Raw genomic sequence first — 576716 nt, 5'->3', positions numbered from 1 at the left:
TCTAATCTGGGGTTGATGGGCTGCCTAATTCTGCCTACATCCAACTATCTGTAACAAACATGCAGATCAGGTGCTCTGACTGAAGTCAGACTGGATTAGCTGCATGCTTGTTTCAGGTGTGAGATCCAGATACTACTGCAGCAAATAGATCAGCAGGGCTTCCAGGCAACTGGTATTGTTTAAAAGGAAACATCCATATCCCTCTCAGTTTAGGTTCATTTAAGCACTTTATTTGGCCTGAGGAAGTGGGCAGAGACCCACAATATGCGTTGCCTGTGCTTATTAAAAAATAATTATATTTATATACATGAATCTGTCATTATTGAGGTAAGCTACCTACCCCTTTTTCTCTTTAATTTGTTTTAAACTCCGTTTTATATACACCTGGGTGCCTCTTAATGCCTTTATGATGGCTTCCCAGGTCTTCCAGATATTAGTCACCCACCAGACCAGTCACCAGTCAGACCACCCCTTGAGCTCCATTGCTATGTTATCAATGGCTGGAGTGAAATGTGGAGAGATGTCTGAATTCTATACCGCGGAAAAGGGTGAATGTTTAACGATATGAAGGGTGTGAGCAGGAATCCAGGCGCAAGAGCTTGCAGGGAGTAGTAGTTTTATTGTTAGGGTAGTCTGCCTTTATTCCTGAGAATGATGCAAAGTATCTATGGGGGGGTTAGTTTACATTAAAACATAGAGAATAATATAATTTGTGAATAGTGCAGAGCTGTGATTGGCTGATCTTGTATGCCATGGAATACTGAGCCCATAAGATCCTCGTGGAGCAGCTCCCACCTCCAGCTGGTGCCTCACACGTATGCACACTCTCTGTGTTACCTTATCTCTGAATTTCCCTCACTTCTTGTGCTGTCAGAGGTGTTTCATGTTTATCCCAGGCGTTATGGAAGGCAGGCTGGTATCTCTTCCCTGTAAAGGGGGACACTTTCCCTGATAGCTTTTCCCGACAGCTGTTCATAACAACAGTCATAAATACAATGTTGTACAATAGAGTTGTTGTGGATCAGTGGAGGTCTCAGGGAGGGAGTTCCTGAAGGAGGAGGATCTGTGCATTGTGTCCATTTTCAGCAGATGAGACAAGTGTGCCATATGACCGTATCCATTGCATCTCTAATGGGAGACACCAATGTGCATTCAGGAGCCACTGGTGTTGGGTAATCCCACAGTGGGTGAGTTTGGAGTCTGCACAAAGATGATGGCTGATGGGTGGAGCCAGGTAAAAAGGGGCATGACTGGTAGGACAGGTACAGAAGATGGAGGCTGCAGCTGGAGGATGGTTGGGTGGCCTCTGCTGCTTCTGTACTGGCACTGTCCCAGCTGGGAGAGATGCTATGGCTCTTGGAAGGTTTGGGGTTAGTAGGTGATGGACAGGTAGGGTCAGGATATGGAGCTGCAGTCCCATCTGCCCAGTTCATCAGCTGCCAGAGCCATAAGTAATGATAATTCATAGCTAATTAGCTGCAGGCTTCAGCTCTTATCTTCCTATATCTCCAACTGTTCTCTCTTCACATCCTCATCCATCTACCGCTGCTGGCACTGCTGTAACCTCCCAGGAATGTGTGCATGGAGAGGAGGAGAGAAGCACCAGATGATGAGCAAGGCACACTGGGAGAGAGGACTGTGGTACTGAATGTGCAGATGCCACAGCTTATGGGATATTATCACCCCCTAGCAATGTATGTTCTTTTCTGTGCATTGATTATTATTACTAATATCTTACAGCTATAATTTATCTATTTCAGAACTGAGATCTGACCTTAAAGAACAAATTACATATGTGAGGAGTGATCAGCAGTCTATGGAGGAGGGTGACATCATGAGTACAATTAAAGAGGAAGAAGAAGAGACCTATGTGAGGAGTGATCAGCAGTCTATGGAGGAGAGTGACATTATGAGAACAATTAAAGAGGAAGAAGAAAAGACCTATGTGAAGAGTGATCAGCAGTCTATGGAGGAGGGTGGCATGATGGAGACAATTAAAGAGGAAGAAGAAGAGACCTATGTGAGGAGTGATCAGCAGTCTATGGAGGAGAGTGACATGATGAGAACAAATGAAAAGGAAGAAGAGGACATTATTACTGGGATGACCATTGGTGAGTGATAAATGTATCTCCTTTTAGGCCTGGTGGACACCAGAGGAGTTTTTCTGAGCGTTTTGAGTTTTTAAATCTGCTGCTAATGTTATCCTATGTGTCTGTGCACACTGGAGCAATGAGGTTTTGTAAAAAACCCCATAGCATTACATTGGGAAGAGCTTTTAGAGATTTCAAAAGCTCTTCCCAATGTAATGCTATGGGTTTTTTTTTTACAAAACCTCATTGCTCCAGTGTGCACAGACACATAGGATAACATTAGCAGCAGATTTAAAAACTCAAAACGCTCAGAAAAACTCCTTTGGTGTGCACCAGGCCTTCATGTCCAGTGCATATAAGCTGTGTGCTCTACATGTTGTCAGTATACAGGAGTCGAGTCTGAGGAAGGCTTCATAGCTGAAAGCTTACTCCTTGTCTTCTAAATTAGCCAATAAATGGCATCATCCTGATTCAAAACATCTTGCTTTCACTAGCGCCATAAGCTAACTCTCTAACTGAATGACAAAGCTAACAATGAGTAAGCTAACTGTCTAACTGAACCACTAAACTATCAATCACAGGTTCAGTGAGTCTCAAATGAGCACAAATCTATCAGAAAAACAAATACACAGCACTGCTCTCTCCAGCACAACCTCTCACACAGCACTGAGTAACAGCAAGGAGTTAATCCAAGATGGCATCCGCCTTATACAGGAAAGGGTGTGTCCAGAGCTCTGCTCATTCCTATTGGTTGGTAGAGGCATCTTGATAAAAAAAAATGCACTTCCGTAATGGACTCGAAGTTGTATTTACAGCTTGCATTTGTAGTCAGAATTTGTAATCGCAGTGGATTACGGATTATAACTACGGTGCTGTAGGCCGCAATTACGACTTGTCATTACAGATATCCATAAATTACAGGTAATTACGCCCAACACTACCTGGGACAGAGGAGGGGGCAGAAGGGAGTTAGACTGGCCTCCCCTTGACCCCCTGGGGGCAGCATCGCCAAAAACAGGCCTTCGGGGATTACCACGTTAGTACACGATAATCCCTGTCTGGCAGATGGCCAAGCAGGAAGTGACACTCACTTCCTGTTGGTGAAGCAATCCTGTGCGCAGAAGCGCATTGCTTAAATACGCTTCCACACATGTGCAATGTGTCAAAATGCGGCGGTCAGTTTAAAAACACGTGCGTCTCCATAGACTTACATGACTTCCGGTCCGCCGCAAGAGCCGCATGGTAACGTAGGTATGCACTTGCATCAGGTATGCGGCAAAAACATCACTTCCATCGCATTGTGCCGCACCACATCGATATGGAAGACCCCATAGACTAACATTGCCCTAACGGTAGGCTGCGGTGGAAATGTGGTACCGCGCTGTGCCAGTGTGAAAGGGCCCTCAGGTATCTGTAGTGAGGTGCACCCTGCTGCCGACTGCATGGGCCAACAACCAGGATACACATTCCTCTACATGCTGGTGGGGGCTGGGATGGCAGTCCTGATAACATAATGGAGGCTGGAGATCCACCATTGTAATGCCAAACAGCACGTCAGCTGGCGGAAGGGTTCACTTTCCACCAGCTGATAGGGCAGGAGGTGTTGGGCCAACTATCTGGCCAGTTGGGGCGAGAGGCCTCTTCCGTGCAATCATTTCAGAGAGAGGCCTGGTGCTAGGCGACAAACTGGGGGGAGGAGACAGCTGATGAGGTCTGGATGCTGCTTCCAGCCTGGTGTGCAGAGGTGGGGGTTGGCGTGCAGTGGGACTGGGCAGGCTGCACATGATGTACAGAGTGATGGCTAGAGGAAGACTAGAGGGGCCTCTTGCTGCTGCTTCTCCTCCTGACACACTCTGTCCACTGCTGCCCTGTGCATTCTTTTTTATGAAGATAAAACATTTTTGACTAAAGTACAGAAAAAAATCAAATTACAAATTAAAATAAATAAAAAGTGAAATAAAAAGCAGGGTTGTGGAGTCAGAGTCGTGGAGTCAGTTCGGAGCAATTTTGGGTACCTGGAGTCGGAGTCGGGAAAAAATGCACCGACTCTGACTCCTAATGAATTTAAACTGTAATTAAAATAGAAAATATGATAAAATGTTCTATTTCTCAGATAAGTCATCATAAATAATTTATATATACAGTAATAGGTGTCATAAAACAATACACAAAGCTGCGCTGATATATAACACTGGGATGACAGTCCTTTGGTGGTGCGCTGCTCCTTTAAACAAAAATTCGCATACAATCTCATCAGCTGCACACAGGCAATAACTGAAACCAAGTCTCTTAGCCTGACTTTAGTAAATCCTATTAACCAGACAGTCCGGCAATATTCCTATGTTCAGGTTCCTTGAACTCTGATGGCCTCCGGCAAGGTATCACCACCACCACACCCCTCACAGTGGGCACTCACCGTTATTGTATGACCCTCAGCTAGATGGGTCTTCAGCGCTTATGGGGTCATCAGGCCGCCCCCTGCCACACAGGATTGTTGTCCGCTTATTAAAACTTGTTGCAGGATCACAAACACCTCTAAAACATAATCAGAGCTCTCATAGCGTAATACTGTAAAACCAATTTATTATTAAAAAAGATGTACACTTACAAACATGAGGCTTGGTAGTGGGCACAGAGTTTTTATGGGCTCTACCCCAATCGTAGGCCACCGGTTCGGCTTGCTGCGCTGACTCAATCTGCCTCCCGTGGTCTCCACCTTGCCCTTTTGATGTGTGTACATAGCTAAAATCTGGTCGCGTATGCTTGACCGGTTTCGTCGCCTCGGCGACTCCTCAGAAGCGTGGCCAGTGTTCTCCCCACTCCCGCTGGTCGCCTCCCCTCTGCTAACCTCTCAATATTCCGCTCTCCATGCCGCTTGTCACCTCTACTCTGATGTGTTCCCGCACACGTGGCCAGTGTTCTCCCCGCTCCCACTGGTCGCCTCCCCTCTGCTAACCTCTCAACATTCCGCTCTCCATGCCACTTGTCACCGATACTCCGATGTGTTCCCGCACACGTGGCCAGTGTTCTCCCCACTCCCGATGGTTGCTGGCGCTCTACTTAGCTTGCATACATGCCGCTCTCCATCCCGATCATCACTGCTGCTCTGCCCCGCCTCTCATACCATCCGCACGTGTGAGAGCATGATTTCCACACACGCGGTGTTGCTGGACCCAAGCTGCGGGAAGAGATGTCGGTGCAGTACCAAGGCAGCGCGATCGGACGAGCCAAGCAACAGCTGCCCCAGCTGTGTCCATCACGGCAGTGGTGGCAGCAATGAGTGCGAGGTGAGTGGTCACGTTATACATGCCTGGGCATCACGTGCAGCAGATCTGCTTCATCCCAGCCAGATCGTGTCCATCATGGCAGTGGCAGCAGCAATGAGGGAGAGTGAGTAGATCAGTAAAGCAAGACATGTCCGGGGACCTCAGCTTAAACTACCATACTGTAATTCCTATGAATGCAGACCATCATCCAGGACAGGGGAGGGTCGTGCATGGTACTGCCAGTTGGCTACTGCCACCTCTTAAGCATAGAGTACTCTAGGCAGTAGCACAAATGTTACTGCCGATCACAGCTTCCATAGAAGATTACCAAATATCTGTAAGTTTATGGACAGACTCTCAGTACAGTACAAAACCAAACAAAAGCTGTTTGTGTGCGCATCTGCCCAGACCCCTTTTTGCAGAGACTATGTTGTGGGTAGGAAAATGCACATGGGGAACAATATTATTTGAGCTTCCTGTAAAGGAAACCTGCATAATGATAGACAGCTTGGGAAAAAAAGGCTCCATAAGATGCTCCTGCACCATGGACGCACCAGGTTTAGTATATATTTTTTTTATCCCCCTTTTTGTCCTCTAAACCTGGGTGCGTCTTATGGTCCGGAGCGTCTTATAGTCTGAAAAATACGGTATATGATGTGTACACAGGAATCTCTTATATACTAAATAACATCTATGCTGTAAGTATAAAGCCTGATGTGTAGCTGTGTCACTAATAGAGATGGTCAATGAGATGGAAATCATTCTGCATTGATGCTGATTTCTGGAAATGCTCATGAAATCAAGTAATTTGATATATTGTTAAAATTTGGTTTGGTGACTACGAATTAAAGGGTACCTGAGACGGATGAAAAGAAAAGTTTTATCCATACCTGGGGCTTCCTCCAGCCCCCTTCAGGCCAATCAGTCCATCGCTGTCCTCCTCCACCACCTGGATCTTCTGCTATGAGTCCCGGTAATTCAGCCAGTCAGCCCAGTCCGGCCGCATGCCGCTTCCACAGCCAGGAGCGTTCTGCACCTGCGCAATAGTGCTGCGCAGGTGTAGTACATTCCCAGCGGCGGAGTGTGTGCATGCGTACTATGCCAGACTGGCTCAAGTACCTGGACTCATAGCAGAAGATCCAGGTGGCGGAGAAGGACAGCAAGGGAATGATTAGCCTGAAGGGGGCTTGAGGAAGCCCCAGGTATGTATAAAACTTTAATTTCATCTCTCAGGTTTACTTTGTTACACAGTAGTACTATACTCTACATATGCACTCCCCACAGAGCTGCAGGGTCTCCACTGAGAATGCTGTGCACATTGAACACAGAGGTGTTGTCTATCGCCCATAAACCTGGTTCAGATTGTGCATGAAGAATGTGTAATAGAGGAAGAATCCCCTCATTCCCCTGCAGAGTACCTGCACATCACTCTTACATATACCCACAGTAACATTGTCTAGGGCCTGATAGATGTTCTTTGTTTCGGTCTGTACTGTTTACAAGTATTCTTACCAAGGACTAGTTTTAGTCTAAAGGGAATAAATATAGTAGTCTAAATATCCTTCTTACTTCAGTTGTCTTCTAAAATTCCTAAGCGTTGGCAGTTAAGAGACGAATTTCATGTTATATACTTTCAATCAACAAGATTGTAATATGCAAATTAGAGGCGTCGGAGTCGGTGGATTTTTGTACCGACTCCACAGCCCTGATAAAAAATAAATAAATAAATAAATGAAATGGAGAATAAAAATTAGAAAAAAGAACACTGAAACTTTCTAATCAAATAAAATTCAAATCAAAATATATTTATAAAAAATAAAGTATATCAAATTTGAAATAAAAGATATAAAAAATAAATAATACAAAAAAAAAGATAAACACACTACACTGAAGCCCCCATACACACACACACACAACAGCGGTCTAATATGCAGCACAATTATCAAACAACTTTTGTTGTGAAACAAGTTGAACAACCAAAAAAAGTTGCATGCTACTGGTCAAAGAACTAATAAGACGTCAATCCAATGCTGGATCCACACCATACAATTTTTTGGCAGATTTACCTGCCCGATCGGATATTTCCAGCATATCCGATCTGAAGATCGATTGATTTTTTTGAGCGATTTTTTTTTTTTTTCCTGAGCGATTTCCATCCGTTTCTACAGAAATCAGACAGAATATCGCTCAAAAAATCAATCAATCTTCAGATCGGACATGCTGGAAATAATCGATCGGGCAGGTAAATCTGCCCAAAAATTGTATGGTGTGGATCCAGCACAATAATTGGATTGACGTCTTATCAGTCTTATCAGTTCTTTGAACAATAGCATGCAACTTTTTTTGGTTGTTCAACTTGTTTCACAACAACAGTTGTTTGATAATTGTGCTGCATAAAAGACTGCAGTTGTGTGTGTGTGTGTATGGGGCTTAACACTCACTCACTATCACTGACTACACTCTAAAACAAACTATCTCTCTGCCTCACTACAGCTAACCACCTCCCTCACTCACTAGTCACTCTCTACACCAGGGCCGGATTAAAGCCCAGGTCACATAGGCCATGGCCTAGGGTGCCATAGGAGGAAAGGCAGTTGGGCTCTGGGATGTTGATGATCAGTTAGCAATTGAATTTTCATTTGCAAGCTTGCAGTGCAGAGAGAGTGTGTGACTGCAGAACTCTCCTGCTGTTGCCTGTGGCTGGCTGTGTAGTGTGTTTGGCTGCTTGCCAGACCCTGTCTGTGGCTGCCCGCCCTGCTTCATTGTTTCAGTACTTCACAATAGCTGCAGGCAACCGGAACTGGCTGGTCTTGTGGGCATAGCGTCACTCGCCAGATGTTTCCCACCTCCCTCCTCCATATAGCAGCACCGCCAGTCACTCACCCCTCCGCTCGCCTCCAGTGCCAACGCTTCCTCTTCCCTTCCTCCGTCATCAGCTACTGCTTTGCATCTCTTTCTGCAGCTGGTGTTTCCTATCGTAATTCACCAGTAATGTGCCGACAAGCCACATGTGAGAAATGCTGGCTGCAGAATGAGATGCACAGTGGTGGCTAATGATGGGAATGAGGGGAAGAGGAAGTTTTGGCGCTGGAGGCAGGCAGAGAAGTGAGTGACTGGTGGTGCTCCTGTGGGGGGAGCGGTTGTGTAATGGGGATACGACTACCAGGCTACCTAAGCTTTTAGGGGCGAGGGAGGGAAACATCTGACCATTTATACTACTTGGGGGAGGGAAGAAGCTTTTGGCCATCTATATTACAAGGAGGGGGATCATCTGGCCACCTATACTACAACGGGGGGGGGGGGACATCTAGCCATCTATACTACAAGGGGGTGGGGTTGCATCTGGCTACCTGTGCTGCAAGTGGGTGAGCGTCTGGCTTCTTCCTGTCATGCTGTGGGACAGGGGGAGTAGTTGGCTAACTATACTGAAGAGGGGGGTTATCTGCCTACCAATAGTGAAGAGGAGGGGGATGTTGGAGAAAAGATGCTGTTGGTCAGGGGGCGGCCGGTGACAGTACAGATCCATCCCTGCACTACACTACAATCTGCCTCTGCTCTCTCTATCACACTACAGCACACCCTCTCTCACTGTCACTAGGCCTCTCTACACTCACACCTGACTTTCTGCTCTATCACACTAACTTCAGCAAACTCCTCCTTCTCACTCACTAGTGCACTACAATCTGTCTGTCTACTCACTCCTCACTCACTCACTATCTCACAACTCACCAGATTCTGTCACACAACTCAATCCACACACAACTGATTCTCTGCAGCACAATGCAGCGCACTGTCTCCCTCAATATCCTCCTCCTCACTGAACCCACAAAATGGCTGACAGTCTCACCTCTCTTATATACAAGAGGGGAGGGATAGCCTGTGATAGGTAGCTAGGATCTGGTTGCTAGGGCCTATAATTGCTCCGGATTTCTTAGAGAATCCGATTGGCCGGTTAATGCTGCTATATTTAATGTAAGCTATAATTGTGGATGTACGCATAACTTGCACATTTCTGCATGCAATCCGCAGTACACTGATTGGCCTGAGATGACCGTGGTGTTCCGTTTTCCACAGTAATTTTTGGAAATTTTAGGCCAATCACAGGACTGGGAAATACTCGCTAGTATTGCACCAATCAGAGAGTGCGGAGGCATCCCGCGGGATTCCCATTTCCACAGAAATATTCTGCATTCTCTGATTGGTCCGATGCTTCTGAGCTCAGTGATTGGCTGACATTTCTGAGTTGCTGTAATGCGGCATTCTGACATTGGGCTCTATTCACAAAACTTCTCATACATGACTTATCACCTCATTTATAAAAATAACCTTTCAGCACATTTACAAGCAAAATAATCACTCAAAGTAAGTTGTTTTTGATGAACTTCATTTCAATATTACTTTTCTTACCTTAACCTTCCTGGCGGTAACCCCGATCGCCGCCGCCCCGTGCCCGATCGCCGCTATCTGTTGCGGCGCGCGCCCCCCACCCCCCCCCCCCCAGACCCCGTATGCTGCCTGGCCAATCAGTGCCAGGCAGCGCCGAGGGGAAGGATCGGGACTCCCAATGACGTCACGACATCGCTGACGTTATCCCGCCCCGTCGCCATGGCGACGGGGGAAGCCCTCCAGGAAATCCCGTTCTTTGAACGGGATTTCCTGATCGGAGATCGCCGAAGGCGATCGAAGCGGCCCTGGGCTCGCTACATGATTTAAAAAAAAAAAAAAAAACTGCCGCGCTGCCTCCTGGCGGAATTTTTCATAGCGCCAGGAGGGTTAATTATATTATATTTTTGCTCTTTGGAAGCCTAAAAATGTAACATAGACGAGGTGGAAACAGGAAAACAGGTGAAAATCCTTTGTGAATTATGCCTATTGTTGCATTTACGTTTTGGAAATCGGCGTCCTGATGGAAATGTCAGACCATCCCTAGTCACAGTTTCCTTATTTGCTTAATTGGGAATAAGAGAGAGAAACATGTACATTACACGGGGCATATGAGTGACACGAGGACACAGCGGTAATAAGAATGTGGAAGTGACACCACATTGCTCTACAAACATAACACAGATCTCTTGCTATAAGTACATATAGGTCTGTTGTCACAGGAGTTACACATTGCTTCCACTGTCTCATCAAGCTCTACATTCACTGCTGCTCAATGTATGGCCAATGCTTTAGGTGTGGGAGGGGTCAGTGATATGCAAATACCTCTGATGTGTATGCAAATGTAATGCAGATTGTATGCAGATAATCAGATTGGTCAGGAAATGCATTTGATTGGCTGAACTCCCAGCTACATAACATTTTCATGCAAGCCAAAGTTGTAGTTGTGATTGGCCGCCTGTAATGAGCTCCACCTTCTGCAGTTCTCAGTCAGGCTGATAACTTGTGATGGTCAGTGGCATGCCAATAACTCTGAGATGGTGCAAACTGTATGCTAATTTTATGTAACGTTATGCAGCTGCTGCATCTGCTCCATTTCCAGTCTGCACAAACTTTGCCTCAACTTGGAATTATCAGCAGCTCACTGACCATCCCTAATGATAATTGTTCCTCCCCTCAGAATGCTCTAACAGGAAGTGATGATGTCTCTATTTGCAGCGCAGAGTCCCGGCATCAGGAACCTCTCAGAGACTTGTCTCTTTGTATCCACAGACTATACAACGGATGATGATGTCACCGGACAAGAGTCTCCTGCAGATATCCTGGTTACCCCAAATATTCCCCAAGACCCCCCTCTCCTGAATAATCCTGAGGGGCCTCATACCCAGCACAGCTCTCACTCTGCTGGAGGGTCTCATTCCTGTTCCACGTGTGGGAAATGTTTTGTGAGCAAATCAAATCTAGGCCAACACAAGAGAATTCACACAGGAGAGAAGCCGTATTCATGTGCTGAGTGTGGGAAATGTTTTGTACAGAAAGCAGAGCTTGTCATCCATGAGAGATATCACACTGGAGAGAAGCCGTATTCATGTGCTGAGTGTGGGAAATGTTTTGTACAGAAAGCAGAGCTTGTCATCCATGAGAGATATCACACTGGTGTGAAGCCCTATTCATGTGCTGAGTGTGGGAAAAGTTTTGCACAGAAATCAAACCTTGTCAGTCATGAGAGAACTCACACTGGTGAGAAGCCTTATTCATGTGGTGAGTGTGGGAAATGTTTTGTACAGAAATGTTATCTACTAAGGCATGAGAGATATCACAGTGGAGAGAAGCTTTATTCATGTGCTGAGTGTGGGAAATGTTTTTTACAGAAAGCAGAGATTGTCATTCATGAGAGAACTCACACTGGTGAGAAGCCTTATTCATGTGCTGAGTGTGGGAAATGTTTTGTACAGAAATCAAACCTTGTCAGTCATGAGAGATCTCACACTGGTGAGAAGCCGTATTCATGTGCTGAGTGTGGGAAATGTTTTGTACAGAAAGCAGAGCTTGTCATCCATGAGAGATATCACACTGGAGAGAAGCCGTATTCATGTGCTGAGTGTGGGAAATGTTTTGTACAGAAAGCAGAGCTTGTCATCCATGAGAGATATCACACTGGTGTGAAGCCCTATTCATGTGCTGAGTGTGGGAAAAGTTTTGCACAGAAATCAAACCTTGTCAGTCATGAGAGAACTCACACTGGTGAGAAGCCGTATTCATGTGCTGAGTGTGGGAAATGTTTTGTACAGAAATCACATCTTGTCAGGCATCAGAAATCTCACACAGCTGGTAAGTAAGAGTCAGTGAAACATAACTTCACCTTTAGTGAACCTGAACTGGCTGCAGCATACTGCTCTCCATCTCCCCAACACAGCTGGAAGTAGGGAGTATGGAGAGTGGAGTGCAGCGACCAATAACAGGCTTGTTCAGTTCCGCTTATCCCTCTCACATCACTGGTGAGAAGTAGTGATGGTCAAGTCGATGCAAATAACTTTGCGTTGATGCAAATTTATGCACATTTTTATGCAGCTTGAAAATGAACCAATCAAATCCTGCTGAGGTAAAATTTGAATGGTTCATTTTCAAGCTGCATAAATTTGCATCAACTCGAAGTTATTTGCATCTACTTGACCATCACTAGTGAGAAGCTCTATTACTGCACTGAGTGTGGGAAATGTTTTGGTTGTGGTTTATTTCTTGCTAGACGCACCTGGCAGCATATTATACAGAGTCCCGGGGCTCTTTCATGCTACTCAGCGCATTGGTTTGTAAAGCAAGTCCCTGAGCTGAGGTGGGATGATGGGATAAACATGGCTACATATAGTACTAAGCCTAATTAGTAATTGGTTGTGTTCATCTTCTATTTATTCCATTGCAAGTGTTAAAGATGTGATTGAAAATAAAGCACAAGTCAGATCCGTACCCCTCTGGGTCCTCCCCAGGATCCCACATCGTTTTCCCGACCAGCTATCCAGCGCTGCACCCTCTGGGACAGCTATTCTCAACCGGGGTTCCATGTCAATTTGACACTTCCGTGAGACACAGCAGTCCGACTTTCCCCATTTCTCTGGAACAATATAGTCCCGCTTTTGTATATGGCTGCAGCAGCGGAAAGATTCCTTGCAGGCGGGCACACTGTGTTGGATGCCTTGTGCTTGCACCCTCTGTAAGGTCAAAGCTGGGCTCCCATTCATGCAGGCAGGCACATTGCGCAGGATGCCTTGTGCTTGCATCCTCTGGAAGGTCACAGCCAGGCTCCCATCCATGCAGGCAGACACACTACACGGGATGCCTTGTGCTTGCACCCTCTGTAAGGTCACAGCTGGGCTCCCATCCATGCAGGCGGGCACACTGTGTTGGATGCCTTGTGCTTGCACCCTCTGTAAGGTCACAGCTGGGCTCCCATCTATGCAGGCAGACACACTACACGGGATGCCTTGTGCTTGCACCCTCTGGAAGGTCACAGCCAGGCTCCCATCCATGCAGTCATGCACACTCTGCAGGATGCCTTGTGCTTGCACCGTCTGGAAAGTCACAGCTGGGCTCCCATTCATGCAGGCAGGCACATTGCGCAGGATGCCTTGTGCTTGCATCCTCTGGAAGGTCACAGCCAGGCTCCCATCCATGCAGGCAGACACACTACACGGGATGCCTTGTGCTTGCACCCTCTGTAAGGTCACAGCTGGGCTCCCATCCATGCAGGCAGGCACACTGCGTGGGATGCCTTGTGCTTGCACCCTCTGGAAGGTCACAGCTGGGCTCCCATCCATGCAGGCAGGCACACTGCGTGGGATGCCTTGTGCTTGCATCCTCTGGAATGTCACAGCCAGGCTCCCATCCATGCAGTCATGCACACTCTGCAGGATGCCTTGTGCTTGCACCCTCTGGAAGGTCACAGCTGGGCTCCCATCCATGCAGGCAGGCACATTGCGCAGGATGCCTTGTGCTTGCACCCTCTGGAAGGTCACAGCCAGGCTCCCGTGTATGCAGGCAGGCACACTGTGCGGGATGCCTTGTGCTTGCACCCTCTGGAAGGTCACAGCCAGGCTCCCGTCCATGCAGTCGGGCACACTGTGCGGAACTGTAGCACGGAGTCGCTTGGGCTCTGCAGATAAAAGCTGAGTTGGTACTGCGCAGGCAAAAGGCATCCTGTGTCTTCTGCTTCTTGCCTGCTCAGGGACAGGAGCACACATAGACACACTGTTACGCAAGCGCTTGTTGAGGAGGTTTGCAGAGGACGGCGTAGGGAGAAAACAAAGGAGAGAGCACTGAAAATAGGAAGAAAACCAGCCAGTCGTAGACAGATCTCACCTGCAGATGTAGCTGATGAGCCCATACTGCCGTTATCAGCAAGCAGGCTTATACTGTATCTCTTTCTGACCAGGGACCAGGTTGGTTGCAGCTTCTTTTTCCACCAGGAAGGAAGCTTGTAGTTGGAGGGAGAGACACTGGAACCACTGGCTGGAAAGGTAGCTGTTTGTGTCACAGTGCTGACTGTACCGTGTGGGCTATGAGAGACTCTATCCCGAAGGGAGAGACTCATTCATACAATGAATGAATGAATAAAGAGATCACCGTCCAGCTCTAAACACAATGGTGGTATGGTGACAGTTCTTGGATTTCTGAAAAGTAATCCATGTAGAAAGATGGACATGTGTAAAGGTATTTTTTTTAACAATAAAACTTTATTGATCACACATCAGAATACAATACAGGGAAGGATCAAGATAGAGTAATCACAATACAGTGCGGGAAAGAATGCAGTATCAAGCGAACAATCCTATAGGAGGGGTTTTATAAAAGTGCCCGCATAAAGTCCATAAAAGCATGAGGAATACTTTTTGTCTTTAATTGAAAGTATCTCTGTGCAACGCGTTTCAGGGGGCCAATACCCCTTTCATTAGGCAAATAGTAATTGCTTTGTTACATACACATTTAAATACAATAAGTCAAAAAACAATTGGTATGACATTGAGGCCATCTGGGCCAATCCGTGTCTATATGCAAATTTAATCAGGGACCATGAGTCTCTGTGGCATGTAAAAGAATTCCCTGCCCTATGTGAGTTTGGTAAATATATGAATGGATATAAAAGTGAGTAAGAGAGTCATAAAATAAAACTGCCACTAGGTGGCAGCCACAGTGCACTTATCTAAACCAATTAACCAGGGGTAGGGAACCTATGGCTCAGGAGCCAGATGTGACTCTTTTGATGGCTACATCTACCTCACATACAAATCAGTAGGGGTTGATTCGCTAAGCTTACACTGCTCAAGCAGCGCAGCTTAGTGTGGCAGCGCAAGTAACATTTTCAGAGTAGGCACGCTACTGCTGTAGCATACACTACCAAATTACTCGTGCTCCCCTAACTAAAACTAACAACTGCTCACATTGTCCCACCCTACATTCTGTCAGGTCCAGTGACTTTGTAGGATGAGATCCCCACACTTTGATTACTCAATAGGCTGCCTGTCACTTGACAGGCAGCCTATTGGGCCAAAGTGCGGGGATCTCATCCTACAAAGTGAATCAAGCCCCAAGTCAGCTAGCTGATTGTACAAGCTGTTAGTCGGTTTGTTAGACGTTTTTATACGATACGGTCATATAAACTATAACCGGATGTATAAAATCAAAAACGAAGGCCTCCTACAAAAATAATGGGAGGAGTCTTACTTTAATAAGAGTCTTACTTTAACTCAAGGAACACTACCATGATAAGGAAGCCTGTGATACAATGGATAATGGACCAAAACGCACCAGATCTAAAAAGAAAAAAAAGAAAAAAAGATGGACCCCCAAAGAAGGAAAAAACCCGGCCCTGGATAAATACATAAACAAATTCAGACGCAGAATCTCTGACAGGATCCTGAGTAAAAGAAAGACACTGGCCCAGAACGTAACACCACAGGAGCGACAGGCCATCAGATCCCTTAAGGAGAATAAGGACATTATTATTAAACCAGCGGATAAAGGTGGTGCCATAGTCATAATGAACACCAGTGACTACATCCAGGAGGCACAAAGACAATTATCCAACACCGCTCACTATGCCAAATTACAGGGGGACCCCACAAAAGGCTACAGGATGGCACTTAATAGGATGTTTAACAGATTGCCTGCAAACATCAGACTACATGTAAGGACCCTTATCCCTGAAGAGCCTAGAACAGCCTGCTTTTACATGCTTCCCAAGATCCACAAAGAGGGAAACCCTGGCAGGCCCATAATCTCAGGGAGCGGAACTCTTACAGAGAACATCTCAGGGTGGCTGGAAAACATCTTGAAACCTCTTGTCTGTAAAAGACCCAGCTACTTACAGGATACCACCCACCTCCTGAACAAACTGTCAGCCATCGGCCCAGTACCTGAGGGAACCATACTGGCCACGATGGACGTGGAGTCCCTGTACACGAACATTCCCCATGATGATGGTATTGCGGCCTGCCGTAAATATCTTCAGGGTCAGGGCATACCTGTAAAGCCTATTACTGGACTGATCAAATTCATTCTCACTCATAATTATTTCACTTTTGGACAGGACCTCTATTTACAGCAGATGGGCGTGGCAATGGGTTCGCGATTCGCTCCACAGTATGCAAATCTATTCATGGCCAAAATCGAAGAGGAATACCTCAATGCATGTGGCATAAAACCCTTGGCCTACTTCCGCTTCATTGATGATATTTTAATCATCTGGTCCGCAAGTGAGGATGATCTTCTCCAGTTCCACAGGAACTTCAATGCCTTCCATCCTACAATCAAATTGAAACTTACCTACTCTCACACAGAGATTAACTTTCTGGACACCACCATATACATCAGGGGTAACAACATACAAACCTCTGTGTATCGCAAACCTACAGACCGTCCCACATACCTAAGATATGACAGTTTTCATCCCAAGCACATTAAGAACTCTATAATTTACAGCCAAGCTATAAGGTACAACCGGATTTGTTCTGACAGGATGGACAGAGACAAGCACCTGGATCACCTTAAGAACACTTTCATTAAACAAGGTTACAGTCCTCCCATGGCTGAGGCCCAAATCAGGAAAGCCAGCAACATCCCCAGGACTGAACTCCTGAAATATAAGCAAAACCAGAAAGAGGAACGTGTCCCTTTGGTTGTCACCTACAACCCACACCTGGAAATCTTAAGGAGGATTGCTAAGGAACTTCATCCCATTTTACACAAGGATCACAGACTGAGAACGATATTCCCTAAACCTCCACTCTTGTCATATCGGCAACCACACAATCTAAAACAGATGATTGTCAGGAGCTCTTTGAATAGGCCTCAACAAAACGGAACATCACCCTGCCGACAAAAAATATGTGGGACCTGCAGACACATTTACTCCACTGACAGGGTAACGATACCAGGTTCACAACAGGAGTACAGAATACAAGGTAAATTTTCTTGTGGGTCCACCAATCTGGTATATCTGATCATGTGTGCTAAATGCCCCAATGTTATGTACGTGGGAGAAACTGGACAAACTCTGCGCAAACGTATGAATGGACACAGGCACACTATTAATGATACCAAATCTGGACTCCCAGTTGCTACACACTTTCGGTCCAACGGACACAGCATGGATGATCTTCGTGTCACTGCCCTGAAGGGCGGCTTCAAAACGTCAAATGACCGATTAATAGCAGAAACAAAATTTATAAATTGTTTCAAAGCTGTGCAGAAGGGTCTGAATAAGGACAACAACTTTCTATATTGGTATGAGATGGATGATATATGAACTGTCTCAGCCACCCTAGCTGAACTTGTGAACTAAGAATTTACGATACCTCTGGGTCAATCCTAATACCAGGTCTGGGAGCAATAAAGTAAACAAGGATCCTTATCTTACCCCATTTAGATGGTCTGTTTGTATTAAGGCATCTTAATGATGTATTTATGCTTGAAAAAAATATCTGTTTTTCCTTTTGATGTTGCATGTATATAAGCTGTCTGTACCACCAGCTTGCAAACTAACAGGATATAAACCTGACGAAGGCTGCAAGGCCGAAAGCTTGTTTATTCTTATTCATTTGTAGTTAGCCAATAAATGGTATCATCCTGATTTAAAACTTCTTGCTTTTACTTTAATAAATGCCCAACCTTAAGTTCTTATAGCGAGTTTCTCAAGCTATTGGTACAAAGAGTGAAAAGTCAGGACAACTATTTACTTTTAACATAATTTATTAAATACACAAGTTGTTAGAATAATTACAAATCAAATCATAGGAATCCTACAATAACCACCAGATATTAATCACCACAAGGTACTTTTTGGTACAAGCTGACTATACATTTAAGAGCAAAGTTGACCACAGATATTAACCGATAAAATCAAACAATCACAATAGGCTGTGTTACCACAAGATGGCAGACATTTTGATTAATCTTTTATTTCAAATAATAAGGAGAACATTTTACAAAGTGTACACTCATTAAGGATTACAGTTTCTTAATCATAATAGACAATATTTCAAAAAGGTTCTTCTGTAAACATTACAGCGAGTTGTCTGATCAATAGCAAACTCCAGATTGGGGTTCTATAGGTGTCTAAATGTCAATATATCAAACAAAGTCCAAAGATGATGAACTCTTCCTCTTTGTCAATATGAAAAAAAAAATAAAAAAAAATAGTAGGATATGCGTTTATGCCTTAAACCGAAGTACATTCAAATATGCATACGATTCTCTTATGTCTTCCCTTCCCCCCCCCCACCCCCCTCCCCCCTTTCCTTGTATCATGCACTCACAGCGACCTCTCAGTGGATAAGAAAAAATGTTGATTACAGGAGTCTGATGGTTAGTATGTAGTCCGACCATCAATAGCCAACCATAGGCTAGGAATGGGTACAAGGAGTTTATCCCAATCCCCCATTAAGCGCTATTTCAAATTCCTCTGAATGTCTAAAATAATTCCAATATGACCATATTTTCTTGTATATATCTGTTTTGTTAAGAGCTGCAAACGACAGATCTTCCATTAATTCAATGGTGTCTAGTTCTTTAACCAGCTCCTCATTCCCAGGTATCGTTGTTCCACCCCAGTGTCTAAGCAGTAAGCATTTGGCTCCATTGAGGATGTGTTTAACAATGGAGTTTTTGTAACCTCTCATAGACCAATCATTGCAGTGTAGGATATAGAAACCGGGGTCGAAGGGAACCTCTCTATTAGTATTAGCTTTTAATAGTCTCTCGATTTTTCCCCAGTAATCCGTGAGTAGAGGACAGGCCCAAAGAATATGAAGTAAAGTCCCTCTATGTATTTTACATCTCCAACACTTATCCTCCCTATCTGGGAAAATAGTTTGCAATCTGACCGGGGTAAAGTACCACCTGGTGAGTATTTTATAGTTAGCCTCTTGTATTCTGACAGCTCTTGAGGATTTATGAGTGTAGATGCATATTTTTGATCTTTGTGCTTGTGTAAAGGACCTACCCAGGTCTCTCTCCCACGCATCCAGGAAGAGCATTTGAGGGGCCGCCAACATAGACAGCATCGAGTAAATTTTTGAAAGGGTTTTTACACTAAGTCCCTCCCCCGAGCACAGTGCCTCAAATTCAGTTAGTTGTCTCAGCAGTGTAGGGTGTAACTCTAGCGAGGACATGAGGTACCTGTATTGGAAGTATTCCCACCATTTTAAATCTGCACATGTATGTTTCTCCCTGAGTACCGAGAGAGAGACCCAGGCGCCCCGCTCACACATGTCTCTAAAGCGTAGATTCCTTTCCTTATATATTCTATTGCTTGGGAGCCCATCTCCCATCACACCACATTTGGGATTAATAGACACTGGCAATAGAGGAGAGGGGAAGGGGGCTATTTGCAAATGTCTGTTTACTCTATAGGAGACATAGACTGTGTTATAAGCTAAGTATGGGAGATTCCAAGAGAGTTTGGGTCGTAAGTTAGTCCACAGCAGGTCCTCAATTGGATAATTCGCGAGTGATCTTTCTATTTCCACCCACTGTTTACAAGTGCTATGTCTATGCCAGTCAACTGCTCGAGTCAGGATAGCTGCCTCATAGTAACGTCGTACGCATGGCATTGCCAGTCCACCTAATTGTTTAGAACAATATAAAATATCTTTCTTCAGGCGAGGGGGTTTATGTCTCCAGATGTATCTGTTGAATATAGATTGCATTTGCTGGAAGAACGAGAGGGGCATCTCAATTGGTAACGTCTGAAAAAGGTACAGTATCCTAGGCATTACGTTCATTTTTAACACTGATATTCTTCCCATCCAAGATAGATGAGGAAAGTCCCATTTTTGTAGGTCTGTCGTTATTTTACGTAGCATTGGTGGAAAATTTTGGGAATAGAGGTTCGAAGGGGAATCTGTGATATTAGTGCCTAGGTATCTGATGGCCTGACTGTTCCACTTGAACGGGAAATTACGCTTAAGAGAGTGTTCCATCTCTGGTGGTATTTCCACGTTAAAGGCTTCACACTTGTCTGGGTTTATTTTAAAGAAGGAGAGTCTTCCAAATCTTGTGAACTCGTCAAGAAGATTGGGCAGGGAGAGCAAGGGGCGAGTCAAAAAAAATAAAAGGTCGTCAGCATAGGCTGCAATTTTGTGATTTGTCTCCCCTACGCTGAGTCCTGTGATGTCAATATTATTCCTGATCTGACAGAGGAGCGGTTCCAGTGCCAGTGCGAAAATCAATGGGGAGAGCGGGCATCCCTGCCGAGTACCGTTTGTGATATCCAGGGAGTCTGAGAAAGTGCCATTTACCTTTATTTTAGCATTTGGAGTTGTATAAAGGGCTCCTACACAGGACAGCATCCGATCCCCTAAATTTATATGTCCCAGCACCCCCCTCATCCAGCTCCAGCTTACCCGATCAAAGGCCTTCTCGGCATCCGTAGAAAGTAGCATACAAGGTATACTCTTTGACCGGGCAAGCTGGAGCAGATCTATTGTCCTAATAGTGTTGTCCCTGGCTTCTCTCTGAGGTATAAACCCCACCTGGTCCCAATGTATCAGGAACGGAATGTGTTCTGCCATTCTGTTTGCCAGGATCTTAGCAAAGATTTTTAGGTCTGTGTTCAGGAGAGATATGGGGCGGTAGCTCCCACAGGATGAGGGATCTTTTTGGGGTTTAATTATAACCGTGATATGCGACTCCAAGGCCTGTTTTGGAAGAGATGACCCCTCCCCTCCCCCAGCCACTGCGTTGAAAAGTTTGCAGAGATATGGTATTAGGTGATTTTTAAATTTTTTATAATACTCGGCAGGGAAGCCATCAGGCCCAGGGGCCTTCCCAGGTTTTAAACCCATGATCACTTTTTGTATCTCAGTTTCAGTGAACGGCTCCTCTAATGAGGTCCTCGCTTCCTCTGTCAATTTAGGCATATTTGCCTGGGTCAGGTATTCTTGTATCAGAGAATGCCGGGGTTCTTTAAGTGGGTTTGTGCCGTCCTGCGTTAGGTTGTACAATTTGTGATAAAAGGCTTTAAATGTACTTGCAATAGATTTATTTCTGATATGTTTCACCCCTCTGGAATCGATCAATTGGGAAACATAGGTTTTTTGTTGTTGTTGCCTCAGGGCCCTTGCCAATAACCTGCCAGATTTATTTCCATGCAGATAGAACATGTGGTTACATCTGCGTGCTGCCAGTTTAGCAGAGTCCTGAAGCATCTTGTTCAGTCTATGTCTGATTTCTGTCAAATGTAGGAGATCAGATTCTTTGGGATGGCATTTATGTTTACGTTCCAATGTGCGAATTTCCCCCAATAGTTGTTCAATTATGGCTCCCCTTTCTCTCTTAAATTTAGAACCTAATTTAATCAGGAATCCCCGTAGGACACATTTATGGGTCTCCCACAAGGTAGGTAGTGAAACATCATCCTTATCATTAAGTTCAAAGTAATCTTCTATTTGTTTGGTTATCTTAGTATTGTTAGATTCCTCATGAATCATAGAGATGTTCAGCCTCCAGGTGAATGGAGTGTCTTTTTTAGATTTGCAGTTAAGAGTTGTAAAGACTGGAGCGTGATCTGAGTATGTGATCACTCCGATTTCGGAAGATATATGTTCGGTCAAGAGATTGTGGGAGATCCATATGTAGTCCAATCTAGTGTACACCTTATGCATTGTGGAATAAAAAGTGTAGTCCTTGACTTGAGGGTGCGTTACTCGCCAGGTATCTACTAGCTGTCTCTCATGCAGCGCTCCCTTCATTCTGTTTAGCCTAGCATGAGCTACATTTGATTTCCCCTGGGAGGTGTCTATGGAAGGGTTAAGAGCTACGTTGAGGTCGCCTCCTATAATGATGCTGCCTTCAGCAAAGGAGTCCAAGATTGTGAGGAACCTCAGAAGAAACCTATCTTGGTCACTATTTGGGGCGTAAACAGAGCACAGGGTGTATTTTTGATCTAGGATTGAGCACTTCAAAAGGATGAAACGTCCCAATGGGTCAGTTTTAAGATCTATTTCCACGAGCGGGAGCGTACTGCTTAAGAGTATAGCTGTCCCTTTCGTTTTCCCAGTCTGTGAGCTGCTATAGTATGAGACGGGGAAGCGTCTGTCACGAATTTTAGGGTGGTCAGGTCCTTTGAAATGTGTCTCCTGTATAAATACAACCTGTGCTCTCTGTCTCCAAGCATCTCTAAGCAAGACCCGCCTCTTTTGGGGGATGTTAAGGCCTTTGGCATTGATGGTCATAATTTTCATATGTGCCATATCGACTTCCTGTTTTGAGATGGCCGCCGTGAGCGCACTACTACAAAGAAAAAGCAAAGAAACCCCCTATGTGTTTTCACATCAAATTGCATGTAAATTACATTTTGTACCCTATATTGCGGTACCATAAACATATCTAAATTGTAGGTTAACAACCATAGTATCACCTGCAAAAGCAGGAAAATCCTATTGGGGAGAGAGAGTACCATGTCCTGTGTCAAGGAGTGGTGAACCCGCCTCCCTCCACCCTTAATGTCGGCTTAAGTAAGTTTAGAACAAACAGATATAAGAACTGATAAGCGTAATGCAGAAAGCCTTGCCTGAATTTAAATAACAATAACATCTTTGGTTAAACTTAGTATTAGTAGAGAGATCAACACCATCATGGTCCTGTCTGGACAGCTTAGGGGCAGCGTTAGTTACATATGGGGTGCATTATGTTAGTATGTCTTCTACACTCTCAACTTGGATATATAGTGCTCCATGCGGTTGACTCCGGTCACCTACGCTCGCCACACAGGGGGGGGGGGCTCAGTATGGTGGTTGAGATATAGAGGCCGTTCTCCGTCCCTCTACAAGGGTGGAGAGGCAAGAATACGTTAGTTTACATAACTAGGGGATCTGGCCTCAGCTCAGGATGGAGCATATTTAACTAAGACCTTCCTCTGTCTTTCCCCCGGGGTTGTCATTTAAGCCACTAGGTCGTGTGCCCATCCTATGTTAAGGCAGGAGCAGGGCCCAGTAGTCTAATGATGCCTATTTGAGTCTCGACCAATATTTGCAAGAGGGAGATAAGGCGGCGGCTCGTCCCCCGTGTGCGGGCACCCGTGTTATCTGGCCTTATGTGTGTTATTCACGGGGATCTTGGGAGCTAGTAGAACTTCGTGTCGCCATGTATTTGCGTAGGAGAAAACATAACTATAATAAACCTAATAATAAGTACATCCACATAGAGGATTTGGCCCGGCGCGGCGTCATGCCCGCCACACCGTCCGCATAACACTAACATGAGGCCACGGCCCTTAAGTGTATAGCAGGCATGCCGCCGCGCCAGACAAGCAAAACGAACATTTCAATATGAAATAACCATTTCTATTAGTAAACCTTAAAGAACATGGAAGTACCAGACTCCCTTTCCATTAAAGTGATCCAGGGAGCATATGTGGTAATCATATCTGTCCGGCACGGGTGAGCAGCCACGCCAACAATAGGGCCCAACCAGATCTATACCCCACACGCTGCAGTGGCATTCCCCAGTGTCTATCCCCGCTATATGCAAACATTAGGGCAACTGCTGCAGACGGCAACGAAAAGTTTTCTTCCTGCACCCGTCTGAGTCCCAGCGGAGGAGGAAAAAACAAGGGTGGAGAGTTCTTGCCCGTGGGAATGTACAGATTCTCCAAATATCGGTCAAAGTTAATCCAAGTGTGTGACATACTTTCCCCTTATATGCGTCCCTCCCAAGTAGCGTGCCCAGGCCCCCCGAGCAGGGCTATACGGATAAGGTAGATTGCCCAAGTTTCTAGAGTGTGAAGGACCCCCATACATATATTACTTAGCTGTGCGCTGGTGTAAAAGGTTCTTCTTTCTTCAGGCAGGCGACCATGAAAGGCCCAGATCAGTAAGTTGTCATTCCATCTGTTGCTGCCGTTTTCCTTGACCTAACCTCCGCTGACGCTGTGGGAGACCGATACCGAACTTGTCCGGCTGCCATTCTGGTAGGTCTATCTTCGGTAGATCCAATGCAGTGAAAAGATCAGGCAGCTCCGAGGGTTGTTTAAGCGTGAAGCTCTTATCTTCTTTCAGGATATGAAGTTGAAAGGGAAACCCCCATTTGTAAGATGCGCCCTCCTCTTGTAAGACTTTCAGCAGAGGTTGTAAGGCTCTTCTTTGTAGCAGGGTAGTTGGGGCCAAATCTTGGAACAATAGCAGTTTATGTCCTTCGTGCTCGATCGTCATGGCGTTCCTGGCGGCCTTCATTATAGCCTCTTTTACGTTAAAATAATGTATTCGGCATATAACATCCCTTGGAGGGTTCCCATTCAGTGGCTGTGACCGCAGAGCCCTATGTATGCGATCCATTTTCAATTCGGCATCATCAGGTTGCTTAAGAAGCTGGTTGAAAATGGCGGTCATAGTGGGGCCTAGCTGTGACGCAGTAACAGTTTCGGGAAGGCCCCGTATTCTTATGTTACATCTCCTACTTCTATTTTGCAGATCTTCCGTATTTACCCTGAGTATAGAATTAATGGCTTTTTGCTGCTCATTTTGCGCGGTCAATGTTCGGATTTCAGCTTTCATAGCCGTCACGTCTGCTTCTAAGGCCGCAAGCCGGCCGCCATGATCCCTCACCTCCTCTTGCACCTCCTGTAGCTCTGCGTGGGTGGCAGTGGTGATACGAACAGCTAGTTCATCCAGATCAGCTTTAGTCGGCAAGCTATGGAGGAAGTCTCTGATTTCGCTTAGCGATTTAGCTGTGGAGGACTCTTCCTCAGGAGGCTTCTGCTTTCCGCTGGGAGAAGGCGCTTCAGCGGCCATTTTGACAGGGGTCTGTGTGGCCTCGTTCCTTTGGAGGTATCGGGTCACTTTTGACTGCACGGGAGTAGATTTCTGCTGTTGTGGGTCAATGCTGGAGGTTCTTTTAGGTCTCCCTGACATATTCAGGTAGCAGGTCAGTGGGGGATATCAGCCTTTATCTCCTAAAAGGGTAGAAGGAAGCGGGAGCTCTTTCACCAAACGTCCTCACGCGGCCATCGCTAGCTCCGCCCCCGATGGCAGACATTTTATCTTACTTGCAAGGCTTGATTGTAATGCACAATCTAACAAGGGAAAAATATGGAAGCAGATCTAGCTAGTCTAAAAACCTCAATATATAAAAACAAGTTTAAAGTTTACTGGGCTGTAAACCCTTATTTTATAAAAATAATCTGATTTTAAAACAAAGGAAAATATATGAAATTATGACCTGATCTGTAAATGAAAGTTTTATATCAACCAGTATTTATCTCCCTATCAAGTTATAAGCTTGCAAAAAAATAAACATACATTAATAAAAATGTAGAGAAAAATGAACCCAAATCAAACACGGATATTCCTAGTTGCAATTCCAGGAAGATAACATGTTCAGGGTATTCTATACTAGGCATAGAATCACTAAAAGTCCAAACCCCTAACTTAGTTGGCTTTGATATAATTAAAATGTATAAATTACCAATAATATGGAATAAGGAATCTTGCCAGGCCTGCACTGCTAACCCGATCTGGGAGTGGCCTCAAGGCTTGTAGGGCAGGAGAGTCTGGGATCCCTTCTTTCCGTTCAGAGGATGAGAGCGTATTTTCCTTAGAGTGAGTGTCTAAAAGTATGTCCCTTCTTTCAGAGGATGAGAGTGTGTGTAGAGTGTCTCATGCACTCTTAATTTATACCCCTCTAACTAACTTATAACTCAGCCCCCAGGCTAACTGGACCCAATCAAGAACTTAAAGGTGTGACTAAAGGTGAAAATTAACTAGCTCATTTGAATATCAATTAACCTAGATAATTTTGATATCAACATTTTTTAAATTTCTGGATGTGTAATTTTCCAGCAGGGGGCACTCTCGTACTGCATTCTGAGAGTATATAAAAACATTTAAACGTTTAACTCCTAATCTAACAAGCACATTATTTATTTGACAATTCATTAGATCGGATCAATGGTCCATTTCTTTAGTAAATAAAAATGGGCCTTATCAAATACAACCAGATGAAACTAGCTATCTCATAAGCCTTTAAAAACTTAGCTGGAATTTACCCAAAGTTTGGTCAACTCATAAATTATGGTTATTCTGGTCTGGCCTAGGAGTTAAACATTGCAGCTCTGTAGAAAATCTCAGAATTATATTCTACATTTGGTATTGAGTATATTTTCTTAATGCTATGTTACAAATCATGTATTTCCTTCTCCTGCCTGCTGGTGGCAGTATTTACTTGATCTATCCTGAACTTTCACTGTGCCACCAGCAGAGGTTTTTATTGGACATGTAGCAGCCCTGCAGTTCTGCCTTCCTCCAGCGGGTGGCCGTGTGCTACTTATGCAAAAGATGGGCAGTTCTATGTCTGGCCTGCAGATGTCTCTAATGAGACTTATGTCAATCACCTCCAGCTGCTTCCTGTTTCATGGACTATATAAGTCTGCCCCTTCCTCCAAGCCATTGCCAGAACTTTGTTCATCATAGGTCTGAGTCTCTGGTCACCTCTGATTATCTGATACCTGATTCCTTATACCCTGTACTTTGTTCTGTGATCTGATTACCTATTGCTGAACCTTTGCTTGTCCTGACTCTGCTTCTGTTCATTCCTCTGTGCCTTACTTGTATTTGATTTACTGTTGCTGACTCTGATATTCCGTTTTGACCTGCCTTTGCCTGCCCCCCTGTGATACCACGCCATTGTATAACATATTTGTATATATCTCCTGCACGCTGTTTGTAAATAGATAGATAGCTAGTCAGGGTTTTGGTTGTATGTGTGCACACTGTGGTTTGGTTTGTGGGAGATTCATTGTATATATTGTTTGCATATGGTAGCATTTTATTTGCATGATTTGGTTCATAATAAACACCTTTTTTGCACATTCCTGTTTTAGTGTCAGTGTTTCTGCAAACTGTGGTCATGCCTTCCAATACTTGTTTGTTCAGTAACACTATACATTTAACTATATAAAATACAAACACAATGTTTATTCTTACGTATGTGAGACATTCTATGAATAACAACTATATATATATATATATATATATATATATATATATATATATATATATATATATATATATATATATATATATATATATATATATATATATATATATATATATATATATATATATATATATATATATATATATATATATATTTCTAAATAAGATGAGATGCATATAAAATATACCTTATGCCTCATTCCTGCTATATTCTAACCTCAAGCTGTTCTACCCTTTGGCCTGTAGTAAATACAGACATGGCTTTAAGACCTGTCCAAGGCTACAAGGTGTACAAACACTTGAATCAACAGCCAGGGAGACTCTTAGTGTTTTCTTAAAGATTAAGAATATTTACGTATACCTGGATCAGCATTTTGTCAGATAAACTGAACTCAGAGGAAAAGAACTCTTTGACTCTCTTCTTGAGTCAGAATTACATTTGATATAAAACAGTATAAAGAAATCTATTTCTTGTAATCCATATGATATATCAAACATACATGCATATATAATATAAAATCAAGATACACTTGCTAATGTCTATAATAAACCATTAAATCCTATAAGCTTATATTTTTAAAGGACATTCTGTTTTATTCAATCAATAAATCTTTATTCATTCTTGATATCTGAAAACTTGACAGGTATTTCTCCTGTCTGGCTCTCAGGGAAATTGCTGATGTTGCTGAAACCCAAGAGAAGCTGAAGACGTGTCTGACACTGCCGCTGCCTGGCGGATCAACTGTATACACATCACCATGGTGACAGGGACGTGAGCCCTCTGCTGCGCATGCGCACTGTGCCAGTTGGAAATTGATTGTATGGCTTTCAGGAAAATACATTTTAAAATATGTGGCATTTATGGCTCTCTCAGCCCAAAAGGTTCCTAACCCCTGCAATAAACCCTGCAGTTCTATCCTCATCCAGCAGAGGGCGCATTCCCCCATTTTGGGGGGCATGTAGTTATTAATGGTTTCCAGAACTTGTTACTAAATTGTTACATTAATTTTTACATAAGTGGTAACTAATGATCGAGTAATAATATTAAAGGAACACTATCAAAGTTTGTTTTCTTCCCGAAGCCCTCTAGGCGTTAGAAGGGATTTGTAATGGCAGATAGTAGTAAACGAAAAAAAAAAAATCCAACAGCTTATCAAATCTTGTATATTGCTGTGACAGTGCAGGGATGACGGACAAGTTCTTCTATTCTTCATTATAGCACCAACAGGAATGAAAAGGCCAGAACAATAAAAGTGAGGCCTGCATGGGAATGCTGACCCTGAAGTAATATTAATTACCTGTCAGGTGTGCTTGATTTTGCAGGTGCGCAGCTTTCCCCCAGCTCCTGGGGAAGGTTCATCAGCCGGATTTTGATTGGCCCAGGGCCTGGCTGGTGTTTTCAAACCAGCCAATCAGGCCGGTGGGGCTGAAGCCATATATAGGGAGCAGGCAGGCGGTGGCGTCATCCAAATTCAGAGCCCTGTGGAAGCTGCCCGCCCACCCTCCCTGCCGCAGGTCGATTTTAAGTTTGGGGTTGTAAGTGTTAGCGGGATGATGGCCCCAGTTAGGGGTTAGCATTTAGTGTACCAATATGGTGATTTGATTTCTAACAAGAATGTTGTTGTGTTGAAGTTTTAATACTTGTTGAACTAATAAAGAAAAATGATTGAGTTATTATTAAAACCCCATTAATAAAATTGGCCGCGGCCTTTTCTCCACTGAAGTTTGTGTGTGCATTCTTTAATAGTAGTGTTAAGTTAAAGGTAAATGGGGAATGCATTTCCATGTCTCTCTTCCTCTGCACAAGCCTTGCCAGACGCAAATAAACACTCCATGCTGGGCCAACAGCAGAGAGACTTCTTATGTGAGAGCAGATTATTTCACATGCTGTAGTGAGAGATTCGCTGACTGAATCAGTGATGAATCTGTGAATCTCTTACTACAGCGTGTGAAATAATCTACCTTTAAATAAGAAGTCTCTCTGTTGTCGGCACAGCATTGATTGTTTATTTACGTCTGGCAAGGCTTGTGCAGAGAAAGAGGATGTTTTTTCATCTACTACCATTATCTGCCATAACAAGGAACACTATCAAAGTTCAAGGTTTTTTTTCCAGAAGCCCTTTAGGAGCTAGAAGGGATTCTTCTAGCTCCTAAAGGGCTTCTTGAAAAAAAAACTTTGAACTTTGATAGTGTTCCTTTAATTGCGGCTAGGAGTCATTAAAGAGGAACTATCAAAGAAACTGTCATTCTGTGAACCCCACATACCTATAGAGCTATTAGCCAGCAACAATAAAAAGCTTTTCAGAAGTGTCTGATCACAGCCTGTGGGAAAGGAATGCCTTGTTTATCAGCTGTTTGTGTTGGCGTCAGGCTAGAGCTGTACCATGTAGATAGGTCCCACTTTTCTGTCACTATTCACAGAGGAATGATTCGCTGTTTTTTTCCCTGACTGCTTTCTTGCAGATCATATAAGAACAGTTGAGAATTTTTTTGCTACAGAGAAGGATCTGAAGAGAAGCACCTGTACTTTTTCCTGTATTTGCATGCCTCCTCCCCCCATTCAGAATGAGTTCTTCCTGGCTGTAAACTCTTTACTTCAGACTGCACGAGGCAAGAGAGACACAGGATCAGGCACACAGAACTGCAGCTGATGAGTTATTTACACATTATTTGAAGCTATATTTCTGCTTTCTATAATTCTGAAGAGATTTTACTCACAGTATTACAGCCAGTGAAGATTGTCTCTATGTTGGATGTGCTGGACACAGTCCTCTATAGTAATGCCCACAGTGAAAACTGTTCTATGTAAATGTCATATTTTTTTCACATAAAAATAAACAAAGGTGAAAAAAGGCCTTTATATTGCTATTTGCTAGTAATTACTGGAAATATATGTGGCATTTAGAGTTTTAGTTAACTTTGATAGTTGTCCTTTAATGTTTATAGTGGGTTGAATGGTAGTTAAATAATTAACTTGTTTCGGACTGGGATGATGTAAATCTATGGGAGCTGCTATTCCTGCCACAGCATAGATTTCACTCACCACTGCCACGCTCGCCGCTCCCACCGATCACATTGCGTCGCAGCTCACTCGCCCTGCTGTTGGTATGACAACTGAGCTCCATGAGCTGGTCAGGAGCCGATTTTATTGGTTCCTGACCCTGCCATCACTGTAAGCCAATTCCAATGGCTCATATTGATCACAGGGTCAGGAGCGTTTTTTTTTTGTAGCAAGCAATCTGTTCTTTGAATCTCAATGCTGTTATCCAGGTGTCGGTAACTGTTTTATTTGGGAACCTTTCTTGGAGGAATCTCTTCTTCAGGATCTCTGACTGTTCCTCAAAATCTGTGGTTTTTGTATCTGTGGTTCCTCCTGATTCTTTTAAAAAATGGCCTAACGGTACATTTTCTTTTAGCCATTGGCATGGCTTGTAGTGTTCACTAGTATAATTAAGATAACCGCAGTGATGAGCGAAAATGCAAATATTCTTTTTGCCGAATTTTCGCTGAAAAAAGCAATAATTTCTTTTCGACAGGAGATTTTTGATCGAATATTTTCACGTTAATTTTTGCCTAATGCCCGTTATTTTCGTGTTAAATACACAGTTTATCGCGTACGTATTTCCACGTAGTGTAGTACCGCTATGCGAAGCTTTGCCCGCTACGCGTAGTTGACGTATGTATTGTGAAGTCAACTACGCGTGCGGTAACTGCATCTATACGGATCGTTGCGTATGCACAGAAATGTTATTGCCCTTCTATATGTATACAATTCCGCATTGGAAGGTGGAATGTACGAATGTATTAGTTCACCCATGCGCATATTTAGCGGATTATTGCGGAAATTTTTCCACATAAGGGCATAAGCGAAGTTTCTTTAATTTTTGCTGCTGGACGAAAACGTGAATATTTCTGAAGATTTTCGTGGAAATTCTCAAAATTCGAAAACGGGATTTTCAATGCAAAAATCACTTGAGCGAAAATTTGCAAGCAACACTAGATAACCGTTGCAGTCACTTTTTTTGAATATAGTCTTTATAGTAATCTTGTTCATTGACTGCAATATAAATGGTCAAATCTAAAGAGTCTATAGTCTTAGGGTGGATGTTTGCTGTAAAAATAAGCCCAAACTGATTTTCATTTAAGTAATTACAGTATTCTTGTAATTGTTCTTCTGGGCCTTGCCACATGCAAATAATGTTGTCTGTGAAGCTTCTGTGGAGGACCAGGTTCACACCATATGGGTTGTTGGGATAACCAAACCATTGTGTCCTCCAACCAACCCATATATAGATTTACAAAACTCTGTGCGAACCTGGTCCCCATCGCAGTCCCCCTCGTTTCCAAAAATATCCCCTGTCAGGCTTGTCTGGTAAATGACGATTTGTCAGGCTGTATTCCCATATGACTGACCTATAGCCCAGCCCGTAACACCTGCGCAAACTCCTACCTAACACAATACTACAATACACCCTGCAGGTAGATGTAGCATACAGACTGACAGATAGTAATCCACCAAACAGAACCTATTAACTCTAGTAATGCAATGGGCAACAGTGTTCACAAGTATATATATATGATAGTCATCTGAGGCCTGGTGGAGAGGGCAATCCAGACGAATGAACCAGATGACTGTAGAGGCAGATGTTCCAGAGTTCAAACAGTCCAGAACTTTTTCCAAAGATAGCGAGGTTTTAGACTTAGCTGGTCCAGGCAGCGTTCATACAAGTCTGTGTCCAAAGCAGAGGTCAGTCCAGGCAGCTAACAGGCATAGTCCAGGTACGAGAGCAAGTTTGGCAACACTATAATCCATTAGAGATAAGCGTAGTTAGGATACAAGGCAGTGGTCAGCAACCGGAATAAATCAGAGATTAAACGTGGTCAGGATACAATGCAGATATCAACAGGAATCAATCAGACAGTGAGCGCACACCCAGCCAGCCAAAGCTAATGCTATCACGGGAGAAGAATGGGAGGGAATCCATAGAACCTTGTTATATTTGGAATATTTGCTCAACAGATTGTGGTGACAACACATGTAGATGGCCAGGCATATAACACATCAGTCCATATCAAATGAGTCCATAGACCCTAAATTAGCACAACATCTGGCTACAAACAAAGCAAGGATAAAATATTGCAGCAGTGTTTATATTGCAGATCCTGAGATCAGGCAGTACGTGTCACCTGGGGGGACAGACACCGGCCAGGAGCTGTATCGGACAAAGACATGGTATGTGTGACTAGCAGTGTGCCGGGGGCGTGGCTTAAGTGTCCCTCCTTATGTGATTTTAAATTCAACAAGCGTTTTTCAATAATGTCAGAGCCATTTTCACTCATCTCTGCCATGTACATCTACTCGCTGCTCAATTTCACACACATAATGTTACAGTAAGGCTGGGAGCGCACTGGGGGTACCATGAGTTGTCTGCCAGGTGCATCTCTGTGTTTTTCTCTGCATTTTGCATGTTTCTATGTGTCTGTGGTTAAGTTTGCATTTTTCATGCATCTTATTTTACTTTTATTTTTTTTTATAATCTGTCTTGTTTAAATAAAAAAATACAGTATCATATTTTTTTAAGAAAAAAAAAAAAAAAGAAGAAGAAAAGGAATGCAAAGCACATGCATTTTTCGCCATAGGAAGGAAAGCACATTATGGGGCTGATTCATGAAGCTGTGTTGCTATAGCAGCGCGAGCTCCATGATCAGCACCGCACTCTGAATTGAAGGCTGCATGCTACGCTCACTCTTGCAGTGTGGCGTGCCTTCCTTAGTTATGTGCTTTGCTTCCATAGCAACGCACGCTCCGTAAAATGCCGGCCACTGCTTTGAAGTTTCCGCGATGACGATACTTCACTAGAGCGGCCGCTACTATGTTCATTTTCTCTGCATTTTTCATTTTTGTATGCATCTGTGGCTGGGTTTGCAATTTTCATGCATCCACCCTCACATCTAAAACCTCACGAAGTCCTGCAACTTCCATCTCTGCAACATCTGGAAGATCCGCCCTTTCCTGACCAGTGTTGCCCCCAATGTCCTCATCCACGCCCGCATAATTTCCCGCATCGACTACTGCAATGCCCCTCTGTCTGGTCTTCCTATGATCCATATTGCCCCGCTGCAGTCAGTTATAAATGCAGCAGCCAGAATCATCCACTCCTCCCATCACTCCACCACTCTGTGAATCCCTCCACTTGTTTCCTATCCAGTCCAGAATCAGATTCAAAATACTGTGTCTGGCCTTCAAATATTTCCACAAAACCTGCCCAACCTACATTTCTGATCTTACTCAGAGGTACACACCTAGCCACTCACTCCCCTCCTCCAATGAACTTCGCCTGACCGTCCCCCGCATTACCCAGTCCCATGCACGCCTCCAGGACTTCTCAAGAGCTGCTCCAACACTATGGAACTCCCTACCTCCCTCCATTAGAGTCGCACCATCCTTCAACATCTTTAAGAAGGCCATTAAAACACACCTTGGCCTATCCCCCCTCACTGGTGCTCTAAACCCACAGCTGAACGCTGAACTCTGGTCTCCTACCTTTCATGTCCCTACCTCTCCCTCTAGATTGTAAGCCTGGGGCATGGTCCTCCTCCTTGTGTCTCCTACCTGATCACGCAATGCCATCAATGTACAACCATCCTATGGATCTGAGTGAACTTAACTTACCTAATCTTCATGCACCCATCTAGTGACTATACACTACCTTGTACTCATCTCATACTGTGCTGCATGATCCGGTTTGTATGTATTCCTGTATGACACCCCTAAATATTGTCTGTAACCAGCACTGCGTAATATAAAATCAGTGGCTGAATAGAGATCAGTGGCTGAATAGAGATCAGTGGCTGAATAGAGTACTGGTTAAGGGCACTGCCTTTGACATGGGAGACCAGGGTTCGAATCCTGGCTAGGGTCAGTACCTATCCAGTAAGGAGTTCAAGGCAAGACTCCCTAACACTGCAGGGTGGCCTCTTGAGCGCGTCCCAGTGGCTGCAGCTCTTGAGCGCTTTGAGTCCGACAGGAGAAAGGCGCTATATAAATGTTTGGATTATTATTATTATTATAATATGTTGGTGCTTTGTAAATACTATATTCGCCAGAGGAAAGCAATGTATTAAAACTGCACTATGACTTTAATTCACTAAGCTTTATCAAACACTTTACCGAACGTTTGATAATTTACCTCATGGGTAAAATCTAATTTTGAATTCACTAAGGTGTTATATATTTATCAAATGTTTTATCGATAAAACGTTTAATAAATATATAACACCATAGTGAATTAAAAATTAGATTTTACTCATGAGGTAAATTATCAAACGTTCGGTAAAGTCTTTGATGAAGCTTAGTGAATTGAGGCCTATGTGGGAAGATTCAACATGTACGATTTTAAAATGGTACAAAAAAGAGGCAAAAAACTGTGATTTGGAATGCAGCCCATAGGCTTTTGCTGAGTTTGATTTTGCGTGTGTTTTCTGCTATGCAGGGGCGTAACTAGAAATCCCTGGGCCCCCCTGCAAAAAAAATCCCCCCCCAGGCCTCGCTCTGGGACTTTTTGGAGGGCAGGAGGGGTTGCAACATAAGAGGGGAGCGTGGCGGCAGATCGGTGGGAAGGGGAGGACATTCCCCCCTCTCCCTCACCTCGGGCTCTCCTCCCAGTGGTCCTCCTCCTGCAATCATTAGCGTCAGCGGGCACGGCAGGCTGAACACATACCTCCATCGCGCCGGAGGTCTCCGATCTCTAAGAGCTTCATGCTACTTCCTGTTTACACAGAAAGTAACATGAAGCACTTACTGATGGGAACCTCCGGCGCTAAGGAGGTATGTATTCAGCCTGCCCGCTGCCACTAATGATTGCAGGAGGGGGACCACTGGGAAGAGAGCCTGATGTGAGGGGGGGGGGGGGGTGTCCCCTCTCCCCACCGATCTGTGGCCACGCTCTCCTCTTATGTTGCAACCCCTCCTGTCCTCCAAAAGTCCCTGAGCGGGCGCTAGGGGGGCCCCGGGCTCCCCCGCGGGGGCAGGGGTCGTATCCCCTATTGTTACGCTGGTGCTGCTGTGTGGATGTAGCATAATACATTGAAATCAGGAATGTTCAACCTGTGAAATGTCCAACAAGCATACATGTGCTAGTAATGATAATAGAAGGTGATGAAGATGAAGATAAGGGAATTGTGCTGTAATTGATAATAATAATAATAAAAATATAATAATAGCATTCAAAGTCTGACTGCAGGTAATTACACAAAAAAGAGCTTGCAGTTAGCTTATTCACCACAAGGTGCCGCTCCCACCTCTCCCACGTGGAACGCACAGAAAGGAGGCAATTAATCCAAAGACAGGAAGTGATGTAATAGCAGGAAAAAAAGTTGCAGGAGGAGAGAGAACACGCGGCTGGAAGAGGTAATTGTGTGAATCTTGTTATATATGGAGCAGAGCAGAGGTTTGGGGTGGGCATGCTTTGTTACAGAGGAGAACATAGTACACCTGTCACTATCCTGATCATCCCCCTTGATGAGACTTATATATAACTGCTGTGACTTGTTTGCCAGTTTTCTATTGCTCCCCCTACATGTACCATAGATTATGGGTCGGATCTCACCTTCCTAGTAATAATTCAGTCACATCACAGAGACAAGAGAAGATATATATTGAATATAGCCATGTCCCCCCAGTGCTAGCATTTGCCCTTGTATAGCCTATTCTGCCCCCAGCATTGCCATATTGCCATGCAGTGTGTAGCCCTATCTCCTCATCATCATCACCCAATCCCGAATGTGTAGTCGTCAGGGCAGAGGCTCAGGGGGCACCAGTCTCGGGGAGTACAGCCCTGAGGGTGTGCCTGTGCCCCCCACCCCTCCCCAAAACACTTTAGAGTTATGACTGCATGTTTGGGAGACTGCCTATACTGGGGAGAAGGCTGCCTGTCTGACTTGGGGAAAGGGTCTGGGGGCACACTTGCCTGTCCTGAGTAGAGAGACTGCTTGGGGTATATTTGGCTATCGATACTGTCTTGCTATCTAGCCTGGGAGAGGGGTATCCTAATACTACGGGAACATCTGCCTATATTCAAGGGGAGGATACCTAATACTGGTGTACATATGGCTATCTAACCTGGTTAGGGGTACTGCTTATTACACGGGGTACATTGTGATATCTAATCTGGGGTTGGTGGGTTGCCTAATCCTGTGGATACATCTGGCTATCTCTAATGGGGATGGTGGGCTGCCTAATGGTGGCTATCTATACTGGGAAGGGGGACTGCCTAATACTGGGGGCACATCAGCCTTGTTAACTTGGGGAGGGAGACTACTTGATGCACCTGGCTTTTGAAACTCTTCAGCACTTTATTTGGCCTGAGGAAGTGGGCAGAGACCCACAATACACGTCGCCTGTGCTTATTAACAATTCATAATATTTATATATAGGAATTTGTCATTTTTTGAGGTAAGCCACTTCCCCTTTTTCTCTTTTTTTTTTGTTTTAAACTCAGTTTTATATACACCTGGGTGCCTCTTAATGCCGTTATGATGGCTTCCCAAGTCTTCCAGATATTAGTCATCCACCAAACCAGCCACCAGTCAGACTACCACTTGCTATGTTATCAATGGCAAAAGGGTGAATGTTTAGTGATATGAAGGGTGTGAGCAGGAATCCAGGCGCATGCATCTCTATGGAGAGAGCTTGCAGGGAGTAGTAGTTTTATTGTTAGGGTAGTCTGCCTTTATTCCTGAGAATGATACAAAGTATCTACGTGGGGGGTTACTTTACATAATTGCCCCTTAGGGAGGGACACATAGAGAATAATATAATCTGTGATTAGTGTGGAGCTCTGATTGGCTGATCTTGTATGTCATGGAATACTGAGCCCATAAGATCCTCATGGAGCAGCTCCCACCTCCAGCTGGTGCCTCACACGTATGCACACTCTCTGTGTTACCTTATCTCTGGATTTCCCACACTTCTTGTGCTGTCAGAGGTGTTTTCATGTTTATCCCAGGCGTTATGGAAGGCAGGCTGGTATCTCTTCCCTGTGAAGGAGGAAACTTTCCCTGATGGCTTTTCCCAGCAGCTGTTCATAGCAACAGTCATGAATACAATGATGTACAATGGAGTTGTTGTGGATCAGTGGAGGTCTCAGGAAGGGAGTTTCTAAAGGAGCAGGATCTGTGCATTACGTCCATTTTCAGCAGATGAGACAGGTGCGCCATATGACCGTATCCATTGTATCTCTGATGAGAAGAAGCCAATGTGCAGTCAGGAGCCACTGGTGTTGGATTGGAGGTTGGAGTTTGCACAAAGATGATGGTTGTTGGGTCACAGCTAGGGGGTGGAGCCAGGCAACAAGGGGCGTGGCTGGTAGGACAGGCAGAGAGGATGGAGGCTGCAGCTGGAGAGTGGTTGTGTGGCCTCCCCTGCTTCTGTCCTGGTACTGACACTGTCCCAGCTTGGAGATTTGTTGCTATGGCTCTTGGAGGGTTTGAGGTTAGTAGGTGATGGACAGGTACGGTCAGTATATGGAGCTGCAGTCCCATCTGCCCAGTTCGTCAGCTGCCAGAGCCATAAGTAATTCATAGCTAATTAGCTGCAGGCCTCAGCTCGTATCTTCCTATATCTCCAGCTGTTCTCTCTTCACTTCCTCGTCCATCTACCGCTGCCGGCACTGCTGTAACCTCCCAGGAATGTGTGCATGGAGAGGAGGAGAGAAGCACCAGATGATGAGCAAGGCACACTGGGAGAGAGGACTGTGGTGCTGAATGTGCAGATACCACAGCTTATGGGATATTATCAATCACTAGCAATGTATGTTCTTTTCTGTGCTCTGATTATTAGATCTAATATTTTACTGCTGCAATTTATCCTTTTTATAAATCAGATCTGAGCTGAAAGAACAAGGGACGTATGTAAGGAGTGATCAGCAGTCTATGGAGGAGGGTGGCATGATGGGGACAATTAAAGAAGAAGAAGGAGAGGCCTTTGTGAGGAGTGATCAGCAGTCTGTGGAGGAGGGTGGCATGATGGAGACAATTAAAGAAGAAGAAGGAGAGACCTATGTGAGGAGTGATCAGCAGTCTATGGAGGAGGGTGGCATGATGGGGACAATTAAAGAAGAAGGAGAGACCTATGTGAGGAGTGATCAGCAGTCTATGGAGGAGGGTGGCATGATGGAGACAATTAAAGATGAAGAAGGAGAGACCTTTGTGAGGAGTGATCAGCAGTCTGTAGAGGGTCGCATGATGGGGACAATTAAAAAAGAAGAAGAAGAGACCAATGTGAAGAGCGATGAACAGTCTGTGCAGGAGGGTGAAATGATGGGGACAAATGAAGAGGATGAAGAAGAAGAGACATGTGTGAGGAGTGATCAGCAGTCTACTGAGGAGGGTAGCATGATGAGAACAGTTAAAGAGGAAGAAGAAGAAATGTACGCGAGGAGTGATCAGCATTTTATGGAGGAGGGTGGCATGATGGGGAAAATTAAAGAGGAAGGAGAGACATATTTGAGGAGTGATCAGCAGTCTATGGAGGAGGGTGGCAGGATGAAGCCAATTAAAAAGGAAGATGAAACATATGTGAGGAGTGATCAGCAGGCTACGGAGGAGAATGACATGATAAGGACTAGTAAAGAGGAAGAAGAAGAGGACATCATTACTGGGATGAGCATTGGTAAGTGATAAATGTATCTCCTTTTAATGTCTAGTGCATATAAGCCAGTGATGGCTAACCTTGGCACTCCAGCTCTGGTGGAACTACAAGTCCCACGAGGCATTGCAATACTCTGACAGCTCTAAGCATAACTCAGGGAGGCAGAGGCATGATGGGATTTGTAGTTTTGTCACAGCTGGAGTGCCAAGTTTAGCCATTACTGCTATAAACTGTGTGTTCTACATGTGCATATTAGCTTAAAGCTTACTTCTTTTCTTCTAAGTTAGCCAATAAATGGTATTCTCCAGATTCAAAACCTCTTACTAGTGCAATAAGCTAACTCTCTAACTGAATGACAAAGCTAACAATTAGTAAGCTCTCTCTCTCTAACTGAATCACTAAACTATCAATAACAGGTTCAGCGAGTCTCAAATGAGCACAAATCGATCACAAAATGCAAATACACAGTCAGGGCTGTGGAATTGGTACAAAACATTTGATTCCTTAGTTTATGAAACCACTGACTCCTTCTCCAGGTACCCAAAATTCCTCCGATTCCTAGACACTGTCTAATTCTTACCATTGCTGTCGATTTCGTGCAAAAATCATCCAACTCCTCAGTTTTTTGGAACCTCCGACTCTAGGTACCCAAATTTCTCTGACTCTTTGACTCCACAGCCCTGTACACAGCACTGCTCTCTAACACAACCTCTCACAGAGTACTGAGTAACAGCATGGAGGTAATCCAAGATGGCATCCGCCATAGGAAAGGGTAGGTGAGCTCAACTCATTCCTATTGGTTGCTAGGGACATGCTGGGGACATTCTGATTGGTCCCAAACTGAAAAAAAATGCACTTCCATAATGGACTCAAATTCATAATTAAAGCTTGCATCCATAATTTACTGGTGCACTCGTAGTCAGAATTTGTAACCGCGGTGGATTACGGATTATAACTATGGTGCCGTAGTCCACAATTACGACTTGTCATTACAGATATCCATAAATTACAGGTCATTACACCCAACACTACCTGGGGCAGAGGAGGGAGCAGAAGGGAGTTAGACTGGCCTCCCCTTAACCTGCAGGCAGCTCCAGTAAACCAAATGCCGCCCCATGACTCCTTCCCTTCCCAGCACCATGTAGGATGACCCAATGGTCAGTGAAAGTGAGGTACCATCCCTGCCTATGTCTGCTGCTCCAGGCATCTGTATTGAGGTGCCCTCTGCCTCTGACTGTGTGGTCTAACCATCGGGATACAGATTCTACTGCATGCTTGTGTTGGGCTGGGATGACATCCCTGGTAAAAAATGGATGAAAGAACTAATTGGGTTAGCGCTCAAAGATAGTCTCTGCTGTAAAAGATGTTCAAATCTGGTAGATGATAATCAGCAAATGTAACAGCATAACATCAGTGTTAGGCTTGGTGGTATATTCTCCACAGTCAGCATATAGTGTAAATGCTGATATGAAGGAGGTACACACGCTAGCACAAGGAACCAGGATATCCCCAGTTTAGTGGAGGAGAGGACTGACTCCAACAGGAGATGTGGCGCACAGAGCAGGCATAGATCCGAACAGCCACAAACAATCCTTTCACTATATTGGCTCAGCGCAAGAGAGCGCTGAGCGCATAAACCACAACTCAGGTCAGGACAGGTGACAGAATGAACGCTTGCTAAACTAGTCACTGCTTAAGTGACAGCAAGCGTCCATAACAAGACAGACTGGAATGAGGCAGCCAATGCAATTGCAGCGGTGGCGTGCCTCACAAGACAGGACAGAATAGTCGGGAAATAGAGTCAAAGAAGGCAGACGTAATACACACAAATATACAAAAGGTATGATTTCCTAGCGTATTACGATTACAGCTATCAATAAAACTACAAACGACTGACTGACATATGTATATATCGGTGATAAACCGATAAATGACATAAGCAAGGAACACAAACTAAGAACTGGAGCAGGACTAGGAACAGGACTGAACTAGCTAAGCACGGGTGATCACGATACGCGCAACCTACCAAATCGTGCTGGAAACTAACTGACTGAACACAGGATATAAACAGTTCGTGTACGTATATATCAGCGACACTGATGTATTAACGTAACACGAATACAAGGAAAATAACAAACGTGCTAGTATGCGTATATATTGCGATGAACCAATATATGACGCAAGACAAGCAAAGTAACAACTTCTGATAACAAGAGCAGGACTAGGAGGACTTGCTGACCCCTTCGCAGGAGTCAGCGCAGTCCACACGGACTAGGAACGAGGTGGGGGGCTTGACAGAGTGACAGACTGAATCTGAGACTATGATAGCCCATGGAGCACTGCAGGAAGCAGTCCTTTATACTGAGATCATCCAATGGGAGCAGACATGCAGATTCCCACACAGGTGAATGGTAATCAATCACAGGCTGACAGCAGGAAAGGGCAGACAAAGCTATGCAGCCTGCAAGAAAGGGATAGCAGCTCCATTGCAACAGACAATGTTTGTTTTCACAAAAGCATATTAAACTGTCATTAACTTCAGAGCGACTGCAAATGGAATCAATGCTCAGTATGAGCGCAAGCAAAACTATGCGAGCAAATGCACGCAAAGAAATCAAAATCTGCTTGTCTTCAGTAAAACTGCAGCCAGCAGTACATGCTGCAGAAGTGATCATAACAATCAGTGGGGCTATAGCTCCCCCAACGTAGAGAGACTCACCAGACTATATGGCCTAAGTGGGCCCGACTTCGCCTTAGGGGGGATATAGGCCACCCCTCAGCCTCTCCGGCAACCTCTGCACCTCAGCGCCAACCACTTCCGGCTCGCTGCTCAGACAGGGTGTTACTGTTGCCTCCAGGTAAAGAGAAAAGCTGCACATAGCATAAAAGTGCTTAAGGGATTAATCCCAAGTTTATTAAAAAAGTTAAGAACAGGCAAAGCCTAAAAAACAGGTAATAGCAATTGGCTGCGCAGGACTACGCAGAACTGTGGGATGCCAAGCAGCCACACACTTTTGCATAAGATGGCGCCGTGAGACGGTCGCCTGGCACACCGGCCTCCGTCTCTTCGTCTCTTTTCTGCCCCTTTCCCCACCACGGCATCGTCACCTCTCCGTGGAATTGACTCCCCCTGCTTCCAGGGATCCAAGGATGTGGTGCTTAGCGGCCTGGTCCCGGGGCACGCTGAGAACCGGATCAGCTGACCCCGGCCGTCTCTGGCCACCCACGTGAAGGGACGCACCCGGCTAGACGAGAGGACGGCCCCCAACAGCACCTCCACTGCACTCACCGCTCGCCGGGCCACACACATGGGATGAGCCGACAACTCAGGGCTCCTCCGCTCCAGAGCCAACAGCTGGCCTCCTCCACTATTGTCCCGGCCGCATCACGTGGCTGCCGGGAGTCGCTTTCCCACATGTGGCTGCGACATCGGAGGCGAACCAGATGCTCCAACTCCCAGGCTGCCATCCACTGTCGAATGGACTTCCACCACTGCCGCAGGACGCCAGCTGATCGCGCTACCAGCTGACAGGGCCACGTGCTCCGTCAGCTGGCCCTTGCAGGATCCTGGATGCCCATTCCACTGCCTCTGGTCTGCCTTTCACTGCTGCCGACTGGGCCTGCAGGCACCCTCGGAGCCCACCACCGCTGGTCAGGTCAGTGCACTCTCCTGGCCCTCCTCTCAGCTGCCTTATTCAGGCCACTGCTGTGTCCCCAGAGGAGTCAGTCCACCATCTCTCTGGCCCCTGTGAAAGCCATCCTATCGTCTGCTGAACTGGCGGGGTCCACAAGCTCGCTCCAGCTTCCATCATCGCAGGGCTGCACATAAAGTTACCACCCCTCCTTAGCAGCTGTACACAGGGACAAAGACCATGCCAGACCAGCAGACACGGTCCCATCACAGTTGAAAACCAGACAGGTTGAGACACTACCGGACAGGTCATGCCACAACTGCAGGGGACTTCACTTCACTGTTCTACGCCTCCTCTCTTTCTTTATCTTTCTCTCTCTTCCCAAGGATAGACCAGGGGCATCTGATTCAAAGTATCGCTGCAGAAGCATTTTGAGTGCCATAGACGGCAGCGGATGTCCCCCCTGGTCCTTTCTCCTGGGTCCATTTTCTTGGGTCCTCTACCTATACTTCACTCTGTCTTTACTGATGCATTGTGCCTACTGTATGTATCCACTGTATATATGTATCTACTGTGTACCTACTGTATGCTGACTGTTCAATTTCTGTACTGTACCACCACCGACCCTGTTGTGCCAAAACCAATTCCTGGTACAACTCACGATGTACTTGGCGAAATAAATTATTCTGACTCTGATATATGCGCTAAATGTATCAGCTACCGAAGCGTTAACCCAGCTTGCAAATCCACAAAAACCGCCGCTAGATCAAACAGTGTAAGCGCGTCGATCAATCACCGCGTCCAGTGATGTCAGATGCTGCGCCGCTCTGGAGCTAACAGCAACACCCTATCTGAGAAGCAAGCCGGAAGTGGTCGGCGCTGAGGTGCAGAGGTTGCCGAGAGGCTGAGGGGTGGCCTATACCCCTAAGGCAAAGTCGGGCCCACTTAGGCCATATAGTCTGGTGAGTCTCTCTACGTTGGGGGAGCTATAGCCCCACTGATGTTATGCTGTTACATTTGCTGATTATCATCTACCGGGTTTGAACATCTTTTACAGCAGAGACTATCTTTGAGCGCTAACCCAATTAGTTCTTTCATCTTTTTGAAGCTAGTCACAAATAGCCAGGGAGCGCTCCACCGTTTGTGGATTGGTGTTCTATTAGTCTCCTGAGACTGTGTATTTCATCACTTGTGAGCGCTAATGTACAAGTTTGTTTACTTATTCATTGGTATAAAATGGAGGCTGTGGATCTGCCATTGTGGCACCAAACAGCTCATCAGTTGGTGGAAGGGGGCACTTTTCCCAGCTGATAGGGCAGAGAGCTGTTGGACCAGCAATCTTGCCAGGAGCCCATTGTTGCGGATCACTGTTGGGTCAGTTGAGCGAATGATTTCTGGGAAAAAGGCCTGGGGTTGGGCGGCAAACTGGGGGGAGGAGACAGCTGATGAGGTCTGGATGCTGCTTCCAGCCTGGTGTACAGAGGGGGGTGGCGTGCAGTGGGACTGTTCAGGCTGCACATGATGTACAGAGTGATGGTTAGAGGAAGAAGAGAGCCTCTTGCTGCTGCTAATTCCTCAAATTGGGTGGAGGGTTTCGCGTCAAATCCAATCCACCATAGAGGCCGCCTGCTGCTGGCCAGTGGTGTACCGAATAGATAGGGAAAAATTCCCTGATCAGTGGGCTTGTTGCTGCCAACCACCAGCTCCTTATCTCCTTGTACAGGTTGTAAATGTGATGGGGTTGGCCTTGCCTGCTGATGTCTAGACAAGGACCCGCCTCATCCACCATCATTTTACCTGCGGCTTGGAGTGTCATCACCCTTGCTGTGCTTCATTGTGAACAAACATATAGGGGGTGAAACGCTACAAATTTATTGGGGCAGCTCAGGGATTGGGGGGCTTGGTGAGCACAAACCCCCCCATAAATTGGGAAAGAACGAGTTGTGTGAACGCTCTCTAACTCGCTCTCTAACTAAAACACTAATCTATCTATATTTTATGAACAGAAAAATGTGTCAACTAAAATGCAGGAAAAAATAAAATTACAAACTAAAAAAATAAATAAAAGTAAAGTAAAAAGAAAATGAAAACAATGAAAATAAATGAAACACAAAAAAATGAAATGAAAAGAATGCAGAAACTGTCTAATCAAATAAAATTCAAATCACAATATTTATAAAAAAAATAAATCAAAGTAAATCAAATTTGAAATAAAAGAAAAAAAAAATCAAGTAACTAAAAAAGGGAAACACACGACACTAACGCTCACTCACTATTACTCACTACACTAACGCTCACTCTCTATTACTCACTACACTAACGCTCACTCACTATTACTCACTACGCTAACGCTCACTCACTATTACTCACTACGCTAACGCTCACTCACTATTACTCACTACACTAACGCTCACTCACTATTACTCACTACACTAACACTCACTCGCTATTACTCACTACACTAACGCTCACTCACTATTACTCACTACACTAACGCTCACTCACTATTACTCACTACACTAACGCTCACTCACTATTACTCACTACACTAACGCTCACTCACTATTACTCACTACACTAACGCTCACTCACTATTACTCACTACACTAACGCTCACTCACTATTACTCACTACACTAACGCTCACTCACTATTACTCACTACACTAACGCTCACTCACTATTACTCACTACACTAACGCTCACTCACTATTACTCACTACACTAACGCTCACTCACTATTACTCACTACACTAACGCTCACTCACTATTACTCGCTACACTAACGCTCACTCACTATTACTCGCTACACTAACGCTCACTCACTATTACTCACTACACTAACGCTCACTCACTATTACTCACTACACTAACGCTCACTCACTATTACTCACTACACTAACGCTCACTCACTATTACTCACTACACTAACGCTCACTCACTATTACTCACTACACTAACGCTCACTCACTATTACTCACTACACTCTAGCACAGACTATCTCTCTCGCTGACACACTACAGCTAACCTTCTCACTTACTCACTAGTGACTCACTACACCAGGGCCGGATTTAAGCCAAGGCCACATACAGTGGTTTGCAAAAGTATTCTGTCCTCTTGAAGTTTTCCACATTTTGTCATATTACTGCCACAAACATGAATCAATTTTATTGGAATTCTACGTGAAAGACCAATACAAAGTGGTGTACACGTGAGAAGTGGAACAAAAATCATACATCATTCCAAACATTTTTTACAAATCAACAACTGCAAAGTGGGGTGTGCATAATTATTCAGCCCCCTGAGTCAATACTTTGTAGAACCACCTTTTGCTGCAATTACAGCTGCCAGTCTTTTAGGGTATGTCTCTACCAGCTTTGCACATCTAGTGACTGAAATCCTTGCCCATTCTTCTTTGCAAAACAGCTCCAGCTCAGTCAGATTACATGGACAGCATTTGTGAACAGCAGTTTTCAGATCTTGCCACAAGTTCTCCTCCTCTACACAGCAGCACCACCAGTCACTCACCTCTCCGCTCGCCTCCAGTGCCAAAGCTTCCTCTTCCCCTCCTCCATCATCAGCTGCCGCTGTGCATCTCTTTCTGCAGTCAGCATTTCCCATCTTGTGATTTGCCGGTAATGTGGCGACGAGCCACATGTGAGATACGCTGGTGGCAGAAAGCGATGCACAGTGGCAGCTGATGGAGGAGAAGAGGAGGAGAAGGAGGTGGAGAAGAGGAAGCTCGGCGCTGGAGGCAGGCAGAGAGGTGAGTGACTTGTGGAGCTCCTGTGAGGGGAGCTGTACTGAGGTGGGGATGGGACTGCCAGGCTACCTAAGCTTCAAGGGGGAAAGGGGTGCATCTGGCTATCTATACTACAAGGAGGGGGTTACATCTGTCCATCTATAGTACAAGGGGGATGAAGAAACATCTGGGCATCTACTGTATTCTGCATGGGGAGGGGAAAAACATCTGGCCATTTGACATCTGGCCACCTGTCCAGCAGGGGTGGGGGTGTGACTGGCTATCTGTATTGCAGTGGAGCCAGGGAAGCATTTGGCTACCTATGTTGGAAGATGTCGGTCAGGAGATGCTGTTGGTCAGGGGCGGCTGGTGACAGTTTGGCTTTGGGCAGTAAAAAGTACAAGTCAGGCCCTGCACTACACTACAGTCTGCCTCTGCTCTCTCTATCACACTACAGCACACCCTCTCTCACTGTCACTAGGCCTCTCTACACTCACATCTGACTTTCTGCTCTATCACACCAACTTCAGCAAACTCCTCCTTCTCACTCACTAGTGCACTACAATCTGTCTATCTACTCACTCCTCACTCACTCACTATCTCACAACTCACCAGATTCTGTCACACAACTCAATCCACACACAACTGATTCTCTGCAGCACAATGCAGCACACTGTCTCCCTCAATATCCTCCTCCTCACTGAGCCCACAAAATGGCTGACAGTCTCACCTCTCTTATATACAAGAGGGGAGGGATAGCCTGTGATAGGTAGCTAGGATCTGGTTGCTAGGGCCTATAATTGCTCCGGATTGGTAGAGAATCCGATTGGCCGGTTAATGCTGATATATTTAATGTAAGCTATAATTGTGGATGTACGCATAACTTGCACATTTCCGCATGTAATCCGCAGTACACTGATTGGCCTGAGATGACCGTGGTGTTTCGCCTTCCACAGTAATTTTCTGAAATTGTTACTCCAATCACAGGACTGGGAAATACTCGGTAGTATTGGACCAATCAGAGAGTGCGGAGGCATCCCGCGGGATTCCCATTTCCACAGAAATATTCTGCATTCTCTGATTGGTCCGATGCTTCTGAGCTCAGTGATTGGCTGACATTTCCGAGTTGCTGTAATGCGGCATTCTGACATTGGGCTCTATTCACAAAACTTCTCACACATGACTTATCACCTCATTTATAAAAATAACCTTTCAGCACATTTACAAGCAAAACAATCACTCAAAGTAAGTTGTTTCTGATTAACTTCATTTCAATATTACTTTTCTTACCTTAATCATATTATATTTTTGCTCTTTGGAAGCCTAAAAATGTAACATAGACGAGGTGGAAACAGTAAAACAGGTGAAAATCCTTTGTGAATTATGCCTATTGTTGCATTTACGTTTTGGAAATCGGCATTCTGATGGAAATGTCAGCCCATCCCCAGTCACAGTTTCCTTATTTGCTTAATTGGGAATAAGAGAGAGAAACATGTACATTACACGGGGCATATGAGTGACACGAGGACACAGCGGTAATAAGAATGTGGAAGTGACACCACATTGCTCTACAAACATAACACAGATCTCTTGCTATAAGTACATATAGGTCTGTTGTCACAGGAGTAACACATTGCTTCCACTGTCTCATCAAGCTCTACATTCACTGCTGCTCAATGTATGGCCAATGCTTTAGGTGTGGGAGGGGTCAGTGACATGCAAATACCTCTGACGTGTATGCAAATGTAATGCAGATTGTATGCAGATAATCAGATTGGTCAGGAAATGCATTTGATTGGCTGAACTCCCAGCTACATAAAATATTTATGCAAGCCAAAGTTGTAGTCATGTGATTGGCCGCCTGTAATAAGCTCCACCTTCTGCAGTTCTCAGTCAGGCTAATAACTTGTGATGGTCAGTGACATGCCAATAACTCTGAGATGGTGCAAACTGTATGCTAATTTTATGCAAAGTAATGCAGCTGCTGCATCTGGTCCATTTCCAGTCTGCACAAACTTTGCCTCAACTTGGAACCATCAACAGCTCACTGACCATCCCTAATGATAATTGTTCCTCCCCTCAGAATTCTCTAACAGGAAGTGACGATGTTTCTCTATTTGCAGCGCAGAGTCCCGGCATCAGGAACCTCTCAGAGACTCGTCTCTTTGTATCCACAGACTGCACAACGGATGATGATGTCATCAAACAAGAGTCTCCTGCAGATATCCTGGTTACCCCAAATATTCCCCCAGACGCCCCTCACCTGTATAATCCTGAGGTGCCTCATACCCAGCACAGCTCTCCCCCTGCTGGAGGGTCTCATTCCTGTTCCACACGTGGGAAATGTTTTGTGAAAAAATCAAGTCTTCTCATACACAAGAGAATTCACACTGGAGAGAAGCCCTATTCATGTGCTGAGTGTGGGAAATGTTTTGTACGGAAATCATATCTTGTCCTCCATGAGAGAACTCACACTGGTGAGAAGCCGTATTCATGTGTTAAGTGTGGGAAATGTTTTGTACAGAAATCAGACCTTGTCAGGCATGAGAGATCTCACACTGGTGAGAAGCTGTATTCATGTGCTGAGTGTGGGAAATTTTTTGTAAAGAAATCAACTCTTGTCAGTCATGAGAGAACTCACACTGGTGAGAAGCCGTATTCATGTGCTGAGTGTGGGAAATGTTTTGTACAGAAATCAGACCTTGTCAGGCATGAGAGATCTCACACTGGTGAGAAGCTTTATTCATGTGCTGAGTGTGGGAAATGTTTTATGCAGAAATCATATCTTGTCCTCCATGAGAGATTTCACACTGGTGAGAAGCCGTATTCATGTGCTGAGTGTGGGAAATGCTTTGTACAGAAATCAGACCTTGTCAGGCATGAGAGATCTCACACTGGTGAGAAGTTTTATTCATGTGCTGAGTGTGGGAAATGTTTAATACAGAAATCAACACTTGTCATTCATGAGAGAACTCACGCTGGTGAGAAGCCGTATTCATGTGCTGAGTGTGGGAAAGGTTTTGTACGGAAATCATATCTTGTCCTCCATGAGAGAACTCACACTAATGAGAAGCTGTATTCATGTGCTGAGTGTGGGAAATGTTTTGTACAGAAATCAAATCTTCTCAGGCATGAGAGATCTCACACTGGAGTGAAGCCGTATCGATGTGCTGAGTGTGGGAAATGTTTTGCATATAAATCACAGCTTCTCAGACATGAGAAATCTCACACAGGTGGTAAGTAAGAGTCAGTGCAACATAACGTCACCTTTAGTGAGCCTGAACTGGCCGCAGCATACTGCTCTCCATCTCCCCATCACAGCTGGGAGTAGGGAGTATGGAGAGTGGAGTGCAGCGGCCAATAACAGGCTTGTTCAGTTCCGCTTATCCCTCTCTCATCGCTGGGGAGAAGTAGTGATGGTCAAGTTGATGCAAATTTTTATGCAAATGTATGCAGCTTGAAAATTAACCAATTAATTCCTGCTGAGGTAAAGTCTGGTTCATTTTTAAGCTGAATAAATTTGCATAACAATTTGCATAAATGTGCATCAACTCGAAGTTATTTGCATCTACTTCACCATCACTAGTGAGAAGCTCTGTTACTGTACTGAGTGTGGGAAATGTTTTGGTTGTGGTTTATTTCTTGCTAGACGCACCTGGCAGCATATTATACAGAGTCCCGGGGCTCTTTCATGCTACTCAGTGCATTGGTTTGTAAAGCAAGTCCCTGAACTGAGGTGGGATGATGGGATAAACATGGCTACATATAGTACTAAGCCTGATTAGTAATTGGTTGTGTTCATCTTCTATTTATTCCATTGCAAGTGGTAAAGATGTGATTGAAAATAAAGCACAAGTCAGATCCGTACCCCTCTGGGTCCTCCCCAGGCTCCCCACATCCTTTTCCCGACCAGCGATCCAGCGCTGCACCCTCTGGAACAGCTATACTCAACCGGGGTTCCATGTCAATTTGACACTTCCGTGGGATACAACAGTCCCACTTTCCCCATTTCTGTGGAACAATATAGTCCCGCTTCGGCATATGGCTGCAGCAGCGGAAAGATTCCTTCATGCTGCTGCGAGGGATGCGGCGGATGGATCTGTAAAGCAGCCGCATCACCTGAAGCCCGGTCTATAGTTCCGGCACGCGCGGGAGTTCAAACAGAATCCCTGCTTCAAGGAGGAGGGAAGGACGTCAAATGGTAAGTATAGGTTTTTTTTCCCTGCGCTGACACCAATGACCAAAGCAGCTACAGAAAGGAGGGGACAATGCAGCCACAGAAAGGGGGACAATGCAGCCACAGATAGGAGGGGCAATGCAGCCACAGATAGGGGGGGACAATGCAGCCACAGATAGGGGGGACAGTGCAGCCACAGATGGGGGGGGGCAATGCAGCTACAGATGGGGGGACAAAGCAGCCACAGAAAGGGGGGGACAATGCAGCCACAGAAAGGGGGGGACAATGCAGCCACAGAAAGGGGGGACAAAGCAGCCACAGATAGGGGGGGGACAATGCAGCCACAGATAGGGGGGTCAAAGCAGCCACAGAAAGGGGGGACAATGCAGCCACAGATAGGGGGGACAATGCAGCCACAGATAGGGGGGACAATGCAGCCACAGATAGGGGGGACAATGCAGCCACAGATAGGGGGGACAATGCAGCCACAGATAGGGGGGACAAAGCGGCCACAGAAAGGGGGGACAATGCAGCCACAGATAGGGGGGGACAATGCGGCCACAGATAGGGGGGTCAAAGCAGCCACAGAAAGGGGGGACAATGCAGCCACAGATAGGGGGGACAATGCAGCCACAGATAGGGGGGGATAAAGCGGCCACAGAAAGGGAGGACAATGCAGCCACAGATAGGGGGGACAATGCAGAGACAGATAGGGGGGAAAATGCAGCCACAGATGGGGGGGACAATACAGCCACAGATGGGGGGGGGGGACAATGCAGCCACAGAAAGGGGGGTCAAAGCAGCCACAGAAAGGGGGGACAATGCAGCCACAGATAGGGGGGACAATGCAGCCACAGAAAGGGGGGACAATGCAGCCACAGAAAGGGGGGTCAAAGCAGCCACAGATAGGGGGGACAATGCAGCCACAGAAAGGGGGGACAATGCAGCCACAGATAGGGGGGACAATGCAGCCACAGATGGGGGGGACAAAGCAGCCACAGATGGGGGGGACAAAGCAGCCACAGAAAGGGGGGACAATGCAGCCACAGATAGGGGGGACAATGCAGCCATAGAAAGGGGGGACAATGCAGCCACAGATAGGGGGGACAAAGCAGCCACAGAAAGGGGGGTCAAAGCAGCCACAGATGGGGACAATGCAGCCACAGATAGGGGGGACAATGCAGCCACAGAAACGGGAGACAAAGCAGCCACAAACAGGACAAAAAAGCCACACAAACTGGGGGGGGGGAAGGAGACAGTCCCACAAACAAGGGGGACAATGCAGCCACACAAATGGGGGTCACACTTGTTATTAAGGGAAGGCACATGGGAGCCATAATTGCTAACAGGGAGGACAAAGGGGGCCATTCCTATTAAGGGGGACATAGCTGCCTACACTAAATAAAGAGGACATGGGTCCAATATATATAATATTTTTTTAACAATAAAACATTATTGTCACACATCAGAATACAATACAGAGAAGGATGAAGAGTAATCAGAATACAGTGTGGGAAAGAATGCGGTATCAAGTGAGCAATCATATTGGAGGGGTCCTATAAAAGGGCCCGCATAACATCCATAAAAGCATGAGGAATACTTTTTGTCTTTAATTGAAAGTATCTCTTTGCATTTCAGGGGGGCAACCCCCCTTTTCATCAGGCAAATAGTAGTTGCTTTGCTACATATTTATTTATTTTATTTATTTATTGTATTTATAAAGCGCCAACATATTACGCAGCGCTGGACATTAATTTAGATTACAGACAATATTTAGGGGTGACATACAGCAATATGACAATACAGGAATACAAGAAAACCAGATCACACAGCACAGTATGAGTACAAGGCAATGCTTAGTCACTGGATGGGAGCATGGAGATCACACAGCACATTATGAATACAAGGTAATGCTTAGTCACTGGATGGAGCATGGAGATCACACAGCACAGTATGAGTACAAGGTAATGCTTAGTCACTGGAGGGGAGCATGGAGATCACACAGCACAGTATGAGTACAAGGTAATGCTTAGTCACTGGAGGGGAGCATGGAGATCACACAGCACAGTATGAGTACAAGGTAATGCTTAGTCACTGGAGGGGAGCATGGAGATCACACCACAGCACAGTATGAGTACAAGGTAATGCTTAGTCACTGGATGAAGCATGGAGATCACACAGCACAGTATGAGTACAAGGTAATGCTTAGTCACTGGATGGAGCATGGAGATCACACAGCACAGTATGAGTACAAGGTAATGCTTAGTCACTGGATGGAGCATGGAGATCACACAGCACAGTATGAGTACACGGTAATGCTTAGTCACTGGATGGAGCATGGAGATCACACAGCACAGTATGAGTACAAGGTAATGCTTAGTCACTGGATGGAGCATGGAGATCACACAGCACAGTATGAGTACAAGGTAATGCTTAGTCACTGGAGGGGAGCATGGAGATCACACAGCACAGTATGAGTACAAGGTAATGCTTAGTCACTGGATGGGAGCATGGAGATCACACAGCACAGTATGAGTACAAGGTAATGCTTAGTCACTGGAGGGGAGCATGGAGATCACACAGCACAGTATGAGTACAAGGTAATGCTTAGTCAGTCACTGGATGGAGCATGGAGATCACACAGCACAGTATGAGTACAAGGTAATGCTTAGTCAGTCACTGGAGGGGAGCATGGAGATTAGGCAAGTTAGGTTCACTCAAATGCATAGCATGGGTTTACAGTAATGGAGGTTCATGATCAGGTAGGAAACAAAAGGAGGAGGACCCTGCCCAAAGGCTTACAATCTAGAGGGAGAGGTAGAGACACGAAAGGTAGGAGACCAGAGTTCAGCTGTGGGTTTAAAGCAATTGTGAGGTGTGATAGACCAGAATGAAAAGGTGAGTTTTGAGGGCCTTCTTGAAGATGTTGAAGGAGGGGGCTGCCCTAATAGGTGGAGGTAGGGAGTTCCATAGTGTTGGAGCGGCTCTTGAGAAGTCCTGGAGGCGTGCATGGGACTGGGTGATGCGGGGGGAGGTCAGGCGGAGTGAGCGGCTAGGTGTGTATCTCTGAGTAAGATCAGAAATGTAGGTTGGACAGGTTTTGTGGACAGATTTCTAGGTCAGACACAATATCTTGAATCTGATTCTGGACTGAATAGGAAGCCAGTGGAGGGATTCACGGAGGGGAGCTGCCCTGGTGGAGCGATGGATTACTTGAGCAGGGGCAGTACTGTGGCCTGCTTGAAGTCTGAAGGGAAGGTGCCTGTGGATAGGGAGAGGTTAAAAAGGGTAGTGAGGACTGGGGCCAGATCCGTGAAGTGAGGCTGAAGAAGATCAGAAGGGATGGGGTCAAGAGGGGAGGTAGTGGTATGGGAAGTCTGCAGTAGGTGGTTGACTTCCTCAATGGTAGTAGGAGTGAAGTAAGTGAGGAGGTCGGTTGCGGCGAAATATTGGTGAAGCAGCTTTCTCTAGGGCTGATGAGAGAGTTTGGCGATACTGAGCTGCAGCAAGATTAGGACAGGTTAGGGTGGGGAGAGTGGAGGAGAGGGCATGGAGGGGGTCAGCAAGGCCACTAGGGTTGAGCTTGCGTAGGTCTCGCTGACATTGACCAGGTGGGTGGGAGGGTAGTTTGGAGGTGCCTTCCGTGAGGAGGTTGAAGGGTGATGGTCTGAGAAATGGTGCGATGTCGAGGTCTGCAGTGGTGGTGGATTTAGTGAATATAAGGTCGAAAGTGCGACCTGCAGTGTGTTGGTGTGTTGTACTAGGCCATGTGAGTTGGCTATGGTGAGTAGCCGGGTCACAACAGAGTTCTGGGGTTTATCGATGGGAATATTGAAATCCCTGAAGATGATGGTGGGAAGGTCAGAGTCGAGGATGTGTTGGAACCAGGAGCAAGGTTGTCGAGAAATTGTCGTGTGGAGCCCGGAGGGCAGTATAAGACTGCAACAATGGCTGGGAGGGGATTGTCGAGGCGAATAGTGTGGGCCTCAAATGATGCGAATTGTAGGGAGGAAGGTGGAGTGAGGACATGGAATGTGCAGGATGGGGAGAGGAGCAGACCCACCCCTCCCACAGTCCTGTTGACTGGTCTGGGGGTGTGACTGAGGTGAAGCCCCCTGTAGGAGAGGGCAGCCTCTGCTGCAGAGTCAGAGGGGGTAAGCCATGTCTCACATTTAAATACAATAAGTCAAAGAACAATTGGTAGGACATTGAGGCAGTCTGGGCCAATCCGTGTCTATATGCAAATTTAATCAGGGACCATGAGTCTCTGTGGCATGTAAAAAAAATTCTTGCACTAAGTGGGTTTGGTAAGTATATGAAGGGGTATAAAAGTGAGTAAGAGAGTCATAAAATAAAACTGCCACTAGGTGGCAGCCACAGTGCACTTATCTAAACCAATAAACCCTGCCGTTCCATCCTCATCCAACAGAGGGTGCATTCCCCCATTTTGGGGGGCATGTAGTTATTAATTGTTTCTAGAACTTGTTACTAAATTGTTACATACATTTTTACATAAGTGGTCACTAATGATTGAGTAATAACATTAAAGGTAGACTATCAAAGTTTTTTTTTTCCCCAAAGCCCATTAGGCGTTAGAAGGGATGTGTAATGGCAGATAATAGTAGTAAATGAAAAAAAAATTCAACAGCTTATCAGATTTTGTATATTGCTGGGACAGTGCAGGGGTGACGGAGGAGTTTCTGTATTCAGCGTTATAGGCAACAACAGGAATGTCTCTCTTCCTCTGCACAAGCCTTGCCAGAGGCAAATAAACAATCCATGCTGGGCCAACAGCAGAGAGACCTCTTATGTGAGAGCAGATTATTTCACATGCTGTAGTGAGAGAATTACTGACTGAATCAGTGTTGAATCTGTGAATTTATTAGTACAGCGTGTGAAATAATCTGCCCTCGAACAAGAAGTCTCTGTGTTGTTGGCCCGGCATTGATTGTTTATTTACATCTGGCAAGGCTTGTGCAGAGGAAGAGAGGATGTTTTTTTCCTAGTCTACTAGTATTATCTGCCATAACAAATCTCTTCTTACTCCTATAGGGCTTCTGGAAAAAAAAACAACTTAAACTTTGATAGTGTTCCTTTAATTGCGGCTAGGAGTCATTGAAGAGGAACTATCAAAGAAACTGTCCTTCTGTGAACCCCACATAGGTTCCACTTCTCTGTCACTATTCAGAGGAATGATTTGCTGTTTGCCTGCTTTCTCACACATCATATAAGAACAACTGAAAATTGTTTTTAGCTACAGAGAAGGTTTTAAAGAGAAGCACCTGTACTTTTTCCTGTATTTGCATGACCCCCCCCCCCCCCCCTTCATTCAAAATGAGTTCAAGGCTGTAAACTCTGTTTACTTCAGACCGCGTGAGGCAGAGGGACACAGAATCAGGTACACAGAACTGCAGCTGATGAGTTATTTACACATTATTGGAAGGTATATTTCGGATTTCTATAATTTTGAAGAGATTTTACTCACAGTATTACAGCCAGTGAAGATTGTCTCTGTATGTTGGATGTGCTGGACACAGTCCTCCATAGTAATGTCCACAGTGAAAACTATTCTCTGTAAATGTCATATTTTCTTCACATAATAAAAAAAGGTGAAAAAAAATCCTTTGTATTGCTATTTGCTAGTAATTACTGGAAATATATGTGGCATTTAGAGTTTTAGTTCACTTTGATGTTTATAGTGGGTTGTATGGTAGTTAAATAATTAACTTGTTTCGGACTAGGATGATGTAAATCTATGGGAGCTGCTATTCCTGCCACGGCATAGATATCACTCACCACCGCCATGCGCTGTCACCTCGCTCACGGCTCCCACCGATCGCATTGCGCCGCAGCTCACTCGCCCTTCTGTCGGTATGACAGCAGAGCTCCATGAGCTGGTCAGGAGCTGATTTCATTAGCTCCTGACCCTGCCATCACTGTAAGCCAATCCCATTGGCTCACATTGATCACAGGAGCTTTTTTTTTGGTAGCGAGCAATCTGTTCTTTGAGGCAAAAAATGGAGGGTGCCGGCTGCACATGCACTCACCCAACAAATGGGAGCAGGGAAACCAAGCACCAAAGTCCACAGCAACCAGAAAAAGGGGATCCCGCTGCACCAGATGATGTGAAAGTAGAAATGTCTTTATTGTCCAATCCAGCATTACAGCAACAGATAAAAGCTCACGCGTATCGGAGCAGACGGCTCCTTAGTCATAGCTCCTAATAATCATAGCTATGAGTAGCCGTCTGCTCCGATACGCGGGAGCTTTTATCTGTTGCTGTAATGCTGGGTGGAACAATAAAGACATTTCTACTTTCAAATCATCTGGTGCAGCGGGATCCCCTTTTTCTGGGATCTGTTCTTTGAATCTCAATGCTTTTATCCAGGTGTCGGTAACTGTTTTATTTGGGGACCTTTCTTGGAGGAATCTCTTCTTCAGGATCTTTGACTGTTCCTCAAAATCTGTGGTTTTTGTATCTGTGGTTCCTCCTGATCCTTTTAAAATGGCCTAACGGTACATTTTTGTTAGCCATTGGCATGGCTTGTAGTGTTCGCTAGTATAATTAACCACATAAGGACCACAGTCTTTTCACCCCTTAAGGACTAGAGCCTTTTTTTCCATTCAGACCACTGCAGCTTTCACGGTTTATTGCTCGGTCATACAACCTACCACCTAAATTAATTTTTCCTCCTTTTCTTGTCACTAATACAGCTTTATTTTGGTGCTCTTTGATAGCTGCTGTGATTTTTAGTTTTTATTATATTCATCAAAAAAGACATGAATTTGTGTCAAAAAAATGATTTTTTTTTTACTTTCTGTGTTGACATTTTTCACATAAAGTAAAATTTCTATATGCATTTTTGTCCAAATTTATTGTGCTACATGTCTTTGATAAAAAAAATATCCAATAAGTGTATATTTATTGGTTTGGGTAAAAGTTATAGCGTTTACAAACTATGGTGCCAAAAGTGAATTTTCCCATTTTGAAGCATCTCTGACTTTTCTGAACACCTGTCATGTTTCATGAGGTTCTAAAATTCCAGGATAGTGTAAATACCCCTCAAATGACCCCATTTTGGAAAGAAGACATCCCAAAGTATTCACTAACAGGCATGGTGAGTTCATAGAAGATTTTATTTTTTGTCACAATTTAGCGGAAAATGACACTTTGAAGGAAAAAAAAAAGGTTCCATTTCTACTAACTTGTGACAAAAAAAAAAAATCTGCCACGGACTCACCATGCCCCTCTCTGAATACTTTGGGGTGTCTACTTTCCAAAATGGGGTCATTTGTGGGGTGTTTACTGCCCTGGCATTTTGTGGGTGCTAAATTGTAAGCACCCCTGTAAAGCCTAAAGGTGCTCATAGGACTTTGGACCCCTTAGCTCACCTAGGCTGCAAAAAGGGGTCACATGTGGTATCGCCGTACTCTAGAGAAATAGTATAATGTGTTTTGGGGTGTATTTTTACACATACCCATGCTGGGTGGGAGAAATATCTCTGTAAATTAGATTTTTTTTTTATTTTTTTCACACACAATTGTCCATTTACAGAGATATTTCTCCCACCCAGCATCTGTATGTGTAAAAATACACCCCGAAACACATTATACTACTTCTCCTGAGTACGGTGATACCACATGTGTGACACTGTTTTGCAGCCTAGGTGTGCTAAGGGGCCCAATGTCCTATGAGTACCTTTAGGATTTCACAGGTCATTTTGAGGCATTTAGTTTCTACACTACTCCTCACGCTTTAGGGCCCCTAAACTGCCAGGGCAGTATATGAACCCCACAAGTGACCCCATTTTAGAAAGAAGACACCCCAAGGTATTCCATTAGGAGTATGGTGAGTTCATAGAAGATTTTATTCCTTGTCACAAGTTAGCGGAAATTGATTTTTATTGTTTTTTTTTTCACAAAGTGTCATTTTCCACTTACTTGTGACAAAAATTATTATCTTCTATGAACTCAACATATGCCTAACGGACTACCTTGGGGTGTCTTCTTTCTAAAATGGGGTCACTTGTGGGGTTCCTATACTGCCCTGGCATTTTAGGGGCCTCCTACACATGTCTGAGTTAAGTCATAAGTTAAGTAATTATTGAATCAAAGGCTGACTGCACGTGATTCCACAAAAAGAGCTTGCAGTTAGCTTATTCACCACAAGATGTCGATCTCGCCTCTACCACGTGGAAGGCACAGAAAGGATTATATTTACCCAAAGAAGGGAAATGATGTAACAGCAGGAAGAGAAGTTGCAGGAGGTGAGAGAACACGCGGCTGGAAGAGGTAATTGTGTGAATCTTGTTATATATGGAGCAGAGCAGAGGTTTGGGGTGGGCATGCTTTGTTACAGAGGAGGACATAGTACACCTGTCACTATCCTGATCATCCCCCTTGATGAGACTTATATATAACTGCTGTGACAGCTTTCTATTGCTCCCCTACATAGATTATGGGTTTGCATCTCACCTTGCTAGTAATTACTTAGTTCAGTCACATAACAGAGACAAGAGAAGATATCTATACTCAGGGTCGTAACTAGAAAACACCGGGCCCCCTGTAAAACTTTGGATGGGGGCCAGCTCAAGGCCGTTTTGGGGGGCAGGAGAGGTCGCAGCCAGGCATGCTCAAATAACTAATTTGAATGAAATCCTAATAGGTGTTCTTTCATCCCGCTAATTACATCACCTGTGCGGGTGGGCGAGGGGGAGTTAATCTTACGCCTGAGGCGTCTTTTTCGCTCTGTCCCTCGGCGCCTCCCACGAAGCTCCTGTCCGGCTGCAACACACCCTGGGCTCTCTCTTCTGTGTACGAGATCTTGTGCTTTCCGGCAGGCTGGTACAGTCATTGGCTCGGCATAGCAATAGGCGGGACCATTCTGTACTACTGACTGCAGAGTGCGCCTCCAGGAACGAGCAAGCCATTTGTCCGCTCGAGTACAGAGAAGGGACGCTGGAGCCTGTGTGGCTAAGGCAGGCCTGGACAATCTAATGCTGGGAATACTACACGGTATGGCTCGATTGATAATTTCCGACATGTCCGATCACCCGCCTGATCGATTCTGCGTTCGATACCGCAGGGGGTACAATGGAAAAAGATAAGGAAAACGAGCAGAAGATAAGAGAATCACCCACGGGGTCGAGCGGGGAATCGATCGGGCGGCAGAATCGAGGCACGGAAACTCACCGTGTATTCCCAGCATAAGGCTCTTTGACTTTGTAATTAGTAATTCAGTGCCACCTTTCCTTCTCACAGTTGCGTCATGAAGTCAATTATCTCTCCCTCCCCACTGAATGTGTATCTGTAATTGCAAACCGTCTCAGTGAAATACGGCACTTCTGTTTAGAACACGGTAGAGAGGAGTGGGAAGTGCTGGCAATCATTCCACTAGCAGAGAACGGGCCTACCTGGAGAACAGAGCACACATTGTCTTCTGGTGATCTCCTGCTGAGTAGAACAATGCCTAATTGCTCGGCAGATAGATGGTTAGATAGATCATTTCCAACATGTTGGATATTGTCTATCTGGCAGGTAAATCTAATGCTGGGTTTACACCATACAATTTTCTGTTATGCTGGGAATACACGGTACGTTTCTGCACCGTGTATCGAGCAGCTGATCCGGCTAGCTGATAATATTCAGCTGGTCCGATCACGCTGCTCGACCCCCGCCCGCTCGATCCCTGCCGGTGGACAGGCGGTAATCGATCCATGCGGACGCGGAGGGAGTCGATCGGCGGCTAATCGGCCGCTGGATCGACCCGTGTATTCCCAGCATTAGATTCTTCTGTTAGATTTTTCTGTTAGATATTCTGTAAAGCCCCATCTACAAGATACGATTCTTTGTGCGATTCGATTACGATTCTATTTACGATCTGATTAAATCCGACATGTCCGATCGGGATTTGATGTAATTCGTTTTGCCATTGTTTTGCAATGGCAAATCAAACTGAATCGAATCGAATCCCGATCGGACATGTCGGATTTAATCAAATTGTATATAGAATCGTAATCGAATCGTACTAAGAATGGTATCGTGTAGATTGGGCTTTAGAATGCATAATTAGATTATTTTCTGTAGAGAATGATAATTATCTCTGGTGCATTGTCTTCTGTTTATCTCCTAAACAACAATGCCTAATTGCTCGGGAAATAGATCGTAAGATAGATACATTTCCATCATGTTGAACTTTATCTATCTGGCAGCTAAATCTTAAGCTGGCCATACACTGGCCCGATTTTCCGCCGTTTCGACAGCAGATTCGATCACTGGGATCGAATCTGCTGCCAATCGTTCACTCTACACGCCGAATTTCGATCCATTTCGTCCGATCCCGTCGATCGCTCCGTGCGGAAAATTACCGTCGATCGCCCGTGGGTAGGGAGCGCGTCACTAGCGGCGTTCGAGTGCCCGACGACTGACGCAATAGAGCGGCAATACATTACCAGCTCCGCCGGTGCGACTCCCCCCGGTCACCGCTGCTCCGTGTCCGCGCTCTACTGCTTAAACTTCCTGCCGGGCAGGAAGAAGTAAAGCATGCTGGACCTGGAGACCAGCGCAGACACAGAGCAGCAGAGACCTGGGGACTGGAGTCGTGCCGGCGGAGCAGGTCATGTATGCAGGCATGGGGAGCGGCGGCGGCAGCACCACCACCACCACAACAGATTGTGAACGGTTTCAGGCTGAAATCGGTTCACAATCTGTTTGCAGTAAAGGTAGCCATACGATCCCTCTCTGATCAGATTCGATCAGAGAGGGATCTATCTGTTGGTCGAATCTGATGGCAAATCGACCAGTGTATGGCTACCTTAATGCTGGGCATACACGGCGCGATAATGCACCGGTATAGAGCCAGCGGTGCGTGGATCGATTCCCGCTCATCCCCGCGGGCACTTCCTTATCTGCGCTTTGTTTTTGCCCATTGTCCGCCGGTGGGGATCGAGCCGGGAATCGATCCAAGCGGTGATCGGACACGTCGGAAATTATCAATTGAGCCATCAGCGGCTCTCTTGATAAGAAAATACACCGCCGTGTATGCCCAGCATAACAGAAAATTGTATGGTATAAACCCAGCATAACAGAAAATCTTACAGAAAATTGTATGGTGTGTACTAGGAATACCTCCTTACCCCTCATAAGACTCAGAAACTTTGTATAAGCAGCAAATAATCCTGAAAAAGACTTTTAGAATAGGCAGTTGTACATGGATGACAGTGGGTAGAGCCAGTTTTTGCTCCACATTGTGAACTGTGCATGTGCAGCCCCAACGCCTACACAAAGTGTTGTAACTAATAGGTGCAGTGGTGAGTCTGGGCACTGCACAAGCATTTCAAAACTGGTGATTTTAGGTACCGTTGATAATTAAGCTATGCACCCCAGTTTTTTAACAGTTCTATGCCAGAGCTTCTAGCATTTGTTGTACAGAGCAGTGGATTGAGTAGAGGTTTTCTACCTGAAAGTGATGTACTTTTTCCAGATTTTGGCTTGTCACGTTCACTTTAAGACAGATGGATCATTTCTTTAAGCACACCGGAACTGACAGTCACATGGAGGCTCAGTGTTCTCTCCAGGCTCTTTTAGCCAGCTCCACAAGCTGACATCAGCTTGTTTCCTCCTCATTCTTCTCCTATGCTGTAAGCAGAGCTGCATTGGCCCTGCATTCCCACGGTTGGCTACTTTTTCATGCCACCCAGCTGGAAAAAAATTCTGGGGAGAACACTGTATGTGTTGCTGCCGACCGCAGCTGCTACTGATTGATGCTAATGCTGCGACCCCTCCTGTCCCCTAAAACAAGGCTGTATGGCTTGCAGCCCCTATTGTTACGCCCCTATATATACAGAATATAGCCATGTTCCTCTGGTGCTGGCATTTCCCCGTATACCCTCCTCTGCCTCCAGCATTGCCATATAACCATGCACTGTAGCCATATCCCCTATCATTCCACCCCCCCCCCCCAGTATTTAACTCCCTCCTGGGGTAATACTAAACTTGGGTAGTCGTCAGGGCAGAGGCCCGGGGCGCCAGTCTCTGGGAGTGCAGCCCTGAGGGTGTGCCTGTGCCCCCCACCCCTCCCCGAACAGTTTAGAGTTACGACTCTGCATGTTTGGGAGACTACCTAATACTGGGGTTACATCTGCCCATCCTGGGAAGGGAGGCTGCTTAATACTGGGCATACATCTGGCAGTCTATATTGGGGAGCAAGCTGCCTCATACTGGGGGTGCATCTGCCTATCTAACTTGGGGAGAGGGGCTGCTGAATATTGGGGCACACTTGCCTGTCCTAGGAAGAGAGACTGCTTTATACTGGGGGTATATTTAGAAATCTATACTTGCGGTACGTCTGGCTATCTAGCCTGGGAGGAGGGTATCCTAATACTGGGGGTACATCTGCCTATCCTCGAAGGGAGGATGCCTAATACTGGGGGTACATGTAACCTGGGGAGGGGAGATGCCTTATATATGGGGTACATCCAGGTATCTCTAATGGGGAGGGTGGGCTGCCTACTACTGGGGGTACTGGATAGTGGGGCTGGCTGGATAGTGTAATGGTTAAGGGCTGTGCCTCTGACACGGGAGATCAGGGTTCAAATCTCGGCTCTGCCTGTTCAGTAAGCCAGCACCTATTCAGCAGGAGACCTTAGGCAAGTCTCCCTAACACTGCTACGGCCTATAGAGCGCGTCCTAGTGGCTGCAGCTCTGGCGCTTTGAGTCCGCCAGGAGAAAAGCGCTGTATAAGTGTTTGTCTTCTTTATCTTTTACTTCTGCCTAGTCAGCTTGGGGAGAGAGACTGCTTAAAACTGGAGGCAAATCTGGATATCTAACTTGGGGAGGAAGACTACTTGATGCACCTGGCATTTGAAACCCTTCAGCACTTTATTTGGCCTGAGGAAGTGGGCAGAGACACAAAATACATGTTGCCTGTGCTTATTAAAAATTAATATTTATATAAAGGAATTTGGCATTATTGAGGTAAGCCACCTCCCCCTTTTCTCTTTTATTTGTTTTCAACTCAGTTTTAGACACTCCCGGGTGCCTCTTACCCCCTTTATGATGGCTTCCCGGGTCTTCCAGATGCTGACAAGTCAGACCACCCCTTGAGCTCCATCACTCTGTTATCAATGGCTGGAGTGAAAAGGACTATCTACAGATGAGAGATGTCTGAATTCTATACTGAGGAAAAGGGTGAATGTTTAGTGATAGGAAGGGTGTGAACAGGAATCCAGGCGCATGCATCTTTATAGAGAGAGCTTGCAGGGAGTAGTAGTTTTATTGTTAGGGTAGTCTGCCTTTATTCCTGAGAATGATACAAAGTATCTATGTGGGGGGTTAGTTTACATAATTGCCCCTTAGGGAGGGAGACATAGAGAATAATATAATCTGTGAATAGTGCGGAGCTCTGATTGGCTGATCTTGTATGCCATGGAATACTGAGCCCATAAGATCCTCGTGGAGCAGCTCCCACCTCCAGCTGGTGCCTCACACGTATGCACACTCTCTGTGTTACCTTATCTCTATCTCTTATCCTATATCTCCAGCTGTTCTCTCTTCACATCCTCATCCATCTACTGCTGCCGGCACTGCTGTAACCTCCCAGGAATGTGTGCATGGAGAGGAGGAGAGAAGCACCAGATGATGAGCAAGGCACACCGGGAGAGAGGACTGTGGTACTGAATGTGCAGATACCACAGCTTATGGGATATTATCACCCCCTAGCAAATGATGTTTATTTCTGTGCTCTGATTTTAATATTTTACTGCTTTCTAATATTTTCTAATATTTCACTGCTTTAATTTATTTTTTTTAGAGCTAAGATCTGAGCTCAAAGAACAAAAGACCTGTGTGACGGGTGATAATCATTCTGTGGAGGAGGGTGTCATGATGAGCACAATTAAAGAGGAAAAAGAAGAGACCTATGTGAGGAGTGATCAGCAGTGTATGGAGGAGGGTGGCATGATGGGGACCATTAAAGAAGAAGGAGAGACCTATGTGAGGAGTGATCAGCAGTGTATGGAGCAGGGTGGCATAATGAGGACAATTAAAGAGGAAGGAGGAGAGACCTATATGAGGAGTGATCAGCAGTCTATGGAGGAGAGTGGCATGATAAGGACTAGTGAAGAGGACATTATTACTGGGATGAGCATTGGTAAGTGATAAATGTATCTCCTTTCAATGCCCAGTGCATATACAGTGCTGTCCATAATTATTCATACCCCTGGGAAATTTTCACTTACAGTTACTTTGATTCAACCAGCAAGTAATTTTTTGACGGGAAATGACATAGGTGTCTCCCAAAAGATAATAAGACGATGTACAAGAAGCATTGTGGGAAAAAAATTCAGCTTTTTTTTTTTTACATTTAAACAAAAAGTGTCCAGTCTAAAATTATTCATACCCTTCACAAACTGTCACAGTCTGTGGGAAAATCCAAAGTTCTATACCATTCCAAATAGTCCAAGCTTTTCTAAAGCATCCTAATTACCCTGATTAATATGGAACAGCTGTTTTCATCAATCCAGCAAGTAAAAAACAGCAGCTCTCTGCAGTTGGTTTGTAGACAGTCATGGCTAAGACAAAGGAGCTCAGTGAGGACCTGCGGCTGTGCTTTGTGGCTGCTCAGGAAAGGGCTACAAGACCATTTCTAAATGTTTTGAAAGTTTCAGTGGCCACAGTGCAAAGTATTATTAAAAATACAAGATGTTCCGTGAAAAGAATCCAAGGATCACCAACAAGGCCATCATGAGGAATTTGGGCTCTGCTGGTGTCAATGTCTCGAGGCAGACAATCCAACGGACACTGTACACTGCTGGATTCCACAGCTGCAGACCAAGGAGGACGTCACTTCTCCATATAAGGCACACAAAAGCTTGCTTGGTCTTAGCAAATGCTCATATGGACAAAGAAGAAGACTTCTGGACTTTCTGTGTTATGGTCAGATGAAACAAAAATGTTATTGTTTGGTCACAATGATGTTTCCTTCATTTGTAAAAAGAAACAAAAAACAAAAAAAACCTTCAACCCAAAGAACATTATCCCCACTGTCAAACATGGTGGTGAGAACCTAATGCTTTATGGGTGTTTTTCAGCCAATGGGCCAGGGAACCTAATCACAGTAAACGACACCATGAAAAGAGAGCAATACATGAGAATTCTCAACGACAACATCAGGCAGTCTGCAGAGAAACTTGGCCTTGGCCACCAGTGGACATTTAAGTATGACACACAGCAAAAGTGGTGAAGACATGGTTAGCAGACAACAACATTAACGTTTTGGAGTGGCCCAGACAGAGTCTTAACTTGAATCCAATTGAAAATCTGTGGAGGGAGCTAATGATCAGGGTGATGGCGAGAAGACCCCCCACTGGAACAATTGGCTTTTTTTCCCCACAATCCTTCAGGGCAAGGTGAGTTTGGCCTTCCAGGGCAAATGGTCAAAAACAGAGTCCCAAATGTCTTCGAATTGGAGAGAATTGAGAGCTGTGAAATTGGCCTTGATTCAAGCGAAGACCATTCTGGGTCAATCACACGTCCTGGTTCAGTCAGACAATATAACAACGGTGGCGTTCTTAAACAAACAGGGAGGCACGAGATCCCTGTTATTGCAGGAAGAAGTGGAAGAGATTTCATTTTGGGCAGAAAGGAATGTGTTGTCCTTGAGAGCAGTCCATCTCAAGGGCACATTGAACATAGACGCAGACAAATTAAGCAGAAATGCAATTCGGACTTCAGAATGGTCCTTAAACAAGAAAATATTTTTACAGATTGCGGAGAAATGGGGAACACCATCAGCGGATCTGTTGGCAACACAAGAGAATGCTCAGGTACAAAGGTATTATTCTTTGAACCCGAGAGACGATGCGATTGGAGTAAATGCGTTCAATCACCAATGGGATTTTCATTTGATGTATGTGTTTCCACCTCTAAATCTGATCCCGGCTGTCCTCATGAAATGGAGGGATCTGAGAGGACGCATGATTCTGATTGCGCCTCGCTGGCCCAGGAGGAGCTGGTTTGCAATGATGAAGTCATTTACAATCGAGGAGCCTTGGATGCTTCCTCTCATACCGGATCTGCTAGTTCAGGGGAACCTGTGGCATCCGCATCCAGAGCGCCTGAATCTGGCAGCTTGGATCCTGAATTAGACTGGTTAAGGGGATTAGGAGTGTCCAATAAAGCAGCTCTGACATTGATCGAAAGTCGTAAAGATGTTACAAGAAAGATCTATTTAAAATACTGGAAGACTTTTCACCTTTGGTTGCGAAAGTCAAAGTTTAATAATCTATCTATCCCAGCAGTCTTGGATTTTCTCCAGGATGGATGGGATAAGAAGTTATCGGTCAGTACATTAAAAGTTCAGATGGCAGCTCTGTCGTCTCTTCGGGTCTTCCGATTTCTTCATCTCCTCTAATTTTAAGATTCATGAAGGCTGTATCAAGGAAATCTCCGGTTTTTAGACCATATGTACTCCATGGGATTTATCCATAGTGTTGCAGGGATTGTCTAGAGGGCCGTTTGAGCCATTGACAGAATGTTCCCTTAAGAATCTCATGCTTAAAGTAGTGTTCTTAATTGCAATAACTTCAGCAAGAAGGGTAAGCAAATTGCAGGCCTTATCAGTTAAAAATCCATATTTTCAGGACTTTCAGGATAGGTTGGTGCTACAGACTGACCCGAAATTCTGTCCAAAGGTGATGTCTAAATTTCATAGATCACAAGATATAGTCTTACCTACATTTTGTGTAGATCCAAGTTGTGAGAAGGAAAGAGTATTTCACACATTGGATGTTAGAAGGTCAGTGTTGGAATATTTAGCCAGGACGGCTAGGTTTAGGAAATCAGATTCATTATTTTTATTATTTGCAGGCAAGAATGCAGGGCAGGCTGCATCTAAATCTACAATTGCAAATTGGATCAGGTCAGCTATTATTGAGTCTTTTAGAGTAATGAAAGTAGATCCTCCAGCTTCTTTTAAGGCTCATTCTACAAGGGCCATGGCAGCTTCATGGGCAAATAGGGCAGGAGCTTCTCCTGAGCAAATCTGTAAGGCGGCGACGTGGTCGACCTTTTCTACATTCATTCGCCATTATCGAGTGGATGCATTATCGGCTCACGACCAAGCGTTTGGAAGGAAGATTCTCCAAGCAGTGGTCCCACCCTGAGGTTGTATTACTTGTTAATCGTCTCACCTTGCCCTGAAGGATTGTGGGAAAAAAGCAGAGTTAGTACCTGCTAACGCTGTTTTGAACAATCCTTCAGGGCAACGATCCCACCCGGGTGTTTTGTCTTTGTCGGATAATGGCACTTTGTGTGGGTTAGTTGGTTGTTCACCTGTCGGTACTTGTCTAAACGTACTGAGGGTGGACTAACTGTTACAATGTTTTATAGGGGAAGTGCTGCCTGTTTCTGCGTCTGGGAGGGGCGACTCACCTTACCCTGAAGGATTGTTCAAAACATCGTTAGCAGGTACTAACTCTGCTTTTTGAATGAGATGAAGTCCTCACTTGTGTTTCTTTTCCTCCAATGCTGTTCAGCTACTTTAGAGGATTTTTTCAACTGTTTAGTAGCTATGGTCAGCCAGGGTTGGCGAATGACCCGATGAGGGCGGACATTGGTAGGAGGGGTGAAGTCATCCATAACTTCTGTGATGGAGCTGTTGTAGTGTGTAGCAGCAGAGTCTGGGTCAGTGGAGGATTGTGTGAGGAGAGGTGCCAGGACATCAGAGACAGGTTGCATGTCTAGATGTGTAGCTGCTGAGTCTGGGTCAGTTGAGGATTGTGTGAGGAGAGGTGCCATCAGAGACAGGTTGCATGTCTAGATGTGTAGCTGCTGAGTCTGGGTCAGTGGAGGATTGTGTGAGGAGAGGTGCCAGGGCATCAGAGACAGGTTGCATGTCTAGATGTGTAGCTGCTGAGTCTGGATCAGTGAAGGATTGTGTGAGGAGAGGTGCCAGGGCATCAGAGACAGGTTGCATGTCTAGATGTGTAGCTGCTGAGTCTGGGTCAGTGAAGGATTGTGTGAGGAGAGGTGCCAGGGCATCAGAGACAGGTTGCATGTCTAGATGTGTAGCTGCTGAGTCTGGGTCAGTGGAGGATTGTGTGAGGAGAGGTGCCAGGGCATCAGAGACAGGTTGCATGTCTAGATGTGTAGCTGCTGAGTCTGGGTCAGTGGAGGATTGTGTGAGGAGAGGTGCCAGGGCATCAGAGACAGGTTGCATGTCTAGATGTGTAGCTGCTGAGTCTGGGTCAGTGGAGTATTGTGTGAGGAGAGGTGCCAGGGCATCAGAGACAGGTTGCATGTCTAGATGTGTAGCTGCTGAGTCTGGGTCAGTGGAGTATTGTGTGAGGAGAGGTGCCAGGGCATCAGAGACAGGTTGCATGTCTAGATGTGTAGCTGCTGAGTCTGGGTCAGTGGAGGATTGTGTGAGGAGAGGTGCCAGGGCATCAGAGACAGGTTGCATGTCTAGATGTGTAGCTGCTGAGTCTGGGTCAGTGGAGGATTGTGTGAGGAGAGGTGCCAGGGCATCAGAGACAGGTTGCATGTCTAGATGTGTAGCTGCTGAGTCTGTGTCAGTGGAGGATTGTGTGAGGGGAGGTGCCAGGGCATCAGAGACAGATTGCATGTCTAGATGTGTAGCTGCAGAGTCTGGGTCAGTGGAGTATTGTGTGAGGAGAGGTGCCAGGGCATCAGAGACAGGTTGCATGTCTAGATGTGTAGCTGCTGAGTCTGGGTCAGTGGAGGATTGTGTGAGGAGAGGTGCCAGGGCATCAGAGACAGGTTACATGTCTAGATTGTGATAATTTCTGCAAGTATGTGAGTGTGCTTGTGCCAGGGTGGTAGGGAAAGAGGAGGAGAGAGAGAAGTTTAGCAAGTTATGGTTAGAGAGAGGGAGCTGATCATTAGTAAAATCAGTAACAGAACAGAGACAAATGCACTCACTAGTGTCTGTCTATATACTCACTCCTCACTATCTCACTATCTCACAACTCACCAGATTCTGTCACACAACTCAATGCACACACAACTGATTCTCTGCAGCACAATGCAGCACACTGTCTCCCTCAATATCCTCCTCCTCACTGAACCCACAAAATGGCCGACAGTCTCACCTCTCTTATATACAAGAGGGGAGGGATAGCCTGTGATAGGTAGCTAGGATCTGGTTGCTAGGGCCTATAATTGCTCCGGATTGGTAGAGAATTTGATTGGCCGGTTAATTCTGCTATATTTAATGTAAGCTATTATTGTGGATGTGCGCATAACTTGCACATTTCTGCATGCAAACCGCAGTACACTGATTGGACTGAAATGACCCTGTGTTTTTTTTTTTCAATGGTAATTTTCAGAAATTTTAGTCCAATCACAGGACTGGGAAATACTCGGAAGTATTGGACCAATCTCTGATTGGTCCGATGCTTCTGAGCTCAGTGATTGGGTGACATTTCCGAGTTGCGGTAATGCGCCATTCTGACATTGCTGCATTTATGTTTTGGAAACCAGCGTTCCGATAGACATTTCAAACCATCCCTAGTCACAGTTTCTTAACCACCCTGCGACCGCCTAACCTTTATTGGCGGCTGCAGAGTGGCTCTGTTGTTTTTAGCGCCGCCATATGCCATCATCTCACGAGGAGCGAGATGTGACAGTAGCTCACACGAGCACAAACTCCTTATGTCTATATATGTACAGTGTAGTGTATGTATCTTAGTGTAGGGCCAATTTGGGGAGGGGGGAAGGAAAGAAAAAAAATGCAAACATTTTGCTCCTTTTTTTTATGAATATAAAAAAATAAATTGCAACAGCAATCAGATAACACCAAAAGAAAACTCTATTTGTGGGAAGAAAAGGAGGTAAAATTAATTTGGGTGCTAAGGTGTATGACCGAACAATAAACCGTTAGAGTTGTGAAGTGCCGAATTGTAAACAATGGCCTGGTCACTAGGGGGTATAAACCTCTGGTCCTCAAGTGGTTATTTTGCACAATTGGGAATGAGAAAGAGAAACATGTACATTACACGGGGCATATGAGTGACACGAGGACACAGCGGTAATAAGAATGTGGAAGTGACACCACATTGCTCTACAAACATAACACAGATCTCTTGCTATAAGTACATATAGGTCTGTTGTCACAGGAGTAACACATTGCTTCCACTGTCTCATCAAGCTCTACATTCAATGCTGCTCAATGTATGCCCAATGCTTTAGGTGTGGGAGGGGTCAGTGAGATGCAAATAACTCTGATGTGTATGCAAATATAATGCAGATTGTATGCAGATAATCAGATTGGTCAGGAAATGCATTTGATTGGCTGAACTCCCAGCTACATAAAATTTTCATGCAAGCCAAAGTTGTAGTCATGTGATTGGCCGCCTGTAATGAGCTCCACTTTCTGCAGTTCTCAGTCAGGCTGATAACTTGTGATGGTCAGTGACATGCCAATAACTCTGAGATGGTGCAAACTGTATGCTAATTTTATGCAAAGCTATGCAGCTGCTGCATCTGGTCCATTTCCAGCCTGCACAAACTTTGCCTCAACTTGGAATTATCAGCAGCTCACTGACCATCCCTAATGATAATTGTTCCTCCCCTCAGAATTATCTAACAGGAAGTGATGATGTTTCTCTATTTGCAGCACAGAGTCCCGGCATCAGGAACCTCTCAGAGACTCGACTCTCTGTATCCACAGACTGTACAACGGATGATGATGTCACTGGACAAGAGTCTCCTGCAGATATCCTGGTTACCCCAAATATTCCCCCAGACCCCCCTCACCTGTATGATCCTGAGGGGCCTCATACCCAGCACCGCTCTCCCTCTGCTGGAGGGTCTCATTCCTGTTCCATATGTGGGAAATGTTTTGTGAATAAATCAAGTCTTGGCATACACAAGAGAATTCACACTGGTGATAAGCCCTATTCATGTGCTGAGTGTGGGAAATGTTTTGTACAGAAATCAGTGCTTGTCATCCATGAGAGATCTCACACTGGAGAGAAGCCCTATTCATGTGCTGCATGTGGGAAATGTTTTGCATGGAAATCAAGTCTTGTCATACATGAGAAATCTCACACTGGAGAGAAACCTTATTCATGTGCTGAGTGTGGAAAATGTTTTGTACGGAAATCAAAACGTGTTAGTCATGAGAGATCTCACACTGGAGAGAAGCCCTATTCATGTGGTGAGTGTGGGAAATGTTTTGTAAACAAATCAAGTCTTGTTATACATGAAAGATTTCACACTGGAGAGAAGCCATATTCATGTGCTGAGTGTGGGAAATGTTTTGTACAGACATCAGAGCTTGTCATACATGAGAGATCTCACACAGGAGAGAAGCCCTATTCATGTGCTGAGTATGGGAAATGTTATGTACAGAAATCACATCTTGACATCCATGAGAGATCTCACACTGGAGAGAAGCCCTATTCATGTGCTGAGTGTGGGAAATGTTTTGTACGGAAATCAAACCTTGTCATCCATGAGAGATCTCACACTGGAGAGAAGCCTTATTCATGTGCTGAGTGTGGGAAATGTTTTGTACAGAAATCTCATCTTCTCAGACATGAGATCTCACACAGATGATAAGTAAGAATCAGTGAAACATAACTTCCCCCTTTAGTGAGCCTGAACTGGCCGCAGCATACTGCTCTCCATCTCCTCAAGAAAACTGAAGTAGGGAGTATGGAGAGTGGAGTGCAGCGGCCAATAACAGGCTTGTTCAGTTCCGCTTTAATACTTTATAAACCATTGCACTGAGTAGCATGAAAGAGCCCCGGGATCTGTATAATATGCTGCCAGGTGCGTCTAGCAAGAAATAAAAGAAATATTGGAAAATAACACTTACCACCATAACATTTCCCACACTCAGTGCAGTAATAGAGCTTCTCACCAGTGCAGCCACACTTGTTCATGGACGGGAGCGTGAACAGACACATTCTTCCACAAGCGCTTGTGAGGAGGTTTGCAGAGGACGGGGTAGGGAGAAAACAAAGAGTGCACTCAGACAACTTGAAATGGGAAGAAAGCTAGACGGTCATAGACAGATCTCACCTGAAGATGTAGCTGACAAGCCCATACTGGAGTTATCAGCAAGCAGGCTTATGTCCCCTTCTGACCAGGGACCAGGTTGGTTGCAGCTTCTTTTCCCCCCAGGAAGGAAGCTTGTAGTTGGAGGCAGAGACACTGGAACCGCTGGCTGGAAATGTAGCTGTTCGTGTCACAGTGCTGACTGTACCGTCACAGCTGTGTACACGTGTGAGCTATGACTGACTCACATATTGGGTGCAAGTCATCTATTTCCATAATGACTATATGGGCTGCCCCAGAGGTGTGCCTTCTCTATATATTTCCTGAATCCTTTACTGGAAAATTCCTGATACAGTTTGCTATAGAGACGCGTCACATAGCTCGCTAACTCCTCAGCAAGTGTTGGAGACTTACCACAGCGCCATCGTGCACTGAGTGGGTCAGGTCTGTGAATCGGATGCTTCCCCCTCCACAAGGCAGTATATCACAGCAGAGGTACCCAATCTAATGTGACCAAATCTGCTCTACCTGGATAAATTCCCCACACACTAAGTTATAATATATCCCCTATACTGAGTACCCATCACTGTTATTAATCTCCAGCTGACGTCCGAGCTCCTTCATATTACTGCTGGTTATTTTGTATCCTCTAAGGCAACTGTTACTGTTTATGGCTTTTTTATATATCTAAAAGTAGGCCAAGTGCTTGACGTTTATATGTATCCTGATGTGCCTATTCCAGGCCTCTAATGTATCATCTGACACTTTGTTGTTCTCTCTCACTAATGTGTATTTGCCTTACTTCTTCAATAAACTTGGCTACTTTAAAAAAAAAAAAGTTTTATGGTTGTAATTAATCCTATTTCCTCATGGAAGATGCTCTTATCCTGTTCTTACTACATCATCATGTCTGTTACTCTATGTGAGGTTGTGTTCCCCTTTAGACTGTCATTTGCATTGCCTGGCGGGGGGACATCACACTACTATTTAAAGTGGACCTGAACTCAGAACTTCCTCTCTGCTCTAAAGATAAGCAACGGTATAATAACCTTTAAAAGTGACACTGAAGCGAAAAAACAACTTATGATATAACGAATTGTATGTGTAGTACAGATAATGAATAGAACATTAGTAGCAAAGAAAAGAGCTGTAATGTTCAGTTATATAGCATTTATTCCTATTCACAAAATAGAGTATGGTTTGCAGAGCTAATGTTCCTTGGGCATTCCTTGCAGTAGAAACCTTGTCTAAGGCTGTTTGTCACTGTTTCTTTGATGTATAAGCACTTCAGAAAATAGGACTGTCTCTGACACAAGTTGGGTCAGAGAGCTCAGATAAGCTCTTTTTCATAGATAACCACTGAAGTTGTTTAACTCTTCCTGTACTGGAAACCATGTATGACTTGTTCCTTTGTTTCTAATTTTCTATTTCTTACCTGTAGTACACATATAATTCATTATCTCATAAGTTTATTTTGGCTTCAGATTCACTTTAAAGAAACACATTTCTTTGTTACAGCTGATACAATTCCTGCAATAAATCTGCAGTGCGTCTACTTCATGCTTTCATGAAAGCAGACATAACGGTAACATCTTATCACGCTGGTGCGTGACGAGATAACAGACACTGGTAATATACAACAACAGTAATATGTTCTAGACCGGTCACTACTTGTGCACAAGTAATCTTTCGAGGTACAGAATCGTCAGGCTTAATCGTAGTCAAAAACAGCAGGGTCAATAACGGGTATCAGATGTCAGTCGTGTTTCCGGGATCAGACAGTAGCAAGGTCAGGGGTCAGGCCGGGTCGGTAACGTTAATCAGATGACTGCGATACAGAAGGGTAAAACAGAGGCAAGGTCAGAAAACAGGCTAGAAGACGGTACACAGATAAATCATACAATAGATGTTTAATTCAATAATATCAGGAGGATATTACGAATGAATTACAATTACAGCTATCAATACTCAAACCAACAACAACTGACTAACTAGAGTACATATATATGGTGAGTACCACCATATATAATGTAGCTCAAAGGTAGCTAGCTAGGCCAAGAACCAGCGAACTGATTAGTATCAAGGCCAGTGAGCAACTGAAGCTCCTGGCCTTGTATTCCTGGATGAAATTTCCTGCCTTCACTCCCTCAGATGACGTCAGCTGCCGACGTCACCTAGATCCGCCTCCTTGGCCTGTAAAGGCCACTCTGGCTCGTGTGCGTGCTTCTGTCTGATCAGCGCACGTGCGCGGCCTGACTATCTGCCGGAGGGACACTGGGGATGCCGACAGCTGCGGATGGCGTAGCAGCCCGCACGGATGAGCGAGTCCTGCTGGAGACGCCATGACAGACATTGCAGGACCCGCTGTCATTGGGTACGTTTTTTACACATCTTTTGTTTACAAATTAGCTGTTCTGCAGAGACAGCCAGCTGACACAGCTGAGAGATCAAATTACACTAAGTGATTAGTCACAGATGAGAGTGACTTTAAGCACCTATCTGTTGATTGTAATTAAGGCTATGAGTAAGAGCTTATTTCTGTCTGGCACATGTTATCTATTCCTTGATGTTCTGCTTTTATCACAAAAGACGTTTTAAGTGCATCCTTGGTGGTCTTCTGTGAAGAAATGTTGGATATGAGTGTTGGCTGCTGGGACCTGGCTCCCCTCGGAAGGTATGGTGGCTGAGCGGTGTATGTACAGATACATGTACTACCTTTTATACTTACCTGAGACTTCCTCCAGCCCCATGCAGGCCTTGGGATCCATCACCGTCCTCCCCGGCCGCTCCGTTCCTCCTCTGTCTCACCCGGTACATTTCCCAGCTGCCCTCCACTGCGTCATACACAACTAATGCCAGTGAGGCCATGACAGGAGGTGGGTGTGGAGCTGCAGGCTCCGGGCATAGTACATAGGCATCCTGCCAGCTAATGTAGGATTGCCCAGGTACGGTCTCACGCTGATCAGCCGATGGTTAGTTACTGCAGTATATAGTAAATAGAGATGGCCAAACATCAGATTTTGCGAACTTCCGTAAAAGTTTGAGTTTGCGCGAACCGCCACAGACTTCAATGGGCAGGCAAATTTTAAAACATGCAGGGACCAGAAAAGTGATGGAAAATTTGTTTTAAGGGATCTAACACATGCCAGAGTTGGATACATGCCAAAATTCCTAAACTGGAGGCATAAAGTGCTTTAAAACATCTTGTGTGTGTATACATGGATCAGTGTACTGCTTCACACTGACAGACCAAACTCACTGTTTAACGCACTGCTGCAAACAGCCGCAAAGGGTTGTCATTAGTTGACACTCTCAGGACATAAAATGTCAGTCCTCTCGGCAGCAATGTTGTTTAGGGGTGTACAGATACTTATCGACTGCTTTCTCCTGTTGTAGCAGGCGGTCAAACATGAGGAGCGTTTAATTCCAGCGAGTCGTGCTATTGCAAATCAAGTGTCTCACTGGCAAGTTCTTTTTCTGCTGAATATCAGACAAGCGTGCCATGGCCATGCAGGAACACCTGAAATGCCCACACACCTTCCTGGACTGCTTCAGGACCTCCTGTAAGCCTGGAAACTGAAACACAAATCGTTGGATTATAACATTCAGCACATGTGCCATGCAGGGCATATGTGTCAACCTGCCCAAACTCAAAGCCGACAAGCGATTGTTTTCATTGTTACACACCACTTTGCCGATCTCCAGTTGGTGCGGGGTCAGCCACTGATCCACCTGTTAGTTCAAAGCGGCCAGGTGTGACTCTCATGTTTGAGGCAAGACCTATCCAAGATGGCGTGACATCATCGTACTTGGCATGTGGAGTAGGCCCTGGGGAGCTGGGGGTGTGCAGTTTGAGAGGAGAGCGCAGCAATAGAGTAGGATTCAGCTGAGGAGGAGGGCGACAGCGAAGAGGATGTAGGAGGAGGAGAAGAAGAGAAGGTGGCAGCAGGCCTGCCTGCAAGCCGTGTGCGGTGTCACCAAGTCTGCTGCACAGCCACGTACTCCATGCTTGCCAGTGGTCAGCAGGTTTACCCAATGTGCCGTGTAAGTAATATATGTGCCCTGACCGTGCTTTGCATTACAGGCATCTGTGGTCAGATGGACCCTTGACCCAACGCTGTGTGCCAGAGATGACACCACTTGACTTTCAACATCACTGTACAGTACGGGTATCACCTTTTTGTAAAAATAATTGTGGCCTGGTATCTTCCACTGCGGTATCCCAGTCGCCACAAATTTTCAGAAGGCCTCAGAGTCCACCAGCTGATATGGTAACAGCTGGCAGGCTAACAGTTTTGCCAAGCCATTTGTCAGACACCAGGCAAGGGGGTGACTGGCAGACATTGGCTTCTTCCGCTTAAATATTTCTTTAACAGACACCTGGCTGTGGGCAGAGGAGCAGAAACTGCTCATGGTGAGAGGAGGAGTGGAGGAGGGTGGCTATGAAGGTGCAAGGGCAGCAGAGGATAAAGCAGCTGAAGATGCAGCACCAGGAGGAGGAAGAGGAGGAGGAGGGTGGCTTTGCGTGTGTGTGTGTGCTGCTTTTCCCCATGTGCTTATCCCATTGGTGTTTGTGATGGGAGATCATGTGCCTTCGTAAGGCAGTTGTCCTTAGGTGGGTGTTGCAGTTTCCATGACTTAGTTTTCATTGGCAGAGATTACAGATGGCATTGCTGTAATCTGAGGCAGAGACACAAAAAAAATGCCACACTGGTTAGCTCTGGAATAACAGCATTCTGGTGGTCGTAGCAGCAGGCATTGAAGGGCGTGTTGGCTGGCTGACCCCAGGTGGTGATATATGCCGTCGGACACTGCCACGAGCTGTTTGCACCTCTGAACTGTACCCCCTGTTCATCTCATCTTCTGGGCTCCCACCTTGCATCCATGCCCACATCATCATCATCCTTAGCTTCGCTTGTGTCAGGCACTTCCAAAACTGCACCAACAACAGGTAGTTCATCATCATCCTCACACCTTACGTCCCTGTGTGTAGTGACGCCTAACTGAGACATATCAGGTGGTGTAACATCCTTAGCGCCTTCATTTTGTAACAATAAAGGTTGTGGATCAGTAAATTCATCACAGGAATGTGTGAATAACTCCTCCGACAGCACAAGTGGAGCGGCTTTGGTGCTAGTAGTAGCAGTGGTGGCTGCCGGGTGAGTGGTAAGTAGTTGTGGGGTGCCCAAATCAGAGCAGGAGGAAGATATGTCATGGTTCCCTGCAGAAGCTGAGGAAGATGAGGTGTTGCGCTGTGTTAACCAGTCAACTACGTCCTCAGAATTTTGAGGTTGAGGGTACCTGCCCTCTGAACACTGTGCATTGGTAGAGGGCCACACGAAATCACACCAGCACAACCTCGAAAAGACCTACGGGGTGGCCTGCCTCTGCCTGTCATTTTTTCCATATTGAGGGTATGCAGTACTACTAACAATATTTAATACTGGTAGGCAGTGTGTGTGTTCACAAAGTGGCACACAATCAGTGTCAAATCCACAGCAGCTGTGTGTGTGGATCACTGGGCTGTGTACTTTACCAAACACAGAGAGATATCCTATAATACGTTCAATCACAAATACTACAGTTGAAAGCTATGCACTGCTTATGACAGACAGTGTGCTGGGCTTGTAATAGATAGAACAGAATACTTTAGAACCACAAGGTCCAGCAAATGACTGTGGCCTGTATGCAGTGTGTCACCTATACAGAGAGATATCCTATAGTAACTTCAATCACAAATACAGTTGCAAGCTATGCACTGATAGACAATGTGCTGGCTTGTAATAAAGACAGAAAAGGATACTGTAGATCAGAACTACAAGGCACAGCAACTGCCTGTGGCCTGTATGCAGTGTCTCACACACACAAAAACCCACAACAGAACAATATTAGCCCTCAAAAGGGCTTTTGTTTTGGGGTGCTTTCAGCAAGAACTAATGGCCTAGCTAACTTCCTGTGTCTGGGCGCTACTGTGTGCTGCTGGGTGGGAGGGTGACACTGGGCGCTACTGTGTGCTGCTGGGTGGGAGGATGACACTGGGCGGTACTGTGCGCTGCTGGGTGGGAGGATGACACTGGGCGCTACTGGGTGGGTGGATGACACTGGGCGGTACCGTGTGCTGCTGGGTGGGAGGGTGACACTGGGTGCTACTGTGTGCTGCCGGGTGGGAGGGTGACACTGTGCGCTACTGGGTGGGAGGGTGACACTGGGCGCTACTGTGCGCTGCTGGGTGGGTGGATGACACTGGGCGCTACTGTGTGCTGCTGGGTGGGAGGGTGACACTGGGTGCTACTGTGTGCTGCTGGGTGGGAGGGTGACACTGGGTGCTACTGTGTGCTGCTGGGTGGGAGGGTGACACTGGGTGCTACTGTGTGCTGCTCGGTGGGAGGGTGACACTGGGCGCTACTGTGCACTGCTGGGTGGGAGGGTGACTCTAGGCGATACTGTGTGCTGCTGGGTGGGAGGGTGACTCTAGGCGCTACTGTGTGTTTCTGACAGGGAGGGTGACACTGGGCAGTGGGCACTGCTGTGTGCTGCTGGCAGTGAGGGTGACACTGGGTGCTACTATGTGCTGCTGGCAGTGAGGGTGACACTGGATGCTACTGTGTGCTGCTGGCAGGGAGGGTGACACTAGGCACTACTGTACGCTGCTGGGTGGGAGGATGACACTGGGTGCTACTGTATGCTGCTGGGTGGAAGGGTGACACTGGGCGGTACTGTGCGCTGCTGGGTGGAAGGGTGACACTGGGCGGTACTGTGCGCTGCTGGGTGGAAGGGTGACACTGGGCGCTTCTGTGCGCTGCTGGGTGGGAGGGTGACACTGGGTGCTAAAGTATGCTGCTGGGTGGGAGGGTGACACTGGGTGCTACTGTGTGCTGCTGGGTGGAAGGGTGACACTGGGTGGTACTGTGCGCTGCTGGGTGGAAGGGTGACACTGGGCGGTACTGTGCGCTGCTGGGTGGAAGGGTGACACTGGGTGCTACTGTATGCTGCTGGCAGTGAGGGTGATACTGGGCACTGCTGTGTGCTGCTGGCAGTGAGGGTGACACTAGGCGCTACTGTGCGCTGCTGGGTGGGAGGATGACACTGGCGCTTCTGTGCGCTGCTGGGTGGAAGGGTGACACTGGGTGCTACTGTGTGCTGCTGGGTGGGAGGGTGACACTGGGCGGTACTGTGCGCTGCTGGGTGGGAGGGTGACACTGGGCGCTACTGTATGCTGCTGGCAGTGAGGGTGACACTGGGCGGTACTGTGCACTGCTGGGTGGAAGGATGACACTGGGTGCTACTGTATGCTGCTGGCAGTGAGGGTGACACTGGCTCTTAGCCACCTCCCCCAATCTGTAATCTTCTGCTAATTGGGCTACTGGGTGCTGCGCTCTCCCCTATCCCTCGTGACTTGGCTGCTGTCTTCAGAGATGTCTCGCAGATAGACAACAGCAACATGCTGGAGCTGAATAGGGGATAGTGTGTAGATGGATCAAATAAAATCAATGTCGGCTATTTATCTCAGTGGGGTGGATTACGACATTTTTCTTATGTTCAAAGCTTACAATGGTGGTGCTGTCTGGTGTTGTACGCAAAACCTTCATTTTATTGCAAGGTGTCTTTCATATTTATTACTGAGAAACGAGCTTAAAGCAGAATATAACCCTGCATTTCAACTTTGCTCTAAAACATTATTTACAGCATATTATGTGCAAAAAGCATTTTTTTTTACTAGACCAGCATTGGAAGGGTTAAACACAGAGGTTTAAAGTTCCGTGGAGAGATATGCAGAAGTTCAGATTGTTACATTCTATTTAGTTAAATGTATCTATTGAGAAATGTTACACACTCTTTGGCTGTCCTCCAGCTCCTTCTCAGTCAGAGAGATGAGTCATATTACACACTTAGATACATTTATGTAAACAAAATGTATCTATGTCAGCCTCGGATGCGTCTGCAGAAATCTCCAGGAACTTTAAAGCTCTGTATAACCCTTCCAATGCTGGTCTAGTAAAAAAATATACTGTAAATAATGTTTTAGAGCAAAGTTGCAATGCAGGGTTATATTCCGCTTTAACTGATCTAATTTCTGGACCGCCTGTATAGAAGTCTCAAGTCTGCATTGTGCACTAATGAGTTCCATAAAGGAGATCAGTCATGCTTGTTTCTCAGTACATGCACCTCACAATAAAACAAAAGTTTTGTGTTCACCAGACTGCATTGCACTAATTTAACACAGCATCAGCATTAATGTTGGTCAAATCTCCATCCATTTCTCGAGCCAGCAGTTTGTGTGTGACATGCAGCCCTGCCTTGCCTGTCAGGGCTCTGCACTGTCACACACACGATAAGCAGAGGAATTCTGTGTCATCTGCTCCTGGCTGCAGAGGAGGTATATGATCCCCAGAGCAGATGACACAGTCTCACTAAAAAGCACATTGATTGATACCTGGCTGGGGGGGGGGGGGGGGGGGGGAGGGGAGAAGACGGGTGTCCTGAACAAATGTATGGTGCTCTGCCTCCTGTTGCTGGCTGCTAATGCCTGCCTGGTCTGCACGGGAGACTGGGGGCGGGCTCAGTCGGCCAGCTGCCTCTCTCTCGTTGGCTGGGGAGACACCAGCATAAAAAAAGAATGTTACTGATTGGAAGGCGGGAGGGAAGTGGGGGGAAAAGAAGCCTAATGCTTCTCTCTGCTTTGCCCTTATCGCAGCCAAATATTGATTATTTATTTTGATGAATGCCTCTCCCACAAGGACAGGCACTACAGACAGAACACCTGTAATGTAATTTGTACGGACTGGCAATCCACAGATGGACAGTGGCAACCCTGATGAGAAGGGGCCTCAGGGGCTATAGTTCTCCCCAGGGGGGTGCTTGAGTATCCAAAGCACCCCTCTCTGCACGTGCCTGGCTGACTGTGATGTAGGGGGTCAAAGTTTAGCCCAATGACGAAGTATAGGGGGCGGGTTGAATGTGCTACGTGTTTACGTCCCGCCGCAGATGCAAAAAGCTGAATTTCAAACTGTCTGCTGGTGAACTGTTCGGGCCATCTCTAATAGTAAGCCCTGTTTTATAACAGAAGAGTACAGAAAGTCCCTGTATTTATGCAGAGACAGCTGACAGCCTAATAAGGATTGCTTGTTATATAATATGCCCCTCCCCCCAGCACCTCCTGTCAGATATGTAGTTGTGGATTGATGTCAGAGCAGCCTGTGGGCAGCCAGGAGACCTCCGCTGGGTGGAGCAGGGGGTGAAAGGGACGTGAAGACACAGCCTTGTTCCCCATCCCAACAGGGTGACCTCCCTTCCCTGCACCTTCATCCACTCCACAAGATTCTGCCACAAATCATCAGATGCCATTGCCGACCTTCACACTACTCGGACTGCAAAGCTGAATCACAGGAACCGGAAGCAGCAGGGATGCCCTTCAGTATGGCCACACTGTGATGGACGACACGGGAGGGGGGATGGGGCACTGCCCTTGTGTAGGTATACAGCACGCACACACTGCTCAGCATCCTCTGTATGATCTGATATGACCCAGGCTTTCCTCTAGCTGCAGATGTGGAAGCCACAATCACTTCCCTGAGGAATATGGAGCCCCCCAGTGTGTGGTCACTCCACCCCAAAGAATATAAACTCACAGGATCCATAAGACTCGGGGGTATGACGTGTCCTCCTAAAGAGAATGTACGTCACCACTCTCACTGTGGTCTGCCTATGACCTGAATTGCCCCGCTGCAGTACGTTATGAATGCGGCAGCCAGAACCATCCACTCCTCCCATCGCTCCACCACGGTGGCTCCCCTCTGTGAATCCCTCCACTGGCTTCCTATCCAGTCCAGAATCAGATTCAAGATACTGTGTCTGGCCTACAAATATTTCCACAAAACCTGCCCAACCTACATTTCTGATCTTACTCAGAGGCACACACCTAGCTGCTCACTCCCCTCCTCCAATGAACGTCACCTGACCACCCCCTGCATCACCCAGTCCCATGCACGCCTCCAGTACTTCTCAAGAGCTGCTCCAACACTATGGAACTCCCTACCTCCCTCCATTAGAGTCGCACCATCCTTCAACATCTTAAGAAGGCCCTCAAAATGCACGTTTTCACCCTGGCTTTTCCCCGTCACTGGTGCTTTAAACCCGCAGCTAAATGCTGAACTCTGGTCCCCTACCTTTCATGTCCCTACCTCTCCCTCTAGATTGTAAGCCTGTGGCAGGGTCCTCCTCCTTGTGTCTCCTACCTGATCATGCAATGCCATCAATGTACACTCATCCTATGGATCTGAGTGAACTTAACTTACCTAATCTTCATGCACCCATCTAGTGACTATACACTACCTTGTACTCATCTCATACTGTGCTGCATCATCTGGTTTGTATTATATATATATTATATGTATTATATATATATATATATATATATATATATATATATATATATATATATATCACAAAACACATGCATGTTTCGCCATAGGAAGGCACTATATTAAAACTGCACTGTGGGAAGATCCAACATGTACAATTTTAAAATGGTACAAAAAAGAGGCAACAAACTGTGATTTGGAATGCAGCTCATAGGCTTTTACTGAGTTTGATTTTGCGTATGTTTTCTGCTATGTGGATTTAGCATAATACATTGAAATCGGGAATGTTCAACCTGTGAAATGTCCAACAGGCATACATGTGCTCAGGGGTGTAACAATAGCCCCCTTAGAGGGAGAAGCCTGTGGGGGGCCCCTGGCTCTGGGGTCCACCGGGGCCATTTTAAGGGGCAGGAGGGAGCACAGTGCAGGAAGGGGGAGCAGCAGTCACAAAAATCAGTGGGGATGGGGGCCCAACTTCCCCTTTCCTTCACATTGGGCTACCATCAACACTACCCCTCCAGAAATGACACGACAGCGTGGGGGTGGGTGGGGGGGGGGGAGTGGGGCGCATCCAAAGTTTTGCAGGATGGCCCAGTGATTTCTAGTTACGCCCCTGCATGTGCTGGTAATAATTACAGAAGGTGATGAAGATAAGGGAGTTGTGCTGTAATTGATAATAAAAAATATATTAATAATTATAATAGCATTCAAAGGCTGAATTACACAAAAAGAGCTTGCAGTTAGCTTATTCACCACAAGGTGTCGATCTCGCCTCTGCCACGTGAAACTCAAAGAGGGGAGGAAATTAATCCAAAAACAGGAAGTGTGATGTAATAGCAGGAAAAGCAGTTGAAGGACGGCGAAAGGACACACGGCTGGAGAAGGTAATTGTGTGTATCCTGTTATATATGGAGCAGAGCAGAGGTTTGGGGTGGGCATGCTTTGTTACAGAGGAGGACATAGTACACCTGTCACTATCCTGATCATCCCCCTTGATGAGACTTCTATATAACTGCTGTGACTTGTTTGCCAGTTTTCTATTGCTCCCCCTACATGTACCATAGATTATGGGTCGGATCTCACCTTCCTAGTAATAATTCAGTCACATCACAGAGACAAGAGAAGATATATATATTGAATACAGCCATGTCCCTTCAGTGCTGGCATTTACCCTTGTATAGCGTATTTTGCCCCCAGCATTGCCATATTACTGTGACGTGTAACCCTATCTCCCCATCATCTTCCACCCCCCTGAATGGGTAGTCGTCAGGGCAGAGGCTCAGGGGGCACCAGTCTCGGGGAGTACAGCCCTGAGGGTGTGCCTGTTCCCCCCCACCCCTCCCTGAGCACTACAGAGTTACGGCTCTGCATGTTTGGGGGATTACCTAATACTGGGGATACATCTGCCTATACTGGGGAGGAGGCTGCCTGTCTGACTTGGGGAAAGGGTCTGGGGGCACACTTGCCTGTCCTGAGAAGAGAGACTGCTTGGGGTATATCTGGCTATCGATACTTGGGTTACTTCTTGCTATCTAGCCTGGGAGGGGGGTATTCTAATACTAGGGGAACATCTGGCTATATTTGAGGGGAAGATGCCTAATACTGGTGTACATATGGCTATCTAACCTGGTTAGGGGTACTGCTAAATACACAAAGAACATTGTGATATCTAATCTGGGGTTGGTGGGCTGCTTAGTTCTGCGGATGCATCCGGCTATCTCTAATGGGGATGGTGGGCTGCCTAATAGTGGCTTTCTATAATGGGGAGGGGAGCTACCTAATACTGGGGGCACATCTGCCTTGTTACCTTGGGGAGGGAGACTACTTGATGCACCTGGCTTTTGAAACCCTACAGCACTTTATTTGGCCTGAGGAAGTGGGCAGAGACCCACAATACGCGTTGCCTGTGCTTATTAACAATTCATTATATTTATATAGAGGAATTTGTCATTTTTTGAGGTAAGCCACTTCCCCTTTTTCTCTTTTTTTGTTTTAAACTCAGTTTTATATACACCTTGGTGCCTCTTAATGCTGTTATGATAGCTCCCCAAGTCTTCCAGATATTAGTCATCCACCAGACCAGCCACCAGTCAGACCACCACTTGAGCTGCTTTGCTATGTTATCAATGGCAAAAGGGTGAATGTTTAGCGATATGAAGGGTGTGATCAGGAATCCAGGCGCATGCATCTCTATGGGGAGAGCTTGCAGGAAGTAGTAGTTTTATTGTTAGGGTAGTCTGCCTTTATTCCTGAGAATGATACAAAGTGTCTATGTGGGGGGTTAGTTTACATAATTGCCCCTTAGGGAGGGAGACATAGAGAATAATATAATCTGTGATTAGTGCGGAGCTCTGATTGGCTGATCTTGTATGCCATGGAATACTGAGCCCATAAGATCCTCGTGGAGCAGCTCCCACCTCCAGCTGGTGCCTCACACATATGCACACTCTCTGTGTTACCTTATCTCTGGATTTCCCTCACTTCTTGTGCTGTCAGAGGTGTTTCATGTTTATCCCAGGCGTTATGGAAGGCAGGCCGGTATCTCTTCCATGATAGCTTTTCCCAGCAGCTGTTCATAGCAACAGTCATGAATACAATGTTGTACAATGGAGTTGTTGTGGATCAGTGGAGGTCTCAGGAAGAGAGGTCCTGAAGGAGCAGGATCTGTGCATTGTGTCCATTTTCAGCAGATGAGACAGGTGCACCATATGACCGTATCCATTGCATCTCTAATGCGAAGAAGCTAGTGTACAGTCAGGAGCCACTGGTGTTGGATTGGAGGTTAGAGTCTGCACAAAGATGATGGCTGGTGGGTGGAGCCAGGTAGCAAGGGGCATGACTGGTAGGACAGGTAGAGAAGATGGAGGCTGCAGCTGGAGAGTGATTGGGAGGTCTCCCCTGCTTCTGTCCTGGTATTGGCACCGTCCCAGCTGGGAGATTTGTTGCTATAGCTCTTGGAGGGTTAAGGGTTAGCAGGTGATGGACAGGTAGGGTCAGTATATGGAGCTGCAGTCCCATCTGCCCAGTTCATCTGCTGCCAGAGCCATAAGTAATGATAATTCATAGCTAATTAGCTTCAGCTCTTATCTTCCTATATCTCCGGCTGCTCTCTCTTCACATCCTCATCCATCTACCGCTGCCGGCACTGCTGTAACCTCCCAGGAATGTGAGCATGGAGAGGAGGAGAGAAGCACCAGATGATGAGCAAGGCGCACTGGGAGAGAGGACTGTGGTGCTGAATGTGCAGATACCACAGCTTATGGGATATTATCAACCCCTAGCAAATTATGTTCTTTTCTGTGCTCTGATTATTATTATTAATATCTTACAGCTATAATTTGTTATCCATTTCAGAACTGAGATCTGACCTTAAAGAACAAATTACATATGTGAGGAGTGATCAGCAGTCTATGGAGGAGGGTGGCATGATGGAGACAATTAAAGAAGAAGAAGGAGAGACCTTTGTGAGGAGTGATCAGCAGTCTATGGAGGAGGGTGGCATGATGGAGACAATTAAAGAAGAAGAAGGAGAGACCTATGTGAGGAGTGATCAGCAGTCTATGGAGGAGGGTGGCATGTTGGGGACAATTAAAGAAGAAGAAGGAGATACGTATGTGAGGAGTGATCAGCAGTCTATGGAGGAGGGTGGCATGATGGAGACAATTAAAGAAGAAGAAGGAGAGACCTATGTGAGGAGTGATCAGCAGTCAATGGAGGAGGGTGGCATGATGGAGACAATTAAAGAAGAAGAAGGAGAGACCTATGTGAGGAGTGATCAGCAGTCTATGGAGGAGAGTGACATGATAAGAACTAGTGAAGAGGAAGAAGAGGACATTATTACTGGGATGAGTATTGGTGAGCGATAAATGTATCTCCTTTTAATGTCCAGTACATATAAGCTGTGTGCTCTACATGTTGTCAGTATATAGGAGTCGAGTCTGAGGAAGGCTTCATAGCTGAAAGCTTACTTCTTATAAGTTAGTCAATAAATGGCATCATCCTGATTCAAAACATCTTGCTTTCACTAGTGCAATAAGCTAACTTTCTAACTGAATGACAAAGCTAACAATGAGTAATCTAACTCTCTGAGTCACTAAACTATCAATCACAGGTTCAGTGAGTCTCATATGAGCACAAATCAATCACAAAATGCAAATACACAGCACTTCTCTCTCCAGCACAACCTCTCACACAGTGCTGAGTAACAGCAAGGAGATAATCCAAGATGGCATCCTTAGGGAAGGGTGTGGCCAGAGATCCGCTCATTCCTATTGGTTGCTAGGGACACTCTGGTAAAAAAAAAATGCACCTCTGTAATGGACTCAAAGTTATAATTACAGTGGGCTGGAAATTTGCAGTTTGAAATTGAATTTTCAATTGCAAGCTTGCAGTGTAATGAGAGATCAGGGGAGCGCTTGAATTCTCCTGCTGTTGCCTGGTCAGTGTGTTTGGCTGCTTGCCAGACCCGGTCTATAGCTTCCCACCCAGCTTCACTATTTTACTCCTTCACATTAGCTGTGGGCAGCTGGAACTGGCTGGTCTTGTGGGCAGAGAGTCACTCACCAGATGTTTCCCACCTCCCTTTTCAGCACAGCAGCACCGCCAGCCACTCACCTCTTCACTCTCCTCCAGCGCCGAAGCTTCCCCCCCACCCCCCCCCCCCACCCCCCGTCATAAGCTGACGGTGTGTATCTCTTTTTGCTGCCAGCGTTTCTTATCACGTGATTTGCCAGTAATGTGCCGATGAGCCACGTGTGAGAGACGCTGGCTGCAGAAAGAGGTTAACAGATATCACTGATGACGGAGGAGAAGGGGAAGAGGAAGCTTTGGTGCTGGAGATGTGGGGGGGTGGCATCTGACCATTTATACTACAAGGTGGAAGGAGGAACATCCAGCCATCTATACTACAAGGAGGTGGGGGTGCATCTGGCTACCTGTGCTGTAAATGGGGGGATCGTCTGGCTTCCTGTATTGCTGTGGGACTGGGGGAGCTGTTGGCTAAGTATACTGAAGAGGGGTGTTATCTGCCTTCCAATACTGAAGAGGAGGGGGGTGGGGATGTTGGAGGAGATGCTGTTGGTCAGGGGGCGGCTGGTGACAGTACAGATCCATCCCTGCACTACACTACAATCTGCCTCTGCTATCTCTATCACACTACAGCACACCCTCTCTCACTGTCACTAGGCCTCTCTACACTCACATCTGACTTTCTGCTCTATCACACTAACTTCAGCAAACTCCTCCTTCTCACTCACTATTGCACTACAATCTGTCTGTCTACTCACTCCTCACTCACTCACTATCTCACAACTCACCAGATTCTGTCACACAACTCAATCCACACACAACTGATTCTCTGCAGCACAATGCAGCGCACTGTCTCCCTCAATATCCTCCTCCTCACTGAGCCCACAGAATGGCTGACAGTCTCACCTCTCTTATATACAAGAGGGGAGGGATAGCCTGTGATAGGTAGCTAGGATCTGGTTGCTAGGGCCTATAATTGCTCCGGATTGGTAGAGAATCCGATTGGCCGGTTAATGCTGCTATATTTAATGTAAGCTATAATTGTGGATGTATGCATAATTTGCACATTTCCGCATGTAATCCGCAGTACACTGATTGGCCTGAGATGACAAGTGGTGTTCCGCTTTCCACAGTAATTTTTGGAAATTGTTACTCCAATCACAGGACTGGGAAATACTCGGTAGTATTGGAGCAATCAGAGAGTGCGGAGGCATCCCGCGGGGTTCCCATTTCCACAGAAATATTTTGCATTCTCTGATTGGTCCGATGCTTCTGAGCTCAGTGATTGGCTGACATTTCCGAGTTGCTGTAATGCGGCATTCTGACATTGGGCTCTATTCACAAAACTTCTCATACATGACTTATCACCTCATTTATAAAAATAACCTTCTGTGACAGAAGAAGAAAAGCGTCAGCACTACAGTATTTCCGCTGAATTTGGAAGGATGTAGCATAAAACACACACCTCTTCATCCACATTTCTGGTATTGATAGCGTGCTCTGATTGATTAGAAGTTGCAATACAGTAAAGGAGAGGCGAGGAAGACAATCGGCACTGCTTCTATTGCTGTGTAATCCAGAGTGCGGTGGAACACATGTAAAAAATCCAAGACAGTGTATCTTCAAATTGTGGCATCAAAAATATTCATTCAACGTAAACATTCATGAACGTACCATTATCTGAGGGGGTGTGGTGGCGGCCTCCGTAGAAGCGCAGGTTGTGCGTGAAACGGCTGTAAGGCTATCTGTGCCCAGCACCCACCGCCACCACACCACCTCAGATAATGGTACGTTCATGCATGTTTACGTTGAATGAATATTTTTGATGCCACAATTTGAAGATACTGTCTTGGATTTTTTACATGTGTTCCGCCGCACTCTGGATTACACAGCAATAGAAGCAGTGCCGATTGTCTTCCTCTCCTTTACTGTATAAAAATAACCTTTCAGCACATTTACAAGCAAAATAATCACCCAAAGTAAGTTGTTTCTGTTTAACTTCATTTCAACATTACTTTTCTTACCTTAATTATATTATATTTTTGCTCTTTGGAAGCCTAAAAATGTAACATAGACGAGGTGGAAACAGGAAAACAGGTGAAAATCCTTTGTGAATTATGCCTATTGTTGCATTTACGTTTTGGAAATCGGCGTCCTGATGGAAATGTCAGACCATCCCCAGTCACAGTTTCCTTATTTGCTTAATTGGGAATAAGAGAGAGAAACATGTACATTACACGGGGCATATGAGTGACACGAGGACACAGCGGTAATAAGAATGTGGAAGTGACACCACATTGCTCTACAAACATAACACAGATCTCTTGCTATAAGTACATATAGGTCTGTTGTCACAGGAGTAACACATTGCTTCCACTGTCTCATCAAGCTCTACATTCACTGCTGCTCAATGTATGGCCAATGCTTTAGGTGTGGGAGGGGTCAGTGACATGCAAATAACTCTGACGTGTATGCAAATGTCATGCAGATTGTATGCAGATAATCAGATTGGTCAGGAAATGCATTTGATTGGATGAACTCCCAGCTACATAACATTTTCATGCAAGCCAAAGTTGTAGTCATGTGATTGGCCGCCTGTAATGAGCTCCACCTTCTGCAGTTCTCAGTCAGGCTGATAACTTGTGATGGTCAGTGACATGCCAATAACTCTGAGATGGTGCAAACTGTATGCTAATTTTATGCAAAGCTATGCAGCTGCTGCATCTGGTCCATTTCCAGTCTGCACAAACTTTGCCTCAACTTGGAATTATCAGCAGCTCACTGACCATCCCTAATGATAATTGCTCCTCCCCTAAGAATGCTGTAACAGGAAGTGATGATGTTTCTGTATTTGCAGCACAGAGTCCCGGCATCAGGAACCTCTCAGAGACTCGTCTCTCTGTATCCACAGACTGTACAACGGATGATGATGTCACTGGACAAAAGTCTCCTGCAGATATCCTGGTTACCCCAAATATTCCCCCAGACTCCCCTCACCTGTATAATCCTGAGGGGCCTCTTCACCAGCACAGCTCTACCTCTGCTGGAGGGTCTCATTCCTGTTCCCTATGTGGGAAATGTTTTGTGAGAAAATCAAATCTAGGCGTACACAAGAGAACTCACACTGGTGAGATGCCATATTCATGCGCTGATTGTGGGAAATGTTTTGTACGGAAATCATGCCTTGTCCGTCATGAGAGATCTCACACTGGTGAGAAGCCGTATTCATGTGCTGAGTGTGGGAAATGTTTTGTACGGAAAGCATATCTTGTCCGCCATGAGAGAACTCACACTGGTGAGAAGCCGTTTTCATGGGCTGAGTGTGGGAAATGTTTTGTACAGAAAGTAGAGCTTGTCATCCATGAGAGATCTCACACTGGTGAGAAGCCCTATTCATGTGCTGAGTGTGGGAAATGTTTTGTACAGAAATCACATCTTGTCATCCATGAGAGAACGCACACTGGTGAAAAGCCGTATTCATGTGCTGAGTGTGGGAAATGTTTTGTACGGAAAGGAGAGCTTGCCAGCCATGAGAGATCTCACACTGGTGAGAAACGGTATTCATGTGCTGAGTGTGGGAAAAGTTTTGTACAGAAGTCAGTCCTTGTCAGTCATGAGAGAACTCACACTGGTGAGAAACGGTATTCATGTGCTGAGTGTGGGAAATGTTTTGTACAGAAATCAGACCTTGTCAGTCATGAGAGAATTCACACTGGTGAGAAACCGTATTCATGTGCTGAGTGTGGGAAATGTTTTGTACGGAAAGCAGAGCTTGTCCTCCATGAAAGATCTCACACTGGTGAGAAGCCCTATTCATGTGCTGAGTGTGGGAAAAGTTTTGTACGGAAAGCAGAGCTTGTCAGTCATGAGAGATCTCACACTGGTGAGAAGCCCTATTCATGTGCTGAGTGTGGGAAATGTTTTGTACACAAATCAGACCTTGTCAGTCATGAGAGAACTCACACTGGTGAGAAGCCCTATTCATGTGCTGAATGTGGGAAATGTTTTGTACGGAAAGCAGAGCTTGTCATCCATGAGAGATCTCACACTGGTGTGAAGCCGTATTCATGTGCTGAGTGTGGGAAATGTTTTGTACGGAAAGCAGAGCTTGTCATCCATGAGAGATCTCACACTGGTGTGAAGCCGTATTCATGTGCTGAGTGTGGGAAATGTTTTGTACGGAAAGCAGAGCTTGTCATCCATGAGAGATATCACACTGGTGTGAAGCCCTATCCATGTGCTGAGTGTGGGAAAGGTTTTGTACAGAAATCTCATCTTCTCAGGCATCAGAAATCTCACACAGCTGGTAAGTAAGAGTCAGTGAAACATAACTTCACCTTTAGTGAACCTGAACTGGCCGCAGCATACTGCTCTCTATCTCCCCAACACAGCTGGGAATAGGGAGTATGGAGAGTGGAGTGCAGCGACCAATAACAGCGACCAATAACTGAACAAGTTTCGCTTATCCCACTCGCATCACTGGGGAAAAGTAGTGATGGTCAAGTCGATGCAAACAACTTCGAGTTGATGCAAATGTATGCAAATTATTATGCACATTTTTATGCAGCTTGACCATGAACCAATCGAATCCCGCTAAGATAAAATATCGATTGGTTCATTTTCAAGCTGCCTAAATGTGCATCAACTCGAAGTTATTTGCATCTACTTGACCATCACTAGTGAGAAGCTCTGTTACTGCACTGAGTGTGGGAAATGTTTTGGTTGTGGTTTATTTCTTGCTAGACGCACATGGCAGCATATTATACAGAGTCCCGGGGCTCTTTCATGCTACTCAGCGCATTGGTTTGTAAAGCAAGTCCCTGAGCTGAGGTGGGATGATGGGATAAACATGGCTACATATAGTACTAAGCCTGATTAGAAATTGGTTGTGTTCATCTTCTATTTCTTCCATTACAAGTGGTAAAGATGTAATTGAAAATAAAGCACAAGTCAGATCCGTACCCCTCTGGGTCCTCCCCAGGCTCCCCACATCCTTTTCCCGACCAGCGATGCAGCGCTGCACCCTCTAGAACATGTCAAACTCCGGCCCGTGGGCCAAATCTGGCCCTTGGAGCCATCAGATTTGGCCCTCAGGTGGTTTCCCGACTTTGCATTATGTTTGGCCCACTCTAGACCACCAAGGAAGCAATATTGGAGGTGAAGTCCTAGAACACTAGGGAAGCCATAAGGAAGAGGTTTGGGGAAAGCACTAAACACTAGGTAACTGTATAGGGGAGGGTGGGGGCCTCTAGACACCAGGGAAAAGTATAGAGGAAGGAGGACCACTAGACACCTGGGAACTTTATAAATGAGAAATGTGGCCAGTACACGCCCATGACTAGGTTACCGTGTACAATTTTGGCCCAGTTTGTATTTGAGTTTGACACGCCTGCTCTAGAACAACTATTCTCAGCCGGGGTTCCGCGTCAATTTGACACTTCTGTGGGATACAGCAGGCCCACTTTCCCCACTTCTGTGGAACAATATAGTCCCTCTTCTGTAAATGGCTGCAGCAGTGGAAAGATTTGTAAAGCAGCCTCATCACTCGAAGCTAGGTCTATAGTTCCGGCATGTGCGGGAGTTCAAACCGAATCCCTGCTTCAAGGAGGAGGAAAGGACATCAGATGGTAAGTATGGGGGGGGGGGGGGTTCCCTGCACTGACACCAGTGACCAAAGCAGCCACAGAAAGGGGGGACATAGCAGCCACAGAAAGGGGGGACAATGCAGCCACAGAAAGGGAGGACAATGCGGCCACAGAAAGGGGGGACAAAGCGGCCACAGAAAGGGGGGACAAAGCGGCCACAGAAAGGGGGGACAAAGCAGCCACAGATAGGGGGGACAAAGCAGCCACAGAAAGGGGGGACATAGCAGCCACAGAAAGGGGGGACAAATCAGCCACAGAAAGGGGGGACATAGCAGCCACAGAAAGGGGGGACAATGCAGCCACAGAAAGGGAGGACAATGCAGCCACAGAAAGGGGGGACAAAGCGGCCACAGAAAGGGGGGACAAAGCGGCCACAGAAAGGGGGGACAAAGCAGCCACAGATAGGGGGGACAAAGCAGCCACAGAAAGGGGGGACATAGCAGCCACAGAAAGGGGGGACAAAGCAGCCACAGAAAGGGGGGACATAGCAGCCACAGAAAGGGGGGACAATGCAGCCACAGAAAGGGGGGACAATGCAGCCACAGAAAGGGGGGACAATGCAGCCACAGAAAGGGAGGACAATGCAGCCACAGAAAGGGGGGACAAAGCAGCCACAGAAAGGGGGGACAAAGCGGCCACAGAAAGGGGGGACAATGCAGCCACAGAAAGGGGGGACAATGCAGCCACAGAAAGGGGGGACAATGCAGCCACAGAAAGGGGGGACAATGCAGCCACAGAAAGGGAGGACAATGCAGCCACAGAAAGGGGGGACATAGCAGCCACAGAAAGGGGGGACAAAGCAGCCACAGAAAGGGGGGACAAAGCGGCCACAGAAAGGGGGGACAAAGCGGCCACAGAAAGGGGGGACAAAGCAGCCACAGAAAGGGGGGACATAGCAGCCACAGAAAGGGGGGACATAGCAGCCACAGAAAGGGGGGACAATGCAGCCACAGAAAGGGGGGACAAAGCAGCCACAGAAAGGGTGGACAAAGCAGCCACAGAAAGGGTGGACAAAGCAGCCACAGAAAGGGGGGACAAAGCAGCCACAGAAAGGGGGGACAAAGCAGCCACAGAAAGGGGGGACAAAGCAGCCACAGAAAGGGGGGACAAAGCAGCCACAGAAAGGGGTGACAAAGCAGCCACAGAAAGGGGTGACAAAGCAGCCACAGAAAGAGTGGACAAAGCAGCCACAGAAAGGGGGGACAAAGCAGCCACAGAAAGGGGGGACAATGCAGCCACAGAAAGGGGGACAAAGCAGCACACAAACAGACAAAGAAGCAACACAAACAGGACAAAGAAGCCACACAAGCGGGGGGGGGGGGGGGGGGGAGACATAGTAGCCACACAAATGCAGGACATACAGTAGTAGCCACAGAAACAGGGATAAGGCACATGGGAGCCATAATTGCTAATAAGGACAAAGGGGGACATACTTGCTAGGGGGGACATAGCTGGCCACACTAAATATAGAGGGCACAGGTGCCATACTATGCAGAGATATGGATCCAATTTTTATATGGGAATAAAAATTATACATACGCTCATGCAAACACACACACACACTGTACACACACACTACACACACACACACTGTACACACACACCACACACACACTATACACACTACACACACACATACACACTACACACACACATACACACACACACACACACACACACACACATACACACACACATACATACACACACACATACATACACACACACATACACACACACACACACACACACATACACATACATACACACACACACACATACACATACACACACACACACACACGATTTGACAATTTTCTGAAAGGTTCCACGGGTCAAAAAGGTTGAGAAATGCTGCTCTAAAGGTCACAGCCGGGCTCCCATCCATGCAGGCAGGCACACTGCGCAGGATGCCTTGTGCTTGCACCCTCTGGAAGGTCACAGCTGGGCTCCCATCCATGCAGGCAGGCACACTGCACGGGATGCCTTGTGCTTGCACCCTCTGGAAGGTCACAGCTTGGCTCCCATGCACACAGGCAGGCACACTGCGCGGGATGCTTTTTGCTTGCATCCTCTGGAAGGTCACAGCCGGGCTCCCATCCATGCAGGCAGGCACACTGCGTGGGATGTCTTTTGCTTGCATCCTCTGGAAGGTCACAGCCAGGCTCCCATCCATGCAGGTGGGCACACGGTGCGGGATGCCTTGTGCTTGCACCCTCTGGAAGGTCACAGCCGGGCTCCCATCCATGCAGGTAGGCACACTGCGTGGGATGTCTTTTGCTTGCATCCTCTGGAAGGTCACAGCCGGGCTCCCATCCATGCAGGTGGGCACACGGTGCGGGATGCTTTGTGCTTGCACCCTCTGGAAGGTCACAGCCGGGCTCCCATCCATGCAGGCGGGTACACTGCGCGAGATGCCTTGTGCTTGCACCCACTGGAAGGTCACAGCTGGTCTCCCATCCATGCAGGCGGGCACACTGCGTGGGATGCCTTGTGCTTGCACTGTAACGACTGTGGAATTCTCTCCGTGGTCAGCGCACAGGACGCGCACTGACACTGCGGAAGTCCTCCACAAGCGTATAATTTGAGAGAACCCAGCAAAAGGTGCAACGCACCTGTAGAGGGAAATTCCTGTCGGCAGATGGAGCTGTGGAGTGCAGAGGAACAGATCCTCTGCCCGGCCACAGACGCCAGACAGGAATTGTACGAAGGGAAGAAACGCAGGGCAAGATAGTCCTTAAAGAGAGAGAGTAAAGCGACAGGGTGTATGTGTGTCCACCAATCTAGTCGCCATCCAGCGACGATGAACACACAAGGACAGGATCACAGATCAGAAGGATCCACAGCCGCTACCGCTAGGGGCTAGTGCGATCCAAGCAAGACAGGCAGATGAGATAGCCGGTAGCAACCGCTGCTCCAGCTATACTCCAAGAAAGCAGATCAGAAGGATCCACAGCCGCTACCACTAGAGACTAGTGCGATCCAAGTAAAACAGATGAAACAGAAGGGGCTACCAGTAGCAACCGCTGCTCTGGTTAGCAACCACAGACAGACAGGACGATTTCCTATCGACCACCGTTGGCGACAGGACAATCACAGCAGAGAGGCAAAATGGACAAAACAGATAAGCAGGCTAACTGCACTAGAGGAGCTGCCCAGTGCAGTCCCCAGAATTACTCTAAGATAACTATAACAATCCAACAGGGAAGGCTGACTCTCCAGGAGTGTATTTAACAAACCGTTATGACCAGCCAAGCCTTCTGGAAGCAGAAGGCTTTTATACTGCCAGCCCTCAAAGGAGACAGCTGGGCAATTTGCATGTATGCAAATCCCTCAGCAAATCAACTCTGAAAGTTGCAAGATAAAGCCAGGTCTCTTTTCCAGAGACCTGCATCTCTCAGACATAAGGAATGGTCAAACAGCTGTCTGCCTGTGCAGCCAGCTGAGCGGATCATTACATGCACCCTCTGGAAGGTTACAGCCAGGTTCCCGTCCATGCAGGTAGGCAGGCACACTGCGCGGGATGCCTTGTGCTTGCATCCTCTGGAAGGTCACAGCCAGGTTCCCATCCATCCATGCAGGCAGGCACACTGTGCGGGATGCCTTGTGCTTGCACCCTCTGGAAGGTCACAGCCGGGCTCCCATCCATCCATCCATGCAAGCAGGCACACTGCGTGGGATGCCTTGTGCTTGCATCCTCTGAAAGGTCACAGCCAGGCTCCCATCCATCCAAGCAGGCAGGCACACTGCGCTGGATGCCTTGTGCTTGCACCCTCTGGAAGGTCACAGCCGGGCTCCAATCCATGCGAGCTAGCACGCTGCGCGGGATGCCTTGTGCTTGCACCCTCTGCAAGGTTACAGCCATGTTCCCGTCCATGCAGGCAGGCACACTGTGCGAGATGCCTTGTGCTTGCATCCTATGGAAGGTCACAGCCAGGCTCCCATCCATGCAGAAAGGCACACTGCGCAGGATGCCTTGTGCTTGTATCCTCTGGAAGGTCACAGTTGGGCTCTCATCCATGCAGGCAGGCACACTGCGTGGTATGCCTTGTGCTTGCACCCTCTGGAAGGTCACAGCTGGGCTCCCATCCATTCAGACGGGCACACTGCGCGGGATGCCTTGTGCTTGCACCCTCTGGAAGGTCACAGCCAGGCTCCCATCTATGCAGACAGGCACACTGCGCGGGATGCCTTGTGCTTGCATCTTCTGGAAGGTCACAGCCAGGCTCCCGTCCATGCAGGCAGGCACACTGCACGGGATGCCTTGTGCTTGCACCCTCTGGAAGGCCACAACCAGGTTCCCATCTATGTAGGCAGGCACACTGCGCGGGATGCCTTGTGCTTGCTCCCTCTGGAAGGTCACAGCTAGTGCTAACTGCACTAGAGGAGCTGCCCAGTGCAGTCCCCAGAATTACTCTAAGATAACTATAACAATCCAACAGGGAAGGCTGACTCTCCAGGAGTGTATTTAACAAACCGTTATGACCAGCCAAGCCTTCTGGGAGCAGAAGGCTTTTATACTGCCAGCCCTCAAAGAAGACAGCTGGGCAATTTGCATGTATGCAAATCCCTCAGCAAATCAACTCTGAAAGTTGCAAGATAAAGCCAGGTCTCTTTTCCAGAGACCTGCATCTCTCAGACATAAGGAATGGTCAAACAGCTGTCTGCCTGTGCAGCCAGCTGAGCGGATCATTACATGCACCCTCTGGAAGGTTACAGCCAGGTTCCCGTCCATGCAGGTAGGCAGGCACACTGCGCGGGATGCCTTGTGCTTGCATCCTCTGGAAGGTCACAGCCAGGTTCCCATCCATCCATGCAGGCAGGCACACTGTGCGGGATGCCTTGTGCTTGCACCCTCTGGAAGGTCACAGCCGGGCTCCCATCCATCCATCCATGCAAGCAGGCACACTGCGCAGGATGCCTTGTGCTTGCATCCTCTGAAAGGTCACAGCCAGGCTCCGATCCATCCAAGCAGGCAGGCACACTGCGCTGGATGCCTTGTGCTTGCACCCTCTGGAAGGTCACAGCCGGGCTCCAATCCATGCGAGCTAGCACGCTGCGCGGGATGCCTTGTGCTTGCACCCTCTGCAAGGTTACAGCCATGTTCCCGTCCATGCAGGCAGGCACACTGTGCGAGATGCCTTGTGCTTGCATCCTATGGAAGGTCACAGCCAGGCTCCCATCCATGCAGACAGGCACACTGCGCAGGATGCCTTGTGCTTGTATCCTCTGGAAGGTCACAGTTGGGCTCTCATCCATGCAGGCAGGCACACTGCGTGGTATGCCTTGTGCTTGCACCCTCTGGAAGGTCACAGCTGGGCTCCCATCCATTCAGACGGGCACACTGCGCGGGATGCCTTGTGCTTGCACCCTCTGGAAGGTCACAGCCAGGCTCCCATCTATGCAGACGGGCACACTGCGCGGGATGCCTTGTGCTTGCATCTTCTGGAAGGTCACAGCCAGGCTCCCGTCCATGCAGGCAGGCACACTGCACGGGATGCCTTGTGCTTGCACCCTCTGGAAGGCCACAACCAGGTTCCCATCTATGTAGGCAGGCACACTGCGCGGGATGCCTTGTGCTTGCTCCCTCTGGAAGGTCACAGCCAGGATGCCATCCATGCAGGCATGCACACTCCGCAGGATGCCTTGTGCTTGCACCCTCTGGAAGGTCACAGCTGGGCTCCCATCCATGCAGGCGGGCACACTGCGCGGGATGCCTTGTGCTTGCACCATCTGGGAGGTCACAGCTTGGCTCCCATGCACACAGGCAGGCACACTGCGCGAGATGCTTTTTGCTTGCACCCTCTGGATGGTCACAGCCAGGCACACTGCGCGGGATGCCTTGTGCTTTCATCCTCTGGGAGGTCACAGCCAGGGTCCCATCCATGCAGACAGGCACACTGCACTGGATGCCTTGTGCTTGCACCCTCTGGATAGTCAAAGCTGGGTTCCTGTATATGCAGGCAGGCACACTGCGCGGGATGCCTTGTGCTTGCACCCTCTGGAAGGTCACAGCTGAGTCCTCATGCAGGCAGGCACACTGCACCGGATGCTTTGTGCTTACACAGTATCATGGAGTTGCTTGCGCTCCACAGATAAAAAGCCGAACTTTTAAGGTTCTTTGCAACTGCATAGGTAAAAGCAGTCCTGCCTCTGCTCAGTGCATCCACGCTTGTTCATGGACGGGAGTGTGAACAGACACATTCTTCCACACGTGCTTGTGAGGAGGTTTGCAGAGGACAGGGCGTAGGGAGAAAACAAAGGAGAGTGCACTCAGAATACTGGAAATAGGAAGAAAACCAGCCAGTCGTAGACACAGCTCACCTGAAGATGTAGCTGACAAGCCCATACTGGAGTTATCAGCAAGCAGGCTTATGTCCCCTTCTGACCAGGGACCAGGTTGGTTGCAGCTTCTTTTCCCCCCCCCCTGGAAGGAAGCTTGTAGTTGGAGGGAGAGTCACTGGAACCGCTGGCTGGAAATGTAGCTGTTCGTGTCACAGTGCTGAATGTACCGTCACAGCTGTGTACACGTGTGGGCTACTAGAGATTCTATCCTGGAGGGAGAGACTCCTTCATAAAATTAATGAATAAAAGATCACGTCCAGCTCTAACCAAGACGCTGGCTGGGCGGGATGGTGGCAGCGTTGGATTTCTGAAAAGTAATGCATGTAGAAAGATGGAAGGGAGACCCGAGTGTAAAGTTACTGTTTGTCTTTAATTGAAAGTATCTTTCTACAATGCATTTCAGGGGGCCAATCCACCTTTTATCAGGCAAACAATGGTGTCTTTGTTACATACACATTTTAATACAATAATTAAAAAAACAATTTGTAGGTTGTTTAGGCCGTCTAGGCCAATCCGTGTCTATTTGTAAATTTAATCAGCGACCTTGAGTCTCTGCGGCATGTAAAAAAATTCCTCGCCCCAAGTGGGTTTGGCAAGTAACAGAAGGAGTAGAGAAGGGAGTAAGAGAGTCAAAACATAAAACTGCCACTAGGTGGCAGCCACAGGGTACTTATCTAAACCAAAAAAGACTGCAGTTATGGGTGATTATTATAGTGGATATTACTGGGTGAGTGCAATGTGGGTGCTGGATATTGGTGGAATTGCTGGGGGTGGGAGGTGACTTTGGGTGCTGCTATGGATGGTAGAGTTGCTGCTAGGGAGGTAGAGGTCACTGTTGGTTCTGGGGGAGGTAGAGGTCAGTGTGGGTGCTGGGGGAAGGGTAGGTCACTGTGGGTGCTGGGGGAGGGAGAAGTCACTTTGCGTGATTGGGGTGTGAGGTCACTGTGGGTGCTGGAGGAAGGGGAGATCACTTTGGTTTCTGGGGGAGGGAGAGGTCAGTGTGAGTGCTGGGGGAAGTAGATGTCAGTGTGAGTGCTGGAGGAAGGGGAGATCACTGTGGTTTCTGGGGGAGGGAGAGGTCAGTGTGAGTGCTGGGGGAGGAGGAGGTCACTGTAAATGTTGGGGGAAGCAGAGGTCAGGGTGGTTGCTGGGGGTAGAAGACACTGTGGATGCTGGGTGTTGGGAGAGGTCACTGTGGGTGCTGGGGATGGGGGGAGGTCGCTGTAGGTGCTGCTTTTGGGATGGGAATTCTCTTTAGGAGCTGGTGGGGACAGGAGGGGGTACTGCAGGGGGAGGGAAAGGTCACTGCGGGTGCTGGGGAAAAATATGAGTGTGGCTACTGGAGGAAGACACTGTGGGTGCTAGGTGGAGGAAGAGGTCACTGTGGATGCTGGGTGAGGGAGAAGTCACCGAGGGTGCAGCTGTTAGGGAGACACCATCTTACTTGCTCCACAGAATGACCACACTAAGATTCCTGTCTGGAGCCTCTTCACTACAGAGTGTCTCAAGCAGGTGGGTGGAGCTGATCACAGTAGGGGCGGAGTTTCCTTGGTGTTTATTTTTCCAGAGTGGTTATGGTATGTGTAGTCTCTTTTACCCAATTTCCCTCCCCGGGACAAGTATCTACGTTCTTGCAAATTCCCTCTTCACCTCCGGGGATGTAGGTACTACGTCCCTTGCCAGCACGCTCTCCCGCTCGCTCCCGCACTCGTTATCGCTGCCGAACGTTAGACAGGAAATGAATAGGTGGGAACGTAGTTCCCATTCATTAATCTGTGGCCCCATTTGAATGATCGATGATCATTGAGATGCTGCGATCATTTGTAACTTCCCAGGTAACACGTCCATGCATTACTTCCTATTTGCGTAGTGATAGTAATGCGTGAGGCCATCTTGTGGCCAAATAGTAAAATTACATCTACACACATTTATTTTAATAAAAAGACCCACAAATACATTTAAAATTAACACTTTACCTCCCACACTATCACATATTTACCCAAATATTTTTTTTGTGTTTAAAAAAAAATTGACAATAAAAATTACATAAATAGTTACCTTAGGGACTGAACTTTTTTAATATGTATGTCAAAAGGGTATATTACTGTTAATTTTGAAACTATGAGCTTGTAAATAGTGACGAACGAAAAACTGAAAAAATGCGCCTTGATTTCCAAATAAAATATCGGCACCATACATTGTACTAGGGAAATATTTTATTTGCAATAAACGAGACAAATGGGCAAATAAAATGTGTCGGTTTTAATTACGGTAGCATTTATTATTTTAAATCTATAATGACCTAAAACTGAGAAATAATTATTATTTTTTTTTTTTAATTTCTTATTTTTCCTGTTAAAATGCAGTTTGCATAAAATAATTCTTAGTAAAAAGTACCACCCAAAGAAAGCCTAATTGGTGGCAAAAAAACAAGATATCGATTGTTTTGTTGTGATAAGCAGTAACAAAGTTATAGGCGAATGAAGTGAAGTGGTTAAATATGCTGTTAATGTTTTGTGCAAATTATTGCAGGTGGAGATCTACGAGATGTGATAAATTGTTATGTTACGTCCTGGTATGTTTAGTGGATCCTTATGGATTTTTGGCAGCTGATAAAAGAAAGCGGTTTGTGGGATTTAAACTGTTAATAAAATTAAATTAATCCTTGTTTAAAATATTATTTTTAAGAGCTTCTGATAAAAGTGAATTATATTTGGTCAGAAAAATATCCGTAGGTTCTTTCGTTAATTTTTTATAACTGTAATCATTTAAAATCCGTCTGGCTCCTTTGGTGTGAGCTGTTCTGTTTCGCAGCATCACTCCTCCTCCCTCGCCTGCTTCTCTAATAACTGTAGCTTTGTTTGCTGTGAGATTTTTAGTGCCAGTTTCTCCTGTCTGCTCAGATTGGTTCTCATCAAGGGTTTCTGTTGAGGAAGTTTGGTGTTCCCAGCACTGGATTGGTGGGGGTGGGGGGGGGGGGGGGAGGTACGGGGATACTGAGGAAAGTATTTATTGGGGCACTTTTCCCTTCAGGTTTACTTTAATAAACTTGCTGCTTTATTCTCTGCTAATGAGGCAGGATCATGAGTCATATCTTGTATATCCTGCGGCATGCAGTATGTGGGGTGCACTCAGCGCCCCCTATGGCTCCCGCCGTGCTGCCTCCTGCCGGCCTGGGAGAGGGATGGAGGGGATATCAGAGGATGAGTGGCATTTTACACTGGAGCGAGTGACTAAGGCTGCTCCCCACACACCTGATAGACTGCTGTACTTATACGTTATACACCGAGCCTACCTTACTCCGGTACCCCTATCCAAATGTAACAATAACTTTTTTTATAGCTCCTTTTCTCCCATAGGACTCAAAGCACTTAGGCTCTCTCAGATTCAGTGTGTGGTAGTGGGATGAAGTATAAACACAGAGCATAAAATTATATTTCTGCAATTGCCAAACTGAACAGGGGGTTTTTCAGTCTAGATTTAAACACATCCAGATGGAGCTGTCCTGAACTGCCGAGGTAAGGAGTTCCATAATGTAGGAGCAGCATGACAGAAGTCTCTGGCATGCTGCCTAACTACCCCAAATGCTTTTTACACATGATGTGTACCTGTCCTCAGGTTATCACATATTGGGCACAAGTCATTAAATTCCTCAACGACTATATGGGCTGCCCCAAAGGTGTGCCTCCACTATATATTTCCCCAATCCTTTACTGCAAAATTCCTGATACAGTTTGCTATAGAGACGCTTCACATAGCTCGCTAACTCCTCACCGAGTGTTGGAGACTTACCACTGCGCCATCGTGCACTGAGTGGGTCAGGTCTGTGACTCGGATGCTTCCCCTCCACAAGGCAGTATATCACCGCAGAGGTACACTAAGTTATAATATATCCCCTATACTGAGTACCCATCACTGTTATTAATCTCCAGCTGACGTCCGAGCTCCTTCATATTACTGGTGGTTATTTTGTTTCCTGTAAGGCAACTGTTCTGTTCTATAGTATATATATATATATATATATAGCAGGCTAAGTGCTTGACGTTTATATGTATCCTGATGTGCTTATTCCAGGCCTCTAATGTATCATCTGACACTTTGTTGTACTCTCTCACTAATGTGTATTTGTCTTACTTCTCCAATAAACTTGGCTACATCATAACTGTTACTCTATGTGAGGTTGTGTTCCCCTTTAGACTGTCATTTGAATTGCCTGGCTGGGGGACATCACACTGCTATTTAAAATAGACCTGAACTCAGATCTTCCTCTCTGCTCTAAAAGATAAGCAACAGCATAATAACATTTACAGAAAAACATTTATTTATTACAGAGGATACAAATCCAGCAATTACTCAGCAGTGTATCTACTTCCTGCTTTCTTTGAAGTAGCCCAGGGTTAACATCCTTTATTTACAAATTTTACAAATTAGCTTTTCAGCAGAGGCAGTCGGCTGACACAGCTGAGAGATCAAATTACACTTGTCACAGATAAGGATGAATTAGACAGGCTAAACTCTCTAAATACATACAGGGGGCTGTTCTCTCTGTTTACCTTCTGTCCTGTGAATGTAATTCAGGTCCACTTTAAGCACACATCTGTTGATTGTAATTAAGGCTGTGACTGAGAGCTCATTACTGTCTGGCACATGTTATCTATTCCTTGATGTTCTACTTTTATCAATAAAGACAATGTAAGTGCATCCTTGGTGAGCAGAGCGGTCTCCTGTGAAGGAATGTTGGATATGAGTGTTGGCTGCTGGGACCTGGCTCCCCTCGGAAGGTATGGTGGCTGAGCGGTGTATGTACAGATACATGTACTACCTTTTATACTTACCTGAGACTTCCTCCAGCCCCATGCAGGCCTTGGGCTCCATCACCGTCCTCCCCGGCCGCTCCTTTCCTCCTCTGTCTCACCCGGTACATTTCCCAGCTGCCCTCCACTGCATCATACACAACTAATGCCAGTGAGGGCATGACAGGAGGTTGGTGTGGAGCTGCAAGCTCTGGGCATAGTACATAGGCATGCTGCCAGGTAGTGTAGGATTGCCCAGGTACGGTATCACGCTGATGAGCTGTTGGTTAGTTACTGCAGTCACTAGGAAGCCCTGTTTTATAACAGAAGAGTACAGACAGTCCCTGTATTTATGCAGAGGCAGCTCACAGCCTTATTTGTATTGCTTGTTATGTAATATGCCCCTCCCCCAGCAACTCCTGTCAGATATGTAGTTGTGGTGTGATGTGAGAGCAGCCTGTGGGCAGCCAGGAGACCTCCGCTGGGTGGAGCAGGGGGTGAAAGGGACATGAAGACACAGGCATGTTCCCCATACCAACAGGGTGACCTCCCTTCCCTGCATCTCCATCCACTCCACAAGATTCTGCCACAAATCATCAGATGCCATTGCCGACCTTCACATTACCCGGACTGCAAAGCTGAATTACAGGCACCGGAAGGGGGGATGGGATGTTGTCTTGTGTAGGTACACAGCACACACACACTGCTCCGCATCCTCTGTGTGATCTGTTATGACCCAGGCTTTCCTCTTGCTGCAGATGTGAAAGCCACAATAACTTCCCTGAGGAATCTGGAGCCCTCCAGTGTGTGTGGTCTCTCCACCCCAAAGAATATAAACTCACAGGATCCATAAGACTTGGGGGTATGATGTAAAGAGGTGGTGAGAAAGCCCTTCCTAAGAGGAGGTGGGAAAGCACCATTTTACAAGCTCATGAACAAGGGGCAAATCCCTTCCCCCAAATATGTTGCACCAGCAGGGTTGCAGCTTGGCGAATGTCCAATCGGCTGCTTGGGGCCTCACCCACAGCAGGGGCTGCCCTGTCTGTGACTTGTATGGCCACCGCTCAAACACAGACCACAGATCAGTGCAACATGAACAAAGGGGAGAGCAGCGTAGCTACCAGGGAGTACACGTTGGATGTGGAAGTGAGGTCATTGCTCACTTCCTGCATTAGATGTGCACTGCATGGTTACTGCGCTCCTCTCTTTGGATCACCACTGATCTGCAGGCCTGTGAGTGTTGGGAGTGGGGAGGCAGCAGGAAGCTACATACCCCCTCTGATACCAATGCCCTTTTGGGGTGGTGGGGACACCTGCTACCTGTTACTATGGGACAAGGGGCCTCTGACTGGGGAAGGGCCACAAACTGTGTGCTGCTTGGGGACAAAAAAGCCTCAGCAGCACCCCTGTGCACCAATTTGCAAAATTATCAAATATCTTTGTTAAACATATTGGCGAGACAATAAAATAAAAACCAGGAGGGGAGGAGGGGGCACAGGGCTGATAAAAATGATGGGGGTCGGAGTAGGCAATATTGGGCTATACTGCTCTGTAGAACGATAGAGCATACACCAGGATATGAAACACTGCAATGTAGCAACTTGTATGTACTAGTATACCTAAAAAGCACTTTTTTGTTAAAGACAAGATGGCATATATGAGTAAAAATTGCAGTGATTTAGTCCCAAAAATATGTAAATAAATGTTGGGGGTGGAAAATACAGGGACACCCCGCCCACCCCCCAGCACACCCGTGATAAACAGTTTGCACGGCTTTGTGAATCAAGCCCCATATGTATACATAATGCTAATCAATACACAATTCATATGCCATACATTGTGAAAAAATAAACAGGATGCCACATCAATATTCCAATCAATAATCATTCCATATGCCATATGTGGGGAATAAATAAACAGGACGCCCACTAATAAACATACTGTACCTTGTAGATTTAGTTGATCTAACTTGTATAAGGGCTTTGCTATTTTTATTCAAAGTCGGCCCATGTGAGAAACATACCAAGGACTGGTCCCAAAACTGACCCCAGTAGCAGGTGCAGCGGTGCATCCGCCGGAGCACAAGCTGACTCTTCAAGCATTGTGTTGCAAAGACCAGCACGCTATAAACTGCAAATCCAAAGAAACTTGTGTTATTTGGAATATTTTCTCAGTAGATTGCGGTGATAACACATGTAGATAGCCAGGCATATAACACATCAGTCCATAGATATCAAATGAGTCCATAGACCCTAAATTAGCACAACATCCGGCTACAAACAAAGCAAGGATAACAGAGCAGCAGCGTTCATATTGCAGATCCTGAGATCAGGCAGTACATGTGTCACCTGGGGGGACAGACACCGGCCAGGAGCTGCATCAGACAAAGACAGTTTCCCAAAAAGTTTCTTATCCCAAAAAGTTGGGAGATATCTATGTGATGGTAAATTCAACAAGCGTTTTGCAATAATGTCAGAGTCGTTTTCGCTCATCTCTACCATGGACATTTGTACTTGCTGCTCAATTTTACACACATAATGTTACAGTAAGGCTGGGAGCACACTGGGGTACCATGAGTCTTCTGCCAGGTGCATCTCTGTGTTTTTCTCTGCATTTTGCATGTTTGTATGTGTCTGAGTTTGTATTTTTCATGCATGTTATGTTTTTATTTTTCATTTTTTTTTAGAATCTGCCTTTTTTAAATTAAAGAATACAGTATCATATGTTATTAAAAAAAACAAATAACAAAAAAAAAAAACGGAAATGCAAAACACATGCATTTTTCTCCATAGGAAAGCACAATATGGGGCTGATTCATGAAGCTGTGTTGCTATAGCAGCGTGAGCTCCATGATCAGCACCGCACTCTAAATTGAAGGCCGCATGCTACGCTCGCTCTTGAAGTGTAAGGAAGTTATGCGTCCCTTAAAATGCTACTATGTTCATTTTCTCTGCATTATGCGATTTTGTATGTGTCTGTGGCTGAGTTTGCTATTTTCATGCATCCACCTCCCACATCCAAAACCTCATAAAGTCCTGCAACTTCCACCTCCGCAACTTCTGCAAGATCCGCCCTTTCCTGACCTCTCTCTGTCACCACCAGACTCCTCATCCATGCCCTCATAATTTCCCGCATTAACTACTGCAATGCCCCTCTGTCTGGTTTCCCTATGACCCAAATTGCCTCGTTACAGTCCATCATGAATACGGCAGCCAGAATCATCCACTTCTCCCTTCGCTCCACCATGTCAGCTCCCCTCTGTGACTCCCTCCACTGGCTTCCTATCCAGCACCGAATCCGATTCAAGATACAGTGTCTGACCTACAAATCTGTCCACAAATCTGTCCAACCTACATTTTCGATCTTACTCACCGCTCACTCCCCTCCTCCAATGAACTTTGCCTGACCGCCCCCCTCATCACCCAGTCCCATGCACGCCTCCAGGACTTCTCAAGCCAGCCAGTAGGGATCAACAAAAGATGTTCAGATTTTCTGAAGGATTCAGAGGCTTTTAAATATTTTTGAAGCAAAAATAGTAAGTTTAGAGGATGTTCTTTAGTAGAGTCTTTGCTATCTGTGAAAGCTGAAAGTGACCACTCATTGTCCAGATGAAACACAGTAACTACCTTTGGAAGAAAGCCTTGCATTGGTCTAAGCGTGACCCTATCTTGAAAGAACACAAGGTATGGCTCTTTATAACCCAGAGCATGAAGCTCCGAAACCCTTCTTGCTGATGTTATAGCCAGTAGGAAGGCAACTTTATATGTTAAGTTTGAGATAGAGCAATTTTCCACTGGAAAGAAGGTCGAAGAGCTTAGATAATCTAAAACCACCGGCAAATCCCATTTTGGATAGATGTCTTTCCTTGGTGGTTTCATCTTCAAGGCAGCCTTCAAGAATTGCTGTATTAAAGGATGAAGTGACCACTTATTCCCTGATAATGAGGATAAAGCTGTGACATGAACTTTGAGGGTATTGTAGGCAAGACCTAACTCCAACCCCTTCTGTAAAAAGTCCAAGACATTATTCACTGAAGGTAATAATGGATCAAACGATGAGGCTTTAGCAAAGTCTATGAATTTTTTCCATATCTTGTTATAGATTGAATTTGTTGATGGCTTCCTTGCCTTCAGCAAAGTTTGCACAACAGCCGCTGAACAGCCCAGATTTAGAAGCCTCTCCCCTTCAAAATCCATGCCGCCAGATGGAGCTTGTGAGGAGCTGGATGGTAAAATGTTCCCTGGGACAAGAGTGTTGGAGAATTGTGGAGAAAGATTGGTTCCGACTGGGCCAGTTGTAACAGAAGCGGAAACCAAACTCTGTTCGGCCAATAAGGTATGACTGCAAGCACCTTCGAGCGTTCCACATTCACTTTGCGTAAGAAGCGAAAGATCAATGGCACCGGAGGAAATGCATATAGGAGTTGAGGTGGCCATTTCTGGGCTAGGGCGTCCACTGCTAGAGCTGTGCGGCAAGGAATCCGTGAGAAGAAATGAGGAAGCTTGTGGTTCTGGTGTGAGGCAAAGAGATCCAAGATTGGGATCCCCAGGGCTTGAGTCAATTGAATAAATACCTTTCTGTCCAACGACCACTCGTTGTTGTCCAGAGTGTTTCTTGAGAGAAAGTCCGCTCTCATATTGAGACGTCCTGGAATATACATCGCTTTGAGGCTCTCCAGATTTTCTTCTGCCCATGAAAAGAGACCGGCCGCCTCCTGTGCCAGAATTGTACTGTGGGTCCCTCCTTGATTTTCTATGTATGTCACTGTTGTGGTATTGTCTGACCTGAGACAAACCGATTTCCCCTTCAGCATCGGTGCAAAGGCTTTCAAGGCTAGGCGAGCTGCTCGTAATTCTAAGAGATTCGAATTTTTGTAGACATTCTGGTAATGCCAACGTGATTGCACTATGTGGTTGTGACACCACGCTCCCCAACCGAACAGACTGGCATCGGTCGTCAGGTAAATCCATTGAGACGGTTGAAGAGAGAAGCCATTCAACAGATTGTCTTCCACCAACCACCATAGGAGAGAGTCTTTCATTTGGGAAGATATCCAAATTCTTTGTTGCAATTGCCGTCTGTTCCACTGTAGTAGGAAAGGTAACTGGAAACCTCTCATATGCCAGTGTGCCCACTTTATCATTGGGATAGTCGCTGCCAATGTCCCTAGGAGTTGAAGGCACTCTTTCGCGGACATCTGATTGGCAACCCGAGCTTTCGAGATCCAATAAGTGATGGACGGGATCTTTGAAGGAGGAAGAGAAACCGTGTTCAGGAGAGTATTGAAGCTGGCGCCCAAGTACACCATCTGTCTGCAAGGAATCAGTTGACTCTTCTGAAAGTTGATAATCCAACCTAGGTCTCTTAGCAACTTCAAGGATATTTGAGTGTGTTGGAGAAGAAGATGACGGGAACTGGACAATATCAGGATATCGTCCAAATAATGGAAAATCCGTATTTCTCTCTCTCTCAGTAGCGCTATGACAGCCTGTAACACTTTGGAGAAGGTTCTGGGCGAGGTGGAGAGACAGAAAGGGAGAGCTCTGAATTGCAGATGTATGTCTTGAATTACAAACCGAAGGAACTGTTGGTATTGAGGGTGTATTGGAATATGGAAGTATGCGTCTTTCAAATCTATTGACACCATAAAGTCGTTTGGCTGAACTGAGAGGATAATAGACTGTAGGGACTCCATCTTGAACCTTGGTAAAACAATATGTTTGTTCAATCTTTTTAGATCGATCACAGGACGCCAGTCTCCAGTTTTCTTGGCTACTAAGAACAGAGGTGAGTAAACACCTTTGCCTCTCTGTAAGACAGGAACTTGTTGAACCGCATCCTGGCATATCAACAGCTTGACGTAATCTAGCAGGCATTTTCTCTTTAGTTTTGAAGAGGGAAGTCTGGTTGGTAGATATATGTTTCCTGGACAAGACTCGAATTTCCACCGGTGGCCTTTGCTCACAGTCGCCAGAACCCAAGGATTTGAAACCCTGTCCACCCACACTCGAGCGTAGGCTAACAGCCTCGCCCCAACCTGAGTGTGGGCGGACAGGGGCTCAAAAGGGCTTACCCTGAGCCTGGCGAGTGACCGACTTATTTGTTTTAGTTACAGATGATTGACCGGTCTGCCATTTCCTTTGGAATTCTTTCCCAGGTTTGTAGGAGCGAAGACTCTTGAACCTTTGAAACTGAGGCTGAGACTTTTGTACATACTTCTGTTTTCTAAACTGCCTGTCTTGAGGAATTTGACCTGATCTTCCACCCGTTTTCTTTGAAATAGCACTATCTTTACCCAATTCTGTTTGGAAGAAGAGTCGGCCTTCCAGGGCTTTAGCCAAAGGGCTCTCCTGACTGTAATGGAAGACATCATGGCTCTTGACGATGCTCTGACTCCATCTATAGCTGCTTCACTAACAAAGTCGGACGCTATTTTGAGGTCTTCCAGTGCCGAGACTATCTGATCAACCTCTGCTCCTGATTTCACTGCTTCTTCGATATTATTTGTCCAAATTTTCATAGCTTTCGAAAGGGAAGTCAAAGCAATCGAAGTTTTGCAGGCAGCACCAGCAGACAAGTACGTCTTTTTTAATTCACTTTCCATTTTACGGTCAAGAACATCTTGAAAGGCGACCGAATTTTCCATCGGCAGTGTTACATGTTTTGCGAGACTAGCAATGGAGGCGTCGACCAATGGAGCAGTCTGTAAGGCTTCTGCGTCTGTTTCTTTGAACGGATAAAACTTCGACCATCTGTTCGTGAAGGGAGTCTTGTTCTCCGCCTTATTCCACTCGTCTGTCATGACACCTTTAATTTCTTTCATGAACGGAAAAGATGGGCCTGACTTTGTTAAATGAGGGTAATATTTTCCTATATCTTCAGACGCATCTTCTGGATCATTCCACTGTAAAGCTTCTTTAATCGCACTCACTAATGGTTCCACCAAAGAAAATTGGAAGTTCATGTGATCTTCCAAGTCAGAGGTAGACTCTAAGACAGTTTCCGGGTGACCAGACCTATCCTCCAAGGCTGAAGGACCAGGAAGAACCGTATCCTCTTGAGCAGAAGTCGAAGCAAAGGCTGGGATCTTTGACGCCAGTTCTTCTTTAACTGCTTGTTTAATGCTATATATATATATCCAATACTCTGGATGAATCTTCCGACTTGTCTGTGGACTTCTCTTCAAAGCATTTTTCACACACAATTTTATCTGGCAGAGATTTTCTTCCACACATCCAGCAATCACCCTGCGGTGGCCTGATTGGCGATGGATTACGATATCGATATGATGCATTATTTCTTGATCTTGAACCAGATCTATAGTAGGAGTCGTATGAAGGCGATCTTTCGTTGCGTCTTCTCGATCTACTTCTACTTCTTGATCTCACTCTTTGTGTAGAGGAATAATAGTAGTTTCCTGCTTTATCCGAAGCATGATGATCTTCTTTATTTTTAGGTCTAGAAGGGCTAAAGAGGAATACTAATTAGTACCCATAAAGCCACAGACCCTCTTTTTTTTTTTTTTTTTTTTTCTTTCAGGTATTACCTGTGAGGCTCCTTTCGGTGCTTGTTACCACCCATTCAGGAGTATAATGCTGAAGATATAGTCAAGCTGCCATGAGGGAGGAAAAAGAAAAGTTTAGAATAAATATTATATCTAAAAACAATATATACATAGAAAGAAGACGCATCTAACCATATCCAAGCATATGTACGCACATATACATAAATAAAAAGAAATGCCAAGCAGCTATCCTCCCCATATATGAACATATACCTGTCCATAGATATGTCTATTTAAACACATATATAACTCCATATATGTAGCAAAGTAATTTTATCTACATTTTGATTCCCCTTTCTCTTTTTTTTTTTTTTTTTTTACTTACTTCTTAAAAGAAGTATTAGGTAGGGCTTCTCCGGTGCTGATAGCGGTAGGGGCTGAAGAGCTACAGAAAAGCAGCCTCCAGCCCCAAAAACGCCGCTTAAATAGGCAGCCCCGGCTCTGAGCATGCTCACAACGAGCTGCCCATAACCAAGATGGCCGCTGCTGTAGTAAGAAAGCGGAAGAGAGGCGGATCCCCGCCTGGAGGACAAAAGCAGAGCAAGTCTCGCGCGCCCGCGCGAGAACTCGGCTGCCCGACACTTCCCTCCACGCTACAGCCTCGGCGTTCTCGAGCGAGACGCCCAGGTTGCCGGAAGGACTCCTCCGCCGTCTACCCTCCGCAGCACGCCGGAAAACCGCTCGTCCATCCTGAAAACATGAGACAAACAAGGTATGGAGACCCTAATACTGCAAAACAGCGTTCTAGCTGTTCAATGCCCACCCTGCAGCCCATACGTAGATAGGATGAATTGACAGATAGGGAATGAAAAAAGTTACAGAAGGCAGCATAAAACAACCTGTATTTAACAAGTTAATACAACACCGGGACTATAACCGGGATCTCATGAGAAGCATTTAGCCCCTATAAAAGACTTCCCCAGGGAAAGGGATAAACCCTGGGGGAATTACAGAAAGAAAGAAACAGGGATAGCAATAAATAGTGTCCAAGAGGAGGGGAGGACAAAGGAAAAAGAATGGTGGGGCTCAGTGCACTCAAAAAACTTATAGTTATGGTGTCCAATGGGGTTAGGGGGCGGGACCCGGAACCCATAGTATGCTGCCATGGAAGCACCAGGGAAATTGTCTATAACCAGCACTGCGTAATATGTTGGTGCTATATATATATATATATATATATATATATATATATATATATATATATATATATATATATATGTATATGTATATATATATATATATATATATATATGTATATGTATATATATATATATATATATATATATATATATATATATATATATATATATGTGTGTATATGTATATATATATGTATATATATATAAACACATGCATGTTTCGTCATAGGAAAGCACTATATTAAAACTGCACTATGTGGGAAGATCCAACAGGTGCTAAAAAGAGGCAAAGAGCTGTGATTTGGAATGCAGCCCATAGGCTTTTACTGAGTTTGATTTTGCGTATGTTTTCTGCTATGTGGATGTAGCAAAATACATTGAAATTGGGAATATTCAACCTGTGAAATGTCCAACAGGCATACATGTACTAGTAATGATAATAGATGGTAATGAAGATGAAGATAAGGAAGTTGTGTTGTGATTGATAATCAAAAAAAATTAAGAATAATAAATAATAATAGCATTCAAAGGCTGACTGCAGGTGACTCTACAAAAAGAGCTTGCAGTTAGCTTATTCACCACAAGGTGTCGCTCTCACCTCTCCCACGTGGAACGCACAGAAAGGAGGAGATTAGTCCAAAGACAGGAAGTGATGTAACAGCAGGAAGAGAAGTTGCAGGAGGTGAGAGAACACGCGGCTGGAAGAGGTAATTGTGTGAATCTTGTTATATATGGAGCAGAGCAGAGGTTTGGGGTGGGCATGCTTTGTTACAGAGGAGGACATAGTACACCTGTCACTATCCTGATCATCCCCCTTGATGAGACTTGTATATAACTGCTGTGACTTGTTTGCCAGTTTTCTATTGCTCCCCCTACATGTACCATAGATTATGGGTCGGATCTCACCTTCCTAGTAATAATTCAGTCACCTCACAGAGACAAGAGAAGATATACTGTATATTGACTATAGCCATGTCCCTCCAGTGCTGGCATTTACCCCTGTATAGCGTATTCTGCCCCCAGCATTGCCATATTGCCGTGCAGTGTAGCCGTATCTCCCTAATCACCCCCCCCCCCCCGTTTCCAGCTTCTTCCTGGGGTAATAGTAATCTTGGGTAGTCGTCAGGGCAGAGCCTCAGGGGGCACCAGTCTCTGGGAGTGCAGCCCTGAGGGTGTGCCTGTTCCCCCCTCCCCTCCCTGCACACTTCAGAGTTATGACTCTGCATGTTTGGGAGACTACCTAATACTGGGGATACATCTGCCTATACTGGGGAGGAGGCTGCCTGTTTGACTTGGGGAAAGGGTCTGGGGGCACACTTGCCTGTCCTGATAACAGAGACTGCTTGGGGTATATTTGGCTATCGATACTTGGGGTACACCTGGCTATCTTGCCTAGGAGGGGGATATCCTAATACGGGGGTACATCGGCCTATATTCAAGCGGAGGATGCCTAATCCTGGTGTACATATAGCTATCTAACCTGATAAAGGGTACTGCTTAATACACAGGGTACATCGTGATATCTAATCTGGGGTTGGAGGGCTGCCTAATTCTTGGGATACATCCGGCTATCTGTAATGGGGATGGTGGGCTGCCTAATACTAGGGGGGCATCTGCCTTGTTAATGTGGGGAGGGAGACTACTTGATGCACCTGGCTTTTGAAACCTTTCAGCAGTTTATTTGGCCCGAGGAAGTGGGCAGAGACCCACGCAATGCGTTTCCTGTGCTTATTAAAAATTAATTATATTTATATATATAGGAATTTATCATTTTTTTTAGGTAAGTCACTTCCCCTTTTTCTCTCTTTTTTTGTTTTAAACTCAGTTTTATACACTCCTGGGTGCCTCTTAATACCGTTATGATGGCTTCCCAAGTCTTCCAGATATTAGTCATCCACCAAACCAGTCACCAGTCAGACCACCCCTTGAGCTCCATTGCTATGTTATCAATGGCAAAAGGGTGAATGTTTAGTGATATGAAGGGTGTGAGCAGGAATCCAGGCGCATGCATCTCTATGGAGAGAGCTTGCAGGGAGTAGTAGTTTTATTGTTAGGGTAAGAATAAACATACATATATCCAGGCACATCGCCTCTAGTTAGGACATTAAATAAATTATTATGGAAAGGGAGGTGCTGAAGGGGGTGTGGCTAGAAACAGCAAAAATCAATTAACCCTTCGCACTCTCACATGCAAATGTTCAAACAAATGCATTCACAGAAGAATGCATTCTTATGCTTAGTCACCTATACTGCGCAGAAGTACCCAGGTAAACATAGGTGTCCTAACTTCCTCTCCTGGGAAAGACAGTGCATCTTACCAATCGCACAAGGGAGCACCTCCTTTTCCCTAATAATTTATTTATGCTGGTGTATGCGCATGGTGCACATGGGCACATAACGTAAGCTCCCAGGAGAGGAAGTTAGGATGTGTGCTCCTAATCCATTGATAGGTTTGATGCAATGAATGTGTTTGCATGTCTGCACTATGCATGTTACAGGGCCAGAGTTAGGACACCTATGTTTACCTGGGTACTTCTACGCAGTATAGGTGACTAAGCATAAGAATGCATTCTTCTGTGAACTAAAACCCTGGCTTTTAATTTAGCTGTAGGGATAACAGTTGTGCCTGGATGAGTAAATCTGTGAATGCATTTGTTTGAACATTTGCATGTGAGAGTGCGAAGGGTTAATTGATTTTTATTGTTAGGGTAGTCTGCCTTTATTCCTGAGAATGATACAAAGTATATATGTGGGGGGTTAGTTTACATAATTGCCCCTTAGGGAGGGAGACATAGAGAATAATATAATCAGTGATTAGTGCGGAGCTCTGATTGGCAGATCTTGTATGCCATGGAATACTGAGCCCATAAGATCCTCGTGGAGCATCTCCCACCTCCAGCTGGTGCCTCACACGTATGCACACTCTCTGTGTTACCTTATCTCTGGATTTCCCTCACTTCCTGTGCTGTCAGAGGTGTTTTTTATGTTTATCCCAGCCGTTATGGAAGGCTGGCCGGTATCTCTTCCCTGTGAAGGAGGACACTTTCCCTGATCGCTTTTACCAGCAGCTGTTCATAGCAACAGTCATGAATACAATGTTGTACAATGGAGTTGTTGTGGATAAGTGGAGGTCTCAGGGAGGGAGGTCCTGAGGGAGCAGGATCTGTGCATTGTGTCAATTTTCAGCAGATAAGACAGGTGCACCATCTGACCGTATCCATTGCATCTCTGATGAGGAGAAGCCAATGTGCAGTCAGGAGCCACTGATGTTGGATTGGAGGTTGGAGTCTGCACAAGGATGATAGCTGTTGGGTCACAGCTAGAAGGTGGAGCCAGGTAACAAGGGGCGTGGCTGGTAGGACAGGTAGAGAAGATGGAGGCTGCAGCTGGACAGTGGTTGGGTGGCCTCTGCTGCTTCTGTCCTGGTACTGGCACTGTCCCAGCTGGGAGATTTGTTGCTATGGCTCTTGGAAGGTTTGGGGTTAGAAGGTGATGGACAGGTAGGGTCAGTATATGGAGCTGCAGTCCCATCTGCCCAGTTCATCAGCTGCCAGAGCCATAAGTAATGATAATTCATAGCTAATTAGCTGCAGGCCTCAGCTCCTATCTTCCTGTATCTCCAGCTGCTCTCTCTTCACATCCTCGTCCATCTACCGCTGCCGGTGTTGTGTCTGATTACGCTGCCTGTTGATTTGCGCTGCCCCGCATGCACAGTAGGAGACTGTGCGGCCACATTTCCTATTGAATGATGCTGATGGTGGTAAAATACTAAATATCTCAGCTCCCACACATCCTACACTCCCCTTCAACTTTCAGGGTAGGGAGGGGACCCCCAGAACGACCTCTATGCCAAATTGCAGCCTCCAAGACCTTCTGGTTCCCAAGATAGGTTTCTGTACTCTATCTCCTGAACCAGCGGGGCTCGGGAGCTACAATTTGGCATAGAGGTCGTTCGGGGGGTTCCCTCCCTTCCCTGAAAATTTGGTGAGTGTATGATGTGTGGAAGCGGAGATATTTAGTATTTTACCTCCAGCAGCTTCATTAACTTCACACTGAGCATGCGTGCTACGCAGTGTGGAAGGGAGCTTCCGGGCAGCGCAATCAGACATTACACCGGCATTGCTGTAACCTCCCAGGAATGTGTGCATGGAGAGGAGGAGAGAAGCACCAGATGATGAGCAAGGCACACTGGGAGAGAGGACTGTGGTGCTGAATGTGCAGATACCACAGCTTATGGGATATTATCACCCCCCTAGCAATGTATGTTCTTTCTGTGCTCTGATTATTAGTACTAATATTTTACTGTTGCAATTTATCATTTTTATAAATCAGATCTGAGCTAAAAGAACAAGAGACGTATGTGAGGAGTGATCAGCAGTCTATGGAGGAGGGTGGCATGATGGGGACAATTAAAGAAGAAGAGGGAGAGACCTTTGTGAGGAGTGATCAGCAGTCTGTGGAGGAGGGTGGCATGATGAGGACAATTAAAAAAGAAGAAGAGACCAATGTGAAGAGTGATGAACAATCTGTGGCGGAGGGTGAAATGATGGGGACAAATAAAGAGGATGAAGATGAAGAGACATGTGTGAGGAGTGATCAGCAGTCTGCTGAGGAGGGTAGCATGATGAGAACAGTTAAAGAGGAAGAAGAAGAAACCTATATGAGGAGTGATCAGCATTTTATGGAGGAGGGTGGCATGATGGGGACAATTAAAGAGGAAGGAGACACCTATGTGATGAGTGATCAGCGGTCTATGGAGGAGAGTGGCATGATGGGGACTAGTGAAGAGGACATTATTACTGGGATGAGCATTGGTAAGTGATAAATGTATCTCCTTTTAATGTCTAGTGCATATAAGCCAGTGATGGCTAACCTTGGCACTCCAGCTGTGGTGGAACTACAAGTCCCATGAGGCATTGCAATACTCTGACAGCTCTAAGCATAACTCAGGGAGGCATGATGGGATTTGTAGTTTTGTCACAGCTGGAGTGCCAAGTTTAGCCATCACTGCTATAAACTGTGTGTTCTACATGTCCATATTAGCTGAAAGCTTACTCCTTTTCTTCTAAGTTAGCCAATAAATGGTGTTATCCAGATTCAAAACCTCTTACTAGTGCAATAAGCTAACTCTCTAACTGAATGACAAAGCTAACAATTAGTAAGCTAACTCTCTCTAACTGAATCACTAAACTATCAATAACAGGTTCAGCGAGTCTCAAATGAGCACAAATTGATCACAAAATGCAAATACACAGTCAGGGCTGTGGAATTGGTACAAAACATTTGATTCCTTAGTTTATGAAACCACTGACTCCTTCTTCAGGTACCCAAAATTCCCCTGACTCTGATTCCTAGACTCTTCGACTCCACAGCCCTGTACACAGCACTGCTCTCTAACACAACCTCTCACAGAGTACTGAGTAACAGCATGGAGGTAATCCAAGATGGCATCCGCCATAGGGAATGGTGGGTGAGCTCAACTCATTCCTATTGGTTGCTAGGGACATGCTGGGGACATTCTGATTGGTCCCAAACTGAAAAAAATGCACTTCCATAATGGATTCAAAGTCATAATTACAGCTTGCATCCATAATTACTGGTGCACTCGTAGTCAGAATATGTAATCGCAGCTGATTATGACTATGGTGCCGTAGTCCACAATTACGACTTGTCATTAAAGATATCCATAAATTACAGGTCATTACACCCAACACTACCTGGGACAGAGGAGGTGGCAGAAGGGAGTTAGACTGGCCTCCCCTTAACCTGCAGGCGGCTCCACCAGACCAAATGCCGCCCCACGACTCCTTCCCTTCCCAGCACCATGTAGGGTGATCTAATGGTCAGTGAAAGTGAGGTACCATCCCTGCCTGTGTCTGCTGCTCCAGGCATCTGCATTGAGGTGCCCTCTACCTCTGACTGTATGGTCTAACCATCGGGATACAGATTCTACTGCATGCCTGTGTGGGGCTGGGATGACATCCCTGGTAAAAAATGGATGAAAGAACTAATTGGGTTAGCGCTCAAAGATAGTCTCTGCTGTAAAATATGTTCAAACCCGGTAGATGATAATCAGCAAATGTAACAGCATAACCTCAGTGGGGCTATAGCTCCCCCAACGCAGAGAGACTCAGCAGACTGTATGGCCTAAGTGGGCCTGACTCACCTTAGGGGGTATAGGCCACCCCTCAGCCTCTCCGGCAACCTCTGCACCTCAGCGCCGACCACTTCCAGCTCGCTGCTCAGATAGGTTGTTGCTGTTGCCTCCAGGTAAAGAGAAAAGCTGCACATAGCGTAAAAGCGCTTAAGGGATTAATCCCACGTTTATTAAAAAAGTTAAGAACAGGCAAAGCCTAAAAAACAGGTAATAGCAATTGGCTGCGCAGGACTGTGGGATACCAAGCAGCCACACACATGGGAAGAGCCGACAACTTTTGCATAAGATGGCGCCGTGAGACGGTCGCCTGGCACACAGGCCTCCGGCTCTTCGTCTCTTTTCTGCCCCTTTCCCCACCACGGCATCGTCACCTCTCCGTGGAATGGACTCCCCCTGCTTCCAGGGATCCAAGGATGTGGTGCTGAGCGGCCTGGTCCCGGGGCACGCTGAGAACCGGACCAGCTGATCCCCGGCTTTCTTTGGCCACCCACGTGAAGGGACGCAGGACGCACGCGGCTAGACGAGAGGACGGCCCCCAGCAGCACCTCCGCTGCACTCACCGCTCGCCGGGCCACACACATGGGAAGAGCCGACAACTCAGGGCTCCAGAGCCAACAGCTGGCCTCCTCCACTATTGTCCCGGCCGCACCACGTGGCTGCCGGGAGTCGTTTTCCCACATGTGGTTGCGACATCGGAGGCGAACCAGAGGCTCCAACTCCCAGGCTGCCATCCACTGCCGAATGGACTTCCACCACTGCCAGCACCACCGCCAGCTGATCGCGCTATTAGCTGACAGGGCCACGTGCTCCGTCAGCTGGCCCTTGCAGGATCCAGGATGCCCATTCCACTGCCTCTGGTCTGCCTTTCACTGCTGCCGACTGGGTCTGCAGGCACCCTCGGAGCCCACCACCGCTGGTCAAGTCAGTGCACTCTCCTGGCCCTTTTCTCAGCTGCCTTATTCAGGCCACTGCTGTGTCCCCAGAGGAGTCAGTTCACCATCTCTCTGGCCCCTGGGAAAGCCATCCTATCGTCTGTTGACGGGGTCCTCCAGCTCGCTCCAGCTTCCATCATCGGAGGGCTGCACATAAAGTTACCATCCCTCCTAAGCAGCTGTACACCGGCACAAAGCAGCTTTACACAGGGACAAAGACTATGCCAGACCAGCAGACGCGGTCCCATCGCAGTTGAAAACCAGACAAGTTGAGACACTACCGGACAGGTCACGCCACAACTGCAGGGGACTTCACTGTTCTACGCCTCCTCTCTTTCTTTATCTTTCTCTCTCTTCCCAAAGATAGACCAGGGGCATCTGATTCAAAGTATCGCTGCAGAAGCATTTTGAGTGCCATAGACGGCAGCGGATGTCCCCCCCCCTGGTCCTTTCTCCTGGGTCCATTCTCTTACGGGTTCTCTACCTATACTTCACTCTGTCTCTATTGATGCATTGTACCTACTGTATGTATCCACTGTATATATGTATGCGCTATATGTACCTACTGTATGCTGACTGTTCAATTTCTGTATTGTACCACCACCGACCCTGTTGTGCTAAAATAAATTCCGGGTACAACTCACGTTGTACTTGGCGAAATAAATGATTCTGACTCTGATATATGCGCTAAATGTATCAGCTACCGAAGCGTTAACCCAGCTTGCAAATCCACAAAAACCGCCGCTAGAGTATAACAGTGTAAGCGCGTCGATCAATCACCGCGTCCAGTGACGTCAGACGCTGCGCCGCTCCGGAGCTAACAGCAACACCCTATCTGAGAAGCGAGCCGGAAGTGGTTGGCGCTGAGGTGCAGAGGTTGCTGGATAGGCTGAGGGGTGGCCTATACCCCTAAGGTGAAGTCGGGCCCACTTAGGCCATATAGTCTGGTGAGTCTCTCTACGTTGGGCGAGCTATAGCCCCACTGATGTTATGCTGTTGCATTTGCTGATTATCATCTACCGGGTTTGAACATCTTTTACATCAGAGACTATCTTTGAGCGCTAACCCAATTAGTTCTTTCATCTTTTGAAGCTAGTCACAAATAGCCAGGGAGCGCTCCACCGTTTGTGGACTGGTGTTCTATTAGTCTCCTGAGACTGTGTATTTCCTCACTTGTGAGCGCTGTTTACTTATTCATTGGTAAAAAATGGAGGCTGTGGATCTGCCATTGTGGCACCAAACAGCTCATCAGTTGGTGGAAGGGGGCACTTTTCCCAGCTGATAGGGCAGAGAGCTGTTGGACCAGCAATCTTGCCAGGAGCCCATTGTTGCGGATCACTGTTGGGTCAGTTGAGCGAATGATTTCTGGGAAAAAGGCCTGGCGCTGGGTGGCAAACTGGGGGGAGGAGACAGCTGATGAGGTCTGGATGCTGCGTCCAGCCTGGTGTACAGAGGGGGGTGGCGTGCAGTGGGACTGTTCAGGCTGCACATGATGTACAGAGTGATGGTTAGAGGAAGAAGAGAGCCTCTTGCTGCTGCTAATTGATTTCGCGTCAAATCCAATCCACCATAGAGGCCTCCTGCTGCTGGCCAATTGTGTACCGAATAGATAGGAAAAAATTCCCTGATCAGGGGGTTTGTTGCTGCCAACCACCACCTCCTCATCTCCTTGTACAGGTTATAAATGTGATGGGGTTGGCCTTGCCTGCTGATGTCTAGACAAGGACCCGCCTCATCCACCATCATTTTACCTGCGGCTTGGAGTGCCATCACCCTTGCTGTGCTTCATTGTGAACAAACATATAGGGGGGGAAACACTACAAATGTATTGGGGCAGCTCAGGGATTGGGGGGCTTGGTGAGCACAAACCCCCCCATAAATTGGGAAAGAACGAGTTGTGTGAACGCTCTCTAACTCGCTCTCTAACTAAAACACTAATCTATCTATATTTTATGAACAGAAAAATTTGTCACTAAAATGCAGGAAAAAATAAAATTACAAACTAAAAAAATAAATAAAAGTAAAGTAAAAAGAAAATGAAAACAATGAAAATAAAGGAAACCGAGATAAAAATGAAATGAAAAGAATGCAGAAACTTTCTAATCAAATAAAATTCAAATCACAATATTTATAAAAAAAATTAAAATAAATCAAAGTAAATCAAATTTGAAATAAAAGAAAAAAAATCAAGTAACTAAAAAAGGGAAACCCACTACACTAACGCTCACTCACTATTACTCACTACACTAACGCTCATTCACTATTACTCACTACACTAACGCTCACTCACTATTACTCACTACACTAACGCTCACTCACTATTACTCACTACGCTAACGCTCACTCACTATTACTCACTACGCTAACGCTCACTCACTATTACTCACTACACTAACGCTCACTCACTATTACACAATACACTAACGCTCACTCACTATTACTCACTACACTAATGCTCACTCACTATTACTCACTACACTAATGCTCACTCACTATTACTCACTACACTAACGCTCACTCACTATTACTCACTACACTAACGCTCACTCACTATTACTCACTACACTAACGCTCACTCACTATTATTCACTACACTAACGCTCACTCACTATTATTCACTACACTGACGCTCACTCACTATTACACAATACACTAAGGCTCACTCACTATTACTCACTACACTAACGCTCACTCACTATTACTCACTACACTAACACTCACTCACTACACTAACGCTCACTCACTATTACTCACTACGCTAACGCTTACTCACTATTACTCACTACGCTAACACTCACTCACTATTACTCACTACACTAACGCTCACTCACTATTACACAATACACTAACGCTCACTCACTATTACTCACTACACTAATGCTCACTCACTATTACTCACTACACTAACGCTCACTCACTATTACTCACTACACTAACGCTCACTCACTATTACTCACTACACTAACGCTCACTCACTATTATTCACTACACTGACGCTCACTCACTATTACACAATACACTAAGGCTCACTCACTATTACTCACTACACTAACGCTCACTCACTATTACTCACTACACTAACGCTCACTCACTATTACTCACTACACTAACGCTCACTCACTATTACACAATACACTAAGGCTCACTCACTATTACTCACTACACTAACGCTCACTCACTATTACTCACTACACTAACACTCACTCACTATTACACAATACACTAACGCTCACTCACTATTACTCACTACACTAACGCTCACTCGCTATTACTCACTACACTAACGCTCACTCACTATTACACACTACACTAACGTTTGCTCACTATTACTCACTACACTAACGCTCACTCACTATTACTCACTACACTAACGCTCACTCACTATTACTCACTACACTAACGCTCACTCACTATTACTCACTACACTAACGCTCACTCACTATTACTCACTACACTAACGCTCACTCACTATTACTCACTAAACTAACGCTCACTCACTATTACTCACTACACTAACCCTCACTCACTATTACTCACTACACTAACGCTCACTCACTATTACTCACTACAGCACAGACTATCTCTAGCACAGACTATCTCTCTCTCTGACACACTACAGCTAACCTTCTCACTTACTCACTAGTGACTCACTACACCAGGGCCGGATTTAAGCCAAGGCCACATACAGTGGTTTGCAAAAGTATTCGGTCCTCTTGAAGTTTTCCACATTTTGTCATATTACTGCCACAAACATGAATCAATTTTATTGGAATTCCACATGAAAGACCAATACAAAGTGGTGTACACGTGAGAAGTGGAACGAAAATCATACATGATTCCAAACATTTTTTACAAATCAACAACTGCAAAGTGGGTTGTGCGTAATTATTCAGCCCCCTGAGTGAATACTTTGCAGAACCACCTTTTGCTGCAATTACAGCTGCCAGTCTTTTAGGGTATGTCTCTACCAGCTTTGCACATCTAGAGACTGAAATCCTTGCCCTTTCTTCTTTGCAAATCAGCTCCAGCTCAGTCAGATTAGATGGACAGCATTTGTGAACAGCAGTTTTCAGATCTTGCCACAAATTCTCGATTGGATTTAGATCTGGACTTTGACTGGGCCATTCTAACACATGCATATGTTTTGTTTTAAACCGTTCCATTGTTGCCCCGGTTTTATGTTTAGGGTCGTTGTCCTGCTGGAAGGTGAACCTCCGCCCCAGTCTCAAGTCTTTTGCAGTCTCCAAGAGGTTTTCTTCCAAGATTGCCCTGTATTTGGCTCCATCCATCTTTCCATCAACTCTGACCAGCTTCCCTGTCCTTGCTGAAGAGATGCACCCCCCCCCCCCCCTTGAGCATGATGCTGCCACCACTATATTTGACAGTGGAGATGGTGTGTTCTGAGTGATGTGCAGTGTTAGTTTTCCGCCACACATAACGTTTTGCATTTTGGCCAAAAAGTTCAATTTTGGTCTCATCTGACCAGAGCACCTTCTTCCACATGTTTGCTGTGTCCCCCACATGGCTTGTGGCAAACTGCATACGGGACTTCTTATGCTTTTCTGTTAACAATGGCTTTCTTCTTGCCACTCTTCCATAAAGGCCAACTTTGTGCAGTGCATGACTAATAGTTGTCCTTTGGACAGATTCCCCCACCTGAGCTGTAGATCTCTGCAGCTTGTCCAGAGTCAGCATGGGCCTCTTGACTGCTTTTCTGATCAGCACTGTCCTTGTTCAGCCTCTGAGTTTAGGTGGACGGCCTTGTCTTGGTAGGTTTACAGTTGTGTTATACTTCTTCCATTTGTGAATAATCGCTTGAACAGTGCTCCGTGGGATGTTCAAGGCTTTGGAAATCTTTTTGTCGCCTAAGCCTGCTTTAAATTTCTCAATAACTTTATCCCTGACCTGTCTGGTGTGTTCTTTGGACTTCATAGGTGTTGTTGCTCCCAATATTCTCTTAGACAACCTCTGAGGCTGTCACAGAGCAGCTGTATTTGTACTGACATTAGATTACACACAGGCGCACTCTATTTAGTCATTAGCACTCATCAGGCAATGTCTATGGGCAACTGACTGCACTCAGATTAAAGGGGGCTGAATAATTACGCACACCCCACTTTGCAGTTATTGATTTGTAAAAAATGTTTGGAATCATGTATGATTTTCGTTCCACTTCTCACATGTACACCACTTTGTATTGGTCTTTCACGTGGAATTCCAATAAAATTGATTCATGTTTGTGGCAGTAATGTGACAAAATGTGGAAAACTTCAAGGGGGCTGAATACTTTTGCAAACCACTGTAGGTCATGGCCTAGGGCGCCACGGGAGCAAGGGAAGTTGGGCATTGGGCTGAAAATGTGTAGTTTGCAATCGAATTTTCAATTGCAAGCCTGCAGTGCAGGGAGAGATCGGGCGAGCGCCTAACCGCAGAACTCTCCTGCTGTTGCCCGTGGCTGACTGTGTAGTGTGTTTGGCTGCTTGCCAGACCCAGTCCGTGGCTGCCCGCCTTGCTGGAAATTTCCTGCCTTGCGGGCAGAGAGTCACTTGCCAGATGTTTCCCCCTCCCTCCTCTACACAGCACCACCACCAGTCACTCACCTCTCCGCTCGCCTCCAGTGCCAAAGCTTCCTCTTCCCCTCCTCCATCATCAGCTGCCGCTGTGCATCTCTTTCTGCAGTCAGCATTTCCCATCATGTGATTTGCCGGTAATGTTGCGATGAGCCACATGTGAGAGATACTGGCGACAGAAAGCAATGCACAGCGGCAGCTGATGGAGGAGGAGGTGGAGAAGAGGAAGCTCGGCGCTGGAGGAAGGCAGAGAGGTGAGTGACTTGTGGAGCTCCTGTGAGGGGAGCTGTACTGAGGTGGGGATGGGACTGCCAGGCTACCTAAGCTTCAAGGGGGGAAGGGGTGCATCTGGCTATCTATACTACAAGGAGGGGGTTACATCTGTCCATCTATAGTACAAGGGGGATGAAGAAACATCTGGGCATCTACTGTATTCTGCATGGGGGAGGGGAAAAACATCTGGCCATTTGACATCTGGCCACCTGTCCAGCAGGGGTGGGGGTGTGACTGGCTATCTGTATTGCAGTGGAGCCAGGGAAGCATTTGGCTACCTATGTTGGAGGATGTCGGTCAGGAGATGCTGTTGGTCGGGGCGGCTGGTGACAGTTTGGCTTTGGGCAGTGAAAAGTACAAGTCAGGCCCTGCACTACACTACAGTCTGCCTCTGCTCTCTCTATCACACTACAGCACACCCTCTCTCACTGTCACTAGGCCTCTCTACACTCACATCTGACTTTCTGCTCTATCACACTAACTTCAGCAAACTCCTCCTTCTCACTCACTAGTGCACTACAATCTGTCTGTCTACTCACTCCTCACTCACTCACTATCTCACAACTCACCAGATTCTGTCACACAACTCAATCCACACACAACTGATTCTCTGCAGCGCACTGTCTCCCTCAATATCCTCCTCCTCACTGAACCCACAAAATGGCTGACAGTCTCACCTCTCTTGTATACAAGAGGGGAGGGATAGCCTGTGATAGGCAGCTAGGATCTGGTTGCTAGGGCCTATAATTGCTCCGGATTGGTAGAGAATCCGATTGGCCGGTTAATGCTGCTATATTTAATGTAAGCTATAATTGTGGATGTGCGCATAATTTGCACATTTCCGCATGCAATCCGCAGTACACTGATTGGCCTGAGATGACCGTGGTGTTCCCTTTTTTATGGTAATTTTCTGAAATGTAAGTCCAATCACAGGACTGGGAAATACTCTGTAGTATTTGTCCAATCAGAGAGTGCGGAGACATCCCGCGGGATTCCCATTTCCACAGAAATATTCTGCATTCTCTGATTGGTCCGATGCTTCCGAGCTCAGTGATTGGCTGACATTTCCAAGTTGCTGTAATGCGGCATTCTGACATTGTGGCGTTTTTGTTTTGAAAATCGGCGTTCCGATGGAAATGTCAGACCATCCCCAGTCTCAGTTTCCTTATTTCCTTGATTGGGAATAAGAGAGAGAAACATGTACATTACACGGGGCATATGAGTGACACGAGGACACAGCGGTAATAAGAATGTGGAAGTGACACCACATTGCTCTACAAACATAACACAGATCTCTTGCTATAAGTACATATAGGTCTGTTGTCACCAGGGCTGTGGAGTCGGTCCAAAAATCCTCCGAATCCGACTCCTCGACTCCGACTCCTCTAATTTGCATATTACAATTTTGTTGATTAACAGTATGTAACGTGAAATTCGTCTCTTAACTGCCAACGCTTAGGAATTTTACAAGACAACTGAAGAGAGAAGGATATGTAGACTACTATATTTATTCCCTTTAGACTAAAACTAGTCCTTGGTAAGAGTACTTGTAAAAGGTACAGACCGGAACAAAGAACATCTATCAGGCCCTAGGCAATGTAACTGTGGGTACATGTAAGAGTGATGTGCAGGTACTCTGCAGGGGAATGAGGACATTCTTCATGCACAATCTGAACCAGGTTTATGGGTGATAGACAACACCTCTATGTTCAATGTGCACAACATTCTCAGTGGATTCCCTGCAGCTCTGTGGGGAGTGCATATGTAGAGTATAGTACTAATGTGTAACAAAGTAAACCTGAGACAGATGAAATTAAGTTTTATACATACCTGGGGCTTCCTCCAGCCCCCTTCAGGCTAATCAGTCCCTCGCTGTCCTCCTCCGCCACCTGTATCTTCTGCTATAAGTCCAGGTACTTGAGCCAGTCTGGTGTAGTGCGCATGCACACACTCCGCCGCCGGGAGCGTACTACACCTGCGCAGCACTATTGTGCAGGTGCAGAACGCTCCTGGCTGTGGAAGCAGCACATAGCCAGACTGCTCTGACTGGCTGAATTACCTGGACCCATAGCAGAAGATCCAGGTGGCGGAGGACAGCGAGGGACCGAATGGCCTGAAGGGGGCTGGAGGAAGCCCCAGGTATGTATAAAGCTTTTTTTTTTTAATTCGCCTCAGGTACCCTTTAACCCCCTTGGCGGTACAATAAATCCGCCAGGTGGCAGCGCAGCACTTTTTTTTAACTTTTTTTTAAAGCATGTAGCTAGCCTAGAGCTAGCTACATGCTTCCCCCCTCCCTTCGCTATCCCTCCCACCCCTCCGATTGCCGCCGGCGCTTTTACTTTGCAGGGAATCCCGTTCTGAACGGGATTCCCTGTATGGGCTTCCCCGTCGCCATGGCGACGATCGCGATGACGTCCTGACGTCAGCGGGTGTTCCGATCCACCCCTCAGCGCTGCCTGGCACTGATTGGCAAGGCAGCGCAGGGGTCTCGTGGGGGGGGGGGGGGGGGCGGCGGCGCGGCGGATAGCGGCAAATCGGCGGGCGGCGGCGGTGGCGATCGTTATGCACACGCAGCTAGCAAAGTGCTAGCTGCGTGTAGCAAAAGAAAAATTTATGTAAATCGGCCCAGCAGGGCCTGAGCGGCACCCTCCGGCGGCTTTACCCCGTGTCACACACGGGGGTTACCGCCAAGGAGGTTAATTCATAGTCACCAAACCAAATTTTAACAACATATCAAATTATTTGATTTCCTTAGCAAAGAGAGTGCATACATTTGCATAAATCAGCAACAATGCAGAATTATTTCCATTTCATTGACCATCTCTATTAGTGACACAGCTACACATCAGGCTTTATTCTTACAGCATAGATGTTATGTAGTATATATAAGAGATTCCTGTGTACACATCATATATACTGTACAATCTCAATCAGATATGTATATCTGACTTTAAAAATACGGGGACTGCTTTATTAAAGCAGCACAAGTAACTAATTTTGATTGGTTTATTTCAATTTTGTGGACTGAACACAGCTATATATATACATTAATTTTAATGACTATTATCTGAGAAATAGAACATTTTATCATATTTTCTATTTTAATTACAGTTACAAATTCATTAGGAGTCGGAGTCGGTGCATTTTTTCCAGACTCTGACTCCAGGCACCCAAAATTGCTCCAACTCCGACTCCACAGCCCTGGTTGTCACAGGAGTAACACATTCCTTCCACTGTCTCATCAAGCTCTACATTCACTGCTGCTCAATGTATGGCCAATGCTTTAGGTGTGGGAGGGGTCAGTGACATGCAAATACCTCTGACGTGTATGCAAATGTCATGCAGATTGTATGCAGATAATCAGATTGGTCAGGAAATGCATGTGATTGGCTGAACTCCCAGCTACATAACATTTTCATGCAAGCCAAAGTTGTAGTCATGTGATTGGCCGCCTGTAATTAGCTCCACCTTCTGCAGTTCTCAGTCAGGCTTATAACTTGTGATGGTCATTGACATGCCAATAACTCTGAGATGGTGCAAACTGTGTGCTAATTTTATGTAAAGCTATGCAACGGCTGTATCTGGTCCATTTCCAGTCTGCACAAACTTTGCCTCAACTTGGAACTATCAGCAGCTCACTGACCATCCCTAATGATAATTGTTCCTCCCCTCAGAATTCTCTACTAGGAAGTGATGATGTTTCTCTATTTGCAGCGCAGAGTCCCGGCATCAGGACCCTCTCAGAGACTCGTCTCTCTGTATCCACAGACTGTACAACGGATGATGATGTCACTGGACAAGAGTCTCTTGCAGATATCCTGGTTACCCCAAATATTCCCCCAGACCCCCCTCACCTGTATAATCCTGAGGGGCCTCATACCCAGCACCGCTCTCCCTCTGCTGGAGGGTCTCATTCCTGTTCCACATGTGGGAAATGTTTTGTGACAAAATCATACCTTGTTATACACAAGAGAATTCACACTGGAGAGAAGCCATATTCATGTGCTGAGTGTGGGAAATGTTTTGTAGGTAAATCAGAATTGGCCAGTCATGAAATATCTCACACTGGTGTTTATTCATGTGCTGAATGTGGGAAATGTTTTGGATGTAAATCAAAGCTTGTCATTCATGAGAGATATCACACTGGAGAGAAGCCATATTCATGTGCTGAGTGTGGGAAATGTTTTGTACAGAAATCACAGCTTGTCTTACATGAGAGAATTCACACTGGAGAGAAGCCCTATTCATGTGCTGAGTGTGGGAAATGTTTTGGACGTAAATCACAGCTTGTCATTCATGAGAGATCTCATACTGGTGAGAAGCCCTATTCATGTGCTGAGTGTGGGAAGTTTTTTGCACACAAAACACATCTTGTCTGCCATAAGAGATCTCACACTGGAGAGAAGCCCTATTCATGTGCTGAGTGTGGGAAATGTTTTGTACAGAAATCAGTGCTTGTCATTCATGAGAGATCTCATACTGGTGAGAAGCCCTATTCATGTGCTGAGTGTGGGAAACTTTTTTCACGGAAAGCATATCTTGTCCGCCATAAGAGATCTCACACTGGAGAGAAGCCCTATTCATGTGCTGAGTGTGGGAAATGTTTTGTATGTAAATCAGAATTAGCCAGACATGAAACTTCTCACACTGGTGTTTATTCATGTGCTGAATGTGGGAAATGTTTTGGATGTAAATCAAAGCTTGTCCGTCATGAGAGATCTCACACTGGAGAGAAGCCATATTCATGTGCTGAGTGTGAGAAATGTTTTGTACGAAAATCATGCCTTGTCATCCATGAGAGAACTCACACTGGAGAGAAGCCATATTCATGTGCTGAGTGTGGGAAATGTTTTGTACAGAAATCAACTCTTGTCAGTCATGAGAGATCACACACTGGTGAGAAGCCATATTCATGTGCTGAGTGTGGGAAATGTTTTGTACAGAAATCATACCTTGTCATCCATGAGAGATCTCACACTGGAGAGAAGCTGTTTTCATGTGCTGAGTGTGGGAAATGTTTTGTACAGAAATCATACCTTGTCATCCATGAGAGAACTCACACTGGAGAGAAGCCGTATTCATGTGCTGAGTGTGGGAAATGTTTTGCACATAAATCACACCTTCTCAGACATGAGAGATCTCACACAGATGATAAGTAAGGGTCAGTGAAACATAACTTCACCTTTAGTGAACCTGAACTGGCCGCTGCATACTGCTCTCCATCTCCCCAACACAGCTGGAAGTAGGGAGTATGGAGAGTGGAGTGCAGCGGCCAATAACAGGCTTGTTCAGTTCCGCTTATCCCTCTCTCATCACTGGTGAGAAGTAGTGATGTTCAAGTTGATGCAAATAACTTCAAGTTGATGCAAATTTGGACAACATTTTTATGCAGCTTGAAAATGAAGCAATCAAATCCCACTGAGGTAAAGTCCGATGGGTTCATTTTCAAGCTGAATAAATTTGTATCAACTCGAAGTTATTTGCATTTACTTGACCGTCACTAGTGAGAAGCTCTATTACTGCACTGAGTGTGGGACATGTTTTGGTTGTGGTTTATTTCTTGCTAGACGCACCTGGCAGCATATTATACAGAGTCCCGGGGCTCTTTCATGCTACTCAGCGCATTGGTTTGTAAAGCAAGTCCCTGAACTGAGGTGGGATGATGGGATAAACATGGCTACATATAGTACTAAGCCTAATTAGTAATTGGTTGTGTTCATCTTCTATTTATTTCATTGCAAGTGTTTAAGATGTAATTTACAATAAAGCACAGGTCAGATCCGTACCCCTCTGGGTCCTCCCCAGGCTCCCCACATCCTTTTCCCGACAATCGAGCCAGCGCAGCATCCTCTGGAAGGTCACAGCCAGGCTCCCAACCATCCATCTATCCATCCATCCATCCATCCATGCAGGCGGGCACACTGCGCGGGATGCCTTGTGCTTGCACCCTCTGGAAGGTCACAGCGGGCTCCCATCCATGCAGGCAGGCACACTGCACAGGATGCCTTGTGCTTGCTTTATATCACAGAATGACTCGGCTAGGCGAATAAAAAGTCAAGTTTGTACTTTTCTGCTCAGTGCTAACACACTTGTTCATGGGCGGGAGCACGGATAGACACACCCTTCCACAGGTGCTTGTTCCACGTATGCAGCATGTGGGGTGCACGGGGCGCCCCTACGGCTCAGAATTTCTGAGCATTTTAGGGGCCTGCAGTGGGCCACAGACAATACTTCAGTGGTTGCTAAGCGTCTCAGGAATTGCCATGCAGGATATGAACACATTTGCTTTCCAGGGAGTATAGCGGGTGAAACGCTCAGTCCGAGGAGGAGATCTTCAGAGATTCCTCCTCAAAACTTACTGGTAGTGATAGCCGAGGATCATATGTTTCTTTGAAAAACTGACCGAGCCCCATAGCCTTTAATGGGCAGGTGAACTTTTACAACTTTCATGGCATCTCTGCAGCCACAATTTCTTTAAAAAAAAAGTGTGGCAAAACCCAGAGAGTGGCTCAAAAATACAGGGTGGGCCATTTATATGGATACACCATAATAAAATGGGAATGGTTGGTGATATTAACTTCCTGTTTGTGGCACATTAGTATATGTGAGGGGGGAAACTTTTCAAGATGGGTGGTGACCATGGTGGCCATTTTGAATCCAACTTTTGTTTTTTTCAATAGGAAGAGGGTCATGTGACACATCAAACTTATTTGGGATTTCACAAGAAAAACAATGGTGTGCTTGGTTTTAACGTAACTTTATTCTTTCATGAGTTATTTACAAGTTTGCAGCCATTGACCTGTCGCCGAGGTTAACACGTGAGGAGCTGATAGAAATTGTGTTGATGTCTGGTGAACGCAGTAACCGGGTCATTGCAGCAGATTTCAGTGTAAGACACCCTAGGAGACCACCCATCTCCCATGCTACAGATAGCAAACTGCTTGCTAAGTTTCGTAAAACTGGTTCAGTGTTGGATGTTTGAAACGTGGACACATGAAATCTGTCACTAGTGAAGAAACATCAGTGGCTGTCCTAGCTTCATTCAGCAAGAGCCCACAGCGTAGCACTCGCTGCATGTCACTGGTGAGAGGCATTAATCAAACATCCCTTCGGCAAAAGCATGACAAACAGCATGACGTTTCAGGCGGAGGCCTTTTTCTCAAATGCTGAAGCTCCCTTCATTTCATTCCAGCATATAAGGAAAATTAGACAACAATTAGACGGGGTAGGTCTTTGAGGGATCACTTTGTACGGGCTGATGTAGGCCATACAAGAGGTAAGACACAGATGTTTCTAGGCCCCGGAAAAGTTGAGACATACCCATGTTTAAACTGCCAACATTGTAACAGCATAATTAAAGGTCCTGAAGTACGTCATCCTAGTTCAGGGGTTCCCATCCCGCTTAAACACTTTGCCACATGTGATACCAAAGGGGGTGGTGTATCTCATCAAATACCCGTGTGGTCTGGCGTATGTTGGCCAGACCACTCGGGATATATAGACGAGGATCAATGAGCATAAAAGTAACATACAAAATCCACCAAGAGTAATAGAAGGAGAAACCCAGACCAAAAGGGAGTCCCCCTTGGCACGTCACTTCATAGAACTGAGATACAGAGTGACACAGATTAGGTATTAGAGGTGGTGCAGTTTCAGGAAAGGAGGGATCACAGGCATACCCTTCTGAGATGTGAGGCTCATTGGATGGACAGGCTGGGAACTCAGTCACCAGGCAGGTTAAACAAGGATTTCAGCCCTAGATGCTTTTTCTGCTGCTGCTCTTTTCCCTAGTAAGGGTTAAGTAACTTCAAGATTTGTGCCCGCCCCCTTGTAATTGATGGGGGCGTGTTGTCTAATTGTCTTTATATGTTGGAATGAAATGAAGGGAGCTTCAGCATTTGAGAAAGGGCCCCTGCCCGAAACGTCATGCTGTTTGTCATGCTTTTGTACTACTGCTACTGACATGCAATAAACATTGGCTATACATCTGTGGAGGGTCAAGTCCTAATTGGGCACGTTTCTTGCTTTGGACTATTGAGGAGGAGTGATGGACCTCTAGCCCAGACTGGACTCCCCATTATAACTCATTCATCCCAGAGGCGGGTAGACACACTTTAGATTGCAAAACAAAAATTGGAAAAGGACCCTCAGTTTACACAGAAGATTTTGTTCAGTGATGAGGCAAACTTTTATGTGAATGGTGAAGTTAATAAACAAATCCACCGCTATTGGTCTGACACTAACACACATTGGATAGATCCCTCCAAGACTGTTGGAACAAAACAATTGATGGTATAATGTGGTATATGAGGTACAAAGATAGTGGGGCCATTCTTTATCAATGGAAACCTAAAGGCCACTGGATATGTGAAATTGCTACATGATGATGTGTTTCCCTCTTTATGCACTGAAGCTGGCACATTCCCTGAGTATTTCCAGCAAGATGGTGCACCACCACATTATGGGTGTCAGGTCCGAGCATTCCTAGATTAGTGTTCTCCCCAGAATCTTTTTCCAGCCGGGTGGCATGAAAAAGTAGCCGAGTGGAGTGAGATGACAGAATGCAGGGCAGGCGCTTCTCTGCTTACAGCAAAGGAGAAGATGAGCCAATGACAGCCAGGTGCTCACCAAAACTAGCCAGGTGGAGCACCCAGCTAAAAGAGCCTGGGGAGAACACTGTAGATCAGGGGTCCCCAAACGTTTTGGGTTGAGGGCCGGGTCAACATACTTCAGACCGCTGGGGGGCCGGAGTAAACATAAAATGATGTAGAAGTCTTTGGGGACCAGACAGTGAAGCATACCCAGGTGACAATCTGCAAGCCAATTGGACAGCAGTGTCACCTGATGTGGAATTTGATTGGAAACCAGCAAAATTTCTGCTTTCTGGCTTCCATGTGGATGGGGGGTGCTGCACTGCTATTCCATATGTGGACCACCAATATTTAAAGATGTAGCTGACTGCATTTATAAGCAATACATTTTCTGTGTGGGGGGCCGGTAAGAAAGCCTTAGGGGGCCACATTCGGCCCGCGGGCCTTAGTTTGAGGACCACTGCTGTAGATAAACAGTTTCCTGGAAAGTGGATTGGTCATCGTGGGCCAGTTGAATGGCCCCCAAGGTCTCCAGATCTGACCCCCTTAGACTCTTATCTTTGGGGTCATCTGAAGGCAATTGTCTATGCTGTGAAGAGACGAGATGTGCAGCACCTGAAACTACGGATACTGGAAGCCTGTGCTGGCATTTCTCCTGCGGTGTTACTATCAGTGTGTGAGGAGTGGGAGAACAGGGTACGGATACTGGAAGCCTGTGCTAGCATTTCTCCTGCGGTGTTACTATCAGTTTGTGAGGAGTGGGAGAAGAGGGTACGGATACTGGAAGCCTGTGCTAGCATTTCTCCTGCGGTGTTACTATCAGTGTGTGAGGAGTGGGAGAAGAGGGTACAGATACTGGAAGCCTGTGCTAGCATTTCTCCTGCGGTGTTACTATCAGTGTGTGAGGAGTGGGAGAAGAGGGTACAGATACTGGAAGCCTGTGCTGGCATTTCTCCTGCAGTGTTGCTATCAGTGTGTGAGGAGTGGGAGAAGAGGGTACGGATACTGGAAGCCTGTGCTGGCATTTCTCCTGCGGTGTTACTATCAGTGTGTGAGGAGTGGGAGAAGAGGGTACGGATACTGGAAGCCTGTGCTAGCATTTCTCCTGCGGTGTTACTATCAGTGTGTGAGGAGTGGGAGAAGAGGGTACAGATACTGGAAGCCTGTGCTGGCATTTCTCCTGCAGTGTTGCTATCAGTGTGTGAGGAGTGGGAGAAGAGGGTACGGATACTGGAAGACTGTGCTAGCATTTCTCCTGCGGTGTTGCTATCAGTGTGTGAGGAGTGGGAGAAGAGGGTACGGATACTGGAAGCCTGTGCTGGCATTTCTCCTACAGTGTTGCTATCAGTGTGTGAGGAGTGGGAGAAGAGGGTACAGATACTGGAAGCCTGTGCTGGCATTTCTCCTGCGGTGTTGCTATCAGTGTGTGAGGAGTGGGAGAAGAGGGTACGGATACTGGAAGCCTGTGCTAGCATTTCTCCTGCAGTGTTGCTATCAGTGTGTGAGGAGTGGGAGAAGAGGGTACGGATACTGGAAGCCTGTGCTGGCATTTCTCCTGCAGTGTTGCTATCAGTGTGTGAGGAGTGGGAGAAGAGGGTACGGATACTGGAAGCCTGTGCTAACATTTCTCCTGCGGAGTTACTATCAGTGTGTGAGGAGTGGGAGAAGAGGGTACAGCTACTGGAAGCCTGTGCTAGCATTTCTCCTGCGGTGTTGCTATCAGTGTGTGAAGGGTGGGAGAAGAGGGTACGGATACTGGAAGCCTGTGCTAGCATTTCTCCTGCGGTGTTACTATCAGTGTGTGAGGAGTGGGAGAAGAGGGTATGGATACTGGAAGCCTGTACTAGCATTTCTCCTGCGGTGTTGCTATCAGTGTGTGAGGAGTGGGAGAAGAGGGTACGGATACTGGAAGCCTGTACTGGCATTTCTCCTGCGGTGTTGCTATCAGTGTGTGAGAAGTGGGAGAAGAGGGTATGGATACTGGAAGCCTGTGCTAGCATTTCTCCTGCGGTGTTACTATCAGTGTGTGAGGAGGAGTGGGAGAAGAGGGTATGGATACTGTAAGACTGTGCTGGCATTTCTCCTGCGGTGTTACTATCAGTGTGTGAAGAGTGGGAGTAGAGGGTACGGATACTGGAAGCCTGTGCTGGCATTTCTCCTGCAGTGTTGCTATCAGTGTGTGAGGAGTGGGAGAAGAGGGTACGGATACTGGAAGCCTGTGCTGGCATTTCTCCTGCAGTGTTACTATCAGTGTGTGAAGAGTGGGAGAAGAGGGTACGGATACTGGAAGCCTGTGCTAGCATTTCTCCTGCAGTGTTGCTATCAGTGTGTGAGGAGTGGGAGAAGAGGGTTGCATTCACAATCCAACACAATGGGCAGCACATTGAACACATTTTACAAGTGATCAGAAACTTGTAAATAACTCATTAAAGAATAAAGTTATGTTAAATCCAAACACACCATTGTTTTTCTTGTGAAATTCCCAAAAAGATTGATGTCTCACATGACCCTCTCCTATTGAAAAAACAAAAGTTGGATTCAAAATGGCCACCATGGTCACCACCCATCTTGAAAAGTTTCCCCCCTCACATATACTAATGTGCCACAAACAGGAAGTTAATATCACCAACCATCCCCATATAAATGGCCCACCCTGTACATTTGCGCTGGTGACTTAAGTGGTTAATAGCAAAGCCTCCATATCTGCTAGAATTCCCTAAACATTTTTCCACAAAGACCGTATAGTTTTTTGATTTTAACCCATTGCCGACTGCCTAACGTGGATCGGGGGCAGTAGAGAGCATGAGTTGTTTTTCAGCGTCGCCATATGGCGTCATCTCACGAGAGGTGAGATTTGCAGGGAGCTCACACTAGCGCGAGCTCTCATCACTGTTTACAGGGGGCCGCAGCAATCAGCCTGCCAGCCTGCGATCGGAGCTGGCAGGCTGTTTTTTTTTTTTACAAATCAATGAAAGAATTGCTTGTTTAGCTCTGTGATCTTGCTCAGCGCTGTACAGAGGATGTCCTTGTCACTTAACTGTCCCTCGGGGGGCTCACAATCTAATCCCTACCACAGTCACATATCTATGTGTGTTTAGTGCAGTGCATGTATCTGCCTAGGGTCAATTTAAGGGAAGGGGGGGGACAAAAAAAATAGTTTGTTTTTTAAAACAAATGTGACCTTTTTTATTAATTGAAAAGAATATTTTTTTTATATTTTTCAATTTAAGGGAGGTGGGGGGGGATTAAAAAATATGGGTTTTAAAAAAATTGATTTTTTTTTTTACTAATTAAAAACAAATACAAATCGCAGCAGCAATCAAATACTACCAAAAAAAAGCACTATAAGGCCTAGTGCACACCAGAGCGTGTTTGCGATCTGCTTGCGGCTGCGGATCCGCTTGGGTAATGTATTTCAATGGGCTGGTGCACACCAGAGCGGGAGGCGTTTTGTTGAAACGCATACTCCCGGGCTGCTGCAGATTTTGGATTGCGGATGCGTTTCTGCCTCAATGTTAAGTATAGGAAAAAATGCAAACCGCTCTGAAAAACGGCACGTCAGAGCGGTTTGCCAGGCGTTTTTTGTTACAGTCGCTGTTCAGTAACAGCTTTACTGTAATAATACATGAAATCTACTACACCAAAAACGCTTCCCAAAACCGCAAGATGCTAGCTGAAACGCTGCAGAAAAAGAAGAAAAAGCGTTTCAAAATCTGCTAGCATTTTGCGGATCTGCTAGCGGTTGTTTGGTGTGCACCAGGCCTTAGTGAGAAGAAAAAGAGGTAAAATTAATTCGGGTGAGCAATAAATTTCATTCATTTGGACAGAGCAATAAACCGTTAAAGTTGTGAACTGCTGAATTGTAGAAAATGGCCTGGTCACTGGGGGGTATAAACCTCTGGTACTCAAGTGGTTAATCTTCATGGTCAGAGTGTGGGAAAGTGATTAACAGTTAATAGCAGAGCCCTCGTACATTCTAGAAACAGCCAGTATTCGGGGAATGTTCAGGAGAACAGTGGGGAGAATAGGAACAAAAGACCTTGTCGTTTTGGAAAAAATAGGTTTTAAAGTTTTGAAAGGAAAAAAAGTATATATGTAAATGTGGTTAAATTACAGATGATGTATAAACCTATCAGCAATGTAAATTTACATATATGAAAAGAAAGAGCAGTGACATCATGACAGGGTTTCCTGGTGGTGATTACGCAGTCAGTACTGACCACCTGGAAACCCTGTGGAAATGTGGCAACGCTTTGGCCGGGGATCGCTATACATCCGCAATATGGCTGGATAAGGATCCCTGGAAACTTTACCTATTTTTTGGACCATTTAAAAATTTTGTTCAGAATTTGGGAAATAATAAAAAAAAATGACTTGGGGTCCCCCCTCTCGAGCCTCTTTAACCCCTTTTGAAATACAACAATCTGTATTTAATCGTGGTTTCGAATTGTTGAAGTGGAACACCACTACGAATCTATATAGAGTCATCTCCTCCCAATTCATGCAAATTTAGCCTCTTTAGCCCCTTGTCCCCCATGCAGGCTGGGATAGCCAGAATGCAGAGCCCCAGCCACAAGGGGCTTTGTACCCTGAGCTATGCCAGCCCTCATAGTACGTGGTATAGGGGGGGGGGGGCTCTGGAGGAGAGGGGTAGCTAAGCCTCCCCCGGAGCCCTTGTCCAATCCATGGGGCTCCAGGAGAAGTTGGGGGCTATCATGGTGGCATCTGGAAGGGGACCCCCCTTTTTTGACAGCTGCTACTGCTACAATAAGCAAAACATGCTTTAAAAAAGCGCACTGAAACGTGCACCAATGCATGCACTTTTATCCTGCGCTTTTACACATCTCTGAACGCACCCAATGGGAACGAGGCCTAAAGTATTTTAATGTTCTAAATTAATAATAAATATTTACCTTTAAAAAATGTTTCTATGCCAACATCCTCTCGTTACCTTGATTGAAGCTCTCTCCCAGCTGCCGCCACACACGCCGCTCCGCCGCACTTCCCTCAGCTATACTTAGTATAGCTGAGAGCCCGTCCCTCCCGACGCTGCATCGCTGGCTTCCCCCGTCCTCCCGGCCCCCCACACCCCCCACACCTAAGACACCAACCCATTCTGGCACCTAGAGCACTTTTTGAAAAATGTTTCTCTTGTCCCCACTGTTCTCCTTTCCTTGCTGTGAAAATTTGGTGTTTCTAGGACGTAGTGGGCAAATAGTAAAATTGGTAAAATTGAGGCCAAATAGTAAAATTACACCTACATACATCCCAATAAATAAAGATACATAAAATACCCCATGAATTAACACCTTACCTCCCTTCCCATAGTTACCTAAATAAAACCCTTTTATAAAAATTAAAAAAAAGACCTTTACAAAAAAATAGTTATCTTACGGACTCAACTGTTTTAATATGTATGTCATAAGGGTATATTACTGTTATTTTTGCAAATAAGGGCTTGCAATTAGTGACAGACGCAAAACTAGAAGAATACACCTTTTTTTCCAAATACAATTTTGTTGTAGTATATTCTGATAGGGACATAATTTAAATGGTGTAATAAGTGGGACAAATGTGCAAATAAAATACATGGGGTTTAATTACAGCAGCATATATTATTTTAAAACTTTAATGGTTGAAAACTGAGAAACAACAATGATTTTTTTCTCCATTCTTTTCTTATTATTCTCGTTAAAATGCATTTAGAATAAAATAATTTTTTAGCAAAATGTACCACCCAAAAATAGCCTAATTGGTGGCAAAAAAAACAAGATATACATCATTTTGTTGCGAAAAGTAGTGATAAAGTTATTGGTGAATATAAGGGAGGACGCTGAACTGTGAAAATTGCTTTGGTCCATAAAGGAAAAACCCATTAGTGGTGAACTAGTTAAATCTTTTGTGCGTCAAGCATCTGAATTTGACCTGCACCACACCGTCTTCTGCATATCCGCAGCTCAGACATGCAATGTAGACCCAGTGTGAGAACTTCCCTACAAATATGACTCCTATTCGGGGTCCACCATCTAAGCAGCTTATTTCAGCTCTGTGTAATATGATAATGCCACCCTCAGCCAGCCCCTGTGCTGCCTCCTGCCGGACGGCCTGGGAGAGCGATGTAGGTGATACCCTCAGACTGGAACGAGTGACTAAGGCTGCTCCCCACACACCTGATCGACTGCTGTACTTATACGCTACTCTGGTACCCCTATCCAAATGTAACAATAACAATACCTTTTTTTATAGCTCCTTTTCTCCCATAGGACTCAAAGCGCTTAGGCTCTCTCAGATTCTGTAATTGGTAGTGGGATGAAGTGTTAACACTGAGCATAAAATTATATTTCTGCAATTTCCAAACTGAACAGGTGGGTTTTCACTCTGAATTTAAACACATTCACTGCTCTACCTGGATAAATTCCCCACACACTAAGTTATAATATATCCCCTATACTGAGTATCCATCACTGTTATTAATCTCCAGCTGACGTCCGAGCTCCTTCATATTACTGCTGGTTATTTTGTATCCTCTTAGGCAGCTGTTAATGTTTATGGCTGTTTTATAGTTTTTATACATTATCTTAAAGTAGGCCAAGTGCTTGATGTTTATATGTATCCTGATGTGCCTATTCCAGGCCTCTAATGTACCATCTGACACTTTGTTGTGCTCTCTCACTAATGTGTATTTGCCTTACTTCTCCAATAAACTTGGCTACTTTAAAAATAAATGTTTTATGGTTGTAATTAAACATATTTCCTCATGTTCCTAATGTTTGTGGCTGTTTTATAGTTTATGTATATATCTAAGGGCTGGTTCAGATGGACGCTTGCGGAGCGTTTACCGCCAGCGTTCGGAATGTCGCGGTAAATGCTCCCATTCAAGTGAATAGGAGCGTTTACACCGAGCTTTTGCGAGCATTTACACGATCGTGGCGTTCGGGTCCCGATTTTCGCTAGCGTTTCAGCTGCCCCTGGAAGCGACATGTAGCTTCCAGGGGGCGGCGACCTGCGATGGCTAATGTCCCCCTAGGGGAAGACAAAAAACACGACCGCATCAGAACGCGCCACGAAGGCTACTGAAAGCCTGACCGCGCAGCCGCCGCAACACCCCCAAACGCGACGCTACGCAGACGTTCGTCTGAACCAGCCCTAAAAGTAGGCCAAGTGCTTGACGTTTCTATGTATCCTGATGTGCCTATTCCAGGCCTCTAATGTATCATCTGACACTTTGTTGTACTCTCTCACTAATGTGTATTTGCCTTACTTCTTCAATAAACTTGGCTACTTTAAATAAATGTTTTATGGTTGTAATTAATCATATTTCCTCATGGACGATGCTCTTATCCTGTTCTTACTACATCATCATGTCTGTTACTCTATGTGAGGTTGTGTTCCCCTTTAGACTGTCATTTGCATTGCCTGGCGGGGGGACATCACACTACTATTTAAAATAGACCTGAACTCAGATCTTCCTCTCTGCTCTAAAAGATGAGCAACAGCATAATGGCATTTAAAGAAAACATTTATTTATTACAGAGGATACAAATCCTGCAGTTACTCTGCAGTGTGTCTACTTCCTGCTTTCAAGGAAGTAGCCCAGGGTTAACATCCTTTGTTTACAAATTAGCTTTTCTGCAGAGGCAGTCGGCTGACACAGCTGGGAGTTCAAATACTTGTCACAGATAAGGATGAATTAGACAGGCTAAACTCTCTAAATACATACAGGGGGCTGTTCTTTCTGTTTTCTTTGTGTCCTGTGCAAGAGTTCAGGTCCATTTTAAAGAGTAACTGTCAGGCTGCAGAAGCTAATTTAAACCTCTATTCTCCTGTGTTAAACAGTTTAGAAGGAAGCCCAAAAGCCATTAGTGAAGATAAAAATCTCAGTTACCTTTGATGTGTGCTTATCAGCAAGTCTGTTATAGACCCATAAGGACGCAAGCCGCATACTAAACTGCAAAGCATTCTGGGGCCCTCCCCTCGGCTGCTAATGAGACTTTACAGAAGTTTGTAATCAGTCCAGCACTGTGCTAGGGTAGGACTGTAGCACTGATAAATCTCGGGGCAGAGTACTCTGCAGGAGTCAGCTATTGTTCCTAGCCACATGGCTCATTAATATTCACTGCACACTGTGTTGTTCAAGTAGGAGCTTATCTGTGATCAGGAAGCAGGCAGGACATGACGACACATTTGACAGAAAAACATGGAGCCTGCCATGAGCTGTCAGGAGCATCAATCTCTGCATATACTATATACAAATTCTGTGAAATCCAAACGTGGACAGTGAAATGCATATGTAATGTAAGTACAGCCAATCTTTAGCTACTGATATATGTGTTTATTTTCTCTGAGACCCCTTACCTAACAGCTCCTCTTTAAGCACACATCTGTTGATTGTAATTAAGGCTGTGACTAAGAGCACATTTCTGTCCGGCCCATGTTATCTATTCCATGATGTTCTGCTTTTTTTTTAATAAAGACGATTTAGAGGACAAATGAAGTGAGAAGACTATGGAGGCTGCCATGTTTATTTCCTTTTAAACAATACCAGTTGCCTGGCTCTCCTGCTGGTCTGTATGGCTGCAGAAGTGTCTGAATAACACCAGAAACAAGCATGCAGCTGATCTGTCAGATCTGACAATAATGTCAGAAACACCTGGGGCTTGATTCACAAAGTGGTGCCAACCTACTTAGCATGTCTAAAGTCTTTAGACGTGCTAACCAGGGTGCTAAGTAGGTTATCACCGAATCTCTGAATCAGATCGCGCGCTAAGTACCGCGCACAAAGTTTTGCGCGCGCAAACTTCTATGTGCAACCTCATAGGCTTTAATGGGCACTTCGCGTGGAGCGTAAAGTTTTACGCGCATAAAGTTTTGCGCACGAAAAGCTCGTTTAGACGTGCTAAGGGGGTTTTCACAGGCGTGCTAACAGTTAGCACCGCTTTGTGAATCAAGCCCCTGATCTGCTGCATGCTTGTTCAGGGTCTATGGCTGAAAGTATTAGAGGCAGAGGGTCAGCAGGGCTGCCAGGCAACTGGTATTGCTTAAAAGGAAATAAACATGGCAGCCTCCAAATACCTCTTTCTTCAGTTGTTCTTTAAGTGCATCCTTGGTGAGCAGAGCGGTCTTCTGTGAAGAAATGTTGGATATGAGTGTTGGCTGCTGGGACCTGGCTCCCCTCGGAAGGTATGGTGGCTGTGCGATGTATGTACATATACATGTACTACCTTTTTATACTTACCTGAGACTTTCTCCAGCCCCATGCAGGCCTTGGGCTCCATCACTGTCCTCCCTGGCCACTCCGTTCCTCCTCCGTCTCACCCGGTACATTTCCCAGCCGCCCTCCACTGCATCATACACAACTAATGCCAGTGAGGACATGACAGGAGGTTGGTGTGGAGCTGCAAGCTCTGGGCATAGTACATAGGCATGCTGCCAGCTGGTGTAGGATAGAGATGGCCCAAATGGTTTACCGGTGAACTTGTTCGCGCGAATCCCAGCGGTTCGCGGCGAACCGCGAACACATAGCGAGTTCAAACTGCCTGCTATACCACATAATTGAGCTAAACTTTGACCCTCTACATCACAGTCAGCAGACACATAGCAGCCAATCAGGCTGTACTCCCTCCTGGACCCCCGCACCCCTTTAAAAGGCAGCAGCATCGGCCATTTTCTCACTCTCTGTGACTGCACATTGTATTATACCAGTCAGTGCATACCTTTCACTGCATCTATGTGACTGCACATTGTATTATACCAGTCAGTGCATACCTTTCACTGCATCTTTTTGACTGCACATTGTATTAGTCCAGTCGTTGCTTACCTTTCGCTGCATCTCTGTGACTGTACACTGTATTAGTCCAGTCAGTGCATACCTTTCACTTCATCTGTGTGACTGCACACTGTCACTGTATTATACCAGTCAGTGGTATAATACCATCTCCTTCAGGTGCAGCATCTTCAGCCACTTTATCCCTTGCACCTTAACAGCCACCCTCCTCCACTCCACCTCTCACCTTGAGCGGTTCCTGCTCCTCTGCCCACAGCAGCCAGGTGTCCATTAAGGAAATCTTTGAGCGGAAGAAGCCAATGTCTGCCAGTCACCCCCTTACCCGGTGTCTGACAGCTGGCATGGCGGAACTGTTAACTCGCCAGCTGTTACTATACCAGCTGGTGGACTCTGAGGCCTTCCGAAAATGTGTGGCGATTGGGACACCGCAGTGGAAGATACCAGGCCGCAATTATTTTTGTAAAAAAGTGATACCCAAACTGTACCGTGATATTGAAAGGCAAGTGGTGTCATCTCTGGCACACAGCATTGGGTCAAGGGTCCATCTGACCACGGATGCCTGGTCTGCAAAGCACGGTCAGGGCAGGTACATTACTTATACAGCACATTGGGTCCTTCCTTGGATGTGTGGTGGTGGCCGTTTCTCAGGCTTCCACTCCGGACCGTTGTCACCATACTACTGAGAAAGTACCATGGAAAATTTATCACACAGTTAAATGAATTTTAGACTTGCCCTCCATAACAGATTCTCATTGAAGGAACCGCACAGACAGCAGAAAAAGTTATTTAAAACAATAGATGTCAGAGCAGCGATAAACCCCTGGACTACTAGGTGTGCAGGCTTGACCTTTGGCCAGAGTTGTCACAATTTGCCATCCAACTTCTGGCTTGCCCTGCCTCAAGCGTCCTAGAAAGGACCTTCAGCACAGCTGGAGGCATTGTCAGTGAGAAGTCGCCTAGGTCAAATAAGTGTTCAGTACCTCACCTTTATTAAAATGAATGAGGCATGGATCCCAGAGGGCTACTGCTTGCCCGAAGACTAAGTCAGTCCTCACACACAGCATCTCTACCTGTACGCCTTTTGACTGCCTGCACCAAGACTAAGCCAGTCCCCACACAGCATCTCTGCCTGCCCCAAGACTAAGTCAGTTCCCACACAGCATCTCTGCCTGCAGGCCACTTGACTGACTTCTCCGCCACCACCGACAGGGTCCAGGACTCCAGGTGGATTCCTGAATTTTTAAGACTGCTAGTAGCAGCCACTAACAAAATGAATAACAATTTTTTCTGGTGTGTGTACATGCCTGCCTAATTTTTCTGGCTGCACTGTGGCTGCAACAACAAAACAAAAGGCTTGTACATGTGTCAATTCACCTTTGTGATCGTTAGCTTGCCGTGGTGAAGGGGCTTGCATATGACAATGAAGCACTGACCTATATGAGTGTGTTGGGGGGGCACACCCAAGATAATAAGGTTGTTACTTCATTGTGGACAGACAAATTTGATCAGGTGGAAAGCCACTGTTGTTCTGTCATTGCGCTACCTCAGCCCAACCATATGGGCTGGAAAACCGCCATCGTGCACACCAGCACGGCCATCACTACACAAACAGCTGTTTGCGGTGTGTTACACAGTGAGTTTGGTCTGTCAGTGTGAAGCAGTACACTACTTACACTACCTGCTGATCCATGTATACACACGCAAGATGTTTTCAAGTACTTTATAGCTCCAATTTAGGAAAGCAATGTGATTTCTGCCCTTTAGGGAGTATAACACTGCTGTGTGTCAAATCCGTAATTTTTCCCGGGACTTTTGGCGTGTATCCCACTCCGCCAGGCCCCCCCCTCCAGGTGTTAGACCCCTTGAAACATCTTTTCCATCACTTTTGTGGCCAGAAACAGTGTTTGTAGTTTTTACAAGTTCGCCTGCCCATTGAAGATTAATGCGGTTCGCCAAGTTCGCTGGTTCGCTTTTGTGGAAGTTCGCATTTGCGGCTCGTGAACCCAAAATCTGAGGTTTGAGCCATATCTAGTGTAGGATTGCCCAGGTACGGTATCACGCTGATGTGAGCCGTTGGTTAGTTTCTACAGTAACTAGGAAGCCCTGTTTTATAACAGAAGAGTACAGACAGTCCCTGTATTTATGCAGAGGCAGCTGACAGCCTAATTGGGATTGCTTGTTATATAAGATGCCCCCCTCCAGCACCTCCTGTCAGATATGTAGTTGTGGATTGATAGTTTCCTCCTACCGTATATACTCGGGTATAAGTCGACCTTGTGTATAAGTCGACCCCAATTTTTGACCCTCTTAAGCTGGAATTTATCCCAAACCTGATGTGTTTGTGGGGCAGGGGCATCTTATGGACCTTTCCCCCTCAAGCTGTCTCTATCTAAGCTACACAGCCCTCCACCTACACTAACTCCTGCTGCCCCCACCTACTCTAACGTACACTGTACTCCCATGCCTCCATTACTCACACTGTCTGCTCTTTTATGGTCAGAATATGACATACATCATTAAAAGAAATGAATTACTTAACATAAGCGAGTAAGCTTCAGGATGTATTTATGTGGCTAGATGACATTAAAGTTTTTCAGTGTTAGAAGGTGCTTTTATTTAAGTGAAACTGGGCATGGGTTAATGCCAAATGTCTTTTAAATGTGTGAAAAGTGTGCTGTGTGCTTTCTAAAGAAAGAGAGGGAGAATTAATCAGGGTGGCAGGGGGAATCCAGAATCAACACACATATAAAAAGGCAGAAAGACTGACAAGAAAGGGGACGTTTAGCAAAACTTTCTCTGCAGTCTTCTATCACACTCTGTACATGGAAGAACAGCTGATAACAGGCTGGAATTCAGAGAATGCAGAACGGGACTTACACAGGCTTCTCTGCAAAGTACGTATGGCTGGGCTTCTCACTGCAGACTGTGCACGGAGAGATGGAAACTAAAGTCTGCATACAGAGAGGGGGAGGAGGAGTGTCACATGAGAGACTTCACGGGCTTTTCACTGACTGCACGAGCTGGCAGATATATTGATGGAGGAGAAGCCTTTGAAGATCGGGAAGAAGCCAGAGATCCCGTGCTCGAGTGTGCACTGGTGTCAGCTACTGCGGGTCCAATTAGCAGTCGTTGAAGCATCACATGCTGAGCGGGGGTCAGTTCATTCTCCTGCTTGCAGGGGGAAGCTGCATTGTGGCATCTAGGAATTTTAGCAGAGCAGGGGGACACAATCTGGCTGGCTGGCAGCATTAGGGGGGCATAATGCAGCAGATGCAGAGCAGAGGAGTCGCTTGATACTCGGCTACAAGTCAGAAATTTAGGTCTGACGCGAGTATAAGTCGACCCCCCTACTTTACAAAAGTAGATCAGTCCTAAATTTCTCGACTTATAGCCGAGTATATACGGTATATTATCCAACTACTCCCAGTCTGCTGCACACATGCTTCTATGTCAGTACATGGCTCCCTGTGAGCACCTGTCAGAGCAGCCTGTGGGCAGCCAGGAGACCTCCACTGGGTGGAGCAGGGGGTGAAAGGGACATAAAGACACAGGCGTGCAGGGCTTGTGGTGTGGGAGTGTATCAGCTATAGTGAGTGCAGGGCTTGTGCAATGGAAGGTTATTATTAGCTATAGTGAGTGCAGGGCTTGTGCAATGGAAGGTTATTATTAGCTATAGTGAGTGCAGGGCTTGTGCAATGGAAGGTTATTATTAGCTATAGTGAGTGCAGGGCTTGTGGAATGGAAGGTTAGTATTAGCTATAGTGAGTGCAGAGGTCATAGTATGGGAAAACCACAAGGTCTTTTGTAACTTTTTTTTATGCTGCCACTGCTCTCCTACACATACATAGCAGATTAAGTCAATCTAACATGCATAGGGGCTTTGCTATTAATGTTTAAAGTCAGCCCATTTGAGAAACGGTCCAAGGACCGGTCACACAACTGACCCAAATAGACAGGAAAACACTGATTCCCGACGATAAAAAGCTCCCGGGTGCATCGTACCGCAATGCATCGAAACGCAGCGTCCGGTGTGAAACGTAAAATGAAAGTCTATGGACTATAATTTTACCTTGGTTAATGCAAAGTTTCAACTTGAAACGCCGAAAAAGGGCTCTAGTGTGAAAGAGCCTTTATAATGCCGGCCACGGCTTTGAAGTTCCGCGATGACGATACTTCACTAGAGCGGCTGCTACTATGTTAATTTTATCTGCATTTTGCGTTTTTGTATGCGTCTGGGGTTAGGTTTGCAATTCTCATGCATCCACCCCCACATCCAAAACTTCACAAATTCCTGCAACTTCCACCTCCGCAACATCTGCAAGATCTGTTCTTTCCTGACCTCTGTCACTGCCAAACTCCTCATCCACGCCCTCATAATTTCCCACCTCGACTACTGCAATGCTCCTCTGTCTGGTCTGCCTATGACCCGAATTGCCCCGCTGTAGTCCGGTATGTATGCGGTAGCCAAAATTATCCGCTCCTCCCATCGCTCCACCACGGCGGCTCCCCTCTGTGAATCCCTCCACTGGCTTCCTATCCAGTCCAGAATCAGATTCAAGATACTGTGTCTGACCTACAAATCTGTCCATAAAACCTGCCTAACCTATATTTCTGATCTTACTCAGAGGTACACACCTAGCGTTCACTCTGCTCCTCCAATGAACTTTGTCGGACTACCCCTTGCATCACCCAATCCCATGCCTCCTCCAGAACTTTTCAAGAGCTGCTCCAAAACTATGGAACTCCCTACCTCCCTCCAATCGAGGCGCACCATCCTTCAATATCTTTAACAATGTCCTCAAAATGCATCTTTTCACCCTGGCCAATCCCCCCTCACTGGTGCTGTAAACCTGCTGCTGAACACTGAACTCTAGTTCCCTACCTTTTGTGTCCCTACCTCTCCCTCTAGATTGTAAGCCTTCGGCACGGTCCTTCTCCTTGTGTCTCCTACCTGATCATGCACCTCCATCAACCTACACCCATCCTATGGATCTGAGGGAACTCAACTTGCCTAATCTTCATGCACCCATCCAGTGACTATGCACAGCACTACCTTGTACACATACTGTGCTGTGTGATCTGGTTTGCATGTATCCTGTATTGTCTTGCTTCTAGTTGCTGTATGTCACCCCTAAATATTATCTGTAACCTCAACTAATGTTCAGCGCTGGGTAGTATGTTGGGACTTTATAAATAGAATAAAATAAATCATATCTCTCTCTTTCTCTCTCTCTCTCTCTCTCTCTCTCTCTTTCTCTCTCTCTCTATCTATCTATCTATCTATCTATCTATCTATCTATCTATCTATCTATCTATCTATCTATCTATCTATATCAGATGTATGTATGTGTGTTTGTATGTGCCGCAATCACGCAAAAACGCTTTGACCGATTTGAGGAAGCTTGGTATGCAGATCCCTTACTGCCTGTGATGATATGTTCTGGGGGTCTCGCGTCCCCCTGCACACGTGGGCGGAGCTACAAACCAAATCAGATTTCACCCATTCATGTCAATGGAAAAGGCTGCCATTCTCACAGTAATCAAGCCATAGTCCCCACACTTGGCACAGTTGGTCACTTGGTAACCGAGGTTACAAATCTGGGAAAAGTGGGCGGAGCATAAAACAGCCAATCAAATTTCAGCCATTCATTTTAAATGGGAAAATGTAAACTGCAGCCATTCTTACACTGTTAATCGCAGGATTTTCAAATTTGGCACACTTGGTCATAAGGTGAATGAGATTAAGATTCAGGAAAGTGGGTGGAGCCTACAACAGCCAATCAAAATTCACCTATTGATTTTCAAGGGGAATATTTAAACTGCTGTCATTCTTACATTGTTAATGGCAGAAGCTTCAAAGTTGCTACAGTCGGTTATTGGATGACTGGGGTCCAAATTCACTAAAGGGTCAGGGTCACAAACAGCCAATCAGATTTCCTTGGTGGATAAAGAGCTTCATTCTCTCATTTTTGATGCTAGGAACCTGAAAGCTCACAAACTTGGTCATTGAGTGACTGTGTGTGTCAAGGTCCAAAAGTGAGCAGAAACAAAACCAAATTTCACTGGGAAAATGTAAACTGCAGCCATTCTTACAACGTTAATCACAGGGATGTGAAACTTTGCACAGTTTGTCTCTGGGTGACAGAGATTAATATTCAGGAAAATGGGTAGCGCCTTCAACAGCCAATCAAAATTTACCTGGTTATTTTATTTTACATTGCTGCCATTCTTACACTGTTAATAGCAGATGCCTCATACCTGGTACAGTCGGTCACTAGTTGACTGGGGTTCAAATTCAGAAAGGGGGCGGAGTCACAAACAGCCAATCAGATTTGTTTAATTTCAATGGGAATAGACAAACTATTGATACCAAGGACCCCAAAGCTCATAAACTTGATAATTGAGTGACTGTATGTCAAAGTTAGAAAAAGTGGGCAGTGCCAACAACTACATTTTTTACATGGCAGGGTTCCCAAACTTGACACAGTTGGCCACTGGGTGACTGGGATTAATATTCAGAAATGTGGGTGGAGCCTACAACAGCCAATCAAAACTCACCTATTGATTTTCAAGGGGAATATTTACATTGCTAACATTCTTACACTGTTAATGGCAGAGGCCATAAACCTGATACAGTCAGTCATTGGGGGACTGGGGTCCAAGTTCACTAAAGGCGGTGGAGCCACAAATAGATAATCAGATTTGTTAGGTTGATTTCAGCCATTATGTTATTGCCAGGTTTCTCAAACTTAACACATTTGGTTAGTGAATGACTCGGATTAATATTCAGGAAAGTAGGCGAAGCCTGCAGCAGCCAATCAAAATTCACCTATTGATTTTCTAGGGGAATATTGAAACTGCTGCAATTCTTACACTGTTAATGGCAAACGTATCAAACCTGCTACAGTCGGTCATTAAGTGACTGGAGTTCAAATTCACTAAAGGGGTGGAGCCACAAACAGCCAATTAGATTTCTTTGCTTGATAAACTGCTTCCATTCACACAATTTTGATGCCAGGAACCCGGAAGTTAACAAACTTGGTCATTGAGTCACGAAGTGTCAAGGTTACTGTCACAAGAGCCCTCAGTGGCTGACCGCACTTAGCCTTCTAAACGGTGCCAGCGCACAGATCGTGCGAACTCTGGTCGCAGTCAATGCGCAGGAACCGTTAAGAATTAGCCGCAGACAACTCAGAAGGGAGCCTGTGAGACACGGGTGATTACAACGTCACCTACTGGTTCAGAGTAAACTGCCACCACCGCGGTTACTATGGGACCGTGGGGCCCACTAACTGACTGACTAATCCTGCGAATAAAACGGTTAAACACACGATATTCTGTCTAGCCAACAACAAACAAACAGTAGCGTATCTTCAGAGACCCGGGATCATTTCTGTGTGTGCTGATAAGCAGGGTAGCGAAACAGTGAATGACTTGGGGAAGTCGTTTATTCACGCAATATAAATAATTAATATATACAGACAATTATGAAAATCAACAATTATGAAAACAGTAATAGCCAGTATGAAAAATAAAAGAAGGGAGAAAAATACTTAGTTCCTGGAAAGATGTCCTTATTGTGGGAAGAATCATAAAGTCCTTGGTTTCAAAGTCCAGAGTTCAGAGTTCAGACCAGGTGGATGCCAGCATATCCTCAAGCTGGCATCTGATGAGTGCAAGATGTTTCAGTGTGGAGGACCCTGAGTTTGGGTCCTCAGCCATTCTTATGCCCCTGCTTCAGTAGGAGGGAGTGAGGGCGGGCCCACACACCCCCTTAGAACATGAGATGAGTCCTGCCCTTGTCCTGGAGACCAGAAATCATGCCTTAACCATATATGGGCTCTATCTCACAGAACCGTACAGGTCAGGGCAGATTTACTAATATTTTCAGGTCTGCCTCGATGTACCCAGCAGTCTGATACCAAACATGAGGGGTGGGACCCCTGTGGTACCATTAGGGCACTGTTGAACTGCCTAACGGGCAGTCTTTACCTCAGAAGGTTCTGAAATGTTCTCAGAACCAACGCCAGGCAGGGCCCTACCTGCTCTGTTAGTTTGGAGGGTCTGCCAGCCTGGCAACACAGAAAATATGATACATATAGCAGTTTATGGAATATGAGAGACCCCTGGGATTTATACCAGGTCATTCCCAGGCAAAGGTTCTTTGAAGTTGGCAGCAGCAAGCCACATGTCGGCTCCCTGCTGGGAAAAGGAGTCGGAGTGTCTGAGTTTCCTCACTCTAAATTGGTTCTGTCATGGTGTTTGTCACCTTATACCTGATGGATGGGCCATCAGCACAGCTTGAAGCCAGGGACTCTCTGGGCCCAGGCTCATTAGCATATCAAAAGGGCCAACCAGCATTTAGGCTGGGGCTCTCTCTCTGCAGCTGCCCCTACACACTCAACCCGGATTGTATCGATTTGAAGCGCAATCGATGCAGGAATCGAGTGCGATCGTTCTTTTCTTCACGGGCGGTTCCAGGACGCGCCTGCGTCCCCGCAATCGTCCGTGACAGCCCTCCCCCTTGTCCGTGGCTTAGCCACTCATCCGCAAGATGTGTGGCGGCGCCGCTAACCTGGCTGACGGGCCTCGAGTTGCCGGTACGGCGGGAAAACCTATTGGAGCCTGTGGCTCGGTTCCCCTGGACCGGTCGCGGTCTGCTACCCTCAGGGTTGACCCAACATGGACCGTTCTGGACAGGGCGTTTGCGCCACTGCAGTCGGACGTGGTGTCTGCCGGGACTGCGGACAACGGGCAGTGGGTTGGTTAGGTCAACAGCCAGCCCACGCAGGGTTCCCCTGCTGAGTGGCTGTGGACCTAAGGGAACCCCGCGGGAATCCCTGGACCTTCCCAGCTCCTGACAGACGGCACATGCCCTGCAGTAGTTGGCTACATCCCTGTTCATCCGGGGCCAATAAAACTGTTTCCGAATACTGGCGAGTGTCTTGCGGACACCCGAGTGCCCGGTCAGAGGATTACCATGTGCGGATTTCAGCACATGTCCCCTAAACGCACTCGGGACCACAAGCCACTTGGTATCCGCGTGGGATCTACCTGTAGGGGGCTGTACAGACTCACTGTACAGTCTCCCACCTTCCCAGTACACCTTGAAAGCGGCCCCGTCTGCGAGGGGCTCAGCGGCTTGCTGCTTGAGCACCTCCAGGCTTGGGTCACTTTGTAGTGCGGCTGAGAATATGGCGCTGTCAGTTTCAGCCAACTGGCTCATGTCACACGAGGCCAGCGGCTGAAAGGTCTCATCCCTGTGGTCAGAGGAGGGGGAGGAGGCCGGAACCCCCTCCACCTGTCCTGAGCTCGGGTTCTGAGCAGTGCAGCTGCGCGGTACTGCTAGCACCGGTACACTGTCAGAATGGCACAGACGGACATTACTCAAATCATCATTGCATGCAGTAATGACATTGACAGGTATAGACATTTTTTTCATTACAGACAGGTTGTACAGTAAACTCAGGTACAGTTACAGCATCATCACAACAGACAGTCTGTACATCAAACTCAGGTGCCTTTGAAGCAGGCACTATTGAACCTGGTACCCTTGAACTGGGCACATTCAACCCACCTCCCCCTGGTGCTCCCCCAAGTGTATAAAGTACCTGGTGGTGGGTGGAGAGTCCGTCTCCTTCCGTGAGCGACAAGGCGGTCGTGGCAGGTTCATAGTAGGACACAAGCTTGCCCAAATCAGTCCCCAGCAACACAGGGACTGGGAGATCCTTCATAACCCCAACAACCCTTTCGTGGACCCCTCCCACTCCCCAATCCAGCTTCACTCTTGCGTGGGCTATGTGGAAAAGGGTGCCCTCTACTCCAGTAAGGGCAAGGGATCGGCTGGAGCTGATGCTCTCCTTTGGCACAAGATGTGAGTGAACTAACGTGATGTCAGCTCCGGTGTCTCGAAATCCAGTGACAACTTTGCCGTTCACTCTAACAAGTTGCTGCTGGTCGGTTCGGTCGCGGATTTCCTTTCCGCGTGCAAACAGGACAAAATCTGACGATCCAGGCTGTGGTTCGCTGGTGGGTTGCCTCTGCTGTGGGTGAGGTACAGGTGATGCAGATGATCCAGGTGCTGGTGGTGTCTGTCTCCGCTCCGGACAGTCGAATTTCATGTGTCCGGGCTGGCGGCAGTAGTGACAGGTGACCTCTCCAGGCGCTGCAGGCCTGGGTGCAGCAGCTGCGCTGGGTGGCCTCTGTGGCGGACGGCTCACAGGGGCAGGAGAGTCTGCCAGAGTATTGGGCTGACCTCCTCTCCAGCTGGATGGGACAGTTCTGCGTGTATCAGCCACCCGGGTAGTTGCAAAAGTCTCAGCAAGGTCTGCAGTGACAGTTGCTGAAGCCGGCTTGCGTTCTAGCACAAATTGTCGTACATCAGCAGGGCAAATGTTCAGAAATTGTTCCAGGACTATCAAGTCCTCCAGGACATCATAAGACCCTTTGGTGAGGCCTAGAGTCCACTGCCGGAGTGTGGTGAGCAAGCTGCTGGCCACATCTCGGTACGAATCAGAAGGCTTTTTCTGCCAGGCCCTAAACTTTTTCCGATAGGCTTCTGGCGTCAGCTGGTACTTAGTAATGATAGCGTCTTTTATAGCAGCATAATCATTATCCTTTTCCGCAGGCAATTCTGCGAAAGCATCAAGCGCTTTGTAGCGCAGCAACGGTGTCAGATGTCTGGCCCACTGGTCTTGGGACAGACGATACTGACGGCATGCTTTTTCAAAAGACCGCAAAAACAAGTCAATGTCAGTGTCTTTTTCAATATTAGCAAATTTAAATTTTGCACTTACGGGTGCTGCAGCTCCTTCAGCAGGGAGGCTGGGCGGTGAACTCCGGCTGGCCTGTTGCACCTTTGCCATGTTGAGCTCATGCTGTCGTCTCTCCCGCGCCTCTGCGGCATCCCTCTCCGCGTGGCGTTCAGCAGCAGCAGCTTTGCGTTCTGCAGATTGGCGCTCCCGTTCCTCTCGTGCTTCCATGTACTGCATGTACTTGTCCAGGTCAGTCTCCATCAGCTTTTGTAATGCCTGCTGCATTACCGGGTCAGCACCCATGGACAGTCCAGTACTGGCCAGTTCCGGGCGAGTAATGTCAGAAACTCTGGGATTGGGGTCCATACTGACAGTCTCTGGCGTAACTGTTGCAACAGGGCCCGCAGGATGCTCAACCTCTGTACGCCTAAGATCTTCAGCCTCTGGTTCCCCTTGATTGTCAGATGGGCTGGTATCCACCTCAGCGGACACTCCCGGCTCCCGCAGTTGCTGGGCATCCCATCTGGACAAGTCTGCTATCAGGTCCCGTTTTGTCTTGCGGAGGATGCCAATGCCCCTCTCTTCGCAAAGATTTTCCAGGTCTGCTAGGCACATGTTCTGGTAGTTCCCGGACATTTCCATGCCAAATAAAATAAAACTTTGGGGAAGGGGTACTGGCTACACAGTCTCTCTGTATATATAAAAAATATATTGCCTTCCAGCTACACCAACGAATTAGTTCGTTTCTCGATAGCGCTAGCGCTATCGCAGATACTTTCAGCACAACACAGATCCCAACCGCTGCCTAACACTGTCACAAGAGCCCTCAGTGGCTGACCGCACTTAGCCTTCTAAACGGTGCCAGCGCACAGATCGTGCGAACTCTGGTCGCAGTCAATGCGCAGGAACCGTTAAGAATTAGCCGCAGACAACTCAGAAGGGAGCCTGTGAGACACGGGTGATTACAACGTCACCTACTGGTTCAGAGTAAACTGCCACCACCGCGGTTACTATGGGACCGTGGGGCCCACTAACTGACTGACTAATCCTGCGAATAAAACGGTTAAACACACGATATTCTGTCTAGCCAACAACAAACAAACAGTAGCGTATCTTCAGAGACCCGGGATCATTTCTGTGTGTGCTGATAAGCAGGGTAGCGAAACAGTGAATGACTTGGGGAAGTCGTTTATTCACGCAATATAAATAATTAATATATACAGACAATTATGAAAATCAACAATTATGAAAACAGTAATAGCCAGTATGAAAAATAAAAGAAGGGAGAAAAATACTTAGTTCCTGGAAAGATGTCCTTATTGTGGGAAGAATCATAAAGTCCTTGGTTTCAAAGTCCAGAGTTCAGAGTTCAGACCAGGTGGATGCCAGCATATCCTCAAGCTGGCATCTGATGAGTGCAAGATGTTTCAGTGTGGAGGACCCTGAGTTTGGGTCCTCAGCCATTCTTATGCCCCTGCTTCAGTAGGAGGGAGTGAGGGCGGGCCCACACACCCCCTTAGAACATGAGATGAGTCCTGCCCTTGTCCTGGAGACCAGAAATCATGCCTTAACCATATATGGGCTCTATCTCACAGAACCGTACAGGTCAGGGCAGATTTACTAATATTTTCAGGTCTGCCTCGATGTACCCAGCAGTCTGATACCAAACATGAGGGGTGGGACCCCTGTGGTACCATTAGGGCACTGTTGAACTGCCTAACGGGCAGTCTTTACCTCAGAAGGTTCTGAAATGTTCTCAGAACCAACGCCAGGCAGGGCCCTACCTGCTCTGTTAGTTTGGAGGGTCTGCCAGCCTGGCAACACAGAAAATATGATACATATAGCAGTTTATGGAATATGAGAGACCCCTGGGATTTATACCAGGTCATTCCCAGGCAAAGGTTCTTTGAAGTTGGCAGCAGCAAGCCACATGTCGGCTCCCTGCTGGGAAAAGGAGTCAGAGTGTCTGAGTTTCCTCACTCTAAATTGGTTCTGTCATGGTGTTTGTCACCTTATACCTGATGGATGGTCCATCAGCACAGCTTGAAGCCAGGGACTCTCTGGGCCCAGGCTCATTAGCATATCAAAAGGGCCAACCAGCATTTAGGCTGGGGCTCTCTCTCTGCTGAGAAAAGACTGCAGCTGCCCCTACACACTCAACCCGGATTGTATCGATTTGAAGCGCAATCGATGCAGGAATCGAGTGCGATCGTTCTTTTCTTCACGGGCGGTTCCAGGACGCGCCTGCGTCCCCGCAATCGTCCGTGACAGTTACAAAAAACTGGGTGGAGACAAAAATGGATTTCCCTGGGAAAATGTAAACTGCAGCCCTTCTTCAGTGTTAATGGCAGGGTTCTCAAACTTTGCACAGTGGGTTACTGGGTGACTGGGATTAATATTCAGAAAAGTGAGTGTAGCCTAAAAAAATCAAACAAAATTCACCGGTTGATTGTCAAGGGGAATATTAAAATTGCTGCAATTCTTGCACTGTTAATTGCACAAGCCTCAAACCTGGTACAGTTGGTCATTGGATCACTGGGGTTCAAATTCTGAAAAGGGGGTGAAGCCACAAACAGACAATCAAATTTGTTTCATTTCACTGGGAAAATACAAATTATTGATGCCAAAGACCCCAAAGCTCACAAACTTGGTCATTGAGTGACTTTGTGTCCAGGTTACAAAAAGTGGGCAGAGCCAAAAACTAACTTCACTGGGAAAATATAAACTGGAGCCCTTTTTACACTTTTTATGGCAGGGTTCTCAAACTTTGCCCAGATGGTCATTGGGTGACTGAGATTAATATTCAGGGAAGTGGGTGGAGCCTATAATAGCCAATCAAAATTCACCTTTTCATTTTCAAGGGGAATATCTAAATTGCTGCTATTTTTACACTGTTGATAGCAGATGCCTCAAACCTGCTACAGTTGGTCATTGGGTGACTGGGGTTCAAATGCTGGAGAGGGATGTAGCCACAAACAGCCAGTCTGATTTTTTTAATTTCTATGGGAATATACAAATTATTGATGCCAAAGAACCCAAAGTTCACAAACTTGGTCATTGAGTAATTGTGTGTTAGGGTTAGAAAAAGTGGGAGGAGCCAAACACCAGCCACATACATACCCAGGTAACGCCGGGTCATCAGCTAGTATATATATATATATATACATACATAAATATATATATATATATATTTATATATATATATATATATATATATATATATATATATATATATATATATATATATATGTATTGCAAAACACATGCATATTTCGCCATAGGAAAGCACTGTATTAAAACTGCACTATGTGGGAAGATCCAACATGTACGATTTTAAAATGGTACAAAAAAAAAGGAAAAGCACTGTGATTTGGAATGCAGCCCATAGTCTTTTACTGAGTTTGATTTTGTGTGTGTTTTCTGCTATGTAGAATTAGCAAAATACATTGAAATTGTCAGTGTTCAACCTGAGAAATGTCCAACTGGCAAACATGAGCTAGTAATGATAATAGAAGGTGATGAAGATAAGGCAGATGTGCTGTGATTATTATTAATAATAATAATAATAATAATAATAATAATAATAATAATAATAATAATAATAATAATAATAACAACAGCATTCAAATGCTGAATGCAGGTGATTCCACAAAAAAGAGCTTGCAGTTAGCTTATTCACCACAAGGTGCCGCTCCCACACCTCTCCCACGTGGAACGCACAGAAAGGAGGAGATTAATCCAAAAACAGGAAGTGATGTAACAGCAGGAAGAGAAGTTGCAGCAGGAGGTGAGAGAACACGCGGCTGGAGGAGGTAATTGTGTGAATCTTGTTGTATATGGAGCAGAGCAGAGGTGAGGTTTGGGGTGGGCATGCTTTGTTACAGAGGAGGACATAGTACACCTGTCACTATCCTGATCATCCCCCTTGATGAGACTTATATATAACTGCTGTGACTAGTTTGCCAGTTTTCTATTGCTCCCCCTACATGTACCATAGATTATGGGTCGGATCTCACCTCCCTAGTAATAATTCAGTCACATCACAGAGACAAGAGAAGATATATATTGAATATAGCCATATCCCTCCAGTGCTGGCATTTACCCCTGTATAGCCTATTCTGCCTCCAGCATTGCCGTATTACCCTGCAGTGTAGCCGTATCCAGACCACAGTTTTCAGCTTCCTCCTGGGGTATTAGTAATTTTGGGTAGTCGTCAGGGCAGAGGCTCAGGGGGCACCAGTCTCGGGGAGTACATCCCTGAGGGTGTGCCTGCCCCCACCCCTCCCTGAACACTTCAGAGTTATGACTCTGCATATTTGGGAGACTACCTAATACTGGGGGTACATCTGCCTATACTGGGGAGGAGGCTGCCTGTCTGACTTGGGGAAAGGGTCTGGGGGCACATGTGGCTGTACTGAGAAGAGAGACTGCTTGGGATATATTTGGCTATCGTTACTTGGGTTACGTCTTGCTATCTAGCTTGGGAGGGGGGTATCCTAATACTGGGGGTACATCTGCCTATATTTGAGGGGATAATGCCTAATGGCTATCTAACCTGATTAGGGGTACTGCTTAATACACAGGGTACATTGTGATATCTAATCTGAGGTTGGGGGGCTGCCTAGTTCTGGGGATACATCCGGCTATCTGTAATGGGGATGGTGGGCTGCCTAATAGTGGCTATCTATACTGGGGAGGGGGACTACCTTATACTGGGGGCACGTCTGCCTTGTTACCTTGGGTAGAGCGACTACTTGATGCACCTGGCTTTTGAAACCCTTCAGCACTTTATTTGTCCCGATGAAGTGGGCAGAGACTTATGAAACTCGTTGCCTGTGCTTATTAAAAATTAATTATATTTATATATGAATGTATCGTTATTTAGGTAAGCTACCTCCCCTTTTTCTCTATTATTTGTTTTAAACTCAGTTTTATACACACCTGGGTGCCTCCTAATGCCTTTATGATGGCTTCCCAAGTCTTCCAGACATTAGTCATCCATCAGACCAGCCACCAGTCAGACCACCCCTTGAGCTCCATTGCTATGTCTTTAAAGCCGCATCTACATGCATAGATGCGGCGGCGATGTTCCTTATCAATCGAGCCGCTGATGCGGCTCGATTGATAAGATCCGACAGGATGGATCTCCCCACCGCCGATTCCCTGCTCGCTCCCCCGAGGGGACAATGGCAGGGAATCGAGCGGAAGATAAGTCGCGCCGGCGGGGAATCGAATCGAGCGGGGACGCGGCGGGTACGCGGAAGAGGCTAATCGAGCCGCCGGATCGCCGCCTCATCTACATGTGTAGATGAGGCTTAATGGCTGGAGTGAAATGTGGAGAGATGTCTGAATTCTATACCGCGGAAAAGGGTGAATTTTTTGTGATATAAAGGGTGTGAGCAGTAATCCAGGCGCATGCATCTCTATGGAGAGAGCTTGCAGGGAGTAGTATTTTTATTGTTAGGGTAGTCTGCCTTTATTCCTGAGAATGCTGCAAAGTATCTATGTGGTGGGTTAGTTTACATAATAGCCCCTTAGGGAGGGAGACATAGAGAATAATATAATCTGTGAATAGTGCAGAGCTGTGATTGGCTGATCTTGTATGCCATGGAATACTGAGCCCATAAGATCCTCGTGGAGCAGCTCCCACCTCCAGCTGGTGCCTCACACGTATGCACACTCTCTGTGTTACCTTATCTCTGGATTTCCCTCACTTCTTGTGCTGTCAGAGGTGTTTCATGTTTATCCCAGCCATTATGGAAGGCAGGCCGGTATCTCTTCCCTGTGAAGAGGGAAACTTTCCCTGATAGCATTTCCCAGCAGCTGTTCATAGCTACAGTCATAAATACAATGTTGTACAATAGAGTTGTTGTGGCTCAGTGGAGGTCTCAGGGGAGGGAGGTCCTGAAGGAGCAGGATCTATGCATTGCATCCATTTTCAGCAGATGAGACAGGTGCATCATATGACTATATCCATTGCTGTGTTCTCCCCAGGATCAATCAGCCGGACGGAGATCCCGGGTAAATTTAATTACAGCCCGGCTGGTGAGATTGCATGCCACGCTATCACCGCGTCCAAGTAAAATACATTACCCGGTTGATGACACTGTGTCACTGTCACAGTGAGCCCCGCTCGTCGCTGACAAGTGCCCAGCTGTCAGGATGCGGTGCTTCTCCTCTGTGCATGAGATCTTGCGCTTCCCGGCGAGCTCGTACTTTGATTGGCTCAGCGCATAAGAGGCGTGACCATTAGCGCTGGCCGCGGACTGCAGAGCCGTGTGTCTGTGAGCTGTGCAGAGACGTGTATGGAGACAGAGGTATGCGCACAGTTCACTGACGGCTGAAGCTGAATCAGATTCTATATGCAGGCTGTGATGTTCACTGACACTGGCTGACCATGGATATGATTTTATGTGTACGATATCGGAAGGGGGGCTGAGAGGTAAATGGGGGCATGGTGGGATATTGCAGATAGTGTGCAAGGGCCACCTATAATAATCATAGTATATTAAAGGAAATTTCCTAGGTGTTAAAAAACAAAGGTTTACTTCCTCCAGTCCCTGGCAGCCGTCATGTGACCTCGCCGGAGCTCTGGTGTCCCGGGATCCCCTACGTTGGCCTGGGTAAGTAGATCTTTGTTTTTAACTCCTCTGACATTTCCTTTAATAAATCATTATATGTGGCCCCTGCACACTATCTGCAATACCCCGTGACCAATGCAACTGGAAACTAAACTGTAAAAGTGGACAGAGATAGAGAGACGAGCGTACGCTATGTTGCGGTAGTGCAGCATAGCGTGCTCTGGTAACTTACGCACGCCACCATATTTACCAGTGCCGACCCACCCAGCTACTTTTTCATGCCAACCGGCTGGAAAAAAAATTCTGAGGAGAACACTGCATTGTATCTCCGATGAGAAGATGCCAATGTGCAGCCAGGAGCCACTGGTGTTGGGTGGCCCACAGTGGGTGAGGTTGGAGTCTGCACAAAGATGATGGTAGGACAGGCAGAGAAGATGGAGGCTGCAGCTGGAGAGAGTGGTTGGGGGGCCTCTGCTGCTTCTGTCCTAGTACTGGCACTGTCCCAGCTGGGAGATTTGTTGCTATGTCTCTTGGATGGTTTGGGGTTAGTAGGTGATGGACAGGTAGGGTCAGTATATGGAGCTGCAGTCCCATCTGCCCAGTTCATCATAAGCAGGGCTGTGGAGTCAGTACAAAACAACTTCCGACCCCTCAGTTTATAAAACCTCCAACTCCGGGTACCCAAAATGGCTCTGACTCCTCGACTCCGACTCCTGAGTCCAATACTTACCAGAGCTGTGGATTTTGTACAAAATCATCCGACTCCCGGCTCCGACTCCTCAGTTTATGAAATCACCGACTCCAACTCCGACTCTGGGTACCCAAAATTGCTCCGACTCCACAGCCCTGAGTAAGTAACGATAATTCATAGCTAATTAGCTGCAGGCCTCAGCTCTTATCTTCCTATATCTCCAGCTGTTCTCTCTTCACATCCTCATCCATCTACCGCTGCCGGCACTGCTGTAACCTCCCAGGAATGTGTGCATGGAGAGGAGGAGAGAAGCGCCAGATGATGAGCAAGGCACACTGGGAGAGAGGACTGTGGTGCTAAATGCGCAGATACCACAGCTTATGGGATATTATCAACCCCTAGCAATGTATGTTCTTTTCTGTGCTTTGATTATTTGATATCTTACAGCTATAATTTGTTATCCATTTCAGAACTGAGATCTGACCTTAAAGAGCAAATTACATATATGAGGAGTGATCAGCAGTCTATGGAGGAGGGTGAAATGATTACATTTGAAGAAGGAGAGACCTATGTGATGAGTGATCAACAATCTACGGAGGAGGGTGGCATGATGCAGACAATTAAGGAGGAACAAGGAGAGGCCTATGTGAGGAGTGATCAGCAGTCTGTGGAGGAGGGTGGCATGATAAGGACGATTAAAGAGGAAGAAGAAGATACATATGTGAGGGGTGATCAGCAGTCTATGGAGGAGGGTGGCATGATAAGGACGATTAAAGAGGAAGAAGAAGATACATATGTGAGGAGTGATCAGCAGTCTATGGAGAAGCGTGGCGTGACGGGGACAATTAAAGAGGAAGAAGAAGAGACCTATGTGAGGAGTGATCAGCAGTATATGGAGGAGGGTGGCAGGATGGAACCAATTAAAGAAGAAGAAGGAGAGGTCTATGTGAGGAGTGATGAGCAGTCTATGGAGGAGAGTGACATAATAAGAACAAGTAAAAAGGAAGAAGAGGACATTATTACTGGGATGAGCATTGGTAAGTGATAAATGTATCTCCTTTTAATGTCCAGTGCATATAAGCTGTGTGCTCTACATGTTGTCAGTATACAGGAGTCGAGTCTGAGGAAGGCTTCATAGCTGAAAGCTTACTCCTTTTCTTCTAAGTTAATCAATTACACACTGCCCACAGGACTCGACCAAAAAGTATCAAAATTAGTCTCAAAATGAGACTATCCCATATGTAAGATGAAGTCGCATCTAAACATATGGAAGATTTGCTGTATCACAGAATGAGGACAAGTGGACCGCGCTTTGTATGGTCAATGGTACTGGTGTCAATACTAAGGGGCGAGGGTCGTTGCTGATCCCCCCCACTGGATTGTACACACAGTGGAGTGTAGCTATCTCGTCCCCGGTATCGCCACTAAAGACCTGAAATACAGTCCTATTGCCTCTAGGTTAATTGTATTACCTATGCAAATCACGCATTGCGGCTGTACTGGGTGTACCTTACCCTCATCTCAGGGCATTGGTATTGTGCACACAGTTCTATGTAGGATGTGGCCGCACTAAAAAAAGTGACCCCATAGGGGTCACAATGATAGGTAATGCGCCTTCACAGAAGGAAACTGGGGTATACAATATGCAGTGGGTGCCAAGGTGCCTAAGTATATATACAGTGCTCTCAACAATTGTTTCACCCTTGTATAGGGCGTCGTCTGGAGAAAATAGTGCACAACATAATAAATACAGTAAAAGCTGTCCCCACACCAAGTGACAAAATTTCCCCCAGCAATAGCCCAAGTCAGAGCTTTTCTTCCAAGTTAGCCAATAAATGCGCAGTAAGCTAACTCTCTAACTGAATGACAAAGCTAACAATTAGTAAGCTAACTCTCTAACTGAGTCACTAAACTATCAATCACAGGTTCAGTGAGTCTCTAATGAGCACAAATCTATCACAAAAATGCAAATACACAGCACTGGTCTCTCCAGCACAACCTCTCACACAGCACTGAGTAACAGCAAGGAGATAATCCAAGATGGCATCCGCCTTATATAGGGAAGGGTGTGTCCAGAGCTCCGCTCATTCCTATTGGTTGCTAGAGATATTCTGATTAAAAATGCACTTCCGTAATGGACTCGAAGTTGTGATTACAGCTGATTACACTCGTAGTCAGAATTTGTAACCGCGGTGTATTACGGATTATGACTATGGTGCTGTAGGCCGCAATTACAACTTGTCATTACAGTTATCCATAAATTACAGGTCATTACACCCAACACTACCTGGGACAAAGGAGGGGGCAGAAGGGAGTTAGACTGGCCTCTTCTTGACCCCCTGGGGGCCGCACCGCCAACAACAGGCCTTCAGGGATTACCACGTTAGTACACGGTAATTCCTGTCTGGCAGATGGCCAAGCAGGAAGTGACACTCACTTCCTGTTGGTGAAGCAATCACGTGCGCAGATTCGTTTTGCTTAAATACGCTTCTTTGCATGCGCAGCGTGTCAAAATGTGGCGGTCAGTTTAAAAACCCGTGCGTCTCCATAGACTTACATGACTTCCGGTCCGCCGCAAGAGCTGCACGGTAACGCAGGTATGCACTTGCATCAGGGATGAGGCAAAACATCACTTCCATCGCATTGTGCCGCACCACGTCGGTATGGAAGACCCCATAGACTAACATTGCCCTAGCGGTAGGCTGCGGCAGAAATGTGGCACCGCGCTGTGCCAGTGTGAAAGGGCCCTCAGGCATCTGTAGTGAGGCGCACCCTGCTGCCGACTGCATGGTCCAACAACCAGGATACACATTCCACTACATGCTGGTGGGGCTGGGATGGCAGCCCTGGTAAAATAATGGAGGCTGGGGATCCACCATTGTGGCACCAAACAGCACATCAGCTGGCGGAAGGGTGCACTTTCCACCAGCTGATAGGGCAGGAGCTGTTGGGCCAACAATCTTACCCGGAGCCCATTGTTGCGGATCACTGTTGGGTCAGTTGGGGTGAGAGGCCTCTTCCGTGCCATCATTTCGGGGAGAGAGGCCTGGTGCTGGGCGACAAACTGGGGGGAGGAGACAGCTGATGAGGTCTGGATGCTGCTTCCAGCCTGGTGTGCAGAGTGGGTTGGCGTGCAGTGGGACTGGGCAGGCTGCACATGATGCACAGAGTGATGGCTAGAGGAAGACGAGAGGGGCCTCTTGCTGCTGCTTCTCCTCCTGACACACTCTGTCCACTGCTGACCTGTGAATTCTTTTTTATGAAGATAAAAAAATTTAGACTGAAGTACAGAAAAAAATCAAAAATTAAAATAAAAAGTGAGATAAAAAGCAGGGCTGTGGAGTCGGAGCAATTTTGGGTGCCTGGAGTCGGAGTCGGGAAAAATTACTCAGACTCCTAATGAATTTAAATTGTAAATAAAATAGAAAATATGATAAAATGTTCTATTTATCAGATAATAGTCATCATAAATAATTTATATATACAGTAATAGCTGTGCTTTGTCCACAAAAATGAAATAAACCAATCAAAATGAGTTACTTGTGCTGCTTCAATAAAGCAGTCCCCATATTTTTAAAGTCAGAAATACGATACATATCTGATTGTGACTGTACAGTATATATGATGTGTACACAGGAATCTCTTATATATACTAAATAACATCTATGCTGTAAGTATAAAGCCTGATGTGTAGCCGTGTCACTAATAGAGATGGTCAATGAGATGGAAATAATTCTGCATTGATTCTGGTTTATGCAAATGTATGCACTCTCTTTGCTCATGAAATCAAATAATTTGCTATGTTGTTAAAATTTGGTTTGGTGACTACGAATTAAAGGCTACCTGAGACAGATGAAAAGAAAAGTGTTATACATACCTAGGGCTTCCTCCAGCTCCCTTCAGGCCAATCAGTCCCTCGCTGTCCTCCTCCACCACCTGGATCTTCTGCTATGAGTCCCCGTAATTCAGCCAGTTAGCGCAGTCCGGCCACTTGCCGCTTCCACAGCCAGGAGCATTCTGCACCTGTGCAATTCGTGCTGCGCAGGTGTAGTACGCTCCTGGCGGCGGAGTGTGTGCATGCGCACTACGCCAGACTGGCTCAAGTACCTGGACTCATAGCAGAAGATCCAGGTGGCGGAGGAGGACAGCAAGGAAATGATTAGCCTGAAGGGGGCTGGAGGAAGCCCCAGGTATGTATAAAACTTTAATTTCATCTCTCAGGTTTACTTTTACACATTAGTACTATACATATGCACTCCCCACAGAGCTTCAGGGAATCCACTGAGAATGTTGTGCACATTGAACACAGAGGTGTTGTCTATCACCCATAAACATGGTTCAGATTGTGCATGAAGAATGTGTAATAGAGGAAGAATCTCCTCATTCCCCTGCAGAGTACCTGCACATCACTCTTACATGTACCCACAGTCACATTGCCTAGTACAGGGCTTTTCAACCTTTTCACTAACTGTACCACTTGTATTGCCTGAAAAATTTCATGTCCCACCAGTATGCTTGCGCAGTAGATCTAACCTGATCAGGCTCAGCTGTCTCAACCGGACCCCTAGCGGAAAGTCGCTGCTGTGCATGTGCTCGCACAGAGAAGGAGATCTTCGGGGGTTCCCGGAGGCTTCCCCCTCACGAGGTAAGTACCTCCCAGGGGCACTTTTTTCTTACAGGTACACTTTAAGAAAAGAAGCGCATATGGGAGGCGAATTGCAGGAGGCATTGGTGGGGAAAAGGATTCAATTTATGTTGATAGCCTACAGATTGCCATTACTGTCAATCTGCAGGTAGACAGCCAATATCGGTAGCCTCCCCCCTCCTCCAGAGAGCTGGGCAGTGACTCACCACAAAGTTTGGTTCTCCCTTGCTCGCTCCTTGCAATGCTGCCCTGCGGAATAGTTCAGACCTCAGATCAGTGGTAATCTGGCCGCAGTGCAGAGATAGCCAGGTGAACGGTACACAGTGTTGGCACGTATGCTTCAAATACAATAAAGTGATTACACTGTTCACTTCCAGTATTTTAAGTATACTACTTCTGTATTTGAAGTATACCTGCCGTCATTGTGCACCATTCGCCTGGCTGTCTCCGTATGTCGCAGGGCAGCACAGCAAGGAGCAAGACAGGACCAGGACAAGCAGCAGGCAGGCAAGCAATTAAGTGACAGGCAAGCTTGGAGTGTACCACCTGGCCAACAGCAAAGTACCACTAGTGGTACGCGTACCACAGGTTAAAAAGCCCTGGCCTAGGGCCTGATAGATTTCTTTGTTCCGGTCTGTACTTTTTACAAGTATTCTTACAAAGGACTAGTTTTAGTCTGTGACTAAAGGGAATAAATATGGCAGTCTCCATGTCCTTCTCACTTAAATTGTCTTTTAAAATTCCTAAGCGTTGGCAGTTAAGAGACGACTTTCATGTTACATACTTTCAATCAACAAGATTGTAATATGCAAATTAGAGAAGTCGAGGAGTCGGTGGAATCCTAAACTGAGGAGTCGGAGTTGGTGGATTTTTGTGCCGACTCCACAGCCCTGATAAAAAGAAAATAAAAAAGAATTAAAATAAATGAAATGGAGAATAAAAATTAGATAAAAAGAACACTGAAACTTTCTAATCAAATAAAATTCAAATCAAAATATATTTAAAAAAAATAAATTATATCAAATTTTAAATAAAAGATATAAAAAAATAAATAATAAAATAAAAAGATAAACAGACTACAGTAAAGCCCCCACACACACACAAACACACACACACAACAGCAGTCTAATATGCAGCACAATTATCAAACAACTTTTGTTGTGAAACAAGTTGAACAACCCAGAAAAAAAATTGCATGCTATTGGTCAAAAAACTGATAAGACTGATAAACCGTCAATCCAATGTTTGACCCACACCATACAATTTCTTGCCAGATTTGCTTGGCTGATCAAATATTTCCAGCATGTCTGATCTGAAGATCGATTGATTTTTTTTTAGCGATTTTCTGAGCGATTTCCATCAGTTTCGACAGAAATCGGTCAGAAAATCGCTTAAAAAAATCAATTGATCTTCAGATTGGACATGCTGTAAATATTCGACCGGGCAGGCAAATCTGTCAAAAAATTGTATGGTGTGGATCTAGCACAACAATTGGATTGACGGCTTATCAGTCTTATCAGTTCTTTGAACAATAGCATGCAACTTTTTTTCGTTGTTCAACTTGTTTCACAACAAAAGTTGTTTGATAATTGTGCTACATAAAAGTCCGCAGTTGAGAGTGTGTGTGGGGGCTTAAAGGACAACTGAAGTGAGAGGGATATGGAGGCGCCATATTTATTTCCATCTCAGCAATGCCAGTTGCCAGGCCCTCCTGCTGATCCTCTGCCTCTAATACTATTAGCCATAACCCCTGAACAAGCATGCAGCAGATCAGGTGTTTCTGACATTGTCAGATCTGACAAGACTAGCTGCATGCTTGTTTCTGGTTTGATTCAGATACTACTGCAGAGAAATAGACCAGCAGGGCTTCCAGGCAACTGGTATTGATTAAAAGGAAATAAATATGGCAGCCGCCGTATACCTCATATTTCCGCTCCCTTTTAACGCTCACTCACTATCACTGACTACACTGTAAAACAAACCACCTTCCTCACTCACTAGTCACTCACTACACCAGGGCCAGATTAAAGCCCAGGTCACATAGGTCATGGCCTAGGGTGACACAGGAGCAAAGGCAGTTGGGCAGTGGGCTGTTAATGTGCAGTTAGCAATTGAATTTTCAGTTGCAAGCTTGCAGTGCAGGGAGAGATCGGGTGAGCGTGTGACTGCAGAACTCTCCTGCTGTTGCCTGTGGCTGGCTGTGTAGTGTGTGTGGCTGCTTGCCAGACCTGGTCTGTGGCTGCCCGCCTTGCTTCATTGTTTCAGTACTTCACAATAGCTGCGGGCAACCGGAACTGCCTGGTCTTGTGGGCATAGCGTCACTCGCCAGATGTTTCCCACCTCCCTCCTCCATATAGCAGCACCGCCAGTCACTCACCCCTCCGCTCTCCTCCAGCGCCAAAGCTTCCTCTTCCCCTCCTCAATCATCAGCTACCGCTGTGCATCTCTTTCTGCTTCTGGTGTTTCCTATCGTAATTCACCAGTAATGTGCCGACAAGCCACAGGTGAGAGGTGGTGGCTAATGATGGGAATGAGGGAAAGAGGAAGTTTTGGTGCTGGAGGCAGGAGGAGAGGTGAGTGACTGGTGGTGCTGCTGTGGGGGGAGCTGTTGCGTAATGGGGATGGGACTATCAAGCTACCTAAGCTTTTAGGGGCGAGGGGGGGAAACATCTGGCCATCTATACTACAAGGGGGGGGGTGCATCTGGCTACCTGTGCTGCAAGTGGGGGAGTGTCTGGCTTCCTGTCTTGCTGTGGGACGGGGGAGCAGTTGGCTAACTATACTGAAGAGGGGGGTTATCTGCCTTCCAATACTGAAGAGAAGGGGGGAGGGGATGTTGGAGAAGATGCTGTTGGTCAGGGGGCGGCTGGTGACAGTACAGATCCATCCCTGCACTACACTACAAGCTGCCTCTGCTCTCTCTGTCACACTACAGCACACCCTCTCTCACTGTCACTAGGCCTCTCTACACTCACATCTGACTTTCTGCTGTATCACACTAACTTCAGCAAACTCCTCCTTCTCACTCACTAGTGCACTACAATCTGTCTGTCTACTCACTCCTCACTCACTCACTATCTCAACTCACCAGATTCTGTCACACAACCCAATCCACACACAACTGATTCTCTGCAGCACAATGCAGCACACTGTCTCCCTCAATATCCTCCTCCTCACTGAACCCACAAAATGGCTGACAGTCTCACCTCTCTTATATACAAGAGGGGAGGGATAGCCTGTGATAGGTAGCTAGGATCTGGTTGCTAGGGCCTATAATTGCTCCAGATTGGTAGAGAATCCGATTGGCCGGTTAATGCTGCTATATTTAATGTAAGCTATAATTGTGGATGTACGCATAACTTGCACATTTCCGCATGCAATCCGCAGTACACTGATTGGCCTGAGATGACCGTGGTGTTCCGCTTTCCACAGTAATTTTCTGAAATTGTTACTCCAATCACAGGACTGGGAAATACTCGCTAGTATTGCACCAATCAGAGAGTGCGGAGGCATCCCGCGGGATTCCCATTTCCACAGAAATATTCTGCATTCTCTGATTGGTCCGATGCTTCTGAGCTTCGTGATTGGCTGACATTTCCGAGTTGCTGTAATGCGGCATTCTGACATTGGGCTCTATTCACAAAACTTCTCATACATGACTTATCACCTCATTTATAAATATAACCTTTCAGCACATTTACAAGCAAAATAATCACTCAAAGTAAGTTGTTTCTGATTAACTTTATTTCAATATTACTTTTCTTACCTTAATTATATTATATGTTTGCTCTTTGGAAGCCTAAAAATGTAACATAGACGAGGTGGAAACAGGAAAACATGTGACAATCCTTTTTGAATTATTTTTCGTGCAAGCCAAAGTTGTAGTCATGCGATTGGCCGCCTGTAATGAGCTCCACCTTCTGCAGTTCTCAGTCAGGCTGATAACTTGTGATAGTCAGTGGCATGCCAATAACTCTGAGATGGTGCAAACTGTATGCTAATTTTATGCAAAGCTATGCACTTGCTGCATCTGGTACTGGTTTCCAGTCTGCACAAACTTTACCTCAACTTGGAACTATCAGCAGCTCACTGACCATCCCTAATGATAATTGTTCCTCCCCTCAGAATTCTCTAACAGGAAGTGGTGATGTTTCTCTATTTGCAGCGCAGAGTCCCGGCATCAGGAACCTCTCAGAGACTTGTCTCTTTGTATCCACAGACTGTACAGCAGATGATGATGTCACTGGACAAGAGTCTCCTGCAGATATCTTGGTTACCCCAAATATTACCCCAAACCCCCCTCACCTGTATAATCCTGAGGGGCCTCATACCCAGCACAGCTCTCCCCCTGCTGGAGGGTCTCATTCCTGTGCCACACGTGGGAAATGTTTTGTGAGGAAATCAAGTCTTGTCATACGCAAGAGAAGTCACACTGGTGAGAAGCCGTATTCATGTGCTGAGTGTGGGAAATGTTTTGTTCGGAAAGCAGAGCTCTTCATCCATGAGAGATCTCACACTGGTGAGAAGCCGTATTCATGTGCTGAGTGTGGGAAATGTTTTTTACAGAAATCAGACCTTGTCAGGCATGAGAGATCTCACACTGGTGAGAAGCCCTATTCATGTACTGAGTGTGGGAAATGTTTTGTACATAAATCAGACCTTATCAGTCATGAGAGATTTCACACTGGTGAGAAGCCGCATTCATGTGCTGAGTGTGGGAAATGTTTTGTACAGAAATCAGACCTTGTCAGGCATGAGAGATCTCACGCTGGTGAGAAGCTGTATTCATGTGCTGAGTGTGGGAAATGTTTTGTACAGAAATCAACTCTTGTCAGTCATGCGAGAACTCACACTGGTGAAAAGCCGTATTCATGTGCTGAGTGTGGGAAATGTTTTGTACGGAAATCATATCTTGTCCTCCATGAGAGAACTCACACTGGTGAGAAGCTATATTCATGTGCTAAGTGTGGGAAATGTTTTGTTCAGAAATCAGCCTTTATCAGTCATGAGAGATTTCACACTGGTGAGAAGCCGTATTCGTGTGCTGAGTGTGGGAAATGTTTTGTACAGAAATCAGACCTTGTCAGGCATGAGAGATCTCACACTGGTGAGAAGCTGTATTCATGTGCTGAGTGTGGGAAATGTTTTGTACAGAAATCAACTCTTGTCAGTCATGAGAGAACTCACACTGGTGAGAAGCCGTATTCATGTGCTGATTGTGGGAAATGTTTTGTACAGAAATCATATCTTGTCGTCCATGAGAGATCTCACACTGGAGAGAAGCTGTATTCATGTGCTAAGTGTGGGAAATGTTTTGTACAGAAATCAGACCTTATCAGTCATGAGAGATTTCACACTGGTGAGAAGCCGTATTCATGTGCTGAGTGTGGGAAATGTTTTGTACAGAAATCAGACCTTGTCAGGCATGAGAAATCTCACACTGGTGAGAAGCTTTATTCATGTGCTGAGTGTGGGAAATGTTTTATACAGAAATCAACACTTGTCAGTCATGAGAGAACTCATGCTGGTGAGAAGCCGTATTCATGTGCTGAGTGTGGGAAATGTTTTGTACGGAAATCATATCTTGTCCTCCATGAGAGAACTCACACTGGTGAGAAGCTGTATTCATGTGCTGAGTGTGGGAAATGTTTTGTACAGAAATCAAATCTTCTCAGACATGAGAAATCTCACACTGGTGGTAAGTAAGAGTCAGTGCAACATATCTTCACCTTTAGTGAGCCTGAACTGGCCACAGCATACTGCTCTCCATCTCCCCAACACAGCTGGAAGTAGGGAGTATGGAGAGTGGAGTGCAGCGACCAATAACAGGCTTGTTCAGTTCCGCTTATCCCTCTCACATCGCTGGGGAGAAGTAGTGATGGTCAATTAGATGCAAATAACTTCAAGTTGATGCAAATGTATGCAGCTTGAAAATTAACCAATCAATTCCTGCTGAGGTAAAGTCTGGTTCATTTTCAATCTGAATAAATTTGCATAACAATTTGCATGAATGTGCATCAACTCGAAGTTATTTGCATCTACTTGACCATCACTAGCGAGAAGCTCTATTACTGCACTGAGTGAGGGGAATGTTTTGGTTGTGGTTTATTTCTTGCTAGACGCACCTGGCAGCATATTATACAGAGTCCCGGGGCTCTTTCATGCTACTCAGCGCATTGGTTTGTAAAGCAAGTCCCTGAGCTGAGGTGGGATGATGGGATAAACATGGCTACATATAGTACTAAGCCTCATTAGTAATTGGTTGTGTTCATCTTCTATTTATTCCATTGCAAGTGGTAAAGATGTAATTGAAAATAAAGCACAAGTCAGATCCGTACCCCTCTGGGTCCTCCCCAGGCTCCCCACATCCTTTTCCCGACCAGCGATCCAGCGCTGCACCCTCTAGAACAGCTATTCTCAACCGGGGTTCCATGTCAATTTGACAATTCCGTGGGACACAACAGTCCCACTTTCCCCATTTCTGTGGAACAATATAGTCCCGCTTCGGCATATGGCTGCAGCAGCGGAAAGATTCCTTCATGCTGCTGCGAGGGATGTGGTGGATGGATCTGTAAAGCAGCCGCATCACCTGAAGCCCGGTCTATAGTTCCGGCACGCACGGGAGTTCAAACAGAATCCCTGCTTCAAGGAGGAGGGAAGGACGTCAGATGGTAAGTATGGGTTTTTTTTCCCTGCGCTGACACCAATGACCAAAGCAGCCACAGATAGGGGGGGCAATGCAGCCACAGAAAGGGGGGGGCAATGCAGCCACAGATAGGGGGGACAATGCAGCCACAGAAAGGGAGGGCAATGCAGCCACAGAAAGGGAGGGCAATGCAGCCACAGAAAGGGGAGGCAATGCAGCCACAGAAAGGGGAGGCAATGCCGCCACAGAAAGGGAGGACAAAGCAACCACAGAAAGGGGGGGGGCAATGCAGCCACAGAAAGGGGGGGGGCAATGCAGCCACAGAAAGGGGTGGGGCAATGCAGCCACAGAAAGGGGGGGGCAAAGCGGCCACAGATAGGGGGGGACAATGCAGCCACAGATGGGGGGACAATGCAGCCACAGATGGGGGGACAATGCAGCCACAGATGGGGGGGGGGGACAATGCAGCCACAGATGGGGGGGACAATGCAGCCACAGATGGGGGGACAAAGCGGCCACAGAAAGGGAGGACAATGCAGCTACTGATAGGGGGGACAATGCAGCCACAGAAAGGGGGGACAAAGCGGCCACAGAAAGGGAGGACAATGCAGCTACATAAAGGGGGGACAATGCAGCTACATAAAGGGGGGACAATGCAGCTACATAAAGGGGGGACAATGCAGCCACAGAAAGGGGGGACAATGCAGCCACAGAAAGGGGGGACAATGCAGCCACAGATGAGGGGGGGACAAAGCGGCCACAAAAAGGGAGGACAATGCAGCTACAGAAAGGGGGGACAATGCAGCCACAGAAAGGGGGGACAAAGCGGCCACAGAAAGGGGGGACAAAGCGGCCACAGAAAGGGGGACAATGCAGCCACAGATATAGGGGACAAAGCAGCCACAGAAAGGGGGGACAATGCAGCCACAGAAAGGGGGGACAATGCAGCCACAGAAAGGGGGGACAATGCAGCCACAGAAAGGGGGGACAATGCAGCCACAGAAACGGGGGACAATGCGGCCACAGAAACGGGGGACAATGCGGCCACAGAAACGGGGGACAATGCAGCCACAGAAACGGGGGACAATGCAGCCACAGATAGGAGGGACAATGCAGCCACAGAAACGGGGGACAAAGCAACCACAAACAGGACAAAAAGCCACACAAACTGGGGGGGAAGGAGACAGTCCCACAAACAAGGGGGACAATGCAGCCACACAAATGGGGGTCACACTTGTTATTAAGGGAAGGCACATGGGAGCCATAATTGCTAACAGGGAGGACAAAGGGGGCCATTCCTATTAAGGGGGACATAGCTGGCCACACTAAATAAAGATGACATGGGTCATATATATATATATATATATATATATATATATATATATATATATATATATATATATATATATATATATATATATATATATATATATATATATATATATATATATATATATATATATATATATATATATATATATATATATATATTTTTTTTTTAACAATAAAACATTATTGTCACACATCAGAATATAATACAGAGAAGGATGAAGAGTAATCAGAATACAGTGCGGGAAAGAATGCATTATCAAGTGAGCAATCATATTGGAGGGGTCCTATAAAAGGGCCCGCATAAAATCCATAAAAGCATGAGGAATACTTTGTCTTTAATTGAAAGTATCTCTTTGCATTTCAGGGGGGCAACCCCCCTTTTCATCAGGCAAATAGTAGTTGCTTTGCTACATATTTATTCATTTTATTTATTTATTGTATTTATAAAGCGCCAACATATTACGCAGCACTGGACATTAATTTAGATTACAGACAAGATTTAGGGATGACATACAGCAATATGACAATACAGGAATACAAGAAAACCAGATCACATAGCACAGTATGAGTACAAGGTAATGCTTAGTCACTGGATGGAGCATGGAGATCACACAGCACAGTATGAGTACAAGGTAATGCTTAGTCAGTCACTGGAGGGGAGCATGGAGATTAGGCAAGTTAGGTTCACTCAAATGCATAGCATGGGTTTACAGTAATGGAGGTTCATGATCAGGTAGGACACAAAAGGAGGAGGACCCTGCCCAAAGGCTTACAATCTAGAGGGAGAGGGAGAGACACGAAAGGTAGGAGACCAGAGTTCAGCTGTGGGTTTAAAGCAATTGTGAGGTGTGATAGGCCAGAGTGAAAAGGTGAGTTTTGAGGGCCTTCTTGAAGATGTTGAAGAAGGGGGCTGCCCTAATGGGTGGAGGTAGGGAGTTCCATAGTGTTGGAGCGGCTCTTGAGAAGTCCTGGAGGCGTGCATGGGACTGGGTGATGCGGGGGGAGGTCAGGCGGAGTGAGCGGCTAGGTGTGTATCTCTGAGTAAGATCAGAAATGTAGGTTGGACAGGTTTTGTGGACAGATTTCTAGGTCAGACACAATATCTTGAATCTGATTCTGGACTGGATAGGAAGCCAGTGGAGGGATTCACGGAGGGGAGCTGCCCTGGTGGAGCGATGGATTACTTGAGCAGGGGCAGTACTGTGGCCTGCTTGAAGTCTGAAGGGAAGGTGCCTCTGGATAGGGAGAGGTTAAAAAGGGTAGTGAGGACTGGGGCCAGATCCGTGAAGTGAGGCTGAAGAAGATCAGAAGGGATGGGGTCAAGAGGGGAGGTAGTGGTATGGGAAGTCTGCAGTAGGTGGTTGACTTCCTCTCTAGGGCTGATGAGAGAGTTTGGCGATACTGAGCTGCAGCAAGATTAGGACAGGTTAGGGTGGGGAGAGTGGAGGAGAGGGCATGGAAGGGGTCAGCAAAGCCACTAGGGTTGAGCTTGCGTAGGTCTCGCTGCCATTGACCAGGTGGGTGGGAGGGTAGTTTGGAGGTGCCTTCCGTGGGGAGGTTGAAGGGTGATGGTCTGAGGGTGGAAATGGTGCGATGTCGAGGTCTGCAGTGGTGGTGGATTTAGTGAATATAAGGTCGAGAGTGCGACCTGCAGTGTGTTGGTGTGTTGTACTAGGCCATGTGAGTTGGCTATGGTGAGTAGCCGGGTCACAACAGAGTTCTGGGGTTTATCAATGGGAATATTGAAATCCCCGAAGATGATGGTGGGAAGGTCAGAGTCGAGGATGTGTTGGAACCAGGAGCAAGGTTGTCGAGAAATTGTCGTGTGGAGCCCGGAGGGCAGTATAAGACTGCAACAATGGCTGGGAGGGGATTGTCGAGGCGAATAGTGTGGGCCTCAAATGATGTGAATTGTAGGGAGGAAGGTGGAGTGAGGACATGGAATGTGCAGGATGGGGAGAGGAGCAGACCCACCCCTCCCACGGTCCTGTTGACTGGTCTGGGGGTGTGACTGAGGTGAAGCCCCCTGTAGGAGAGGGCAGCCCCTGCTGCAGAGTCAGAGGGGATAAGCCATGTCTCACATTTAAATACAATAAGTCAAAGAACAATTGGTAGGACATTGAGGCAGTCTGGGCCAATCCGTGTCTATATGCAAATTTAATCAGGGACCATGAGTCTCTGTGGCATGTAAAAAATTTCTTGCACTAAGTGGGTTTGGTAAGTATATGAAGGGGTATAAAAGTGAGTAAGAGAGTCATAAAATAAAACTGCCACTAGGTGGCAGCCACAGTGCACTTATCTAAACCAATAAACCCTGCCGTTCCATCCTCATCCAACAGAGGGTGCATTCCCCCATTTTGGGGGGCATGTAGTTATTAATTGTTTCTAGAACTTGTTACTAAATTGTTACATACATTTTTACATAAGTGGTCACTAATGATTGAGTAATAACATTAAAGGTACACTATCAAAGTTTGTTTTTTTCCCGAAGCCCTTTAGGCGTTAGAAGGGATGTGTAATGGCAGATAATAGTAGTAAATGAAAAAAAAATTCAACAGCTTATCAGATTTTGTATATTGCTGGGACAGTGTAGGGGTGACGGAGGAGTTTCTGTATTCAGCGTTATTGGCACCAACAGGAATGTCTCTCTTCCTCTGCACAAGCCTTGCCAGAGGCAAATAAACAATCCATGCTGGGCCAACAGCAGAGAGACTTCTTATGTGAGAGCAGATTATTTCACATGCTGTAGTGAGAGATTCACTGACTGAATCAGTGTTGAATCTGTGAATCTATTAGTACAGCGTGTGAAATAATCTGCCCTCGAACAAGAAGTCTCTGTGTTGTTGGCCCGGCATTGATTGTTTATTTACATCTGGCAAGGCTTGTGCAGAGGAAGAGAGGATGTTTTTTTCCTAGTCTACTAGTATTATCTGCCATAAAAAATCTCTTCTAACTCCTATAGGGCTTCTGGAAAAAAAAACAACTTAAACTTTGATAGTGTTCCTTTAATTGCGGCTAGGAGTCATTGAGGAGGAACTATCAAAGAAACTGTCCTTCTGTGAACCCCACATAGGTTCCACTTCTCTGTCACTATTCAGAGGAATGATTTGCTGTTTGCCTGCTTTCTCACACATCATATAAGAACAACTGAGAATTTTTTTTAGCTACAGAGAAGGTTTTAAAGAGAAGCACCTGTACTTTTTCCTGTATTTGCATGACCCCCCCCCCCCCCCCCTTCATTCAAAATGAGTTCAAGGCTGTAAACTCTGTTTAATTCAGACTGCGTGAGGCAGAGGGACACAGAATCAGGTACACAGAACTGCAGCTGATGAGTTATTTACACATTATTGGAAGGTATATTTCGGATTTCTATAATTTTGAAGAGATTTTACTCACAGTATTACAGCCAGTGAAGATTGTCTCTGTATGTTGGATGTGCTGGACACAGTCCTCCATAGTAATGCCCACAGTGAAAACTATTCTCTGTAAATGTCATATTTTCTTCACATAATAAAAAAAGGTGAAAAAAAAATCCTTTGTATTGCTATTTGCTAGTAATTACTGGAAATATATGTGGCATTTAGAGTTTTAGTTAACTTTGATGTTAATAGTGGGTTGAATGGTAGTTAATTAATTAACTTGGGGTGATGTAAATCTATGGGAGCTGCTATTCCTGCCACAGCATAGATATCACTCACCACCGCCATGCGCTGTCACCTCGCTTGCAGCTCCCACCAATCGCATTGCGCCGCAGCTCACTCGCCCTTCTGTCGGTATGACAGCAGAGCTCCATGGGCTGGTCAGGAGCTGATTTCATTGGCTCCTGACCCTGCCATCACTGTAAGCCAATCCCATTGGCTCACATTGATCACAGGAGCTTTTTTTTTGGTAGCGAGCAATCTGTTCTTTGAGGCAAAAAATGGAGGGTGCCGGCTGCACATGCACTCACCCAACAAATGGGAGCAGGGAAACCAAGCACCAAAGTCCACAGCAACCAGAAAAAGGGGATCCCGCTGCACCAGATGATGTGAAAGTAGAAATGTCTTTATTGTCCAATCCAGCATTACAGCAACAGATAAAAGCTCACGCGTATCGGAGCAGACGGCTCCTTAGTCATAGCTCCTAATAATCATATGAGTAGCCGTCTGCTCCGATACGCGGGAGCTTTTATCTGTTGCTGTAATGCTGGGTGGAACAATAAAGACATTTCTACTTTCAAATCATCTGGTGCAGCGGGGTCCCCTTTTTCTGGGATCTGTTCTTTGAATCTCAATGCTTTTATCCAGGTGTCGGTAACTGTTTTATTTGGGGACCTTTCTTGGAGGAATCTCTTCTTCAGGATCTCTGACTGTTCCTCAAAATCTGTGGTTTTTGTATCTGTGGTTCCTCCTGATCCTTTTAAAATGGCCTAACGGTACATTTTTGTTAGCCATTGGCATGGCTTGTAGTGTTCGCTAGTATAATTAACCACATAAGGACCACAGTCTTTTCACCCCTTAAGGACTAGAGCCTTTTTTTCCATTCAGACCACTGCAGCTTTCACGGTTTATTGCTCGGTCATACAACCTACCACCTAAATTAATTTTTCCTCCATTTCTTGTCCCTAATACAGCTTTCTTTTGGTGCTATTTGATTGCTGCTGTGATTTTTAGTTTTATTATATTCATCAAAAAAGACATGAATTTTGTCAATAAAATGATTTATTTTTTTTACTTTCTGTGTTGACATTTTTCACATGAAGTAAAATTTCTATATACATTTTTGTCCAAATTTATTGTACTACATGTCTTTGATAAAAAAAAAAAACATTCAGTGTATATTTATTGGATTGGGTAAAAGTTATAGCGTTTACAAACTATGGTGCCAAAAGGGAATTTTCCCATTTTGAAGCATCTCTGACTTTTCTGAGCACCTGTCATGTTTCATGAGGTACTAAAATTCCAGGACAGTGTAAATACCCCTCAAATGACCCCATTTTGGAAAGAAGACATCCCAAAGTATTCACTAAGTGGCATGGTGAGTTCATAGAAGATTTTATTTTTTGTCACAATTTAGCGGAAAATGACACTTTGAAGAAAAAAAAAGGTTCCATTTCTACTAACTTGTGACAAAAAAAAAAAATCTGCCACGGACTCACCATGCCCCTCTCTGAATACTTTGGGGTGTCTACTTTCCAAAATGGGGTCATTTGTGGGGTGTTTACTGCCCTGGCATTTTGGGGGTGCTAAATTGTAAGCACCCCTGTAAAGCCTAAAGGTGCTCATAGGACCTTGGACCCCTTAGCGCACCTAGACTGCAAAAAAGTGCCACACATGTGGTATCGCCGTACTCTAGAGAAATAGTATTTATGTGTTTTGGGGTGTATTTATTTTACACATACCCATGCTGGGTGGGAGAAATATCTCTGTAAATTAGATTTTTTTTTGATTTTTTTCACACACAATTGTCCATTTACAGAGAGATTTCTCCCACCCAGCATGGGTATGTGTAAAAATACACCCCGAAACACATTATACTACTTCTCCTGAGTACGGTGATACCACATGTGTGGCACTTTTTTGCAGCCTAGGTGCGCTAAGGGGCCCAACGTCCTATGAGTACCTTTAGAATTTCACAGGTCATTTTGAGGCATTTGGTTTCTAGACTACTCCTCACACTTTAGGGCCCCTAAAATGCCAGGGCAGTATAGGAACCCCACAAGTGACCCCATTTTAGAAAGAAGACACCCCAAGGTATTCCGTTAGGAGTATGGTGAGTTCATAGAAGATTTTATTTTTTGTCACAAGTTAGCGGAAATTGATTTTTATTGTTTTTTTTTCACAAAGTGTCATTTTCCACTTACTTGTGACAAAAATTATTATCTTCTATGAACTCAACATATGCCTAACGGACTACCTTGGGGTGTCTTCTTTCTAAAATGGGGTCACTTGTGGGGTTCCTATACTGCCCTGGCATTTTAGGGGCCTCCTACACATGTCTGAGTTAAGTCATAAGTAAAGTAATTATTGAATCAAAGGCTGACTGCACGTGATTCCACAAAAAGAGCTTGCAGTTAGCTTATTCACCACAAGATGTCGATCTCGCCTCTACCACGTGGAAGGCACAGAAAGGATCATATTTACCCAAAGAAGGGAAATGATGTAACAGCAGGAAGAGAAGTTGCAGGAGGTGAGCGAACACGCGGCTGGAAGAGGTAATTGTGTGAATCTTATTATATATGGAGCAGAGCAGAGGTTTGGGGTGGGCATGCTTTGTTACAGAGGAGGACATAGTACACCTGTCACTATCCTGATCATTCCCCTTGATGAGACTTATATATAACTGCTGTGTCAGTTTTCTATTGCTCCCCTACATAGATTATGGGTGGCATCTCACCTTGCTAGTAATTACTTAGTTCAGTCACATAACAGAGACAAGAGAAGATATCTATACTCAGGGTCGTAACTAGAAAACACCGGGCCCCCTGTAAAACTTTGGATGGGGGCCAGCTCAAGGCCGTTTTGGGGGGCAGGAGAGGTCGCAGCCAGGCATGCTCAAATAACTAATTTGAATGAAATCCTAATAGGTGTTCTTTCATCCCGCTAATTACATCACCTGTGCGGGTGGGCGAGGGGGAGTTAATCTTACGCCTGAGGCGTCTTTTTCGCTCTGTCCCTCGGCGCCTCCCACGAAGCTCCCGTCCGGCTGCAACACACCCTGGGCTCTTTCTTCTGTGTACGAGATCTTGTGCTTTCCGACAGGCTGGTACAGTCATTGGCTCGGCATAGCAATAGGCGGGACCATTCTGTACTACTGACTGCAGAGTGCGCCTCCAGGAACGAGCAAGCCATTTGCCCGCTCAAGTACAGAGAAGGGACGCTGGAGCCTGTGTGGCTAAGGCAGGCCTGGGCAATCTAATGCTGGGAATACTACACGGTATGGCTCGATTGATAATTTCCGACATGTCCGATCACCCGCCCGATCGATTCTGCGTTCGATACCGCAGGGGGGACAATGGAAAAAGATAAGGAAAACGAGCAGAAGATAAGAGAATCACCCACGGGGTCGAGCGGGGAATCGATTGGGCGGCAGAATCGAGGCACGGAAACTCACCGTGTATTCCCAGCATAAGGCTCTTTGACTTTGTAATTAGTAATTCAGTGCCACCTTTCATTCTCACAGTTGCGTCACGAAGTCAATTATCTCTCCCTCCCCACTGAATGTGTATCTGTAATTGCAAACCGTCTCAGTGAAATACGGCACTTCTGTTTAGAAGACGGTAGAGAGGAGTGGGAAGTGCAGGCAATCACTCCACTAGCAGAGAACGGGCCTACCTGGAGAACAGAGCACACAGACAGCAGCGCTGAAAGGCAGGCTTGCTCAAATTCGTATTCGGGAGATACCCGGATAGTTCTATCCAGATATCTCACAGTACACCTGTGCGGGTGGGGGGGAGGGTCAATCTTACCTGTCTGAAGTCTTCTTGCTCCGTCCCTCGGCACCCCCCATGATGCGGTCCACGCACATCACGTGACGCCAAACACTTCCTCCTTCAACCCGGAAGGAGGAAGTGTTTGGAGTCACGTGACTGCCGCGTCGAGGGACGGAGCAAGAAGACATCAGACAGGTAAGATTGATGGCAGCCCAGCTGTGACCTTGGTAAGATTAGTTTGCATACATAAGGCTCTGTTCTGCAGTTTATTCCCCCTCCCCCCACCTTTTTTTTTTAACCCTAAGGATGCACTTATTAAACTCTGAAATCACCAGGGCCAGCATGCACTTTCAGACCATGCTGGGCTTTGCATTTTAACAAAGAAAACCCTAGTTCATATCTATGTTTGAGTTTGCAGCTTCTCTTTGTGATCTGATCTGTAGGACATGCTGAGCCTTGTGGTTCCACAATGATTCCTCATCAAATTAATGCATTCAGCTGGAAACAATCAATGGTGTCCTCAAACAGCAGGGAAAACTTTACCAAACAGATGATTGGTGGTGGAATAAACCCCAAAACATCGACTGAATGATTGAGGTCGGTTTCTACCACTAACAATGCCCAATACATATAACTGTATAGTACTGGACACGTGTTAGCTATGTGATGTGTGTTGCACCTGCACTGTGAGCTGGATTTGTGTAGCTGCAAATAAAAGTCTATTTTTGCTTTAAAAAAACAAAAACAAACAAAAAGCACTGTCATACCACATCGAAAACAACCACAAAACAGTTTATACTAAAATGTCCAAATCCAGAGTTGTCCGAAAGAGGATTATCCACGCTTCATTATGTTGAATACAGGACTCAACTTACAACTTCAACATACAATATCCCAAAACACAACCTGTTTGTACACAGGGAGCCACCTGTAATCTGGCATGTATCATGCCTTGTTAGCAGACTAATTCAGTTTTTATAAACCCTGGTACACACCATGCAATTTCCCATCAGATAGATGGGTTGAATAGATAATTTCCGACAGCTCCGATCTGAATTCTGATCATCTTTGTGATCGATTTACATAGAAGTGATCAGAAATACGATTTGAAATCAGATCGGATCTGTTGGAAAATATTGACCCATCTATCTGATAGGAAATTGCATGGTGTGTACCAGGCTTCAAACAGATGGAAAGTGCCATGCTCCTCTGTTTAGCTCTAATGCCTAGTACACACCATACAATGTTCTGTTAGATTTTTCTGCTAGATTTTCTGTAATTAGATTATATTCTGTAAAGTATTGGTAGAGACTGGTCATTATCTCTGGTGCATTGTCTTCTGGTGATCTCCTGCTGAGTAGAACAATGCCTAATTGCTCGTCAGATAGATGGTTAGATAGATCATTTCCAACATGTTGGATATTGTCTATCTGGCAGGTAAATCTAATGCTGGGTTTACACCATACAATTTTCTGTTATGCTGGGAATACAAGGTACGTTTCTGCACCGTGTATCGAGCAGCTGATCAGGCTAGCTGATAATATTCAGCTGGTCCGATCACGCTGCTCGACCCCCGCCCGCTCGATCCCTGCCGGCGGACAGGCGGTAATCGATCCGCGCGGACGTGGAGGGAGTCGGCCCGGCGGCTAATCGGCCGCCGGATCGACCCGTGTATTCCCAGCATTAGATTCTTCTGTTAGATTTTTCTGTTAGATATTCTGTAAAGCCCCATCTACAAGATACGATTCTTTGTGCGATTCGATTACGATTCTATTTACGATCTGATTAAATCCGACATGTCCGATCGGGATTCGATGTAATTCGTTTTGCTATTGTTTTGCAATGACAAATCAAACTGAATCGAATCGAATCCCGATCGGACATGTCGGATTTAATCAAATTGTATATAGAATCGTAATCGAATCGTACAAAGAATGGTATCGTGTAGATTGGGCTTTATTATTATTTTCTGTAGAGAATGATAAGTATCTCTGGTGCATTGTCTTCTGTTTATCGCCTAAACAACAATGCCTAATTGCTCGGGACATAGATCGTAAGATAGATACATTTCCAACATGTTGAACTTTATCTATCAGGCAGCTAAATCTTAAGCTGGCCATACACTGGCCCGATTTGCCGCCGTTTTGACAGCAGATTCGATCACTGGGATCGAATCTGCTGCCAATCGTTCGCGCTACACGCCAAATTTCGATCCATTTCGTCTGATCCCGTCGATCGCTCCGTGCGGAAAATACCGCCGATCGCCCGCGGGTAGGGAGCGCGTTGCTAGCGGCGTTCGAGTGCCCGACGACTGACGCAATAGAGCGGCAATACATTACCTGCTCCGCCTGCGCGACTGCCCCCGGTCACCGCTGCTCCGTGTCCGCGCTGGTCTCCGGCAGGGTGCTCTACTGCTTAATCTTCCTGCCGGGCAGGAAGAAGTAAAGCATGCTGGACCTGGAGACCAGCGCGGACACGGAGTAGCGGAGACCTGGGGACTGGAGTCGTGCCGGCAGAGCAGGTAATGTATGCGGGTATGGGGAGCGGCGGCAGCAGCACCACCACCACAACAGATTGTGAACGGTTTCAGGCTGAAATCGGTTCACAATCTGTTTGCAGTAAAGGTGGCCATACGATCCCTCTCTGATCAGATTCGATCAGAGAGGGATCTATCTGTTGGTCGAATCTGATGGCTACCTTAATGCTGGGCATACACGGCGCGATAATGCATCGGTATAGAGCCAGCGGTGCGTGGATCGATTCCCGCTCTTCCCGGTGGGCACTTCCTTATCTGCGCTTTGTTTTTGCCCATTGTCCGCCGGTGGGGATCGAGCCAGGAATCGATCCAAGCGGTGATCGGACACGTCGGAAATTATCAATTGAGCCATCAGTGGCTCGATTGATAAGAAAATACACCGCCGTGTATGCCCAGCATAACAGAAAATTGTATGGTATAAACCCAGCATAACAGAAAATCTTACAGAAAATTGTATGGTGTGTACTAGTCATACCTCCTTACCCCTCATGAGACACAGAAACTTTGTATAAGCAGCAAATAATCCTGAAAAAGGCTTTTAGAATATGCAGTTGTACATGGATGACAGTGGGTAGAGCCAGTTTTTGCTCTACGTTGTGAACTGTGCATGTGCAGCCCCAATGCCTACACAAAATGTTGTAACTAATGGGTGCAGCGGTGAGTCTGGGCACTGCACAAGCATTTCAAAATTGGTGATTTTAGGTACCGTTGATAATTAAGCCATGCACCCCAGTTTTTGAACAGTTCTATGCCAGAGCTTCTAGCATTTGTTGTACAGAGCAGTGGATTGAGTAGAGGTTTTCCACCTGAAGGTGATGTACTTTTTCCAGGTTTTGGCTTGTCACGTTCACTTTAGGACAGATGGATCATTTCTTTAACCACACCTGAACTGACAGAACTGACAGTCATATGGAGGCGCAGTGTTCTCTCCAGGCTCTTTTAGCCAGCTACACAAGCTGACATCAGCTTGTTTCCTCCTCTTTTTTCTCCTATGCTGTAAGCAGAGCTGCATTGGCCCTGCATTCCCACGGTTGGCTACTTTTTCATGCCACCCAGCTGGAAAAAAATTCTGGGGAGAACACTGTATGTGTTGCTGCCGACCGCAGCTGCTACTGATTGATGCTCATGCTGCGACCCCTCCTGCCCCCCAAAACAGGGCTGTATGGCTTGCAGCCCCTATTGTTACGCCCCTATATATACAGAATATAGCCATGTTCCTCTGGTGCTGGCATTTCCCTGTATACCCTCCTCTGCCCCCAGCATTGCCGTATTACCATGCACTGTAGCCATATCCCCTATCATTCCACCCCCCCCCCCCCAGTATTTAACTCCCTCCTGGGGTAATACTAATCTTGGGTAGTCGTCAGGGCAGAGGCCCGGGGCGCCAGTCTCTGGGAGTGCAGCCCTGAGGGTGTGCCTGTGCCCCCCACCCCTCCCCGAACAGTTCAGAGTTATGACTCTGCATGTTTGAGAGACTACCTAATACTGGGGTTACATCTGCCCATCCTGGGAAGGGAGGCTGCTTAATACTGGGCATACATCTGGCAGTCTATATTGGGAGGAGGCTGCCTCATACTGGGGGTGCATCTGCCTATCTAACTTGGGGAGAGGGGCTGCTGAATATTGGGGCACACTTGCCTGTCCTAGGAAGAGAGACTGCTTTATACTGGGGGTATATTTAGAAATCTATACTTGCGGTAGGTCTGGCTATCTAGCCTGGGAGGAGGGTATCCTAATACTGGGGGTACATCTGCCTATCCTCGAAGGGAGGATGCCTAATACTGGGGGTACATGTAACCTGGGGAGGGGAGATGCCTTATATATGGGGTACATCCAGGTATCTCTAATGGGGAGGGTGGGCTGCCTACTACTGGGGGTACTGGATAGTGGGGCTGGCTGGATAGTGTAATGGTTAAGGGCTGTGCCTCTGACACGGGAGATCAGGGTTCAAATCTCGGCTCTGCCTGTTCAGTAAGCCAGCACCTATTCAGCAGGAGACCTTAGGCAAGTCTCCCTAACACTGCTACGGCCTATAGAGCGCGTCCTAGTGGCTGCAGCTCTGGCGCTTTGAGTCCGCCAGGAGAAAAGCGCTGTATAAGTGTTTGTCTTCTTTGTCTTTTACTTCTGCCTAGTCAGCTTGGGGAGAGAGACTGCTTAAAACTGGAGGCAAATCTGGATATCTAACTTGGGGAGGAAGACTACTTGATGCACCTGGCATTTGAAACCCTTCAGCACTTTATTTGGCCTGAGGAAGTGGGCAGAGACACAAAATACATGTTGCCTGTGCTTATTAAAAATTAATATTTATATAAAGGAATTTGGCATTATTGAGGTAAGCCACCTCCCCCTTTTCTCTTTTATTTGTTTTCAACTCAGTTTTAGACACTCCCGGGTGCCTCTTACCCCCTTTATGATGGCTTCCCGGGTCTTCCAGATGCTGACAAGTCAGACCACCCCTTGCCTTGAGCTCCATCACTCTGTTATCAATGGCTGGAGTGAAAAGGACTATCTACAGATGAGAGATGTCTGAATTCTATACCGAGGAAAAGGGTGAATGTTTAGTGATAGGAAGGGTGTGAGCAGGAATCCAGGCGCATGCATCTTTATAGAGAGAGCTTGCAGGGTGTAGTAGTTTTATTGTTAGGGTAGTCTGCCTTTATTCCTGAGAATGATACAAAGTATCTATGTGGGGGGTTAGTTTACATAATTGCCCCTTAGGGAGGGAGACATAGAGAATAATATAATCTGTGAATAGTGCGGAGCTCTGATTGGCTGATCTTGTATGCCATGGAATACTGAGCCCATAAGATCCTCGTGGAGCAGCTCCCACCTCCAGCTGGTGCCTCACACGTATGCACACTCTCTGTGTTACCTTATCTCTATCTCTTATCCTATATCTCCAGCTGTTCTCTCTTCACATCCTCATCCATCTACCGCTGCCGGCACTGCTGTAACCTCCCAGGAATGTGTGCATGGAGAGGAGGAGAGAAGCGCCAGATGATGAGCAAGGCGCACCGGGAGAGAGGACTGTGGTGCTGAATGTGCAGATACCACAGCTTATGGGATATTATCACCACCTAGCAAATGATGTTTATTTCTGTGCTCTGATTTTAATATTTTACTGCTTTCTAATATTTTCTAATATTTCACTGCTTTAATTTATTTTTTTTAGAGCTAAGATCTGAGCTCAAAGAACAAAAGACCTGTGTGACGGGTGATAATCATTCTGTGGAGGAGGGTGTCATGATGCGTCCAATTAAAGAGGAAAAAGAAAAGACCTATGTGATGAGTGATCCACAGTGTATGGAGCAGGGTGGCATGATGGGGACCATTAAAGAAGAAGAAGAAGAGATCAATGTGAGGAGTGATCAGCATTCTATGGAGGAGGGTGGCATGATGGGGACAATTAAAGAAGAAGAAGGAGAGACATATGTGAGGAGTGATCAGCATTCTATGGAGGAGGGTGGCATAATGAGGACAATTAAAGAAGAAGGAGGAGACACATATGTGAGGAGTGATCAGCAGTATATGGAGGAGGGTGGGAGGATGATGACAATTAAAAAGGAAGAAGATGAAACATATGTGAGGAGTGACCAGCAGTCTATGGAGGAGAGTGACGTGATAAGTACTAGTGAAGAGGACATTATTACTGGGATGAGCATTGGTAAGTGATAAATGTATCTCCTTTCAATGTCCATGGCATATACAGTGCTGTCCATAATTATTCATACCCCTGGGAAATTTTGACTTAAAAGTTACTTTTATTCAACCATCAAGTAATTTTTGACGGGAAATGACATAGGTGTCTCCCAAAAGATAATAAGACGATGTAACAAAAAAAAAATATTTTCAGCTTTTTTTTTTACATTTAAGCAAAAAGTGTCCAGTCCAAAATTATTCATACCCTTCATAAACTGTCACAGTCTGTGGGAAAATCCAAAGTTCTATACCACTCCAAATAGTCCAAGCTTTTCTAAAGCATCCTAATTACCCTGATTAATAAGGAACAGCTGTTTTAATCAACCCAGCAAGTAAAAAACAGCAGCTCTCTGCAGTTGGTTTGTAGACAGTCATGGCTAAGACAAAGGAGCTCAGTGAGGACCTGCGGCTGTGCTTTGTGGCTGCTCAGGAAAGGGCTACAAGACCATTTCTTAATGTTCTGAAAGTTTCAGTGGCTACAGTGCAAAGTATTATTAAAAAATACAAGATGTTCCGTGAAAAGAATCCAAGGATCACCAACAAGGCCATCATGAGGAATTTGGGCTCTGCTGGTGGCAATGTCTCGAGGCAGACAATCCAACGGACACTGTACACTGCTGGGTTCCACAGATGCAGACCAAGGAGGACGCCACTTCTCCAGATAAGGCACACAAAAGCTTGCTTGGTCTTTGCAAATGCTCATCTGGACAAAGAAGAAGACTTCTGGACTTTCTGTGTTATGGTCAGATGAAACAAAAATGTAATTGTTTGGTCACAATGATGTTTCCTTCATTTGTAAAAAAAAAAACAAAAAAAAAAACCTTCAACACAAAGAACACTATCCCCACTGTCAAACATGGTGGTGAGAACCTAATGCTTTATGGGTGTTTTTCAGCCAATGGACCAGGGAACCTAATCACAGTAAACGACACCATGAAAAGAGAGCAATACATGAGGATTCTCAACAACAACATCAGGCAGTCTGCAGAGAAACTTGGCCTTGGCCACCAGTGGACATTTAGGTATGACACACAGCAAAAGTGGTGAAGACATGGTTAGCAGACAACAACATCAACGTTTTGGAGTGGCCCAGACAGAGTCCTAACTTGAATCCAATTGAAAATCTGTGGAGGGAGCTAATGATCAGGGTGATGGCGAGAAGACCCCCCACTGGAGAAAATTGGAGATGGCACACAAGACCCCCCAACCTCAAAAATTTGCAGTTCATTGCTAAAGGTGAATGGGCAAAATTACCTGGGGAGACATACAAAAAGCTGGTCTGCAATTTTAGGAAGCGTTTGATTGCTGCAATAGCCAATAAATGCTTTTCTATTGATTATTGAGAAGTGTATGAATAATTTTGGACTGGACACTTTTTGCTCAAGTATAAATAAAAGCTGACAAATGTTTTTTTTCCCCACAATAATGCCACTTGTACATCATCTTATTATGTTTTGGGAGATACCGATGTCATTTCCCCATCAAAAAATGACTTGCTGGTTGAATAAAACTAACTTTAAGTCAAAATTTGCTAGGGGTATGAGTAATTATGGGCAGCACTGTAAGCTGTGTGTTCCAAATGTATACAGGAGTCGAGTCTGAGGAAGGCTTCATAGCTTAAAGTTTACTACTTCATCTTAATTCAAAACTTCTTGCTTTCACTAGTGCAATAAGCTAACTCTCTAACTGGTTGACAAAGCTAACAATTAGTAAGCTAACTCTCTAACTGAATCACTAAACTATCAATCACAGGTTGAATGAGTCTCATATGAGCACAAATCAATCACAAAATGCAAATACACAGCACTGTTCTCTCCAGCACAACCTCTCACACAGTGCTGAGTAACAGCAAGGAGATAATCCAAGATGGCATCCGCCTTATATAGGGAAGGGTGTGGCCAGAGCTCAGCTTTAAAAAATTGCGCTTCTGTAATGGACTTAAAGTCGTAATTACAGCTTACATCCGTAGATATGGGTGCACTCGTAGTCAGAATTTGTAATCTCGGCGGATTACAGATTATGACTATGGTGCTGTAGTCCACTATTACGACTTGTCACTACAGATATCCGTTAATTACAAATCATTACGCCCAACACTACATGGGACAAAGGAGGTGGCAAAAGGGAGTTAGACTTGCCTCCCCTTGACCATCCAGGGCGACACCACCAGACCAGATGCCGCCCCACAACTCCTACCCTTCCCAGCACCATGTAGGGTGACCCAATGGACAGTGAAAGGGAGGTACTGTCCCTGTCTATGCCTGCTGCTCCAGGCATGTGTAGTGAGGTGCACCCTGCCACCGACTATGTGGTCCAACAACCAGGATACACATTCCACTACATGCCGATGTAGGGCTGGGATAGCAGCTCTGGTAAAATAATGGAGGCAGAAGTTCTGCCATTGTGGCTCCAAAAAGCACATCAGCTGGCGGAAGGGGGCACTTTCTACCAGCTGATAGGGCAGAAAGCTGTTGGGCCAACAATCTTGCCAGGAGCCCATTGTTGCGGATCACTGTTGGGCCAGTTGAGGCGAGAGGCCTCCTCCGTGCAATCATTTCTGGGAGAAAGGGCTGGTGCTGGGCGACAAACTGGGGGGAGAAGACAGCTGATGAAATCTGGATGCTGCTTCCAGCCTGGTGTGCAGAGGGAGTTGGCGTGCAGTGGGACTGGGCAGGCTGCATATGATGCACAGAGTGATGGCTAGAGGAAGACAAGAAGTGTGTTGCAAAATCTTCAGCTGATATAAGCATGAAGAAATAAGAGGGGGAGGGGGATGGAGAACGGAGGTAAAGGTGCTGAACAAGCGCTTTTGATTGTGGAAATTGACTTTTTTTGCCACAGAGAGTGCATTATTGAAGTTGTTTAAGGCTTTTTTGAATGAGATGAAGTCCTCACTTGTGTTTCTTTTCCTCCAACGCAGTTCAGCTACTCTAGGTGATTTTTTCAACTGTTTAGTAGCTATGGTCAGCCAGGGTTGGCGACTGACCCGATGAGGGCGGACATTGGTAAGAGGGGTGAAGTCATCCATAACTTTTGTGATGGAGCTGTTGTAGTGTGTAGCAGCTGATTCTGGGTCAGTGGAGGATTGTGTGAGGAGAGGTTCCAGGGCATCAGAGACAGGTTGCATGTCTAGATGTGTAGCTGCTGAGTCTGGGTCAGTGGAGGATTGTGTGAGGAGAGGTGCCAGGGTATCAGAGACAGATTGCATGTCTAGATGTGTAGCTGCTGAGTCTGGGTCAGTGGAGGATTGTGTGAGGAGAGGTGCCAGGGCATCAGAGACAGGTTGCATGTCTAGATGTGTAGCTGCTGAGTCTGGGTCAGTGGAGGATTGTGTGAGGAGAGGTGCCAGGGCATCAGAGACAGGTTGCATGTCTAGATGTGTAGCTGCTGAGTCTGGGTCAGTGGAGGATTGTGTGAGGAGAGGTTCCAGGGCATCAGAGACAGGTTGCATGTCTAGATGTGTAGCTGCTGAGTCTGGGTCAGTGGAGGATTGTGTGAGGAGAGGTGTCAGGGCATCAGAGACCGGTTGCATGTCTAGATGTGTAGCTGCTGAGTCTGGGTCAGTGAAAGATTGTGTGAGGAGAGGTGCCAGGGCATCAGAGACAGGTTGCATGTCTAGATGTGTAGCTGCTGAGTCTGGGTCAGTGAAGGATTGTGTGAGGTGAGGTGCCAGGGCATCAGAGACAGGTTGCATGTCTAGATGTGTAGCTGCTGAGTCTGGGTCAGTGGAGGATTGTGTGAGGAGAGGTGCCAGGGTATCAGAGACAGATTGCATGTCTAGATGTGTAGCTGCTGAATCTGGGTCAATGTAGGATTGTGTGAGGAGAGGTGCCATGGCATCAGAGACAGGTTGCTTGTCTAGATGTGTAGCTGCTGAGTCTGGGTCAGTGGAGGATTGTGTGAGGAGAGGTTCCAGGGCATCAGAGACAGGTTGCATGTCTAGATGTGTAGCTGCTGAGTCTGGGTCAGTGGAGGATTGTGTGAGGAGAGGTTCCAGGGCATCAGAGACAGGTTGCATGTCTAGATGTGTAGCTGCTGAGTCTGGGTCAGTGGAGGATTGTGTGAGGAGAGGTGTCAGGGCATCAGAGACCGGTTGCATGTCTAGATGTGTAGCTGCTGAGTCTGGGTCAGTGGAGGATTGTGTGAGGAGAGGTGCCAGGGTATCAGAGACAGATTGCATGTCTAGATGTGTAGCTGCTGAGTCTGGGTCAGTGGAGGATTGTGTGAGGTGAGGTGCCAGGGCATCAGAGACAGGTTGCATGTCTAGATGTGTAGCTGCTGAGTCTGGGTCAGTGGAGTATTGTGTGAGGAGAGGTGCCAGGGCATCAGAGACAGATTGCATGTCTAGATGTGTAGCTGCTGAGTCTGGGTCAGTGAAGGATTGTGTGAGGAGAGGTGCCAGGGCATCAGAGACAGATTGCATGTCTAGATGTGTAGCTGCTGAGTCTGGGTCAGTGAAGGATTGTGTGAGGAGAGGTGCCACGGCATCAGAGACAGGTTGCATGTCTAGATGTGTAGCTGCTGAGTCTGGGTCAGTGGAGGATTGTGTGAGGAGAGGTGCCAGGGCATCAGAGACAGGTTGCATGTCTAGATGTGTAGCTGCTGAGTCTGGGTCAGTGGAGGATTGTGTGAGGAGAGGTGCCAGGGCATCAGAGACAGATTGCATGTCTAGATGTGTAGCTGCTGAGTCTGGGTCAGTGGAGGATTGTGTGAGGAGAGGTGCCAGGGCATCAGAGACAGGTTGCATGTCTAGATGTGTAGCTGCAGAGTCTGGGTCAGTGGAGGATTGTGTGAGGAGAGGTGCCAGGGCATCAGAGACAGGTTGCATGTCTAGATGTGTAGCTGCTGAGTCTGGGTCAGTGGAGGATTGTGTGAGGAGAGGTGCCAGGGCATCAGAGACAGGTTACATGTCTAGATGTGTAGCTGCTGAGTCTGGGTCAGTGGAGGATTGTGTGAGGAGAGGTGCCAGGGCATCAGAGACAGATTGCATGTCTAGATGTGTAGCTGCTGAGTCTGGGTCAGTGGAGGATTGTGTGAGGAGAGGTGCCAGGGCATCAGAGACAGGTTGCATGTCTAGATGTGTAGCTGCTGAGTCTGGGTCAGTGGAGGATTGTGTGAGGAGAGGTGCCAGGGCATCAGAGACAGATTGCATGTCTAGATGTGTAGCTGCTGAGTCTGGGTCAGGGGAGGATTGTGTGAGGAGAGGTGCCAGGGCATCAGAGACAGGTTGCATGTCTAGATTGTGATAATTTCTGCAAGTATGTGAGTGTGCTTGTGACAAGGTGGTAGGGAAAGAGGAGGAGAAGTTTAGTGAGTTATGGTCAGAGAGAGGGAGCTGATCATTAGTAAAATCAATAACAGAACAGAGACGAGTGCACTCACTAGTGTCTGTCTATCTGATAACTCACTCCTCACTCACTCACTATTTCACAACTCACCAGATTCTGTCACACAACTCAATCCACACACAACTGATTCTCTGCAGCACAATGCAGCGCACTGTCTCCCTCAATATCCTCCTCCTCACTGAGCACACAAAATGGCTGACAGTCTCACCTCTCTTATATGCACTCCGCAGTACACTGATTGGACTAAAATGACCCCGTTTTTTTTTTTCAATGGTAATTTTCAGAAATTTTAGTCCAATCACAGGACTGGGAAATACTCGGAAGTATTGGACCAATCTCCGATTGGTCTGATGCTTCTGAGCTCAGTGATTGGGTGACATTTCCGAGTTCCGGTAATGCGCCATTCTGACATTGCTGCATTTATGTTTTGGAAACCAGCGTTCCGATAGACATTTCAAACCATCCCTAGTCACAGTTTCTTAACCACCCTCCGACCGCCTAACTTTTATTGGCAGCTGCAGAGTGGCTCTGTTGTTTTTAGCGCCGCCATATGCCATCATCTCACGAGGAGCGAGATGTGACAGTAGCTCACACGAGCGCAAACTCCTTATGTCTATATATGTACAGTGTAGCGTATGTATCGTAGTGTAGGGCCAATTTGGGGAGGGGGGAAGGAAAGAAAAAAAATGCAAACATTTTGCTCCTTTTTTTTATTAATATAAAAAAAAAAATTGCAACAGCAATCAGATAACACCAAAAGAAAACTCTATTTGTGGGAAGAAAAGGAGGTAAAATTAATTTGGGTGCTAAGGTGTATGACCGAACAATAAACCTTTATAGTTGTGAAGTGCCGAATTGTAAACAATGGCCTGGTCACTGGGGGGTATAAACCTCTGGTCCTCAAGTGGTTATTTTGCACAATTGGGAATAAGAGAGAGAAACATGTACATTACACGGGGCATATGAGTGACACGAGGACACAGCGGTAATAAGAATGTGGAAGTGACACCACATTGCTCTACAAACATAACACAGATCTCTTGCTATAAGTACATATAGGTCTGTTGTCACAGGAGTAACACATTGCTTCCACTGTCTCATCAAGCTCTACATTCACTGCTGCTCAATGTATGGCCAATGCTTTAGGTGTGGGAGGGGTCAGTGACATGCAAATAACTCTGTGTATGCAAATGTCATGCAGATTGTATGCAGATAATTAGATTGGTCAGGAAATGCATTTGATTGGCTGAACTCCCAGCTACATAAAATTTTCATGCAAGCCAAAGTTGTAGTCATGTGATTGGCCGCCTGTAATGAGCTCCACTTTCTGCAGTTCTCAGTCAGGCTGATAACTTGTGATGGTCAGTGACATGCCAATAACTCTGAGATGGTGCAAACTGTATGCTAATTTTATGCAAAGCTATGCAGCTGCTGCATCTGGTCCATTTCCAGCCTGCACCAACTTTGCCTCAACTTGGAATTATCAGCAGCTCACTGACCATCCCTAATGATAATTGTTCCTCCCCTCAGAATTATCTAACAGGAAGTGATGATGTTTCTCTATTTGCAGCACAGAGTCCCGGCATCAGGAACCTCTCAGAGACTCGACTCTCTGTATCCACAGACTGTACAACGGATTATGATGTCACTGGACAAGAGTCTCCTGCAGATATCCTGGTTACCCCAAATATTCCCCCAGACCCCCCTCACCTGTATGATCCTGAGGGGACTCATACCCAGCACCGCTCTCCCTCTGCTGGAGGGTCTCATTCCTGTTCCATATGTGGGAAATGTTTTGTGAATAAATTAAGTCTTGGCATACACAAGAGAATTCACACTGGTGATAAGCCCTATTCATGTGCTGAGTGTGGGAAATGTTTTGTACAGAAATCAGTGCTTGTCATCCATGAGAGATCTCACACTGGAGAGAAGCCCTATTCATGTGCTGCATGTGGGAAATGTTTTGCATGGAAATCAAGTCTTGTCATACATGAGAAATCTCACACTGGAGAGAAACCTTATTCATGTGCTGAGTGTGGAAAATGTTTTGTACGGAAATCAAAACGTGTTAGTCATGAGAGATCTCACACTGGAGAGAAGCCCTATTCATGTGGTGAGTGTGGGAAATGTTTTGTAAACAAATCAAGTCTTGTTATACATGAAAGATTTCACACTGGAGAGAAGCCATATTCATGTGCTGAGTGTGGGAAATGTTTTGTACAGACATCAGAGCTTGTCATACATGAGAGATCTCACACAGGAGAGAAGCCCTATTCATGTGCTGAGTGTGGGAAATGTTTTGTACGGAAATCAAACCTTGTCATCCATGAGAGATCTCACACTGGAGAGAAGCCTTATTCATGTGCTGAGTGTGGGAAATGTTTTGTACAGAAATCTCATCTTCTCAGACATGAGATCTCACACAGATGATAAGTAAGAATCAGTGAAACATAACTTCCCCCTTTAGTGAGCCTGAACTGGCCGCAGCATACTGCTCTCCATCTCCTCAAGAAAACTGAAGTAGGGAGTATGGAGAGTGGAGTGCACCGGCCAATAACAGGCTTGTTCAGTTCTGCTTTAATACTTTATAAACCATTGCACTGAGTAGCATGAAAGAGCCCCGGGATCTGTATAATATGCTGCCAGGTGCGTCTAGCAAGAAATAAAAGAAATATTGGAAAATAACACTTACCACCATAACATTTCCCACACTCAGTGCAGTAATAGAGCTTCTCACCAGTGCAGCCACACTTGTTCATGGACGGGAGTGTGAACAGACACATTCTTCCACAAGCGCTTGTGAGGAGGTTTGCAGAGGACGGGGTAGGGAGAAAACAAAGAGTGCACTCAGACAACTTGAAATGGGAAGAAAGCTAGACGGTCGTAGACAGATCTCACCTGAAGATGTAGCTGACAAGCCCATACTGGAGTTATCAGCAAGCAGGCTTATGTCCCCTTCTGACCAAGGACCAGGTTGGTTGCAGCTTCTTTTCCCCCCAGGAAGGAAGCTTGTAGTTGGAGGCAGAGACACTGGAACCGCTGGCTGGAAATGTAGCCGTTTGTGTCACAGTGCTGACTGTACCGTCACAGCTGTGTACACGTGTGAGCTATGAAAGACTCACATATTGGGTGCAAGTCATCTATTTCCATAATGACTATATGGGCTGCCCCAGAGGTGTGCCTTCTCTATATATTTCCTGAATCCTTTACTGGAAAATTCCTGATACAATTTGCTATAGAGACGCGTCACATAGCTTGCTAACTCCTCAGCAAGTGTTGGAGACTTACCACAGCGCCATCGTGCACTGAGTGGGTCAGGTCTGTGAATCGGATGCTTCCCCTCCACAAGGCAGTATATCACCGCAGAGGTACCCAATCTAATGTGACAAAATCTGCTCTACCTGGATAAATTCCCCACACACTAAGTTATAATATATCCCCTATACTGAGTACCCATCACTGTTATTAATCTCCAGCTGATATCCGAGCTCCTTCATATTACTGCTGGTTATTTTGTATCCTCTAAGGCAAGTGCTTGACGTTTATATGTATCCTGATGTGCCTATTCCAGGCCTCTAATGTATCACCTGACACTTTGTTGTGCTCTCTCACTAATGTGTATTTGCCTTACTTCTTCAATAAACTTGGCTACTTTAAAAAAAAAAAAAGTTTTATGGTTGTAATTAATCATATTTCTTCATGGACTACTACATCATCATCTGTTTCTACTACATCATCATGTCTGTTACTCTATGTGAGGTTGTGTTCCCCTTTAGACTGTCATTTGCATTGCCTGGCGGGGGGGTCATCACACTACTATTTAAAGTGGACCTGAACTCAGAACTTCCTCTCTGCTCTAAAGATAAGCAACGGTATAATAACCTTTAAAAGTGACACTGAAGCGAAAAAACAACTTATGATATAACGAATTGTATGTGTAGTACAGATAATGAATAGAACATTAGTAGCAAAGAAAAGAGCTGTAATGTTCAGTTATATAGCATTTATTCCTATTCACAAAATAGAGTATGGTTTGCAGAGCTAATGTTCCTTGGACATTCCTTGCAGTAGAAACCTTATCTAAGGCTGTTTGTCACTGTTTCTTTGATGTATAAGCACTTCAGAAAATAGGACTGTCTCTGACACAAGTTGGGTCAGAGAGCTCAGATAAGCTCTTTTTCATAGATAACCACTGAAGTTGTTTAACTCTTCCTGTACTGGAAACCATGTATGACTTGTTCCTTTGTTTCTAATTTTCTATTTCTTACCTGTAGTACACATATAATTCATTATCTCATAAGTTTATTTTGGCTTCAGATTCACTTTAAAGAAACACATTTCTTTGTTACAGCTGATACAATTCCTGCAATAAATCTGCAGTGCGTCTACTTCATGCTTTCATGAAAGCAGACATAACGTTAACATCTTATCACGCTGGTGCGTGACGAGATAACAGACACTGGTAATATACAGCAACAGTAATATGGTCTAGACCAGTCACTACTTGTGCACAAGTAATCTTTCGAGGTACAGAATCGTCAGGCTTAATCGTAGTCAAAAACAGCAGGGTCAATAACTGGTATCAGATGTCAGTCGTGTTTCAAGGATCAGACAGTAGCAAGGTCAGGGGTCAGGCCGGGTCGGTAACGTTAATCAGATGACTGCGATACAGAAGGGTAAAACAGAGGCAAGGTCAGAAAACAGGCTAGAAGTCGGTATACAGATAAATCATACAATAGATGTTTAATTCAATAATATCAGGAGGATATTAGGAATGAATTACAATTACAGCTATCAATACTCAAACCAGCAACAACTGACTAACTAGAGTACATATATATGGTGAGTACCACCATATATAATGTAGCTCAAAGGTAGCTAGCTAGGCTAAGAACCAGCGAACTGATTAGTATCAAGGCCAGTGAGCAACTGAAGCTCCTGGCCTTGTATTCCTGGATGAAATTTCCTGCCTTCACTCCCTCAGATGACGTCAGCTGCCGACGTCACCTAGATCCGCCTCCTTGGCCTGTAAAGGCCGCTCTGGCTCGCGCACATGCTTCTGTCTTATCGGCGCACACGCGCGGCCTGACTATCTGCCGGAGGGACGCTGGGGATGCCGACAGCTGCGGATGGCGTAGCAGCCCACACGGACGAGCGAGTCCTGCTGGAGACGCCATGACGGACATCACAGGACCCGCTGTCATCAGGTAAGTTTGTTACACATCTTTTGTTTACAAATTAGCTGTTCTGCAGAAGCAGCCAGCTGACACAGCTGAGAGATCAAATTACACTAAGTGATTAGTCACAGATGAGAGTGACTTTAAGCACCTATCTGTTGATTGTAATTAAGGCTATGACTAAGAGCTCATTTCTGTCCGGCACATGTTCTCTATTCCTTGATGTTCTGCATTTATCACTAAAGACATTTTAAGTGCATCCTTGGTGGTCTTCTGTGAAGGAATGTTGGATATGAGTGTTGGCTGCTGGGACCTGGCTCCCCTCGGAAGGTATGGTGGCTGAGCGGTGTATGTACAGATACATGTACTACCTTTTATACTTACCTGAGACTTCCTCCAGCCCCATGCAGGCCTTGGGCTCCATCACCGTCCTTCCCGGCCGCTCCGTTCCTCCTCCGTCTCCCCCGGTACATTTCCCAGCCGCCCTCCACTGCATCATACACAACTAATGCCAGCGAGGCCATGACAGGAGGTTGGTGTGGAGCTACAAGCTCTGGGCACAGTACATAGGCATGCTGCCAGCTAGTGTAGCATTGGCCCGGTACGGTATCACGCTGATCAGCCAATGGTTATTTGATCATTTGGTTTTTTATTGAATTTTTGTAAGCAGAAAACAGCATACAGATATTAATTATATGCATACCTCTTACAGTTGTAAATACACTTTTACAGTATTAAAACAGGAGGCATTCTGGACATAGATGTCTAATTCTACTATTAATCGTAGCTAATAACAACCAAATAATAGTAACAGTAACACTATTACAAGTGGTATAACAAGTGTAGAAATAAGAGTTGGTATATAATTAAGCATTATACATTATACCTTATATATATTGAAGCAGGCCTAAGGGGCAAAGGTATAGGATATTTTTTAGTAACGGTGGTGGTGGTGGTGATGGTGATGGGGGGGGGGGGGCTGGCAAGTCATGTACATATAGGATTGTGGAGGGACTAATAAGGCTCTGGTGATGGTTTAATTACAACTTATAGAGATTAGACAGTTGTTTAGGGGGTCTGAAGATTATTTTCATACATGGAATACCACTCGATCCAAAACATGGTTATTTACTGCAGTATATAGTAAGTATAGATGGCCAAACACCAGATTTCGCGAACTTCCGGAAAAGTATGAGTTTGTGCGAACCGCCACAGACCTCAATGGGCAGGCGAATTTTAAAACATACAGGGACTATTTTTGACCGCAAAAGTGATGGAAAATTTGTTTTAAAGGGTCTAACACATGCGATACATGCCAAAAGTCGCAGAGTAGGGTTATAAGCCCTAAAGGGCAGAAATCGCATTACATTCCTAAACTGGAGGCATAAAGTGCTTTAAAACATCTTGTGTGTGTATACATAGATCAGGTAGTGTAAGTAGTGTACTGCTTCACACTGACACACCAAACTCACTGTTTAATGCACTGCTGCAAACAGCCGCGAAGGGTTGTCATTAGTTGACACTCTCAGGACATGTCCTCTCGGCAGCAATGTTTGTTTAGTGATGGCCGTAGCTGTACAGATACTTATCGACTGCTTTCTCCTGTTGTAGCAGGTGGTCAAACATGAGGAGCGTTGAATTCCAGCGAGTCGTGCTATTGCAAATCAAGCGTCTCACTGGCAAGTGTTTCTTCCGCTGAATATCAGACAAGCGTGCCATGGCCATGCAGGAACACCTGAAATGCCCACACACCTTCGTGGACTGCTTCAGGACCTCCTGTAAGCCTGGGAATTTAAACACAAATCGTTGGATTATAAGATTCAGCACATGTGCCATGCAGGGCATTTGTGTTAACCTGCCCAAACTCAAAGCCGACAAGCGATTGCTTCCATTGTCACACACCACTTTGCTGATCTCCAGTTGGTGCGGGGTCAGCCACTGATCCACCTGTTAGTTCAAAGCGGCCAGGTGTGATTCTCAGCTTTGAGGAGAATCATGTCCAAGATGGTGTGACATCGTCGTACTTTGCATGTGGAGTAGGCCCTGGGGAGCTGGGGGTGTGCAGTTTGAGAGGAGAGCACAACAATAGAGTAGGATTCAGCCGAGGAGGAGGGCGACAGCGAAGAGGATGTAGGAGGAGAAGAAGAGAAGGTGGCAGCAGGCCTGCCTGCAAGCCGTGGCGGTGTCACCAAGTCTGCTGCACAGCCACGTACTCCATGCTTGCCAGTGGTCAGCAGGTTTACCCAATGTGCCGTGTAAGTAATATACGTGCCCTGACCGTGCTTTGCATTACAGGCATCTGTGGTCAGATGGACCCTTGACCCAACGCTGTGTGCCAGATATGACACCACTTGACTTTCAACATCACAGTACAGTATGGGTATCACCTTTTTGTAAAGATAATTATGGCCTGGCATCTTCCACTGCGGTGTCCCAATCCCCACAAATTTTCGGAAGGCCTCAGAGTCCACCAGCTGATATGGTAACAGCAGGCAGGCTAACAGGTTTGCCAAGCCAGCTGTCAGACACCGGGCAAGGGGGTGACTGGCAGACATTGGCTTCTTCTGCTCAAATATTTCTTTAACAGACACCTGGCTGTGGGTAGAGAAGCAGAAACTGCTCATGGTGAGAGGCGGAGTGGAGGAGGGTGGCTATGAAGGTGCAAGGGAAGCAGTGGATAAAGCAGCTGAAGATGCTGCACCTGGAGGAGGAAGAGGAGGCGGAAGGGTGGTTTTGCATGTGTGTGCTGCTTTTCCCCATGTGCTCATCCCATTGGTGTTTGTGATGGGTGATCATGTGCCTTCGTAAGGTAGTTGTCCTTAGGTGGGTGTTGCAGTTTCCACAACTCAGTTTTCATTGGCAGAGATTTCAGATGGCATTGCTGTAATCTGAGACAGAGACACAAATAAATTCCACACTGGTGAGCTCTGGAATAACAGCATTCTGGTGGTGGCTGCAGCAGGCGTTGAAGGGCGTGTTGGCTGGCTGACCCTAGGTGGCGATATATGCCGTCAGACACTGCCACGAGCTGTTTGCAAAGAGCCCCCTTTGCTGCTTACAGCAACTTGTCTCCTCCTGCTCTCTGTCTCCCCCTCTGAACTGTACCCCCTGTTCATCTTATCTTCCGGGCTCCCACGTTGCATCCATGCCCACATCATCATCATCCATAGCTTCACTTGTGTCAGACACTTCCAAAACTGCACCAACAACAGGTAGTTCATCATCGTCCTCACACCTTATGTCCTTGTGTGTAGTGACACCTAACTGAGACATATCAGGTGGTGTAACATCCTTAGCGCCTTCATCTTGTAACAATAAAGGTTGTGGATCAGTAAATTCATGACAGGAATGTGTAAATAACTCCTCCGACAGCTCAAGTGGAGCGGCTGTGGTGCTAGTAGTAGCAGTGGTGGCTGCCGGGTGAGTGGTAAGTAGTTGTGGGGTGCCCGAGTCAGAGCAGGAGGAGGAAGATATGTCATGGTTCCGTGCAGAAGCTGAGGAAGATGCGGTGTTGCGCTGTGTTAACCAGTCAACTACGTCCTCAGAATTTTGGGGGGTGAGGGTACCTGCCCTCTGAACACTGTGCATTGGTAGAGGGCCACAGGAAATCACACCAGCACAACCTTGAAAAGACCTACGGGGTGGCCTGCCTCTGCCTGTCATTTTTTCCATATTGAGGGTATGCAGTACTACTAACAATATTCAATACTGGTAGACTGTGTGTGTGATCACAAAGAGTCACACAATCAGTGTCAAATACACAGCAGCTGTGTGTGTGTATCACTGGGCTGTGTGCTTTACCAAACTTAGAGAGATAACCTATAATAAGTTCAATCACAAATACTACAGTTGAAAGCTATGCACTGCTTATGACAAACAGTGTGCTGGGCTTGTAATAGATAGAACAGAATACTTTAAAACCACAAGGTCCAGCAAATGACTGGGGCCTGTATGCAGTGTGTCACCTACAGAGAGAGATCCTATAGTAACTTCAATCACAAATACAGTTGCAAGCTATGCACTGCTAATGATAGACAATGTGCTGGCTTGTAATAAAGACAGAAAAGGATACTGTAGATTAGAACTACAAGGCCCAGCAACTGCCTGTGGCCTGTATGCAGTGTCTCGCACACAAAAAAAAACCACAACAGAACAATATTAGCCCTCAAAAGGGCTTTTGTTTTGGGGTGCTTTCAGCAAGAACTAATGGCCTAGCTAACTTCCTGTGTCAGGGCGCTACTGTGTGCTTCTGGGTGGGAGGGTGACCGTGGGTGTTACTGTGTGCTGCTGGATGGGAGGGTGACACTGGGCACTACTGTGTGCTGCTGGGTGGGAGGGTGACCCTGGGTGCTACTGTGTGCTGCTGGGTGGGAGGGTGACACTGGGCGCTACTGTGTGCTGCTGGGTGGGAGGGTGACACTGGGCACTACTGTGCGCTGCTGGGTGGGAGGATGACACTGGGCGCAACTCGGTGGGTGAATGACACTGGGCGCTACTGTGTGTTGCTGGGTGGGAGGGTGACACTGGGTGCTACTGTGTGCTGCTGGGTGGGAGGGTGACACTGGGTGCTACTTTGCGCCGATGGGTGGGAGGGTGACACTGGGTGGGAGGGTGACACTGGGTGCTACTGTGCGCTGCTGGGTGGGAGGATGACACTGGGCGCTACTGTGCGCTGCTGGGTGGGTGGATGACACTGGGCACTACTGTGTGCTGCTGGGTGGGAGGGTGACACTGGGTGCTACTGTGTGCTGCTGGGTGGGAGGGTGACACTGGGTGCTACTGTGTGCTGCTGGGTGGGAGGGTGACACTGGGTGCTACTGTGTGCTCCTGGTTGGGAGGGTGACACCGGGTGCTACTGTGTGCTGCTCGGTGGGAGGGTGACACTGGGCACTACTGTGCGCTGCTGGGTGGGAGGGTGACACTGGGTGCTACTTTGCGCTGATGGGTGGTAGGGTGACACTGGGTGGGAGGGTGACACTGGGTGCTACTGTGCGCTGCTGGGTGGGAGGATGACACTGGGCGCTACTGTGCGCTGCTGGGTGGGTGGATGACACTGGGCACTACTGTGTGCTGCTGGGTGGGAGGGTGACACTGGGTGCTACTGTGTGCTGCTGGGTGGGAGGGTGACACTGGGTGCTACTGTGTGCTGCTGGGTGGGAGGGTGACACTGGGTGCTACTGTGTGCTGCTCGGTGGGAGGGTGACACTGGGCACTACTGTGCGCTGCTGGGTGGGAGGGTGACTCTAGACGATACTGTGTGCTGCTGGGTGGGAGGGTGACTCTAGGTGCTACTGTGTGCTGCTGGCAGTGAGGGTGACACTGGGTGCTACTATGTGCTGCTGGCAGTGAGAGTGACACTGGGTGCTACTGTGTGCTGCTGGCAGGGAGGGTGACACTAGGCACTACTGTGCGCTGCTGGGTGGGAGGATGACACTGGCGCTTCTGTGCGCTGCTGGGTGGAAGGGTGACACTGGTTGCTACTGTGTGCTGCTGGGTGGGAGGGTGACACTGGGTGCTACTGTATGCTGCTGGCAGTGAGGGTGACACTGGCTCTTAGCCACCTCCCCCAATCTGTAATCTTCTGCTAATTGGGCTACTGGGTGCTGCACTCTCCCCTATCCTTCGTGACTTGGCTGCTGTCTTCAGAGATGTCTCGCACATAGACAACAGCAACATGCTGGAGCTGAATAGGGGATAGTGTGTAGATGGATCAAATAAAATCAATCGATCTCAGTGGGGTGGATTACGACATTTTTCTTATGTTCAAAGCTTACAATGGTGGTGCTGTCTGAGGTTGTACGCAAAACCTTCATTTTATTGCAAGGTGTCTTTCATATTTATTACTGAGCAACGAGCTTAAAGCGGAATATAACCCTGCATTTCAACTTTGCTCTAAAACATTATTTACAGCATATTATATGCAAAAAGCATTTTTTTTTACTAGACCAGCATTGGAAGGGTTAAACACAGAGGTTTAAAGTTCCGTGGAGAGATATGCAGAAGTTCAGATAGTTACATTCTATTTAGTTAAATGTATCTATTGAGAAATGTTACACACTCTTTGGCTGTCCTCCAGCTCCTTCTCAGTCAGAGAGAGTGAGTCACATTTAACACTTAGATACATTTATGTAAACAAAATGTATCTATGTCAGCTTCGGATGCGTCTGCAGAAATCTCCAGGAACTTTAAAGCTCTGTGTAACCCTTCCAATGCTGGTCTAGTAAAAAAAAATGCTGGTTGCATATAATATACTGTGAATAATGTTTTAGAGCAAAGTTGCATTGCAGGGTTATATTCCGCTTTAACTGATCTCATTTCTGAACCGCCTGTATAGAAGTCTCAAGTCTGCATTGTGCACTAATGAGTTCCATAAAGGAGATCAGTCATGCTTGTTTCTCAGTACATGCACCTCACAATAAAACAAAAGTTTTGTGTTCACAAGACTGCATTGCACTAATTTAACACAGCATCAGCATTAATTTTGGTCAAATCTCCATCCATTTATCGAGTCAGCAGTTTGTGTGTGACATGCAGCCCTGCCTTGCCTGTCAGGGCTCTGCACTGTCACACACACGATAAGCAGAGGAATTCTGTGTCATCTGCTCCTGGCTGCAGAGGAGTATATGATCCCCAGAGCAGATGACACAGTCTCACTAAAAAGCACATTGATTAATACCTGGCGGGCTGGGGGAGAAGACGGGTGTCCTGAACAAATGTATGGTGCTCTCCCTCCTGTTGCTGGCTGCTAATGCCTGCCTGGTCTGCACGGGAGACTGGGGGCGGGCTCAGTCGGCCAGCTGCCTCTCTCTCGTTGGCTGGGGAGACACCAGCATAAAAAAAAGAATGTTACTGATTGGAGGGCGGGAGGGAAGTGGGGGGAAAAGAAGCCTAACGCTTCTCTCGGCTTGGCCCTTATCGCAGCCAAATATTGATTATTTATTTTGATGAATGCCTGTCCCACAAGGACAGGCACTACAGACAGAACACCTGTAATGTAATTTGTACGGACTGGCAATCCACAGATGGACAGTGGCAACCCTGATGAGAAGGGGCCCCAGGGGCTATAGTTCTCCCCAGGGGGGTGCTTGAGTATCCAAAGCACCCCTCTCTGCACGTGCCTGGCTGACTGTGATGTAGGGGGTCAAAGTTTAGCCCAATGACGAAGTATAGGGGGCGGGTTGAATGTGCTACGTGTTTACGTCCCGCCGCAGATGCGAAAAGCTGAATTTCACCAGGAACTGTCTGCTGGCGAACCGTTCGGGCCATCTCTAATAGTAAGCTCTGTTTTATAACAGAAGAGTACAGACAGTCCCTGTATTTATGCAGAGGCAGCTGACAGCCTGATTTGGATTGCTTGTTACATAATATGCCCCTCCCCCCAGCACCTCCTGTCAGATATGTAGTTGTGGATTGATGTCAGAGCAGCCTGTGGGCAGCCAGGAGACCTCCACTGGGTGGAGCAGGGGGTGAAAGGGACGTCAAGACACAGCCTTGTTCCCCATCCCAACAGGGTGACTTCCCTGCACCTCCATCCACTCCACAAGATTCTGCCACAAATCATCAGATGCCATTGCCGACCTTCACACTACCCGGACTGCAAAGTTGAATCACAGGAACCGGAAGCAGCAGGGATGCCCTTCAGTATGGCCACACTGTGATGGACGACACGGGAGGGGGGATGGGGCACTGCCCTTGTGTAGGTATACAGCACACATACACTGCTCAGCATCCTCTGTATGATCTGATATGACCCAGGCTTTCCTCTAGCTGCAGATGTGGAAGCCACAATCACTTCCCTGAGGAATATGGAGCCCCCCAGTGTGTGGTCACTCCACCCCAAAGAATATAAACTCACAGGATCCATAAGACTCGAGGGTATGGCGTGTCCTCCTAAAGAGAATGTACGTCACCACTCTCACTGTGGTCTGCCTATGACCTGAATTGCCCCGCTGCAGTACGTTATGAATGCGGCAGCCAGAATCATCCACTCCTCCCATCGCTCCACCACGGCGGCTCCCCTCTGTGAGTCCCTCCACTGGCTTCCTATCCAGTCCAGAATCAGATTCAAGATACTGTGCCTGGCCTACAAATATGTCCACAAAACCTGCCCAACCTACATTTCTGATCTTACTCAGAGGCACACACCTAGCTGCTCACTCCCCTCCTCCAATAAACGTCACCTGACCACCCCCTGCATCACCCAGTCCCATGCACACCTCCAGTACTTCTCAAGAGCTGCTCCAACACTATGGAACTCCCTACCTCCCTCCATTAGAGTCGCACCATCCTTCAACATCTTAAGAAGGCCCTCAAAATGCACGTTTTCACCCTGGCCTATCCCCGTCACTGGTGCTTTAAATCCGCAGCTAAATGCTGCACTCTGATCCCCTACCTTTCATGTCCCTACCTCTCCCTCTAGATTGTAAGCCTGTGGCAGGGTCCTCCTCCTTGTGTCTCCTACCTGATCACGCAATGCCATCAATGTACACCCATCCTATGGATCTGAGTGAACTTAACTTACCTAATCTTCATGCACCCATCTAGTGACTATGCACTACCTTGTACTCCTCTCATACTGTGCTGCATGATCTGGTTTGTAATATATATATATATATATATATATATATATGTATATATATATATATATATATATATGTATATATATATATATATATATATATATATATATATATATCACAAAACACATGCACATTTCGCCATAGGAAAGCACTATATTAAAACTGCACTGTGGGAAGATCCAACACGTACAATTTTAAAATGGTACAAAAAAGAGGCAACAAACTGTGATTTGGAATGCAGCCCATAGGCTTTTACTGAGTTTGATTTTGCGTGTGTTTTCTGCTATGTGGATTTAGCATAATACATTGAAATCGGGAATGTTCAACCTGTGAAATGTCCAACAGGCATACATGTGCTCAGGGGTGTAACAATAGCCCCCTTAGAGGGAGAAGCCTGTGGGGGGCCCCTGGCTCTGGGGTCCAACAGGGCCATTTTAAGGGGCAGGAGGGAGCACAGTGCAGGAAGGGGGAGCAGCAGTCACAAAAATCAGTGGGGAGGGGGGCCCAACTTCCCCTTTCCTTCACATTGGGCTACCATCAACACTACCCCTCCAGAAATGACACGACAGCGTGGGGGTGGGTGGGGGGGAGTGGGGCGCATCCAAGGTTTTGCAGGATGGCCCAGTGATTTTAGTTACGCCCCTGCATGTGCTGGTAATAATTACAGAAGGTGATGAAGATAAGGGAGTTGTGCTGTGATTGATAATAAAAATTATATTAATAATTATAATAGCATTCAAAGGCTGAATTACACAAAAAGAGCTTGCAGTTAGCTTATTCACCACAAGGTGTCGATCTCGCCTCTGCCACGTCAAACTCAAAGAGGGGAGGAAATTAATCCAAAAACAGGAAGTGTGATGTAATAGCAGGAAGAGCAGTTGAAGGACGGCGAAAGGACACACGGCTGGAGAAGGTAATTGTGTGTATCCTGTTATATATGGAGCAGAGCAGAGGTTTGGGGTGGGCATGCTTTGTTACAGAGGAGGACATAGTACACCTGTCACTATCCTGATCATCCCCCTTGATGAGACTTCTATATAACTGCTGTACTTGTTTGCCAGTTTTCTATTGCTCCCCCTACATGTACCATAGATTATGGGTCGGATCTCCCCTCCCTAGTAATAATTCAGTCACATCACAGAGACAAGAGAAGATATATATATTGAATACAGCCATGTCCCTTCAGTGCTGGCATTTACCCTTGTATAGCGTATTTTGCCCCCAGCATTGCCATATTACTGTGAAGTGTAGCCCTATCTCCCCATCATCTTCCACCCCCCCCGAATGGGTAGTCGTCAGGGCAGAGGCTCAGGGGGCACCAGTCTCGGGGAGTACAGCCCTGAGGGTGTGCCTGTTCCCCCCCACCCCTCCCTGAGCACTACAGAGTTACGGCTCTGCATGTTTGGGGGATTACCTAATACTGGGGGTACATCTGCCTATACTGGGGAGGAGGCTGCCTGTCTGACTTGGGGAAAGGGTCTGGGGGCACACTTGCCTGTCCTGAGAAGAGAGACTGCTTGGGGTATATCTGGCTATCGATACTTGGGTTACTTCTTGCTATCTAGCCTGGGAGGGGGGTATTCTAATACTAGGGGAACATCTGCCTATATTTGAGGGGAAGATGCCTAATACTGGTGTACATATGGCTATCTAACCTGGTTAGGGGTACTGCTAAATACACAAAGAACATTGTGATATCTAATCTGGGGTTGGTGGGCTGTCTAGTTCTGGGGATACATCCGGCTATCTCTAATGGGGATGGTGGGCTGCCTAATAGTGGCTCTCTATAATGGGGAGGGGAGCTACCTAATACTGGGGGCACATCTGCCTTGTTAACTTGGGGAGGGAGACTACTTGATGCACCTGGCTTTTGAAACCCTACAGCACTTTATTTGGCCTGAGGAATTGGGCAGAGACCCACAATACGCGTTGCCTGTGCTTATTAACAATTCATTATATTTATATATAGGAATTTGTCATTTTTTGAGGTAAGCCACTTCCCCTTTTTCTCTTTTTTTGTTTTAATCTCAGTTTTATACACACCTTGGTGCCTCTTAATGCTGTTATGATAGCTTCCCAAGTCTTCCAGATATTAGTCATCCAACAAACCAGCCACCAGTCAGACCACCACTTGAGCTGCTTTGCTATGTTATCAATGGCAAAAGGGTGAATGTTTAGCGATATGAAGGGTGTGAGCAGGAATCCAGGCGCATGCATCTCTATGGAAAGAGCTTGCAGGAAGTAGTAGTTTTATTGTTAGTGTAGTCTGCCTTTATTCCTGAGAATGATACAAAGTGTCTATGTGGGGGGTTAGTTTACATAATTGCCCCTTAGGGAGGGAGACATAGAGAATAATATAATCTGTGATTAGTGCGGAGCTCTGATTGGCTGATCTTGTATGCCATGGAATACTGAGCCCATAAGATCCTCGTGGAGCAGCTCCCACCTCCAGCTGGTGCCTCACACGTATGCACACTCTCTGTGTTACCTTATCTCTGGATTTCCCTCACTTGTTGTGCTGTCAGAGGTGTTCCATGTTTATCCCAGGCGTTATGGAAGGCAGGCCGGTATCTCTTCCCTGATAGCTTTTCCCAGCAGCTGTTCATAGCAACAGTCATAAATACAATGTTGTACAATGGAGTTGTTGTGGATCAGTGGCGGTCTCAGGGAGGGAGGTCCTGAAGGAGCAGGATCTGTGCATTGTGTCCATTTTCAACAGATAAGACAGGTGCACCATATGACCGTATCCATTGCATCTCTGATGAGAAGAAGCTAGTGTACAGTCAGGAGCCACTGGTGTTGGATTGGAGGTTAGAGTCTGCACAAAGATGATGGCTGGTGGGTGGAGCCAGGTAGCAAGGGGCATGACTGGTAGGACAGGTAGAGAAGATGGAGGCTGCAGCTGGAGAGTGATTGGGAGGTCTCCCCTGCTTCTGTCCTGGTATTGGCACCGTCCCAGCTGGGAGATTTGTTGCTATGGCTCTTGGAGGGTTAAGGGTTAGCAGGTGATGGACAGGTAGGGTCAGTATATGGAGCTGCAGTCCCATCTGCCCAGTTCATCTGCTGCCAGAGCCATAAGTAATGATAATTCATAGCTAATTAGCTTCAGCTCTTATCTTCCTATATCTCCAGCTGTTCTCTCTTCACATCCTCATCCATCTCCCGATGCCGGCACTGCTGTAACCTCCCAGGAATGTGTGCATGGAGAGGAGGAGAGAAGCACCAGATGATGAGCAAGGCACACTGGGAGAGAGGACTGTGGTGCTGAATGTGCACATACCACAGCTTATGGGATATTATCACCCCCTAGCAAATTATGTTCTTTTCTGTGCTCTGATTATTATTATTAATATCTTACAGCTATAATTTGTTATCCATTTCAGAACTGAGATCTGACCTTAAAGAACAAATTACATATGTGAGGAGTGATCAGCAGTCTATGGAGGAGGGTGACATGATGGAGACAATTAAAGAAGAAGGATGTACCTATGTGAGGAGTGATCAGCAGTCTATGGAGGAGGGTGGCATGATGGAGACAATTAAAGAAGAAGAAGGAGAGACCTTTGTGAGGAGTGATCAGCAGTCTATGGAGGAGGGTGGCATGATGGAGACAATTAAAGAAGAAGAAGGAGAGACCTATGTGAGGAGTGATCAACAGTCTATGGAGGAGGGTGGCATGTTGGGGACAATTAAAGAAGAAGAAGGAGATACGTATGTGAGGAGTGATCAGCAGTCTATGGAGGAGGGTGGCATGATGGAGACAATTAAAGAAGAAGAAGGAGAGACCTATGTGAGGAGTGATCAGCAGTCTATGGAGGAGAGTGACATGATAAGAACTAGTGAAGAGGAAGAAGAGGACATTATTACTGGGATGAGTATTGGTGAGCGATAAATGTATCTCCTTTTAATGTCCAGTACATATAAGCTGTGTGCTCTACATGTTGTCAGTATATAGGAGTCGAGTCTGAAGGAGGCTTCATAGCTGAAAGCTTACTTCTTATAAGTTAGTCAATAAATGGCATCATCCTGATTCAAAACATCTTGCTTTCACTAGTGCAATAAGCTAACTTTCTAACTGAATGACAAAGCTAACAATGAGTAATCTAACTCTCTAACTGAGTCACTAAACTATCAATCACAGGTTCAGTGAGTCTCATATGAGCACAAATCAATCACAAAATGCAAATACACAGCACTGCTCTCTCCAGCACAACCTCTCACACAGTGCTGAGTAACAGCAAGGAGATAATCCAAGATGGCATCCTTAGGGAAGGGTGTGGCCAGAGATCCGCTCATTCCTATTGGTTGCTAGGGACACTCTGGTAAAAAAAAAATGCACCTCTGTAATGGACTCAAAGTTATAATTACAGTGGGCTGGAAATTTGCAGTTTGAAATTGAATTTTCAATTGCAAGCTTGCAGTGTAATGAGAGATCAGGGGAGCGCTTGAATTCTCCTGCTGTTGCCTGGTCAGTGTGTTTGGCTGCTTGCCAGACCCGGTCTATAGCTTCCCACCCAGCTTCACTATTTCACTCCTTCACATTAGCTGTGGGCAGCTGGAACTGGCTGGTCTTGTGGGCAGAGAGTCACTCACCAGATGTTTCCCACCTCCCTTTTCAGCACAGCAGCACCGCCAGCCACTCACCTCTTCACTCTCCTCCAGCGCCGAAGCAACCCCCCCCCCCCCACCCCCCGTCATAAGCTGACGGTGTGTATCTCTTTTTGCTGCCAGCGTTTCTTATCACGGGATTTGCCAGTAATGTGCCGATGAGCCACGTGTGAGAGACGCTGGCTGCAGAAAGAGGTTAACAGATATCACTGATGACGGAGGAGAAGGGGAAGAGGAAGCTTTGGTGCTGGAGATGTGGGGGGGGGGGGGGGTGGCATCTGACCATTTATACTACAAGGTGGAAGGAGGAACATCCAGCCATCTATACTACAAGGAGGTGGGGGTGCATCTGGCTACCTGTGCTGTAAATGGGGGGATCGTCTGGCTTCCTGTATTGCTGTGGGACTGGGGGAGCTGTTGGCTAAGTATACTGAAGAGGGGTGTTATCTGCCTTCCAATACTGAAGAGGAGGGGGGTGGGGATGTTGGAGGAGATGCTGTTGGTCAGGGGGCGGCTGGTGACAGTACAGATCCATCCCTGCACTACACTACAGTCTGCCTCAGGCTCTCTCTATCACACTACAGCACACCCTCTATCACTGTCACTAGGCCTCTCTACACTCACATCTGACTTTCTGCTCTATCACACTAACTTCAGCAAACTCCTCCTTCTCACTCACTATTGCACTACAATCTGTCTGTCTACTCACTCCTCACTCACTCACTATCTCACAACTCACCAGATTCTGTCACACAACTCAATCCACACACAACTGATTCTCTGCAGCACAATGCAGCGCACTGTCTCCCTCAATATCCTCCTCCTCACTGAACTCACAAAATGGCTGACAGTCTCACCTCTCTTATATACAAGAGGGGAGGGATAGCCTGTGATAGGTAGCTAGGATCTGGTTGCTAGGGCCTATAATTGCTCCGGATTGGTAGAGAATCCGATTGGCCAGTTAATGCTGCTATATTTAATGTAAGCTATAATTGTGGATGTACGTATAATTTGCACATTTCTGCATGTAATCCGCAGTACACTGATTGGCCTGAGATGACCGTGGTGTTCCTTTTTCCACAGTCATTTTTGGAAATGTAAGTCCAATCACAGGACTGGGAAATACTCGCTAGTGTTGCACCAATCAGAGAGTGCGGAGGCATCCCGCGGGGTTCCCATTTCCACAGAAATATTCTGCATTCTCTGATTGGTCCGATGCTTCTGAGCTCAGTGATTGGCTGACATTTCCGAGTTGCTGTAATGCGGCATTCTAACATTGGGCTCTATTCACAAAACTTCTCATACATGACTTATCACCTAATTTATAAAAATAACCTTCTGTGACAGAAGAAGAAAAGCGTCGGCACTGCAGTATTTCCGCTGAATTTGGAAGGATGTAGCATAAAACACACACCTCTTCATCCACACTTCTGGTATTGATAGCGTGCTCTGATTGATTAGAAGTTGCAATACAGTAAAGGAGAGGAGAGGAAGACAATCGGCACTGCTTCTATTGCTGTGTAATCCAGAGTGCGGTGGAACACATGTAAAAAATCCAAGACAGTGTATCTTCAAATTGTGGCATCAAAAATATTCATTCAACGTAAACATTCATGAACGTACCATTATCTGAGGGGGTGTGGTGGCGGCCTCCGTAGAAGCGCAGGTTGTGCGTGAAACGGCTGTAAGGCTATCTGTGCCCAGCACCCACTGCCACCACACCCCCTCAGATAATGGTACATTCATGCATGTTTACGTTGAATGAATATTTTTGATGCCACAATTTGAAGATACTGTCTTGTATTTTTTACATATGTTCCGCCGCACTCTGGATTACACAGCAATAGAAGCAGTGCCGATTGTCTCCCTCTCCTTTACTGTATAAAAATAACCTTTCAGCACATTTACAAGCAAAATAATCACCCAAAGTAAGTTGTTTCTGTTTAACTTCATTTCAACATTACTTTTCTTACCTTAATTATATTATATTTTTGCTCTTTGGAAGCCTAAAAATGTAACATAGACGAGGTGGAAACAGGAAAACAGGTGAAAATCCTTTGTGAATTATGCCTATTGTTGCATTTACGTTTTGGAAATCGGCGTCTTGATGGAAATGTCAGACCATCCCCAGTCACAGTTTCCTTATTTGCTTAATTGGGAATAAGAGAGAGAAACATGTACATTACACGGGGCATATGAGTGACACGAGTACACAGAGGTAATAAGAATGTGGAAGTGACACCACATTGCTCTACAAACATAACACAGATCTCTTGCTATAAGTACATATAGGTCTGTTGTCACAGGAGTAACACATTGCTTCCACTGTCTCATCAAGCTCTACATTCACTGCTGCTCAATGTATGGCCAATGCTTTGGGTGTGGGAGGGGTCAGTGACATGCAAATAACTCTGACGTGTATGCAAATGTCATGCAGATTGTATGCAGATAATCAGATTGGTCAGGAAATGCATTTGATTGGATGAACTCCCAGCTACATAACATTTTCATGCAAGCCAAAGTTGTAGTCATGTGATTGGCCGCCTGTAATGAGCTCCACCTTCTGCAGTTCTCAGTCAGGCTGATAACTTGTGATGGTCAGTGACATGCCAATAACTCTGAGATGGTGCAAACTGTATGCTAATTTTATGCAAAGCTATGCAGCTGCTGCATCTGGTCCATTTCCAGTCTGCACAAACTTTGCCTCAACTTGGAATTATCAGCAGCTCACTGACCATCCCTAATGATAATTGCTCCTCCCCTAAGAATGCTGTAACAGGAAGTGATGATGTTTCTGTATTTGCAGCACAGAGTCCCGGCATCAGGAACCTCTCAGAGACTCGTCTCTCTGTATCCACAGACTGTACAACGGATGATGATGTCACTGGACAAAAGTCTCCTGCAGATATCCTGGTTACCCCAAATATTCCCCCAGACTCCCCTCACCTGTATAATCCTGAGGGGCCTCTTCACCAGCACAGCTCTACCTCTGCTGGAGGGTCTCATTCCTGTTCCCTATGTGGGAAATGTTTTGTGAGAAAATCAAATCTAGGCGTACACAAGAGAACTCACACTGGTGAGATGCCATATTCATGCGCTGATTGTGGGAAATGTTTTGTACGGAAATCATGCCTTGTCCGTCATGAGAGATCTCACACTGGTGAGAAGCCGTTTTCATGTGCTGAGTGTGGGAAATGTTTTGTACGGAAAGCATATCTTGTCCGCCATGAGAGAACTCACACTGGTGAGAAGCCGTTTTCATGTGCTGAGTGTGGGAAATGTTTTGTACAGAAAGTAGAGCTTGTCATCCATGAGAGATCTCACACTGGTGAGAAGCCCTATTCATGTGCTGAGTGTGGGAAATGTTTTGTACGGAAATCACATCTTGTCATCCATGAGAGAACGCACACTGGTGAAAAGCCGTATTCATGTGCTGAGTGTGGGAAATGTTTTGTACGGAAAGGAGAGCTTGCCAGCCATGAGAGATCTCACACTGGTGAGAAACGGTATTCATGTGCTGAGTGTGGGAAAAGTTTTGTACAGAAGTCAGTCCTTGTCAGTCATGAGAGAACTCACACTGGTGAGAAACGGTATTCATGTGCTGAGTGTGGGAAATGTTTTGTACAGAAATCAGACCTTGTCAGTCATGAGAGAATTCACACTGGTGAGAAACCGTATTCATGTGCTGAGTGTGGGAAATGTTTTGTACGGAAAGCAGAGCTTGTCCTCCATGAAAGATCTCACACTGGTGAGAAGCCCTATTCATGTGCTGAGTGTGGGAAAAGTTTTGTACGGAAAGCAGAGCTTGTCAGTCATGAGAGATCTCACACTGGTGAGAAGCCCTATTCATGTGCTGAGTGTGGGAAATGTTTTGTACACAAATCAGACCTTGTCAGTCATGAGAGAACTCACACTGGTGAGAAGCCCTATTCATGTGCTGAATGTGGGAAATGTTTTGTACGGAAAGCAGAGCTTGTCATCCATGAGAGATCTCACACTGGTGTGAAGCCGTATTCATGTGCTGAGTGTGGGAAATGTTTTGTACGGAAAGCAGAGCTTGTCATCCATGAGAGATATCACACTGGTGTGAAGCCGTATTCATGTGCTGAGTGTGGGAAATGTTTTGTACAGAAAGGAGAGCTTGTCATTCATGAGAGATATCACACTGGTGTGAAGCCCTATCCATGTGCTGAGTGTGGGAAAGGTTTTGTACAGAAATCTCATCTTCTCAGGCATCAGAAATCTCACACAGCTGGTAAGTAAGAGTCAGTGAAACATAACTTCACCTTTAGTGAACCTGAACTGGCCGCAGCATACTGCTCTCCATCTCCCCAACACAGCTGGGAATAGGGAGTATGGAGAGTGGAGTGCAGCGACCAATAACAGCGACCAATAACTGAACAAGTTTCGCTTATCCCACTCGCATCACTGGGGAAAAGTAGTGATGGTCAAGTCGATGCAAACAACTTCGAGTTGATGCAAATGTATGCAAATTATTATGCACATTTTTATGCAGCTTGACCATGAACCAATCGAATCCCGCTAAGATAAAATATCGATTGGTTCATTTTCAAGCTGCCTAAATGTGCATCAACTCGAAGTTATTTGCATCTACTTGACCATCACTAGTGAGAAGCTCTGTTACTGCACTGAGTGTGGGAAATGTTTTGGTTGTGGTTTATTTCTTGCTAGACGCACCTGGCAGCATATTATACAGAGTCCCGGGGCTCTTTCATGCTACTCAGCGCATTGGTTTGTAAAGCAAGTCCCTGAGCTGAGGTGGGGTGATGGGATAAACATGGCTACATATAGTACTAAGCCTGATTAGTAATTAGTTGTGTTCATCTTCTATTTATTCCATTACAAGTGGTAAAGATGTAATTGAAAATAAAGCACAAGTCAGATCCGTACCCCTCTGGGTCCTCCCCAGGCTCCCCACATACTTTTCCCGACAAGCGATGCAGCGCTGCACCCTCTAGAACATGTCAAACTCCGGCCCGTGGGCCAAATCTGGCCCTTGGAGCCATCAGATTTGGCCCTCAGGTGGTTTCCCGACTTTGCATTATGTTTGGCCCACTCTAGACCACCAGGGAAGCAATATTGGAGGTGAAGTCCTAGAACACTAGGGAAGCCATAAGGAAGAGGTTTGGGGAAAGCACTAAACACTAGGTAACTGTATAGGGGAGGGTGGGGGCCTCTAGACACCAGGGAAAAGTATAGAGGAAGGAGGACCACTAGACACCTGGGAACTTTATAAATGAGAAATGTGGCCAGTACACGCCCATGACTAGGTTACCGTGTACAATTTTGGCCCAGTTTGTATTTGAGTTTGACACGCCTGCTCTAGAACAACTATTCTCAGCCGGGGTTCCGCGTCAATTTGACACTTCTGTGGGATACAGCAGGCCCACTTTCCCCACTTCTGTGGAACAATATAGTCCCTCTTCTGTAAATGGCTGCAGCAGTGGAAAGATTTGTAAAGCAGCCTCATCACTCGAAGCTAGGTCTATAGTTCCGGCATGTGCGGGAGTTCAAACCGAATCCCTGCTTCAAGGAGGAGGAAAGGACATCAGATGGAAAGTATGGGGGGGGGGGGGGGTTCCCTGCACTGACACCAGTGACCAAAGCAGCCACAGAAAGGGGGGACATAGCAGCCACAGATAGGGGGGACAATGCAGCCACAGAAAGGGAGGACAAAGCAGCCACAGAAAGGGTGGACAAAGCAGCCACAGAAAGGGTGGACAAAGCAGCCACAGAAAGGGTGGACAAAGCAGCCACAGATAGGGTGGACAAAGCAGCCACAGAAAGGGGGGACATAGCAGCCACAGATAGGGGGGACAATGCAGCCACAGAAAGGGAGGACAAAGCAGCCACAGAAAGGGTGGACAAAGCAGCCACAGAAAGGGTGGACAAAGCAGCCACAGAAAGGGTGGACAAAGCAGCCACAGATAGGGTGGACAAAGCAGCCACAGAAAGGGGGGACATAGCAGCCACAGAAAGGGGGGACAAAGCAGCCACAGAAAGCGTGGACAAAGCAGCCACAGAAAGGGTGGACAAAGCAGCCACAGAAAGGGTGGACAAAGCAGCCACAGAAAGGGGGGACAATGCAGCCACAGAAAGGGGGACAAAGCAGCCACAGAAAGGGAGGACAAAGCAGCCACAGAAAGGGGGGACAAAGCAGCCACAGAAAGGGGGGACAAAGCAGCCACAGAAAGGGGGGACAAAGCAGCCACAGAAAGGGTGGACAAAGCAGCCACAGAAAGGGTGGACAAAGCAGCCACAGAAAGGGGGGACAAAGCAGCCACAGAAAGGGGGGACAAAGCAGCCACAGAAAGGGGGGACAATGCAGCCACAGAAAGGGGGACAAAGCAGCACACAAACAGACAAAGAAGCAACACAAACAGGACAAAGAAGCCACACAAGCGGGGGGGGGGGAGACATAGTAGCCACACAAATGCAGGACATACAGTAGTAGCCACAGAAACAGGGATAAGGCACATGGGAGCCATAATTGCTAATAAGGACAAAGGGGGACATACCTGCTAAGGGGGACATAGGGGGCCACACTAAATATAGAGGGCACAGGTGCCATACTATGCAGAGATATGGATCCAATTTTTATATGGGAATAAAAATTATACATACGCTCATGCAAACACACACACACACACACACACACACACACACACACACACACACACACACACACACACACACACACACACACACACACACACACACACACACACACACACACACACACACACACACACACACACACACACACACACACACACTGTACACACACACTACACACACACTACACACACACACACTGTACACACACACCACACACACACTACACACTATACACACTACACTACACACTATACACACTATACACACACACATACACACACACACACACATACACACACACACACACATACACACACATACACACACACATACACACACATACACACACACACACACACACACACACACACGATTTGACAATTTTCTGAAAGGTTCCACGGGTCAAAAAGGTTGAGAAATGCTGCTCTAAAGGTCACAGCCGGGCTCCCATCCATGCAGGCAGGCACACTGCGCAGGATGCCTTGTGCTTGCACCCTCTGGAAGGTCACAGCTGGGCTCCCATCCATGCAGGCAGGCACACTGCACGGGATGCCTTGTGCTTGCACCCTCTGGAAGGTCACAGCTTGGCTCCCATGCACACAGGCAGGCACACTGCGTAGGATGCTTTTTGCTTGCATCCTCTGGAAGGTCACAGCCGGGCTCCCATCCATGCAGGCAGGCACACTGCGTGGGATGTCTTTTGCTTGCACCCTCTGGAAGGTCACAGCCGGGCTCCCATCCATGCAGGCAGGCACACTGTGCGGGATGCCTTGTGCTTGCACCCTCTGGAAGGTCACAGCTTGGCTCCCATGCACACAGGCAGGCACACTGCGCGGGATGCTTTTTGCTTGCATCCTCTGGAAGGTCATAGCCGGGCTCCCATCCATGCAGGCAGGCACACTGCGTGGGATGTCTTTTGCTTGCATCCTCTGGAAGGTCACAGCCGGGCTCCCATCCATGCAGGTGGGCACACGGTGCGGGATGCCTTGTGCTTGCACCCTCTGGAAGGTCACAGCCGGGCTCCCATCCATGCAGGCGGGTACACTGCGCGAGATGCCTTGTGCTTGCACCCACTGGAAGGTCACAGCTGGTCTCCCATCCATGCAGGCGGGCACACTGCGTGGGATGCCTTGTGCTTGCACTGTAACGACTGTGGAATTCTCTCCGTGGTCAGCGCACAGGACGCGCACTGACACTGCGGAAGTCCTCCACAAGCGTATAATTTGAGAGAACCCAGCAAAAGGTGCAACGCACCTGTAGAGGGAAATTCCTGTCGGCAGATGGAGCTGTGGAGTGCAGAGGAACAGATCCTCTGCCCGGCCACAGACGCCAGACAGGAATTGTACGAAGGGAAGAAACGCAGGGCAAGATAGTCCTTAAAGAGAGAGAGTAAAGCGACAGGGTGTATGTGTGTCCACAAATCTAGTCGCCATCCAGCGACGATGAACACACAAGGACAGGATCACAGATCAGAAGGATCCACAGCCGCTACCGCTAGGGGCTAGTGCGATCCAAGCAAGACAGGCAGATGAGATAGCCGGTAGCAACCGCTGCTCCAGCTATACTCCAAGAAAGCAGATCAGAAGGATCCACAGCCGCTACCACTAGAGACTAGTGCGATCCAAGTAAAACAGATGAAACAGAAGGGGCTACCAGTAGCAACCGCTGCTCTGGTTAGCACCCACAGACAGACAGGACGATTTCCTATCGACCACCGTTGGCGACAGGACAATCACAGCAGAGAGGCAAAATAGACAAAACAGATAAGCAGGCTAACTGCACTAAAGGAGCTGCCCAGTGCAGTCCCCAGAATTACTCTAAGATAACTATAACAATCCAACAGGGAAGGCTGACTCTCCAGGAGTGTATTTAACAAACCGTTATGACCAGCCAAGCCTTCTGGGAGCAGAAGGCTTTTATACTGCCAGCCCTCAAAGGAGACAGCTGGGCAATTTGCATGTATGCAAATCCCTCAGCAAATCAACTCTGAAAGTTGCAAGATAAAGCCAGGTCTCTTTTCCAGAGACCTGCATCTCTCAGACATAAGGAATGGTCAAACAGCTGTCTGCCTGTGCAGCCAGCTGAGCGGATCATTACATGCACCCTCTGGAAGGTTACAGCCAGGTTCCCGTCCATGCAGGTAGGCAGGCACACTGCGCGGGATGCCTTGTGCTTGCATCCTCTGGAAGGTCACAGCCAGGTTCCCATCCATCCATGCAGGCAGGCACACTGTGCGGGATGCCTTGTGCTTGCACCCTCTGGAAGGTCACAGCCGGGCTCCCATCCATCCATCCATGCAAGCAGGCACACTGCGCGGGATGCCTTGTGCTTGCATCCTCTGAAAGGTCACAGCCAGGCTCCCATCCATCCAAGCAGGCAGGCACACTGCGCTGGATGCCTTGTGCTTGCACCCTCTGGAAGGTCACAGCCGGGCTCCAATCCATGCGAGCTAGCACGCTGCGCGGGATGCCTTGTGCTTGCACCCTCTGGAAGGTCACAGCCGGGCTCCAATCCATGCGAGCTAGCACGCTGCGCGGGATGCCTTGTGCTTGCACCCTCTGCAAGGTTACAGCCATGTTCCCGTCCATGCAGGCAGGCACACTGTGCGAGATGCCTTGTGCTTGCATCCTATGGAAGGTCACAGTTAGGCTCTCATCCATGCAGGCAGGCACACTGCGTGGTATGCCTTGTGCTTGCACCCTCTGGAAGGTCACAGCTGGGCTCCCATCCATTCAGACGGGCACACTGCGCGGGATGCCTTGTGCTTGCACCCTCTGGAAGGTCACAGCCAGGCTCCCATCTATGCAGACGGGCACACTGCGCGGGATGCCTTGTGCTTGCATCTTCTGGAAGGTCACAGCCAGGCTCCCGTCCATGCAGGCAGGCACACTGCACGGGATGCCTTGTGCTTGCACCCTCTGGAAGGCCACAACCCAGTGCTGGTCGTAATGGAAAAATCTACGCTTACGGATCATTTCGCGTAATTTTACGCTATTACGCATTACGCAATTACGGTTACGGCGTAGGAGATTATCTACGGTACATCGCTGTAATTACGCGTAAACTTACGACGTTACGCGTAAGGATACCGTAAACTATTCATTGCACTTCGCATCTCCGCGTAGCTATCGTAGCCGTATACGTAACATTATGCTCGCATGCGGATTTTCTTTACGCGTTACCTGTGATTGTACCGCGCATGCGCTTACCGGATTGCCAACGATACGTATGTTGTAGGCGGCAAGCGTACAACCATACGTAATCGATCCGTAGCAACTGCGCACAGCGCATGCGTACTTTGCCTCCGCAGGCGTACGTACACGCGTACGTCACAAGCGGAAGTTTTGATTGGCTGATGCGTAGAGACAGGAAGTTGGCCAGAGCAGGCGCCGGCAAACGCGTGGAGAGGACGCATCACAGGAATCAGAGACACAGCACTGCCATCAACCATCCACCATGCCTCCTAAGATTCCCCTCAGGATGAAAGAGATGATAATTGAGGTAACTTAAGCAATCTATTAACAGAATGTATAGTTTTTGGCTACTGTTTCTGACTGCATTTCTCTAATCTTTATATGTCCCATCATGTAAAAGGATATCATAGGTGTTAGTGTAGTAGAGAATTGTTTTTAGTTTATCTCTGTAACTTTGCATTTGTAGCAGTACTGTTAATAGTAGAGTGAGACATATTCACTACAGTGACCTGTTTTTTCTGGTTCCAACCTGGGACAAGTGAAGGTGGGGGGTGGGCTGTGGACGGCTGGGGAGGGGGTCGCAGCGCGCCGGAAAACGGGCCTGGGGGGCGCGTGCGGCGCGCATAGTGCGGGGCGCACTATGCGCCGCACACGCCCCCCAGGCCCGTTTGTTTTCTGCTAAAATGTGGCCTAAATTGCGTTTGTTTTCTGCTAAAATTTGGCCTAAATTGCGTTTGTTTTCTGCTAAAATGTCTATATTTGCTGCTTTGGGGTTGCGGTTACGCTCCGCCCATACAATGTCATGACCACGCCCATTTTTTGGCGCCCCGCCAAAAAATGGGTGTGGTCATGACATTGTATGGGTGGAGCGTAACCGTAACCCCAAAGCAGCAAATATAGACATTTTAGCAGAAAACAAACGCAATTTAGGCCACATTTTAGCAGAAAACAAACGCACTTTGGGCCACATTTCAGCAGAAAATGAACGCACTTTGGGCTGCATTTCAGCAGAAAATAAACGCAATTTGGGCCACATTTCAGCAGAAAGTAAACGCAATTTGGGCCATATTTTAGCAGAAAACAAACTCAAATTAGGCCACATTTTAGCAGGGAAAAAAATCGCAATTTGGGCCACATTTCAGGCAAGCATCACGCAAGGCCTTTCAGCCCGCACGTCATCCCCAATCCAACCAAAAACAGTATTGCCAGGCACAACAGCCAGTAGAGGAGAATTGAGAATCCAGGTGAGAGGTGTCTACCATATTAAGGGGGCATTCTGCCTATTTATGTGAAATCCTGTCTATTTATGTGCCTCATGACTGCTGAATTTGTCTTGTTGGGTGCCTCATGATTGCTGAATTCGTCTTGTTGAAGGCCTCACGATTTTTTGGGGGCCTCAAGATTGCTGAATGTCTTGTTGGGGGCCTCATGATTTGTTGGGGGCCTCATGATTGCTGAATTTGTCTTGTTGGGGGCAACATGATTGCTGAATTTGTCTTGTTGGGGGTCTCAAGATTGCTGAATGTGTCTTGTTGGGAGCCTGATGATTTCTTGGGGGCCTCATGATTGCTACATTTGTCTTGTTGGGGGCCTCTGGGAAAAGCTGAATCATTATCCTATGAGACAATAGCATTAAACCTACATTTTTGCTTTTTAAAACGGAAAATAAAACTGTGAGGTTCTAAAAAACGAATACATTTTTCAGGAGTAGGATGAAAGAAATTGTTTATCTTCACAGTTTATTTGCAACTTGGATTTTCAATAATGTTCATGTATGAGTTAAAACGTTTGTATGAAGTTTTAAATTGCTGTTGCCACTTTGCGATAGATAAATTGACTTTTGGGTTGCAGTTTGGGCAGTCGGCCTCCAAAAGTTTCGCCACCACTGTCCTAATCTAATGTCCCACATTGCTAAGTAAACGAAAATTTGTCGCCACCCATGGCCACACCCACATTCTGGTCCATGGCCGCACCCATTTTTGGGGGCGGCGCGTACGTGCGCCGCACAACATAACCCTCAGGTTTTTCGGCGTACACATCTTCTCTAAAATTTGCGGCGCACCACTTCTTCCCTGCCTTTTTGCACCCCCCCCCCCCCCCCCCTGGAAAATTTTGTGCGGACGCCCATGGCTATGAACTGGCACAAAGTCTATAGACGCCGCGGCCAGTTCATGGAATCCATTCAATTATATATTTGATGCTTGCTGTCACAGGATCTTCTCTGTCAGTCCAATCACACATGAAATGAAATGATGTAGTTATTATGGCTAGCAATGTCAGCAGTTATAGGTGGCACTAGTCATCGTTGATCCCTAGTATCTGCCCGAAGTCATAGTTGGTTGCTTCCCACAATTTTTGAAAACTGTCATTATGAATAATATTATAATCTTTTACATTATGCTGTAAGTAAGAAGATTCTTAATTAATGAAGGTATAATACAGTGGTCATTAATACTGTAATATTTCTTTTCCAGGAATTTACAAGAGGCCGGTACGACCTCACCACCGCGAGGGAGAAGCGGGACGTGGTGAGAAGGGTGCAGGGGATCCTGAGGGCCGAGTACCGGCGGGACCTCACCACCAAGCAGGTCCAAATGCTCTGGAGCGACCTAAAGAGGAGGGACCAGGACCTGCTCAGGCGGGTGGTTGCTCAAATTGGATGTAAGTCAGCAAACTATTAGTTTATGTATGTCTATTTTGGGGTTTATATGCTGTATGTATTTATCCTAAAAAATAATTCCATGGGCTGAATACTATAGAGTTGTGCAGTATGTACAGTTAAAGTATATATCCGTAAGGTATTCACAGTGCAGCACTTTTCCCACATTTTGTTTTGTTAGGGGCTTATTCCAAAATGGGTTAAAACATATTATTTTGTGCTCCTGTGTGGGCATAGTGATGATATTTGTGCAATATGTACTGATTATACTGCATTCATGCAAATAAAGTTATTAAAAAAAAATGGGCCCCTAGGCTTAACATTGGTTTTTGATAACCACTGATGATCAATTAACTTTTTTTTTTTTTTAGAAAAATTTGATAGGTGCTGTCGTCCATCTGGACCCTATATCCTCTCCAGGCACTAGGCAAGTGGCTAGGTTTGCCTTGTGGATGGTCCGGCTTTGTTGCACAGCAATTTTTTTTAAAGATCTCTCCAGAGCTATTCAATCGTATTGAAGCCTAAGCTCTTGCTGGGCCACTCAAGGACATACACAGAGTTGTCTCGGAGCCACACCATTGATATCTTGACTGTGTGCCCAGGGTCGTATTCCTACTACAAGATGAACCATTGCCCCAGTCTGCGTTCCAAGTGCTCTCTTTAAAGTGATCCTTAAAGGGATACTGTAGGGGGGTCGGGGGAAAATGAGTTGAACTTACCCGGGGCTTCTAATGGTCCCCTGCAGACATCCTGTGTTGGTGCAGCCACTCACCGATGCTCCGGCCCCGCCTCCAGTTCACTTCTGGAATTTCTGACTTTAAAGTCAGAAAACCACTGCGCCTGCGTTGCCGTGTCCTCGATCCCGCTGATGTCACCAAGAGCACACAGCGCAGGCCCAGTATGGTCTGTGTCTGCGCAGTACACTCCTGGTGACATCAGCGGGAGTGAGGACATGGCAACGCAGGCGCAGTGGTTTTCTGACTTTAAAGTCAGAAATTCCAGAAGTGAACTGGAAGCGGGGCCGGAGCATCGGTGAGTGGCTGCGCCAACACAGGATGTCTTCGGGGGACCATTAGAAGCCCCGGGTAAGTTCAACTCATTTTCCCCTGACCCCCCTACAGTATCCCTTTAAGCCTGTAAAAAAAAAAAAGATTTTGACTCAACTGTGGCTTCCCTGAGCCCCCTGCAGTCGATCGGTGCCCTCGCCGCCTCGCTCAGATCCTCCTGGACCCCACGGCGACCACTTCCGGTTTCGCTGTCAGGAACCGACAGGCATTGGGAACGCGAGTGATTCTTCGTGTTCCCAGCAAAAATATCGCCCCCTATGCTACTATTACGTCCCGGAGGCCGCAATAGCCGCAAAGGATCACTTTAAAGCCTATCCTAGTTTTATTTTACTGTATTGAAGAGTCATATTCTTTCATGTATAATAAATACATTAAAGGAATAAGAATATGATTTTTTGTTCTGTGTTTACAGTAAGGTCCTTATCAAAGTTCACTTGAAAATAGAAATAAAAGTAATTGTAGTTCAAACAATAAAGTTATTACTTTTTATCCATTTTATCATATATTTTGATTAAATTGTATTATTCATTACTCCTTACTACAGCTGCAAGTGGTGCCCGCACTGCCCGGCCCCGGGGATCCTCTGCACCCAGGCCTCCTTCTTCGTCAAGGGCCTCCTCACCTGGCCCCAGCCATCACAGCCAGAGGGCTTATCGTAGTCGAGCCAGGACACCGCTTTATGGTAAAATTCTCTTACTGTATGATTAACATTGCATACTATGGAAAAGCAAGTAAATGCTATGTTATATGTATTACATTACAGGTTCTTAATTTTAGGGATGATCAATGAGATTGAAATATGTACAAGTTGATGGATTGCTGGGTTTACCTATTTTGCACATTTTTTCTACAGTTCCTCTATCAACATATACGAGGCTGAGCGGCCAGGTGAGGAGGCTGACGAAGACGAAGAGGAGGCATGAGCGGGAAATCCGCTTACTGAAGCAGCAGATGCTGGAGATGCGCCAGCATATGGCGAATGTGGAGGAGGAGGTCCGCCAGTTGAAGGGGACAGGGGGTAGGGTGGACTGAGGGGTTTTTTTTGGTTGTTTTTTTTGTTTATTTTTGTTGAACATTTTTACTGCTGGCAGGTGATGTAGCTGCTGCATGGTTTTTTGGCAGTTGGAAACAGCTGTAAACAGCTATTTCCCACAATGCAGCAAGGTTCACAGACAGGAAACTGCCAGGAGTACGTACTTTTCTTGTTTCTTGTGGGAGGGGTTTCACCACAATATCAGTCATACAGCGCCCCCTGATGGTCTGTTATTAAAAAGGAATAGATTTCTCATGTAAAAGGGGGTATCAGCTACTGATTGGGATACAGTTCAATTCTTGGTCAGAGTTTCTTTTAAAGAGACTCGGTAACAAAATAGCACAAACAGAGGAAAGAGGCGCCCTGGGATAATACAAGCGTTTAAAAACGGCTAAAAACAGTAGTTAATTTGAGGTAGCTTACCTCAATGACGAAATCTCTGCAAAGTATTACAAAAGATTTTATTAGCACAAGCGGCAACGCGTTTCACGGGTCACAGCCCGCTTCATCAGGCCAATTGCAGTGCCTATAACAGCAACATGCTGTTATAGGCACTGCAATTGGCCTGATGAAGCGGGCTGTGACCCGTGAAACGCGTTGCCGCTTGTGCTAATAAAATCTTTGGTAATACTTTGCAGAGATTTCGTCATTGAGGTAAGCTACCTCAAATTAACTACTGTTTTTAGCCGTTTTTAAAGAAAACCTGAACTGAAAATTAAAAGTCAAAATAAGCATACACAAGTCATACTTACCTTCCATGAAGTCTACTCCTCAGTGTCTTTCTCCTGTCCCGCGTCCTGTTTGTTCATTGTGATCAGGGGAATTTTCCGTCCTCCATTTTGAAAATGGCCATTACCCATAACAGCTTTCTGGTCAGCACACAGTTAAACTGTAACATCGCCCACTTGAGCCATGGAGAAACATAGACATTACCTGGTACATCAGTTTTCCTCTCAGCTATAACTGACAACAACTGATATTTTACTGACAGCAACTGATATATTTCAGATCTGACAAAATGTTGTCAGAACTGGAAGGGATTATTGTCAGAAGAAAATGGTGAGCTTCTGAGCGGAACTGATGGCAAGGTAACTATGTAATGTTCATTTGAAGTTACCTCATGTGTTTATTTTAAATATTTTTACTCAGTACAGGTTCTCTTTAAACGCTTTTATTATCCCAGGGCGCCTCTTTCCTCTGTTTGTGCTAAGTATACCCCCGAACAGACTCTGTTCGAGGGGTGGTGACACGCCACTAGTGGGTTCCCACAGTGGTGGTCTCATCCTTTTTTTCCACTAAGAGAGCGACCGTTCATCTGGTCCTGGCCAGGACCACCCCGAGTGGAGTCGGGTTTATTGTCTCCACCTGCTTCCTGTGGTTGGTTGCCCCCAGCAACCCTCCTTTGTGAGTAGTGCCTTTACTTCTCTCATCATATTGGTGTTATAAACATATTGCACTACTGGGCTCCCGTTTTGTCTCCTGTGTCTTTTCCTATAGGGTGCTGCATCACCCCTACCACTTTCGGTAACAAAATGTTCAGCAATACTTCTTCTATCCTATAAGTTCCTATACCTGTTCTAATGTGCTCTGTCTTACTGCAGCCTTTCCTAGTTACACAGTGGCTGTATTTTCTCTTTAAGAAAAAAAAAAGGAAAAAAAAAAAAGAAAAGAAAAACTTTTTACAAAAAATAAATGTTTTTCTTAAAAAAGGATAAGTTTCTTCTCTTTTGTTGTACGATCTCTGACACTGACACATTGTGTTGGACTAAATAATCGCAAAAGAAATGCAATGACATTGTTAATACAATGCATTTCTAAAACATATATTTATGCAGAATACTTAGTTGTATGTGTCACATTGCTTGTGTGATGCAATCCCTTAATTTTGTAGATCTTCTGTGTCCAACACAAAGCACCAGTGTGCAAAATAGACATTTAAAGTGTAAAGAGTATATGTAGCAATTATTCATTGCTTTTTAGTTCTCTTTTACAGCGCATGCAGGTTCAGGCTACTCTACTTTCTTCCTCCCCTCCTCTCTGTGGCACGCGTCATAGTGCACGGAACTATGATGCGATGCAGAGAGTCGGAAAATAATTCGAGGAGACAGAGACTGCGCATGCGCTGTAAGGACCCACAGACATCATTTTTCATGTTTCAGCTCTACTTTCTGTAGGAGCCATGTTTTCAATAGCATTGAGAGTGGGCATACCGGGATGGAGAGGGATTAAGAGAGGAAGTGTATACACTTCATATACACTTGGGTATACTTAAAGGGACTCCGAGCTCAAATTAAACACAAAATGAGAACCGGCGGATCCTGGCGACACTCGGGCCGAGTGTCGGGCTCCATCTTCCGCATACATCACGCGAAACGTCATTACGGCGTCCGGCGTCACAGTACGGCGCATGCGTGGTTTAATCGCGCATGCGCCGTACTGTCACGCCGGCCACCGTGATGACGCGAGGCGGCCGGCGTAATGACGTTACGCGTGATGTATGCGGAAGAAGGAGCCCGACACTCGGCCCAAGTGTCGCCAGGATCCGCCGGCCAACTACAGACCAACACTGGGCTACAGCAAAGCCCGGGTAAGTTCATATTTTGCGTTTCATTTGATCTTGGAGTCCCTTTAAAAACATACCCTGTGCCCCTGCTCAGTGTCCCTTTCAGGGGTTCTTTCTTTAGGGTGGGGGAGAAGAATTTGGGCCTGGTTTGCAGGCATTACAAAATACTTACCGAGCCTCCAGCGGCGTTTTGTAGCCTTCCTGAAGCTCCTAGCATGCTCCTATTGGCTTTCCGACGTACTCTGTTCACGGCAGCAGGCGTATCACTCGACTCTAGGCAGGTCAGGTAACACGCCGGCTTCCATGCAAGGAGGATTGCAGAAAGCCGCTAGGAGTTTCAGGAGGGCTGAAAGATTTTGCTGGAGGTTTCAGTGAATATTTTGGAGCAGGTTTGCGTTTTTTTCTGCTGGTGGTTCAAGTAAGCAACCGACAAGCACATGAATACGGCTTCAAGTGATCACAGCTGGTGGATATTGGGGACATATGTATATACAGTATATGTATAAATAAAATATATATATCTATATATATATATATATATATATATATATATATATATATGCATCTGATAATAAATCTCCATGCATGTATATCTGATACACATATAAATAGAGGTAGCCAGACCTCTCCATCCAGTTAAATATAGGTAGCCAGACCTAATCCCCCACCCTCCCAAGTAATTCATAGGTACCCAGACCTCTCCCATCTCCCCCCAGTAATCCATAGGTAACCAGACCTGAACCCCTTCCACCCTCCCCCCAGGAAATCATAGGTAACCAGACCTCTCCTCTTCCCCCCAGTAATCCATAGGTAACCAGACCTGAACCCCTTCCACCCTCCCCCCAGTAAATCATAGGTAACCAGACCTGAACCCCTTCCACCCTCCCCCCAGTAGTTCATAGGTAGCCAGACCTCTCCTCTTCCCCCCAGTAATCCATAGGTAACCAGACCTGAACCCCTTCCACCCTCCCCCCAATAATTCATAGGTAACCAGACCTGAACCCCTTCCACCCTCCCCCCAGTAGTTCATAGGTAGCCAGACCTCTCCTCTTCCCCCCAGTAATCCATAGGTAACCAGACCTGAACCCCTTCCACCCTCCCCCCAGTAAATCATAGGTAACCAGACCTGAACCCCTTCCACCCTCCCCCCAGAAATTCATAGGTAACCAGACCTGAACCCCTTCCACCCTCCCCCCAATAATTCATAGGTAACCAGACCTGAACCCCTTCCACCCTCCCCCCAGTAAATCATAGGTAACCAGACCTGAACCCCTTCCACCCTCCCCCCAGTAGTTCATAGGTAGCCAGACCTCTCCTCTTCCCCCCAGTAATCCATAGGTAACCAGACCTGAACCCCTTCCACCCTCCCCCCAATAATTCATAGGTAACCAGACCTGAACCCCTTCCACCCTGTCCCCAGTAAATCATAGGTAACCAGACCTGAACCCCTTCCACCCTCCCCCCAGTAGTTCATAGGTAGCCAGACCTCTCCTCTTCCCCCCAGTAATCCATAGGTAACCAGACCTGAACCCCTTCCACCCTCCCCCCAGTAAATCATAGGTAACCAGACCTGAACCCCTTCCACCCTCCCCCCAGAAATTCATAGGTAACCAGACCTGAACCCCTTCCACCCTCCCCCCAATAATTCATAGGTAACCAGACCTGAACCCTTTCCACCCTCCCCCCAGTAGTTCATAGGTAGCCAGACCTCTCCTCTTCCCCCCAGTAATCCATAGGTAACCAGACCTGAACCCCTTCCACCCTCCCCCCAGTAAATCATAGGTAACCAGACCTGAACCCCTTCCACCCTCCCCCCAGAAATTCATAGGTAACCAGACCTGAACCCCTTCCACCCTCCCCCCAATAATTCATAGGTAACCAGACCTGAACCCCTTCCACCCTCCCCCCAGTAGTTCATAGGTAGCCAGACCTCTCCTCTTCCCCCCAGTAATCCATAGGTAACCAGACCTGAACCCCTTCCACCCTCCCCCCAGTAAATCATAGGTAACCAGACCTGAACCCCTTCCACCCTCCCCCCAGTAGTTCATAGGTAGCCAGACCTCTCCTCTTCCCCCCAGTAATCCATAGGTAACCAGACCTGAACCCCTTCCACCCTCCCCCCAGAAATTCATAGGTAACCAGACCTGAACCCCTTCCACCCTCCCCCCAATAATTCATAGGTAACCAGACCTGAACCCCTTCCACCCTCCCCCCAATAATTCATAGGTAACCAGACCTGAACCCCTTCCACCCTCCCTGAAGGAAATCATAGGTAACCAGACCTGAACCCCTTCCACCCTCCCCCCAGAAATTCATAGGTAACCAGACCTGAACCCCTTCCACCCTCCCCACAGTAGTTCATAGGTAGCCAGACCTCTCCTCTTCCCCCCAGTAATCCATAGGTAACCAGACCTGAACCCCTTCCACCCTCCCCCCAGAAATTCAGTTTCAGTATATTTTATTTTTTTTGGGAGTGCTCCATGACAGTGGGAACACTACTATCTATAATCAAAAGAAGGTGGTACATTATAATAAAAAGTGTGGAGTACCCTAACGGTGGGGACACCCAAGAAATTGAACAGGAACAGGTGAGTTGTTTTTTTTTTTTTTTTTTTTTTTTGTGTGGAGTGCTCCCTGACAGTGGGAACACTGCTATCTATAATCAAAAGAAGGTGGTACATTATAATAAAAAGTGTGGAGTACCCTAACGGTGGGGACACCCAAGAAATTGAACAGGAACAGGTGAGTTTTTTTTTTTTTTTTTGTGTGGAGTGCTCCCTGACAGTGGGAACGCTGCTATCTATAATCAAAAGAAGGTGGTACATTATAATAAAAAGTGTGGAGTACCCTAACGGTGGGGACACCCAAGAAATTGAACAGGAACAGGTGAGTTTTTTTTTTGTGTGGAGTGCTCCCTGACAGTGGGAACACTGCTATCTATAATCAAAAGAAGGTGGTACATTATAATAAAAAGTGTGGAGTACCCTAACGGTGGGGACACCCAAGAAATTGAACAGGAACAGGTGAGGTTTTTTTTTTTTTTTTTTTTTTTTTTGTGTGTGGAGTGCTCCCTGACAGTGGGAACACTGCTATCTATAATCAAAAGAAGGTGGTACATTATAATAAAAAGTGTGGAGTACCCGAACGGTGGGGACACCCAAGGAATTGAACAGGAACAGGTGAGTTTTTTTTTTTTTTTTTTTTTTTTTTTTTGTGGAGTGCTCCCTGACAGTGGGAACACAGCTATCTATAATCAAGAGAAGGTGGTAAATTATTTAAAAAAGTGCGGTGCACCCTAACGGTGGGGACACCAAGAAACTGAAAAAGAAAAAGGTGAGTTTTTTTTTTTAAGTCAGCAGAAGCCTTTTTGGTGGCAGGTAGTAGGCAAAGTCCTAGCTTGTGGCCCTGAGAGGAGCAGCGGCTCAGTCATATAGTAAGTTGACCATCACCCTCAGTAAGCCAAAGCCATTTTGGTGGCAGGTAGTAGGCAAAGTCCTAGCTTGTGGCCCTGAGAGGAGCATCGGCTCAGTCATATAGTAAGTTGACCATCACCCTCAGTAAGCCCAAGCCATTTTGGTGGCAGGTAGTAGGCAAAGTCCTAGCTTGTGGCCCTGAGAGGAGCATCGGCTCAGTCATATAGTAAGTTGACCATCACCCTCAGTAAGCCCAAGCCATTTTGGTGGCAGGTAGGAGGCAAAGTCCTAGCTTGTGGCCCTGAGAGGAGCATCGGCTCAGTCATATAGTAAGTTGACCATCACCCTCAGTAAACCCAAGCCATTTTGGTGGCAGGTAGTAGGCAAAGTCCTAGCTTGTGGCCCTGAGAGGAGCAGCGGCTCAGTCATATAGTAAGTTGACCATCACCCTCAGTAAACCCAAGCCATTTTGGTGGCAGGTAGTAGGCAAAGTCCTAGCTTGTGGCCCTGAGAGGAGCATCGGCTCAGTCATATAGTAAGTTGACCATCACCCTCAGTAAACCCAAGCCATTTTGGTGGCAGGTAGTAGGCAAAGTCCTAGCTTGTGGCCCTGAGAGGAGCAGCGGCTCAGTCATATAGTAAGTTGACCATCACCCTCAGTAAGCCCAAGCCATTTTGGTGGCAGGTAGGAGGCAAAGTCACCCGAAAGGTGGAAGACCAATAAACAAAACAGCAGCAACATCAGGGACACCAGTAAACATAGCAGGACATAGCAGTGCTCCATGAAAGTAGGAACACTGAAATACTTTTGCAGCAGGAGCAGAAAAAAAATGAAATTGTGCAGTGCACTCTAACGGTGTGAGCAACGATATCAATAACATTTTTTTTTATTTTTTTATTTTTTTTTTAACCCTGGGGCTCCATAAGAGTGGGAAGACTGCTGTACCTTTGAATCAAATTGTGCAGTGCACCCTAATGTTGGGAACACAACTGAACATTAAATATTTAATGTTATCTTACAGACATATAGGTATATCAGAGGGAGTTTAAAGCGATCTCATTCAGTTTCTGTCTCTGAGGGCAGGGGCTGAGTATTCACCATCAATCCAGGACTGATTCATTTTTAAGAAGGTCAGTCTGTTCACTGAATCTGTAGACAAACAGGATCGCTTTTCAGTAACCACCCCACCTGCCGCACTGAATGCACGCTCAGAAATGACGCTGGAAGCCGGGCATGCCAGAAGTTGAAGCGCATACTGCGCCAGCTCGGGACAGGTTTCCAGTCTGGCGGACCAAAATTCCATAGGGTCCTCTGTACGCATACTGTCAGATGCACCAAGTGACCCCATGTAATCACTGACCATGCGGCTCAGCCGCTGGTGAAAACTTCCTTCTACTGTTCTTGTTGTTATTGTTGGACGCTCAGAGAAGTAAAAGTTTCTCATTGCTCCAAAAAGGTCTCCAGGAAGAATGGGTCTGCTTGGCTCTGCTACTTGCTGGGTGCGATGAGTGGGGATAGCTGTGATCTCAGACTGTGGAAAGGCCTCCTGCACATGACGTATTAGGGCCTGCTGCAGCTCCCGCATCCTCTCCTCCTGCCGGCTTGCTGGAATGAACTGACCCAGTTTCCCCTTGCATCGAGGGTCTAAAAGGGCGGCCAACCAGTAGTCATCCCTCTCCTTAATGTTTTGGATCCGGGGATCTCTGCGTAAGCATTTCAACATATGAACAGCCATGGGGAAGAGATGAGCCTGCGCCTCCAAATCATCCGGTCTGCTCAACACATCAAAATCCTCTGACTGCTGCTGCTGCTCGTCCTGCCTTCCAATGTCTACCCACCCATGAACCACAGATGCCGCACTGGCCTGCTCTCCCTCCTCACAATGGTCAGGCACCTCAAGTAAGTCCCGCGTGAAAGTAAGCTCCTCCTCCTCCTCCTCATGTGCCTGAGTTTGGGTGGCTTGGAGCAAGCTTTGTTGTTCAAGCTCATCAAGCGCATCCTCCCCAGCTGCCATCAGGCTACTCAGACTCTCGTCCAGCATGTACACGAGAGGGATCACTTCGCTGATACAGACTTGTGCCCCACTTACGAATGTTGTAGCCTGATCGAATGGGGACAAGACACGGCAGACTTGATACATCAGCCACCACTCTTCCTGGGTGAATCGGGCAGGTGCGCCCTGGGTGCCATGTCCTCCTCGGAGGTACTCTGCAACCGCCTTTTTCTGCTCGCACAACCTATTCAGCATGCGAAGTGTGGAGTTCCACCGTGTTGCACTGTCTGCAATGAGCCTATGGGGGGGCAGGCCATGTTTCTCCTGCAATTTAGACAGCGAATCTTTGGCATTTGAAGAATAACGTAACTTCGATACAACTCTTCTTGCATGCTGCACCACATCACTCAAACCTGGGTAGGTGCGTAAAAAGCGCTGCACCACCAGGTTGAGTATGTGGGCAAAACATGGCACATGGGGGATGTTGCCCTGATTCAGGGCGGCAATCAGATTTGCTGCGTTGTCACATACAACATGACCAGCCTGGAGTCTTCTTGGGGTCAGCCACTTCTGCACCTGTCCGTTGATAATGGCCAGGACATTTGGTGCAGTAAGTCTCTGCTGCTCAACGCTGACTAAACCCAGAACCGCCTGACAGCGTCGATGTACCACTCTGCTGTGGCCAGCCCCACGGGCACGCTTACTGGGGGCCTCAGCTGTAGCGGTTGCGACATGACTAGAGGCAAGTGTGGAACTGTTCCCCTTGACACCACGGGGCGGCGCAACCAGCTCATTGGCCGCCCCAGGACTGGAACCCTCCTGTTGACATTGGAGGGTGACCCAATGTGCCGTAAAGGACATATAACGTCCCTGGCCATGACTGCTGGTCCAGCAATCCGTCGTGAGATGTACCCTGTTGCCTACAGAATAGTCAAGGGACAGAGTCACATTATCCACAGTGTGGCGATACAGATCAGGTATTGCTGTCCTAGCAAAATAATGGCGGCTGGGGATCCGCCATTCTGGTATGCCAAACCTCAGCAGCTCGCGAATGGCTGTACCCTCCTCTACAAGACTGTAGGGCAATAACTGCTGGACCATAGCCTGTGACAGCAGCCCATTCAACCTCCGGATCCTGCTGTGATGGGAAGGCAGTGGCTTTGTCGACCTTATCGACTCAGTAATTAAGGGCTGGGTGCTGTGAGCCACTGACGAGAAACGTGCAATTGAGGTAGCTGACATGTGGCCTCTACTGCCAGACTGTGTTGCGGAGTGAAGGCAGGGGGAAGGGGTGCCGATGTCAGAACCTGAATGGGAAGAAGGATGGGGCACTGTGCGGGGTATTTTACCCATTGCTTCCTGAACAAGCTGATTTTCTCTCTTATGCTTTTTTATGTGGGAGAGTGGACCACCTGTGCCCGCTCTTGACAAGTCCTTCCCTAAACGCACTTTATGACCACAAATGTTGCATATGACAATGTGGGGATCAGATTCATCAACGGTAAAGTACTTCCAAACTGGGGCTTTCTTAGATGATTTTTTAACTGTTTTTTCAGTCTCAGGCACAACAATTTGGGAGAGGGTGCTTTCAGATGCAGGCTCAGCCTGTGGCTGCTGCCTCGTTTGAAAAAGCCTACCAGAGGAGCCACTGCTTCCACTAGGTCTCACGGTATGCTGATGCAGCCTCTGCGGCTCTGAATCATCTGAGCTGGCATCATCATGATGTTCAGGCGGGTCATAGTCCCTATCCAGATCATCGTCACTACATCCCTTATAAGAACCCAGCTCATCATCATCAGGATAATTGGGAGAAAGAAGGTTGGAAGAGCCCTCATCCTGGATGTTATGTTCTCCCATTGAGGACTGAGACTGATCGCGGGCATGGTACAAGTTGTCATCATGATCATCACCCGCCAATCCCTCATCGATAACATTCTGAGGTTTATTAAAAAAATTCTGGGCATCAGACTCTAGGTTTATGTCGGACTGCGAAAGAGCTTTGTCCACAAGGTCTGCAATATGTGCAGTATATGGAAGTGAAGGCTCATTTTGGATGTTGGTGGCAGATCTTTGAGCAGGCATGGGTGTGCTGCTGGTACTGCTGCTACTCTCCAGGGCCTGAAGATTGGGGGACTGAGAACCGCTATCTCTCGTCACAAACTCCACAATATCAGCAGCCTGGCTCTCCCTAATGGGGCGTCGTGGGCCCTTCATCATCATAGAATCGCGCGTAAGGTTGTAGACTTTTTTTGGAGTTACATCTTCACTCCTCACTGTGCCTGTTGAGGATTGGCCACTACCTCGCACTGATTGTCCACTACCAACTGACTGTCCCCTGCCAGTTTTGGACTGACCCCTGCCGGGTACAGTGCATCCCCTGCTTGGTGCAGAGCGTCCCCTTCCTGCTGTGAAATAGGGATGTACTTTTTGGGTTGCTGGTTCTTGATCACTGCCTGTCAAGGTGTCAAACAAACATCTTTTTGCAGTGGGTTCAATTCCTCGGCCACGGGCACGGCCTGCTCCACCTCTGCCAGACATTGTAGGGAATAAGTTCAGCAAGTGCCAAACGTTATTGTTTTATTGAAATGTAGGGGAAAGTGACAAATGATAAACGTATAAAATAAAATAAAAATAAATCAAATTAAAATTTCAATGTAATGAGGGAGGAGAGGACTGGAGAGCTAGTCCAAATTATATATCAATTGCTTTTGGACAACGCACTTGAAATAAATCCCCCCACAAAAAAAATGAAAATAAAATTCAATCAAATCAAATAATTAAAATGATAAAAAAAAACAAAAAAAACAAATACAATTCACTCTCAGCACACGATCCCTGAATCTAACTGATTTCACTCTATTACATATCACAGGCCCTCTCTTGTCTCTACAATCTACACGCTTTCACTGTAAAATCACAAGCCCTATAATCAGTTTTCCCTGCCTCTAACACTAAACAACAGAATTCTAACCCTAAACAAAGCCCTAACTACAATAATCAACTTCCTAACACAGGCTTACAATCACACAGATCAAAGATCTAAGAAAATGCAATAGAATTGCACTTAATATGGATGTGTAAAACTGTATCACTCTCTGTCTCACTCCTTCTCCTCAGAAAGTGAAAGCAACCCACAAAGAACACAGATCATGGCTGACAGCTTATATACTGAAGGGCGGGAGAAGATACTATTGGTTGCTTAGGATGTAGCTCCCAAACAAACTTGATAACTGATTGGCTACTCTTGGAGAAGGGGAGTTGTGCCTACGAAATTACGCGTAAAATTACGCGTAATTCGCCGTAAAATTACGCATACCTACGCTATTACGGTAGGCGGCGTAATTACATTACCGCTTTACGGCTTACGCGTACATACTTACGCGTAAGACGTAAATTACGCGTAGCACTTACGCGTAAAATAACGGTAAATTACGGTGCGTAATTACGCGCATGCGTAATTTCGGCCCAGCACTGCCACAACCAGGTTCCCATCTATGTAGGCAGGCACACTGCGCGGGATGCCTTGTGCTTGCTCCCTCTGGAAGGTCACAGCTAGTGCTAACTGCACTAGAGGAGCTGCCCAGTGCAGTCCCCAGAATTACTCTAAGATAACTATAACAATCCAACAGGGAAGGCTGACTCTCCAGGAGTGTATTTAACAAACCGTTATGACCAGCCAAGCCTTCTGGGAGCAGAAGGCTTTTATACTGCCAGCCCTCAAAGGAGACAGCTGGGCAATTTGCATGTATGCAAATCCCTCAGCAAATCAACTCTGAAAGTTGCAAGATAAAGCCAGGTCTCTTTTCCAGAGACCTGCATCTCTCAGACATAAGGAATGGTCAAACAGCTGTCTGCCTGTGCAGCCAGCTGAGCGGATCATTACATGCACCCTCTGGAAGGTTACAGCCAGGTTCCCGTCCATGCAGGTAGGCAGGCACACTGCGCGGGATGCCTTGTGCTTGCATCCTCTGGAAGGTCACAGCCAGGTTCCCATCCATGCAGACAGGCACACTGCGCAGGATGCCTTGTGCTTGTATCCTCTGGAAGGTCACAGTTGGGCTCTCATCCATGCAGGCAGGCACACTGCGTGGTATGCCTTGTGCTTGCACCCTCTGGAAGGTCACAGCTGGGCTCCCATCCATTCAGACGGGCACACTGCGCGGGATGCCTTGTGCTTGCACCCTCTGGAAGGTCACAGCCAGGCTCCCATCTATGCAGACGGGCACACTGCGCGGGATGCCTTGTGCTTGCATCTTCTGGAAGGTCACAGCCAGGCTCCCGTCCATGCAGGCAGGCACACTGCACGGGATGCCTTGTGCTTGCACCCTCTGGAAGGCCACAACCAGGTTCCCATCTATGTAGGCAGGCACACTGCGCGGGATGCCTTGTGCTTGCTCCCTCTGGAAGGTCACAGCCAGGATGCCATCCATGCAGGCATGCACACTCCGCAGGATGCCTTGTGCTTGCACCCTCTGGAAGGTCACAGCTGGGCTCCCATCCATGCAGGCGGGCACACTGCGCGGGATGCCTTGTGCTTGCACCATCTGGGAGGTCACAGCTTGGCTCCCATGCACACAGGCAGGCACACTGCGCGAGATGCTTTTTGCTTGCACCCTCTGGATGGTCACAGCCAGGCACACTGCGCGGGATGCCTTGTGCTTTCATCCTCTGGGAGGTCACAGCCAGGGTCCCATCCATGCAGACAGGCACACTGCACTGGATGCCTTGTGCTTGCACTCTCTGGATAGTCAAAGCTGGGTTCCTGTATATGCAGGCAGGCACACTGCACGGGATGCCTTGTGCTTGCACCCTCTGGAAGGTCACAGCTGAGTCCTCATGCAGGCAGGCACACTGCACCGGATGCTTTGTGCTTACACAGTATCATGGAGTTGCTTGCGCTCCACAGATAAAAAGCCGAACTTTTAAGGTTCTTTGCAACTGCATAGGTAAAAGCAGTCCTGCCTCTGCTCAGTGCATCCACGCTTGTTCATGGACGGGAGTGTGAACAGACACATTCTTCCACACGTGCTTGTGAGGAGGTTTGCAGAGGACAGGGCGTAGGGAGAAAACAAAGGAGAGTGCACTCAGAATACTGGAAATAGGAAGAAAACCAGCCAGTCGTAGACACAGCTCACCTGAAGATGTAGCTGACAAGCCCATACTGGAGTTATCAGCAAGCAGGCTTATGTCCCCTTCTGACCAGGGACCAGGTTGGTTGCAGCTTCTTTTCCCCCCCTGGAAGGAAGCTTGTAGTTGGAGGGAGAGTCACTGGAACCGCTGGCTGGAAATGTAGCTGTTCGTGTCACAGTGCTGAATGTACCGTCACAGCTGTGTACACGTGTGGGCTACTAGAGATTCTATCCTGGAGGGAGAGACTCCTTCATAAAATTAATGAATAAAAGATCACGTCCAGCTCTAACCAAGACGCTGGCTGGGCGGGATGGTGGCAGCGTTGGATTTCTGAAAAGTAATGCATGTAGAAAGATGGAAGGGAGACCCGAGTGTAAAGTTACTGTTTGTCTTTAATTGAAAGTATCTTTCTACAATGCATTTCAGGGGGCCAATCCACCTTTTATCAGGCAAACAATGGTGTCTTTGTTACATACACATTTTAATACAATAATTCAAAAAACAATTTGTAGGTTGTTTAGGCCGTCTAGGCCAATCCGTGTCTATTTGTAAATTTAATCAGCGACCTTGAGTCTCTGCGGCATGTAAAAAAATTCCTCGCCCCAAGTGGGTTTGGCAAGTAACAGAAGGAGAAGGGAGTAAGAGAGTCAGAACATAAAACTGCCACTAGGTGGCAGCCACAGGGTACTTATCTAAACCAAAAAAGACTGCAGTTATGGGTGATTATTATAGTGGATATTACTGGGTGAGTGCAATGTGGGTGCTGGATATTGGTGGAATTGCTGGGGGTGGGAGGTGACTTTGGGTGCTGCTATGGATGGTAGAGTTGCTGCCAGGGAGGTAGAGGTCACTGTTGGTTCTGGGGGAGGTAGAGGTCAGTGTGGGTGCTGGGGGAAGGGTAGGTCACTGTGGGTGCTGGGGGAGGGAGAAGTCACTTTGCGTGATTGGGGTGTGAGGTCACTGTGGGTGCTGGAGGAAGGGGAGATCACTTTGGTTTCTGGGGGAGGGAGAGGTCAGTGTGAGTGCTGGGGGAAGTAGATGTCAGTGTGAGTGCTGGAGGAAGGGGAGATCACTGTGGTTTCTGGGGGAGGGAGAGGTCAGTGTGAGTGCTGCGGGAGGAGGAGGTCACTGTAAATGTTGGGGGAAGCAGAGGTCAGGGTGGTTGCTGGGGGTAGAAGACACTGTGGATGCTGGGTGTTGGGAGAGGTCACTGTGGGTGCTGGGGATGGGGGGAGGTCGCTGTAGGTGCTGCTTTTGGGATGGGAATTCTCTTTAGGAGCTGGTGGGGACAGGAGGGGGTACTGCAGGGGGAGGGAAAGGTCACTGCGGGTGCTGGGGAAAAATATGAGTGTGGCTACTGGAGGAAGACACTGTGGGTGCTAGGTGGAGGAAGAGGTCACTGTGGATGCTGGGTGAGGGAGAAGTCACAGAGGGTGCAGCTGTTAGGGAGACACCATCTTACTTGCTCCCAGACAGAATGACCACACTAGGATTCCTGTCTGGAGCCTCTTCACTACAGAGTGTCTCAAGCAGGTGGGCGGAGCTGATCACAGTAGGGGCGGAGTTTCCTTGGTGTTTATTTTTCCAGAGTGGTTATGGTATGTGTAGTATCTTTTACCCAATTTCCCTCCCCGGGACAAGTATCTACGTTCTTGCAAATTCCCTCTTCACCTCCGGGGATGTAGGTACTACGTCCCTTGCCAGCACGCTCTCCCGCTCGCTCCCGCACTCGTTATCGCTGCCGAACGTTAGACAGGAAATGAATAGGTGGGAACGTAGTTCCCATTCATTAATCTGTGGCCCCATTTGAATGATCGATGATCATTGAGATGCTGCGATCATTTGTAGCTTCCCACGTAACACGTCCACGCATTACTTCCTATTTGCGTAGTGATAGTAATGCGTGAGGCCATCTTGTGGCCAAATAGTAAAATTACATCTACACACATTTATTTTAATAAAAAGACCCACAAATACATTTAAAATTAACGCTTTACCTCCCACACTATCACATATTTACCCAAATATTTTTTTTGTGTTTAAAAAAAAATTGACAATAAAAATTACATAAATAGTTACCTTAGGGACTGAACTTTTTTTAATATGTATGTCAAAAGGGTATATTACTGTTAATTTTGAAACTATGAGCTTGTAAATAGTGACGAACGAAAAACTGAAAAAATGCGCCTTGATTTCCAAATAAAATATCGGCACCATACATTGTACTAGGGAAATATTTTATTTGCAATAAACGGGACAAATGGGCAAATAAAATGTGTCGGTTTTAATTACGGTAGCATTTATTATTTTAAATCTATAATTACCTAAAACTGAAAAATAATGATTTTTTTTTTTTAATTTCTTATTTTTCCTGTTAAAATGCAGTTTGAATAAAATAATTCTTAGTAAAAAGTACCACCCAAAGAAAGCCTAATTGGTGGCAAAAAAACAAGATATTGATTGTTTTGTTGTAATAAGCAGTAACAAAGTTATAGGCGAATGAAGTTAAGTGGTTAAATATGCTGGTAATGTTTGTGCAAATTATTGGAGGTGGAGATCTACGAGATGTGATAGATTGTTATGGAATGTCCTGGTATGTTTAGTGGATCCTTATGGATTTTTGGCAGCTGATAAAAGAAAGCGCTTTGTGGGATTTTAACTGTTAATAAAATTAAATATTATTTAAAATATTATTTTTAAGAGCTTCTGATAAAGGTGAATTATATTTGGTCAGAAAAATATCCGTAGGTTCTTTCGTTAATTTTTTTTATAACTGTAATCATTTAAAATCCGTCTGGCTTCTTTGGTGTGAGCTGTTCTGTTTCGCAGCATCACTCCTCCTCCCTCGCCTGCTTCTCTAATAACTGTAGCTTTGTTTGCTGTGAGATTTTTAGTGCCAGTTTCTCCTGTCTGCTCAGATTGGTTCTCATCAAGGGTTTCTGTTGAGGAAGTTTGGTGTTCCCAGCACTGGATTGGTGGGGGGGGGGGGGGGGGGATACTGAGGAAAGTATTTATTGGGGCACTTTTCCCTTCAGGTTTACTTTAATAAACTTGCTGCTTTATTCTCTGCTAATGAGGCAGGATCATGAGTCATATCTTGTATATCCCGCGGTATGCAGTATGTGGGGTGCACTCAGCGCCCCCTATGGCTCCCGCCGGCCTGGGAGAGGGATGGAGGGGATATCAGAGGATGAGTGGCATTTTACACTGGAGCGACTGACTAAGGCTGCTCCCCACACACCTGATAGATGCTGTACTTATACGCTATACACTGAGCCTACCTTACTCCGGTACCCCTATCCAAATGTAACAATAACTTTTTTTATAGCTCCTTTTCTCCCATAGGACTCAAAGCACTTAGGCTCTCTCAGATTCAGTGTTTGGTAGTGGGATGAAGTATAAACACAGAGCATAAAATTATATTTCTGCAATTGCCAAACTGAACAGGGGGGTTTTCAGTCTAGATTTAAACACATCCAGATGGAGCTGTCCTGAACTGCCGAGGTAAGGAGTTCCATAATGTAGGAGCAGCATGACAGAAGTCTCTGGCATGCTGCCTAACTACCCCAAATGCTTTTTACACATGATGTGTACCTGTCCTCAGGTTATCACATATTGGGCACAAGTCATTAAATTCCTCAACGACTATATGGGCTGCCCCAAAGGTGTGCCTCCACTATATATTTCCCCAATCCTTTACTGCAAAATTCCTGATACAGTTTGCTATAGAGACGCTTCACATAACTCGCTAACTCCTCACCGAGTGTTGGAGACTTACCACTGCGCCATCGTGCACTGAGTGGGTCAGGTCTGTGACTCGGATGCTTCCCCTCCACAAGGCAGTATATCACCGCAGAGGTACCCAATCTAATGTGACAAAATCTGCTCTACCTGGATAAATTCCCCACACACTAAGTTATAATATATCCCCTATACTGAGTACCCATCACTGTTATTAATCTCCAGCTGACGTCCGAGCTCCTTCATATTACTGGTGGTTATTTTGTTTCCTGTAAGGCAACTGTTCATGTTTATGACTGTTCTATAGTATATACTGTATATACATACATACATACATACATACATACATACATACATACATATATATATTATGCAGGCCAAGTGCTTGACGTTTATATGTATCCTGATGTGCCTATTCCAGGCCTCTAATGTATCATCTGACACTTTGTTGTACTCTCTCACTAATGTGTATTTGTCTTACTTCTCCAATAAACTTGGCTACATCATATCTGTTACTCTATGTGAGGTTGTGTTCCCCTTTAGACTGTCATTTGCATTGCCTGGCTGGGGGACATCACACTGCTATTTAAAATAGACCTGAACTCAGATCTTCCTCTCTGCTCTAAAAGATAAGCAACAGCATAATAACATTTACAGAAAAACATTTATTTATTACAGAGGATACAAATCCAGCAATTACTCAGCAGTGTATCTACTTCCTGCTTACTTTGAAGTAGCCCAGGGTTAACATCCTTTATTTACAAATTTTACAAATTAGCTTTTCAGCAGAGGCAGTCGGCTGACACAGCTGAGAGATCAAATTACACTTGTCACAGATAAGGATGAATTAGACAGGCTAAACTCTCTAAATACATACAGGGGGCTGTTCTCTCTGTTTACCTTCTGTCCTGTGAATGGAATTCAGGTCCACTTTAAGCACACATCTGTTGATTGTAATTAAGGCTGTGACTGAGAGCTCATTACTGTCTGGCACATGTTATCTATTCCTTGATGTTCTGCTTTTATCAATAAAGACAATTTAAGTGCATTCTTGGTGAGCAGAGCGGTCTCCTGTGAAGGAATGTTGGATATGAGTGTTGGCTGCTGGGACCTGGCTCCCCTCGGAAGGTATGGTGGCTGAGCAGTGTATGTACAGATACATGTACTACCTTTTATACTTACCTGAGACTTCCTCCAGCCCCATGCAGGCCTTGGGCTCCATCACTGTCCTCCCCGGCCGCTCCGTTCCTCCTCCGTCTCACCCGGTACATTTCCCAGCTGCCCTCCACTGCATCATACACAACTAATGCCAGTGAGGGCATGACAGGAGGTTGGTGTGGAGCTGCAAGCTCTGGGCACAGTACATAGGCATGCTGCCAGCTAGTGTAGGATTGCCCAGGTACGGTATCACGCTGATGAGCTGTTGGTTAGTTACTGCAGTCACTAGGAAGCCCTGTTTTATAACAGAAGAGTACAGACAGTCCCTGTATTTATGCAGAGGCAGCTCACAGCCTTATTTGTATTGCTTGTTATGTAATATGCCCCTCCCCTCAGCACCTCCTGTCAGATATGTAGTTGTGGGGTGATGTGAGAGCAGCCTGTGGGCAGCCAGGAGACCTCCGCTGGGTGGAGCAGGGGGTGAAAGGGACATGAAGACACAGGCATGTTCCCCATACCAACAGGGTGACCTCCCTTCCCTGCACCTCCATCCACTCCACAAGATTCTGCCACAAATCATCAGATGCCATTGCCGACCTTCACATTACCCGGACTGCAAAGCTGAATTACAGGAACCGGAAGGGGGGATGGGATGTTGTCTTGTGTAGGTACACAGCACACACACTGCTCAGCATCCTCTGTGTGATCTGTTATGACCTAGGCTTTCCTCTTGCTGCAGATGTGGAAGCCACAATCACTTCCCTGAGGAATCTGGAGCCTTCCAGTGTGGGGTCTCTCCACCCCAAACAATATAAACTCCCAGGATCCATAAGACTGGGGGGTATGATGTAAAGAGGTGGTGAGAAAGCCCTTCCTAAGAGGAGGTGGGAAAGCACCATTTTACAAGCTCATGAACAAGGGGCAATCCCCTCCCCCAAATAGTAGCTTGGCTACTGTCTAAGCGGCTGCTTGGGGCATCACTCACAGCAGGGGCTGCCCTGTCTGTGACTTGTATGGCCACCGCTGAAACACAGACCACAGATCAGTGCAACATGAGGGGAGGGGAGAGCAGCGTAGCGACCAGGGAGTACACGTTGGATGTGGAAGTGAGGTCATTGCTCACTTCCTGCATTGGAACTGTGCTGCATGGTTACTGTGCACTGCGCTCCTCTCTTTGGATCACCACTGATCTGCAGGTCTGTAAGTGTTGGAGGTGGGGAGGCAGCAGGAAATGAAATACCCCCTCTGATTCCAATGCCCTTTTGGGGTGGTGGGGACACCTGCTACCTGTTACTGTGGGACAAGGAGCCTCTGACTGGGGAAGCAGGGAAGGGCCACAAACTGTACTGCTTGGGGCCACAAAAGCCTTAGCAGCACCACTGTGCACCAATTTGAAAAATTATAAAATATTTTTGTTAAAGTGGATCCGAGAGGAACTTTTACTCATTGCATAATTATGTTTGTTTCCTATTGTTTGTAGGGCATTCCTTAAGCCAAATACTTTTTTGGCTTTTGTTTAAATACTCTAATTCCCTATAAACTAAACAAGCCTCGCCCACAGCCTTTCAGAGAGCCTTGGCATTTTCAGACAGTAGCAAGAGCTCATGGGAGCTCAGTCTGGGCAGGAGGTATTACTAGCCAGAGATTTCAGAGGCAGAGGGGAGGAGGGAGGAGGAGGGGGATTCGTTTTTTTCCACAGGCTGAGTGCTGAAGATGCAGATAAGCTTGCCTGTGTGTAATGTTTACAAACAACATGGCTGCTGTCATTGTATCACAGGAAGAAATAATCATATTCTATTTAAGCTGTTTGCAGCTAAATTTGCTGTGTAAACTATCTTAACTTTAGATAAGATATATAGACAAGTTACTTGTTATAGTTAGTTTTTCATCTCAGATCTGCTTTAAAAATATTGGCAAGACAATAAAATAAAAACCAGGAGGGGAGGGGCAGAGGGGGGCACAGGGCTGGAAAAATGATGGTGGTTGGAGTAGGCAATATTGGGCTATACTACTCTGTAGAACGATAGAGCATACACCAGGATAGGAGCTACTGCAATGTAGCAATTTGTATGTACTGGTATACCTAAAAAGCACTTTTTAAAACAAGACGGGATATATGTGTAAATATTGCAGTGATTTGGTCCAAGAAATATGTAAATAAATGTTGGGGGCGGGAAATTCAGGGACAAATGCCCCCCCCCCCGAATTAGATTCGGGTACATTCGGGTTCGGATCAATTTCGGATTCGAATTTGATCACTGAATTCGATTCGAATTCGGTTCGTGTTCGGTAGCAAAATTCGAGGGAAAACATTCGTGTTCACGAATTCGGATGTGTTTTTTTAAAGGGAAATCACATTTAAATAGGTGTTTTTTTTAAAAAAAAAAACAACAAATGTGATGTAAAACTTTTTGCTCTGCATTTCTTGTTTATTCTTCTTCACCGTCAGGCAATGTAACGGGGCCATGGTACTTAGCGCTGGTACCACGGCTGTAAATAAAGACACCAAGATCAGGAAGTTCCGGACAGCAGTCGTGGAGCCCACATTCTGTCTAATGCACAACTGGGACAGCACAGTTTTCAACCCAGACACCTCAGTATTTTTTATTTTTTTTACAACAGTATACAGCTATTGTATTGGCATAATAGCTAGTGGCACATGGCAGCAGCGCATAACTCTGTGGACCCTGGCGGTGGGAACACAGACAGCAGGAGGATGGAAATCAGCGCGGCGTAATATGTTGGCGCTTTATAAATACAATGAATACATAAATTCATAAATAAATAAATACAGCAGCAGCAGGAGGAGGAGTGATGTGTGGCAGCAGCAGGCATGTCACGGGCCATGGTACCTAGCGTTAGTACCACAGCAACTAAAGAAAAACCAGGCCAAATTATCAGGACCCAGGGACTGAAGGTTGATGTCAAAGAATAATTCCCAGGCACTTCATGTCCTCCTCTCGCCATCAACAGGTGCCAGGAACGTGCCTTCAATCCAGGCCTGGTTGGTTTATCTTAAGGAATGTGAGCCTGTCCACACCCTCTGCGGACAGACAAGAGTGCTTCTCTGTGACCATGCCACCGGCCGCACTGAAGCACCTCTCGGACAGCATGCTGGAAGGGAGGCAAGCCAATACTGCCAGGGCGTACTGCGCCAGCTCACAACAGATGTGCAAGCGCTCCACCCAGTACTCCATGGGGTCCACAGGCTCCGCGCTGCTGCTGTCAAGCCCACTGAAGGACCCCATGTAGTCGGCCACCATCCGGGTCATGCGCTGGCTGTGACTTTGAGAGGAGGTGGCCGCTGCACGTACCTCCTCCGTCATGTAGAGCGCCTTAGTCAATGACAGCAGGTCTCCTGGGTGACTGACGCTGCTGCTGGCCGCAGGCACCGGCCACTGTGCTGGCTGGACAGGGACAGAGGGGGTGGAAGGCTGGGGGAAGGCTTCCTCCAATCGCCGAACAAGGATCTCCTGCAACTCCCTTGTTCGCTGCTCATGGCCTCTAGTTGTCAGAAACTGAGCCCACCTCCCCCTCAGCCGTGGGTCCAGGATCATGCTGATGCAGGCATCCTCCCTCGCTTGCATCTGCTTGACCCTGGGGTCTGTGTGCAGGCAGAGCAGCATGTGCGCTGCCATGGGGAACAGGGTGGTCTGTCCAACAGAGACATCAGGGTCAGCGTCCTCCTCCTCCTCTGGCCCCTGAGCCTCTTCCTCCTCTCTCCACCCTCGCACCACTGCTGCTGCGCTCCTCTGTTCCCCCTCAGCAGCAACGTCCAGCACCTCCAACTCCCCCTCCTCATCCTCCTCCAGGGACTCCAATACCTGCGCAGCAGTGGACTGCGCAGGCGGCTGCTGTTCCAGCTGCTTCAGGGCCTCCTCTTCCAAATCCACCAAATCGCCAAGTGCCCTGTGCAGCAGACAAACAAAGGGCGCCCACTGGCAGAGGGATGCCCGTTCCTCGCTGACCAGGTTGGTTCCCTGCAGGAAGGGAGCCAACACCCAGCAGACCTGCTGCATCTGCAACCACTGTGCGTTGGAGAGGAGCTGTAGTTTGGTGGTGGAGGCGAGAGTGCCCTCGATGATGTGGCAGTTGACAGCCCTCCTCTGCTTAACCAGCCGCACCAACATCGCCAGGGTGGAGTTCCAGCGAGTTGGCACATCGGTGACAAGGTGGTGTCGTGGCAGGCCCTCTTGCTGCTGGATCTCTGCCAGGTTTGCTGTGGCAGCAGATGAGCGGCGGAAAGTGCGCACAATTTTCCGCGCCGATTCCAACAGCTCCTCCATCCCCTGGTAGGTGCGCAGGAACTTCTGCACAACCAGGTTGAGGACGTGGGCCAAGCAGGGGACGTGGGTCAAGTGTCCCCTGCTGATGGCAGCCAGCAGGTTGACGGCATTGTCGGACACCACCAATCCGACTCGCAGGCCTCTGGGGGTCAGCCACGTCTTCTCCTGCTCCCTCAGGTAGTGGAGCATGTTGCCTGCCATCAAGCTGTTCTTCCCCAGGCTTTTCATCTCCAGCAGTGCTTGGCAGTGGCGGGCCTTCACGCTGCTGTTCAGATGGGATGGCCTGGCGGCGGGAGCTGCTGCTTCTCCCCTGACCCCACACGGTGACACCACATAGTGGGCGACTGGTGCCGCTGCTGCCGCTGATGTGCCCGAGGGTGGACCTGCTGCTTCCTCGCTCGGGCTTTCCACCAGGCTGACCCAGTGGGCCGTAAAAGACAGATAGCAGTCTGTCCCAAAATGGCTGCTCCATGAATCCGACGTGGGGACGTGGATCTGCGCACTCACGGCATGATCGAGTTCGCCATGGCAAAGCAGTGCAGTGCTGGGATCGCTGTGCGGGAGAAGTAGTGGCGGCTGGGGACTCGCCACTCCGGGATGCCAAACTGCAGCAGCGCTCTCATGTCACTCCCCTCCAGCACAAAGGAATATGGCAGGAGCTGGGAGCACATGGCCCTGGGCAAGCAACCCGTTCAGCACCCGGATGCGCCTGTGGGTGGGAGGCAGCACCTTGGTCACACCAGGGAATGACTCGCTGAGCAGGGTCTGGCGGCGTTTGCCTGCACGGGAGGATGAGGAGGCCACTCATTTCCACCACAGCCTGCACCTCAATCTCCACAATGGGCCGGGGGCGACGACCCATCTCAAAGATGGGCGCAACGCGCTGCTGTGGCACCTCTGCTCCCTCCTCCACAACTCTGTGGTCAGTGGCTGGCAGTGGACCAATCACAGACCTGCTGCTGCTGGCAGTGGCTGCTGCAATGGCGCTGCCTCTCCTGGTGGTGCCTCGCCCTCTACCTGTGCCAGTCATTGTGCAATAATATACAAATACAGTTAAAAAAATGTAGAAAACGGCGGGAAAGGGTGTAAACTTTAATAAAGTCTGGGTTGGTGGTGACTGGTGTTGAGTGACAACAAAAAATTAAAAAAAAATTTTTATTCAAATAGTAGTATTAAATAGTAGTAGTACTACTAACAGCAGTAGTGTAGTCTACAGTACTAACTAACTCGTGTGACGGACAGTGACAATTAAAGTCAATCACACACGGTCAGACACAATCAATAGGGTCGGGCAGATGACAGTCACAGGTCACAACGGATGCTGGCCTGGGAAGTAACTTTTATTTATTACACAGTACAGAAGCTAATAAAATCACAGACTAACAGTAGAAAAAAATAACTGAACGGGTAGTAGTAGTAGTACGCAGGTAACTAATAAATCCCTAGTGTACTACACAATAAGTAAGTCGTGTGCCAGACAGTGGGTGACAATTAAAGTAGGTCACACGCGGTCGGAGGCAATAAATCAATAGGGTCGGGCAGATGACAGTCACAGGTCACAACGGATGCTGGCCTGTGATGTAACTATTATTTATTACACAGTACAGAAGCTAATAAACTCACAGACTAACAGTAGAAATTAACTGAACGGGTAGTAGTAGTAGTACACAGGTAACTAATAAATCCCTAGTGTACTACACAATAACTAAGTCGTTAGAGATGTAGCGAATGGTTCCTGAACCGTTCGCCGGTGAACCGCTCTGCTACTCTGGGCCTCTTACTACTTCCGGGTCGCAATGACCTGGAGTAGTACGCCTGCGCTGCCCGGCGGAGCGCGTCCTAGATCGCGCTCCTGTTGCCAGACACTCTCTGCGCATGAGCGTGACGGCACTCATGACGTCACGCACATGCGCAGAGAGTGCCCGGCAACGGAAGCGATCTAGGACGCGCTCCGCCGGGCAGCGCAGGTGTACTACTCCAGGTCATTGCGACCCGGAAGTAGTAAGAGGCCCAGAAAGGTTCGCCAGGCGAACGGTTCGGGCCAACACTATAAGTCGTGCGGCAGACAGTTAGTGACAATTAAAGTCGGTCACACACGGTCAGACGCAATCAATGTACAGCAGTAGAAATTAACTAAACTAGTACACAACTAACTATAATCCCTAACCTACCTAAGCTAGTAGTAGGCTAAGGCTACCTAGGCTAGCAGACCTAGCCTGCACACAGACTACCACTAGCCTAGCACAGTATACACTATACACTAGCTGACTAAGAACAATCAAATTACTATCTAACTATTAAATAGTACAATCAATGTGTTTAGGAGGTGATTAGGAAGCAAAACGCTAGGTTTAGCACAAGAAGCACTTGCTCAGAGACAGCACAGCACTGGAGATACTCTCAGTACCACTCAGTCACACAGCAAGGATGGGCTCGGCAACATGGCCGCCTCCTTATATAGAGGAGGGGAGGGCCAGGCTCCCCTCCTCTGATTGGTTGCTAGGGTTGCCAGGGCCTCAGCTGGAGGACTTCTGATTGGCCCAATGACGTCATCCCCGAATCCCGAAGCCGAACACACCGCGTCATCCTGCCGAATTCGAGTGCGCATATTCGGGAACCTTCGGATTCGGCATGATGCGGAACATTCGGGTTCAGCTTCGACTTCGTAAACCTGAAAATCCACCCGAATTTTCGGGTAAATTCGCATTCGGGAGTCCTAGAGAGCAACCCTGCTGATATCCCTATTTTCCACTGGTGGGGCCCTAGGTACATTGGGGCCTGCTCCATCGGGACCTCGGGGTTTGGAGAACCTTCTCTGCCTCCTCCCATTGCCCCTATGCTTCCATCTATAAGCTGCCCCATTCACATAGTCCTGCCGATCCCTAGCCAATTTCTTTTGTTTACCATCTACTGTGACCTGTTCAAAATTCATCATGTATTTCTTTAATTGAGTAAGAAAAGGTTTAATGACAGTGTTCTTATCAAAGGCTTGCATTGCAGTTTCTAAATCTTTCAACTCCTTCCTCTTTTTAATCAACAATTTCTCATCATGTTCAATCAGCATATCGATAAGTATGACTGAACATTTACCCAGGCCCTGTTCCCAGGTTGCTTTAAATTCGTCCATTACTTCCCATGTAGGAAAGATCTGGACTCTTAAACCCCGAGGGTAGATCTGATCCTTTTTGTATTGCTTGAGACTATGTATATTCCACCATCATTTCAAAAGTGCTTTATTTGCCTCTTTAAAGAGAACCCGAGGTGGGTTTGAAGAATATTATCTGCATACAGAGGCTGGACCTGCCTATACAGCCCAGCCTCTGTTGCTATCCCAAACCCCCCTAAGGTCCCCCTGCACTCTGCAATCCCTCATAAATCACAGCTGTGCTGTGAGGCTGTGTTTACATCTGTAGTGTCAGTCTCAGCTGCTCCCCCGAGTCCTGCATAGCTCCGGTCCCTGCCCCCCTCCCTTCCCTCCAATCAGCAGGGAGGGAAGGGATGCAGGCGGGGACTGGAGTTCTGCAGGAGGCGGGGAGAGCAACAGACTGACACTATAGAGATAAACACAGCCAGCTCTGACAAGCTGTTTGTCAGCAGCTTGGCTGTGATTTATGGAGGGATTGCAGAGTGCAGGGGGACCTTAGGGGGGTTTGGGATAGCAACAGAGGCTGGGCTGTATAGGCAAATCCAGCCTCTGTATGCAGATAATATTCTTCAAACCCACCTCGGTTCTCTTTAAAGGATCTACATAGTTTGTTAGCCTCCTCAGGAACACTGTCATTGGTACCAAGATTATCACCTGCTAAAACTGTTTGTAGTCTGCAATTCCAGCCTGTTTCCAAAGCCTCAATATAACTCTCCATCTTAGAATGGTTAATGAAGTGTACAAAAAACACTTACAATGACAGATTAATTATTCCTAAGATATTAATTAAATATATACATATATATATATCTATATACACAGGGAGCCAGACAGAAAAAGGGTATGTCTGCAACTCATGTATATGCCTGCAGTGTGCTAGGGTCAAAACAACATGTATTCAAAACTAGGAGAAAAAGAAACCCTTGAAGAACAGCACCACTCAGGACAATGTATTGAAAGTATCAAAACATATTCTTAATTATTATTCCAAAAATATCTGTATGAAAATACACTTCACAAAAAATTCATGATTAAAAGCAATTAAAATACACACAATAATCCCCATGTACCAACTCTCTGCCTTAAAATTCTCAAAAAATAGGTATACACCATGCATAAATTATAATCAAACTCTTATATGTAATGAATGAGTTGATCCTCAAAGGGCTCGGGATCTGAGCCCTAATTGGAAAGAACCGGGTTCGGCATATATCTAAAGTGCATGAATTGGAGACAATATCCACTGTCATATATACTGTGCTTAAATGTGAAATCATCAAAAATACACAACCAAATAGCACAAAAACCTGATAATACATGAAAAACAATAAATTACCCTGAAAAATCGTGACATCAATAGTGATAGGCAGGACTGGTGAAAGTAATGGAGCAGCCCATAGTGAAAAAAGATGTCATGATTTTACAGGGTAATGTATTGTTTTTCATGTATTATCAGGTTTTTGTGCTATTTGGTTGTGTATTTTTGATGATTTCACATTTAAGCACAGTATATATAACAGTGGATATTGTCTCCAATTCAATTAGGGCTCAGATCCTGAGCCCTTTGAGGATCAACTCATTCATTACATATATGAGTTTGATGATAATTTATGCATGGTGTATACCTATTTTTTGAGAATTTTCAGTCAGAGAGTTGATACATGGGGGTTATTGTGTGTATTTAATTGCTTTTAATCATGAATGTTTTGTGAAGTGTACTTTCATACAGATATTTTTGGGAATAATAAATAAGAATATGTTTTGATACTTTCAATACATTGTCCTGAGTGGTGCTGTTCTTCAAGGGCGGAGCAGTGCTTTTCAGCGCTGCTAGATTTGGGCGCAGCCGGCGCCTCCATAGACTTCAATAGGAATCACTCCTATTGAAGCGCTCAGTGAGTAACGTCGGCTCTGTCAGAAGACGGAGCCGAGGTTGCTTAAAAACATAATAATTCGGCCTCCAGCAATCGCTGGAAGCCGAATTATTTCATTCCCCCACTATCCATGGCGGCCTGGAGAGGGAATAGTAATTAAATCGGCCCGGACTTGTGCAGAAGCAGGATCAGCCATATACCGCTGTATCCTGCGCCCAAGTCTACCGGCGCCAATTTCAAATGTACTCCTTCAAGGGTTTCTACCACTGTATATATATAATATATATGTATCAAAACACATGCATATTTCACCATAGGAAAGCTGCACTATGTGGAAGATCCAACATGTACGATTTTAAAATGATACAAAAAAGAGGCAAAGAGCTGTGATCTGCAGCCCATACAGTTTTACTGAGTTTGATTTTGCATGTGTTTTCTGCTATGTGGATGTAGCAAAATACATTGAAAATTGGGAATGTTCAACCTGTGAAATGTCCAACAGGCATGCATGTGCTAGTAATGATAATAGATGGTGATGAAGATGTAGATGAGGGAGTTGTGCTGTGCTGTGATTGATAATTAAAATAATAATAATAATAATAATAATAATAATAATAATAATAATAAATAGTATTCAAATGCTGACTGCAGGTGATTCCACAAAAGAGCTTGCAGTTAGCTTATTCACCACAAGGTGGCGAGCTCACCTCTCCCACGTGGAACGCACAGAAAGGAGGAGATTAAGCCAAAGACAGGAAGTGATGTAGCAGCAGGAAGAGAAGTTGCAGGAGGTGAGAGAACACGCGGCTGGAAGAGGTAATTGTGTGAATCTTGTTATATGTGGAGCAGAGCAGAGGTTTGGGGTGGGCATGCTTTGTTACAGAGGAGGACATAGTACACCTGTCACTATCCTGATCATCCCCCTTCATGAGACTTATATATAACTGCTGTGACTTGTTTGCCAGTTTTCTATTGCTCCCCCTACATGTACCATAGATTATGGGTCGGATCTCACCTTCCTAGTAATAATTCAGTCACATCACAGACACAAGAGAAGATATATATTGAATATAGCCATGTCCCTCAGTGCTGGCATTTACCCTTGCAGGCCCCCCAACCATCCCAAATCCTGTGGGACTGTCCTGATTTGCGGGGCCGTCTCGCTATCCCGCGCTGCCCCCCCCCCTCCCCTTATGTCCCGCCGGCTGGGCAGAGAGCGGAAAAGGAATGATCAAGGAGTATAGTAGCCAGATGTGCCCACTCCCTCGGCATACATATGCTTAAGCTGCGGCGTTCAATACTATTCCTTCTCCATGTCGTGGTTAGCGGTGAAAGATGTAATTCAGCTTCCAAATATTGCTGGCTGCCGAATTACAGTGTTTTTATAGCTGTATATAAAGATGTAACGGCGCCTAAATCTCTGGCGCTGTTTTTACACAGCTCCACAACCCCCCCTCGTATGGAAGCCAGGTATAGGTGGCAACAGTATAGGTAGCCAGGTATAGGTGTAGCCAGTAATAGGTGGCTGAAGATAGGGGGCGAAGGATAGGTATAGCCAGTAATAGGTGACCGTAGTATAGGTAGCCAGGGATAGGTGTAGCCAGTAATAGGTGGCCGCAGTATAGGTAGCCAGGGATCGATATAGTTAGTAAAGGTGTCCGCAGTATAGGTAGCCTTGGATAGGTGTAGCCAGTAATAGGTGGCCGCAGTATAGGTAGCCTTGGATAGGTGTAGCCAGTAATAGGTGGCTGCAGTATAAGTAGCCAGGGATAGTCATACCGGTATACCGCGGCAACCCTAGGGCACATCTGCCTTGTTAACTTGGGGAGGAACACTACTTGATGCACCTGGCGTTTGAAACCCTTAAGCACATTATTTGGCCTGAGGAAGTGGGCAGAGACCCACGAAACGCGTTGCCCGTGCTTATTTGAAATTCATTATATATATATATATGAATTTGTCATTATTGAGGTAAGTTACCGCCCCTTTATTCTCTTTTATTTGTTTTGAACTCAGTTTTATCTTCTCCTGGGTGCCTCTTAATGCCTTTATGATGGCTTCCCAAGTCTTCCAGATATTAGTCACCCACCAGACCAGTCACCAGTCACACCACCCCTTGAGCTCCATTGCCATGTTATTAATGGCTGGAGTGACATGTGGTGAAATGTCTGAATTCTATACCGACGTAAGGGGTGAATGTTTAGCGATATGAAGGGTGTGAGCAGGAATCCAGGCGCATGCATCTCTATGGAGAGAGCTTGCAGGGAGTAGTAGTTTTATTGTTAGCAGTGTTCTCCCCAGAAATATTTTCCAGCCGGGTGGCATGAAAAAGTAGCCGGGTGGGGAAGTAAGGTCACGCTGGGTGCTGCTGGGTGAGAAAGTAAGGAAACACTGAACGGAGAGGGAGGGTCACACTGGGTGGGGTGGGAGTGGATCACGCTGGGTGGGGAGAGGTTGGCATAATGCTGGGTGCTGGTGGGGGGAGCAAGGTAACTTGTTCAAGAAACAAAAATCGCATTGCAAACGATCCCAAAATGCTGTATGCAGTGCATTTGATTTTACATACATCACAATTATAGTGTGAATGCTTCCTGAGGGAAACTTTGCCATAGTGCTGCTCTGTTCGCTGGCATTCAGCAAAGCTCTGTAAATTCCTCGAAAAGTATCTTAGTGTGAATGGGGCCTTAGTGCCATAGCCCCATCATCACATATATGACCTGACATTCAACACTCTCTGCATGCAATGTATTGTGACTCCTGCTGCTGGACATACACTAGGAGCAGCGGAGTGCTGACTTAAAGAAAACCTGTAATGGAAGAAAAACCTCCCCTGGGGGGTACTCGCCTCGGGTGAGGGAAGCCTCCGGATCCTATTGAGGCTTCCCCCATCCTCCTCTGTCCCACGGCAGTGGCGATAACACTCCCCTAACAGCGAGGATGTGAATATTTACCTTCCCGGCTCCAGCGCAGGCGCAGTATCGGCTCTCCGCTCGGAGATAGGCGGAAATAGCCAATCGCTGTCGGGCCGCTCTACTGCGCAGGCGCAAGTCTCCTGCGCAGTAGAGCGGACCTGACAGAGATTGGCTATTTTTGCCTATCTTCGTGCGGAGAGCCGCAACAGCGCCTCCGCTGGAGGTAGGAAAGGTAAATCAATGCTTGTCGAGGGAGGATTCCGGGACACTTCAGGGGATCCAGCGCTGGACTGCCTGTAGCTACAGGGGAGGGGGAAGCCTCATTGGGACCCTGAGGCTTCCCCCACCTACTGAGGTGAGTACCCCCCAGGGGAACTTTTTTTTGTTAGCTGATCACACAGGCAGGCAACAAAGTGGTGAGGATTCCAGAGGAGACTTTGCAAAAAACATGCTAGTTCAAAGCACAGCGATATCAGACATACAAGTATTCTGGCTGAACTTAATGGACTTATGGCTTTTTTTTCCACCTAAACTACTGTAACTGCTGAGATAAGACAGACAGGCTGAACTGAACTTTTTGCCATTCATATTTGCCCATACTAAAAACTGGATATCACAGTGATTTTACAATCACTGACACAAAAGATGTCAGTCTGGCATGAAGTGCAAGGACACAGGGGACAGAGTGAATGCTGCACTAGGTTCATATTACAGCCCTGTAAACCACTCAGCTCTCCCTTCACACTGAATGACCAGCGTCTTGATATGTTAATGAGCCACACTTATCTGAGTATTCCGACATTCCTGTGAATGGAAGGAGCTGGGAAGGGGCTTTGTATCTGCTGCACAGATAGAGGAGGAGGAGAGCTTCTGTGTCCACTGCTGGGAAAGATCGGGTGACCACCAAAAGGAATAGCAATAGAGCCGTACACTCTATTCTATGGTCGGCTCCAGCAAAGTTCCCGAGGTCTGACTCATCTGTGCTAGGAGCTTCCCCCGCCCCTCGCTGCTGATAGGAAGAAGCTGAGGAGGAGGGCGGAGATGTGTCTCTGCACTCAGCGCTGCCTGAATTAAAACTACGAGCAGAGGAAAGTGTCTCTGCTTTAGACTCTGAGGCTAATCAAATCAGCCGGGCGGGAACAGAGACCCAGGTGGGCGCTCCGCCCGGGTAATAGGCTCTGGGGAGAACACTGGTTAGGGTAGTGTGCCTTTATTCCTGAGAATGATACAAAGTATCTATGTGTGGGGCTAGTTTACATAGTTGCCCCTTAGGGAGGGAGACATAGAGAATAATATAATCTGTGAATAGTGCGGAGCTCTGATTGGCTGATCTTGTATGCCATGGAATACTGAGCCCATAAGATCCTCGTGGAGCAGCTCCCACCTCCAGCTGGTGCCTCACACGTATGCACATTCCCTGTGTTACCTTATCTCTGGATTTCCCTCACTTCTTGTGCTGTCTGAGGTGTTTTCATGTTTATCCCAGCCGTTATGGAAGGCAGGCCGGTATCTCTTCCCTGTGAAGGAGGACACTTTCCCTGATAGCTTTTCCCAGCATCTGTTAATAGCAACATTCAGGAATGCCTGCAGCTAATATGTTGTATGATGGAGTTGTCGTGATTAGTGGAGATCTCAGGGAGGGAGGTTCTGAAGGAGCAGGTTCTTTCCATTTTCAGCAGAGGAGACAGGTGCACCATATGACTGTATCCATTGTATATCTGATGAGAAGAAGCCAGTGTGCAGTCAGGAGCCACTGGTGCTGGGTGGCCCACAGTGGGTGAGGTTGGAGTGTACATAAAAATGATGGTGGGGTCACAGCTAGGTGGGTGGAGCCAGGCAACAAGGGGCATGACTGGTAGGAGAGGCATAGAAGATGGAGGCTGCAGCTGCAGAGTAGTTGGGTGGCCTCTGCTGCTTTGGTCCTGGTATTGGCACTGTCCCAGCTAGGAGATTTGTTGCTATGGCTCTTGCATGGTTTGGGGTTAGTAGGTGATGGACAGGTAGGATCAGGATATGGAGCTGCAGTCCCATCTGCCCAGTTCATCAGCTGCCAGAGCCATAAGTAATGATAATTCATAGCTAATTAGCTGCAGGCCTCAGCTGTTATCTTCCTATATCTCCAGCTGTTCTCTCTTCACATCCTCATCCATCTACCGCTGCCGACACTGCTGTATCCTCCCAGGAATGTGTGCATGGAGAGGAGGAGAGAAGCACCAGATGATGAGCAAGGCACACTGGAAGAGAGGACTGTGGTTCTGAATGCGCAGATACCACAGCTTATGGGATATTATCACCCCCTAGCAAATCATGTTCTTTTCTGTGCTCTGATTATTATTACTAATATATTACACCTTTAATTTCTTTCAGAACTGGGATCTGACCTTAAAGTGCAAATTACATATGTGAGTAGTGATCAGCAGTCAATGGAGGAGGGTGACATTATGAGTACAATTAAAGAGGAAGAAGATGAGACCTATGTGATGAGTGATCAACAATCTATGGAGGATGGTGGCATGATGGTGACAATGAAAGAAGAAGAAGAGACCTATGTGAGGAGTGATCAGCGGTCTATGGAGGAGGGTGGCATGATGGGGACAATTAAGGAGGAAAAAGGAGAGACCTATGTGATGAGTGATCAGCAGTCTATGGAGGAGGGTGGCATGATGGGGACAATTAAAAAGGAAGGAGACAAAACATATGTGAAGAGTGATCGGCAGTCTATGGAGGAGAGTGACGTGATAAGGACAAGTGAAGTGGACATTATTACTGGAATGAGCATTGGTAAGTGATAAATGTATCTTCTTTTAATGTCCAGTACATATAAGCTGTGTGCTGTACATGTTGTCAGTATACAGGTGTCAAGTCTGAGGAAGGCTTCATAGCTCAAAGCTTACTCCTTGTCTTCTAAGTTAGCCAATAAATGGCATCATCCTGATTCAAAACATCTTGCTGTCACTAGTGCAATAAGCTAACTCTCAAACTGAACCCCTAAACTATCAATCACAGGTTCAGTGAGTCTCAAATGAGCACAAATCTATCACAAAATGCAAATACACAGCACTGCTCTCTCCAGCACAACCTCTCACACAGCACTGAGTAACAGCAAGGAGATAATCCAAGATGGCATCCGCCTTATACAGGGAAGGGTGTGCCCAGAGCTCCGCTCATTCCTATTGGTTGGTAGACATTCTGATAAAAAAAAAATGCACCTCTGTAATGGACTCGAAGTTGTAATTACAGCTGATTACACTTGTAGTCAGAATTTGTAACCGCGATGGATTACGGATTATGACTACGGTGCTGTAGGCCGCAATTACGACTTGTCATTAGTTATCCACAAATTACAGGTCGTTACGCCCAACACTACATGGGACAGAAGAGGGGGCAGAAGGGAGTTAGACTGGCCTCCCCTTGACTCCCTGGGGGCCGTACCACCAACAACAGGCCTTCGGGGATTACCACGTTAGTACACGGTAATCCCTGACTGGCAGACGGCCAAGCAGGAAGTGACACTCACTTCCTGTTGGTGAAGCAATCACATGCTCAGAAGTGCATTGCTTAAATACGCTTCCACGCATGCACAGCACGTCAAAATGTGGCGGTCAGTTTAAAAACACGTGCATCTCCATAGACTTACATGCCTTCCGGTCCACCGCAAAAACTGCACGGTAACGTAGGTATGCACTTGCGTCGTGGATGCGACAAAAACGTCACTTCCATCGCATTGTGCCACACCATGTCTGTATGGAAGACCCCATAGACTAACATTGCCCTACTGTTAGGCTGCGGTGGAAATGTCACACCACACCGTGCCAGTATGAAAGGGTCCTCAGGCATCTGTAGTGAGGTGCACCCTGCCGCCGACTGCATGGGCCAACAACCAGGATACACATTCCACTACATGCTGGTGGGGGCTGGGATGGCAGCCCTGGTAACATAATGGAGGCTGGGGATCCCCCATTGTGGCACTAAATAGCACATCAGCTGGCGGAAGGGGACACTTTCCACCAGCTAATAGGGCAGGAGCTGTTGGGCCAACAATCTTGCCAGGAGCCCATTGTTGCAGATCACTGTTGGGTCAGTTGGGGCGAGAGGCCTCTTCCGTGCAATCATTTAGGGGAGAGAGGCCTGGCACTGGGTGGAAAACTGGGGGGAGGAGACAGCTGATGAGTTCTGGATGCTGCTTCTAGCCTGGTGTGCAGAGGGGGTTGGCGTGCAGTGGGACTGGGCAGGCTGCACATGATGCACAGAGTGATGGATAGAGGAAGACGAGAGGGGCCTCTTGCTGCTGCTTCTCCTCCTGACGCACTCTGTCCACTGCTGCCCTTTGCATTCTTTTTTATGAAGATAAAAATTTTTTGACTACAATACAGAAAAAAATCAAATTACAAACTAAAATTAAAAAAATAAAAAGAAAATAATTCAAATTAATGAAATGGAGAATAAAAATTAGAAAAGAACACAGAAACTTTCTAATCAAATAAAATTCAAATCAAAATATATTTTAAAAAAATTAAAGTATATCAAATGTGAAATAAAAGATATGTATATAAAGAAAAATAATTGTAAAAAAAAAGATAAACACTCTACATTAAAGCTACACACACACACACACACACACACACACACACACACACACACACACACACACACACACACACACACACACACACACACACACACACACACACACACACACACACACACACACACACACACACACACACACACACACACACACACACACACACACACACACACACACCAGCGGTCTAATATGCAGCACAATTATCAAACAACTTATGTTGTGAAACAAGTTCAACAGCCAAAAAAAAAAAGTTGCTTGCTATTGTTCAAAGAACTGATAAGACTGTCCAATTGTTGTGTTGGATCCACATCATCTGAGGGAGGGGCTTAACGCTCACTCACTATCACTGACTACACTCTAAAACAAACTTATCTCTCTTATGCTGGGCATACACGATCCGTTTCTGCAGCTCGACTAGCCGCCGGATTGACTCCCGCGCATCCCCTCGCACGTCTGAATCGATTCCCACTCATCCCCGCGGTCGCTTCTCTTATCTTCCGCTCGTTTTCCGCTATTGTCCGCCCGCGGGTATCGAGCGTGGAATTGATCTGGCGGGTTATCGGACACGTCGGATATTATCAATCAAGCCATCAGCGGCTCGATTGATAACAGAAAACGACCCGTGTATGCCCAGCATTACACACTACAGCTAATCTTCTCATTAACTAGTGACTCACTACACCAGGGTCGGATTTAAGTCCAGGCCACATAGGTTATGGCCTAGGGCAGTTGGGCAGTGGGCTGTTAATGTGCAGTTAGCAATTGAATTTTCAGTTGCAAGCTTGCAGTGCAGGGAGAGATCGGGTGAGCGTGTGACTGCAGAACTCTCCTGCTGTTGCCTGTGGCTGGCTGTGTAGTGTGTTTGACTGCTTGCCAGACCTGGTCTGTGGCTGCCCGCCCTGCTTCATTGTTTCACTACTTCACAATAGCTGTGGGCAACCGGAACTGGCTAGTCTTGTGGGCAGAGAGTCACTCGCCAGATGTTTCCCACCTCCCTCCTCCATATAGCAGCACCGCCAGTCACTCACCTCTCCGCTCTCCTCCAGCGCCAAAGATTCCTCTTCCCTTCCTCCGTCATCAGCTGCCGCTGTGCATCTCTTTCTGGAAATGGCATTTCCTATTGTGATTCACCAGTAATGTGCCGACAAGCCACATGTGAGAGATGCTGTCTGCAGAAAGAGATGCACAGTGGCGGCTAATGATGGGAATGAGGGGAAGAGGAAGCTTCAGCGCTGGAGGCAGGAGGAGAGGTGAGTGACTGGTGGTGCTCCTGTGGTGGTAGCTGTTGTGTAATGGGGATGCGACTAGCAGGCTACCTAAGCTTTTATGGGGAGGGAGGGGAAATATCTGACCATCTATACTACAAGGAGGGGGGGGGGGGGGGGGCATCCAGCCATCTATACTACAAGGGGGTGGTGTGCATCTGGCCACCTGTGCTGCTAGTGGGTGAGCGTCTGACATCCTGTATTGCTGTGGGACAGGGGGACCGGTTTGCTAACTATACTGAAGAGGGGGGTTATCTGCCTTCCAATACTGAAGAGTAGGGGTGGGGATGTTGGAGGAGATGCTGTTGGTCAGGGGGCGGCTGGTGACAGTACAGATCCGGCCCTGCACTACAATCTGCCTCTGCTCTCTCTATCACACTACAGCACACCCTCTCTCACTGTCACTAGGCCTCTCTACACTTACATCTGACTTTCTGCTCTATCACACTAACTTCAGCAAACTCCTCCTTCTCACTCACTAGTGCACTACAATCTGTCTGTCTACTCACTCCTCACTCTCTATCTCACAACTCACCAGATTCTGTCACACAACTCAATCCACACACAACTGATTTTCTGCAGCACAATGCAACACACTGTCTCCCTCAATATCCTCCTCCTCACTGAGCCCACAAAATGGCTGACAGTCTCACCTCTCTTATGTACAAGTGGGGAGGGATAGCCTGTGATAGGTAGCTAGGATCTGGTTGCTAGGGCCTATAATTGCTCCGGATTGGTAGAGAATCCGATTGGCCGGTTAATGCTGCAATATTTATTGTGAGCTATAATTGTGGATGTACGCATAACTTGCACATTTCTGCATGTAATCCGCAGTACACTGATTGACCTGAGATGACTGTGGTGTTCCATTTTCCACAGTCATTTTTGGAAATTTTAGTCCAATCACAGGACTGGGAAATATTCGGTAGTATTGGACCAATCAGAGAGTGCGGAGGCATCCCGCGGGGTTCCCATATCCACAGAAATATTCTGCATTCTCTGATTGGTCCGATGCTTCCGAGCTCAGTGATTGGCTGACATTTCCGAGTTGCTGTAATGCGGCATTCTGACATTGCGGCATTTATGTTCTGGAAATCAGCGTTCTGATGGAAATGTCAGACCATCCCCAGTCACAGTTTCCTTATTCCCTTAATTGGGAATAAGGGAGAGAAACATGTACATTACACGGGGCATATGAGTGACACGAGGACACAGCGGTAATAAGAATGTGGAAGTGACACCACATTGCTCTACAAACATAACACAGATCTCTTGCTATAAGTACATATAGGTCTGTTGTCACAGGAGTAACACATTGCTTCCACTGTCTCATCAAGCTCTACATTCACTGCTGCTCAATGTATGGCCAATGCTTTAGGTGTGGGAGGGGCCAATGACATGCAAATACCTCTGAAGTGTATGCAAATGTCATGCAGATTGTATGCAGATAATCAGATTGGTCAGGAAATGCATTTGATTGGCTGAACTCCCAGCTACATAACATTTTCATGCAAGCCAAAGTTGTAGTCATGTGATTGGCCGGCTGTAATGAGCTCCACCTTCTGCAGTTCTCAGTCAGGCTGATAACTTGTGATGGTCAGTGGCATGCCAATAACTCTGAGATGGTGCAAACTGTATGCTAATTTTATGTAAAGTTATGCAGCTGCTGCATCTGGTCCATTTCCAGTCTGCACAAACTTTGTATCAACTTGGAATTATCAGCAGCTCACTGACCATCCCTAATGATAATTGTTCCTCCCCTCAGAATTCTCTAACAGGAAGTGATGATGTTTCTCTATTTGCAGCGCAGAGTCCCAGCGTCAGGAACATCTCAGAGACTCGTCTCTCTGTATCCACAGACTGTACAACGGATGATGATGTCACTGGACAAGAGTCTCCTGCAGATATCCTGGGTACCCCAAATATTCCCCCAGACCCCCCTCACCTGTATAATCCTGAGGGGCCTCATACCCAGCACAGCTCTTCCCCTGCTGGGGGGTCTCATATCTGTTCCACACGTGGGAAATGTTTTTTGAGGAAATCAAATCTAGGCCAACGCAAGAGAACTCACACTGGTGAGAAGCCCTATTCATGTGCTGAGTGTTGGAATTTTTTTGTACGGAAATCAGACCTTGTCAGTCATGAAAGATTTCACAGTGGTGTGAAGCCCTATTCATGTGCTGAGTGTGGGAAATGTTTTGCACAGGAATCAAATCTTGTCACCCATGAGAGATCTCACACTGGTGTGAAGCCCTATTCATGTCCTGAGTGTGGGAAATGTTTTGTAGATAAATCTAATCTACTCAAACATGAGAGATCTCACACCGGAGAGAAGCCGTATTCATGTCCTGAGTGTGGGAAATGTTTTGTACGGAAATCACATCTTGTCATCCATGAGAGATCTCACACTGGTGTGAAGCCCTATTCATGTGCTGAGTGTGGGAAATGTTTTGTAGAAAAATCTAAACTACTCAAACATGAGAGATCTCACACCGGTGAGAAGCCGTATTCATGTCCTGAGTGTGGGAAATGTTTTGCACAGGAATCAAATCTTGTCACCCATGAGAGATCTCACACTGGTGTGAAGCCCTATTCATGTCCTGAGTGTGGGAAATGTTTTGTACGGAAATCACATCTTGTCATCCATGAGAGATCTCACACTGGTGTGAAGCCCTATTCATGTGCTGAGTGTGGGAAATGTTTTGTAGATAAATCTAATCTACTCAAACATGAGAGATCTCACACCGGAGAGAAGCCGTATTCATGTCCTGAGTGTGGGAAATGTTTTGTACGGAAAGCAGAGCTTGTCATCCATGAGAGATCTCACACTGGTGAGAAGCCGTATTCATGTGCTGAGTGTGGGAAATGTTTTGTACGGAAAGCAGAGCTTGTCATCCATGAGAGATCACACACTGGTGAGAAGCCCTATTCATGTGCTGAGTGTGGGAAATGTTTTGTAGATAAATCTAATCTACTCAAACATGAGAGATCTCACACCGGAGAGAAGCCGTATTCATGTCCTGAGTGTGGGAAATGTTTTGTACGGAAAGCAGAGCTTGTCATCCATGAGATATCTCACACTGGTGTGAAGCCCTATTCATGTGCTGAGTGTGGGAAATGTTTTGTAGATAAATCTAATCTACTCAAACATGAGAGATCTCACACCGGAGAGAAGCCGTATTCATGTCCTGAGTGTGGGAAATGTTTTGTACGGAAAGCAGAGCTTGTCATCCATGAGAGGTCTCACACTGGTGTGAAGCCGTTTTCATGTGCTGAGTGTGGGAAATGTTTTGTACGGACATCACATCTTGTCATCCATGAGAGATCTCACACTGATGAGAAGCCGTATTCATGTGCTGAGTGTGGGAAATGTTTTGTACAGAAATCACATCTTGTCAGACATGAGAAATCTCACACTGGTGAGAAGCCTTATTCATGTGCTGAGTGTGGGAAATGTTTTGTACGGAAAGCAGAGCTTGTCATCCATGAGAGATATCACACTGGTGTGAAGCCCTATTCATGTGCTGAGTGTGGGAAATGTTTTGTACAGAAATCACATCTTGTCAGGCATCAGAAATCTTACACAGCTGGTAAATAAGAGTCAGTGAAACATAACCTCACCTTTAGTGAGCCTGAACTGGCCGCAGCATACTGCTCTCCATCTCCCCAACACAGCTGGAAGTAGGGAGTATGGAGAGTGGAGTGCAGCGGCCAATAACAGGCTTGTTCAGTTCCGCTTATCCCTCTCACATCACTGGTGAGAAGTAGTGATGGTCAAGTAAATGCAAATAACGTCGAGTTAATGCAAATTTCTGCAAATTTTCATGCAGCTTGAACATGAACCAATCAAATCCCGCTGAGGTAAAAATCGATTGGTTCATTTGCAAGCTGAATAAATTTGCATAAATGTGCATCAACTCGAAGTTATTTGCATCTACTTCACCATCACTAGTGAGAAGCTCTATTACTGCACTGAGTGTGGGAAATGTTTTGGTTGTGGTTTATTTCTTGCTAGATGCACCTGGCAGCATATTATACAGAGTCCCGGGGCTCTTTCATGCTACTCAGCGCATTGGTTTGTAAAGCAAGTCCCTGAGCTGAGGTGGGATGATGGGATAAACATGGCTACGTGTAGTACTAAGCCTAATTTGTAATTGGTTGTGTTCTTCTTCTATTTATTCCATTGCAAGTGTTAAAGATGTAATTTAACCACTTAAGCCCGAGGGTTGTTTATTTTTTGCATTTGAGCAACTTTCACCTTCCATTCATTTGCCAATAACTTTATCACTACTCATCACAATGAATTGGTCTATATCTTGTTTTTTCCACCACCAATTAAGCTTTCTTTGGGTGATACATTTTGCTAAGAATTATTTTATTCTTAATCCATTTTAACAGGAATATTAAGAAAGAAATGGAAAAAAAAAACATTAGTTGTCAGTTTTTGGGCATTATAGTTTAAAATTAATTCATGCTACCGTAATTAAAACCCATGTATTTTATTTGCCCATTTGTCCCGCTTATTACACCATTTAAATTATGTCCCTATCACAATGTATGGCACGATATTTTATTTCGAAATAAAGGTGCATTTTTTTCAATTTGCGTCCATCACACTTAACAAGCCCATAATTTAAAAAATTATATTAATGTACTCCTTTGTCATGTTTATTTAAAAAGTTCAGACCCTTAGGTAACCATTTTTGTTTTTTTGTTTGTGTGTTTGTTTTTAATTGTAATTGTTTTTCTCCTTAAAAATTTTATTTGGGTAATTTGTGGTGTCAGAGGTAAACAGCTAATTTTAAATGTAAAATAATGCATTTGTTTAATAAAAAATAGATGTGGGTGTAGTTTCACTATTTGGCCACAGTCAAAAATCCCTGGAAGTGTACGATCAGGCTTCCAGGACGCATTAGGAGGACGGGAAACTTTTTGACAATCAGAAAAACGGCAACCTATGTTAAGAGGCTGTCGGTTTTTCTGCGGGGGGCTTCCATCTGTGAATGGGATCTATAATCCCATTCATTGATCGCTGAGCTGAGCTTATGGCCTGCAGCCCCACATCCTTTTCCTGACCATTGAGCCAGTGCTGCACCCTCTGGAAGGTCACAGCCGGGCTCCTGTCCATGCAGGTGGGCACACTGTGTGGGATGCCTTGTGCTTGCACCCTCTGGAAGGTCACAGCCGGGCTCCCATCTATGCAGGCAGGTACACTGCACGGGATGCCCTGTGCTTGCACCCTCTGGAAGGTCACAACCGGGCTCCTGTTCATGCAGGAGGGCACACTGCGTGGGGTGCCTTGTGCTTGCATCCTCTGGAAGGTCACAGCTGGGCTCCTGTCCATGCAGGAGGGCACACTGCGTGGGGTGCCTTGTGCTTGCACCCTCTGGAAGGTCACAGCCGGGCTCCTGTCCATGCAGCCAGGCACACTGCACGGGGTGCCCTTCTGGAAGGTCACAGCTGGGCTCCTGTCTATGCAGGAAGGCACACTGCGTGGGATGCATTGTGCTTGCACCCTCTGGAAGGTCACAGCCAGGCTCCTGTCCATGCAGGCAGGCACACTGAGCGGGATGCCTTGTGCTTGCTTTGAAGCACGGAGTCACTTGGGTTTCGCAGATACAAAGTCGAGTTTGTACAGCTCTGTGACACTGCAATGGCAAAAGGCATCCTGCATCTGCTCAGTGCTGCCACGCTTGTTCATGGGCGGGAGCACGGATAGACACACCCTTCCGCAAGTGCTTGTTGAGGAGGTTTGAGGGTCCCAGCACTTGATTGGTGGGGGGAGAGGTACGGGGATACTGATGTATGTACTCATTGGGGTGCTTTTTCCCTTCAGGTTTATTTTAATAAACTTGGTGCTTTATTCTCTGCTAATGTGGCATTATCATGAGTCATATCTTGTATTACCTGCCGTATGCAGCATGTGGGGTGCACGGGGCGCCCCCTACAGGTCAGAATTTCTGAGCATTTTAGGGGCCCGCAGATAATACTTCAAGGGTTGCTAAGAGTTTCAAAAATTGCCATGCAGGTTATGAACACATTTGCTTTCCAGGGAGTAGAGTGGGTGAAATGCTCAGTCCAAGGAGGAGATCTTCCGAGATGCCTCCTAAAAATCTTACTGTATGTCATGAGGGTATATTACTGTTATTTTTGCAAAAAAAGTGCTTGTATTTATTGACAGATGCAAAACTGAAAAAATACACCTTTATTTCCAAATAAAATTTTGTTGCCATATATTCTGATAGGGACATAATTTAAATGGTGTAATAGCCGGGACAAAGGTGCAATAAAAATACATGGGGTTTTAATTACAGTGGCATGTATTATTTTAAAACTATAATGGTTGAAAACTGAGAAATAATAATTTTTTCATTTTTTTTTTTTTTTATCTTATTACTCTCCTTATAATGCATTTAGAATTAAATAATTTTTAGCAAAACGTACCACCCAAAAAAAGCCTAATTGGCAAAAAAAAGATTATAGATCATTTTGTTGTGAAAAGTAGTGATAAAGTTATTGGTGAATGAAGGGGAGGCTCGCTGAAATGTGAAAATTGCTCTGGTCCATAAAGGAAAAAAACATTAGTGGTGAACTAGTTAAATCTTTTGTGCAACAAGCATCTGAATTTGACCTGCACCACACCGTCTTCTGCATATCTGCAGCTCAGACATGCAATGTAGACCCAGTGTGAGAACTTCCCTACAAATATGACTCCTGTTCGGGGTCCACCATCTAAGCAGCTTATTTTAGCTCTATATAATATGATAATGCCACCCTCAGCCAGCCCCTGTGCTGCCTCCTGCCGGACGGCCTAGGAGAGGGATGGAGGGGATATCTCAGAGGATGAGTGGGATTTGACACTGGAGCGAGTGACTAAAGCTACGTACACACACCTGATAGACTGCTGTACTTATACGCTATACACCGAGCCTACCTTATTCCGGTACCCCTATCCAAATGTAACAATAACAATAACTTTATTTATAGCTCCTTCTCTCCCATAGGACTCAAAGCGCTTAGGCTCTCTCAGATTCAGTAATTGGTAGTGGGATGAAGTATTAACACTGAGGAGAAAATTATATTTCTGCAATTGCCAAACTTAACAGGTGGGTTTTCAGTCTAGATTTAAACACATCCAGAGATGGAGTTGTCCTGAACTGCTGAGGTAAGGAGTTCCATAATGTAGGAGCAGCATGACAGAAGGCTCTGGCATGCAGCCTAACTGCCCCAAATGCTTTTTACACATAAAGTGGACCTGTCCTCAGGTTATTACATATTTGGCTTGATTCACTAAACCGTGATAACTCAAATATCACACCTTATCAAAGATATCACACCTTATTACAGTTAACATGCCTTATCAGAGTAGCACAGCGAGTGCTACAAACTTATGCCTGCTAATTGGCAATGGCACTCGTCCTGCCCTGAGCCCCTGTGGGTTTTTAGTGCTACTCTGATAAGGCGTGTTAACTTTGATAAGGTGTGATATTCACGGTTTAGTGAATCAAGCCCATTGTGCACTAGTCATCTATTTCCTCAATGACTATATGGGCTGCCCCAGAGGTGTGACTTCTTTATATATTTCCCTAATCCTTTACTGGAAAATTCCTGATACAATTTGCTATAGACGCGTCACATAGCTCGCTAACTCCTCAGCAAGTGTTGGAGACTTACCACAGCGCCATCGTGCACTGAGTGGGTCAGGTCTGTGAATCGGATGCTTCCCCTCCACAAGGCAGTATATCACCGCAGAGGTACCCAATCTAATGTGACCAAATCTGCTCTACCTGGATAAATTTCCCACACACTAAGTTATAATATATCCCCTATACTGAGTACCCATCACTGTTATTACTCTCCAGCTGACGTCCGAGCTCCTTCATGTTACTGGTGGCTATTTTGTATCCTCTAAGGCAACTGTTAATATTTATGGCTGTTATTTTTTTTATATCTGTCTAAAACTAGGCCACGTGCTTGACGTTTATATGTATCCTGATGTGCCTATTCCAGGCCTCTAATGTATCACCTGACACTTTGTTGTACTCTCTCACTAATGTGTATTTGCCTTACTTCTACAATAAACTTGGCTACTTTAAAAAAATGTTTTATGGTTGTAATTAATCATATTTCCTCATGGAAGATGCTCTTATCCTGTTCTTACTACATCATCATGTCTGTTACTCTATGTGAGGTTGTGTTCCCCTTTAGACTGTCATTAGCATTGCCTGGCGGGGGGACATCACACTACTATTTAAAATAGACCTGAACTCAGATCTTCCTCTCTGCTCTAAAAGATAAGCAACAGCATAATAACATTTAAAGAAAAACATTTTTTAATTACAGAGGATACAAATCCTGCAATTACTCTGCAGTGTGTCTACTCCCTGCTTTCTTTGTAGTAACCCAGGGTTATCATCCTTTGTTCACAAATTAGCTTTTCTGCAGAGGCAGTCGCTGACACAGCTGAGAGATCAAATACACTTGTCCCAGATAAGGATGAATTAGACAAGCTAAACTCTCTAAATACATACAGGGGGCATTTCACTCTGTTTTCCTTCTGTCCTTTGAAAGGAATTCAGGTCCACTTTAAGCAGACATCTGTTGAGTGTAATTAAGGCTGTGACTAAGAGCTCATTTCTGTCCGGCACATGTTATCTATTCCTTGATGTTCTGCTTTTATCAATAAAGACAATGTAAGTGCATCCTTGGTGAGCAGAGCGGTCTCCTGTGAAGGAATGTTATATATGAGTGTTGGCTGCTGGGACCTGGCTCCCCTCGGAAGGTATGGTGGCTGAGCGGTGTATGTACAGATACATGTACTACCTTTTATACTTACCTGAGACTTCCTCCAGCCCCATGCAGGCCTTGGGCTCCATCACTGTCCTCCCCAGCCGCTCCGTTCCTCCTCCGTCTCACCCGGTACATTTCCCAGCCGCCCTCCACTGCATCATACACAACTAATGCCAGTGAGGGCATGACAGGAGGTTGGTGTGGAGCTGCAAGCTCCGGGCACAGTACATAGGCATGCTGCCAGCTAGTGTAGGATTGCCCAGGTGCGATATCACGCTGATGAACTGTTGGCTAGTTACTGCAGTCACTAGGAAGCCCTGTTTTATAACAGAAGAGTACAGACAGTCACTGTATTTGGCAACTGTCCAATCGGCTGCTTGGGGCCTCACCCACAGCAGGGGCTGCCCTATCTGTGACTTGTATGGCCACCGCTCAAACACAGACCACAGATCAGTGCAACATGAACAGAGGGGAGAGCAGCGTAGCTACCAGGGAGTACACGTTGGATGTGGAAGTGAGGTCATTGCTCACTTCCTGCATTGGATGTGCGCTGCATGGTTACTGCGCTCCTCTCTTTGGATCACCACTGATCTGCAGGCCTGTGAGTGTTGGGGGTGGGGAGGCAGCTGGAAGCTACATACCCCCTCTGATACCAATGCCCTTTTGGGGTGATGGGGACACCTGCTACCTGTTACTATGGGACAAGGGGCCTCTGACTGGGGAAGGGTCACAAAAGCCTCAGCAGCACCCCTGTGCACCAATTTGCAAAATTATCTAATATCTTTGTTAAACATATTGGCGAGACAATAAAATAAAAACCAGGAGGGGGAGGGGAGGAGGGGGGCACAGGGCTGATAAAAATGATGGGGGTCGGAGTAGGCAATATTGGGCTATACTGCTCTGTAGAACGATAGAGCATACACCAGGATAGGAAACACTGCAACGTAGCAGTTCAGTTCATAACGGCACATCAGTATTCCATGGGCTTGATTCACAAAGCCGTGCAAACTGTTTAGCACGGGTGTGCTAAACAATTTGCACGTGAAATGCCGTTTGCGGACTTTTGCGCCCCCAAAAGTCCGAGATCGCGCAAATCGCGGAACTTTGCACGCGCAAAAGTCCGCGAACGGCACTTCACGTGCAAACTGTTTAGAACACCCGTGCTAAACAGTTTGCACGGCTTTGTGAATCAAGCCCCATATGTATACATAATGCTAATCAATACACAATTCATATGCCATACATTGTGAATAAATAAACAGGATGCCACATCAATATTCCAATCAATAATCATTCCATATGCCATATGTGGGGAATAAATAAACAGGACACCCACTAATAAACATACTGTACCTAGCAGATTTAGTTGATCTAACTTGTATAAGGGCTTTGCTATTTATATTCAAAGTCGGCCCATGTGTGAAACACACCAAGGACTGGTCCCAAAACTGACCCCAGTAGCAGGTGCAGCGGTGCGTCCGCCGGAGCACAAGCTGACTCTTCAAGCATTGCAAAGACCAGCACACTCTAAACCACAAATCCAAAGAAACTTGTGTTATTTGGAATATTTTTTCAGTAGATTGTGGTGACAACACATGTAGATAGCCAGGCATATAACACATCAGTCCATATCAAATGAGTCCATAGACCCTAAATTAGCACAACATCCGGCTACAAACAAAGCAAGGATAACATTAGAGATGTCGCGAACCTCCGATTTTCGCGAACTTCCGCGGAAGGTTCGGTTCGCGGAAAAGTTCGCGAACCGCAATAGACTTCAATGGGGATGCGAACTTTCAAAAATAGAAAAAATTATGCTGGCCACAAAAGTGATGGAAAAGATGTTTCAAGGGGTCTAACACCTGGAGGGGGGCATGGCGGAGTGGGATACATGCCCAAAGTCCCGGGGAAAAATCTGGATTTAACGCAAAGCAGCATTTTAAGGGCAGAAATCACATTGAATGCTAAATTGCAGGCCTAAAGTACTTTAAAACGTCTTGCAGGTGTATACATCAATCAGGGAGTGTAATTAGAGTACTGCTGCACACTGACACACCAAACTCGCTGTGTAACGCACCGCAAACAGCTGTTTGCGTAGTGACGGTCGTACTGGACTGGTGTGCACCGTGGCCAGAGTGTAGGCCGTGGCGTTTTTCAAGCCCATATGGTCGCCGGGCTGTGGTAGCTCAATGATAGAACAACAGTGACTGTCCAGCTGATCAAATTTGGCCTGACCACAATGAAGCAACGACCTTATTATCTTATGTGTGCCACCCCCACCCGAGACACTCAAATAGCCGGCGGTCATTGCTTCATTGTGATGCGCAAGCCCCTTCAAGGTAATGATCATGAAGGGGAATGGGCACATGTACATGCCTTTTGTTTTGTTGTTGCAGCCGCCCGCAGTGCAGCCAGAAAAATTAGGCAGGCATGTACACGCACCAGAAAAATTAGTGTAGCGGCCGCTGCTAGCAGCGGCCTTAAAAATTCAGGAATCCGCCTAGAGTCCTGGACCCTGTTGGTGGTGGCGGAGAAGGCAGTCAAGCGGCCTGCAGGCAGAGATGCTGTGTGTGGGGACTGACTTAGTCTTCGGTCGTGCAGTAGCCCTCCGGGATCCATTCCTCATTCATCTTGATAAAAGTCAGGTACTGAACACTGTCGTGACTTAGGCGACTTCTCTTCTCAGTAACTATGCCTCCAGCTGCACTGAAGGTTCTTTCTGACAGGATGCTTGCGGCAGGGCAAGAGAGAAGTTGTATGGCAAATTGGGACAGCTCTGGCCACAGGTCAAGCCTGCGCAACCAGTAGTCCAAGGGTTCATCGTCGCTTTTCACAGAGTCTACATCCACACTCAAGGCCAGGTAGTCGGCTACCTGCCGCTCCAGGCGTTGTTGGAGGGTGGATCCGGAAGGATTATGGCGAGGAGTTGGACTAAAGAACGTCCGCATGTCCGACATCACCCTGAGATCGCTGGAGCGTCCTGTCCTTGCCTGCGTGGACTTGGGAGGAGGAGGGTTACTGCCAGTGGTACCTTGATTGCGTTTTGCAGCCACATCACCCTTAAATGCATTGTAAAGCATCATCGACAGCTTGTTCTGCAAGTGCTGCATCCTTTCCGCCTTTTGTTGAGTTCCTAAGAGGTCCGCCACTTTGTGCCTGTACCGAGGGTCTAGTAGCGTGGCCACCCAGTACAGGTCATTCATCTTGAGTTTTTTGATACGGGGGTCCCTCAACAGGCTGGACAACATGAAAGAGGACATCTGCACAAAGCTGGATGCAGACGTACTCTCCATCTCCTCTTGCTCTTCCTCAGTGACGGGACGCAACTCCTCTTCCTCCCCCCAGCCACGAACAATACCACGGGAACGTGGAGCAGCAGAAGCCCCCTGTGACGGCTGCCGCTGTTGTTCTTCTTCCGCCGCCTCTTCCTCCTCCACAGAAACACCTTCCTCATCATCACCATCATCAGAGTCTGACTCCTCTCCTTCCCCACACGACTCCTCTTCTTCCTCCTCCTCCTCCCCCCTCTGTGCTGCCGCAGGTGTTGTGGGAACATCGGGTTCGTGTGTAAATGGCTCCCACGACTCCTGCTGCCGTAACTCTTCTCGTTCACGCTCCTCCACAGCTGTATCCACCACTCTAGGCACGGCACGCTCCAGGAAGTAGGCGTAGGGGATCAAGTCGCTGATGGTGCCCTCATCGCGACTCACCAGTTTGGTCACCTCCTCAAAGGGCTCCATGACCCTGCATGCATTTCGCATCAGTGTCCAGTTGTTGGGCCACAACATCCCCATCCTCCCAGATTGTGTCCTTGTACTGTAATGATACAGGTAGTGGGTGACGGCTTTCTCCTGGTCTAGCAGGCGAGAGAACATCAGCAGGGTGGAATTCCAGCGAGTCGGGCTATCGCAAATCAGGTGTCTCACCGGCAAGTTGTTTCTACGCTGAATCTCCGCAAAGCATGCCATGGCCTTGTAAGAGCGCCTGAAATGCCCACATAACTTCCTGGCCTGCTTCAGGACGTCCTCTAAGCCTGGGTACTTGTACACAAATCTTTGCACGACCAGATTCAGCACATGTGCCATGCAGGGTATGTGTGTCAGCTTTCCCAAATTCAACGCAGCAATCAGATTGCTGCCGTTGTCACACGCCACGTTGCCGATCTCAAGCTTGTGCGGGGTCAGCCATTGCTCCACTTGTTTGTTAAAAGCAGCCAGGAGAGCTGCTCCAGTGTGACTCTCCGCTTTCAGGCAAGACATGTCTAACACTGCGTGACACCGTCGTACCTGGCATGCAGCATAGGCCCTAGGGTGCTGGGGCTGTGTAGCTGGAGAGGAGATCGTGGCACCAGCCAAGGAAAAGGAGGAGTATGACGACAGCGAAGCGGTGGTAGCAGGTGGAGAGGAGGTGGCTGGAGGCCTGCCTGCAAGCCGTGGAGGTGTGACAAGTCGGTCTGCTGCGCAGCCACGTACTCCCTGCCTGCTGCCATCAGTCACCAGGTTGACCCAATGGGCTGTGTATGTAATGTAGTGGCCCTGCCCGTGCTTGGCAGACCAGGCATCCGTGGTCAGGTGGACCCTTGACCCAACGCTGTGTGCCAGAGATGACATCACTTGCCTCTCAACTGCACGGTATAGTTTGGGTATGGCCTTTTGTGAAAAATAATTGCGGCCTGGTATCTTCCACTGCGGTGTACCAATGGCCACAAACTTACGGAAAGCCTCCGACTCCACCAGCTTGTATGGTAATAGCTGGCGAGCTAATAGTTCCGCCACACCAGCTGTCAGACGCCGGGCAAGAGGGTGACTGGCAGACATTTGCTTCTTCCGCTTAAATACTTCCTTCACGGACAGCTGGGTACTGCTGTGGGCAGAGGAGAAGGAACCGCTCAAGGGAAGAGGCGGTGTGGAGGAGGGTGGCTGTGAAGGTGCAAGGGAGAAAGTGGATGAAGACGATGCACCTGAAGGAGGAAGAGGAGAAGGAGGGTGGCTTGTCTTTTGAGGGGTGCTGCTTTTCCTCAGGTGTTCTTGCCATAGCTGTTTGTGCCTTCTCTCCAGGTGCCTTTGTAAGGCACTTGTCCCTACATGAGAGTTGGCCTTTCCACGGCTTAATTTTTGCTGGCAGAGACAACAGATGGCTTTGCTCCGATCTGAGACACACACGTGAAAAAATTTCCAAACCGCTGAGCCCCCCTGGGCTGATGGCGCTACGGTGGCATCAGCAGCTGACATTGAAGGGCATGTGTGCTGGCTGGCCATAGCTGGCGATACATGGCGCTGGACACTGCCCCCAGCTGTTTCTGAGGACGAGCTCCCTCTGCTTCTATCATGGAGTCGTCTCCTCCTACTCCTCTCTGACTCCTCCTCTGAACTGTCCCCCTGGTCATCTCCTCTACCGGGAACATATGTGGTATCCGTATAATCGTCATCATAATCCTCCTGGCCAGCTGTGCTTTCTTCAGACACCTCCTCAAGTGCACCAACTTCAGGTGGTCCACCATCATCCCCATCCACACACGTTACGTCCATATTATCGCCACCTAACTCAGACGTATGAGGTGGTGTACCTGCGCCTTCTTGTTGTTGTGGCAGTAGTGGCTGGGAATCAGTAATTTCACCACCACCACCAAATAACTCCTGCGAAGTGTCAAATGCAGCGGATGTGGTGCTTGTTGTAGCGCTGGTGGCTGCGGGAGATGAGGTGTTCTGTGTTAAATACTCAATCACCTCCTCACGATTTTGGGAAGTGATGGCACGTGCCTTCTTCTGAGCACTGTATTTTGGGGCAGGTCCGCACGAAATCAGAGAAACACCACCTCGCACAGACCTGCCGGTGCCTTCCTCTGGGCCTGCCTCTACCTCTTCCTCTACCTGGTTTGTCCATTTTGTCCATCTCGGAGGGATGCTAGCTATATGCAGTGAGGTGGGTTCTCACTCAACACAACCGGTAGTTAGATGCAGTGAGGTGGCCAGGTGGGTTCTCACTCAACACAACAGGTATTTAGATGCAGTGAGCTGGGTTCACTCAACACAACGCTAGGTATATGCAGTGATGAGGTGGGTTAAGTATACACAACAGGTACTGGGTAGTTAGATGCAGTAAGCTGGGTCCACTGAACAGTAAAGGTACTTAAGATGCAGTGAGGTGGGTTCTCACTCAACACAACCGGTAGTTAGATGCAGTGAGGTGGCCAGGTGGGTTCTCACTCAACACAACAGGTATTTAGATGCAGTGAGCTGGGTTCACTCAACACAACGCTAGGTATATGCAGTGATGAGGTGGGTTAAGTATACACAACCGGTACTGGGTAGTTAGATGCAGTGAGCTGGGTTCACTGAACAGTGAAGGTACTTAAGATGCAGTGAGGTGGGTTCTCACTCAACACAAGCGGTAGTTAGATGCAGTGAGGTGGCCAGGTGGGTTCTCACTCAACACAACAGGTATTTAGATGCAGTGAGCTGGGTTCACTCAACACAACGCTTGGTATATGCAGTGATGAGGTGGGTTAAGTATACACAGCAGGTACTGGGTAGTTAGATGCAGTGAGCTGGGTTCACTGAACAGTGAAGGTACTTAAGATGCAGTGAGGTGGGTTCTCACTCAACACAAGCGGTAGTTAGATGCAGTGAGGTGGCCAGGTGGGTTCTCACTCAACACAACAGGTATTTAGATGCAGTGAGCTGGGTTCACTTAACACAATGCTTGGTATATGCAGTGATGAGGTGGGTTAAGTATACACAGCAGGTACTGGGTAGTTAGATGCAGTGAGCTGGGTTCACTGAACAGTGAAGGTACTTAAGATGCAGTGAGGTTAGTTCTCACTCAACACAACCGGTAGTTAGATGCAGTGAGGTGGCCAGGTGGGTTCTCACTCAACACAACAGGTATTTAGATGCAGTGAGCTGGGTTCACTCAACACAAAGCTAGGTATATGCAGTGATGAGGTGGGTTAAGTATACACAACAGGTACTGGGGTATATGCAGTACTGGGTAGTACAATGTGCAGCTCCCTGTCACACACAAATGTAGTCACTGAATGTACTGGGCTGCTGGCAGTGGCACACACACTATCAATTAGCAATGCTGTGCATGCAACAAATGTGTCAGTTTGACACACAGAAAAAAAAAAAAGTACAGGATGAGCTCTGACAAGAGCTGTTGCTGGGTGCTATAAAAGCAATAACAATCAGTCAGGAGCAAGCAAAGCAGCCTAGAACCTAACTACTCTGTCCCTAGGAGAAAAAGTCTGCAGCAGCTGTCCCTTTCCTCTCACTAGCAGGCACACGAGTGAGTGTAATGGCCGCCGGAGGCTGCCTTATATAAGGGGGGGGTGGGGCTCCAGGGCTTAGTGTAGCCTGAATGGCTACAATGTGCCTGCTGACTGTGATGCAGAGGGTCAAAGTTGACCCTCATAGTGCATTATGGGGCGAATTGAACTTCCGCAAAAGTTCGCCTGGTGCAGGCGAACGCGAACCCCCGAAGTTCGCCTGGAACCGTTCGCCGGCGAACCGTTCGCTACACCTCTAGTTGACATATAGCAGCAGCGTTCATATTGCAGATCCTGGTCTCAGGCAGTACATGTGTCACCTGGGGGGACAGACACCGGCCAGGAGCTGCATCAGACAAAGACAGTTTCCCAAAAAGTTTCTTATCCCCAAAAGTTTCGAGATATGTGATAGTAAATTCAACAAGCGTTTTGCAATAATGTCAGAGCCGTTTTCGCTCATCTCTGCCCTGGACATCTGTACTTGCTGCTCAGTCTCACACACATAATGTTACAGTAAGGCTGGGAGCACACTGGGGGTACCATGAGTCTTCTGCCATGTGCATCTCTGTGTTTTTCTCCACATTTTGCATGTTTGTATGTGTCTGAGTTTGTATTTTTCATACATGTTATGTTTTTATTTTTCATTTTTTTCTTTAGAATCTGCCTTTTTTTTAAATTAAAGAATACAGTATCATGTTATAAAAAAAAAAAAAGGAATGCAAAACACATGCATTTTTCTCCATAGGAAAGCACAATATGGGGCTGATTCATGAAGCTGTGTTGCTATAGCAGCGCGAGCTCCATGATCAGCACTGCACTCTAAATTGAAGGCCGCATGCTACGCTCGCTCTTGAAGTGTAAGGAAGTTATGCGTTCCTTAAAATGCTTCTCTGCATCAGGGATGCTCGGATGTGCCTCATCCACGAATTCGGAAATCCGCGTGGTTGCAAAAAAAAAATCCGCATTCGGGATTTTCGTCCGCGTCCACGCAACCACGCGGATTTTTTCCCGTGAATGGCGTAATCACGCGCGGATTCACGCCCGGAGGCGGATTTTCTTTTAACGTTAATAACAAAGCCCCCATACATGCTACAGTCCCCCAAATAGCATGGATTATCGAGGTGATAAGGGGCAACATAACTTCAACATAAAAAATTCCCCCCAAAAATTTTTTTCTAGAGAAAATGGATTTTAAAGTGAAATCAACACTTTAAATGGGGCTATTAATTGGTAATAAGTGGTTTTAAAAAGGGATATACGCGTTAAGCAGTCAAAGAGGTGAAGGCGAGTTCCAATGGCACTTGGCGGCGAAGGTACCGCTGGAGGAGGATGAGTGGCTGACGGCGAAAAGGCTCCAGAGAGGTTTTTGTAATTTTTTTTTTTTTTTTTGCAGCAATTAGCAATGACATCGCAGCAGAGTTGTCAGTGGACACGGGCAGTGTGAACGCAGAGTGCAGTGGTGGTAACGACTGAGTCAGGAGAAGGACTATGCGGGCGGTCAGTTCAGCAGCACAGAAGGACGGGTCTACATGAAAAGGGCGCCGGTAAAAAAGGGCGCCTGGTGGAGCCCATATATATACCAACTTCGGCTACAAAAAAGGCGCCTGGTGTAGCCCATATTAAGTTCGGCTACAAAAAAGACGCTTGGTGTAGCCCATATAAAAACTTCGGCTACAAAAAAACCAAGGCGCCTGGTGTAGCCCATATAAAAACTTCGGCTACAAAAAAACTCTGGGATGTGTTAATTACGATTCCCCCTCCAGGCCGCCATGGATAGTGGGGGAATGAAATAATTCGGCTTCCAGCGCTTGTAGCCCATATACAAACTTCGGCTAGAAAAAAACTCCGGGATGTGTTAATTACTATTCCCCCTCCAGGCCACCATGGATAGTGGGGGAATGAAATAATTCGACTTCCAGCGCTTGTAGCCCATATACAAACTTCGGCTAGAAAAAAACTCCGGGATGTGTTAATTACTATTCCCCCTCCATGCCGCCATGGATAGTGGGGGAATGAAATAATTCGGCTTCCAGCACTTGTAGCCCATATACAAACTTCGGCTAGAAAAAAAAAAGTCAATAATATGGGCTACAGAGGGGCAGCTTACTGTAGCCGAAAAAAATATGGGCTACAAAGGGGAGCCCGCTTGTAGCCGAAAACCTTGTAGCCGAAAAAATATGGGCTACAAAGGGGAGCCCACTTGTAGCCTATATCAAAACTCGGGCGCCCTTTTCTACACCTTGTAGCCCATATTTCCAGAAATAACATTGATGTCTATGGCGGCGCCCTTTTCATACAGGCAGCTCGGGCGCCCTTTTCAACCGATCCCCAGAAGGACCACGGCAACATACTGGTGGTAGTAGTAGCAGCACAGCGTCATAGTGCTGGCCAAAAAATTAAATGCACCCGGTGACCCGGGCAGTGTGAACGCAGAGTGTAGTAGCGACTGAGTCAGGAGGACAAAGCGGGCGGTCAGTTCAGCAGCAGCACAGTAGTAGTAGCACAGCGTCATAGTGCTGGCCAAAAAATTAAATGCACCCGGCGACCCGGGCAGTGTGAACGCAGAGTGTAGTAGCGACTGAGTCAGGAGGACAAAGCGGGCGGTCAGTTCAGCAGCAGCACAGTAGTAGTAGCACAGCGTCATAGTGCTGGCCAAAAAATTAAATGCACCCGGTGACCCGGGCAGTGTGAACGCAGAGTGTAGTAGCGACTGAGTCAGGAGGACAAAGCGGGCGGTCAGTTCAGCAGCAGCAGCAGCACAGTAGTAGTAGCACAGCGTCATAGTGCTGGCCAAAAAATTAAATGCACCCGGTGACCCGGGCAGTGTGAACGCAGAGTGTAGTAGCGACTGAGTCAGGAGGACAAAGCGGGCGGTCAGTTCAGCAGCAGCAGCAGCACAGTAGTAGTAGCACAGCGTCATAGTGCTGGCCAAAAAATTAAATGCACCCGGCGACCCGGGCAGTGTGAACGCAGAGTGTAGTAGCGACTGAGTCAGGAGGACAAAGCGGGCGGTCAGTTCAGCAGCAGCAGCACAGTAGTAGTAGCACAGCGTCATAGTGCTGGCCAAAAAATTAAATGCACCCGGTGACCCGGGCAGTGTGAACGCAGAGTGTAGTAGCGACTGAGTCAGGAGGACAAAGCGGGCGGTCAGTTCAGCAGCTCAGAAGGAGGACCATGGCAACTTAATGGTAGTAGTACCATAACACCAAAAAATTAACCAAGGTAGGCACTAGGCAGGTAGTAAATGTCTTTATAAAGGCAGGCATAGTTAACAACAGCACATGCAGCAGCCACTTCATGTCCCCCTGTGTCCGACAATAGGGGCCAGAAACTCACCTTCCACCCAAGCCTGGTTGATTTTCAGGAAGATGAGTTTGTCCACAGAGGCGTGGGAGAGCCGAGAGCGCTTCTCTGTGACCACGCCACCGGCCGCACTAAAGCATCTCTCTGAGAGGACACTGGAAGGAGGGCAGGATAGGAGTTCCAGGGCGTACTGGGAATGCTCGCTCCAGATGTCCAGTCTCTTGACCCAGTACTCCAAGGGGTCCACGGGGCTGTCGGTGTCATTGAGCCCGCTGGATGACCCCATATAGTCAGACACCATGGTGGTCAGTCGTTGCTTGTGCTGGTTGGTGGTGGATGCTGTGGCGGGCACCTCTGTTCTGGGCTGCTGCACTGCATACAGGCTCTTGCTTAGGCTCTTCAGGTCTCCGGGGTGCCAGTTGCTGCTGCTGCTGCTGGTGGTTGTTGTTGTGCTGCTAGTGGCAATGGCAGGCACCTCTTGCTGGCTTGGCAGAGCAGTTACAGTGGGGGTGGAAGGCTGGGGGAATGCTTCCAGTAGTCTGCGCACAAGGGCCTCCTTCAACTCCCTTGTGCGTTGCTCGGTGGTGGATGGCGTCATTAAGTCTCCCAGCTTCCCCTTCAGACGGGGATCAAGCATCAAGGTAATCCAGATGTCCTCCCTTGAACGCATCTGGATCACCCGGGGGTCCCTGCGAAGGCAGCGCAACATGTGCACAGCCATGGGAAACAAGTGGGCCCTGCCAGCAAGATCTCCCTCGTCCTCGCCATTGTCCCATAACGCATGCCTGTCCTCTTCCTGTGCCATGTCGTTGTCCTCCTCAAACCGCCATCCACGTACAACGCCTGCTGCACTCTGCTCCTCCTCCTCCTCCTCATTCAGGTTAGGGACCTCCAACTCTTCCACTACCTGCTGTGAGCCCTCCTCTGAGCTGGACTGTGCTGCCATCTGCTCCTGTTCTTCCAACTGCCTCAGGGCTTCATCCCCACGCTCAATTAAATTGTCCATTGCCTGCTCCAGTAGACAAACCAAGGGCACCCACTGGCACACAGAGGCCCGCTCCTCACTGACTATCTTGGTTGCCTCCAGGAAGGGACTCAGCACCAGGCATACTTGCTGCATCAGTGTCCACTGAGTGGCAGTAATCATGGGGACCTGCTGGTTGCTGGGGACACTTGGGTCTAGCATGTAGGCCCTAAGAGCCAGCCTGTGCTGACACAGCCGCTCCAACATGGCCAGAGTCGAATTCCAGCGAACTGGCATGTCGATGATCATCCGGTGTTGTGGCCTTCCATACTGCTGCTGTAAGGTGGACAAGAGTGCAGAGGCAGTGGCTGACAGGCGGAAAAAGCGTACCACCGCCCGGGCATCCTGCAGCAGCTCGCTCATCCCCTGGTAGGTGCGCAAGAAGCGCTGCACCACAAGATTGAGCACGTGGGCCAAGCAGGGGATGTGCTGGAGGTTTCCCTGCTGCACTGCTGCCACCAGGTTGGCCCCGTTATCGGCTGCCACATACCCCACTTCCAGGCCTCTGGGGGTCAGCCACCTCCGCTCCTGCTTCCTGAGGGCGGCCAGGACGTTGGTGGCCGTAAGCCTCTCCTTCCCCAGGGTCACCAATTTTAAAAGGGCTTGGCAGTGCCGAGGCTTGGCACTGCTGCTGCCGAGGCGGGCTTGCTTTCCGGGTGCTGAGGGAGTGTCGTGACAGGACCCTTCTGCATCCCCCCTGATCCCGCGTGGTGGCACCACTAGCTGGGCTGATGCGCTCTTGTCCTCCCTCCCTTCCATCAGTGTCACCCAGTGGGCCGTAAAGGACAGGTAGCGACCTGTCCCAAATCTGCTACTCCACGAGTCCATGCTCACGTGGACCCGCTTGCCCACAGAGTAGTCCAGGGAACGGGCCACGTTTTCCACCGCAAACTTGTGGAGTGCTGGGATCGCGCTCCTGCTGAAATAGTGGCGACTGGGGACTTGCCACTCGGGGATGCCAAATTGGAGCAGCGTCCGCATGGCGCTCCCCTCCTGCACCAGGGAGTAGGGAAGCAGCTGTGATGCCATGGCCCGGGCCAGCAAGCCATTTAGTTTGCGGATCCGCCTGTGGCTTGGAGGCAGAGGCTTGGTCAGACCCTGAAAGGTGTCGCTCAGCAGGGTCTGACGACGCTGGGATGCAGGGGAGACAGAGGAGAGAGACGAACACTGGCTGCCAGCCTCAATGTCTGTGTCCTGAGCAGCCGAGGTGGAAGAGCGCTTGCGTGCTACTACTGCTGCTGCTGCTGTGGGGGATTCACGACCCTGAGGGAGGGATGATGCTGCTGCGCTGGTGGGCCTTCTGCTCTCAGGAACCCCTGCCAGCAGTGCCTGCTTCCTCTTAAAGTCCGCATACTCGCGGCAGTGGCGGCTTCTCAGGTGGCCCTTGAGGGATGAGGTACCCATCTTGCTCAGACTTTTCCCACGGCTCAATCTTTTGCTGCATAACCTGCACACCGCATACCTTTTGTCATCAGTACATTCCTCAAAGCAATCCCACACTGGTGACTTTAATTTACTGCGGCCCCCACTAGCAGAGGGTGCAGCGGAGCAATGTGTGGTAGTAGTTGCCGGGGGTTGCATGGTGGTGGTGCCGGCTGAAGCAGTGTCCTCTCTACTTCCTCCACGCCCACTGCTGCCGATGCCCCTGCCCCTGCCTGACATATGGCGATATCCTTGCCTAGGCCGAGGTGACTCGTCATCCTGCTCTGACCATTCTTCCATGGACTTAGCAGGCTGCACATAGTTAGGGTCCACAACATCATCATCAGCAGCATCATCATAATCCAGCTCTTCATCTGACTCCCCCGCCTCCTCTTCTGTCCCTACATCCCCAGACACAGACCCCTCTTCTTCATCACCAGAACTCAACAACGCTTGTGATTGTGGCCCGATCTCAATCTCTGCCACATCAGTCCCCAGTAAGTCCTGTGCTTCTTGCATCAGCAGGTTCCCAGATGCCGGACTGAGGGACAGAACGCTGTCATCCTGGGAGGGCTGCTGACCAGTGGGTGCTGGGGTGGATGTCACAACAAGCGTGGGATGTTGGCTGCTGCTGCTACTGCTTGGAGTGGTGCTCACAGTAGAGGTCTGGGAGGAAGTCATGATGTCCATGAGTACGTCAGGTTCCATTTGCTCAACCACCACACGGGGACCAGAAACTTTAAAATATTTGGACAATGGCGTCCGCTGACTCGGCCCAGGCTTTGCTGCCCCCTTTTCTGCTGCATCACGACCACGTACAGCTGGGCGTCCTCTCCCTGGACGTGGAGCAGTCCCAGAAGTGGCTGAGGCAATTGAACTCCCTTTCCTCTCACCCCGCGAAACCCTGCCAGACATGTTGCTAGTAATGAATCACTGGATGCAGTGGGCACAGTACAAGGTCACTGAAGGATGCAGTGGGCACAGCACAAGGTCACTGAAGGATGCAGTGGCCACAGTACAAGGTCACTGAAGGATGCAGTGGGCACAGCAGTGGGCACTGGATATACAACTAGGTCACTGAAGGATGCAGTGGCCACAGTACAAGGTCACTGAAGGATGCAGTGGGCACTGGATATACAACTAGGTCACTGAAGGATGCAGTGGGCACAGTACAAGGTCACTGAAGGATGCAGTGGGCACAGCACAAGGTCACTGAAGGATGCAGTGGCCACAGTAAAAGGTCACTGAAGGATGCAGTGGGCACAGCAGTGGGCACTGGATATACAACTAGGTCACTGAAGGATGCAGTGGCCACAGTACAAGGTCACTGAAGGATGCAGTGGGCACAGCAGTGGGCACTGGATATACAACTAGGTCACTGAAGGATGCAGTGGCCACAGTACAAGGTCACTGAAGGATGCAGTGGGCACAGCAGTGGGCACTGGATATACAACTAGGTCACTGAAGGATGCAGTGGGCACAGTACAAGGTCACTGAAGGATGCAGTGGGCACAGTACAAGGTCACTGAAGGATGCAGTGGGCACAGTACAAGGTCACTGAAGGATGCAGTGGCCACAGTACAAGGTCACTGAAGAATGCAGTGGGCACAGCAGTGGGCACTGGATATACAACTAGGTCACTGAAGGATGCAGTGGGCACACAAGGATGTCACACTGTGTAATGAGATGCTCATATGCCAGCGAGCGAGCAGTGGGCACTGGGCACGGCACAAGGTCACTGACAGAATGAATGAACAGCGCTGGCAGAGAGTGGCGGCGCTGGCGGTGTGACTGGCTGCCTGCAAATAGTACAAGTGTATAACTGTCACTGGAATATACAAGTGAACACTGCAGCTGCACTAACCTGCCTGCCTGCACTCTACACACAGATAATCCCTACTCCCACTACACTGCAGCACTGAACCTGCCTGCACAGCACTACACACAGTTAAATAATCACTAGACTCCCACACTCCCACTACACTACACTGACTACAACTAACTACAGCAATCACTCACTGACTAGCTAACTGTGTACAGTATAAGAGCAGTGTTAGCAAAAAAAAACGCTTTGTTTTTAACACAATAAATGCACTTGCTCAAACAACAATGGCCTGGAGATAATCCTCTCAGCACCACAGTCTAGTAGCAAGGACAGAGCTTTTCCATCATGGCCGCCGCTTTATATTCAGGAGGGGAGGGCATAGCTCCCCTCCTGTGATTGGTTGCTAGGGCCTGGCTGGGGCACTCTGATTGGCCTGCAATGTGTCACTTCCGCATAGTTTGACGCATTTCCGCAAACCACGACTTCAGCCCCGGGTTTCACGAGCGTGAATGCGGATTTCTGTCCGCATTCACGCGAAGCCGAAGTAGATTTTCGTGGTTGAAAATCTATTCACGGCTTAGCGTGTCCGAGGCGGAATGCGTCAAAATGGTCGTGAATCCACGCGTAAGCGTGATCACGACCTGGCGGTGAGCACCACTGCTCTGCATTATGAGATTTTGTATGTGTCTGTGGTTGAGTTTGCTATTTTCATGCATCCACCGCCCACATACAAAACCTCATGAAGTCCTGCAACTTCCACCTCCGCAACTTCTGCAAGATCCGCCCTTTCCTGACCTCTGTCTGTCACCACCAGACTCCTCATCCATGCCCTCATAATTTCCCGCATTAACTACTGCAATGCCCCTCTGTCTGGTTTCCCTATGACCCAAATTGCCCCGTTACAGTCCATCATGAATACGGCAGCCAGAATCATCCACTTCTCCCTTCGCTCCACCATGTCAGCTCCCCTCTGTGACTCCCTCCACTGGCTTCCTATCCAGCACAGAATCCGATTCAAGATGGTGATGATTTACTGGTGCTTTAAACCCGCAGCTGAATGCTGAACTCTGGTCCCCTACCTTTCGTGTCCTTACCTCTCCCTCTAGATTGTAAGCCTTTGGCAGGGTCCTCCTCCTTGTGTCTCCTACCTGATCACGCACCTCCATCAACCTACACCCATCCTATGGATCTGAGTGAACACAACTTACCTAATCTTCATGCACCCATCCAGTGACTGACTATGCACTACCTTGTACTCATACTGTGCTGCGTGATCTGGTTTGTATGTATTCCTGCATGTCAACCCTAAATATTGTCTATAACCAGCACTGCATAATATGTTGGTGCTATATATATATATATATATATATCAAAACACATGCATGTTTCGTTATAGGAAAGCACTATATTAAAACTGCACTATGTGGGAAGATCCAACAGGTGCTAAAAAGAGGCAAAGAGCTGTGATTTGGAATGCAGCAGCCCATAGGCTTTTACTGAGTTTGATTTTGCGTCTGTTTTCTGCTTTGTGGATGTAGCAAAATACATTGAAACTCGGAGCAGTGCTTTTCAGCGCTGCTAGATTTGGGCGCAACCAGCGCCGCCATAGACTGTAATGGGAATCAGTCTATAGCGGCGCTCAGTGAGGAAGGTCGGCTCCGTCAGAAGACGGAGCCGAAGTTGCTTAAAAAACACAATAATTCGGCCTCCAGCAATCGCTGGAAGCCAAATTATTTCATTCCCCCACTATCCATGTCGGCCTGGAGGGGGAATAGTAATTAAAACGCCCCGGACTTGTGCAGAAGCAGGACCAGCCATTTAACAGCTGGATCCTGCGCCCAAGTCTACCAGCGCCGTATTCAAATGTACGCTTGAAACTAGCCAACCCGCGTCGTAGCATACGCCGCATCTATCTATCTAATAGAGTACGTGCCTCAACCTTGAAGCAAGAAGAAGTAGGCTTTCCATGAGAAAATGTATGCGTGCTCAAACACCAAGTTTAACCCTAGCAAGACTGGCTTTGCAAATCCGGCCTAATTGGCTATTCATGAGGCAATGCTCATGCAAATATGCATTTGCTTTCGCATGCCAAACTATGCAGGGTCAAAAAACCAATACTGCAAAGTGCTCTCTCGCTGCCTGGGAACCACAGCGGCACCCCGGAGTTGGAGGCTGGGTGGCGCAGCCGCCCCCCCCCCCCCCCCCAAGCGTGGCCAGCGCTGGGAAGAGCCGTCCGCACCCACCTCCTAATATTAAAAACACCCACTTACCTTAACGTCCATTGGGTTCTGCTACATGCGCATTAATTTTCTCATGGAAAGCATTTTGTGCAGTTTGTATCCTTTGGAGGCAGTTGGTTGATGGCTTGCTCCGGTGGTGTGAACCCTGGAGTGAGTGCGCCTGTCCTCCCCCCCCCCCCTCTGGAGTGCTGTATGTGAGCCAGCCCTGAGCTCTAAAGCTCGGGGTGACCCATGCTTCTCTCCTTTCTCATGTGGTGCCCCAAATTAATGCGCATGTAGCAGAACGCAATGGACGTTAAGATAAGTGCCTGTTTTTAATATTGGGAGGTGGGTGCAGACGGCTCTCCCCGGCGCTGGCCACACTTGGGGGGGCGTCGTCCAGACGTCCACGCCACTCAGCCTCCCCCTCCGGGGTGCCGCTGTGGTTTTCAGGCAGTGAGAGAGCCTGGGACCCTGCGTTCCCCCCAGTTGTATAAAAAGGGGGCATTGGGAATTCTCCCCGTGGCGCTCCTGGAGGCCTGGAGCACACCAAAAACCGCTAGCAGATCCGCAAAATGCTAGCAGATTTGGAAACGCTTTTTCTTATTTTTATGTAGCATTTCACCTAGCATTTTGCGGTTTTGTAAAGCGTTTTTGGTGTAGTAGATTTCATATATTGTTACAGTAAAGCTGTTACTGAACAGCTTCTGTAACAAAAACGCCTGCAAAACACTCTGAACTGCCGTTTTTCAGAGCGGTTTGCGTTTTTAATATACTTTACATTGGAGGCAGAAACGCCTCCGCAATCCAAAAAATGCCTCACCTCGGGAGTATGCGTTTCAGCAAAACGCCTCCCGCTCTGGTGTGCACCAGCCCATTGAAATACATTACCCAAGCGTATCCGCAGCCGCAAGTGGATCGCAAAACGCTGCCGAACCGCTCTGGTGTGCACTAAGCCGGATAGTGCTAATGTAGCATGTAGCAGGGTGACTGCTTTGTGGTATTGGTTTGTGCATGTATTTGCATGAGCATTGCCTCATGAATAGCCAATTAGGCCAGATTTGCAATGTCAGACTTGCTAGGGTAAGGCCTCTTTTCCATGGACTGTGAATAGGCAGTGAAATGGCTCTCAAACTTTCACAACTGCTCACTGCTGCCTGGTAACTGCTTGCTGCTGCCTGGTAACTGCTTGCTGCTGCCTGGTAACTGCTTGCTGCTGCCTGGTAACTGCTTGATGCTGCCTGGTATCTGCTCACTGCTGCCTGGTAACTGCTTGTTGCTGCCTGGTAACTGCTTGTTGCTGCCTGGTAACTGCTTGTTGCTCCCTGGTATCTGCTCACTGCTGCCTGGTAACTGCTTGCTGCTGCCTGGTATCTGCTCACTGCTGCCTGGTAACTGCTTGCTGAGCACACAGCTCAACAGTCCGTGGAAAAGAGGCCTTAAACTTGGTGTTTGATCACGCATAAATTTTCTCATGCAAAGTACTTCTTCTTCTTGTTTGAAGGTTGAGGCACTTAGTCTATTATATATATAGATTGGGAATGTTCAACCTGTGAAATGTCCAACAGGCATACATGTACTAGTAATGATAATAGAAGGTAATGAAGATAATGAAGTTGTGGTGTGATTGATAATAAAAAAAATATAAGAATAATAAATAATAATAGCATTCAAAGGCTGACTGCAGGTGACTCCGCTTAAAGAGCTTGCAGTTAGCTTATTCACCACAAGGTGTCGCTCTCACCTCTCCCACGTGGACCGCTCAGAAAGGAGGAGATTAATCCAAAGACAGGAAGTGATGTAACAGCAGGAAGAGAAGTTGCAGGAGGTGAGAGAACACGCGGCTGGAAGAGGTAATTGTGTGAATCTTGTTATATATGGAGCAGAGCAGAGGTTTGGGGTGGACATGCTTTGTTACAGAGGAAGACATAGTACACCTGTCACTATCCTGATCATCCCCCTTGATGAGACTTATATATAACTGCTGTGACTAGTTTGACAGTTTTCTATTGCTCCCCTTACATGTACCATAGATTATGGGTCGGATCTCACCTTCCTAGTAATAATTCAGTCACATCACAGAGACAAGAGAAGATATACTGTATATTGACTATAGCCATATCCCTCCAGTGCTGGCATTTACCCCTGTATAGCCTATTCTGCCCCAGGCATTGCCATATTGCCGTGTAGTGTAGCCGTATCTCCCTAATCACCCCCCCCCCCCCCCCCCCCCAGTTTCCAGCTTCTTCCTGGTGTAATAGTAACCTTGGGTAGTCGTCAGGGTAGAGGCTCAGGGGGCACTAGTCTCTGGGAGTACAGCCCTGTGGATGTGCCTGTCCGTCCCCCACCCCTCCCCGAACACTTCAGAGTTATGACTCTGCATGTTTGGGAGACTACCTAATACTGGGGATACATCTGTCTATACTGGGGAGGAGGCTGCCTGTTTGACTTGGGGAAAGGGTCTGGGGGCACACTTGCCTGTCCTGATAACAGAGACTGCTTGGGGTATATTTGGCTATCGATACTTGGGGTACACCTGGCTATCTTGCCTAGGAGGGGGGTATCCTAATACGGGGGTACATCGGCCTATATTCAAGGGGAGGAAGCCATAATACTGGTGTACATATAGCTATCTAACCTGATTAAGGGTACTGCTTAATACACAGGGTACATCGTGATATCTAATCTGTGGTTGGAGGGCTGCCTAATTCTGCCTACATCCGGCTATCTGTAATGGGGATGGTGGGCAGCCTAGTAGTGGCTATCTATACTGGGGAGGTGGGCTGCCTAATATTAGGGGGGCATATGCCTTGTTAATGTGGGGAGGGAGACTACTTGATGCACCTGGCTTTTGAAACCTTTCAGCACTTTATTTGGCCTGAGGAAGTGGGCAGAGACCCACGAAATGCGTTTCCTGTGCTTATTAAAAATTAATTATATTTATATATAGAAATGTATCATTTTTTGAGGTAAGCCACTTCCCCTCTTTCTCTTTTTTTTTATCTCAGTTTTATACACTCCTGTGTGCCTCTTAACCACTTGAGGACCTAGGGCTTTCTACCCCTTAAGGACCGGCCACTTTTTTTCCATTCAGACCACTGCAGCTTTCACGGTTTATTGCTCGCTCATACAACCTACCACCTAAATGAATTTTGGCTCCTTTTCTTGTTACTAATAAAGCTTTCTTTTGGTGCTATTTGATTGCTCCTGCGATTTTTACTTTTTATTATATTCATCAAAAAAGACATGAATTTTGGCAAAAAAAATGATTTTTTTAACTTTCTGTGCTGACAGTTTTCTGAAAGTAAAATTTCTGTATACATGGAGCGCGAAAAATGTGGACAAACATGTTTTTGATTAAAAAAAACCATTCAGTGTATATTTATTGGTTTGGGTAAAAGTTATAGCGTTTACAAACTATGGTGCAAAAAGTGAATTTTTCCATTTTCCAGCATCTCTGCCTTTTCTGACCCCCTGTCATGTTTCATGAGGGGCTAGAATTCCAGGATAGTATAAATACCCCCCAAATGACCCCATTTTGGAAAGAAGACATCCCAAAGTATTCACTGAGAGGCATAGTGAGTTTATAGAAGATATTATTTTTTGTCTCTGAATACCTTGAAGGGTCTACTTTCCAAAATGGGGTCATTTGTGGGGTGTGTTTACTGTCCTGACATTTTGGGGGGTGCTAAATTGTAAGCACCCCTGTAAAGCCTAAAGGTGCTCATTGGACTTTGGACCCCTTAGCGCAGTTAGGCTGCAAAAAAGTGCCACACATGTGGTATTGCCGTACTCAGGAGAAGTAGTATAATGTGTTTTGGGGTGTATTTTTACACATACCCATGCTGGGTGGGAGAAATATCTCTGTAAATGACAATTTGTTAATTTTTTTTACACACAATTGTCCATTTACAGAGATCTTTCTCCCACTCAGCATGGGTATGTGTAAAAATACACCACAAAACACATTATACTACTTCTCCTGAGTACGGCGATACCACATGGGTGGCACTTTTTTGCACCCTAACTGCGCTAAAGGGCCCAAAGTCCAATGAGTACCTTTAGGATTTCACAGGTCATTTTGAGAAATTTCGTTTCAAGACTACTCCTCACGGTTTAGGGCCCCTAAAATGCCAGGGCAGTATAAGAACCCCACTAATGACCCCATTTTAGAAAGAAGACACCCCAAGGTATTCCGTTAGGAGTATGGTGAGTTCATAGAAGTTTTTATTTTTTTGTCACAAGTTAGCGGAAATTGATTTTAATAGTTTTTTTTCACAAAGTGTCATTTTCCGCTAACTTGTGACAAAAAATAAAATTTTCTATGAACTCACCATACTCCGTACGGAATACCTTTGGGTGTCTTCTTTCTAGAATGGGGTCATTTGTGGGGTTCCTATACTGCCCTGGCATTTTAGGGGCCCTAAACCGTGAGGAGTAGTCTTGAAACCAAATTTAGCAAAATGACCTGTGAAATCCTAAAGGTACTCATTGGACTTTGGGCCCCTTAGCGTACTTAGGGTGTAAAAAAGTGCCACACATGTGGTACCGCCGTACTCAGGAGAAGTAGTATAATGCGTTTTGGGGTGTATTTTTACACATACCCATGCTAAGTGGGAGAAATATCTCTGTAAATGACAATTGTTTGATTTTTTTTACACACAATTGTCCATTTACATAGAAATTTCTCCCACCCAGCATGGGTATGTGTAAAAATACACCCCAAAACACATTATACTACTTTTCCTGAGTACGGCGGTACCACATGTGTGACACTTTTTTGCAGCCTAGGTGCGCTAAGGGGCCCAACGTCCTATTCACAGATCATTTTGAAGCATTTGTTTTCTAGACTACTCCTCGCGGTTTAGGGCCCCTAAAATGCCAGGGCAGTATAGGAACCCCACAAGTGACCCCATTTTAGAAAGAAGACACCCCAAGGTATTCCGTTAGGTGTATGGCGAGTTCATAGAAGATTTTATTTTTTGTCACAAGTTAGTAAAAATTGACACTTTGTGAAAAAAAACCAATAAAAATTAATTTCCGCTAACTTTTGACAAAAAATAAAATCTTCTATGAACTCGTCATACACCTAACAGAATACCTTGGGATGTCTTTTTTTCTAAAATGGGGTCACTTGTGGGGGTTCCTATACCGCCCTGGCATTTTACAGGCCCAAAACCGTGAGTAGTCTGGAAACCAAATGTCTCAAAATGACTGTTCAGGGGTATAAGCATCTGCAAATTTTGATGACAAGTGGTCTATGAGGGGGCGAATTTTGTGGAACCGGTCATAAGCAGGGTGGCCTTTTAGATGACAGGTTGTATTGGGCCTGATCTGATGGATAGGAGTGCTAGGGGGGTGACAGGAGGTGATTGATGGGTGTCTCAGGGGGTGGTTAGAGGGGAAAATAGATGCAATCAATGCACTGGGGAGGTGATCGGAAGGAGGTCTGAGGGGGATCTGAGGGTTTGGCCGAGTGATCAGGAGCCCACACGGGACAAATTGGGGCCTGATCTGATGGGTAGGTGTGCTAGGGGGTGACAGGAGGTGATTGATGGGTGTCTCAAGGTGTGATTAGAGGGGGGAATAGATGCAAGCAATGCACTGGCGAGGTGATCAGGGCTGGGGTCTGAGGGCATTCTGAGGGTGTGAGCGGGTGATTGAGTGCCCTAGGGGCAGATAGGGGTCTAATCTGATAGGTAGCAGTGACAGGGGGTGATTGATGGGTAATTAGTGGGTGTTTAGGGTAGAGAATAGATGGAAACACTGCGCTTGGGTGGTGATCTGATGTCGGATTTGCGGGCGATCTATTGGTGTGGGTGGGTGATCAGTTTGCCCGCAAGGGGCAGGTTAGGGGCTGATTGATGGGTGGCAGTGACAGCGGGTGATTGATGGGTGGCAGTGACGGGGTGATTGATGGGTGGCAGTGACAGGGGGTGATTGATGGGTGATAGGTGATTGGCAAGTGATTGACAGGTGATCAGTGGGTTATTACAGGGAAGGACAGATGTAAATATTGCACTGGCGAATTGATAAGGGGGGGGTCTGAGGGCAATCTGAGCGTGTAGGCGGGTGATTGGGTGCCCGCAAGGGGCAGATTAGGGTCTGATCTGATGGGTAACAGTGACAGGTGGTGATAGGGGGTGATTGATGGGTAATAAGTGGGTGTTTAAAGGAGAGAATAGATGTAAACGCTGCGCTTGGGTGGTGATCTGATGTCGGATCTGCGGGCGATCTATTGGTGTGGGTGATCAGATTGCCCGCAAGGGGCAGGTTAGGGGCTGATTGTTGGGTGGCAGTGACAGGGGGTGATTGATGGGTGATAGGTGATTGGCAGGTGATTGACAGGTGATCAGTGGGTTATTACAGGGAAGGACAGATGTAATTAATGCACTGGCGAATTGGTAAGGGGGGGTCTGAGGGCAATCTGGGCGGGTGATTGGGTGCCCGCAAGGGGCAGATTAGGGTCTGATCTGATGGGTAACAGTGACAGGTGGTGATAGGGGGTGATTGATGGGTGATTGATGGGTAATTAGTGGGTGTTTAGAGAAGATAACAGATGTAAACGATACATTTGGGAGGTAATCTGACGGCGGGTTTGCGGGCGATCTAATGGTGTGGGTGGGTGATCAGATTACCCGCAAGGGGCAGGTTAGGGGCTGATTGATGGGTGGCAGTGACAGGGGGTGACAGGGGGTGATTGATGGGTGATAGGTGATTGGCAGGTGATTGACAGGTGATCAGTGGGTTATTACAGGGAAGAACAGATGTAATTAATGCACTGGTGAATTGATAAGGGGGGGTCAGAGGGCAATCTGAGCGTGTGGGCGGGTGATTGGGTGCCCGCAAGGGGCAGATTAGGGTCTGATCTGATAGGTAAAAGTGACAGGTGGTGATAGGGGGTGATTGATGGGTGATTAATGGGTAATTAGTGGGTGTTTAGAGGAGAGAATAGATGTAAACAATGGATTTGGGAGGTGATCTGATGTCGGATCTGTGGGCGATCTATTGGTGTGGGGGGGGGTGATCAGATTGCCCGCAAGGGGCAGGTTAGGGGCTGATTGATGGGTGGCAGTGACAGGGGGTGATTGACGGGTGATTGACGGGTGATTGACGGGTGATTGACGGGTGATTGACGGGTGATTGACGGGTGATTGACGGGTGATTGACGGGTGATTGACGGGTGATTGACGGGTGATTGACAGGTGATCAGGGGGATAGATGCATACAGTAAACAGGGGGGGGGTGGTCTGGGGGGGGGGGGGGCTCTGGGGAGAATCTGAGGGGTGGGGGGTGATCAGGAGGGGGCAGGGAGCAGGGGGGGGGGATAAAAAAAAATAGCGTTGACAGATAGTGACAGGGAGTGATTGATGGGTGATTAGGGGGGTGATTGGGTGCAAACAGGGGTCTGGGGGGTGGGCAGGGGGGGGGTCTGATGGGTGCTGTGGGCGATCTGGGGCAGGGGGGGGAGAAATCAGTGTGCTTGGGTGCAGACTAGGGTGGCTGCAGCCTGCCCTGGTGGTCCCTCGGACACTGGGACCACCAGGGCAGGAGGCAGCCTGTATAATACACTTTGTAAACATTACAAAGTGTATTATACACTTTGTATGCGGCGATCGCGGGGTTAACATCCCGCCGGCGCTTCCGTATAGCCGGCGGGATGTTGCGGCGGGCGAGCGGTGACAGGCGCCGGCGGAGGATCGCGTCACGGATGACGCGATCGCTCCACCCATGCCCTTAGAAGGACCGCCGCCTCTGTGGGTGAGCCGGTCCTTCAGGGCTCCACCTCCCGGCCGCCTCTGTGCCTTAGGCGGTCGGGAAGTGGTTAATGCCGTTATGATGGCTTCCCAAGTGTTCCAGATATTAGTCATCCACCAAACCAGTCACCAGTCAGACCACCACTTGAGCTCCATTGCTATGTTATCAATGGCAAAAGGGTGAATGTTTAGTGATATGAAGGGTGTGAGCAGGAATCCAGGCGCATGCATCTCTATGGAGAGAGCTTGCAGGGAGTAGTAGTTTTATTGTTAGGGTAGTCTGCCTTTATTCCTGAGAATGATACAAAGTATCTATGTGGGGGGTTAGTTTACATAATTGCCCCTTAGGGAGGGAGACATAGAGAATAATATAATATGTGAATAGTGCGGAGCTCTGATTGGCTGATCTTGTATGCCATGGAATACTGAGCCCATAAGATCCTCGTAGAGCAGCTCCCACCTCCAGCTGGTGCCTCACACGTATGCACACTCTCTGTGTTACCTTATCTCTGGATTTCCCTCACTTCTTGTGCTGTCAGAGGTGTTTCATGTTTATCCCAGCCGTTATAGAAGGCAGGCCGGTATCTCTTCCCTGTGAAGGGGGACACTTTCCCTGATAGCTTTTCCCAGCAGCTGTTCATAGCAACAGTCATGAATACAATGTTGTACAATGGAGTTGTTGTGGATCAGTGGAGGTCTCAGGGAGGGAGGTCCTGAAGGAGCAGGATCTGTGCATTGTGTCCATTTTCAGCAGATGAGACAGGTGCACCATATGACTGTATCCATTTTATCTCTGATGTGAAGAAGCCAATGTGCAGTCAGGAGCCACTGGTGTTGGATTGGAGGTTAGAGTCTGCACAAAGATGATGGATGGTGGGTGGAGCCAGGTAACAAGGGGCGTGGCTGGTAAGACAGGTAGAGAAGATGGAGGCTGCAGCTGGACAGTGGTTGGGTGGCCTCTGCTGATTCTGTCCTGGTATTGGCACTGTCCCCGCTGGGAGATTTGTTGCTATGGCTCTTGGAAGGTTTGGGGTTAGTAGGTGATGGACAGGTAGGGTCAGGATAGGGAGCTGCAGTCCCATCTGCCCAGTTCATCAGCTGCCAGAGCCATAAGTAATGATAATTCATAGCTAATTAGCTGCAGGCCTCAGCTCCTATCTTCCTATATCTCCAGCTGCTCTCTCTTCACATCCTCGTCCATCTACCGCTGCTGGTGTTGTGTCTGATTATGCTGCCTGTTGATTTGCGCTGCCCCGCATGCACAGTAGGACACTGCGCGGCCACATTTCCTATTGAATGATGTAGTATGCAGAGAAGGAGGCACTCCTAAAATGTATAGGTAACGATGTGCTCAGGCAATCCGTTCACCAAAGTTTTTTGTCAATTGTACTATATTATGTGGATGCTGCCCCTTTTTTCTTTCAGTTTGACCTCTCCTCCGCTCTGATTGGCCCTCCCCGCTGCGCCTCGCCCCCTGGCGTCTGGTTGCCTAGGTTGCGCGACTGGGGTGGAGTTTGTGGGGGACGTTTGGCCGCTCTGGCGAAACGCGTGCACGCCGCTTTCTGACGTGCGGGCGTTCGCCTTGCGCTCCAGCCGCCTCTCCGTACGCGTCCGGCCACTCCCCTGGCCGTTCGCGTCACTCCGCCTCTGTTCGCGTACCAATGCGGAGACTGGGCCCTCCTAGTGTGGGCGGAGTCTGCCGCTGATGGCGTCCGGTACGCTGGGTAGTGGGACGCGGCGGTGTTAAGCCACTACGGAGTGTGGGTGAGTGCGCCATGGTCCTATTGGCCCCCTTTTCCTTTTCCACTGTTCTCCATCAGGTCCGCATGCGACACTGGGTCCTGTGATTGGTCTGTATATTCAGACCTGTGATTGGGTGATATGTGGGTGGGTACATATAAAAGTTGTATGCTTTGTATATTTGTCAGTCTGTCATCCGCTTGATAAAGGGGGATCCCCCCGAAACGTCGCACTTTGTGTGACAGCCTGCTATCTTTATACTGCAATAAAAGAGCATGAATACATAGATGGTGCCGGCTTCATCTTCCTCTCCTATTGAATGATGCTGATGGTGGTAAAATACTAAATATCTCCGCTCCCACACATCCTACACTCCCCTTCAACTTTCAGGGTAGGGAGGGGACCCCCAGAACGACCTCTATGCCAAATTGCAGCCCCCGAGACCCGCTGGTTCCTGAGATAGGTTTCTGTAATTTATCTCCTGAACCAGCGGGGCTCGGGAGCTACAATGTGGCATAGAAGTCGTTCAGGGGGTTCCCTCCTTACCCTTAAAATTTGGGGAGTGTATGATGTGTGGAAGCGGAGATATTTAGTATTTTACCTCCAGCAGCATCATTAACTTCACACTAAGCATGCGTGTTACGCAGTGTGGAAGGGAGCTTCCGGGCAGCGCAATCAGACATTACACCGGCATTGCTGTAACCTCCCAGGAATGTGTGCATGGAGAGGAGGAGAGAAGCACCAGATGATGAGCAAGGCACACTGGGAGAGAGGACTGTGGTGCTGAATGTGCAGATACCACAGCTTATGGGATATTATCACTCCTAGCAAATTATGTTCTTTTCTGTGCTCTGAATATTAGTACTAATATTTTACTGTTGCAATTTATCATTTTTATAAATCAGATCTGAGCTAAAAGAACAAGAGACGTATGTGAGGAGCAATCAGCAGTCTATGGAGGAGGGTGGCATGATGGGGACAATTAAAGAGGAAGAAGGAGAGACCTTTGTGAGGAGTGATCAGCAGTCTATGGAGGAGGGTGGCATGATGGGGACAATTAAAGAAGAAGAAGAGACATATGTGAAGAGTGATGAACAATCTGTGGAGGAGGGTGAAATGATGGGGACAAATAAAGAGGATGAAGAAGAGACATGTGTGAGGAGTGATCAGCAGTCTACTGAGGAGGGTAGCATGATGAGAACAGTTAAAGAGGAAGAAGAAGAAAGCTATGTGAGGAGTGATCAGCATTTTATGGAGGAGGGTGGCATGATGGGGACAATTAAAAAGGAAGGAGAGACATATGTGAGGAGTGATCAGCAGTCTATGGAGGAGGGTGGCAGGATGAAGACAATTAAAAACGAAGATGAAACATATGTGAGGAGTGATCAGCAGTCTACGGAGGAGAGTGACATAAGGACTAGTAAAGAGGAAGAAGAAGAGGACATTATTACTGGGATGAGCATTGGTAAGTGATAAATGTATCTCCTTTTAATGTCCAGTGCATATTAGCCAGTATTGCAACAATAAGGAAAAAGACAGACTGGCACTAGTTGCGGGTAGGGAGGTCAAGGGTTAACCTGGATCACGTACTTCATCTTGCAGCGTGCTCCCGGGAACAAACAATGATGTATGGGATGAAGAGGAAAAAACGAGGCACTGAAGCAATGAAAGTGTACCTTTAATCCTAGGTTGTAGACACAGCGGGGTATACAGTGGGGGTGAGGAGGAGGCCTGACAGCTGTTTCGCTTAGAAAAGCTTCTTCAGAGGCGCGTGGTAAAGGTTTACCACGCGCCTCTGAAGAAGCTTTTCTAAGCGAAACACTTTCATTGCTTCAGTGCCTCGTTTTTTTCCTCTTCATCCCAGGCATATTAGCCAGTGATGGCTAACCTTGGCACTCCAGCTGTGGTGGAACTACAAGTCCCATGAGGCATTGCAATACTCTGACAGATCTAAGCATAATTCGACACACACAAGCAATAGAACACAGCAATACATGCATGCAGCTACATTTGAGTCGTCAGCAGGTGCTCGTCAGCCAATCAGGATGCACTGTCATACACCCTTTACCTGCCATACCACATCTAGCAGCCATTAGCATTCAGGTGGGAGGCTTCAGTTGGACGCAAATCGCAAGATTGCGTCACTAGCAGGACCGCCCCGTGCAGGCATCCCTCCCACAGGGGTCCCTCCCTAACCGCTCACCTGTCCGCCATGTCCTAGAGCTGAAAAAAACGTTTAAGAACACACGATTGGTTCGCACGATGGCCAGGGGCCCCGGACCTCTCTCACTGGCCGGGGCCCCAAGGCCAATGCGCGATACCTGGAGGGGAGTGCAGGTGGGCCTGGACCTCTCACACCCAGGCTCTGGACCTCTCACATCCAGAAAACCCACCAACACTGCCTCCATACTGAATGCTAAATTCGACACACACAAGCAATAGAACACAGCAATACATGCATGCAGCTACATTTGAGTCGTCAGCAGGTGCTCGTCAGCCAATCAGGATGCACTGTCATACACCCTTTACCTGCCATACCACATCTAGCAGCCATTAGCATTCAGGTGGGAGGCTTCAGTTGGACGCAAATCGCAAGATTGCGTCACTAGCAGGACCGCCCCGTGCAGGCATCCCTCCCACAGGGGTCCCTCCCTAACCGCTCACCTGTCCGCCATGTCCTAGAGCTGAAAAAAACGTTTAAAAACACACGATTGGTTCGCACGATGGCCAGGGGCCCCGGACCTCTCTCACTGGCTGTGAGAGGTCCAGAGCCTGGGTGTGAGAGGTCCAGGCCCACCTGCACTCCCCTCCAGGTATCGCGCATTGGCCTTGGGGCCCCGGCCAGTGAGAGAGGTCCGGGGCCCCTGGCCATCGTGCGAACCAATCGTGTGTTTTTAAAGATCTAAGCATAACTCAGGGAGGCAGAGGCATGATGGGATTTGTAGTTTTGTCACAGCTGGAGTGCCAAGTTTAGCCATCACTGCTATAAACTGTGTATTCTACATGTGCATATTAGCCTAAAGCTTACTCCTTTTCTTCTAAGTTAGCCAATAAACGGTATTATCCAGATTCAAAAACTCTTACTAGTTCAATAAGCTAACACTAATTAAATGGCAAAGCTAACAATTAGTAAGCACTCTATCTCTAACTGAATCACTAAACTATCAATAACAGGTTCAGCGAGTATCAAATGAGCACAAATCGATCACAAAATGCAAAAACACAGTCAGGGCTGTGGAATTGGTAAAAAAAAATTTGATTCCTTAGTTTATGAAACCACTGACTCCTTCTCCAGGTACCCAAAATTCCTCTGACTCCGATTCCTAGACTCTTCGACTCCACAGCCCTGTACACAGCACTGCTCTCTAACACAACCTCTCACAGAGTACTGAGTAACAGCATGGAGGTAATCCAAGATGGCATCCGCCATAGGGAAGGGTGGGTGAGCTCAACTCATTCCTATTGGCTGCTAGGGACATGCTGAGGACATTCTGATTGGTCCCAAACTGAAAGAAAATGCACTTCCATCCATAATTACTGGTGCACTCGTAGTCAGAATATGTAATCGCAGCTGATTATGACTATGGTGCCATAGTCCACAATTACGATTTGTCATTAAAGATATCTATAAATCACAAGTCATTACACCCAACACTACCTGGGACAGAGGAGGTGGCAGATGGGAGTTAGACTGGCCTCCCCTTAACCTGCAGGCGGCTCCACCAGACCTAATGCCGCCCACGACTCCTTCCCTTCCCAGCACCATGTAGGGTGACCCAATGGTCAGTGAAAGTGAGGTACCATCCCTGCCTATGTCTGCTGCTCCAGGCATCTGTATTGAGGTGCCCTCTACCTCTTACTGTGTGGTCTAACCATCGGGATACAGATTCTACTGCATGCTTGTGTGAGGCTGGGATGACATCCCTGGTAAAAAATGGATGAAAGAACTAATTGGGTTAGCGCTCAAAGATAGTCTCTGCTGTAAAAGTTGTTCAAAGCCAGTAGATGATAATCAGCAAATGTAACAGCATAATATCAGTGGAGCTATAGCTCCCCCAACGCAGAGAGACTCACCAGACTGTATGGCCTAAGTGGGCCAACCCTCAGCCTCTCTGTCAACCTGTGCACCTCAGCGCCGACCACTTCCAGCTCGCTTCTCAGATAGGGTGTTGCTGTTGCCTCCAGGTAAAGAGAAAAGCTGCACATAGCATAAAAGTTCTTAAGGGATTAATCCCAAGTTTATTAAAAAAGTTAAAAACAGGCAAAGCCTAAAAAACACACAGGTTGCTTCTTCAGGTAATCTGTGTTCAAACCGTACAGTTACAGAGCACACAAGGACATGACATGTTCCTGAGGAAGGGCTACACCCGAAACATGTCATGTCCTTGTGTTCTCTGTAACTGTGTGGTTTGAGTACAGATTACCTGAAGAAGCAACCTGTGTGCTGTCTCCTTTTTTCATCTAGTACAAGTGTATGCAGGAGTGGTGTACCTGCGGGAGTGCGGCACCTGCTTCCGGGCCTGGAGAAGGTTAGGCCTGTTAAAGTGTGTGGAAAGTGTGTTCTATACCTTAAAGCCTAAATAACAGGTAACAGCAGGTGGCTACGCAGGACTGGGGGTTACCAAGCAGCTATATGAGCTAAATGGATCAGCTACCGAAGCGTTACCCCAGCTTGCAAATCCACGAAAACCGCCGCTAGATCAGAGTGTAAGCGCATCGACCAATCACTGCATCTAGTGACGTCAGACGCTGCGCCGCTCCATTGGGGGAGCTATAGCCCCACTGATGTTATGCTGTTGCATTTCCTGATTATCATCTACCGGGTTTGAACATCTTTTACAGCAGAGACTATCTTTGAGCGCTAACCCAATTAGTTCTTTCATCTTTTGAAGCTAGACACAAATAGCCAGGGAGCGCTCCACCGTTTGTGGACTGGTGTTCCATTAGTCTCCTGAGACTGTGTATTTCATCACTTGTGATCGCTTATGTACAATTTTGTTTACTTATTCATTGGTATAAAATGGAGGCTGTGGATCTGCCATTGTGGCACCAAACCGCTCCTCATCAGTTGGTGGAAGGGGGCACTTTTCCCAGCTGATAGGGCAGAGAGCTGTTGGACCAGCAATCTTGCCTGGAGCTCATTGTTGCGGATCACTGTTGGGTCAGTTGAGCGAATGTTTTCTGGGAAAAAGGCCTGGCGCTGGGTGGCAAACTGGGGGGAGGAGACAGCTGATGAGGCCTGGATGCTGCTTCCAGCCTGGTGTACAGAGGGGGATGGCGTGCAGTGGGACTGTTCAGGCTGCACATGATGTACAGAGTGATGGTTAGAGGAAGAAGAGAGCCTCTTGCTGCTGCTAATTCCTCAAATTGGGTGGAGGGTTTCACATCAAATCCAATCCACCATAGAGGCCGCCTGCTGCTGACCAATTGTGTACCGAATAGATAGGGAAAAATTCCCTGATCAGTGGGCTTGTTGCTGCCAACCACCACCTCCTCATCTCCTTGTACAGGTTGTAAATGTGATGGGGTTGGCCTTGCCTGCTGATGTCTAGACAAGGACCCGCCTCATCCACCATCATTTTACCTGTGGCTTGGAGTGTCATCACCCTTGCTGTGCTTCATTGTAAACAAGCATATAGGGGGTGAAACGCTACAAATGTATTGGGGCAGCTCAGGGATTGGGGGGCTTGGTGAGCACAAAAACCCCCATAAATTGGGAAAGAACGAGTTGTGTGAACGCTCTCTAACTCGCTCTCTAACTAAAACACTAATCTATCTATATTTTATGAACAGAAAATGTGTCAACTAAAATGCAGGAAAAAATAAAATTACAAAATAAAAAAATAAATAAAAGTAAAGTAAAAAGAAAATGAAAATGAATGAAACCGATAAAAATGAAATGAAAAGAATGCAGAAACTTTCTAATCAAATAAAATTCAAATCACAATATTTATAAAAAAAAATTAAAATAAATCAAATTTGAAATAAAAGAAAAAAAAATCAAGTAACTAAAAAAGGGAAACTCACTACATTAACGCTCACTCACTATTACTCACTACACTAACGCTCACTCACTATTACTCACTACACTAACGCTCACTCACTATTACTCACTACACTAACGCTCACTCACTATTACTCACTACACTAACGCTCACTCACTATTACTCACTACACTAACGCTCACTCACTATTACTCACTACGCTAACGCTCACTCACTATTACTCACTACGCTAACGCTCACTCACTATTACTCACTACACTAACGCTCACTCACTATTACTCACTACGCTAACGCTCACTCACTATTACTCACTACACTAACGCTCACTCACTATTACTCACTACGCTAACGCTCACTCACTATTACTCACTACGCTAACGCTCACTCACTATTACTCACTACACTCAAGCACAAACGAACTCTCTCGCTGACACACTACAGCTAACCTTCTCACTCACTCACTAGTGACTCACTACACCAGGGCCGGATTTAAGCCAAGGCCACATACAGTGGTTTGCAAAAGTATTTGGCCCCCTTGAAGCTTTCCACATTTTGTCACATTACTGCCACAAACATGAATAAATTTTATTGGAATTCCACATGAAAGACCATTACAAAGTGGTGTACACGTGAGAAGTGGAATGAAAATCATACATGATTCCAAACATTTTTTACAAATAAATAACTACAAAGTGGGGTGTGCGTAATTATTCAGCCCTCTGAGTCAATACTTTGTAGAACCTTCTTTTGCTGCAATTACAGCTGCCAGTCTTTTAGGGTATGTCTCTACCAGCTTTGCACATCTAGAGACTGAAGTCCTTGCCCTTTCTTTTTTGCAAAACAGCTCCAGCTCAGTCAGATTAGATGGACAGCGTTTGTGAACAGCAGTTTTCAGATCTTGCCACAAATTCTCGATTGGATTTAGATCTGGACTTTGACTGGGCCATTCTAACACATGGATATGTTTTGTTTTAAACCGTTCCATTGTTGCCCTGGCTTTATGTTTATGGTCTTTGTCTTGCTGGAAGGTGAACTTTCATTTCAGTCTTAAGTCTTTTGCAGTCTCCAAGAGGTTTTCTTCCAAGATTGCCCTGTATTTGGCTCCATCCATCTTTCCATTAACTCTGACCAGCTTCCCTGTCCCTGCTGAAGAGATGCATCCCCCCCACCCCCACCCCCCGAGCATGATGCTGCCACCACTATATTTGACAGTGGAGATGGTGTGTTCTGAGTGATGTGCAGTGTTAGTTTTCTGCCACACATAGCATTTTGCATTTTGGACAAAAAGTTCCATTTGGGTCTCATCTGACCAGAGCACCTTCTTCCACATGTTTGCTGTGTCCCCCACATGGCTTGTGGCCAACTGCAAACGGGACTTCTTATGCTTTTCTGTTAACAATGGGTTTCTTTTTGCCACTCTTCCATAAAGGCCAACTTTGTGCAGTGCATGACTAATAGTTGTCCTTTGGACAGATTCCCCCACCTGAGCTGTAGATCTCTGCAGCTTGTCCAGAGTCACCATGGGCCTCTTCACTGCATTTCTGATCAGCGATCTCCTTGTTCGGTCTGTGAGTTTAGGTGGACGGCCTTGTCTTGGTAGGTTTACAGTTGTGCCATACTCCTTCCATTTCTGAATGATCGCTTGAACAGTGCTCCGTGGGATGGTAAAGGCTTTGGAAATCTTTTTGTAGCCTAAGCCTACTTTAAATTTCTCAACTTTATCCCTGACCTGTGTGGTGTGTTCTTTGGACTTCATGGTGTTGTTGCTCCCAATATTCTCTTAGACAACCTCTGAGGCCGTCACAGAGCAGCTGTATTTGTACTGACATTAGATTACACAGAAGGGCACTCTATTTAGTCATCAGCACTCATCAGGCAATGTCTATGGGCTACTGACTGCACTCAGACCTAAGGGGGCTGAATAATTATGCACACCCCACTTTGCAGTTATTGATTTGTAAAAAAATGTTTGGAATCGTGTATGATTTTCGTTCCACTTCTCACGTGTACACCACTTTGTATTGGTCTTTCACGTGGAATTGCAATAAAATTGATTCATGTTTGTGGCAGTAATGTGACAAAATGTGGAAAACTTCAAGGGGGCCGAATATATTTGCAAACCACTGTAGGTCATGGCCTAGGGCGCCACGGGAGCAAGGGCAGTTGGGTAGTGGGCTGAAAATGTGTAGTTTGCAATCGAATTTTCAATTGCAAGCCTGCAGTGCACGGAGAGATCGGGTGAGCGCCTAACCGCAGAACTCTCCTGCTGTTGCCCGTGGCTGGCTGTGTAGTGTGTTTGGCTGCTTGCCAGACCCGGTCCGTGGCTGCCAGCCTTGCTTCATTATTTGGATCCTTCACAATAGCTGTGGGCAGCTGGAAATTACCTGCTGTAACGATCGGTGTAACACAGAGAGGGTCTGATTACCGGTGATCTGCAGTATCACCGAGAATGCAGATATATACCCGATTATTGATGATCTGCAGTATCACCGATAATCAGATATATCTCTAACCTCTGGACACCTGAGACAAGAGAGTGTTAGGTGCGACAGTAATACTTTGAGGACTGTACCTCAGAAGTAGGTACAGAAGCAGTAAGGAATACTGCACAGAAGTACGTTCCTTCCGTTAGCCTAGACTCTCCCGGGGGAGGAGCTAGGCTGAGAGAAGGAAGGACAGAGAGTGTGAGTGACACCAGTGAGGGTGTCACTAACAGGTCTGGGAACTGCCTCTAACAGTAAGGCCAGTTCTCGAGGTCGAGCAAGCCAGGTCGTTAACACACAGACAGATAAGGTACAGATTCAGGAGACCGATACGTAATCCAATGGACAGGCAGAGTTTGGCAACAGAGTATCAGAATAGCAAGGTACAGAATCAGGAGGCAGATACAGAGTCCAGGAACGAGCAGAGTTTGGCAACAGGATATCAGAATAGCAAGATACAGAATCAGAAATCAGAGGAATGGTCAGGCAGGCAGAAGGTCATAGCAAATAATACAATACAATATTCCTAAGCTAAGGTGTGAGCTCCGTGATCATCAACACCTTTGGAAACTGATCTAGAACACAGATACTGACAAGGTCTGAGTGCTACCACGTAGTGATTGCAACGCCAGACACCAGAGAAATGACCAGCACCCAGTATATATACTATAGCGCTCTCCAGCGCCACCTCTAAGTGCTGGACCAATGAGAACTGGTGAAAATGTCAGCTGACCAGCTTGATCAGCTGACTCTCCTCTGGCTGTCATATAAACTCTGCCTCTCAGCGCGCGCGCGTCCTTCTGAACCTGTGTGGACTATCAGTCCCAGCCACACCAGACATGTTTTGCAATGTATCTGCTGACTCGGGCGCGGGACCCGCCGCGCTGCTCTCCAAGCAAGCGGCGGCCTCCCTGCGTCCAACCACACTGTCATTAACATTGTCATGCACGCAATCTGCCGCATCCAACGCGGACTCCACCGCTCTGCCCATGCGGCATGCGGCGGTTTCTCCGCGTTGTGTCGCCATGTTGGACGCGGAAACAGCCGCCTCACTCTGAGTACTGCAAAAATCTATTAACCCTTCGCACACTCACATGCATTTGTTTGAACATTTGCATGTGAGTGTGCGAAGGGTTAATAGATTTTTGCTGTTTTCTAGCCACACCCCCTTCAGCACCTCCCTTTCCCTAATAATTTATTTAATGTCCTAACTAGAGGCGATGTGCCTGGATATATGTATTTCCATTTTACTACTGACCCCTGTGGCTAGGGTCTAATTCAGTGCACTCCCTCCTTCCCCTGTATGTATTTGTCAGCATGCACACAGCTTATGCTGGTGTATGCGCATGGTGCACATGGACACATAACGTTAGCTCCCTTGTGCGATTGGTAAGATGCACCGTCTTTCCCAGGAGAGGAAGTTAGGATGTGTGCTCCTAATCCATTGATAGGTTTAATGCAATGAATGTGTTTGCATGTCTGCACTATGCATGTTACAGGGCCAGAGTTAGGACACCTATGTTTACCTGGGTACTTCTGCGCAGTATAGGTGACTAAGCATAAGAATGCATTCTTCTGTGAACTAAAACCCTGGCTTTTAATTTAGCTGTAGGGATAACAGTTGTGCCTGGATGAGTAAATCTGTGAATGCATTTGTTTGAACATTTGCATGTGAGAGTGCGAAGGGTTAATTGATTTTTGCTGTTTCTAGCCACACCCCCTTCAGCACCTCCCTTTCCGTAATAACTTATTTAATGTCCTAACTAGAGGCGATGTGCCTGGATATATGTATTTTCACTCTGAGTACTGACGGCGGCTTTTCCGCGTTTCCTCACACCTGCCTTGCGGGCAGAGAGTCGCTTGCCAGATGTTTCCCCCTCCCTCCTCCACACAGCAGCACCGCCAGTCACTCCCCTCTCCGCTCGCCTCCAATGCTAAAGCTTCCTCTTCCCTTCCTCCATCATCAGCTGCCGCTGTGCATCTCTTTCTGCAGTCAGCATTTCCCATCTTGTGATTTGCCGGTAATGTGGCGACGAGCCACATGTGATATATGCTGGTGGCAGAAAGCGATGCACAGTGGCAGCTGATGGAGGAGGAGGGGAAGAGGAAGCTTTAGCATTGGAAGGGACTGACAGGCTACCTAAGCTTCAAGGGGGGAGGGGGGGCATCTGGGCATCTACTGTATTCTGCATGGGGAGGGGAAAAACATCTGGCCATTTGACATCTGGCCACCTGTCCAGCAGGGGTGGGGGTGTGACTGGCTATCTGTATTGCAGTGGAGCCAGGGAAGCATTTGGCTACCTATGTTGGAAGATGTCGGTCAGGAGATGTTGTTGGTCAGGGGCAGCTGGTGACAGTTTGGCTTTGGGCAGTAAAAAGTACAAGTCAGGCCCTGCACTACACTACAATCTGCCTCTGCTCTCTCTATCACACTACAGCACACCCTCTCTCACTGTCACTAGGCCTCTCTACACTCACATCTGACTTTCTGCTCCATCACACTAACTTCAGCAAACTCCTCCTTCTCACTCACTAGTGCACTACAATCTGTCTGTCTACTCACTCCTCACTCACTCGCTATCTCACAACTCACCAGATTCTGTCACACAACTCAATCCACACACAACTGATTCTCTGCAGCACAATGCAGCGCACTGTCCCCCTCAATATCCTCCTCCTCACTGAGCCCACAAAATGGTTGACAGTCTCACCTCTCTTATATACAAGAGGGGTGGGATAGTCTGTGATAGGTTGCTAGGACCTGGTTGCTAGGGCCTATAATTGCTCCGGATTGGTAGAGAATCCGATTGGCCAGTTAATTCTGCTATATTTAATGTAAGCTATAATTGTGGATGTACGTATAATTTGCACATTTCCGCATGTAAATCGCAGTACACTGATGAGCCTGAGATGACCGTGGTGTTCCCTTTTTTTATGGTAATTTTCTGAAATGTAAGTCCAATCACAGGACTGGGAAATATTCGGTAGTATTGGACCAATCAGAGAGTGCGGAGGCATCCCTCGGGATTCCCATTTCCACAGAAATATTCTGCATTCTCTGATTGGTCCGATGCTTCTGTGCTCAGTGATTGGCTGACATTTCCGAGTTGCTGTAATGCGGCATTCTGACATTGCGGCATTTCTGTTCTGGAAGTCGGCGCTTTGATGGAAATGTCAGACCATCCCCAGTCACAGTTTCCGTATTTGCTTAATTGGGAATAAGAGAGAGAAACATGTACATTACACGGGGCATATGAGTGACACGAGGACACAGCGGTAATAAGAATGTGGAAGTGACACCACATTGCTCTACAAACATAACACAGATCTCTTGCTATAAGTACATATAGGTCTGTTGTCACAGGAGTAACACATTGCTTCCACTGTCTCATCAAGCTCTACATTCACTGCTGCTCAATGTATGGCCTATGCTTTAGGTGTGGGAGGGGTCAGTGAGATGCCAATAACTCTGACGTGTATGCAAATGTCATGCAGATTGTATGCAGATAATCAGATTTGTCAGGAAATGCATTTGATTGGCTGAACTCCCAGCTACATAACATTTTCATGCAAGCCAAAGTTGTAGTCATGTGATTGGCCGCCTGTAATGAGCTGCACCTTCTGCAGTTCTCAGTCAGGCTGATAACTTGTGATGGTCAGTGACATGCCAATAACTCTGAGATGGTGCAAACTGCATGCTAATTTTATGCCATGTTATGCAGCTGCTGCATCTGGTCCAATTCCAGTCTGCACAAACTTTGCCTCAACTTGGAATTATCAGCAGCTCACTGACCATCCCTAATGATAATTGTTTCTCCCCTCAGAATTATCTAACAGGAAGTGATGATTTTTCTCTATTTGCAGCGCAGAGTCCCGGCATCAGGAACCTCTCAGAGACTCGTCTCTCTGTATCCACAGACTGTACAGCGGATGATGATGTCACTGGACAAGAGTCTCCTGCAGATATCCTGGTTACCCCAAATATTCCCCCAGACCACCCTCACCTGTATAATTCTGAGGGGCCTCATACCCAGCACAGCTCTCCCCCTGCTGGAGGGTCTCATTCCTGTTCCCTATGTGGGAAATGTTTTGTGAAAAAATCATACCTTGTCATACACAAGAGAATTCACACTGGAGAGAAGCCATATGCATGTGCTGAGTGTGGGAAATGTTTTGTCCAGAAATCAGAGCTTGTCATTCATGAGAGATCTCATACTGGTGAGAAGCCCTATTCATGTGCTGAGTGTGGGAATTTTTTTGCACAGAAAGCAAATCTTGTCCGCCATGAGAGATCTCATACTGGTGAGAAGCCCTATTCATGTGCTGAATGTGGGAAATGTTTTGGATGTAAATCAAAGCTTGTCCGTCATGAGAGATCTCACACTGGAGAGAAGCCATATTCATGTGCTGAGTGTGGGAAATGTTTTGTACGGAAATCACATCTTGTTCTCCATGAGAGATCTCACACTGGAGAGAAGCCATATTCATGTGCTGAGTGTGGGAAATGTTTTGTATGTAAATCAGAATTGGCCAGACATGAAATATCTCACACTGGTGTTTATTCATGTGCTGAATGTGGGAAATGTTTTGGATGTAAATCAAAGCTTGTCATGCATGAGAGATCTCACACTGGAGAGAAGCTATATTCATGTGCTGAGTGTGGGAAATGTTTTGTACAGAAATCAACTCTTGTCAGTCATGAGAGATTTCACACTGGTGTGAAGCCTTATACATGTGCTGAGTGTGGGAAATGTTTTGTACAGAAATCATACCTTGTCCTCCATGAGAGATCTCACACTGGAGAGAAGCCGTTTTCATGTGCTGAGTGTGGGAAATGTTTTTTACATAAATCAAATCTTCTCAGACATGAGCGATCACACAAAGCTGGTAAGTAAGAGTCAGTGAAACATAACTTCTCTTTTAGTGAACCTGAACTGGCCGCAGCATACTGCTCTCCATCTCCCCAACACAGCTGGAAGTAGGGAGTATGGAGAGTGGAGTGCAGCGGCCAATAACAGGCTTGTTCAGTTCCGCTTATCCCTCTTACATAGCTGGTGAGAAGTAGTGATGGTCAAGTAGATGCAAATAACTTCGAGTTGATGCAAATTTGTACAACATTTTTATGCTGCTCGAAAATGATGCAATCAAATCCCGCTGAGGTAAAATTCGATGGGTTCATTTTCAAGCTGAATAAATTTGCATAACTATTTTCATAAATGTGCATCAACTCGAAGTTATTTGCATCTACTTGACCATCACAAGTGAGAAGCTCTATTACTGCACTGAGTGTGGGAAATGTTTTGGTTGTGGTTTATTTCTTGCTAGACGCACCTGGCAGCATATTATACAGAGTCCCGGGGCTCTTTCATGCTACTCAGCGCATTGGTTTGTAAAGCAAGTCCCTGAGCTGAGGTGGGATGATGGGATAAACATGGCTACATATAGTATTAAGCCTAATTAGTAGTTGGTTTTGTTCATCTTCTATTTATTCCATAGCAAGTGTTAAAGATATAATTTAAAATAAAGCACAGGTCAGATCTGTATCCCCTCTGGGTCCTCCCCAGGCTCCCCACATCCTTTTCCCGACAATCAAGCCAGCGCTGCACCCTCTAAAAAGGTCACAGCCGGGCTCCCATCCATGCAGGCAGACACACTGCATGGGGGATGCCTTGTGCTTGCACCCTCTGGAAGGTCACAGCTTGGCTCCCATCCATGCAGGCAGGCACACTGCGTGGGATGTCTTGTGCTTGCACCCTCTGGAAGGTCACAGCTGGGCTCCCATCCATCCATGCAGGCAGGCACACTGCGCGGGGATGCCTTGTGCTTGCTCCCTCTGGAAGGTCACAGCCGGGCTCCCACCCATGCAGGTGGGAACACTGTGCGGAATGCCTTGTGCTTGCACCCTCTGGAAGGTCACAGCTGGGCTCCCATCCATCCATGCAGGCAGGCACACTGTGCGGGATGCCTTGTGCTTGCTTTCTCTGGAAGGTCACAGCCGGGCTCCCACCCATGCAGGCAGGCACACTGCGCGGGATGCCTTGTGCTAGCACCCTCTGGAAGGCCAGGCTCCCATCCATGTAGATGGGCACACTGCGTGGGGTGCCTTGTGCTTGCACACTCTGGAAGGTCACAGCCGGGCTCCCATCCATGCAGGCAGACACACTGCGCGGGATGCCTTGTGCTTGCTTTGTAGCACGGAATGACTCGGCTAGGCGGATAAAAAGTGGAATTTGTACAGCTCTGTGGTACTGCGAATGCAGAAGGCATCCTGCATCTGCTCAGTGCTGCTGCGCTTGTTCATGGGCACGGACAGACACAACAGGTGCTTGTTGAGAAGGTTTGGAGGTCCCAGCACTGGATTGGTGGGGGGAGAGGTACGGGGATACTTAGGTAAGTACTCGTTGGGGCACTTTTTCCCCTTCAGGCTTTTTAAAATAAATTTGGTGCTTTATTCTATGCTAATGAGGCAGGATCATGAGTCATATCTTGTATATCCTGCCGTATGCAGCATGTGGGGTGCACGGGGCGCCCCCTACGGTGCAGAATTTATGAGCATTTTAGGGGCCCGCAGACAATACTTCAGGGGTTGCTAAGAGTTTCAAAAATGACCATGCAGGATATGAACACATTTGCTTTCCAGGGAGTAGAGCGGGTGAAACGCTCAGTCTGAGGAGGAGATCTTCAGAGATGCCTCCTATATATCTTACTGGTAGTGATGGCCGAGCATCACGTTTCCTTGAAAAACTGACCGAGACCCATAGCCTTTAATGGGCAGGTGAACTTTTACAACTTTCATGGCATCTCTGCAGCCACAGATTCTTTAAAAAAAGTGTGGGAAAACCCAGACAGTGGTCCAAAAATACAGGGTGGGCCATTTATATGGATACACTTTAATAAAATGGGAATGGTTGGTGATAATAACTTCCTGCTTGTGGCACATTAGTAAATGTGAGGGGGGAAACTTTTTTCAAGATGGGTGGTGACCATGGTGGCCATTTTAAATCCAACTTTTGTTTATTTCAATAGGAAGGAGGGTCATGTGACACATCAGACTTATTGGGGATTTCACAAGAAAAACAATGGTGTGCTTGGTTTTAACGTAACTGTATTCTTTCATGAGTTATTTACAAGTTTCTCTTTGTTTACAGCCATTGACATGTTGCCGAGGTTAACACTACTATGTAACACGTGAGGAGCGGATAGAAATTGTGTTGGTGTCTGGTGAACGCAGTAACTGGGTCATTGCAGCAGATTTCAGTGTAAGACACCCTACGAGACCACCCATCTCCCATGCTACAGATAGCAAACTGCTTGCTAAGTTTCGTGGAACTGGTTCAGTGTTGGATTTGCTGAAATGTGGACGCATGAAATCTGTCACTAATGAATAAACATCAGTGGCTGTCCTAGCTTCATTCAGCAAGAGCCCACAGCATAGCACTCGCCGCATGTCACTGGAGAGTGGCATTAGTCGAACATCCCTTCGGTGGATATTAGCTACTCACAAATGGCAGCGTTACAAACTTCAGCTACTGCAGCATCTCAATGAGGATGACCCAGATCGGCGCACTGAATTTGCAGAATGGGCAAAACAAAAACTGGAACAGGACCCTCAGTTTATGCAGAAGATTTTGTCCAGTGATGAGGCAAACTTTTATGTGAATGGTGAAGTTAACAAACAAAACCACCGCTATTGGTCTCAGGGCTGTGGAGTCGGAGTCGTGGAGTCGGGCAATTTTGGGTGCCTGGAGTCAGTCGGGGAAAAAATGCACCGACTCCGACTCCTAATGAATTTGTAACTAATTAAAATAGAAAATATGATAAAATGTTCTATTTCTCAGATAATAGTCATTAAAAATAATGTATATACTGTATACAGTAATAGCTGTGCTTAGTCCACAAAAATGAAATAAACCAATCAAAATTAGTTACTTGTGCTGCGTCAATAAAGCAGTCCCCGTATTTTTAAGGTCAGATATACATATCTGATTGTGACTGTATATATGATGTGTACACAGGAATCTCTTATATATACTAAATAACATCTATGCTGTAAGAATAAAGCCTGATGTGTAGCTGTGTCACTAATAGTTTTAGTCTAAAGGGAATAAATATAGTAGTCTACATATCCCTCTCACTTCAGTTGTCTTGTAAAATTCCTAAGCGTTGGCAGTTAAGAGACGAATTTCATGTTACATACTTTTAATCAACAAAATTGTAATATGCAAATTAGAGGAGTCGGAGTCGGTGGAATCCTAAAATGAGGAGTCGGAGTCGGTGGATTTTTGGACCGACTCCACAGCCCTGATTGGTCTGACAATAACCCACATTGGATAGATCCCTCCAAGACTGTTGGAACAAAGACAATGATGGTATGGTGTGTTATATGGGGTACAAAGATAGTGGGGCCATTATTCATCAATGGAAACCTCAAGGCCACTGGATATGTGAAATTGCTACATGATGATGTGTTTCTCTCTTTATGCACTGAAGCTGGCGCATTCCCTGAGTCTTTCCAGCAAGATGGTGCACCACCACATTATGGGTGTCAGGTCCGAGCATTCCTAGATGAACAGCTTCCTGGAAAGTGGATTGGTCATCGTGGGCCAGTTGAATGGCCCCCAAGGTCTCCTGATCTGACCCCCTTAGACTTTTATCTTTGGAGTCATCTGAAGGCAGTTGTCTATGCTGTGAAGATATGAGATATGCAGCACCTGAAACTGAGGATACTGGAAGCCTGTGCTGGCATTTCTTCTGCGGTGTTGCTATCAGTGTGTGAGGAGTGGGAGAAGAGGGTACGGATACTGGAAGCCTGTGCTAGCATTTCTCCTGCGGTGTTGCTATCAGTGTGTGAAGAGTGGGAGAAGAGGGTACAGATACTGGAAGCCTGTGCTAGCATTTCTCCTGCAGTGTTGCTATCAGTGTGTGAGGAGTGGGAGGAGAGGGTACAGATACTGGAAGCCTGTGCTGGCATTTCTCCTGCGGTGTTGCTATCAGTGTGTGAGGAGTGGGAGAAGAGGGGACGGATACTAGAAAACTGTGCTGGCATTTCTCCTGCAGTGTTGCTATCAGTGTGTGAGGAGTGGGAGAAGAGGGTACGGATACTGGAAGCCTGTGCTAGCATTTCTCCTGCGGTGTTGCTATCAGTGTGTGAGGAGTGGGAGAAGAGGGTACGGATACTGGAAGCCTGTGCTAGCATTTCTCCTGCGGTGTTGCTATCAGTGTGTGAGGAGTGGGAGAAGAGGGTACGGATACTGGAAGCCTGTGCTAGCATTTCTCCTGCGGTGTTACTATCAGTGTGTGAGGAGTGGGAGAAGAGGGTATGGATACTGGAAGCCTGTGCTGGCATTTCTCCTGCGGTGTTACTATCAGTGTGTGAAGAGTGGGAGAAGAGGGTACGGATACTGGCAGCCTGTGCTAGCATTTCTCCTGCGGTGTTGCTATCAGTGTGTGAAGAGTGGGAGAAGAGGGTATGGATACTGGAAGCCTGTGCTAGCATTTCTCCTGCGGTGTTGCTATCAGTGTGTGAAGAGTTGGAGAAGAGGGTACAGATACTGGAAGCCTGTGCTGGCATTTCTCCTGCGGTGTTGCTATCAGTGTGTGAAGAGTGGGAGAAGAGGGTACAGATACTGGAAGCCTGTGCTAGCATTTCTCCTGAGGTGTTACTATCAGTGTGTGAGGAGTGGGAGAAGAGGGTACGGATACTGGAAGCCTGTGCTGGCATTTCTCCTGCGGTGTTGCTATCAGTGTGTGAAGAGTTGGAGAAGAGGGTTGCATTGACAATCCAACACAATGGGCAGCACATTTAACACATTTTATAAGTGGTCAGAAACTTGTAAATAACTCATGAAAGAATAGAGTTACGTTAAAACCAAGCACACCATTGTTTTTCTCGTGAAATTCCCAATAAGTTTGATGTGTCACATGAACTTCTTCCTATTGAAAAAACAAAAGTTGGATTCAAAATGGCTGACTTCAAAATGGCCACCGAGGTCACCACCCATCTTGAAAAGTTTCCCCACTCACATATACTAATGTACAACAAACACTCCTCACCAACCATTCCCATTGTATTAAGGTGTATCCATATAAATCTAAATATAAACCTCTGGTACTCAAGTGGTTAAAGTTCATGGTTAGAGTGTGGAAAAGTGGGGTAAACTAACTTTAATTACACCAGGTCCGCCTCACGCCAATGGGCGTGGCCGCGGCGGCAGCCCCAGGACCGCCTAACGCCAATTGGCGTCAGGTCCTGGGGCTAGCTAATGCAGGAGATAGCGAGCAGGCTGCACACGCATCTCCTGCACGGGACTTCAGTCTCCCAGCGGCGATCTGTTAGACGGCAAAACCACCGTCTTTACACGTTGTACAGCACAGCGATCAGCAACAGCGCTGTACTGGGGACACGGCTGTCCCCTCCTGAGGCTGGGGAGTGATCGGCTTTCATAGGAGACAGCTGATCACGCTGATTGGCTGGCGGGGGGAGGGAGGGAGGGAGCAGGGGAAATGCATATGTATAAATAGTAAAATGTATTTAAAAAACACCAACATAAATATTTATAAAAAAATAAACACAGGGGGGGCGATCAGACCCCACCAACAGAGAGCTCTGTTGGTGGTGAGAAAGGGGGGGGGGGAATCACTTGTGTGCTGACATATATGGCCCTGCAGCTTGGCCTTAAAGCTGTAGTGGTCTATTTTAAAAGAAATAGCCTGGTCTTTAGGGTGGTTTAGCACTGTGGTCCTCAAGTGATTAACAGTTAATAGCAAAGCCCTCGTACATCCTAGAAACACCCGGTATTCGGGGAATGTTCAGGAGAACAGTGGGAAAAATAGGAACAAAAGTCCTTGTAGTTTTGGAGGAGATAGGTTTTAAAGTTTCGATAGGAAAAAAAATATATATTCAAATGTGGTTAAATTACAGATGATGGATAAACCTATCAGTAATGTAAATTTATATATATGAAAAGAAAGAGCAGTGGATTTCATGACAGGGCTTCCTGGTGGTGATTACGCAGTGAGTACTGACCACCTGGAAACCCTGTGGAAATGTGGCAACGCTTTGGCCGGGGATCGCTATACATCCGCAATATGGCTGGATAAGGATCCCTGGAAACTTTACCTATTTTTTGGACCATTAAAAAAAATTGTTCAGAATTTGGGAAATTAAAAAAAATGACTTGGGGTCCCCCCTCTCGAGCCTCTTTAACCCCCTTTTGAATCTGCAGCATCAAAAATCAGTGTAGCAGGAAACCAGAAATGTCAGTGTTTTTTGATGCTGCAGATTCTTGTATTGAATTGTGGTTGTAATTGGTGAAGTGGCGCTCCACTAAGAATCTATATAGAATCATCGCCTCCCAATTAATGTAAATTTATCCTCTGTAACCCCTTGTCCTCATGCAGGCTGGGATAGCCAGAATGCAGAGCCCCGGCCGCCTGGGGCTTCATACCCTGAGCTATGCCAGCACGCATGGTCCATGGTATAGGGGGGGGGGGGGGGCCTCTGGAGGAGAGGGGCGGCTAAGGCTCCCCCGGTGCCCTTGTCCAATCCATGGGGCTCTTCCCCACCTCCGGTGACCCAGGAGGAATTGGAAGGGGACCCCCTTTTTTGATAGCTGCTACAATAAGCAAAACATGCTTTAAAAAGCACACTAAAACGCGCACCAACGTATGCATTTTATCCCGCGCTTTTACATGTTTCTGAACACACCCAATGGGAACGAGGCCTAAAGTATTTTAATGTTCTAAATAAATACTTACCTTTAATGTTTCTACGCCAATATCCTCTCGTTACCTTGATTGCTACCACACACGCTGCTCCCCCGCACTTCCCTCAGCTGTACTTCGTATAGCTGACAACCCTTCCCTCCCGACGCTGCATCGCTGGCTCCCCCTGTCCTCCCCGCCCCCCACACCTATCACACCCACCCATTCCGGCATCTACAGCACTTTTTGAAAAATGTTCCTCTTGTTCCCACTGTTCTCCTTTCCATACCCTGAAAATGTGGTGTTCCTAGGACGTACGGGGGCGTTGCAATTAACTGATACATTCCGCAGCCATTGATTCTAACGTTAAATGCGAACGCGAACTTTTAACAGGGAAGCTCACATTAAATGCAACGAGCGATCGGCAGAAGTACACTGTGAACTGTTTTCCCGGCTAACTATTCTGCCATCACTACTTACTGCATTTTACTGATTAGCATTTGATTCCCTGAAGGACTGAACACTAAATGGGATGTAAATTTGTTTTATGGTGGCTCAGTCATTAACTAGTTATCGTCCCGGGGGCAGTATATTTATCCCCCTCAGGACTTCATCTAAGTCTCAGTGGTGTAAATATACTTACCTCGCCAGGATCGCCTGCTGCACGTGCTTGTGCGTGCGTTCTCATCGCCGCCCCTTAGTACACTGATCAGTGAACGGGAGCACAGTTCCCATTCACCAATCAAAATGCCTGTGATCGGTGATGTCATTGATGCCGGTGGACATTGAGAAAAGTGAAAGTAGAGCATACAGGCGTTATTTCTGTAACATGTGTAACATTCAGTACATAGGAGGAATACAGTGGGGGGGACCTCTAGTGGCAAAGTAGTAAAATTACACGTACATCCTAATAAATAAATAAAAATACATAAAAAACCCCATGCATTAACCCCTTACCTCCCCACTCTGTTGCCAAAAAAAACCCCCACTTTTATAAAAAAAAGACATTTAAAAAAAATAGTTACCTTAGGGACTCAACTTTTTTTAATATGTATGTCATGAGGGTATATTACTGTTATTTTTGCAAATAAGGGCTTGTAATTAGTGACAGACGCAAAACTAGAAAAATACACCTTTATTTTCAAATAAATATTGCCATACATTGTAGGGACATAATTCAAATGATGTAATAACCGTGACAAATGGGCAAATAAAATATGTGGATTTTAATTACAGTAGCATGTAATATTTTGAAACTATTTACAATTATTAGAATAAAATTATTTTTAGAATAAAATAATTTTTTAGCAAAATGTACCACCCAAAAAGGTCTAATTGGTGGCAAAAAACAAGATATATATCATTTTGTTGTGATAAGTAGTGATAAAGTTATTGGGGAATGAAAGGGAGGATCGCTGAAATGTGAAAATTGCTCTGGTCCATTAAAGCAGGGCTTTTCAACCCTGTCCTCAAGTACCACCAACAGTGCATGTTTTATGGAAATCCATAGAGGTAGTTAATCAGCTCTGCTGAGACACTAATTACCTCACCTGTGCATGTTTGTGGTTTTCTGCAAAACATGCACTGTTGGTGGTACTTGAGGACAGGGTTGAAAAGCCCTGCATTAAAGGAAAAACCCATTAGTTGTGAACTAGTTAAATCTTTTGTGCGTCAAGCATCTGAATTTGACCTGCACCACACCGTCTTCTGGATATCTGCAGCTCAGACATGCAATGTATAACCAGTGTGAGAACTTCCCTACAAGTATGACTCCTGTTCGGGGTCCATCATCTAAGCAGCTTATTTCAGCTCTGTGTAATATGATAATGCCTCCCTCAGCCAGCCCCTGTGCTGCCTCCCGCCGGACGGCCTGGGAGAGGGATGTAGGTGATACCCTCAGACTGGTGCGAGTGACTAAGGCTGCTCCCCACACACCTGATAGACTGCTGTACTTATACGCTATACACTGAGCCTCCCTTACTCCAGTATTCATATTGGAATTTACACCTGGCACGCTGCCTAACTGCCACAACTGCTTCACAGAAAGAGGTTCCTCTTTACACATGATGTGGACCTGTCCTCAGGTTATCACATATTGGGCTAGTCATCTATTTCCTCAATGACTATATGGGCTGCCCCAGAGGTGCGCCTTCTTTATATATTTCCCGAATCCTTTACTGGAAAATTCCTGATACAATTTGCTATAGAGACGCATCACATAGCTCGCTAACTCCTCAGCAAGTGTTGGAGATTTACCACAGCGCCATCGTGCACTGAGTGGGTCAGGTCTGTGACTCGGATGCTTCCCCTCCACAAGGCAGTATATCACCGCAGAGGTACCCAATCTAATGTGACCAAATCTGCTCTACCTGGATAAATTCCCCACACACTAAGTTATAGTATATCCCCTATACTGAGTACCCATCACTGTTATTAATCTCCAGCTGACGTCCGAGCTCCTTCATATTACAGCTGGTTGTTTTTGCATACTCTAAGGCAACTGTTAAAGGAACCTAAACTGAGAGTGATATGGATGTTTCCTTTTAAACAATACCAGTTGCCCGGCATCCTGCTGATCTATTTGGCTGCAGTAGTGGCTGAATCACACACCTGAAACAAGCATGTGGCTAATGCAGTCTGACTTCAGTCAGAGCACCTGATCTGCATGCTTGTTCAGGGGCTGTGGCTGAAAGCATTAGAGACACAGGATCAGCAGGAGAGTCGGGCAACTTGTATTATTTTAAAAGGAAAAATCCATATCCTTCTCAGTTTAGGTTCCCATTAAAGTTTATGACTGTTTTATATTTTTTCTATACATCTAAAAGTAGGCCAAGTGCTTGACGTTTATATGTATCCTGATGTGCCTATTCCAGGCCTCTAATGTATCATCTGACACTTTGTTGTACTCTCTCACTAATGTGTATTTGCCTTACTTCTACAATAAACTTGGCTACTTTCAAAAATGTTTTAAATATTAGGCATATTTCCTCATGGAAGATGCTCTTATCCTGTTCTTACTACATCATCATGTCTGTTACTCTATGTGAGGTTGTGTTCCCCTTTAGACTGTCATTTGCATTGCCTGGCGGGGGGACATCACACTACTATTTAAAATAGACCTGAACTCAGATCTTCCTCTATGCTCTAAAAGATAAGCAACAGCATAATAACATTTAAGGAAAAACATTTATTACAGAGGATACAAATCCTGCAATTACTCTGCAGTGTGTCTACTTCCTGCTTTCATAGATGCAGACATAGGGTTAACATCCAGTGTTTACAAATTAGCTGCTCTGTCAAGATTCCTAAGGCCGGTTTCACACCACAAAAACAGGCCTTAGGGGAATATCACGTTACTACGCAGTATTCCCCATCTGGCATTGGGCCAAGCAGGAAGTGACACGCGCTTGTGGTCACTTCCTGTCTCAGGGTATGCAGAAGTGAAACGGAAGTGTATTGTAAAATTACGCCTTCACGCATGCGTGCCAGGACGTTGCGTCAGAAATTGTTTGAACATCCACGTACAGCCATAGACTAACATGACTTCCGGCCCAACATAGATCGCCGCAAGTTGACGCAGGAGCAGCGTGGTAATGTAGTTTGGGACCTGCATCGGGGATGTGATGAAAACACTTGCGTTGCGCCGTACCACAGAAGTATTAGTCTCCATAGGCTGTCATTGCCTGGCAGTGGAATGCAGTAAGAATACTGCACCGCACCTGACACAACTGAGAGATCAAATTAGACTTGTGATTAGTCACAGATGAGGGTGAATTAGACGGGCTAAACTCTCTAAATACATACAGGGGGCATTTCTCTCTATTTTCCTTCTGTCCTGTGCAAGAGTTCAAGTCCACTTTAAGCACACATCTGTTGAGTGTAATTAAGGCTGTGACTAAGAGCTCATTTCTGTCCGGCACATGTTATCTATTTCTTGATGTTCTGCTTTTATCAATAAAGACAATGTAAGTGCATCCTTGGTGAGCAGAGCGGTCTCCTGTGAAGGAATGTTGGATATGAGTGTTGGCTGCTGGGACCTGGCTCCCCTCGGAAGGTATGGTGGCTGAGCGGTGTATGTACAGATACATGTACTACCTTTTATACTTACCTGAGACTTCCTCCAGCCCCATGCAGGCCTTGGGCTCCATCCCCGTCCTCCCCGGCTGCTCCGTTCCTCCTCCGTCTCCCCCGGTACATTTCCCAGCCTCCCCCCACTGCATCATACACAACTAATGCCAGTGAGGACATGACAGGAGGTTGGTGTGGAGCTGCAAGCTCCGGGCACAGTACATAGGCATGCTGCCAGCTAGTGTAGGATTGCCCAGGTACGGTATCACGCTGATGAGCTGTTGGTTAGTTATTGCAGTCACTAGGAAGCCCTGTGTTATAACAGAAGAGTACAGACAGTCCCTGTATTTATGCAGAGGCAGCTGACAGCCTGATTCGGATTGCTTGTTATATAATATTCCCCCCCCCCTCCAGCACCTCCTGTCAGATATGTAGCTGTGGGTTGATGTGAGAGCAGCCTGTGTGCAGCCAGGAGACCTCCGCTGGGTGGAGCAGGGGGTGAAAGGGACATGAAGACACAGGCTTGTTCCCCATCCCAACAGATTGACTTCCCTTTCCTGCACCTCCATCCACTCCACAAGATTCTGCTACAAAACACCAGATGCCATTGCCGACCTTCACACTACCCGGACTGCAAAGCTGAATTACAGGAGCCGGAAGCAGCAGGGATGCCCTTCAGTATGGCCACACTGTGATAGATGACACAGCAGGGGGTATGGGGTGCTGCCCTTGTGTAGGTATACAGCACACAAACTGCTCAGCATCCTCTGTATGATCTGTTATGACCCAGGCTTTCCTCTAGCTGCAGATGTGGAAGCCACAATAACTTCCCTGAGGAATCTGGAGCCTTCCAGTGTGGGGTCACTCTACCCCAAAGTATATAAACTCACAGGATCCATAAGACTGAGGGGTATGATGTAAAGAGGTGGTGAGAAAGCCCCTCCCTCTTTCTAAGAGGAGGTCGGAAAGCAACATTTTACAAGCTCATGAACAAGGGCCAAATTCCCTCCCCCAAATATGTTGCACCAGCAGGGATGCAGCTTGGCGATTGTCCAATCAGCTGCTTGGGGCCTTACCCACAGCAGGGGCTGCCCTGTCTGTGACTTGTATGGCCACTGCTCAAACACAGACACAGATAAGTGCAACATGAACAGAGAGGAGAGCAGCGTAGCGACCAGGGAGTACACGTTGGATGTGGAAGTGAGGTCATTGCTCACTTCCTGCATTGGAAGTGTGCTGAATGGTTACTGTGCACTGCGCTCCTCTCTTTGGATCACCACTGATCTGCAGGCCTGTGAGTGTTGGGGGTGGGGAGGCAACAGGAAGCTACATACCCCCTCTGATACCAATACCCTTTAGGGGTGGTGGGGACACCTGCTACCTGTTACTATGGGACAAGGGGCCTCTGACTGGGGAAGGGCCACAAACTGTGCTGCTTGGGGCCACAAAAGCCTCAGCAGCACCCCTGTGCACCAATTTGCAAAATCATAAAATCAATACACAATTCATATGCCATACATTGTGAATAAATAAACAGGATGTCACATCAATATTCCAATCAATAATCAATCCTTCTGCCCTATGTGGGGAATAAATAAACAGGACGCCCACTAATAAACATATTTAGTGGATCTAACATGCACAGAGGCTTTGCTATTTATGTGTAAAGCCGGCCCATGTGTGAAACATACCAAGGACTGGTCACACAACTAACCCCAGTAGCAGGTGCAGCGGTGCGTCTGCCGGAGCACAAGCTGACTCTTCAAGCATTGTGTTGCAAAGACCAGCACACTATAAACAGCAAATCCAAAGAAACTTGTTATATTTGGAATATTTTTTCAGTAGATTGCGGTGAGAACACATGTAGATAGCCAGGCATATAACACATCAGTCCATATCAAATGAGTCCATAGACCCTAAATTAGCACAACATCCGGCTACAAACAAAGCAAGGATAACATATAGCAGCAGCGTTCATATTGCAGATCCTGAGATCAGGCAGTACATGTGTCACCTGGGGGGACAGACACCGGCCAGGAGCTGCATCAGACAAAGACACTTTCCCAAAAAGTTTCTTATCCCAAAAAGTTGGGAGATATGCGATGGTAAATTCAACAAGCGTTTTGCAATAATGTTAGAGCCATTTTCGCTCATCTCTGCTATGGACATCTGTACTTGCTGCTCAATTTCACACACATATTGTTACAGTAAGGCTGGGAGCGCACTGGGGGTACCATGAGTTGTCTACCATGTGCATCTCTGTGTTTTTCTCTGCATTTTGCATGTTTGTATGCGTATGAGATGGAGTTTGCATTTTTCATGCATCTTATTTTATTTTTTATTTTTTTTTAGAATCTGCCTTTTTTAAATTAAAAAATACAGTATCATATTTTATTAAAAAAAAAAAAAAAGGTATGCAAATTACATGCATTTTTCTCCATAGGAAAGCACATTATGGGGCTGATTCGTGAAGCTGTGTTGCTATAACAGCGCAAGCTCCATGATCAGCACCGCACTCTGAATTGAAGGCCGCATGCTATGCTTGCTCTTGCGGTGTAGCGTGCCTTCCTTAGTTATGTGCACTGCTTCCATAGCAACATGCGTTCCTTAAAATGCCGGCCACTGCTTTGAAGTTCCGCGATGACAATACTTCACTAGAGCGGCCACTACTATGCTCATTTTCTCTGCATTTTGCGTTTTTGTACGTGTCTGGTTAAGTTTGCAATGCATCCACCCCCCACATCCAAAACCTCACGAAGTCCTGCAACTTCCACCTTCCCAACATCTGCAAAATCCGCCCTTTCCTGACCTCTGTCACCACCAGACTTTTCATCTACGTCCTCATATATTCCCGCATCAATTACTGCAATGCCCCTCTGTCTGGTCTCCCTATGACCCGAATTGCCCCGCTGCAGTCCGTTATGAATGTGGCAGCCAGAATTATCCATTCCTCCCATCGTTCCACCATGGCGGCTCCCTCTCTGTGAATCCCTCAACTGGCTTCCTATCCACTCCAGAATCTGATTCAAGATACTGTGTCTGGCCTGCTAATCTGTCTACAGAACCTGCCAAACCTACATTTCTGAACTTACTCAGAGGTACACACCTAGCCGCTCACTCTGCTCCTCCAATGAACTTCGCCTGACTACCCCCCCTCATCACACAGTTTCATGCACACCTCCAGGATTTCTCAAGAGCTGCTCCAACTCTATGGAACTCCCTACCTACCTCCATTAGGATCGCACCATCTTTCAACATCTTTAAGAAGGCCCTCAAAACACACCTTGGCCTTTCCCCCCTCAATGGTGCTCTAAACACGCAGCTGAACGCTGAACTCTGGTCCCCTACCTTTTTGTGTCCCTACCTCTCCCTCTAGATTGTAAGCCTTTGGCAGGGTCATCCTCCTTGTGTCTCCTACCTGATCATGCACCTCCATCAATGCACACCCATCCTATGGAACTGAGTGAACTCAACTTACCTAATCTTCATGCACCCATCCATTGACTGACTAAGCATTACCTTGCACTCATACTGACCTGCGTGATCTGGTTTGCATGTATTCCTGTATCATCGTATTGCTGTATGTCACCCCTAAATATTGTCTGTAACCTTAAAGAGACTCTGTAACATCAAAAAGATCCCCTGGGGGGTACTTACCTCGGGTGGGGGAAGCCTCCGGATCCTAATGAGGCTTCCCACGCCGTCCTCTGTCCCACGGGGGTCTCGCTGCAGCCCTCCGAACAGCCGGCGACAGACCCGACTGTCAGTTCAATATTTACCTTTGCAGGCTCCAGCAGGGGCGCTGTGGCTGCTCTCGGCTCCGAACTACACGGAAATACCCGATCTCAGTCGGGTCCGCTCTACTGCGCAGGCGCCGGAGACTTGCGCCTGCGCAGTAGAGCAGACCCAACGGCGATCGGGTATTTCCGCCTACTTCGGAGCCGACAGCCGTCAGAGCGCCTGCGCAGGAGCCGGGAAGGTAAATATTGACATCATCTTTCTCGGAGGGCTGCAGCGAGACCCCTGAGGGACGGAGGACGGCGTGGGAAGCCTCATTAGGATCCGGAGGCTTCCCCCACCCGAGGTGAGTACCCCCCAGGGGATCTTTTTGCTGTTACAGATCCTCTTTAACTAATGTCCAGCGCTGCTGCGTAATATGTTGGCGCTTTATAAAAACAATAAAATAAATAACACACGCATGCACGCACACACACACACACAGACACACACACACGTTTGGGCAAACTTGTTAATCGTCAGGATTTTCCTGTATAAGTCATTGGTTGTTATGATAAAAAATGTCAGTTAAATATATCATATAGCAGACACACACAGTGATGTTTGAGAAGTGAAATTAAGTTTATTGGATTTATAGGAAGTGCACAATAATTATTTAAATAAAATTAGGCAGGTGCATAAATTTGGGCACTGTTGTCATTTTATTGATTCCAAAACCTTTAGAACTAATTATTGGAACTCAAATTGGCTTGGTAAGCTCAGTGACTCTTGACCTACATACACAGGTGAATTCAGTTATGAGAAAGCGTATTTAAGGGGGTCAATTGTAAGTTTCCCTCCTCTTTTAATTTTCTCTGAAGAGTAGCAACATGGGGGTCTCAAAACAACTCTCAAATGACCTGAAGATAAAGATTGTTCACCATCATAGTTTAGGGGAAGGATACAGAAAGCTGTCTCAGAGATTTCAGCTTTCTGTTTCCCCAGTTGGGAACATATTGAGGAAATGGAAGACCACAGGCTCAGTAGTGGCAGACCAAGAAAAATCTCAGATAGATAGAAGCGAGAAATGGTGAGAACAGTCAGTCAACCCTCAGACCAGCACCAAAGACCTACAACATTATCTTGCTGCAGACAGAGTCAATATGCATTTAACCATTTGGCACACTTTACACAAGGAGATGCTGTATGCGAGAGTGATGCAGAGGAAGCCTTTTCTCCACCCACAGCAAAAGCAGATCCGCTTAAGGTATGCTGAAGCACATTTGGACAAGCCAGCTTCATTTTGGAATAAGGTGTTGTGGACTGAAACTAAAATTGAGTTATTTGGACATAACTAGGGGCATTATGCATGGAGGAAAAAGAACAGCCGAGGTCAGATGTTAGTTCGGTAGACGGCTGCGGGGGGGGGGGGGGGGGGTGTCAGTGTAATGGGCGGAGTTCAAGAGTCTAACGGCCGTGGGGAAATAAGTGTTCATACCCCTAGTAGTCTTAGCAGAGATGGACCGGAACCTCCGGCCCAGTTTGAGCTGCCTGAAAAAACTGTGACCAGGGTGAGATGGGTCGCCCACAATTTTCATAGCTCTATTGCGCAGTCTGGTGTTGTAGATGAGGTCTAGAGGGGGAAGAGGTTTCCCAATAATCCTCTCCGCTGAGCTGATGACCCTCTGGAGTTTATATCTGTCGCTGGCGGAGCAGTTAGCGAACCAGACCAGGATGGATGAGCAGAGGACTGACTCGATTGTAGCAGAGTAGAAGGACCTCAGAAGTTCTTGGGCCACACCAAACTTCTTTAGTTGGCGAAGGAAGAAGAGCCTTTGCTGTGCCTTTCTCTGAGTTGTGGTAGTGTTTGCCCTCCAGGACAGGTCATCAGAGATTGGTGTGCCCAGGAGGCGGACGCTGGAAACCCTAGCAACTTCAGTGCCCTCGATATATAACGGAGGGGGATTCCTGGCGCGCTTCCTGAAATCAATGACCATCTCCACGGTTTTGGCTGTGTTTAGAACCAATTCATACAATACCGCGCCACAAAGTACACACAGTGATTACCAGTCCGTTCACAACAAACAGTTTATGGGATCGCTGCAGAAAAAAGTCCAGTCACTGGGTCATATAATTCAATTATGCTGCTGCGCTCTCCAATCCTGAAACAAAAAACACACTCCACATAGGGCAATATTGTTTAAGTTTTGTGCCCCAATTTACACCAGTGTCTCGTGCTCCCCCGGTGTCACACACTTATTCCTTGTCCCCTCTCACTAGATGCTCACCAGATTGTTACCACCTCAGTCTTTCAGGTGGATCTTAAGCCTGTCAATATCAATATATTCACTTGTTCCTGTAAATCAGAAAAAAACTCCACATAGAGTAGTACAGTTCAAAATAAGGCAGTTCAGGCAATCCCAGTGCTACATACACTCCAATCGTGCAACACCACCCGTTGATCGTGTTCCTGCACCAAATTACATGCCACACTGCTCACCAGATGCAGCCCACCTCTATGCACAGGTGGATATTGCGCTTTTTTACTCCAATAACTCCACACGATCCTCAGTGGTTCAAACACGCCTCTAGCAAAGGCTTTCCATTTATTCTCACTAAAATTGTAGCTCAAAACATAAAAACATAAAAACAAAAACCGCATATAGCGTATTACTGATAACAATGCTCCAGTGCGCAGCCAAAATATTGCACTTACGCCTCCTGAAGCTTTATGCGCATATTGTACAGGTGGATGTCAATGCCCATCCGTCTGGCTCCCGGGTCCGCTCCGAGACTTCCGCGTCCTCCCGTTCCGCCTTCACGTTTGCCCGCAGGGTGTATCCTAATGCGCTTCCTTGTTGACCGGCCGGTCCATGCGCCTCTCAACCTAAACAACGTCAAGCGTATAGCTCCGCCCTACGCGCGTTTCGTCTTCACGCCAGACTCATCAGGGGCTCCGCCTCCTGACGCCTGACGTCTGGTTACATAGTCCCTGCCGCCTCCTGATTGGAGGACTAGCTGCCTTTCACTCGGATGGGCATTGTTTACAATATTTCGTACAGAATCAAATAAAATATCTTTAAAATCCAATACATATTCATAGTTACACTTATTCTCACAGTACTTCAAATTATATTATATCTCTCAATCACCTTTCTATTGACCCCGTATGCTAATCTGTCTTGTAACCTCTCTTATTGATCTCCTCATGCTCTGTGTCTCTATACCTGTAGTGCCCCATCTTGTGGCCGTTTTTGAATAGTGTTTTCCTTTTTCCATCATACGTGCTTCTTTGCAATTTTCCTCCATTCGTGCATAGAATCTGGTTTTTAAATCTTGTCTAATGTGATTCATATTTATTTAGTGCTCCATATTATTAATAAATTAAAGTGCCTAGTGCTATATATTCCCCTCCTTTCCACCATATTCCATTAAAGTGCTAGATATTAATAACCTCTACTTTTGTGACTTCATACTTTTACTCAACATCAATTCAATTGTTTCACCAGATCCTATCACACTATAAATACTTTAAATGGTGCTATTGTGCATTATTTTGTTATTTATAAAGTGCTCCGTGCATTGTTCCAATAAAACTTTCTCCTTTTCTGTGTTACTATGTATTCTCATCTTTCCCATTACCATTTATCTATACAGTATGTCTTCTTAAAATTCATATATATTCCTATTTCACCCTCTTTAGTCATTGGTGATATGGCAGTTTAGATCGAACTCGATATTCAATCCATATGGGGTCATAGTTCTTAGGTTGAAGATCCATCTTCCCTCAGCTTTAGATATTTCTTTGGTCAAATTGGACCCTCTCCATTTCTTCATATATTTTTCCAAAGCCATAAACTTCAAGCCTGCTGGGTCTCTATTATGATGGGTCCTGAAATGATTGGATACACTGTGGCTCTCCAGACCTTTTTTAATATTATTAACATGCTCTCTAATCCGTTTAAACAATTCTCTGGTGGTCCTTCCTATATATTCCAACCCACAGGGACACCATAGCACATATACTACCCCTTTTGTCCTGCAGGTAATACACTGCTCAATTTTGTGGCTTTTCCCTGTGTTTCTTGATATAATTTGTTGTCCCCTTATTCCATTGGCTTCTCTACATCCCAGGCAGCTTCTACATGGGAAGAATCCCTTCTGCCCAAGTAGATCCCCTGCTGTCATTCTTGGGGGTTCTATGCAGCTTGCTACTAGGGTAGATTTCAACGTTGGGGCCTTTCGATAAACAAACTGGGGCTTCTGTGGTAAGACCTTCTGCAGCACTCCGTCAGCTTGAATAATATTCCAGTTTTTTCTGATTATTCCCTCAAATTCCCTATATTGGTGATTGTAATCTAAAATAATTGAGTATTCTTTGTTGTTGGTCTTCCCTCTGGATTTATCTACCAGTAATTGTTGTCTCAAGGTTTCACCTACTCGCACTCTTTCTTCTCTAAGTTGCTGTTCATCATAACCCTTTTCCAGGAATCTCTTAAGGATGGTTTCACTCTGTTGCAAATAATCTTCCATATAGGTACAATTTCGTCTCACCCTCACAAATTGGCCTCTCGGTATATTTCTTAGCCAATTTTTATGGTGGCAACTGCCTAGGGGTATATAACCATTTCTATCTGTACTTTTGAAGTACGTTTTTGTGGCTAAATTATTTCCCTCTCTCTTAATCTGTAGATCTAAGAAGTCCACGTTCTCTCTACTTGTATTCACTGTTAAATTAATCTCCGGCCATACTTCATTCAGATCTTCACAGAACTGCCTCAGCAATTCTTCTGAGCCTCTCCACACAAAGAATAGGTCATCAATAAATCTTGCCCAGATCACTACTTTATCATATAACTCCATCTTTTGTACTTCCTTCTCCCATTCCCCCATATACAGATTTGCTACACTTGGTGCGAATTTTGCTCCCATAGCACAACCAGTTTGTTGCAAGTAATGTGCTCCTCCAAACCAGAAGTAATTATAGTTCAGGGAATATTGTAAAAGTCTAATGATGAACTTAGTTTGAGCCTCTTTTAGAGATCCATGTTCCCTCAACACTTTTTCCACAATCTGTACACTTTTGTCATGGGGGATAACTGTATATAGTGAAGATACATCTCCTGTGACTAAGAAGTCTCCCTCCTGCATCTCCACCTGTTCCAAACGCTGTAACATATGCTTAGTGTCTTTTAACAAGTTTTTTACTTCTCCCACTCTTGGCTGCAGAAATATATCAATATATTCACCTATTCTCTGTGTGAGGGACCCTATCCCACTCACTATGGGACGTCCAGGTGGATGTTGTAAATTCTTGTGTATCTTTGGATTATAGTAAATAACCGGAATCCTTGGTGTTGTTGGTAATAGGTATTTGAACTCATCTGTAGTGATGATGTTATCCCTCTCACCTTGCAGTAATATCTGTTTCAATATTTCCTTATACTTAACGGTTGGATCCCCCCTTAATTTTTTGTACGTCAAAGAATCTTGCACAATCCTCGTCATTTCTGTATTATACTGTACTTTACTCATCACTACCAGGCCCCCCCCTTTATCTGCCGGTTTTAATACAAGGTCCTTATCCTCTACCAAGTTCTTAATTTGTGTCTTCATTTGCATATACCCCTGTATTTTCTTTGTTTGTATCTTCTCTAGATCCCTAAGTACAGCTTTCTTAAATGTTTCCACCGTATTCTCCTTACTGTGGTCCTGTGGATTGAAGAGTGACCGGTTCCTTAAATTTGTATGTGCATATTGAGTTGGGGGGTTTGCTCGTGTACTGGGTCCTTCTTTCCCTAAAAAATATTTCTTAATATTGAGCTTCCTTGTGTATTTTTGAATATCTACATATGCTCCAAACTTATTGAATGGTTTTGGAGGGGCATAATTCAACCCCTTATCCAATAACTTGATTTGCGTATTTGTAAGAGGTACCCCACTGATATTGAAGATTCCTTCTCCTTGTTTTCCTATCTTCTCCTTTTGTTTTCTAACTCCTCCCCTACACCCTCTTCTATTGCCCTTTTGCTCCCTCTGCCCCATCCCTCCTCCTCCTTTTCTTGTTGGTAGTCCCATTCCTCCCATTGATCTATCCCTAAAAAACGTTCCCGATCTTCATTCCTTGATGCATAATTATTTACTACCGATGGGTCTCTGTCATCATCTTCCAATGGTTGATACCTATTATACCTGGGAGGGTTCCTATCTCTCAGATGATAATACTGGGTCCCATATCTCTCCTGTTTTTGTGGATATTTGGGAGGCCTCATCTGTTTGGGGCTTCTGGGGCGTCTCTGCCAATTTGGGTTCTTTGGGAGGGTCCATGGTTTCTCCTGTTGAGCTCCTCCATATTCTGACATAGTGGGCCGTTTTTCTACATTATCACCATTTTGTTTTTTACTGGTGATCTGCTCTATAGTATTCACCTCCTGTACCACAGGGGTTTTGTTTTGTCCTATCTGTTGTTCCTTCAATTTGACCTGCCATCTATAGGCTTGTTGGGGTCTATAATCCCTACAATCACTCGAGTATCTTTTCTGTTTAATATCCATGATCTCTTTTTCGTTACTGACCAGGATTCTTGTAAGGTCTTCCATCTTTTGTTGGTATCTCTCCTCCCCTTTATGTAGTTCCATTTTTAATTTAAGTTCATCAATTTCTGTTTCTAATCTTTCTAATCTATTTTTCTTCCTTTTAGCCAGTCTTTTTAATAAACCCACCCCACATTGATTAAGATACTCCCCCATTTCTTTGTCATTATCTACATTGTTTTCCCCATCATTAATAATCAAATCCCATCTGTATCTTTTTGGGACTATACCTTCTTCTACATAGGAATTAAGACTAGTATGTTCCCACCAAGTAGTTTGCTCCTTCAACATGAGGTTGAACAGCAACTTAGAGAAGAAAGAGTGCGAGTAGGTGAAACCTCGAGACAACAATTACTGGTAGATAAATCCAGAGGGAAGACCAACAACAAAGAATACTCAATTATTTTAGATTACAATCACCAATATAGGGAATTTGAGGGAATAATCAGAAAAAACTGGAATATTATTCAAGCTGACGGAGTGCTGCAGAAGGTCTTACCACAGAAGCCCCAGTTTGTTTATCGAAAGGCCCCAACGTTGAAATCTACCCTAGTAGCAAGCTGCATAGAACCCCCAAGAATGACAGCAGGGGATCTACTTGGGCAGAAGGGATTCTTCCCATGTAGAAGCTGCCTGGGATGTAGAGAAGCCAATGGAATAAGGGGACAACAAATTATATCAAGAAACACAGGGAAAAGCCACAAAATTGAGCAGTGTATTACCTGCAGGACAAAAGGGGTAGTATATGTGCTATGGTGTCCCTGTGGGTTGGAATATATAGGAAGGACCACCAGAGAATTGTTTAAACGGATTAGAGAGCATGTTAATAATATTAAAAAAGGTCTGGAGAGCCACAGTGTATCCAATCATTTCAGGACCCATCATAATAGAGACCCAGCAGGCTTGAAGTTTATGGCTTTGGAAAAATATATGAAGAAATGGAGAGGGTCCAATTTGACCAAAGAAATATCTAAAGCTGAGGGAAGATGGATCTTCAACCTAAGAACTATGACCCCATATGGATTGAATATCGAGTTCGATCTAAACTGCCATATCACCAATGACTAAAGAGGGTGAAATAGGAATATATATGAATTTTAAGAAGATATACTGTATAGATAAATGGTAATGGGAAAGATGAGAATACATAGTAACACAGAAAAGGAGAAAGTTTTATTGGAACAATGCACGGAGCACTTTATAAATAACAAAATAATGCACAATAGCACCATTTAAAGTATTTATAGTGAGATAGGATCTGGTGAAACAATTGAATTGATGTTGAGTAAAAGTATGAAGTCACAAAAGTAGAGGTTATTAATATCTAGCACTTTAATGGAATATGGTGGAAAGGAGGGGAATATATAGCACTAGGCACTTTAATTTATTAATAATATGGAGCACTAAATAAATATGAATCACATTAGACAAGATTTAAAAACCAGATTCTATGCACGAATGGAGGAAAATTGCAAAGAAGCACGTATGATGGGAAAAGGAAAACACTATTCAAAAACGGCCACAAGATGGGGCACTACAGGTATAGAGACACAGAGCATGAGGAGATCAATAAGAGAGGTTACAAGACAGATTAGCATACGGGGTCAATAGAAAGGTGATTGAGAGATATAATATAATTTGAAGTACTGTGAGAATAAGTGTAACTATGAATATGTATTGGATTTTAAAGATATTTTATTTGATTCTGTACGAAATATTGTAAACAATGCCCATCCGAGTGAAAGGCAGCTAGTCCTCCAATCAGGAGGCGGCAGGGACTATGTAACCAGACGTCAGGCGTCAGGAGGCGGAGCCCCTGATGAGTCTGGCGTGAAGACGAAACGCGCGTAGGGCGGAGCTATACGCTTGACGTTGTTTAGGTTGAGAGGCGCATGGACCGGCCGGTCAACAAGGAAGCGCATTAGGATACACCCTGCGGGCAAACGTGAAGGCGGAACGGGAGGACGCGGAAGTCTCGGAGCGGACCCGGGAGCCAGACGGATGGGCATTGACATCCACCTGTACAATATGCGCATAAAGCTTCAGGAGGCGTAAGTGCAATATTTTGGCTGCGCACTGGAGCATTGTTATCAGTAATACGCTATATGCGGTTTTTGTTTTTATGTTTTTATGTTTTGAGCTACAATTTTAGTGAAAATAAATGGAAAGCCTTTGCTAGAGGCGTGTTTGAACCACTGAGGATCGTGTGGAGTTATTGGAGTAAAAAAGCGCAATATCCACCTGTGCATAGAGGTGGGCTGCATCTGGTGAGCAGTGTGGCATGTAATTTGGTGCAGGAACACGATCAACGGGTGGTGTTGCACGATTGGAGTGTATGTAGCACTGGGATTGCCTGAACTGCCTTATTTTGAACTGTACTACTCTATGTGGAGTTTTTTTCTGATTTACAGGAACAAGTGAATATATTGATATTGACAGGCTTAAGATCCACCTGAAAGACTGAGGTGGTAACAATCTGGTGAGCATCTAGTGAGAGGGGACAAGGAATAAGTGTGTGACACCGGGGGAGCACGAGACACTGGTGTAAATTGGGGCACAAAACTTAAACAATATTGCCCTATGTGGAGTGTGTTTTTTGTTTCAGGATTGGAGAGCGCAGCAGCATAATTGAATTATGTGTTTAGAACCAGCCTATTCATGCTAGACCAACTGCAGATTCTGTCCACCTCCTCGCGGTAAGCCTGCTCGTCGTTCTCACTGACGAGGCCAACAATTGTGGTATCGTCTGCAAATTTTATGATTTTGAGTCAGTTGTGGTTGTGCAGTTATTCGTGTATAGAGAGAACAGAAATGGTGACAGGACGCAGCCCTGAGGGGCTCCAATGTTGGTCTCTCTGGGTCTGGAGGATATGTCACCCAGCTTAACAACCTGGGACCTATTCGAGAGAAAGTCTGTGATCCAGAGATGGAGAATTGGATGGACTTTGAGCTCCGTGAGGTTGTCGTGCAGAATACGAGGGCAGATAGTATTAAAGGCCGAGCTGAAGTCCAGGAGGAGAATTCTAGCGTATAAGTTCGGTCTGTCGAGGTGGTCAGTGATAAACTCCAGGCAGATGTTAATAGCATCGTCAGTGGACCTGTTTGCTCTGTACGTGGACTGCAGAGGGTCCAGTCTGTCCAGAGTAGCGTTCTTGAGCAGCGACAGGACCGCTCTTTCAAAGGTCTTCATGACCACTGATGTTAGGGCCACGGGCCTAAAGTTGTTTAGGTCTGAAACCCCTTGCTTTTTCAGGATGGGAATGATGATGGATTCCTTGAAGCAAGTAGGGACTTTCGGTGAGGGACCTGGCAAAAATAGAGGTCAAGACGGGGGCCAACTGATGTGAGCATGACTTCAGGCATGCAGGTGACACGCCATCAGGGCCAGATGCTTTCCTGGCATTCAGGGAAGACAAGAGGTGCAGAATATAGGCCTCGGATACTGTCGGGGGAGGGCATGTGCTCGAGCTAGGTTCAATGCTCTTAGAGGCAGAGGGGGGGGGGTCAGAAGGAGTTGGAGTTGGCTGCCCCCCCCCCCCCCCCCCCCCCCGAGGTAGCCAGAACTGACACTCAGTATCAGCAGATTCTGGAGACCAATGTCCAGGAATCCATGACAAAGCTGAAGCTATGCCGGGGCTGGATCTTTCAACAAGACAACAACCCTAAACACTGCTCAAAATCCACTAAGGCATTCATGCAGAGGAACAAGTACAATGTTCTGTAATGGCCATCTCAGTCCCCGGACCTGAATATAATTGAAAATCTGTGGTGTGAATTAAAGAGAGCTGTCCATGCTCGGAAACCATCAAACCTGAATGAACTAGATATGTTTTGTAAAGAGGAATGGTCCAAAATACCTTCAACCAGAATCCAGACTCTCATTGGAACCTACAGGAAGTGTTTAGAGGCTGTAATTTCTGCAAAAGGAGGATCTACTAAATATTGATTTCATTTATTTTTTGTGGTGCCCAAATGTATGCACCTGACTAATTTTATTTAAACGATTATTGCACACTTTCTGTAAATCCAATAAACTTAATTTCACTTCTCAGATATCACTGTGTGTGTGTCTCCTATATCAGGGCTTTTAAACCCTGTCCTCAAGTACCACCAACAATGGATGTTTTGTGGAAATCCACAGAGGTAGTTAATCAGCTCTGCTGAGACACTAATTACTTCACCTGTGCATGTTTGTGGTTTTCTGCAAAACATGCACTGTTGGTGGTACTTAAAGTGGTCTAACACCCAGCATTTCAACTTTGCTTTAAAAGATTGCTTACAGCTTATAAACTATTATGCCAGATTTTTTTTTTAGCAGAAATTCACTGAATGGATTAAACATGACATTTTAGTGCTGCATTTAGCTAGAAATGCTCCTCATGCTTGCTTGTTTAGTTACAAATGTATCTATCTACAATGTAACAAACAAACACTGCTCTGAGAGAACAAAGAGGGCTTCCCCGGCAGGCTTTTCAAAGGTGTATTTGTATTCCAAATAAAGATACATTTTGTAACTACAGATAAGAATGGATGCGGATTCCTAGTAGTAATCCAACACTAAAATGTCATGTTTAACCCATTCAGTGAATTCCTGCTTAAAAAAAAATCTGGCATAATAGTTTGTAAGCTGTAAGCAATCTTTTAAAGCAAAGTTGTAATGCTGGGTGTTAAACCGCTTTAAGGACAGCGTTGAAAAGCCCTGTCCTATATCATATATTTAACGGACATTTTTTATCGTAACAACAACCAATGATTTATACAGGAAAATAATGACGATTAACAAGGTTGCCAAAACGTTTGCATCCCACTGTAAATGGAATGCAAAACACATGCATGTTTCGATATAGGAAAGCACTATAATAAAACTGCACTATGTGGGAAGATCCAACATGTACGATTTTAAAATGGTGCAAAAAAGAGGCAAAGAGCTGTGATTTGGAATGCAGCCCATAGGCTTTTACTGAGTTTGATTTTGTGTGTGTTTTCTGCTGTGTGGATTTAGCAAAATACATTGAAATTGGGAGTGTTCATCCTGTGAAATGTCCAACAGGCATACATGTGCTGGTAATGATAATAGAAGGTGATGAAGATGTAGATAAGGGAGTTGTGCTGTGATTAATACTACTACTAATAATAAGAATAAGAATAAATAGTATTCAAAGGCTGACTGCAGGTGATTCCACAAAAAGAGCTTGCAGTGAGCTTATTCACCACAAGGTGGCGAGCTCGCCTCTCCCACGTGATAGCACTGAAAGGAGGAGATTAATCCAAAGACAGGAAATGATGTAACAGCAGCTGTAGGAGCCTAGGAGGTGAGAAAACGCGGCTGGAAGAGGTAATTGTGTGAATCTTGTTATATATGGAGCAGAGCAGAGGTTTGGGGTGGGCATGCTTTGTTACAGAGGAGGACATAGTACACCTGTCACTATCCTGATCATCCCCCTTGATGAGACTTATATATAACGGCTGTGACTTGTTTGCCAGTTTTCTATTGCTCCCCTACATGTACCATAGATTATGGGTCGGATCTCACCTTCCTAGTAATAATTCAGTCATATCACAGAGACAAGAGAAGATATATAGTGACTATAGCCATATCCCTCCAGTGCTGGCATTTACCCCTGTATAGCGTATTCCGCCCCCAGTATTGCTATATTACCATGCAGTGTAGCCATATCTCCCCAATCACGCCCCTAGTTTCCAGCTTCTTCCTGGGGTATATTAGTAATATTGGGTAGTCCTCAGGGCAGAGGCTCAGGGGGCACCAGTCTCTGGGAGTGCAGCCCTGAGGGTGTGCCTGTTCCCCCCACCCCTCCCCGAACACTTCATAGTTACGACTCTGCATGTTTGGGAGACTACCTAATACTGGGGGTACATCTGCCTATACTGGGGAGGAGGCTGCCTGTCTGACTTGGGGAAAGGGTCTGTGGGCACACTTGCCTGTCCTGAGAAGAGAGAAGTTCATCCGAGTCACCAACCTCAGAAAACGTACCAGTGTTCTCCCCAGTATCAATTAAGTGGGCACGCCGCCCGGGTGAATTAAGGCCCCGCCCGGCTGCAATTTTGCATGTTAGAAAAGCCAGCGCTGTTCTCTGCACTCAGCGCTGACTCCTCTGTGCCCAGCAAGCTCAGCTCCTTTACGTACGAGATCTCCCGCTTTCCGGCGGGCTCGTACACTCATTGGCTCGGCATGGCAATAGGTGGGGCCATCTGTTATACTGCATAGTGCTCTTCTAGGAAGTTAGAACGAGGCACGTTGCAAGCAGTCTCTCACTCTGCCTGTGCTTGCACGATCGTGAAGGGACGCTGGAGCCTGTGTGACTAAAGCAGAGCTGGGCAAACTACAGCCCGTCTGGCTTTGTAATCTTGGTATTTATTGCCTCCTTTCCTCCTCATGGCTGTCTCACTTGTCTCTCTCCCTCCCCAGTCCCCACCGTACAATTGTTGTACAATTACGTGCCGTACTAACTTTCCCATCTCTGAATTACGGCACTTTCGTCTGACTGAAGAGGGGAGTGCAGGCAATCACTCACTTCCTCCCCCGGGTGTCAGACGCATGGAGCAGATCTCCACTCGCTGCAGAGAGCGGGATGTCCTGGTTGCCTAGAGAACAGCACACAGACAGCAGCGCTGAAGGGGGGGGAAAAAAGCAGTCTGATCTGATAGGTACAGGCAAAAAAAAGCTGTGACCTTAGGTCAGCTTGCACACATAAAGCTCTGTCCTGAAGTGTATTCCCACCCCCTCTTTTTTAACCCTTAGGATACACTAATCTCTGGAATCTCAAGGGGCCAGCATGTCCTTTCAAACCATGCTGAGCTTTGCATTTTCTCAAAAAAAAAACAGTTCATACCTATGTGTGAATTTGCAGCTTCTCAGTTAAATCTGTAGGACATGCTGAGCCTTGTGGTTCCACAACAATGGGGTCCACAAATAATGAAAACCTTACCGATCAGATGATTGGTAGAGGAACCAACCCCAAAAAACATTGACGGAACAATAGTGGTTGATCGGAACCATTAATGATGCCCAATACGTATAACAATATGATATCTGTTTCACCTGCACTGTGAACCGGATTTGTGTACTGCAAATCAAGCCTATTTTTGTTTTGTTTTTTTCAAAACGCAAACAAAAGGCACTGTAATAGCACATTGAAAACAATCAAACAACCGGTTTTCCTGGTTTTGACTTGGCAGGTTCACTTTAAGACAGATGGTGCATATCTAATGCTGGGTACACACTGAGATTTTCTGGCTGATTTACTGTCAGATCCATTATTTCAAACATGACCGATCTGCGTTCTGATTGATTTTCGAGCATTTTCCGATCAATTTCCTATTGAAGTGAACGGAAATCGATCGGAAAATGCTCGGCAATTGATCAGAAAGCAGATCGGACATGTTGGAAATAATCGTTCTGACAGTAAATCGGGCAAAAAATCTCACCTAGCATCTCTGTACCCAGCATTAAAGCAAGAGTCATATGGAGGCTCAGTGTTTTCCCCAGGCCTCCATCCGGCTAATTTTGGTAAGCACCCGGCTGATATCGGCTCGTTTCCTCCTTCTGGTATGCTGTCAGCAAAGCTTACATGGCCCTGCATTCCCCCTGTTGTGCCCCACCCAGCTACTTTTTCATGCCACCCAGCTGGAAAAAATTTCTGGGGAGAACACTGCGTAGGTTAACAGCAGCTCACATTAGAGACCAGGTCAATGCCACACAGAGTTCTAGCAGCAGACACATTTCTTTCCTGGGACGGTCCGCATGTGAACCAGTTTCTTTGTAGTGTTTGATGGTTTTTGAGACTGCACTTGGGGACACTTTCAATGTTTTACCCAATTTTTGGACTGACTGACTTTCATTTCTTAAAGTAATGATGGCCACTTGTTTTTTCTTAGCTGTTTTTTTCTTGCCATAATATAAATTCTAACAGTCTATTCAGTAGGAATATCAGCTGTGTATCCACCTGATTTCTCCACAACGCAACAGATGGTCCCAACCCAATTATAAGGCAAGAAATTCCACTTATTAAACCTGACAGGACATACCTGTGAAGTGAAAACCATTTCAGGTGGCTACCTCTTGAAGCTCATCAAGAGAATGCCAAGAGTGTGCAAAGCAGTAATCAAAGCAAAAGTTGGCTACTTTGCAGAACCTAGAATATGACATATTTTCAGTTGTTTCACACTTTTTGGTTATGTACTATACTTCCACGTGTGTTAATTCATAGTTTGGATGCCTTCAGTGTGAATCTACAATGTTCATAGTCATGAAAATAAAGAAAACTCTTTGAATGAGAAGGTGTGTCCAAGCTTTTGGTTTGTACTGTACATATGCTTAAGCCGCGGCGTTAAATAATATTCCCCCCCCAGTTCGCCATGGATAGTGGTGAAAGATGTAATTCAGTTTCCAGCTATTGCTGACGGCCGAATTACAGTGTTTTTATAGTAAAACTCCGCTCCAAGCGCCGCTAAAGCCTTCATTCCTATTACTGCCTATGGCGGCACTGGCTGCGCCTAAATCTCCGGAGCTGTTTTTACAGAGCTCCACTCCCACGCCCCCCCGTATGGTAGCCAGGTATAGGTGCCTCTAGTATAGCTAGTTAGATATAGGTGCCACCAGTATAGGTAGCCAGGAATAGGTGCAGCCAGTATTCAGTGGCCGCAGTATAGGTAGCCAGGAATAGGTGTAGCCAGTAATAGGTGGCCGCAGTATTGGTAGCCAGGGATAGGTGTAGCCAGTAATAGGTGGCCGCAGTATTGGTAGTAAGGGATAGGTGTAGCCAGTAATAGGTGGCTGCAGTATTGGTAGTAAGGGATAGGTGTAGCCAGTAAAAGGTGGGCGCAGTATAGGTAGCCAAGTATAGATGTAGCCAGTAATAGGTGGCCGCAGTATTGGTAGTAAGGGATAGGTGTAGCCAGTAATAGGTGGCTGCAGTATTGGTAGTAAGGGATAGGTGTAGCCAGTAATATGTGAGCGCAGTATAGGTAACCAGGGATAGTTGTAGCCAGTAATAGGTGGGCGCAGTATTGGTAGTAAGGGATAGGTGTAGCCAGTAATAGGTGGGCGCAGTATAGGTAGCCAGGTATAGGTGTAGCCAGTAATAGGTGGCCACAGTGTAAGTAGCCAGGGATAGTTGTAGCCAGTAACAGGTTGCCGCAGTATAAGTAGCCAGGGATAGTCATACCGGTATACCGCGGCAACCCTAGGGCACATCTGCCTTGTTAACTTGGAGAGGAAGATTACTTGATGCACCTGGCGTTTTAAACCCTTTAGCACTTTATTTGGCCTGAGGAAGTGGGCAGAGACCCACAAAATGCATTGCCTGTGCTTATTAAAAATTCATTACAGGTAGTCCTTGGTTAGTGAACGAGATAGGGACTGTAGGTTCATTCTTAACCTGAATCCGTTCTTAAGTCGGATCATATATAATTTTCTATTGAATATTAGGCCATGATAAGCTGGGACATGTAGTCCATATGCAGTGGCACTATGAGTAGCCCAAAATAGTTGAATATCAGAAAGCAGAAAGTAATATTGACAAGATATAATACACAGATCTACAAACAGACCAAGATCAGCCTGTGTACTAAAAGCATGTCTGCTTCTGGTCCTGCCTGGCTGCATGTCTTTTTCGTCTACCCTTTTGCTATGCGCAGGATAACATTCAAAGAACTCTTCAGTACCCCTGTACAGCTTATGTCTCTGAATTTTCCTAAGCAGTGATTTAACTCTGGTGTTTTGCAGACTGAGCAGAAGGGGGGCTGCGGGCATGTCACACTGGACCGCAGCTAATGACTCCCTGCAGAGTGCAGCCTGTCGGGCTGTGGGGAAGGTATTTACAACATCTGATAATAACTATTGTTGTCCGGATCATGAATGATTCGGATCTTTGATCCAAATCTCTTTTGTGAGTCGAATCATCCGGATCATTAAAATAAACTATTCGGTTCGCAAAGGGGGTGGAGCCAGGAACGGCACGCCCCCCTCTCTCAGCGGGCAGCGGGGTCCTGGAAGCAGAGCAGAGATGGATCGCTCAGTTGGAGGGGAGCCAGCCTTGCAGGGACAGGCAGATGAGAGAGGGGACATGGGTGCCACTGCCAGATATGTGTAGAGCACACGTACTGGCTGTAATGTGCTGCTCATTTTAGGCTGTCTGTTCCGTAGTTGTGCATAGTGAACAAATGGGAAGGTTTTGGCTCAGAAGCACAGCTCAGTAACTTTGCAGACAGCTTGCTGGGCTAGAATGACAGGGCAGGCACTGTGATTGCAGTGCAGTATGATCCTCCTGCACACTGCTCTAAACAGCTGCACTTGACTTCTCCCTAAATTTATGATGAGTGTTCGAGGTGAGAAAAGGACACATTGGGGAATGCTTTCTTTCACTATGAGACGTTTGCATTTAAAGTATACAGATGAACATATAGGTTTACTTTAACTACTTTGGCCTCCTGGACGTACTAGCTACGCCCAGGAGGCCATGTGCGTGTCCGCACGCTCCCGCGGCCGATCGCGCGCGCGCTCCCGGCCGCGGATCGTTAGCCCACGAATCAGTGAATCGGGCTATGGTGCCTGATCACTGATTCCTCTCCCCCGCAGAAAAAGCGACAGCTTCTATCAGAAGCTCCGCTTTTTCTGGCTGTTGCGTCCCCGATACGTCGCTCTAAGCGTATGTTACGCTTAGAGTGACGTCATGTAAACAAACTCATGGCCGCCGTCTTGTGGCCAAAAAGTAATACTACAACTAAAACTAAAAAAAAAAAAATCAACACACATTTACATTATAAACCTTTTGTTTACATCCCACCCTCCCAAAACTACCCAAATAAAATGTTTAATATAAAAAAATAAAAAAAAAACATTACAATTAAAAAAAACATGTAAATATTTACCTAAGGGTCAAAACTTTTTAAATATCAATGTGAAGATGAAATATTTCTTTATTTTTTTATTTTAAACTTGTAAATAGTGATAGATGCAAAACGGAAAAAATGCACCTTTATTTCCAAATAAAATATTGTCGCCATACATTGTGATAGGGACATAATTTTAACGGTGTAATAACCGGGACATATGGGCAAATACAATACGTGAGTTTTAATTATGGAGGCATGTATTATTTTAAAACTATAATGGCTGAAAACTGAGAAATAATGAATTTTTTACGTTTTTTTCTTATTCTTCCTGTTAAAATGCATTTACAGTAAAGTGGCTCTTAGCAAAATGTACCCCCCCAAAGAAAGCCTAATTGGTGGCGGAAAAAACAAGATATAGATCAGTTCATTGTGATAAGTAGTGATAAAGTTATAGGCCAATGAATGGGAGGTGAACATTGCTCGGATGCATAAAGTGAAAACGACTGAAGGCTGAAGTGGTTAAAGCATTGTAATTGATTGTAATGTGTGCAAAAAAAAAACCATTTCTGCACACCCCTCTTTGTCCACCTCCTCCCTTCTCTGTTCGCTCCCTGCCCTTCTCTGTCCACCATCCCCCCTTCTTTGTCTGTCCACCCCCTCCCCTTCTCTGTCCACTGCAGGGAAAGTCCTGTCCTGTCCTAGTCATTTCACCCCCGAATGCTTCCCTAGTAAAATGATTCGAGATTCGGATCAAAGATCCAGATCTTTTCAATGATCCGATTCGAATCATCCGAATCATTGAAAAGATCCGGACTTCCCATCTCTAATGATAACAGACAGAATTCTTTTTCTTATTGCCTCTGTCTGATAAGGAAACCAAAAGAACAATTAGCAGCAGCAGCAACTGCTCAACAAGGAAGTGTGGATCGTAATTACTCCAACGAGTCACATCCCCCTCTGACCTGACCTCCTCCTCCTCACCAGACGTCACATCCCCCGCTCTGACTGCCTCCTGCTCTCCGAGTCACATACCCCTCTGACCTGACCTCCTCCTCCTCTCCATACGTCACATCCCCCGCTCTGACTGCCTCCTCCTCTCCGAGTCACATACCCCTCTGACCTGACCTCCTCCTCTCCAGACGTCACATCCCCCGCTCTGACTGCCTCCTCCTCTCCGAGTCACATCCCCCTCTGACCTGACCTCCTCCTCCTCTCCTGTCGTCACATCCCCCGTTCTGACTGCCTCCTCCTCTCCGAGTCACATCCCCCTCTGACCTGACCTCCTTCTCCTCTCCAGACGTCACATCCCCCACTATGACTGCCTCCTCCTCTCCGAGTCACATCCCCATATGACCTGACCTCCTCCTCTCCAGACGTCACATCTCCCTCTGGCCTGACCTCCTCCTCTCGGAGTCACATCCCCCTCTGACGTGACCGCCTCCTCTCCAGACATCACATCTCCCTCTGGCCTAACCTCCTCCACTCGGAGTCACATCTCCCGCTCTGACTGCCTCCTCCTCTCCGAGTCACATCCCCCTGTGACCTGACCTCCTCCTCCTCTCCAGACGTCACATCCCCCGCTCTGACTGCCTCCTCCTCTCCGAGTCACACCCCCCTCTGACCTGACCTCCTCCTCCTCTCCAGACGTCACATCTCCCTCTGGCCTGACCTCCCCCTCTACGAGTCACATCCCCCTCTGACCTGACCTCCTCCTCCTCTCCAGATGTCACATCCCCCGCTCTGACTGCCTCCTCCTCTCCGAGTCACATTCCCCTCTGACCTGACCTCCTCCTCCTCTCCAGACATCACATCCCCTGCACTAACTGCCTCCTCCTCTCCGCACAAGTGCTTTCCCAGCTGCTCCATTTTAGAAAGAGTCCCTCACTTACGAAAAGAGGTGATGGCATCCGACGATGACGTCATCACGACGGGATCGGTGGGCATTTGTATCGACGGGTTGTTTGTAAGTCTAACGTTCGTAAGCTGGGGACTACCTGTATATTTATATATATATATATGAATTTGTCGTTATTGAGGTAAGCCACCTCCTCTTTTTTTCTCTTTTATTTGTTTTGAACTTAGATTTCTACATTACTGGGTTCCTCCTAATGCCTTTATGATGGCTTCCCGAGTCTTCCAGATATTAGTCACCCACCAGACCAGTCACCAGTCAGACCACCCCTTGAGCTCCATTGCTATGTTATCAATGGCTGGAGTGAAATGTGGAGAGATGTCTGAATTCTATACCGAGGAGAAGGGTGAATGTTTAGTGATATGAAGGGTGTGAGCAGGAATCCAGGCGCATGCATCTCTATGGAGACAGTTTGCAGGGAGTAGTAGTTTTATTGTTAGGGTAGTCTGCCTTTATTCCTGAGAATGATACAAAGTATCTGTGTGGGGGGTTACTTTACATAATTGCCCCTTAGGGAGGGAGACATAGAGAATAATATAATCCGTGAATAGTGCGGAGCTGTGATTGGCTGATCTTGTATGCCATGGAATACTGAGCCCATAAGATCCTCGTGGAGCAGCTCCCACCTCCAGCTGGTGCCTCACACGTATGCACACTCTCTGTGTTACCTTATCTCTGGATTTCCCTCACTTCTTGTGCTGTCAGAGGTGTTCCATGTTTATCCCAGCCGTTATGGAAGGCAGGCTGGTATCTCTTCCCTGTGAATGGGGACAGTTTCCCTGATAGCTTTTCCCAGCAGCTGTTCATAGCAACAGCCATGAATACAATGTTGTACAATGGAGTTGTTGTGGATCAGTGGAGGTCTCAGGGAGGGAGGTCCTGAAGGAGCAGGATCTGTGCATTGCGTCCATTTTCAGCAGATAAGACAGGTGCACCATATGACCGTATCCATGGCATCTCTGATGAGAAGAAGCCAGTGTGCAGCCAGGAGCCACTGGTGTTGGATGGCCCACAGTGGGTGAGGTTGGAGTCTGCTCAAAGATGATGGCTGGTGGGTCACAGCTAGGTGGGTGGAGCCAGGTAACAAAGGACGTGGCTGGTTGGACAGGCAGAGAAGATGGAGGTTGCAGCTGCAGAGTGGTTGGGAGACCTCTGCTGCTTCTGTCCTGGTACTGGCACTGCCCCAGCTAGGAGATTTGTTGCTATGGCTCTTGGAAGGTTTGGGGTTAGCAGGTGATGGACAGGTAGGGTCAGTATATGGAGCTGCAGTCCCATCTGCCCAGTTCCTCAGCTGCCAGAGCCATAAGTAATGATAATTCATAGCTAATTAGCTGCAGGACTCAGCTCTTATCTTCCTATATCTCCAGCTGTTTTCTCTTCACATCCTCATCCATCTACCGCTGCCGGCACTGCTGTAACCTCCCAGGAATGTGTGCATGGAGAGGAGGAGAGAAGCACCAGATGATGAGCAAGGCACACTGGGAGAGAGGACTGTGGTGCTGAATGTGCAGATACCACAGCTTATGGGATATTATCAACCACTAGAAAATGTATGCTCTTTTATGTGTTATGTTTATTAATGCTAATATTTTACTCCTATAATTTGTTATCTATTTCAGAACTGAGATCTGACTGTAAAGAGCAAATTACACATGTGAGGAGTGATCAGCAGTCTATGGAGGAGGGTGACATTATGAGTACAATTAAAGAGGAAGAAGAAGAGACCAATGTGAGGAGTGATCAACAATCTATGGAGGAGGGTGGCATGATGGAGACAATGAAAGAAGAAGGAGAGACCTATGTGAGGAGTGATCAGCAGTCTATGGAGGAGGGTGGCGTGATGGAGACAGTTAAAGAAGAAGAAGGAGAGACCTATGTGAGGAGTGATCAGCAGTCTATGGAGGAGGGTGGCATGTTGGGGACAATTAAAAAGGAAGAAGAGGAAACATATGTGAGGAGTGATCAGCAGTCTATGGAGGAGAGTGACGTGATGGGGACTAGTGAAGAGGACATTATTACTGGGATGAGTATTGGTGAGTGATAAATGTATCTCCTTTTAATGTCCAGTGCATATAAGCTGTGTGCTCTACATGTTGTCAGTATACAGGAGTCGAGTCTGAGGAAGGCTTCATAGCTGAAAGCTTACTCCTTTTAGCCAATAAATAGTATCCTGATGCAAAGTGTCTTGCTTTCACTATTGCAATAAGCTAACTCTCTAACTGAATGACAAAGCTAACAATTAGTAAGCTAGCTCTCTAACTGAGTCACTAAACTATCAATCACAGGTTCAGTGAGTCTCTAATGAGCACAAATCTATCACAAAATACAAATACACAGCACTGCTCTCTCCAGCACAACCTCTCACACAGTACTGAGTAACAGCAAGGAGATAATCCAAGATGGCATCCGCCTTATATAGGGAAGGGTGTGCCCAGAGCTCCGCGCATTACTATTGGTTGCTAGGGACATTATGATAAAAAAGAAAATGCACTTCCGTAATGGACTCGAAGTTGTAATTACAGCTGATTACACTCGTAGTCAGAATTTGTAATCGCGGTGGATTACGGATTATAACTGTGGTGCTGTAGGCCGCAATTACGACTTGTCATTACAGATATCCATAAATTACAGGACATTACGCCCAACACTACGGGGGACAGAGGAGGTGGCAGAAGGGAGTTAGACTGGCCTCCCTTTGACCCCCTGGGGGCCGCACCACCAACAGGCCTTCAGGGATTACCACGTTAGTACACGATAATCCCTGTCTGGCAGATGGCCAAGCAGGAAGTGACACTCACTTCCTGTTGGCTGACTGCATGGTCCAACAACCAGGATACACATTCCACTAAATGCTGGTGGGGGCTGGGATGGCAGTCCTGATAAAATAATGGAGGCTGGGGATCCACCATTGTGGCACCAAACAACACATCAGCTGGCAGAAGGCAGCACTTTCCACCAGCTGATAGGGCAGGAGCTGTTGGGCCAACAATCTTGCCAGGAGCCCATTGTTGCGGATCACTGTTGGGTCAGTTGGGGCGAGAGGCCTCTTCCGTGCAATCATTTCGGCTAGAGAGGCCTGGCGCTGGGTGACAAACTGGGGGAAGGAGACAGCTGATGAGGTCTGGATGCTGCTTCCAGCCTGGTGTGCAGAGGGGGTTGGCTTGCAGTGGGACTGGGCAGGCTACACATGATGCACAGAGTGATGGATAGAGGAAGACGAGAGGGTCCTCTTCCTGCTGCTTCTCCTCCTGACACACTCTGTCCACTGCTGCCCTGTGCATTCCTGCCTCTCTTTAATAAATCCCACTGTACCATGTGACTGATTTTGAGGCGGGACATTATGCCCGGTGTCCCCAACTTGGTGCCGCTTACCCTCTGCTCACCGACACACCACAGAGGTTGCAGACAGCGCAGGACTCATCCTCACGATGAATGGTGAAGTAGCCCCATGCCGAGAATGACACACTCCTGCTAGTTGTAGCTGGCTGTTGTCCAGCATGGGGCTAGGTGCTCACAGATGGGGCTAGGTGCTCCTGGGTTGTGACTCTGCTGCTGCCTACCCTACCAGTGGAGTCCATGCCCCTAGACTGCACCTGAAGCACCATCCTGACCGACTTAACGCCTGACTGATAAACCATCACTGCTGACTGTAGGTGAACCAGTTGGCATCCACGATCGGTCACCCACCTCATCATCAAAACACAAAGTCACTAAACAGATTGGCCTGGGGACTGGACAGACAAGGTGCATTTAGTGATAGGCCCTCCACCTGGCCATGAAAAATCGGGCCATTTCCTTCATCACAGTCCCCACCAGGTCTTGGGAGTTTGGTCCCATTGTCTCCTTGAGGGATCTCCCCACATTCTACCATAAATACAATCCACCATAGAGGCTGCTGCTGCTGGCCAATGGTGCGCTGCTCAGGTCAGGGGGGATTTGCCTGCTGCTGCCAACCACCACCTCGTCCTCTCCTTGCACAGGTTGTGGATGTGACGGGTGGGCCTTGCCTGGTGACATCCAGACAAGGACCCGCCTCATCCACCATCATTCCACCTGCAGCTTGGAGTGTCATCACCCTTGCTGTGCTTCATTGTGAACAAACATATAGGGGGTGAAATACTACAAATGTAGTGGGGCAGCTCAGGGATTGGGGGGCTTGGGCAACACAAAAAAACATTAATTGTGAAAGAGCAAGTTGTGTGAATGCTCTCTAACTAAAACTAAACACAGGTTTTTCTTTCTTTTCTTTTGGGGGGGGGGGGGGGGGGGGGGGGGGGGTTTGAAAAGAAAACAAAATTGACTAAAATACTGAAAAAAAATTACTACACTAACGCTCACTCACTGTCACTGCACTCCAAAACAAACTATCTCTCTGACACACTACAGCTAACATCGCTCACTCACTAGTCACTCACTCACTAGTCACTCACTACACCAGGGCCGGATTTAAGCCCAGGTCATGGCCTAGGATGACACAGGAGCAAAGGAGGTTGGGCAGTTTGCGATTGAATTTTCAATTGCAAGCTTGCAGTGCAGGGAGAGATTAGGTGAGCGTGTGACTGCAGAACTCTCCTGCTGTTGCCTGTGGCTGGCTGTGTAGTGTGTTTAGCTGCTGCCAGACCTGGTCTGTGGCTGCTCACCCTGCTTCACTGTTTGGATAGCTGCGTGCAACCGGAACAGGCTGGTCTTTTGGGCATAGCGTCACTCGCCAGATGTTTCCCTCCTCCACACAGCAACACGGCCAGTCACTCACCTCTCCGCTCGCCTCCAGTGCCAAAGCTTCCTCTTCCCTTCCTCCATCATCAGCTGCCGCTGTGCATCTCTTTCTGCAGCTGGCGTTTCTTATCGTAATTCACCAGTAATGTGCCGACAAGCCACATGTAAGAGATGCTGGCTGAAGAAATAGATGCACAGTGGCGGCTAATAATGGGAATGAGGGGAAGAGGAAGCCTCGGCGCTGTTGGCAGACGGAGAGGTTAGTTACTGGTGGTGCTGCTGTGGTGGGAGCTGGACTGAGATGTGGATGGGACTACCAGGCTACCTAAGCGTCTAGGGGGAGGGAGGGGAAATCTATACTACAAGGGGGAGGGAAGAATCATCTGACCATCTATACTACGAGGGGGGGGGGGCATCTGGCCAGCTATCCTATAAGGGGGAGGGAAGAAACATCTGGCCATCTATACTACAAGGGGAGGGAACATCTGGCCATCTATACTACAAGGGGGAGGGAAGAAACATCTGGCCATCTATCCTATAAGGAGGGGGGATGACATCTGGCCATCTATATTACAGGGAGAGTGGAGGGGGAAAACAGATTGCTCCTATACTACAAGGAGGGGGGAAACATCTGGCCATCTATACTACAAGGGGGGTAACATCTGGCCATCTATACTACAAGGGGAGGGGGGGGTGTAACATCTGACCATCTATACTACAAGGAGGGGGAAACATCTGACCATCTATACTACAAGGGGGGTAACATCTGGCCATCTATACTACAAGGAGGGGGAAAACATCTGACCATCTATACTACAAGGGGGGGGTAACATCTGGCCATCTATACTACAAGGGGGAAGGAAGAAACATCTGGCCATCTATACTACAGGGAGGTAACATATGGCCATCCATACTACAAGGGGGAGGGGTAACATCTGTCCATCTATACTACAAGGGGGAGGATAGAAACATCTGGCCACCTATACTAACCGGGGGGGGGGGGGGGGACATCTGACCATCTATACTACAAAGGGAGAAAAGAATGATCTGGCAATGTATACTACGGGGAGTAGGGGGGGGGGGGGTAAAATCTGGCCATCTATACTACAAGGAGAGGGGAGGGGGAAAACACAGATTCCTCATATACTACAAGGAGGGGAAAACATCTGGCCATCTATAGGGGGGGGGGGGGGGTTAACATCTGGCCATTTATACTACGAGGGGGGGCATCTTGCCATCTATACTACGAGGGGAGGGGAAAAACACAGATTCATCCTATACTACAAGGAGGGGGGAAACATCTGGCCATCTATACTGCAAGGGGAGGGAAGAAACATCTGGCCATCTATACTATAGGGGGGGAGACATCTGGCCATCTACACTACAAGGGGGAAGGGAAGAAACGTCTGGCTACCTATACTACAAGGGGAGGGGGTGCATTTGGCCACCTGTGCTGCAAGTGGGGGAGTGTCTGGCTTCCTGTCTTGCTGTGGGACAGGGGGAGCAGTTGGCTAACTATACTGAAGAGGGGGGTTATCTGCCTTCCAATACTGAAGAGAAGGGGGGGTGGGGATGTTGGAGGAGATGCTGTTGGTCAGGGGGCGGCTGGTGACAGTACAGATCCTGCCCTGCACTACACTACAATCTGCCTCTGCTCTCTCTATCACACTACAGCACACCCTCTCTCACTGTCACTAGGCCTCTCTACACTCACATCTGACTTTCTGCTCTATCACACTAACTTCAGCAAACTCCTCCTTCTCACTCACTAGTGCACTACAATCTGTCTGTCTACTCGCTCCTCACTCACTCACTATCTCACAACTCACCAGATTCTGTCACACAACTCAATCCACACACAACTGATTCTCTGCAGCACAATGCAGCGCACTGTCTCCCTCAATATCCTCCTCCTCACTGAGCTCACAAAATGGCTGACAGTCTCACCTCTCTTATATACAAGAGGGGAGGGATAGCCTGTGATAGGTAGCTAGGATCTGGTTGCTAGGGCCTATAATTGCTCCGGATTGGTAGAGAATCCGATCGGCCAGTTACTTCTGCTATGTTTAATGTAAGCTATAATTGTGGATGTACGTATAATTTGCTCATTTCTGCATGTAATCCGCAGTACACTGATTGGCCTGAGATGACCGTGGTGTTCCTTTTTTTTATCGTAATTTTCAGAAATTTTAGTCCAATCACAGAACTGGGAAATACTCGCTAGTATTGCACCAATCAGAGAGTGCGGAGGCATCCCGCAGGGTTCCCATTTCCACAGAAATATTCTGCATTCTCTGATTGGTCCGATGCTTCTGAGCTCAGTGATTGGCGGACATTTCCGAGTTTCTGTAATGCTGCATTCTGACATTGCAGCTTTTCTGTTTTGGAAATCGGCGTTCTGATGGAAATGTCAGCCCATCCCCAGTCACAGTTTCCTTATTTGCTTAATTGGGAGTAAGAGAGAGAAACATGTACATTACACGGGGCATATGAGTGACACGAGGACACAGCGGTAATAAGAATGTGGAAGTGACACCACATTGCTCTACAAACATAACACAGATCTCTTGCTATAAGTACATATAGGTCTGTTGTCACAGGAGTAACACATTGCTTCCACTGTCTCATCAAGCTCTACATTCACTGCTGCTCAATGTATGGCCAATGCTTTAGGTGTGGGAGGGGCCATTGACATGCAAATAACTCTGTGTATGCAAATGTAATGCAGATTGTATGCAGATAATCAGATTTGTCAGGAAATGCATTTGAATGGCTGACCTCCCAGCTTCATAAAATTTTCATGCTAGCTACAGTTTTAGTCACATGATTGGCCGCCTGTAATGAGCTCCACCTTCTGAAGTTCTCAGTCAGGCTGATAATGTGTGATGGTCATTGACATACCAGTAACTCTGAGAAGATGCAAATTGTATGCTAATTTTATGCAAAGTTCAGTATTCTCACCAGAGCTTAACCCACTTGATTTATGTCCCCACTCGGCTGTTATTAGCCGCGGTCTACAGCAGAAACTCTTTCCTCTGCACATTACAGTTGGCAGCGGAATGCAGAGACACATCTCTGCCCTCCTCCTCCACTCCTTCTTATCAGCTGTGTGGAGGGGAAAGCTCACTGTCACTCACACACATCTCCGCCCTCCTCCTCCACTCCTTCCTATCAGCTGTGTGGAGGGGAAAGCTCACTGTCACTCAGAGACACATCTCCGCCCTCCTCCTCAGCTCCTTCCTATCAGCTGTGTGGAGGGGCGGGGAAAGCTCACTGTCACTCAGACACATCTTCACTCTCCTATTCAGCTCCTTCCTATCAGCTGTGTGGAGGGGTGGGGAAAGCTCACTGTCACTCAGAGACACATCTCCGCCCTCCTCCTCAGATCCTTCTTATCAGCTGCATGGAAGGGGCGGGGAAAACTCACTGTCACTCAGAGACACATCTCCGCCCTCCTCCTCAGCTCCTTTCTATCAGTAGCGTGGAGGGGCGGGGAAGGCAGAGAGATAAGCTCAAACACGGGATCTTTTCTGGAGTCGGGCACAGAACAGAATGTGCAATTCTATTGCACTTTTCTTTTAGTGAGTCACCTGGTCTCCACTTTAGCCAGTTATAGGTGGCCGCCGTATAGGTAGCCAAGTATAGGTTTAGCCAGTAATAGGTGGCCGCAGTATGTGTAGCCAGTAATAGGTGGCTGCAGTATAGGTAGCCAGGGAGGGGTGTAGCCAGTAATAGGTGGCCGCAGTATAGGTAGCCAAGGATGGATGTAGCCAGTAATAGGTGGCTGCAGTATAGGTAGCCAGGGATGTTTGTAGCCAGTAATAGGTGGTTGTAGTATAGGTAGTCAGGGATAGGTGTACCCAGTAATAGGTGGTCGCAGTATAGTAAACCTGGGATAGGTGTAGCCAGTAAAAGGTGGCTGCAGTATAGGTAGGCAGGGATGGGTGTAGCCAGTAATAGGTGGCCGCAGTATAGGTAACCTAGGATAGGTGTTGCGAGTAATAGGTGGCCGCAGTATAGGTAGCCAGGGATAGGTGTAGCCAGTAATAGGTGGCCGCAGCGTAGGTAGCCAGGTATTGGTGTAGCAAGTAGTAGGTGGCCACAGTATAGGTAGTCAGGAATAGGTGTAGCCAATAATAGGTGGCCGCAGTATAGGTAGCCAGGGATGGATGTAGCCAGTAATAAGTGGCCGCAGTATAGGTATCCAGCGATGGGTGCAGCCAGTAATAGGTGGCCGCAGTATAGGTAGCCAGGGATGGATGTAGCCAGTAATAAGTGGCCGCAGTATAGGTATCCAGGGATGGGTGTAGCCAGTAATAGGTGGCCGTAGCATAGGTAGGCAGGGATAGGTGTAGCAGGTAGTAGGTGGCCGCAGTATAGGTAGCCAGCGATGGGTGCAGCCAGTAATAGGTGGCCGCAGTATAGGTAGCCAGGGATGGGTGTAGCCAGTAATAAGTGGCCGCAGTATAGGTATCCAGGGATGGGTGTAGCCAGTAATAGGTGGCCGTAGCATAGGTAGGCAGGGATAGGTGTAGCAGGTAGTAGGTGGCCGCAGTATAGGTAGCCAGCGATGGGTGCAGCCAGTAATAGGTGGCCGCAGTATAGGTAGCCAGGGATGGGTGTAGCCAGTAATAAGTGGCCGCAGTATAGGTATCCAGGGATGGGTGTAGCCAGTAATAGGTGGCCGTAGCATAGGTAGGCAGGGATAGGTGTAGTAGGTGGCTGCAGTATAGGTAGCCAGCGATGGGTGCAGCCAGTAATAGGTGGCCGCAGTATAGGTAGCCAGGAATAGGTGTTGCCAGTAATAGGTGGCCGCAGTATAGGTAGCCAAGGATGGTTGTAGCCAGTAATAGGTGGCCGCAGTATAGGTAACCTGGGATGGATGTGGCCAGTAATAGGTGGCAGCAGTATAGGTAGCCAGGGATGGGTGTAGCCATTAATAGGTTGCAGCAGTACAGGTAGCTAGGTATAGGTGTAGCCAGTAATAGGTGGCCGCAGTATAGGTAGCCAGGGATGGGTGTAGCCAGTAATAAGTGGCCGCAGTATAGATAGTCAGGGATAGGTGTAGCCAGTAATAGGTGGCCGCAGTACAGGTAGCCAGGGATAGGTGTAGCCAGTAATAGGTGGCCGCAGTACAGGTAGCCAGGGATAGGTGTAGCCAGTAATAGGTGGCCGCAGTACAGGTAGCCAGGGATGGGTGTAGCCAGTAATAGGTGGCCGCAGTACAGGTAGCCAGTAATAGGTGGCCGCAGTACAGGTAGCCAGGGATCGGTGTAGCCAGTAATAGGTGGCCGCAGTACAAGTAGCCAGGGATAGGTGCAGCCAGTATATATAGCCAGGAATAGGTGCCTGCAGTAAAGATAGCAAGGTGTGGGGGGAGGGGGGTGGAGCGCCGGGTGTAAACAGATACTCACCGGGGGTCCTTCACATGTGTACTTACTTCTTTCTTCTTCCTGTCCTTGCGTTCCATCTCCCTGTAACAGCGGGAAAAGGACAGAAAGTAGGAAGAGGTATGTAGTACACGCACGCAGGACCCCAGGCGAAGTGAGTGTCTGTTTACCCTCCCCGCTGTTCGTACGCCCGCCGTTGCTTCACATCCCCACTGCTGCGTTGCCAGCACACGCCCCTCCCAGAAACCAGTAAAACGTGATTGTGCAGGGTGTGATTACCATGCACAACCAAACAGCGGTATACCGTCATACCAGTATACCGCTGAAACCCTAGTCGCATACATTGCATGCAGGGAGTGGTTAATGATGTCTGGTCATTTATGTGATGATGAGGCTATAGCACTGAGGCCCCATTCACACTGAGGCACTTTACAGGGAATTTACAGAGCTTTGCTGAACGCCAGCGAGCAGAGAAGCACTATGACAACGTTGCCCTATTGTAGCATTTACACTACAGCTGGGATTTGTATGAAAATGTACTGCATACAGCATTGTGGGAGGATTAGAAATGTGATTTTTGTTACTTAAACCAGTTATCTCCACCCCCCCCCCAAACCACCAGCACCCAGTGTGATCTAACCCCACCCAGTGTGACCCTCCCCCTCCCCACCAGCACCCGGCGTGATGCCGACCTCTCCCCACCAAGGGTGATTCCCCTCCCACCCCACGCAGTGTGACCCCCCCCCCCCCCATCACCACCACCAGCCCCCAGCGTGATGTAGACCTCCCCCCACCCAGTGTGACCCTCCCCCTCCCCACCCAGCTAGAAATATTTCTAGGGAGAACACTGAGATATGCAGCTGCTGCATCTGCTCCATTTCCAGTCTGCACAAACTTTGCCTCAACTTGGAATTATCAGCAGCTCACTGACCATCCCTAATGATAATTGTTCCTCCCCTCAGAATTCTCTAACAGGAAGTGATGATGTTTCTCTATTTGCAGCGCAGAGTCCCGGCATCAGGAACCTCTCAGAGACTCCTCTCTCTGTATCCACAGACTGTACAATGGATGATGATGTCACTGGACAAGATTATCCTGCAGATATCCTGGTTACCCCAAATATTCCCCCAGACCCCCCTCAACTGTCTAACCCAGAGGGGCCTCTTCCCCAGCACAGCTCTCCCCCTGCTGGAGGTGGAGGGTCTCATTCCTGTTCCACGTGTGGGAAATGTTTTGTGAAAAAATCAAATCTTAGCAAACACAAGAGAATTCACACTGGTGAGAAGCCCTATTCATGTGCTGAGTGTGGGAAATGTTTTATACGAAAATCACACTTTGTCAGTCATGAGAGATCGCACACTGGTGAAAAGCCCTATTCATGTGCTGAGTGTGGGAAATGTTTTGTACATAAAACAGACCTTGTCATTCATGAGAGATCTCACACTGGAGAGAAGCCCTATTCATGTGCTGAGTGTGGGAAATGTTTTGTACGGAAATTATGCTTTGTCATCCATGAGAGATCTCACACTGGAGAGAAACCCTATTCATGTGCTGAGTGTGGGAAAGGGTTTGTACAGAAATCGGCGCTTGTCAGTCATGAGAGAATTCACACAGGTGTGAAACCCTATTCATGTGCTGAGTGTGGGAAATGTTTTGTACATAAAGCAGACCTTGTCAGACATGAGAGATCTCACACTGGTGAAAAGCCGTTTTCATGTATTGAGTGTGGGAAATGTTTTGTACGGAAATCACTGCTTGCCATCCATGAGAGATCTCACACTGGTGAAAAGCCGTATTCATGTGCTGAGTGTGGGAAAAGTTTTGCACAGAAACCACATCTTGTCATCCATGAGAGATCTCACACTGGTGAGAAGCCATATTCATGTGCTGAGTGTGGGAAATATTTTGTACAGAAATCAGACCTTGTCGGTCATGAGAGAACTCACACTGGAGAGAAGCCCTATTCATGTGCTGAGTGTGGGAAATGTTTTGTACAGAAATCAAATCTTCTCAGACATGAGAGATCTCACACAGCTGGTAAGTAAGAGTCAGTGAAACATATCTTCACCTTTAGTGAACCTGAACTGGCCGCAGCATACTGCTCTCCATCTCCCCAACACAGCTGGAAGTAGGGAGTATGGAGAGTGGAGTGCAGCGGCCAATAACAGGCTTGTTCAGTTCCGCTTATCCCTCTCTTATCACTGGTGAGAAGCTCTATTACTGCACTGAGTGTGGGAAATGTTTTGGTTGTCGGTGTTATTTTCCAATGTTTCTTTTATTTCTTGCTAGATGCACCTGGCAGCATATTATACAGAGTCCCGGGGGCTCTTTCTATTAGATTTTATTGAAGATTAGCAAAGTTACAATAAGAATTGCATTAATTATCACAAGATAGGCCTAGATTAGGCCATGCAAGATATCAGAAAATAGCAGAGATATGACATTTTCAATAGATATCAGACAAGATATGCATTAGAGGATCAAAGAACGAATATACAGAAAACATACCAGTATTAACAATATATGACTGATGTTACTGAAATATAAAGAGAAGTAACTGTCCTCCAAAGATAAGGTAACATGAAGAAGTTTCCAGTTCGTTCAAGTTAGTTGGAGTAAATTTTAGAAATAGACCAATTATCCCAGTGTGCGTGAAATATACAGGATCTTCTCAAAAAATAAGCATATTGTGATAAAGTTCATTATTTTCTGTAATGTACTGATAAACATTAGACTTTCATATATTTTAGATTCAAATACACACAACTGAAGTAGTTCAAGCCTTTTATTGTTTTAATATTGATGATTTTGGCATACAGCTCATGAAAACCCGAATTTCCTATCTCAAAAAATTAGCATATTTCATCCGACCAATAAAAGAAAAGTATTTTTAAAACAAAAAAAGTCAACCTTCAAATAATTATGTTCAGTTATGCACTCAATACTTGGTCGGGAATCCTTTTGCAGAAATGACTGCTTCAATGCGGCGTGGCATGGAGGCAATCAGCCTGTGGCACTGCTCAGGTGTTATGGAGGCCCAGGATGCTTCGATAGTGGCCTTAAGCTCATCCAGAGTGTTGTGTCTTGCGTCTCTCAACTTTCTCTTCACAATATCCTACAGATTCTCTATGGGGTTCAGGTCAGGGGAGTTGGCAGGCCAATTGAGCACAGTAATACCATGGTCAGTAAACCATTTACCAGTGGTTTTGGCACTGTGAGCAGGTGCCAGGTCGTGCTGAAAAATGAAATCTTCATCTCCATAAAGCTTTTCAGCAGATGGAAGCATGAAGCCACTTTTGAACCAGAAACAGCGGCAGAAGCGCCTGACCTGGGCTACAGAGAAGCAGCACTGGACTGTTGCTCAGTGGTCCAAAGTACTTTTTTCGGATGAAAGCAACTTTTACATGTCATTCGGAAATCAAGGTGCCAGAGTCTGGAGGAAGACTGGGGAGAGGGAAATGCCAAAATGCCTGAAGTCCAGTGTCAAGTACCCACAGTCAGTGATGGTATGGGGTGCCATGTCAGCTGCTGGTGTTGGTCCACTGTGTTTTATCAAGGGCAGGGTCAATGCAGCTAGCTATCAGGAGATTTTGGAGCACTTCATGCTTCCATCTGCTGAAAAGCTTTATGAAGATGAAGATTTCATTTTTCAGCACGACCTGGCACCTGCTCACGGTGCCAAAACCACTGGTAAATGTTTTACTGACCATGGTACTACTGTGCTCAATTGGCCTGCCAACTCTCCTGACCTGAACCCCATAGAGAATCTGTGGGATATTGTGAAGAGAAAGTTGAGAGACGCAAGACCCAACACTCTGGATGAGCTTAAGGCCGCTATCGAAGCATCCTGGGCCTCCATAACACCTGAGCAGTGCCACAGGCTGATTGCCTCCATGCCACGCCGCATTTAAGCAGTCATTTCTGCAGAAGGATTCCCGACTAAGTATTGAGTGCATAACTGAACATAATTATTTGAAGGTTGACTTTTTTTGTTTTAAAAACACTTTTCTTTTATTGGTGGGATGAAATATGCTAATTTTTTGAGATAGGAATTTTGGGTTTTCATGAGCTGTATGCCAAAATCATCAATATTAAAACAATAAAAGGCTGGAACTACTTCAGTTGTGTGTATTTGAATCTAAAATATATGAAAGTCTAATGTTTATCAGTACATTACAGAAAATAATGAACTTTATCACAATATGCTAATTTTTTGAGAAGATCCTGTAGGTAGAGTATCTAGCATTGTGTGGTGAATAAAGTCCATGCTGCGAATGTCTTCCACATCGGATAAAATAATGGTGAAGGGAATAGCTGATTGTTTCCAGGTACGGCTGCTGCCCATAACATAGAGCTAATGAACACATTATATACTCTCCTCCAGTTTTTGGGAACTTTATGAATAGGGGAAAAGTTTAGAGCCTGTTGAATATTAAGCGTAAGGTCTATACTAGTTAGGTATTTAAAACCTTCTATGAATTTATCCCATATATTCTTCACTATAGGGCAGACCCCAAAAATATGAATGAGAACCTTCCTCCCGGGATCCACGGAAGCACAAAGGAGACACTGCTGGAAATATTTTATACAGTCTGGCTGGGGTCTTGTACCATCTGGTAAATATTTTCATAGCTGTGTCTTTAATTGCCTGAGTTTTAGTGGCGTTTTGAAGATTTAGTCCCAATCTGCTCCACTCTGATGGGACATTTGAAAATTAGTTTCCTAGTCCAGCATATATTTAGTTTTCTGTCCTGTGGTGGCCCCAGCCATATGCCAATATAACCCTGAAATGACCCCTGCCGCAGGAGAGGAGGCCAGGAAGAAGTTCTCAAAAAAGGACAATTGAATAAAAGCCATCAGAGTTTGTAGCAGAAGCAAAAAAGTGTGAAATTTGAGTGTAGGTAAAATGTTGTGACCTGGGTAGATCTCTACCAATCTGTAGTGTGTCGAAGGTAATAAATTTGCCACCTAACCAAAACCTGTTTGAGGTAGTGTAGTCATTAGCTGTCCACCAGGTAAAGAGCACATGATTTAGGAAAGCCGGTGGAAAATCAGGATGCCCAATAAACGACAGTTTGGGAGGTTTAGATGAAATAAGTTTGAAAGTGTCCTTATATCTATGCCAAAGCGTTAGCTTGTCCCCCACGGTAAGATTTTTCTTTTGAATGTTTTTGATGTAGGAAGTATTGAGGTAAATTACCGAGGATATATTCAGGGCTGTGGTGGAGTTGGAGTCGGGGCAATTTTGGGTGCCTGCAGTCGGAGTCGGGAAAAAATGCACCAACTCTGACTCCTAATGAATTTAAACTGTAATTAAAATAGAAAATACTGTATGATAAAATGTTCTATTCCTCAGATAATAGTCATCATAAATATTTTATACATACAGTAATAGTTGTGCTTAGTCCACAAAAATGAAATAAACCAATCAAAATTAGTTACTTGTGCTGCTTCAATAAAGCAGTCCCCGTATTTTTAAAGTCAGATATACATATCTGATTGTGACTGTATATATGATGTGTACACAGGAATCTCTTATATATACTAAATAACATCTATGCTGTAAGTATAAAGCCTGATGTGTAGCCGTGTCACTAATAGAGATGTATAGATAAAACCTTAATGCTGCAACCCCAAGTTTTGTACAGCACCAGGGAGTCAACCATTCCACACCCCTATCCACCAAGGGTGTAACAACAGTCCAAATAGAATAAGACTGGGTCTCGACCTGGATTTTAGGCCAATCGGCCAATTTTATTTGCAGAAACCACAGCTCTAGCACTGTGGTTTCTGCAAATAAAATTGGCCAATTGGCCTAAAATCCAGGTCGAGACCCAGTCTTTTTCTATGTTCACTAATAGAGATGATCAATGAGATGGAAATAATTCTGCGTTGATTCTGATTTATGCAAATTTACTTTGTACTTTGCTCATGAAATCAAATAATTTGATATGTTGTTAAAATTTGGTTTGGTGACTACAAATTAAATGGTACCTGAGAAGGATGAAAAGAAAAGTTTTATACATACCTGGGGTTTCTTCCAGCCCCCTTCAGGCTAATCAGTCCCTCGCTGTCTACCTCCACCACCTGGATCTTCTGCTATGAGTCCTGGTAATTCAGCCAGTCAGCGCAGTTCCGGCCGCATGCCGCTTCCACAGCCAGGAGCGTTCTGCACCTGTGCAATAGTGCTGCGCAGGTGTAGTACACTCCCGGCGGCGGATTGTGTGCATGCGCACTACGCCAGACTGGCTCAACTACTTGGACTTATAGCAGAAGATCCAGGTGGCGGAGGAGGACAGCGAGTGACTGATTAGCCTGAAGGGGGCTGGAGGAAGCTTCAGGTATGTATAAAACTTTAATTTCATCTGTCTCAGGTTTACTTTGTTAGACAGTAGTACTATACTCTACATATGCACTCTCCACAGCGCTGCAGGGAATATACTGAGAATGTTGTGCACATTGTACGCAGAGGTGTTGTCTATCGCTCATAAACCTGGTTCAGATTGTACATGAAGAATGTGTAATAGAGGAAGAATCCCCTTATTCCCCTGCAGAGTACCTGCACATCACTCTTACATGTACCCACAGTTACATTGCCTAAGGCCTGATAAATGTTCTTTGTTCCAGTCTGTACCTTTTACAAGTACTCTTACCAAGGACTAGTTTTAGTCTATGACTAAAGGGAATAAATATGGCAGTCTCCATATCCTTCTCAGTTGTCTTTTAAATTTCCTAAGCGTTGACAGTTAAGAGATGAATTTCATGTTACATACTTTCAATCAACAAGATTGTAATATGCAAATTAGAGGAGTCGGAGTCTGTGGAATCCTAAACTGAGGAGGCTGAGTCGGTGGATTTTTGTACCGACTCCGCAGCCCTGGATATATTGTAGGGTAATATAGAGGTGCGCTTAAAACCGAACCCTGGGAGAGGTGTCTTTCTCTCTGTTCCAGGACAGGATCTGGGCGAAGCGAGTGGCAAGAAAATACAGTGGCTTGCAAAAGTGTTCGGCCCCCTTGAAGTTTTCCTCATTTTGTCACATTACTGCCACAAACATAAATCAATTTTATTGGAATTCCACGTGAAAGACCGATACAAAGTGTGGGACGTGGGAAGTGGAACGAAAATCATACAGGATTCCAAACATTTTTTTTTACAAATCAATAACTGCAAAGTGGGGTGTAAATAATTATTCAGCCCCCTTTGGTCTGAGTGCAGTCAGTTGCCCATAGACATTGCCTGATGAGTGCTAATGACTAAATAGTGCGCCTGTGTGTAATCTAATGTCAGTACAAATACAGCTGCTCTGTGAAGGCCTCAGAGGTTGTCTAAGAGAATATTGGGAGCAACAACACCATGAAGTCCAAAGAACACACCAGACAGGTCAGGGATAAAGTTATTGAGAAATTTAAAGCAGGCTTAGGCTACAAAATGATTTCCAAAGCCTTGAACATCCCACGGAGCACTGTTCAAGCGATCATTCAGAAATGGAAGAAGTATGGCACAACTGTAAACCTACCAAGACAAGGCCGTGTACCTAAACTTACAGGCCGAACAAGGAGAGCGCTGATCAAAAATGCAGTCAAGAGGCCCATGGTGACTCTGGACGAGCTGCAGAGATCTACAGCTCAGGTGGGGGAATCTGTCCATAGGACAACTATTAGTCGTGCACTGTACAAAGTTGGCTCTTATGGAAGAGTGACAAGAAGAAAGCCATTGTTAACAGAAAAGCATAAGAAGTCCAGTTTGCCACAAGCCATGTGGGGGACACAGCAAACGTGGAAGAATGTGCTCTGGTCGGATGAGACCAAAATGGAACTTTTTGGCCAAAATGCAAAACGCTATGTGTGGCAGAAAACTAACACTGCACATCACTCAGAACACACCATCCCCACTGTCAAATATGGTGGTGGCAGCATCATGCTCTGGGGTTGCATCTCTTCAGCAGGGACAGGGAAGCTGGTCAAAGTTGGACAGATGGATGGAGCCAAATACAGGGCAATCTTGGAAGAAAACCTCTTGGAGTCTGCAAAAGACTTGAGACTGGGGCGGAGGTTCACCTTCCAGCAGGACAACGACCCTAATGATAAAGCCAGGGCAACAATGGAATGGTTTAAAACAAAACATATCTGTGTTAGAATGGCCCAGTCAAAGTCCAGATCTAAATCCAATCGAGAATCTGTGGCAAGATCTGAAAACTGCTGTTCACAAACCCTGTCCATCTAATCTGACTGAGCTGGAGCTATTTTGCAAAGAAGAATGGGCAAGGATTTCAGTCTCTAGATGTGCAAAGCTGGTAGAGACATACCTTAAAAGACTGGCAGTTGTCATTGCAGCAAAAGGTGGTTCTACAAAGTATTGACTCAGAGGGCTAAATAATTACGCACACCCCACTTTGCAGTTATTGATATCACCGCAGAGGTACCCAATCTAAATGTGACAAAATCTGCTCTACCTGGATAAATTCCCCACACACTAAGTTATAATATATCCCCTATACTGAGTACCCATCACTGTTATTAATCTCCAGCTGATGTCCGAGCTCCTTCATATTACTGGTGGTTATTGTGTATCCTCTAAGGCAGTGATAGGCAAACTTGGCTCTCCAGCTGTTAAGGAACTACAAGTCCCATAATACATTACAGGAGTCTGACAGCCACAGTCATGATTCGTAAAGGCAAATGCATTGTGGGACTTGTAGTTCCTTAACAGCTGGAGAGCCAGTTTGCCTATCTAAAGCAACTGTTAATGTTTATGACTTTTATGTTTTTTTTTAATGTACTGTATATCTAAAAGTAGGCCAATTGCTTCACGTATATATGTATTCTGAGGTGCCTATTCTAGGCCTTTAAAGGGCAACTGAAGTGAGAGAGATGTGGAGGCTGCCATATTTATTTACTTTTAAGCAATACCAGTTGCCTGGCTAATACTTTTAGCCATAGCCCCTGAACAAGCATGCAGCAGATCAGGGGTTTCTGACAAGATAAGCTGCATGCTTGTTTCTGGTGTGATTCATACACTATTGTAGCCAAATAGATCAGCAGGACAACTGGGCAACTGGTATTGCTGAGATAAATATGGCAGCCACCATATCACTCTCACTTCAGTTCCCCTTTAATGTATCGTCTGAAACTTTATTGTACTCTCTCAATAATGTGTATTTGCCTTACTTCTTCAATAAACTTGGCTACGTTTAAAAAAAAAATATATATTTTATGGTTTTTGTTTTCAACGTTTTTTTATTGAAATTTAGCGGGGTAACAAAACATGCGATTATGACAACATTTTCATAGGAAGAACAAGACAACCAGATAACATTGTATCGAAATAATATTCTGAACATACAGAAGAACCTGAGCTGAGTATATAGTGCAATGAAGTGAAGAAAAGTATTCAACATTTCGGTTTGTACAATGTTTAGGGGTCCAGGGTGCAAGCAACAGTTGCCTTGTACAATAGTGAACATTAAGGAGGGTGTAGGGAAAATAAGAAAAATACAATTAGGGTGGGAATGGAAGGGAAGGGAGATTTTCTAATGATGAGCCTAAGTGTGTTCCAGGGGTATAAAACCGGCTATCTGGAGCATGCATAATAAAGGGTAAGGGGTAGGAGGTACCGTTGGTATCAGGCTAAGAGTGGTGTCTTGAGGGTCCGCACTATAAAGTGTGCGGAGCCCCTGCTAATGCAATAAGAGTGAGGGGTGATGAAAGAAGAAGAGGAGAATTAGGAGAAGTAAGAGGAGTTAGAAGAAGTAGTAGAAGAGAGAGAGAGAGAAAAGAGAGGGATCCATCTCACAGCTTGGTAATTAGAGAGTCATCCTTTCGTGTCCCTACCTCTCCCTCTAGGTTGTAAGTCTTCAGCAGGGTCCTCTTCCTTGTGTCTCCTACCTGATCACGCACCTCCATCAAAGCACACCCATCATATGGAACTGAGTAAACTTAACTTGCCTAATCTTTATGCACTCATCCAGTGACTTACTACGCATTTCCTTGTACATATAACTGTGCTGCGTGGTTTGGTTTTCATGTTTTCCTGTATTGTCTTATTGCTGTATGTCACCCCTAAATATTGTCTGTAACCTTAACTAATGTCCAGCACTGCGTAATATGTTGGCACTTTATGAATACAATAAAATAAATATATATATATATATGTATGTATGTATGTATGTATGTACACTCACCTAATGGATTATTAGGAACACCATACTAATACGGTGTTTGACCCCCTGTCGCCTTCAGAACTGTCTTAATTCTACATGGCATTGATTCAACAAGGTGCTGAAAGCATTCTTTAGATTTACAGAGTTCCCCAACCCTGTCCTCAAGGCCCACCAACAGTACATGTTTTGCAGGAAACCACATACAATCACAGGTGAGGCAATTAGTGTCTCAGTAGAGCTGATTAACTACCTCTGTGGATTTCTACAAAACATGCACTGTTAGTGGGCCTTGAGGACAGGGTTGGGGAACACTGCTTTAGAACTGTTGGCCCATATTGACAGGATAGCATCTTGCAGTTGATGGAAATTTGTGGGATGCACATCCAGGGCACGAAGCTCCCGTTCCATCACATCCCAAAGATGCTCTATTGGGTTGAGATCTGGTGACAGTGGGGGCCATTTTAGTACATTGAACTTATTGTCGTGTTCAAGAAACCAATTTGAAATGATTCGAGCTTTGTGACATGGTGCATTATCCTGCTAGAAGTAGCCATCAAAGGATGGGTACATGGTGGTCATGAAGGGATGGAGATGGTAAGAAACAGGAAAATTAAATACTCACCTTCTGTAATTTTCCTTTCCTGGAACAGAAGATGGCGGCATACTCCTGGGTTAGGCTCCTCCCCCTGACCCCATAGGACAGATTTGCTAATAAATTAAACAACCCCGCCCCATCCCCCCGCCATTCTCTTGAAAATCAGTATATCTCGAATAGACAGGAGGGAGGGATTCGTATGCCGCCATCTTCTGTTCCAGGAAAGGAAAAGTGAGTATTCAATTTTCCTGTTTCCTGGACACAGAGCTGGCGGCATTCTCCTGGGGCATAAAAAGATCACACAAGAGGGAGGGAATGCAAAATAAAACTATCAACTGAAGACAATACAGCTCTCCCAAATTCCAGAGTAGTGAGAGAAGCAGGATCAATATAATGCATTAAAAAAGTATGAGAAGACCAACTAGCTGCCCTACAAATGGTTTCCACTGATACTTTTGAAGAGGATGCCTATGAGGCAGCCATTCCTCTAGTTGAATGGGCATGTATTTGTTCTGGTACATTTAGACCTTTTATTCTGTAGCTCTGCTGAATTATCTTTACTAGCCAGTTAGCAATGGTTCTTGACGTTACTGGATATCCTTTCCTACGACCCTGAACATTAATAGAGACGATCTGAGGACCTGAATTGAACTGTCTTGTCTAAGTAAGCTCTCACACTCCTGCCTACATCCAATGGGTAACACTCCTGGTCCTCTGGGAAAGTTGGCAATGTTAATGTAACGAAAAATCCGCAACGCCGGATGGATTGCGGAAATATGGTCGCATCCAATCCGGCAAGCGGACTCTCCAACGCGGGATGCGGAAATTCGTCCGCATCCGCTGCGCAAACCCGTCTGAGCACTCTGCTCCAAACTCACCAGCATGCTGCTCACCAGGGCTCTGCCATCTTGCCTCTAGGGGGCGGGCGCGCACGACAGACACGCCTTTATACTCTTAGAAACCTGGAGGTCAGCTGACCTTTTAGCCTGCTCTGATTGGTTGCTGCCTGGGGTGGAGACTTCTCTCCCAGGCAGTATATAAGGAAGTGCTTTTCAGTCACACTTCGTCTGTGTTTGCGATACCCTGTGTCAGCACTCAGACCTAGTCAGCCTTGTCTCTGATTTTGTGTTATATATTGGTTTATCGCCAATATATACACATATTATACTGTTTTATTTATTGTGTATGATTCTTTGCCTGTCTTGATTACTCTTCTGCTTCCTGATTCTGTACTTCGCCAGCCCGTACCGTTATCGACTATTGGCTTGGTTTCCGACTATTCTCTTGTCTCACGTTTCTGTACTGCTGCTGCCTGATCTGTTGCCGAACCTCATTTTGTCTGACCTTTCTCCCTTCAGTGGAACGTCTCCCACTGTAGGGTTCTATCAGAGGCTTGCCTCTTTGAGACGACCGCCACTAGCAAACCCTTGCTGCTAGAAGTCGAGACTCCTCCACTCCGTCCTTTGGAGGGTCTCACACACAGGGTTCCCATTCAGAGGTAACCACACCTCTGAGGAATTACGGTGTGGTGGATATTTCCACAGACTTGAATTTACGCTGTATATTATTATTGTTGTCTGCTGTTCCAGCTTGCTGGTGGTTGTATCTCTGTGCCCTATAGAGATACTCTATTGTACCAAGCACCCTCTTGCATACGATTGTATCGTGTCACGCTATACTTGCATTATTGGTGATTCTGCAGATCACCATATAATCAGGTATAGCATCTGTATTGGTGATACTGCAGATCACCAATAATCAGCATAGCGGTGCTTGCTGACACCAATGGTTATAGTTAATTCTTGATTTATATGAAAAGAGGATGCTACTTTTGGAATATGCTGAAGTACTGGTCTGATTACAAGTCTATCTGGATAAAATTGTAGAAGGTTCTGGGAACATCCCAGAGCCTGTAAATCTGAAACTCTTTTTGCAGAAGCTATGGCCACAAGGAAGATTGTTTTTAGAGTTACATTCCATAAAGAGGCAGATTCCACTGGATGAAAGGGTGGACTCTTCAGGACGTCTAAGACCACACATAGATCCCACTGCGGGAAGGTTTTCGGGGAGGCCTGATCTTCTGCGCTCCTTGAACAAATTGCATTACCAAGGGGTTAAAGGCCCATCTTTCGTTAGTCAGTGCAGACAATCCTTTCAAACTCGCATCTGTTGTGTTCACAACATGCTCTTCCTGCTGAATTTGATGGCATAGTTGCAGATGGTGCTTGCAAGTCCACCAATAAAGAGAGTTCCTTACCGACAAAGGTAGAATGAACTTCTGTAACAGATTCCTCTTGTTCCATGACCTGAGAAAAAAGTTCTGAAACACTCTTAGATTCCAATGTACCCACGTCAACATTGGAATTACTGAAGAGAAAGTCCCCAGAAGACTTAGGCACTGTTTGGCTAGAATGGTGTGCTGCGACAGTACTGTCTTCACCTTTTGCTGAATCATAATGATCTTCTGTATGGGCAAGCATACCTTGTTCTCTTTTGTGATAAACCTGGCACCCAAGAATATCATGTCCTGAGAAGGGGTCAGCTGGCTCTTTTGAAAGTTCAGCAACCATCCCAATCTCTGTAACTCCTCCAGAAGCAGTTGTTGATGTTGCAGCAACACTGCCAGATCTTGATTGACAAGTAGGATATCGTCTAAGTAGTGAAAAAAACCCTTAAACCTTTCTGTCTCAAAGATGCTATCACAGGAAGAAGTATCTTCGAAAAGGTTCTGGGAGCTGTCGAAAGACCAAATGGCAGACTCTGGAACTGCCAATGTTTGTTGTTGATTGAGAATCTTAGATATTTCTGAAAGCTGCGTCTGATTGGTATGTGTAGGTATGCATCCGAGAGATCTATTGTTGACATCCAGTCTCCTATCTTCACCATCTTTATTATGGTTTGCAAAGCCTCCATCCTGAAATGTCGGCTTTTTATATGCTTGTTTAGGAATTTTAGGTCTAACACCAGCCTCCAACCGCTTGACGTCTATGGAACCAAGAATAAGGGAGAATATATTCCCCTGGACCTGTCTTCGTGGGAAACCGGCAGTACTGCTTCCACTTGTACTAGGGAGTCGACATATTCTTCCAAAACCAGACGTTTTTGCATATTCTTTGGTACTCTTGTTTCCACAAACCTTGCTAGTGGAGGAGTCCTCTTGAACCTCCACGAATGCCCCTTTTCCAGGGTTCTTCGAACTCAGGGATCGTCTATTGATTCCACCCAGTTCTTCCAAAAGTAGCGCAATCTTGCTCCTACAGGAGGTGACTGGGTGGACGTACCTTCAGAATGACTTCTGATTTTGTCCTGAGCTGAGGGTAGACTTAGGTTTTCCTGACTTGAGAAAGGATGACTGTGCACCCTTCCAGTTCTTGTTAAATTGCTTCCCTGGCCTATATGATTTTGCTTGCTGAAATCTTGTAGAAGCCTGCTTCCTAGATGTTTGCTGACGAAACGGACGAGTTTTCCTATCTTGGGGTAACAATCCTGATTTTCCTCCCGTCACTTTTGATATTGCGTTATCCATCTCTGGGCCAAACAGATGCTTTCCATCAAAAGGGATTCTGCACCAATTGTTTCTGGATGACTGGTCTGCTGACCACGGTTTTTGCCAAAGAGCCCTTCTTGCCGTTACGTTATGAAGCATTGCTCTAGCGGATGACCTAATGGTGTCTATGGCAGCCTCTCCCATAAAGTCACTGGTCAATTTTAACTGGTCCAAGGCTTTTATTATATCTTGTCTATCCTTATCGGAATTTAGAGCCATTTCAATATTTTCTATCCACACTTTAGCAGCTTTTGCCAGAGAGGTTAAGGCTATCGCCGGTCTGCATGCTGCCCCGGCTGCCAGAAACGCCTTTTTGATATCAGTATCCACCTTCCTGTCAAGAGGATTGGTGAAAGATACAGCATCGTCCATGGGGAGAGTCACATGACGTGCTAGCCTCATGATAGATGCATCCACCACTGGTGCAGATTCCATAACCTTCGCATCCTCATCACTCAATGGGTATCATTTTGCAAAGCGATTTGAAAGCGATGGTTTTTGATCTACTTTACTCCACTCTTTTGTAAAGATTTCTTGTTCGGCTGCCTATCCAAGTGAGGATAGTATTTTATCAGGTTCCTGTAATGTTCTTTTATCCTCTTCCCAACCTATCACCGATTTTTATTTCAGACACAAAAGCTGGGATCAAAGCAAAGTCGAAACCCATTGGCGACGGCATTGCCGAGGTTGAAGCTTCCTCTGACTGAGCCTGCTGCATTACAGAAGTTGCTTGAGCGGCAGACAGTTTATTAAATGATTCCTGCACTGCTTGCTGGATAAAAGACATTATTTGTTGATTGTCAGAATCCTTTTCTCTTCCTAATTCCATAAAACAGGATTCACAAACCATTTTATCCGGCATGGCCGGTTGACCACATGACCAACAACATGATTTTTCAGGCTGAACATATCTAGTAGCTTGGTTTTGCTCCACTGAAGATCTATGCCTCTGATAAGGGCTATGAGAATGTCTGTCTGATCTGTAAGATCTATAATCTGGAGAATATTTTCTAGAAGGAGATCTCCTAGAATAATGTCCACGTCTCGGGGAACGGCTCCTGCGGGAGCCATAATATCTACTAGAATAATATCTCCTAGGAGACCTGCTCCTACTTGGAGATCGTCTCTTAGAGTGACGCCTCTGGGGCAACTGTCTTTTCTTATCAGACTTCTTGTTTTGTTTCTTTGGAGACTCTTTTCTTGATGCTCTATCTTCTCTTCTAGACTTTGAATGAGAACGAGGCACATCAGAGGATTGGCTACTTTTAGTTCCCATGCTCCTCCTTCCTCCCTCTTGCGAACTGCGGAGACACAAAAAGATATGTTCCCACTAAAAAGATCCACATTGGATTCTAAGGGAGATTGCTCTCTTTTACCCCATGTGCAAAAACATACACTACATAGAACACCCTGGTGCTGAAAAATAATATAAGAGTGATACCATTACTCAAATACCTCTCCTGAGCATTAGAAACCTTCTGCACAGAATCCCCCATCTTTAAAAAGAAACCATACACAGGTATAAATAAAAAGGAATAATGCATATTACCTGTCCTGAAGGAACACTTCCATGCTCCCTACCTCCAAACACCAGGCTAGAGCTTGTCCGACCAGGCACAGTGAAAATGACAGGCTATCAAGACCCAAAACGTCTCCTGCAATGTTCCTGAGCGGTACCGCAGCTACCACGCTGCCACCCGCTCTGGCTGCTTCCGGTAATGACGCTGATCTCCTTCTGGTGTCCGGCCAATCTTGACGGAAGCCGAACTCTTGCGAGACCAGTGACGTCACGCCGTACAAGGGAGGCAGAGAGAGGGAGCGAGGGCGGAAGAATCTGCCATAGCAGACAGAAACGCCTGCTTCCAGCACCAGGGAGCGGCTGTAAGGGAGGTCCCCCTGCATATCTAAGCCCCCTTTAGAGGCCGCAATGCTCGCCGTGGGGCGGGAGAGGCTAAACCCACCCAGGACTGCCTTAAAAGAAAAGGTAAACAAAAAAATGGCAGATAACAAGAAAAAAATAGAAAAAAAAAAGCAAATCTGTCCATACGAGGACAGAAAAAAAGAGTGGGGGGGCGGGGTTGTTTAATTTATTAGCAAATCTGTCCTATGGGGTCAGGGGGCGGAGCCTAACCCAGGAGTATGCCGCCATCTCTGTTTCCAGGAAACAATGCTCAGGTAGCCTGTGGCATATAAACGATGCTCAATTGGCACTAAGGGGCCTAAAGTGTGCCAAGAAAACATCCTGCACACCATTACACCACCACCACCAGCCTGCACAGTGGTAACAAGGCACGATGGATCCATGTTCTCATTCTATTAACGCCAAACTCTGACTCTATCGAGACTCATCAGACCAGCCAACATTTTTCCATTCTTCAACTGTCCAATTTTGGTGAGCTTGTGCAAATTGTAGCCTCTTTTTCCTATTTGTAGTGGAGAGGAGTGGTACCCGGTGGGGTCTTCTGCTGTTGTAGCCCATCCGCCTCAAGGTTGTACATGTTGTGGCTTCACAAATGCTTTGCTGCATACCTCGGTTGTAACGAGTGGTTATTTCAGTCAACGTTGCTCTTCTATCAGCTTAAATCAGTCATCCCATTCTCCTCTGACCTCTAGCATCAACAAGGCATTTTCACCCACAGGACTCCTGCATACTGGATGTTTTTCCCTTTTCACACCATTCTTTGTAAACCGTAGAAATGGTTGTGCGTGAAAATCCCAGTAACTGAGCAGATTGTGAAATACTCAAACCGGCCCTTCTGCCACCAACAACCATGCCACGCTTAAAATTGCTTAAATCACCTTTCTTTCCCATTCTGACATTCAGTTTGGAGTTCAGGAGATTGTCTTGACCAGGACCACACCCCTAAATACATTGAAGCAACTGCCATGTGATTGGTTGATTAGATAATTGCACTCATGAAAAATTGAACAGGTGTTCCTAATAATCCTTTAGGTGTGTGTGTGTGTATGTGTATACAGTGGCTTGCAAAAGTATTCGGCCCCCTTGAAGTTTTCCACATTTTGTCACATTACTCCCACAAACATGAATCAATTCTACTGGAATTTCACGTGAAAGACCAATACAAAGTGGTGTACACGTGAGAAGTGGAACGAATATCATACATGATTCCGAACATTTTTCACAATTCAATAATTGCAAAGTGGGGTGTGCGTAATTATTTGGCCCCCTTTGGTCTGAGTGCAGTCAGTTGCCCATAGACATTGCCTGATGCGTGCTAATGACTAAATAGTGTGCACCTGTGTGTAATCTAATGTCAGTACAAATACAGCTGCTCTGTGACTGCCTCAGAGGTTGTCTAAGAGAATCTTGGGAGCAACAACACCATGAAGTCCAAAGAACACACCAGACAGGTCAGGGATAAAGTTATTGAGACATTTAAAGCAGGCTTAGGCTACAAAAAGATTTCCAAAGCCTTGAACATCCCACGGAGCACTGTTTAAGCGATCATGCAAAAGGTGGTTCTACAAAGTATTGACTCTGGGGGCTGAATAATTACGCACACCCCACTTTGCAGTTATTGATTTGTAAAAAAAATGTTTGGAATCATGTATGATTTTCGTTCCACTTCTCATGTGTACACCACTTTGTGTTGGTCTTTCATGCGGAATTCCAATAAAATTGATTCATGTTTGTGGCAGTAATGTGACAAAATGTGGAAAACTTCAAGGGGGCCAAATACTTTTGCAAGCCACTGTGTATGTGTATATATATATATATATATATATATATATATATATCTATATATATCTATATATATATATATATATATATATATATATATCCGTCTTTCCCCGAAAATTAGACAGTGTCTTATATTAATTTTTGTACCAAAAGATGTGCTAGGGCTTATTTTCAGGGGATGTCTTATATTTCTGTGAGCACAGGAGTTCCTGTGCTGTGTGTCCTCCTGCCTTCCTCACTGTGCCACCTCTTCCTCTGCTGGATCCACTTCTTGTGTTCCTGTCCCCCCCTTGTACCTTTAGTGTCCCCTGGTATCCCCCTCTGTACCTGTGTCATCCTCTATCCCCTGTCCTCTTGTGTCCCGTGTCTACCATGGGTTTCAGTAATAACACAAGTTTCTATATTTTTCCCCCTTACTGCCGCTAGGGCTTACTTTCAGGGTAGGGCTTATATTTCAAGTTTGCTCAAAATTTCTACTAGGGCTTACTTTCAGGGGATGTCCTAATTTCGGGGAAAGAGGGTGTATGTATATATATATATATATATATATATATATATATATATATATATATATATATATATATATATATATATATATATATATATATACATATATATATATATATATATACACACACTCACCTAAAGGATTATTAGGAACACCATACTAATACGGTGTTTGACCCCCTTTTGCCTTCTGAACTGCCTTCATTCTACATGGTATTGATTCAACAAGGTGCTGAAAGCATTCTTTAGAACAGAGTTCCCCAACCCTGTCCTCAAGGCCCATGCTTTGCAGGATGTATATATATATATATATATATATATATATATATATATATATATATATATATATTGAAACAAGTGCATGTTTAACCATAGTAGAGCACTATATTAAAACTGCATTATTGCACTATGTGGGAAGATCAAACACGTACAATTTTAAAATAATACAAAAATGAGGCTGTGATTTGGAATGCAGCACATAGGTTTTTACTGAGTTCGATTTTGCATGTGTTTTCTGCTATGTGGATTTAGAAAAATACATCGAAATTGGCAAAGTTTAACCTGTGAAATGTCCTACAGACATGAAGATAAGGGAGTTGTGCTGTGATTGATAATAAAAAAATATAATAATCATCATCATCATCATCATCCATAATATCAATAATAGCATTCAAAGGCTGACTGCATGATTCCACATGATTTTTGTGATTCCACAAAAAGAGCTTGCAGTTAGCTTATTCACCACAAGGTGGCGAGCTCACCTCTCCCCCGTGGAACGCACAGAAAGGAGGAGATTAATCCAAAGACAGGAAGTGATGTAACAGCAGGAAGAGAAGTTGCAGGAGGTGAGAGAATAGGCGGCTGGAAGAGGTAATTGTGTGAATCTTGTTATATATGGAGCAGAGCAGAGGTTTGGGGTGGGCATGCTTTGTTACAGAGGAGGACATAGTACACCTGTCACTATCCTGATCATCCCCCTTGATGAGATTTATATATAACCCCCCCCCCCCCAGCCCCCAACACTTCAGAGTTATGACTCTGCATGTTTGGGAGACTACCTAATACTGGGGGTACATCTGCCTATACTGGGGAGGAGGCTGCCTGTCTGATTTGGGTAAAGGGTCTGGGGGTGTTCTATTCTAACTCTATGTCCACTTGGATAGTGGAGATTGCACATCAGCACACAGGCAGCTAACTGGGGTTGAAAAGGTTAATGCTGCTGATGGGCATTATGGGGTTAATGTATGACCTGCATGACTTTGCACATGCTCAGTAGCATTTGTATGCTATTTTGTCGGGTATGCTAAAATGTTGAAACAGGCACCCTTGCCAGTCCTGAGAAGAGAGACTGCCTGATACTGGCTATCGATACTTGGGGTATGTCTGGCTATCTAACCTGGTAGGGGGGTTGCCTAATACTGGGGATACATCTGCCTGTATTTGAGGGGAGGATGCCTAATACTGGTGTACATGTGGCTATCTAACCTGGTTAGGGGTACTGCTTAATACACGGGTTACATCATGATATCTAATCTGGAGTTGGTGGGCTGCCTAATTCTGGGGATACATCTGGCTATCTGTAATGGGGATGGTGGGCTGCCTAATAGTGGCTATCTGTACTGGGGAGGGGGGTACCTAATACTGGGGGTACATCTGCCTTGTTGACTTGGGGAGGGAGACTACCTGATGCACCTGGCCTTTGTAACCCTTCAGCACTTTATTTGGCCCGAGGAAGTGGGCAGAGACCCACAATACGTGTTGCCTGTGCTTATAAAAAAATAATTATATTTGTACATATGAATTTATCATTATTTAGGTAAGCCACCTCACCCTTTTTCTCTTTTGTTTTAATCTCAGTTTTATACACACCTGGGTGCCTCTTAATGCCTTTATGATGGCTTCCCAAGTCTTTCAGATATTAGTCATCCACCAGACCAGCCACCAGTCAGACCACCCCTTGAGCTCCATTGCTATGTTATCAATGGCTGGAGTGAAATATGGAGAGATGTCTGAATTCTATACTGAAGAGAAGGGTGACTGTTTAGTGATATGAAGGGTGTGAGCAGGAATCCAGGCGCATGCATCTCTATGGAGAGAGCTTGCAGGGAGTAGTAGTTTTATTGTTAGGGTAGTCTGCCTTTATACTTGAGAATGATGCAAAGTATCTATGTAGGGGGTTAGTTTACATAATTGCCCCTTAGGGAGGGAGACATAGAGAATAATATAATCTGTGAATAGTGCAGAGCTGTGATTGGCTGATCTTGTATGTCATGGAATACTGAGCCCATAAGATCCTCGTGGAGCAGCTCCCACCTCCAGCTGGTGCCTCACACGTATTCACACTCTCTGTGTTACCTTATCTCTGGATTTCCATCACTTCTTGTGCTGTCAGAGGTGTTTCATGTTTATCCCAGCCGTTATGGAAGGCAGGCCGGTATCTCTTCCCTGTGAAGGGGGACACTTTCCCTGATAGCATTTCCCAGCAGCTGTTCATAGCAACAGTCATGAATACAATGTTGTACAATAGAGTTGTTGTGGATCAGTGGAGGTCTCAGGGAGGGAGGTGCTGAAAGAACAGGATCTCTGCATTGGCCTCGATTCCTAAAGCATTCCCACATGTGGAAATACTGAAAACAGATGACTTTACCGACATCTAAGCAAAATGTGTATTCATAAAGGCTGTTTCCGCATGAAAAGCCGATATTGGCGAGCAGAGGGATAAATCACCGCCTTGTGCGGTGATTATGTTAATAAAAGTAACAAAATGCCCATTCATAAAAATTACCGCAAGCGGTGTGCGGCCGGGGATTACCGCTACCTCGGGATGTAGCGATAACCATGCGGAATACATACAAGTGAATGGGACAGACCTCCCAAGGAGCAGCACAGAGAGCAGCGCACGGAGGGACTCCGGCAGCTTCCTACGTTTCCTCATGCCTTCCGCCAGCCTAGAGCGGGAGATCTCCGCTCTGTTATCGCAACTGACAAAATTTTATGAATGACCACCCAGAAGTGTAAAGTACCGTGCGCAGAGTTTTCCCGCACGGATTTCATTAACCGCACACACTTTTATGAATCGAGGCCATTGTGTCCATTTTCAGCAGATGAAACAGGTGCACCATCTGACCGTATCCATTGTATCTCTCATGAGAAGAAGCCAGTGTGCAGTCAGGAGCCACTGGTGTTGGATTGGAGGTTGGAGTCTGCACAAAGATGATGGCTGGTGGGTCACAGCTAGGGGGTGAAGCCAGGTAACAACGGGCGTGGCTGATAAGACAGGTACAGAAGATGGAGGCTGCAGCTGGACAGTGGTTGGGTGGCCTCTGCTGCTTCTGTCCTGGTACTGGCACTGTCCCAGCTGGGAGATTTTTTTGCTATGGCTCTTGGAAGGTTTGGGGTTAGTAGGTGATGGACAGGTAGGGTCAGGATATGTAGCTGCAGTCCTATCTGCCCAGATCATCAGCTGCCAGAGCCATAAGTAATGATAATTCATAGCTGATTAGCTGCAGGCCTCAGCTCTTATCTTCCTATATCTCCAGCTGTTCTCTCTTCACATCCTCATCCATCTACCGCTGCCGGCACTGCTGTAACCTCCCAGGAATGTGTGCATGGAGAGGAGGAGAGAAGCACCAGATGATGAGCAAGGCACACTGGGAGAGAGGACTGTGGTGCTGAATGTGCAGATACCACAGCTTATGGGATATTATCACCCCCTAGCTATGTATGTTGTTTTATGTGTTCTGTTTATTAGTGCTAATATCTTACACCTATAATTTGTTATCTATTTCAGAACTGAGATCTGACCTTAAAGAACAAATTACATGTCAGGAGTGATCAGCAGTCTATGGAGGAGGGTGACATGAGTACATTTGAAGAAGAAGAAGGAGAGACCTATGTGATGAGTGATCAGCAGTCTATGGAGGAGGGTGGCATGATGGAGACAATTAAGGAAGAAGGAGAGACCTATGTGAGGAGCGATCAGCAGTCTACGAAGGAGGGTGGCATATTGGGGACAATTAAAGAAGAAGAAGGAGAGGTCTATGTGAGGAGTGATCAGCAGTCTATGGAGGAGGGTGGCATGTTGGGGACAATAAAAAATGAAGAAGGAGAGACCGATGTGAGCAGTGATCAGCAGTCTGCTGAGGAGGGTGGCATGATGTGGACAATTAAAAAGGAAGAAGGAGAGACCTATGTGAGGAGTGATCAACAATCTATGGAGGAGGGTGGCATGATGGAGACAATTAAGGAAGAAAAAGGAGAGACCTTTGTAAGTAATGATCCGCAGTCTACGAAGGAGGGTGGCATATTGGGGACAATTAAAGAAGAAGAAGGAGAGGTCTATGTGAGGAGTGATCAGCAGTCTATGGAGGAGGGTGGCATGTTGGGGACAATAAAAAAGGAAGAAGGAGAGACCGATATGAGCAGTGATCAACAGTCTATGGAGGAGGGTGGCATGATGAGGACAATTAAAAAGGAAGGAGGAGAGATCTATGTGAGGAGTGATCAGCAGTCTATGGAGGAGGCTGGCATGTTGGGGACAATTAAAAAGGAAGAAGGAGAGACCTATGTGTGGAGTGATCAACAGTCTGCTGAGGAGGGTGGCATGATGGGGACAATTAAAAAGGAAGAAGACGAAACAGATGTGAGGAGTGATCAGCAGTCTATGGAGGAGAGTGACGTGATGAGGACTAGTGAAGAGGACATTATTACAGGAATGAGCATTGGTGAGTGATAAATGTATCTCCTTTAAAGCTAGTTACACACCAGGACGTTGCGTTTAGGGGACGTTATAGGGCACATAACGTGCCCCTAACGCAACGCCTGGTGCTCTCTGGTGTGGACATCGGAGTGAGCCGCGTTGTGCAGCTCACTCTGGCGTCCGTGATGCGTACTCTTGGACGCATGCGGCATCACGTGGTCCCGCCCGGCCAATCGCCGCACAGAGCGGCCGGTCCAGGAAGTAAACACTGCACGTCAGTGCAGTGAATATTAATTAGCCATGTGCCCAGCCTCTCTCCCCTCCTCCCCAACATGACTGAGCATGTGCAAACAGTCTAACGCGGCTTAGCCGTGCAGACCGCACAGCATGCAGCACATTGCTGCGTTACAATGTAACGCAACGTGGGCAGTGTGAACAGCCCACTTGTGTTACATTGCTGTGCGTTGGGGGAGCGTTACAGGCTGCACTAACGTGCGCCTGTAACGTCCCTGTGTGCAAGAAGCCTTAATGTCCAGTGCATATAAGCTGTGTGCTCTACATCTTGTCAGTATACAGGAGTCGAGTCTGAGGAAGGCTTCATAGCTGAAAGCTTACTCCTTTTCTTCTAAGTTAGCAAATAAATGGCATCATCCTGATTCAAAACGTCTTGCTTTCACTATTGCAATAAGCTAACTCTCTAACTGAATGACAAAGCTAAAAATTAGTAAGCTCTCTCTCAAACTGAGTCACTAAACTATTAATCACAGGTTCAGTAAATCTCAAATGAGCACAAATCATTCACAAAATACAAATACACAGCACTGCTCTCTCCAGCACAACCTCTCACACAGTGCTGAGTAACAGCAAGGAGATAATCCAAGATGGCATCAGCCTTATATAGGGAAGGGTGTGGCCAGAGCTCCGCTCATTCCTATTGGTTGCTAGGCACATTCTGGTAAAAAAAAGAAAAAGCACTTCCGTAATGGACTCAAAGTTGTAATTACAGCTGATTACACTCATAGTCAGAATTTGTAACCGCGGTGGATTACGGATTATAGTAGGCCGCAATTACAACTTGTCATTACAGATATCCATAAATTACAGGTCATTACGCCCAACACTACCTGGGACAGAGGAGGGGGCAGAAGGGAGTTAGACTGGTCTCCCCTTGAACCCCTGGGGGCCGCACCACCAACAACAGGCCTTCAGGGATTACTGCTTTAGTACACGGTAATCCCTGTCTGGCAGACAGCCAAGCAGGAAGTGACGCTCAGTTCCTGTTGGTGAAGCAATCATGTGCACAGAAGCGTATTGCTTAAATACCCTTCCACGCATGCGCATCGCGTCAAAATGTGGCGGGCAGTTTAAAAACACGTGCGTCTCCATAGTCTTACATGCCTTCCGGTCCGCCGCAAGAGCCGCACGGTAACGTAGGTATGCACTTGCATATGGGATGCGGCAAAAACGTTACTTCCATCGCATTGTGCCGCACCACGTTGGTATAGAAGACCCCATAGACTAACGTTGCCCTAGCGGTAGGCTGCGGTGAAAATGCTGTGCCAGTGTGAAAGGGCCCTCAGGCATCTGTAGTGAGGTGCACTCTGCCGCCGACTGCATGGTCCAACAACCAGGATACACATTCCACTACATGCTGGTGGGGGCTGGGATGGTAGTCCTGGTAACATAATGGAGGCTGGGGATCCACCATTGTGGCACCAAACAGCACATCAGCTGGCAGAAGGCAGCACTTTCCACCAACTGATAGGGCAGGAGCTGTTGGGCCAACAATCTTGCCATGCAGTGATTTCGGGGAGAGAGGCCTGCTGCTGGGTGACAAACTGGGGGGAGGAGACAGCTGATGAGGTCTGGATGCTGCTTCCTGTCTGGTGTGCAGAGGGGGTTGGCGTGAAGTGGGACTGGGAAGGCTGCACATGATGCACAGAGTGATGGATAGAGGAAGACGAGAGGGGCCTCTTGCTGCTGCTTCTCCTGACGCACTCTGTCCACTGCTGCCCTGTGCATTCCTGCCTCTCTTTAATAAATCCCACTGTACCATGTTGAAGGATTTTGAGGTGGGACATAATGCCCAGTGTCCCTAACTTGGTGCCTGCTTACCCTCTGCTCAACTGCACACCACAGAGGTTGCAGACTATGCAGGACTCATTCTCGTGATGAACAGTGAAGTAGACCCATGCTGAGGATGACCGCGACACACTCCTGCTAGTAGTAGCTGGCTGTTGCCCAGCATGGGACTAGGTATTTGCAGATGGGGTGACTGCTGCAGGCTGCTGGTCAACCTGCTCCTGTGTTTGGCTCTGCTGCTTCCTACTCTACCAGTGGAGCCCATGCCCCTAGACTGCTCCTGATGCACCATCCTGACTGATTGATGCATGACGGATAAACTATCACTGCTGCCTGTAGGTGAACCAGTTGGCATCCACAATCGGTTGCCCATCTCATCATCAAAAGACAAATCCTCGTCCCAGAACAGTTCGGCCTGGGGACTGGACAGACAAGGTGCATCCAGTGATAGGCCCTCCCCCTGGCCATGAGGCACCTCTGAGGTTGACTTGGGGATGACTTTATTTTTGGGGGGCTGTGTTATGAAAAAACGGGCCATTTCCTTCACCACAGTCCCCACCAGATCTTGGGTGTTTGGTCCCATTGTCTCCTCGAGGGCTTCTCCCCACATTCTGCCTCAAATACAATCCACGATAGAGGCTGCTGCTGCTGGCCAATGGTGCGCTGCACAGCAGTGTTCTCCCCAGAATTTTTTTTCCAGCCGGGGTGGTATGAAAAAGTAGCTGGGTGGTGGAAGGTTAGGTCGGGTGCCACTAGGTGGGGAATCGCGCGTGCCCCCCCCCCCCCCCCAATAAATTGACAGGCTAGGCTCTGTCTTTTGTACTAGAATCTCTTAAATCGATACTTAACTGAAGAAAAATTAGACTAGTTTACTTACCTGGGGCTTCTTCTAGCCCCCTGAAGTCCTTCTACTCCATGATCGCCATTCCACACTGCTCTGTTCCTTAGCCCCGCAGCTCCTTTATCATGCTCCTGTAACCAGGAGTGTTTTGCCCGCAATTTTTAGTTACTGCGCAAGTGCAAAATGCTACCAATCACGGGAATGTGAAAGGGGAGGCGAGTGACACTTGGCTGCACATGCAGGGTTCAGAGAGGAACACAGCGTGCGGAATGACTGCAAGGGAGAACAACAACTAAAGGGGCTGGAAGAAGCCCCAGGTAAGTAACTGGACCTTTTTCCTTTAACAGTTAGTGTCCTTTAAAATTCTAGCTACCCTTCTGCTGATTTGACAATGAAACTAGCAGCTTTTTCTATATACAGTGGGTTGCAAAAGTATTCGGCCCCCTTTAAATTTCTCACATTACTGCCACAAACATGAATCAATTTTATTGGAATTCCCGGTGAAAGACCAATACAAAGTGGTGTACACGTGAGAAGTGGAACGAGAATCATACATCATTCCAAACATTTTTTACAATCAATAACTGCAAAGTGGGGTGTGCGTAATTATTCGGCCCCCGGAGTCAATACTTTGTAGAACCACCTTTTGCTGCAATTACAGCTGCCAGACTTTTAGGGTATGTCTCTACCAGCTTTGCACATCTAGAGACTGAAATCCTTGCCCATTCGTCTTTGCAAAACAGCTCCAGCTCAGTCAGATTAGTTGGACAGCGTTTGTGAACAGCAGTTTTCAGATCTTGCCACAGATTCTCGATTGGATTTAGATTTGGACTTTGACTGGGCCATTCTAACACATAGATATGTTTTGTTTTAAACCATTCCATTGTTGCCCTGGCTTTATGTTTAGGGTCGTTGTCCTGCTGAAAGGTGAACCTCCGCCCCAGTCTCAAGTCTTTTGCAGTCTCCAAGAGGTTTTCTTCCAAGTTTGCCCTGTATTTGGCTCCATCCATCTTCCCATCAACTCTGACCAGCTTCCCTGTCCCTGCTGAAGAGAAGCACCCCCAGAGCATGATGCTGCCACCACCATATTTGACAGTGGGGATGGTGTGTTCTGAGTGATGTGCATTGTTAGTTTTCTGCCACACATAGCGTTTTACATTTTGGCCAAAAAGTTCCATTTTGGTCTCATCTGACCAGAGCACCTTCATCCACATGGTTGCGGTGTCTCCCACATGGCTTGTGGCAAACTGCAAACGGGACTTCTTATGCTTTCTGTTAACAATGCCTTTCTTCTTGCCACTCTTCCATAAAGGCCAACTTTGTACAGTGCATGACTAATAGTTGTCCTATGGACAGAGTCTCCCACCTGAGCTGTAGATCTCTGCAGCTCGTCCAGAGTCACCATGGGCCTCTTGACTGCATTTTTGATCAGCGCTCTCCTTGTTCGGCCTGTGAGTTTAGGTGGATGGCCTTGTCTTGGTAGGTTTACAGTTGTGCCATACTCCTTCCATTTCTGAATGATCACTTGAACAGTGCTCCTTGGGATGTTCAAGGCTTTGGAAATCTTTTTGTAGCCTAAGCCTGCTTTAAATTTCTCAATAACTTGATCCCTGAACTTTCTTGGACCTGTCTTGTGTGTTCTTTGGACTTCACGGTGTTGTTGCTCCCAATATTCTCTTAGACAACCTCTGAGGCCGTCACAGAGCAGCTGTATTTGTACTGACATTAGATTACACAGAGGTGCACTCTGTTTAGTCATTAGCACTCATCAGGCAATGTCTATAGGCAATTGACTGCACTCAAAGGGGGCCGAATAATTACGCACACACCACTTTGCAGTTATTTGTAAAAAATGTTTGGAATCATGTATGATTTTCATTCCACTTCTCACATGTACACCGCTTTGTATTGGTCTTTCATGTGGAATTCCAATAAAATGGATTCATGTTTGTGGCAGTAATGTGACAAAATGTGGAAAACTTCAAGGGGGCCGAATACTTTTGCAAGCCACTGTACATGGGTGGTCCCACAGTGGAAAAGAGGATTTCTGGGCCACATCAGACATCCCTCTTACACCACCCATGTATCTAGGCAACATGGAAAAAAAATCTTGATAGTTTCATTTTCAAATCTACAGATTGCACCTGGCTGCTGGTTGTAATGTGACACTAACTCACAGAAGATATTGCTGGTTGTGGCTGTAAAGGGGCCAGGGTGTCTCTCAGTAATCACTCTGTGCCTCTGTCTGCCCTTGCCATGGGTGAGTCTGTGGCCATCTGTACACTGGCTGTCTCCCCCCCCCCCCCCCCTCCTCCTCCAAACTGCAACTCCCTCACACCAGTGACACTCACTTCGTGCATCAATCAGGGCTGGGGGAGGCAGTAGAAGGACTGGAGAATTGTGGGGTCAAAGGGTCAAGCATCCTACAGTTCTGGCTGTCGGGGGCTGAGTTAGAGGCCCCCCTCCTCCATTAGTAGTAGCCAGCGAGATTACACACATACCCGCTGCTGCTGGGACCAGTACAAGGAGAGGAGGAGAGCGTCTGGCTGGACATGCCACAAACATCAGAGCTGCGCGTTATCTGAGAACAGGGAGAGGAGGACAGCGTCTGCAGGACCTTCCGAGAGACGCGCTTTGCTCTCTTCAGAGCTCATACGAGCTGCATGACGTCTCCTGCATTCCCTGCCCCTCCACACAACTGCTGGGAGCTGAGGAGGAAGGCGGAGATAGCATCTCTGAGTGACAGTGGCTGGCTGCACTGATACAGCTGCCTCTGATCACTAATAAATGCACAGAACTGGGATAATTTACCCGGGCGCTCAGAGGAGATCAGCCGGGCGGCGCGCCCTGGTATATGGCTCTGGGGAGAACACTGCACAGGTCAGGGGGGTTTGCCTGCTGCTGCCAACCACCACCTCGTCCTCTCCTTGCACAGGTTGTGGATGTGACGGGTGGGCCTTGCCTGCTGATAACCAGACAAGGATCCGCCTCATCCACCATCATTCCACCTGCGGCTTGGAGTGTCATCACCCTTGCTGTGCTTCATTGTGAACAAACATATGGGGGGGGGGGAGACTACAAATGTATTGGGGCAGCTGAAATACGAAAATAAATCAATTTACAAACTAAAAATAAAATAAATAAAAGTGAAATAAAAGGAAAATAAAAACAATTAAAATAAATGAAATGAAGAATAAAAATTACATAGTTATTTTGGTTGAAAAAAGACATACGTCCATCGAGTTCAACCAGTACAAAGTACAACTCCAGCCTGTCCCTCACATATCCCTGTTGATCCAGAGGAAGGCGAAAAAAAACCCTTACAAGGCATGGTCCAATTAGCCCCAAAAGGGAAAATTCTTTCCCGACTCCAGATGGCAATCAGATAAAATCCCTGGATCAACATCAATAGGCATTTCCTAGTAATTGTAGCCATGGATGTCTTTCAACGCAAGGAAAGCATCTAAGCCCCCTTTAAATGCAGGTATAGAGTTTGCCATAACGACTTCCTGTGGCAATGCATTCCACATCTTAATCACTCTTACTGTAAAGAACCCTTTCCTAAATAAATGGCTAAAACGTTTCTTCTCCATGCGCAGATCGTGTCCTCTAGTCCTTTGAGAAGGCCTAGGGACAAAAAGCTCATCCGCCAAGCTATTATATTGCCCTCTGATGTATTTATACATGTTAATTAGATCTCCTCTAAGGCGTCTTTTCTCTAGACTAAATAAACCCAGTTTATCTAACTTTTCTTGGTAAGTGAGACCTTCCATCCCACGTATCAATTTTGTAGCTCGTCTCTGCACCTGCTCTAAAACTGCAATATCTTTTTTGTAATGTGGTGCCCAGAACTGAATTCCATATTCCAGATGTGGCCTTACTAGAGAGTTAAAAAGGGGCAATATTATGCTAGCATCTCGAGTTTTTATTTCCCTTTTATTGCATCCCAAAATTTTGTTAGCTTTAGCTGCAGCGGCTTGGCATTGAGTACGATTATTAGATAAAAAGAACACAGAAACTGTCTAATCAAATAAAATGTAAATCATAATATATATAAAAAAATTAAAGTATATCAAATTTGAGATAAAAGATATAAAAAAATAATGAAAAAGGGTAAACACACTACACAAATGCTCACTCACTACACTCTCAAACAAACTTTCTCTTGGACACACTACAACTGACCTTCTCACTCACTCACTAGTCACTCACTACACCAGGGCCAGCTTTAAGCCCAGGCCTCATAGGTCATGGCCTAGGGCGCCACAGGAGGAAGGGCGATTGGGCAGTGGGCTGGAAATGTGCAGTTTGCAATTGAATTTTCAGTTGCAAGCTTGCAGTGCAGGGAGAGATCGGGTGAGCGTGTGACTCTCCTGCTGATGCCTGTGGCTGGCTGTGTAGTGTGTTTGGCTGCTTGCCAGACCCGGTCTGTGGCTGCCCGCCCTGCTTCATTGTTTCAGTACTTCACAATAGCTGTGGGCAACCGGAACTGGCTGGTCTTGTGGGCAGAGCGTCACTCGCCAGATGTTTCCCACCTCCCTCCTCCATATAGCAGCACCGCCAGTCACTCACCCCTCCGCTCTCCTCCAGCGCCAAAGCTTCCTCTTCCCCTCCTCAATCATCAGCTACCGCTGTGCATCTCTTTCTGCAGCTGGTGTTTCCTATCGTAATTCACCAGTACTGTGCAGATAAGCCACATGTGAGAGATGCTGGCTGCAGAATGAGATGCACAGTGGTGGCTAATGATGGGAATGAGGGGAAGAGGAAGTTTCGGTGCTGGAGGCAGGAGGAGAGGTGAGTGACTGGCGGTGCTGCTGTGTGGGTAGCTGTTGTGTAATGGGGATGGGACTATCGGGCTACCTAAGCTTTTAGGGGGAGGGAGGGGAAACATCTGACCATCTATACTACAAGGGAGGGTGGAGTTCCAACTCCAGGTACCCAAAATGGCTCCGACTCCTTAATGGAGGTTGGTGGTTTCATACACTGAGGAGTTTCAGTTGGATAATTTTTGTACCAACTGGGGATGTTGGAGGAGATGCTGTTGGTCAGGGGGCGGCTGGTGACAGTACAGATCCATCCCTGCACTACACTACAATCTGCCTCTGCTCTCTCTATCACACTACAGCACACCCTCTCTCACTGTCACTAGGCCTCTCTACACTCACATCTGACTTTCTGCTCTATCACACTAACTTCAGCAAACTCCTCCTTCTCACTCACTAGTGCACTACAATCTGTCTGTCTACTCACTCCTCACTCACTCACTATCTCACAATTCACCAGATTCTGTCACACAACTCCATCCACTCACAACTGATTCTCTGCAGCACAATCACAGGACTGGGAAATACTCGGTAGTATTGCACCAATCAGAGAGTGCGGAGGCATCCGCGGGGTTCCCATTTCCACAGAAATATTCGGCATTCTCTGATTGGTCCGATGCTTCTGAGCTCAGTGATTGGCTGACATTTCTGAGTTGCTGTAATGCGCTATTCTGACATTGCGGCGTTTCTGTTTTGGAAATCGGCGTTCTGATGGAAATGTCAGACCATCCCCAGTCTCAGTTTCCTTATTTCCTTAATTAGGAATAAGAGAGAGAAACATGTACATTACACGGGGCATATGAGTGACACGAGGACACAGCGGTAATAAGAATGTGGAAGTGACACCACATTGCTCTACAAACATAACACAGATCTCTTGCTAGAAGTACATATAGGTCTGTTGTCAAAGGAGTAACACATTGCTTCCACTGTCTCATCAAGCTATACATTCACTGCTGCTCAATGTATGGCCAATGCTTTAGGTGGGGGAGGGGTCAGTGACATGCAAATAACTCTGACGTGTATGCAAATGTCATGCAGATTGTATGCAGATAATCAGATTTGTCAGGAAATGCATTTGAATGGCTGAACTCCCAGCTACATAACATTTTCATGCTAGCCAAAGTTGTAGTCATGTGATTGGCCAGCTGTAATGAGCTCCACCTTCTGCAGTTCTCAGTCAGGCTGATAACGGTGATGGTCATTGACATGTCAGTAACTCGGAGAAGATGCAAATTGTATGCTAATTTTATGCAAAGTTGAGCCCCAGCACATGCATGTGAAATGACCAGCAGTACTCACACATACCACCCTTAACACATGCTTCTATAATGACCAGCAGTACTGACATAGCACCCACAACACATGCTTCTCTAATGACCAGCAGTACTGACATAGCACCCACAACACATGCTTCTATAATGACCAGCAGTACTGACATAGCACCCACAACACATGCTTCTATAATGACCAGCAGTACCGACATAGCACCCACAACACATGCTTCTCTAATGACCAGCAGTACTGACATAGCACCCACAGCACATGCTTCTATAATGACCAGCAGTACTGACATAGCGCCCACAACACATGCTTCTATAATGACCAGCAGTACTGACATAGCACCCACAACACATGCTTCTATAATGACCAGCAGTACTGACATAGCACCCACAACACATGCTTCTCTAATGACCAGCAGTACTGACATAGCACCCACAACACATGCTTCTCTAACGACCAGCAGTACTGACATAGCACCCACAGCACATGCTTCTATAATGACCAGCAGTACTGACATAGCGCCCACAACACATGCTTCTATAATGACCAGCAGTACCGACATAGCACCCACAACACATGCTTCTCTAGTGACCAGCAGTACTGACATAGCACCCACAACACATGCTTCTCTAATGACCAGCAGTACTGACATAGCACCCACAACACATGCTTCTCTAACGACCAGCAGTACTGACATAGCACCCACAACACATGCTTCTCTAATGACCAGCAGTACTGACATAGCGCCCACAGCACATGCTTCTATAATGACCAGCAGTACTGACATAGCGCCCACAACACATGCTTCTCTAATGACCAGCAGTACTGACATAGCACCCACAGCACATGCTTCTATAATGACCAGCAGTACTGACATAGCGCCCACAGCACATGCTTCTATAATGACCAGCAGTACTGACATAGCGCCCACAACACATGCTTCTCTAATGACCAGCAGTACTGACATAGCACCCACAGCACATGCTTCTATAATGACCAGCAGTACTGACATAGCGCCCACAGCACATGCTTCTCTAATGACCAGCAGTACTGACATAGCACCCACAGCACATGCTTCTATAATGACCAGCAGTACTGACATAGCGCCCACAACACATGCTTCTATAATGACCAGCAGTACCGACATAGCACCCACAACACATGCTTCTCTAGTGACCAGCAGTACTGACATAGCACCCACAGCACATGCTTCTATAATGACCAGCAGTACTGACATAGCGCCCACAACACATGCTTATATAATGACCAGCAGTACTGACATAGCACCCACAACACATGCTTCTCTAATGATCAGCAGTACTGACATAGCACCCACAGCACATGCTTCTATAATGACCAGCAGTACTGACATAGCGCCCACAACACATGCTTATATAATGACCAGCAGTACTGACATAGCACCCACAACACATGCTTCTCTAATGACCAGCAGTACTGACATAGCACCCACAGCACATGCTTCTATAATGACCAGCAGTACTGACATAGCACCCACAGCACATGCTTCTATAATGACCAGCAGTACTGACATAGCACCCACAACACATGCTTCTCTAATGACCAGCAGTACTGACATAGCACCCACAACACATGCTTCTATAATGACCAGCAGTACTGACATAGCGCCCACAACACATGCTTCTATAATGACCAGCAGTACTGACATTGCACCCACAACACATGCTTCTCTAATGACCAGCAGTACTGACATAGCACCCACAACACATGCTTCTCTAACGACCAGCAGTACTGACATAGCACCCACAACACATGCTTCTCTAATGACCAGCAGTACTGACATAGCACCCACAACACATGCTTCTATAATGACCAGCAGTACTGACATAGCACCCACAACACATGCTTCTATAATGACCAGCAGTACTGACATAGCACCCACAACACATGCTTCTCTAACGACCAGCAGTACTGACATAGCACCCACAACACATGCTTCTCTAATGACCAAAAGTACTGACATAGCACCCACAACACATGCATCTCTAATGACCAGCAGTACTGACATAGCACCCACAACATATGCTTCTATAATGACCAGCAGTACTGACATAGCACCCACAACACATGCTTCTCTAGTGACCAGCAGTACTGACATAGCACCCACAACACATGCTTCTCTAATGATCAGCAGTACTGACATAGCACCCACAACACATGCTTCTCTAATGACCAGCAGTACTGACATAGCACCCACAACACATGCTTCTCTAACGACCAGCAGTACTGACATAGCACCCACAACACATGCTTCTCTAATGACCAGCAGTACTGACATAGCACCCACAGCACATGCTTCTATAATGACCAGCTGTACTGACATAGCACCCACAGCACATGCTTCTCTAATGACCAGCAGTACTGACATAGCACCCACAACACATGCTTCTATGACCAGCAGTACTGACATAGCACCCACAACACATGCTTCTCTAACGACCAGCAGTACTGACATTGCACCCACAACACATGCTTCTATAATGACCAGCAGTACTGACATAGCACCCACAACACATGCTTCTATAATGACCAGCAGTACTGACATAGCACCCACAACACATGCTTCTCTAATGACCAGCAGTACTGACATAGCGCCCACAACACATGCTTCTATAGTGACCAGCAATACTGACATAGCGCCCACAACACATGCTTCTCTAATGATCAGCAGTCAACTTTGTTACCTCCCTGCAGCCTGTTCCCAGCACAGGCAACCTGAACTGCTGCAGCTTACAGATCATAGTGATCACTCCTCTGTAATACAACATGCAGTCACTCACCTCTGGGGTTTGCCCGCTGGACAGAGCAACGGGGGTCCAGCAAGAAGCCGCACAGCAAAGTTTCCAGCTCTGAGTTAGAAAATCCAGCTGCAAGACTACTGTTGCTGTGCTCCCCTTCCCCACCTTCTCCAGAACTAGCCATACTTGTTTGTTATGAAGCTGCAGGACTTCTCGGAAGGAGGGGGGAGGTGTAGAGAGAGAGAGGAGAGAAACTTGAAGCTGACGCCTAGGGAGGAAAGAGTTTGCAGCGCAGAGTATGCTGGGAGATGTAGTTCCCAGACTCAGCTCTGCATTAGTGAGAATGGAGAAGAGCCTACAACGCTCGACATCCCCCACCAACAGCGCATACAAAAGATAGGGCGGCAGGATTGGTGGCTCTGGTACAACACATCACCCAGCGGGCAGAATGGGAACTAAATCGGTGCAAAGTCCCACGGGCAGGATGTTCATTTGTACGTTTCCCAGTACAAATATGAGCACAGGACAAGCGATCCAGCACCTGGGCGGTGTTTCAAAACAGCCGGGTGGCCCGCCCACCTAAATGGCCCTGGGGAGAACACTGCTTAGAGACACATCTCCGCCCTCCTCCTCAGCTCCTTCCTATCAGCTGTGTGGAGGGGCGGGGAAAGCTCACTGTCTCTCAGAGGCACATCACCACCTTCCTCCTCCTCAGCTCCTTCCTGTATAACGTAGATGTGTCAGTCATTAAAGGGATGAGTCGGCAACACTGATAGGTGTAGCCAGTAATAGGTGGCCACAATATAGGTAGCCAGAGATAGGTGTAGCCAGTAATAGGTGGCCGCAGTATAGGTAGCCAGGAATAGGTGTAGCCAGTAATAGGTGGCCGCAGTATAGGTAGCCAGGGATAGGTGTAGCCAGTAATAGGTGGCCGCAGTATAGGTAGCCAGAGATAGGTGTAGCCAGTAATAGGTGGCTGCAGTATAGGTAGCCAGAGATAGGTGTAGCCAGTAATAGGTGGCCGCAGTATAGGTAGCCAGAGATAGGTGTAGCCAGTAATAGGTGGCCGCTGTATAGGTAGCCAGGGATATGTGTAGCCAGTAATAGGTGGCCGCAGTATACTGTAGGTAGCCAAGGATGGGTGTAGCCAGTAATAGGTGGCTGCAGTATAGGTAGCCAGGGATGGGTGTAGCCAGTAATAGAGGTGGCATCAGTATACAGTAGGTAGCCAGGGATGGGTGTAGCCAGTAATAGGTGGCCGCAGTATAGGTAGCCAGGGATAGGTGTAGCCAGTAACAGGTGGCAGCAGTATAGGTAGCCAGGGATAGGTGCAGCTAGTAATAGGTGCACAATAAGGGTATAAGAGGCGCCCTGGTGTAATAAAAGCATCTAAAAACAGTTTAAAAACGGGAAATAAATTTGAGGTAGCTTACCTCAGTGACGAAGAAATCTTTGTATTTTACAAAGGTTTTTATTAGTAGCACAGGCAACGCGTTTCGCGAGTCAGAGCCCGCTTCCTCAGGCCAATAACAGTGCCAAACTAAATGACAGATTCAGCCTCCCTTTGCTGAATCTGTCATTTAGTTTGGCACTGTTATTGGCCTGAGGAAGCGGGCTCTGACCCGCGAAACGCGTTGCCTGTGCTACTAATAAAAACCTTTGTAAAATACAAAGATTTTTTCGTTACTGAGGTAAGCTACCTCAAATTTATTTCCCATTTTTAAACTGTTTTTAGATGCTTTTATTACACCGCCCTGGTTTTATACCCTTATTTTATACCCTTATTGTGCAATCATACCCCCTTACCTCACCCGTCTGAGGGGTGGGTACAGACCACACGTGGCTTCGACCACGGCGGATATCTGTCCCCTTTCTTTTACCAAGGAGAGCGACCGCATCCAGGTCCCTAGGGACCACCCCGAGTGGAGTCGGGTTTGTTGTTTACACCTGCTTCCTGTGGTCGGTTGCCCCTCTGCAACCCACCTTTGTGAGTAGCGACTTACTTTTATTACGTTCAATTGTTTTTGACATACTACACTATTGGGCTCCCACTTTTGTCTCCTGTATCTTTTCACTAGAGGGTGTTTTTGACACCCACATCCTACTAGTAAAAGGTGGTCGCAGTATAGATAGCCAGGGATAGGTGTAGCCAGTAATAGGTGGCCGCAGCACAGGTAGCCAGGGATCGGTGCAGCCAGTAATAGGTGGTCGTAGTACAGGTAGCCAGAGATTGGTGTAGCCAGTAATACGTGGCCACAGTATAGGTAGCCAGCAATAGGTGTAGCCAGTTATAGGTGGTTGTAGTATAGGTAGTCCGGGATAGGTGTAGCCAGTAATAGGTGGTCGTAGTATAGGTAGTCAGGGATAGGTGTAGCCAGTAATAGGTGGCCGCAGTATAGGTAGTCAGGGATGGGTGTAGCCAGCAATAGGTGGTCGCAGTATAGGTAGCCAGGGATAGGTGTAGCCAGTAATAGGTGGTCGCAGTATAGGTAGCCAGGGATAGGTGCAGCCAGTAATAGGTGGTCGCGGTATAGGTAGCCAGTAATAGGTGGCTGCAGTATAGGTATATGAGTACAAGGATATATAGTAAAACAGTATTTTTGAACAGACAAAGTTTCAAGATGATCTTAAATTTGTTTGAAAAATTCTTTTGTAAAAACAGAGTTCACAACTCTTCAAGCAAATTCATCTTTGCAAACAACATCCCATGACAGTACAAATGACATATGTTGAAATATGCAACTGTTTAAATTGCAGTATAGGTAGTCAGGAATCAGTGTAGCCAGTAATAAGTGACCGCAGTATAGGTAGCCAGGGATGGGTGTAGCCAGTAATAGGTGGCCGCAGTAAAGGTAGCCAGGGATGGGTGTAGCCAGTAATAGGTGGCTGCAGTATAGGTAGCCAAGGATAGGTGTAGCCAGTAATAGGTGGCCGCAGTATAGGTAGCCAGCGATGGGTGCAGCCAGTAATAGGTGGCCACAGTATAGGTAGCCAGGGATAGGTGTAGCCAGTAATAGGTGGCTGCAGTATAGGTAGCCAAGGATGGTTGTAGCCAGTAATAGGTGGCCGCAGTATAGGTAGCCAGGGATAGGTGTAGCCAGTAATAGGTGACCGCAGTACAGGTAGCCAGCGATGGGTGCAGCCAGTAATAGGTGGCCGCAGTATAGGTAGCCAGCGATGGGTGCAGCCAGTAATAGGTGGCTGCAGTATCGGTAGCCAGGGATAGGTGTAGCCAGTAATAGGTGGCTGCAGTATAGGTAGCCAAGGATAGGTGTAGCCAGTAATAGGTGGCCGCAGTATAGGTAGCCAGCGATGGGTGCAGCCAGTAATAGGTGGCCACAGTATAGGTAGCCAGGGATAGGTGTAGCCAGTAATTGGTGGCCGCAGTACAGGTAACCAGGGATAGGTGCAGCCAGTATATATATCCAGGAATAGGTGCCCACAGTAAAGCTAGCAAGTTGTGGGGGGAGGGGGGACGGAGCGTCAGGTGTAAACAGATACTCCACTTCAAAGAAGAGACTACAAGTGTATGGCACAACCCGTCAGAAAAAAATATTTGTGAGCAACGAAATGTCACAATGGCGAGTACATTCCATCTCCCTGCAGTATACTCAGCTTGTAACTGCCACGTTGCCACAGGACGTGTGCACTGCTAGTTCATAGGAGAAACTCCAAATAGCATTGATCACAAAGAAAACAGATAGCGTGCACCTTCCGTCCTCTATGCGGTGGTTCATTTGCAAAAAGTGACAGTATTTTTCAACATACAAGCGTGGATGACGTCTCAGTTCCTATTGCTTTAAGCAGTAGTGCGAATAGTGCCAGGCATTTCTTACGTGTCCGGCGACTGCAGGGTGGCTGGTGCTGGAGGTGGGTGTCAGGCTGTGAGCTGTGGAGTGACGGCCGCTTCGCGTCTGACTGACACTTGGTCATGCGAACTACTGTGAATGAGGAAGCGAGTATTCTGGTCTATAGCGGGAATAAGCCCCGCCCCTTCTGAAATCGTCACTTCCTATAAACAAAGGCCAGTTACCTTGGAGATGCGAGTTCCATGTGACGTACTCTAGAGGGCAGATAAGAATGCCTCCATTTCCATGGCATCTGAAACAGACAGCGTAAGGTAAACATATTTGTAAAAATCCAGAAATCCAGACATTTTGGAATGTCTTGAATTCGTTTTAACGAATAATGACCTTTCTGTTAGACCGAAAGTGGTACCAACAGGTGTCGGGGATGACCATGGGGACCCCTGTGGCATGCTCCTATGCTAACCTCTTTCTGGAGGTGTGGGAGGAGTCTGCCGTGCTCTCGGACCTGAATCCTTTCCGGGGGCACGTCAGACAATGGTCGAGGTATGTGGACGACGTCCTGGTGGTATGGTCGGGATCAAATAAACAATTTGAATAGTTTATGCAATACTTGAATACCAATGCAGTGAACATGCAATTCACTTCTGAGTTGAGCGAATATGAAATCACCTTTCTGGATTTGAAGCTGGCCGCTGAGAATAACAAATTGGTCAGCAGAGGATATAGAAAGGCAACAGACACCAACTCTGTTCTCCACGCACTAAGCTTCCATCCAGAACATGTGATCGAGGACATACCCTAAGGCCAATATTTGCGTTTAAAGAGAAACAACAATAACGATTCGGATTTTGATACCCAGGCAAAAAATTTAACCTCAAGGTTTTTGCAGAGAGGCTATGATGAGGAAGTTTTAAAAAGGGCTAGGGAAAGGGCCCAGAGGCAAGAGAAGACAATACCTGTTAAATCCAAAGGGGAAAGTGAAAAATAGAACTACATTCACGTTTGACTATTTCCCAATGGCAAAACAGATCAGAAAAACTATATATTCAAATTGGTCTATGATCACTAGAGATTCAGATCTGGACTCTATCTCTAAGGCTCCCCCAAGGGTCGCCTTTAGGAGAGCACCCACACTGGGAGGTATACATACCAGTAGTGAATTTACTACCCCCAAGACTAAAGACTGGTTAAATATGTCACTTCCAACAGGAAATTTCAAGTGTGGACACTGCAATTTATGCAATAACAGCCTCACCAGTAAATGTATTCGATTGGTTAAAGAAATGGTTAAAACAAAAGGATTCTTCACATGCCAAACAAATTTTGTGGTATATGTAATGCTCTGTCCATGTGAATTTTATTACATTGGACAAACCACTCGGCCAATGAAGGTTAGAGTGGGTGAACATATTAATTCAATCAAGTCTGGAAAAGGATGTACCCGCTTCATTACACATATGAGAGAAGTACATAATGGAAACAGTACAAATGTCCATTTTGCTGGTATAGAGAAACAGGATGTAACCCATAGGGGTGGAGACAGGGAAAAACTACTCTTGAGAAAGGAAACAAAAATGATTTTGAAAACAGAAGCTATGGGTCCACTAAGCCTTTATGATAGGATTGAATTGTCGTGTATGCTTGATCCATAATTATTGCCTACTAGCTAATGACCCAGCGTTGCCCGGGTATGTATTAGTCTGGTGTTGGCTCCGCCCACTTTTCCAAACCCTAACACACAAACACTCAATGGCCAAGTTTGTGAGCTTTGGGGTCTTTGACATCAATAATTTGTATATCGAAATCAAACAAATCAGATAGGCTGTTTGTGGCTCCACCCCCCTCCAGCATTTGAACCCCAGTCAACCCATGACCAACTGTAGCAGATTTGAGACATCTGCTCTTAACAGTGTAAAAATGGCAGAAATTTAAATATCCCCCTTGAAAATCAACAAATTTTGATTGGCCATTATAGGCTCCACCCTCTTCCCTGAATATTAATCTCAGTCACCCAGTGATCATCTGAGCAAAGTTTGAGAACCCTGCCATTAACAGTGTAAGGATGGCTGCAGTTAATATTTTCCTAGTAAATTTTTTTGGCTCCACCCACGTTTTTGTAACCTGGACACACAGTCACTCAATGACCAATTTTGTGAGCTTTGGGGTCCTTGACATTAATAATTTGTATTTTCCCAGTGAAATGAAACAAATCTGATTGGCTGTGGCTCCGCCCCCTTTTCTGATTTGAACCCCAGTGACCCAATGACCAGGTTTGAGGATTGTGCCATTAACAGGGCAGGCATGGCAGCAATTTTATTTTTCCCCTTAAAAAACAACAGGTGAATTTTGATTAGCTTTTAGGCTCAACCCACTTTTCTGATTATTAATCCCAGTCACCCAGTAACCAACTGTGCAAAGTTTGAGAACCCTTCCATTAACACTGAAGAAGGGCTGCGGTTTACATTTTCCCAGGGAAATCTGTGTTTTACTCCACCCACTTTTTGTAATCTTGACACACAATGACCGAGTTTGTGAACTTTCGGGTCCCAGGCATCAAAATGGTGTGAATGGAAGCATTTTATCCAGAAAATAAATCTAATTGGCTGTTTGTGGCTCCACGCCTTTAGTGATTTTAAACCCCAGTCACTTAATGACTGACTGTAGCAGGTTTGAGGCCTCTGCCATTAACAGTGTAAGAATGGCAGCAGTTTTAATATTCCACTTGAAAATCAATAGGTGAATTTTGATTGGCTGTTGTAGGCTCCACCTACTTTTCTGAACATTAATCCCAGTCACTCAGTGACCAACTGTGTTAAGTTTGAGAACCCTGCCATTAACAGAGTAAGAATGGCTGCAGTTTATATTTTCCCATGTAACTTACGGTCACTCAATGACCACGTTTATGAGCTTAGGGGTCCTTGGCATCAATAAATTGCAATTTTCCATTCAAATTAAACAAATATGAATGACTGGTTGTGGCCTGCCCCCTTTTCAGAATTTAAACCCCAGTCTCCCAATGATTGACTGTACCCGATTTAAGGCCTCTGTCCTTAAGAGTGTAAGAAGAGCAGCAGCAATGTAACTACTCCCCTTAAATATCAATAGGTGAGTTTTGATTGGCTGTTGTAGGCTCCACCCACTTTCCTGAGTTTTAATCCCAGTCATCCAGTGACCCAACTGTGTGAAGTTTGAGAACCCTGCCAATAACGGAATGGCTGAAATCAATCTAACAAATCTGATTGGCTGTTTATGGCTCCACCCCCTTTAGTGAATTTGGATCCCAGTCACCCATTGACTGTTTTAGGTTTGAGGCCTGTGGCATTAACAGTATAAGAATGGTAGCAATGTAAATATTCCCCTTGAAAATCAATAGATGAATTTTGATTGGCTGCTGTAGGCTCCACCCACATTTCTGAATATCAATCCCAGTCACTCAGTGACCAACGGTGTCAAGTTTGAGAACCTTGCCATTAACAGTGTAAGAATGGCTGCAGTTTATATTTTCCTATATAAAAAGTTAGTTGTTTTTGGCTCCGCCCACTATTTCTAACTTTGGGATACTGTCACTCAATGACCAAGTTTATGAGCTTTGAGGTCCTTGGCATCAATAAATTGTAATTTCCCACTGAAATTAAACAAATCTTTTTGGCTGTTTGTAGCCTGCCCCCTTTTCAGAATTGAAAAGGCGGCGGGCCAGTGACTGACTGTGTCAGATTTGAGGCCTCTGCCATTAAGAGTGTATTAAGGGCAGCAATGTAAATAATCCCCTTGAAAATCAATCAATCCCAGTCACCCAGTGGCCAACTATGCAAAGTTTGAGAACCCTGCCATTAACAGTGTAAGAATGGCTGCAGTTTATATTTACCCAGTGAAATTTGGTTTTGGCTCCGCCCACTTTTTGTAACCTTGACACACAGTCACTCAATGACCAAGTTTGTGAGCTTTCAGGTTCCTGGCATCAAAAATGTGTGAATGGAAGCAGTTTATCCACCAAGGAAATCTGATTGACTGTTTATGGCCCCGCCCCTTTAGTGAATTTGGACCCCAGTCACCCAATGACCGACTGTAGCAAGTTTGAATCCTCTGCCATTAACAGTGTAAGAATGGCTGCAGTTTAAATATTCCCCTTAAAAATCAATAGGTGAATTTTAATTGGCTGTTGTAGGCTCCACCCACTTTCCTGAATCTTAAATCCAGTCACCCAGTGACCAAGTGTGCCAAGGTTGAGAACCCTGCGCTTAAAGGGAAGGTTCAGGGAGGGGGGAAAAAATAAAACTCCATATCCACTTACCTGGGGTTTCCTCCAGCCCGTGGCAGGCAGGAGGTGCCCTCGCCGCCACTCCGCAGGCTCCCGGTGGCCGACCCGACCTGGCCAGGCCCGGCTGCCAGGTCGGGCTCTTCTGCGCTCCAACGACGGGCTCTTCTGCGTCCCACGCGGGCGCGCTGACGTCATCGGACGTCCTCCGGCTGTACTGCGCAGGCTCAGAACTACTGCGCCTGCGCAGTACAGCCCGGAGGACGTCCGATGACGTCAGTGTGCCCCCCTGAGGCGCAGATTGGAGCGCAGAAGAGCCCGGCCTGGCACCCGGGCCTGGCCAGGTCGGGTCAGCCACCGGAGACGACCGGGAGCGGCGAGGGCACCTCCTGCCTGCCACGGGCTGGAGGAAGCCCCAGGTAAGTGGATATGGATTTTTATTTTTCCCCCCTCCCTGAACCTTCCCTTTAACAGTGTAAGAATGGCTGCAGTTTACATTTTCCCATTAAAAATGAATGGCTGATATTTGATTGGCTGTTTTATGCTCCGCGCACTTTTCCTGGATTTGTAACCTCGGTCACCAAGTGACCCAACTGTGCCAAGTGTGGGGACTCTGGCTTGATTACTGTGAGAATGGCAGCCTTTTCCATTTTTTCCATTGACATGAATGGAGAAATCTGATTCGCTGTTTGTAGCTCCGCCCAGGTAAGCGTGGGGGGGGGGGGGGGGCACGAGACCTCCAGAACGTATCATCCCAGCTAGTAAGGGATCTGTGTTTATCAAGTTTCTTTCAAAACGGTCAAGCCGTTTTCGAGTGATCGCGACACACACACACACACACACGATTTTATATATATATATAGATGTATTGTTATAATCTATTCGTTCTGATGTTCTTGTTATAGTCGATTAACCTTTTGATTAATCTTTTGGATTTTATTGTTGTATCTGACTATAAGAGTGACTGGTGCATGAGACGTGAACAGGTATTCCAGGCATGGTATGGCTTGCCCTGTCAAAGTTGATACAATTGTATGTAGTACCTTGGCCATAAAAATGTAATGACCATTACTCAAAGTGGGGGGGGGGGGGTTATTGTACTTCACGATGAATGCATAAAATGTATTGCTCTACTAGCGAGATAAGGCACCATTCCCTCTACTTTATTTGATAGGGCATAGTATGCATAATTGCCTGAGAAAGAATGGAGATGGAAAGAAAAATTTCTCTCTTTTTTTCATTTTTTCCAGCATTATAGTTCCTTTAAGTTCTTTTCCTTACCATCAGTAGGATACTCTAGCCATATGCCTATTTGTGTGTCCATCGAATATATGATAGCCGTCGCTCAGCTCTCCACAGCAAACATTGTTTTAATATGCACTGTCACTTTAAAGCACAGATTTGCACTTACACTGCGTGTAATGTGTGTCATACAATGAAGTTGCCCCGGCTACCCCAGCCGAATTGGTGAGATGTATTTTTCCGCACGGAAATTTTGTGGCTTGTGCGGACATCACACCTACGGCGGGGTTCTGGATTTTCACAAATATGTTTACCTTACGCTGTCTGTTTCAGCTGCCATGGCAATGGAGGCGGTCTTATCCGCCCCCTAGAGCAGTGATTCCCAACCGCTGTGCCGCGGCACACTAGTGTGCCGCGGCATGGTGCCAGGTGTGCCGTCCAGTACGCTGGAGGGGGGAAGCAGCGCTAGAAGGAGGGGCAGTGGAGGCAGCGGTGGGGAGGGGGGAAATATCCCCCCTCCCTCACCTGGGACCCCTCCTTCTGCCTCTCTCCCCCTCCATTTAGCGGTGGCAAGTGCAGGGCAGCTCGGCGGCGGGGAGACATGCGCAGACTGGGGGCAACTAAACTAGATTTACTGGGGGCAACTAAACTAGCTTTACTGGGGGCAACTAAACTAGCTTTACTGGGGGCAACTAAATAGCTTTACTGGGGGCAACTAAATAGCTTTACTGGGGGCAACTAAATAGCTTTACTGGGGGCAACTAAACTAGCTACACTGGGGGCAACTATACTAGCTATACTGGGCACTACCTACCTATGCTAGCTATGCTGGGCACTATGCTAGGTATGCTGGGCACTATACTAGCTATACTGGGTACCATACTAGCTATCTGGGCACTATACTAGCTATACTGGGCACTTTACTGGCTATACTGGGGCACTACCTACCTATACTGGGGCACTACCTATCCATACTGGGACTATACTAGCTATACTGGGGCACTATACTGGGGTAACTATACTAACCATACTGGGGCAACTAAACTCCCTATACTGGGGCAACTATGCTAACTATGCAGCCGCACCCCAGCCCCCCCCCCCCCCCCCCCCCATAGCCTGCTACACACGGCACTGTCCACTAGGTCGCGCAAACACCCGCGCGCCCCCCGCCGTTCCCCGGAGAAAAATATGGTCAGAAAGTGTTCCCCGGGCCGGAAAAGGTTGGGAATCACTGCCCTAGAGTACGTCACACGGAACCCGCATCTCCAAGGTAACTGGCCTTTGTTTATAAAAAGTGACGATTCCGGAAGGGGCGGGGCTTATTCCCGCTATAGACCGGAACACTCGCTTTCTCGTGAAATGGCCGTCGCTCCATCGCTCACAGCCTGACACCCACCTCCAGCGCCAGCCACTCTGCAGTCGCCGGACACGTAAGAAATGCCTGGCACTATTCGCACTACTGCTTAAAGCAATAGGAACTGAGACGTCATCCACGCTTGTATGTTGAAAAATACTGTCACTTTTTGCAAATAAACCACCGCATAAAGGACGGAAGGTGCACGCTATCTGTTTTCTTTGTGATCAATGGTAAACAGATACTCACTGGCCGGGGGTCCTTCACATGTGTACTTACTTCTTTCTTCTTCCTGTCCTTGCGTTCCATCTCCCTGTAACAGCGGGAAAAGGAACACAAGGACAGAAAGTAGGAAGAGGTATGTAGTACACGCACGCAGGACCCCGGGCGAAGTGAGTATCTGTTTACCCTCCCCGCTGTTCGCACGCCCGCCGTTGCTTCACATCCCCGCTGCTGCGTTGCCAGCACATGCCCCTCCCAGAAACCAGTAAAACGCAATTGTGCAGGGTGTGATTACCATGCACAACCAAACAGCGGTATACCGTCATACCAGTATACCGCTGAAACCCTAGTCACATACATTGCATGCACGGAGTGGTTAATGATGTCTGGTCATTTATGTGATGATGTCATATATGTGATAATGAGGCTATAGCACTAAGACCCCATTCACACTGAGGTGCTTTACAGGAAATTTACAGAGCTTTGCTGAACGCCAGCGAGCAGAGAAGCACTATGACAACGTTGCCCTATTGTAGCATTTACACTACAGCTGGGATTTGTATGAAAATGTACTGCATACAGCATTGTGGGAGAATTTTTAGTGCGATTCTTGTTACTCAAACCACTTATCTCTCCCCACCACCACCAGCACCCAGTGTGATCTCCCCACCTAGTGTGATCCCCTACCCAGTGTGACCCTACCCCTCCCCACCCAGTGTGTCCCTCCCCCTCCCCACCCAGTGTGTTCCTCCCCCACCCAGTGTGTCCCTCCCCCACCAGCACCTAGTGTGACCCTGCCCACCGAGTGTGACCCTCCCCACCAGCACATAGCGTGATGCCGACCTCTCCCTACCCAGTGTGATCCCCTCCGCACCCAGTGTGACCCTCCCCACCACCAACAGCCCCTATTGTGATCCCCTCCCCACCCAGTGTGACCCTCCCCACCACCACCAGCCCCCAGTGTGATCCCCTCCCTCCTCACCCAGTGTGACCCTCCCCCTCCCCACCAGCACCCAGCGTAATGCTGACCTCTCCCCACCCAGTGTGATCCCCTCCCCAGCACCCAGTGTGATGCCGACCTCTCCCCACCCAGTGTGACCCTCCCCACCAGATCCCAGCATGATGCCGACCTTTCCCCACCCAGTGTGACCCTCACCACCAGCACCCAGTGTGATGCCGACCTCTCCCCACCCAGTTTGACCCTCCCCACCAGCACCCAGCGTGATGCCGACCTCTCCCCACCCAGTGTAACCCTCCCCACCCAGGTTGACCCTCCCCACCACCACCAGTGTGATGCCGACCTCTCCCCTGCCCAGTGTGATCCCCTCCCACCCCACCCAGTGTGACCCTCCCCACCAGCCCCCAGCGTGACGCCGCACTCTCCCCACCCAGCGTGACCCTCACCCTCCCCACCACTACCAGCCCCCAGTGTGATACCGACCTCTCCCCACCCAGTGTGATCCTCCCCACCAGCACCCAGCGTGATGCCAACCTCTCCCCACCCAGTGTGACCCTCCCCACCACCAACCGCACCCAGCGTGATGCCGACCTCTCCCCACCCAGTGTTATCCCCTCCCACCCCACCCACTGTGACCCTCCCTACCAGCACCCAGCGTGATGCCGACCTCTCCCCACCCAGTGTGATCTCCTCCCCACCACCACCACCAGTGTGATGCCGACCTCTCCCCACCCAATGTGATCCCTTCCCACCCCACTCAGTGTGACCCTCCCCATCACCACCAGCACCCAGTGTGATGCTGACCTCTCCCCACCCAGTGTGATCCCCTCCCACCCAGTGTGACCCTCCCTCCTCCGTTCAGCATTACCTTACTTTTTCACCCATCAGCACCCAGCGTGACCTGCTTCCCCACCCGGCTACTTTTTCATGCCACTCGGCTAGAAAATATTTCTGGGGAGAACACAGAGATATGCAGCTGCTGCATCTGCTCCATTTCCAGTCTGCACAAACCTTGCCTCAACTTGGAATCATCAGCAGCTCACTGACCATCCCTAATGATAATTGTTCCTCCCCTCAGAATCCTCCCCTCAGAATCCTCCCCTCAGAAGTGATGATGTTTCTCTATTTGCAGCGCAGAGTCAGACTCGTCTCTCTGTATCCACAGACTGTACAGCGGATGATGATGTCACTGGACAAGAGTCTCCTGCAGTTATCCTGGTTACCCCAAATATTCCCCCAGGCCCCCCTCGCCTGTATAATCCTGAGGGGCCTCATACCCAGCACAGCTCTCCCCCTGCTGGAGGGTCTCATTCCTGTTCCACGTGTGGAAAATGTTTTGTGAAAAAATCAAGTCTTGTCAAGCACAAGAGAATTCACACTGGTGAGAAGCCCTATTCATGTGCTGAGTGTGGGAAATGTTTTTTATGGAAATCAGGACTTGTCATTCATAAGAGATATCACACTGGAGAGAAGCCTTATTCATGTCCTGAGTGTGGGAAATGTTTTGTACAGAAATCAGTGCTTGTCAACCATGAGCGAACTCACACTGGAGAGAAGCCCTATTCATGTGCTGAGTGTGGGAATTGTTTTGTACGGAAATCGCACCTTGCCAGTCATGAGAGATCGCACACTGGTGAAAAGCCCTATTTATGTACTGAGTGTGGGAAATGTTATGTACGTAAATCAGACTTTGTCGTTCACAGGAGATATCACACTGGAGAGAAGCCATACTTATGTGTTGAGTGTGGGAAATGTTTTGTACGAAAATCATACCTTGTCGCACATGGGAGATCTCACACTGGAGAGAAGCCATATTCATGTGCTGAGTGTGGGAAAGGTTTTCTACAGAAATCACATTTTGTCATCCATGGGAGATCTCACACTGGTGAGAAGCCGTATTAATGTGCTGAGTGTGGGAAATGTTTTGTATATAAATCAGACCTTGTCATTCATGGGAGATCTCACCATGGAGAGAAGCCATATTTGTGTGCTGAGTGTGGGAAATTTTATGTAGAGAAATCAGACCTTGTCAGACATGAGAAATCTCACACAGGTGGTAAGTAAGGGTCAGTGAAACATAACGTCACCTTTAGTGAACCTGAACTGGCCGCAGCATACTGCTCTCCATCTCCCCAACACAGCTGGAAGTAGGGAGGATGGAGAGTGGAGTGCAGCAGCCAATAACAGGCTTGTTCAGTTCCGCTTATCCCTCTCACATCACTGGTGAGAAGCTCTATTACTGCACTGAGTGTGGGAAATGTTTTGCTTGTTAGTGTTTATTTTTCCCATGTTTCTTTTATTTCTTGCTAGACGTACCTGGCAGCACTCAGCGCATTGGTTTGTAAAACATTAAAGTCCCTGAACTGAGATGATGGGATAAACATGGCTACATGTAGTACTAAGCCAGGAGCCTAATTAGGAATTGGTTGTGTTCACTTTCTATTTATTCCATTGCAAGTGTTAAAGTAAATCTGTAATTTAGAATAGAGCAAATGGCCCATATGCTATTCACTTTTTCTCCTTAGTTTTCTCCTCGGAGAGAATTTTTAATCTTCTTTTTAAAATAACTTTTTCGCATATTGCAATGGGAAAAGTACAAACAATTAAGTAAAGTACTGTCAAAATTATTTTGAGTATTTGTTTGCTTGTTGGTGGTTTAAAAAGCATTTTATTTACAAGTTGTGAAAATATGACCCAGGAGAAGACTCAGGTGATAAAGTGAATTGCATATGGCCCAGATCTGTTCCGTACCCCTGTGGATCCATGCAGGCGGCACACAAAGCTGACTGCATCTTCCAGAGGAGTACAGGATTCCCTGAAGGACTGAACACCTTTCTTTTGTATGGTGACTCAGGCTGTAAATCTTTTACATAACTGGCATCTGAATTAGACCTGCACCATAAGGTCTTTTATACATATCTGCAGCTCAGACATGTGATGTATAACCAGTGTGAGAACTTCCCTACAAATATGACTCCTATTCAGGGTCCATCATCTAAGCAGCTTATTTCAGCTTTGTGTAATATGATAATGCCACCCTCAGCCAGCCCCTGTGCTGCCTCCCGCCGGACCGCCTGGGAGAGCGATGTGGGATGTGACACTGGAGCGACTGACTAAGGCTGCTCCCCACACACCTGATAGACTGCTGTGCTTATACGCTATACACCGAGCCTACCTTACTCTGGTACCCCTATCCAAATGTAACAATAACTTTTTTATAGCTCCTATTCTCCCATGGGACTCAAAGCACTTAGGCTCGCTCAGATTCAGTAATTGGTAGTGGGATGAAGTATTAACACTGAGCATAAAATTATATTTCTGCAATTGCCAAACTGAACAGGTGGGTTTTCAGTCTGGATTTAAACACATCCAGAGATGGAGTTGTCCTGAACTGCTGAGGTAAGGAGTTTCATAATGTAGGAGCGGCATGACAGAAGGCTCTGGCATGCAGCCTAACTGCCCCAAATGCTTTTTACACATTGGGGGCTCTATTCATAAAAAAGTTGTTGCGAGAAAACTCCTAGAGGGAAAATACCGCAGCGGTATTTTACACTTCTGGGTGGTCATTCAAAGAAATCTTGAAAGCTGCGATGCAAGAGCGGAGATCTCCCGCTGAAAGCTGGCGGTAAGCTGTCGGAAGGCATGCGGAAACACTTCAGCCGGCAGAGTCCCTCCGTGCACTGCTCTCTCTGGGAGGTCTGTCCCATTCACTTGTATGTAATCCGCAAAATCAGAGGAAGCGGTATTTCCCGTCCACATACCGCTTCCTCTAAACTTTATGAATGGCCATTTTGTTACTTTTTTCTAGATAAATCTAGAAAAACACTGGAGAGGGCGGAAATTTCTCACTCTGCTGGGGGATTGTAGATTTTCATGCGGGAACAGCTTTTTTGAATGCCCACTTTGCTAAATGGACGGGAAAATCCGCTGTTTTGAGCGGAAAACTTGCGGGAAGGTTTTATGAATAGAGCCCAAAGTGGACCTGTTCTCAGGTTATCACATTTGCCTTGATTCACTAAACTGTGATAACTCAAATATCACACCTTATCAGATATCACACCTTATCAAAGTTAACATGCCTTATCAGAGTAGCATAGCGAGTGCTACGAACTTATGCCTGCTAATTGGCAATGACACTCGTACTGCCCTTAGCCCCTGCGGGTTTTTAGCGCTCGCTTTACTACTCTGATAAGGCGGGTTAACTTTGATAAGGTGTGATATCTTTGATAAGGTGTGATATTTGAGTTATCACGGTTTAGTGATTCAAGCCCATTGGGCGCAAGTCATCAAATTCCTCAATGACTATATGGGCTGCCCAAAGGCGTGCCTCCTTTATATATTTCCTGAATTCTTTACTGGAAAATTCCTGATACAATTTGCGATAGAGACATCTTGACAGTGTCATTTCTTAGGGGGCCCTTTTTCTTGTTTAGTTTATTATGTTTTGTAATTGCCCTATAGTTATGAACCTGTAATTATTGGTGCTCAGTTTCTTTGGTATAAGTATCACTGCTCTAAGGCAACTGTTAATGTTTATGGCTGTTTGATAGTTTTTATGTATATCTAAAAGTAGGCCAAGTGCTTGACGTTTATATGTATCCTGATGTGCCTATTCCAGGCCTCTAATGTATCATCTGACACTTTGTTGTACTCTCTCACTAATGTGTATTTGCCTTACTTCTTCAATAAACTTGGCTACATTTAAAAATAAATGTTTTATGGTTGTAATTAATCATATTTCCTCATGGAAGATGCTCTTATCCTGTTCTTACTACATCATCATGTCTGTTACTCTATGTGAGGTTGTGTTCCCCTTTAGACTATCATATGCATTGCCTGGCGGAGGGACATCACACTACTATTTAAAATAGACCTGAACTCAGATCTTCCTCTCTGCTCTAATAGATAAGCAACAACATAATAACATTTAAAGAAAAAAAAACGTTTTTTTGTTACAGCTGTACTAAGCCTGCTTTAAATCTGCAGTGTGTCTACTTCCTGCTTTAATTTAAGCAGACATAGGGTTAATATACTTTGTTTACAAATTAGCTGTTCTGCAAAGGCAGCCAGCCGACACAGCTAAGTGATTAAATTACACTTGTGATTAGCCATGGATGAGGGTGCATTAGACAGGCTAAATTCTCTAAATACATAGAGGGGGCATTTTTCTCTGTTTTCCTTCTGTTCTGTGCACTTTAAGCAGACAGACAATAAGAGAAAAACACGGGGGGGGGGGGGGGCGGGGCGTGGGGGGTGGTGTCGCAGGGCTGATAAAAACTAACGGTGGTCGGAGCAGTGATATTGGGCTATGCTGGTCTATAGAACGATAGAGCATACACCAATCATTGCAGTGATTTGGTCCAAGAAATTTGTAAATATTCCAATCCATAATGACTCCATAGGCCGTATGTGGGGAATAAATAAACAGGAGGCCCACTAATAAGACATGTGCATGAGCTTCACTGTTGTAATCAAACCAGGAAGTGAACCCCAAAGTAAAGCTCTCCTAAGGAAAGGGAGGAGCAATGCACCATGAGGCCTTCATTCAGTATGCTGGCGGCCAGCGCAGCCAGGGGGGTACTAGAGGGGTAGAGTGCAGAGGGACTCCTGGTCTATGCGAGCGAGCAGATGGGCAGCACAGATGAGTGCATGCAGGCAGATGGGCAGCGAGGGTGAGGACTAGCAAATGCCACATCTCCGCCCCAGGCTTCCCAGCATTCAAGGCACGGGCCTTTGTAGCCTTCCCAGATATCCCCGTCGGGTGAAATGTGTATAGGTAATGTACCCTTTACCCATTCCCACATAGGGTTACAAGTAAAAATAAAAAATACCCCAAATACAGCTGTATGGGCTTGATTCATTAAAGTGAACCTCCGGACTAAAAATCGACTCAGCAGCACTGAAAAGGCTTGGTGTTTCTTTAACAGTTTCACAGCATCAGAACTTTGTTTCTTTTATACAATCCTCATGTTTAGTTGCACAGAAGAAAACTGCCCGGGCTTTTTTCCCCTGATCCTGTGCAAAGCATGATGGGATTTCTGATGTTGTTCTCGTTCTGCTGTTTTGGTGCAATTTTTTTTTTTTTACACATTTTGAATGTGACATTTGAAGCCTAACGTGTGCAACTGGGAGGGGTAATCAGGACACAGGACAGTTGGAACTGTGTCTCCTGCTCCTTGTCACCTCCTTTCAACCAAAAAGATGGCTGCCCCCATGACAAAGATGGCAGCCCCCATGAATCACAAAAATGTGCCTGTTCCTTTAAAACAAGGTGGGTAAGAGATTATATTACCTATCTATTCTAATTAACATAACTAATGTAACTTGATGACAGTATGTTTGTTTAGGCTGAAGTTCCCCTTTAAGCTTAATTTGAGCAGCATGAGTTAAAAATCATTTGTGCACGCAACACATTGTTGTGCTAAATGGCATGTGCTGCTAATTAACCTTTGACTCTACCAGCTACTCCAATCTCGCCCTGAGCCCCGTCTGGTCCTGTAGCTTTTTAGGACATGATCCCTGCACTTTGGCCCAGTAGGCTGCCTGTCACTTGAATGGCATCCTTTTGGGTCAATCAAAGTGCCCGGGATCACGTCCTAAAAAGCTACAGGATCCGAAGGTGCTCAGGGTGGGATTAACCCCTTCTCGACTGCTTAACGGCGATAGGTATCGGGAAGGTGGCAGCCCCAGGACCTCCCAACGTGAAAGATGTCAAGAGTGGTGGGCGCCCCCACCACACTATGCTGACCATCTCCCCCAATGCACATCTGCACACACTGCTCCCCCACCACACTATGCTGACCATCTCCCTCAATGCACGTCTGCACACACTGCTCCCCCACCACACCGTGCTGACCATCTCCCCAATGCACGTCTGCACACACTGCTCCCCCACCACACTATGCTGACCATCTCCCTCAATGCACGTCTTCACACACTGCTCCCCCACCACACCGTGCTGACCATCTCCCTCAATGCAGGTCTGCACACACTGCTCCCCCACCACACCGTGCTGACCATCTCCCCCAATGCACGTCTGCACACGCTGCTCCCCCACCACACTATGCTGACCATCTCCCCAAAGCACGTCTGCACATGCTGCTTCCCCACCACACTATGCTGACCATCTCCCCCAATGCACGCCTGCACACGCTGCTCCCCCTCCACACTGTGCTGACCATCTCCCCCAATGCACATCTGCACACGCTGCTCCCCCACCACACTATGCTGACCATCTCCCCCAATGCACATCTGCACACACTGCTCCCCCACCACACTATGCTGACCATCTCCCCAATGCACGTCTGCACATGCTGCTCCCCCACCACACTATGCTGACCATCTCTCCCAATGCACGTCTGCACATGCTGCTCCCCCACCACATTGTGCTGACCATCTCCCCCAATGCACATCTGCACACACTGCTCCCCCACCACACTATGCTGACCATCTCCCTCAATGCACGTCTGCACATGCTGCTCCCCACCACACTATGCTGACCATCTCCCCCAATGCAGGTCTGCACATGCTGCTCCCCCACCACACTATGCTGTCCATCTCAACCATTGCACGTCTGCACACACTGCTCCCCCACCTCACTATGCTGACCATCTCCCCCAATGCACGTCTGCACACGCTGCTCACCACCACACTATGCTGACCATCTCCCCAAATGCACGTCTGCACACACTGCTCACCACAACACTATGCTGACCATCTCCCCCAATGCAGTTCTGCACATGCTGCTCCCCCACCACACTATGCTGACCATCTCCCCCAATGCACGTCTGCACACGCTGCTCCCCACCACACTGTGCTGACCATCTCCCCCAATGCACGTCTGTACATGCTGCTCCCCACCACACTGTGCTGACCATCTCCCCCAATGCACGTCTGCACACGCTGCTCCCCCACTACACTATGCTGACCATCTCCCCCAATGCACGTCTGCACACGCTGCTCCCCACCACACTGTGCTGACCATGTCCCCAATGCACGTCTGCACATGCTGCTCCCCACCACACTATGCTGACCATCTCCCCCATTGCACGTCTGCACATGCTGCTCCCCCACCACACTGTGTGACCATCTCCCCCAATGCACGTCTGCACACGCTGCTCCCCACCACACTGTGCTGACCATGTCCCCAATGCATGTCTGCACATGCTGCTCCCCACCACACTATGCTGACCATCTCCCCCATTGCACGTCTGCACATGCTGCTCCCCCACCACACTGTGTGACCATCTCCCCCAATGCACGTCTGCACATGCTGCTCCCCCACCACACTGTGTGACCATCTCCCCCAATGCATGTCTGAACGCGCTGCTCCCCCACCACACTGTGCTGACCATCTCTCCCAATGCACGTCTGCACACGCTGCTCCCCACCACACTATGCTGACCATCTCCCCAATGCACGTCTGCACGCGCTGCTCCCCACCACACTATACTGACCATCTCCCCCAATGCACGTCTGCACACGCTGCTCCCCCACCACACTGTGCTGACCATCTCTCCCATTGCACGTCTGCACATGCTGCTCCCCCACCACACTGTGTGACCATCTCCCCCAATGCACGTCTGCACATGCTGCTCCCCCACCACACTGTGTGACCATCTCCCCCAATGCATGTCTGAACGCGCTGCTCCCCCACCACACTGTGCTGACCATCTCTCCCAATGCACGTCTGCACACGCTGCTCCCCACCACACTATGCTGACCATCTCCCCAATGCACGTCTGCACGCGCTGCTCCCCACCACACTATACTGACCATCTCCCCCAATGCACGTCTGCACACGCTGCTCCCCACCACACTATGCTGACCATCTCTCCCAATGCCACGTCTGCACACGCTGCTTCCCACCACACTATGCTGACCAACTCCCCCAATGCACATCTGCACACGCTGCTCCCCCACCACACTATGCTGACCATCTCCCCCAATGCACGTCTGCACACACTGCTCCCCCACCACACTGTGCTGACCATCTCCCCCAATGCACGTCTGTACATGCTGCTCTTCACCACACTGTGCTGACCATCTCCCCAATGCACGTCTGCACATGCTGCTCCTCCACCACACTCTTCTGACTGTCTCCCATGGCAGAGAGTTTATCATGTTTAAATTTGTGGTGATTGGGACACCACAGTGAAAGATACCAGGCCGCAATTATTTTTCCAAAAAGTCGATACCCTTAACTGTACCGTGATGCTGAAAGGCAAGTGGTGTCATCTCTGGCACACAGCATTGGGTCAAGGGTCCATCTGACCATGGATGCCTGGTCTGCAAAGCACGGACAGGGCAGGTATATTACTTATACGGCACAATGGGTAAACCTGCTGACCGCTGGCAAGCCTGGAGTATGTGGCTGTGCAGCGGAGTCGGTGACAACACCACGGCTTGCATGCAGGCCTGCTGCCACCTCCTCTTCTTCTCCTTCTCCTCCTACATCCTTTTCGCTGTCGTCCTCCTGATCAGCTGAGTCCTACTCTACTGCTACGCTTTCCTCGTCAACTGCACACCCCCAGCTCCCCAGGGCCTATTCCGCATGCCAGGTAAGACTGTGTCACGCCATCTTGGACATGTCTTGCATCAAAGCTGAGAGTCACACCGGACCAGCACTCCTGGCCGCTTTGAACAAACAGGTGGTTCAGTGGCTGACCCCGCACCAACTGGAGATCAGCAAAGTGGTGTGTGACAACAGAAGCAATCTCTTGTCGGCTTTGACTTTGGGCAAGTTCACACGTGCCCTGCATGCCACGTGCTGAATCGTATAATCCAACGATTTGTGTGCAGGGAGGTCCTGAAGCAGTCCAGGAAGGTGTGTGGGCATTAGAGATGGCCCGAACGGTTCGACTGCAAACTTATTCGTGCAAACTTTGGTGGTTCGTGTTTGGGGTGAACTGCAAACTATATGCATGTTTGACCCGCCCCCTATACTACATCATTAGGTTCAACTTTGACCCTCTACATCACAGTCAGCAGACACAGGGTACCCATCAGGCTACACTCCCTCCTGGAGATCCCCTCCCCCCTTTCATATATAAAAGGCAGGCAGTGTCAGCCTTTTCACTCACTTATGTGGCTGCAGTAATTAGAGACATACTGTAGACATAATTAGAGACATACTGTAGACATAATTAGAGACATACTGTAGACATAATTAGAGACATACTGTAGACATAAGGAAAGCTTAGTTAGGCTCTTGTGTGAGGCTTGTTAGCTTGCTCCTTGCTGACACTGCTAAAAAGCAACTGTCAACAGCTCTTTTGAGAGCTAATGTTGTTCTTGTGATCTATTTTTTTGTGTGCGTGTCCCACTGACACTTGTGTTGCTTATACAGCCCTGTCAGTCAGTCGCAGCTGGCCCTTGGTAATTCCTACTGTGCCACTGCCAGGCCCAGCACATTCGTGACTACCTGTGTGTGTGGCAGCTGCACATTTGTAATACCAATCACCTCATACCTGCCTGTTCAGTGCACCTACCTACGTGAGCGCACGCAGTGTTATATACCACCAGTCACTGCACCTGTTCACGGTACCTGTGTGTGTGACAGCTGCACATTTGTAATATTAATCACTGCATACCTGCCTTTTCAGTGCACCTACCTACCTACATGAGCGCACGCATTGTTATATACCACCAGTCACTGCACCTGTTCACGGTACCTGTGTGTGTGACAGCTGCACATTTGTAATACCAATCACTGCATACCTGCCTTTACAGTGCACCTAACTACGTGAGCGCACGCAGTGTTATATACCACCAGTCACTGCACCTGTTCACGGTACGTGTGTGTGTGTGTGTGTGTGTGTGTGTGTGTGTGTGTGTGTGTGTGTGTGTGTGTGTGTGTGTGTGTGTGTGTGAGACAGCTGCACATTTGTAATACCAATCACTGCATACCTACCTGTTCAGTGCACCTACCTACGTGAGCGCACGCATTGTTATATACTAACAGTCACACAGTTGAATGAATGGCAGACTTGCCTTCCATAACAGATTCTCTTTAAAGGCAAGTGGTGTCATCTCTGGCACACAGAGTTGGGTCAAGGGTCCATCTGACCACAGATGCCTGGTCTGCAAAGCACGGTCAGGGCAGGTACATTACTTATACAGCACAATGGGTCCTTCCTTGGATGTGTGGTGATAGCCGTTTCTCAGACTCCCACTCTGTGCCAGAATCGAACACTGATTCCCCGGCCATTTACCGTGGTCACCATGGTACTGAGAAAGTAATATGAAAACTTGTTTATCAGTCGGACAATTGAATGAATGGCAGACTTGACCTCCATAACAGATTCTCGTTAAAGGATTTAAAGCTTATTCGTCTCATACACAGCAGGGCCTCGAAAGAGTCCTCCTGTATTGCTATTTTTCGTAACTACCTCCCTGAGTCGGGACTTGCGTGACATGCCTGCTGCCTTCCTTGGATGTGTGGTGGTAGCCAATCGTGCTCCTTTGCCCACAGTGTGCCTGCTGCCTTCCTTGGATGTGTGGTGGACCGGAATCGAACCCTGATTCCCCAGCCATTACCCGTGGTCACCATGGTACTGAGAAAGTACCATCGAAAGTTTCACACAGTTGAATGAATGGCAGACTTGCCCTCCATAACAGATTCTTGTTAAAGGTACTGAACATCCAGCAGAAAAAGTAATTTAAAAAAATAGATGTAAGCTTTAACAATGGTAGAGAAAGAACCATCGAAAGTTGACAAGGCAGTCAGACATTACCTGATATCACTGAGGAAGAGCAATCTCTGCCATGGTACGCACCAGTCCAGTATGGCCGTCACTACACAAACAGCTGTTTGCGGTGCGTTACACAGTGAATTTGGTCTGTCAATGTGAAGCATTACACTAATTACATTCCCTGATTGATGTATACACATGCAAGATGTTTTAAAGCACTTTAGGCCTCCAATTTAGCATGCAATGTGATTTCTGCCCTTAAAATGCTGCTGTGTGTCAAATCCAGATTTTTCCCGTTCGAGGTTCGCAAACCGAAAATCGGAAGTTCGAGTCATCTCTAGTGGGCATTTCAGGCATTCCTACACAGCCATGGCTCGCTTCTCCAACATTCAGCGGCAAAAGAACTTACCAGTGAGGCGCTTGATTTGCGATAGCTTGACTCCCTGGGATTCAATGCTCCTTATGTTTTTCGCCTGCTACAACAGGATAAAGCCGTCAACGAGTATCTGTACAGCTACGGTGCTAGGGCAGGCTCTGGGGAGGTGGGGATTTTCATGCTGAAGTACTGGATACTCATGCGTAATGCCTGCAGGCTCATGCGTCTGTTTGAGGAGGTGACAAACCTGGTGAGTCGCAGTAAAGGCACAATCAGCGACCAGTTCCCATACGCTTTCTTCCTGGAGCATGCCATGTGTAGAGTGGTGTATCAAGCTGTAGAGGAGCGTGAACAGGAAGAGTTATGGGAACCATCTCCACCAGAACCAGGAGGAAGAGGAGTCAAAGGAGGAAGGTGGCTTTGAGGAGGAGATGGAAGAACAACCGCAGCAAGCATCGCAGGGGGCTTGTGCTGCTCATCTTTTGGGTACCCGTGGTATTGTTCATGGCTGGGGGGGAGGAGGAGAATTTCCCTGACATCAGTGAGGAAGAGGAGATGACTAGGTTGGCATCCAACCTTGTGCAGATGGGGTCCTTCATGCTGTCCAGCCTGTTGAGGGATCCCCGAATAAAAAGAATCAAGGAACAGGACCTGTACTGGGTGGCAATGCTACTAGACCCTCGGTATAAGCACAAAGTGGAGGAAATGTTACCAAATTACAAGAAGGCAGAAAGGATGCAGTACTTGCACAACAAGCTGGCAAGTATGCTTTACACTGTGTTTAAGGGTGATGTCACAGCACAACGGGAAAAAGGTGCCAGAAATCCTCTTCCTCCTCCTCCAATGTCCAAGCAGGCAGGACACTCTAGTGATCTGATGGTGATGTTGGACATGCAGACTTTCTTTAGTCCAACACCTCGCCTCAGCCCTTCGGTAGCCACCCACCGACAATGCCTCGACCAACAGTTAGCCGACTACCTGGCCTTAAGTGCGGATATTCACACTTTGAGCAGCGATTAACCCCTGGGCTACTAAGTGCGCAGGCTTGACCTGTGGCCAGAGCTGTTACAATTTGCCATTGAACTTCTGGCTTGCCCCGCCTCAAGCGTTCTATCAGAAAGGACCTTCAGCGCAGCATGAGGCATTGTCACTGACGAGAAGTTGCCTAGGTCAAAAAGGTGTTCAGTACCTCACCTTTATTAAAATGAATGAGGCATGGATCCCGGGGGGCTACTGCCTGCCTGAAGACTAAGTCAGTCCCCACACACAGCATCTCTGCCTGCAAGCAGTGTGACTGCCTGCCCGAAGACTAAGTCAGTCCCCACACAGCATCTCTGCCAAGCATGCCGCTTGACTGCCTTCTCCGCCACCACCAACACGGTCCAGAACTACAGGTGGATCCTGAATTTGTAAGGTGGCTGCTAGCAGCAGCCGCTACCAAATATAATTTTTCTGGTGTGTGTATATGCCTAATTTTTTTAGCTGCACTGTCGCTGTAACAACAACAAAAAGAAGGCATGTACATATGTCAATTCCCCTTTGTGATCGTTACCTTGTCAGGGGCTTGCGTTTCACAATGAAGTAATGACCTATATGAGTGTGTTGGGGGTGTACACTCAAGATAATAAGGTCGTTGCTTCATTGTGGACAGACCAAATTTGATCAGCTGGACAGGCACTGTTGTTCTGTTATTGAACTACCTCAGCCCGACCATATGGGCTGGAAAACTGCCATCCCCTGCACTCTCGCCAACGTGCGCATGAGCACAGCCATCACTACACAAACATTGCCGCCAAGAGGACTGACATGTATGTGAGAGTGTAAACTTATAACAACCGTTTGCGGCTTTTTGTGGTGCGTTAAACAGTGAGTTTGGTCTGTCAGTGTGAAGCAGTACACTACTTACACTACCTGATCGATGCAAGATGTTTTAAAGCACTTTATGTAATTTGAAGGTTGTGGAAGGCACTCCATCAATCGGAGGTCGGTTGCTTGATACTAGGACATAGGCATGTCCCAGGTAGAAGCAGTGATCAAATGTATCAGCACACCGTTTTTAGAATGCTGTAAGCTCCTTTTATTGAGCTATGCGTTCCATGAAGATATTGAAGTCAACAATTGTTTTTCGGGGGCCACGTAGGGTCCCCCTTCATCAAGGCGTGTGGTTACAACCGCATAGTTCTTAACAAGCATTATGTACAATTGAAATCCCCATGCACCCCACCCCAATTGTGACAAAATGATGGTGTCATCTCCAATGTTTACATTATAAACACACCAGCATAACACTATTGTTCCTAAGATCAAATTCTCACTTGCATGAATGTAACGAGTCAGCGTGCGCAGCACTACTGTATACAGTCATACATACCCAATCTGTGTCCCTCAGGTCGCACTCCAAGTAAAAATTGGGTAATTGCCTCTGTGGTTCAAATGTATGTGCTCATTAGTTGGCTGTTATGGTGAACAAACACAACCAGCACTGCTTGCCGCTAGTGTTGTCCGGATCATGAACGATTCGGATCTTTTTTGTGAGTCGAATCATCCGGATCATCAAAATGAACGATTCGGTTCACAAAGGGGGTGGAGCCAGGAGCGGCACGCCCCCCCTCTCAGCGGGCAGGGGGTCCTGGAAGCAGAGCAGAGATGGATCGCTCAGTTGGAGGGGAGCCAGCCTTGCAGGGACAGGTAGATGAGAGAGGGGACATGGTTGCCACTGCCAGATATGTGTAGAGCACACGTACTGGCTGTAATGTGCTGCTCATTTTAGGCTGTCTGTTCCGTAGTTGTGCATAGTGAACAAATGGAAAACTTTTGGCTCAGAAGCACAGCTCAGTAACTTTGCAGACAGTGTGCATGGCTAGAATGACAGGGCAGGCACTGTGATTGCAGTGCAATATGATCTTCCTGCACTCTGCTCTAAACAGCTGCACTTCTCCCTAAATTTATGATGAGTGTTCGAGGTGAGAAAAGGACACATTGGGGAATGCTTTCTTTCACTGTGAGAGGTTTGCATTCAAAGTATACAGATGAACATATAGGTGAAATATATTTAAAGCATATGATTGCAACATGTGGGTAATGTGTGCATAAAAAACATTTCTGCTGCTCTCTGCTCACCCCTCTTCGTCCACCTCCTCCCTTCTCTGTCCACTCCCTGCCCTTCTCTGTCCACCATCCTCCCTTCTCTGTCTGTCCATCCCCCTCCCCTTCTCTGTCCACCGCAGGGAAAGTCCTGTCCTGCTACTCATTTCACCCCCAGAATGCTTCTCTAGTAAAATGATTCGAAGATTTGGTTCAAAGATCCGGATCTTTTCAATGATCCGATTCGAATCATCCGAATCATTGAAAAGATCCGGACTTCCCATCTCTACTCACCGTGCCGCACGGCCACGCCCCCATTCTTCTATTGGCCAATGGGGCTAGACCAATCAATTTGCCTCTCGTTCTGCTAAACACACCCCGCCTGTCATGGGCTTGCTAAGATTCATCACGTGTGGTCCAAAGCTCCGCCCCCGCTCGTCTTTCCTATACGAACAGCGCAGGAAGGGAGATTGGGCTTTCAGTTGCTAAGCAACGTCATCATACAATCCTCGACAGTCCGTGCTTGTTCATTATCCGCTGGCAGGTCTATTAATTATGTGCAGTGCGCTGACATCCTCACTGCACTAGCTGGCACAATTCACATCCAGGTATTTAAAAGAGATGGCCAGGTTAGATATGAGTGACATGGGGTCATGTTTGCCCCAGTTGCTAAGCAACCTCACGCATAAAAACATGACAGCATGCGCAGGTCAGCTTAATGCCGCTCCTGTGCTAATGCACCTAATGCTGTCATATGTGCCACCGCTGTGGGATGTCACTTGCCCTGCACATAGAGGCATGATCTCCTATTGTTAGCAGAGTCATATATGTTATATGCTACATCTGAAGCTCAGTTACCCACCGGAGTGCAATCCTTTGTATGATAGACTAAATCAGGGGTAGGGAACCCATGGCTCGGGAGCCAGATGTGCCTCTTTTGATGGCTACATCTGGCTCACATACAAATCAGTAGGGGTTTATTCACTAAGCTACACTGCTCAAGCAGCACAGCTTAGTGTGGCAGCGCAAGTAACATTTTCAAAGTAGGCACGCTACTGCTTTAACATGCACTACTAACTTACTCACACTCCCCTCAAAACTAACAGCTGCTCCAATTGTCCCACTCTGGGCCCTGTCAGGTCCAGTGACTTTGTAGGACAAGATCCCCACACTTCGATTGGCCCATTAGGCTGCCTGTCACTTGACTGGCAGCTTATTGGACCAAAGTGAATTAACACCCAAGCCAGCTAGCTAATTGTCCAAGCTGTTAGTCGGTATTTTTCCTGTCTGGCTCTCGGGGAAATTGCTGATGTTGCTGAAACCCAAGAGAAGCTGAAGATGTGTCTGACACTTCCGCTGTCCAGCGGATCTACTGTATAGACATCACCATGGCAACAGGGACGTGAGCCCTATTGTCCCAGTTTGAAACATATTGTATGGCTCTCACGTAGGGATGAGCGTAATGACCTAATTACGAATTTTCGAAATTTCGCGAAATTACTACAATTACGATTTTAGCAGTAATCGAAATTTCGTAATTTTCGCAAATTACGCAAATTTTCGTAATTACGAAATTTAGTATTTTAAAGTTTGCAAAGGTTTCTATCCCTCTAGATGCCTTCGTAATCGAAATTTCACTCCCGTAATGACGAATTTCGTGTCTTCAACCGAAATTTTACTGTTTCAGGTTTGTAAGGGTTTCTATCCCTCTAGATGCCTAAAATGAATAGCACAGCCAGTCCTCCTCCTCCTCCTCCTCCTCCTCCTCCTCCTCCTCCTCCTCCTCCTCCTCCTCCTCCTCCTCCTCCTCCTCCTCCTCCTCCTCCTCCTCCTCCTCCTCCTCCTCCTCCTCCTCCTCCTCCTCCTCCTCCTCCTCCTCCTCCTCCTCCTCCTCCTCCTCCTCCTCCTCCTCCTCCTCCTCCTCCTCCTCCTCCTCCTCCTCCTCCTTCTCTCTCTCTCTCTCTCTCTCTAGAGATCTGTAGTACTTCAAAACCATACTCACATTCATGACATGTCCAGGGATCAAACCCAGGCCAACCACATGGAAGACAGCTATGCTCACCACCATACCACCAAACACACACTAAATAGACTGCTAACCTAAATCTTACTTGTAGACAGTCATATGAGACACATGCTGGGTGCAGGGCTTTGTGATTGGACCATGCGATAGAGTGAGGTGCAAAAATGAAATCATGCCTAGCAGAGGATGGTTTCACAGTGCTAAATGCTAGGCTGGCTGTGGTGCAATTGGTTAGTGTGTCTGGCTGGTAACAGCAAGGTTACAGGTTCAATTCCATCCAGGCATGTCTTTTCCTTTTGCGTTCAACAGTTGTCCAAACAGAGCCAACAGAGCCCCAGATAGCCATGTAGAGTTAGGTCACAGCTAGCCTGGCTGTGGTGCAATTGGTTAGTGCGTCTGGCTAGTAACAGCAAGGTTACAGGTTCGATTCCATCCAGGCATGTCTTTTCCTTTTGCGTTCAACAGTTGTCCAAACAGAGTCAACAGAGCCCCAGATAGCCATGTAGAGTTAGGTCACTGCTAGCCTGGCTGTGGTGCAATTGGTTAGTGCGTCTGGCTGGTAACAGCAAGGTTACAGGTTCGATTCCATCCAGGCATGTCTTTTCCTTTTGCGTTCAACAGTTGTCCAAACAGCGCCAACAGAGCCCCAGATAGCCATGTAGAGTTAGGTCACAGCTAGCCTGGCTGTGGTGCAATTGGTTAGTGCGTCTGGCTGGTAACAGCAAGGTTACAGGTTCGATTCCATCCAGGCATGTCTTTTCCTTTTGCGTTCAACAGTTGTCCAAACAGAGCCAACAGAGCCCCAGATAGCCATGTAGAGTTAGGTCACAGCTAGCCTGGCTGTGGTGCAATTGGTTAGTGTGTCTGGCTGGTAACAGCAAGGTTTGATTCCATCCAGGCATGTCTTTTCCTTTTGCGTGCGCGCGCTGCGCCATTGAACCCCATGGGGTATTTTGCGTGCGTAAAACTTTACGCATGCAAAACTTTGTGCTCGGTGTTTGGACAACTGTTGAACTCAAAAGGAAAAGACATGCCTGGATGGAATCGAACCTGTAACCTTGCTGTTACCAGCCAGACACACTAACCAATTGCACCACAGCCAGGCTAGCTGTGACCTAACTCTACATGGCTATCTGGGGCTCTGTTGGCTCTGTTTGGACAACTGTTGAACGCAAAAGGAAAAGACATGCCTGGATGGAATCGAACCTGTAACCTTGCTGTTACCAACCAGACGCACTAACCAATTGCACCACAGCCAGCCTAGCATTTAGCATTGTGAAACCATCCTCTGCTAGGCATGATTTCATTTTTGCACCTCACTCTATCGCATGGTCCATGGTCCAATCACAAAGCCCTGCACCCAGCATGTGTCTCATATGACTGTCTACAAGTAAGATTTAGGTTAGCAGTCTATTTAGTGTGTGTTTGGTGGTATGGTGGTGAGCATAGCTGTCTTCCATGTGGTTGGCCTGGGTTTGATCCCTGGACATGTCATGAATGTGAGTATGGTTTTGAAATACTACAGATCTCTGGGAGAGAGAGAGAGAGAGAGAGAGAGAGAGAGAGAGAGAGAGAGAGAGAGAGAGAGAGAGAGAGAGAGAGAGAGAGAGAGAGAGAGGAGGAGGAGGAGAGGCTGGCTGGCTGGCTGGCTGGCTGGCTGGCTGGCTGGCTGGCTGGCTGGCTGGCTGGCTGGCTGGCTGGCTGGCTGTGCTATTCATTTTAGGCATCTAGAGGGATAGAAACCCTTACAAACCTGAAACAGTAAAATTTCGGTTGGAGACACGAAATTCGTCATTACGGAAGTGAAATTTCGATTACGAAATTGTAAATTACGATTTGAAAATTAATTACGAAATTACGAATTTGGGTCGTAATGTTAAATTTCGCATTCGTAATAAAAGCAGTTCGAAATTTCGAAAATTTCGGCTCATCTCTACTCTCACGGAATTACATTTTAAAATATGTGGCGTTTATGGCTCTCTCAGCCAAAAAGGTTCCTGACCCCTGGACTAGAGGAACACAGGTATGACTGAAATTAAAGAGAAAAGAAGGGATAATGTTATATATGGTTCATGCATATGACAACATGACATGATATATGCAAACATATTTGGCAAGACATAATAGACAGTGATGAGTGTTCTTAAAAAGTCTTATGTAAAGACCTATGAAAAAAGTGACAGTTAGTCCAGCAAAAGACATGAGAACAGTTTGACTATATGTTTCTATCTCCTATTGTTTTCAACCCTCTTAAAGATACTAGCTGCACATTATCTGTCTCTGATGAAACAAGTGAGTGGATTGTTGTTATTTAGGCCTCTAGGCTGCACCGTATCCAGTTCATGGATCCAGAAGGCTTCCCTCTGTAACAGTCTTGTATCCCTGTCGCCTCCCCTTTGCGAGATCTTTACCTGTTCAATGACCTTTGTTAGATGGGTCCACAGCGCTTGTGGGGTCATCTGGCCACCCCCTGCCGTTTGGAATGAAGGTCTCTTCCTCACCACTAGAGTTGGGCCGAACCTCCGTTTTTAGGTTCGCGAACCGGGTTCGCGAACTTTCGCGGAACGTTCGGTTCGCGTTAAAGTTCGCGAACCGCAATAGACTTCAGTGGGGATGCCAACCTTGAAAAAAAAAAAATTATGCTGGCCACAAAAGTGATGGAAAAGATGTTTCAAGGGGTCTAACACCTGGAGGGGGGCATGGCGGAGTGGGATACACGCCAAAAGTCCCCGGGAAAAATCTGGATTTGACGCAAAGCAGCGTTTTAAGGGCAGAAATCACATTGAATGCTAAATGACAGGCCTAAAGTGCTTTAAAACATCTTGCAAGTGTATACATCAATCAGGTAGTGTAATTAAGGTACTGCTTCACACTGACACACCAAACTCACCGTGTAACGCAACGCAAACAGCTGTTTTTGTAGTGACGGCCGTGCTGGACTGGTGCGCACCATGGCAAGAGTGCAGGTTTTGGTGGCTTTACAGCCCATATGGTCGCCTGGCTGATGTAGCTGAATGACAGAACAGTGACTGTCCAGCTGATCAAATTTGGTCTGACCACAATGAAGCAACGACCTTATTATCTTTTGTGTGCCCCCCGAGACACTCATCTAGGCGCCGGTCATTGCTTCATTGTGATACGCAAGCCCCTTCACCACGGCAAGATAATGATCACGAAGGGGAATGGGCGCATGTACATGCCTTTTCTTTTGTTGTTGCAGCTGCCCGCAGTGCAGCCAGAAAAATTAGGCAGTCATGTACACGCACCAGAAAAATTATTACAGCGGCCGCTGCTAGCAGCGGCCTGAAAAATTCAGCAATCCGCCTGGAGTCCCGGACCCTGTTGGTTGTGGCGGAGAAGGTAGTCAAGCGGCCTGCAGGCAGACATGCTGTGTGGAGGGACTGGGAGCGACTTAGTCTTCTTGGGGCAGGCCAGGCAGCCAGTCACACGGCATGCAGGCAGAGATGCTGTGTGTGCGGGGACTGACTTAGTCTTGGGGCGGGCAGCAGCCCTCCAGGATCCATGCCTCATTCATTTTGATAAAGGTGAGGTACTTAACACTTTTGTGACTTAGGCGACTTCTCTTCTCAGTGACAATGCCTCCAGGATCCGGAAGGGCTACGGCGAGGCGTTGGACTAAAGAACGTCCGCATGTCCGACATCACCATGAGATCGCTGGAGCGTCCTGTCTTTGACTGCGTGGACACGGGAGGAGGATTGGTGGCAGTGGTACCTTGCTGGCGTTGTGCTGTCACATCACCCTTAAAGGCATTGTAAAGCATAGTTGACAGCTGGTTCTGCATGTGCTGCATCCTTTCCACCTTCAGGTGAGTTGGTAACAGGTCCGCCACTTTGTGCCTGTACCGAGGGTCTAGTATTGTGGCCACCCAGTACAGCTCATTCCCCTTGAGGTTTTTTATACGGGGGTCCCTCAACAGGCAGGACAGCATAAAAGACGACATCTGCACAAAGTCGGATCCAGTACCCTCCATCTCCTCTTGCTCTTCCTCAGTGACGTCACGTAAGTCAACCTCCTCCCCCCAGCCGCGAACAATACCACGGGAAGGTTGAGCAGCACAAGCCCCCTGCGACGCCTGCTGAGGGTGTTCTCCTGCCGCCGTTCCCTCCTCCTCCTCATCCCCCAAAGAAACACCTTGCTCATCATCCTCTGAGTCTGACTCGTCTTCTGCACACGACTTCTCTTCTTCCTCCTCCTCCCCCCTCTGTGCTGCCGCAGGTGTTGAGGAAACAGCTGGGTCTGATGAAAATTGGTCACATGCCTGTTCCTGCCGTAACGGTTCCTGGTCACGCTCATTCGCAGCTTCATCCGCCACTCTACGCACAGCACGCTCCAAGAAGTAAGCGTAGGGAATTAAGTCGCTGATGGTGCCCTCACTGCGGCTCACCAGGTTGGTCACCTCCTCAAACGGCCGCATGAGCCTGCATGCATTTTTCATCAGTGTCCAGTTGTCGGGCCAGAACATCTCCATCTTCCCAGACTGTTTCATTCTACTGTAGTTGTAGAGGTACTGGGTGACGGCTTTCTTCTGTTCTAACAGGCGGGAGAACATGAGCAGGGTCGAATTCCAGCGAGTCGGGCTATCGCAAATGAGGCGTCTCACCGGCATGTTGTCTTTCCGCTGAATTTCCGCAAAGCGTGCCATGGCTGTGTAAGACCGCCTCAAATGCCCACAGAACTTCCTGGCCTGCTTCAGGACATCCGCTAAGCCAGGGTACTTTGCCACAAATCTTTGAACAACTAGATTCATGACATGTGCCATGCAGGGTATGTGTGTCAGCTTCCCCATATGCAAAGCGGCAAGCAGATTGCTGCCGTTGTCGCACACCACGTTGCCTATCTCCAGGTGGTGCGGGGTCAGCCACTCATCCACCTGTTTCTTAAGAGCAGCCAGGAGAGCTGCTCCAGTGTGACTCTCCGCTTTGAGACGAAGACATGTCTAAGATGGCGTGACACCGTCGTACCTGGCATGCAGCATAGGCCCTGCGGAGCTGGGGCTGTGTAGCTGGAGAGGAGAACTGCCACTCAGCCAAGGAGGAGGAGGACAGCGAAGAGCATGTAGCAGGAGGAGAGGAGGTGGCAGGAGGCCTGCCTGCAAGCCGTGGAGGTGTCACAATTTGATCCGCTGCGCCCTGCTTGCCATCGTTCACCACCAGGTTGACCCAATAGGCTGTGTACATAATGTAGCGGCCCTGCCCGTGCTTGGCAGACCAGGTATCCGTGGTCAGGTGTACCCTTGACCCAACGCTCTTCGCAAGAGATGACCCCACTTGCCTCTCAACTTCACGGTGCAGTTGGGGTATGGCCTTTCTCGAAAAATAAGTGCGGCCTGGCATCTTCCACTGCGGTGTTCCGATGGCCACAAATTTACGGAAGGCCTCAGAGTCCACCAGCCGGTATGGTAACAGCTGGCGAGCTAACAGTTCTGCCACGCCAGCTGTCAGACGCCGGGCAAGGGGGTGACTGGCCGAAATTGGCTTCTTCTGCTCAAACATTTCCTTCACGGACACCTGACTGCTGCTGTGGGCAGAGGAGCAGGAAGCGCTCAAGGGCAGAGGCGGAGTGGAGGAGGGTGCCTGTGAAGGTGGAAGGGAGAAAGCAGCAGAAGCAGATGATGCACCTGAAGGAGGAAGAGGAGAAGGAGGGTGACTTTTCTTTTGTGTGCTGCTGCTGCTTTTGCTCAGGTGGCCATCCCATTGCTGTTTGTGCCTTTTCTCCAGGTGCCTTCGTAAGGCACTTGTCCCTACGTGAGTGTTGGCCTTTCCACGGCTCAATTTTTGTTGGCAGAGCAAACAGATGGCTTTGGTCCGATCTGAGGCACGCACATTAAAAAATTTCCACACCGCTGAGCCACCCTGGGATGTGGGCACTATGGGGACCTCAGCAGCTGATGCTGAAGGGCAAGTTGGCTGGCTGTACATAGGTGGCGATACATGGTGCCGGACACTGCCACCAGCTGTTTCTGACGAAGAGCTGCCCCAGCTTCTTTCAGCAACTTCTCTCCTCCTACTACTCTCTGACTCTCCCTCTGAACTGTCCCCCTCTTCATCTCCTCTATTGGGAACATACAGAGGATCCCTATCATCGTCATCATCGTAATCATCCTGCCCAGCTTCGCTTGCCTCAGACAAATCCAAACATGCACCATCAGTAGGTCCTTCATCCTCCTTACACGTTACATCCATAGTGTTGCCGCGTAACTCAGACATATGAGCTGGTGAAAATTCATCTGGCTGTAACAACAATGGCTGTGCATCAGTGATTTCAACACTAAATAATTCTTGCGAAGTGTCAAATGCAGCGGAAGTGGTGCTAGTAGTAGCGCTGGTGGCTGAGCAAGATGAGGTGTTCTGTGTCGCTAAATACTCAACCACGTCCTGACAATCTTGGGAGGTGATGGGACGTGCTTTCTTCCGAGCACTGTACTGTGGGCCAGGTCCACATGAAATTACATTTACACGACCTCGCGCAGACCTGCCGGGTGGCCTTCCTCTGGCTCTGGCACTACCTCTTCCTCTACCTGTTTTGTCCATATCGGGTATGCACGGAGTGGTATATCACACTGCGTGCACTCACGTAGGTAGGTGGGTTCACTTAACTGCACAGGTATGCGCACTGATGCGGTGGGTTCACTGAACAGAACAGGTATACAGTGGCGGGTTCACAGAACAGGTATGCAGTGGCAGGTTCACTGAACAGAACAGGTATGCAGTGGCGGGTTCACTGAACAGTACAGGTATACAGTGGCGGGTTCACTGAACACAACAGGTATGCAGTGGCGGGTTCACTGAACAGAACAGGTATACAGTGGCGGGTTCACTGAACACAACAAGTATGCAGTGGCGGGTTCACTGAACAGGTATACAGTGGCGGGTTCACTGAACAGAGCAGGTATACAGTGGAAGGTTCACTGAACAGAACAGGTATGCAGTGGTGGGTTCACTGAACAGTACAGGTATACAGTGGCGGGTTTACTGAACACAACAGGTATGCAGTGGCGGGTTCACTGAACAGAACAGGTATACAGTGGCGGGTTCACTGAACACAACAGGTATACAGTGGCGGGTTCACTGAACAGAACAGGTATACAGTGGCAGGTTCACTGAACAGAACAGGTATGCAGTGGCGGGTTCACTGAACAGTACAGGTATACAGTGGCGGGTTCACTGAACACAACAGGTATGCAGTGGCGGGTTCACTGAACAGAACAGGTATACAGTGGCGGGTTCACTGAACAGGTATACAGTGGCGGGTTCACTGAACAGAACAGGTATACAGTGGCAGGTTCACTGAACAGAACAGGTATGCAGTGGCGGGTTCACTGAACAGTACAGGTATACAGTGGCGGGTTCACTGAACAGGTATACAGTGGCGGGTTCACTGAACACAACAGGTATGCAGTGGCGGGTTCACTGAACAGGTATACAGTGGCGGGTCCACTGAACAGAACAGGTATGCAGTGGCGGGTTCACTGAACACAACAGGTATGCAGTAGTGGGTTCACTGAACAGGTATGCAGTGGTGGGTTCACAGAACAGGTATGCAGTGGTGGGTTCACAGAACAGGTATGCAGTTGCAGCTTCACTGAACAGGTATGCAGTGGTGGGTTCACTGAACAGGTATGCAGTGGTGGGTTCACTGAACAGGTATGCAGTGGTGGGTTCACAGTACAGGTATGCAGTGGTGGGTTCACAGAACAGGTATGCAGTGGCAGGTTCATTGAACAGGTATGCAGTGGGCTCACTGAACAGAACAGGTATACAGTGGCGGGTTCACTGAACACAACAGGTATGCAGTGGCGGGTTCACTGAACAGGTATACAGTGGCGGGTTCACTGAACACAACAGGTATGCAGTGGCGGGTTCACTGAACAGGTATACAGTGGCGGGTCCACTGAACAGAACAGGTATGCAGTGGCGGGTTCACTGAACAGGTATACAGTGGCGGGTTCACTGAACAGAACAGGTATGCAGTGGCGGGTTCACTGAACTGGTATACAGTGGCGGGTTCACTGAACAGAACAGGTATACAGTGGTGGGTTCACTGAACAGAACAGGTATACAGTGGCGGGTTCACTGAACACAACAGGTATGCAGTGGCGGGTTCACTAAACAGGTATACAGTGGCGGGTTCACTGAACACAACAGGTATGCAGTGGCGGGTTCACTGAACAGGTATACAGTGGCGGGTCCACTGAACAGAACAGGTATGCAGTGGCGGGTTCACTGAACAGGTATACAGTGGCGGGTTCACTGAACAGAACAGGTATGCAGTGGCGGGTTCACTGAACACAACAGGTATACAGTGGCGGGTTCACTGAACAGGTATACAGTGGCGGGTTCACTGAACAGAACAAGTATACAGTGGCAGGTTCACTGAACAGAACAGGTATGCAGTGGCGGGTTCACTGAACAGTACAGGTATACAGTGGCGGGTTCACTGAACACAACAGGTATACAGTGGCGGGTTCACTGAACAGGTATACAGTGGCGGGTTCACTGAACACAACAGGTATGCAGTGGCGGGTTCACTGAACAGGTATACAGTGGCGGGTGCACTGAACAGAACAGGTATGCAGTGGCGGGTTCACTGAACACAACAGGTATGCGGTGGTGGGTTCACTGAACAGTACAGGTATACAGTGGCGGGTTCACTGAACACAACAGGTATGCAGTGGCGGGTTCACTGAACAGAACAGGTATACAGTGGCGGGTTCACTGAACAGGTATACAGTGGCGGGTTCACTGAACAGAACAGGTATACAGTAGCGGGTTCACTGAACACAACAGGTATGCAGTGGCGGGTTCACTGAACAGTACAGGTATACAGTGGCGGGTTCACTGAACACAACAGGTATGCAGTTGCGGGTTCACTGAACAGGTATACAGTGGCGGGTCCACTGAACAGAACAGGTATGCAGTGGCGGGTTCACTGAACACAACAGGTATGCAGTGGTGGGATCACTGAACAGTACAGGTATACAGTGGCGGGTTCACTGAACACAACAGGTATGCAGTGGCGGGTTCACTAAACAGGTAGTACAGTGGCGGGTTCACTGAACACAACAGGTATGCAGTGGCGGGTTCACTGAACAGGTATACAGTGGCGGGTCCACTGAACAGAACAGGTATGCAGTGGCGGGTTCACTGAACACAACAGGTATGCAGTGGTGGGTTCACTGAACAGGTATGCAGTGGTGGGTTCACAGAACAGGTATGCAGTGGTGGGTTCACAGAACAGGTATGCAGTGGTGGGTTCACAGAACAGGTATGCAGTTGCAGGTTCACTGAACAGGTATGCAGTGGTGGGTTCACAGTACAGGTATGCAGTGGTGGGTTCACATAACAGGTATGCAGTGGCAGGTTCACTGAACAGGTATGCAGTGGGCTCACTGAACAGAACAGGTATACAGTGGCGGGTTCACTGAACACAACAGGTATGCAGTGGCGGGTTCACTGAACAGGTATACAGTGGCGGGTTCACTGAACACAACAGGTATGCAGTGGCGGGTTCACTGAACAGGTATACAGTGGCGGGTCCACTGAACAGAACAGGTATGCAGTGGCGGGTTCACTGAACACAACAGGTATGCAGTGGTGGGTTCACTGAACAGGTATGCAGTGGTGGGTTCACAGAGCATGTATCCAGTGGTGGGTTCACAGAACAGGTATGCAGTTGCAGGTTCACTGAACAGGTATGCAGTGGTAGGTTCACTGAACAGGTATGCAGTGGTGGGTTCACTGAACAGGTATGCAGTGTGGTGGGTTCACAGTACAGGTATGCAGTGGTGGGTTCACAGAACAGGTATACAGTGGCAGGTTCACTGAACAGGTATGCAGTGGGCTCACTGAACAGAACAGGTATGGTGGGCTCACTGAACAGAACAGGTATGCAGCCAGGAACAAGCTAAGCCTAACTAATCTTTCCCTATGAGAGACAGTCTGCAGCAGCTCGCCCTACTCTCACTAATGCAGGCACACGAGTGACCGTAATGGCCGCCGCTGCCTGCCTTATATAAGGGGGGTGGGGCTCCAGGGGCTAGTGTAGCCTAATTGGCTACACTGGGCCTGCTGACTGTGATGTAGAGGGTCAAAGTTGACCCTCCATGTGCATTATGGGGCGAACCGAACTTCCGCAAAGGTTCGCCTGCGGGACGCGAACGCGAACCACGGAAGTTCGCATGGAACCGTTCGCAGGCCACTGCTACAGTTGCCAATTCTTTTCACCTCAAAAAGACATATGCCAGAGCTCCCATAGCGTAAAATTGTATAAAAATGTATTAATAAAAAAGTTGTGCACTTACAAACATTTCCAGGGTTTTCTGCATAGAGTTTTAATGTGCTCCACCCCAAACGTTGGCCGCCGGGTCGGCTGTAGAGCGCTGTTTCCTTCACCTGCCCCTCTGCATGCCACGTTCCTCCCCTCGGATAATGGTAAGGCCGCGTGTACTTGACCGGTTTCGTCGCACTAGGCGACTCCTCAGAAGCATGCGCGGCCTGCTCCTATCGTTTTTAAATACCCTTTGCTTGGTTAAAATCTCCCTCCTCCCTACCCTCCCTAACCCGGAAGTTGTACCCCTTTAGCCAATGGCTATCGTCCGTGTGCCGGAAGTGACCTTCCCGGCCACTGGGCGGTGCCTTCATGCGTCCCAAGGTGGTTTTTAGCCCGTCCAATGGGGCAAGTTTTCATCTTCATCCCATGTGAGGTCATCAATTGTTGGTTCCCATGGTTACCTTGCTAATGGGAGGTGCGCACAAATCGATTCAGCGCGCATCTCCACCCCCTTATATGCATATTGGCAACCATGGGTCAAGTACACGCGGCCTTACCATTATCCGAGGGGAGGAACGTGACATGCAGAGGGGCAGGTGAAGGAAACAGCGCTCTACAGCCGACCCGGCGGCCAACATTTGGGGTGGAGCCCATTAAAACTCTATGTGGAAAACCCTGGAAATGTTTGTAAGTGCACAACTTTTTTATTAATAAATTTTTTATACAATTTTACGCTATGGGAGCTCTGGCATATGTCTTTTTGAGGTGAAAAGAATTGGCAACTGTAGCAGTGAGTGGTGAGGAAGAGACCTTCATTCCAAACGGCAGGGGGTGGCCAGACGACCCCACAAGCGCTGTGGACCCATCTAACAAAGGGTCTGATATAACGGTGAGTGGCCACTGCTTGGGGTGTGGTGGTGGTGTCTCACTGAAGTGGAGTAGGCTGTTTGCCCTGTCAAGGAGAAGTGCCGTCTACCACTTGGAGTGTGGAACACAGATTGTCAACATTCTTTGTGCGCAGCTACTATCTGAGACTGTGTTGATTTGTATAATTTATAGCAGCGCACCACCAAAAGTAATACTACCCAATAGTGATATCAGCGCAGTATTTGGTTTTTTCCTTACTGTACTTGTTCACAGGGTCTGCCTGTACCAAAGAGTTCCTTAAACTGGATCTGGACCTGTATGCAAACAGTGGTTTACTTTTTATGGACTCTGTGAGGGTGTGATCAGCCTGTAAGATGTCCATATTTTTCAATACTGCTTGTTTGACACACCCTGACGCTGCTTTATATGATTGTACAAATGGAATGTCCTATTCCCGTATCACCGTGGTTTCTCCATTGTAGATTTCCAGTGCCCTCTTTTTAGCCTGTGTCAGCACTGACTTCGGGTATCCTCTTTCCGTTATATTGATGCAAGTGAGACTTTGATCTTAGGAACAATAGTGTTATGCTGGTGTGTTTATAATGTAAACATTGAAGATGACACCATCGTTGTCATGATCGCTGCTGCAGCAGGTATTGCTGGAAGTAGTAGTGCTGCAGCTCAGGCAGTTCTGATCTCTTTCCATGCAAGCTGCATAGCTTTGTCTGCCTTTCCCTGCTGTCAGCTTGTGACTGATTATCATTCACCTGTGTGGGAATCTGCATGTCTGCTCCCATTGGATGACCTCAGTATAAAGATCTGCTTCCTGCAGGACTCCTCGGGTTTTCATAGCTTCAGTTTAAGCCTGTCTTGCTGTTGCTTCAGCCCCCGATCGTGTTTCTTCTTCTAAAGATACTTTGCTGGTCTTTGCATCATATATTGGTTCATTGCCAATATATATGCATACCAGCACGTTTATTATTTTCCTTGTATTCGTGTTACGTTGATACATCAGTGTCGCTGATGTATACGTACACGAACTGTTTATATCCTGTGTGCAGTTAGTCAGCTTTCCAGCACGTTTTGGTAGGTTGCGCGTATCGTGATCACCCGTGCTGAGTTAGTTACCCTGCTCCTGGTTCTGTTTGTGGATTGCGTTCATCTCTGCGAAGAGATAACGAATCCTTCTGAATCCTGTTCTGTTACCGTTTGTGGATTGCGTTCATCTCTGCGAAGAGATAACGAATCCTTCTGAATCCTGTTCTGTTACCGTCTGTGGATTGCGTTCATCTCTGCGAAGAGATAGCGAATCCTTCTGAGTCCTGTTCCCTGTATTACGCCAGTCCCAGTCAGTGTTCCTGCTTATGTCATATATCGGTTCATTGCCGATATATACATATGTTAGTCAGACGTTACAAATAGTTTCATTGATAGCTGTAATTGTAATACGCTAGGAAAACATACTTATTGTATATTTGTCTGTGTTACGTTCATCTATCTTGATCCTGCTATTTCCTGACTATCCTGTCCTGTCTTTGTGAGGTACGCCACCGCTGCAACGCATTGGCTGCCTCATTCCAGTCTGTCTTGTTGTGGACGCTTGCTGTCGCTAAGTAGCGGCTGGCTAGCAAGCGTTCATTCTGTCTACCTGTCCTGATCTCCTCAGTTCTGGGTTATGCGCTCAGCGCTACTTTGCGCTGAGACTTTATAGCGAAAGTATTGTTTGTGGCTGTCGGATCTGCACCGGCTCTGTGCGCCACAATCTCCTATTGGAGTCAGTCCTCCCCTCCACTACATTAGGGATATCCTGATTCCTTGTGCTAGTGTGTGTACCTCCTCCACGTCAGCTCATGCATTGCATGCTGACTGAGGGGAATACACCACCAAGCCTTACAATCGTTTTGTCACAATTGGGGTGGGGTGCATGGGGATTTCAATTGTACATAATGCTTGTTAAGAACTATGCGGTTGTAACCACACGCCTTGATGAAGGGGGACCCTGCGTGGCCCCCGAAACAATTGTCGGCTTTAATATCTTCATGGAATGCATAGCTCAATAAAAGGAGCGTAAAACATTCTAAAAATGGTGTGCTGATACATTTGATCATTAAAGCACTTTATGGGCTTGATTCAGAAAAGGGTGCTAAGTGTTAGCACACCAGTGAAAAGCCACTTTGCATGTGCTAACATGCTTTGCATGTGCTAACTAGGGTGCTAAGTGGTTAGCACATGCAAACTACTTAGCACCATAGCTAGCACATGTAAACTACTTAGCACCCTAGTTAGCACATGCAAACTACTTAGGATCCTAGTTAGCGCGTGCAAACTACTTAGCACCCTAGTTAGCACAGTGCTAACTGCTAAGTAATAGTTTGTATGTGCTAACTACGGTGCTCAGTTTGCATGTGCTAACTACGGTGCTAAGTAGTTTGCATGTGCTAACTACTTAGCACCCTAGTTAGCACGCCCAAAGCCTTTAGGCGTGCTAACTGGATTAGCACCGTTTACTGAATCAGGCCCTATGACTCCAATTCTGGAATGTAATGTGATTTCTGCCCTCATAACCCTACTCTGCGTCAACTACATAATTTTCCGAGGTGCTTTTGGCATGTATCCCACTCCGGCATGCCCCCCTCCAGCTGTTAGACCCCTTGAAACAAGTTTTCCATCACTTTGTGGCTAGAAACAGTCTTTGTAGGTTTAAAAATTTGCCTGCCCATTGAAGTCTATGGCGGTTTGCTCTGTTCGTGCGAACTCAAACTTTTGCGGATGTTCGCGTTCAACATTTGCGAACCCAAAATCTGATGTTCGGGCCATCTCTACTAATCTGTCCACAAAACCTGCCCAACCTACATTTCTTATAAAAATGTAGAACGCGCTCTCAGTCTATAATAATGACAAGAGGGGCTATATCACCCAGCAATCCTCAAAGTACAGTTCAGTCCTTCGCACAAGGCAACTTCACCGGTCAGGGAAACACAGTCCTCTTCTCTTGTCACATATGACCAATCACAGGGATATATAAAGGAAGCAAGGAGAGGTGACATAGCGTATTTCTATCATCAATTTTTGCCTCCACCATCACCCTGAAGTGATTCCACTATGATAAGTGCAAGGTGACAGGCACAATATCCACTCCGTGCTGGACCACTCCCCCTATGTGCCCGCACTCACCCTATAGGCCTCCTATGTCCGGAGGTAACATTGAAAAAGTATTGGGGGATCTCCGCAATCTTCTATGGCATTATGACTCAAAGGAGACTTTCATAGTGTAAAACCATCTCAGTTTAATAAAACAGATTAAAACCGCACTTACAATTCCTTCATCACAAACAAGCATGGACGGATCTGTGGGTGCTAGCTCCCGGGTAGCCATTCACACCGATCCAACTTTAGATCACAACGTCCGCTGAGCTCGTCCGGTCATCCACTCCGCATACTTCGCTGTCGGTCACGTGGGTTGTTAGCTCCGCCCTACGCGTTTCGTCATAAATTATGACTCATCAGGGGCTCACCTACATTTCTGATCATACTCACACCTAGCTGCTCACTCTGCTCCTCCAATGAACTTCACCTGACCACCCCCCACATCACCCAGTCCCTTGCACGCCTCTAGGACTTCTCAAGAGCTGCTCCACCACTATGGAACTCCCTACCTCCTTCCATTCGGGTGGCACTATCCTTCAACATCTTTAGAAATGCCCTCAAAACGCACCTTTTCACCCTGGCCTATCCCCCCTTACTGGTGCTCTAAACCCACTGCTGAACACTGAACTCTTGTCCCCTACCTTTCGTGTCATTTCCCCTCCCTCTAGCCTTTGGCAGGGTCCTCCTCCTTGTGTCCTCTACCTGATTACACACCTCCATCAATGTACACCCATCCTATGGATCTGAGTGAACTCAACTTACCTACTCTTCATGCACCCATCCAGTGACTATGCATTACCTTGTACCAGGGACGGATCTAGACCAAGTTGCGCCTGGGTCAAGGTCAGGTTTTGGCGCCTAAACTGCCATTCCCCATCCAAATTTTGCCGCCTTTTTAAGAATTTAACAAACTGCGCCTGGGGCAAGAGACCCGCTTGCCCCCCCCCCTAGATCGTATCTGCCTTGTACACATACTGTGCTGCATGATCTGGTTTGCATGTATTCCTGTATTGTCCTATTGCTGTAGGTCACCCCTAAATATTGTCTGTAACCTTAACTAATGTCCAGCGCTGCGTAATATGTTGGTGCTTTATAAATACAATAAAATAAATTGTATGATATTTATGCATATATGTACATATATATATAATGCAAAACACATGCATGTTTCTCCATAGGAAGGCACTATATTAAAACTGCACTATGTGGGAAGATCCAACACCTACGATTTTAAAATGGTACAAAAAAGAGGCAAAGAGCTGTGATTTGGATTGGAATGCAGCCCATAGGCTTTTACTGAGTTTGATTTTGCGTGTGTTTTCTGCTATGTGGATTTAGCAAAATACAATGAAATTGGGAATGTTCAACCTGTGTAATGTTCAACGGCCATACATGTTCTTGTAATGATAATAGAAGGTGATGAAGATAAGGGAGTTGTGCTGTCATTAATAATAATCATCATCATTTAAAAACAATAATAAATAGTATTCAAAGGCTTACTGCAGGTGATGCCCCAAACAGAGCTTGCAGTTAGCTTATTCACCACAAGGTGTCGCACTCACCTCTCCCACGTGGAACGCTCAGAAAGGAGGAGATTAATCCAAAGACAGGAAGTGATGTAAATGCAGGAAGAGAAGTTGCAGGAGGTGAGAGGACACGCGGCTGGAAGAGGTAATTGTGTGAATCTTGTTATATATGGAGCAGAGCAGAGGTTTGGGGTGGGCATGCTTTGTTACAGAGGAGGACATAGTACACCTGTCACTATCCTGATCATCCCCCTTGATGAGACTTATATATAACTGCTGTGACTTGTTTGCCAGTTTTCTATTGCTCCCCCTACATGTACCATAGATTAAGGGTCGGATCTCACCTTCCTAGTAATAATTCAGTCACATCACAGAGACAAGAGAAGATATATATATAGTGACTATAGCCATATCCCTCCAGTGCTGGCATTTACCCCTGTATAGCCTATTCTGCCCCCAATCACCCAATGGGCAGTCGTCAGGGCAGAGGCTCAGGGGACACCAGTCTCTGGGAGTACAGCCCTGAGGGTGTGCCTGTCCCCCCCACATCTCCCCGAACACTTCAGAGTTACGGCTCTACATGTTTGGGAGATTACCTAATACTGGGGGTACATCTGCCTATACTGGGGAGGAGGCTGCCTGTCTGACTTGGGGAAAGGGTCTGGGGGCACACTTGCCTGTCCTGAGAAGAGAGACTGCTTAGGGTATATTTGGCTGTTGATACTTAGGGTACGTCTTGCTATCTAGCCTGGGATGGGGGTATCCTAATACTGGGAGTACATCTTCCTATATTCGAGGGGAGGAGGCCTAATACTGGTGTACATATGGCTATCTAACCTGGTTAGGGGTACTGCTTAATACATGGGGTTCATCAGGATATCTAATCTGGCATCCGTCTATCTCTAATGGAGATGGTGGGCTGCCTAATAGTGGCTATCTATACTGGGAAGGGGGGCTGCCTAATACTGGGGGCACATCTGCCTTGATAACTTGGGGAGGGAGACTACTTGATGCACCTGGCCTTTGAAATCCTTCAGCACTTTTTTTGGCCTGAGGAAGTGGGCAGAGACCCACAATACGCGTTGCCTGTGCTTATTAACAATCAATTATATTTATATATATATGAATTTGTTGTTATTGAGGTAAGCTACTTCCCCTTTTTCTTCTATTATTTGTTTTAAACTCGGTATTATACACTCCTTGGCGACTCTTAATGTCTTTATGATGGTTTCCCAAGTCTTCCAGATATAAGTCACCCACCAGACCAGTCAGCAGTCAGACCACTCCTTGAGCTTCATTGCTATGTTATTAATGGCTGGAGTTAAATGTGGAGAGATGTCTGAATTGTATACCGAGGAAAGGGGTGAATGTTTAGCAATATGAAGGGTGTGAGCAGGAATCCAGGAGCATGCATCTCTATGGAGAGAGCTTGCAGGGAGTAGTTTTATTGTTAGGGTATTCTGCCTTTATTCCTGAGAATGATACAAAGTATCTATATGGGGGGTTTAGTTTACATAATTGCCCCTTAGGGAGGGAGACATAGAGAATAATATAATCTGTGAATAGTGCAGAGCTCTGATTGGCTGATCTTGTATGCCATGGAATACTGAGCCCATAAGATCCTTGTGGAGCAGCTCCCACCTCCAGCTGGTGCCTCACACGTATGCACACTCTCTGTGTTACCTTATCTCTGAATTTCCCTCACTTCTTGTGCTGTCAGAGGTGTTTCATGTTTATCCCAGCCATTATGGAAAGCAGGCCGGTATCGCTTCCCTGTGAAGGAGGAAACTTTCCCTGATAGCATTTCCCAGCAGCTGTTCATAGCAACAGTCATAAATACAATGTTGTACAATGGAGTTGTTGTGGATCAGTGGAGGTCTCAGGGAGGGAGGTGCTGAAGGAGCAGGATCTGTGCATTGCGTCCATTTTCAGCAGATGAGACAGGTGCACCATATGACCGTATCCATTGTATCTCTGATGAGAAGACGCCAATGTGCAGTCAGGAGCCACTGGTGTTGGGTGTCCCAAAGTGGGTGAGGTTGGAGTCTGCACAAAGATGATGGTAGGACGGACATGCAGAGAAGATGGAGGCTGCAGCTGGAGAGTGGTTGGGTGGCCTCTGCTGCTTCTGTCCTGGTATTGGCACTGTCCCAGCTGGGAGATTTGTTGCTATGGCGCTTGGAAGGTTTGGGGTTAGTAGGTGATGGACAGGTAGGGTCAGTATATGGAGCTGCAGTCCCATCTGCCCAGTTCCTCAGCTGCCAGAGCCCTAAGTAATGATAATTCATAGCTAATTAGCTGCAGGCCTCAGCTCTTATCTTCCTATATCTCCAGCTGTTCTCTCTTCACATCCTCATCCATCTACCGCTGCTGGCACTGCTGTAACCTCCCAGGAATGTGTGCATGGAGAGGAGGAGAGAAGCACCAGATGATGAGCAAGGCACACTGGGAGAGAGGACTGTGGTGCTGAATGCGCAGATACCACAGCTTATGGGATATTATCAACCCCATAGCTATGTATGATCTTTTATGTGCTCTGATTATTAGTGCTAATATTTTACTGCTGCAATTTGTTATCCTTTTTATAAGTTAGATCTGAGCTGAAAGAACAAGAGGCGTATGTGAGGAGTGATCAACAGTCTATGGAGGAGGGTGACATGATGAGGACAATTAAAGAGGAAGAAGAAGAGATGTATATGAGGAGCAATCAGCAGTCTTTGAAGGAGAGTGGAATGATGAGGACAATTAAAGAAGAAGAGACATGTGTGAGGAGTGATCAGCATTCTATGGAGGAGGGTGGAATGATGAGGACAATAAAAGAGGAAGAAGAAGAGACATATGTGGGGATTGATCAGCAGTCTATGGAGGAGGGTGTCATAATGAGGACAATAAAAGAGGAAGAAGAAGAGACATATGTGGGGATTGATCAGCAGTCTATGGAGGAAGGTGTCATAATGAGGACAATAAAAGAGGAAGAAGATGAAACATATGTGAGGAGGGATCAGCAGACTATGGAGGAGAGTGACATGATAAGGACAATAAAAGAGGAAGAAGAAGAGACATATGTGAGGAGTGATCAGCAGTCTATGGAGGAAGGTGTCATAATGAGGACAATAAAAGAGGAAGAAGAAGAAGAGACATATGTGAGGAGGGATCAGCAGTCTATGGAGGAGAGTGGCATGATAAGGACTAGTGAAGAGGACATTTTTACTGGGATGAGCATTGGTAAGTGATAATTGTATCTCCTTTTAATGTCCAGTGCATATAAGCTGTGTGTTCTACATGTTGCCAGTATACAGAATGGGCAGCATGGTGGCGTAGTGGTTAGCGCTCTTAGCTTGCAGCGCTGGGTCCCTGGTTCAAATCCCAGCCAGGTCAACATCTGCAAGGAGTTTGTATGTTCTCCCCGTGTCTGCATGGGTTTCCCCCAGGCACTCCTGTTTCCTCATACATCCCAAAACAATACAGATAAGTTCATTGGCTTCTCCCTAAAAATTGGCCCTAGACTATGATACATGCACTACATGATACATACATGGACATATGACTATGGTAGGGACTAGATTGTGAGCCCTTCTGATGGACAATTAGTGACAAGACAATATACTCTGTACAGCGCTGTGTAATATGTCAGCGCTATATAAATACTAATACAAATGAATAAATAATACAAGAGTCGAGTCTGAGGAAGGCTTTATAGCTGAAATCTTACTCTTTTTATTCTAAGTTAGCCAATTATTATTATTATTTATTGTATTTATAAAGCGCCAACATATTACGCAGCGCTGGACAATAAATATATACAATGATACAAGGATGACATACATAGGGTTATACACATAGAACAAAGTTATACATGCAAATTGTACAAAATACATGATCATGCAATATGGGCTGGTTAGGTAGGCCCAGTAATACAAGTACAGGCTGTCATAGGACAGGAGTACATGATCCTGTAGATTACACTAGGGAGTGGAGGACCCTGCCAGAGGTTTACAATCTAAAGGGTGGGGTGGAAACACTAGGTGGGGCTGTTAAGTATTCCTTAGAGAGTTACTGTGTGGTAGGAGGTGGGTAGGCCATCATAAAGAGGTGGGCTTTGAGGGCTTGCTTGAATGTGTTGAAAGAGGGAGCAAGTCTGATGGGTGGTGGAAGGGCATTCCTGAGGGTGGGGGCAGATCTTGAGAAATCCTGCAGGCGGACATGGGAGTGTGAAATGCGTGGGGTGGTGAGGCGAAGGTCGTTAGAGGATCGGAGGAGCGACCTGGTGTATTCCCGTGAACAAGCTCCGAGATGTAGGTAGGGCAGGTTTTGTGCAAAGATTTATACGCCAGGCATAGAATCTCTAAAGTTATCCTGAAACGGATAGGGAGCCAGTGCAGGGATTCACAAAGGGGAAATGTGGATGCGGAGCGGTGCGAAGAATGGATGAGTTTTGCAGCCGCGTTCATCACTGATTGAAGGGGGGGCAGTGCGTTTCAGGGGGAGGCCAGAAAGGAGGGAGTTACAGTAATCAAGGCGGGAGATGATGAGGGCATGGATGAGCAGTTTGGTCGTGTCCGGGGTTAAGAAGGGGCGGATCTTGGAGATATTACGGAGTTGGAAATTGCAGGCTCTGGTGATGTTTTGGATGTGTGGGATGAAGGAGAGGTCAGAGTCCAAGATGACACCCAGACAGCAGGCCTGAGAGGTAGGGTGAATGGTTGTGTTGTCGATTGTGAGGTGGAAATCTGGGAGGGGTGCAGCAGCATGGGGTGGAAAGATTAGGAGCTCAGTTTTGTCTGGGTTAAGCTTCAGGAACCTAGCTGACATCCAGGAGGTAATTGCTGAGAGACACGAGGAGACCTTGTTTATGGTGGTGGATGAGAGATCGGGGGTATGGAGGTAAATCTGAGTGTCATCTGCATAAAGGTGGTAATTGAAGCCCAGGGAGGAGATAAGCTTGCCAATTGAGGAAGTGTATATGGAGAAAAGAAGGGGGCCTAGAACAGAGCCCTGGGGGACCCCAACTGAGAGGGGGGCAGGGGTTGAGGAGGAGCCATTGAAGGAAGTGGTGAAGGAGTGATTGGATAGGTAGGAGGAGATCCAGGCCAAGGCAAGACCATGGATGCCCATGGACTGTAGTGATTGGAGGAGGAGGGGGTGGTCAACAGTGTCAAATGCTGCAGAGAGGTCAAGGAGGAGCAGGATGGAATAACTGCCTTGGCCCTGGCAAGGGTAAGGTCGTTGACCACCTTGGCGAGGGCTGTTTCAGTTGAGTGTGCAGGTCGGAATCCAGACTGTAGGGGGTCAAGTAGGGTATTGGTGTTGATGTATTGGGTAATGCGTTGGTGGACTAGGCGTTCGAGGAGTTTAGAAGCATAGGGAAGGAGGGAGATTGGGCGGTAGTTTGAGGGTAGGGATGGCATCATCCTGATTCAAATCTTCTTACTAGTGCAATAAGCTAACTCTCTAACTGAATGACAAAGCTAACAATTAGTAAGCTAGCTCTGTAACTGAGTCACTAAACTATCAATCACAGGTTCAGCGAGTCTCAAATGAGCACAAATCAATCACAAAATGCAAATACACAGCACTGCTCTCTCCAGCACAACCTCTCACACAGTGCTGAGTAACAGCAAGGAGATAATCCAAGATGGCTTCCGCCTTATATAGGGAAGGGTGTGCCCAGAGCTCCGCTCATTCCTATTGGTTGCTAGGGACATTATGATAAAAAAAAAATGCACTTCTGTAACGGACTCGAAGTTGTAATTACAGCTTGTATTTGTAATTACTGGTGTTGCACTCATAGGGCTTGATTCACAAAAGAGTGCTGTTAGCACGGCCGTTTTCGCGTAAATTTTCGCATTGCGCGTGATCGGGAATTTTTGCGCAAAACAATAACGCAAATTTTTGTTCGTAAACAATATTGATTTCACGCGAAAATGTGCGTTTACGTGCAAAAACATTATTGTTTCGCGTGAAAATTCGCGATCGCGTGCAATGTGAAAATTCACGCGGAAAATGACCGTTCTAACAGTAAGCACTCTTTTGTGAATCAAGCCCATAGTCAGAATTTGTAACCGCGGTGGATTACGGATTAAGACTACAGTGCTGTAGGCCGCAATTATGACTTGTCATTACAGATAGCCATAAATTACAACTCATTATGCCCAACACTACCTGGGACAGAGGAGGTGGCAGAAGGGAGTTAGACTGGCCTCCCCTTGACCCCCTGGGGGCCGCACCACCAACAACACGCCTTCAGGGATTACTGCTTTAGTACACGGTAATCCCTGTCTGGCAGATGGCCAAGCAGGAAGTGACACTCACTTCCTGTTGGTGAAGCAATCACGTGCTCAGAAGCGTATTGCTTAAATACGCTTCCATGCATGTGTAACGTGTCAAAATGTGGCGGGCAGTTTAAAAACACGTGCGTTACGATAGACTTACATGACTTCCGGTCTGCCGCAAGAGCCGCACGGTAACTTTGGTATGCACTTCCATCAGGTATGCGGCAAAACGTCACTACCATCGCATTGTGCCGCACCGCGTCAGTATGAAAGACCCCATAGACTAACATTGCCCTAGCGGTAGGCTGCGGTGAAAATGTCACACCACGCTGTGCCAGTGTGAAAGGGTCATCAGGCATCTGTAGTGAGGTGCACCCTGCCGCCGACTGCATGGTCCAACAACCAGGATACACATTCCACTACATGCTGGTGGGGGCTGGGATGGTAGTCCTGGTAACATAATGGAGGCTGGGGATCCACCATTGTGGCACCAAACAGCACATCAGCTGGCGGAAGGGGGCACTTACCACCAGCTGATAGGGCAGGAGCTGTTGGGCCAACAATCTTGCCAGAAGCCCATTGTTGCAGATCACTGTTGGGTCAGTTGGGGTGAGAGGCCTCTTCCGTGCAATCATTTTGGGGAGAGAGGCCTGGTGCTGGGCGACAAACTGGGGGGAGGAGACAGCTGATGAGGTCTGGATGCTGTTTCTAGCCTGGTGTGCAGAGGGGGTTGGCGTGCAGTGGGACTGGGCAGGCTGCACATGATGCACAGAGTGATGGATAGAGGAAGACGAGATGGGCCTCTTGCTGCTGCTTCTCCTCCTGCTGCACTCTGTCCACTGCTGCCCTGTGCATTCCTGCCTCTCTTTAATAAATCCCACTGTACCATGTGAGGGATCTTCAGGTGGAACATAATGCCCGGTGCTTACCCTCTGCTCACGACACACCACAGAGGTTGCAGACCGTGCAGGAAAAAAGAAAAAAAATTTGGACTTAAATACAAAAAAAAAAAACAAAGGTAGGAAATTGCTTTAGCTGGGAGTGAGCAAAGTTGTGTGTGTTGCAATTAGCATTCAGTTCAGAGGCAGTGGTGGTGAATTCCCTGGGAGTGAGAGGTCCAGGGCCCACCCACACTTCCCTCTGTGTATCGCATGGTGGTTTGGGGGCCCCAGCCAGTGAGAGAGACAGGGGCCCCTGGCTGTCGTGTGAACCAATGTTTGTGATTTTTATTACAGAAAAAAGAAAAATACAAACTAAAATTAAAAGAATAAAAGAGAAATAAAAATAAAATCAAAAAAATAAAATCAAAATATATAAAAATAAAATTAAAATAAATCAAATTTAAAATGAAAGAAAAAAATTGAATAATAAAAAAAGATAAAAACACTACACTAACGTTCACTCACTATCACTCACTACACTCCAAAACAGACTATCTATCTGACACACTACAGCTAATCTTCTCGCTCACTCACTCGTCACTCACTACACCAGGGCCGGATTTACACCCAGGCCATGGCCTAGGGCAGTGCTCTGCAAACTTGGCTCTCCAGCTGTTAAGGAACTAAAAGTAATTTCAGCTCCATCTTCTGACGGCGCCGAAGTTACTGACAGTGCGCCGCTATAGCCGTAATTCCTATTACGGTCTATGGTGGCGCCGGCTGTGCCCAAGTCTCCTGCGCTGGATTGCCAGTGTTCGGTAGTATTGGACCAATCAGAGAATGCGGAGGCATTCCGCGGGAGAGATAAGCTTGTCCACGGGAACTTTGCTGCAGCCGTGCACAGAATAGAATATGCGGTACTATTGCTTTCCTTTTGGTGAGTCACCTAATCCCCTCCCCCTGCACTCTCCTTCCCCTCCACCTGCACTCTCCTTCCCCTCCACCTGCACTCTCCTTCCCCTCCACCTGCACTCTCCTTCCCCTCCACCTGCACTCTCCTTCCCCTCCCCCTGCACTCTCCTTCCCCTCCCCCTGCACTCTCCTTCCCCTCCCCCTGCACTCTCCTTCCCCTCCCCCTGCACTCTCCTTCCACTCCCCTCCACCTGCACTCTCCTTCCCCTCCCCCTGCACTCTCCTTCCCCTCCCCCTGCACTCTCCTTCCCCTCCCCCTGCACTTAATCACAAACTGGCACATGTCCTTTGGTAGTTTAAATTAACCCCCAATTCTTCAATGAAATCACTGCGATATCCAGCTTTCAGTATGGGCATATGAATGGCAATAAGTTCAGTTCAGCATTTTACACCAAGTTTAGCCTGTCTTGTCTCAGCAGTTAGTTATTTAGGTTGAAAAAAGACATATGTCCATTGTCTACAGCCAGAACACTTGTATGCTCACAAATCGCTGTGCTATAAACTAGCTTGGTTTTTGGAAAGTCTTTGGAGCTCTCACCACTCTGCCCCCTGCCTGTGTGATCAGTTTTTAGTCACCACTCTGCCCCCTGCCTGTGTGATCAGCTGTTAGTCAGCACTCTGCCCCCTGCCTGTGTGATCAGCTGTTAGTCACCACTCTGCCCCCTGCCTGTGTGATCAGCTGTTAGTCAGCACTTTGCTCCCTGCCTGTGTGATCAGCTGTTAGTCAGCACTCTGCCCCCTGCCTGTGTGATCAGCTGTTAGTCACCACTCTGCCCCCTGCCTGTGTGATCAGCTTTTAGTCACCACTCTGCCCCCTGCCTGTGTGATCAGCTGTTAGTCACCACTCTGCCCCCTGCCTGTGTGATCAGCTTTTAGTCACCACTCTGCCCCCTGCCTGTGTGATCAGTTTTTAGTCACCACTCTGCCCCTGCCTGTGTGATCAGCTTTTAGTCACCACTCTGTCCCCTGCCTGTGTGATCAGTTTTTAGTCACCACTCTGCCCCCTGCCTGTGTGATCAGTTTTTAGTCACCACTCTGCCCCCTGCCTGTGTGATCAGCTGTTAGTCACCACTCTGCCCCCTGCCTGTGTGATCAGCTGTTAGTCACCACTCTGCCCCCTGCCTGTGTGATCAGCTGTTAGTCACCACTCTGCCCCATGCCTGTGTGATCAGCTGTTAGTCACCACTTTGCCCCCTGCCTGTGTGATCAGCTGTTAGTAACCACTCTGCCCCCTGCCTGTGTGATCAGCTGTTAGTCACCACTCTGCCCCCTGCCTGTGTGATCAGCTTTTAGTCACCACTCTGCCCCCTGTCTGTGTGATCAGCTTTTAGTCAGCACTCTGCCCCCTGCCTGTGTGATCAGCTTTTAGTCACCACTCTGCCCCCTGCCTGTGTGATCAGCTGTTAGTCAGCACTCTGCCCTCTGCCTGTGTGATCAGCTGTTAGTCAGCACTCTGCCCCCTGCCTGTGTGATCAGCTGTTAGTCACCACTCTGCCCCCTGCCTGTGTGATCAGCTGTTAGTCACCACTCTGCCCCCTGCCTGTGTGATCAGCTTTTAGTCAGCACTCTGCCCCCTGCCTGTGTGATCAGCTTTTAGTCACCACTCTGCCCCCTGCCTGTGTGATCAGCTGTTAGTCAGCACTCTTCCCCCTGCCTGTGTGATCAGCTTTTAGTCAGCACTCTCCCCCCTGCCTGTGTGATCAGCTTTTAGTCACCACTCTGCCCCCTGCCTGTGTGATCAGCTTTTAGTCACCACTCTGCCCCCTGCCTGTGTGATCAGCTGTTAGTCAGAACTCTGCCCCCTGCCTGTGTGATCAGCTTTTAGTCACCACTCTGCCCCCTGCCTGTGTGATCAGCTGTTAGTCACCACTCTGCCCCCTGCCTGTGTGATCAGCTGTTAGTCACCACTCTGCCCCCTGCCTGTGTGATCAGCTTTTAGTCACCACTCTGCCCCCTGCCTGTGTGATCAGCTGTTAGTCACCACTCTTCCCCCTGCCTGTGTGATCAGATTTTAGTCACCACTCTGCCCCCTGCCTGTGTGATCAGCTTTTAGTCACCACTCTGCCCCCTGCCTGTGTGATCAGCTTTTAGTCACCACTCTGCCCCCTGCCTGTGTGATCAGCTGTTAGTCAGCACTCTGCCCCCTGCCTGTGTGATCAGCTTTTAGTCACCACTCTGCCCCCTGCCTGTGTGATCAGCTGTTAGTCAGCACTCTGCCCCCTGCCTGTGTGATCAGCTTTTAGTCACCACTCTGCCCCCTGCCTGTGTGGTCAGCATTTAGTCACCACTCTGCCCCCTGCCTGTGTGATCAGCTGTTAGCCAGCACTCTGCCCCCTGCCTGTGTGATCAGCTTTTAGTCACCACTCTGCCCCCTGCCTGTGTGGTCAGCTTTTAGTCACCACTCTGCCCCCTGCCTGTGTGATCAGCTGTAAAGGTCCGTACACACGCCGGACTTTAGGCAACGACGGGTCCGTCGTTGCCTCCCGCTGGGTGGGCGTGCCAGCGACAGTCCGGCGTGTGTACGCTCTGTCGTCAGACTGATACGGCTGTTTCTGAGCGATCCGCCTGGCGGATCGCTCAGAAGCAGCCGTATCAGTCTGACGACAGAGCGTACACACGCCGGACTGTCGCTGGCACGCCCACCCAGCGGGAGGCAACGACGGACCCGTTGTTGCCTAAAGTCCGGCGTGTGTACGGACCTTTAGTCAGCACTCTGCCCCCTGCCTGTGTGATCAGCTTTTAGTCACCACTCTGCCCCCTGCCTGTGTGATCAGCATTTAGTCACCACTCTGCCCCCTGCCTGTGTGATCAGCTTTTAGTCACCACTCTGCCCCCTGCCTGTGTGATCAGCTTTTAGTCACCACTCTGCCCCCTGCCTGTTTGATCAGCTGTTAGTCAGCACTCTGCTCCCTGCCTGTGTGATCAACTTTTAGTCACCACTCTTCCCCCTGCCTGTGTGATCAGCTTTTAGTCACCACTCTGCCCTCTGCCTGTGTGATCAGCTGTTAGTCAGCACTCTGCTCCCTGCCTGTGTGATCAGCTTTTAGTCACCACTCTTCCCCCTGCCTGTGTGATCAGCTTTTAGTCACCACTCTGCCCCCTGCCTGTGTGATCAGCTTTTAGTCACCACTCTTCCCCCTGCCTGTGTGATCAGCTGTCAGTCAGCACTCTGCTCCCTGCCTGTGTGATCAGTTTTTAGTCACCACTCTGCCCCCTGCCTGTGTGATCAGCTTTTAGTCACCACTCTGCCCCCTGCCTGTGTGATCAGCTGTTTGTCACCACTCTTCCCCCTGCCTGTGTGATCAGCTTTTAGTCACCACTCTGCCCCCTGCCTGTGTGATCAGCTTTTAGTCACCACTCTGCCCCCTGCCTGTGTGATCAGCTTTTAGTCACCACTCTGCCCCCTGCCTGTGTGATCAGCTGTCAGTCAGCACTCTGCTCCCTGCCTGTGTGATCAGCTGTTTGTCACCACTCTTCCCCTGCCTGTGTGATCAGCTTTTAGTCACCACTCTGCCCTCTGCCTGTGTGATCAGCTGTTAGTCAGCACTCTGCTCCCTGCCTGTGTGATCAGCTTTTAGTCACCACTCTTCCCCCTGCCTGTGTGATCAGCTTTTAGTCACCACTCTGCCCCCTGCCTGTGTGATCAGCTTTTAGTCACCACTCTTCCCCCTGCCTGTGTGATCAGCTGTCAGTCAGCACTCTGCTCCCTGCCTGTGTGATCAGCTGTTTGTCACCACTCTTCCCCCTGCCTGTGTGATCAGCTTTTAGTCACCACTCTGCCCCCTGCCTGTGTGATCAGCTGTCAGTCAGCACTCTGCTCCCTGCCTGTGTGATCAGCTGTCAGTCAGCACTCTGCTCCCTGCCTGTGTGATCAGCTGTTTGTCACCACTCTTCCCCCTGCCTGTGTGATCAGCTTTTAGTCACCACTCTGCCCCCTGCCTGTGTGATCAGCTTTTAGTCAGCACTCTGCCCCCTGCCTGTGTGATCAGCTTTTAGTCACCACTCTTCTGCTCCTAGCGTATGTCCAGCAGGAGTCACATACATTGCATACAGGGAGTGGTTAACGATGTCTGGTCATATATGTGATGATGAGGCTATAGCACTAAGGGCCCATTCACACTGAGGTGCTTTTCAGGGAATTTCCAGAGCTTTGCTGAACGACAGCGAGCAAAGAAGCACTCCCACCCCCCCCCCCTCCTCCCCACCACCAGCCCCCAGTGTCACCCTCTCCCTCCCCACCAGCACCCAGCGTGATGCCGACCTCTCCCCACCCAGTGTGATCCTCTCCCACCCCACCCAGTGTGATACCGACCTCTCCCCACCCAGTGTGACCCTCCCCACCCAGTGTGATCCTCCTCCACCACCACCACCAGCACCCGGCGTGATGCTGACCTCTCCCCACCCAGTGTGATCCCCTCTCCACCCAGTGTGACCCTCCCCCTCCGTTCAGCATTACCTTACTTTTTCATGCCACCCGGCTAGAAAATATTTCTGGGGAGAACACTGAGAGACATGCAGCTGCTGCATCTGGTCCATTTCCAGTCTGCACAAACTTTGCCTCAACTTGGAATTATCAGCAGCTCACTGACCATCCCTAATGATAATTGTTCCTCCCCTCAGAAATCTCTAACAGGAAGTGATGATGTTTCTCTATTTGCAGCGCAGAGTCCCGGCATCAGGAACCTCTCAGAGACTCCTCTCTCTGTATCCACAGACTGTACAACGTATGATGATGTCACTGGACAAGAGTCTCCTGCAGATATCCTGGTTACCCCAAATATTCCCCCAGACCCCCCTCACCTGTATAATCCTGAGGAGCCTCATACCCAGCACAGCTCTCCCCCTGCTGGAGGGGCTCATTCCTGTTCCATATGTGGGAAATGTTTTGTGAATAAATCAAGTCTTCTCATACACAAAAGAACTCACACTGGAGAGAAGCCCAATTCATGTGCTGAGTGTGGGAAATGTTTTGTACAGAAATCAGACCTTGTCAGTCATGAGAGATTTCACACTGGAGAGAAGCCCTATTCATGTGCTGAGTGTGGGAAACGTTTTGTACGGAAATCAGAACTTGTCATTCATGAGAGATACCACACTGGAGATAATCCCTATTCATGTCCTGAGTGTGGAAAATGTTTTGTACAGAAATCATACCTTGCCATCCATGAGAGATCTCACACTGGAGAGAAGCCCTTTTCATGTGCTGAGTGTGGGAAATGTTTTGTTCGGAAATCACACCTTGTCAGTCATGAGAGATCTCACACTGGTGAAAAGCCATATTTATGTGCTGAGTGTGGGAAATGTTATGTACATAAATCAGACTTTGTCATTCATAGGAGATCTCACACTGGAGAGAAGCCATATTTATGTGCTGAGTGTGGCAAATGTTTTGCACGAAAATCAAACCTTGTCAGACATGGGAGATCTCACACTGGAGAGAAGCCATATTCATGTGCTGAGTGTGGGAAATGTTTTGCACAAAAATCAGTGCTTGTCACCCATGAGAGATTTCATACTGGTGAGAAGCCTTATTCATGTGCTGAGTGTAGGAAATGTTTTATATATAAATCAGACCTTGTCATTCATAGGAGATCTCACACTGGAGAGAAGTCCTATTCATGTGCTGAGTGTGGGAAATGTTTTGTACAGAAATCAGACCTTGTCAGACATGAGAGATCTCACACTGAAGAGAAGCCCTATTCATGTGCTGAGTGTGGGAAATGTTTTGCATATAAATCACAGCTTCTCAGACATGAGAAATCTCACACGGGTGGTAAGTAAGAGTCAGTGAAACATAACTTTGCCTGTAGTGAACCTGAACTGGCCGCAGCGTACTGCTCTCCATCTCCCCAACAAAGCTGGAAGTAGGGAGTATGGAGAGTGGAGTGCAGCAGCCAATAACAGGCTTGTTCAGTTCCGCTTATCCCTCTCACATCACTGGTGAGAAGCTCTATTACTGCACTGAGTGTGGGAAATGTTTTGCTTGTCAGTGTTTATTTTTCCCATGTTTCTTTTATTTCTTGCTAGACGCACCTGGCAGCACTCAGCGCATTGGTTAGTAAAACATTAAAGTCCCTGAACTGAGATGATGGGATAAACATGGCTACATGTAGTACTAAGCCTGGAGCCTAATTAGGAATTGGTTGTGTTCACTTTCTATTTATTCCATTGCAAGTGTTAAAGTAAATCTGTAATTTAGAATAGAGCAAATGGCCCATATGCAATTCACTGTTTCGCCTTAGTTTTCTCCTCGGAGAGAATTTTTAATCTTCTATTTAAAACCAAAATTAAAGGAATACTATCGATACCCAAGTGTTCTAAAATGACAGTGTGCAAATAATGTCTAAGTAGCTGTGTAAACATTTTTCCTACTGTTCATGTTAAATATCAGAGGGAAAAGCTGTAATTTATTGAGGGTAGGATTTAGCTATATTGGGACAAATCAATTGCAGAAGGGGTGTCTGCTTCAATGCACAGCCAGAGTTGCATATCGGACTACAGAAAGCAATTATCAAACATATCAAACTCTGAAAGCAAAAACAGTATGAAAAGCTGTGACAATTCGTTACCTTCCCTCTGCTCTCTTCAGACAGGTCAGTCAGAAACACAGGACACAGGAGCTGCAGCTGTTGGGAGCTCTCTCTCTCTGTCACACACAGAGCTACACATAGAGTTAACTGATGAAGTGTGAGGGGAATTTCCCCTCTCCTCATGGCTCAGTCAGCCGTCAGTTTTGGCGTCAGTAAACTTTGAAAGTATTTTGCTAACAGTAAACAAAGAAGTTGCTACTAAAATGTATACACCAGTACCTAGCAGCACTTCCCAAACAATTCCTGTGTCAAATGAAAAAAATACGTGAATCGATAGTATTCCTTTAAGTAAAAAAAAAAAAAGTACTGTCAAAATTATTTTGAGTATTTGTTTGCTTGTTGGTGGTTTAAAAAGCATTTTATTTGCAAGTTGTGAAAATATTACCTAGGAGAACAAGGAGAAAAAGTGAATTGCATATGGCCCAGATCTGTTCCGTACCCATGCAGGCGGCACACAAAGCTGACTGCATCTTCCACAGGAGTACAGGATTCCCTGAAGGACTGAACACCTTTTTTTTGTATGGTGACTCAGGCTTTAAATCTTTTACATAACTTGCATCTGAATTAGACCTGCACCATAAGGTCTTTTATAAATATCTGCAGCTCAGACATGCAATGTATACCCAGTGTGAGAACTTCCCTACAAATAAGACTCCTATTCGGGGTCCATCATCTAACCAGCTTATTTCAGCTCTGTGTAATATGATAATGCCACCCTCAGCCAGCCCCTGTGCTGCCTCCCGCCGGACGGCCTGGGAGAGGGATGGAGGGGATATCTCAGAGGATGAGTGGGATGTGACACTGAAGTGACTAAGGTTGCTCCCTACACACCTGATAGGCTACTGTGCTTATACGTTATACACCGAGCCTACAGTACTCTGGTACACCTATCCAAATGTAACAATAACTTTTTATAGCTCCTTTTCTCCCATAGGACTCAAAGCACTTAGGCTCACTCAGATTCAGTAATTGGTAATGGGATGAAGTATTAACACTGAGGATAAAATTATATTTCTGCAATTGCCAAACTGAACAGGTGGGTTTTCAGTCTGGATTTAAACACATCCAGAGATGGAGCTGTTCTGAACTGCTGAGGTAAGGAGTTCCATAATGTAGGAGCGGCATGAGAGAAGGCTCTGGCATGCTGCCTAACTGCCCCAAATGCTTTTTACACATGATGTGGACCTGTCCTCAGGTTATTACATATTGGACACTAGTCATCTATTTCCTCAATGACTATATGGGCTGCTCCAAAAGATGTGCCTCCTTTATATATTTCCTGAATCCTTTACTGGAAAATTCCTGATACAATTTGCTATAGAGACGCGTCACATAGCTCGCTAACTCCTCACCGAGTGTTGGATGCTTACCACAGCGCCATCGTGCACTGAGTGGGTCAGGTCTGTGAATCGGATGCTTCCCCTCCACAAGGCAGTATATCACCGCAGAGGTACCCAATCTAATGTGACCAAATCTGCTCTACCTGGATAAATTCCCCACACACTAAGTTATAATATATCCCCTATACTGAGTACCCATCACTGTTATTAATCTCCAGCTGACGTCCGAGCTCCTTCATATCACTGCTGGTTATTTTGTATCCTCTAAGGCAGTGATAGGCAAACTTGGCTCTTCAGCTGTTAAGGAACTACAAGTCCCATAATGCATTGCAGGAGTCTGACAGACACAGTCATGATTCATAAAGCAAATGCATTGCGGGTCTTGTAGTTCCTTAAAGAGACTCTGAAGCGAGTCTAAATTCTCTTTTTAAACTTGTATTCATTTGAAGCAGTATAATCCCTGCTAAATTGCCGCTATCCTGCGGCAAAACGAGGGGTTTATATCCCCAAATCCCCTCTGCAAAATCCACAACTTTCTTGGTCATGGGTTTTGTTGCCCATGGAGGCAGAGCTTTGAGCTGCAGCTCTGCCTCTTCGCGCGTCAATCTCCCGGCAGATCTCTGCCTCTCCCTGCCCCTCTCAGTGAAGGAAGACTGAGAGGGGCGGGGATCAGCAGGGATTGACGCGCGAAGAGGCGGAGCTGCAGCTCATAGCTCTGCCTCTATGAGGAAGCACTCCCCGGACACAGGAGAGGGGATTTGGGGGGTATAAACCTCTCGTTTAGCCGCGGGATAGCAGCGGTTTAGCAGGGATTATACTGCTTCAAATGAATACAAGTTTAAAAAGATAATTTAGACTCGCTTCAGAGTCTCTTTAACAGCTGGAGAGCCAGTTTGCCTATTACTGCTCTAAAGCAACTGTTAATGTTTTTGATTGTTTTATAGTTTTTTTTTATATACTGTATATATCTAAAAGTAGGCCAATTGCTTCACGTTTATACTGTATGTATCCTGATGTGCCTATTCTAGGCCTCTAATGTACACTGCTCTAAGGCAACTGTTGATGTTTATGGCTGTTTTATAGAATATATATATCTTAAAGTAGGCCAAGTGCTTGACGTTTATACTGTATGTATCCTGATGTGCCCATTCCAGGCCTCTAATGTATCGTCTGAAACTTTATTGTACTCTCTCACTAATGTGTATTTGCCTTACTTCTTCAATAAACTTGGCTACGTTTAGAAAAATAAATGTGTTATGGTTGTAATTAATCATATTTCCTCATGGAAGATGCTCTTATCCTGTTTCTACTACATCATCATGTCTGTTACTCTATGTGAGGTTGTGTTCCCCTTTAGACTGTCATTTGCATTGCCTGGCAGAGGGACATCACACTACTATACAAAGAGGATCTGAACTGAGATCTTCCTATCTGCTCTAAACATAAACAAGAGCACAAAAACTTTTTTTTCATTTCTTTTTTTACAGTTCATACAAATTCTGCAATGAATCTGCAGTGTTTCTATTTCCTGCTTTCATGGAAGCAGAAATAGGGTTAATATCCTTTGTTTGTAAATTCGCTATTTTGAAGAGGCAGCCAGCTGAAATTTTAAAAAGCCAGCTTAATAAATTACACTTATGATTAGTCCCAGATGAGGGTGAATGAGACAGGCTAAACTCTCTAAATACATACAGGGTATATTTCTCTCTGTTTTCCTTCTGTCCTGTGCAGAGTTAAATCCATGGGTAAGTAGATTTTTTGTTCTTATTCAGCTTGCACCTTTAAGATCCACTTTAAGCACACATCTGTTGAGTGTAATTAAGGCTGTGACTGAGAGCTCATTTCTGTCTGGCACATGTTATCTATTCCTTGATGTTCTGCTTTTATCAATAAAGACAATTTAAGTGCATCCTTGGTGAGCAGAGCGGTCTTCTGTGAAGGAATGTTGGATATGAGTGTTGGCTGCTGGGACCTGGCTCCCCTCGGAAGGTATGGTGGCTGAGCGGTGTATGTACAGATACATGTACTACCTTTTATACTTACCTGAGACTTCCTCCAGCCCCATGCAGGCCTTGGGCTCCATCGCCGTCCTCCCCGGCTGCTCCGTTCCTCCGCCGTCTCACCCGGTACATTTCCCAGCCACCCTCCACTGCATCATACACAACTAATGCCAGTGAGGCCATGACAGGAGGTTGGTGTGGAGCTGCAAGCTCCTGGCATAGTACATAGGCATGCTGCCAGCTAGTGTAGGATTGCCCAGGTACGGTATCACGCTGATGAGCTGTTGGTTAGTTACTGCAGTCACTAGGAAGTCCTGTTTATAACAGAAGAGTACAGGCAGTCCCTGTATTTATGCAGAGGCAGCTGACAGCCTGATTAGGATTGCTTGTTATATAATATGCCCCTCCCCCCAGCACCTCCTGTCAGATATGTAGTTGTGGGTTGATGTCAGAGCAGCCTGTGGGCAGCCAGGAGACCTCCGCTGGGTGGAGCAGAGGGTGAAAGGGACATGAAGACACAGGCTTGTCCCCATCCCAACAGGGTGACCTCCCTTCCCTGCACCTCCATCCACGCCACAAGATTCTACCACAAAACACCAGATGCCATTGCCGACCATCACACTACCCGCACTGCAAAGCTGAATTACAGGAACCGGAAGCAGCGGTATGGCCTTCAGTATGGCCACACTGTGAAGGACGACACCAAAGGGGGGGATGGGATGTTGTCTTGTGTAGGTATACAGCACACACACTGCTCAGCATCCTCTGTATGATCTGTTATGACCCAGGCTTTCCTCTAGCTGCAGATGTGGAAGCCACAATCACTTCTCTGAGGAATCTGGAGCCCTCCAGTGTGGGGTCTCTCCACCCCGAAGAATATAAACTCACAGGATCCGTACGACTGGGGGGTAGGATGTGAAGAGGTGGTGAGAAAGCCCCTCCCCCTTTCTAAAAGGAGGTTGGAAAGCACCATTTTACAAGCTCATGAACAAGGGGCAAATCCCCTCCCCCAAATATGTTGCACCAGCAGGGGTGCAGCTTGGCGATTGTCCAAGCAGCTGCTTGGGGCCTCACCCACAGCAGGGGCTGCCCTGTCTGTGACTTGTATGGCCACCGCTGAAACACAGACCACAGATCAGTGCAACATGAGGGGAGGGGAGGGCAGCGTAGCGACCAGGGAGTACACATTGGATGTGGAAGTGAGGTCATTGCTCACTTCCTGCATTGGATGTGTCCTGCATGGTTACTGTGCACTGCGCTCCTCTCTTTGGATCACCACTGATCTGCAGGCCTGTGAGTGTTGGGGGTGGGGAGGCAGCAGGAAGCTACATACCCCCTCTGATTCCAATGCCCTTTAGGGGTGGTGGGGACACCTGCTACCTGTTACTATGGGACAAGGAGCCTCTGACTTAGGAAGCAGGGAAGCGCCACAAACTGTGCTGCTTGGGGCAATAAAAGCCTTAGCAGCACCCCTGTGCACCAATTTGCAAAATTATAAAATATTTTTGTTAAAGTGGATCCTAGATGAACTTTTACTCATTGCATAATTGTGTTCGTTTCCTATTGTTTATAGGGCATTCCTCAAGACAAATACTTTTTTGTTTTATTACTCTAATTCCCTATAAACTAAACAAGCCTCGCCCACAGCCTTTCAGAGAGCCTTGGCATTTTCAGACAGTAGCAAGAGCTCATGGGAGCTCAGTCTGGGCAGGAGGTATTACTAGCCAGAGATTTCAGAGGCAGAGGGGAGGAGGTAGGAGGAGGGGGATTAGGTTTTTTCCACAGGCTGAGTGCTGAAGATGCAGATAAGCTTGCCTGTGTGTAATGTTTACAAACAACATGGCTGCTGTCATTGCATCACAGGAAGAAATAATCATATTCTATTGAAGCTGTTTGCAGCTAGATTTGCTTTGTAAACTATCTTAACTTTAGATAAGATATATAGACTAGTTACTTGTTATAGTTAGTTTTTCATCTCGGATCTGCTTTAAACATATTGGCAAGACAATAAAATAAAAACCAGAGGGAAGGGGAGCAGGGGGGCACAGGGCTGGGAAAATGATGGCGGTTGGAGTAGGCAATATTGGGCTATACTACTCTGTAGAACAATAGAGCATACACCAGGATAGGAGCTACTGCAATGTAGCAATTTGGATGTACTGGTATACCTAAAAATCACTTTTTAAGACAAGAAGGGATACATGTGTAAACATTGCAGTGATTTGGTCCAAGAAATTTGTAAATTAATGTTGGGGGCGGGAAATACAGGGACAACTGCCCCCCCGGTGAGGAAGTGACTAGTGCCCAACAACCAAACAATGCAATTCATATCGACATATCAGTATTCCATATATACACATAATACTAATTAATACACAATTCATACGCCATACATTGTGAATAAATAAACAGAATGTCACATCAATATTCCAATCAATAATCAATTCATATGCTATATGTGGGGAATGAATAAGCAGGACGCCTGCTAATAAACATATCTAGCAGATTTAGTCAATCTAACATGCATAGAGGCTTTGCTATTTATGTGTAAAGTTGGCCCATTTGAGAAACTTACCAAGGACTGGTCACACAACTGACCCCAGTAGCAGGTGCAGCGGTGCGTCCGCCGGAGCACAAGCTGACTCTTCAAGCATTGTGTTGCAAAGACCAGCAAAATATAAACAGCAAATCTGAAAAAACTTGTATTATTTGGAATATTTTTTCAGTAGATTGCAGTGACAACTCATGTAGATAGCCAGGCATATAACACATCAGTCCATATCAAATGAGTCCATAGACCCTAAATTAGCACAACATCTGGCTACAAACAAAGCAAGGATAACATATTGCAGCAGCGTTCATATTGCAGATCCTGAGATCAGGCAGTACATGTGTATGGGGGGTATGTGTATGGGGGGACAGACACCGGCCAGGAGCTGTATCAGACAAAGACAGTTTCCCAAAAAGTTTCTTACCCCAAAAAGTTTGGAGATATGCGATGGTAAATTCAACAAGCGTTTTGCAATAATGTCAGAGCCGTTTTCACTCACCTCTACCATGGACATCTGTACTTGCTGCTTAATTTCACACACATATTGTTACCAGTGATGCTCCAATGTACCAAAATTCGATTCGGGTTCGGGTCAATTTCAGATTCGAATTCGATCGCGATCACTGAATTCGATTCGAATTCGCTTCGTGTTCGGTAGCAAAATTCGGGAAAAAATTTGTGTTCGCGAATTCGGATGCATTTTTTTTAAGGGAAATCACATTTAAATAGGTGTAATTAAAAAAAAATGTGATGGAAAACTTTTTTTCTGCATTTCTTGTTTATTCTTCTTCACCGTCAGGCAATGTAACAGGGCCATGGTACTTAGCGTTGGTACCACGGCTGTAAATAAAGACACCAAGATCAGGAGGTTCCGGACAGCAGTCGTGGAGCCCACATTGTGTCCAATGCACAACTGGGACAGCACAGTTTTCAACCCAGACACCTCAGAATTTTTTTTCAACAGTATATAGCAATTGTAGTGGCATAATAGCTAGTGGCACATGGCAGCAGTGCATAACTCTGTGGACCCTGGCAGTGGGAACACAGACAGGCAGGAGGATAAATTCAGCAGGAGGAAGAGGAGTGACGAATGGCAGCAGGCAATGTATTGTGTGGACCCTGGCGGTGGGAACACAGACAGCAGGAGGATAAATATAGCAGAAGCAGGAGGAGGAGTGACGTGTGGCAGCAGGAAATGTAACGGGGCCATGGTACTTGGCGTTGGTACCGTGGCTGTAAATAAAGACACCAAGATCAGGAGGTTCTGGACAGCAGTCGTGGAGCCCACATTGTGTCCAATGCACAACTGGGACAGCACAGTTTTCAACCCAGACACCTCAGAAATTTTTTTTCAACAGTATATAGCTATTGTAGTGGCATGGCAGCAGCACATAACTCTGTGGACCCTGGCGGTGGGAACACAGACAGCAGGAGGATGAAAATCAGCACGGTGTAATATGTTGGCGCTTTATAAATACAATAAATACATAAATACATTCATAAATAAATAAATGCAGCAGCAGGAGAAGGAGTGACGTGTGGCAGCAGCAGGCATGTCACGGGCCATGGTACTTAGCGTTAGTACCACAGCAACTAAAGAAAAACCAGGTCAAATTATCAGGACCCAGGGTTGATGTCAAAGAATAATTCCCAGGCACTTCATGTCCTCCTCTCGCCGACAACAGGTGCCAGGAACGTGCCTTCAATCCAGGCCTGGTTTATCTTAAGGAATGTGAGCATGTCCATGCCCTCTGGGGACAGACGAGAGCGCTTCTCGGTGACCACGCCACCGGCCGCACTGAAGCACCTCTTGGACAGCACGTTGTAAGGGAGGCAAGCCAATACTGCCAGGGCGTACTGCGACAGCTCACTTCAGATGTGCAAGCGCTCCACCCAGTACTCCATGGTGCCCTGTCCAGCAGACAAACAAAGGGCACCCACTGGCAGAGGGATGCCCATTCCTCGCTGACCAGGTTGGTTCCCTGCAGGAAGGGAGCCAACACCCAGCAGACCTGCTGCATCTGCAACCACTGTGCGTTGGAGAGGAGCTGTAGTTTGGTGGTGCCGGCGAGAGTGCCCTCGATGATGTGGCAGTTGACAGCCCTCCTCTGCTCAACCTGCCGCTCCAACATCGCCAGGGTGGAGTTCCAGCGAGTTGGCACATCGATGACAAGGCGGTGTCGTGGCAGGCCCTCGCGCTGCTGGATCCCTGCCAGGTTTGCTGCGGCAGCAGATGAGCGGCGGAAAGTGCACACAATTTTCCGCGCCAATTCCAACAGCTCCTCCATCCCCTGGTAGGTGCGCAAGAACTTCTGCACAACCCGGTTGAGGACGTGGGCCAAGCTGGGGACGTGGGTCAAGTGTCCCCTGCTGATGGCAGCCAGCAGGTTGGCGGCATTGTCGGACAGCACCAATCCGACTCGGAGGCCTCTGGGGGTCAGCCACGTCTTCTCCTGCTCCTTCAGGTAGTGGAGAACATTGCTTGCCGTCAAGCTGTTCTTCCCCAGGCTTTTCCTCTCCAGCAGTGCTTGGCAGTGGCGGGCCTTCACGCTGCTGTTCAGATGGGATCGCTTGGCGGCGGTAGCTGCTGCTTCTTCCCTGACCCCGCACGGTGGCACCACATAGTGGGCAACTGCTGCCGCTGATACGCCCGAGGGTGGACCTGCTGCTTCCTCACTCGGGTTTTCCACCAGGCTGACCCAGTGGGCCGTAAAGGACAGATAGCAGTCTGTCCCAAAACGGCTGCTCCATGAATCCATGGTGACAAGAATCTGCACTCTCACGGCGTGATCGAGCGCGCGGACCACATTCGCCGTTGCAAAATGGTGCAGTGCTGGGATAGCCGTGCGGGAGAAGTAGTGGCGGCTGGGGACTTGCCACTCCGGGATCCCAAACTGCAGCAGCGCTCTCATGTCACGCCCATCCAGCACAAAGGAATATGGCAGGAGCTGGGAGCACATGGCCCGGGCAAGCAACCCGTTCAGCACCCGGATGTGCCTGTGGGCGGGAGGCAGCACCTTGGTCACACCGGGGAATGACTCACTGAGCAGGGTCTGGCTGCGTTTGCCTGCACGGGAGGATGAGGAGGCCACTGTGGAGGGAGCTGATGAGGCCACTGAGGACTGGCTGCCTGGGGGGGAACAGTGAGTTGCTGCTGCTGCTGTGCTCCTGTTGCTGGATGCGCAGGAGGGTGGGATGCTGCTGCTGAAATCTGTGCAGTGGCTGTCTGGCTCTGACCACTGCCTGCGCAACTGTCCTTCAGCTTCATATACTCACTATATTCCTCAAATGTTTGTTCTCTAAGTGGGTCTGCAGGCACGAGGTACTCAACTTGAGGAGATCGCGACCTTTGCTGAGACTGACACTGCAACTGTTGCCAATTGCACAGGTCGCATCCACTGGGCACTTGGTGAAGTACCGCCAGACTGGGGACTTCAACTTGCTCTTTGAGCTTGAGGGCTGTGGTTTTTTTGGTGCCCTTGGAGGATTGTGCCTTTTTTGGTTGGAGGTTTGCTGCGGGTGGTTGTAGCGGCTGAAGCAGCAGGCTGTGGCTCCTGCCTTCCACGCCCTGTGCTGGCCACCTTGCTGCTGCCGCGCCTCTGCGCCAAAGACGCCTCCGATGACGAGCTGCCTTCAACCAACTGTGCTGGTGGTACTGGTGGCACATAGGAAGGATCCAGCACGTCATCATCATCATCATCCCCAAACATCTCCTGTGAGCCCACCTCAACCAACTCCTCTACCTCAACATCCCCTGCATCACGCCCCTCCACCTCAGCGCCAACAACAAACTGCTCCACCTCAAACTCCTCCTCCTCATTGCATGGCCCCATCATGTCAACCTCAAACTGCTCCAAAACATCCCTGTAAACACTCCCAGTCCCTGGGGTCAAGAGCGAGCTAAGTGAGGGCAGGCTGGTCAATCGGGTCACCGTGACCTCAAGTGGTGGTGGAGGCCTGCTGCGGACCGGAGTGCTGGTGGTGGTGGCACTGGTCTCGCTGGTGCTGGAGGCCTGGCTGGAAACGGTGGCTTGCTGCTCCGCCATCTTTTCCACCACAGCCTGCACCTCACTCTCCAGAATGGGCCGGGGGCGACGACCCATCTCAAAGATAGTCGCAACTCACTGCTGTTGCGCCTCTGCTCCCTCCTCCACAACTCTGTGGTCAGTGGCTGGTGGCGAACCAATCACAGACCTGCTGCTGCTGGCAGTGGCTGCTGCAATGGCGCTGCCTCTCCTGGTGGTGCTTCGCCCTCTACCTCTGTCAGTCATTGTGCAATAATATACAAATACAGTAAAAAGAAATGTGTAGAAAAGGGCGGGAAAGGGTGTGAACTTTAATAAAGTCTGGGTTGGTGGTGACTGGTGTTGAGTGACAACAAAAAATGGAAAGTTTTTTTATTATTATTTTTATTTAAATAGTAGTATTAAATAGTAATAGTACTACTAACAGCAGTAGTGTGGTCTACAGTACTAACTCGTGTGACGGACAGTGACAATTAAAGTCAATCACACACGGTCAGACGCAATCAATAGGGTCGGCAGATGAGTCGCAGGTCACAACGGATGCTGGCCTGGGAAGTAACTTTTATTTATTACACAGTACAGAAGCTAATAAAATCACAGACTAACAGTAGAAAAAATTAACTGAACGGGTAGTAGTAGTAGTACGCAGGTAACTAATAAATCCCTAGTGTACTACACAATAAGTAAGTCGTGTGCCAGACAGTGGGTGACAATTAAAGTCGGTCACACGCGGTCGGAGGCAATCAATCAATAGGGTCGGGCAGATGACAGTCACAGGTCACAACGGATGCTGGCCTGTGATGTAACTATTATTTATTACACAGTACAGAAGCTAATAAACTCACAGACTAACAGTAGAAATTAACTGAATGGGTATAGTAGTACACAGGTAACTAATAAATCCCTAGCGTACTACACAATAACTAAGTCGTGCGGCAGACAGTGAGTGACAATTAAAGTCGGTCACACACGGTCGGACGCAATCAATCAATAGGGTCGGGCAGATGACTGTCTGTCACAGATCACAACAGATGCTGGCCTGTGGCCTGTACACAGTCAGTAACTAACTATTATTGATGACAGTCACAGTTCACAACGGATGCTGGCCTGTGATGTAACTATATTATTTACTAGCTGGTTGCCCGGTTATGTATTTGGTTGGTGTTGGCTCCGCATACTTTTTCTAACCCTAACACACAAACACTCACTGACGAAGTTTGTGAGCTTTGCGGTCTTTGGTATCAATAATTTGCATTGAAATGAAAAAATCTGATTGGCTGTTTGTGGCTCCACCCCCTTTTCTGAATTTGAACCCCAGTTATCCAGTGACCAACTGTAGCAGATTTGAGGCCTGTGCCATTAACAGTGCAAGAATAGTAGTAATTAAATATTCCCCTTGAAAAGAAATAGGTGAAGTTTGATCCACTTTTGTTGGCTCCACCCACTTTTCTGAATATTAATCCCATTCACTGAGTGACCAACTGTGCAAAGTTTAAAAACCCTGCCATTAACAGTGTAAGAATGGCTGCAGTTTACATTTTCCCAGTGATATTTGTATTTGTCTCCAGCCACTGCCCGTGTATGTATTTGACTGGTGTTGGCTTTTCCCACTTTTTCTAACCCTAACGCACAAAACACTCAATGACCAAGTTTGTGAGCTTTGGGGTCCTTGGCATCAATAATTTGTATATTCCCATAGAAATTAAACAAATCAGATTGGCTGTTTGTGGCTCCACCCCTCTCCAGCATTTGAACCCCAGTCACCCAATGACCAACTGTAGCAAGTTTGAGGCATCTGCTATTAACAGTGTAAAAATGGCAGCAATTTAAATATTCCCCTTGAAAATCAACAGGTGAATTATGATTGGCTATTATAGGCTCCACCCACTTCCGTGAATATAAAGTCACCCAATGACCATCTGGGCAAAGTTTGGGAACCCTGCCATAAACAGTGTAAGAAGGCCTGCAGTCTACATTTTCCCAGTGAAATGTGGTTTTGGCCCCGCCTGCTTTTTGTAACCTGGACATACAGTCACTCAATGACCAAGTTTGTGAGCTTTGGGGTCCTTGGCATCAATAATTTGTATTTTCCCAAGAAATGAAACTGTTTGTGGCTCTGTCCCCTTTTCTGAGTTTGAACCCCAATGACTAACTGTACCAGGTTTGAGGCTTGTGCCATTAACAGTGCAAGAATGGCAGCAATTTTAATATTCCCCTTGAAAATCAATAGGTGATTTTGGCTGGCTTTTTTTAGGCTCCACCCACTTTTATGAATATTAATCCCAGTCACCCAGTAACCAATTGTGCAAAGTTTGGGAACCCTGCCATTAATAGTGAAGAAGGGCTGCAGTTTACAATTTCCCAGAAAAATCTGTTTTTGACTCCACCCACTTTTTGTAACCTTGACACACAGTCACTACTCAATGACCAAGTTTGTGAGCTTTTGGGTTCCTGGCATCAAAGTTGTGTGAATGGAAGCAGTTTATCCAAAAAAAGCAAATCTGATTGGCTGTTTGTGGCTCCACCCCTTTATTGAATTTGAACCACAGTCACTTGATGACCGACTGTAGTAGGTTTGAGGCCTCTGCCATTAACAGTGTAAGAATGACAGCAGTTTCAATATTCCCCTTGAAAATCAATAGGTGAATCTTGATTGGCTCTTGTAGGCTCCACCTACTTTTCCGTATATTAATCCTAGTCCCCCAGTGACCAACTGTGTCAATTTTGAGAACCCTGCCATTAACAGTGTAAGAATAGCTACAATTTATATTTTCCCATGTAAAAAGTTATTTTTGGCTCTGCCCACTATTTCTAACCTTTACATACAGTGACTCACTGACCAAGTTTATGAGCTTTGTGGTCTTTGGCATCAATAAGTTGCATTTTACCATTGAAATTAAACAAATCTGATTGGCTGTTTTTGGCCCACTCCCTTTTCAGAATTTAAACCCCAGTCTCCCAGTGACTGACTGTACCAGATTTGAGGCCTCTGCCATTAAGAGTGTATAAATGGCAGCAATGTAAATATTCCCCTTGAAAATTAAAAGGTGAATTTTGATTGGCTGCTGTAGGCTCCACCCACTTTCCTGAATATTAGTGCCAGTCACCCAGTGGCCAACTGTGTCAAGTTTGAGAACCCTGCCAATAACAAAATAGCTGAAATCAATCTAAAAAATCTGATTGGCTGTTTGTGGCTCCACCCACTTTAGTGAATTTGGACCCCCGTCACCCAATAACTGACTGTATTAGGTTTGAGGCCTCTGCCATTAACAGTATAAGAATGGTAGCAATGTAAATGTTCCCCCTTGAAAATCAATAGGTACATTTTGATTGGTTGTTTTTAGGCTCCATCCACATTTCTGAATATTAATCCCAAACACCAAGTGGCCAATTGTGTCAAGTTTGACAACCCTGCCATGTAAAAAATTAAGTTGTTGGCGCCGCACACTTTTTCTAACCTTGACATACAGTCACTCTATCAAGTTTATCAGCTTTGGGGTCCTTGGTATCAATACTTTGTATATTCCCATTGAAAAATAAACAAATCTGATTGGCTGTTTGTGGCTCCGCCCCCTTTCTGATTTTGAACCCTAACCACCCAGTGACCAACTGTACCAGGTTTGAGGCATCTGCTATTAACAGTATAAGAATGGTAGCAGCTTAAATATTCCTTTGAAAATCGAAAGGTGAATTTTTATTGGCTATTGTAGGCTCCACCTACCTTCCAAATTCTTAATCTCATTCACCCAGTGACCAACTGTGCAAAGTTTGAGAACCCTGCCATTAACGGTGTAAGAATGGCTGCAGTTTATATTTTCCTAGTCAAATTTGTTTTTGGCTCCGCCCACTTTTTGTAACCTGGACACCCAGTCACTCAATGACCAAGTTTGTGAGCTTTCAGGTTCCTGGCATCAAAAATGTGTGAATGGAAGCAGTTTATCCACCAAGGAAATCTGATTGGCTGTTTGTGGCCCTGCCCCTTTAGTGAATTTGGACCCCAGTTACCCAAAGACAGACTGTAGCAAGTTTGAAACCTCTGCCATTAACAGTGTAAGAATGGCAGCAGTTTAAATATTCCCCTTGAAAATCAATAGGTGAATTTTGATTGGCTGTTGTAGGCTCCACCCACTTTCCTGAATCTTAATCTGATTCACCCAGTGACCAACTGTGGCAAGTTTGAGAACCCTGCGATTAACAGTGGAAGAATAGCTGCAGTTTACATTTTCCCGTTTAAAATGAATGGCTGAAATTTGATTGGCTGTTTTATGCTCTGCTTACTTTTCCTGGATTTGTAACCTCAGTCACCAAGTTACCAACTGTGCCAAGTGTGGGGACTCTGGCTTGATTCCTGTGAGAATGGCAGCCTTTTACATTTTTTTCATTGACATGAATGGGTGAAATCTGATTGGCTGTTTGTAGCTCCGCCCAGGTGTGCAGGGGGGCCGCTAGACCCCCAGAACATATCATCCCAGGTAATAAGGGATCTGCATACCAAGTTTCATTCAAATCGTTCAAAGCGTATCTGCGTGATCGCAGCACATACATACATACATACACACACACATACATACATACATACATACATCCGATTTTATATATATAGATTACACAGTACAAAAGCTAATAAACTCACAGACTAAGTACAGAAGCTAACAAACTCACTGACTAACAGTAGAAATTAACTGAACGGGTATAGTAGGACAAAGGTAGCTAATAAATACCTAGACAGACTACAGCAGTACAAATTAACTAAACTAGTACACAACTGACTATAATCCCTAACCTACCTAAGATAGTAGTAAGCTAAGGCTACCTAGGCTAGCAGGCCTAGCCTGCACACAGACTAACACTAGCCTAGCACAGTATACACTATACACTAGCTGACTAAAAACAATCAAATTACTATCTAACTATTAAAGAGTACAATCAATGTGTTTAGGAGGTGATTAGGAAGCAAAACGCTAGGTTTAGCACAAGAAGCACTCGCTCAGAGACACGCAGCAGCACTGGACACTCTCAGTACCACTCAGTCACACAGCAAGGATGGGCTCCGCAACATGGCCGCCGCCTTATATAGAGGAGGGGAGGGCCAGGCTCCCCTCCTCTGATTGGTTGCTAGGGTTGCCAGGGCCTCAGCTGGAGGACTTCTGATTGGCCCAATGACGTCATCCCCGAATCCCGAAGCCGAACACACCGCGTCATCCTGCCGAATTCGAGTGCGCATATTCGGGAACCTTCGCATTCGGATTTGGCATGATGCGAAACATTTGGGTTCGGCTTCGACTTCGGCAAACCTGAAAATCCACCCAAATTTTCAGGTAAATTCGCATTCGGGAGTCCTGGAGAGCAACCCTGCTGATATCCCTATTTTCCACTGGTGGGGCCCTAGGTACATTGGGGCCCGCTCCATCGGGACCTCGGGGTTTGGGGAACCTTCTCCGCCTCCTCCCATTGTCCCTATGCTTCCATCTATAAGCTGCCCCATTCACATAGTCCTGCCGATCCCTAGCCAATTTCTTTTGTTTACCATCTACTGTGACCTGTTCAAAATTCATCATGTCTTTCTTTAATTGAGTAAGAAAATGTTTAATGACAGTGTTCTTATCAAAGGCTTGCATTGCAGTTTCTAAATCTTTCAACTCCTTCCTCTTTTTAATCAACAATTTCTCATCATGGTCAATCAGCATATCGATAATTATGACTGAACATTTACCCAGGCCCTCTTCCCATAGGTTGCTTTAAATTCGTCCATTACTTCCCATGCAGGAAAGATCTGGACTCTTAAACCCCGAGGGTAGATCTGATCCTTTTTGTATTGCTTAAGACTATGTGTATTCCACCATCATTTCAAACGTGCTTTATTTGCCTCTTTAAAGGATCTACATAGTTTATTAGCCTCCTCAGGAACACTGTCGTTGGTACCAGGATTATCACCTGCTAAATCTGTTTGTAGTCTGCGATTCCAGCCTTAGAATGGTTAATGAAGTGTACAAAAAACACTTACAATGACAGATTAATTATTCTAATTATATTAATGAAATATATACATACGTATGTATGTATATATATATATATATATATATATATATATATATATATATATATATATATATATATATATATATATGATATACACGGTGCCAGACAGAAAAAGGGTGGCAAAAAGTATAGTGCCCTGTAACGATCGGTGTAACACAGAGAGGGTCTGATTACCGGTGATCTGCAGTATCACCGAGAATGCAGATATATACCCGATTGATGATCTGCAGTATCACCGATAATCAGATATATCTCTAACCTCTGGACACCTGAGTAAGGAGAGTGTTTGGTGCAACAGTAATACTTTGAGGACTGAGCCTCAGGAGTGAGTACAGAGCAGTAAGGAGTACTGCACAAATACAAATTCCTTCCGAAGACCTGGACTCTCCCGGGGGAGGAGTCAGGCTGAGAGTAGGAAGGACAGAACGTGAGTGACACCCAGGAGGGAGTGTCACCCACAGATCTGGGAACTGCCTCTAACAGTAAGGTCAGTTCTCGAGGTCGGACAAGCCAGGTCGTTAACACACAGACAGATAAAGTACAGATTCAGGAGACAGAGGCGGAGTCTAATAATCAGGCAGAGTTCGGCAACAGGGTATCAGAATGGCAAGGTACAGAATCAGGAGACTAATGCGGAATCCAGGTACGAGCAGAGTTTGGCAACAGAGTATCAGAATAGCAGGGTACAGAATCAGAGATCAGGAGAATGGTCAGGCAAGCAGAAGGTCATAACAGATAATCACAATCAAACTAGTACTTTAAAGAGACACTGAAGCGAAAAAAAAATATATGATATAGTGAATTGGTTGTGTACTATGAATAATTACTAGAAGATTAGCAGCAAAGAAAATATTCTCATACTTTTATTTTCAGGTATAAAGTGTTTTTTCTAACATTGCATCATTCTATAATATGTGCAGATTACACAACACTCAGCATTCAAAATGAGTCTCAGAGCAGTCTGTGAAGTAATGACCTCTCCTCTAGCAGAGGAAAAGTAAATCGTCCAGGAACAGTTGAGATAATAAAAGTCAGATAACAGCCCTCTCCACGACTAACTTAGTCGGAGAGCTTAATGGCTTGTTTGCATAGAGATAACAACAGGAGTTTCTCAACTCTTCCTGTACTGGAAACAATTACACTGATGTATCTGATCTTAATGTTTTATTTCTTAGCTGTGCTACACATACAAATCATAATATCATCATTTTTTTTCGCTTCAGTGTCTCTTTAAACTATCAACAGAATCTGACTAAGTGTGGATTCCCAGCTCCTGCTGGTTCTGGCACACTTTGGGATCTGACTCAGGTCTGAGTGCTTCCCACGTAGTGATCGCAGCACCAGACACTGGAGAAATGACCAGCCCCCATTATATATACCAGAGCGCTCTCCAGCGCCTCCCCTAAGTGCTGGACCAATGAGAGTAGGAGGAAATGTCAGCTGACCTTCTTCTGGCTGCCATATAAGTTCTGCCTCTCCGCGCACAAGCGCGTCATTCTGAACCTAGGTGGACAATCAGTCCCAGCCACACCAGCTATGTCTTGCAATGTCTCCTCTGACCCGTGCGCGGGGTTGGTCGCACCGCTATCAGCACAGGCGGCGGCCACCCCGCGTTGGGTCAGACTGTCAGTAACGCGGCGGTTTCTCTGCGTTCCGCCATGCCAGCCGCGGAAACAGCCGCCTCACGCTGAGTTAAAGCGGCGGCTTTTCCGCGTTTCTTCACAGTAAGCCCCCCCCCGAGGAGTGGACTCCAGACAGCTCCTTCCAGGCTTTTCAGGATGTAAAGCGTGGAATTCCCTTCTCAGTTTGTCAGCATGCATGCGACCCTCAGGTACCCATGTTCTCTCCTCAATACCATACCCTTTCCAGTGAACCAGATATTGCACTGAGTTCTGTACTATACGTGAGTCTAAAATCTTCTCTACTTCGTACTCAGGTTTGTCATCTACCATCACAGGAGGAGGAGGAGTGGGACCCACATGGACTGCTGGCTTAAGCAGAGACACATGAAAAGATCTTACACCACGCATGCTGGCAGGAAGATCAATGACATAAGTAACATTGTTGATCTTTCTAGCCACTGGAAATGGACCCACAAACCTGGGGCCCAACTTGTCTGAGGGCTGTTTCAGGGTCAAGTGACGTGTGGAAACCCAGACTCCTGGTTGGAACCTCCACTCTAAGGAACGTCTCTTGTCGGCTTGACCTTTCTGACTCTGAAACGCCTTCTCCAAATTATTTTTCACGTTCCACCAAATGTCTTTAAATGAGCTTTGCCAGGCCTCCAGAGCTGGAAACGGAGTGGAGGCCACTGGCAATGGGGAGAATTTCGGCAACCTCCCAGTCACTACCTGAAACGGGGAAAATCCAGAGGAAAAACTTTTCAAATTATTGTGCGCATATTCTGCGAAGGGCAAATATTTGACCCAGTCATTTTGCGCCTCTGCAACGTAACACCTCAAAAACTGTTCCAATGACTGATTGACTCTCTCCGTCTGACCATTGGTCTGTGGGTGGTAGCCCGATGAAAATGACAGCTTCATGCCCATTTGGTGACAAAATGCCCTCCAGAATCTAGAAACAAATTGGACTCCCCGATCTGACACTATGTTTTCCGGAATGCCGTGCAGTCGGAAAACGTGGATGATGAACAAGTCGGCCAACTCCTGGGCCGAGGGGAGTCCTTTCAAGGGCACAAAATGGGCCATTTTGCTGAAGCGGTCGACTACCACCCAAATGACAGACATACCCTCAGACCTGGGAAGCTCACCAACAAAATCCATGGACAAGTGGGTCCATGGCTCACTCGGGGTGGGCAAAGGCTGCAACGTACCCACAGGTGCCAGCCGGGAGGGCTTGCTTTTCGCACACACTGCACACTCCCTAACAAACTCCTTGCAATCTGCTGCCAGGGAAGGCCACCATGCGCACCTGGCCACAAGATCCTGTGTTCTGGATGCCCCTGGGTGTCCAGCATTTTTGTGTGAATGGAACATTTCTAAGATCTGGAGACAGAATGGCAATGGTATAAACATAACCCCTTCCGGGGTGTCCTGCTGAAAGGGACCTAAAGTCTCCTTCCAGTCTTCCCACGTCTCTGTTGTAGCTAGCACCAATTTCTGTGGGACAATGGTCTCTGGGACGGAGGGTTGTGCTGTCTCTTACTCAAAGCATCTGGACAGGGCATCAGCCTTAATATTTTTGCTACCCGGAGTGTACGTAATAATAAATCTGAACCTTGAGAAGAATAACGACTATCGAGCCTGACGGGGGCTCAATCTCTTAGCCCCCACGATATATTCCAGATTTTTGTGATCAGTGTAAACTGTGATCGTATGCTCTGCTCCTTCTAACCAATGACGCCATTCTTCAAAGGCCAATTTGATGGCCAGGAGCTCCCTGTTGCCTATATCATAGTTTCTCTCTGCTGGAGAGAACCTACGAGAGAAATAGGCACACGGGTGCAATCTACCCTGCAACCCTGACCGCTGAGACAGCACAGCCCCCACCCCGACCTCCGAGGCGTCCACCTCAACAATAAAGGGAAAGGAAGTGTCTACGTGTCTCGGAATGGGTGCAGAGCAGAACAGACTCTTCAATGTGGAGAATGCATGCAGAGCCTCTGAAGACTAGTGGGTAGTATCTGCCCCTTTCTTAGTAAGATTGATGAGGGGTGCAATGACTGTGGAGTACCCCTTTATGAACCTTCTATAGTAATTAGCAAAGCCTAAAAATCGCTGAAGAGACTTTAACCCAACTGGTTGAGGCTATTCCAGCACAGCAGAGACTTTGGCAGGGTCCATAGACAGGCCCGAGGTGGAAATTATGTACCCCATAAAGGCGACGGATGTCACCTCGAAGATGCACTTCTCCAATTTAGCGTAAAGCAAGTTCTGTCTCAGTTTATCCAACACAAATCTGACATGGGTCCTATGCTCAGAGAGATTGTTGGAAAAAATAAGTATATCATCAAGATAGACTAAAACGAATCTCCCTAACACCTCCCTGAAGACCTCATTGATGAGTTCTTGGAAAACGGCCGGGGCATTACACAACCCGAAGGGCATCACTAAGTACTCGCAATGCCCGTCGGGTGTATTAAAGGCCGTTTTCCACTCATTGCCCTTTCGTATTCGCACCTGGTTGTATGCACCTCGTAAATCCAATTTCAAAAAGATCTTAGCGTCGGTGACCTGCGTGAATAAATCGTCTATCAAGGGCAACGGATAGCGATTCTTCACTGTGATTTTATTCAGGCCCCGGTAATCAATGCATGGCCGCAGGCCTCCGTCTTTTTTCTTTACGAAAAAGAAGCCTGCTCCAGCAGGCGACCGGGACGGGCGAATGAAACCCTTGGCCAAATTTTCACGGATGTACTCCTGCATGGCCACTTTTTCTGGCCCAGACAAATTGTACAGATGGCCCCGAGGGGGCATACAACCAGATCGGAGATCGATGGGGCAGTCGAAAGGATGATGTGGGGGTAACTTATCAGCAGCCTTGGGGCAAAACACATCTGAATATTCAGAATACTGCTCTGGTACACCCTCCACATGGACCCTGGTTTGGCCCATTGTCACCTTCCCTAAACACTGCTGAAAACAATGGGCTGACCAGTTTGTTAGCTGCCCAGTGGCCCAATCAATCTGCGGGGAATGAAGGTGCAACCATGGCATGCCAAGGATGACTGTGGAGGTTGTCATGTGTAAGACAAAAAACTGCAGTTTTTCTCTATGTAACACCCCTAGAGTGACTTCCACCTCTGGTGTCTGAGACAGGGGATGATTCCTCTGCAGGGGGGAATCATCTACTGCCGTAACCTGAATGGGTGGTTTTACCGGGGTGAGCGGAATACCCAATTTCTTTGCAAATTCAAAATCCATAAAATTAGCTGCAGAGCCTGAATCAATAAAGGCCTCAGAGACCTCAGTTTTATCTTCCCATGTAACTGTACAAGGAAGAAGTAACCGTTTATCTTCTAGGGGTAAGAGTCGAACGCCTAGGGTGTTACCCCCTACAACTCCTAGGCGGTAGCGTTTCCCGGCTTGTTAGAAGTCTTAGGACAATTTCGTACTCTATGCCCCCCTTCAGCGCAGTAAAGACACAGCTGTTCCGACATCCTACGTCTTCGCTCCACCTGGGACAGTCTTGACCGACCAATCTGCATTGGCTCAGGTGGAGGCAAGACGGGAGGAGGTGAGACGGGAGGAGGTGGAGTCACTAGGGGTGCAGCGTATGACACTATTCTGACTACCCCTGGTCTGCTTCTGATAGCGCAGCCTGTGGTCGATTCGAATGGCCGCTGAAATTGCTTCATCGACTGTTCTGGGCTCAGGCTGACCTAACATCAGATCAGAGACCTCATCCGACAACCCTGACAAGAAACAATCCAACAGGGCATAGGTGTCCCACCTGGCTGAAACTGACCACCTCCTAAATTCTGCTGCATAATCTTCGACAGGACCTTTGCCTTGACGCAAAAGTTTGAGCTTCCGCTCAGAAGTCGAGGCAAGGTCTGGATCGTCGTAAATTACTGCCATGGCTTTGAAAAATTCCTCCACAGAGGTAAGGGCTAAGTCTCCGGTGGGCAAACTGTACGCCCATGTCTGAGAGTCGCCGGATAACAAGGTTTTAATAAATGTGACCCTTTGGGCCTCGGTTCCTGAAGATCGGGGTCTCAACTCAAAATAGGATAACACTCTACTCCTAAAATTACGGAAGTCAGATCTGTGGCCAGAAAACCTTTCAGGAACAGGCATACGTATGTCTATGCTAGGACGGGATCGCACCTCATCCACTGCCGTCTGGAGGGTTTGTACAGACCCTGATAGGGCATCAATTAATGCTTTATGACTACCCAGTACTTGATTGATGTTATCCACCGAAGTGGCAAGTACATCCAGAGGATCAGTGCGTGCGTCCATCTTGTTTTTGGTCTGGCGTTCTGTAACGATCGGTGTAACACAGAGAGGGTCTGATTACCGGTGATCTGCAGTATCACCGAGAATGCAGATATATACCCGATTATTGATGATCTGCAGTATCACCGATAATCAGATATATCTCTAACCTCTGGACACCTGAGTAAGGAGAGTGTTTGGTGCAACAGTAATACCTTGAGGACTGAGCCTCAGGAGTGAGTACAGAGCAGTAAGGAGTACTGCACAAATACAAATTCCTTCCGAAGACCTGGACTCTCCCGGGGGAGGAGTCAGGCTGAGAGTAGGAAGGACAGAACGTGAGTGACACCCAGGAGGGAGTGTCACCCACAGATCTGGAAACTGCCTCTAACAGTAAGGTCAGTTCTCGAGGTCGGACAAGCCAGATCGTTAACACACAGACAGATAAAGTACAGATTCAGGAGACAGAGGCGGAGTCTAATAAGCAGGCAGAGTTCGGCAACAGGGTATCAGAATGGCAAGGTACAGAATCAGGAGACTAATGCGGAATCCAGGTACGAGCAGAGTTTGGCAACAGAGTATCAGAATAGCAGGGTACAGAATCAGAGATCAGGAGAATGATCAGGCAAGCAGAAGGTCATAACAGATAATCACAATCAAACTAGTACTTTAAACTATCAACAGAATCTGACTAAGTGTGGATTCCCAGCTCCTGCTGGTTCTGGCACACTTTGGCATCTGACTCAGGTCTGAGTGCTACCACGTAGTGATCGCAACGCCAGACACTGGAGAAATGACCAGCCTCCAGTATATATACCAGAGCGCTCTCCAGCGCCTCCCCTAAATGCTGGACCAATGAGAGGAGGAGGAAATGCCAGCTGACCAGCTTGATCAGCTGACCTTCTTCTGGCTGCCATATAAGTTCTGCCTCTCCGCGCGCACGCGCGTCATTCTGAACCTAGGTGGACAATCAGTCCCAGCCACACCAGCTATGTCTTGCAATGTCTCCTCTGACCCGAGCGCGGGGTTGGTCACACCGCTATCAGCACAGGCGGCGGCCACCCCGCGTTGGGTCAGACTGTCAGTAACAGGCCCATGCGCGCCAACCGCCGTGTCAGACGCGGCGGTTTCTCCGCGTTCCGCCATGCCAGCCGCGGAAACAGCCGCCTCACGCTGAGTTAAAGCGGCGGCTTTTCCGCGTTTCTTCACATGCCCCCTTTGAAAGTACACGACAGCCAAAAAGGGTATATCTGCAACTCCTGTATATGCCTGCAGTGTGTTAGGATCAAAACAACATGTATTCAAAACTAGGAGAAAAAGAAACCCTTGAAGAACAGCACCACTCAGGACAATGTATGGTTCACACTTGCTCTGGTGGAAAAGAGCAGTGGAACCTGCTTGCTTTGTTTCTGTACTTGGTTCGCACTCGCTCTAGCACTAGCAGCGGTGATTCCTTCTGAAACTCAGAGTGGGAGTGTAGGCCAGAGCTGCGGTTGCTGCTGGCCGCTCCTCCTCTCTGTCTTGTCTTATACGAACGCTTGCTGTAAGGCTCGGTGAGGTAACCGTTAGCAAGCGTTTGTGTTCTCTGTTTTGTGTTTGTGTGTCATTGGTTAGTTAGGGTGGCACGCTTATCACTGGGTGCCTAACGTGCGGTGATCATGCTTAAATACGTTCGTGTTGCGAATGAGTGCGGTGTTCGCGTTTAGTTAGTGTTTGTTATTTTCCTCATCTCCTGATTGTTGTTTGCTGTGCCTTTGCTACTCTCGTGTTCTGTTCTGCTCAGACCTTGTGTTGCTGTTGGCAATCGCCAGTCTGGCGATTGCGTTCATACTTTTGTTTCTACTGGTGTGTGTTCACCGTCGCTGGGTGGCGACTAGATTGGTGGACACACATTCACTCTGTCCCTGTGCTCTTTCTCTTTAAGGGCTGTTCAGCCTGGCCTTGCTTCAACTCACACAATCCCCATCTGGAATCTGTGGCGGTGCAGAGGCGGTGCTCATCTGCACTCCACAGCTCCATCTGCCGGTGGGAATTTCCCTCTACGGGTGCATTGCACCCAAGCTGGGTAACTACCAAATTACACGCTTATGGAGGATTTCCGCAAAGATGCGCGCTGACCACGGAGGTAAAAACCCACAATCGTTACAGTATGAACAGCCAAACCGAAATTCCCAGTGTAGAGGGAATTTGCGATTTGTACGTTTGGGTCGAATTTGGTTCTGATGTCTTTAAGAGCTTTAAAAGACTAGATTCGGAAACGAAAGAGGACTTCCTTTCTGAATGTGTAAGATTCCTTCTGAATCCTACCTTTCAAATTACTGATCCATCCACGTCAGCTCTCCAATTCGCTTATACGCTATTGCAAGGAGACCTGTTTGTGTGGGCTTATGAGGTTTTGAAAAACAATTCCTGGAATGGTAATCTTTATCAGTTTCTTACATTGATTTTTTCCCACTGGTTTAAACTGCCCAGGTTACCACTCATACTGGATGAGTGTGTACCTGCTAATCAGTCAGCTGTTCTATCCTTTCCATGCAAAACCATTCAGTGTGATAATGAATGCAGTAACAGCTCCCTTGTATCCAAAGAGCTGCCTTCAAAAGCCGCTAAGTTTAAACGTAAAAAGTCTAGGAAGGCTTCTCAGTTAAAGAGGCCCTTGCTTATAGCAACTACAAATAAAGAAATTAGTTCCGTAAAGTCTGAAATGTGTGAAACACTTGAATGTGATGAATTCAGAGAGACTTCATCTGTCTCGGGTTTTGTTGCCCCAGGCTAAAGCATATGTGGAGCCTATGATAGGCAGAATTATTTGGTATATTAAAGGTGTAAGAAAGTCTATGCTCGTTTCTGATCCCAAACCCTGTGAGTGTTTCCTTGATACAGAGTTGTTGGAACCACCATTCGCTCCGTGGGAGATTGGGGCGTTGGTTGAAGAGTTTGAGTTTGATTGGAAGGCCTTTTATGATTTTTACATCGCAAAAAGCGAGTTGGTTCTTAATGCTTGTGTTGACTCGGTGTACGCTTTGATTGGATCTGACGAGTGTGACGAATGTTTTGTGGATCCGCTGATTTGTGTGTGGCAGACAATTTTGGATGAATTGCACACACATCAACCAATTGACTCCAATAAAACGACACCATTGTCTGATGATTGTTCCTGTCTTTCTAGGGTAAAGCAAGTGAGTTTAGACACTATGCGATCTGATATGAATGGGTGTACTACGCTGGTGGACACCTGTGTGAATGCTGAAAGATTCTCTCCTATTTCTGTGGAATGTGAATCTGTGCGATCTAATGCCTGTATCTCAGGCGTTTCTGCCGATTATGGTCAACAAATATGTGTCAGTTTTGTCAAAGAGATGTGGGATCCCTTGTCAATTAAAAACAGATCCTTAAGACCTTCCATCTATGATCCTGCTTTAGGGAAAATTCCTAAACTATGCAGCATCAAAAGTAAAATTAATATGTCTAATAAAGTTTCTCCTGTTGTTGTCGCAACTTCTTCTGCAATCGAATCTATGTCTCACTCTGTTCATACCTGTAAAGGCCCATTGCCTGATGACAGTTGCTCCAGTGTTTCTGTCCTGAACACCTTGCAGTCTGACCCACAGACTGCGGAGGTTTGCTCTTTGGAAGCGTCCGTTTCAAAACCTAAAGCGATCTTGGATTCGCAAATTTTGCGTTCTGACTCCTCGGATTCGACATTGTTAGCCGAGTCTAAGGGTGAGACAGCGCTTTGGTTTTGCGCATCTGATACTGGGGAATCTTTGCCTTGTCCAGAGAAGATCTCTGTGAGCCTGCCCTGTACCATGAATAAAACCATGATGTCTACTCGCACTGACAGTTGTGAGTCACTTTCTTGCTCTGAAGAAAGTACTGACTCTCCACCCTGTACTCTGGATGAGTCAGTATTGCCTTGCATAAAATCTCCTGCAGTGACCCTAGAGGCTCGTCTAGGTATTGCTACCATTCTCACCTGCTTTTCTGCTATTTTGGAATTGCAGTCTAGTTTGACTGTTATGCAGAATTCTGCATGCAGTGAGATTAGAGTTAGGGAGTCAGTGTGTGTTCCAGTAAATATTCCTGTGCATCCTGTTTATGAAGATAAAATTCAGTCTCAGTGGATTGTAGAACCATCCCTGGGACATTTGCTCTGTCCGCAAAATGTATTTGATGTAACATGGATAGTTCAGAATCCTTGATTTCTTTGTCAGAAAACTTGGGAAACAATGCTGAGTTCCTCCCAAAGGGTGCAGAACTTTTAGGAGGTGCCTCCTGTCCCGCAGGGTCATCTGAAGTATTGCCCACTTCAGTAGGCATTTCTGCTATACGGACTACTTTTGCAGCTCTTGTGGAGCTTCAGTCATGCATAGTCAATGATGATTGTTGGTTAGATACCAGTACAGTCACAGAAATTTCTAAGTTTGAGTCCAAGCCTTCTTTTGAAAGTCCAGTGCTTGTGACCACTACTCGTGATGATTCTCTGCCCGGTTCTGGTTTTGGTCTTGTCGTGACGGACTCTGAGGTTGGCAGTTCCTCGACATGTCCTGAGGTTTCTCTTGTGCTAGTGTACCCCGATGTGCTCTGTGACCCAGAAAGCCCAAGTGTGTCTCGGTTGCCAGCATGCTCAGAAGCTTCCTCGGTGGAAACATGTTCTGATATTGCCTGCCTGCCTTCCTGCCTGCCTGCATGCCCAGAAGTGGTCCCTGAAAGCCCTGATCTTGATGCTTGTCCTGGTAATCCTGAATCTGGAATTGTCATTGGTTCCATAGGGGTTCTTGATAGTTCTCCATGTGAGCCTGGTGATCGTTCTGCCCTCTTGGGATCTCTGCGGAGCTTCAAAGTGTTCTGGGAGATTCTGGGAGAAATATTCCCTGGTACCCTGGATGAGATCAACAGTGGTTTCTATGTGGAAAGGGACACTTCAAATAGGTATTGTGGCAGGTTTGGTATTTTTGGACGGTCCCTGGAAGGTGGTGGGCATGGCTCGAAGGGTGTTGATGGGTTTTTCTCTGGCATTCACAGTTCTGATGGGTGTTACGCTGAGACTTGTAATACTGATGGGCATGTTTCGGTGGCTTCTGCCTCCGACGAGGTCGGTTTTGGGAGGATTGACTCTGGAAGTGGGCCTAGTCGGGCTGTCCCGACCTTCATGAGTCTTCAGTCAGATTTTTTTGCGAATATCAGTTGTGAGAGACATCTGGAAGCCGTCTCTAGCGGGGGGGGTACTGTAATGATCCGCTCAGCTGTCTGCACAGGCAAACAGCTGTTGACCATTCCCTGAGTCTGCGGGCTACAGGTCTTGTCTTGTCCTTGTGATTGCACTGTCGCCAGCGGTTGGCGATGGTGAGTCGTTTGGCCCAGTACCTGGATCGCACTTGCCCTACTGTTAGTGGCAGTGGATCTCTCTAGCCTATGTCTTGGAGTGTTACCGTAGCTGCGGTTGCTACTGGTTACTCCTTCTGTCTGTCTTGCCGTGTGGATCGCACTCGCTCTGGCGTTAAGAGCAGTGGATCCTGCTAGGCATATTTCTGTACTCGGATCACACTTGCTCTGGTGGAAAAGAGCAGTGGATCCAGCTAGCTCTATTCCTGTACTCGGATCATACTTGCTCTGGTGGAAAGGAGCAGTGGATCCAGCTAGCTCTGTTTCTGTACTTGGTTCACACTTGCTCTGGTGGAAAAGAGCAGTGGAACCTGCTTGCTTTGTTTCTGTACTTGGTTCACACTTGCTCTGGTGGAAAAGAGCAGTGGAACCTGCTTTCTTTGTTTCTGTACTTGGTTCACACTCGCTCTAGCGCTAGCAGCGGTGATTCCTTCTGAAACTCAGACTGGGAGCGTAGGCCAGAGCTGCGGTTGCTGCCGGCCGCTCCTCCTCTCTGTCTTGTCTTATACGAACGCTTGCTGTAAGGCTCGGTGAGGTAACCGTTAGCAAGCGTTTGTGTTCTCTGTTTTGTGTTTGTGTGTCATTGGTTAGTTAGGGTGGCACGCTTATCACTGGGCGCCTAACGCCCAGTTTGTGCTTAAACACGTTTGCTGTTGTGAATGAGTGCGGTGTTCGCGTTTAGTTAGCGTTTGTTATTTTCCTCATCTCCTGATTGTTGTTTGCTGTGCCTTTGCTACTCTCATGTTCTGTTCTGCTCAGACCTTGTGTCGCTGTTGGCAATCGCCAGTCTGGCGATTGCGTTCATACTTTTGTTTCTACTGGTGTGTGTTCACCGTCGCTGGGTGGCGACTAGATTGGTGGACACACATTCACTCTGTCCCTGTGCTCTTTCTCTTTAAGGGATGTTCAGCCTGGCCTTGCTTCAACTCGCACAATCCCCATCTGGAATCTGTGGCGGTGCAGAGGCGGTGCTCATCTGCACTCCACAGCTCCATCTGCCTGTGGGAATTTCCCTCTACGGGTGCATTGCACCCAAGCTGGGTAACTACCAAATTACACGCTTGTGGAGGATTTCCGCAGTCTCAGCGCGCATCTTGCGCGCTGACCACGGAGGTAAAAACCCACAATCGTTACACGCAGCTCTGCAAATCGCCACCAAGGTGACTCCAGCACAGGCTGCCTAGGATGAGGCAATTCCCCGCGTTGAATGGGCCGAAGTTTTATCAGGCGGAAGAAGCCCCTTAGACCTATATGCATCACAGATGACTTTCTTTATCCAGGAGGCAATAGTCCTTGTTGATACTTCAAATCCTTTCCTATAGCCTCTAGGTACCAGAAGAAGGCGATCCGTTTTCTTAAACGACTCAGTTACAGAGAGATAGTACTTTAAAAGTGACACAACATCCAGAGGATGAGGTTGTGAAGGATTTTCATTGTTTACCAAAGCCGGAAGAGAGACTTCACCATCTAGATGAAAGACCGACACCACCTTTGTTAGAAATTCCATCATAGGCCTGAGAACGACTTGATCTTCATAAAACACAAGGTGAGGTTCTTTGCACCCTAAGGCATGGATCTCTGAAACTCTCTTCGTAGAGGTGATGGCCAGCAAAAAGGTAAGCTTGTTTGTTAAGTTTGTCAAAGAACATTGTTCCAAAGGATAGAAGGGGGCGGAACTGAGGAACTCTAAGACAATCGGTAAATCCCATTTAGGATAGATGTTTCTTCTGGGAGGTTTCATCTTTAAGGTAGCCTTCAAAAATTGCTGGACTAACGGATATAAGGACCACCTCTCTCCCGATAGAGAAGAAAGTGCCGTAACATGAACTTTTAGAGTATTATAACTCAAGCCAAGTTCCAATCCCGCTTGTAAAAAGTCTAAAACGTTGGAAACTAACGGAGACTTAGGATCAAAGTTAGAATTGGAAGCAAAATCCACAAACTTAGACCATATTTTATTATATACTGCGTAAGTTGTAGGTTTCTTTGCTTTCAGCAAGGTCTTAACTACTGCGTCAGAACATCCCACTCTTGCAAACCTTTGCCTTTCAATATCCAGGCCGCCAGATGTAACTTGTGTGGAGCTGGATGGAGGATTTCTCCCTGAGACAAGAGATTGGGCGAAGTCTGAAGAAAGTGAGGTGTGGATTGTGCTAATTGTAACAGGAGTGGAAACCACAGTCTGTTGGGCCAGTATGGCAGGATTGTTAGCACAGTTGACGATTCTATCATCAGTTTCCGAAGGAACCGGAAAATTAGCGGAACTGGTGGGAAGGCGTAAAGCAGAACTGACAGCCACTGTTGGGCTAAGGCGTCCACTGCCAGAGCTTTTGGAGAAGGAGTTCTCGAGAAGAACAGAGGTAGTTTGTGATTGCGGGGTGACGCAAAGAGGTCTATTTTCGGCATCCCCCACATACGAGTGAGATGGAGAAACACTTCCTGATTCAGCGTCCATTCGTTGTTGTCCAACAACGTTCTCGACAGGCTGTCTGCTTTTTTGTTTACATGTCCTGAAATATGACCCGCTTTCAGGTAAAGGAGATTCTTCTCTGCCCAGCTGAATAGGAATGCTGTCTCTTGAGATAGTACTTGACTTTGGATCCCACCTTGATTTTGGATATAAGCTACTGCGGTGGAGTTGTCTGACCTTATGTACACTGCTCGATTCTGGAGAAGAGGTGCAAATGCTTCCAGTGCTAAACGTACCGCTCGTAATTCTAAGAGATTTGAGTTTCTCACAAACGGACGACCCAGCCAATGAGCTTGGACTACTCGGTCTTGACACCATGCACCCCAGCCGAACAGACTGGCATCCGTCGCGACATAAATCCAGGGAGTTGGAAGCAGAGAATATCCCTTGAGAAGGTGAGATTCCTTGGACCACCACAGAAGAGAGTCTTTCATAGCTGGAAGAATCAGAATCCTCTGTTGTAGATTCTCTTTGTTCCATTGCTGTAGGAAAGGCAGTTGGAACCCCCTCATGTGATAGTGTGCCCACCTCACCATAGGGATGGTTGTTGATAACGTTCCTAGAAGTTGTAAACATTCTCGTGCTGACAAGTGAGAGGCTTTTAAAGTTTTCAGAAGCCACTGGAGGATTACTGGTATCTTTCCCCTTGGCAAGGAGACTACATTGTTGATGGTGTTGAATGCTGCCCCCAGATAGATCATAGCCTTGGACGGACTCAACTGGCTCTTCTGGTGGTTTATAACCCAGCCCATTTCCTGTAAAACGGTCAAGGATTTTCTCACTTGCAGTTGAAGAAGATCTTGAGAATTCGAGAGGATTAGTATGTCGTCCAAGTAATGGAATATGCAAATCCCTTGCTGTCTGAGAAGTGCTATAACTGCTTGCAGAACTTTTGAGAATGTTCTGGGCGAAGTGGAAAGGCCAAAAGGTAATGCTGTAAGCTGTAGATGGACATTTTGTAAAGCGAACCTTAGTTACTGTTGAAACTGTGGATGAATCGGGATATGAAAGTATGCATCTTTTAAATCTATTGACGCCATGTAATCATTGGGTTGAACACACAGGATGATTGATTGAAGAGACTCCATTTTGAACTGAGGAAGTGAAACATGTTTGTTTAGCCTTGTTAAATCTATCACCGGACACCAGTCTCCAGTCTTTTTCGCCACCAAGAATAGAGGTGAGTATACGCCTTTGCCTAACTGTGAGTGAGGCACTTCTTGAACAGCATTCTGTACTATCAGTTGTTTGATGTACTGTATCAGGAATAATCTTTTTTTCTTTTGTCGTAGGAAGGTGTGTTGGAAGGAATATATCTCCCTGGGTTGACTTGAAGTCCCATCTGTGACCTGAAGATACGGTCGACAGAACCCAGGGATCCGAAACCTTGTCTGCCCACACTCGAGCGAAGAATCTGAGTCTTGCTCCAACCGGAAGAGTGTGGACGGACAAGGCCTCAAAAAGACTTCCCCAGAGCCTGCTGAGCGGTATTCGTGGCTTTGATCTTCTTTGAGAGGGAGTGCTCTTTGCCATCTTCTCTGATACTCTTTGCCGGGTCTATATGATCTTATATTGTTAAACTTTTGAAAAGGTGGTTTTTGACCATAGCGTTGTTTTCTGACCTTCCTGTCCTGAGGGATATCTCCAGACTTTCCTCCAGTTTTTCTAGCTATCGCTGTATCAAGCTTTTCACCAAAGAGGGCTGATTCACTGAAAGGTATTTTCACCCACGTTTGCTTGGAAGTAGAATCAGCACTCCAAGGCTTTAGCCAAAGGGCCCGTCTTGCGGTAACCGAAGTTAACATTGCCCTTGAAGATGCACGCACACCGTCTATGGCTGCTTCACCCACGAAGTCTGAAGCGATCTTTAAATCTTCCAGCCCAGAAAGAAAGTATCTGCTCCTGACTTCACCGCGTCCTCGATATTGTTTATCCATACTTTCATGGCTCTGGCTAGCGAAGTCAATGCTATAAACGTTCTACAGGCGGCCCCCGCTGCAACATAATTTTTTCTTAGATCGCCTTCAATTCTGCGGTCCAAAGTGTCTATGAATGCCACCGAGTCGTCTAAGGGTAAGGTAACATGTTTTGCTGGATTCGATACAGAAGCGTCTACCGTAGGGGCATTCTGGAGAAACTTTCTGTCTTCCTCTCTTAGTGGATATAGTTTTGACCATCTATTGGTCAAGGATGCTTTGCCTTCCACTTTTGACCATTCTTCATCCATAACCCCTTTAATTTCCTTCATGAGCGGGAATGAGGGGCTCACTTTAGAGAGATGCGGATAATATTTAGGAATCTCCGTAGAAGAATCCTCTGGATCTTCCCAATCAAGGGCCACCTTTATAGCCGCGACTAGTGGTTGTACTAGAGAAAACTGGAAATTGAGCTGATCTTCATTCTCTGAACCCGAATCTTGAGATTGGTCAATATTACATGCTTGATTCTCAGAATTAATCGGAGTCTGGATAGACACTTGCGAAGTAACTGAATCATGCGCTGAAGTCGACGTTGATGCTTGCGATGACAGCTCCTCTCTGACTGCTTGTTTTATAAGCTGTAATACTCTTGAAGAATCCTCAGCAGTATTTGCGGAATTTTCTTCGAAACATTTTTCACAGACAATCTTGCCTGGGATCGCCATTTTGCCACACATCCAGCAGTCTGATTTTTGAGGTCTTGCAGGTGAGGAGTGTCTGGGAGAAGTAGGAGACCTTCTCCTTGACCTTGATCTCGATCTATAATGTGATGGAGATTTATCGCGGCGCGATTTAGATCTGGATCTTCTGTCATAGTTACATAGTTACATAGTTACATAGTTATTTTGGTTGAAAAAAGACATACGTCCATCGAGTTCAACCAGTATAAAGTACAACCCCAGCCTGCTCCCTCACATATCCCTGTTGATCCAGAGGAAGGCGAAAAAACCCTTACAAGGCATGGTCCAATTAGCCCCTAAAGGGAAAAATTCCTTCCCGACTCCAGATGGCAATCAGATAAAATCCCTGGATCAACATCATTAGGCATTACCTAGTAATTGTAGCCATGGATGTCTTTCAACGCAAGGAAAGCATCTAAGCCCCCTTTAAATGCAGGTATAGAGTTTGCCATAACGACTTCCTGTGGCAATGCATTCCACATCTTAATCACTCTTACTGTAAAGAACCCTTTCCTAAATAAATGGTTAAAACGTTTTTCCTCCATGCGCAGATCATGTCCTCTAGTCCTTTGAGAAGGCCTAGGGACAAAAAGCTCATCCGCCAAGGTATTATATTGCCCTCTGATGTATTTATACATGTTAATTAGATCCCCTGTAAGGCGTCTTTTCTCTAGACTAAATAAACCCAGTTTATCTAACCTTTCTCGATAAGTGAGACCTTCCATCCCACGCATCAATTTTGTTGCTCGTCTCTGCACCTGCTCTAAAACTGCAATATCTTTTTTGTAATGTGGTGCCCAGAACTGAATTCCATATTCCAGATGTGGCCTTACTAGAGAGTTAAACAGGGGCAATATTATGCTAGCATCTCGGGTTTTTATTTCCCTTTTAATGCATCCCAAAATTTTGTTAGCTTTAGCTGCAGCTGCTTGGCATTGAGTACGATTATTTAACTTGTTGTCAATGAGTACTCCTAAGTCCTTCTCCAAGTTTGATGTCCCCAACTGTATCCCATTTATTTTGTATGGTGCTAGACCATTAGTACGTCCAAAATGCATGACCTTACATTTGTCAACATTGAATTTCATCTGCCAAGTATGTGCCCATATAGCCATCCTATCCAGATCCTGTTGCAATATGACACTATCTTCCTGAGAGTTGATGATGATTCTGCACAATTTTGTATCATCTGCAAAAATAGCAACATTGCTCACTACTGCATCTACTAGGTCATTAATAAATAAATTGAAGAGCACTGGACCCAGAACAGACCCCTGTGGGACCCCACTGCTAACAGTCTCCCATTTTGAGTACGATCCATTGACCACAACTCTTTGTTTTCTGTCCATTAGCCAGTTCCCTATCCATGAACACAGACTCTTCCCCAGTCCTTGCATCCTCAACTTTTGCACCAGACTTTTGTGGGGAACAGTGTCGAAGGCCTTTGCAAAGTCCAAGTATATCACATCTACAGCATTCCCAATATCCATATTAGCATTCACTACCTCATAAAAGCTGCGCATGTTAGTCAAACAGGACCTGTCTTTAGTAAACCCATGTTGATGCTGAGAAATAAGATTATTTTCTACTATGAAGTCATGTATAGTATCTCTTAGTAACCCCTCAAATAGTTTGCATACAACTGATGTTAAACTTACAGGTCTATAATTTCCTGGATCAGATTTTTTGCCCTTCTTAAATAATGGGAAAACGTGGGCTGTACGCCAATCCGCTGGGACTCTGCCAGTTGCAAGAGAGTCACAAAAGATAAGATAAAGGGGTTTATCTATAACTGAACTTAACCACTTGAGGACCTAGGGCTTTCTACCCCTTAAGGACCGGCCACTTTTTTTCCATTCAGACCACTGCAGCTTTCACGGTTTATTGCTCGCTCATACAACCTACCACCTAAATGAATTTTGGCTCCTTTTCTTGTCACTAATAAAGCTTTCTTTTGGTGCTATTTGATTGCTCCTGCGATTTTTACTTTTTATTATATTCATCAAAAAAGACATGAATTTTGGCAAAAAAAATGATTTTTTTAACTTTCTGTGCTGACATTTTTCAAATAAAGTAAAATTTCTGTATACATGCAGCGCGAAAAATGTGGACAAACATGTTTTTGATAAAAAAAACCCATTCAGTGTATATTTATTGGTTTGGGTAAAAGTTATAGCGTTTACAAACTATGGTGCAAAAAGTGAATTTTCCCATTTTCAAGCATCTCTGACTTTTCTGACCCCCTGTCATGTTTCATAAGGGGCTAGAATTCCAGGATAGTAAATACCCCCCAAATGACCCCATTTTGGAAAGAAGACATCCCAAAGTATTCACTGAGAGGCATAGTGAGTTCATAGAAGATATTATTTTTTGTCACAAGTAAGCGGAAAATGACACTTTGTGAGAAAAAAAAAAAAAAGTTTCCATTTCTTCTAACTTGCGACAAAAAAAAATGAAATCTGCCACAGACTCACCATGCCCCTCTCTGAATACCTTGAAGGGTCTACTTTCCAAAATGGGGTCATTTGTGGGGTGTGTTTACTGTCCTGACATTTTGGTGGGTGCTAAATTGTAAGCACCCCTGTAAAGCCTAAAGGTGCTCATTGGACTTTGGACTCCTTAGCGCAGTTAGGCTGCAAAAAAGTGCCACACATGTGGTACCGCCGTACTCAGGAGAAGTAGTATAATGTGTTTTGGGGTGTATTTTTACACATACCCATGCTGGGTGGGAGAAATATCTCTGTAAATGACAATTTGTTAATTTTTATAACACACAATTGTCCATTTACAGAGATCTTTCTCCCACTCAGCATGGGTATGTGTAAAAATACACCACAAAACACATTATACTACTTCTCCTGAGTACGGCGATACCACATGTGTGGCACTTTTTTGCACCCTAACTGCGCTAAAGGGCCCAAAGTCCAATGAGTACCTTTAGGATTTCACAGGTCATTTTGAGAAATTTCGTTTCAAGACTACTCCTCACGGTTTAGGGCCCCTAAAATGCCAGGGCAGTATAGGAACCCCACAAATGACCCCATTTTAGAAAGAAGACACCCCAAGGTATTCCGTTAGGAGTATGGTGAGTTCATAGAAGATTTTATTTTTTGTCAAAAGTTAGCGGAAAATGACACTTTGTGAAAAAACACAATTAAAATCAATTTCCGCTAACTTGTGACAAAAAATAAAATCTTCTATGAACTCGCCATACTACTAACGGAATACCTTGGGGTGTCTTCTTTCTAAAATGGGGTCATTTGTGGGGTTCCTATACTGCCCTGGCATTTTAGGGGCCCTAAACCGTGAGGAGTAGTCTTGAAACGAAATTTCTCAAAATGACCTGTGAAATCCTAAAGGTACTCATTGGACTTTGGGCCCTTTAGCGCAGTTAGGGTGCAAAAAAGTGCCACACATGTGGTATCGCCATACTCGGGAGAAGTAGTACAATGTGTTTTGGGGTGTATTTTTACACATACCCATGCTGGGTGGGAGAAATACCTCTGTAAATGGACAATTGTGTGTAAAAAAATCAAAAGATTGTCATTTACAGAGGTATTTCTCCCACCCAGCATGGGTATGTGTAAAAATACACCCCAAAACACATTATACTACTTCTCCCGAGTACGGCGATACCACATGTGTGGCACTTTTTTGCACCCTAACTGCACTAAGGGGCCCAAAGTCCAATGAGTACCTTTAGGATTTCACAGGTCATTTTTGTTTCAAGACTACTCCTCGCGGTTTAGGGCCCCTAAAATGCCAGGGCAGTATAGGAACCCCACTAATGACCCCATTTTAGAAAGAAGACACCCCAAGGTATTCCGTTAGGAGTATGGTGAGTTCATAGAAGTTTTTAATTTTTTGTCACAAGTTAGCGGACATTGATTTTAATACTTTTTTTTCACAAAGTGTCATTTTCCGCTAACTTGTGACAAAAAATAAAATCTTCTATGAACTCCTAAAGGTACTCATTGGACTTTGGGCCCCTTAGCGTACTTAGGGTGTAAAAAAGTGCCACACATGTGGTACCGCCGTACTCAGGAGAAGTAGTATAATGCGTTTTGGGGTGTATTTTTACACATACCCCTGCTAAGTGGGAGAAATATCTCTGTAAATGACAATTGTTTGATTTTTTTACACACAATTGTCCATTTACATAGAAATTTCTCCCACCCAGCATGGGTATGTGTAAAAATACACCCCAAAACACATTATACTACTTTTCCTGAATACGGCGGTACCACTTGTGTGACACTTTTTTGCAGCCTAGGTGCGCTAAGGGGCCCAACGTCCTATTCACAGATCATTTTGAAGCATTTGTTTTCTAGACTACTCCTCGCGGTTTAGGGGCCCTAAAATGCCAGGGCAGTATAGGAACCCCACAAGTGACCCCATTTTAGAAAGAAGACACCCCAAGGTATTCTGTTAGGTGTATGGCGAGTTCATAGAAGATTTTATTTTTTGTCACAAGTTAGTGAAAAATGACACTTTGGGAAAAAAAAACAATAAAAATTAATTTCCGCTAACTTTTGACAAAAAATAAAATCTTCTATGAACTCGTCATACACCTAACAAAATACCTTGGGGTGTCTTTTTTTCTAAAATGGGGTCACTTGTGGGGTTCCTATACCGCCCTGGCATTTTACAGGCCCAAAACCGTGAGTAGTCTGGAAACCAAATGTCTCAAAATTACTGTTCAGGGGTATAAGCATCTGCAAATTTTGATGACAGGTGGTCTATGAGGGGGCGAATTTTGTGGAACCGGTCATAAGCAGGGTGGCCTTTTAGATGACAGGTTGTATTGGGCCTGTTCTGATGGATAGGAGTGCTAGGGGGGGTGACAGGAGGTGATTGATGGGTGTCTCAGGGGGTGGTTAGAGGGGAAAATAGATGCAATCAATGCACTGGGGAGGTGATCGGAAGGGGGTCTGAGGGGGATCTGAGGGTTTGGCCGAGTGATCAGGAGCCCACACGGGGCAAATTGGGGCCTGATCTGATGGGTAGGTGTGCTAGGGGGTGACAGGAGGTGATTGATGGGTGTCTCAAGGTGTGATTAGAGGGGGGAATAGATGCAAGCAATGCACTGGCGAGGTGATCAGGGCTGGGGTCTGAGGGCATTCTGAGGGTGTGGGCGGGTGATTGAGTGCCCTAGGGGCAGATAGGGGTCTAATCTGATAGGTAGCATTGACAAGGGGTGATTGATGGGTAATTAGTGGGTGTTTAGGGTAGAGAATAGACGGAAACACTGCGCTTGGGTGGTGATCTGATGTCGGATCTGCGGGCGATCTATTGGTGTGGGTGGGTGATCAGTTTGCCCGCAAGGGGCAGGTTAGGGGCTGATTGATGGGTGGCAGTGACAGCGGGTGATTGATGGGTGGCAGTGACAGGGGGTGATTGATGGGTGATAGGTGATTGGCAGGTGATTGACAGGTGATCAGTGGGTTATTACAGGGAAGGACAGATGTAAATATTGCACTGGCGAATTGATAAGGGGGGGTCTGAGGGCAATCTGAGTGTGTAGGCGGGTGATTGGGTGCCCGCAAGGGGCAGATTAGGGTCTGATCTGATGGGTAACAGTGACAGGTGGTGATAGGGGGTGATTGATGGGTGATTGATGGGTAATTAGTGGGTGTTTAGAGAAGATAACAGATGTAAACGATACATTTGGGAGGTAATCTGACGGCGGGTTTGCGGGCGATCTAATGGTGTGGGTGGGTGATCAGATTGCCCGCAAGGGGCAGGTTAGGGGCTGATTGATGGGTGGCAGTGACAGGGGGTGACAGGGGGTGATTGATGGGTGATAGGTGATTGGCAGGTGATTGATAGGTGATCAGTGGGTTATTACAGGGAAGAACAGATGTAATTAATGCACTGGTGAATTGATAAGGGGGGGTCAGAGGGCAATCTGAGCGTGTGGGCTGGTGATTGGGTGCCCGCAAGGGGCAGATTAGGGTCTGATCTGATAGGTAAAAGTGACAGGTGGTGATAGGGGGTGATTGATGGGTGATTGATGGGTAATTAATGGGTGTGGGAGGAGAGAATAGATGTAAACAATGGATTTGGGAGGTGATCTGATGTCGGATCTGCGGGCGATCTATTGGTGTGGGGGGGGGGGGGGTGATCAGATTGCCCGCAAGGGGCAGGTTAGGGGCTGATTGATGGGTGGCAGTGACAGGGGGTGATTGATGGGTGATTGACAGGCGATTGACAGGTGATTGACAGGTGATCAGGGGGGATAGAAGCATACAGTACATGGGGGGGGGGTCTGGGGGGGGCTAAAAAAAAAAATAGCGTTGACAGATAGTGACAGGGAGTGATTGATGGGTGATTAGGGGGGTGATTGGGTGCAAACAGGGGTCTGGGGGGTGGGCAGGGGGGGGGGTCTGATGGGTGCTGTGGGCGATCTGGGGCAGGGGGGGTAAAAAATCAGTGTGCTTGGTGCAGACTAGGGTGGCTGCAGCCTGCCCTGGTGGTCCCTCGGACACTGGGACCACCAGGGCAGGAGGCAGCCTGTATAATACACTTTGTAAACATTACAAAGTGTATTATACACTTTGTATGCGGCGATCGTCGGGTTAACATCCCGCCGGCGCTTCCGTATGGCCGGCGGGATGTTGCGGCGGGTGAGCGGCGCCAGGCGGAGGCGGAGGATCGCGTCACGGATGACGCAATCGCTCCGCCCATGCCCCTACAAGGACCGCCGCCAATTGTCAATACGGCGGTCCTTGCGGGGTGCACTTCCCGGCCGCCAATTGTACATACGGCGGTCGGGAAGTGGTTAATTCCCTTAGGACCCGAGGATGCATGCCATCCGGGCCAGGTGCCTTGTCTATTTTTAATTTATTTAGTCTTGCCTTCACTTCTTCCTGCGTTAAGTATTTAATATTACAGTTAGAAGATTGAGACTCTTCTGCCTCTGTAGTTTGCAACAGTGCTGTTTCTTTTGTGAAGACAGAAGCAAAGAAAGCATTTAATAACTCTGCCTTACCTTGGTCATCCACCATTGAGTTCCCATCCTCATCCTTTAGGAGTCCTATACAGTCAACCTTTCTTTTTTTAGAGTTAATGTACTTGTAAAACTTTTTTGGGTTAGATTTGATATCCTTAGCGATTTGTTTTTCAGCTTCAATCTTTGCCTGCCTGATTTCTTTTTTACAATTTTTATTGCACTCCTTATAATTGCTTAGTGCAGCCTCGGTCCCCTCCTGTTTTAAGACCTTATAGGCATTCTTTTTCCTCTTCATTTTATCTTTAACCTTTCTATTCATCCATAGAGGCCTTTTTTTATTCCTAGACATTTTGTTTCCATATGGGATATACATACTACAGTATTGATTGAGTATAAGTTTAAAAGCTTGCCATTTCCCTTCAGTGTCTTCCCCTTGTAGTACATTATCCCAGTTCACCAAACTTAGTGCCTGCCTAATTTGAGTGAACTTTGCTTTTCTAAAATTCATAGTTTTAGTGGTCCCGCTGCCCCGTGGCCTATCAGTCATCAGATCAAACGTTATCATGTTGTGATCACTATTTCCCAAATGTTCTTGAACCTGCACATTTGATACATTATCTGGTCTATTAGAAATGATCAGATCCAGTAACGCATGCCCCCTAGTTGGTTCAGTTACCATTTGAGTCAAGTAATTGTCCTGTAGTGCTGCCAGAAATCTGCTGCTTTTACCAGAATGGGTAGCCTCAATACTCCAGTCAATGTCTGGAAAGTTGAAGTCGCCCATAATTATGACCTCATTTTTACCTGCAGCTTTTTCAATCTGCTGTAGTAATCGCAGTTCTGCAGCTTCATTAATAAGAGGTGGCCTGTAGCATACCCCAATAAGCAATTGGCAACTTTTATTTCCACCATGAATATTTACCCAAACGGACTCCACATCTTCGCAATCTTCCTCCATCTCATCGTTGAGGACAGCTGTAAGAGAATTCTTAACAAAGAGACAAACCCCTCCACCTTTTTTCCCTGTTCTATCCCTCCTAAACACATTGTATCCTTTTAAATTAGCTATCCAGTCATGGCTTTCATCCATCCATGTCTCGGTTATTCCCACAATGTCATAGCCTTTGTCATTCAGAATGAACTCTAGTTCGTCTATTTTATTTGCAAGGCTCCGAGCATTGGTTACCATGCACTTTATATTTTTACCACCACATTTACCAATTTTGTTTACATGAAATTGGCTACTTGAATTTTTACCAACCTCCTTAATCTTTACACTGTCCCCACCCCCCTCTCCACCCTCCATAATGATAGGTTCCCACTGTCTTTTTACCTCATCTTGTCTACGTATTGAGACTTTATCCTCCCGCCTCCCCCCAGATCCTAGTTTAAAATCTCCTCCAACCGTTTAGCCATCTTCTCCCCCAATGCAGCTGCACCCTCCCCATTAAGGTGCAGCCCCTTCATCTTTCCGAGAAGACTTGTGATGTTTTGAAGAAGTTTGAGAATGTTGTTTCCCATCTTTCTTAGGTCTAGAGGGGCTAAAAGGAATACTAATTAGTATTCACGTAGCCAAGACCCTCCTTTTTTTTTTTTTTTAAATACCTGTGAGCTTCTCGCCGATCTTTTGTTCGACCCATTTTTCAGGTAAAGAAAAATTGCTGCAATAGAGAAAAAAGAAAAAATAGTAAGAATAAAACAAAGAAATGAAATGTATAGAAAAGAAAAAGATCTGGAAAAAAATAACATATTTAAACCTGATTTCAGATATGTATGTATTCAATTTGTCCACTGGAGGGAGTATGTCAGCTTCCACTGTAGCAGCTCTGACAGGAGCTCAGTAAAAAGCACCTGTCAGGCTGAAAGACGGCTGTTTAAAGAGGAGCTGTTAGGTATAAGGTCTCAGAGAAAATAAACACATATATCAGTAGCTAAATATTGGCTGTACTTACATTACATATGCATTTCACTGTCCATGTTTGTACTTCACATAATTTTTATATAGTATTTGCAGAGAATGATGCTCCTGACAGCTCATGGCAGGTTCCATGTTTGTCTGTCTCCTATGAAGCCAAATGTGTCGTCATGTCCTGCCTGCTTCCTGATGATTCCACTCAGAAAAAAAGCTCCTAATGAATAACAGTACTGTGCAGTGAATATTAATTAGCCATGTGGCTAGGAACAATAGCGGACTCCTGCAGTGTACTCTGCCTGGAGATTTATCAGTGCTGTTAGCTGGACATGCAGTTGTAACTTGAGCCTACTTCTCACTAGCAGCCGAGGGGAGGGCCCCAGAATGCTTTGCTGTATGGTATGCGTCCTCTCGTCCTTTTTATGGGGTTGGGAATACAGAGCCTTGCTGTCAGCACACATCAAACGTAAGAGAGATTTTTAACTTCAGTAGTGCCTTTTTGACTTCCTTCTAAACTGTTTAACACAGGAGAATAGAGGTTTAAATTAGCTTTTGCAGCCTGACAGTTACTCTTTAAATAGAGCAGAGATAACTGGGCATGCTCAGAGCGAGCTGCCCACAACAAAGATGACTGCTGCTACAGAAAGAAAGGGCAAAGAGGAGGAGCCCAAGGTGGAAGTAGAAATTCCACCCTAGTCTCGTGCGCGCGAGAGAGAGAGAGCGTGCTAGCAGCAGAGCCAGCGTCTGGGTTGCCACCTCATTCCTTTAAATACCGCCACATATGAATTATACAGGTTCTGGGGCTACTCACACATAATCAGTGCCTAAATTGCATCTAACTAGCCACAAGGCATGTATAATTCATATGTGCCGGTATTTAAAGGGATGAGGTGGCAACCCTAGCCAGCGTCCAGCTGCCTCCTCACCCGGCGTCCACCGAGAAGGACCTCGCCTGCATACCGGGCAGAGTGGCAGGCACTTCGCCGCTCGCCTGCTGACACCTTACACACGGCTGAACCGCCGCACAGAAGAAAATAGGGAAGAAAGAAAGGTAGGAGAGAAAAAAAAAACTAAACATAAACTTTTTTGCAGCCATGTGACTGTTCTGCATTAGCAGACATTGCACTTCGGCGGAACTATTCACTTCCGCAGCCCACAAACATGCATTTAGCACATATAGGGGCCTTCCCCAGGGAAAGGGATAAACCCTGGGGGACCTGGATAAGAAGGGGGAAAAAAGTGATATAAATAGTGTCCATAGAGAGGGGAGGACAAAGAAAAAAGAATGGTAGGTCAGGTAACCAAACAAAGACTTATAGTTATGGTGTCCAATAAGGGTTGAGGGGCGGTGCCTAACCCATAGTATGCTGCCATGGAAGCACCAGGGAATATATATATATATATATATATATATATATATATATATATATATATACATATACATATATCAAAACACATGCATATTTCGCCATAGGAAAGCATTATATTAAAACTGCACTATGTGGAAGATCCAATATGTACGATTTTAAAATGGTTCAAAAAAGAGGCAAAAAAATTTGTTCTGCAGCCCATACAGTTTTACTGAGTTTGATTTTGCGCTTGTTTTCTGCTATGTGGATGTAGCAAAATACATTGAAATTGGGAATGTTCAACCTGTGAAATGTCCAACAGGCATACATGTGCTAGTAATGATAATAGATGGTGATGAAGATGTAGATGAGGGAGTTGTGCTGTGATTGATAATTAAAAATAATAATAATAATAAATAGTAATCAAAGGCTGACTGCAGGTTTTGCCACAAAAGGAACTTGTAGTTAGCTTATTCACCACAAGGTGTCGATCTCACCTCTCCCACGTGGAACGCACAGAAAGGAGGAGATTAATACAAAGACAGGAAGTGATGTAACAGCAGGAAGAGAAGTTGCAGGAGGTGAGAGAACCCGCGGCTGGAGGAGGTAATTGTGTGAATCTTGTTATATATGGAGCGGAGCAGAGCAGAGGTTTGGGGTGGGCATGCTTTGTTACAGAGGAGGACATAGTACACCTGTCACTATCCTGATCATCCCCCTTGATGAGACTTATATATAACTGCTGTGACTTGTTTGCCAGTTTTCTATTGCTCCCCCTACATGTACCATAGATTATCGGTCGGATCTCACCTTCCTAGTAATAATTCAGTCACATCACAGAGAAGATATATATTGAATATAGCCATGTCCCTCAGTGCTGGCATTTACCCTTGCAGGCCCCCCAACCATCCCAAATCCTGTGGGACTGTCCTGATTTGGGGGGCCATCCCGCTATCCCACGCTGCCCCTCCCCCCCCCCCCTTGTGTCCCGCCGGCTGGGCAGAGAGCGGAAAAAGAATGATCAAGGAGTATGGTAGCCAGATGTGCCCACTCCCTTGGCATACATATGCTTAAAGCAGTAGGATCAGCCATACTATGCCAGGGAAAAAAACACATATATAAGTAGATAAATACTTGATCTACTTACATAACACATGTATTATACTGTCCACGTTTTGATTTCAGTGAATGTTATATAGTAAATGATGAGAATTCTGTTCCTGGAGGGGGCCATGTCTTTTGTCCACAGTTAAGGCTAACTCGTGATGTCATTTCTGCCCTTTACTTTTTTTCTTGTCTCCTCCAATCGCTGAGTCGCCTCAGCCTTGCTTGTAAACACAAGTGAGTAGGGGATTAGGTTTCAGATAAGGAGCTGGCAGGGAAATAAAGGGAAGAGGAGGACTAGATTAAAGATAAAAAGAACCCCCAGCATGCAATTCTTTGGCACAGACTACTAAAGGGCCAGTGCTCCTTAAGTATGTGATAACTCCAAATCATAACAGCAGAAAAAGTTTTGAAAGTTTTGAATGCAGCATTAGCATCTTTATCACTTAATACACTCAGACCAGTTGCTGTTGAAATTTGATTTTTATGGTGACGATACCGCTTTAAGCTACGGCGTTAAATACTATTACCCCTCCATGTCGTGGTTAGTGGTGAAAGATGTAATTCAGCTTCCAGCTATTGCTGGTTGCCAAATTACAGTGTTTTTATAGCTGTATATAAAGATGTAACAGTGCCTAAATCTCTGGCGTTGTTTTTACAGAGCTCCATAAACCCCCCCCCCCCCCCCTGTATGGAAGCCAGGTATAGGTGTTACCAGTATAAGTAGCCAGGTATAGGTGTAGCCAGTAATAGGTGGATGCAGTATAGGTAGCCAGGAATAGGTGTAGCCAGTAATAGGTGGCTGAAGTATAGGTAGCCACGGATAGGTTTAGCCAGTAATAGGTGGCCACAGTATAGGTGGCGAGGGATAGGTGTAGCCAGTAATAGGTGGCCACAGTATAGGTAGCCAGGGGTAGGTGTAGCCAGTAATAGGTGACCATAGTACAGGTAGCCAGGGATAGGTGTAGCTAGTAATAGGTGACCGTAGTACAGGTAGCCAGGGATAGGTGTAGCCAGTAATAGGTGGCTGAAGTATAGGTAGCCAGGTATAAGTGTAGCCAGTAATAGGTGGCTTAAGTATAGGTAGCCACGGATAGGTGTAGCCAGTAATAGGTGGCCACAGTATAGGTAGCGAGGGATAGATGTAGCCAGTAATAGGTGACAGTAGTACAGGTAGCCAGGGATAAGTGTAGCCAGTAATACGTGGGCTCAGTATAGGTAGCCAGGGATAGGTATAGCTAGTAATAGGTGTCCGCAGTATAGGTAGCCTTGGATAGGTGTAGCCAGTAATAGGTGGCCGCAGTATAAGTCAGGGATAGTCATACCGGTATACCACGGCAACCCTAGGGCACATCTGCCTTGTTAACTTGGGGAGGAAGACTACTTGATGCACCTGGCATTTGAAACCCTTCAACACATTATTTGGCCTGAGGAAGTGGGCAGAGACCCACGAAACGCGTTGCCTGTGCTTATTTGAAATCTCTATATATAATAGAGTAAGTGCCTCAACCTTCAAGCAAGAAGAAGAAGTAGCGCCCTGCACCCAGGGCCGGTCCAAGCAAGAAGAAGGGACTGGTCCAAGCAAGAAGAAGAAGTAGTGTCATATCAAACCAAGGGCAAAGAGGGATAATTTGCATATTCAGTAGCAGTGCATTTGCGTGCGCAATTTGTCGTGATCGCGGACTTTTGCGTGCGCAAAGTGCCACGATTCGCGGCATATTGTGCGCGCAAAAGGCCGCGATCGCGCAAATCGCGGCACTTTGCGCGCGCAAAAGTCCGCGAATGGTAATTCGCGTGCTAACTGTTTAGCACACCCGTGCTAAACAGTTTGCACCGCTTTGTGAATCAGGCCCATAGGCTTGCTTGACTTACCAAGGGTGAAAAGTAATAATTTGCATATTTAGTAGCGGTGCATTGTGGGTAACCACAAATATTCACTTATAGCTGAATTATTGCAGATTTTCTTCTGTTTTAGGAAGCCAAATTACACCAAGCTTTGATTTTTTTAGTAGAAGGTCTTTTTGGTCCCTTCTATCCCCCTATACATTCCGAGAGGTTTGGGTCATCCTGAGCTGCTTGGTTACTCTGTTGTACTGGTCCAAGCCCTATCTCATACAGCCATATCAATTGTTGCCATGTACAGATGAGGACCAAAAGTCTGAAACAGGCTGTCACATGTGGGTTTGATATGGCTGTGTAAAATTTAAAGCTATAGGCTTGCTATACACCAGTGGTTCTGGATGCTTGCTTGGGTTACTAAGGGTGAAAAGGAATAATTGGCATATTTAGAAGCAGTGCATTGTGGGTAACCACAAATGTTCACTTATAGCTTAATTATTGCAGATTTCCTTCTGTTTTAAAAAGGCAAATTACACCAATACAGTGGGCGGCATTGCAGGAAGTGACAACAGTGGAACGCACGCTGGAACACGGAAGAGGTGAGGCATCCCCGCCCGCTGCCTCTTACTAATAGTGGCGGCTGCTACTGTGCTTAAAGGGAAGGTTCAAGCAAAATAAAGAATTGAGTTTCACTTACCTGGGGCTTCTACCAGCTTCATGCAGCCATCCTGTGCCCTCGTAGTCACTCACTGCTGCTCCAGTCCCCCGCTGGCAGCTTGCCGACCTCGGAGGTCGGCGGGACGCATTGCGTACATTTTTACGCATTCCTGCTAGTGCAGGAACATTAACACATACATTTTTACGCATTACTGGTTCAATGCGTAAAAATATACGCATTGAACCAGTAATGCGTAAAAATGTATGTGTTAATGTTCCTGCACTAGCGGTAATGCGTAAAAATGTACGCAATGCGTCCTGTCGACCTCCGAGGTCGGCAAGCTGGCGGCAGGGGACTGGAGCAACAGTGAGTGACTACGAGGGCACAGGATGGCTGCATGAAGCTGGTAGAAGCCCCAGGTAAGTGAAACTCATTTTTTAATTTTGCTTGGACATTCCCTTTAAGCAGGAGGGGGAGCGCACATGGGGGACCCAGGTGAGGGGGGGGGGGGTTTCCTGCTGAGCTTAAGCTGGAGGGGGAGTGCACATGGGGGACCCAGTTGAGGGGGGGTCCGACCCCTCTCCCCGCCGCTGTGCCCAATACCCCCTTCCTGCCCTCTACCCCCTTATGCGGCGTATGCTACGCCGCGGGTCGGCTAGTACATTGTATTTATATATATGAATTTGTCATTATTGAGGTAAGTCACCTCCCCTTTATTCTCTTTTATTTGTTTTGAACTCAGTTTTATACTCTCCTGGGTGCCTCTTAATGCCTTTATGATGGCTTCCCAAGCCTTCCAGATATTAGCCATCCACCAGACCAGTCACCAGTCAGACCACCCCTTGAGCTCCATTGCTATGTTATCAATGGCTGGAGTGACATGTGATGAGATGTCTGAATTCTATACCGACATAAGGGGTGAATGTTTAGTGATATGAAGGGTGTGAGCAGGAATCCAGGCGCATGCATCTCTATGGAGAGAGCTTGCAGGGAGTAGTAGTTTTATTGTTAGGGTAGTCTGCCTTTATTCCTAAGAATGATACAAAGTATCTATGTGGGGGGGTTAGTTTACATAATTGCCCCTTAGGGAGGGAGACATACAGAATAATATAATCTGTGAATAGTGCAGAGCTCTGATTGGCTGATCTTGTATGCCAGGGAATACTGAGCCCATAAGATCCTCGTGGAGCAGCTCCCACCTCCAGCTAGTGTCTCACACGTATGCACACTCTCTGTGTTACCTTATCTCTGGATTTCCCTCACTTCTTGTGCTGTCAGAGGTGTTTCATGTTTATCCCAGCCGTTATTGAAGGCAGGCCGGTATCTCTTCCCTGTGAAAGAGGACACTTTCCCTGATAGCTTTTCCCAGCAGCTGTTCATAGCAACGGTCAGGAATGCCTGCAGCTAATAATATGTTGTGCAATGGAGTTATCGTGATTAGTGGAGGTCTCAGGGAGGGAGGTCCTGAAGGAGCAGGATCTGTGCATTGCATCCATTTTCAGCAGATGAGACAGGTGCACCATATGACTGTATCCATTGTTTCTCTGATGAGAAGAAGCCAGTGTGCAGTCAGGAGCCACTGGTGTTGGGTGGCCCACAGTGGGTGAGGTTGGAGTGTACATAAAATTGATGGTGGGGTCACAGCTAGGTGGGTGGAGCCAGGTAACAAGGGGCATGACTGGTAGGACAGACAGAGAAGATGGAGGTTGCAGCTGCAGAGTGGTTGGGAGACCTTCTTCTTCTGTCCTGGTATTTGGCACTGTCCCAGCTGGGAGATTTGTTGCTATGGCTCTTGGAAGGTTTGGGGTTAGTAGGTGATGGGCAGGTAGGGTCAGTATACGTAGCTGCAGTCCCATCTGCCCAGTTCATCAGCTGCCAGAGCCATAAGTAATGATAATTCATAACTAATTAGCTGCAGGCCTCAGCTCTTATCTTCCTATATCTCCAGCTGTTCTCTCTTCACATCCTCATCCATCTACCGCTGCCGGCATTGCTGTAACCTCCCAGGAATGTGTGCATGGAGAGGAGGAGAGAAGCACCAGATGATGAGCAAGGCACACTGGGAGAGGACTGTGGTACTGAATGTGCAGATACCACAGCTTATGGGATATTATCACCCCCTAGCAATGTATGTTCTTTTCTGTGCATTGAATATTATTACTGATATCTTACACCTATAATTTGTTATCAATTTCAGAACTGAGATCTGATCTTAAAGAGCAAATTACGTATGTGATGAGTGATCAACTGTCTATGGAGGAGGGTGGCATGATGGAGACAATGAAAGAAGAAGAAGGAGATACCTATGTGATGAGTGATCAGCAGTCTATGGAGGAGAGTGGCATGATGGGGACAATTAAAAAGGAAGAAGGAGAGACCTATGTGATGAGTGATCAGCAGTCTATGGAGGAGGGTGGTATGATGGAGAAAATTAAGGAGGAAAAAGGAGATGCCTATGTGAGGAGTGATCAGCAGTCTATGGAGGAGAGTGACATGATGAGGGCTAGTGAAGAGGACATTATTACTGGCATGAGCATTGGTAAGTGATAAATGTATCTCCTTTTAATGTCCAGTGCATATAAGCTGTGTGCTCTACATGTTGTCAGTATACAGGAGTCGAGTCTGAGGAAGGCTTCATAGCTGAAAGCTTACTCCTTTTCTTCTAAATTAGCCAATAAATGGTATCGTCCTGATTCAAAACTTTTTGCTTTCACTAGTGCAATAAGCTAACTCTCTAACTGAATGACAAAGCTAACAATGAGTAAGCTAACTCTCTAACTGAACCACTAAACTATTAATCACAGGTTCAGTGAGTCTCAAATGAGCACAAATCTATCACAAAATTCAAATACACAGCACTGCTCTCTCCAGCACAACCTCTCACACAGTGCTGAGTAACAGCAAGGAGATAATCCAAGATGGCATCCGCCTTATACAGGGAAGGTTGTGGCCAGAGCTCTGCTCATTCCTATTGGTTGCTAGGGACATTCTGATAAAAAAAAATGCACTTCCGTAATGGAAAGTTTTAATTACAGCTGATTACACTCGTAGTCAGAATTTGTAATCGCGGCGGATTACGGATTATAACTACGGTGCTGTAGGCTGCAATTACGACTTGTCATTACAGATAGCCATAAATTACAGGTCATTACAACCAACACTACCTGGGACAGAGGAGGGGGCAGAAAGGAGTTAGACTGGCCTCCCCTTAACCCCCTGGGGGCCGTACCGCCAACAACAGGCCCTCGGGGATTACTGCTTTAGTACACGGTAATCCCTGTCTGGCAGACGACCAAGCAGGAAGTGACGCTCTCTTCCTTTTGGTGAAGCAATCACGTGCTCAGACGCACATTGCTTAAATACGCTTCCACGCATGTGCAGCACTTCAAAATGTGGCGGTCAGTTTAAAAACACGTGCGTCTCCATAGACTTACATGACTTCTGGTCCGCCACAAGAGCCGCATGGTAACGTAGGTATGCACTTGCGTCGTGGACGCGACAAAAACATCACTTCCGTCGCATTGTGCCGCACCACGTCGGTATGGAAGACCCCATAGACTAACATTGCCCTAGCGGTAGGCTGCGGTGGAAATGTGGCACCGTGCTGTGCCAGTGTGAAAGGGCCCTCAGGCATCTGTAGTGAGGTGCACCCTGCTGCCGACTGCATGGTCCAACAACCAGGATACACATTCCACTACATGCTGGTGGGGCTGGGATGGCAGTCCTGGTAACATAATGGATGCTGGGGATCCACCATTGTGGCACCAAACAGCACATCAGCTGGTGGAAGGGGGCACATTCCCCAGCTGATAGGGCAGGAGCTGTTGGGGCAACAATCTTGCCAGGAGCCCATTGTTGCGGATCACTGTTGGGTCAGTTGGGGCGAGAGGCCTCTTCCATGCAATCATTTCGGGGAGAGAGGCCTGGCGCTGGGTGACAAACTGGGGGGAGGAGACAGCTGATGAGGTCTGGATGCTGCTTCCAGCCTGGTGTGCAGAGGGGGTTGGCGTGCAGTGGGACTGGGCAGGCTGCACATGATGCACAGAGTGATGGATAGAGGAAGACGAGAGGGGCCTCTTGCTGCTGCTTCTCCTCCTGACACACTCTGTCCACTGCTGCCCTGTACATTCCTGCCACTCTTTAATAAATCCCACTGTACCATGTGATGGATTTTGAGGTGAGACATAATGCCCGGTGTCTCCAACTTGGTGCCCGCTTACCCTCTGCTCACCGGTACACCAAAGAGGTTGCAGACCGTGCAGGACTCATCCTCACTATTAATGGTGAAGCAGCCCCATGCTGAGGATGACCGCAACACAATCCTGCTAGTTGTAGCTGGCTGTTGCCCAGCATGGGACTAGGTGCTCACAGATGGGGTGGGTGCTCCTGGGTTTGGCTCTGCTGCTGCCTACCCTACCATTGGAGTCCATGCCCCTAGTCCATGCTTCTAGACTGCACCTGATGCACCATCCTGACTGATTGATGCTTGACTGATAAACCATCACTGCTGCCTGTAGGTGAACCAGTTGGCATCCACGATCGGTCGCCCACCTCATCATCAAAAGACAAATCATCCCCAAACAGAGTGACCTGGGAACTGGACAGACAAGGTGCATTTAGTGATAGGCCCTCCACCTGGCCATGAAAAAACGGGCCATTTCCTTCACCACAGTCCCCACCAGGTCTTGGGAGTTTGGTCCCATTGTCTCCTCGAGGGCGTCTCCCCACATTCTGCCTCAAATACAATCCACCATAGTGGCTGCTGCTGCTGGCCAATGGTGCACTGCACAGATCAGGGGGGTTTGCCTGCTGCTGCCAACCACCACCTCGTCCTCTCCTTGCACAGGTTGTGGATGTGACGGGTGGGCCTTGCCTGCTGACATCCAGACAAGGACCCGCCTCATCCACCATCATTCCACCTGCAGCTTGGAGTGTCATCACCCTTGCTGTGCTTCGTTGTGAACAAACATATAAGGGGGAAAACACTAGAAATTTATTGGGGCAGCTCAGGGATTTGGGGGCTTGGGGAACAGAAAAAAAACATTAATTGTGAAAGAGCAAGTTGTGTGAACGCTCTCTAACTAAAACTAAACACAGGTTCTTCTTCAAAAATTTTGACTAAAAAAATTACAAACTAAAATTAAAAGAATGAAAGTGAACTACACTAACGCTCCCTCACTGTCACTACACTCCTAAACAAACTATCTCTCTGACACACTACAGCTAACATCGCTCACTCACTAGTCACTCACTACACCAGGGCTGGATTTAAGCCCAGGCCAAGGCCTAGGGTGACACAGGAGCAAAGGCAGTTGGCCAGTGGGCTGTAAATGTGCAGTTTGCAATTGAATTTTCAGTTGCAAGCTTGCAGTGCAGGGAGAGATCAGGTGAGCGTGTGACCGCAGAACTCTCCTGCTGTTGCCTGTGGCTGGCTGTGTAGTGTGTGTGGCTGCTTGCCAGACCCGGTCTGTGGCTGCCCGCCTTGCTTCATTGTTTCAGTACTTCATAATAGCTGCAGGCAACCGGAACTGGCTGGTCTTTTGGGCAGAGAGTCACTCTCCAGATGTTTCCCCCCTCCCTCCCTCCACATAGCAGCACCGCCAGTCACTCACCTCTCTGCTCTCCTCCAGCGCCAAAGCTTCCTCTTCCCTTCCTCCGTCAACAGCTGCCGCTGTGCATCTCTTTCTGCAGCTGGTGTTTCCTATTGTAATTCACCAATAATGTGCCAACAAGCCACATGTGAGAGATGCTGGCTGAAGAAATAGATGCACAGTGGCGGCTAATGATGGCAATGAGGGGAAGAGGAAGCCTCGGCGCTGGTGGCAGGCGGAGAGGTTAGTGACTGGCGGTGCTGCTGTGGTGGGAGCTGTACTGAGATGTGGATGGGACTACCAGGCTACCTAAGCTTCTAGGGGGGAGGGAGGGGAAACATCCGGCCATCTATACTACAGAGATGGGGGGAACATCTGGCTATCTATACTACAAGGGGGAGGGAAGAATCATCTGGCCATCTATACTACAAGGGGGGGGGGGAGAGGCATCTGGCCAGCTATCCTATAAGGGGGAGGGGGGAAACATTGCCCATCTACACTACAAGGGGGAGAGAAGAAACATTGCCCATCTACACTACAAGGAGGGGGAAACATCTGGCCATCTATACTACAATGGGGCGGGGGACATCTGGCCATCTATACTGCAAGGGGGAGGGGAAACATCTGGCCATCTATACTACAAGGAGAGGGGAAAACACAGATTCCTCCTATACTACAAGGATGGGGAAACATCTGGCCATCTATACTACAAGGGGAATGAAGAAACATCTGGCCATCTATACTACAAGGGGAGAGGAACATCTGGCCATCTATACTACAAGGGGGAGGGAAGAAACATCTGCCCATCTATACTACAGGAGGAAGGGGAAACATCTAGCCATCTATACTACAAGGAGGGGGGGGGGGAGAAATATCTTGCCTTCTATACTACAAGGGGGAGGGAAGAAACATCTGCCCATCTATACTACAAGGAGGGGGCATCTGGCCATCTATACTACAAAGGAGAGGGAAGAAACATCTGTCCATCTATACTACAAGGAGGGGGGGAAACATCTGGCCATCTATACTACAAGGGGAGGGAATAAACATCTGGCTAGCTATCCTACAAGAGGGAGGGAAGAACATCTGGCCATCTATACTACAAGGGGGTGGGAAGGGGAAACATCTGGCTATCTATTCTACAAGCGGGAGGGAAGAAACATCTGGCCATCTATACTACAAGGAGAGGGGAGGGGAAAAACACAGATTCCTCCTATACTACAAGGAGGGGGGAAACATCTGGCCATCTATCCTACAAGGGGAATGAAGAAACATCTGGCCATCTATACTACAAAGGGGGGGAAGGAGACATCTGGCAATCTATACTACAAGGGGGAGGAAAGAAACATCTGCCCATCTATACTACAGGAGGAAGGGCAAACATCTGCCCATGTATACTACAAGTGGGGGGGGGGGGGGGGCATCTGGCCATCTATACTACAAGGGGGAAGGGAAGAAACATCTGGCCATCTATTCAACAAGGGGAGGGGGAACATCTGGCCATCTATACTACAAAGGGGAGGGAAGAAACATCTGGCCATCTATACTACAAGGAGGTGGGGGTGTTTCTGGCTACCTGTGCTGCAAGTGGGGGGGCATCTGGCTTCCTGTCATGCTGTTGGACGGGGGAGCAGTTGACTAACTATACTGAAGAGGGGGGTTATCTACCTACCAATGCTGAAGAGGAGGGGGTGGGGATGTTGGAGGAGATGTTGTTGGTCAGGGGGCGGCTGGTGACAGTACAGATCCGGCCCTGCACTACACTACAATCTGCCTCTGCTCTCTCTATCACACTACAGCACACCCTCTCTCACTGTCACTAGGCCTCTCTACACTCACATCTGACTTTCTGCTCTATCACACTAACTTCAGCAAACTCCTCCTTCTCACTCACTAGTGCACTACAATCTGTCTGTCTACTCACTCCTCTCTCACTCACTATCTCACAAGTCACCAGATTCTGTCACACAACTCAATCCACACACAACTGATTCTCTGCAGCACAATGCAGCGCACTGTCTCCCTCAATATCCTCCTCCTCGCTGAGCCCACAAAATGGCTGACAGTCTCACCTCTCTTATATACAAGAGGGGAGGGATAGCCTGTGATAGGTAGCTAGGATCTGGTTGCTAGGGCCTATAATTGCTCCGGATTGGTAGAGAATCTGATTGGCCGGTTAATGCTGCTACATTTAATGTAAGCTATAATTGTGGATGTACTCATAACTTGCACATTTCCACATGTAAACCGCAGTACACTGATTGGCCTGAGATGACCGTGGTGTTCCGCTTTCCACAGTAATTTTCTGAAATTGTTACTCCAATCACAGGACTGGGAAATACTCAGTAGTATTGGACCAATCAGAGAGTGCGGAGGCATCCCGCGGGGTTCCCATTTCCACAGAAATATTCTGCATTCTCTGATTGGTCCGATGCTTCTGAGCTCAGTGATTGGCTGACATTTCCGAGTTGCTGTAATGCGGCATTCTGACATTGCAGCGTTTCTGTTTAGGAAATTGGCGTTCTGATGGAAATGTCAGCCCATCACCAGTCACAGTTTCCTTATTTGCTTAATTGGGAATAAGAGAGAGAAACATGTACATTACACGGGGCATATGAGTGACACGAGGACACAGCGGTAATAAGAATGTGGAGGTGACACCACATTGCTCTACAAACATAACACAGATCTCTTGCTATAAGTACATATAGGTCTGTTGTCACCAGGGCTGAGGAGTCGGAGTCGGGGCAATTTTGGGTGCCTGGAGTTGGAGTCGGGAAAAAATGCACCGACTCCTAATGAATTTGCAACTGTAATTAAAATAGAAAATATGATAAAAATGTTCTATTTCTCAGATAATAGTCATTAAAAATAATGTATATATACAGTAATAGCTGTGCTTAGTCCACAAAAATGAAATAAACCAATCAAAATTAGTTACTTGTGCTGCTTCAATAAAGCAGTCCCCGTATTTTTAAGGTCAGATATACATATCTGATTGTGACTGTACAGTATATATGATGTGTACACAGAAATCTCTGTAAAAATTCTGTATTGATGCTGATTTATGCAAATGAATGCACTCCCTTTGCTCATGAAATCAAATAATTTGATATGTTGTTAAAATTTGGTTTGGTGACTACAAATTAAAGGGTACCTGAGACGGATGAAAAGTAAAGTTTTATACATACCTGGGGCTTCCTCCAGCCCCCTTCAGGCCAATCAGTCCCTCGCTGTCCTCCACCACCCGGATCTTCTGCTATGAGTCCCGGTAATTCAGCCAGTCAGCGCAGTCCAGCCACGTGCCGCTCCCACAGCCAGGAACATGCTGCACAGGTGTAGTACGCTCCCGGCGGCGGAGTGTGTGCATGCGCACTACACCTGACTGGCTCAAATACCTGGACTCATAGCAGAAGATCCAGGTGGTGGAGGAGGACAACGAGGAACTGATTATCCTGAAGGCGGCTGGAGGAAGCCCCAGGTATGTATAAAACTTTAATTTCATCTGTCTCAGGTTTACTTTGTTACACAGTAGTACTATACTCTACATATGCACTCCCCACAGAGCTGCAGGGAATCCACTGAGAATGTTGTGCACATTGAACACAGAGGTGTTGTCTGTCACCCATAAACCTTGTTCAGATTGTGCATGAAGAATGTGTAATAGAGGAAGAATCTCCTCATTCCCCTGCAGAGTACCTGCACATCACTCTTACATGTACCCACACTTACATTGCCTAGGGCCTGATAGATGTTCTTTGTTCCGGTTTGTACCTTTTACAAGTACTCTTACCAAGGACTAGTTTTAGTCTAAAGGGAATAAATATAGTAGTCTACATATCCTTCTCACTTCAGTTGTCTTGTAAAATTCCTAAGCGTTGGCAGTTAAGAGACAAATTTCATGTTACATACTTTTAATCAACAAAATTGTAATATGCAAATTAGAGGAGTCGGAGTCGGTGGAATCCTAAACTGAGGAGTCGGAAGTCGGTGGATTTTTGGACCGACTCCACAGCCCTGGTTGTCACAGGAGTAACACATTGCTGTGTGTCTAGGTTACAAAAAGTGGGCGGAGCCAAAAATAAAGTTCACTAAGAAAATATAAACTGCAGCCATTCTTACACTGTTACTGGCAGGGTTCTCAAACTTTGCACAGCTGGTCACTGGGTGAATGGGATGAATATTCAAGAGAGTGGGTGGAGCCTACAACAGCCAATTAAAATTCACCTGTTGATTTTTAAAGGGAATATTTACATTGCTGCCATTCTTATACTGTTAATAGCAGATGCTTCAAACCTGGTACTGTTAGTCACTGGGTGACTGGGGTTCAAATTCAGAAAGGGGGTGGAGCCACAAACAGCCAATAAGATTTGTTTAATTTCAATGGGAATATACAAATTATTGATACGAAAAGCCCAAAGCTCATAAACTTGGTCATTGAGTGACTGTATGTCAAGGTTAGAAAAAGTGGGCGGAGCCAACAACTACATTTTTTCCAGGGGAAAATATAAACTGCAGCCATTCTTACACTGTTAATGGCAGGGTTCCCAAACTTGACACAGTGGGCCACTGGGTGAATGGGATTAATATTCAGAAATGTGGGTGGAGCCAACAACAGCCAATCAAATTTCACCTATTGATTTTCAAGGGGAATATTTACATTGCTACCATTCTTACACTGTTAATGGCAGAGGCCTCTTACCTGATAGGTGACTGGGGTCCAAATTCATGCCGGCTGTGTATATGGTGCAATACATCATAGGCTGCTCTTTTTAGTGGGGACAATGGGGGATTTGTATGCATTTATCAATAAATAAAGATTGTTTTTTGAGACTTCAGTGGATTTTTTGGTGTACACTGTTAATGGCAGGGTTTTCAAACGTGGCACAGTTGGTCACTGGGTGACTGGGATTAATATACGGAAATGTAGGTGGAGCCTACAAGAGCCAATCAAAATTTTCAAGGTGAATATTGAAACTACTACCATTCTTACACTGTTAATTGCAGAGGCCTCAAACCTGCTACAGTCAGTCATTAAGTGACTGGGGTTCAAATTCACCAAAGGGGCGGAGCCACAAACAGCCAGATTTCTTAACTGGATAAACTCCTTCCATTAGCATTATTTTTATGTCAGGAACCCGAAAGCTCACAAACTTGGTCATTGAGTAGTGGGTGGAGTCAGAAACAGATTTTTTTTTTTTTGGGGGGGGGGAATTGTAAACTGCAGCCCTTCTTCACTGTTAATAGCAGGGTTCTAAAACTTTGCACAGTTGGTCACTGGGTGACTGGGATTAATATTCAGAAAAGTGGGTGGGGACTAAAAAAGCCACTCAAAATTCACCTGTTGATTTTCAAGGGGCATATTAAAATAGCTGTCATTCTTGCACTGTTAATGGCACAAGCCTCAAACCTGGTACAGTTGGTTATTGGGTGACTGGGGTTCAAATTCAGAAAAGGGGACAGAGCCACAAACAGCCAATCAGATTTGTTTCATTTCATGACAAAATACAAATTATTGATGCCAAGGACCCCACAACTCACAAACTTGGTCATTGAGTAATTGTGTGTAATTTAGCGTTAGAAAAAGTGGGCGGAGCCAACAGCAGTCAAATACATACACAGACAAAGCATGGTCATCAGTGGGTGGAGACAAATACAAATTTCATTGGGAAAATGTAAACTGCAGCCTGTTAATGGCAGGGTTCTTAAACTTTGCACAGTTGGTCACTGGGTGACTGGGTTAATTATTTAGAAAAGTGGGTGAAGCCTACAAAAGTGAATCAAACTTCACCTATTGCTTTTCAAGGGGAATATTTAATTGCTACCATTCTTGCACTGTTAATGGCACAGGCCTCAAACCTGGTACAGTTGGTCATTGGGTGACTGGGGTTCAAATTCAGAAAAGGGTGTGGAGCCACAAACAGCCAATCAGATTTTTTCATTTCAATGCAAATTATTGATACCAAAGACCGCAAAGCTCACAAACTTGGTCAGTGAGTAATTGTGTGTTAGGGTTAGAAAAAGTATGCAGAGCCAACACCAGCCAAATACATACCTGAGAAATGTCGGGCAATCAGCTAGTTATATTATATTTTTGCTCTTAGGAAGCCTAAAAATGTAACATAGACGAGGTGGAAACAGGAAAACAGGTGAAAATCCTTTGTGAATTATGCCTATTGTTGCATTTACGTTTTGGAAATCGGCGTTCTGATGGAAATGTCAGACCATCCCCAGTCTCAGTTTCCTTATTTGCTTAATTGGGAATAAGAGAGAGAAACATGTACATTACACGGGGCATATGAGTGACACGAGGACACAGCGGTAATAAGAATGTGGAAGTGACACCACATTGCTCTACAAACATAACACAGATCTCTTGCTATAAGTACATATAGGTCTGTTGTCACAGGAGTAACACATTGCTTCCACTGTCTCATCAAGCTCTACATTCACTGCTGCTCAATGTATGGCCAATGCTTTAGGTGTGGGAGGGGTCAGTGATATGCAAATACCTCTGACGTGTATGCAAATGTCATGCAGATTGTATGCAGATGATCAGATTGGTCAGGAAATGCATTTAATTGGCTGAACTCCCAGCTACATAATATTTTCATGCAAGCCAAAGTTGTAGTCATGTGATCGGCCGCCTGTAATGAGCTCCACCTTCTGCAGTTCTCAGTCAGGCTGATAACTTGTGATAGTCAGTGGCATGCCAATAACTCTGAGATGGTGCAAACTGTATGCTAATTTTATGTAAAGTTATGCAGCTGCTGCATCTGCTCCATTTCCAGTCTGCACAAACTTTGCCTCAGCTTGGAATTATCAGCAGCTCACTGACCATCCCTAATGATAATTATTCTTCCCCTCAGAATTCTCTAACAGGAAGTGATGATGTTTCTCTATTTGCAGCGCAGAGTCCCGGCATCAGGAACCTCTCAGAGACTCGTCTCTCTGTATCCACAGACTGTACAACGGATGATGATGTCACTGGACAAGAGTCTCCTGCAGATATCCTGGTTACCCCAAATATTCCCCCAGACCCCCCTCAACTGTATAATCCTAAGGGGCCTCATACCCAGCACAGCTCTTCCCTTGCTGGAGGGTCTCATTCCTATTCCACACGCGGGAAATGTTTTTTGAGGAAATCAAATCTAGGCCTACGCAAGAGAACTCACACTGGAGAGAAGCCCTATTCATGTGCTGAGTGTGGGAAATGTTTTGTACGGAAATCAGAGCTTGTCAATCATGAGAGAACTCACACTGGTGAGAAGCCGTATTCATGTGCTGAGTGTGGGAAATGTTTTGTAAAGAAATGTAGTCTACTAAGGCATGAGAGATCTCACACTGGAGAGAAGCCTTATTCATGTGCTGAGTGTGGGAAATGTTTTTTACGGAAAGCAGTGCTTGTCATTCATGAGAGAACTCACACTGGTGAGAAGCCTTATTCATGTGCCGAGTGTAGGAAATGTTTTGTACAGAAATCAGACCTTGTCATTCATGAGAGATCTCACACTGGTGTGAAGCCGTATTCATGTGCTGAGTGTGGGAAATGTTTTATACGGAAATCAGACCTTGTCAGTCATGAGAGATTTCACAGTGGTGTGAAGCCCTATTCATGTGCTGAGTGTGGGAAATGTTTTGCACAGAAATCAAATCTTGTCACCCATGAGAGATTTCACACTGGTGAGAAGCTGTATTCGTGTGCTGAGTGTGGGAAATGTTTTGTACATAAATCACATCTTGTCACCCATGAGAGATCTCACACTGGTGAGAAGCCCTATTCATGTGCTGAGTGTAGGAAATGTTTTGTACGGAAAGCACATCTTGTCATCCATGAGAGATCTCACACTGGTGAGAAGCCATATTCATGTGCTGAGTGTGGGAAATGTTTTGTACGGAAATCATATCTTCTCAGGCATCAGAAATCTCACACGGCTGGTAAGTAAGAGTCAGTGAAACATAACTTCACCTTTAGTGAACCTGAACTGGCCGCAGCATACTGCTCTCCATCTCCCCAACACAGCTGGAAGTCAGGAGTATGGAGAGTGGAGTGCAGCGGCCAATAACAGGCTTGTTCAGTTCCGCTTATCCCTCTCGCATCGCTGGTGAGAAGTAGTGATGGTCAAGTAAATGCAAATAATGTCGAGTTGATGGAAATTTATGCAAATTTTTGTGCAGCTTGAACATGAACCAATTAAATCCTGTTGAGATAAAAGTCGATTGGTTGATTGGCATAAATGTGCATCAACTCGAAGTTATTTGCATCTACTTGACCGTCACTAGTGAGAAGCTCTATTACTGCACTGAGTGTGGGAAATGTTTTGGTTGTGGTTTATTTCTTGCTAGACGCACCTGGCAGCATATTATACAGAGTCCCGGGGCTCTTTCATGCTGCTCAGTGCATTGGTTTGTAATAAATTATTTAATGCCGCGAGAGCGAGCGTTTAATAAACAGGTGGAGCTATAGGGATGGACGGAGTCTTGATCTCCGCCCTGCCGATCTCCGGATTTAGCGTCTATGTATCCAAGGCAACGGGCTCTCATGAGGAGGAAGTGATGCAACCGGAAGGGGCGGGGCATACACCCCGCCTTAATCCTGGAAGTTCACGAGGTCCTCTTTCAGTGGCATGTAGCATGACCAAACGTCAGGAGACGCGAAACGGCCGTCGCTCGCCACCTCTGTGCCTATCACCCACCTCCTTCCCACTGACCAGTCACAGTATGGACACGTAAGATCCACACAAGCTGTTCAATATTTGTGTTTGGCTATGCACGCTGATGCGATGTGTTGTACATTTGGACTGTAACACTGCCACCTTTGTGGAAATAAAGCCTTGGATGGAAGGTGCATGCCCCTGTGATCCTTGTGATATGTATTTGAACTGTTCCTTCTTACTAGAAGCGGAGCACACATCCAGTGACAGTTAGTCCTAGTTGCAGGTGCTGCCACAGTGGTCAGTGAGGATTGTTACCTGTGTTCATCGCTCACTATATGGGATGTGCCGCACCATAAACCTTTGTTCTACCTAGCCACACATTTAATGCATTAAAGTCCCTGAGCTGAGGTGGGATGATGGGATAAACATGGGTACATACAGTACTAAGCCTAATTAGTAATTGGTTGTGTTCATCTTCTATGTATTCCATTTCAAGTGTTAAAGATGTAATTTAACCACTTAAAGTGGACCCAAACTAAAAATACAAGATTTCAGAAATAAAATCTATTTTCTAAATTATAATAATAAATAGCAGCCTTTTTTCAGCTGCATGATGACAAATATAAAATATTTTACATTTATTGGAGAAACCCCTCCCTTCCTTTCATATTGCCGGCAAATAATCCGGCAAACTGGTGAAGTAGATGGTGTCCAGCAAAGGAGGAATTGCTAATGGCTGCCACCTGTATAACCCTAGCTATGAAAAGAGGAGGGTGAAAAGCATGCACTGAAATGCTCATAGGCTTGAAAGAGTGTTTATATTTGTATGTGTCAGAGAGGTGCAACTAAATATTTTGAATACAAAAAATGTTTGGTTTGGGTCCACTTTAAGCCTGAGGGTTGTTTATTTTTTGCATTTAAGGAACTTTCACCTCCCATTCATTTGCCAATAACTTTATCACTACTCATCACAATGAATTGGTCTATATCTTGTTTTTTCCACCACCAATTAAGCTTTCTTTGGGTGATACATTTTGCTAAGAATTATATAGTTACATAGTTATTTGGGTTGAAAAAACACATACGTCCATCAAGTTCAACCAGAGAACAAAGTACAACTCCAGCCTGCTCCCTCACATATCACTGCTGATCCAGAGGAAGGCGAAAAAACACTTACAAGGCATGGTCCAATTAGCCTCGAAAGGGAAAAAATTTCTTCCCGACCCCAGATGGCAATCAGATAAAATCCCTGGATCAACATCATTAGGCATTACCTAGTAATTATTTTATTCTAAATCCATTTTAACAGGAATATTAAGAAAGAAATGGAAAAAAATCATTATTTGTCAGTTTTTGGCCATTATAGTTTAAAATTAATTCATGCTACCATATTTAAAACCCACGTTTTTTATTTGCCCATTTGTCCCGCCTATTACACCATTTAAATGATGTCCCTATCACAATGTATGGCGCCGATATTTTATTTCGAAATAAAGATGCATTTTTTCAATTTGCGTCCATCACTATTTACAAGCCTATAATTTAAATCTTTGAAAAGTTCAGACCCTTAGGGTAACTATTTTTGTTTTTTTTGTTTGTTTGTTTTTAATTGTAATTTTTTTTTTCCTTAAAAATTTTATTCGGGTAATTTGTGGTGTCAGAGGTAAACAGCTAATTTTAAATGTAAAATAATGCATTTGTTTAATAAAAAATAGATGTGGGTGTAGTTTTACTATTTGGCCACAAGATGGCCACAGTAAAAAATCCCTGGAAGCGTACGATCAGGCTTCCAGGACGCATTCGGAGGACGGGAAACTTTTTGACAATCAGAAAAACAGCAGCCTCTGTTAAGAGGCTGTCGGTTTTTCTGCGGGGGGCTTCGATCTGTGAATGGGATCTATAATCCCATTCATTGAACGCTGAGCTAACGGCCGGCAGCGGGACCTGGGTCCTCCCTAGGCTCCCCACATCTTTTTCCTGACCATTGAGCCAGTGCTGCACCCTCTGGAAGGTCACAGCCGGGCTCCTGGTCATGCAGGCAGGCATACTGCGCAGGATGCCTTGTGCTTGCACCCTCTGGAAGGTCACAGCCGGGCTCCCATCCATGCAGGCAGGCACACTGCAGGGGATGCCTTGTGCTTGCACCCTCTGGAAGATCACAGCCGGGCTCCCATCCATCCATGCAGGCAGGCACACTGCGCGGGATGCCTTGTGCTTGCACCCTCTGGAAGGTCACAGCTGGGCTCCTGTCCATGCAGGAGGGCACACTGCGTGGGGTGCCTTGTGCTTGCATCCTCTGGAAGGTCACAGCTGGGCTCCTGTCCATGCAAGAGGGCACACTGCGTGGGGTGCCGTGTGCTTGCACCCTCTGGAAGGTCACAGTTGGGCTCCCATCCATGCAGGCGGGCACACTGTGCAGGATGCCTTGTGCTTGCATCCTCTGGAAGGTCACAGCTGGGCTCCCATCCATGCAGGCAGGCACACTGCGCGGGATGCCTTGTGCTTGCATCCTCTGGAAGGTCACAGCCGGGCTCCCATCCATGCAGGCAGGCACACTGCGCAGGATGCCTTGTGCTTGCACTTTAGCATGGAGTCACTCGTCTATGCAGATAAAAAGTCGAGTTTGTTTGTCTCTGTGGTACTGCTAAGGCAAAAGGCCTCCTGCATCTGCTCAGTTCTGCCACGCTTGTTCATGGGCGGGAGCACGGACAGACACACTCTTCCACAGGTGCTTGTTGAGGAGGTTTGGGGGTCCCAGCACTGGATTGGTGGGGGGAGAGGTACGGGGATACTGAGATATGTACTCATTGGGGGGCATTTTCCCATCAGGCTTATTTTAATAAACATGGTACTTTATTGGCTCAGAATTTCTGAGCATTTTAGGGGCCCGCAGACAATACTTCAGTGGTTGCTAAGCATCTCAGGAATTGCCATGAAGGATATGAACACATTTGCTTTCCAGGGAGTAGAGCGGGTGAAACGCTCAGTCTGAGTAGGAGATCTTCAGAGATGCCTCCTAAAATCTTACTGGTAGTGATGGCCGAGCATCATGTTTCCTTGAAAAACTGACCGAGCCCCATAGCCTTTAATGGGCAGGCGAATTTTTAAAACTTTCATGTCATCTCTGCAGCCACAAATTCTTTAAAAAAAGAGTGTGGCAAAACCCAGACAATGGCATAACGGAGGAGGATCAAGTGTGAAATAGTCGCCAAAAAATACATTTGCGCTGGCGACTTTAGCGGGTAATAGCAAAGCCCCCATATCTGCTAGATTCCCCCAATTTGCAGGGTATGGAAAGGAAAAGGAGAAGAGTGGGTACAAGTGGAATTTTTTTTTTTTTTCTCAAAACCATACAGTTTTGGAGAAAATCGATTTTAACCTGTTGCCGACTGCCTAACATGGATCGGCAGAGAGGATCAGCTGTTCCTCAGCGCCGCCATATGGTGACATTTCGCTAGAGGTGAGATTTGCAGGGAGCTCACATGAGCGCGAGCTCCCATCACTCTTTACAGGGGGCCACAGCGATCAGCCTTCCAGCCTGCGATCAGAGCTGGCAGGCTGTTTTCTTACAAATCAATGAAGGAATTGCTTATATAGCTCTGCGATCTTGCGCAGCGCTGTACAGAGGATGTCCTTGTCACTTAACTGTCCCTCGGGGGGATCACAATCTAATCCCTACCACAGTCACATGCCTACGTGTGTTTAGTGTAGTGCATGTTTGTTTGCCTAGGGTCAATTCAACCACTTGCTGACCGCCCACTACCTATGGGCGGCGGCAAAGTGGTGTGCAGAATGACCACAATACGCCTGTCGGCAGCGGCTCATTCTGCACTAAGTTGCTGGGGATTGCGCGCTGAGTGCACGTGCATTCGCCGGCAATAGGCTCCGCCCACCTGCGACATCAACCCGCCGGCCGTTCGGAAGCGCTGGCGGGTTGTTAACCCCTCGATCGGCGCAAATAAAGCGTATATTACGCTTTGTAATGTATACAAAGCGTATTATACAGGCTGTCTCCTGCTCTGGTGGTCCCAGTGATCGAGGGACCACCAGGGCAGGTTGCAGCCACCCTAGTCTGCACAACGCCACACTGATACTGCCCCCCCTGCCCTCTGATCGCCCACAGCACCCCTCAGACCCCCCTGCCCACCCCCTAGACCCCTGTTTGCACCCAATCACCCCCCTAATCACCCATCAATCCCTCCTGTCACTATCTGTCAATGCTATTTTTAGCATAGGTCCTAAACTGCCCCCTGGGGGCTACTGATCACCCCCACACCCTCAGATCCTCCCCAGACCCCCCCCCCCGTGTACTGTATACAGCTATTCTACCCTGTAATCACCCACTGATCGCCTGTCAATCACCCCCTGTCACCACCTGTCGCTACCACCCATCAGATCAGGCCCTAACCTGCCGCTTGTGGGCACTCACACCCTCAGATTGCCCGCAGACCCACCCTCAGATCACCTCCGAAAGTGCATTGTTTACATCTGCTCTCCCCTCTAATCACCCATGAATCACCTCCTGTCACCCCCTAGCACACCTACCCATCAGATCAGGCCCTAATTTGCCCCGTGTGGGCTCCTGATCACTTGGCCAAACCCTCAGATCCCCCTCAGACCCCCTTCCGATCACCTCCCCAGTGCATTGATTGCATCGATTCTTCCCTATAATCACCCCCTGAGACACCCATCAATCACCTCCTGTCACCCCCTAGTACACCTACCCATCAGATCAGGCCCTAATCTGCCCCCTGCAGGCTTCTGATCACCCGGCCAACACCTCACCCGCCCCACCGCAGTGACATAATTTTTTTTTGTCTGATCACTGCTGGTCTCTACGACTTAATTGTGGCTGAGACCAACCGTTATGCCACACAATACGCAACTGCCAATCCAAGAAGTTACCATGCCCAGCCTTTTCGGTGGAAACCACTCCACAGTTTCCGAACATAACATTTTTTTAAGGGCCTTCTCCTTAACATGGGTCTAGTCAAAAAGAATGTATTGCGGTCTTATTGGTCTACGCACCCAATACATCACATGCCCATGTTCTCTGCTGCCATGTCCAGGTCACAATTTGAGAACATCCTGCGCTTCCTGCACTTCAGTGCCAATACAACCTGTCATCTAAGAGGCCACCCTGCTTGTGACAAAAAATAAAATCTTCTATGAACTCACCATACACCTAACAGAATACCTTGGGGTGTCTTCTTTCTAAAATGGGGTCACTTGTGGGGTTCCTATACTGCCCTGGCATTTTAGGAGCCCTAAAGCGTGAGGAGTAGTCTAGAAACCAAATGCCTCAAAGTGACCTGTGAATAGGGCGTTGGGCCCCTTTGCACACCTAGGCTGCAAAAAAGTGTCACACGTGGTATCGCTGTACTCAGGAGAAGTAGTATAATGTGTTTTGGGGTGTATTTTTTTATTTTTTTAAACACAATTGTCCATTTACAGAGATATTTCTCCCATCCAGCATAGGTATGTTTAAAAATACACCCCAAAACACATTATACTACTTCTCCTGAGTACGGCGATACCACATGTGTGACACTTTTTTGCAGCCTAGGTGCGCTAACGGGCTCAACGTCCTATGAGTACCTTTAGGATTTCACAGGTCATTTTGAGGCATTTGGTTTCTAGTCTACTCCTTACGGTTTAGGGCCCCTAAAATGCCAGGGCAGTATAGGAACCCCACAAGTGACCCCATTTTAGAAAGAAGACACCCCAAGGTATTTCGTTAGTAGTATGGTGCGTTCATAGAAGATTTTATTTTTTATCACAAGTTAGTGGAAAATGACACTTTGTGAAAAAAAACAATAAAAGTCAATTTCCGTTAACTTGTGACAAAAAATAAAATCTTCTATGAACTCACCATACTCCTAACAGAATACCTTGGGGTGCCTTTTTTCTAAAATGGGGTCACTTGTGGGGTTCCTATACTGCCCTGGCATTTTAGGGGCCCTAAAGCGTAAGGAGTAGTCTAGAAACCAAATGTCTCAAAATGACCTGTGAAATCCTAAAGGTACTCATAGGACATTGGGCCCCTTAGCGCACCTAGGCTGCAAAAAAGTGTCACACATGTGGTATCGCCGTACTCAGGAGAAGTAGTATAATGTGTTTTGGGGTATATTTTTACACATACCCATGCTGGGTGGGAGAAATCTCTCTGTAAATGGACAATTGTGTGTGAAAAAATCAAAAAAATCTAATTTACAGAGATTTTTCTCCCACCCAGCATGGGTATGTGTAAAAATACACCCCAAAACACATTATACTATTTCTCTAGAGTATGGTGATACCACATGTGTGACTCCTTTTTGCAGCCTAGGTGCGCTAAGGGGCCCAAAGTCCTATGAGCACCTTTAGGCTTTACAGGGGTGCTTACAATTTAGCACCCCCCAAAATGCCAGGACAGTAAACACACCCCACAAATGACCCCATTTTGGAAAGTAGACACTTCAAGGTATTCAGAGAGGGGCATGGCGAGTCCGTGGCAGATTAAATTTTTTTTGTCACAAGTTAGCAGAAATGGAAATTTATTTATTTATTTTGCCACAAAGTGTCATTTTCCGCTAACTTGTGACAAAAAATAAAATCTTCTATGAACTCACCATGCCTCTCAGTGAATATTTTGGGATGTCTTCTTTCCAAAATGGGGTCATTTGGGGGGTATGTATACTATCCTGGAATTCTAGCGCCTCATGAAACATGACAGGTGGTCAGAAAAGTCAGAGATGCTTAAAAATGGGAAAATTCACTTTTTGCACCATAGTTTGTAAACGCTATAACTTTTACCCAAACCAATAAATATACACTTATTGGATTTTTTTTTTAATCAAAGACATGTAGCACAATAAATTTGGACAAAAATGTATACAGAAATTTTACTTTATTTGACAAATTTTATCACAAAGTTAAAAAAATCATTTTTTTTTACAAAATTCATGTCTTTTTTGATGAATATAATAAAAACTAAAAATCGCAGCAGCAATCAAATAGCACCAAAAGAAAGCTGTATTAGGGACAAGAAAAGGACGTAAAATTCATTTAGATGGTAGGTTGTATGACCGAGCAATAAACCATGAAAGCTGCAGTGGTCTGAATGGAAAAAAAAGGCTCTGGTCCTCAAGGGTGAAAATACTGTGGTTTTCAAGTGGTTAAGGAGGGGGGGGGGGGGGGGGGAATAAAAAAAAAAATACCTGTGTTTTTTTTTTTTATTGATTAAAAAATACAAATCGCAGCAGCAATCAAATACTACCAAAAGAGAGCACTATTGGTGAGAATAAATACAAAGTAAACACAACACAAGAGCCCAGATGTTTGTGCCTGAGTGGCTGAGGGGTGGCCTATACTACTGATGTGCAGTCTGGCCTTCTAGGCCACATCTTCCAGTGAGTCATTTCATATTGGGGGGAGGTTGTGTATGCAGCCTACCTGTATTGATCTGAAGTAAGCCTTGCCTCGACTGCAATAAGGACTGGACTTAAGAGCGCTTGCCTTATTTACTTTAGAACTATTTATTCTACTACACAGTTAGCTAGGAAGCGCCCCACTTGGTTATAAAGTGTTTGTTCATTGTCCACTATTCATGTGCTACTAATTGTATTCTATTCACTGTAACTTTGGCTTAGTTGTAGTGCTGTACTAACGGTCCGTGAGCACTTGTACTGTGTGATTGGTTTACTATTAGTGAGAAGAAAAGGAGGTAAAATTCATTTGGGTGGTAAGTTGTATGACAGAGCAATAAACTGCTGAAGTTGTGAACTGTCAGAGTGTGGGAAAGTGGGGTAAACTGACTTTAGCAGATAATAGCAAAGCCCTCGTATATCCTAGAAACACCCAGTATTCGGGGTATGTTAAGGAGAACAGTGGGAAAATAGGAACAAAAGACTTTGTAGTTTCAGGCTAAGTTCACAGTGGGACATTAAAGTCGCGCGTTAAAACAGCATTTAACGCAGAATAACTCACTGCAATGAAAAATCAATGCCCTGTTCACAGTGCACACGTTGCGTTGGTGTCTAACGCTGCACGTTAAGTAAAAGTACTGCATGCTGTGCGTTATACACGTTATTAGCTGCGTTGGACTGTTTGCACATGCTCAGTAATGACTTGGAAGCATACTTTTCATTGCCTGTATTTTTTACTGTATCTGCTGTATGTGACGGTAACGCTGCGTTGCCACTTTTTGGGCGCGTTGCGTTGTAAGTTTGCGGTGCGACTTTAACGTGGCATCAAAACGCAACGTCCCACTGTGAATCTAGCCTTAGAGAAAATAGGTTTTAAAGTTTCAATAAAAGTATATATTTAAATGTGGTTAAATTACACATAATGTACAAGGGGGGGGGGGGGGGGGGGTGGGGCATTTATATGGATACACCTTAATAAAATGGGAATGGTTGGTGATATTAACTTCCTGTTTGTGGCACATTAGTATATGTGAGGGGGGAAACTTTTCAAGATGGGTGGTGACCGTGGCGGCCATTTTGAAGTCAGCCATTTTGAATCCAACTTTTTTTTTTTTCAATAGGAAGAGGGTCATGTGACACATCAAACTTATTGGGAATTTCACAAGGAAAACAATGGTGTGCTTGGTTTTACAGTAACTTTATTCTTTCATGAGTTATTTACAAGTTTCTGACCACTTATAAAATATGTTGTTCAATGTGCCGCCTATTGTGTTGGATTGTCAATGCAACCCTCTTCTCCCACTCTTCACACACTGATAGCAACACTGCAGGAGAAATGCTAGCACAGGCTTCCAGTATCCGTACCCTCTTCTCCCACTCTTCACACACTGATAGCAACACTGCAGGAGAAATGCTAGTACAGGCTTCCAGTATCCGTACCCTCTTCTCCCACTCTTCACACACTGATAGCAACACTGCAGGAGAAATGCTAGCACAGGCTTCCAGTATCCGTACCCTCTTCTCCCACTCCTCACACACTGATAGCAACACCGCAGGAGAAATGCTAGCACAGGCTTCCAGTATCCGTACCCTCTTCTCCCACTCTTCACACACTGATAGCAACACTGCAGGAGAAATGCTAGCACAGGCTTCCAGTATCCGTACCCTCTTCTCCCACTCCTCACACACTGATAGCAACACCGCAGGAGAAATGCTAACACAGGCTTCCAGTATCCGTACCCTCTTCTCCCACTCCTCACACACTGATAGCAACACTGCAGGAGAAATGCTAGCACAGGCTTCCAGTATTCGTACCCTCTTCTCCCACTCCTCACACACTGATAGTAACACCGCAGGAGAAATGCTAGCACAGGCTTCCAGTATCCATACCCTCTTCTCCCACTCCTCACACACTGATAGCAACACTGCAGGAGAAATGCTAGCACAGGCTTCCAGTATCCGTACCCTCTTCTCCCACTCCTCACACACTGATAGCAACACCGCAGGAGAAATGCTAGCACAGGCTTCCAGTATCCGTATCCTCTTCTCCCACTCCTCACACACTGATAGTAACACCGCAGGAGAAATGCCAGCACAGGCTTCCAGTATCCGTACCCTCTTCTCCCACTCCTCACACACTGATAGCAACACCGCAGGAGAAATGCCAGCACAGGCTTCCAGTATCCGTATCCTCTTCTCCCACTCCTCACACACTGATAGTAACACCGCAGGAGAAATGCCAGCACAGGCTTCCAGTATCCATACCCTCTTCTCCCACTCCTCACACACTGATAGTAACACCGCAGGAGAAATGCCAGCACAGGCTTCCAGTATCCGTACCCTCTTCTCCCACTCCTCACACACTGATAGTAACACCGCAGGAGAAATGCCAGCACAGGCTTCCAGTATCCGTACCCTCTACTCCCACTCCTCACACACTGATAGCAACACCGCAGGAGAAATGCCAGCACAGGCTGCCAGTATCCATACCCTCTCATCCCACTCCTCACACACTGATAGTAACACCGCAGGAGAAATGCTAGCACAGGCTTCCAGTATCCATACCCTCTCATCCCACTCCTCACACACTGATAGTAACACCGCAGGAGAAATGCTAGCACAGGCTTCCAGCATCCGTACCCTCTTCTCCAACTCCTCACACACTGATAGCAACACTGCAGGAGAAATGCTAGCACAGGCTTCCAGTATCCGTACCCTCTCCTCCCACTCTTCACACACTGATAGTAACACCGCAGGAGAAATGCCAGCACAGGCTTCCAGTATCCGTACCCTCTCCTCCCACTCTTCACACACTGATAGTAACACCGCAGGAGAAATGCTAGCACAGGCTTCCAGTATCCGTACCCTCTCCTCCCACTCTTCACACACTGATAGTAACACCGCAGGAGAAATGCTAGCACAGGCTTCCAGTATCCGTATCCTCTTCTCCCACTCCTCACACACTGATAGTAACACCGCAGGAGAAATGCCAGCACAGGCTTCCAGTATCCGTACCCTGTTCTCCCACTCCTCACACACTGATAGCAACACTGCAGGAGAAATGCTAGCACAGGCTTCCAGTATCCGTACCCTCTCCTCCCACTCTTCACACACTGATAGTAACACCGCAGGAGAAATACTAGCACAGGCTTCCAGTATCCGTACCCTCTTCTCCCACTCTTCACACACTGATAGCAACACCGCAGGAGAAATGCCAGCCCAGGCTTCCAGTATCTGTACCCTCTTCTCCCACTCCTCACACACTGATAGTAACACCGCAGGAGAAATGCCAGCACAGGCTTCCAGTATCCATACCCTCTTCTCCCACTCCTCACACACTGATAGTAACACCACAGGAGAAATGCCAGCACAGGCTTCCAGTATCCGTACCCTCTTCTCCCACTCCTCACACACTGATAGCAACACTGCAGGAGAAATGCCAGCACAGGCTTCCAGCATCCGTACCCTCTTCTCCCACTCCTCACACACTGATAATAACACCGCAGGAGAAATGCTAGCACAGGCTTCCAGTATCTGTACCCTCTTCTCCCACTCCTCACACACTGATAGTAACACTGCAGGAGATATGCCAGCACAGGCTTCCAGTATCCGTACCCTCTTCTCCCACTCCTCACACACTGATAGTAACACTGCAGGAGATATGCCAGCACAGGCTTCCAGTATCCGTACCCTCTTCTCCCACTCCTCACACACTGATAGTAACACCGCAGGAGAAATGCTAGCACAGGCTTCCAGTATCCGTACCCTCTTCTCCCACTCCTCACACACTGATAGCAACACTGCAGGAGAAATACTAGCACAGGCTTCCAGTATCCGTACCCTCTTCTCCCACTCCTCACACACTGATAGTAACACCGCAGGAGAAATACCAGCACAGGCTTCCAGTATCCGTACCCTCTTCTCCCACTCCTCACACACTGATAGTAACACTGCAGGAGATATGCCAGCACAGGCTTCCAGTATCCGTACCCTCTTCTCCCACTCCTCACACACTGATAGTAACACCGCAGGAGAAATGCTAGCACAGGCTTCCAGTATCTGTACCCTCTTCTCCCACTCCTCACACACTGATAGTAACACTGCAGGAGATATGCCAGCACAGGCTTCCAGTATCCGTACCCTCTTCTCCCACTCCTCACACACTGATAGTAACACTGCAGGAGATATGCCAGCACAGGCTTCCAGTATCCGTACCCTCTTCTCCCACTCCTCACACACTGATAGTAACACCGCAGGAGAAATGCTAGCACAGGCTTCCAGTATCCGTACCCTCTTCTCCCACTCCTCACACACTGATAGCAACACCGCAGGAGAAATACTAGCACAGGCTTCCAGTATCCGTACCCTCTTCTCCCACTCCTCACACACTGATAGTAACACCGCAGGAGAAATACCAGCACAGGCTTCCAGTATCCGTACCCTCTTCTCCCACTCCTCACACACTGATAGTAACACTGCAGGAGATATGCCAGCACAGGCTTCCAGTATCCGTACCCTCTTCTCCCACTCCTCACACACTGATAGCAACACTGCAGGAGAAATGCTAGCACAGGCTTCCAGTATCCGTACCCTCTTCTCCCACTCCTCACACACTGATAGCAACACCGCAGGAGAAATGCTAGCACAGGCTTCCAGTATCCGTATCCTCTTCTCCCACTCCTCACACACTGATAGTAACACCGCAGGAGAAATGCCAGCACAGGCTTCCAGTATCCGTACCCTCTTCTCCCACTCCTCACACACTGATAGCAACACCGCAGGAGAAATGCCAGCACAGGCTTCCAGTATCCGTATCCTCTTCTCCCACTCCTCACACACTGATAGTAACACCGCAGGAGAAATGCCAGCACAGGCTTCCAGTATCCATACCCTCTTCTCCCACTCCTCACACACTGATAGTAACACCGCAGGAGAAATGCCAGCACAGGCTTCCAGTATCCGTACCCTCTTCTCCCACTCCTCACACACTGATAGTAACACCGCAGGAGAAATGCCAGCACAGGCTTCCAGTATCCGTACCCTCTACTCCCACTCCTCACACACTGATAGCAACACCGCAGGAGAAATGCCAGCACAGGCTGCCAGTATCCATACCCTCTCATCCCACTCCTCACACACTGATAGTAACACCGCAGGAGAAATGCTAGCACAGGCTTCCAGTATCCGTACCCTCTCATCCCACTCCTCACACACTGATAGTAACACCGCAGGAGAAATGCTAGCACAGGCTTCCAGCATCCGTACCCTCTTCTCCCACTCCTCACACACTGATAGCAACACTGCAGGAGAAATGCTAGCACAGGCTTCCAGTATCCGTACCCTCTCCTCCCACTCTTCACACACTGATAGTAACACCGCAGGAGAAATGCCAGCACAGGCTTCCAGTATCCGTACCCTCTCCTCCCACTCTTCACACACTGATAGTAACACCGCAGGAGAAATGCTAGCACAGGCTTCCAGTATCCGTACCCTCTCCTCCCACTCTTCACACACTGATAGTAACACCGCAGGAGAAATGCTAGCACAGGCTTCCAGTATCCGTATCCTCTTCTCCCACTCCTCACACACTGATAGTAACACCGCAGGAGAAATGCCAGCACAGGCTTCCAGTATCCGTACCCTGTTCTCCCATTCCTCACACACTGATAGCAACACTGCAGGAGAAATGCTAGCACAGGCTTCCAGTATCCGTACCCTCTCCTCCCACTCTTCACACACTGATAGTAACACCGCAGGAGAAATACTAGCACAGGCTTCCAGTATCCGTACCCTCTTCTCCCACTCTTCACACACTGATAGCAACACCGCAGGAGAAATGCCAGCCCAGGCTTCCAGTATCTGTACCCTCTTCTCCCACTCCTCACACACTGATAGTAACACCGCAGGAGAAATGCCAGCACAGGCTTCCAGTATCCATACCCTCTTCTCCCACTCCTCACACACTGATAGTAACACCACAGGAGAAATGCCAGCACAGGCTTCCAGTATCCGTACCCTCTTCTCCCACTCCTCACACACTGATAGCAACACCGCAGGAGAAATGCCAGCACAGGCTTCCAGTATCCGTACCCTCTTCTCCCACTCCTCACACACTGATAGCCACACTGCAGGAGAAATGCTAGCACAGGCTTCCAGCATCCGTACCCTCTTCTCCCACTCCTCACACACTGATAATAACACCGCAGGAGAAATGCTAGCACAGGCTTCCAGTATCTGTACCCTCTTCTCCCACTCCTCACACACTGATAGTAACACTGCAGGAGATATGCCAGCACAGGCTTCCAGTATCCGTACCCTCTTCTCCCACTCCTCACACACTGATAGTAACACTGCAGGAGATATGCCAGCACAGGCTTCCAGTATCCGTACCCTCTTCTCCCACTCCTCACACACTGATAGTAACACCGCAGGAGAAATGCTAGCACAGGCTTCCAGTATCCGTACCCTCTTCTCCCACTCCTCACACACTGATAGCAACACCGCAGGAGAAATACTAGCACAGGCTTCCAGTATCCGTACCCTCTTCTCCCACTCCTCACACACTGATAGTAACACCGCAGGAGAAATACCAGCACAGGCTTCCAGTATCCGTACCCTCTTCTCCCACTCCTCACACACTGATAGTAACACTGCAGGAGATATGCCAGCACACGCTTCCAGTATCCGTACCCTCTTCTCCCACTCCTCACACACTGATAGTAACACCGCAGGAGAAATGCTAGCACAGGCTTCCAGTATCCGTACCCTCTTCTCCCACTCCTCACACACTGATAGCAACACCGCAGGAGAAATGCCAGCACAGGCTTCCAGTATCCGTACCCTCTTCTCCCACTCCTCACACACTGATAGCCACACTGCAGGAGAAATGCTAGCACAGGCTTCCAGTATCTGTACCCTCTTCTCCCACTCCTCACACACTGATAGTAACACTGCAGGAGATATGCCAGCACAGGCTTCCAGTATCCGTACCCTCTTCTCCCACTCCTCACACACTGATAGTAACACCGCAGGAGAAATGCTAGCACAGGCTTCCAGTATCCGTACCCTCTTCTCCCACTCCTCACACACTGATAGCAACACCGCAGGAGAAATACTAGCACAGGCTTCCAGTATCCGTACCCTCTTCTCCCACTCCTCACACACTGATAGTAACACTGCAGGAGAAATACCAGCACAGGCTTCCAGTATCCGTACCCTCTTCTCCCACTCCTCACACACTGATAGTAACACTGCAGGAGATATGCCAGCACAGGCTTCCAGTATCCGTACCCTCTTCTCCCACTCCTCACACACTGATAGCAACACCGCAGGAGAAATGCTAGCACAGGCTTCCAGTATCCGTACCCTCTTCTCCCACTCCTCACACACTGATAGTAACACTGCAGGAGATATGCCAGCACAGGCTTCCAGTATCCGTACCCTCTTCTCCCACTCCTCACACACTGATAGCAACACCGCAGGAGAAATACTAGCACAGGCTTCCAGTATCCGTACCCTCTTCTCCCACTCCTCACACACTGATAGTAACACCGCAGGAGAAATACCAGCACAGGCTTCCAGTATCTGTACCCTCTTCTCCCACTCCTCACACACTGATAGTAACACCGCAGGAGAAATGCCAGCACAGGCTTTCAGTATCCGTACCCTCTTCTCCCACTCTTCCCACACTGATAGTAACACCGCAGGAGAAATGCCAGCACAGGCTTCCAGTATCCGTACCCTCTTCTCCCACTCTTCCCACACTGATAGTAACACTGCAGGAGAAATGCCAGCACAGGCTTCCAGTATCCGTACCCTCTTCTCCCACTCCTCACACACTGATAGTAACACTGCAGGAGATATGCCAGCACAGGCTTCCAGTATCCGGACCCTCTTCTCCCACTCCTCACACACTGATAGTAACACTGCAGGAGATATGCCAGCACAGGCTTCCAGTATCCATACCCTCTTCTCCCACTCCTCACACACTGATAGCAACACTGCAGGAGAAATGCTAGCACAGGCTTCTAGTATCCATACCCTCTTCTCCCACTCCTCACACTCCGATAGTAACACCGCAGGAGAAATGCTAGCACAGGCTTCCAGTATCTGTACCCTCTTCTCCCACTCTTCCCACACTGATAGTAACACCGCAGGAGAAATGCCAGCACAGGCTTCCAGTATCCGTACCCTCTTCTCCCACTCCTCACACACTGATAGCAACACCGCAGGAGAAATGCTAGCACAGGCTTCCAGTATCCATACCCTCTTCTCCCACTCCTCACACACTGATAGCAACACCGCAGGAGAAATGTTAGCACAGGCTTCCAGTATCCGTACCCTCTTCTCCCACTCCTCACACACTGATAGTAACACCGCAGGAGAAATGCTAGCACAGGCTTCCAGTATCCGTACCCTCTTCTCCCACTCCTCACACACTGATAGTAACACCGCAGGAGAAATGCCAGTACAGGCTTCCAGTATCCGTACCCTCTTCTCCCACTCCTCACACACTGATAGCAACACCGCAGGAGAAATGCTAGCACAGGCTTCCAGTATCCGTACCCTCTTCTCCCACTCCTCACACACTGATAGTAACACCGCAGGAGAAATGCTAGCACAGGCTTCCAGTATCCGTACCCTCTTCTCCCACTCCTCACACACTGATAGTAACACCGCAGGAGAAATGTTAGCACAGGCTTCCAGTATCCGTACCCTCTTCTCCCACTCCTCACACACTGATAGTAACACTGCAGGAGAAATGCTAGCACAGGCTTCCAGTATCCGTACCCTCTTCTCCCACTCCTCACACACTGATAGCAACACCGCAGGAGAAATGCCAGCACAGGCTTCCAGTATCTGTACCCTCTTCTCCAACTCTTCACACACTGATAGCAACACCGCAGGAGAAATGCTAGCACAGGCTTCCAGTATCCATACCCTCTTCTCCCACTCTTCACACACTGATAGCAACACCGCTGGAGAAATGCTAGCACAGGCTGCCAGTATCCATACCCTCTTCTCCCACTCCTCACACACTGATAGTAACACCGCAGGAGAAATACCAGCACAGGCTTCCAGTATCCGTACCCTCTTCTCCCATTCCTCACACACTGATAGTAACACTGCAGGAGATATGCCAGCACAGGCTTCCAGTATCCGTACCCTCTTCTCCCACTCCTCACACACTGATAGTAACACCGCAGGAGAAATGCTAGCACAGGCTTCCAGTATCCGTACCCTCTTCTCCCACTCCTCACACTCCTCACACACTGATAGTAACACCGCAGGAGAAATGCTAGCACAGGCTTCCAGTATCCGTATCCTCTTCTCCCACTCCTCACACACTGATAGTAACACCGCAGGAGAAATGCCAGCACAGGCTTCCAGTATCCGTACCCTGTTCTCCCACTCCTCACACACTGATAGCAACACTGCAGGAGAAATGCTAGCACAGGCTTCCAGTATCCGTACCCTCTCCTCCCACTCTTCACACACTGATAGTAACACCGCAGGAGAAATGCTAGCACAGGCTTCCAGTATCCGTACCCTCTTCTCCCACTCCTCACACACTGATAGCAACACTGCAGGAGAAATGCTAGCACAGGCTTCCAGTATCTGTACCCTCTTCTCCCACTCCTCACACACTGATAGTAACACCACAGGAGAAATGCCAGTACAGGCTTCCAGTATCCGTACCCTCTTCTCCCACTCCTCACACTCTGATAGTAACACCGCAGGAGAAATGCTAGCACAGGCTTCCAGTATCCGTACCCTCTTCTCCCACTCCTCACACACTGATAGTAACACCGCAGGAGAAATGCTAGCTCAGGCTTCCAGTATCCGTACCCTCTTCTCCCACTCCTCACACTCTGATAGTAACACCGCAGGAGAAATGCCAGCACAGGCTTCCAGTATCTGTACCCTCTTCTCCCACTCCTCACACACTGATAGTAACACCGCAGGAGAAATGCCAGCACAGGCTTCCAGTATCCGTACCCTCTTCTCCCACTCCTCACACACTGATAGTAACACCGCAGGAGAAATACCAGCACAGGCTTCCAGTATCCGTACCCTCTTCTCCCACTCCTCACACACTGATAGTAACACTGCAGGAGATATGCCAGCACAGGCTGCCAGTATCTGTACCCTCTTCTCCCACTCCTCACACACTGATAGTAACACTGCAGGAGAAATGCTAGCACAGGCTTCCAGTATCCGTACCCTCTTCTCCCACTTTCACACACCGATAGCAACACCGCAGGAGAAATGCTAGCACAGGCTTCCAGTATCTGTACCCTCTCATCCCACTCCTCACACACTGATAGCAACACCGCAGGAGAAATGCTAGCACAGGCTTCCAGTATCCGTATCCTCTTCTCCCACTCCTCACACACTGATAGTAACACCGCAGGAGAAATGCCAGCACAGGCTTCCAGTATCCGTACCCTCTTCTCCCACTCCTCACACACTGATAGCAACACCGCAGGAGAAATGCCAGCACAGGCTTCCAGTATCCGTATCCTCTTCTCCCACTCCTCACACACTGATAGTAACACCGCAGGAGAAATGCCAGCACAGGCTTCCAGTATCCATACCCTCTTCTCCCACTCCTCACACACTGATAGTAACACCGCAGGAGAAATGCCAGCACAGGCTTCCAGTATCCGTACCCTCTTCTCCCACTCCTCACACACTGATAGTAACACCGCAGGAGAAATGCCAGCACAGGCTTCCAGTATCCGTACCCTCTACTCCCACTCCTCACACACTGATAGCAACACCGCAGGAGAAATGCCAGCACAGGCTGCCAGTATCCATACCCTCTCATCCCACTCCTCACACACTGATAGTAACACCGCAGGAGAAATGCTAGCACAGGCTTCCAGTATCCATACCCTCTCATCCCACTCCTCACACACTGATAGTAACACCGCAGGAGAAATGCTAGCACAGGCTTCCAGCATCCGTACCCTCTTCTCCAACTCCTCACACACTGATAGCAACACTGCAGGAGAAATGCTAGCACAGGCTTCCAGTATCCGTACCCTCTCCTCCCACTCTTCACACACTGATAGTAACACCGCAGGAGAAATGCCAGCACAGGCTTCCAGTATCCGTACCCTCTCCTCCCACTCTTCACACACTGATAGTAACACCGCAGGAGAAATGCTAGCACAGGCTTCCAGTATCCGTACCCTCTCCTCCCACTCTTCACACACTGATAGTAACACCGCAGGAGAAATGCTAGCACAGGCTTCCAGTATCCGTATCCTCTTCTCCCACTCCTCACACACTGATAGTAACACCGCAGGAGAAATGCCAGCACAGGCTTCCAGTATCCGTACCCTGTTCTCCCACTCCTCACACACTGATAGCAACACTGCAGGAGAAATGCTAGCACAGGCTTCCAGTATCCGTACCCTCTCCTCCCACTCTTCACACACTGATAGTAACACCGCAGGAGAAATACTAGCACAGGCTTCCAGTATCCGTACCCTCTTCTCCCACTCTTCACACACTGATAGCAACACCGCAGGAGAAATGCCAGCCCAGGCTTCCAGTATCTGTACCCTCTTCTCCCACTCCTCACACACTGATAGTAACACCGCAGGAGAAATGCCAGCACAGGCTTCCAGTATCCATACCCTCTTCTCCCACTCCTCACACACTGATAGTAACACCACAGGAGAAATGCCAGCACAGGCTTCCAGTATCCGTACCCTCTTCTCCCACTCCTCACACACTGATAGCAACACTGCAGGAGAAATGCCAGCACAGGCTTCCAGCATCCGTACCCTCTTCTCCCACTCCTCACACACTGATAATAACACCGCAGGAGAAATGCTAGCACAGGCTTCCAGTATCTGTACCCTCTTCTCCCACTCCTCACACACTGATAGTAACACTGCAGGAGATATGCCAGCACAGGCTTCCAGTATCCGTACCCTCTTCTCCCACTCCTCACACACTGATAGTAACACTGCAGGAGATATGCCAGCACAGGCTTCCAGTATCCGTACCCTCTTCTCCCACTCCTCACACACTGATAGTAACACCGCAGGAGAAATGCTAGCACAGGCTTCCAGTATCCGTACCCTCTTCTCCCACTCCTCACACACTGATAGCAACACTGCAGGAGAAATACTAGCACAGGCTTCCAGTATCCGTACCCTCTTCTCCCACTCCTCACACACTGATAGTAACACCGCAGGAGAAATACCAGCACAGGCTTCCAGTATCCGTACCCTCTTCTCCCACTCCTCACACACTGATAGTAACACTGCAGGAGATATGCCAGCACAGGCTTCCAGTATCCGTACCCTCTTCTCCCACTCCTCACACACTGATAGTAACACCGCAGGAGAAATGCTAGCACAGGCTTCCAGTATCTGTACCCTCTTCTCCCACTCCTCACACACTGATAGTAACACTGCAGGAGATATGCCAGCACAGGCTTCCAGTATCCGTACCCTCTTCTCCCACTCCTCACACACTGATAGTAACACTGCAGGAGATATGCCAGCACAGGCTTCCAGTATCCGTACCCTCTTCTCCCACTCCTCACACACTGATAGTAACACCGCAGGAGAAATGCTAGCACAGGCTTCCAGTATCCGTACCCTCTTCTCCCACTCCTCACACACTGATAGCAACACCGCAGGAGAAATACTAGCACAGGCTTCCAGTATCCGTACCCTCTTCTCCCACTCCTCACACACTGATAGTAACACCGCAGGAGAAATACCAGCACAGGCTTCCAGTATCCGTACCCTCTTCTCCCACTCCTCACACACTGATAGTAACACTGCAGGAGATATGCCAGCACAGGCTTCCAGTATCCGTACCCTCTTCTCCCACTCCTCACACACTGATAGCAACACTGCAGGAGAAATGCTAGCACAGGCTTCCAGTATCCGTACCCTCTTCTCCCACTCCTCACACACTGATAGCAACACCGCAGGAGAAATGCTAGCACAGGCTTCCAGTATCCGTATCCTCTTCTCCCACTCCTCACACACTGATAGTAACACCGCAGGAGAAATGCCAGCACAGGCTTCCAGTATCCGTACCCTCTTCTCCCACTCCTCACACACTGATAGCAACACCGCAGGAGAAATGCCAGCACAGGCTTCCAGTATCCGTATCCTCTTCTCCCACTCCTCACACACTGATAGTAACACCGCAGGAGAAATGCCAGCACAGGCTTCCAGTATCCATACCCTCTTCTCCCACTCCTCACACACTGATAGTAACACCGCAGGAGAAATGCCAGCACAGGCTTCCAGTATCCGTACCCTCTTCTCCCACTCCTCACACACTGATAGTAACACCGCAGGAGAAATGCCAGCACAGGCTTCCAGTATCCGTACCCTCTACTCCCACTCCTCACACACTGATAGCAACACCGCAGGAGAAATGCCAGCACAGGCTGCCAGTATCCATACCCTCTCATCCCACTCCTCACACACTGATAGTAACACCGCAGGAGAAATGCTAGCACAGGCTTCCAGTATCCGTACCCTCTCATCCCACTCCTCACACACTGATAGTAACACCGCAGGAGAAATGCTAGCACAGGCTTCCAGCATCCGTACCCTCTTCTCCCACTCCTCACACACTGATAGCAACACTGCAGGAGAAATGCTAGCACAGGCTTCCAGTATCCGTACCCTCTCCTCCCACTCTTCACACACTGATAGTAACACCGCAGGAGAAATGCCAGCACAGGCTTCCAGTATCCGTACCCTCTCCTCCCACTCTTCACACACTGATAGTAACACCGCAGGAGAAATGCTAGCACAGGCTTCCAGTATCCGTACCCTCTCCTCCCACTCTTCACACACTGATAGTAACACCGCAGGAGAAATGCTAGCACAGGCTTCCAGTATCCGTATCCTCTTCTCCCACTCCTCACACACTGATAGTAACACCGCAGGAGAAATGCCAGCACAGGCTTCCAGTATCCGTACCCTGTTCTCCCATTCCTCACACACTGATAGCAACACTGCAGGAGAAATGCTAGCACAGGCTTCCAGTATCCGTACCCTCTCCTCCCACTCTTCACACACTGATAGTAACACCGCAGGAGAAATACTAGCACAGGCTTCCAGTATCCGTACCCTCTTCTCCCACTCTTCACACACTGATAGCAACACCGCAGGAGAAATGCCAGCCCAGGCTTCCAGTATCTGTACCCTCTTCTCCCACTCCTCACACACTGATAGTAACACCGCAGGAGAAATGCCAGCACAGGCTTCCAGTATCCATACCCTCTTCTCCCACTCCTCACACACTGATAGTAACACCACAGGAGAAATGCCAGCACAGGCTTCCAGTATCCGTACCCTCTTCTCCCACTCCTCACACACTGATAGCAACACCGCAGGAGAAATGCCAGCACAGGCTTCCAGTATCCGTACCCTCTTCTCCCACTCCTCACACACTGATAGCCACACTGCAGGAGAAATGCTAGCACAGGCTTCCAGCATCCGTACCCTCTTCTCCCACTCCTCACACACTGATAATAACACCGCAGGAGAAATGCTAGCACAGGCTTCCAGTATCTGTACCCTCTTCTCCCACTCCTCACACACTGATAGTAACACTGCAGGAGATATGCCAGCACAGGCTTCCAGTATCCGTACCCTCTTCTCCCACTCCTCACACACTGATAGTAACACTGCAGGAGATATGCCAGCACAGGCTTCCAGTATCCGTACCCTCTTCTCCCACTCCTCACACACTGATAGTAACACCGCAGGAGAAATGCTAGCACAGGCTTCCAGTATCCGTACCCTCTTCTCCCACTCCTCACACACTGATAGCAACACCGCAGGAGAAATACTAGCACAGGCTTCCAGTATCCGTACCCTCTTCTCCCACTCCTCACACACTGATAGTAACACCGCAGGAGAAATACCAGCACAGGCTTCCAGTATCCGTACCCTCTTCTCCCACTCCTCACACACTGATAGTAACACTGCAGGAGATATGCCAGCACACGCTTCCAGTATCCGTACCCTCTTCTCCCACTCCTCACACACTGATAGTAACACCGCAGGAGAAATGCTAGCACAGGCTTCCAGTATCCGTACCCTCTTCTCCCACTCCTCACACACTGATAGCAACACCGCAGGAGAAATGCCAGCACAGGCTTCCAGTATCCGTACCCTCTTCTCCCACTCCTCACACACTGATAGCCACACTGCAGGAGAAATGCTAGCACAGGCTTCCAGTATCTGTACCCTCTTCTCCCACTCCTCACACACTGATAGTAACACTGCAGGAGATATGCCAGCACAGGCTTCCAGTATCCGTACCCTCTTCTCCCACTCCTCACACACTGATAGTAACACCGCAGGAGAAATGCTAGCACAGGCTTCCAGTATCCGTACCCTCTTCTCCCACTCCTCACACACTGATAGCAACACCGCAGGAGAAATACTAGCACAGGCTTCCAGTATCCGTACCCTCTTCTCCCACTCCTCACACACTGATAGTAACACTGCAGGAGAAATACCAGCACAGGCTTCCAGTATCCGTACCCTCTTCTCCCACTCCTCACACACTGATAGTAACACTGCAGGAGATATGCCAGCACAGGCTTCCAGTATCCGTACCCTCTTCTCCCACTCCTCACACACTGATAGCAACACCGCAGGAGAAATGCTAGCACAGGCTTCCAGTATCCGTACCCTCTTCTCCCACTCCTCACACACTGATAGTAACACTGCAGGAGATATGCCAGCACAGGCTTCCAGTATCCGTACCCTCTTCTCCCACTCCTCACACACTGATAGCAACACCGCAGGAGAAATACTAGCACAGGCTTCCAGTATCCGTACCCTCTTCTCCCACTCCTCACACACTGATAGTAACACCGCAGGAGAAATACCAGCACAGGCTTCCAGTATCTGTACCCTCTTCTCCCACTCCTCACACACTGATAGTAACACCGCAGGAGAAATGCCAGCACAGGCTTTCAGTATCCGTACCCTCTTCTCCCACTCTTCCCACACTGATAGTAACACCGCAGGAGAAATGCCAGCACAGGCTTCCAGTATCCGTACCCTCTTCTCCCACTCTTCCCACACTGATAGTAACACTGCAGGAGAAATGCCAGCACAGGCTTCCAGTATCCGTACCCTCTTCTCCCACTCCTCACACACTGATAGTAACACTGCAGGAGATATGCCAGCACAGGCTTCCAGTATCCGGACCCTCTTCTCCCACTCCTCACACACTGATAGTAACACTGCAGGAGATATGCCAGCACAGGCTTCCAGTATCCATACCCTCTTCTCCCACTCCTCACACACTGATAGCAACACTGCAGGAGAAATGCTAGCACAGGCTTCTAGTATCCATACCCTCTTCTCCCACTCCTCACACTCCGATAGTAACACCGCAGGAGAAATGCTAGCACAGGCTTCCAGTATCTGTACCCTCTTCTCCCACTCTTCCCACACTGATAGTAACACCGCAGGAGAAATGCCAGCACAGGCTTCCAGTATCCGTACCCTCTTCTCCCACTCCTCACACACTGATAGCAACACCGCAGGAGAAATGCTAGCACAGGCTTCCAGTATCCATACCCTCTTCTCCCACTCCTCACACACTGATAGCAACACCGCAGGAGAAATGTTAGCACAGGCTTCCAGTATCCGTACCCTCTTCTCCCACTCCTCACACACTGATAGTAACACCGCAGGAGAAATGCTAGCACAGGCTTCCAGTATCCGTACCCTCTTCTCCCACTCCTCACACACTGATAGTAACACCGCAGGAGAAATGCCAGTACAGGCTTCCAGTATCCGTACCCTCTTCTCCCACTCCTCACACACTGATAGCAACACCGCAGGAGAAATGCTAGCACAGGCTTCCAGTATCCGTACCCTCTTCTCCCACTCCTCACACACTGATAGTAACACCGCAGGAGAAATGCTAGCACAGGCTTCCAGTATCCGTACCCTCTTCTCCCACTCCTCACACACTGATAGTAACACCGCAGGAGAAATGTTAGCACAGGCTTCCAGTATCCGTACCCTCTTCTCCCACTCCTCACACACTGATAGTAACACTGCAGGAGAAATGCTAGCACAGGCTTCCAGTATCCGTACCCTCTTCTCCCACTCCTCACACACTGATAGCAACACCGCAGGAGAAATGCCAGCACAGGCTTCCAGTATCTGTACCCTCTTCTCCAACTCTTCACACACTGATAGCAACACCGCAGGAGAAATGCTAGCACAGGCTTCCAGTATCCATACCCTCTTCTCCCACTCTTCACACACTGATAGCAACACCGCTGGAGAAATGCTAGCACAGGCTGCCAGTATCCATACCCTCTTCTCCCACTCCTCACACACTGATAGTAACACCGCAGGAGAAATACCAGCACAGGCTTCCAGTATCCGTACCCTCTTCTCCCATTCCTCACACACTGATAGTAACACTGCAGGAGATATGCCAGCACAGGCTTCCAGTATCCGTACCCTCTTCTCCCACTCCTCACACACTGATAGTAACACCGCAGGAGAAATGCTAGCACAGGCTTCCAGTATCCGTACCCTCTTCTCCCACTCCTCACACTCCTCACACACTGATAGTAACACCGCAGGAGAAATGCTAGCACAGGCTTCCAGTATCCGTATCCTCTTCTCCCACTCCTCACACACTGATAGTAACACCGCAGGAGAAATGCCAGCACAGGCTTCCAGTATCCGTACCCTGTTCTCCCACTCCTCACACACTGATAGCAACACTGCAGGAGAAATGCTAGCACAGGCTTCCAGTATCCGTACCCTCTCCTCCCACTCTTCACACACTGATAGTAACACCGCAGGAGAAATGCTAGCACAGGCTTCCAGTATCCGTACCCTCTTCTCCCACTCCTCACACACTGATAGCAACACTGCAGGAGAAATGCTAGCACAGGCTTCCAGTATCTGTACCCTCTTCTCCCACTCCTCACACACTGATAGTAACACCACAGGAGAAATGCCAGTACAGGCTTCCAGTATCCGTACCCTCTTCTCCCACTCCTCACACTCTGATAGTAACACCGCAGGAGAAATGCTAGCACAGGCTTCCAGTATCCGTACCCTCTTCTCCCACTCCTCACACACTGATAGTAACACCGCAGGAGAAATGCTAGCTCAGGCTTCCAGTATCCGTACCCTCTTCTCCCACTCCTCACACTCTGATAGTAACACCGCAGGAGAAATGCCAGCACAGGCTTCCAGTATCTGTACCCTCTTCTCCCACTCCTCACACACTGATAGTAACACCGCAGGAGAAATGCCAGCACAGGCTTCCAGTATCCGTACCCTCTTCTCCCACTCCTCACACACTGATAGTAACACCGCAGGAGAAATACCAGCACAGGCTTCCAGTATCCGTACCCTCTTCTCCCACTCCTCACACACTGATAGTAACACTGCAGGAGATATGCCAGCACAGGCTGCCAGTATCTGTACCCTCTTCTCCCACTCCTCACACACTGATAGTAACACTGCAGGAGAAATGCTAGCACAGGCTTCCAGTATCCGTACCCTCTTCTCCCACTTTCACACACCGATAGCAACACCGCAGGAGAAATGCTAGCACAGGCTTCCAGTATCTGTACCCTCTTCTCCCACTCCTCACACACTGATAGTAACACCGCAGGAGAAATGCTAGCACAGGCTTCCAGTATCCGTACCCTCTTCTCCCACTCCTCACACACTGATAGTAACACCGCAGGAGAAATGTTAGCACAGGCTTCCAGTATCCGTACCCTCTTCTCCCACTCCTCACACACTGATAGTAACACTGCAGGAGAAATGCTAGCACAGGCTTCCAGTATCTGTACCCTCTTCTCCCACTCCTCACACACTGATAGTAACACTGCAGGAGAAATGCTAGCACAGGCTTCCAGTATCCATACCCTCTTCTCCCACTCCTCACACACTGATAGTAACACCGCAGGAGAAATGCTAGCACAGGCTTCCAGTATCCGTACCCTCTTCTCCCACTCCTCACACACTGATAGCAACACCGCAGGAGAAATGCTAGCACAGGCTTCCAGTATCTGTACCCTCTTCTCCCACTCCTCACACACTGATAGTAACACTGCAGGAGAAATGCTAGCACAGGCTTCCAGTATCCATACCCTCTTCTCCCACTCCTCACACACTGATAGTAACACCGCAGGAGAAATGCTAGCACAGGCTTCCAGTATCCGTACCCTCTTCTCCCACTCCTCACACACTGATAGCAACACCGCAGGAGAAATGCCAGCACAGGCTTCCACTATCGTAGTTTCAGGTGCTGCACATTTCGTATCTTCACAGCATAGACAATTGCCTTCAGATGACCCCAAAGATATAAGTCTAAGGGGGTCAGATCTGGAGACCTTGGGGGCCATATACAAAATACAAATACATATACAAACAGGAAGTTGATATCACCAACCATTCCCATTTTATTTAGGTGTATCGATATAAATGGCCCACCCTCTATAAACCTATCAGTAATGTAAATTTACATATATGAAAACAAAGAGCAGTGAATTTCATGACAGGGCTTCCTGGTGGTGATTACGCAGTGAGTACTGACCACCTGGAAACCCTGTGGAAATGTGGCAACGCTTTGGCCGGGGATCGCTATACATCCGCAATATGGCTGGATAAGGCTCCCTGGAAACTTTACATATTTGTTGGACCATTAAAACATTTTTGTTCAGAATTTGGGAAATAAATAAAATGACTTGGGGTCCCCCCTCTCGAGCCTGTTTAACCCCTTGTCCCTCATGCAGGATGGGATAGCCAGAATGCGGTGCCCCGGCCGCGGGCTTTGTACCCTGAGCTATGCCAGCCCGCATGGTCCATGGTATGAGGGGGGGGCTCTGGAGGAGAGGGCCGGCTAAGCCTCACCCGGTACCCTTGTCCAATCCATGGGGCTCTTCCCCACCTCCAGTGCCCCAGGAGGAATTGGGGCCATCATGGTGGCATCTGGAAGGGGACCCCCTTTTTGACATCTGCTACAATAAGCAAAACATGCTTTAACCACTTGCCGACCGCACACTCATACTGTGCGGCGGCAAAGTGGTAGCTGGAGGACCAGCGATGCACATCTGCATCGTCAGGTGCCTCCCTAATTAGGAAAGGCCGCTCGCGCGAGCGGCCGTTTGCTGTTAGATCACGGAGCGGGGCTCCGTGAATAGCCTGCGAGCCGCTGATCGCGGCTCGCAGACTAAATGTAAACGCAGGAGACGTATGTCTCCTTTGTTTACATTGAACGGCGCTGCTGCGCAGCAGCGCCGTAAGGCAGATCAGCGATCCCCGGCCAATCAGCGGCCGGGGATCGCCGCCATGTGACAGAGGACATCCTGTCACTGGCTGCACAGGACGGATAGCGTCCTGTGCAGCCCCGATCACCAGGGGGGACAGGTAGGAGAGGTAGGGGGGGAATTTCGCCACGGAGGGGGGCTTTGAGGTGCCCCCCCCCCCCCGCAACATTTCAGCCAGCAGGAGTGATCAGACCCCCCCTGCACATCATCCCCATAGGGGGGGAAAAGGGGGGGGGGGCGATCTGATCGCTCAGCATGTAACCTGATGCTAGTGCTCTAAAAGATACCGAGCCACGGAGTGACGTCATAGCGCACGACGCTCGCTGGACGCGGCGGGATTGTCTGTGTGCAGTAGGCTCGGTATCTTTTAGAGCACTAACCAGTAAGATATTGCGGAGAGGGACGCTAGATGACAGAGGCGTGCGCCTTGTCACACGCTTAGTGCATCTCATCTCTGCATACCCCTGTACCTGGAATCAGGTAGTTTGTCAAACAAGGGGCTGGCTGTTTTTAATTTTCTTGATGAAGTTTTCTGACCCAATGAGTGGTTATACACCACTGATCTGTTTTTAACCATTTTTTAAATAAACTGGTACACTTTTACGCGATGTGGAATTCGTTTTTTGATTACACAGACTGGGAATAGCCGAGAGAGGACTGCCAGAGAGGCTGCGGGGTGGCCAATACCCCGAATGCGAGCATTGGCCTTGGAGGCCTAGAAGTCTGGTGAGTCTTTCCCCGAAGGGGGGGCTTTTTCATTATATGACATATTCGCTGTGTTTAAGAAGGAACAGGCAGAGAAGAGCGCTTAACCATTTCACTGAAGAACTCTATTTTGATGGTTGCACGCATCTAGGAAGAGCGCTCCCACATGATAACCATTATATGAGCAAGGACATTATACATGTGGTTACTACCTGCCAATGTGTTTTATTTAGAATTTAGTACCTGTAATATGAATGTTTGATGAATGTTTGATTCATTATCTTTTATAAAATTTTAGAGGTGACCTACTTAACACCTGACTCAGCATATGAGCGCAGTATCAGGGTGCTGTAATTGTTGTAAATAAAATACATGGGTTTTAAAGGGAACCAGAGACGTTGGGAGGAAAGGTTTTATACATACCTGGGGCTTCCTCCAGCCCCATAAGACTGGATCGCTCCCACACCGCCGTCCTCCGCTTCCTCTGTCCGCCGGTACCGGGTCCCGTCACTTCCGCCAGTCGGCCAGTTGGCGGGCAGACGCGACCAATATTCCGCATCACAGGGGCTCCCTCCTTAGCCTTACGCGTGCCGTGCGTAAGGCCATGGAGGGAGCCCCTGTTCATGCGGAAAATTGGCCGCGTCCGCCGGAAGTGACGGGACCCGGTACCGCCGATAGAGGAGGCGGAGGACGGCGGCGTGGGAGCGATCCAGGTTTATGGGGCTGGAGGAAGCCCCAGGTATGTATAAAAGCTTTCTCTATTTTTTAGATAGCTTCCTCTCTGGTTCCCTTTAATTACAGTAGCAAGTATTATTTTAAAATTATAATGGCTGAAAACTGAGAAATAATGATTTTTTCCATTTTTTTTTCTTATTATTCTCGTTAAAATGCTGTTAGAATTAATTAATTTTAGCAAAATGTACCACCCAAAAATAGCCTAATTGGTGGCAAAAAAACAAGATCTAGATCATTTTGGTGGGAAAAGTAGTGATAAAGTTATTTGTGAATTAAAGGGATGATCGCTGAAATGTGAAAATTGCTCTGGTCCATAAAGGAAAAAACAAAACCCATTAGTGGTGAACTAGTTAAATCTTTTGTGCAACAAGCATCTGAATTTGACCTGCACCACACCGTCTTCTGCATATCTGCAGCTCAGACATGCAATGTAGACCCAGTGTGAGAACTTTCCTACAAATATGACTCCTGTTCTGGGTCCACCATCTAAGCAGCTTATTTCAGCTCTGTGTAATATGATAATGCCACCCTCAGCCAGCCCCTGTGCTGCCTCCCCCCGGACGGCCTGGGGGAGCGATGTAGGGAATTGTTCAGAGGATGAGTGGGATTTGACACTGGATAGAGTACTGTACTTATACGTTATACACCAGCCTACCTTATTCCGGTATGCATATTCAAATTTACACCTGGCACGCTGCCTAACTGCCACAACTGCTTCACAAAAAGAGGTTCCTCTTTACACATGATGTGGCCTGTCCTCAGGTTATCACATATTGGGCGCAAGTCATCTATTTCCTCAATGACTATATGGGCTGCCCCAAAGGTGGGCCTCCTTTATATATTTCCCCAATCCTTTACTGGAAAATTCCTGATACAATTTGCTATAGAGACGCTTCACATAGCTCGCTAACTCCTCAGCAAGTGTTGGATACTTACCACAGTGCCATCGTGCACTGAGTGGGTCAGGTCTGTGACTCGGATGCTTCCCCTCCACAAGGCAGTATATCACCGCAGAGGTACCCAATCTAATGTGACCAAATCTGCTCTACCTGGATAAATTCCCCACACACTAAGTTATAATATATCCCCTATACTGAGTACCCATCACTGTTATTAATCTCCAGCTGACGTCCGAGCTCCTTCATATTACTGGTGGTTGTTTTGTATCCTCTAAGGCCTAGGTTCTCAACGTGTGGTACGCGTACCCTAGGGGGTACTTCTGATGGTTCCAGGGGGTACTCAGGCTTGATATACTTAACCAAGTATAACAAATTTAGAGTTTTTGAAAATTATAAATCTTATTTAACCTCCCTGGCGGTAAGCCCGTGCTGAGCACGGGCTATGCCGCGCAGGAGGATTTCTCAGGCCCTGCTGGGCCGATTTGCATACTTTTTTTTTTTGCAACACGCAGCTAGCACTTTGCTAGCTGCGTGTGCACTCTGAATGCCGCCGCTCCGCGCCGATTAACCGCCGCTGCTCGCGCCGCCGCCCCCCCCCCCCCCCCCTAGACCCAGTGTGCTGCCTGGCCAATCAGTGCCAGGCAGCACTGAGGGGTAGATCGGGACTCCCAATGACGTCATAACGTCGATGACGTCATGCTGCCTGTCGCCATGGCGACGGGGGAAGCCCTCCAGGAAATCCCGTTCTTTGAACGGGATTTCCTGATCGGAGATCGCCGGAGGCGATCGAAGAGGGCGGGGGGATGCCGCTGCACTGCGGCTATCATGTAGCGAGCCCTGGCCCCTGCCCTGCCCCCTGGCGGTTTTTAACAGACTGCCAGGGGGGTTAACCTCCCTGGCAATCTATTAGAAACCGCCATGGGGCAGCGCAGCACTATGTTTTACATTTTATTTTTTTTTTAAATCATGTAGCAAGCCTAGGGAACTGCGGCGATCGAGCGCAGAGCGGCGGTGATCGGAATGCACACGCAGCTAGCAAAGTGCTAGCTGCGTGTTGCAAAAAAAAAAAGTGAACAAATCGGCCCAGCAGGGCCTGAGAAATCCTCCTGCACGGCATAGTCTGAGCTCAGCTCGAGCTTACCGCCAGGGAGGTTAAACAACACCAAATTAGGTGTTTTAGCTAATTAAAAAAAATATTAAATGCTTGGAAATGATTTAGAACCAATTATCATGTAATACGATTAAATATATATTTGTCAAGGGGTACTTGTGATAATGTTTACTATACTAGGGGGTACTTGTTAAAGAGACTCTGTAACGTCAAAAAGATCCCCTGGGGGGTACTCACCTCGGGTGGGGGAAACCTCCGGATCCTAATGAGGCTTCCCACGCCGTCCTCTGTCCCACGGAAACTTGCGCCTGCGCAGTAGAGCAGACCCGACGGCGATCGGGTATTTCCGTGTAGTTTGGAGCCAACAGCCGTCTGAGCGCCTGCGCAGGAGCCAGGAAGGTAAATATTGACGTCATTATTCTCGGAGGGCTGCAGCGAGACCCCCGTGGGACAGAGGACGGCGTGGGAAGCCTCATTAGGATCCGGAGGCTTCCCCCACCCGAGGTGAGTACCCCCAGGGGATCTTTTGACGTTACAGATCCTCTTTAAGTATAGGGTTTTCAAAGGGGTACATACCAATAAAATGTTGTTAAACACTGCTCTAAGGCAACTGTTGATGTTTATGGCTGTTTTATAGAATATATATATCTTAAAGGAGGCCAAGTGCTTGACGTTTATATGTATCCTGATGTGCCTATTCCAGGCCTCTAATGTATCACCTGACACTTTGTTGTGCTCTCTCACTAATGTGTATTTGCCTTACTTCTACAATAAACTTGGCTACTTTAAAAATAAATGTTTAATGGTTGTAATTAAGCAAATTTCCTCATGAAAGATGCTGTTATCCTGTTTTTACTATTTTTACTACATCATCATGTCTGTTACTCTGTGTGAGGATGTGTTCCCCTTTAGACTGTCATTTGCATTGCCTAGCGGAGGGACATCACACTACTATTTAAAATAGACCTGAACTCAGATCTTGCTCTCTGCTATAAAAGATAAGCAACAGCACAATAACATTTGTTTTCCTTCTTTCCTGTGCAAGAGTTCAGGTCGAATTTAAGCACACATCTGTTGATTGTAATTAAGGCTATGACTAAGAGCTAATTTCTGTCCGGCACATGTTATATATTCCTTGATGTTCTGCTTTTACCAATTAAGACAATGTAAGTGCATCCTTGGTGAGCAGAGCGGTCTCCTGTGAAGGAATGTTGGATATGAGTGTTGGCTGCTGGGACCTGGCTCCCCTCGGAAGGTATGGTGGCTGAGCGGTGTATGTACATATACATGTACTACTTTTTATACTTACCTGAGACTTCCTCCAGCCCCATGCAGGCCTTGGGCTCCATCGCCGTCCTCCCCGGCCGCTCCGTTCCTCCTCCGTCTCACCCGGTACATTTCCCAGCCACCCTCCACTGCATCATACACAACTAATGCCAGTGAGGGCATGACAGGAGGTTGGTGTGGAGCTGCAGGCTCCGGGCACAGTACATAGGCATGCTGCCAGCTAGTGTAGGATTGCCCAGGTACGGTATCACACTGATGAGCTGTTGGTTAGTTACTGCAGTCACTAGGAAGCCCTGTTTTATAACAGAAGAGTACAGACAGACCCTGTATTTATGCAGAGGCAGCTGTCAGCCTGATTAGGATTGCTTGATATATAATATGCCCCTCCCCCAGCACCTCCTGTCAGATATGTAGTTGGGGATTGATGTGAGCGCAGACTGTTTATCTTTAATTTTAACCTATATTATCCTGACTACTCCTAGTCTGCTGCAGACATGCTTATATGTCAGTACATGGCTCCCTGTGAGCTCCTGTTAGAGCAGCCTGTGGGCAGCCAGGAGGCCTCTGCTGGGTGGAGCAGGGGGTGAAAGGGACATGAAGACACAGGCTTGTTCCCCATCCCAACAGAATGGACCAAATTCTGGGTCACCCCTGTCTTCTCTGTTAGAGAAGTGCATCACTGAATGAAGCAGGAAGAGGAAGCGAAATGCATGGCCATTGCAAGAGGCTCCTCCAGAGGGGTCATAGCACGACTTTGTTGGAAGTCGTCTGGCTTAAAGGCATGCCCATGAGAGGTGCTCGGAGTCCCTTTAATGGTGGATTTTGGAAGGGGACCCCAGAGCCAGATATGTAGCACCAGCAGGGGTGCAGCTCGGCCCAGGCAATCCAATCGGCTGCTTGGGCCCTCACCCACAGCAGGGGCTGCCCTGTCTGTGACTTGTATGGCCACAGCTCAAACACAGACCACAGATCAGTGCAACATTAACGGAGAGGAGAGCAGCGTAGCGACCAGGGAGTACACGTTGGATGGGGAAGTGAGGTCATTACTCACTTCCTGCATTGGAAGTGTCCTGCATGATTACTGTGCACTGCGCTCCTCTCTTTGGATCACCACTGATCTGCAGGCCTGTGACTGTTGGGGGTGGGGAGGCAGCAAGAAGCTACATACCCCCTCTGATACCAATGCCCTTTTGGGGTGGTGGGGACACCTGCTACCTGTTACTATGGGACAAGGGGCCTCTGACTGGGGAAGGGCCACAAACTGTGTGCTGCTTGGGGCCACAAAAGCCTCAGCAGCACCCCTCTGCACCAATTCGCTAAATTATCAAATATTTTTGTTAAACATATTGGCAAGACAATAAAATAAAAACCAGGAGGGGGAGGGGCAGAGGGGGGCACATGGCTAATAAAAATGATAGCGGTTGGAGTAGGCAATATTGGGCTATACTGCTCTGTAGAACAATAGAGCATACACCAGGATAGGAAACACTGCAATGTAGCAATCTGGATGTACTGGTATACCTAAAAAGCACTTTTTTTCAGACAAAAAAAAAATTGCAGTGATTTGGTCCAAGAAATTTGTAAATAAATGTTGGGGGCGGGAAATACAGGGACAAAAACCCCAGTGATGAAGTGACTTGTGCCCAACAACCAAACAATTCAATTCATAATGGCACATCAGTATTCCATATACTGTATATATACATAATGCTAATCAATACACAATTCATATGCCATACATTGTGAATAAATAAACAGGATGTCTCATCAATATTCCAATCAATAATCAATCCATATGTCCTATGAGGGGAATAAATAAACAGGACACCCACTAATAAACATAGCTAGCAGATTTAGTCGATCTAACATGCATAGGCCTCGATTCACAAAAGGGTGATAAATAACTCAGCACACCTAAAAGCTTTTACTGATCGGGTTGCAAAGTTTAGAAATGTGTGCAAAACTTCACACCGGGCGCGATCAAAACTTTGCACCCAGTGTGACGTTTTGTTTGCACTCGGTGTTACATTTTGCGCAGAGCTAAACTTTGCGCGCGATCAATAAAAGCTTTGGGCGTGCTGCTAACTAAGTTTGCTCCCTTTTGTGAATCAAGCCCTTAGAGGCTTCACTATTTATGTTTAAAATCGTCCCATTTGTGAAACATACCAAGGACTGGTTGCACAACTGAGCCAAGTAGCAGGTGCAGCGGTGCATCCGCCGGACCACAAGCTGACTCTTCAAGCATTGCGTTACAAAGACCAGCACACTATAAACTGAAAATCCGAAGAAACTTGTTTTATTTGCAATATTTTTTTTCAGTAGATTGCGGTGACAACACATGTAGATAGCCAGGCATATAACACATCAGTCCAAATGAGTCCATAGACCCTAAATTAGCACATCTGGCTACAAACAAAGCAAGGATAACATATTGCAACAGCGTTCATATTGCAGATCCTGAGATCAGGCAGTACATGTGTCACCTGGGGGACAGACACCGGCCAGGAGCTGTATTAGACAATGACAGTTTCCCAAAAAGTTTCTTATCCCAAAACATTTGGAGATATTCGATGGTAAATTCAACAAGCGTTTTGCAATAATGTCAGAGCCGTTTTCGCTCATCTCTACCATGGACATCTGTACTTGCTGCTCAATTTCACACACATATTGTTACAGTAAGGCTGGGAGCACACTGGGAGTACCATGAGTTGTCTGCCATGTGCATCTCTGTGTTTTTCTCTGCATTTTCCATGTTTGTATGTGTCTGTGGCTGAGTTTACATTTTCCATGCATCTTATTATTATTATTTTTTAGAATCTGCCTTTTTTTAAATTAAAGAATACAGTATCATATGTTATAAAAAAAAAAGGAATGCAAAACACGTACCATTGGGCTCATTCATGAAGCTGCGTTGCTATAGCAGCACGAGCTCCATAATCAGCACCGCATTCTAAATTGAAAGACACATGCTACGATTGCTCTTGAAGTGTAAGGAAGTTATGCATTCCTTAAAATGCTACTATGTTCATTTTCTCTGCATTATGCGTTTTTGTATGTGTCTGTGGTTGAGTTTGCTATTTTCATGCATCCACCACCCACATCCAAATCTGCCCTTTCCTGACCTCTGTCACCACCAGACTCCTTATCCATGCCCTCATAATTTCCATAATTTCCCGCCTGGACTACTACAATGCCCTTCTGTCTGGTCTCCCTATGACCAGAATTGACCCGCTGCAGTCCGTTATGAATGTGACAGCCAGAATTATCCACTCCTCCCATCGTTCCACCACGTCAGCCCCCTTCTGTGAATTCCTTCACTGGCTTCCTTTCCACTCCAGAATCAGATTCAACATACTGTGTCTGACCTGCTAATCTGTCCACAAAACCTGCCAAACCTACATTTCTGATCTTACTCAGAGGTACACACCTAGCTGCTCACTCTGCTCCTCCAATGACGACCACCCCCCACATCACCCAGTCCCATGCACACCTCCAGGACTTCTGAAGACCTGCTACAGCACTATGGAACTCCCTATCTCCCTCCATTTGGGTCACACCATCCTTCAACATCTTTAACAATGCCCTCAAAATGCACCTTTTCACCCTGGCCTTTCCACCCTCACTGGTGCTCTAAACCGGCTGCTGAACACTGAACTCTGGTCCCCTAACTTTTGTGTCCCTACTCCCTACCTCTCCCTCTAGATTGTAAGCCTTCAACAGGGTCGTCCTCCTTGTGTCTCCTACCTGATCACGCACCTCCATCAACCTACACCCATCCTATGGATCTGAGGAAACTCAACTTGCCTAATCTTCATGCACCCATCCAGTGACTGACTAAGCATCACCTTGCACTCATACTGTGCTGCGTGATCTGGTTTTTATGTATTCCTGTATTGTATAATTGTTGTATGTCACCCCTAAGTATTGTCTGTAACCTAAACTAATGTCTAGCACTGCATGTTGGCGCTTTATAAATACAAATATATATATATACAGTTTATATATATATATATATATATATATATATATATATATATATATATATATATATATATATATATATATATATATATATATATATATATATATATATAATGCAAAACGCATGCATGTTTCGCCATAGGAAAACCACTATATTAAAACTGCACTTTGTAGGAAGATCCAACATGTACGATTTTAAAATGGTACAAAAAAAAAGAGGTAAAGAGTTGTGATTTGGAATGCAGCCCATAGGCTTTTACTGAGTTTGATTTTGCATCTGTTTTCTGCTATGTGGATTTAGCAAAATACATTGAAATTGTGAATGTTCAACATGTGAAATGTCCAACAGGCATGCATCTGCTGGTAATGATAATAGAAGGTGATGAAGATGTATATAAGGGAGTTGTGCTGTGATTATAATTATTAATAATAATAATAATAATAATAATATTCAAAGGCTGACTGCAGGTGATTCCACAAAAGGAACTTGTAGTTAGCTTATTCACCACAAGGTGCCGCTCCCACCTCTCCCACGTGGAACGCACAGAAAGGAGGAGATTAATCCAAAGACAGGAAGTGATGTAACAGCAGGAAGAGAAGTTGCAGGAGGTGAGAGAAAACGCGGCTGGAAGAGGTAATTGTGTGGATCTTGTTATATATGGAGCAGAGCAGAGGTTTGGGGTGGGCATGCTTTGTTACAGAGGAGGACATAGTACACCTGTCACTATCCTGATCATCCTCCTTGATGAGACTTATATATAACTGTTGTGATTTGTTTGCCAGTTTTCTCTTGCTCCCCCTACATTTACCATAGATTATGGGTCGGATCTCACCTTCCTAGTAATAATTCAGTCACATCACAGAGACAAGAGAAGATATATATTGAATATAGCCATGTCCCTCCAGTGCTGGCATTTACCCCTGTATAGCGTATTCTGCCCCCAGCATTGCTATATTACCATGCAGTGTAGCCGTATCCCCCCCAATCCCCCCTAGTTTCCAGCTTCCCCCTGCGGTACTAGTAATCTTGGGTAGTCGTCAGGGCAGAGGCTCAGGGGGCACCAGTCTCTGGGAGTGCAGCCCTAAGGGTGTGCCTGTTCCCCCCTCCCCGAACACTTCAGAGTTATGATGCAAGTTTTGGAGACTACCTAATACTGGGGGTACATCTGCCTATCCTAGGGGTGGAGGCTGCCTGTCTGACTTAGGGAAAGGGTCTGGGGGCACATGTGCCTGTCCTGAGAAGAGAGACTGCTTGGGGTATATTTGGGTATCGATACTTGGGTTACGTCTTGCTATCTAGGCTGGGAGGGGAGTATCCTAATACTGAGGGAACATCTGCCTATATTCGAGGGGAGGAGGCCTAATACTGGGGTACATATGGCTATTGTTTTGTTTTTAAATATGGGGAGGGTTTTGAGACTATTCGAGGGACTATTTAAGGGATTGTGCTTTGTATTGTAGTGTATCTTACATATGGCTATCTAACCTGGTTAGGGGTACTGCTAAATACATGGCATACATTGTGATATCTAATCTGGGGTTGGTGGGCTGCCTAATTCTGGGGGATACATCCGGCTATCTGTAATGGGGATGATGGGCTGCCTAATAGTGGCTATCTATACTGGGGAGGGGGGCTACCTTATACTAGGGGGACATCTGCTTTGTAATGTGGGGAGGAAGACTACTGATGCACCTGGCTTTTTAAACCCTTAAAGGGAAACTAAACTGAGAAGGATATGGATTTTTCCTTTTAAAATAATACCAGTTGCCTGACTTTCCTGCTGATCCTGTGTCTCTAATACTTTTAGCTACAGCCCCTCAACAAGCATGCAGATCAGGTGCTCTGACTGAAGTCAGACTGGATTAGCTGCATGCTTGTTTCAGGTGTGAGATCCAGATACTACTGCAGCAAATAGATCAGCAGGACTGCCGAGCAAATGGTACTGTTTAAAAGGAAACATCCATATCCCTCTCAGTTTAGGTTCCCTTTAATCACTTTATTTGGTCTGAGGGAGTGGGCAAAGACCCACAATTTGCGTTGCCTGTGCTTATTAAAAATTAATTATATTTATATATGTATATATATATGAATCTGTCGTTATTACGGTAAGCTACCTCCCCTTTTTCTCTTTTATTTGTTTTAAACTCAGTTTTATACACTCCTGGGTGCCTCTTACCCCCTATATGATGGCTTACCAAGTCTTCCAGATGCTGACAATTCAGACCACTCCTTGAGCTCCATCACTCTGTTATCAATGGCTGGAGTGAAACAGACTTTCTATAGTTTATAGATTTCTGAATTTTATACCACGGGAAAGGGTGAATATTTAGTGATATGAAGGGTGTGAGCAGGAATCCAGGTGCATGCATCTCTATGGAGAGAGCTTGCAGGGAGTAGTAGTTTTATTGTTAGGGTAGTCTGCCTTTATTCCTGAGAATGATACAAAGTATCTATGTGGGGGGTTAGTTTACATAATTGCCCCTTAGGGAGGGAGACATAGAGAATAATATAATCTGTGAATAGTGCAGAGCTGTGATTGGCTGATCTTGTATGCCATGGATTACTGAGCCCATAATGCTGGGAATACACGGTTCGTTTTTGCCTTCGTTTAAACCTTCGATTCGTTCGGTAAACGAATCGAGTGTTAAAAACGTATGTGAAAATAGTCATAATCTCATTATAGTTTCGATTAATAGACCCCAAAAACGAACGACTAGTGATCGAACATGTTTGATATTATCTCTCTTTATCCATCTAATCGAGCCATTGGTAGGCTTGATGGCTGTTCAGATCGATTATATGTTCGTTTATGCTAGTCCGTCCCTGTAAAAAGGGATTTTCGTTTCGTTTCTTTGCAGCCTTCGATCATTGGAAAAACGAAACCATCAGAATCGAAAAAAAAACGAAACCGTGGGTGGTGATATTAACCGTATGTCCGATTATTTCGGGATCGAAAAGGACAAAAGGCACAATCGAAACGAAGGTTTAAACGAAGGCAAAAACGAACCGTGTATTCCCAGCATAAGATCCTCGTGGAGCAGCTCCCACCTCCAGCTGGTGCCTCACACATATGCACACTCTCTGTGTTACCTTATCTCTGGAATTCCCTCACTTCTTGTGCTGTCAGAGGTGTTTCGTGTTTATCCCAGCCGTTATGGAAGGCAGGCCGGTATCTCTTCCCTGTGAAGGGGAAATTTTCCCTGATAGCTTTTCCCAGCAGCTGTTCATAGCAACAGTCATAATTACAATGCTGTACAATAGAGTTGTTGTGGATCAGTGGCGGTCTCAGGGAGGGAGGTGCTGAAGGAGCAGGATCTGTGCATTGTGTCCATTTTCAGCAGATGAGACAGGTGCACCATATGACCGTATCCATTGTATCTCTAATGAGAAGATGCCAGTGTGCAGTCAGGAGCCACTGGTGTTGGGTAATCCCACAGTGGGCGAGGTTGGAGTCTGCACAAAAATGATGACTGGTGGGTGGAGCCAGGTAACAAGAGGTATGACTGGTAGGACAGGTAGAGAAGATAAAGGCTGCAGCTGGAGAGTGGTTGGGTGGCCTCCCCTGCTTCTGTCCTGGTACTGGCACTGTCCCAGCTGGGAGATTTTTTTTCTATGGCTCTTGGAAGGTTTAGGGTTAGTAGGTGATGGACAGGTAGGGTCAGTATATGGAGCTGCAGTCCCATCTGCCCAGTTCATCAGCTGCCAGAGCCATAAGTAATGATAATTCATAGCTAATTAGCTGCAGGCCTCAGCTCTTATCTTCCTATATCTCCAGCTGTTCTCTCTTCACATTCTCATCCATCTATCGCTGCCTGCACTGCTGTAACCTCCCAGGAATGTGTGCATGGAGAGGAGGAGAGAAGCACCAGATGATGAGGAAGGCACACTGGGAGAGAGGACTGTGGTGCTGATTGTGCAGATACCACGGCTTATGGGATGTTATCACCCCCTAGCAATGTATGTTCTTTTCTGAGCATTGATTATTATTACTAATATCTTACAGCTATAATTTGTTATCCATTTCAGAACTGAGATCTGACCTTAAAGAACAAATTACATATGTGAGGAGTGATCAGCAGTCTACGGAGGAGGGTGACATTATGAGTACAATTAAAGAGGAAGAAGACGAAACATATGTGAGGAGTGATCAGCAGTCTATGGAGGAGAGTAGCATGATGGGGACAATTAAAAAGGAAGAAAGAGAGACCTATGTGATGAGTGATGAACAATCTAAAGAGGAAGGTGGCATAATGGAGACAATCAAGGAGGAAAAAGGAGACACCTATGTGAAGAGTGATCAGCAGTCTATGGAGGAGAGTGACATGATAAGGACTAGTGAAGAGGACATTATTACTGGCATAAGCATTGGTGAGTGATAAATGTATCTCCTTTTAATGTCCAGTACAGATAAGCTGTGTGCTCTACATGTTGTCAGTATACAGGAGTCCAGTCTGAGGAAGGCTTCATAGCTGAAAGCTTACTCCTCTTCTTCTAAGTTAGCCAATAAATGGTATCATCCTGATTCAAAACATCTTGCTTTCACTAGTGCAATAAGCTAACTCTCTAACTGAGTCACTAAACTCTCATTCACAGTTAGTCTCATATGAGCACAAATCTATCACAAAATGCAAATACACAGCACTGCTCTCTCCAGCACAACCTCTCACACAGTACTGAGTAACAGCAAGGAGATAATCCAAGATGGCATCCGCCTTATATAGGGAAGGGTGTGGCCAGAGCTCCGCTCATTCCTGTTGGTTGCTAGGGACATTGTGATTTAAAAAAAAATGCACATCCATAATAAACTCGAAGTTGTAATTACAGTTTACATTCGTAATTACTGGTGCACTTGCAGTCAGATTTTGTAACCGCGATGGATTACGGATTATGACTATGGTGCTGTAGGCCACAATTACAACTTGTCATTACAGATATCCATAAATTACAGGTCATTATGCCCAACACTACCTGGGACAGAGGAGGAGGCAGAAGGGAGTTAGAATGGCCTCCCCTTGACCCCCTGGGGGCCGTACCGCAAACAACAGGCCTTCAGGAATTACCGCTTTAGTACACGATAATCCCTGTCTGGCAGACGGCCAAGCAGGCAGTGCCACTCACTTCCTGTTGGTGAAGCAATCACGTGAGTAGAAGCGCACTGATTAAATACGCTTCCATGCATGCGCAGCGCGTCAAAATGTGGCCGTCAGTTTAAAAACACGTGCGTCTCCATAGACTTACATGACTTCTCGTCCGCCGCAAGAGCCGCACGGTAACGTAGGTATGCACTTGCTTTGGGGATGCAGCAAAAATGTTACTTCCATCGCATTGTGCCGCACCACGTCGGTATAAAAGACCCCATAGACTAACATTGCCCTAGAGGTAGGCTGCGGTGGAAATGTGGCACCGCGCTGTGTCAGTGTGAAAGGGCCCTCAGGCATCTGTAGTGAGGTGCACCCTGCCGCCAACTGCATGGTCCAACAACCAGGACACACATTCCACTACATGCTGGTGGGGGGGGCTGGGATGGCAGCCCTGGTAAAATAAGGGAGACTGGGGATCCCCAATTGTGGAACCAAACAGCACATCAGCTGGCGGAAGGCGGCACTTTCCACCAGCTGATAGGGCAGGAGCTGTTGGGCCAACAATCTTGCCAGGAGCCCATTGTTGAGGATCACTGTTGGGTCAGTTGAGGCGAGAGGCCTCTTCCATGCAATCATTTCGGGAGAGAGACCTGGCACTGGGTGACAAACTGGGGGGAGGAGACAGCTGATGAGGTCTGGATGCTGCTTCCAGCCTGGTGTGCAGAGGGGGTTGGCGTGCAGTGTGACTGGGCAGGCTGCACATGATGCACAGACAGGGCTGTGGAGTCGGTACAAAAAACTTCGACTCCTCGGTTAATGAAACTACGACTCCGACTCCGGGTACCCAAAAAAGCTCCGACTCAGTCTCCTCGACTCCGACTCCTTAGTCTTATACTTAACAGGGTGTAACGATTGGTGTCAGCACGCATAGAGAATCTAATTATTGGTGATCTGCAGTATCACCAAGAATACATATATATACCTGATTATTGATGATCTGCAGAATCACCGATAATACAGATATACTGCTAACCTCTGGACACCTGAAGTGTGTAAGTGTTTGGTGTAACAGTAGAAATTTGGACCATCGGGGTAGCAGGTGGTCCAATAAGTAGAGACAGACTCTACTGCAGTCAAGGACTCCCGGAGAAGGAGACCCTGACTGGTATTGCAGCAGTGCCCCCTCTGAAAAGCAGAGGGCACCTGCAGGAGGGTTGAGCACCCAAGGGGTGGGTGACAACCAGAAAGGTCGGGCTGGCCGGGTCTGCAACACACTGACAGATTAAGTACAAGACAGAAGGCTGATTCGGTATCCAAGGCAAGCAGGGTTTGGCAACGGAATATCAGATGTGCAAGGTACCGAATCAGAGATCAGAGGAGTAGTCAGGAAAGCAATAAGTCATAACAGATATCAAACAATGCCTAGTCTGGGTGTGAGGTCCTTGGTCTCTACACCCTGGAACTAGTCTGAAGTATAACAAGTTCCCTAGTCTGGGTGTGAGGTCCGTGGTCTCTACACCCTGGAACTGGTCTAATGAATAACACAGATGATACACAGTATTCCTAATCTGGGGTGTGAGGTCCGTGGTCTCTACACCCTGGGACTGGTCTAAGGAATATCACAGATGATACACAGTATTCCTAGTCTGGGGTGTGAGGTCCGTGGTCTCTACACCCTGGAACTGGTCTAAGGAATAACGCAGATGATACACAGTATTCCTAGTCTGGGGTGTGAGGTCCGTGGTCTCTACACCCTGGAACTGATCTAATGAGTAACACAGATAATACACAGTAAACTGGCTAAGTGTGGATTCCCAGGTCCACCTGGTTCCACCACACTGAACGATCTGACTGAGGTCTGAGTGCTAACACATAGGTATTCGCAACGCCAGACAACCAGCAACTGAACAGCAAGAGACATATATAGTGAAGCGCTCCCCAGCGCCGCCCAGCTCCCATCAACCAATCACGTGCTGAGCTGGGATCAGCTGACCGCCTCGATCAGCTGACCCTTTTCCTATTGGTATAAAGAGCCTGTCTTGCAGCGCGCGCAGCTCTCCATCTGTGTGCACTACTGGGTCCAGACAAACCAGACGCACGCTGCTGCGGAGAAACCGCCGCTTTGTGCGCGGAGACCGCCGCCTCACTGTCTGAAGGCGCGGCGGCTTCTCCGCAATTCGTCACACAGGGCTGTGGATTTTGTCCAAAAATCATCCGACTCCTCAGTTTATGTAATCAACGACTTCGACTCTGAGTGCCCAAAATTGCCTGGACTCCGACTCCTCGATTCCAACTCTGACACCACAGCCCTGTGCACAGAGTGGTAGATAAAGGAAGACGAGAGGGGCCTCTTGCTGCTGCTTCTCCTTCTGACACACTGTCCACTGCTGCCCTGTGCATTAAATCCCACTGTACCATGTGACGGTTCTTAAGGTGGGACATCATTCCCGGTGTCCCCAACTTGGTGCCGCTTACCCTCTGCTCACCGACCCACCACAGAGGTTGTAGACCATGCAGGACTCATCCTTGTGATGAATGGGGAAGTAGCCCCATGCCGAGGATGACCGTGACACACTCCTGCTAGTTGTAGCTGGCTGTTGCCCAACATGGGACTAGGCGCTCCTGAGTTTGGCTCTGCTGCTGCCTATCCTATCAGTGGAGTTCATGCCCCTAGACTGCACCTGGAGCACGATCCTGACCGATTGACGCCTGACTAATAAACCATCACTGCTGCCTGTAGGTGAACCAGTTGGCATCCACGATCGGTCGCCCATCTCATTGACAAAAGACAAATCATCCTCAAATAGTTTGGCCTGGGGACTGGATAGACGAGGTGCATCCAGTGATAGGCCCTCCACCTGGCCATGATGCACCTCTGAGGTCGACTGGGGGATGACTTTATTTTTGGGGCCTGGGTGAAGAAAAAACGGGCCATTTCCTTCACCACAGTCCCCACCAGGTCTTGGGAGTTTGGTCCCATTGTCTCCTCGAGGGATCTCCCCACATTCTGCCCCAAATACAATCCCCCATAGAGGCTGCCTGCTGCTGGCCAATGGTGCGCTGCACAGGTCAGGGGGGTTTGCCTGCTGCTGCTGCTGCCAACCACCACCTCGTCCTCTCCTTGCACAGGTTGTGGATGTGACGGGTGGGCCATGCCTACTGACATCCAGACAAGGACCCGCCTCATCCACCATCATTCCACCTGCGGCTTGGAGTGTCATCACCCTTGCTGTGCTTCATTGTGAACAAACATAGGGGGTGAAACACTACAAATGTATTGGGGCAGCTCAAGGCTTGGGGAACGCAAAAAAAAAAAATTAATTGTGAAAGAGGAAGTTGTGTGAATGTTCTCTAACTAAAACTAAAGCACAATGTATTTATTTATTTTTCTGAAAAGAAAAAAATTTAGACTAAAATAAAGAAAAAACTCAAATTACAAACTAAAATTAAAAAAAGAAAAGTGAAATAAAAAGAAAATAAAAACAATTTAAAATAAATGATATGAAGAATAAAAATGAAATAAAAAGAGCACAGAAACTTTCTAATCAAATCAAAATCAAATAAAAATATATATATAAAAAAATTAAAGTATATCAAATTTGAAATAAAGGAAAAAAAATCAAAGATTAAAAAAAAAAGAGAATCACACAACGCTCACTCACTACACTACACTAACGCTCACTCACTACACTACACTAACGCTCACTCACTATTACTCACTGCACTCACTACACTCACTACACTAACGCTCACTCACTACACTCACTGCACTCACTACACTAACGCTCACTCACTACACTAACGCTCACTCACTACACTCTGAGGCTGGGTTCACATATGGCATAGCTTTTTTTTTCTGGCATTTTCCGCAGGTGCATTTGCTTTTTTTGTATTGCATTTTTGGTGCATTTGCATTTTTTATGCAGATGCGTTTTTCATGCGTTTTGGGTGTGTTTGTACGCGTTTGCGGTTTGCTAATAGAAAACGCATATACGTTTTCTATGCGGTTTTATATTAAATATATGCAAATCATTAGGAAGACAACAGGAAGCGAAAACACATCAGAGATCTTTACTTTTAAATTAAAAATGCTGCAGAAACGCATGGAAAACGCAATGCATATGCGTTACCATAGACCTTCATTATGTGCGTTTTGGCAGCCAGCCAGCATATTATGCAACACTGCAAGCATCTGCAGAAAGCTTACTGTAAATTGCAGGTGGAACGCTGGTCCTTCTGCGTCTCATAGACTAACATTGTTGCATAAAACGCGCAGCTTTTTCCGCTCCTCCAGCGTTTCTGCCATGTGTGCTCCCGGCCTAAAACAAGCTAATTCTCTGACACACTACAGCTAACCTTCTCACTCACTCACTAGTCCCTCACTACACCAGCCAATCCCTCATAGGTGGGCTGGAAATGTGCAGTTTGCAATTGAGTTTTCAATGGCAAGCTTGCAGTGCAGGGAGAGATTGGGCGAGCGTGTGACTGCAGAACTCTCCTGCTGTTGCCTGTGGCTGGCTGTGTAGTGTGTTTAGCTGCTTGCCCGACCCGGTATGTGGCTGCTCGCCCTGCTTCATTGTTTGGATAGCTGTGGGCAGCCGGAACTGGCTGGTCTTGTGGGCAGAGAGTCACTCGCCAGATGTTTCCCACCTCCCTCCTCCTCACAGCAGAACTACCAGTCATTCACCTCTCCACTCGCCTCCAGTGCCAAAGCATCCTCTTCCCTTCCTCCGTCATCAGCTGCCTCTGCGCATCTCTGTCTGCAGCCAGCATTTCCCATCATGTGATTTGCCGGTAATGTGGCGACAAACCACATGTGAGAGACACTGGTGGCAGAAAGCAATGTACAGTGGCAGCTGATGGAGGAGGGGAAGAGGAAGCTCGGCGCTGGAGGCAGGCGGGGAGGTGAGCGACTTGTGGTGCTACTGTGAGGGGAGCAGTACTGAGGTGGGGATGGGACTGACAGGCTACCTAAGCTTCTGGGGGGGGGGGGGGGATCTGCCTATCTATACTACAAAGAGGGGAGGGGGAAACATCTGGCCACCTATACAAAAGAAGGGGGGGGGCTGGCCATCCATACTACAAGGAGGGGGAAGCATCTGGTCACTTATACAAGAAATGAAGGGGGGCATCTGGCCATCTATAGTACAAGGCGGGCGGGGCAACACCTGGCCATCTACTGTATTCTGCATGGTAGAGGGGAAAAATATCTGGCTATTAAAAGTACAAGGTGAGGCGGGGGGGGGGGGGGCATCTGGCCATCTATACTACAAGGAGGGCAGAAGCATCTGGCTGCCAATACTGCAAGGGAGGAGGGGAGCATCTGGCCACCTGTGGTGGTGGTGGTGGTGGGGGGGGGGGGGGGGTGACTGGTGTATTGCAGTGGAGCTGGGGGAGCATTTGGCTACTTATGTTGGAGGATGTTGTTCAGGAGATGCTGTTTGTCAGGGGGCAGCTGGTGACAGTTGGCTTTGGGCAGTAAAAAGTACAAGTCAGGCCCTGCACTACACTACAGTCTGCCTCTGCTCTCTCTATCACACTACAGCACACCCTCTCTCACTGTCACTAGGCCTCTCTACACTCACATCTGACTTTCTGCTCTATTCACACTAACTTCAGCAAACTACTCCTCCCCTCTCACTAGTGCACTACAATCTGTCTACTCACTCCTCACTCACTCACTATCTCACACCTCACTAGATTCTGTCACACAACTCAATCCACTCACAACTGATTCTCTGCAGCACAATGCAGCACACTGTCTCCCTCAATATCCTCCTCCTCACTGAACCCACAAAATGGCTGACAGTCTCAGCTCTCTTATATACAAGAGGGGAGGGATAGCCTGTGATAGGTAGCTAGGATCTGGTTGCTAGGGCCTATAATTGGCCCGGATTGGTAGAGAATCCGATTGGCCAGTTAATTCTGCTATATTTAATGTAAGCTAGAATTGTGGATGTACGCATAATTTGCACATTTCTACATGTAATCCGCAGTACACTGATAAGCCTGCAATGACCGTGGTGTTCCTTTTTCCACAGTAAATTTTGGAAATGTAATCCAGTCACAAGACTGGGAAATACTCGGTAGTATTGGACCAGATCTCTTGCTATAAGTACATATAGGTCTGTTGTCACAGGAGTAACACATTGCTTCCACTGTCTCATCAAGCTCTACATTCACTGCTGCTCAATGTATGGCCAGTGCTTTAGGTGTGGGAGGGGTCAGTGACATGCAAATATCTCTGATGTGTATGCAAATGTCATGCAGATTGTATGCAGATAATCAGATTGGTCAGGAAATGCATTTGATTGGCTGAACTCCCAGCTACATAAAATTTTCATGCAAGCCAAAGTTGTAGTCATGTGATTGGCCGCCTGTAATGAGCTCCACCTTCTGCAGTTCTCAGTCAGGCTGATAACTTGTGATGGTCAGTGGCATGCCAATAACTCTGAGATGGTGCAAACTGTATGCTAATTTTATGTAAAGTTATGCAGCTACTGCATCTGGTCCATTTCCAGTCTGCACAAACTTTGCCTCAACTTAGAATTATCAGCAGCTCACTGACCATCCCTAATGATAATTGTTCCTCCCCTCAGAATTCTCTAACAGGAAGTGATGATGTTTCTCTATTTTCAGCACAGAGTCCCGGCATCAGGAACCTCTCAGAGACTCGTCTCTCTGTATCCACAGACTGTACAACGGATGATGATGTCACTGGACAAGAGTCTCCTGCAGATATCCTGATTACTCAAAATATTACCCCAGGCCCTCCTCACCTGTATCATCCTGAGGGGCCTCTTCACCAGCACAGCTCTCCCCCTGCTGGAGGATCTCATTCCTGTTCCATATGTGGGAACTGCTTTTTGAAAAAATCAAGTCTGGTCATACACAAGAGAATTCACACTGGTGAGAAGCCCTATTCGTGTGCTGAGTGTGGGAAATGTTTTATACAGAAATCACACCTTGTCATACATGAGAGATATCACACTGGAGAGAAGCCCTATTCATGTGCTGAGTGTGGGAAATGTTTTGTACAGAAATCAGAGCTTGTCGGTCATGAGAGATCTCACACTGGTGAAAAGCCGTATTCATGTGCTGAGTGTGGGAAATGTTTTGCATGGAAATCACACCTTGTCCTCCATGAGAGAACTCACACTGGTGAGAAGCGCTATTCATGTGCTGAGTGTGGGAAATGTTTTGTACAGAAATTTGACCTTGCTAGTCATGAGAGAACTCACACTGGTGAGAAGCCATATTCATGTGCTGAGTGTGGGAAATGTTTTGTACAGAAATCCCAGCTTGTCAGTCATGAGAGAACTCACACTGGTGAGAAGCCCTATTCATGTGCTGAGTGTGGAAAAAGTTTTTTACTTAAAGCAAGTCTTGTCAGTCATGAGCGATCGCACACTGGTGAGAGGCCATATTCATGTGCTGAATGTGGAAAATGTTTTGTACATAAATCTCATCTAGTCAGACATGATAAATCTCACACTGGTGAGAAGCCCTATTCGTGTGCTGAGTGTGGAAAATGTTTTGTACAGAAATCAGACCTTGTCAGTCATGAGAGATCTCACACTGGAGAGAAGCCCTATTCATGTGCTGAGTGTGGGAAATGTTTTCTAACGAAATCAGAACTTGTCAGACACGAGAGATTTCACACTGGTGAGAAGCCATATTCATGTGCTGAGTGTGGGAAGTGTTTTGCACGGAAATCACGCCTTGTCATACATGAGAGATGTCACACTGGAGACAAGCCCTATTCATGTGCTGAGTGTGGGAAATGTTTTGTACAGAGATCACACCTCGTCAGTCATGAGAGATCTCACACTGGTGAGAAGCCCTATTCATGTTCTGAGTGTGGGAAATGTTTTGCACACAAATCATACCTTGTCAGTCATGAGAGATCTCACTCTGGAGAGAAGCCCTATTTATGTGCTGAGTGTGGGAAATGTTTTGTACAGAAATCTCATCTTCTCAGACATAAGAGATCTCACACTGGTGAGAAGCCCTATTCATGTGCTGAGTGTGGGAAATGTTTTGCACACAAATCCTACCTTGTCAGTCATGAGAGATATCACACTGGAGAGAAGCCTTATTCATGTGCTGAGTGTGGGAAATGTTTTGTACAGAAATCTCATCTTCTCAGACATGAGAAATCTCACACAGGTGGTAAGTAAGAGTCAGTGAAACATAACTTCACCTTTAGTGAACCTGAACTGGCCGCCCAACACAGCTGGAAGTAGGGAGTATGGAGAGTGGAGTGCAGCAGCCAATAACAGGCTTGTTCAGTTCCGCTTATCCCTCTCACATCGCTGGTGAGAAGCTCTATTACTGCACTGAGTGTGGGAAATGTTTTGGTTGTGGTTTATTTCTTGCTAGACGCACCTGGCAGCATATTATACAGAGTCCCGGGGCTCTTTCATGCTACTCAGCCCATTGGTTTGTAAAGCAAGTCCCTGAGCTGAGGTGGGATGATGGGATAAACATGGCTACATATAGTATTAAGTCTACTTAGTAATTGGTTGTGTTAAAATTCTATTTATTCCATTGCAAGAGTTAAAGTAAATCTGTAATTAAAATTAAAGCAAAAGTTTGAGCCGTACCCCTCTGGATCCTCCCCAGGCTCCCCACATCCTTTTCTCGACCAGCGATCCAGTTCTGCATCCTCTGGAAGGTCACAGCCGGGCTCCCATCCATGCAGGCTGGCACACTGCACGGGATGCCTTGTGCTTGCACCCTCTGGAAGGTCACAGCCGGGCTCCCATCCATCCATCCATCCATGCAGGCGGGCACACTGCACGGGATGCCTTGTGCTTGCTCCCTCTGGAAGGTCACAGCTGGGCTCCCATCCATGCAGGTAGACACACTGTGCGGGATGCCTTGTGCTTGCACCCTCTGGAAGGTCACAGCCGGGCTCCCATCCATGCAGGCGGGCACACTGCACGGGATGCCTTGTGCTTGCACCCTCTGGAAGGTCACAGCCGGGCTCCCATCCATGCAGGCAGACACACTGCACGGGATGCCTTGTGCTTGCACCCTCTGGAAGGTCACAGCCGGGCTCCCATCCATCCATGCAGGCGGGCACACTGCACGGGATGCCTTGTGCTTGCACCCTCTGGAAGGTCACAGCTGGGCTCCCATCCATGCAGGTAGACACACTGTGCGGGATGCCTTGTGCTTGCACCCTCTGGAAGGTCACAGCCGGGCTCCCATCCATGCAGGCGGGCACACTGCACGGGATGCCTTGTGCTTGCACCCTCTGGAAGGTCACAGCCAGGCTCCCGTCCATGCAGGTGGACACACAAAACTAACTGCATTTTCCAGATGAGTACAGGATTCCCTGAAGCACTGAACACATTTGTTTTATGGTGACACAGTCTTTAAATGTTTTGCATAACTAGCATCTGAATTTGACCTGCACCATAAGGTCTTTTATAAATATCTGTAGCTCAACCATGCAATGTATACCCAGTGTGAGAACTTTATATATGCAATGTGGGATATCAACCTAATGGTGGCCATACATGGTACAATTTTCTCATACAATCTTATAATTTCTATGTAGTATAATTAAGTGAATATACTGAAAGGATAATTTAGGCAGTTCCCTTATATTACATAGAAATGGTAAGATTGTATGAAAAAATTGTACCATGTATGGCCACCATAAGTATTCATTAGAAGTCTCACCTACAACCTGTGTAATTTATAGAAACAAAAAGTAGTTCAGGGAGCCTCAACTAGTCATAGAAAAAGGCACTTTATTAATAATAAATACATGCAGGAAAAAATCCCTTTAAACCTCCCCTTTAAAAACAAATATGGATGTGTATATAACGAGGCAAAGGACCTAGTACTAAAGGAGTGCACTCCTAATGTCCGTAACCGGTATGATTTATTCTTCAGGGCCCCCCTGATTATAGATAGTGTATATCCTCGCAATAGTATACGCCAGGTGACAGTAGCAATTCAAAAATCTCCATGCAGCAGATCAGTGCAAACGGTTAAAGCAGTCTCTAAACGCTCCTCATTACATGTGTGGCTCTGCTGTGCCATTCGCATAGCCGACTATTCATGTTAGCTGACCGGCGCTCGCCGGGACTCACGTGTCCGTAAGGTATATGCAGCGTAATCCTTCTAGTGCGGGTAGCTCCAGCTATCAGAACCGGATTGCTAACATCACTCCTGTTGTTTATTGCCTGATGAGGCGGGATTTTGCCTGCGAAACGTGTTGCAACTTGTTATAGGAGTTTGCGAATAAATTGTCTAAAACTTGAATCGACAGTACTTTTGTCTGTTTTGGGTTGGCTGGTCCACCACCGCACCCCGAACGTTTTAAACGGTTTTTAGTGACTTTTATCCTACTGGCGCCGCTGTACATCTCCACATATCAAGATTTGCACCCTTGGTGGAAGGGTGCTACACCCTCTTTTTTTTCCCTACCCACAGAGAGGGACGTCTTATTCCTGAGTGGGGACAGGCTTGTTCTCCCCACCTGCCTTTTCAGTGGTTGCCTTGGAGGTAACCCTGGTTTGTAAGTATATGACTTACGTTTCATATTACCTTGTCCATCCTCCAATACATACTACACTATATTGGGCTCTCGGTTTTCTACCCTTTATACGGATTGCTAACATGCATAGTCGGCTATGCGAATGGCACAGCAGAGCCACACATGTAATGAGGAGCGTTTAGAAGCACAGCTAACTGCTTTAACCGTTTGCACTGATCTGCTGCATGGATATTTTTGAATTGCTACCGTCACCTGACATATACTATTGCGAGGATATACACTATCTATAGTCAAGGGGGCCCTGAAGAATAAATCATACCGGTTACGGACATTAGGAGTGCACTCCTTTAGTACTAGGCCCTTTGCCTCGTAATATATACAGCCATATTTGTTTTTAAAGAGACTCTGTAACAAAATTTTAAGCCTTATTTCTTCTGCCCTATAAGTTCCTGTTTCTGTTCTAATGTGGTCTGTCTTACTGCAGCCTTTCCTAGTTGCACTGTCTCTGTAATAAATCTTATCTCCTTTCCTCTGTCGTGTCTGTCGGGTTGAGGCTGGAATGTGTGGAATGTGCAGCACTGCATGTCATTGGCAGAAGCTTTACACCCCCCCCCCCCCCCTCCAAGCTCTGCATGAGTCACACAGTAAGCTAGTTCTCAGCCTATGATACTGTGGTTAGAAGCCAGTCTTTTGTTTGTAAACACTGCCTAAAACTGTTCATTACAAACCAGAATTGCAGCAGGGAGTGGCAGAAACCACACAGATGGGCACAGGAGAAAATAAGGAATAGAATGGTATGCTTTTTATTGTAAGAATATTAGAGTACAGATTCTCTTTAAAGGGGAGGGTTAAAGGGATTTTTCCTGCGTGTATTTATTATTAATAAAGTGCCTTTTTCTATGACTAGTTGAGGCTCCCTTAACTATTTTTTGTTTCCAGTGTCAGAACTTCCCTACAAATATGACTCCTGTTCGTGGTCCAGTGGCTGGATAGTGTAATGGTTAAGGGCTCTGCCTCTGACACAGGAGACCTGGGTTCAAATCTCGGCTCTGCCTGTTCAGTAAGCCAGCACCTGTTTCAGTAAGGAGTTTCTTGGGCAAGTCTCCCTAACACTGCTACTGCCTACTGAGTGCGCTCTAGTGGCTGCCTCGCAAGCGCTTTGAGTCTGACAGGGGAAAGGCGCTATACTGCAATTATTATTATTATCATCTAACAAGCTTATTTCAGCTCTGTATAATACGATACACAACTGGAAACAGGCAGCAATAGATAGAGATGGATGGGGCAGAAAACTGAAGGAGGCCAAGGCTCAAATTGGGCTGTAGAGCCATTGGGCCATTGGAGGATAATACTATATTGCTACCCTCAGCCAGCCCCCGTGCTGCCTTCTGCCGGCCGGCCTGGGAGAGGGATGGAGGGGATATCTCAGAGGATGAGTGGGATTTGACACTGGAGCTAGTGACTAAGGCTGCTCCCCACACACCTGATAGACTGCTGTACTTATACGCTATACACCGAGCCTACCGTACTCCGGTACCCCTATCCAAATGTAACAACATTAACTTTATTTATAGCTCCTTTTCTCCCATAGGATTCAAAGCGCTTAGGCTCTCTCAGATTCATTAATTGGTAGTGAGATGAAGTATTAATACTGAGAATAAAATTATATTTCTGCAATTGCCAAACTATACAGGTGGGTATTCAGTCAGAATTTAAACACATCCAGAGATGGAGCTGTCCTGAACTGCAGAGGTAAGGCGTTCCATGATGTAGGAGCAGCATGACAGGAGGCTCTGGCATGCAGCCTAACTGCCCCAAATGCCTTTTACACATAAAGTGGACCTGTCCTCAGGTTATCACATATTTGGCTTGATTCACTAAACCGTGATAACTCATAGCTGGGCCGCGCTAGCGTTATTGTGCGCATAATCACGCAAAAACGCTAGCGCGGCCGTGCTATGTGTTATCACGATTTAGTGAATCAAGCCCATTGTGCACTAGTCATCTATTTCCTCAATGACTATATGGGCTGCCCCAGAGGTTTGCCTTCTTTATATATTTCCTGAATCCTTTACTGGAAATTCCTGATACAATTTGCTATAGAGACGCGTCACATAGCTCGCTAACTCCTCACCGAGTGTTGGAGACTTACCACAGCGCCATCGTGCACTGAGTGGGTCAGGTCTGTGACTCGGATGCTTCCCCTCCACAAGGCAGTATATCACCGCAGAGGTACCCAATCTAATGTGACCAAATCTGCTCTACCTGGATAAATTCCCCACACACTAAGTTATAATATATCCCCTATACTGAGTACCCATCACTGTTATTAATCTCCAGCTGACGTCCGAGCTCCTTCATATTACTGCTGGTTATTTTGTATCCTCTAAGCCAAGTGCTTGACGTTTCTATGTATCCTGATGTGCTTATTCCAGGCCTCTAATGTATCATCTGACACTTTGTTGTACTCTCTCACTAATGTGTATTCGCCTTACTTCTTCAATAAACTTGGCTACTTTAAAAAAACGTTTTATGGTTGTAATTAATCATATTTCCTCATGGAAGATGCTCTTATCCTGTTCTTACTACATCATCATGTCTGTTACACTATGTGAGGTTGTGTTCCCCTTTAGACTATCATTTGCATTGCCTGGCGGGGGGACATCACACTACTATTTAAAATAGACCTGAACTCAGAACTTCCTCTCTGCTCTAAAAGATAAGCAACAGCATAATAACATTTATTACAAAGGATACAAATCCTGCAGTTACTCTGCAGTGTGTCTACTTCCTGCTTTCTTTGTAGTAGCACAGGGTTAAAATCCTTTGTTTACAAATTAGCTTTTCTGCAGAGACAGTCGGCTGACACAGCTGAGAGATCAAATACACTTGTCACAGATAAGGATGAATTAGACCGGCTAAACTCTCTAAATACATACAGGGGGCATTTCTCTCTGTTTTCCTTCTGTCCTGTGAAAGGAATTCAGGTCCACTTTAAGCACACATCTGTTGATTGTAATTAAGGCTATGACTAAGAGCTCATTTCTTTCTGGCACATGCTATCTATTTCTTGATGTTCTGCTTTTTTTTTTAACCACTTGAGGACCCACCCTTTACCCCCCCCCCCCTAAGGACCAGCGCTACTTTTTCAGATCTGTGCTGGGTGGGCTCTGCAGCCCCCAGCACAGATCATGTTACACGCAGAGCGATCAGATCGCCCCCCTTTTCTCCCCCCTATGGGGATGATGTGCAGGGGGGGTCTGATCGCTCCTGCGTGCAGGCATGTTGCGGGGGGGGGGGGGGGGCACCTCAAAGCCCCCCTCCGCGGCTAAATTCCCCCCCCCCCCCTCCCTCTCCTACCTGTCCCCCCTGGTGATCGGTGCTGCACAGGACGCGGCCTGTGCAGCGGCCGGGGATCGCCTCCATGTGAAAGGGGACGTCCTGTCACAGGCTGCACAGGACGGATAGTCCTGTGCAGCCTGTGACAGGACGTCCCCTGTCACATGGCGGCGATCCCCGGCCGCTGATTGGCCGGGGATCGCCGATCTGCCTTACCGTTCAATGTAAACAAAGGAGACATACGTCTCCTGCGTTTACATTTAGTCTGCGAGCCGCGATGAGCTATTCACGGAGACCCACTCCGTGATCTAACAGGAAACGGCCGCTCGCGCGAGCGGCCTTTCCTGATTAATTAGGGAAGCACCTGGCGACGCACATGTGCGTCGCTGGTCCTCCAGCTACCACTTTGCCGCCGCACGGTATGAGTGTGCGGTCGGCAAGTGGTTAATAAAGACAATGTAAGTGCATCCTTGGTGAGCAGAGCGGTCTCCTGTGAAGGAATGTTGGATATGAGTGTTGGCTGCTGGGACCTGGCTCCCCTCGGAAGGTATGGTGGCTGAGCGGTGTATGTACATATACTTGTACCACCTTTATACTTACCTGAGACTTCCTCCAGCCCCATGCAGGCCTTGGGCTCCATCGCCGTCCTCCCCGGCCGCTCCGTTCCTCCGCCGTCTCCCCCGGTACATTTCCCAGCCGCCCTGCACAGCATCATACACAACTAATGCCAGTGAGGACATGACAGGAGGTTGGTGTGGAGCTGCAAGCTCCGGGCATAGTACATAGGCATGCTGCCAGCTAGTGTAGGATTGCCCAGGTACGGTATCACGCTGATGAGCTGTTGGCTAGTTACTGCAGTCACTGGGAAGCCCTGTTTTATAACAGAAGAATACAGACAGTCCCTGTATTTATGCAGAGGCAGCTGACAGCCTGATTAGGATTGCTTGTTATATAATATGCCCCTCCCCCCAGCACCTCCTGTCAGATATGTAGTTGTGGATTGATGTGAGCGCAGACTGTTTGTCTTTAGTTTTCTCCTATATTATCCTGACTACTCCTAGTCTGCTGCAAACATGCTCCTATGCCAGTACTGGCTCCCTGTGAGCACCTGTCAGAGCAGCCTGTGGGCAGCCAGGAGACCTCCGCTGGGTGGAGCAGGGGGTGAAAGGGACATGAAGACAAAGGCTTGTTCCCCATCCCAACAGAATGACCAAATTCCGGGTCACCCCTGTCTTCTCTGTTAGAGAAGTGCATCACTGAATGAAGCAGGAAGAGGAAGTGAAATGCATGGCCATTTCAAGAGGCTCCTCCAGAGGGGTCATAGCATGACTGTGTTGGAAGTCGTCTGGCTTAAAGGCATGCCCATGAGAGGTGCTCGGAGTCCCTTTGTGGTGGATTTTGGAAGGGGACCCCAGAGCCAGATATGTAGCACCAGCAGGGGTGCAACTCGGCCCAGGCAATCCAATCTGCTGCTTGGGGCCTCACCCACAGCAGGGGCTGCCCTGTCTGTGACTTGTATGGCCACCGCTCAAACACAGACCACAGATCAGTGCAACATTAACGGAGAGGAGAGCAGCGTAGCGACCAGGGAGTACACGTTGGTAGAGATGTAGCGAACTGTTCGCCGGCGAACGGTTCCAGGCGAACTTTGGGGGTTTGCGTTCGCTTGCACCAGGCGAACTTTTGTGGAAGTTCGATTCGCCCCATAATGCTTTATTGAGCAAAACTTTGACCCTCTACATCACAGTCAGCAGTCACATTATTGCCAAACACACTGTTCTCACTGCTGGAGGCCCTCCCTCCTCCTCCTCCAAGCAAGGTCCTTATGCCATTTCACTCACTTGTCTGCCTACACTAATTAGTTAAGGGACAGCTGCTTTCCTCCTCCACCCTCAACACTTCTACCTCTTCCCTCCGACCGGAGGGAGGAGGGTCTCATCTGCCAGGGAATTATACTATTTCAAAAACCAGTTTACATACCATAGCTGGGAATCGAACCCAGGTTTAACTGTGTGGTGGGCAAGCACCCTAACCGCTGTACCACACCAGTACTAACTGAAGCTGGCCTAGCATTTACTATTTATGCTCAATGCAATAGAAACATTAGGTTTCTTAACCAGCTGAGCGGTCTGGACGAGCTCAGCTCGTCCAACACCGCCAGCGGCTGCCGCTCAGGCCCTGCTGGGCCGATTTTAATGAAATAAAAAGCAGCACACGCAGCCGGCACTTTGCCAGCCGCGTGTGCTGCCTGATCGCCGCCGCTCTGCGGCGATTCGCCGCGAGCAGCGGCGAAAGAGGGTCCCCCCAGCCGCCTGAGCCCAGCGTAGCCGGAACAAAAAGTTCCGGCCAGCGCTAAGGGCTGGATCGGAGGCGGCTGACGTCACGACGTCGGCTGACGTCGATGACGTCACTCCGCTCGTCGCTATGGCGACGATATAAGCAAAACAAGGAAGGCCGCTCATTGCGGCCTTCCTTGTTTATTCTGGGCGCCGGAGGCGATCGGAAGATCGCCTCCGGAGCGCCCTCTAGTGGGCTTTCATGCAGCCAACTTTCAGTTGGCTGCATGAAATAGTTTTTTTTTTATTTAAAAAAAACCCTCCCGCAGCCACCCTGGCGATTTAATCAGAACGCCAGGGTGGTTAAAGGTAACCTTAACTGTTAGTGATATGGATGTTTCCTGTAAACAATACCAGTTGCCTGGCTAGTCCAGCTGATCTCTGTGACTGCAATAGTGGCTGAATCACATCCTGAAACAAGCATGCAGCTAATCCAGTCTGACTTCAGTCATAGCACCTGATCTGCATGCTTGTTCAGGGGCTGTGGCTAAAAGTATTAGAGACACAGGATCAGCAGGCGATTCAGGCAACTGGTATAAAATCCATCTCCGTTTAGGTTCCCTTTAAGGATTTGTAGCATAAAAGCCAAGTCACATTGGCTGGGAATCGAACCCAGGTCTCACTGTGTGGTGGGCAAGCACCCTAACCGCTGTACCCCACCAGTACTAACTGAAGCTGGCCTAGCATTTACTATTTATGCTCAATGCAATAGAAACATTAGGTTGCTTAAAGGGAACCTTAACTGAGAGTGGTATGGATGTTTCCTGTAAACAATACCAGTTGCCTGGCAGTCCAGCTGATCTCTGTGACTGCAATAGTGGCTGAATTACACCCTGAAACAAGCATGCAGCTAATCCAGTCTGACTTCAGTCAGAGGACCTGATCTGCATGCTTGTTCAGGGGCTGTGGCTAAAAGTATTAGAGACCAGTGATGGGCCGAACCACCGATTTTAGGTTCGTGAACTTCCGCGGAAGGTTCGGTTCGCGGAAAAGTTTGCGAACCGCAATAGACTTCAATAGGGAGGCGAACTTTGAAAATTAGAAAAAATTATGCTGGCCCCAAAAGTGATGGAAAAGATGTTTTAAGGGGTCTAACACCTGGAGGGGGGCATGGCGGAGTGGGATACACGCCAAAAGTCCCGGGAAAAAATCTGGATGTGAAGCAAAACAGCGTTTTAAGGGCAGAAATCACATTGAATGCTAAATTGCAGGCCTAACGTGCTTTAAAACATCTTGCATGTGTATACATCAATCAGGTAGTGTAATTAGAGTACTGCTTCACACTGATGCACCAAACTAACTGTGTAACGCACCGCAAGTTACCAGCTGTTTGTGTAGTGATGGCCATGCTGGACTACTGCGCAACATGGCGAGATTGCTCTTCCTCACTCAGTGATGTCAAGTAATGTGTGACTGCCTTCTCAACTTTCCATGGCATCTTTAAAAAGCTTACGTTTTGTTTTTAAATTACATTTTCTACTTGCTGTGTACTTGTTCAGTACTGCTACAATGAGAATCCTATGGAGGCGGGCAAGTCTGGCATTGTGACCCCGGGTAATGGCCGGGGAATGAGGGATGGAATCCGGTGTGGAGCCTGAGCAACGGCTACCACTACACAGGCAAGGAGGGCAGCGGGCAGGCATGCACGCCCGCCCCGAGGTAGTGACCAAAAAAAACAATACAGGAGGACTATCGAGGGCTTGCTGTATTTGAAATGAATGTACTTTAAATCCTTTAACGAGAACCAGTTATGGCGGGCAAAGATGACACCACATTCCTTTCACGAGAATCATATGGAGGCGGGCAAGTCTGACATTGTCACCACAGGTAATGGGCGGGCAATGAAGGTTGGATTCCGGCATGAAGTGGGAGCCTGCTGAGACCCATGCTGTAGCTGCCCTGACCGTGCTTTTGCAGACCAGGCATCTGTGATCATCAGACCCAGCGGAAGACAAACCAAGTCGAAAGCATTTGCCAAGAATGTTTTACGGAGGGCAAGTTTTTTGCCTTTTTTTTTCAATTGTTTGAAACTGTAGATGGTTGTATTTTTAAATTGTTTTAAAATGTAGATGGTTGTATTTTTAAATTGTTTGAAACTGTAGATGGTTGTATTTTTCAATTGTTTAAAACGTTATCCATTCAAGTGCAAGTTATGCACTGACTGCCAGGTATAATGTGCAGTCACAGATGCAGTGAAAGGTATGCAGTGACTGCAAACAGCCGTTTGTGTAGGGCGTGCTGGACTGGTGCGCACCATGACGAGAGTGCAGGTGATGGTGGCTTTTCAGCCCATATGGTCGCCCGGCTAATGTAGCTGAATGACAGAACAGTGACTGTCCAGCTGATCAAATTTGGTCTGACCACAATGAAACAACGACCTTATTATCTTGGTGTGCCACCCCCACCCGAGACACTCATATAGCCGGCGGTCATTGCTTCATTGTGATACGCAAGCCCCTTCACCGCAGCAAGGTAATGATTACGAAGGGGGATGGGCACATGTACATGCCTTTTGTTTTTTTGTTGCAGCCGCCTGCAGTTCAGCCAGAAAAATTAGGCAGGCATTTGCGCGCCCCAGAAAAGTTGGTATAGCGGCCGCTGCTAGCAGCGGCCTAAAAAATTCTGGAATCCGCCTAGAGTCCTGGACCCTGGTGGTGGTGGCGGAGAAGGCAGTCAAGCGGCCTGCAGGCAGAGATGCTGTGTGTGGGGACTGACTTAGTCTTCGGTCGTGCAATAGCCCTCAGGGATCCATGCCTCGTTCATTTTCATAAAGGTCAGGTACTGAACACTGTCATGACTTAGGTGACTTCTCTTCTCAGTGACAATGCCTCCAGCTGCACTGAAGGTCCTTTCTGACAGGACGCTTGCGGCAGGGCAAGAGAGAAGTTGTATGGCAAATTGGGACAGCTCTGGCCACAGGTCAAGCATGCGCAACCAGTAGAGCAAGGGTTCATCGTCGCTGCTCGCAGTCGCAGCGTGTACATCCACACTTAAGGCCAGGTAGTCGGCTACCTGTCGGTCCAGGCGTTGGTGGAGGGTGGATCCCGAAGGGCTACTGCGAGGCGTTGGACTAAAGAATGTCCGCATGTCCGACATCACCCCGAGATCGCTGGAGCGTCCTGTCCTTGCCTGCGTGGACTGGTGAGGAGGAGGAGGAATACTGCCAGTGGTACCTTTATTGCGTTGTACTGTCACATCACCCTTAAATGCATTGTAAAGCATAATTGACAGCTTCAGCTTGTTCTGCAAGTGCTGCATCCTTTCCGCCTTGTGTTGAGTTGGTAACAGGTCTGACACTTTGTGCCTGTACCGAGGGTCTAGTAGCATGGCCACCCAGTACAGGTCATTCCCCTTGAGTTTTTTGATACGCGGGTCCCTCAACAGGCTGGACAACATGAAAGAGGCCATCTGCACAAAGTCGGATCCAGACGTACTCTCCATCTCCTCTTGCTCTTCCACAGTGATGTCACGCAACTCCTCTTTAGAGTTGGGCCGAACGGTTCGCCTGCGAACGGTTCCATGCGAACTTCAGTGGTTCGCGTTCGCGTCCCGCAGGCGAACCTTTGCGGAAGTTCGGTTCGCCCCATAATGCACATGGAGGGTCAACTTTGACCCTCTACATCACAGTCAGCAGGCCCAGTGTAGCCAATTAGGCTACACTAGCCCCTGGAGCCCCACCCCCCCCTTATATAAGGCAGGCAGCGGCGGCCATTACGGCCACTCGTGTGCCTGCATTAGTCAGAGTAGGGCGAGCTGCTGCAGACTGTCTCTCAGGGAAAGATTAGTTAGGCTTAGCTTGTTCCTGTCTGGCTGCATACCTGTTCTGTGAACCCACCACTGCATACCTGTGCTGTGAACCCACCACTGCATACCTGTGCTGTGAACCCACCACTGCATACCTGTTCTGTTCAGTGGACCCGCCACTGCATACCTGTTCTGTTTAGTGAACCGCCACTGTATACCTGTTCTGTTTAGTGAACCCGCCACTGCATACCTGTTCTGTTCAGTGGACCCGCCACTGCATACCTGTTCTGTTTAGTGAACCCGCCACTGCATACCTGTTCTGTTCAGTGGACCCGCCACTGCATACCTGTTCTGTTTAGTGAACCGCCACTGTATACCTGTTCTGTTTAGTGAACCCGCCACTGCATACCTGTTCTGTTCAGTGGACCCGCCACTGCATACCTGTTCTGTGAACCCGCCACTGTATACCTGTTCTGTTCAGTGAACCCACCGCATCAGTGCGCATACCTGTGCAGTTAAGTGAACCCGCCACTGCATACCTGTTCTGTTCAGTGGACCCGCCACTGCATACCTGTTCTGTTTAGTGGACCCGCCACTGCATACCTGTTCTGTTCAGTGAACCCACCGCATCAGTGCGCATACCTGTGCAGTTAAGTGAACCCGCCACTGCATACCTGTTCTGTTCAGTGGACCCGCCACTGCATACCTGTTCTGTTTAGTGAACCGCCACTGTATACCTGTTCTGTTTAGTGAACCCGCCACTGCATACCTGTTCTGTTCAGTGAACCCACCGCATCAGTGCGCATACCTGTGCAGTTAAGTGAACCCACTTACCTACGTGAGTGCACGCAGTGTGATATACCACTCCGTGCATACCCGATATGGACAAAACAGGTAGAGGAAGAGGTAGTGGCAGAGCCAGAGGAAGGCCACCCGGCAGGTCTGCGCGAGGTCGTGTAAATGTAATTTCGTGTGGACCTGGCCCACAGTACAGTGCTCGGAAGAAGGCACGTCCCATCACCTCCCGGAGGGCTGCTGCCCGCCCCAAGACTAAGTCAGTCCCCGCACATACAGCATCTCTGCCTGCACGCCGTGTGACTGGCTGCCTGGCCTGCCCCAAGAAGACTAAGTCGCTCCCAGTCCCTCCACACAGCATGTCTGCCTGCAGGCCGCTTGACTACCTTCTCCGCCACCACCAACAGGGTCCGGGACTCCAGGCGGATTGCTGAATTTTTTGGCCGCTGCTAGCAGCGGCCGCTGTAATAATTTTTCGGGTGCGTGTACATGACTGCCTAATTTTTCTGGCTGCACTGCGGGCAGCTGCAACAACAAAAGAAAAGGCATGTACATGCGCCCATTCCCCTTCGTGATCATTACCTTGCCGTGGTGAAGGGGCTTGCGTATCACAATGGAGCAATGACCGGCGCCTAGATGAGTGTCTCGGGGGGCACACCCACGATAATAAGGTCGTTGCCTCATTGTGGTCAGACTAAATTTGATCAGCTGGACAGTCACTGTTCTGTCATTCAGCTACATCAGCCAGGTGACCATATGGGCTGTAAAGCCACCAAAACCTGCACTCTCGCCATGGTGCGCACCAGTAAAGCACGGCCGTCACTACACAAACAGCTGTTTGCGGTGCGTTACACGATGAGTTTGGTGTGTCAGTGTGAAGCAGTACCTTAATTACACTACCTGATTGATGTATACACATGCAAGATGTTTGAAAGCACTTTAGGCCCGTCATTTAGCATTCAATGTGATTTCTGCCCTTAAAACGCTGCTTTGCGTCAAATCCAGATTTTTCCCGGGGACTTTTGGCGTGTATCCCACTCCGCCATCCCCCCCTCCAGGTGTTAGACCCCTTGAAACATCTTTTCCATCACTTTTGTGGCCAGCATAATTTTTTTTTTTTTCAAAGTTCGCATCCCCATTGAAGTCTATTGCGGTTCGCGAACTTTAACGCGAACCGAACCTTTCGCGAAAGTTCGCGAACCCGGTTCGCGAACCGAAAATCGGAGGTTCGGCCCAACACTACTCCTCTTCCTCCCCCCAGCCACGGGAACGTGGAGCAGCAGAAGCCCCCTGTGACGGCTGCTGCGGTTGTTCTTCTGCCGCTGCCGCCTCTTCCTCCTCCACAGAAACACCTTCCTCATAATCATCCGAGTCTGACTTCCCCACATGACTCCTCTTCTTCCTCCTCCTCCCCCCTCTGTGGTGCCGCAGGTGTTAAGGAAACCTGTGATTCAGCTGAAAATTGGTCCCATGACTCCTCCTGCCGGAGAATTCTCATTGGGGCACACAGAGATAACAACCATACAGACGGTATAGTTGGCCTAGGGCGGTAAAAAGTACACATCCGGCCCTGGCCGTAGCCGTTCCTGTTCCCGCTCCTCCACCGCTTCATCCACCACTCTACGCACGGCACGCTCCAGGAAGTAAGCGTAGGGGATCAAGTCGCTAATGGTGCCTTCAGCGTGACTCACCAGGTTGGTCACCTCCTCAAACGGCCGCATGGTCCTGCATGCATTTCGCATCAGTGTCCAGCTGTTGGGCCACAACATCCTAATCTTCCCAGATTGTGTCCTTCTACTGTAGTTGTAGAGGTACTGGGTGACGGCTTTCTCCTGGTCTAGCAGGCGAGAGAACATGAGCAGGGTGGAATTCTAGCGAGTCGGGCTATCGCATATCAAGTGTCTCACCGGCAAGTTGTATTTCCGCTGAATGTCCGCAAAGCGTGCCATGGCCGTATAAGACCGCCTGAAATGCCCACACAACTTCCTGGTCTGCTTCAGGACGTCCTGTAAGCCTGGGTACTTGGACACAAATCTTTGCACGACCAGATTCAGCACATGTGCCATGCAGGGTACATGTGTCAGCTTTCCCAAATTCAAAGCGGAAAGGAGATTGCTGCCGTTGTCACACACCACGTTGCCGATCTCCAGCTGGTGCGGGGTCAGCCATTGCTCCACCTGTTTGTTAAGAGCAGCCAGGAGAGCTGCTCCAGGTGTGACTCCGCTTTGAGGAAAGACATGTCTAAAATTGTGTGACACCGTCGTACCTGGCATGCAGCGTAGGCTCTGGGGAGATGGGGCTGTGTAGCTGGAGAGGAAGAGGAGATGGCAGCACCGCTAGAGTTCAACTGACACTCAGCCAAGGAGGAGGAGGAGGTTGACAGCGAAGAGGATGTAGCTGGAGGAGAAGGAGAGGAGGTGGCAGGAGGCCTGCCTGCAAGCCGTGGAGGTGTGACAAGTCGGTCCGCTGAACAGCCACGTAGTCCCTGCTTGCTGCCATCGGTCACCAGGTTGACCCAATGGGCTGTGTACGTAATGTAGCGGCCCTGCCCGTGCTTGGCAGACTAGGCATCCGTGGGCAGGTGGACCCTTGACCCAACGCTCTTCGCAGTAGATGACACCACTTGCCTCTGAACTGCACGGTACAGTTTGGGTATGGCCTTTCGGGAAAAATAAGTGCGGCCTGGTATCTTCCACTGCGGTGTCCCAATGGCCACAAATTTACGGAAAGCCTCTGACTCCACCAGCTTGTATGGTAATAGCTGGCGAGCTAATAGTTCCGCCACACCAGCTGTGAGACGCCGGGCAAGAGGGTGACTGGCCGAAATTGGCTTCTTCCACTCAAAGACTTCCTTCATGGACACCTGGCTACTGCTGTGGGCATAGGCGGTGTGAAGGAGGGTGGCTGTGAAGGTTCAAGGGAGAAAGTGGATGAAGACGATGCACCTGAAGGAGGAAGAGGAGAAGGAGGGTGGCTTGTCTTTTGAGGGGTGCTGCTTTTCCTCAGGTGTTCTTCCCATAGCGGTTTGTGCCTTATCTCCAGGTGCCTTCGTAAGGCACTTGTCCCTACGTGAGAGTTGGACTTTCCACGGCTCAATTTTTGCTGGCAGAGACAACAGATGGCTTTGCTCCGAACTGAGACACACACGTTAAAAAATTTCCAAACCGCTGAGCCCCCCTGGGGTGATGGCGCTACGGTGGCATCAGCAGCTGACATTGAAGGGCATGTTGGCTTGCTGGCCATAGCTGGCGATACATGGTGCCGGACACTGCCCCCAGCTGTTTCTGAGGACGAGCTCCCTCTGCTTCTATCATGGAGTCGTCTCCTCCTCCTCCTGTCTGGCCCCCCCTCTGAACTGTCCCCCTGGTCATCTCCTCTATTGGGAACATACGTGGCATCCATATAATCGTCATCATAATCCTCCTGCCCAGCTTCGCTTTCCTCAGACAACTCCACAACTGCACCAACTTCAGGTGGTTCATCATGCCCCTCCTCACACATTACGTCCATACTATCGCCACCTAACTCAGACGTATGAGGTGGTGTACCTGCGCCTTCTTCTTGTTGTTGCAGTAGTGGCTGTGAATCAGTGATTTCACCACCACCACCACCAAATAACTCCTGCGAAGTGTCAAATGCAGCAGATGTGGTGCTTGTACTAGCGCTGGTAGCACTGGCTGCGGGAGATGAGGTCTTCTGTGTTAAATACTCAAGCACGTCCTCACAATTTTGGGAAGTGATGGCACGTGCCTTCTTCTGAGCACTGTACTTTGGTCCAGGTCCGCACGAAATCACAGCAACACCACCTCGCACAGACCTGCCAGTGCCAGGTGGCCTTCCTCTGGGTTTTC

At 46.9% G+C, this 576716-nt stretch overlaps 5 protein-coding genes and 1 pseudogene across 7 annotated transcripts; all 6 read left to right on the top strand.

The window, feature by feature from the left end:
• The window catches only part of LOC137524107 (zinc finger protein 850-like), a 197625-nt pseudogene extending 104682 nt beyond the window's left edge, over positions 1-92943 (top strand).
• On the top strand, positions 58676-73202 carry LOC137524106 (zinc finger protein 300-like). Its single transcript, XM_068243616.1, has 3 exons — positions 58676-58713; positions 64232-64570; positions 71057-73202. Exons 2-3 carry the CDS (start codon positions 64303-64305, stop codon positions 71998-72000), a joined length of 1212 nt encoding a protein of 403 aa, XP_068099717.1. The 5' UTR covers positions 58676-58713; positions 64232-64302; the 3' UTR covers positions 72001-73202.
• Positions 92944-113449: 20506 nt separating the features above from the next.
• On the top strand, positions 113450-358240 carry LOC137525342 (uncharacterized). The gene is made up of 25 exons (XM_068246396.1): positions 113450-113525; positions 117151-117632; positions 129465-130603; positions 158646-158691; positions 162622-163188; positions 170962-172494; positions 187894-188109; positions 195468-195661; positions 195764-196003; positions 196100-196148; positions 198753-198975; positions 210885-211405; positions 214939-216387; positions 221481-221716; positions 224440-224626; positions 226545-226684; positions 254802-254844; positions 259308-259721; positions 264599-266383; positions 297152-297245; positions 299046-299605; positions 310493-311301; positions 311416-311515; positions 347095-347508; positions 356584-358240. Exons 2-25 carry the CDS (start codon positions 117200-117202, stop codon positions 357624-357626), a joined length of 12435 nt encoding a protein of 4144 aa, XP_068102497.1. The 5' UTR covers positions 113450-113525; positions 117151-117199; the 3' UTR covers positions 357627-358240.
• Positions 358241-374909: 16669 nt separating this feature from the next.
• LOC137525341 (uncharacterized) lies at positions 374910-404934 on the top strand. Its single transcript, XM_068246395.1, has 3 exons — positions 374910-374965; positions 377886-378819; positions 403574-404934. Exons 2-3 carry the CDS (start codon positions 377940-377942, stop codon positions 404341-404343), a joined length of 1650 nt encoding a protein of 549 aa, XP_068102496.1. The 5' UTR covers positions 374910-374965; positions 377886-377939; the 3' UTR covers positions 404344-404934.
• A 30621-nt stretch (positions 404935-435555) lies between these two features.
• LOC137524104 (zinc finger protein 605-like) lies at positions 435556-561134 on the top strand. 2 transcript variants are annotated; one of them, XM_068243611.1, is made up of 3 exons: positions 435556-435593; positions 438042-438673; positions 558775-561134. In XM_068243611.1, exons 2-3 carry the CDS (start codon positions 438091-438093, stop codon positions 560313-560315), a joined length of 2124 nt encoding a protein of 707 aa, XP_068099712.1. In that variant the 5' UTR covers positions 435556-435593; positions 438042-438090; the 3' UTR covers positions 560316-561134. The 2 variants fall into 2 exon arrangements, with proteins under 2 accessions (XP_068099712.1, XP_068099714.1); XM_068243613.1 differs by lacking the exon at positions 558775-561134 and adding an exon at positions 448234-451876.
• LOC137524105 (zinc finger protein 300-like) lies at positions 492393-512011 on the top strand. Of its 2 annotated transcripts, none has more exons than XM_068243615.1 (3): positions 492393-492447; positions 498544-498885; positions 508847-512011. In XM_068243615.1, the coding sequence occupies exons 2-3, from the start codon at positions 498582-498584 to the stop codon at positions 509881-509883; spliced, it is 1341 nt and encodes a 446-aa protein (XP_068099716.1). In that variant the 5' UTR covers positions 492393-492447; positions 498544-498581; the 3' UTR covers positions 509884-512011. The 2 variants fall into 2 exon arrangements, with proteins under 2 accessions (XP_068099716.1, XP_068099715.1); XM_068243614.1 differs by lacking the exon at positions 492393-492447 and adding an exon at positions 493310-493351.
• Positions 561135-576716: the final 15582 nt, after the last annotated feature.

Source organism: Hyperolius riggenbachi, chromosome 7, assembly GCF_040937935.1.
Source record: "Hyperolius riggenbachi isolate aHypRig1 chromosome 7, aHypRig1.pri, whole genome shotgun sequence".
Classification (NCBI taxonomy): domain Eukaryota; kingdom Metazoa; phylum Chordata; class Amphibia; order Anura; family Hyperoliidae; genus Hyperolius; species Hyperolius riggenbachi.
The sequence above is the reverse complement of the archived record's forward strand: the minus strand, read 5'-3'. Positions and strand labels throughout refer to the sequence as shown.

What these genes read in the sequence shown, in the direction of transcription:
- LOC137524106 (XM_068243616.1), top strand. Translation starts at nt 64,303, where the DNA reads ATGATGAGCACAATTAAAGAGGAAAAAGAAGAGACCTATGTGAGGAGT. An exon ending in TATTACTGGGATGAGCATTG is followed by an intron (nt 64,571 to 71,056) that starts GTAAGTGATAAA and finishes CTCTATTTGCAG; the next exon opens with CACAGAGTCCCGGCATCAGG.
- LOC137524105 (XM_068243615.1), top strand. Translation starts at nt 498,582, where the DNA reads ATGAGTGATCAACTGTCTATGGAGGAGGGTGGCATGATGGAGACAATG. An exon ending in TATTACTGGCATGAGCATTG is followed by an intron (nt 498,886 to 508,846) that starts GTAAGTGATAAA and finishes CTCTATTTGCAG; the next exon opens with CGCAGAGTCCCGGCATCAGG.
- LOC137525342 (XM_068246396.1), top strand. Translation starts at nt 117,200, where the DNA reads ATGGAGGAGGGTGGCATGATGGGGACAATTAAAGAAGAAGAGGGAGAG. An exon ending in AGAACACGCGGCTGGAGGAG is followed by an intron (nt 158,692 to 162,621) that starts GTAATTGTGTGA and finishes TATCCATTTCAG; the next exon opens with AACTGAGATCTGACCTTAAA. An exon ending in CCACTGGTGTTGGATTGGAG is followed by an intron (nt 297,246 to 299,045) that starts GTTAGAGTCTGC and finishes TTTATAAATCAG; the next exon opens with ATCTGAGCTAAAAGAACAAG.
- LOC137525341 (XM_068246395.1), top strand. Translation starts at nt 377,940, where the DNA reads ATGGAGGAGGGTGACATGAGTACATTTGAAGAAGAAGAAGGAGAGACC. An exon ending in TATTACAGGAATGAGCATTG is followed by an intron (nt 378,820 to 403,573) that starts GTGAGTGATAAA and finishes CTCTATTTGCAG; the next exon opens with CGCAGAGTCAGACTCGTCTC.
- LOC137524104 (XM_068243611.1), top strand. Translation starts at nt 438,091, where the DNA reads ATGGAGGAGGGTGACATGATGAGGACAATTAAAGAGGAAGAAGAAGAG. An exon ending in TTTTACTGGGATGAGCATTG is followed by an intron (nt 438,674 to 558,774) that starts GTAAGTGATAAT and finishes CTCTATTTTCAG; the next exon opens with CACAGAGTCCCGGCATCAGG.